Below are 576,716 nucleotides of genomic sequence, written 5' to 3' on the forward strand. Positions count from 1 at the left end.
TGGGGAAATGAAGCTCTTGACTACCATTAACATTTTTGGTTGCTTGTTTCACATTTAATTCTAAATTGGCACCTTTACAAGCTTGGGGACAAGGGGAGATGGATGCCTGGGGGAAGACAGTCCGATAGGGTTACGTAGGAACTCACTTCTCACACACGCAGAGCCGTCCCTCAGATGCCTTCCTGCTCGTGGCCAGACAGCTCTTCACATGGGCAGGAAATCTCTGTCCTTGTAGAACAATAACACACGGCCGCCTCCTGCGCTACCGTCCTGACCCCTGGTCCTCACCTGACCTCCGCCCTCCCTTTACGGCAGAGATGAAGCTTGCCTCGGACTAAGGCTCTCAGAATGAGTTCATTGCCATTTCTCCACCCAGGCCTCATCGACTCTCACGAACAGCCAGACCAAGGACCGCTGCTGCCTCGGATTCCACAACCCTAGAATTTCTCCACCGGTAATTCTGATGTCCGGGTTGTACAGTGGGTTAATTACATAATTTTTTAATGGTGGGGCATCTTTAAAGTTCTGTGAAACTACTGAATTGTCCGTGGTGTGGTCACCTCCCTTTACTGATGTGCCAGAACCTTTACTTTCCTGTATGTGCCCTGGGTTTTCAAGGTAAAAAGGAGGGAATCTGCATCAGCAGTCGGCTTTCCCAGTGACCCTGGGAGCAAACAGATCTCCTGTTTGTTTTCTTGTTGTGCTGTGCCCTGAGGATCTACACAGGTTTGCAGGGACACGTGGAGGAATGTGAGTGTGTCTGGGGTACAGAAGAGCAGCATAATACACACACACCCCCCCCCCCGCCACGCTTTCCTTATCCTCATTCCTCACTCTAATGAGATCCTCGGGGGCAAAGGCAGTAGAAAATGAAAATAAATAAATAAGCCAACCTCTGGTGGCCACGCAGGAGGAAAACCTGAGGCCCGTCCTCACTATAAATCGGGTCTATTAAGTACATCTCTGTACAAATATAGGGCAAAGCACTAGAAACCCTGTTTTTCAAGGAGATATAAAAAATCTTGTTTACTACATCTTTGAACACTTCTAGAAAACCACTGAGTTTTCTAAGTATGTAAGGAAACTGGGCTTCTGCCTGCTTCCCCATCCATTTCTACAATAAAAAGAAAGCCAAGTGTCATGCAGGTAAACACGCCTGTCACTAGTCACTCTGCCACTGAAAGACTGGTCATATATTGCTGGGTGCCCAGCAAACTGACGGTTGTGTTTGTGGTTTCTAGCTTTGTCATTCATTGTTTATAGTTAATTTCTTGGTTTTCTCTCTTCTTTTCTTTTTCCTTTTGGAGGAGTGCACATCAGAACACAATTTGCAATGGAACCACTTACACCTAAACTTTCATCTCTAGAGTATTTGACAACCTGTAATGCACAGAAAGGCTGCCACCCACAGGTTTTGGTTTTGTAACTTGAGGAACTTTGGCTGGCCTAAAGCAAATTAAAATCTGTAGAGATCAGTGAGTCTTGCTTTTTCAAGCAAAATTATACTTTGATTTTTTTTCTAGTTTTATTGAGATAGGACATTGTATAAGTTTAAGGTGTACAGCATGATGATTTGATGCGTGTATATCCTGGGGAATGATTTAATGCGTGTATATCCTGGGGAATGATTTGATGCATGTATATCCTGGGGAATGATTTGATGTGTGTATATACTGGGGAATGATTTGATGCGTGTATATCCTGGGGAATGTTACCATGATAAGGTCACTTAATATCCGTCACCTCACATAGTTACAAATTTTATACTTTAATTTAAAAAATTAGTGAGAAAGGGAAATTAGAGCACATTAGGATGAAGATGACTGATGTGCTTTCCCACTCCCTTTTCCAGGCTAAATGCAACACCAAGGGACACAAAATGTCACTCACACAACGTTTGGGCTGAGCCTGAGGGCGGGAGTGGGGTTGGTGAGCTTTCTGAAAGGCCCTGGAGCTGGGATTTCCATGGCTCTCTGGAAAAGAGTGATGACCGCACAGCACCTGTCAGGTACCCAAACTGGTCAGGTGCACCAGAGAGCCATGCCAGCAGCACGGTGAGAAAGATCATTTCCCTTTCTTTCCTTTGCCCACTTCACCCAGAGAAGTGATTGTGGGCTATGCTGGCATCCAGGTGCATTCTTCTCAACCTTATTTGGAGCAGGAAGTGGCAAGCTACTGCCAACTTTTTATCGACAAAATAATTTTTATGCAAAGGACTTTGGATTGGAGACTTGTATCATGTTCTCTTTTGCTGCATTCCTGCACCTGTCTTTGGGAAATACTCACACATTTCTGCCTTAATATCTTGCATCAAAACAATAGAATACAGTCTTCATATTAGTGGCATTTGATCCCCAGAAAAGGTAGTTTTTAAATGTCTCCCACTTTGGGTATTTGGTTAAAGAGAGGGCATATGAGAACTCAGAAACCCTTGTGGGGTTGCATGCCTAGACCCATGTGAGGAGTACTAGAGTTATATCTCACATGCACCACTACATTTTTCTTAGAACATTGCGAGACAATGTAAATAATGCCCTTTAAATATGGACAATTGGCTCTTTCTTATACTTATAGCAGTGAAAATTAAATTTTCCATTAGCCAGTTTGGATTGTTTCTTATTTTCCAAATACACCTCTCTAGGAGATAAGCAACTCCCTTACTGAAGAGACATTTTTGTCTTAATCAGATGGAAATTAGGGATCAATTTGTTGATGAGGGGCATGAAGGGAAAATTTTGAGCTTCACGTCCATTGATCATTAAAAAGATGTCTGGTGCTGGCACATAGGTCCAGAGCAATTAAAATGGCAATGATGTTTCCACGAGGGATAGTGAGTATGGGGGAGAGAACTGGTCTTCAGGGCATACAGCCTTGCTCTGTCACAGTAGAGATGTCCTTGGCCCCAGTGAAGTTTCTCCACTTTCCACTCAAAGTAACATTTTAAGAGCAAAACATGGTATAGTATTTGTTTTCCCTAAAAGAGAAACTACCATTTAAGAGTTTTCATTCTAGGAATTTAGATGTGACAAAAAATTTCCACAGTGTAAGGATTTCTTTTTGAAAATAACTCTTAAAAAGATCACAATTTCCTCTACATCTGAAGATAATCCATTGTGATGTTGTTTGGTTTACCTGAGCATGAAAACCTAAAGGCAACTAAAATATTAGATAAATCATCAAAAAATGCAGCTCACGCAATGTCAACAAGCCTTTCAAATTAGATACAGCGGTTGAATTTCATTCTTACGGCGGCTGTAACAAATATCTTGTGGGTGTCAACCATTTATTGAAAGTCCTTATTGTTCTAAAATCAGCAAGTTTTCAGTGTCTTTCACATTACTGCCAAGTTTTCATTAATTTGAGCACAGAAACAACAAGAATTGTTTTCGACTGGCATTTTGCTTTTTAGGGGAAAGTAAATCCACGGCTTTACCTGGTCTTCCATCACAAGGAAGTACATTTTAAGATGCTCACACTCAAATTCTGCTTCATGTGTCAGCATTCAGTTAGCTTTCAAAGCCTTAGACACTTACCTCTACAAAACTGTGTGGTCCTAATTGAGCATTTTGCAGACCCAAAGGATCTGTAATAGTACCATTTCTCACGGAAAGACTCCATTACCTTCTCAGACTCTAATTACCACTCAGGGGGTTCAGGTTTACACTCTGGGCTCAATTCTGGCCCTTTGAGAAACAGAGACCTGAACTGTTGAATCATTCTGGATGTCACTGCAGTTATCAGAAGCTGGGATATTAATCACGGCCATCATCCTGTGTACCGCGTGGTATTGTTGCCTGATTTCTCTCAGTAGAAAATCAGAGCTGAAGACCAGTGGGCACTGTGCTGTGTGTGTTTCCTGCATCCCATTATTCCGTCCTCCCAACTATTCCAAGACGTAATCATCATTCTCACCCACACTGTATAAGCAAGGCAACGGAGGCTTCAGGAAGTGATGTCTAGCTACCACGCTCAAAACCACAAGGATTAGAAATGACGGATCAAGAGGCACCTTGTGTCCCGTGTGACCCCAAAGTCTGAGCTATGCTGCTCTGAAAGTGCATTCACACCTGGCCAACTCCATGGCCTGGGGTCTGTATCCCCAGAGCAAGTTTAAGAACGGAATACTAGTCAGACGCACAGCTGCAAGGACCAAAGTGGAAGACGTGTTTTGAGCGACCTTCCTGGAGAATATTCTGCTCTGTCCATTTGTGTTTACTCTTTCCCAAATGTCACCCACCAGATGTAACCTAGTAACTTGTTTTTCTTCTTGTGGTTAGTGCTGAAGGTGGGAAGAGTAGAGACCTTGATCTAATTTTTGTTTTTTGCAGTCATAAATACTTAAACTGTTTTCCGGTGTCCTCTTTAAGCACTTCTGAAAGGCATTCTTTTTTTAAGGAAATGACCTTAAATTCCTGGCCACACTTAAATGATCCAGTAATGAACATTTGATCTAAACTGGGTCAAGGAAAGCCCCAACTCCCAGAAATGCGGGGACAATAGAATGGAGAGGAGCAGGTGTGGGACGAAAAAGAAATGACATTAGACCATGGAGGTATCTGAAAGCTGCGCTGAATGCTGGACTAAGCAGCTTGGACTTTATAAAGCTCCCAGTGAATGGCAAAAACACAAAGGTTCCCTTAGCTCTGTCTTTTAAGAGATCTGGCCTTCCACACATACACACATTCAGTAATTCCCAGGTTGACATTTTCTTTTCTCTGATTCTCCTAGAGTTTTCTGACCTTTGCATAACTGCTGGAAAGGAGGCTGCTTGTCTGCAACAGTGTGTGTCTCTTAGAGTGAGGGGGGACGGGCAGGGTGTCAGGAAGCGGGATTTGAGGAGATTCGTCTGCATTAAATGCTTCTAATTTTGGAGCAGAGCATGAGTGGAGAGAGAGCCATGGGGGCCAATTAAGAGGAGACAGTGGACTCCAGGGACATTTGGCTGAAGCCCTGTGGCACCACAGCCATGTCATTTCCAGGCTGGCCTGTGATTGTGCATCTCGCCTCCCAGGGAGAGGTGCAACGAGAGAAGATGAAGGAGGGAAGGAAATATCCCACAGGGAGAAAAGGAAGAGAGCAGCCTCAAAGTGACACTGCTTCAGACAGGCTGTGTGCTCAGGCTGCTAGGCAAAGATGAGGTCTGCTCTTCAATACCTCAGGGTTTTGCTGTCAAAACAATGGTGAGAGCCTACGTCTTCATAATGCATGGTGTGTGCAGGGACTCTTCTGTGTCATCTGAGAGTACAGCACAGCCCCCTCACATCCAGTCAGCTATTCGATGGAACCTTCTCTCAGGTGAAGCTTAAAATTATGCAAAAACAGAAGAACAGAATGGACACGCTCAGTTTCTACCATCTTCCAAAGGAGTCAACTTCCTAGGATGTTATAAGAAATTCCCCTAGCCATGTTTTCTAAATTATACTGTTCTCAATGGCCCCAGGACAGTTTATGTATCCATTATGTTTTTGTTTTTGTTTTTTTTGTTTGTTTGTTTTTTGCATGCCCACCTCTCTGTTAAGACGCAAGTTAGGCAAAGAGGGGCTTACAAATTCATAGGGGCAATAAAGCATGCTGGGCTGATGATGATTTTGGAGATGGGTAAGTCAATGCCTTGCACAGGTCCTTTTGTGGTGGAGGTACATTTGCTCCTTTCCAGAAGCAGTTCCTTGATAACAGGAAGGTGTGTCTTGTAGCTCTGGTCAGGTGCCCCTTGCTGGATGAGTTTCACAACATGAACTGTTTATTTTGGTTGAACCTGCTACTGCTGGAGCAAGCTCATTTGTTTTGCTTAGAATTCTTTTTTTGTGAATTGCAAATAAGCTCAAAAGGGCTCCTGGTGAACAGGAAGAAAGATTGTTTTATGAGTTGATGGGCTTCTCCTTTGGGGCATGTAGAGATCAAAGCCAATGAGTAGTACACAAAATACATCACAAAACAAGGTTCTAATCACTGTACACTTATCACCAGATGCTGTCAATAATGGGATTGAACTAATTTATTCTCCACCTAATAAAATGGTTGAGAGATATACACTCAGGACATTAGTCACATACACACACACACACACACACACACACACACACACACTGTGTGTGTGTGCATGCAGCATCTTAGACAGTGTTTTCCCATTACACATGTTTGTGTGAACCAGGAAGGAGCGTCTCACACTAATTAATTTCAAGTTTAAAACCTTTAGGAATGAAGTGATTGTGTCAAAATGAGGAGCTTTGGTCCATGTTTACCGGGTCTTGGTCACTGGTGTGTCCCAGTGGAACCTGGGATGGGACACTGTAACCATATATTATAGTTAACTTCTCAGTCTTCAGAAAGAAAAAATAATGCCACCACTGTCACCACCATCAACCCCAAAACCAAAAACCTAGCATATCCTAGAAATCTAATTGATTCTCATAATCATCACCAACACCACTATCATGCATGTATTAATAGCTGTGAGACATTCATTTTGCTGATGGTTTGCATATATAATTTGCTGTTAACAACTTTATAAAGCTAATTATTAGTAGTATTTCAATTGTTACTAATATCCCAGTTTTTAAAGTGAGAAAATCAACATTCAGACAGGATTACCTGTCTGAGGTTATACAGCTATTTAATGACACAGCCAGAATTTGAACCAACAATGTAAACTTATTCCTGCTTTTCTCCTTAATTTTTAACACACTTATTGAGCATCTCTTACATGACCATCACCATCTTAGAAACAAGGGATTCATTAACGAACAAAACAGGGCAAAGCCAATGCCCTTGTGGAAATTACATTACAGTTGATAAAAGAGATAAAGAAGCAAATATGATCTGTGGCGTGGTGAGGGGTTCTAAGTAGAAAAGAGGGGCAGAGGAAACAGCTGGGGTTACAGAGGGCCACAGCATTTTGTGTGTAGAGCATGTTTTCCATCAGACATCACGGTAGTTGTTTCTATCACAAGGATAGACGTTACACTCCTTGAAGACATTATTTATATCTTCTACCTCTTTCCTGTCACAAGCTTTCGCACACACACTCATAGGAGCAAACCAAATCTATCATATAATTGGGTTAAATATATTTAGTTTGATGACTTGTCCCAAAATAGCTTTCAGACCATGTCATATGTTCACAGGCAGTAAAGACTATTAAAGATGGCCTGGGCTATAGGGCAGGGCTGATGGGCACCTGGGCCGTTGTAGGTATAGCTTGTATGGTCTTGGATGTGGAGGTTACCTCTTTGAGCCTCAGCTTTTAATTAGTAATAGAGGTATTATTATTCAGATTATGAGCTTGATACTTCCTCTGCTACTTATTGTCTCCGTAAAACACTCCTGGCTCTGTTTCCTTGGATGTAATATTTGGTTAACAGGAAAGCCTCACTATTTGAGAAGGGGCTCACTTTATATAATATATGAGAAAGCTTGTATTAAACAGCAGATGCTGTCTAAACATCAGTGGGTTTTTTCTTTTTAAAGTTCCTCAAGTGCTAGAGGATGCTTTTCTCTTCTGGAAGCGTGTTATTATTTCTGGTGAATATTGCATCTCTATGCAGCCCTTTCCAATGGTAAATAAAAGCATTCACATAGGAGCAGGCAAGATGGGAAATCACACAGGAATTGTGAGAAACAGCTGATCGTGTTTAGAATTAAATGAAACTTGCCTGCTACATTATTATTTCTTTTAGAACAGTTTTTTGTAATTAATTTTCCCCATTGTAATGACTGGTAGATTATCAATATAGTTGATTATCAGATGAAGACAGCATGATTTCTTTGAAAACTGTGAAGAGAAGGGAAGTGAGAAGGAAGATGGGAATTACAAAATTCAAAATCAGGACATTTGTGACATTGTGAAGCAATCGTCTGAGAATATTATGCATTCGAAAATTGGACCATTTGTTGGTTAATGGTAGTTGTAAACTCTGTGATGAGAAGTGTTTCCTAGTAAATAGCAAATTACAGAAATAGGCCAAGAGTCACAAAACCAGTTTCAACAGCAATCTTTTATATTACTGTGAATAGTTCATATGCAACCTCCTGGGCAAATGTGTATCACTTTTAATACAGCACTCTGCTTGTTTAACAAAATATTTTTTATGTAACAAGTTGCACATTTTGAAAAATAAACTTCTTTAAAATTTTTCAGGAAAAGCTTGATAATTCCATAAAGTGAAAGGAAATATACAGATATCAGCAATAAACTTAAGATATTTTATATACTATCATTTATAAAGCACAGATGTACTCTGGATGATTTTTTGAAACTGTGATTTCCTTTTTCACTCCGCCATGTATTGTGGCTGTTTTCCATGCCAATTATAAATATTTATTATGCTGTTTGCTGCCCAGTATTGAATTCAGCTTATCCTCTGCCCAGGTCCAACTATAGAGCATTTGAGAGGTCTTATCTGAGTTTTGCTATTCATATTCCCTGACTAAATTTTCTACATATTCTTACATTTCCCTTTCGTTAATTTTTAACGTAGAATGGATGTACCGAAGAATGTGCATGTCTTTAATGGATTAGGATTCAAATTTCAGTGAGTCGGCCCTTCTTTGCTGGTTCCCTAATGAGGCTCTCAACAGTTTGTGACACTCTTGGAACAGATATAAGCCTCCCAGAGTTGAGATGTCCTAGTCTTGTAATCGCCAGCATTGACAGCCCCATTCCAATAGCACTGGCACTGATAAGAATCTAATCATGATGATCCAGGGTTCATTTTGCTTTTAACGTTCCAGGATTATTATACATTGTTTTAATATAATCTTTTCTTGTTATAAACTTTTTATAGCAACACAGCTTTTACTGCATAAGAATACCTGCTAAAGACCATTTTGAAATGATGCACTGTCAGTTAATATTACTCAAAAATAAACTCACAGTTGACATCAAAGTAAATTTTGTATTTTCTATTCATTTTAATATCCAAAACAACCTATTTCATACTAGATACCAGAGATGAAAGATTTTCCACAATTTTGTTTTTTATATGTTCCTGAAACCATAACTAAAATATATAGACATCATGTTTCTATGATTTCAGATAGTATATTGCAGCAGGTAACTTTCCAAACATATTTCAAGCCTACCATCTTCATATTAAGAATTATGAAATGAAAAGATCTCAAAGATTAAGTAGTCTATTCTGAGTCACATACTTCTCATGTATAACATGAAATAAATACCAATCCCTGAATTTATATTCAAGTTCACATAGAATGGCTCTTTGTGTAGCATAATCCTTGGTTTTAACTTTGAAGTTAAGTTCATATAGAAAAATTACACATACTAAGTTAATTAAATATTATGAATATAACATTCTGATTTTAAAATTAGAAAAAAGAGGGAAAAGTTTCAGAATGTCTCATCCTGAGATAACTCTTATTTGCTGGTGCTTTTCCATGAGGAATGTTAAGTGCCTGGGTGCAGCTATAGCTTATAATTCAGTGGGACACACATGGTGCCCCCTGATGAAATCTTTCTCCCTTTGGGAACTAGAACCTACAACCCTGCAAAGACTAGAGTTTCAGGAACAGAAACCACAAGTTCCCCAAAGTAGGTCCCTGGAAGTGACTTTAAGCAGAGCCATTCCTATTTCCACCCGTTGTTTCCCAGACCCACGTACTCTAATTCCTGGGGACCCAGCACCATACAATGGTCATGATTTTAGGTGGAGCTCCTAAAGATGGCACACCGTAAGTGTCAACTGGTGCAATCTTTCCAGCAGTACCACTATGCTCCGCTGTACCAAAGGAGACGTCTTCCATCACCATGGAGTCGTCTCAGATACAGGGTCTCTGTTGTGCCTTTGAGAGGCTGGCAACAAGCTTCAGTGTGGAGGGGCAAGGGAAAGAAACCAAGGATGTTATTGCCAGGTGCCTCTTGCCTTGCTGTAAAGTGGACCCCTTGGTCTTCTCTTAGCAGGCTCTGCCTTTCCCCAGTTATTGGTCTGCTGCTCAGAAGCAGACATTGGGCTAGATCCTGATGGGGACACATTTTGTCTGGTAGACCAATGTCTCCACATTCACTTTAAGAAAAGGAGACCACTAGCCTCTATCAGGAGGAGTAGGGCTCTGCTGGGGTCCTGTGGGTTCAGGGGAGTCTGGAATGCAACTTTTCAAGTGTATCAGTGCATGTGGTCCCCACCTCATCTGCCTGGGACCTACTTTTTCCCAGTCTGACCTGGAAGGTCTGCCTGGGTGAAGAGTTTGACCTATTTTGGAGCTGTGCCTCTCCTAGGACTTAGCTCTTTGCCAGGTGACACATGCTTGTGCCATCTGGGTTCAGGAGGTGACAGTCATGTCTACGAAATGCACCTCTGACTTTTACACCTAGCCTTCAATTGCTGATTACAGGTTCTCATCTTTCATTATGTTTTTCCAAGTAATAATTTTCCCTACAATCCAATTAATTCCATTGTCCTTATAAGAGCTATTTGTCCCATGTTTCTCAAACATCTGATGTATTCAATCTTTTAGTCCATTTCCTTCTACTGTTTTGTTAACCCAGTTCATCCTCGTGAAAATTCTAACCATTGTGCTTCAACTTGTGCTTAGGACTATATGTGTTCCGCATACTGCCTGTGGTGGGTTCCTCATTGCTGACCCTCCAACCGGTAGTTCAACTCCAGAATCCAATTTTAGTGTCTGCTTTCTTGGACCACGGTTGGTGTAACAGTTGAATGATGGTGTATTAGCTTCCTATGGCTGCCATAACGAAGTGCACCAAACTGGGTGGCTTAAGATAACAAAAAAATTAGTCTTTCATAGTTCTGAAGGCTATGAGTCAAAATCAGGGTGCCATTAAGGCCATGCTCCCTCTGAGAATCTGGCAAGAATCCTTTCTTGTCTCTTCCAGATTCTGGTGGCAGCTGTAGATCTTGGCATTCCTTGACCTGCAGCTACTTCACCCCAAACTCTGTGTCTGTCATCATAAGGTGTCTTCCTCTGTGTCTCTGTCTTCACATGACGTTTACCTTCCTATAAGGTCACCAGTTATATTGCAGTAGGGCTCAACATAATGATCTCACCTTAACTGAATTACATCTGCTAAGACCCTATTTGCAAATAAGGTCACATTTACAGCTACCTGGGGTTAGCACTTCAACATATCCTTTGGGAAAACACAATATTACCCATAACATGGGTCCTCTAGGAGGTAGATTCTAAGATAAGACTTTTTTAGGAGGGTCAGTGGGATTAACACATGTTCTAGGAAGGGGAGAATTCAGGGTTGCAGAGGAAGATTTTAAGTGGTGAGAAAGTCACAATAAAAACCTCAGCCAACTTGAGAGAAAACTCTAAATCTGGTATGAGCCCATAGAATTTTTCCATATTAGGACAAAAGGGCTGGAAAATTGTATCACCTACATGGACCAGTCACTGGTTTCAAGCTACCCCAGAAAGTGGCCTTAACCTTTGAATAAGCGGACCACTTAGCTGAGGGCTGTCAGCTGGCTGAATCTCCAATACTGAGTCTTGAAGTGTCGAGGTGGGGAGAAGGGGTGTCGGCTTTCAGTGACACCTGAAGCCTTTCACAAGATGTCCATATTCTTCACATTTATCTCCCTTTTGAGTTGCTGAATTACCTCTAAATACACTATAGACAAGTTAGAATAGTGATTGCCAAGCAATGACCAGAAGTCATGAGAGTGCATACTTCAGTTGTTAACAAAATTTTATTTCACTCAGATTGCTGATTCACTGGTCTTTGAAAAAAAAAAAAAAGATACACCAATTAACTAAGTAAATATTGCACATAAACTATTTCAAAGACAAAATGTGTGAAGGGAAAGTAAAAGGTTTTTTGTGGTAGTAAGAATTTTGCAGACCACTGCTCTAGGTGTCTTTAAACATACCCACTCACGTTTCTTCCTTCCCTTGATGGAAGACCAGCCTCTGCACAAGGGCCGAGGATACCATGCCCCTCTTTCTTTGTCAGCCCCTCCAGTTTCTGCATTTTTGCCTCTCCCTCTCACCTGGCTCATCCTCATGGGCACACATGTCTATGCACGAGCATCTCCCCAGCAAATGTCACTTGACCTGCCACCACCACCCACTACAACTCAAGTTCTCTGTTCCCCTTCTTCCAGATTTTGCCCTTCCTATTTTTGATCCTTAGTCTCTTTGTTGCTACACTTCTCAGAGAGGTTTTCTACTCAATTCTTTCTATTTTCTTATTCCCTCTGTCTGTCAGTTCCACCCAGACAGTTAACTGAAATGGCTTTTGCTAAAGCCAATAGATGTTCACATGTTGTCAAATTCAATAAATGGCAGCTGCACCATTACATTTCTTCTTATTTACCCAATCTCAGGAATGTTGGACACAGTTTACCATCCTTCCTTCTTTAATCACTCTTCAAGGATTTCATGATTTCACTTACTCCTGCTTTTGCTTCCTATTGCTTCTCTCTGCCTTGGTTTATTTTTTTTTTCTTACTATTTTCCTGGTGACTTTTGAAACCAGTAGACTTTAGGAACCTCTTCCTCCTCACCCTCAGTCCTGACTTTCTTTCTCTTTCTGCATTGTATCTGATGGCTCTAACCACCACCCAGGCACTGACAATTCCAAAATGTACATCTCATACCCAGACAAAATCCAACTCTGTTTTTCATATCTAGCTGCCCAGTAAACGTCTAAGACACAGCTTTGATTTTTAAAATTGACATGTCTAAATTGAATTCTAATATTTACTCTCCTAAACACATCCATGTCGTTAGCTCCTAAAAAATCCTTTTCCCTCTGCATCCCTTGTCTCTGCCAATAGCACCAATCTCGAATCATTTGCTATAAACTTACTTCAATATTTGGAGTAATTTCTGAACAACTGCTCTTCTTCCCTTCAAAGAGTCCTGTGAATCATATATTCACAAGCCTCAAATCCATCAATTTCTCTCCAGTTTCACAGCCACCAACCTACCTCGAAAATTTTTCAAAAAATTGTTTCCAGTGCGTTTCCACACAGAAACTTCTTACATGCCCAAGGACGCACCGTGTGAGCTGGACCCAGAATCACTTACTTACCATTCTGTTTCCTCAGAAATGAGACTCCCTTTCTGCCTCAGGACCCGCACACGGGCTGCACCTTCAGTCTGGATGACCCCCTCTTTGTTCTTCTTCTGGTGGCTTCTTTTATACCTTCACGTCTCATCGTAAACATCTCAGTAACAGTGATGTCTTTTCACCACTCACTACCTGAATCCTACCCTGCTTTCTTCCCCAGAGTCCTGATTATGCATATTTGTTGTTTTCCTTTTTATTATAGATGTCCACAGCTAAACTCTTCTCAGAAAGCAGGAATTATATCTCTTCTGAATTCTTATACATTGAACAAGGGACTGGTAAATGGCAATTACTTGATATGTATTTGTTCAGCGAATACATAAAAGGATTCCTCTATTTCCACTTTCCGGAGTCACTTGGGATATTCTGGGTCACATCTCGACCCTTTTGTCATTTCACTTGACATGGAAGAAGCTGGAAAGCCCAGTCACAAGGTCTACTCACTGTCTACCATCCATAATCTCACCTCCATGTGTCGCTGCATCTCATGAGAGGCCAGGTTTGAGCAGGCAGATGAAGAGTTACGAGTCACAAAGAGAACAAAAGATTTCAGCTGTCCAATGCAGTTCAGGTGCTGGGGTCCTCAAGGAACAGGTGGCCTGGCCCGGGCTTTTGGGGGAGCCTCCAAGAAGGCCATGATTAGTGAATGGCTCACATAATGTGTTAATCCTTTACATCTGAATGCCTCCAGTTTTTGCACATATATTATTGCTCTTAATCAGCCTTAGCTTGAAGTATAAGTAAGGTTGGTATTATATATATTTTATAAATAAAAGAAATACCTAAGAGTCAAAAAGATTCTTGCTTACGGTACCTCTATGCCCTCGGTTTCTCATTTAATCCTCTTATGCATCAAACACATTGGAGAGGGTTGATGTCTACCGAGAGTTCTGCAAACACTCCATTCACACTGACCCTTGGAGAACTTGTGCTGTTTAATATCAAGAATTGGACTGAGATTAAGGATACTTCCTTTGTCCTTAGTTCTTCCTTTAATATATTGTGAGGCCAGAGATTGGGCCTCTAAAATATCCTCCATAAAAATAACGTAATGCACTGAGACCTGCCCTCTGAAGAGACTGCATTTGCTCCACTCCACAACATCCTTGACAAACTGCTCAAGGTGATGAGAGGCACGTGGTCTCAAAGGCAGGCTGCTGCGAGCTCTCGGTCAGCCATAGATTCAGTGCCCAAGTGCTCAAAACATCACGGAGACAGCCAGTCTTTGCTGCAAATCTGAAAAAAAAAAAAAATAGTTGCATGAACAGTATCATTCATGCACTCCTAAACCGAGGTAGGCATATAGAAAATCAGAAAAAAAGAAGAAATGAGAAAATGTTGCAACGGTATATCATTGTAAGAAAAAAAGCATGCATTTATCCCAATTGTCTTAATTATTGCAAATTATGCAACTAAAGGAAAGGAGCTTGTCAGATCCTTTCTAATTAAATTCATACATTTGTTCCTCTTCAAAAATGGCCACACGCTCCATCTGCTAGTGCAGAATGCTTGGATTTTGCAGCCAAGATTCTCATGTTAAGCTGTTCTACTGAGTCAAGGGGCACAGGTCCCTGGACTCTTAAAGCAGCTCCCTGAAAAGTATTAAAAGAATTTCTGTGTGCACTTGAGTTATTTACCTACACTTTCATGGTAAGAAAAGGGAACACTGCAGGAAAGGTAAATCATCAGAGGGTTCAAGTTGCAGACACAGCAGTGACAGGCTGACGAGCATTTTTAGTGGTATGATAATTTGTTTGAAATGCAGTGATTCTTTTCAACAGCTCATATTAAATCAGAGGGGTCGTTAGCTAGAGCCACCCCGAAAGTCTCAGACATTTCCAGTGCATTTTCGCTGGCACGCACGTGTAATCCACACTCTGGATTCCTGTGTTCCAGGCTGCTGCACAAACCCTCAATGATCGCTTCTACTCCCTGAAGGATGGGAAGCTCAGCTTCTGTTATGTCACCTTCATTATGACCCACTCCAACGGCCCGTGTAAACCCTCATGCAGCCTTATTCCAGCTTCAGCTCAAGTGAAACCTCCTCTGTGAATCACACAACAAACCGCCCCTACAAGAATCATGTCATTCACTTCCCCTTTCTTGCTCACCGCTCTTGGACTCGTTCAGTTTGCAAATATTGGGTTGATTTTTGTTCTCTCAAGGCAATCCTTGTGCAAGAGCTTAACTCTCCTATTCCTCTGGATTCCAGGTACTTACTGCATCCATCATCCTTGCTTCCTTTAACAATGTACCTTTAATGTGATTTTATTATTTGTTTCCATATAAAATTTGTATTGAGGTCTGATTCTTAAAATAAATATATACTATACGATATTCCATCAGGTAAACTTTAACCATTTATTTATTATTATTATATTGTAAATAATAAAGTCCATAGTAAGTGCTCAATAATTTGGCTGGAAGATTATTTTTGTTCTTAGAAGATACCATTGGTCAGTTTCAGGCAATTTTCTCCGTGAGTTATGTGTCATACTAATCAATTCCACCTACTAACAGGCAACACAACATCTCCTTGGTGTGCCTAAGTGGCACAGCCCACTTGAGTGAATTACACTGTCCTTCCCCACCCCCCTTAAAAGTTCAGTATCACATACATATTTAGAAAAGAAAAGCTTCTTCCCTTGCATAAGTGCATTGCAATTTTATTTCATAATGTTTGGAGGAAGTGAAAAGTTGTCTCTGATTTACACCAGAAAGGTAATGGATAACTATATGATAGCAACTCAACCTTCATCTGAAGCGTGAGAGACACCTGAGCCTCCGGTCCTCCCCACATTCCATTCTCTGTCTGAGCTCCGAGCAGACTCACATGGGCAGGCATTTCTGGGCTCTTTTTCTTATTATTTGACACCAACCTCGTCTGTAACTCAGTGTCAAAGAAAGAAGACTTCTCCGGAAGCCGTCTCTCTGGGTTCCACTTGCTGTCCCCTCTTCTGCCACCAAACGGTGTCTTTCTTAGGGTGGCCCCTCAGCTCTGCCCAGACCCCGTTAGAGACACTCCTCACACCTGGGGAGTAGCGGGTAAAGGGGTGAACCGGGTTTACCCGACTTAGAAGTACAGGCTCTCCTCACAAACAGGTTCTGAGCTGCTTCTTTGAGGTCACATGTTCTCTTTCTCAACCAGAAGCCCTCTCAACGTGCATTCTGTTCAATGAGGATGAGAAACACAACTTCTGATCTAAGTGGAAAATGTTGTCTCTGGGAGGGTTCTCAGGCCGACTACGTATTGTACATTGATTCACACTCATTTACACCATTGCTCTGCAGATCAGAATTATCATCGCACTTCCCAGAAGAAGGCACTCTTGAGGCACGGTTGCCTCCTGTAGACATCTGACATCCCACCCACTCTGGGGAATTTCAAAGGACCTTATTCTCTTCTCTCCATTCAGCCCACTGCGTGGCAGAACCCACAAACCTGAAGATTAGTGATACACGCAGACGCGAGGCTCCTGGGGCCCCATTGCCCTAATCCAGGTGGGGACTGTTTCCTTCTGATCGGCCATTACCTGTTGGGACCAACCAAAAGCTAGGAGCTTGTTTTCCTCTGGTCTTGGGAGCCTGGAATAGGCAGTGAGCTGTTTACCCAAACTATGTAAAGAAACAAAGGAACAAAGCTTTGTGGTATCTGAGTCCATGTTTTATTTTTCAAAAGAAGGGAGATGTAAAAACAGCAACACGTTTTACTCTGAGGGGAAATAGAGCCAAAAATGTCAAGGCCACCTGTCGTATACAAACTCACTGCCAATCAAGCAGCTGTGAGAGTGGCTTAGGATGGAATTTGCTAGAAAGACTTAAATTTTTGGTCAAAATCCTTTGCAGGTTGAAGCAAGCCTTTAGTTCTCAATGGCAAAATCATTGCGCCTATGTTGGTATCTAACCAAACATCCTCTTGAAGTCACACTTTCTGTTAAAAATTTTAATACATAATTACTATGAGAGAACTCTCGATGGGGTTTCTGGTCATTCACTTGGAGGAACAGGATAGAGAGAGAAACTAATAACTGTTGAATGTCTATCATAGTCTAAGTTATCTGCTGGGTATTTATTTTATTGAATAAATTTAACATGTAACATTGTGTAAGTTTAAGGCATATGGCATGATACATTTGTGTATTGTAATATGATTGATGCAGCAATGTTTATCATATTATGTATTTATAGTGCAATATTATTGTCTCTATTCATATAGACATATATTCACTGTGTGTTTGATCTCTATGGGTTATTTGCTACCCATTACAATATGTAATCTTGGAAGAATATCCTCCTTTCTCATGGCTGGATAATATTCATTGTGTACTATGTACCACATCTTTTTTATCCATTCACCCAGTGATGAGAATTTGGGTTGTTCCCATATTTTTGCTATTGCGAATAATGCTAGGTATTTATATACATCGATTATTGTAATGTTCAAAGTGACCCCAATGTTTCAGTATTATTCTCATTTGAAGCTGAGAAATTTTAGTAACTTGCCGTGTTCACAGAGTTGAACACGCACCAGGATTCAACCTCAGGTCTGTCTGACTATTATATCGTTTCTCCCAAACCACACATCATTCCAGAAGAAACCTGCATGCCATTTCTTTAAGCAGCAGACCTTCTCTTCTAAAAATTCAACTTTTTGCTTTGTAAATTTTCCAGACGTATTTTCCTATTATCACTGAGCCCTTTTTTATAGTTTGTCTTCCATAAAACACTAACTATTCTGTTTCAAACAATGTAGCATGTTTATTTATCCCCCTTAGTTGCCACTCAGTCTCCTGTCCCAATTTCCTGAAATGTATCAGTTGGATTAGTTTAGATGGCCCTGCACTAACAAATGACCCCGCCACCTCAGCCGCCCAAATTGCAACAGTTTAGCACAGAAATTTACTAGCACAGAAATTTACTTCTCCTCCACATGCCTGGCTCATATTATCTGGCAGGATGTCTGCCCCTCCCAGGCACCCAGGAACCCAGTCTGAGAAAGGAACCACTAGCTTGTAGCTGTGGGTGAGACTGTGGTCTCCTTCCTTGCTTCTGTGGCAAAGAAGTGCTGCGACCCTAACTGCACACATCATTTCCCCTCCCAGCCTAGCTGTTGGAACCAGTCAAGGACTCCAGCTCAGTGCAAGCAGGCAGTGCCGTGTACTCCTTGCATGTGCCTGGAAAGAGTGGAGAACAGACGCTCGGGAATCCTAGGAATCTCCACCACAGTGCCCCTTACTAGCCTTCCCAGCACTGGCCCTCTCCCGGCATGCTTTAATCCCAGTCGTGGCCTATTCTTAGAGTGTCAGGATCTCTGCGCTGGCAGTATGAACAGCCTGTTCTCCATCTGATGTCCCCAGTACTCTGTAAAGCATTCTCCCCTCGACAGTGCACGTTCTCAGACCATACGAAACATATATCGTCCCTACCTCCTAAAGATGACATTTTTTTTTTTTTACCCAATATACCCGATACAGTGAAAAGGAATTCAAATCTTTTAAATACAACTTTTAATATTAGGATGAACACGGAGAAATTTAAGAAAGAGCGAGGGCAGCAATTTTCCAGGTCCTGTGTGTAGTAATACCTACCACCTAAGGGGAGGTTACCATGTTCCATGAGGGATGCCATTTTTGCTAATCCTTACAAAATCCTTGCAGGGTAGATGGTATTATTTCCTGGGTTTTTTTGTTGTTGTTGTTTTGTTTTTTTAATTAATTTATTTTTGGCTGTGTTGGGTCTTCGTTTCTGTGCTAGGGTTTTCTCTAGTTGTGGCAAGCGGGGGCCACTCTTCATCGTGGTACGCAGGCCTCTCACTATCGTGGCCTCTCTTCTTGCGGAGCACAGGCTCCAGACGCACAGGCTCAGTAGTTGTGGCTCACGGGCCCAGTTGCTCCACGGCATGTGGGATCTTCCCAGACCAGGGCTCGAACCCGTGTCTCCTGCATTGGCAGGCAGATTCTCAACCACTGCGCCACCAGGGAAGCCCCTTTCCTGTTTTTAATTGGGGAAACTAAGACCCAAGGAGGTAAGTTATGTGTCCAGTTAGTAATAAGAGTCAGTATTAGGGCTCAGTTCTGCCTGATTCCAAAGTGCATGATCCTATCATTATACCATTCGGCCTGTCTGGGGAAAAAAGCAGGGATTTCACTCACAAAAATTGGAGTCATTTTATTAACAAATGGAGTTCAGACAAGGATACTAAGCAGTTATTAACCTTGTCTTTGCCATAAAGGCATCCGGATGTCAATGGTTTAAACATAGTGACATCTTAGGTCATGTAATGTCACTGAAATAGTGTCCAGTGATCTAAAGACTCACCTTACCTGAGAGATCTGGACGGTGGTGGAAAAGGCCTCCTCAGACCCTGGGCTTGGCATCAGAAATGGCATCAGCACACTCAGCATATTGTCAAGATAGAAAGTTTTCTAAAAATTTATATCAGAATATAGTTGCTTTACAATGTTGTGTTAGTTTCAGGTGTACAGCAAAGTGAGTCAGTTATACATATACATGCATCCACTCTTTTTCAGATTCTTTCCCCACATAGGCCATTACAGAGTATTGAGAAGCATTCCCTGTGCTACACAGCAGGTCCTTATGAGTTATCTGTTTTATAAAGATATAAACGTTTGCGGACATTTCTTTACCTGAAAAGTCAACATTTCAGGCTACACTAAATTTACAAGAGCGCTCCCTTGATGACATATTCCACATGAGAAATGAGATGAAGGCAGGAGAGCACCAAGTCAAGCCCTAGCTGAGTCTATTGTATTTGAGCCCAAAGTGATTTGGGCATCACCTGGCAAAGCCCCTGGTTTTTGACCAGTTTGCTGCCTTTATGGTTTTTGTGATGGGAGATGCATCAGTGTAGAATTCCCTAAGGAAGCAGAGATATCATCAAGAGGGATCTTCTACTGCAAGCAAGGCTCAGGGTTGCTTGGTTTTCTCGAGAGGTGTGAAAAAATTCTAAAGCAATACTAAAAAAACAACAAAACATTATTTCTTGTAGGTAAAATAAAATACATGTTTCCTTTCTGTCTGTCTGACCCACATTATGTCCTGTGTCCTTGTGTATCTCTCTTCTGTTCTGGTTAAAGTAGATAAACTTAGTTTATTATGAGATGCCATGGAGATTAAGAGAAATAGATATTTGTGTCACTTTAATGAGAGGACATGTGTTTTGCAAAATCATTACCAGCTTCACACATATGTGTATTATTATTTTTTGCATTAATTTCTGGATTAAATGAAGGCAGGTGGATTAATTGAAGGCAGGTGGATTCTCCTATCTGCTTCCCCATTAAATGTGTTTTTATATGTTGTTTTGTTTTAAACATATATAGAAAATCTAGCCCCACACAAATATGTAGAGGAAAAAAGAAGAGTATTTTAACAGTCTTTTCAGATAATTGAGGATAATCTTCTTTAATATTATTCCAAAACTCAACTAGTGATACTTTAATAAGGTTGATTACAAGGCAGAATCTGAAATAATACCAATGAGCCTTTTTGCACAATCCGTTGGCCTCTCTTGCATTTTGAATGTGTCTTTACATTATTTTGGATTATTTTGGCTACAAATTATCCAGATGTCTAATGTTTTAATGAAAGTTCCAAGTTCATCATAGGCAACATATACTCTCAGTTCTTTTCCTTGAAGTGGCAGCCTTACTTTATTCAGTTTCAAGACCCCTTTGTCCAACATTCACTCTCAATAATTACCGTTTGTCTCTCAGTCATTCTTTCCAATTAAAATTGTGTTCCATGAAAAAAAAAAAAATGACCAGATCAACTTGAAACTCAGTCACAAGAATAATTTTCCTAAGACAGCCATTGTATTTCAGCATGTAACAGAAAAGCTTAATGTATACTTCCTGTTTCATTAGATAGACTATTAAAAAGACATACCCTCAATGTTGAGATTTAATAAAGTAATAATAATGCTGCATCAAGGGGATTCATAAGTGAAACTGGCTTTATTTTTTTTCTGTCCAGTGTGTGGAGGTGAAGAATATAATGACTAGGGGTACAGTTTGGTGTCACTGGCTTGATTCTAGTTAAGGCACCTGCAGTTTTACCCATTACTGTTTTTACAACATTAGGGTAAATGCCAACAAAATTAGAAAGGCAAACTACATCTTAGTATTTTTGTGAAACTATCAATAGTTTCTGCCTCTCAAGGCCCCTGAAAGATTCTCAGGGACTGCCCTCCCCTGGGGGTTCGGGTACAGACGCCACTTTGGGAATCACTGCTATAATCACAATTTTTATTTTAGGTATAGACAAGGAAATTAGATTATTCTTTAAATGGCGTCGTCTTTTCTCCCCCTAGGTTAAATTAGTAAGGTTTATTGCCATGGTAAGAGACAAAGTTGGCGAATTCTGAAAAATTAATTCCCCCAACATTTCTTTCTCAGCCTCAACTGGGTCTGCTGTTGATAATTATAAAATAACTTAAAATAGTTTGGGGTCAGAGAAGAGTGATGTAAAATCATAGGGCCTATTTTTTTTTTTTCCTCGTGGAGGTGCTATTGTAAAAAGATGAACTTTTTAACTAAAAAAACCCTGTGAATTAAACCATTATACAGTGTTCTAATTCCTTTGACATAGCTCATTAAAACTGATTGATAAAGAGGAACACTGACTAAAAGAGAACACTTTCAAAAGCTGTAAAAATGGAAAAGTAGGAGAAAAAATGACTTTTATCAGTATATATTTGTTCTGGTAAATTATTATTTTTCAGATAAACAAGGGCAGCAATGTGTCCATTTAAACACAAATACACACAAATTTCTTGTAGGTTTCTATCATGTACAAGTTGTGTGATGATAGACAACTGAGTCTCAAATACTTTTATGTCAAGTGCCAAAAAGCACAGATGCAAATAAAGAAGTTGGGAAGATCAAATTCAATAATATATGCAAAAACCATTTTGATACTGTTATACTGACTTCACGTATTACTGCAGTCACCATAGATATGCCTGTGACTCAAGGCCTATTAAGTTAATAATTGCACAACGTGTGTCTTAAGTGGTTTTCCCAATCTCATTGGTAGTTCCCCCGATCCCACCATGTCCGTGTCAAATTTTATTATAAGTAATGACTCACGTTGTGAAGATCACTCGTAGGGACCATGGAGCAGATCAAAACCAAGGCCTTGACAATCTTTGCACCAAAGTGACCTAACAAGACAGCAAGGGAGTAATATTCCTCCAAATTCAAACAGCAACAGTGCATTAATTAGCAGATGGTGGCAATTAAAATGTTGATATAAATTATTGAATATTTAAAAGAGCATTTAACAATGGATTAATGTTCTACCAAATTCTAAGCATCCATCTCCTTACATCTGTAGCATGTTAGAAATATTAGAGCATCAGAAAAAACTTCAGCTGACTGATCCTGCTTGAAGAAATTGCATTAACTTCAGCAGTTTCTAAAATCATCTTGTTTTCCATAAACTGCGTCTTGTGTCTATGGGAGACAGGCAGAACTGCTATTATCTAACTTAGCACAAACACAGGCAGAGGTAAGTATTGGGATATCACCAGTCTTTCTAGGAACAATGCAAATAAAGGACATTCTAGAGAGAGAAGAGTTTGTATCTGTCAAATTGGTCACTGAGCCAAAGTAGCTTGGAAAGGAATATGCAATGTATTTTATTATAGAATTATAAAACATTCACATATTTGCTGGATCTCCATCAGCAAGACTGGTGTGACATTTCAAGAATTTTTCCTAGTTTTTTAAGGAACCTCCATACTGTTCTCCATAGTGGCTGTATCAATTTACATTCCCACCAACAGTGCAGGAGTGTTCCCTTTCTCCTTAAAAAACTAAAAATAGAACTACCATACGACCCAGCAATCCCACTACTGGGCATATACCCTGAGAAAACCATAGGTCAAAAAGTGTCATGTACCACAATGTTCATTGCAGCTCTATTTACAATAGCCAGGACCTGGAAGCAACCTAAATGTCCATCGACAGATGAATGGATAAAGAAGATGTGGCACATATATACAATGGAATATTACTCAGCCATAAAAAGAAACAAAATGGAGTTATTTGTAGTGAGGTGGATGGAGTTAGAGTCTGTCATACAGAGTGAAGTAAGTCAGAAAGAGAAAAACAAATACAGTATGCTAACACATATATATGGAATCTAAGAAAAAAAAAAAAAAGGTCATGAAGAACCTAGTGGTAAGACGGGAATAAAGACACAGACCTACTAGAGAATGGACTTGAGGATATGGGGAGGGGGAATGGTAAGCTGTGACAAACTGAGAGACTGGCATGGACATATATACACTACCAAACGTAAAATAGATAGCTAGTGGGAGGCAGCCGCATAGCACAGGGAGATCAGCTCGGTGCTTTGAGACCACCTAGAGGGGTGGGATAGGGAGGGTGGGAGGGAGGGAGACGCAAGAGGGAATAGATATGGGAACGTATGTATATGTATAACTGATTCACTTTGTTATAAAGCAGAAACTAACACACCATTGTAAAGCAATTATACTCCAATAAAGATGTTAAAAAAAAAAAAAGAATTTTTCCTTGCCCGATGTTTTAACAAGTGTGGTCAGAATCACCTGGGTCTCACCTGCAGCACCTCTAACTCAGTAGGGTTGGGCTGTAACTCAGAAAGAAAAAAGCATGTCTGCTGATTCTGATGCCAAATATACACACACTCAATACGCAGCGTTTCTGTGCTTCTTTGGAGGATGATTCTTTGAGAGTTCCTTGGTGACCAGAGCTAAATGATTTGCCTTTAAATGGAGAGAGGATACATAAAATCCCAATTCATTATGACTGTCATATCACAAATTCTTTGTGCACTGCCCATTAAGTGTTTGTTGTAAAGCACATACCTTTGTGTTACCTCTAGGATGCTGGTAAATATAGTGAAGTTCTAACTCGAAGGTTAACCTCATCCACTAGGGACGGAGTATTGCATAGCGGTTAGATTCACAGGTTCCAGAATCAAAATCTTGGATTAAAATCTTACCTTCCCTCCTTTCTAGGTGGGCAAATTACTAAACTTGGTTGAGTTTTGGTTTTCTACTTCTGTCAATTGGGGATAGTAATATCACCTTCCTCGGTGGGTTGTGACTGGCATTCAATGAGATATTTACATACTGTGCCTGGCACATAGGAAGTGGTCCACACATTTAAACCATTATTATTACTGTTTATAGCTATAAAATTTTGTGAATCTTCACCCTAGAATTCATTCAAAACATTTTTTACTTTGCCTTTAGCAAATGCCAGACACTCTCTAGCTTCTGGGGATACGGCAGCTAATAGGAAATAAATGTACTTTCAGTGAGTTACACATGTGCAAGTGGGGAAAACAGATAACAGAAAATAAGCAAATACATATATACTAAAATGTTAGAAGTAATAAATGCAATGAAGTGAAACAAAGCATAGTGAGGCAGGTAAAGAGAGGCCAGGGGTTCTATTTAAGAAAGTTGTTCATGGCAATTGTCCCTGGGGAAGAAATACTTGAGCAGCAGATGAACTGACTATATTGGAATTCTTGAACTTTAGATAACTCCTTGGAAATGCCATGTGCCCAAGTGCTAGATTGCACCTCAGTCTCATTCACCAAATCAGCACATTCTAGGCAGCAAGATATCTCTTACACATGTGAGTAAATGGTAATGAGCACCTATGCACACGATTTGTCTCAGCAAGTTAAAAATATCTATATGCCCCACATTGTTAAAATTCACATGAAATGGAAAGTTTTCTTGATGTGGAAGAATGCGTATGGGAATGCGTAAGATGCGTAAGAATGCATATAGTATGGGAGAGTACACAAACACAGACATAACCCTGTAGAAAACTTCATATCAAAAGGCACTGTGTGTGGATTTATTTAAATGCTCATAAGGCTTGTTAGCAAAAAATTGAAAATGAGAGTTTTGAAAATTCAGTTGGACAATAGTAAATGCAACATTTTAATTATTTTATTTATTTTCCTGAGACAATATGCACATCTTATTCTTTGAATCTTTCCAAATCTTTGGCAGCAAATACCCTGCAACATCGAAAGCAGATGGCCCACTAAAGTCCCATGTTAACCAAAAATATTGGAATATGGTAAAAGTTGAATTAATAAAATGATATGCAAACCTCCAACAAAAACTAGTACTTATGCCAAGTTCAATAAATACTCAGTTGGAACTCTCCACTTGTAGATCCTGCCCAAGCCACAGTAAATCTAGTCTTTAAGACTTCCGCAGGCCTCAGCAGGGAAGCCAGATGGAAGTTTTTATTTCATCTGTCCCTATTAAGTGTAGCATATTTCTTTCCCTGTTATCATGTGACCACACTCTAGGCTTGAACTCTAGTGGGGACAGGTCTACAGTATTAACGCTATGTACTAATTTACCTGTGATGTGGTACGTAGAGCACTGTTTTGAACTGGCTCATTCTTTATTGCGGGGAGCTGTCCTGTACATTATGGGAGTTTAGTAGCATCCTTGGGTTCTACCCATGAGATACAAGTATCACCCCCTTTACCTCTAGTGGAGGCAATCAAAAATGTCTCCAGATATGGCCTGATATCTCTTAGGAGGCAAATGCTTCTGATGGAGAACTGCTGTAATAGAGCTTGTTTGCAGGAGCCTGAAGATTACAACATCCGTGGGGACTGGACCCATCTGACGCTGTATTTACCATATGCCAATACCTTTAAAGGGCATTTAACTCAAATTAGGAAGGAACATTTAAGAAAACATCTATGTGGCCTCCATTAACTACTTTATATATGGAAATTGAAATCAGAATTCCTATAAATGTTTGAAAGAAAAACTGATGAATCCCAATATTTCCCCCATTTATTTCTACATTAAGGTTGATATATATATACGTATATATATGTATATATTTATATATGTGGCATAAATAAATAATTAAAGGACTGAACCAAAAGAATAAATGTTCTGCTTTTTCTCTGCCTAGTATTTCTTGAGCCGAGCTTGTGTTCAACATCTTGCAAGTTGTATCTGGTCTCGTTGGCCCTAGAAGAAATGGACACGTTCCAGTTAGGTGAATAGTGAGGTGAATTTGCTGTTCACACAGCAAACTGACCCCTAAACCCATGAATGTACAAGAAAGAAGATACAATCCTGTCCCTGACATTGGTGATGGAACTCTTTAATCAGTCATACCACACAAATCTTCTAGAAATAACAACTTTTTAATATATACCCAACTAGAAGACTCAACTCTATTAGGAGAAATAAATTATTGCTGCAGGTTCTATATTTTCTTTTTTTTTTAAACATCTTTATTGGAGTATAATTGCTTTACAATGATGTGTTAGTTTCTGCTTTATAACAAAGTGAATCAGTTATACATATACATACGTTCCCATATCTCTTCCCTCTTGCATCTCCCTCCCTCCCACCCTCCCCATCCCACCCCTCTAGGTGGACACAAAGCACCAAGCTGATCTCCCTGTGCTATGCAGCTGCTTCCCACTAGCTATCTATTTTACATTTGGTAGTGTATATATGTCAATGACACTCTCTCACCCTGTCACATCTCACCCCTCCCCCTCCCCATATCCTCAAGTCCATTCTCTAGTAGGTCTGTGTCTTTATTCCCCTCTTGCCACTAGGTTCTTCACGGCCTTTTTTTTTTTTTTTTTTCCTTAGATTCCATATATATGTGTTAGCATACTGTATTTGTTTTTCTCTTTCTGACTTACTTCACTCTGTATGACAGACTCTAACTCCATCCACCTCATTACAAATACCTCCATTTCATTTCTTTTTATGGCTGAGTAATATTCCATTGTATATATGTGCCACATCTTCTTTATCCATTCATCTGTCGATGGACACTTAGGTTGCTTCCATGTCCTGGCTATTGTAAATAGAGCTGCAATGAACATTTTGGTACATGACTCTTTTTGAATTATGGTTTTCTCAGGGTATATACCCAGTAGTGGGATTGCTGGGTCATATGGTAGTTCTATTTTTAGTTTTTTAAGGAACCTCCATACTGTTCTCCATAGTGGCTGTATCAATTTACATTCCCACCAACAGTGCAAGAGGGGTCCCTTTTCTCCACACCCTCTCCAGCATTTATTGTTTCTAGATTTTTTGATGATGGCCATTCTGACCGGTGTGAGGTGATACCTCATTGTAGTTTTGATTTGCATTTCTCTAATGATTAATGATGTTGAGCATTCTTTCATGTGTCTGTTGGCCATCTGTATATCTTCTTTGGAGAAATGTCTATTTAGGTCTTCTGCCCATTTTTGGATTGGGTTGTTTGTTTTTTTAATATTGAGCTGCATGAGCTGCTTGTAAATCTTGGAGATTAATCCTTTGTCAGTTGCTTCATTTGCAAATATTTTCTCCCATTCTGAGGGTTGTCCTTTGGTCTTGTTTATGGTTTCCTTTGCTGTGCAAAAGCTTTTAAGTTTCATTAGGTCCCATTTGTTTATTTGTGTTTTTATTTCCATTTCTCTAGGGGCTGGGTCAAAAAGGATCTTGCTGTGATTTATGTCATAGAGTGTTCTGCCTATGTTTTCCTCTAAGAGTTTGATAGTGTCTGGCCTTACATTTAGGTCTTTAATCCATTTTGAGCTTATTTTTGTGTATGGTGTCAGGGAGTGTTCTAATTTCATACTTTTACATGTACCTGTCCAATTTTCCCAGCACCACTTATTGAAGAGGCTGTCTTTTCTCCACTGTATATGCTTGCCTCCTTTATCGAAGATAAGGTGACAATATGTGCGTGGGTTTATCTCTGGGCTTTCTATCATGTTCCATTGGTCTATGTTTCTGTTTTTGTGCCAGTACCAAACTGTCTTGATTACTGTAGCTTTGTAATACAGTCTGAAGTCAGGGAGCCTGATTCCTCCATTTTTCATTCTCAAGATGGCTTTGGCTATTCGGGGTCTTTTGTGTCTCCATACAAATTGTGAAATTTTTTGTTCTAGTTCTGTGAAAAATGCCAGTGGTAGTTTGATAGGGATTGCATTGAATCTGTAGATTGCTTTGGGTAGTAGAGTCATTTTCACAATGTTGATTCTTCCAATCCAAGAACATGGTATATCTCTTCATCTATTTGTATCATCTTTAATTTCTTTCATCAGTGTCTTATAATTTTCTGCATACAGGTCTTTTGTCTCCTTAGGTAGGTTTATTCCTAGATATTTTATTCTTTTTGTTGCCATGGTAAACGGGAGTGTTTTCTTAATTTCTCTTTCAGATTTTTCATCATTAGTATATAGGAATGCAAGAGATTTCTGTGCATTAATTTTGTATCCTGCTACTTTGCCAAATTCATTGATTAGCTCTAGTAGTTTTCTGGTAGCATGTTTAGGATTCTCTATGTATAGTATCATGTCATCTGCAAACAGTGACAGCTTTACTTCTTCTTTTCTGATTTGGATTCCTTTTATTTCTTTTTCTTCTCTGATTGCTGTGGCTAACACTTCCAAAACTATGTTGAATAATAGTGGTGAGAGTGGACAAGCTTGTCTTGTTCCTGATCTTAGTGGAAATGGTTTCAGTTTTTCACCATTGAGGACAATGTTGGCTGTGGGTTTGTCATATATGGCCTTTATTATGTTGAGGAAAGTTCCCTCTATGCCTACTTTCTGCAGGGCTTTTATCATAAATGCGTGTTAAATTTTGTCGAAAGCTTTCTCTGCATCTATTGAGATGATCATATGGTTTTTCTCCTTCAATTTGTTAATATGATGTATCACGTTGATTGATTTGCGTATATTGAAGAATCCTTGCATTCCTGGAATAAACCCCACTTGATCATGGTGTATAATCCTTTTAATGTGCTGTTGGATTCTGTTTGCTAGTATTTTGTTAAGGATTTTTGCATCTATGTTCATCAGTGATATTGGCCTGTAGTTTTCTTTCTTTGTGACATCTTTGTCTGGTTTTGGTATCAGGGTGATGGTGGCCTCGTAGAATGAGTTGGGGAGTGTTCCTCCCTCTGCAATATTTTGGAAGAGTTTGAGAAGGATAGGTGTTAGCTCTTCTCTAAATGTTTGATAGAATTCGCCTGTGAAGCCATCTGGTCCTGGGCTTTTGTTTGTTGGAAGATTTTTAATCACAGTTTCAATTTCAGTGCTTGTGATTGGTCTGTTCATATTTTCTATTTCTTCCTGGTTCAGTCTCGGCAGGTTGTGCATTTCTAAGAATCTGTCCATTTCTTCCAGGTTGTCCATTTTATTGGCATAGTGTTGCTTGTAGTAATCTCTCATGATCGTTTGTATTTCTGCAGTGTCAGTGGTTACTTCTCCTTTTTCATTTCTAATTCTATTGATTTGAGTCTTCTCCCTTTTTCTCTTGATGAGTCTGGCTAATGGTTTATCAATTTTGTTTATCTTCTCGAAGAACCAGCTTTTAGTTTCATTGATATTTGCTATTGTTTCCTTCATTTCTTTTTCATTTATTTCTGATCTGATCATTATGATTTCTTTCCTTCTGCTAGCTTTGGGGTTTTTTTGCTCTTCTTTCTCTAATTGCTTTAGGTGCAAGGTTAGGTTGTTTATTCGAGATGTTTCCTGTTTCTTGAGGTAGGCTTGTGTTGCTATAAACTTCCCTCTTAGAACTGCTTTTGCTGCATCCCATAGGTTTTGGGTCATTGTGTCTCCATTGTCATTTGTTTCTAGGTATTTTTTGATTTCCCCTTTGATTTCTTCAGTGATCACTTCGTTATTAAGTAGTGTATTGTGTAGCCTCCATGTGTTTGTATTTTTTACAGATCTTTTCCTGTAATTGATATCTAGTCTCATAGCGTTGTGGTCGGAAAAGATACTTGATATGATTTCAATTTTCTTAAATTTACCAACGCTTGATTTGTGACCCAAGATATGATCTATCCTGGAGAATGTTCCATGAGCACTTGAGAAAAATGTGTATTCTGTTGTTTTGGGGTGGAATGTCCTATAAATATCAATTAAGTCCATCTTGTTTAATGTATCATTTAAAGCTTGTGTTTCCTTATTTATTTTCATTTTGGATGATCTGTCCATTGGTGAAAGTGGGGTGTTAAAGTCCCCTACTATGATTGTGTTACTGTCGATTTCCCCTTTTATGGCTGTTAGTATTTACCTTATGTATTGAGGTGCTCCTATGTTGGGTGCATAAGTATTTACAATTGTTATACCTTCCTCTTGGATCGATCCATTGATCATTATATAGTGTCCTTCTTTGTCTCTTGTAACAGTCTTTATTTTAAAGTCTATTTTGTCTGATATGAGAATTGCTACTCCAGCTTTCTTTTGATTTCCATTTGCATGGAATATCTTTTTCCATCCCCTCACTTTCAGTCTGTATGTGTCTCTAGGTCTGAAGTGGGTCTCTTGTAGACAGCATATATATGGGTCTTGTTTTTGTATCCATTCAGCCAGTCTGTGTCTTTTGGTGGGAGCATTTAATCCATTTACATTTAAGGTAATTATCAATATGTATGTTCCTATTCCCATTTTCTTAAATATTTTGGGTTTGTTATTGTAGGCGTTTTCCTTCTCTTGTGTTTCTTGCCTAGAGAAGTTCCTTTAGCATTTGTTGTAAAGCTGGTTTGGTGGTGCTGAAATCTTTTAGCTTTTGCTTGTCTGTAAAGGTTTTAATTTCTCCATCAAATCTGAATGAGATCCTTGCTGGGTAGAGTAACCTTGGTTGTAGGTTTTTCTCCTTCATGACTTTAAGTATATCCTGCCACTCCCTTCTGGCTTGCAGAGTTTCTGCTGAAAGATCAGCTGTTAACCTTATGGGGATTCCCTTGTGTGTTATTTGTTGTTTTTCCCTTGCTGCTTTTAATGTTTTCTTTATATTTAATTTTTGATAGTTTGATTAATATGTGTCTTGGCGTGTTTCTCCTTGGATTTATCCTGTATGGGACTCTCTGTGCTTCCAGGACTTGATTAACTATTTCCTTTCCCATATTAGGGAAGTTTTCAACTATAATCTCTTCAAATATTTTCTCAGTCCCTTTCTTTTTCTCTTCTTCTTCTGGGACCCCTATAATTCGAATGTTGGTGCGTTTAATGTTGTCCCTGAGGTCTCTGAGACTGTCCTCAGTTCTTTTCATTCTTTTTTCTTTATCCTGCTCTGCAGTAGTTATTTCCACTATTTTATCTTCCAGGTCACTTATCCATTCTTCTGCCTCAGTTATTCTGCTATTGATCCCATCTAGAGTATTTTTAATTTCATTTATTGTGTTTTTCATCGTTGCTTGGTTCCTCTTTAGTTCTTCTACATCCTTGTTAAATGTTTCTTGCATTTTGTCTATTCTATTTCCAAGATTTTGGACCATCTTTACTATCATTATTCTGAATTGTTTTTCAGGTAGACTGCCTATTTCCTCTTCATTTGTTAGGTCTGGTGTGTTTTGACCCTGCTCCTTCACCTGCTGTGTGTTTTTTTGTCTTCTCATTTTGCTTATCTTACTGTGTTTGGGGTCTCCTTTTCACAGGCTGCAGGTTCGTAGTCCCCATCGTTTTTGGTATCTGTCCCCAGTGGCTAAGGTTGGTTCAGTGGGTTGTGTAGGCTTCCTGGTGGAGGGGACTAGTGCCTGTGTTCTGGTGGATGAGGTTGGATCTTGTCTTTCTGGTGGGCCCGTCCACATCTGGTGGTGTGTTTTGGGGTGTTTGTGGCCTTATTATGATTTTAGGCAGCCTGTCTGCTAATGGATGGGGCTGTGTTCCTGTCTTGCTAGTTGTTTGGCATAGGGTGTCCAGCACTGTAGCGTGCTGGTCGTTGAGTGAAGCTGGGTCTTGATGTTGAGATGGAGATCTCTGAGAGATTTTTGCCATTTGGTATTATGTGGAGCTGGGAGGTCTCTTGTGGACCAGTGTCCTGAAGTTGGGTCTTCCACCTCAGAGGCACAGCCCTGATGCCTGGCTGGAGCACCAAGAGCCTTTCATACACACGGCTCAGAATAAAAGGGAGAAAAAAATAGAAAGAAAGAAAGAAAGAGGATAAAATAAAGCTATTATAATAAAAAATAAGAAAAAAAATTATTAAGGATCAATTTATTAAGAAAAAAATTATTTTTAAAATAGATTTATTAATTTTTTATAATAATAAAAAGTAAGAAAAAATTTATTAGAAAAATTTATTAAGAAAAAAATTTTTAATTTTTTTTCTAAAAAAATAGAAAATAAGGAAATAATTATTAAGAACACGTTTGTTAGGGGAAAAAATTTTTTTAAGTAAAAAAAAAAAAAAACGGACAGACCTAACCCTAGGACTAATGGTGAAAGCAAAGCTATAGAGACAAAATCTCACCCAGAAGCATACACATATACACTCACAAAAAAAGGAAAAGGGGAAAAATTAATATATCCTGCTCCCAAAGTCCACCTCCTGAATTTGGGATGACTCGTTGTCTATTCAGGTATTCCACAGATGCAGGCACATCAAGTTGTTTGTGGAGCTTTAATCCGCTGCTCCTGAGGCTGCTGGGAGAGTTTCCCTTTCTCTTCTTTGTTAGCACAGCTCCTGGGGATCAGCTTTGGATTTGGACCCGCCTCTGCGTGTAGGTCGCCTGAGCGCATCTGTTCCCCGCCCAGACAGGACGGGGTTAAAGGAGCAGCTGCTTCGGGGGCTCTGGCTCACTCAGGCGGGGGAGGGAGCGGTACGGAGGAGGCGGGGCGAGCCTGCGGCGTCAGAGGCGTCGTGACGTTGCAGCAGCCCGAGGCATGCCGTGCGTTCTCCCGGGGAAGTTGTCCCTGGTTCACGGGAGCCTGGCTGTGGCGGGCTGCACCGGCTCCCGGGAGGGGCGGTGTGGAGAGTGACCTGCGCTCGCACACAGGCTTCTTGGTGGCGGCAGCAGCAGCCTTAGCGTCTCAGGCCCGTCTCTGGGGTCCGCGCTGATGGCCGCGGCTCGTGCCCGTCTCTGGAGCTCGTTTAGGCGGCGCTCTGAATCCCCTCTCCTCGCGCACCAGGAAACAAAGAGGTAAGAAAAAGTCTCTTGCCTCTTCGGCAGCTGCAGACTTTTCCCGGACTCCCTCCCGGCTAGCTGTGGCGCACTAACCCCTTCAGGCTGTGTTCACGCCGCCAACCCCAGTCCTCTCCCTGCGATCCGACCGCAGCCCGAGCCTCAGCTCCCAGCCCCGCCCGCCCCAGCGGGGGAGCAGACAAGCCTCTCGGGCTGGTGAGTGCTGCTCGGCGCCGAGCCTCCGTGCGGGAGTCTCTCCGCTTTGCCCTCCGCACCCCTGTGGCTGCGCTCTCCTCCGTGGCTCCGAAGCTTCCCCCCTCCGCCACCCGCAGTCTCCGCCCGCGAAGGGGCTCCTAGTGTGTGGACACCTTTCCTCCTTCACGGCTCCCTCCCACTGGTGCAGGTGCCGTCCCTATTCTTTTGTCTCTGTTGTTTCTTTTTTCTTTTGCCCACCCAGGTACGTGGGGAGTTTCTTGCCTTTTGGGAGGTCTGACATTTTCTGCCAGCGTTCAGTGGGTGTTCTGTAGGAGCAGTTCCACGTGTAGATGTATTTCTACTGTATCTGTGGGGAAGAAGGTGATCTCCGTGTCTTACTCTTCCGCCATCTTGCCCAGACCCCCTCTATATTTTCAAATGAGAAATATGCTCACATAGTTAAATGTTTTTTAAAGGATTATGTTAATTAATATCAAAACCAGATTGAAAACACAATGCTCAGCAGTTAGAAAAAATTAAACTCTTAGGAGAGAGAGAGCTTCATCTATCTGGTAAACACAACTGTGCTAAAAAGAAAAGACCTCGTGCACGTATGTGGCTTTTCTGAACAATCCTTTAGCTACACTGTCATTTCCAGCAACTCGCAAATCCCGGGAGCTCTTTACAGAATTAGTATATTAATAATGGGTGGTGATTCAACCCCTATGTCGGTTTATCTCTAGTGCTCTCAAAAATAAAGTTAGTGCGCTAGGGAAAATTAAAACGTGCAATGGTGTGTTCTAAAGCTGGAAGCCTTGAGCATCGCGATGCTAAGCTTTAGAATCGCTGGGTGAGCATCATTAAAGACTTCTCCATGTTTCTCCTCTTTCACCAAACTCTGACTTCAATTCAAATGTCCCAGGAATTTTTGTGTCGCATATGAATTGTTTTCTAAGTTATTTCATACCAAAAAGTCAAATTCATGACCCAGACTAAGACCCAAGTCTATACATAGTAGCAGAAAGGAACTATGAATTCTCCTTTCCAACCCCTGCTCTATAAAACTTACATGAAGGCACCTGACAAGTGTAACAGGAATGGGATTTAGCGTGAGACAAACTAGACTTGAATTCTGTCTGTCAGGAGATTTGGGTATGAATTATTTGACTTTTATGACTTGGAAAGGAATGTTTGCAATATTAAATATGACTTTATTAATAGTAACATTAATAACAGTAATATATTTAATATCACTAATGAGAAGTGACCTACCAGAACAAAAAATAATAATTCAGCATCTCTATGTCCTTCATAAGCAAGTGGTGTAGGCTTTAAAAGAATAGGGGTAGGTATGAAATGTTCTGAAGCTTCCTTTGGATCCTGTCTGGTAAAAACCACTGGTAATCCTGAGTTGGTTTTGTGTGTGCAAACTGATGACTGTTGTGATATGCCCTTGAAATGTGAATTTTATTTGAATTCAACTGTGGTAGCATCAAAGATTATGTCATATGAACAGACACATGCATCGCCCATGCCCCAAATCTCATTGCCAGGGACACTGACCACGCCTAGGTCTCTATTCATAAGCAGACCTCTCTCACACGCTGCTGATTCGTATGTGCTGTTACCTGAACACCCAACAGGAAACTCTGACTCCACGTGTGCAAAAGTGGATTAATTTTCCCTCCCTCACCATCTTTCTTTTCCATCTCAGATGTGGGCACCAGCAATGGGCCAAGTTGGAAACCTGAGAGTCCCACAGATGTCTTTCTCTACCACCCTCCACATTCCACCTGGCAGTACTCCCCATGACATATCTCTAATTTATTCTACATACTATGACCTAGATGGTTTCTTCACCGTCTCCCATGACTGCCTAATTGTTTTCCCAGACACAGTTTCACCAACCCTAGTCATTCTATACACTGAATGCCCAGGTCCTCTTTCTCAAACACAAATCTGATCACACCAGTCTCTTTTGCAAACCCCTCTATTGGTTTCTTACTGTCTCCACAAGAATTTTCATCCTCCTCGGTGTGGCAAACACGACCCTCACCGTCTGCTCCCTCCTAATGTTTCAGCTCCCCTTCTGCCACCCCACCATACGTGGAGGGCAGAGAGCTGTACAATCTTGCCCTTCCATGGCGATGCCATTCTCTCTCCTCATCCCAGGGCTTTGCAGTCTGTAACCTCTGTTTAAATGCTCTTCCCTTCCGTCATGCTCTCTACCTGTTATGATTATAACTAGTATTAACTCTGCTACACATTATCGTGCCATGCGTCTGCCATCTTCATTACCACACATTCAAATCATTTACTGCATGTACCCACTGGATAGGTGTATCATCATCTGCACTGAGCAGCTATGAATGGAAGGTTGAGAGAGATTTTCTTCCCAAGTGTCCAATGATTTAAACACAAGTTTCTGACTACAAAATCCTGGCTATTTCTGTCACACCAAGCTGCTTCTCTCAAAATCCAAATAAATATAATTTCATCCAGGAAGTCTATCATGATGACTGCTATGGACTGAATGTCTGTGTTCCCCCTGATGCATTTATTGAAATCCTAGCCCCCAAGGTGATGGTATCAGGAGGCAGGGCCTTTGGGGGGTGATTAGATCCATGAGGGCAAAGCCTTCATGAATGGAGTTAGTGTCCTTATAAAAGACCCCAGAGATCTCCCTTGCCCTTCCCCCCACGTGAGGACCCAGCAGAAGTTGCCATCTTTGAACCAGGGAGAGGACCCTCACCAGACACTGAATGTGCTGAAGCCCTGATCTTGGACTTCCAGCCTTAGAACTGTGAGAAATGAATGTTAGCTGTTTAAGCCCCTCAGTGTATGAAACTCTGCTGTAGCTGCCCAAACCAATTAAGACAACAACCTCCCTCTTCTGTGGTCACAGAGGATTCCAGCACATGTTGTGCGACAACTTGCTTTGATCATTTGCCTATGTGTCCACTTATCCTACTATGAGATCCATGAGGGAAGGGTCTGTGCTGTATTCATATGCCCACCCTCATTACGAGGAAGGAATGTTAATACTAGGAATTTGAAAATACTGAAAGGTCTTGAATGAGTAAACACAGAGATAGAGCAGAAAAGAAAGCTGGAACAGAGAATGAGTGATGGCTTACAATTTGAACATTTTGATGGCAAAATAGTGCCCTTTCCTGACCTAAAGACATGCATATGCCTACGTACTCACACCATAATCAGAACATGCTTTTTTGGTAAGGCAATGAACTCTTGGTGTTACAAAAAGAAGATGTACCAGTTATATAATTTAATGATATATTAGGGAGACATTTGGGAGGATACAGTTGTTGAAAAGTCAGACAGGGTCTGTATTAGCTCTCTGATTTCTAAAGTAGCTTTAATTAAACCCTGTACATGCTGCTCCTGTTCTTAATAAAAGCTGCTCTGATTCTCCTCTTTCTGTGTTTAGAATTTTGTCCCAGACTGTGGAAATATACCCCTAAATGAAACATCTAGCCTAGGTGGATTAATCAGTGAGTCAGACCAGGGCTTATTTTGTTGTTCATATGATTCCTCTTGCCAAACTTGCATCCTTTCAATGTGATTTCTGTCTTCATCATAACCATGCTCACACACTTGCCCACAGACGGACATCTTTCTCCCAGTGCCTCACTGAATTATACAATCCATCACACTGCTTTAAACATCCCACCTGTACACATCTCTTAAAACTTTTCTTCTTGGTGACCAGAAACGTCAATTAAAGAGCTTCAGGAGTGCTTGGCTCAGGATTTATCTCCAGTAATTGTCCTTCTAAAATCAGAATTTGAAACGTTGAGTGTCAGATTTGCAAATGTCTCTGCCACCATGAGTTAGCTTATTACAATTAATACTTCAAATCAGAAATGTTAACACGCCACGTATCATACAAGGGCATCATTTACTCTGTAAGCCATCGCCTGATTTAATAAAATGTCAGTGTGAAGTAAGGAATGCTGCATCTGGAGCTTTAAGTTCATATTTAAGTGTCCACCTGTTATAACACTGATTTATATACTGAAGAAAACAAGGATGAATCTCTTTTGAAATGTTATGAAGTCATATAACCTTTATATAAGTTTTAAAGACCTTTAATAATGTGGATTTTTCCACTCTTGACGCCATAATGCTTTTTTACAAGTATTTTGTTATTTGTGGAATTTCAAAATTATCCTTTGGAAGAGGAGGAGCTTCCTGTGCTTCTCCCTGTGACCTGTAGGTAATGATGTTTCAATGAGGCATCATGTTATAGCCAGAGTCAAAACTACTTTTCTTAAGGGAACCGTCTTACACTGTTGGTGGGAATGTAAGTTGGTGCAGCCACTGTGGAAAACAGTATGGAGGTTTCTCAGAAAACCAAAAATAGAGTTGCCATATGATCCCGCAATCCCACTCCTGGGCATGTATCTGGACAAAAAGATAGATGCACCCCTATGTTCATAGCAGCACTATTCACAATAGCCAAGACATGGAAACAACTTAAATGTCCATCGACAGATGAATGGATAAAGAAGATGTGGTACATATATACAATGGAATATTACTCAGCCATAAAAAAGAATGCAACCATGCCACTTACAGCAACATGGATGGACCTAAAGGTTGTCATACTGAGTGAAGTAAGTCAGAAAGAGAAAGACAAATACCATATGATATCACTTATGTGTGGAATCTAAAATATGACACAAATTAACCTGTCTATGAAACAGAAACAGAATCACAGACATAGAGAACAGACTGGTGGTTGCCAAGGGGGAGGGGTTTGGAGGAGGAATGGATTTGGAGTTTGGGATTAGCAGATGTAAACTTTTATATATAGAATGGATAAACAACAAGGTCCTACTGTATAGCACAGAGAACTATATTCAATATCCTATGATAAAACCATAATGGAAAAGAATACAAAAAAAGAATGTGTACATACACATATAACTTTGCTGTACATCAGTAATTAACACAACATTGTAAATCAAATATACTTCTATAAAAAATTTTTTTTAAAAAACTACTTTTCTTTAAGTGGCCTACATCCCTCCCAAGGACTATCTTCCAGCTCCTTAATATATTAATATTAAAGGTAATCCAAATACCACTCTCATCTCCATTTCTTTAGAAAGTCTAGGCACCCCCAGCCAGGAATCTTTGTTGCTAATGCTAATTTTAGCCACCGGGCCTTTCTGAATGTAAAGGTGCCCCTCAGAGGGCAAGGTTGGCAGCTCAACATAGACAGGGCTAGAAGAACAGAAGGTCAGCAAATTTACATACGTGTGGGAATTATAAGGACCTCAGAAGTCCAATGAAAATGGGTGGAGGGCCCAGGCAGGCCTGTGAATCCTGCTTGAATCCTCACACTGTGATGAGCAATTTCTCCTAAGCATTAGCTGGAATGACTCTGGCTGACCCATGGGTCCTGTGATTCACCTGGGTGACTTCAGATCCACTGGTCCAGGTGTTGGTGGAGGGAACATAGCACAGGTACAAAGGAAGGAGGGGCAGGTTGCCATTTGTGTTTAACTACATGAGGAACCCAGACATGGGCATGTCTTTGGATCTTCTCTTTTTCTTCCTGGTTGTTTTTAAGGGTTTGTCTATATTGAATAATATTCCCCTAACTTATCCATGCTCTTTTGAAAAAGAGCCTTGGAAGAGGGGGAGTTCTTCCCTGACAGTAACGATATCTTAACAGTATCTTTGAAGTTAAGATAATGTCGGACTAGCCAGGGCCTTGGGCAAATCTCTGTTCCTCTCTGGGCTTTCATTTTCTCATCTGGAAGATAGTAGTTGAAATTGAACTGTGTAATATCTAAGGTTCTTTACAATTTTAAAGATCTGGTTTCATAGTCCTAGGTTTATAGCACCTGTTTTGGGAATACATGAGTGAGTGAAGGTGGAGACAGATAGTTTAATATATGTAAACATTTACATGTAAAGGTTATTCTAATTACTTGTATGAACACTTTTATGTAAAAAAACGTTCTGACTGGTCGCCATCGGCAAAGCGCTTGTGAGGATAACGTAGGAGTACCGCCCTCAAAGAGCATGGAATCCAGTGGAGAATGAAATAACAGTCACGTCAGTCACTGTGTTGCGAAGCAGCACCTGATATAAGGCATTTGAGTAGCCCATAGAATCAGGCAGGAGTGGCTGGGAAGGAAGGTTTTCTGTTTGAAAGTGCCAGTGAATTTTTCAGGCTGGAGGAAGCATGTGCGCTGGACCTTGAGAATGAGCAGGGGATACTTGTGGGAAATAGAATTACAACTTCACATGCTGAGTCATTTGTCTACGCCAAGTCAGGGAGGTAAAACAGATGGGAAATGTGTGGGAGAAGACAGAGATTTGTGTAGGAGCTGAGCATAGGTGTGGGAACAGAGGCAGTGGGAAAGCAGGGAGGGTCCTGCTGAGAAAGTTTCAGCTCCAGGATCTGATGGGAGGAGGGTAGTTAGAGGATTGTTATTGAAAATATTACTGATTTTTACAAATAGACAATCAGTTATTAGTATAATTTGATTAAATCAGAAGTAAAACGGGGGACAAAAACGTAGTTGAAAAAAGGCCTCCATGTTTCAGTCGGAAGGTATTGTTCTTGTTTAAGTTTTTCTGGCAATTATTTAGCAACCACGAGTTCACCCCCTTGATTAAAACACCTCAACCACTAATGACCCCTCCTTTTTCTCTAATAGTAAATATCTAAAGTTTATCTGGCTTTTAATCTGATTACGCAAAATCTCAAGATTCTGATTTTTAAAAATGTGATATTTAAAAGTACATGTCTATTTTACTCGGGAAAAAATAAAAGCATAGAAAAATGAATATTCACCAGATCATCAAAGACCCTGCTGTTTGGGCCCTGATGTTCCTATGTCAGTTCTGCCCTTCATCCAGCAAGAAGCCAAGAAGCATCATTCTTTAGTATCTGTACACCCAACCATGAGCAATTTGATTTTTATGAGTGTGCAAGAGCTGAATTATGTGAATTATACTAATTGCATTAATCTCGCTTCTTCGACATTGTTATTGATTAATAAACCACTCAGTTGTGCTTCTAACTAATCTCTCTGTGCAGTCAAAAAATCACCATCATGTTTTTTTTCTTTTACGACTTAGGGACTAGTGATTGATACTATAAAGACTTTGATTGAGTATTAGTTTTATAAATTTAAATCAAACGTAAAACTATCCTCATTTTTAAAATCCTGCCAGCCATTTTAAGGTCATCAATCTATCAAATTTAAGATCATCAGTAATACCATTTGCAGCAACATGGATGGACCTGGAGATGATCATACTAAGTGAAGTAAGTCAGACAGAGAAAGACAAATACCATATTGATATCACTTGTATGTGGAATCTTACCAAAGGATACAAATGAACTTATTTACAAAACAGAAACAATATCACGGACTTTGAAAACAAACTTATGGTTACCAAAGGGGAAATGTGGTGGGGAGAGATAAATTAGGAGTTTGGGATTAACAAATACACACTACTATATATAAAATAGATAACTAATAAGGACCTACTGTATAGCACAGGGAACTCTGCTCAATACTCTGTAATAACCTATATGGGAAAAGAATCTGAAAAAGAATGTATGTATGTATATGTATAACTGAATCACTTTGCCATACACCTGAAACAAACACAACACTGTAAGTCCACTACACTCCAATATAAAATAAAAATTAAATTAAAAAAATTTAATTGGAAAAAATATATCAAATCCTAATTAAACATTAGGTACACAAATATATTGGCAAAGCATTACACAAGTAAAACTAATATGTTGGATTTTATGTTTACACCCCTGGATACAATTACGGGTCTTAAAATGTGTTGGTAAAACCACAAAGTGCCTGTTTCCATGAATGCAGAATTCTTCACATCACCATGAGAGGAAGTTGCTTCACCTCGTGTCCCCTTACATTCGTGAGGACTCTGGACAGGAAGTAATGAGGGGCCCTTTGCGTCTAAAAACTCCCATGGTTTTCATCCCACGTCCCCTCAGATTGTGCTGGAGACAGTGGTCACTGAGAATTGCTAAGTCGGGCCAGAGAAATAAAGGACGTGTGTGATTATAAAGAGAGAAATTGGGCTTCCATGGTGGTGCAGTGGTTAAGAATCCGCCTGCCAATGCAGGGGACACGGGTTCGAGCCCTGGTCCAGGAGGATCCCACATGCCGCAGAGCAACTAAGCCCGTGCGCCACAACTACTAAGCCTGCGCTCTAGAGCCCACGAGCCACAACTACTGACCCCTCGTGCCTGGAGCCCATGCTCTGCAACAGGAGAAGCCACTGCAATGAGAGGCCTGTGCACCGCAACGAAGAGTGGCCCCTGCTCGCCACAACTAGGGAAAGCCCACGTGCAGCAATGAAGACCCAACGCAGCCAAAAAAAAAAAAAAAGTCAGAAAAAAAAAAAAAAAGAGAAAGAAGGGAGGATGAGAGGATCAAAGTATGCTCTTGGAGGCCATAAGTGACCCATTCATAGGGAGTTTCTCTGAACTGATTCAAGCCATGAGCTCCTATCACTCTCCTTTCTCAAATCATTCCTCAGTAACCGCTGTGACAGTTTGCATAGGAATCTAATTATAAAAGAAGCTCACAAGTTTAATGATAACTGTACATTAAAGACTGAATGTTGAAAATAAAAATATCGAAAGTCCTGCCAAAATCCTGCGTTTGGTTTAGCAAAATATTGACTATATTCAATCATTGTAAACAGATCCAACCATCAATGCCCACATTGCTAAATATTTCCCAAGCTTTCAAACTGGATTTTATCAGGATTTTGGTGTAATAATCAATAGAGTGATAGTCGCTGCACAACTCTCACCTTCTCTTTTATTATTAAATTCCAGCTGCTTTTAAAATGACATGTATTGTCACTCAATCGCCAAAAACATACATATATTAGTAATAATTATCCTAACCGTTTTAATCACTTGATGACATGAACAGTTTTAATATGTAAACACAATAATATAGATGTCACTTGACAACACAATAGGCAATATGCTTTTTATCGCAAACAACTCCTTTGAGATAGTGAGAAACCATATTTTTTTCAGACAATAGTAACATTTAAACATAGTTTGCTTCAAATGAAAAAAAATTCCTGAAAATGTTCTAAAAGGTTAAGAAACAAAAGGAGCTGGTCTTAAGTTGATATTGTATGGCAGATTTTCTGGCTGGGGGATTACTTAAGGCAATGAAAACAGTCAGAATGTTAGAAAATAATTTTGTTTTATATTCTCGATAGAGATATTTTTTTTCTGGTGTCCCTAAATCAGACAGCCTTTTTCTGCTTAAAAAATGGGGTTTCCAGAAGTAAAGGCATCAACCCTTCTCTTCAGATTTGGACAGAGATAGAACAGCATGGTTTCAGGAGAGATGTCCCTGGGAAGTGGCAGAGCCCAGTAGGAGACGGTGAGCTAGGCAGTGGACCTGTGGCACCACGACAAAGAGATCTACTCCTAGGCTTGGAGCAGATGTTGACTGAATAGATAAAATAAATGCCTTGCGCAATTTGGTGTGAGAAATGGAGTGCTTAGAACCTCTGAGAGAAAAAAAAAAAGTGTGCAAGGGAGGAAACACAGACAAGTAAAGAAGCGAAGGAGACCATTCCGAAAGCAAATTTGCAGATTTGCAGCAAGAGAAGCAGAACTCTAGTACTAACCAGAGATTGTCAATACAAAGACAATCTGTGAGTTTCTGGCAAATGCCTTTTGTGTTTATTCTCCAGTAATATTCAAACCTTCATGGTTTCCTAACTAATAAGTCTATTTCACGTGTCCTGGCCATTGCACATTTTCTTCCTGTTGCCGTGTGCATTCCTCCAGCCTCTGTGCACGGCCAGAGCATCCACTGGAAATTCTAGGTGGGAATTCCCAAATCCCAGGGGCTTATCTAAATGACTGGATCCTGAAAACCTGTGCTGGATTCAAAATTTGAAACGAAAAACAGTAAAATTATAATCAAGCAATGTTATGTCTGCAACACATACATTATGCCAACTTTATTGTTTACTATAATTCCTAATTTCTAGAAAAAAATATTATGTTTATACGAGTTCAGATGTTATATTTTCTTATTTCCATACTTGCTTGGCTAAATTATCTATAATTGCCAAGAAAGCAGAGCCAACAATAATGAATATCTTCAAAGCAAAATTATAAAATACCTCTAAAAATTAAAACAAATCATTCTTTTCGTGGATGTGAATTCGTGGAGTATATTTTATGAAATCAGTGTGCTGGGTGTGGGAAAGTGGTCCACACAGAGACCGTGGGGATTTGGAAACACCCCTCACCCCCTTGGGAACTAGTTCATAACTCACTCTTCAACAGACTGTTGAGGTGTCAACTCTTCTGAAAAGCTTTCCCTAATCCCCTCAATCACTCACTATTTCACTCCTTTCCTCTCCTATCTGCCACATTCTGTTCTAATTATTGTTTACAAGTATGTCTCCTCTACCAGATTAAGATCTACATTTTATTCTTCTCTTTATCCCAAGAACCCTTTGGGGTTAGAATCTACATTTTATTCTTTTCATCCCAAGAACCTGTCAAAGTTTTGGAAATTTGATACAACTTAATAAATATTTGTCAAATGGAACTAAATCTATAGACAAAACCACCAAAACAAAAGCATACCAAAGACAAAAAAAACACGTTATAGAAAGAAGAGGTAGAATTTCAAGACCTAAAAAAATGTAGCAACAAAATCAAAGCATAGATCTGATGTTTGATCTCCTGGCTAGAGAACGTTTGTCCTCACCACCACTAACACCCCATTAAGGAAGAATCAGGGAGTTCTTTTCACCCAAAATATGTGTATTGAGCACTTATTCTGTATTATGGACCGTATTGTTTGATGAGGACAGAGAAGCAAGTGTATATCCTTTGCAGGTTCATAGCTAGCAGTAAAAATATAAATGAAAACATAACCCTTAGTATGTGACAAATAGTACAGTAATGAAACATACACAGTAGTTTGGGAGAATCAAGAAATTATTTTTCTTGAAGGAGGTTCATGGAAACTTCACAGGGAAAGTAGGTTTAGTGCTATGTGTGAAGAGTACATAGGACTCCACTAGCTTAGAAGAGAGCCCTGGTCTCTGTTGGGCAAGGTGGACAAAATATAAGCAAAGTTTAGGTGGGGTGGGAGATCTCAAATATTCCGGCATGGCTGAAATTAAGGATAATTAACAACCACAGGAGGTAAAAGTGGACATGTGGGTGGTCCCAGTAGGTCAGGTCTTAAATGCTAAGCTTGTACTTAATCCTATAGCAAACCATTAAATGTTCCATTTTTCATATGGCTGTGTGTGTGTGTGTGTGTGTGTGCGCACGCACATGTATGTGAATTTATACATGTGTCTCTCGTACAGGTACACAAATAGAACTACATGATAACATACATGATGCACATATAAAACTGGAAATTAGAGTTTGTATGAAAAGGGCTCTTTCTGAAACAATATGGTTTTAATTCAGATCCTGGCTCTGCCCCTTAATGATTGGATTACCTTAGATGTGCTCCTTAAACATTTTATGCCTTTACTCATCTGAAATGGAGGGAATGGTAGTAAAGACCTCCTCAATTATGGGTCCTGATGAGACAGCTGGGCAGGAGTGGGTGGTCAGCTCTGTCCGGGGTCTTTCCAAAGACAGTGTGAGCCCTGCGGGCAGAAATGCTTTCTTATATTCACCTTTATGTCTTTCAAAGACCAAGGCGATCACAGGAATTCATCTGTGATCACAGTTAATATCTGTTCATTGAGTAGGTGTTAGATGTAAGAAAATACTAAGAATGTTTAGATTAATTTCAACCTTTCTGTCTGATCTGCCCTATTTCCACCTCTTCCACCTCCTTTATCACCTGGTCAAGCTGTTTGGCACTTCCTAGGGTCATGTTTTCTCTCGTGCCTCTGAATTTGGTCACTTTCTCTTCCCTGTTTGTGATGCTTGAGGCGATGTGCTATTTCTCTGAGGTCTCTTCTGCTAACTTCCGCCCCTCACCCCAGTGTGCTGCCTTCATCCATGAACATCTTCCCTCCCCATCCTTAGGCTATAAGAATTGAGGGTGAAGAATATGTCCCCTGTGCTGGCTCCCCAAAACCTAGCACAGGACCTTGCACCAGTGTGCGTGTAATTGTTTGTCCTAACAGGGCTGTACTGAGATGCTATACATCACCCAATTTCACCACTGCTGCACTTTGCTCTGTTCTTTCTAAGTTGATGATTATCGTGCTCCATGCTTAAAGTATTTAGTCTTTCTTGGCTGGTTTAGCATCTGGTGGAGTGTGGACTCCTGTTGCCGTCACTTCCCTTTCTTGGACAGTTCCCACCTCTGGGCAACTTGTTTTTGATGTTTTTGATCTTTCCTCTCTGCCCATCCCTGCTCACGTCCTTGACTCTCTCATGATTTTCTCTCTCAAACCAAAGGAACTCATAAGAGTTCTTCTTCACAAGAACCAGTTCTCAGCATTTCAGGGAAAACCCTAGAAGGAACTGTACAACCAGAGAAGCTATTTTTGTCATGAAGGAAGACAAAATGAGTCACAGCAGACCTAAATTAGTTTTTCTCTCTAGTACATCAGAAGGCAGGTGGCTAGGTGTTCATGAATTTCTGTCTTAGAGCAAATCAAAAGAACAGATGACACTGTTTGAAAGACTTAGAAGACTTAGAACCATATCAGTATCTGTGGAAAATATTGTGATAAGAGGCATTTCCAAAGCCAACTCTGTTTTTTATTTTTTGAGGAAATTATCTTGAAGAACAACTGTGAGGAGTTTAGGTAAATATTTTTAGAGAGAATTCCCCAATAAACCATAAAAGTCTCTTTCTGCATTTTTCTTTTAATCAAATTTGCTTGTTTTGACCTTCTTCAGAGAGATAGTGTTTAGAGGCAAATCCTTCCAGGTTCAACCATGTGGTTGACTCAGGTTGAGCTTAATTTAATGACCGGCATTTTTTTTCTTTTGATATTTCTAAATCTGTTTATTAAATTAGTTATGGGATTCCCCTCACAATTGGGGAAACAAGTACTGTGAAATAATGCCTAAGCAGTAAGAAAAATAAAAATAATTTCTCAATAGTAACTTGGAAGTTTGGGGGTATAATTATTTAATATTTTTAGTTAGCCTTGTAAAATTTCAATCTTTTTTCTACCACTTTAAAGTTAGTCAAGGAATTAGGGGGGAAAAACATTAAGGAAAAAAGCCACAGCAACAACAATTGCTGTGTAGCGCCATCTAAGCACCTGTAACTAGAGGTGCTGTGTTCTTTGGAAGACATTTAAGGCATTGATGGTGAGCATTTTCTGTTAGCATCAGACAAGAAAATGGGCATTAAACAAACACTTATTAGGAGTTAAAAATATGTAGGGAGTCATTTATGCCCAAGAGATTTACATGTAACAACACATTGGATTGAGACGGTCCTCGGGAGGAAGGGTAGGACAGCCTGCACTTGAGAACATGTCAGTCAAGAGAAACTTCTACTTTGACCTCTGAAAGTCAGATGACCTCCCAGCTAGGGCTGTGCCTTACAATATAATGACTGCAAAGAACATGGGCTTTGAGGTTAGACATAGTTATGACTTTAGTGTTATCACTTACTGAGAAGTTGTCATTTTCAGCAAATTACCGTCCATGCCTCTCTTACTTCACCAGCAAAATGAGAATACTGATTTTTCATTCTTGAGTCTCACACCATATCGGATACAAGGCAGGTTCCATTACTGGACTGTCGCATTACTATTACTAAATTTCCAATTACTTATCACTTCATTTAGGTGCTGAGATATCCTAGTTTTCTTCTTTTCTCTCTATTTTTTCCAAGACGACAGGTACTTGAGAGCAAAGACCCAGTCTACCTGCCCTTGCATTCCCTGCAGCCCTTAGCAGAAAGAGTTGATGCATAATTAAGCATACGGATTTGTTTTACAGAACCAAGTACTATAAAGATAATCCAGAGCAAGTCATAGAATCTATTCAGTTTTAGGAGATTTAAAACCACCTGCTTTGGGAGTAAATCTGCTTCACAGCTTCCAGATTCCAGACACTTCTGTACTGGTTACTCCCATTTAGATATCCCATGTGACAGTGGGATGCTTGGGGCCATTGGTATCTCCCCAAAGACTCTTTCAAATCACACAACATTACTGGTCCAAATATGGGTTCTCTTCTCCCTCAAACTTCAGTTTGACCCAGAGTTTCCTGTGCTGAACAACAAGCACATATTCATCCATTAATTTAAAATGGGATACACTCACTGCCATATTTCTGTCTTTGGTTCCTTGTCTCTGAGCTCCTGGTTGTTCCTTTAATAAGACACTTATTTTTAATAACATAGGTTAAACTAAAAATCAAATGGGATCAGGTTTTATTTGTCCCTTTTGACAGATTTGGTTCAATATTATTCTTGATATTATGCCTCAAGTGTAAAAAAACAATTTGAATAATTTTACAAGCTTGGAGTCCAAGTTGTTTTCATGGTGGCTTGATGACTTAGATCATGTACTTCGTCATAATCCAGTGGTTCTGCCGTTGCCACTGAAGCTTGCTCATCCCAGCTGGAGCAGACTAGGAGCCACGGTCCTGCTCTGGGACCCTGCATGCTTCCTTCCAAGAAAACCTCTGACGTGGGCCCAAACCCCTTTGGATCATCAGTAGCCAAAACCTGCAGCTGTACCAAACCTGAATCCGTGCAGGCCACCCACACTGTGTTCTGAAATCCTCTACAGAAGGAAACAATCATTGAGGATCTACCTTGGTGAGAATATGAGAAAAGAAAAGACCAGAAGATGCAGTGTCCAAGGTCTAGGTCTGATTTCTGGCTCTGTCATCAGTTAGCTGGGTAACCCAAGGCAATTTGCCTAACTTCGATGAGTTTGTTTTTTACCCTGAAAATTAAGAGTACAGTTCGTTTCCTGATTAGCTTATTATGGAAAAAAACAAACAAAAATGTCCAGAACGTTGCTTTTCATATGACAGTTACTAAATAATTTTTTCTTCTGCTGCTAAAAGCAAACTCAGTACCATCTTTTCATCTCCGGACAACTTAGATTTTTAAATAGCTATGTTTTAAACTGAAGTGAAAATTTTCCTAAGAGTTTCTTTTGGTCTTGGCTTAATCCTTCAGGCCAGATAGTATATAAGTCTTATTCTTTTGTTTTGCTTGAGTGTCCTTGACATATGAAGTTATATTTTATGTTCTCCCCAGCCTGTTTTCCATCAAGCTAAGGGGTTGGAATTTCTTTAACTAATTCTTAAAATATATGGTTTAAAACCTCTCAATCTTGCAGTCACTCACATCTGCACAACTTCTAGTTTTCTGAGATCCCTCTTACATGTGTGGACCTGGATTCATGAAGATATTTTGGCTAGAGGCAACAGGCACTAATGCACGGGACCCAGCCTTCCCACACCCCATGCAAGGTTTTCGGTACTCTGTGGGCTGATGAATGACGGATAAGCCACCAGAAAGGAGAAAAACAACGAATATACTGTGGCAAGTGTCATCAGTGTAATTGGTATCATCAGCTAGATGAGTCCAAATCATCAGAATGTCTCTATTTATTCAGACCAGGGGTTACCATAGGGAAAATCCGAAGTTTGAAAGAGACACAGGAGGTGTCAACTGGATCTGCCCATTTCAAATTCTAGTGAGTTTTGAGCAAAATGAAAACTGTCCATGGAATGTCGGATATATTTAAAAACTTTGTGATAGTTAAATACCTTAATATTTTTAAGCAATAAACACATGCATGTTGGTACAGTGTAACAGTTTTTAGGTTAGGCTGTACACATGCAATGGGTGAAGTACTGTGTGTGTGAATAGATGTGAGCCTTGCTGTAGGCTCCGTGAGCACATAGGGCCCCACCTCCATCTGTGGGCACACCTTGGGAGCCAGCCTTCGGGAGGTGATCTGCCCTTCAGTGTTTCTCTAACTTGGCCTTCTTTCTTTTCACAAATGATAACATTTTATTATAGAAAAAGCATCCCAAATATAGGACTTCGTAAACACTGGTAGGTGAACAAGAGCAACTTTAACAGTGGGAGAATGAAAGACAGCTCCTTGGAATAAGCACAACCTTGGATTTATATTCAGCTTGTTTCCAATCACATGTGTAACTCTGACAAGTTTCTAAAATATGTGAGCTTCATTGTGCATGTATGTGAAACTGGGATGATAACACTTTTCTCAAGAATCTTCAGGCGTGTGTACATAACACCGCTTCCATGTAGCCTCCTCGGTTCTTGTGAACAAATCTACGTGACGTCACCCATAGCCAGTCTTTAAGTGACAAGAGAACATATCATGTGAATGCAGCAGACACTAAAAATGTGTCTTATTTTTGCTGCTCAAGAAAAATGTCAGGTTTGTACATTCTTTGGAAACAAACAAAAAACAAATCAGTATATTTTAGTTTACAATAATCCTTCCAAGCACTACTATGCGAGGCACTGTTCTTAGCATGGAGAATCCCAGAACAAAGAAGACAAAAATAGAGCTTACCTTCTAATCAGTGCAAACTGATCATACACAAGCAAACACACAAGGAGGGTGGTTTGATATTGACAAATTTCATGCATAAATGCAACCTGGAGGTGGTACTTTAGATGAGGAGGCCAGAAGAGAGGAGGTGACACTTGAGATGAGATCTATGTGGCAATGAACATATAGTCATGGTAAATACTGGAGATAGAATCATGATGATGATGGGACTCTCAGTTTATTGGACAAAACATCCAGGTTAAAAAAATGATAAAAATGATTGTAATATATCATCACTGTGAATGAATTTGACTCTTTCTTATGGCGGGCCCAGTGGATCATTCATATCAAAGAGTAAGTATTCATGGTGGGCAGCAAGGACCAGCCACAACTAATGTAGCATATTTTAATGCTGTGAGTAAAATGAAGAAGTACAGCTGACTGTACCTGGGAAAAAAGACCACTTCATGGTAGCTGATAGCACAGACAGTGAGCCGGTGAAAAGGAATGGAAGCTGATTTACTGCGTGACTGCTATGGACATGTTATTTTTCTGCCTGACTGTCTTTTCTCATTTTTAACATAGAGATGTCATTTTGTTGCAAAGATTTACTAAGACTATATTCATAAAGTACTTCACAATTTAAAATTTGTACATCATGATATGTATACATGTACACATAGACATACATTCATATATTTACATATATAGACACACTTTATGTAAAATATCATATTTTTCATTGAGATGATGTAAACATCAAGTGAAATAAACACATATTCACATAGCAGGCCTGTGAATGGGATGGTTTTCATTGAAAGCAAAGGTGAGAAGCCCAATTGCCTAAATCCAATTGGAACACTTCCTCTTCGGCGTTTTGCTGGTTTATCTACTACTCCAAAGAAGATAATCCTTGCTGCCTCAAGACTTATGGTGATGAAGTTTTGCTCTTATATGACGTTGATAAAAAGCACAAAATTCTTTCTGATACTTTGTGATGATCATATTTTTATGATAATCCAGGGCTATCATCATACATGTCCTTTTTCTTTGTTTTTTAAATAGTGAAGATCTCTGAAGTTAAAGAAAAAAATGGAATGTCTATGAAAAGTGATCATGCTTTCAAATTATATAAAAATTTCAAAAGCCTTTTATATTTCCCAGATGATTCTAGCCAAGCAAATTCAACATCAAGTCCACACTACGATATATTTGTGTTTTGATTGCAAGCATACATATGTTAAGGATAACCACATTTGGAGGCAAGTATAAAAGAAGAGAACACAAGAGTAAATTTTCGGTCAGGCCCCTAAAAGGTTTAGAAGGTGGCAATTTCTCTGTAACAAACCATGCTCATGTGTTCTTGAAACTGCACAATGAGATTTTAGTGTGTATATTTGGCTTCAGATTGGCTTCAGATCAATACTGGGTAAATATTGTACATGAGGATGAGGTTTTCTTAGACCTTAATCTTCAACCCTTCAGATCATTCTAACCTGAAAATAAGCCTCTTTAAACTGTAAAGGATTCTACAAAAGGATTTCAGACCAAAGCCGGTGGCATGATAACATGATTAAATCACTGATCTAGCTGAATGACTGCAGACCATTAAGAAAGAAACTGCTATTGAATGGAATCAGCAAAACCCTTTAATTACTGATTAAAGATATAGGCAAGTGACAGGGGCTACAGTTTTAGTCCTGGGCCTCATCATTGCATTTTCTTGTAATTGGTAGAGTTCTACCACAGATCTATATTTCAAATGGATTTTTAGTTAAAAAAATAAAAAGAAGAAAGAAAAGCTTTTCAATTTTATAACCATGCTATACATACAAACACATTATTATATCTATTTATCTATCTATTGACAGAGAAAAAATGAGCATGTCTATAAAATACATAAATCCGAGAGAGCTTTGAATGGAATATAATAAAATAAAAACAGCCATTTTCTTTAGAAAGTGAAATTATAAGTGATTTTTTCATCTTTGTATTTTTTATGTTTTTCCTTTCATCGTAAGATATATTGCTTTTATTATTTGAAGAAAAGTAAATCCTATTACCATTTTTTGCTACTAACTGCTTCAGACTCTTCTTATGTGCAGAAATTCTTCTGTGCCAAACACTTTAGAAACAATGTAACTGATACAACCCTTTTCTCGCTATTGACAAGTGTCACACCATATTTGCCGTTAAAACTATCATTGCATGTAATTCAGTGTCGATATGTGATATTTTCTAAGAATTAATAATTTTGTATCTTTCCTGAATTTCTAATAAATGTCCAGTACTGCCCCACCCCAACCCTCCCTGACACCTCAGTTTATTTAAACAAAAGTAGAGTGTTGGAATCTAATAGGTGGGGAGTACTTGCACCGTGAGTAGTGTGAAGCGGATAAAGATAAAACTTTTTTTCTTTTACTTTTACTTTTGGGGCTTCTGAAATATCTTTAGAAGCAAACATCTGCCTCTTACGTATAGGGAAATTGGTCTGGATGGTATAAGTCTAGAACTAGGGACACCAGTTAGTAAACATTTGATTTTGTTCTACTCAGTGACACACCTGTTTCTCTCTCGAGCTGGTATTTAACCCGTGTGCCACTAGCTATTTTTCTCTTTGTGACCTGTGTCCCTGAGTCTGTAACGAGCTCCTTGGGAGAAAGGAGTATATTTCCTGCTCCTGGGTCTTCTGCCCCCAACACAGAGCACAGTGATTCTCTCTGTCTCCTAGCAGAAGCCCAGAAAGTGTTCCTACAGGCACTGTTCAGTCTAGTGTAATCCATTTTACACCCCCAAATGTTGATTGTATGTATTTTCCCCTTCTTTAATCAGATAATACAGCAGAGACTATTTACAGATTTCCTAATTGTAAATCACAAGTGTAGTCCTGGGTAAACCTAGGGTTTGGGGATATGTATTGCACTATTTGGATTGCTATGCTTTCTTTAAGATTTAACATGTAATTGAGATTCATTATGAGTTTGGCCAGTCATTACCTCCTTTTTACTACTATCGTATTACTCCCCAAGTTTGGTTTTGGCAAGAAGTTTACGCCATTGTCCTAAATCACAAGAAGGCATGCTGTCTCATTCTCTGTTCTCTGGAGGAGTTTCCACAAGATGGAATTATCTGTTTATTGTGAGATTTTTTTTTTTCAATGAAATCTCCTCTATGGAAATCTAGCTTCTTGTTTTCTTTGTAGGCAAGTATTTAAGTTACGAATTCAATTTCTTTAATGTTATATAATTATTCCTCTATTTCATCTCATCCATTTTAAGTTAACCGTTTTCTAGGAATTTGCCCATTTCCTCTAAACATTCAAAATGATTGACCTAAAGGTTTTGATGGCATTTTCTTACTGTTTTAAGGACAGCTGGATATGTAGCTGAGTTCCCTTTTTCATCATCAATGTTATTTGTGTCTTATCTCTTTATTTCTTGGATGAATCACTCCAGAGGTTTGTTGATTATTTAAACAAACTTTAAAAAAATATTTGAATAGTTTAAATACTTTTAGATTTGTAGAAAAGTTGTAAATATAGTACAGAGAATTCCCATATCCCAGGTTCATTTATTTGTCACAAATAAAAATCTAACATGGATACAGTATTATTAACTCAATTCCTTACAGTATTCAGATTTTACTTTTATTTGTTAATAGTGCCTTTGTTATGTCCCAGGATTCTATCCAAGGCACCACACTGTATTTAATCAACATGTCTTTTTAGCCTCTTATGGTCTGTAATAGTTTCTCAGACATTGCCTATTTTTCAAGATCTTGACAGTTTCAAGGCCAAGTATTTTGTAGAATAATCCTCCATTTGTATTGACTTGAGATTTTTCTCATGGTCAGCCTGGGGTTATGGGTTTTGGGGAAGAATCCCAGAGAGGAGAAGTGCCCTTCATACCACGAAGCATCAAAAGTCCTGTTATCAACATGACATCCTGTAGGTGTTCCCCTTGACGACCTGGGTGATGGAGTGTTTGCCAAATTTTTTCACTATAAAGTTTCTTTGTGTATCCCCCTTTCATACTCTCTTCTTTGAAGCAAGTTACTAAGTATAGAACACACGGGGGTGAAGAATGAGCGGTGAGGAAGGGAATTAACTCACCTTATCCACATATGTTATTTGGAATTCTCCTGTAAAGAAGATTTGTCTCTTCTCCCATAATAATTTATTTATAAAGTCATTTATTTATACCACTATGGACTCAGGACATGTGTTTTATACCCTTGGTTTTAATCCAATATTACATTTTTTATCTTGTTTCTCTAATTGTTCTTCTTTTGGCCTTGGGGGGCCCCTTGGGTCCTTTTAATAAACCCCACTCTTTGTTTTCATTTTCTGAGCCCTCCCTTCCTTTGGGGGAATAGGAGATGATTCAGGTACATTATTATTTTTATGACCCAGATCTAGGATCAGCTATTTCTCCAAGGAGCCTGTGGGGCTTTTATTAGTTCTGATTTTCTATGTGTAATTAACTTTTAACTTAATTGCTTTGCTTTCAGAGAATGTACTCTGTACTACACTGTTTGGTTTTTATTTTTGAAATTTGTTAAGTCTTTCTTTATGGCCTAGCATCTGGCAACATTTTGTAAATGTTTTACATGTGCTCTGGAACAGCAGTAGATAATTGCTGGGTACAATATTTTATAAATATCTAATAAATCAAGTTTATTGATGTTTATTTTCCATTTGTATGTAACATTTTAACTTTTGGATGCCCTTAACCTATTAATTCAGAGAGAGAGAGAGAGAGATGTATTGAAATCTTCCAATATAATGCTGGGCATGGTATCTGTGTTGCAATTCTATCATATTTTCATTTTTGCTCATTTAAGGCCACTTAACCAGTGCATCTAAAAAGGGTCTGTCACATACTATGCAAGGCCCAATGCGAAGGAAAAGTGTAGGACCCTGGTCATGGGCAGAGTGGTTAATATCTTCTTCCCACAGGCCTGCCGTCCTGACCCAAGAATAAGGCCCAGTACACTGCAAACTCACACTGGTACAGGTCAGGTACTTGGATTGGGGGCGAGCAAGAGACCCCATCAAGTCACCTGCCAAATGCACCATGGTGCTGTCCTGACACTCTGCTCTAAGACATCGTGGGACCCATGCCCATCTTTCCCATGTGCATATACAGTCCACTTCTCAGGGCAGAGGGAAATGGCAGAAAGTGGGCACCCCCGATTGATGTGACCAAGGAAGCAGGGAAGGAGGAGGCCGGGTGGAGACCAGGGCTCCTGGGGGCAGGTGTGAGGAGGATCAGAAACTTGTCCCTGGGAGGTGGAGAGGCGGTACAAGGCATGACCACGTGTGAGCTGAAGCTCCAAGCCACTGGCACGTGTTCCATGTTTCACTGAATTTCAGTTATAAAAATAATTTCAAGATGAATAGTATTAAAAATTTAAAGATGGCTAATGCAAATCATGAAAACCAAGATGCAGGGTCCTCTTTAGTGCAGGACTCTGTATGACCACGTTGGGGCACACCCAGGAAGCTGGCCCTGCGTGTGTGTTCTTTCTGTATTTCTTGTTGAATTTTTTAAAATTAATTTTGTAACGAATTTGTTTATCCATAAAATACTTTTTGTCTTAACATTTACGAAGCCTTTTTTCATTATTATTTGCTCAATATATCTTTGTCATTTCATTACCAATGTTTTGTTTGTTTAAATTGTGCCCCTTGCAAATAGTACATAACTTCATTTAGTAATATTTTTATTTATTAAATCTATGTTTCTCATATAAGTGTTTTCCCCATTTACATTTATTTATTTATTATTTTTGCATTCTTTTTTTTTTTTTTTTTTTGATTGGGGTATAGTTGCTTTACAATGTTGTGTTACTTTCTGTTGTACGACAAAGTGAATCAGCTATATGTATACATATATCCCCTCCCTCTTGGACTTCCTTCCTACCCCCCCATCCCACCCATCTAGATCATCACAGAGTTTTACATTTATTTTGAGTTGAATATTTCATTTCACCCCTTTAACTTTGTACTGTCTACTTTCTTGATTTTTCAATACATTATTTTCATTTTTCCCTTTGATTGTTTTAAAAAAATAATTTACAATTCCAGTACTCCTTTAACTGATAAAATGCAAAACATCTATTTCTATGCATTTTGTTACTGTCAGTTTTAACATGTATAATTATTCAGTTCTGAAGTTTATGTCTTAAGTCCCATCCTAAAGAACAAAATAGCTTTAGAATCTGTTATGCTGATTCTTTCTTCCACTGACCCTGAATTTCTGCACATATGCTATTATCATCGATTAAGTGTTTTGATAGTAATTCCTCTATTTATTTATATTAAAATATCTTTATTTTGCTTTTATCCACAAGATCATTTTTGGCATACATAATTGAGAGTTGGCATTTATTTATTTATTTATTTATTTATTTTTTTTTTTTTTTTTTAATTTTAAAATTTTTTATTTATTTATTTATGGCTGTGTTGGGTCTTCGTTTCTTGTGCGAGGGCTTTCTCTAGTTGTGGCAAGTGGGGGCCACTCTTCATCACGGTGCGCGGGCCTCTCACTATCGCGGCCTCTCTTGTTGCGGAGCACAGGCTCCAGACGCGCAGGCTCAGTAATTGTGGCTCACGGGCCCAGTTGCTCCGCAGCATGTGGGATCCTCCCCGACCAGGGCCCGAACCCGTGTCCCCTGCATTGGCAGGCAGACTCTCAACCACTGCGCCACCAGGGAAGCCCTGGCATTTATTTTTATCTCATCTTTTTGAAGACATATTGTCCACCGTCTTCCAACTTCCATTATTAGGTTGAAGGGTGTAATGTAAATGTAAATTTTTTTCCTTTGTAAGAAAGCTGTCTTTTTCCTGTTTAAAATTTCTCCTTCACTTGAGTTCTCTGGTTTCACTACAATTGGTCTAAACGTGGTTTTCTTTGTTTTAATTCTGTTTGTCACATGTTGTTCTTCCTGTGGATTTTGTGGCTCTAACTGTAGACTCATGCATTTCATTAGTCTTAAAGAAGTCCCTTTTATTAGCTCTTCAAGTATTGCCCTTCCCCTACCCTCTGTAGTCTCGCCTTGTGGAGTACCCATTAGATGTTGGATAGACTTTCTCATACTACCCCTTTATCTCTTGAATTTTTCTTCAAATTTTCTGACTCTGGTGACTTTAGGCTGCATTCTGGGTGATTTTTGTGGATTTTTCTGAGAATATGTATTTTCTCTTTATTTAATCAACTGTTAAATAATTTATTGGGTTATTATGTCTCATATCTCATATATCACACACACACATTTATATACTTACAGATAGATACATCTATACCTATCTATATCTACCCATCTAAATAGATATATCTCTACCTATACCTATATCTGTATATCTAGACTATATATAAATGTTCTATTTGTTATTTTTCAAAGCTGTGTTGTCATTTAGGAGAGTTTCTTGTTGTCTTCTCAGTTCACCAATTTAAAAATATACATATCTGATATGCATAACACTAAATAATATTTATCTTATAATCCCAATACCAGGAGGTGTAAATATGCTGCTTGCATTTCTAACTGAATCTCATGTACATGGTGGCTCTTTTGTATGTTTGCTGATCTTTGATTGCAGTCTCTCATATTTGGTTTATTGTAACACGTGGAAAGCCAGAATCCTGAATCTGAGGATCTTTTTCAGTGGGGACTTATGTTGGGTTCTATTTAGATCTTGGGTTACCATTGACATGGGACCATTTTGTTCTGAAACACTGGAGAATGATGGAGCCATTGGACACAGTGAACAAGTTTGATCAGGTAGGAATACAGACTTTCCTTTGATAGTGGGAAGCGACCTACAAGTAGTTTGAAAAGTGTAATGTGAGTACTGGTGAAGTTCAGAACTTCAGAAAGAAAGACTGAAGAATGGTTTTTGTAGAAATAAAAAAGCTGAAGCCCTAAGTGTGTATGAGATCACGAAAGGACTGAAAAAAATTGTAATTTTAAAGCTTTTCTATACAGTAAGTTTTCAAATTAGGATATATTTAATGGAAGGAAATTGAAAGAACTAAAGATTATTTACTATATATATATATATAAATCTTTTGCTCATAATGTGTATATAAACACACACACACACACATACAATGGAATACTACTCACCATTAAAAAGAATGAAAATTTGCCATTTGCAGCAATATGGATGGACTTGGAGGGCATCATGCTAAGGGAAATAAGTCAGACAAAGAAAGACAAATACTATATGATATCACTTATATATGGAATCTAAAAAATACAATAAACTAGTGAATATGACAAAAAAGAAGCAGACACACAGACACAGAGAACAAACTAGTGGTTACCAGTGGGGAGGGGGGAGGGGCAATTAAGGAATGAGGGAGGGGGAGGTACAAACTATTGGGTGTAAGACAGGCTCAGGGATGTATGGCACAACAGGGGGAATAGAGCCAATATTTTGTAATAACTGTAAATGGAAAGTAACCTTGAAAATTGTATAAATTTTTTTTAATTAAAACATTTTATATATATATATGTATATATATATATGTATATATATATATATACATATATATATGTATATATATATATACATATATATATATATATATATACACATACACATACACACACACACATACAGTCCTTGGTGTAGGTTCAAATATAACATGGCAGAGTGAGAGAAGAGTATTTAGCTTCAAGCTTCAGCCCTGTAACAGAATAACAATCTGCAGAGTGGTTGCTAGTTGTCATTCTTCCCTAGGAGCAGAACTGGCTTTTATTTGGGATGGCAAAATGCACAACAAAAGACTGCATTCTCGTCTTCTTTGCAAGTCTGTGTGGCCACTATCTGTAAGCAGAAATAGTCACTAGTGTACATCCAGAAAATACCTTTTAAAGTGTGCTGGCTCAGGGATTTCCCTGGTGGCGCAGTGGTTAAGAATCCGCCTGCCAATGCAGGGCACACGGGTTTGATTCCTGGTCTGGGAAGATCCCATGTGCCGTGGAGCAACTAAGCCTGTGCACCACAACTACTGAGCCCACACGCCTCAACTAATGAAACCCACGTGCCTAGAGCCCGAGCTCCACAACAAGAGAAGCCACTGCAATGAGAAGCCCGCACAGCGCAACGAAGAGTAACCCCTGCTCGCCGCAACTAGAGAAAAGCCCACGCAGCAACAGAGGCCCAATGTAGCCAAAAAAAAAAAAAAAAGTGTGACTCAGCTAGGAAGTAAATGGTCTTGTTCTTCCTTTCTTTCCTCTTTTTCCTGCCAGAAACTAAGATCCATGACCTGTAGTAGCATCTCTGAACCTTTAAGACGGAAGCAAATGATGTCAGCAGAGAAACGAAGACATCCGGGGCTCTGATTACTTCCTGGGTCCACCACACAGACCGTGACTGTCCGATTCCAGAAAAACAATCAAATACACCCCTACCTGACACGCTACGGAACCTTTATCAGGAAAGTTGTGACTAAACTAAGATGAAAATAGTATCTGCCTCACAGGGGTGGGATGAGATACAAGATGATAGAAGTGAGTTTGTAAGACCCTAAAGGGCTGAAGATGAGTTACTGTGTGTGCAATTTAATAATCCAGGAAACATTTCCATATTGCTTATTTTCCAAATGCACAACATCTTGTTCATGTAATGTTTAGGAATTTTTAAAACCATCGCCCTATTCAAAATGTGTGTGTTAAACTCTAGCCATTATTTATGTATTAGGGATGGTAAATTTTATTTCACATTTTGGTGCCAGATGTCCAATTCTATAGGTTAGAAGGAGAAAAAGAGGAAGGAAATGGACTTAAAGGTGGCCATGTCATAAAATTTAGCATTTTTGCTCTTCATCCCAATGTTGTCGTCCCTCCACTGCTTTACTGAGAGTGTCAATACAGTAGGTGAGGTGTGACATCCCCTAACTTTCTGCAAGTCTTCCCCGTGACAGCCAATGTGGTTTCCCTAGTCTGGGTTCCTGAACCATAACCCTCTTCTTCCTTGTTACACACTGAACCTCTTAGATACAACTGTTACCCCTAAAATATTCCATTTTTGACATAAATGAGTCATTTTTGAATCCTAAGAAGTGGAACAAGTTAATCAATGCTGCATTGGCTTTACTGGCTTTTGTTTCCCCATCAGCAGCTACATGGCCCTTTGGAAACAACGGCAGGATCCTTGACAGTAATTGGCAGGGAGCACCGTGTAGAGTCTAAGCATCCAGGCTTGCAATGAGGTCTCCAGAAAGGGTACCTGCATCTGGAAGGACTCTAAGAGAGTATGGGGGATCATATACGTAACATCACTGGAAAGGAATGCGGAGAATACTCTCAAAATTCTCATGAAGCAATAGCATACATCAGGTCAGGTGAAGACACCCCAGGGAAATGTACTTGAAAAGCCTGAATGTAGAGTGAGTGTTAGATTGTAATTAGGCTTGTCTAAGCATTTCTGTAATTTCATCCAATTATAACTTTTAAAACAGGGATGATCTTGGTTTGCAATTCTTTGTAACAATCAGCTCCTGACCAGAAACCTTTCTAAGACCTAATGAGGGAAAGGCCCTTGAGATTGGAAGATAGATACACAGTAGCAGCATTGAAAGTTTGCACAACCTGAAAAGAATCGAACACCCCAGGAAAATTATTTTCTTCTAGGTAACATTTTCAATTAAATTCAAAAACTCTTTACCATCTCTGTGTTTTCTGGAAGGCAAATTATATTAGGTATGGTCCCTGCCCTGGAGGAGACTTCATTCTATTGAAAGGCAAGTGATGGGCCATTCATAAGTTATGACTAAAAACCAAAGTGAGGGTGAGAAACATTCTGAATCAGGGGCTTGGGGTGATTCCACTAGCGAGGACGGTGTGCAGACGAGTGCTGGTGAGCAATGGTACGGAGACGGTGAGATGATATAATACCAACGGGACCAGTGAATATATTGGTTTCCAAGACTGTGACTCTGGAAACCGGGATGGGATCACAGCAGAAAGGAGTGGGGGGGGGGGGGGGGGAAATGGCAAGAAGGAGCTCCATGTCTCCAACTCTCCCTGGAAATGAAGCAGTTCTTTTAAACCTTATAATATTGTCTCCATATTTTTTGTGTGAAAATAATTAAAATTATTTGAAAGGCACTAAATGTGACTACAGAGCGGGAGTACCAGTGTGGTCTGTGGGCCTCTGAGGTGCCTTAAGAGTCTGTCAGGGGACCATGAGGTCAAAGCTATTTTCACAACACCAAGACATTTTCCACCTTTTTAAATTTGCTGATGTTCATCCTGACGATACAAAAGCAGTGACGGGTAAACTGCCAATGCCTTACCATGAATCAAGGCAGTAGCACCCAACCATGCATCCCAATACTTAAAGACTTTTTTGATGATACTAATGAATCACCATTGTAAAATGTTGTTTCTAGCTATTATACAATGAAACATGCCAACATTTGGGAGATTTGCACAACTCAGTGTGGTAATATTTTATTTTCTAAATGACCAATGCATGATGTTACAAAATTATGATAGGTAAATGATCCATTCAAAGTGCAAAATAGACCAAGACAATTTAAGGTAAGCATACTAAAACTTAACTGATAGGCTTTTGGATTTCACACTGAAAGTAAACTTTTAAGAAACTACTGCTTCTTGAATTTTGGTTTGCATTTAAGTGGAATAGTCACAAACATCTGAAGGGCTATTAAAATATTCCTCCTTTTTCCAACTACATATTTGTGGGAAACAGGATTTCCTGTGTATATTTTAAACAAATCAACATATGACAATGGATAGGATCAACAAACATATATGATTATCCAGCTTTCATTTATGAAGTCAGATGTTAGAGATTTGCCAAAATGGAAAATGACATCACTCTTCTTACAAAAGTTTTTGGGGTTTGGAAATTACAGTTGTTTTTTTTACAAGAAATACTATGTTCATATATGATGGGCATATTACTGTTATTTTTACATGAATTATCAAATAGATAATTCAAAAATTTAAGTTTAATTTCTAACTATCTATAAATATAACACACACAAATAAAATAATTTTTGGTGTCCTCAGTAGTCTTTAAGAGTATAAATGAATACTGAGACAAAAGTATGTGAGAAACTCTGGTGTATCAGGAAAGTAATTAGAGACAGATATGTAAAGATACACTAGCTCCAGACTGTGGAAGTACAGAATATCACTGCAAAGAGCTGGCCTTTTATCAGGAGCAATACATGAAGATATTATAGCCAAAGAGTAATGCTTTCCTAATTGCACTGGACTTAGAATACAGCATTGATTAGGATAGGCAGTGACAGAAGGTGGGAAGACCAATTAGAAGACCAGCTGTAATAAGGCTCTTCCAGTGGGATCTTAGAATAGAAACTAAGAGAGTGTCATTTGAGAATTTGCAGGAATATGAGTCAGTGGCTGATTAGATATGGAAGGAGAGATTGCACAACATTGGGATTCTTGGCGCAATGACTTGGAGGATAGAGACTCTGAAGGTGTTCCCTGAGACTCCAAGTGAAAAAGATATGGGTAGAGGAGAGATTGAAGTTTCAGTTCATGGTGTGCTGAATTTTTGTTTCCGGAGACTCACGCAGTAGACTGGATATGGTGGGGGGAGGCTCCCCGAGAGGTAGTTGGACAGTTTGGAATTCAACTTGAGAAAAATATCCAAGCTGAAGGTGTATGGTTGATTCTATCAAGATGGAAGGGGTCGTAGAAGCCTTGGGAATGGAAAAGGACACCAGCGAAAATAACACACGTAGAGATGAAAAGCAGATATGTGGTATTTCCAGGCGGTGGGGCAGCGGGCAGGAAGAATAGGAAGAGTGAGAAGAGAAATCATCAGAGGCAGGAGAATATAAAAAATCCCGTAGCAACAAATCGGGACAGAAAGTTGTTGCAAAGAGTAGACTTTGCGGGACTTTTCATTAGTATCATTTACAGAATTGCTAAATAAATGGCAAATAGATTTTCTTTTCCTCTTCTTATGACACAAGAGAAGAGATTCTCACAGCTGTATAAATGGATACTTTTCACTTAAGTATAGCAGATATTAACTTTCATATATTCTTTTGCTGAGTTGTATTTCTAAGATTTGCATAGTATTCAGATACTTAAGCAATTTCAAATTCAGTAACGCAGTTACTTGCCTACTGCTGCTGGAAGAGGCAAGGAAAAAGATTATTTCACAGAAATCTGACATGGATTTCACTGGGGTAAAATCAAGGTATTGGGTGGTGCGTTGACTTCTGGAGGCTGTAGGGAGAATCCATTCCTTTGTTTTACTAGATTCTAGGGGCGACCTGCCTTCCTTGGCTCATGGCCCCTTCCAGCTTCAAAGTCAAATATGGCCAATCGAGTCTTCTTAAGTCACATCATTTGACACTGAGTGTTCTGTCAACCTGTTCCACATTTCAAGACCCTTGTGATTACAATAGACCCACTGGAATAATTCAGTATAATCTCCCTATTTTAAGATCTAGTGATTAGCAGACTTAATTCTATCTGCTACCATCATTTCCCTTTGCCATGTAAGTTAACATAGTCACATATTCCAGGATTAGGATGTGGGTGGACATCTTTGGGGACTGTTCTTCTGCTAAACCCATGTGTGCTTACTGACTCATTAACTATTTAATAAGTATTTATAAAACTTAAGAAACCAAATCATTAACATAGCTCTATTGAGTTCCTTTTCTTTAACTGAAAAAGTACAGAAATTTTTATGTCTTTATTTGGGAAGAATTTTATGAATAACAAATGCATTTTATAAAATGGCAAAATAATTTCCTTCTTAAGTTACATTAATCAAAGTGTGCCAACATCTTGCAAATCATACATGTGGCAAAAAATTATCTTTGGAAGACAAAAGTTTCTGAAAAGCTGTTGATGGCAGTGGTTCCTCTGGTGTAGGAAAAAGATACCCTTTTTGTGTTATATGATCTATTGTACTGCTGAATGTTATTATTTAAAACATAAATATATGTAATTTTCATCATGAAATTGATTTATTCTTTGCTTGATTTAATACAATATGGTTTTCTATTTTACAAAGCACTTTTGATATAGTGTATGATTTGCTTCCCATACCGGTTTTTTGGGTTATTATCATTTTGTTGTTGAAAAATTTTGAAATATATTTCAGAGATTTGAAGTAATTTGCCCAATGTAGCACGTCCACTAAAATATTAACAATAGAATTTAAACACATATCTTTTCACCAGAGAGCTTTCTCTTTCTACCGTGCCATTTTATTATTAAAATACATAATTTGGAGTTAATAGTTAAAAGGTAATGTCAAGTCTCCTGATGACTTATTTTATTATATTGCCTAAGAGGCCCTACAGTCATGGAAATTGACTCTATTCACTGGAGGCCCACAATTAAAGCTGATTTCTGAAAACTGTGCATTCCAAGTCATCCTGACAGCTGATGCAGGCAGATGGGTTTCTGCCTGTTAAAAGGTGGTGTCTATTGTTAGAAGCAGCACAGGTACCTCATATGGAGCAACTGGGAAAAACTAATGCACCTCCAACCCCACCCATCCTTTTGAGGGAAAAATATCATTCTGGTAAAGAAGATACTCATTTGCAAAGACAGGTGAAGGAAATGTATTTTTGTTCCTGTCACGTTAAATACAATGTTTGAAACTTGGGCATTTGAGAGAAACTTCTCACCTTTGGAAATATTCTGAAGCAATACCAGTGCGTATGGTTTCTTCCTACCTGGAAAACATCTGCTTGGTTGTTTGGTGAAACTATATTAATATGGTCTAAAAACAAATGTTACAATACATATTTATTTATTTATTCACTTATTTCTAATTCCATAAAATATTTGAGGGGCATAAGTGAAATAGGAAAAATATACAGGACGTCAAGGCAAAAACAATCACTGAAGGAAGGTGTCGATAAATAACCTATCATAAATTAGCTGTGATCCCTTTTTTCAATTATAAATCTAATCTGGGCCATGTCAATTCTGTCTCTCCTTTTCTCTTTTTGTTTGTTTGTTTGTTTGTTTAACTAGACCAAGATAGGTGCTTGGGTTTCTGGAACAGAGCCCTGGACCATGTCTTATTCTCCTTTACGGTGGAAAACTGGAATAACACTCAGGAAATTTAGGAACCCCCTTGTCAAATTCTCTTTCAACATTTCAATCATGTTCAATTCAAGTCTTTGATTTCAATATCTTAACTCCCTTCAAAATATTTATGATGATCAACATTTTCGCCACTTGGAAAGGCATGGAAATGAGTTGCCACATCTATAATCATTGAGCAAATGCCATAAATGTTCACGAATGTGCTCCTAGCTCTTATTAGGGCTGTACACAAAGGTAGGGGGTGGGAGTCCGTACCTTAGAAAGACTTAATATGTTTGCGTTTGACAATAAGTCATAACTCTATCCCTGGACTTCTGTAAGTGTGTTATTATTCCACAGTACCTCATTTCTATTTATGTGAAACAGAAATATGGGATATATGAAGAGTCAGCCAACGTTTTCTATGAATGGCCAGAAGTAAGCATTTTAGGGTTTATGGGTCTGTCGCAACTACTCAGTGCTGCTGCAGGAGCAGGAAGTTGCATAGACAATACGTAATGAAGGAGTGTGGTTGTGTGACAATAAAAATTTATTTCCAAATACAGGTGGTGGGTTGGATTTGGCCCATGGGCTGTAACTTGCTGACTACTGGGTTATACACTGAGTACCATAAGCCATTTTACCTTGCAGTGAAACATAACAGAAACTCATTTGTCTAAAAGTGTATTGAAAAACACTAAATAAGACATTACAACTAGGTGCCAGGAGGCTGGAATGCAGTGTGATACCGGGCGGGGGGTGGGGGGGGGTTGGAGAATAAGTAGCTTCTGTTCCTAGTTTTGAAAAATAAATCCAGAATGCAAATGATTAGCTCTATAACCTTAGCTAGATTTTCTGATCTCCAGATAATCATTCTAAATCATCCTTATAAGAGTCGAGATCTGCTCTACCTACCTCACTAGAAGCTAAGACATCTCTGGGTCTCTGTTTCTCATTACATCAATCAGGGTCCCAAGAGGAAACAAATGACATCCATTGGTCAACGAGGAGAGTTTACTGAAGGTATTACTCAAAGGGGTACATTCAGGGTCAGGAAAAGCAACATGAATATGGAACCAACTTAGGGACTGCAATAGTGGAAAGACATGATCAGCTCTGGACCAGAAGGAGAACCTGAAAAGCTATTGAAGGAATTCAGAGCTAGGAGGGGAGGGGAGGGTGAGAAAAAGGAAGGGAGGGACCCGGAGCCTGAGCTACAGGAAAAGGCTGCCTGACACAGCTCCCGTCAACCTATGGCAAGACAAGGTGGGAGCTGGGGAGATAAATGCCATGATTTCTACATTTTGCTTAGATTGGGAAATATGGGGGGAGGAACATTTTTGTTACAGTGTGTGAAAAGAATTTAATCAAGAGATTAGTTTTCTAAACTAATTTTTTGAGTTTGGAGTGTCTTTCTTTAGTCAATATCATGGAGGTGTTAAATGAGCAGTGAGATACCAGATGAGAAGCTCAGCCTCGAAGTCAGGAATAAAATAAAACTGAGCACCATGAGCATATTGACTATCTATATTGTCAAAGACCAATAAGAGCCCGACTGGGCACAGAGAGTGGAGAGAAAATAGAAGGGTCAGACCAAGAAAGAGCTCTGGGGTACTCCAACATTTAGGTCTACCAGAAAAAGAAAAGACAGTGAAGACTTATGAGAAGTGGCCAGTCAGGTTGGGAGAAGACCAGCAGAGTTTAGTATCATCAATTCCATGAAAGAAAATTGTTTCAATTAGGTGAGGAGGGTCAAGTGTGTTGAACACCCCCGCAAGGCCAATTACAATGTTGGCAGGTCATGAATATTAAATTTAATCTCTCCTATGCAGTGTGATAGGAATGGAAGTCACATTAGAAGATCATTGAGAGGTAAAAATTTGGAGAGAGGGCTTCTGAATATATTTTAGGGAATTTCTTCTGTGAATCAGAAGAAGCAAAATTATAAAGTAGCTTACGGGAATGTAGGATTCATCTGAAGTACGGAATTAATTTTATGTTAAGGCGAATATCCAGTGGAAAGAGAGAAGTGATGAGTAGGGAATGAAGGTTTTTCATAAGAAGGGGAAATAAAGGTTTAAATACTTATTGGCTTTTAGAAGAGCAGAGATGCATCTCCCTTTGTAATGGTAGAAGAATGTATATTCTTAAAGAAGAAATAATAAAGAAATATATGCGAGGAGGGTTGTGGATTTTGAGATGATAAATTCACTTCTGATTGCTTCTATTTTCCCCCAAAAAAGGATGAGGTGATGTCATCAACTGAGACAGACTGGAATAAGTTGTGGGTGAAGATTTGAGAATACAGGGAATTTGGCAAAATTTTAATAGAATCATACACAAGATTAGGGAAGTAAATTTACTAAGATTAGGGAAGTGAACTTACTAAGGAACATAACAGGATTTCCCAGATCTGAGGTGGACTCGTTACCTATCTGTGCTTGGCGTGGCTGCAGGGCAACCTTCAGCAGCTTTAGAACACATTCAAGAGGACTGGGGGAAATGGACATGTCTGCAAGGGCCTGGCTGTGGATGATCCAGGGAACAAAGCAAGTAGGAGGTGAAGTGAAGGGAGGAAGGTGATGGAGAGTGAAACAGTGGAGAGTCAGGGCTGAGGAGCCCTCATGAGGGTCAGTTTCAGTGGGGATCTGGAGTAAATGACATGGAAGGACAGGAGATGGAGGTCAGGGAAAGCAATACTTGTGGTGGATTTTTGGAGGAGGTGCAGACATTGGTCATCAGAAGGTCTGGAGTATGAACATGGAAGTGAGTTGATTATAGCTTGGAAATAATGATTGAACAGAGAGGTGCCAGATAATTTATTATTTTTTTGAACATGATTATGTGTAGACCCTGTTGGAAAAGAATGAAAAATTTATACTGCAGTCCTGTACTCATTTGTGTGGTGGAGATGTAAGAACTGCATCTAAAACTACAAACTAAGTCAAATGTTTGACATAAAAGGGGAAAAAATGTGATGGGGGAGGGACCTGACATTTTTTGACCTCCTTTTCTTTTCCAGACATGCTGTGATGTGTGGAATATGTTGTGATTATTTACTCTTCTCTACATGATGGGGAATATTAAGTAGTGTTTTTGATGTCTTGAAAGTATTAAAACAAATAGCAAACTATATTATCAGAGCCAGCTTTCCAATTTGATTAAAATTTAAGCAATTTTGAATTTCCCCTCCTGTCCAGAGCCTTCATGGAATCGTATTGTGCCAGGGGTGGAGTGACCTTAGTGCCACATAATCTGCCCCTCTTTCTTGTCCCACATTTACTGTTGGGAAACCAAGGTCTAGAGAAACATGGAGAGTTGCCCAGAGTTTTCCACTGAGTAGGCGGCAGAGCCAGGTCGTCAGCAGTGTACCCTGGTCAGAAACTGTCACAGCCATTACTCTGAAGACAGGCAATGGTCCCAACTCCCAGTACCTTTGCTGGGCCCGAATAGCCAAGACTAGAACCAGAAACTTAAGCATAAAAGTGGTTGTCATCACCATGAAGACATCAAGTATCATTTGCTATACTTTATGTAGGAAAATCAGTTGACCAAGTTTGTTCCAGGTTATGAGCAATGATTTTCAACCTAACTAAACCTCATCACCAGTAGGACTTTACAAATAAGCACAAATTGTTTTCCCTAGGTACAGTTTTTCAGGAAATTCAAGCCCTGAATTATATAACTGAGTGTAAGACTTTCCAAAAAGATCTCTAAAAGGGTTTTATTTATTTTTCCAGTTTTGAAAAGAATCAGTGAACAAAAACTGTGGTTAAGGCAATACATTTTAACTTATTAGGAGCTGTCAGATGAGAATTATTTCATTGAAAAAATCTACAGTATATCACTTAATGTAAAAGTTTAATTACAGAGCAGCCTGAAGTTGCCAATAGCATTTCTTTAATTTCCTGATGGTTTAACTGTATGCCTAAGTTAGATTTGAACTGTACAGCCTCTAGTTTATTATGTGGTAATATAAGGATGTATTGTGACAGAAAAAAAGCTGAATTTCAATTATTTAATTATAAGGTCAAAGGTTTCCATCTTAGATTCTGAAGGAATGTATTGACATCTAAGCATGCTAAATATTTTATATTTTTAAATGAAACAAGTAATTCATCAGGTTAATTTATCTCAGTGTATGCACTTGCTAATTCTATGCACATATTATACTAAATACAACTGTGTGTTCTTATCCAGGTACCATTTAAAATTAAAGGCATATGCTAAAACATTTATCACATGTCTTCAGGACAACAGAATGCCTCTTTGTATATAAAAGATAACTTTCAGGAAAGTGTTTTTTTCTTGTTATATAAACATAGATGTTAAAAATAACCAGAGTTAATAACTATACAGAAAAATCCTAGCAATATGCAAACAGGCATATCCAAATACTGACAAGACAAATACTTTCCTCAGACCAAGGATACAGATATTTCTCGGAAAGCTTTAAAATATCTTGGAGGCAGTGTTCTTGTGTTATCATTCCTTTTATAAAATTACTTGTTGGCTCTCTAAGAGATCACCTAATTAAAGATCTAAGATATTCACTCAAAATGAAAGCCTAACTCTGCAGAGCTGAAAGCACTGAGGGGACAGTATTACAAGATATTTGCAAGATCTTAGGATAGCTTAGAAAATGGAAGGCAGAGGAACAAGAGAAGTGAATCATTTTATAGGGCAAGTTCCTTGTGAAGGAAGCGGATGCTTTTCTGTTATAAATCTTGTGTAGGGAAGGCTCACCCTGTAAGTACTTTCTCTGCACCAAGCATGGTGACGTATATTGATTACTGATTAGTTGACCCACTACAGCTCTGAAATTTACTGTTCTCCCAGTTCTACAGATGAGGAGGTTAAGTCAGTGAACACATTCCAGAGGCATGACTAGAACCTGTGTTTCCAGGTTCCTCAATTCACTGCTCTTCCTATCCCACTTCGGTGGAAGTCATATTCTTTTAGTGTCTGTCTCCATCAAAATTATGATAATTGCTCAGTAAAAGGTAACAGCTAGAATAAAGGTCTTCGTTCAAATGCACTGTGGCAAGTATGAACGTGCCTACTGACTCAGAGCATGTGCAGATGCAAGACATAGAATCTGCCACCCCAAGCCCTCACCACCGCCCCATTACCATCCCTCCAAACACAAGCAATATACAGTCATGAAATAGGGCAAGGGCAGCCACAGCAAAGACACATCTGGGATTTGGAAAATGGAAGAAGAGTAGCAGGAATTGGGTCATGGCGGTGACGGTGTCTGGAGGGAGCCCCTGCCCTGGGTGTGGGGAAACCCTTGACTAGGCATGGATTCTATTTACTGAGCAGAACGATCTTTCTGTTTCTCTATTGCCCCCAGCATCCCTCTCTGGGGGACACTCCCCTGCCCAGTCTCCTTACTGGAATTACCTTAGTGGGTATAGAGTAGAATGCTTTCCTTGGAAGTAAACAGATGTCATAGGTCAGTTCATGCTGGTGCTACTGTAGGTACTGAGACGTTGGCTTGATGCTGCGGCAGTCAATCACAGGCTCCCGGTTTCTTTAGGAAAAGGCTAATAGCTGCCCTATCTCCTTTAAATTTTAACGCGAATTTATTTTGTCTGCTCTTAGAAATGAATTATATCAAGTTCATCGACAAAAACGTCATATCTTTTATAATAACTGTTCTATTATAAATATTTTAATCTACTTAATGCTCATGATTAAAAATAAGTAGCCCAAAATTTGAGTAACAAACAATTCCCTTCTGCTCTCTACCCTACCCTCCTTTTCCACTCCCTAAATAGAGCCAACTTGAACTCTTTTAGCTCTTTCTTCTGTTGTTTTCATTACATCTCCAGGAAACATTGCTGTCATTTTTATTTACCACCTGTAGACATTGTCTCTTTACTTCCTTCCAAGATGAGAGTTTACTTGGTTGCTTTTCCCATACTCCCCTCTGCCATTTGCCCACCATAGTTATATTTATTTATTTCTATCTACTCTGTGTCATTCACTGTCCAAGGGCCATCCTTCCTCTGAAGCGTCCAAGAGAGTATCCTTCCTGGCATCTCCCAGGAATCTCGACATTCCTCGCCTTACAGCTGTAGCACTCCAGTCTCTGCCCCCATTACCATATGACCTTCTTCTCCCAGTACTTCTGTCTCTGTGTCTCTTCTCTTCTGATAAAGACACCAGTCATATTGGATTAGCACCCACCCTACTCAATATGACCTCGTCTTAACTCATTATGTCTGCAACAACCCTATTTCCAAATAAGGTCACATTCTGAGGTACTGGAGTTAGGGCTTCAACAGAACTTTCAAGAGGACGCAATCCAAACCATAATACCCTCTTTCCCTCTTCTATTTTATTGTTATTCTTCTCATCTTTCTGTCTCTTCCTCTTTTCCATCTACATTGTCAGATTTTTCTTCACTTTATTTCCCAAAATGCCAGTTATATTTTTATTCTGGCAATCACATGCTTAATTGATAACAACTGTTTCTCAGTCTAAAACTGTTCCTTTCTGTTCCTCTCCTGATTTTTTTCCCTCGAAGCTGTCCAAATATTCTATTTAGAATAATATCCATTTTGCTTCTCCTTTTTCTAAATTATTAGTTTTTCTGTTTGTTATCTTTTGTCCTTTTTTATTCTTGGAAGTTTCTCCTTAAATCTTGGGTGATTGTTAGGTGACCCTTCACGATTAAGTGCAAGACCTGGGAAAGTGGTTTTAACCAATCTATACAGATGGGTGAAGCTTATTACATGAGTTGTATTTCCATGCAGACTGACACGCACTTCCCACTCTTTTCATCTTATGACTTTAAAATTTTTACAATTTTGTTATCACTATACTATGATCTCAGAACAGATAAAATATAACCGGAATATTGATGGCTTTGGTGTGTGGATTCCATCTGCAATATTTGCTATATATTTTTGAGGATTCTGAAAAAATGACAGAGAAAGAGACGCCCTAATTCAAGCATAGAATTTAATTTAAACTTCACTATTCCTTGCTTATTCCAAACAACAACAACAACAAAAACAACAAGACCCCAGAACCTTGAATCTGTAGACTCTGATAATTTTATAAAGCTTTACAATGGCATCTATTTTGCCTTCCTAATTTTCATATATTATCATGTGCTAATCAATTCAGTGTTTGACACAACAAAATGATTTGAGAAACACAACTACAGAATTACCATTTTATTCATAAGAGATTCTGGTTAATGAGGTTCACTCATCACACGGGCCAAGTTGATTTTGTCCATCAAGCAAGATGATTGCTTGAACAGAGAGATCCTCTTCATACATTTGAAGAGAAATGTTATCACATGAAGATTATGATTAGCTTGTTTCTGCATTTTTACTCAGGTCGTATGGTTACTGATCTTCACGTGCTTCCCCTCTGATGACAGAGAGAAGTAAAGCAGGTCATCACGTTTCCATCTGTCAGATCTTCTGTAGACCAAGGATGTGGGGTTCTTTTTTGCTCCTAACAATGAAGTACTATTTGTAGGGCTAACTATGTCTGGTTTCACAAATGACTTGCCAAGGCTGCTTTATTAATGATATGAATATTACTCACATTTGTTACTTTAAAACATTCTCTGCTCTTCTCTTGAAACTAGAAAGAGAAAGGGAGAACATATGAAAAAGTATCTGACTCCAGGCCTGGCAATTAAAGAAATGGAGTTCAAATAAATGGCTACCTTGGTAAAAATTTTAAAGTATTTATTTACATGTAAATTACTTCTTTTCAGACATGGCTTTCTGACTGCTTAGCAGTATCTTTATCATAAAGAAATCCAATATTTCCTCTAGAGCTGGGATTGAATGAGATCTACCTGGAAAACAGAATTTGATCGTTAAACAATATACAGAGGTTATCATTTCTACCAGGCAAGTCTATAAATGCCCTTAAAAAGGGGTCCTTTGTGCCAGCAGAAACTCAACTCTTATAAACTGTGTTCTCTGTGGCAGGCAGTGAGGTGTCCAGTTTCTGTAAACCCGAAGCTTGCACTGGACAGACTTAAGGACAAGCTGGGCACTCGGGCAGCACACGATTGTCACTCTCTCTGGGCTCTCACAAGGAACCCATAGTCAATACGGTCAGCCCCCTGTATCCACAGGTTCTGCATCCATGGAGTCAACCAACCTGGGATCAAAAATATTTTTAAAAATTCCAGAAAGTTTCAAAAAGCAAAACTTGAATTTGCCATGCACTGGCAACTATTTACATGGCATTGACATTGTATTTACAACTATTTACACCGCATTTTCATTTTATTAGTTGTTATAAGTAATCTAGAGGTGATCTAAGTATACAGGAGGATGTGTGTAGGTTATATGCAAATATTTCACCATTTTATGTAAAGACATTGAACATCTGGATTTTGGTATCCATGAAGGTCCTGGTACCGGTACCCTGAGGATACAAAGAGATGAGTGTATGAGACTGACATAGCTGGCATTGCTAGCGAGATTTATCCACTGTCCAGACTTTGTGTCCAAGTCTGTCAGATTCAGAAGACTTCAATCTCACCACAATACAAGGTGGCCTATAAACATGCAACGTGTTTAAACTCAGACCCTTTACCACCCAGGGCTTTATACATAAGATCATACAACTTTCAGACACTCAAGTCATATCGGTTGAACAATGAGAATATTAAGTGAGTAATATTTTATGTCTTCATGGGATCTATCTGAAGATTATGCCCAGACTTTACATAGTATCTTGAAGCATGAAAATGTCAGGTCTTAGTCTGCAGGATGAAAGTGACTTAAAGCAGAAGAGACTTTCATATGCATCTTTAAATTTAGAATGATTCCAGGATGAGTTGCTCTCATGAACAAATATGTTTATGACACACAGACATTCACATTTAGAGACAATTCAACGGAATGTGTCCTAAAGTTATACCAGCACTAAACATATAAAATATAAATTGATCATCTCAACTGCTTACTAATTACAGAAAAGAACATCAAACAATAATAAAATAAAACATTTGTGATTCAAATTGCAGGTTATTGAAAAAATAATTTCATATACATTACTTCACTGGAATGTAAATTATAACAATTACTAGAGAAAAGTTAGGGAAAAAAATGTTAAAATGAGGATATACTCACATGATGTATTAGTATTAAAGATTATTGTGTAAACATTAAAATTATATTGATTTAGTAATGTAACTTTTTATATTAATTGAAAGGGCAGCACAGATATAGATGTAGACTGTCTCAATTTGTATAAATAATATTTAGAATAAATTAGAAAGAGGTATAACATACCATTTGATGGTGGGTTGTGGGTAATTTTATGTCTTTATTAGTCTTTCACAAACTTTCATTCCTCCTGTGTTATCAGCAATATCAGCTATAGCATGATAAGAAAAAAATTTAAACTGTCACTTCCTATTAGACAATCTGTATTACCTAATGTTTCTTCTCTGTGTAATACTTTTCTTCTGAACTTTGATCTGTTTGAAATTGTACTTATTCTTCAAAGTACAACTGAAAAGTAGTCATCTCAAAATGTATTTATAACACAGAGTGTAAATAAGTAAATTAATATCTCCAAAGTTACTTAATTAAGCCTTCCCTGATTTCTTCAGTGCCAAGCAGAATTAATAACATTTTTCTTTGTTTTCCAATCACAGTGTGTTTATACTTTTTTGTATTTCTTACAGCAGCTCAACCACAGGGCAGCCAATGGTGAAAGTATTGTCTCTTCCCCTCGACTCCAAATCCTCAGGAGAAGGTTTTATAAAATACTTATTACTCTCTTCTCCAGATAATCTCTTACAGTGACTTACACAGAGGAGATATTTCAATAAACTTTTTGCTAAATTGAAATCTTTCACTTTTTTTAAGAACAACCAAAAACCTTAGTTATGTGTCAAGATCAAGTGAACAAAGTGAAGATGATTAAAAATTGAGTTGCCAAATGGTCTACATTTCTTTTGAAGGTGATTTTTTAATTTTTTTCAAGAAGGCATAAATGTATCGGATCTAGTCACTAACATGTTCCATTTCCAGAAATGAGATAAAACAGTGTGTACGTGTATTTAGTTCTATATAATTATGTATATTTAATTTTATTTCCCATTTTTCCCATAAAATCTAAACTATGTTGAGAAGTTAACCACTGCCCTCCACATCTAATTAAGCATGTAAAAGTTGATGTTCAATGAACAAAATCTCCTATTATAGTCTTTTTATATTTCTTAAAGAAACACACTGGAGACATAAAGTCCCCAAGACTATTTGCAATGAGAAAAAAGAGAGATTTCTTTCACAAAGACACATTCAAGTTTTAATATCGTATGTATTTATAACTGTTTTTAATGTACTTCCATATTACCTTGTTGGAAGCACATGCAAACCTGTGAAGTAGGTGATTTTATTCTTAACTACACATTAAATCAGGGGAAACAGTTGATGGGAAGCTATTTAACTAGGACTGTGTTATTTTTGGCAAATAGCATCATCCAGTTGAAATAAGGTAAGCTGAAAAAGGCTCTTTATTGTAAGGATAGAGGAATGGGCCAAAGAAGAACATCTCTATTCTTTGTCTCCATTTCTTGGCCCCCATTCTTGGGCTCTCCCTACATCTCCTGGGATTGGGCTTCTGTCTCTCTGCCCTGTGTGGAAGGAAGAGGAAGATGTGGAGACCACAGGTCCGAGGCTTACCTGCTACCAGCGCATCCAGAAGAGATAGTTTTTTCAGCCCAAATTCCAGGCAAGACGGTCTTCTTATTGGCCTATCATAGCTCAAGTCCACCTCCTACACTTCAGTCCATTTGGCCACGAATAGGTGTCACAACTGAGACCTGACTGCATGGCTGGCACATTGGTGACCATGTGAATGAAGGCAGGAAAGCCGCCCCTGGTGGAACGGCGTCCAGGAGGAATTCCATCCCCTACGAGGGCAGTTGGATGGCTCGGCCATAGTCATCCAGGTTAAAGTAACAGAGCCTGGAGCAAATAGGAGGACCACTCTCAACTTCCTAACTCTAGGATTCTTGGTGAAAGGAGAGGGCAAGTTTTGACGTGAATCAAGTGTAGAAGTTTAGATTGATATCTCTGGCTCAATATTCTGTCTTCTGAAGTGAGGGTGAGTTTGCATTTAAAATGAGCCTAGGAGTGTTTTCATTCAGAGACTGAACACAGCACAAAAGTGTTAGCCCTTCCCTGGTCTTGACTGAAGGGGGAGTATGGAAGGTGGAAGATTATTTTTGTACAGATGACAAAGGGTCACGATAACGTTAACAGCAGCAACACCATTCTCAATTTGCATACTCTGCGCTATGTCATCTTATTAGTAACTAAAACCATGATTCTCCGCTCTCCATTTTACAGACAAGGATTGTGGGTATAATGGTTAAGAGTTGTCTCAAAACATGGAGCTAATAAAAGAGAGGGTAGGGTGTATCATCATGGCTGTCAGTCCAGCAGACCCAAATGGTCATGTATCTGATGTTTCCCTTGCGGAGATCAGGGCTGTCCCAGCTGAAGGCCCATTCCCACTGCCTGTTACCCACCAAGAGCAGTGGTGACTTCTGGCTGACAGTGTAAGACACAGTTTGCTGAAATAGGCAATAGCGTGATGAGAAATCCAGAAAATGTCTCTTTGAGATTAAGAGTCATACAACAATCGAGCAACTGCGCTGGGCCCTTATTATCCCTGTATTGTGTTCATTGGTAAAATATGTATTTGTCCACCTAACATCTTGTCATGGCTGGTTTCCCTGTTCTTGACCTGAATCTTGCTTGAGATAAGTGCTCTCATGTTCAGGCCTTGTGGGCATTCAGACCCTGGAAAGCTGAGCATTATGAAGACCAGGAGCTGACTGAGAGTAGAGAGACTAATTCTGAGAAATGAACTCATCCTGTGGTAGGAGGTATGCAAACAAGGTTAGGAAAGCAGAAGGAAGCTGAAGAATGAGAATGAAAGGATTTTTTTTTCTCAAAACAGGAAATGTTCTAATGGGATATCCAGGAAGACCAAACCACCAAGATCTGAGAATTGCTAGAAGAGGTGTTTTAGCTTCAGTCTAGAATATGGAGAGCTGGGTGTTCAGGGGTCTTTGAGAATGGCTTGAAAATACAGCCAGGTGAGTCAGAACTCAGAAGAAACCTGAGCAGAGGAGGGAGCTTCAGGTATACAGATTTTAACTTAATCACACCGTTCTCAATATTTCTGAAAATAGAATCTTAAAGTCGTGCTATACATTTAAAATTGATTCATTAGGTCATCATAACGAGATATTTCTTGGGTACTTAGATCAGACACTGAGCATATGCTGTGATCTCTTTAAAATTAGTAGGTGGAAGATATGACAGCTTCAAACATACAAATAGCACCTAGGTTGTGCTTCCTTATTCTCTGCTCTGATTCTACTTATTTAATTAGGGCTGAAGAAAATCCCATTTACAGAACTACAGTGCGTCAGACTGACAATTGACTTTATGACAATGCGCCTCTCAGTGAAGCTACCGCGAAAAGACCACTGCCTACGGTCTGTGTGTGAAAATAACGATTGTAACCGACTGTCACCCCGTGTTCTTGCCTCGCTGGGAATGAACGGGCAGTCTGGGGAAAGGCAGCCCATATGTTCAAAGGTCATGATTCTGTGACTTAGGCTCGAATTCATCACAGGGATAAGGTAAGACCCACTCGCCATGAAAAGGTCAGCTTCAGAAAGAGCATCAGAACCCGTGTGCCGTGTCACTGGTCTCCGGTGACTTTACTAGGCGCTGCACGTCCTTCACAGCTGCCTTCGAAGCCCCGTGTCTAGTGCACTTTCTGCTTCAGACAGTAGCAGCCCCACCGTCCCAGCGACACCGCTCTAATTAGGATAAAACTTCGCCCACCGAGAGGACCTTGCTCTGGCACATCTCAGTCCCACAGGAAGCAGACGGGGCCCTGCCATTTTCATAAAGGAAGAGAACATTTTTTTCCAATAGATAATCATTAGCAGTCGAAGAAGGGTTCATGGAGAGGCTGCTTTATGGATAGAGTTAATCCAAATGCAAAAGGAAATATTAAGAAAAGCATGCATTCTGACTGAAGCGGTCGCCCAATATGAAGTGCCAGAATGAGGCAGTGATCCTCTTTCAGAAATATTTTGAAGCACCAAATAAAACAACCTTATTTTAACCTGGTCTTATATTAAAATAGCTTTTCCAGTGGGCTGTGCCTTTGAGACAGGCTACATTTCAGCATCGCGTAGGAAATTTGCGGAGATTCAAGTGACGTATCAGAGATAAAGAATCAAGTCTGTAGTTGTTTAGACTATAGCCCTTAAATAGTGGAGGTCATTTATTCTTGTAATTGATAATGGAATTAAAGCTTCTTTTTTGTCTGTTAATATATAGCATTGCCTTATAATTGATTTGATACAGAGATACTGACAGAGTCATTTAAAAAAACTCAATGTTTGAAATAGAAAGTTAAAACACACACCATTAGAGCATCTCCATAAAGAAACAAAACAATTTTTAAAAAACCTCCCAACTTCTCAACCTCTAGTGTAAGCACTAACCTATTAAATCTCCTCCCCTGCTGATGCACATGATCTATCCCCATTTGGAAAATTCAGAATTCAAATGTGAGTTTAGAAATTTAATTCTTACTGTAATAAGCATGCTTTTAATTTAAACTAAATGAATAGTTTATTTCACTCCTTCTGTATACTAAATTTTATTAATCTCTTCGTAATTTCAATTTTCAAGATTTTATTTAGGTGAAGAGAAATTTTGGAAGTTGTGATCAATTGGAAGAAATTGAAATTTCCTTAGGAAATCGCCTTGTTTATTTGCTCTATACACATACATCTGTCATGAATTATGCACTCATCTACAAGCCACCCAAATCATAGAAGCCATATTTGAAAAAGATTCCTGGGGTGTTGTTTTGTATTTCTTTGGTGGTGGGGAAACAGATCTAATATTAATTCACCTTTTGAAAACTTGCTCACTCATAATAAATTATATCCAAAAAATTATATTTCCTGTTTGTATGGAAAAGTTGTTTGTATTAATAAATCAATTATGAATAACTCTCTTGAATATTTAAACCAGTTCAGTAGCTGTTCTGGTTTACATGTCAGAGTATGCTCACATTTAAAGTAAGCTTATTAAAGTTACACAGAAGATGAAATAATTCCTTGGCCACTTTTAGTTTTTTTTATATCTATTTACTCTTTATTTGTTAATAAATATTTATATAAACACACCAATTTTCCTTAATATCATCTTTTACTTTCTATTAATATTTCACTTACATATCAAATATTTTAATCTCATTTCCCAATTACAGTCTTTGGAAAAGTCTAACACAGACGAAAATTTCCTCTAAGAATTCTGTACCTAAAAGTCTCTACATTTAAAATGGCAACAACCAAACAATGAACTTGTTCTGTATTATGCTTAAATATTAGATGTTAATCACTGAGTCTGTCTTTTTTTAGAACAATTAACCATCTTTTCAAGACTTCTTTCCGAGGAAATGCATAGTGAAAGTCTTAGAAATATGCTTATTTTTAAGAACAAAGAGTTCAGAAGTAACATAAAAAATTGTTGAAGATAGGAATTACAAAGCACTAAATAGAAAATAAAAATTGAATGTGATTTCAGGTAAAAGTCTACAAAGTTGTGAAAACTAGTCACGAATAAAAATGCCACTTTACCTTTCTTAATGTATCTAGTACAATGTTTAACGCTGAATTTTTAACTGGAACATGCCATTAAGATAGTCTCTAATCGTGTTATATCTCTTTATGATAATATGTAGATTTTAATTAAGATCAAGTTAGGGATATGGCGTTTTTTCAACTAAGCTAAAGCAAGAGTATTTGGTTTCTTCCCATAACATTAGGGGGCGACCTCCCCAAGGGGACAGCCTGCCCAGCAGCCCCAGTGAGACTCAAACCTCAGAAAAGCAGCCTCTGCAACATTGGCCTCTGTTGCCAATAAAACAATTGTCTTATGGTTTTCCCTGATCTCATTCTGTTTCACAAGCTGAATATGGATAAGCCTGGTCAGTGTTGAAACTAGAGGTCAAGGTTGCTTCGGGAACTGCTTGAAGCCACTCATTGGTGCATTTGTCAGCCAGATACCTCTTCCCTTGAAGCAGAGGATGAGGGCAGAGGAAACAGGATATCAAACCAGCCGACTTGACTGGGGTTTTGTGAGCTTCACATATATGTGTGTGTTCTATATTATTTATATATATATACACACACACATATGAGAGAGAGAGAAAGAGACTGTGTGTGTGTGTGTGTGTGATCGATTTGGATTCCTGTTTGTTGTCATTACATCACACACACACACACACACACACACACACGCATCATTTCATAATGAGGTCTATTGGACTTTGGAGTTCTGCTACTCTGGCCAAATTCCAAGGTATGTGATTATATTTTCCTTGTTCTAATCCCTTCCCTACTGTTAATTTAAGATGAAATGGCAGTCTTCAGTTTTACGTACCACCTCCCTCAGCTGACTGAAATTAAGATTGCCTCGTAGCAATCCTGGAATGAGTGAATGAAGGGTGTGAACCGGGCATCATTATATTGATATTTTCCTGATAAAATGAAACAAAAATCTATATATTTTATATCACAGCATGAAACTTTGCACATAATGTAGCAAGTGTAAGGTGTGAACCACGCTATGTTGATGTTCGTATCAATATTTTTTAATTACTCTTACTTTACAAAATTGACGACATTATTTCACTGCAGAGCAAGGAGGATAAAAAGGAAAGAAAGGTTAGGTGGGTAAATGTAGAAGTATTGAGTATTCATGGTGGATGCTGAAAAGGTTTGCATCAAGCTGCAACTATTATTCAAGTCTTGTGTCATGACTAAGCAATTAACTCACAAGCTTCACTGGAAAACTGCTCGACTTTCACTTAAACTACAGTATTCGGCTAACGGTCTCTGTTTTCACCAGTGAGGCTGGCTTTTAGGGGTGTTTGCCTAAAACAAACAAATTTTAAAAACAACAATGGAAATGCCACTTATTTTACATATATATATAATTTATACGTCTTATTGCTTATGCTTATAGTTGTTATTACTTCCAACAACTCTGTGAGGCAGGTTTTAATTGCTTCAACTGCACGGGTGTAAAAGCTGAGTCTCAGAGGTATATATATCAGAATACAGGACATGCTAATTATATACACTCGTGCTGAGATTGGAACACAAATTTTTCTAACCCCAAATCCATTGATACAAACATATGGGCATCTAGGATAATCCTAAATGCTACAGAAAATCTTACATTCTGGGTGGACTTGTGTCTCCCATGTTCATTGTCAATATTCTGCCGCCACCGGTCACCCTATGGGTTGTATCGATACTATCTTTGTGCTGATTGACATCATTTACTGGGATCCAAGCAGAAGGACTCATCACAGAGACTCAGTTAAGGGGAGCACGTGTACGAGAGCCATTCTGAGGAAAAAGAGTGGCAGCCTGATGCTCTGGGGCAAACAGAACAAACAAATGCAAACAATCTATGCCTGAAAAACCGAGACTTGGTTCTTGTCCTGATGTGACCACCAACCAACTCTCCAGTCTGGGGCGTGTCACCGAGCCTTCATCTCCTTGCGAGATGCAAGACACAAGGGCAGGCTTTCCCTTCTAGCTTTCCAATTTCTCAAACTTATGTTAGTCAGCAATCTGAAGAATGACATTAATAAAGTGATTTAAAAATTTGAGAGACCACAGTCTGAATCTTGGTGCCGCTACATATTAGCTATGAGACTTCGGACAAGTTATATAATCCTTTTAAGCACTGGTTTGTTCACATAGGAAGTTAGTACTAACTACTTTACAGATTTACTGAAAGGATCAGAGACAGGGCAGAGAGTCTACTGGCCAAAGTCTGTGGACAGAAGACAGAAAATTACTGTGGTGGTGATTGGTAATTGCTTATTTGATTCAATTGTTCATCTAAAGAGCTGAGCTACCCCTGAATGTGCCCCCACATCTCCCTTTATTACTCATCCTCATCTTCATAAGAACTTGGGATTCATAACACACACCTGTCTTTCTGTGTTATCCTTTCAGCAATTTAACAATCCAAGTCAGGACTGGCCTTTCCTGTTGTCAAAAATCAAGCTGATAATAATCTTGCACAATCAGCTCTAGCTCTCTAAGAAAAAAGCTGTTTTAACTGAAAGAATCTCCTTTTAAAGTGCAAGTTTCCAGAGAGTGGCCACCTTGAATTTTTAGTTTCGTTTTCCTCAGAACCAATTAGTGGGAACCAGGCTGTGCATTTGGTGAGACGGAATGAAGGTTTAAAGAAAGGATGGAGTGAGAACCTCAAAGGGAGGAGAAAGAAGAAGCATGGACTTCTGGAGCTCCTCTTGTCTGTAGTGTAGTTCTCTTCCATCCTATTTGTCTTGTGTGTGAACCCATGTCCAAGACCAGGTGGAAGAGGCCTCAGCTTTGGAGATTTGGCTCCAAGTTGTGATTCTGCCAGGAACCTATTCCTTGACTTTAGACACAACCTTGAACATCTAGGACACAGTTTATTTTGTTAAGATTGGTGTCATCTCTGACTTACTTAACTAAAAGTTTCAAATGTGGCTCAGATGAGATGAAATATATGGAAATATTTTGCACATAGAACTCCTTATGCAATGGGGAGTTATCATTTCCAATATTTTAAAATACATTCTGTACTTTTTTCCAGCTTCTTATATTATCCAGTTTCTTCCAGTAGTACTACTTCTTTTGGGGGGCCATAAGATTAGATTTAATTGTCTTTAGAATTAGGCATATTTCTTATGTAAAATTAATAAGATTGTATGGAAATGCAAATTTATGTAAATATCATGCAAATGGAAATTCAATGCATCATGATGAGCTCTCTATAGAATACAGAAAACAGGCATGGCTCCACTTACAGGAGCAAACATAAGCTCGAACATACAAATTCTATGGCATAATTAATCATATGCAATATTATAACTGTGGTAAGCCAAATTTCCAGTAAATAAAAAATGAATTATGAAGCATATACACTTTTAATTTGATAAACTGTCTTAGGGTTTGTTATGCGTGTGATCACCCCAGCAGTTGCCAGGGAGTTGGGTGTGATTCCCTTGTTCCCTCTTAGGTGGTATTGGAATTACGACACAGTGGGGGCAGAATGAGTGGCAGAAATAAAGACTAAAAGGGTTCTCAAGTAAACATACAAAGTCTTTAAGGTATGGTCTCTAGTTTGTTTTTATTTGTGGTCTAGTACAATGTCTGTATCATAATAGGTTTTCCATTAGCACTTGCTGGTATTTAGTATTCTATAATAAGTCATCCTGGACATATTTATTTATTCAGTAGAGGTTTAATAATTACTTAATATGCACAAAATGGGGCACAAAATACAAAGGAAAGGTCTTTGCTCCCATGAAGCTCTTGGATAACTGGGAAGATAAGACAAGAAGAAAATTCATTAAAATTCATGATAGAAGACCAGAATAGGTTCATGATGGCTTCGGGGAGGCGATAGTGTTGGATTGGGGTATTGAAAGATAAATAAAATTTTTAACCTTCATATATGTTTAGGATTTTGCTAAGACCTCTTTTCAGAAATAATTAATTTTCAGACTAACTTGATATCAAGGGGCCTTCATAAAATTTCTACAGGCTTAGCTTCCTCTTTAAAATGAGGTTTTATTATTCAATATGCTCTATGTGGTCTTTAGGTATTCCATTTATTAGACAAATAATTTTTAATACCTATTATATTGAGGCACCGGATGTTGAAAATATAAAAGTTAACAAGGTACGGTTAATTCCTGGCCTTCGTGGAGCATTTAGATTAGTGGAGGAAATAGATATTAAATAATTGAATATATATGTGATATATATATATATATATAATGATAGTAGTGTGAATGCTATGAAGGAAAAGAGTAAGATCCTGGAATATTTCTTGAAGTGGGAAGTTTATTATATGACTGGTGTAACAATTAGGAGGTCACCAAAAATGAATAAAGCAATAAAGGAATAAAGCAATAAATACAGCAGAAAGAGAGATGGTTTAGGATTCCCATGAAGGGACAGGATGCTGACAGGTGCCGGGTCACAGTGATGGTCTTGCAGACCTGGATACTCCTCACACTGGGGATTCTGAAGAGTTCACGGTCCGCATATAGTATGGTTAATTTTACCTGGAATATTTCACAACACGCTCAGAAGAAAACGAAGGTGATTAAGACTAGACTAGTGACAATAGGGGTTGAGATAAATGGACATGTGTGAGCAAAACTTAATAGAAATCATTGAACTTGGTGGCTGTTCGGGTATGTTAACAGAGAGGAAACTATGAAGGATGACTTCCTATATATTGTTGTGAATAGTTAGGTGCGTAAGAATACCCTTTACTGAGAAGAGGGGCGCTAGAGACTGAGCATTGTTTTATGGGGTGACATTAAATTGTGATTTTTTCCAAGTGGAGATATTATGGATTGCTGGACATATATGTTTGGAACTCAGAACAAAGTTCTAGAAATAACACATAAATGTGCTAGCCATGAACTTATTAGTGGTAATCACTTATAGTGAAAGTAAAAGGCATGGGAAGAGAATGGACACATTGTGAAGTAGTGCATAGTGAGAAGTGGGCATAGAGCAAGAGATGCCCACAGAATGAGGAGTAAAAGGAGAGCAGTAAAGGAAGGAGAGAAAAACTGGGAGAAGCCCTGAAAATAGGAAAAATATGAAATATAAAGGGACAGAGTAACTCAAGAAGGGAGTGAGGCATCCACGGTGTGGAAAGAACTGAGAGAAGCTGATAGCATAGCTGTTTCCTAAGTAAGTCAGTCTTGTCCTTTTCTCTCTCTCCCACCCCAAAAGGAATAGAGAAAGGGCGGGAGGAACACAGCCAAACAAGCAGAAGTGAGCGCACCTCAGCTCTCTGCTAGATGCATGGTGTTGGGCCAATGCCCTGACCACTCGGAGCCTCTTGGTCACCACTGTATAACGAGGATACCCGTGCATATCCATAGAACACTGGGTTTATAACGTGTGACAATGTGTGCAAAGTTCATGGCAATATCAAAGTTACTCTGCCCTAACCCAAACTCTCCCCTTTGCTCCTACTTTCTCTCCCAACAAATGCATACAGACCTGGGCTTTCATTTCCTCTTTTCTCCATCTCCAGGAAATGTTCAAAACATGTCAGAATACGTAGATTCTAATAACTTCTCTTAACTGGTGTATACACATAGGCACACACACAGGTATAACTTACAAAGCCCCAAATTCCAAAATGGAGACATTTTACCTACCTGAGGTCAAGTGCTTTTAGCCTAATGCTACAGAATTTTAAACTATAAACCAAAAAATGAACAAAACAAAAAATATAGCCAGTGGATTTGTAAATATTTGTTTAATTACCAGAGTCAAAGAGGAAATCAAAAGAACAAAATAATTAGAAGATAATAAACACTGAGTAAAAATGTGAACTCAGTGTAAGTCTTAAAACACTTTGCATATATCTAACCAAATAGATACTAAAAATTGAGCCAAACAGCCAGCCTGAAAGTGAGACAAAACCAAAACCAAAACAAAAGAGAAGGGCTGTGTTCATCCTGAGAGGGGGCCCCCCATATCTCTGGTTCTCTCCCCAGGAGCATGATGATACGCTTTGTGACACTCGGAAGTCGGATGTGACCATTGCCTTTCTTTAACCAAATGATGTGTGTCATTGCACGTTTGAAGCTCTAAAGGCCAGGTTCCATCGATTATCCTGTCTCTTCCCTGTGTGGCAGCCACGGCAGTAATCCACGATGTTTTCTGGTGTCAGGACAACTCAGAGAAGTGCTCCCGCCACCCTGCTGTGGGCAGAAAGCATGAGCAAGAGGTGGGTTTGATGCTTTAAGCCACTGAGATTTTGCCTTGCTTGTTACCTCAGAATCCCTATCCTGATGGGCATGCCACTCAAATAAGTACAAATACTGAAAAGTCCTAAAAATAACAGCAGGAATTAGTAAAATAGAATGACCCATGCCACAGAAAAAGATGAATAAATAAAAGACCTCTGATAAATTTCTGATTTATTAAATTTTTAAAAATTGAGAAAGAATACACAAAATTTAGCAACAAGGGGGTAAACCACAATTCTAGAGGAGATACACTTTAAGAAAGTTTTATGAACGTTATACATTATATAAAACTTTATGTTAATAAGTGTGAAAATATACTGAAAAATATTTTTAGGACATTGTAAATAATTAAAAACAATTGTATAAAAAAGTATATGGTTCATATGTTTTAAGAACTCTATAGAGTTTTCAAGGAATGCATACTTTCTAAAGTATTTCAAGCTTCAAAGCATAGAAAACGATCAATATTTTTTTAAAAACCTATATAACATAGGTATCTATATCGCCATTAATGCAAACACACACACACATCAGAATTTCAAGGTCACAAGGTTGCTCCAATACTGCAAAAATATTAATGCCTATTTCCTAAATAATGTGTAAAATTCATCTAAGTAATAGGTTAAAAGAGAAACTACATCCACTCTTTTTGAGTGGCAATAAAATTAATTTTAAAATGTAAAATATTTTCCTGATTAAAAGGAGATGTCAGTAAATTTGATATGGAAGAGAAATATCTTAATATAAGTGGAATATATCTCACACTGTAGTATCCTAATTAATGCAAAACACAGTGGAATTCCTATTAAAATGAGGTACAAAACAATCAGTCCCTTCATCACTACCATAATTCAACATTGTTCTTGAACTTCCAGCCAATGCATTAGGCACGAAACATAAATACCGAGTATAAACAATGGGAAGAATACCGTTACACTCAAAAGGTATGGTCATGTAAATAGAAAGTTCAGTAGCATCAAACGAGGAATTGTTCAAATTTTTAAACATTAATAAAAGGGAAATAGTGACATTCAAATTTCATCTTTTAAAGATTAGATATATTACATGTATAGCTTCCAGAGCAAGAAATTGTATTGAGTTTGCATGCAGTGAGTGCGAGTTAATAAAAACAACCCAAAAGAACATGTCTGTTCATTATATTTCTTATAAAAATAATAAAGTATTATTTAATAAGAATATTAGAACTCTGTCAAAGTATGCTGTTACAAAGAGTGAGCTCTTCATAAGGGCTGAGTCCTAGTTCTAAAACCGTGCCCATCACAATTTATCCCCAGACATTTATTTTTCTGTTCAGGACTTAAAGATACGTCAGAAAATTGCAATCTCTTTGATTAAAGTGTTTTGTAAGAGTTACTGTCACTCTCTCCACACTCGCTAACTAATGTTGTTTTCAAACTCTACAGGAGATGAAAGTCAAGTCCTTTGCTATTTTAAAGCATGTCCCTACCAGCCTATCTGACAAACAACATGTTTTCTCTGCAGTAACTGAGCAATAACCCCTCACCTCCACCACCACCTCCTCCTCCCAATTTTGAGATCTGTTGCTTTTGTTTAATATGGAGCAGTAAACCAGATGGCGTAGCGAGACAGAGCCTCGCCTATTGCATTCGTACTCCCAAAGCTAAGTATGCGAGTGTGAGTATAATTTGATGAATATTTTCAATTCTATGAAATCCTTTATTGCATTTATTATTGCTAATTTGTTGGGTGTTGTCATCTGGACCAGAAGTATCCCTTTTAAGTGACTCTATTAAAGAAACTCTCCATGAGATCAGGATCAAAAAGAATTTCACTTCTGAGTGACTTGTTTGCTCTTATCATATAGAGAGTTAACTCATGTAATTGTCATGTTTGATCTCTGCTTTGGCTACTAGGGAACTTGCACTCCATCTAGCACACAGTTTTATGCTAAGTGTCTCTGTGTGCTGGATTTACCCTGGCTGCAAGCAATTCTACCCTCTTACTTCTCTCATACCTAATTCCATCTTTACTTTTTATTGTCTTTTATTGAGTTTTTTGGCATATGTGTGTTATCTAACTTATTTTTACAATGAACTAAGCAGTATGCATATACAAATACTGCTTAAATTTCACAAGTTTGTATTGCACATTATTTTGTATTTTCTCCCTACTTTCTTCCCTCCCTGTTCTCTATATCTTTGGCCTGTATCTATCATTCCTCAAATCAGAATAGTTTTGATCAAAGGAATAAGCCTTAATACGTTATAAGCAGGCTTCCCTCTGTGAAGACGGTGGTTACTTTCCCTGTTATGGGTCTGGAGCCTTTCTTACCAACACACAGGCACGTATCTGAAGAAACTGAAAGAGGATAATTTTTATCAAGAACAAATGCAGACCAGTCCTTTGGGACGTCCGAGTACCCGTAAGATCTTATGAACCCGCTAATTGCTTTAAATACAAATCTGGAAAGTGGTCCAGGGGTCAGTGAGTCTGTACAGTTTCTTATTAGCTGAGTCAATATCGATGCTTTAAAATTGGGCAAGAACATGAAGACCTTGAAGCTTCTTTTGTTACAAGGAAACCAAAATGGAATATTAAATATTTAAAAAGTAGGTCAGACTTAATAAACGCGTTTTCAAGTGCCCCAGCCTTTAACTTAAGCCCCAGTATGGAAGAGATGGATTAGAAATGAATTATCAGAAGCCACACCAGTCTATGCTGGTGCTCTTGTCATGTCAAACTTCTATTTACACAGAAATAGCTTAATGAGAATTTACATCCAAAAGCCACAATAAGGATGCAGAAAATTAAATGCCTCATTCTCAGCAGAGGCAAATGTGCAGGGAGGCTGGGGATTAAGCCAAGACGTGGTGTCATAAAGTCTGGGGAGCACAGCTACAGAGAAAAGAGGTTGTAACAAACACACACACCCTGCCACTGAGCTGTCAGAATCCCCGTCCTGCTTCCACCACAAAATGACAGGATTTTCCCCACTGTGTTGAGAATGATGTTTTCCAGTCTCTGCTAACAGGCTCTGGGAATGAGGTGGTTTTAATGAAATACACCATGGGCTCTGCAATCTTTCAATGCACTAGATAGGAGGATATATATTATAAGCTTTTCTCTGTCACTGTTTCTGGGATGGTGTTACTGGCTGTGTTCCATGAAGAACGTCTTCCTGGGGAAGAGGGGCGGACCCGACCTGTCAGCAACTGTCTCTATTTGAGGCAAAGACCAGAAGACTCGGCTGATACTTGTCTCTTGAATAAAGCAGTAATGAACAAGGCACAGATCAACCCTGTATTTAAACTCTATCAATCTGTTACCAGTGCTTTGTATCAGGACTGCCTGCAGAGCTGCTGGGAAAGCCATATTGATCCCCAGCTACGCTCAGCTGCTTTAACTTTGATCGGCACAGGTACCTACTGAAAGCACCAGATTCGTCCAATGAGAAACAATTCTAAAAATCAACTGGCATAGGTACTTCTGAATTCTGGGTGCATGTTAGAACAATTAGGGAGTTATTCTAATCCTGGCTTAGAAATAACCATGGTGAGACCTCACTCCAGATCAGCTGAATCTGAATCTTTACCTTTGGGGCCCAGGTATCCTATTGTAAAATGCATCCCAGGTGAGCCTAAAGTTTAATCCAGAGTGAGAATATTTTAAATTCTATCCCTGCCAGACATATGGATGGGCTTAAACACCGTAGACAAGAATCTGTCTACTCTGTAAGAATTATTTCACTTTATAACCTACTAATGCAAAAGGCAGTCAGTCCATTATTTTCATTTCAGAAAACTCTAATTTTTCTAAACTCCTTAGAGTAAAAAAGTTTTCCCCTGCAATGTTCACCCTTTGGAACCACAGAGAATACATTTCACCCCTCTCTATATTTGAAGATAATTGTCATTATTATGGCTCCATTGTGTTTCTTTTCACAGGTTCCTTGACTTTCTCCTTGTGGTTCCAGGCTGTTTGTCCAGAGGGACACATGCTTCCAACTAAAATGAACATGTAAAGTGAGGCAAGTTCCCTGGGTCTGATGGGTGAACGTCCTTGGTTCCATTTGAGACCAGTGTCTCGGAAGGGCACTTGCGGATACAAGAGAAAAGCCTTAGAAAAACCCTCAAAAGCAATAAGGTAAACCTTCCACAGAAGTATTCTTATGGAGCACTGTTTTAACTAAAATTCTCGTATCTGAACTAGGCCACTGAAAATTCTGTGGCCTTGAACTGAAATAAATTTGTTTATCTTGCAAGTTAATCATCCCTGCACTTTTCAAACTCTTGTAAACTATGGATATGCTTAGAAAACACAAAGATTCATGATCTCTTATATTCCTGTGCTATTTTAAGCTGAAATATGTTAAAAATTCTAATATCGATAATGTTCAGTCTTCCTTGCATCCACCAGTCTCCCCACACTTTTAAATTTGATTTTAAAACATGAGAGACATTATTTTCTAAAAGCTTCACCTTGAGGAAATTGTAATAAAATATAAAGAGAAGAAAAATTAATTTTAATGCATCTTTTCTTTAGCTGTATAATAACAGGACTATTATGTTCTTTGAAGAATAGTATTGACTTATGTTTAGGGTTTAATTACTTACATGGAGTGCACAAATCATCTCATTTAATTCTAAAAACACCTCTATAAATAGGCATTATTATGATCATCATTTTACAGATGTGAATAGAAAGTTTCAGAGAGGATAAAAATTTAAGCAACCCAATAAATTGTGAATCTGTGTTGATTTTAATTATTTTAATTCCAAATAGATTCATCTTTCCACATTTTCATATAAGCCAAAAAAGGGTACACATTTCTGATGAGAGAGCTATCATTCTCCCCTCTCAAACGTCAAGTGCCCCCCACATATATTGATACATTCAAAAAAGTGAGAAAAATAATTAACTACCACATTTTCATGGTGAGAGCAGGGAAGAATATTTAAACGAAATGTGTCTTTACTGAACTTCCAAAAAGCTGGAGCTACAATGACCCCTTAGTATATTTTGTTTTCTCTCTGTTCATGCATGTTTAATGTCCTCTTCTAGGTCACTGAGGCCCATTGATTTCTAGAAAAACAGAGTCTACCTATCTTCACTTGTAAATTATGTATTTGTAGATAGTCTCCTCTGTGCAGAACCTTAAACTGAAGAGGAACAAATGGTCTGCAAAACCAGGGAGACAAAGCCTCCCACAAAGGGCTTTCTGAAAAAGGCAGCTTCTTCTCCAGGCTTTGTCAGCTGCCTCTCTGTTTCAACTTAGAATTTCCTTGTTCCTAACACCTTTAAACTAGAATGAACTTTTCTACATCTTTCATTAGATTCAAGATCCCAGCCACCAGGGGATCTACCTGTTCACCTGTGTTCACCTTTTGTAGCCCAGGAGTCCGGCACTGTGCCCCGCAGTCAGAGATACTCAGTAATCATATATTAAACAAATAAATAAATGAACTAAGAAATGAAGGAAAATGCAAACTGGGGCACGTTATGGGGTGAGAGAACCAGGGCCTGGGCACAAACCCCTATTGACCTTTAGTTCCTTGACAACAAGATTCCTATCATAAAAAAATGAATGAAGAGGACTCAGAGGAGGGAGAAGATACACCCAAAAGGCAGGTATGCTTTTCGAACTTGCCAATTACCCTGATAAATTGCAGGCAGAAATGACAAAACTGAATTCATTATGAGACGTACACATTCATTCATTCATAAACAACTCCTGAATGCCTCCATTGCAGACATTCTTCCATGCTCCAGGATGCCCAAGGGAATTGAAACAAGACACCTGCCATTGCAGATCTCACATCTGGAGGTTATGGTCCTGTCCCAAACCTACATCTACAGAATCCTTTCCAGAAAGGAAATGAAGGTCACTATCCTTCTCATAGCTCAAAACACCAGGTAGAAGGATGTGGAACGAGAGGGCTGTGGTTTGCTAAGCAGAGCTCTGAAAACAAACAAACAAGCAAACCAAACTTCTTGATTTCTGAAAAAAAAATACGTATACATTGAACAAAAGATTGTTAAAAAAAGAGTGATGGGAACTTAAACAAGCAAGCAAACAAACGGTGACATTTGAACACAGAATAGAATGGCATATAGCACAACAAAGAAGTCATTGATTAGGTGCAGCCTTGGTGAGGTGAAGGGTTAATGCCCACTGCCCTGGCTGGAAGGGCAGGGGTCCACAGAGGGCATCCAATTACCAGCGCAATTGATTTTGTCCTGGCGATATTGTTCTGACAACATGCAGTGTGTGAGAGGTGGGTGTCAGGGGCACCTGTGTCTGTGTAGATATCCACGTGCTTGGGGATGACGGTGGCCAGTGTGTCCCTGAAGCCACAGCCTGTCCTTGCCAGGACAGCAGCAGCCCTGGCATTGCAGGGCGAGGCAGGGGGAGGTGTCTTGCAGAGCTCTGAGACCACGGCTGTCACTCAAGGAATCATTAGCAATGAAAGGGAGGCGGTGACGCTTGTTGTGTTGTCATCACACTGCGAGAAGGCTGGCTGCCGACCAAATTAGCTTGCTTAGGGAGTGTGAATCAAAATGACATGTAATCTGAATGTTAATGAAAATTTTCTCTTGCTTCAGGCTTCAGATCCCATCCAAAAAGCTGTCGTCTGGAAGACATTATCTTCTTCCTCTCTCTCTCTCTCTCTCTCTCCTTCGTTTTAAATTTTCAAGTTTACATACACCGTAAAAATAACTTTTAGCCAGCAGTGCTTGGACAGCTGATGTTTAGTAAATCATATAGCTGAGTCAGTGGTGGAGGACCTTCCCTGAGGAAGAGGAAGATTTCGAGATAGTAATATAGTTCTTTACTTCAATGTGTGTCTGTGAAATATGGCAACTCTAATCCCAAGTGAAAATATTTTTGAAACGTAAGTCCAATCATCACTGTGAGGGAAGATGCATTTCTGTTTCCTCCTACACATTATAATACAAAGTGTGTCACATCTCATGTGATGAGGTATTAGCAGCTCTTGTTTTAAAATGGTTAACTATGTGTAACCACCCAGCAGTGTATTTATTTATTGCAAAGGTCTGTATCAAATTGCTTAATGTCAAGATTGTTTATGGCTTGCTATAAAATATTTTAAGAAATTTGATTTAAAAATAGCAAAATCAGATAACCAGAGATAGACAGGTGTGGGAGAATGTCGATGCAATTTATTTACACTCTGTTAGTCTTTGTTAGTGGAGGTATATTAGAGTTCATATTTCTAAGTTAAAAATACAGAAAGATGCCTCCTTGATAAGCAGTAATCCTGTTTCACTGGGCATGGGGAATATTAGAACAGACTCTGTGGAACGAGATGCACTGTATTTCTTTCTATGTTATACTCATTCTTTTCTGCATGTAGCAAAATTGGGATCATAGGAAACTAATCCCAGAGTTTAACAGAGAACCACCTGTGTGGTTTCTAAACCACAATTAAGCCAAAATTGTTTCCTGTGTCTTCATATCAAAAAATAAATGAAGATGTGATAAAGAAATGCAGTCTATTCTTATTCTACCCAATATTAAGGACCATTAATACTTTTTTTTTTTTTTTTTTTAAAAAGAGAGATCACTTGTCTGGAAGAAAAGAGATGTGGTATTCTAGTTCTAGTTCCATAATTATTATCTAGCTTTAGAACTTTTGAAAATCCACTTCATTCCCGCATTTATAATATAAAATGTCATAAATATTTTATTTTTAAATTGTTATTTTATGTGGGAGTACAGTTGATTAACAATGTTGTGTTAGTTTCAGATGTACAGAAAAGTGATTCAGTTATACATATACATGTATCTATTCTTTTTCAAATTCTTTTCCCATTTAGGTTACTACAGTGCATTGAGCAGAGTTCCCTGAGCTATAATATAAATAATTATTTTAGATTTTTGTAATTCTAAAATATTAATGGAAACACTTAGGACTCATGAACTTTATATGAATAATAATAATAATAACAACAACAACATATTGTCACTTTACCATATGCCAAGGACTGTGCTAAATACCTACTAAGCATTACTTCATTTAATTCTCACACTAAGGCTATAAAAAATATTATCTTTGTTTTAAGTTGAGAAAACTGAGACCTGGAGAGTTTAAGTAACTTATTCAAAAGCACAAGCTACTACACAGCATAGTTTGATTTGAATCCAAATCTCCCTGATTCTGAAATATATTTTATTAATGTTACATTCTGCTACCTCCTTTAGTGGTTCAGAAGCCTGTCAAAGTTTCCAAGGTAGTTGCTACAAATTTGCTGTTTGAAAAAAAATAAATGAATACATAAATCAAATTAATGCGATAGGTGATTGTGCTTTCAAGTAACATTTTGTTCAAAATCTATATCTTAACATAATACATGAAATTGTTTTTTTCCCTGTGGCCCTGGTGGCCATTCTAAAATATCAGCTCTAGAATGGCTTTAGCTGTGGGAGCATAGGAATAATTATCAGCCATCTTACTCTATGCCAGGGACTTCACTGTGAGGGTTTAATCCTCCCAACAGCTCCGTGGAACAAATATCGAAATTGAAAGGAAGAGAAAACTACGATATAGCTGCAATTAATGAGACATGGCTGGAAAAAGCTGCTAGATAAAAGTACTCCAGCATGGTTATTTTGTGGTTATTTTTTAATTAGGCTTTATGTTTCAGAGGAGTATTAGATTTACAGAACAATTGGGAAGATAGTACAGAGAGTTCCCATATAGTCACACAGAGTTTCCCCTGTATTAATACTTTACATTACTTTGTTACATTTGTTATAATCAATGAAAAGATACTGATGAAATATTATTAACAATAGTCCATATTGTATACAGAGTTCCTTAGTTTTTACCAAATTGGCCCTTTTTTTGTTCCAGGATTTATGCAGCGCAACATATTGTATCCAGCTCTCGTCTCTCCTTAAGCTCCTCCTGACTGCGACAGTTTTTCATATTTCCTCTTGTCTTTTATGAACTTGATAGTTTTGAGGAGCACTGGTCAGGGATACTGTAGGATTTTCCTGTGTTGGAATTTGTCTGATGTTTTACTTATGGTTTGACTAGGGCTCTGAGATTTGAGGGGGAAGATCACAGACATGAAGTGCCATTTTCATCATGTTACATCAAGGACACATAATAGCAACATAATTTATGACCTTTGATGTCGACTTGGATAACTTGTCTGAAGTGGTGGTTGTCAGGTTGTTACTGTAAAGTCACTCAAACCCCCCCTCCCCCTGGATTCCTCTTTGGAAGGAAGTCTCTGTGCAGCTCACACTTGAAGAGTTGGCGTTGTGATCTCTCTTCTTTAGAGCTGAACATCTATATAAATTATTTGGAATTCTTCTGCATGGGAGGTTTATTCCTCTTTCCTCATTGATTAATTTATTAAGTCATTTATTTAGATCAGCATGGACTCATGAATATTTATTCTACACTTGAGGTATAACCTAATATGACTTTACTGGATTTGTGATACAGACCATTCCAGCCATGGGGCTCTCTGTGTGGCCCCTGGTCCCTCTGACATGCCCCATCAGTGTGAGTTCTTGTTGTTTTGTTTGGGCACTTCCTTGCTTCCCGACACTGCAGGATGCTCCAACCAGGCTTGTCTTGCATACTTCCTGGCCCAGTCCTGGAATCAGTCATTTCTCCAGGAAGCTTTGGTTTCTTTTTTTGGAGATAGGCATTAGAAACCAAGATCTGGGCATGAGGTGGGCTCCTTGCTCCTGAAGAGTTGTTTCTTTTAGTCCTTCAGAGCAAAGGAATATATGTGCATCTATTAACCTGTGTATATAGAAATAGCTATAACTATTTCCATATGTAGCCATCTGTAATTACACTGAGTTCTCACTGATGTCTCCAACTTTAATCCCTTTCCACTTGGATCATTTTAGCCTCCCATCCTTGCATGTCTGTAAATTCCCTCTCCTACCATCTGCTGTCTATTTCCTTAAGTGTTCAACTCCTACGTACCTCCATAGTAGTATGAGAATTGCTATCCAGTACTCCTGTGGGAAACAGCTCTATCAACTGGAATACAGTGCTTATGTGCAGTTTCCTTTGCCTTCACTTTAACAGATTTCACTCACTTCCAAAGTTATATAAGCCAGCACCTTTCCTCTACACCTCCTTCTTGAAGTTGTTTTATTTATAACCATATTAGGTTCTCTTGTCACAGTCTGCATTCCTTCCTAGAATCCCCCAACATTTTTAATTATTTTTATTTTAACTTGCATACAATAATGTTCACTTTTTGTGCTATAAAATGCTACACATGTTCACAAATACATAATGTCACGTATCCATCATTATGAAACCATACAGATAGTTACACGCCCTAAAATTCCCTGGTGCTTCACATCTTCATCTTTCTATTCTCTCCTTGAACACCTCGCAACCACTGATACTTTTAAAGTCTGTAGTTTTGCCTTTTCCAGAATGTCATATAATTGGCATCACAGGGTGTAAAACCTTTTCCTACTGGCTACTTAACAATGTTCACTTAAGATTCCTCTGAGTGTTTTTCTCGATAGCTTATTTGATACAAATAGCTAGTTCTTTAAATATTTTGATTCAGTTACTTTATCAAATGTGCATTTTGCAAATATTCCTTCACAGTCTATGTTTTTTTTCTCTTTTATTCTCTTAACTGTGTCTTTTGTAGATTAGAAATTCTCAATTTTAATACAATCCAATTTATCAGTATTTTTCTTTCGTGGATCATGCTTTTGGTGCTATAACGTAAATTTACCATCAAACCCAAGATTTTCTCTTAGCTTTATTATAGTGGTTTTATAGATTTTTACTTTTATACTCAGGTGTCTGACTGAGTTGATTTTAATAACAGATTTAAAGCTGAATCTACATTTTTCTTTTTTTTTTGGCTTAGGGGTATCCATTTGTTCCAGCACCATTTTTTCAAAAGATAAACTTTTCTTTATTGAATTGTCTTTGCACCACTGTCAAAGATCATTTGACCAAATATGTGTGGGTCTATTTATCGGCTCTGTTCTGTTCCAATAAGCAGTGATTCTGTCTCTTTTCTTTCACCGACACTACACGGTCTTGATCACTGTACACTCACGGTAAGTCTTGACGTCTGGTAGGGACAATCCTCTAATACTTTGCTTTTTTAGTATTATGTTGCCTATTCTGTGTGTTTAGTCTTTTCATTCCAACTTTATAACCAGTTGGTCAGTATTTACAAAATAGCTCGCTGGGATTTTGATTGGGATTACACTGAATCTATGGATCAGTTGGAAAGAATTGACATCTTGACAATATTGAGTCTTCCAATCCATAAACTATCTCTCAATTTATTTAGACCTTTTTGGATTTCTACAGTCAGAATTTTGTTGTTTTCTTCATATAGATCTTGTATATATTTTATTATATTTATACCTAAGTACTTCATTTTTGGGTGCTATCATAAACAGTATTGTGTTTTTTTTTTTTTAATTTCAAATTCCAGTTGTTCACTGACAGCACAAAGGAAAACAATTGACCTTTGTATATTATCTTGGTATCCTGTGAACTTGCTATACTTGCTTATTAGTTTTAAGGTTATTTTGTTGATTCTTTGGGGTTTTCTAGGTAGAGAATTGTGTCATCTGCTAACAAAGACAGTTATATTTCTTCCTTCCCAATCTGAATATCTTTTATTTCCTTTTATTGTCTGATTATATTACATAGCATCCCATGTGATGTTGAATAGGAACTGTGAGAAAGGATATCCTTGCCTTCTTTTTGATATTGAGAAGATATCCTGTTTCTCACCATTTAGTGATAATGTTATCTGTAAGCATTTTTTGGAGATCTTCTTTAACAAGTTCCCCTATGTTTCTAGGTTTCTGTGAGTTTTTGTCATGAATGGGTGTTTTGTTTTTCAAATGCTTGATTTGCATCAACTAATATATAGTTTTTCTTCTCTAGCCTATTGATATGATAGATTACACTGATTGCTTTCAAGTACTCCACACTTTTTTAATATTGTGTTGGCTGCTCTGTGTCTTTAGCTTTTTTAAATATCAACTTTAGAATCAGTTTGTCAGTATTTATATAATAGCTTGCTGGGATTTTGCTTGGGATTTGATTTAGGTTTCTACCCTTCCCCATGCATCCATGTGCCTAGAGGTAGGCTAATCTCATCCCTGCTCCAGATTCTAAGGGTAATTTCATTCTTCTTACAGTGATTTGTACAGGATAGCCACATAACCCCTGTCTGGCCAATGAGATTAGAGAAGTTGGCTAGTGGACTTCCAAAAAAAGTTTATTTGCTCCTATATAGAGATACAGAATTTTTTTTTAATCTTTTCTTCTTCTACACATTATCATATTTGGATGTGCTTGAATATTGTGTCTCTTTACTAACAGTCTGAAAATGAAGCCAACACTATTATAGCAGAAAGACTGAAAGAATCTGGGTCCTTGATTCAATCATTGAGTGGTAGAGTCTCTTGACACTGTCATGTACAATAATAAATTTTCAAATTATTTAAGACAATTTGACTTGTGTTTTGCTTTCAGGCCAAAACATCCTCACCAATGAACTGCCTTTATCACCAAGCCTCTGAATCATCTTGTATGTTCCTCCTTTTCAGCTGTATCGACTGCACGTCTATCTTCCCTCCAGACACTAAGCCTCTTTGAGAGTCAAGAGGACATAGTGTATCTTATCTCTTTAGAACCAGGGCCTGATACAGAGTAGGTACAGAAGGCACATTGAATGAATGATTGTTCAAGTCTCAATCTCCCCAGAAGCTTGAAAGATTTTTATCAATACTATTATATTTATAATACTTATTAAAACTTCACTGTATGCCAACTATATGCATCATCTTATAATCTTCCCAACAACCCTTTGGAATAGATACGATTACAGTATTGCACTCATTTTATCGTCAGAAACTGAAGGTTGGGCAAGTTCAGACATCTGACAAATTTTTATAAATGATTTTTTATTTTCACTTATCTCTAATTTTTAAAAAAATTTCTCTTGAGACTTTTATTTGATTAAGTGTTATAGAAGTGCTTTGTTCGATCTCCTAGAACTTGGGATTTTCCAGTTATCTTTCTGTTATTGATTTCTAGCTTAATTCCAAAATGTTCTTATTCTTTATGATTTCTATTCTTTTAAATGTGTTAAAGTGTGCTTTATGGCCCTGTTTTGGTCTTTTTTGGTGAATATTCCATGAGAGCTTGAGCAGATTGTGTATTCGTCTATTCTTGGATGAAATGTTCTGTATATGTCAATTAGATCAAATTGATTAATGATACTGTTTAGTTCAACTAAATCCTTATGGATTTTCTGCCTACCGCATGTATCAATTACAGAAAAAAGGGGATGGAAGTCTCCAAATTCCATAGTGAATTTGTCTGTTTTTTTTCTTGCAGATCTCAGTTTTTGTCTCCCATATTTTGATTCTGTTTTTAGGTGCATACATTCCAAGGATTGAAGTGTCTCCTTGAAAACTGACCCCTTTCTTTATCCCTGTAATCTTCCTTATTATGAAGTCTATTTTGTCTGAAACTAAGTGAGCTACTCCAAATTTATTTTAATTAGTTTTTTCAGGATATATATTTTTTCTCTCTCTTTCCTTTGTCCTATCTATGTCTTTATATTTAAAGCAGGTCTCTCAAAGACAACATATAGTTGGATCTAGTATTTTATCCACCTTGACAATCACTGTTTTTTAATTGAAGTGCTTAGATCATAATTAAAGTGTAACTGATGTGGTTAGCTTAATATCTAGCATTTTGCAGTTGTTTTCTATTTGTTGCATGCTTGCACTTTGTTTCCTTCCTTTTTTCATCTTCCCCTCTTTTTCTGCCTTCTCTGGTTTTTAGTTGAACTTTTATTTAATGACTTTCTCTCTCTTCTCCCAGCATATCAACTAGACTCTTCTTAAAGTTTTGAAGTTATGAGTTTTTACTAGATTTATATATATATATATATATATATATATATACCTTCAGTTAACACTATTTCAGTTCATGTGTAATTGAAGTGTCTTACGAGGAGTATTCTCATTTCCTCTTCTGTCCCTTACAGCATTGTTGTTATTCGTTTCACATATGCATATGCCATAAACACCAATACATTATTGCTAGTATTACTTTGAACAGTTCTTTATTATATCAATTATGTATAATAAAAGTAAAATATTTTATTTTTCTTCATGTATTTGCTCTCTGATGTTCTTCCTTTCTTTATATAGATAAAAATTTCTGGCTTATATTATTTTTCTTCTGAATGAAGAAGTCTTTTTAACTCTTTTTGGGGGGGGGGGATAGGGTTATTCTGCTAGTGATGAGATCCCTCAGTTTTTGTTTAAGAAAGTCTTTATTTCTTTTTCACTTTTGAAGGATAATTTCACTTTATATAGAATTTTTTTTTCTTTCAACACTTTCAATATTTTACTCCAATCTCTTCTTGCTTAAGTGTTTTCTGACAGGAAGTCTGATACAATATTTATCCTCGTTTCTCTACAGATAAATTGATTTTTCCCTCTTTGTCTTCTTATAAGATTTTCTCTTTGTCTTTGGTTTTCTGAAATTTTAATATGATGTTTATAGACCCGAGCTTACTGGGTCTAAGGTGGTTTAATGTATGTCATTAATTTAAAAACATTGTCAGCTATCACTTCAAATATTTATTAGCTCCATTTTTCCTTTCTTCTTCTTTTGATATTCCACTTCCCATATGTTATACCTTTTGCAATTGTCCCACAGTTCTTGGACATTTAGTTCTTTTTTTATTTCAGTTTATTTTCTTTACTTTTTAGTTTGGGAAGTTGCTACTGACCTGTCTTCAAGCTCACCGATCCTGTGTCAGCCATGTCTAGTCTACCGATGAACCCAACAAAAGCATAACTAATTTCCATTACAGTATTTTTCATTTTTAGTTTTTCCTTTTGATTCTTTCTTAAAATTCCTTTTTGCTTAATGTTGCCCATCTTTTATCACATATTGTCCACTTTTTCCAATAGAGGCCTTAACATATTAATGATAGTAATTTTTAAGTTTCCTATCTGATTACCCAGAGTTGGTCAAACTGTGAGGTCAAAGCACAGTCCTCCAGCCAACTGAGTTTGAGAGTTCTGAACCCAACTGCAAAGAGTTAGGGTCCAACTTTAAAGTCAGAGGGAAGTGTCCACACAAGATCACTCTCACTTCTGATACCTACTGCAAGTCCACCCTCCACTTCATCTCACCAGAAACACAGAACTCACTGAAAGCTATTATACTCATAGATATCGTTAATTACAGAGTGAAGATACAAATTAGAACCAGCCAAAAAGTGCATAGGGTAGAGTCCTGGGGGGTTTCTAACACAAAGCTTCCATTGTCTTCAGGACTTATTCCCCTCCTGGCATCCACGTGTACCTGCACGTCACCTTGAAGTATTGCCCACCTGGTTTTCTGTCCACCCCTCCTTAGAGGTCACACTGACACCCTGTGGTCTGAGGGACTTGGCATGATTCACCTTATTAGCATAACCAATCAGGTGTGGTCTGAGGGGCTCACCATGTGTAACAAAGACACTTCCATCACTAAGAACTTCCAAGGACTTAGAGGTAGCTGAGGACGGAGACCAGACTTCTGATCGAGCAAATCTTCACTGCACACTGATAATCCAAAATCTGTGTTATATCTGAGTCTGTCTCCAATACTTACTTTCTCTCTTCAGACTTTTTTTTCAGTTCCTTTTTCCTTGTTTTTGTTCCCACTGTTGCTTAGTTTCCTGAGAGCTCCTTCTTAATAGAGTTTATGTCTTGCAGCAAATTCTGCTATAATTCACTGCTATTTTATTGAAACCTTGTTGATGTGATGTTAAGGTATGGGAGTGAGGGGATAGATGAATTCTATAATCTTATGATTACATCTAAGTCTGTTGGTGGGCCTGTGTCCCTGTGCTGAGATCTTCAGAAGTTTTTCTTAACATTTTTATCCTTCCCTTTGGTGAGACAGGAAGGCTAGAGGGAGCTAGATTGGATAATTGCCCTTGCACCTGGTTGGTAAGGATCTGGTAATATCTTTTCCCTTGGAGGGTATGCCTTTGTTATTGATAATGCTCTAAGAGTATTTTAAAATATTTTCTTTTCTCCTTCCCCTGAGAGAAACAAGAGGGGATTTTTCTTAAGTCTTAACCATGAGAACCTGGTGGGGTTTCTGGAAATAAAACTCATGAAAATGTGAATGTCTTCCTATGACTGGACTCCCAGGAGTTTTCACTCTAAAATGAGACCACACTCAGCCTCCAGCAATTCCTCAAAATTACCGATGAAGTGTTTCTACCAGTTCATGGCTTTAGCAACTCCTGCTCCTGATAAACTAATCTCTGATGAGATTCTCTATATTCACATGTCTGTCCAGATTTCAAGGTAACTGTTTGCCCTGTGACCCCATTTCCCTGATAGATCTGTTGACTGAAAAAAAAAAAAAGCACAATGTGAGAGATGTGCGTTAAGTTTTATACGAGGCAAAATGAGGACTATAGCCCAGGAGACAGCATCTCAGATAGCTCTGAGGAACAGCTCCAAAGAGGTAATAGGGGAAGTCAGTATATATGTGATTTTGGTGAAGGTGGTACGTGCAATGAAGCACATGTCTCAGTAGAAAGTCGCTACAAGGAATAGATGTCTCCATTAATGACTTTAGTGCTTTTCTAGATATGAGAAGATGCAAGAAATTGGGTTTATAAAATCTGAAAATATCTAACTATCTGAACACCTGTTCTGCCAGTTTTTCCCAGAGCACAGATGCCTCATTTCTGATCTCAGCCCTGAACTCCTTTCAGGGTATGTTAAAGGTCAGAGACTGCAGTGGCTAGTGACTCAGTCCTTGTAGAGGCAGATGGCAAGCAACATTGTTTAGTTGCCAGGTCCAAAAAATTAATGGATTTTCAGTTCTTTCAGCTTCTTTTCTTGTTGTAATGAAAAGAGTGAAGACTATCAAGCTCTTTATGTGTTGGAGACAACTCTACTTTGATTTCTTTTAAACTCTTTAAAAAATAAGCAAAGTTGAGGTCATTTTGTTATATGTTACTGTAGCTTCAAAGCCCTACCTCTAGCATTCTTGAGCTGTTTACTTTTTTTTTTTTAATTTTTTATTTATTTATTTATTTATTTATTTATTTATGGCTGTGTTGGGTCTTCGTTTCTGTGTGAGGGCTTTCTCCAGTTGCGGCGAGTGAGGGCCACTCTTCATCGCGGTGCACAGGCCTCTCACTATCGCGGCCTCTCTTGTTGCGGAGCAGAGGCTCCAGACGCTCAGGCTCAGTAGTTGTGGCTCACGGGCACAGTTGCTCCACGGCATGTGGGATCTTCCCAGACCAGGGCTCGAACCCGTGTCCCCTGCATTGGCAGGCAGATTCTCAACCACTGCACCACCAGGGAAGCCCGAGCTGTTTACTTTTTAAATAAACAATTAGTCCATCTGCAAATAAAGAGTTTTACTTCTCTCCTTTCAATCTATATCCCTTTTCTTTTTCTTGCCTTGTTGCCCTTGCTACATACAACCTCCAGTGCAATATCGATTGGAAGTTAATCATATTCATTGATTTATGAATGATAAATCAACTGTGCATTCCTGGGATAAATCTCACTTGGTAATGATGCAGTGTCATTTTATATACTGTTGGATTTACATATTGTTGAATTTTCTAAAATTTGTTTTAGAATTATTGCGTCTATGTTTGTGAGTAACATAGATGGTCTGTTGTTTCATTTGGTTTTTCTTTCTTGTCCTTCTCTTTGCCACTTTGGTATTTGATTAAAGCTGGCCTTATAAAATGAGTTGGGAAGCGTCTTCACTTCTTCCATTTGCTAGAAATATTTGTGTAGGTTGGTATTATTTCTTCCTTAAATGTTTGGTAGAAGTAACAGTGATGGCATGTGAGCATGTAGTTTTCTTCAGAGGAGACTTTTTAAGTAAAAATTCAATTCAACTTCTTTATTAGCTATAAGGTATTCAGGTTTTCTATTTTTCTTGAGTGAATTTTAGCAGCTTATGTTTTTAAGAAATGTGCCCATTCCTTTCAAGTTATCATATTGATTGTTAAAAATTTGTTCACAATATCCTTTTAATTATCCTTTAATTGTCCATAAAATGCACACTGATGTCATCTCTCCACTTCCTGCTATTGATAATTTGTGTCTTCCTTGTCTTTTTTTCTGGTCAGTCTTGCTAGAGATTTTTCAATAATATTGATCTTCTCAATGAGCCAATTTTTTTCATTGATTTTTGCTACTTTTTTCTGTTTGCAAAGTTATTGATTTCTCCTGTGATCCTTATTATTTCCTTTATTCTGCTTGGTTTTGATTTGCTTTGACCTTTTCTCCTAGTTTCTTGAAGTCCAATGTATGCTTATTGGATTGATGTATTTCTTATATTCTAAAATAGTCATTTAGTGTTATAAATATCCCTCTAAATATTGCTGTATCAGCATGCCACAAATATTGATGTGATATGTTTTCAATTTCATTCAATTCACAATCTTTATAATATTCTCTTTGATTTCTTTGTTGAGCCGTGGAGTCATTTAGCAGTGTTATTTTCCAAATTTGGGGGATAACAAGGTATCATATTGTTACTGAATTCTAACTTAATCAAATGTATTCAGTGAATATGCTTTTGTATGAATTGAGATTTTTTACAGCCCAGGAGATAATCTATCTTAATAAATGTCTCACATACACATGAAAACAATGTGTGCTTTGCTATTGTTGAATGGAATGTTCTATAAATCAATTAGGTCAAATTATTTGATGGAGTTGAGTCATTCATTATTTTTTATCAATTTTTTGACTAATTGTTACATCAGTAGCTAAGAGGGGTACTGAAATCTCCTGCTATAAATTTGGATTTGTCTATTTCTCCTTGTAGTTGCATCGGTTTTTGCTTCATGTATTTTGAAGCTCTGTAATTAGGTTCACAAATGTTTAAGGATATTATTTTCTCTTGATGAATTGACACACATGTCATTATGAAATGACTTCTATACCTCTGAAAAATTATTTGATCTGAAATTGACTTTGACAAATATTAACATTGTCCCTCCAGCTTTTTTTTTGAATACTGTTAGTGTGTTATATTTTTTCCCATCCAATTTCATTTAACCTATTAGTATAATTATAATATAGTGCAATTCTTGTAAGCAGCATGAAGTCAAGTCTTGCTTTATTATCCAAACTGATGATTTCTGACTTTTAATTGAGGTATTTAGTCCCATTACATTCATGTAATGGTTGATGTAGTTAGATTTAAATTCTGCTGTATTCCTATTTTTTAAATTTCTATTCTTTGTTTCCTTTTTCCTCTTCTTGGATCTTTTTTACAATTTTCTTTTCTTTTGTTAGCTTTCTGTCTATATGACTTTTAGTATGTTAGTGTGCACATTATAACCTCTTGTTGATAGTTTTTTGCTCTAGTATTCAGGCATAAACCTAGAGGTCAGGAATTGGAGACAGTCAGAGTGACACACAGAGAACTATGTTCAAATCCATGTGTCCTTTTGCCCAACATCTGGTTCCTCAGAACAAATATGTGCATGTGGATGGGCTGTTCCCTGAAGGTCATGAGGTCACATGTGCATATGCATTGATGGTCAGCCTACTCTTCCCACAGTTCCAGATATCCCCTGAAACTTATGAGTCATTGTTTAACAAAATTGAGTTAAATCGTATAGAGCTCTTGGGAAAACACGCCTTTAAGGCACAATATTTTCCTCAAATAGCCTCCTAAAGAATCATTTTACAGAATATATGCCCTGTATATTCTGAATAAAGAATCTAAAAATAGTGATAATATTTAGCATTATCAGGCTCACATGACCACCAAACATTCTATTAAAGGTGGAATTTCATTGCTACCTAGAAAAGCGAATCACAGTTCACAGGAGTTAAGTTAGAAGCAAGCTAGTGTCATGTCATGCAAGAGGATAACAATTTATAAAGTGGCCATCGGAATGTATCAGGAAATGCCAAAATTATCAGAAAGATCTTCCATTTCAATATTTCTGTGGACTTTGCTTGATTCTCTTTACAAATAAGAAACATTGTCTACCTTTGTAAAAAGCATCAACAACAAAACAATCACTTTAAAATTCAATTCTGTGCAGGTGGGGAACAGAAAAAAAAAAAAATTCCTCAGGAATACGTGTGCATAAAATTTGACATGTTAATACTTCTGTGGGAATGCATTTTCAATATTTTTTCATAAGTAATCTCTACATTCTAACAACTAATATCTGAGGTGATAACTGTGGAAGAGAAAACTGGGTAATTTTTAAAATAATTGGACATCCTAAAATCCATGCTGTGGAAGGCTCAAATTATCTAGATTGGCTGTCATGGAAACCAGTAATCAATTTAGATAGCCATCTCCACTGACAAAGGAAGTCTATAGCTTTGGGACAATCATCTATGCAATTTTAGCCAACTCCAGCTCCTCCCCCACCACATGACACACATCCACATTCCCAATTCCCTTCCTATTTTCTAGCAAATGAAAGGAAAATAGACATATTACAGCATTGTTAGGAGGTATCTGTGTAGTTAAGATGGAAAGTCTGTGTGGTTTAAACTCTCAGGAGGTGAGGGCTAGAGAGAGAAAGAAATGGAGATGGAGATGGAGTTGGGGATGGAGATGGAGATGGGATGGGGGTGGGGGTGGAGGTGGAGGTGGAGATGGAGATGGGATGGAGATGGAGATGGAGATGGGGATGGAGATGGAGATGGGATGGGGATGGGGATGTGAATGGAGATGCAGATGGGGATGGAGATGGGGATGGGGATGGGGATGCAGATGGGGATAGAGATGGGGATGGAGATGGGAACGGAGATGGAGATGGGGATGGGGATGGAGATTGATAGAGAGAGGGAGATGGGGAGAGGAAAAGACCAAGTAAGGAAATCATTCCATTAATTTGGTTATCCACTTACTACTTGTGTTTATTTTGTAATTAATGCATAGCACTCAACTAGTTAGACTTATCCTAGTCTTTAAAAGACAGTCACTCTGGTGAGCTCTGTGTTTTTCCTTGGATATACCCACCATCATACAGTAAATTATGGCATATGGCTGTCAAATGACTGTTCTTGCTTAGCATAATTTCTGTGCATTAAAACTGCCTGATGTTGCTGACCAGTAGGACAAGTTAATCCTAGTAGCAGACTTTAGTGTATTCAGCTGTAGCCACAGCGCTATAATTATTTACTGCACAGAAGTTAGTTAGAAGATCAGCTGAGAAAGTAAAGGTATAGGAAAATATCAAGCACATGTCACCAACGAACAAGAAAATAATCTTTTTTTTTTCTGGATTGCTGGTGGTTATTGTGTTTTGTATACACATCATTTCTTTCAAAGACAGCAAAAGAACACTGCCCTGAAGATATAACATTGCAGAGATGTAGCTAACATAATTTTTTTGGCACGGAATTTAACTCAAAAGGATGAGGTAAGTATATTCATAGAGTTTAAACCAATCAAATCACAAAGCCAATTTCTGCATTCATTTTCCAGCTGACTTAATTATACAGCCCCAAGCTCTGACTTCTCATCAATTACCCAAGCTGTAAAAATCTGAGCCCAATTCTACAATGTATTAATCAACACATCTGATGTACAGAAGCAGACTTTATTGTGGTCTCTGGGCTGAAAATCAAACCAGTAACCACTGTTGATTTAACCATACTCAGCTTAAAGAAACATTATTACATGAATTACATAATTTTTAAAAGTTGCACTGGCTGACCAGATGGGACAGCAAAATAGTTAAGAAGCAAGGAAAATAAAATGTGCTAATGAGACAATGAGCTAATGTGCTAAGTAAGACAATTTTTAAAAACAAAAGAAAAAAGTCAAATAGGAGAGGTTTCAAGCAGAAGTAAAGAGCTGTTTAAATGTGGTAAAGAAGATGTAAAACCACAGTGGGCAATTAGGAACCTTCTCAAGAAAGACTGCATGAGGCCGGCTCCCCTGCCCCTGCCCCTGCCCCTGCCCCTGCCCCAGGTGGTTTCTGTGCATTTGGTGGTAACACATAGTCAGACTAAAGGTCACAAGCTGATCCAGTGCCAAATTTCCATGTCATCTCATTGGGGGACTTTCCCCCCAAATAATTCTACAACGACATGTTAGGCTTGGATGACAACTCTATTTCAGGCAAGTTAAAAAAATGTAAAATGGAGTTAGTGAGAGCCCATTAGTTTGTTTCATTTTTTTTTATAAGTGGCAAGACAAAAGTGCATGACTCAATAGATTATACATCTTTATGTACAAAATTGGTAGACATCAGAGGTTTGTGATCTACAGTTTGAAGAATAGAAGATAAACAATTTCAGAAAGGAATGTGAATTAATTTCAATGAATAACAACTAACCGTACATGCCAATATTTTCCAGAGACACATGACATTCAGGTCAATCTTAAATTTAAAATGAAATAAGTTTTATACAGTTAAAATTTACATATAGCCTAGAGATGAGTTCTAAAGAACTTTCAAGATGCTATCGAATGTCACCTTTTTATCACCTTTGTATGCCAAATAGAGAAGTCTTAAATACTGTACAGCAGAGAGAACTATATTCAATATTTTATAATATCCTATAATGGAAAAGAATGTGAAAAAGAATACATATATATGTATATACATATATATAACTGAATCACTTTGTTGTACATCTGAAACATTGAACTATAATAATAATAAAAATAAAATAAACTTGACCAAAAACATCCATTTTACAAACCTCTCTCCTCTTTCATTTCTCTTCACTTTTGTTGAAAATCTAGTGACCACAGAATGAGTAAACAATAAAATAATATATTTTATATTTACTTTCTAAAGTAGAAAGGAAGACAACTTTTTGTTTTTAATTTAGCATCAAAAGTAAGCATTTAGTCCTCGCCAGGAAGTAAACTAGGTTGGCTACGTGGTTCTAACACCCTCACCAGTTAAAGGATGAAATCTTGCCTCCTAGGATGCAAGGAGGGAATCAGCAGCGTGCTCTCCTCCAGCAAAGCTTCCAAGCTCTTCCTCCTCCCACTCGCTCAATACGCTTGGTCACTTATCTTCGGAAAACCAATATCACCCCCATCTCAAAGAATCTCAAAGCTTAAGGGATATGAAAAATTGGTCTTCCTCACACAGAGGGTACATCTACATTGAGAAATTCCCATAGTGGTTCCACAGGTACAGAGACCAGGGTGCCAACTGCACAAACTCATCCAGGTGCCTCTAAGCTTACTTCTTAGGTTCAGTTAGATGGTTGTTATCTACTTCCACATCCCCAAGGTCCTTGCTTTTTTATTTACTGCTTTTTGTTTCTCCTATACGCTCTGCTTGCAGTAGTCATGGTAAGAATATGTCTGGTTTGATGAAAGCAAGATTATTGGATATAAAGTGTTTCTATATAAATTTTATACCCACATTACCGTCCCACGAGTAAGAGGAAGAGATGGATTATTCATGTGATAAAAGGTAGGAACTATACTAGGCACTTACATTTCATTCTAGACAGGAGGAAACTCACCCTCGATATGATGTGCATGCCCCAGCTGGGATCCGATCCCAGGTGAATTTTTCTCTAAACTCTGAATGCTAATATAACGTGACGTGTTTTGTATTTCTTCATTGTCTTTCAATCCATATTGTACGCACCCCCCATTGATTTATATCTGGGTTATTTCCTTTTATTATTATCTGAATGGTGATTTAGGGAAGGTAAAATTTTGTTAATACTAGAAAAATAATTAAAAATGTAAACATTTGTATATAACTATAAATCATTTTGGATTTTAACTGATACATTATTAAATAAAGGTTATCTGATTATATAGGTGATGGCTTATGGAGGATTCAGTTTACCTTTCTTGTATTTTATAACTCTTTTGTAAAAGTCCTTTTACTAAGGACTAAGAAAACGTCATTTTTAAAAAGATAACTAGATTGAAGGGCAAATTTATTACTTTCTTGGTAGGTTCAAACTAAATAAAAGCCTTAGAACACTGCTTTTAACTGAAAAATGATTGAACTTTAATCTTATATATGAATACATGTATGTCTATTAAATTCAAAGAGATTTGAATGTGTTTATTATATAGAATTTATATAGTGAATAATATGAAGAATTCTAAGGATCTACAGATACGAATCTTCCACTTAATGTCAGTGATATCTACTCACTGTTAGTTCTCTTACCCATAAAAAGGAAATAATAAATCTTCATAAGGTTATTTTGATAATTCAGTGACTTTAAAATTGATAATATGAGTGAAAAGATTAGCCAAGTATTTGGCATATTATAAGCACTCCGTATATGGAAGCTACTATATAAAATGTGAAAAACCATTAGAGAGGCTTCTTCATTTATGAATATTATGGACAAGCTATTATGACCAAGTGATCAAATGAGGTTTCAGAGGAGTGAGTTAATTTTGGAGTCATATAATTTCAGGGCTGGAAAGGACCCTGGAGAGAAAATCCAGTAATTTCCAGTATATACGTGTAGGCAGAAGGATGGGGGGCGAACATGCCCTCGCACCAGAGAATCAGAACCTTTGGAGGATGTATACTTGCAATTTGAGAAGTATCTTCAAGTTACTTACAGTTTATATGACATAATCTACCTAGGAGCCCCACATCATTTCCCATTCTTGTGGGTATATACAAATGAGAATGAGCAAACACATATGGGCATTACGACCCAGGAATGGTAAGTAATATATCTGCAGCCCCATAACATAAAACAGCAATGTAAGAAGTGCCCACCAGGACTTCTGACTTCTAGTCTTGTGCATCCTTCCTTTTTTTTTAAAAGGACCATTGCACGACAGAATGGAATTGCTTCCTTTTACTATCTACTTACACTAAAGTTGCACTATTCTCAGCCAGAGAATTATAAATAGCTTTGGAAAAGCTTGTTTTTAAACAAAACCTAGCTTAAGTGAGCCCACAGTACACACCCTGCGCTCTGCTTTCCCAGGAGTCATGACTGCACCCTGCCAACCAAGGTAAAGGCCCTGATTCAACAGAGAAGAAGGACCATCTTTGATCTCGGTGGGAAGCATCCTTTTTAAGCACCACTGGAAGTGATTTCAAACAGCAGGTATTTTTAGCTTTATCTCAAAGTTAGAAGAGGTGTGTGTGCACAGGCCTGTGTGTAGGTGGGCTGTGCATGTGTTTATGTGTGAAAGAGAGAGAGAGAGACCCGGATATCCATGTGTGTTTAATCCTCTTGGTTTATTTTTATGAATCTGTATCATGTAATATATGTAATCTGTATCAGATTACACAACAAATAGCTCATGAGGTAAACAGCAAAGAAAACTAAAATAGCCTTTTTATTAATTAAGGTGATTGTTTCAAGGTATACTTGAAGGTATTAACACCAGATAATATGAAAAATCAAACAGGAAAAAAATTCACCCACTGAAGCCAAGCTCTCTGTCTACATTGGGAAAAGACTGCCCTTTCAAAATTAGATTAACTACCGGTAAATACCCAGCACTTTTCATTTAAGTAAAGCTTGAGTACTTTTCTGTTTCCTTGTTTCCTGAAAAATAGATTTAAAGAAAGCATTAGTCTCCTTTCCAACAACAGGAACTCATAAAAAGAGAAACAGGTCCAATAATAAACTGGTTGGAAAAAGTGACCTCTCTGCAACGTGCTGTATTCATTCTGGTACCATAGCTCCCATCCCTGTAAGCCTCTCTGTCCGCAGTTCAGGAGAATACTGGGGCTGGAGCAGGCCCTGCACCCAGGCAGAGGAACAGAATCCTATTACCTGCACACCGACGCCCACCTTCCAGGGCTAACTGACTCTTCCCACTGTGCAATTAGTATTTTACCTAGATTTCTAAGAAGGGTTGTAACTACCTTGTCCATAAGATTGCATGATTTTGTTGATGGGGAGAAACAATCTTTAAGGAAAATAAAACAAAACAAAGCAAGCAAACCAAACACACACACATTTTACCCACTAGGTGAGAGAGGCAGCTCCTCTTGTTCGGTCTTTCTTAATAGTCTGCTGATAAAATTATACATAAGTAGAAAAATAAGCTTCTCGCTGCAGTTATAAGAGTTTAATCGTCCCCGAAGCTGTTTAAATGCTTTAGAATCAGATAGTCCATGTTTCCATCCCCAGCAATGCTACTTTCTAATATGTGACCTCGGGAGAGTTGCCAGATGTTTCCAGCTTCAGTTTCCCCACCTGTGAATTGGGGCGATTAGCAGTAATGACTTTCCGGGCAGTGTTTTGCTGGAGTCCAGGTTCCAGATGGCCCAGGAGCCACTATGCGCATCTCTTCCAGACTCTGCCTTCTGTGATGTCACACTGCGAGATGGAATTCTGCCATAGTTGGGGATTTTGCACCACAGAAATTGGCAAATACTATTTTTTTTTCTAAAGAGCTGTAGTTAAACATCTGCCAGTACAAAACTGCTCTGAAGGTTGTGATAAATTGTAAATGACGCAGAAGATTTAGCACAGGTAAATGTTTAGTGATATATAGCTGCCACTTTTTGCCCTGGTGAAGTTAGCACTTGTTCTCTTCCAACATTTCCCAAAACAACCTACAGGTTTTAGGCTGACAGCTATATAGCTATCACTAAAGAGAAACAAAAGGGATTTGAGAGCCAGGAGGAAAAAAAGGAAAGAAAAAATCTCAGCCGCACCCTTACCTGTACATGAAGTACACGGCCACAAAAACAATCTGCCCTGACGAATGTGTGTTTCGTCATCTGAGAAATAAATAGGTAAATACTTCCTTGCAGAGTCTGTATAAAGGAAATGGAGAAAGTAAAATTAAAAGTCCTAGCTTGCCAAGCATTTAGGGGAAACAATTTAATTTCCTGCCTTTTTGATCTGGAGATTCCATAAGCTTCAAATAACTATAATGACAAAAGACAATGTATTTCCCACTTCACTCAATCCCACAGATGCCTCTTAGGATGGTATAGTAGCCAACAAACATCACACCTCTCAGGTGATTCTTCCTCAGCTAAGGGCTTTGTCCACCTGAGCACTCGACAAATACAAGGAAGTGCTGAGCAGGCAAAACCTCAAATAAAACTTCCCTGAAGGGGAGGAAGTGCTTGCAGAAAAAAATTAACAACTCCTAACCTGCCAAAAAGCCACTTTACACACAGTAGTAAAGAAAAAAAGACAATAATCAAATATTAGCTATTATGACTATTAACTACAATGGAAAGGAATTTAAATTTGCTTGTCAATGATGCATAAGATAGTGTTGTAGTCTTTGGTAAATAAAACGTTGTACTTCAGAAGAACATGCTAAGTACTGAAGGGAAACTAGTCAGTGATTTCTGGGGTACATGTTGCTTTAGATTAAATATTTTTCATAATAGTAATTTGAGCTTGTAAGTTTTTTGCCCCAACTTGCAAAATATGTTTTCCTGTTTGCAAATGAAGTCCTAGATGTGCATATAGCGGTCATCTTAGGTAAAATCACTGAGGTGTTTTAAATTTTAGTTTGGGTCTTATGTAATCTTACCCAGCCCACCCACTGCTTATTCATCAAGGACTATTCACAGAAAAATAAGGGGCTGCAGAGAATATACATCCTGTTGGAAATGTGTAATAAGACAATCTAATTTACAAAGCCCTTTTTTCTTATAAAGGCACTGGGGAGCAACATAATGAAAAGACTGCCATAAAATTAAGAGAATCTATTTTATAGTCTCGTTTGAAAAGTTGGCTGAGATCTTAATGTAACAGCTATGTTATTTTTATAGTTTTTCTATTCCTGTTTTGCTTCATACATCCTATAGACTCCTCAATGACTTCTGGTCATTTCTTTTAAAGTGTACTTTGTATCATTAAATGCAAATTGTTTCTATATGTCTGCATAAAGGACTCTTTGAGAATGATCATGCCATGCAGTAACTGACCATTCATACGTTGAGGAAGGAGTGAAATACCCTCCTGCATAACTGGAAAAACCATCAAAAGAGGTGTTTTTTGTTTGTTTGTTTTTGTTTGTTTGCCAAACAAGTTGAAAAAAAGAAAATAAATCAAATTGATTTATGTTGATCCTAAAATAGTCACTCAGCTATTCCCCATCATATTTGCCAGTAACCCAGCCCCATTCCCATTCCCAGTTCCCAATGTACAGCATCCCAGGAGGTGAATGACCGCTTTCTGAGTTCCAGGAACCCTGGAATTCAGTCTATGCACCTAACATCGCAGTAATTTTTACTATAAGCTCTGTGGAAATAGAACCAACCTCTCTCTCTCTCTTCTCAAGTGTTCCTGTTTATCTGGGAAGAATTGTGCTTCTTTTCACTCAAATCACAGCGGGAGAATGTTTTTGTGCCATGACAGGAGAAGGTCCTCCTTTCTTTTTCTCACCTTCTCCACTGAAGCCCCTCACCAGGCTCAGTCCCCTCTTATCACATTGTCACGTTCTGTCTCCTTCCTTCGCCCACGGCCCCCAACCCCTCGTGGGCCATGTAGCCACCTGCAATCACTCACAGACAGACTTGGACTTTTCTTGGTAAGTTTCATGTGTCCTCACCCTCCGCACTGGGCCTCCACCCCCAGCCACAAGGTAATTCCCTTGAAGTCAAGGAAAACTACAGAGAAATATCATTTAAAGACCAATTGTGGGTCACTTAGGACCCTGTACAGGAAATAGAAAACACTGCGGAGATTTAAATAGAAAATAAAGTCTTGGAAGAAATTCAGAGCTTCAAAAAATGTTTTGGAAAAAAGTTTAGTGGGTCTCCAGGAATGAATCACAGAGTGAAAAACAAGGGACACACCAGTGATCTGGCTCCTGTGAGACCATTACCAAAACCATCAAGTTCAAAGATCAGAGCTGTGATCTAGGAAACGGGGCAGCTAGAAACCAGAGGTGTGCACCGTGGGGGTCACGGAGCAGCTGTCTCTCGTCACTGGGAAGCTTGAGCATGACCATTGTATGCTCTGCAGAAAGACTTCTCACCTTGACAGTGCTGCTAAAATCTCAGAAGCAGGTCAAGGTGACAAGTAGACACCTCCATTTAATTTCACTGTTCCACATTGCAAGGGTGACCAGAACTCAGTTGCAAACAGACCGAAGAGTCCGGTGTTGGCTTTCTAATCTTCGCAGTACCCAGCAGGATGGGGGTGGAAGGGTTAAGAAGTGATCAGCCGGTTCACAGCATCCATACACTATTTCCCTGGTACAGCACAAGAGCACTGACGTGAATCATATCTAATCCTCACAAACCTCCCTGTACCTGAAAATATTCCCCACGTATTGGTGACAAGGAAATTGAGATTCAGGAAAAAGGGGTCGGTAAATTATGTTTATTGAACACCTACTTGTGCCAGACACAGTTCTAGATCATTTATATACATGATTTCCCTTAATCCTTCTATCTTATAATAGCATGATTATACAGATGATATTGAGGTTCAGAGAGGCGAAATATTTTCACCTGTGTAATACAGAAGCGGAAAAGTTGCCATTCAAATCCTGTTGTCTGATGGCAAAGCCCATAATCTTTTCATCAATACATTTTTTAAAAGGTACTTTGCTATTTTGTTTCCTTTGTTGTTAAGCATACTGTGAAGTGATCATAGTAACATATTGATTCATTGACAATAACTTCCTGAATAACTGCTCTTGAGTAAGAACGCCTCACATTGCTTTCTTCATGGATAGAATTAATTCCTTATTCTATCCTCTATATAATTCCTCTATAGTCTAGAAAACAAATTGTCTAAATAAATTGTGATATTATAAAGACTTTGTGACACAATATAAATTGGCTGTTTACATTTCCACATACAGAGATGTACTGTTTTGCTAAATGAGGGCTTACTAACCTAGGGGATTCTAATTTTTATACAAATACACACACATTACAGTATGTGCTCTCCTACCATTTTATCTTATATGCCGAGAATGGTAACTTTTAAAAGATTTCCTTTATCTTACCAATAATTCTCAATTTTTTATGGTAACTAAATAGAGTTAGATTGTTGAAGGCCAGGAAAATATATGCCAGACTTTATGTAGTCGGAGAACAATTGTATTTCAACAGCATCACTCTTGCAGTGGGAAATGGCTCTTCCAACACTGAGGCCGGATGAGTAAGACTGATGAAACCTGACTCTGTTATCTCAAAGGCACACGACTGACTTATGCAGTGAGCAGCCTAGGTGCCCTGAGTGCCTCTGGCTCTGAGAAAGTATCAACATCTTTTTCTTTTTGGCCCTTGTGGGCTCAGCACACAGGTTTGTGGTCAAAAGAGTATGGATGAGATTAATAGACTGAGGGCATTTGGCCTCCATAAAAATTTTAAACAAACAAAAGCAAACTTTGATAGCTGACTTGGGATTTTATCTGGAAGGCCACGACTTATGAACATGATATTCTGACAAGACAGTATTTTTATGAAGGAGTGAAGGTGAACGACCCATGAAATATGCAGTCTGGACAGGCAGGAGCCCAGAGACCTGGCCGAGGAGATGTTGGCATGCCTTTCCCAGGCAAGCTGCCAACTAGCTCTTAGAAGGGAAACTTTCTTTTTTCAGTTTCATCATAGAGCAGAACTATTAACAACACTGACAACTGGCAACAGTCTGTTTTATTGAAAACTAGACTGGGTGTTAAATTAGAGATGTCTAATCATAAAACCAGGTAGCTGTATCATGGGAGAAAGATTGGCAAGACCTGCAGCTAAATAAGAAGTGGTATCAGAACACACCAGATTATAAGGAACAAAAGCAACTTGAGGTTTAATTCCAAACACTTTTCCTTCAGCAAAGATAAGGAGATCTGTTCTTCCTTGAGACGAAGCTTTGTTTTATTCTTATGCTCTTCTACTCCCCACCACCACCCCCCTCAGCCCCTCAGCATCCTCCAGAAAAATTATGTTTGTCTTAAGAAATTCAGTGTTCTTATCATGCGTGCAGTTTTGGAAATAATTAAGTCATGCTGTATTAGTCAGGATTCTCCAGAGAAATGAAAGCAATGAATATATGTATATATGTGGAAAGAGAGAGAGAGAGATTGATTTTAGGGAATTGGCTCATGTGATTATGGAGACTGGCAAGTCCAAATTCTGCAGGGTGGTCCAGCAGACTGGAAACCCAGGAGAGCAATGTTGCTTTGAAGTCTGGATATTGTCTGCAAGCAGAATCCCCCCCTTGTTGGTGGGTGGGGAGGTCAGACTTTGTTCTGTTTAGACCTTTGACTGATTGGATGGATCCCACCATACTATGGAGTACAATCTGCTTTACTCAAAGCTCACCAATTTAAATGTTAATCATGTCCAAAGACATCCTCACAGAAACGTCCAGAATAATGTTTCACCAAATGTCTGGGCACCATGGCCCAGACAAGTTGACACATAAAATTACCCACCACACATGCTACCAATGAGAATACTTTTGATAGTAAAGCTAGGTTAGATTAATATTTGTACAAAAAAAGCAACTACTCTAGGGTAAAATGAAAATACATGAAGAAGGAATTAGCACATTCTTTAGATTATTGAACCCAATGAGAAATAGAGCAATTGTTGGTAGCTGGGTCATTACACTGGCAAGCAAAACTGGTACCATGTTCATCAAACTGTTGACTAGCAGAACTGAAGAAAAAAATCATGAAACACCATATAAATAGAGTTTATCTAATCTTTAAAAGAGCACATTAGGCAAGAATGCTTTATTTAAATAGAAAAGATTAAAAACTGGTTTCTTTAAAACCTTTTCAAACTGCCCTGGACGTTTTTGGAACGTCTGTAACTGAAGTTATTTTTATAGACTCATTCTACTGACTCAGCATAAAAGAAATATAGTTATATAAATATAGAGTCATGGAAGTGCAGAATTGTTGAATGTGAACATTAGAACAGCCTTACATAATACATAATCTGACCCCCTTCTTTTTATAAATGAAAAGGCAGAAGCTCAGAGAGGTGAAGTGACTTATTTTAGGTGACATAACCAGATTAAAATTAACTCTGCTGATTCCTAGTTCGTACCTTCCTCATTAAACCTGTGTTTTTACAAAAAGTCTCCAACTGAAGAGAATATTTTTTAAATAATAACTCAGACATTATTCTAGATGAATTGGTCAAAGGAATTGACTCTCATGCACTGATAGCTGACAAAATGAGCAAAAATCAAACCAATGAAACCCAGTAAAATACTATAAGCAAAAGGGGGAAAAAATCAACAATCTTTAGAAAACTCTGCCAAAGAAACAAATCAATTTTGACATGGCTCAGTATGATTTCTTCCTTCCCCCATTCTTAAAAAGCTATTCTGCTGGAAAGATTAAATGTAAAAGACCTTGAACTTTTGTACAATTACCCTCAATGGGGAACAGCATACAGTGGAGTAAATAGTTGGGCTGGAGAACAGAAGAAGGAGGAAGTGGAGAAGGAGGAGGAGAGCAGGAGAAGAAGAAGATGGAGAAGGAGAGGAAAAGAAGAAAGGAGAGGAAGAAGAAGGAGGAGGAGGAGGAGGAGAAGGGGAAGGGGAAGGAGAAGGAGAAGAAGAAGAAGAAGAAGGAGAAGAAAGAGGAGAAGAAGGAGGAGAAGAAGAAAGAAGGAGAAGGAGAAAGAGGAGATGGAGGAGAAGGAGAGGAAGGAGAGGAAGAAGTAGAAGGAGGAAAAGGAGAAGAAGAAGGAGGGGAAGGAGGGAATGGAGAAGGAGAAGAAGAAGAAGGGGAAGGAGGAGGAGAAAGAGGAGGAGAAGGAGGAGGAGGCGAAGGAGAAGGAGAAGGAGGGGAAGGAGAAGAAGAAGGAGAAGAAGAAGAACAGGAAGAGGAAGAGAAGAGGAAGAAGGAGAAGGAGGAGGAGGAGAAGGAGGAAAAGGGGAAGAAGAAAGGAGGAGGAGGAGAAGAAGAAGATGAAGATTTCAAGCATTGAACTTTTACCTTTAGAAGTTCGGACAAAGCAGGAACTACCTGAGAGTCTCATTCTTCGCCAAGTTGTCCAGCTGTAATGGGAAATAATCAAAACTCAGAAGGTATTCTCTCATGGGCATAGGTTACACTCACAACTCTGAATATTGAATTTTGACAAAAGGTATTGAAAAAATATCAGGCAAAAAAGAACAGAGCTATAGTATTAAGAGTTGCTGCTCAGAGTTCCAGCCTCAACCCCTTACCTTCAAGTGTGTATTGAAAGAGAACCAAAAAGTTATGAAGAAAGTGAGAACCATGCCATATCAAAGGAATGGCCTGAGAATGTTAGAAGAGTCAAATGACCATTATGCACACTGGCCAGAGAAGAAACAGAGGGAGGGAGAAACGTCTCAAGCTGCAGATAAAAGTACTCAGATGGGTATGGGCTGGGGTAGGGGAGAAAGAAAAAGATAACCTAAGTGGAGCAGGGAAACCCTTTTAAGTTCTCCCTATAGAAAACTTAATAAGACCATCAATTCACTTGAGTGAATTTAGCAAAAAGATGTTGTCAGGCAAAAAAAGACATTACAAAAACAAAGAAAAAGAGCAATTAAAAACAAAGGCAGCATAACTAATGCACCATTCTGGTGGAGCATAATGATCATGAAGGAGGTTATCCGTGTGTGGGAACAAGAAGTATATGGAAATTTCTGCACCTCACTCTCAATTTTGCTGTGAAAGTAAACCTTCCATTAAAATACCTTTAAAATTAAATATTAAAAATGGCAACATAATGAGGATGGGGCAACATCAAAACACGACAGATAGATATGGTAGAAATGTCTAAACAAGGCTAGAATTTGAATTACTGACATAGAGGTTCAGCTGGAGGTAGATTGAATGCTAGGAAAGAGCCCAGAGATTAGAGCATTCAACACAAAGATAATTCATCAGGAGCACCAAGAGACCTTTGAATAAGCCATGTCCCTCAATTTGAGAACTCAGCCAACGGAAGAGGGAAAAAAGGAATTTAAATATAGAACAGAAGTGTATTTTCTCTAAATAAAGACCTGAGTCTGCAAGGATAAAGGCCAAAATATTTTTCCAGGGGGGAAAAAAAAAATGATACAGAGCAATTAACACTGACTTATCTTGGATAAGTTATTGAACTTCAAGGATAATGGAAGGACTACTCAAACATTAAGTAAGTAAAGCAAGTCACTTTCAAAGATCAAAGTGGTGAACCAAACAAATAGTTTCTGTCTGCATAGACCTCACATTTCAGTGGGGAAGAAAGACAATGAAAATATCATACAATGATTGGCAGTGGTAAAGATTCCTGCAAGGAAAAACAAAGCCACATAAGGAGATAGAGAATGACAAGGAGTGATCTCAACAGAAATCTTCTTAGTTCATAAAATGATTCCATCTTGGAAAAACTGTACATTTGTTAAGATGTGTTTCTCCTCTGGACACTGTACAGTAAATAGGGCCCTTATCTACGGAGCTGGTTGATAATAAGCTATGGCCAACTGATCAAACTACTGACCAAATAATTCTCTGTTTGATGGAGACCAAGAAAGGTAATTCCATCATCAAGGAAGTTCCTGTTTAGATCAACTTTCGGTGGATAAAGGGGCTGAATTATTACAGAGCAATTGAGCATTGGCTGTTATTTTTCTTTTTTTTTGACAGAAGTTAAAATATTTCATCAGATGTGATAGAGATAATTCCCAAACATCCGGCCTTGATTACCCGCCCCCTTACGATGAAATATCACACAGCAATTATGTTATATTATATGGAAATTGGAATTTTACAGATGTAATTTCAGCTACTAATCAATTGACTTTGAATTAATCAAAAAGGAGATTATCAAAGATAATAAATGCAAATTGCTCAAACTGATAAGTTTGTGATGATTTGCTATATACAAAGAAAAAACTAGCATAGTAAGTTTAGTGTGCCTTCCACATAAAGGCAATGATAAAAATGCAAGTGGTGCAAATAGTGTAAATAGCCCATAAGGCAGAAACTCAGATTTGTTCCTTATTTACTGTTAACTGGATTTGTGATGTGGATGAGGAATGTTTTCTCACTGACTCAGTTTCAGAATTTGTAGAACAATGAGGTTAGACTAGCTGCGGTCTAAAATACCTCTCACCTCCTAAATTCTGTGACACGCTGGGTGATTACACCTGTCAGGAAACTTTCAATCACATCACCTAACGTGACATTCATTACAGCCACCTTTCTCAGTGAAGGCGTCTCCTCTTTGTTCAGAGTGGTCACTCCATGGATTTTGTTGGCTCAATTTGAGACAAGCACCCAATTCTTCAGATTCCTAATATATACCCACATTGTCTCCATGATTCATTTTGGGAGACATGTTAATTTATTTATCTTATTTTGAGGGGTATCATTAATTTGGGGAATTTGAGTAGAAGGGTGAAGTTATATTTTCTAAATGTTCTTCCCCCATGTTGCACCATTCAACGTTGCCCTTGGCTACACTTCCATAAGCACCCTCTTAGGCTATTAAAGAAGACATTTATTTTGGTACTTGGTCATCTGGCCCAGAGCTTTCATAATTAATAAATTATAGAGGAAGTAAAACAATCGGCAAATAAAAGGACAATTATCTTAACTAATTTTGTTTTGACACTCTACAAATAACTTCCTCAGCCTACCTACACACTCCAAGACCTCAGATTCCTAACTCCAAATTTGGATTGAGAAGCCTCAACCGTGTGCTGGGAAGGAGTAAACCAACTCTTGTTGAGGTAAAGGGTAGACCTATATAGGAAGAGTGAGATTCTTCAGTGACAAGCAGTTAGTTATAACACACAGTGGTACTAATAAATACTTGTGATTGATGTGTAGAAAATTATCCTGCTTAAAGAAAATTATCTTTAGCATACTGCTAGCATTAGGTGAATTAGGAAATAATTGAAGATATAATCAAAGCTTTAAACAAAAATGTTTAGCATTACACTACTTAAGATAGCCACGGTATATAAATAGGCAATGATTATCAATAGGTAATTGGTTAAGTAAAGTATGCCACATTTACTTAGTAGAATAATATAGTCATTTGAAAAGATGGTTATTACGTGTTAATATAGAAAACTATATATGCAAAGGAATAAAACCAACTTCTTTTGTAGTTATATTTGGATGAAAGGATTATGAGTAGATTTTATTTTGTTTGCTTAATTACACTTTTAGGCTGTATTATATGACTGTTTAGTTCATATGTAAGTTTTAAAATTTTTTAAACCATACTAAAACTATACCATTTCTAGATTTATTACTAAGCATCATGCATGTTGTAACTGGGTGTGCAGTGGTATATGTGTGTAATGTGTGTGTGCATGTTGCACTCTGTGTGTGTGCATGTACTTGCCATCTCGCCTGTGGCCTTGGTTGGCACCATCGCTGAGGTCAGCGAGATATGACTTGACCCTGGCATCCGTAGACACCAGGCAGATCTGCCCTGTGAGTCAGTCCTCAGAGTTGCATGAAGGCGGATGTCCTGGACACCTTGCCAACTCACCACGTGAGTCAGCACCCTTTACCTTACCCAGCAATGCCAGCTCCGTGTCAATGGAGAAAGCACCGTGGTCAGCAAGGGAGCGCTAATGACATCAGATCGTGAAGGAGGCTAAGTGGAGATAGAAGACTGGCAATGGCTTTCTCTGTGGAACAACCTGGAAGGATTCCTTCTTTGTGGAATAACCTAGGAATGCTATTGTAGAAAAGGCAGTGGTCACTTAGTTCCTGCTCCTGCCACGAGGGAATTTGGGGTTCGGTAGAGGGAAGGGTGTCTAAGACCTAGTGGGGAGAAGCAGAAATAGAGAGGGAGGGGCCCATGATTCAGAATCTCATGTCCTGCCTCCACATCTTGAGTGTGCCCCTAAGTGGTGCTTCCCTTGAGCAAATCACAGTCATCCTGAACCAGTGGCTAGTCACAAATCTCATGTTTACTAAGTCAGCGTTCTCAAAGGGTCCAGTCCTCTCTTTTATCTGACCACAGTGTTGCCCTGTCAGAATTTATGGTCCACTTTTGGCAGAATCGGGTAGTTAGACTTTGCTCTCCTGAATCTTTATATGATAATCCATGATTCTTTTCCACCTCTTTGCCCTTCCCTTCAAAAAAATCAAATTAACCTCATTCCGGAATGTATAGCCTGTCTGTTTCCTGCCACTTCAACCTCTTACCTAAGAAAGGTAACTGAGGGCTATGGTAAAATCAAAGACCGAATGTCAATGTGCCTTTTCCTCACTGTCACTCCTCTGTAGCAGATGAACTTTACCTTGACAAGAGATTTTGTAATGCACGTATCGTTATATTTTGGTTTCTACTCATTTACTTAACAAACATTTATTTGGTGCCAGTTCTGTGCCGAGCTCCATCCTAGGTATTGGATTAAATAGACGTGGTCTCTACTCTCATGAATGAAGTTTCACTTGAGAGATGTTCTCTGGAGAAAACAGGCAGAGTGTTCTGAGGACCTATTAAGAGCTGAATTGTGCCCCTCCCGCAAATTCATATCTTGAAGCCCGAAGCCCCAGTGCCTCCAAATGTGACCCTACTGGGAGATGGGGTCTTTAAAGAGGTACCTAAGGTTAAATGAGGACATTATTGTTGGCCCTAATCCAATATGACTGATGTCCTTATAAAAAGAGATTAGGACACAGACACACACAGAGGAAAGACCACCATGAGGACACAGTGAGATGGGGGTCATCCACAAGCCAAGGGAAGAGGTCTCAGCAGAAACTAACCCAGCTGACACCTTGACCTCAGGTTTCTACCTCCAGAGCTGTGAGAGAATAAATTTCTGTTGCTTAAGCCACATAGTTTATGCTACTTTACTATGGCCTAATGGACGAATCCAATGTATCCTGGAATCCTAATTTTCAATCAACATCCATGCCAGTTTGACCTGAACATTCCTGATGTACACCTCTTGTTTCAGCATAAGTATTAATAATTCCCCTTTTACTTTCAAAGGTGTCATAGTTTGAATGATAAATTGCATGAGACACCCTGCCTAACCTAGACTATTAGCCAGAGAATTCTCTCCTTAGAAAGAGAGATTTAATTTTCAGTCTAAATTATGTGTAAGAATTAGACCAACCAAATGGTGGGGAATGGGGGTGGAAGGTGCTCTAGAAAGTGGACACAGATAGTCCAAGAGATGGCCAGGGATTCCCCTGCCTGGGAAGAAGCAAACAAAAACAAGAGGGTCGGGCAGTGCAATGGTCAGCGAAGGCTGGAGCAGGAGCCAGGGGCTAGATCGTGCTGACCCTTGGAAGAGGTGCTGGGGACCTACTCCTGCACACGGGGCACTGAGAGATGCTGAGGATTTCCTGCAGGAAAGACTTACTTTTCTTAAGTTTTGTCTCCTCAATCACTTTCTTATTTAAGGGATATGAAAAGATGCTTGTTCAAACTCTTTTGGGAGCTTGTTTCCTCCAGAATCTCTTTCTTTGGTCCTTTCTGTTAGGAGACTGGCAGTATATGTCCAGATGTAAAGTCCTGCATGAATTCATCTAAATCTTCAAGGCTCTCTGTGAACTTCCTGTCACTTTTCACTCTTTAATTTCTCCTGGTGCACTTAATCCCATTGTTTCAAGCACTGTGCTTTTCCCTCCTTCTTTTCTTTCTCCTGGAACATGGAAGTTGGCACCATCTCAGCTGGCTTGGACCCCTTGCTTTCCTTCTTACTTCTTCCACTTCAAAATAGCTACTTCTTTTGAAATTCTCTCTGTCCAAGGTTTCCCTGCTGCTTTATTGCTACATTTTTTCAACACTGGCAACTTCCCCTTTTTCTTATCACCTTAAATTGTTTTTATCCCAATGTGAAATGCACATTTTCCTCCTATCAGACCGTCCATTCCAGATCCTTTTCTTGACTGCTATTCTGTTTTTATGGCTTTTCATTTTGAGCCTCTATAATGGTGTTTTTTTTTTATGATAACCTTATTGGCATTTTGAATTGATAATTCTAGTCAAGAAATTTCAGAAAGTCTACCAGGCAGAAACATTCTCTATCCATCTGTCAACTAGCCTCTATATTCCACATTTGAGGAGAGGGAGATCTCAGAAATCAAGGAAGGTCAGTGAATAGTTTAGGGGCAGATGCACAAATGATGGATAGGAGGGGAAACACCTCCTTTCCACACTCTCGGCATGCGCCACTCACTGAGAACTAAATGGATTTTATCCTCTTAGTACTTTGTAAAGTAGATAGGAGAGAACAAGAATATTGTCATGAGAAAGGTGTAGACAAGCAAAGAAAGAAAGAAAAACAATCAGTGTGGGTAAGGCACACAGGAAGTTCTCATCAGATCTGGAGCTCCGTTTTCCCAGTCTCACCGGAATTTGCTTTTCATGAAATCATCTGACTCTGACTCAGTACACATATATATGGAGCAGCTGCTGATAAATTATGCATTGCCACAAGCACATAACAAAACCTCTGCTTTCTCCTTTGTCTCCACAGTGACATCTAAAGACATTGCTGGACCAGCTAAAGCCTGAGTGTTGGAGGGTCACTCCTGGGAGCAGACCTCCTTAGGGTAACGCATCCGGCTCTGTGATACTGCCGTAGGCACATCCTGCATGGGACTCAGACCCCCCGGCCTCAAGCCCACCCAGAGCCTTCACAGCTGCACAGAGGCAAGATTACCCCAGGGTCTTCACCAGGCAAATTTTGGAGAACACCTATTTCCCCCTTTCTTTCTTCAATCTCTCCATTTGGTCTTGTTTTCTCTTAGAACATGTTTTCTTAATTTTCTTAGCTTCTATGGTTTTCTCTATACTTTTAATACCATATAGAATTTTGTCACCTTTTCTAATGTAAACCATTCACCCTCAGATAAAGATTTCTTCCACAAAGAATTATACTGTCAGTTTGGTATTGTACGGAATTATAAAAGAGCTCTTAAGATGTACTCTGAAAGAGAAATGGTGAGAAACACTACATCAGAAACCGCTTTGAGGATCCACAACACCATTTTCAATCAGTGACATTCTGATTGGAATCCAAAAAGGATTATTAAAATTATCTGTTGTGCTTTGGATTAAAGGTATGGAAAGATGAGCAGAGTCAACCTGAGTAAAACCAAGTCAACTCTAGGGAAAGCAGGGAGGAGACAATGGTACAAATCTGAGTGATCAAGGGTAAAATTTGTTTTCTCAAAATTTGTTAATAGAATATCACAAATTATTAGCTGCAGTGACTTGCGCAAATGTGAGTACCTTCAGGTCAATGCTGACATAATATCTGACCAAGTCATTTAGACTCTTCATTTTATATAATTCCTATAATTTTATAGGAATTATATAAAATCCCAGTGAAAATGTAATATCTAAAATGAACTTTGTCTGTACCCAAATAATTTCTACTAAAGAACTGTGAGTCCAGAGACCTTTGCAACCATAGCAACAACACACAAAATTTACTAGATTTATTTTCTTTTAGTTCGTGTTTCTCTATGTAATTTGATAGCGGATTTGATGTCCCAAGCTCTTTATTTAAATAGGGTTTTGGTAAAAGATGCATTAAATCTCGAAACTATCTTTAGCTCTAAGGGCGTTTAAGACATAAGATCTGACAATTATTTTCCATAGTTAAATGTTTAAATAAGCTACTACATACATGTTTTGTATGGATGCATTTCTGAGAATCAATGGCACTCTGTTTATAGCTAGTACACATAGTATACGTTGTTTTATTATTGTTGAGTTTTACGTGTCTTTTGCATGTCCTGGATACATGTTCTTCATCTAATTTGCAGTTTGCAAATATTTTCTCCTGGTCTGTGGCTTTTTTAAAAATTAAGTATCATTGACATGCAGTATGTTACTTTCAGGTGTACCATATAGTGATTTTACAATCAACTACATTATAAAATCACAGTAAGTCTAGTAACCATCTGTCACTATGCAAAATTATTACAGTATTACTGACTATATTCCTAACTCTGTATATTGAATCCCCATGACTGGAAATTTATACCTCTTAATCCCTTTCATCTATTTTTCCCAATCCCCTATCTCCCTCCCCTCTGGCAACCACCAGTTTGCTCTCTGTATCTATAAGTCTGTGTCTGTGTTGTTTTGTTTGTCCTTTTGTTTTGTTTTTTAGATTCCGCATATAAGTGAAATCATACTATGTTTTTCTTTCTCTGTCTGACTTATTTCACTTAGTATAATTCCATTTAGGTCCACCATGTTGTTGCAAATTACAATATTTCATTCTTTCTTATTGCTAAGAGATACTCCATTGCATGTATATACCACATCTTTATCCATTCAGCTATGGGCAGGCATTTAGGTTGCTCCCATACATTGACTATTGTAAATAATGCTGCAATGAGCATAGGAGTGCATATATCTTTCCAAATTCCAAGTGTATTTGTTTTCTTCAGTTAAATGCCCAGAAGTGGAATTGCTGGCTAGTAGGTGGTTGTTTTGTTTTTTTGTTTAGTTTTGTTTTGTTTTTTTAATTTTTTGAGGAACCTTTATAATTTTTCCATGTGACTGCACCAATTTACATGTTACATCATGCAACAATGCATGATGGTTCCCTTTTCTCCACATCTTTGCCAACACTTGCTATTTCTTGTCTTTTTCATGAAAGACATTTGGACAGGTGTGAGCTGATATCTCATTGTGGTTTTGATTTGCATTTCTCTGATGATTAGTGCTGCTGAGTATTTTTTCATGTGTCTATTGGCCTTCTGTATGTCTTCTTTGGAGGAATGTTTATTCAGGTCTTTTGCCCACTTGTTAATCATTTTTATTTTTTAAATTGAGCTGCATTATTTGTTTATATAATTTGGATATTAACCCCTTATTGGATATACCATTTGGAAATATCTTCTCCCATTCAGTAGGTTGTCTTTTCATTTTGTTGATAGCTTCCTTTGCTGTGCAAAACATTTTTAGTGGTAGTTGCATTTGTTGATTTTGCTTTTGTTGCCCTTGCCCTAGGAGAAAGATCCATTCTTCTCTTGAATTTGCTGAGTATCATTATGACTATTACTTTGAACTCCTTATCTGGACAGTTGCATATCTCCTTTTTACTTAGTTCTTTTTCTGAGATTTTGTATTCTTCTTTTGCTTATAACATATTCCATTGTCTCCTCATTTTGCCTAAACCTCTGTTTCTATGTTTAGGTAGATCAGCTACATTTCCTGATCTTGAAAAAGTGGCTTTGTGTGGAAGGCATCCTGTGGGGCCCACTAATGCACTCCTCCCTGGTCTCCAGTGCCAGGAGCTCCAGGAGTGTCCACTGTGTGGGTTGTGTGTGTCCTTCTGTTGTGGCTGGACCATGTTTGCTGCTGGTGCACGAATGTGAGGGGTTGGCCCTGGTGAGGCTGGTAGTAAGGTCTGGTCACAACTATTTTTGGCGCTATGCTGTGCAGGGCCTGCCCTCAGGGTGGGATCCACTTTAGAGGGACTCCAGTGCGGATTAAGGGCACCCAGGAGTCTGGCAGTGCACAGGGCTGATTTGGAGGGGCTCATGTGTGTGGTTTTGGAAAAATATTTTTCAGTGTGTTTTACAGACCAAAATTTTTGAGTTTTAATAAAATCCAACCTGTACATTATTTTTCTTTTATGGATCATACTTTTGGTGTATTATCTAAAAACCCATTGTCAGTCCAAGGCCATGCATATTTCTCCTGTTTTCTTTTAGAAGTTTTATAGTTTTATGTTACATATTTAAGACTGTGATCAACTTATAGTTAGCTTCTGTATAAGATATGAGGTAAGTGTTGAGGTTGCTTTATGTATGTAACTGCATATGGATATCTGACTGATCTAGACTTATTTGTTGAAATGACTAACCTTACTCTATTGAATTACCTTTCTCACCTTTTGCAAAACTCAGTTAACTATATTTATATGCATCTATTTCTGGTATTGTGATCAAGTAGAAAAACATTATATTCTTCCTTTTTGTACTTTTCAGCTCTAGAATGACAATTTATATAGTTGATCCTTCCTGCCTGTACCTTTATTGGTACCATGTTTTCCTTTAATTAATTGAACATATTTTCTTTAATTTTGTGAATATTATATTTAATATTTTATTTGAAGTATTTGTCTACTAAATACTACTTCTTTTTTTTTTTATTTTTGGTCCTTTTATTTTATACCATGTTAGTTCATGCTGGTAGTTGTACACAAGGAGAGCTACATCAAATGAGTCCTTTCAAGAGAATAAGACTGGGCCTCAAACCAATAATTTTATTTCTAAGACTAAATATTTTTATTATCTTAAAATATCTCTTTCGCTTTTTATTTATAGATTGCCATCAGTTTTCAAACTTAAAGGCAGTGTTGTCACTGATGGTGAGCGAGAAGATTCTGAGAGATCTTTTATTCTTTACCATGTGGATGTTCCACAGGAAGAAGTGCCATTCAGGTAAAAATCCCTCATCAGCTTAGCAACACTTTAGCAAGTATTGAGGCAACCTAAGAACTATTGCTTTAGAGCAAAATCTAATAATTTGTTGTTGGACTCAGAGAACTTTGGTGATAGGTTAAAAAATAAAGGAAGAAACACAAAAAGCAAACCTGCTTTATCTCATTTTCCACAGTGTATTTCTTCTAGCCTTGCACTTGTATTAAGAATGGTTGGGTAAGTACCTATTTGACTACTAATAGTCGTTCCCACTCCATGTTCCTTATCATCAATTCCTTTTTGATCCTCGTCTCCAGGAGCACATTTTCACCCACCCCCAAAACTGGTTTCTTCTTTCACATTGCATCTGCTTTTAAGATATACTATGTTCTGCAGTTTGGAAGATTTGGCAAATGTGCACAAGGTTTAGAGAATATGAGAAAGGGACTAGAAAATAGACTCCTGAGGAAATATTAAAGGAATTAGGATGGTTGAGTAGGAAGTGAAATGCTGAGGCCTAAATTAGTACTTTTAAGTATATGAAAAGTAAATATATACTGTTTGGTGAGAAACTACCTTTAATATTCTGTAAATGTAAAAGGAAATGTAGCAGGTATGATATACGTAAATATAAAGGAAAAAAAGACCCCCCCAGACAGGTTTCTGGGTGTTGGAAACTAGAATAATTTACCCCCAAATTTATATTCTTTTCTTAATGACTTTAAGAATAATACAAAATCCCATTCGACAGGAGGAGTTTCAAACCAACAAGATGCAAGTTAGGACTAAATGTGAGTCAAATCACATTCTGATTACAAATTTCTTTTGCCCTTCTGGTTACAAATTTCTGTGATTCTAATTCATTCTTACTGAACATTATTTTTTCCCAAAGTTCTCTATTATTTACAGACTTTAAGAGGGTCGCCATTCTGTAAGGCTCAACAAGTTCTGGGTAAAAATATCTGTGCTGTTACCAGTAGAATTTTAAAGCTTAAACGTTTAAAAAATATCAGACAAATTAAGTAAGGATTTTGAAGCTAACCTTTTAAAATTAGCTAAGAACAGCTAGGTAGGGAGAGGTGTGACTGCCTTTTAATACAACCCAGAAATGTTAGGTTAAACCACATAAAAATTTTTTTAGGTTAAAAAAAATGGTCTGATAGCTATAGTTTTCATTTGATTCAATCTAACATATTAATAGAAGAAGTAAATATTCTGGCTTTGAGCATACGTCTGTCATTATAGTTTACTTACCTTCCAGTCTGCTACAGGAAGTAGTATATACATAGGCAGTAAATTGTTTCTGTCCTTGATGGCATAATTATCCTATAGTGCATTTATGCCTCTGTAGTAGTCAGTGTGCTTGAATGCGTGTCATAGAAATCATCTTTAAACAGTGGAGGACTTTACTGGAAGGATATTGAGAAACTAAAAGAATTGCTAGGTGGGCTAGAGAACCCGGTTTAGACAGGAACCAAGGGAGGCAAGGATAGCCAAGGTTTCAACTTACAGTCTTCTTTATATATTTCTGTTGGCACTACAACACTGGACTTAACCACTGAACACTTGCAGCCATGTCATGGATTTTTGATTTCCCCATAAGTGCTGAAAATAATCTCTCGCTGACTTTGCTTCATTCCCTAAGGGTCAAAACTATGCATCTGACCAACTGATTGGGTATGTTTAAGGCATGCGCCCACACTCTGTATCCCAAGAGATAGGGAAGACAGATTGTCTTCTCCACTTTGGCTTCTGCAGTGAGAGGTAGAATCTTGCTTCCACTGATCTTGGGACTTCCCCCAATTTGGAACAATTCAGCAAAAAGAATGTCTACTATAGTCCGACACTTTGACTTCTCTGATTTTCCCCATAGTTATATATTAAAAATTATTCTTACCTATCCTATTAAATTTCTTGTATAAATGAAAACACATTTCTCTCTCCCTGAAATGAGATAACCTATTATAATCCTACATAGACTGTGATCAATTAGCTACTGCCAAAGATTTATACAGTCAAGCTATTTTAATTACCACTCTGGCCTTGCTGCCTATTTATGTAATTATGCCTCCTTCTCACTCACTAGTAGTTAAAGGCCACTGCTTGGTCTCCTTCTTCCTTCTTTTTTTTTTTTTTTAATTTTTATTCTTATTAGTCATCCATTTTATACACATCAGTGTATACATGTCAATCCCAATCTCCCAATTCATCACACCACCACCCACACCCCCTGCCACTTTCCCCACTTGGTGTCCATACATTTGTTCTCTACATCTGTGTCTCAATTTCTGCCCTGCAAACTGGTTCATCTGTACCATTTTTCTAGGTTCCACATATATGCGTTAATATATGATGTTTGTTTTTTTCTTTCTGACTTACTTCACTTTGTATGACAGTCTCTGGATCCATCCATGTCTCTACAAATGACTCAATTTTATTCCTTTTTATGGCTGAGTAATATTCCATTGTATATATATACCACAACTTCTTTATGCATTTTTCTCTGGATGGGCATTTAGGTGGCTTCCATGACCTGGTTACTGTAAATAGTGCTGCAATGAACATTGTGGTGCATGTGTCTTTTTGAATTATGGTTTTCTCTGGGTATATGCCCAGTAGTGGCATTGCTGGGTCATATGGTAATTCTATTTTGAGTTTTTTAAGGAACCTCCATACTGTTCTCCATAGTGGCTGTATCAATTTACATTCCCAGCAACAGTGCAAGAGGGTTCCCTTTTCTCCACACTCTCTGCAGCATTTGTTGTTTGTAGATTTTCTGTTGATGCCCATTCTAACTGGTGTGAGGTGATACCTCATTGTAGTTTTGATTTGCATTTCTCTAATAATTAGTGATGTTGAGCAGATTTCATGTGATTCTTGGCCATCTGTATGTCTTCTTTAGAGAAATGTCTATTTAGGTTTTCTGCCCATTTTTGGATTGGATTGTTTGTTTTTTGATATTGAGCTGCATGAGCTGCTTGTAAATTTTGGAGATTAATCCTTTGTCAGTTGATTCGTTTGCAAATATTTTCTCCCATTCTGAGGGGTGTCTTTTCATCTTGTTTATGGTTTCCTTTGCTGTGCAAAAGCTTTTAAGTTTCATTAGGTCCCATTTGTTTATATTTGTTTTTATTTCCATTACTCTAGGAGGTGGATCAAAAAAGATCTTGCTGTGATTTATGTCAAAGAGTGTTCTTCCTATGTTTTCCTCTAAGAGTTTTATAGTGTCCAGTCTTACATTTAGGTCTCTAATCCATTTTGAGTTTATTTTTCTATGTGGTGTTAGGAAGTGTTCTAATTTCATTCTTTTACATGTAGCTGTCCAGTTTTCCCAGCACCACTTATTGAAGAGACTCTCTTTTCCCCATTGTATATCCTTGCCTCCTTTGTCATAGATTAGTTGACCATAGGTGTGTGGGTTTATCTCTGGGCTTTCTATCTTGTTCCATTGATCTATATTTCTGTTTTTGTGCCAGTACCATATTGTCCTGATTACTGTAGCTTTGTAGTATAGTCTGAAGTCAGGGAGTCTGATTCCTCCAGCTCCGCTTTTTCCCTCAAGACTGCTTTGGCTATTTGGGGTCTTTTGTGTCTCCATACAAATTTTAAGATTTTTTTGTTCTAGTTCTGTAAAAACTGCCACTGGTAATTTGATAGGGATTGCATTGAATCTGTAGATTGCTTTGGGGATTATAGTCATTTTCACAATATTGATTCTTCCAATCCAATAACATGGTATATCTCTCCATCTGTTGGTATCATCTTTAATTTCTTTCATCAGGGTCTTACAGTTTTCTGCATACAGGTCTTTTGTCTCCTTAGGTAGGTTTATTCCTAATTATTTCATTCTTTTTGTTGTAATGGTAAATGGGAGTGTTTCCTTAATTTCTCTTTCAGATGTTTCATCATTAGTATATAGGAATGCAAGAGATTTCTGTGCATTAATTTTGTATCCTGCAACTTTACCAAATTCATTGATTAGCTCTAGTAGTTTTCTGGTGGCATCTTTAAGATTATCTATGTATAGTATCATGTCATCTGCAAACAGTGACAGTTTTACTTCTTTTCCGATTTGTATTCCTTTTATTTCTTCTTCTTCTCTGAATGCTGTGGCTAGGACTTCCAAAACTATGTTGAATAATAGTGGTGAGAGTGGACATCCTTGTCTTGTTCCTGATCTTAGAGGAAATGCTTTCAGTTTTTCACCATTGAGAATGATGTTTGCTGTGGTTTTGTCATATATGGCCTTTATTATGTTGAGGGAGTTTCCCTCTATGCCCAGTTTCTGGAGAGTTTTTGTCATAAATGGGTGTTGAATTTGTCAAAAGCTTTTTCTGCATCTATTGAGATGACCATATGGTTTTTCTCCTTCAATTTTTTTAATATGGTGTATCACATTGATTGATTTGTGTATATTGAAGAATCCTTGCATCCCTGGGATAAATCCCACTTGATCATGGTGTATGATCCTTTTAATGTGTTGTTGGATTCTGTTTGCTAGTATTTTGTTGAGGATTTTTGCATCTATATTCATCAGTGATATTGGTCTGTAATGTCCTTTTTTTGTAATATCTTTGTCTGGTTTTGGTATCAGGGTGATGGTGGCCTCATAGACTGAGTTTGGGAGTGTTCCTTCCTCTGCAATTTTTTGGAAGAGTTTGAGTAGGATGGTTGTTAGCTCTTCTTTAAATGTTTGATAGAATTCACCTGTGAAGCTATCTGGTCCTGGACTTTTGTTTGTTGGAAGATTTTTAATCACAGTTTCAATTTCATTACTTGTAACTGATCTATTCATATTTTCTATTTCTTCCTGGTTCAGTGTTGGAAGGTTATACCTTTCTAAGAATTTGTTGGTTTCTTCCATGTTGTCCATTTTATTGGCATAGAGTTGCTTGTAGTAGTCTCTTAGGATGTTTTGTATTTCTGCGTTGTCTGTTGTAACTTCTCCTTTTTCATTTCTAATTTTATTGATTTGAGTCCTCTACCTCTTTTTCTTGATGAGGCTGGCTAATCGTTTATCAATTTTGTTTATCTTCTCAAAGAACCAACTTTTAGATTTATTGATCTTTGCTATTGTTTTCTTTGTTTCTATTTCATTTATTTCTGCTCTGATCTTTATGATTTCTTTCCTTCTGCTAACTTTGGGTTTTGTTTGTTCTTCTTTCTCTAGTTCCTTTAGGTGTAAGGTTAGATAGTTTGAGATTTTTCTTGTTTCTTGAGGTAGGCTTGTTTTGCTATAAACTTCCCTCTTAGAACTGCTTTTGCTACATCCCATAGGTTTTGGATCATCGTGCTTTCATTGTCATTTGTCTCTAGGTATTTTGTGATTTCCTCTTTGATTTCTTCAATGATCTCTTGGTTATTTAGTAACGAATTGTTTAGTCTCCATGTGTCTGTGTTTATTACATTTTTTCCCCTGTAATTGATTTCTAATCTCATAATGTTGTGGTCAGAAAAGACGCTTCATATGATTTCAATTTTCTTAAATTTACTGACACTTGATTTGTGACGCAAGATGTGATCTATCCTGGAGAATGTTCCATGCACACTTGACAAAAAAGTGTAATCTGCTGTTTTTGGATGGAATGTCCTATAAATATCAATTAAATCTATCTGGTCTATTGTGTCATTTAAAGCTTGTGTTTCCTTATTAATTTTCTGTTTGGATGATGTGTTCATTGGTGTAAGTGAGGTGTTAAAGTCCCCCATTATTATTGTGTTATTGTAGATTTCCTCTTTATAGCTGTTAGCAGTTGCCTTATATATTGAGGTGCTCCTATGTTGAGTGCGTATATATTTATAATTGTTATATCTTCTTCTTGGATTGATCCTTTGATCATTATGTGCTGTCCTTCCTTGTCTCTTATAACATTCTTTATTTTAAAGTATATTTTATCTGATATGAGTATTGCTACTCCAGCTTTCTTTTGATTTCCATTTGCATGGAATATCTTTTTCCATCCCCTCACTTTCAGTCTATATGTGTCCCTGGGTCTGAAGTGGGTGTCTTGTAGACAGCAAATATATGGGTCTTGTTTTTGTATCCATTCAGCAAGACTGTGTCTTTTGGTTGGAGCATTTAATCCACTCACATTTAAGGTAATTATCGATATGTATGTTCCTATGTCCATTTTCTTAATTGTTTTGGGTTTCTTTTTGTAGGTCCTTTTCTTCTCTTGTGTTTCCCACTTAGAGAAGTTCCTTTAGCATTTGTTGTAGAGCTGGTTTGGTGGTGCTGAAATCTCTTAGCTTTTGCTTGTCTGTAAAGCTTTTGATTTCTCCATCATATCTGAATGAGATCCTTGCTGAGTAGAGTAATCTTGGTTGTAGGTTCTTCCCTTTCATCACGTTAAGTATATCATGCCACTCCCTTCTGGCTTGTAGAGTTTCTGCTGCGAAATCAGCTGTTAACCTTATGGGAGTTCCCTTGTATGTTATTTGTCATTTTCCCTTGCTGATTTCAATAATTTTTCTTTGTCCTTAATTTTTGCCGATTACTATGTGTCTCGGCATGTTTCTCCTTGAGTTTATCCTGTATGGGACTCTCTGTGCTTCCTGGACTTGGGTGGCTATTTCCTTTCCCATGTTAGGAAATTTTCGACTATAATCTCTTCAAATATTTTCTCGGGTCCTTTCTCTCTCTCTTCTCCTTCTGGGACCCCTATAATGCGAATGTTGTTGTGTTTAATGTTGTTTCAGAGGTCTCTTAGGCTGTCTTGATTTCTTTTCATTCTTTTTTCTTTATTCTGTTCAGCAGCAGTGAATTCCACCATTATGTTTTCCAGGTCACTTATCCTAAATACTACTTCTTGGCCAAATCAATTCTAGTTTCTATTGATTTACTTCTTTTTATGTTTCTTTACATGCCAATCATTTTCTTTGAAAAGTGGACATTGAATATAATACATTGTGTTGCTTCTGAACTTTGTTGTGTTATTCTGAAAATTAGTAGTTTTTTATTCTAATATTTAACTTTGTCACCTCAAAATTTGCAGCTTCTGCTATCTGTGCTCTGCTCTTGTAGGTTCCCCTGTTGTTTTGTTCTTAGCTTACCCCCCTGTGAATCTTCTCTGTGCCTGTGAAATTGGTCCGTCACCCAAATTGGTCCGTCAATCATTTTTCTGCCCCATTTCTCTAGGATAGCAATTTGAATCTTTTAGGCAGCTTCCAAATCTCTCCTGAATTTCCCATTTCTTCACTCATTTTACCTATCTCTTTAACATCCAGGTTATTTGGGGGGTATGACTTGCTGATTTTTCTCTTAACTATGAGCCACATTGTATTTCTTCTTTATAGTTCTCATAATTCTTGATAGTATGCTAGACCTTATCTCTGAAAGTACAATAGAATTAAATTAGTAAATAAGCGTTGAAATCATTGGAAATATCCATATTTTTAATGACATTTATCACTTATTCAACAGACATTTATTTAAACCTCATGATGTGAAATTCACTTTATAACACTCTAGGAGTTGAATATCCATTGTCAGAAATGAGAGCCTACAGTGCAGGTGGCTGAGGAGCTGCAAATGCCTTAGGAGAGACTTCAACAGGCTTCAGAGGAAATTGTATGGCAATTGTTTCAGGGCATCAAAATTCCCTTGCAATAGCATTACCAACCTACTTTTTATATTTCAAACATCCGGCTATCTTAAATCAGGGAACACCTCCACATAAAACTATGTTTAAGTATATAGTTCCCAAAATGTGAGAAAGACACATCTAGTACTACATCTGCACTGAATTCTTGAGGGGGGAGGGAACTCTTTAAGGAAGGAATCATTGATATCAACAATATTTTGTTAAAAGTTAGATATGCCCCCAAATACCATCAATTTGTGTAAAAAATAAAATTCAATTTCCTATAAAAAATGACCTAAACATTTCCATGAATTTATATTTTTTGTCTATAGTATTAATAGTTGGAGTATGTTTTGCTACTAAGACCAGGGACTAAAAAGGAAAAAAAAACCTCAAAATCCAAAATCTGCTCTGTAATTTGACACTTTTGCTTTCACGGATTTCAAGGGATCTTTAATCCAGAGAAGAGAATCCAAGAGGGAATAAACTATCATTTTATGAGGAATACATAAAAAGAATTCTCTAGTATGAGGGGGCACTGGGCTTCTCCTTAAACTCCAAAATGAAATGTTAGATTTTATGATACTGTTCAACCTCAGGAGAAAAGAAAACCAAAAAGAAGGAAAGAAAACTGAAGACAGCTCTCAGCAGAAATCAGTTCCATAATTTACCAGCTGCTATTAAAGTAACACTGCCTTTTATTTGCCCTAAATTTCTTTTTTATACATTTAGTCTATTCTACCTATTATAAATAATCTGAACTGTAGATTACATTTTCCTGATAATCTGTTTACTCAATAATTTTACAATCAAAACTAAACCAACTACTTGTTTATAATCTAAGGGATGAAGTATACTTTAGTGATTTTTACTTTTATCTAAAAGTATTAGAAGATAGTTCAAAATATGTTAAAATCAAAAGTTTTATGAATTTTAATTTGTACAACGATAGTAAACATAATGACTGCTTCGTGCAAATACTTGACGTATAATAGTTATAAAACTGCCTTTCCAAAATATTTTTTACTCAGACCTGACAATGTTTGGCTATTTATATGATAGTTACAGAAAAAGTTTTAACTTATATATTAATATGGAATTAGGTTGACACGTGTGAAACACATTTTTAATGCACATCCTAATTTCAGAGAGACTAGAGGAATCATTACTTCCTGGGCAAACCCAGGATTTCCCATTTTTTAAACAAGGAAAGAGTCAGCCAAACTTAACGAATGTTTCTCAGAGCATAGATAGACATGGAAGATGCCTTTCATGTTCAAGGAAGGTATGAGTTTAAAAAATTACCAAAATAGCATTCCGTTTGAATATGTTATGGGTGTAAATACGTAGCCAATGATGATAATGTCTGAAGGATTTTATCAACAGTCTGAGTTTAAGCAAATGCTTCACATCTTGTTATCTCAAGAAAACAGAAGCAAACCTTTCTGAAATTAACTTGCCTTTACGTGACTTGAACAGTATGTTTATTCAAGAATGAAGATGACTTGTCTATTTTTTTTCTTTCTGTATTAGTGAGGTCTCCTTACTTGGCAATGTATTCATGCCAAAGACGTCTGTAGTTCAAGCTCAGAGTGAAACAGAAATTGCAGTTGCACACTTTGTACTCAGAAATTATCAGTGTGGTGCCAGCTCCTGAAAGAAACAGACTTGCTTCTTGGCATATTCCAAAGAGGGCAATTGTTCAAAGAAAAAATTTAATGCAAAGCATTTAGGGTAATGTTATGTAAATAAGCAGTAAGACTTGCTGTAGTTATGGCTTTTTTTCTTCGTTCCCTTAGTTCTGTGATTTTTGTCTTGAAAGTTCTTACTTCGAGTTTCATGCAACCTCATTATTTCTTCTTGGCATTTTCTTTGAGACACAACAGCTGCACAATATTGATAAACTCTAAGAAGGTTAGAATATACCACATAGCCATGGCTTCAATTTAAATGGACCATATATAGAAACTCTTGAGTTTGCACCATTTGTGTTGCAAAATCTTCACCTCTATTTTATATTAAAAATGCAAAATCTAAAAGCTATACACAGTAAGTCTCTCAGAGCATCTTTATTCTAACATAATAATCTTCACTTTTACTATATTATAGTTGAATTTGATAATAAAATTTAGGTCTCAAAAATGATGAATAATTAAATAGTCAAAATGGGTCTAAAATATTTCTTCCTCAATAATGTCATTCTTTTTTAAAGTTCTTCTTTCTCCTTTCAATACAAACTCAAATCATCTGTTGAGGTCTTATTAAAAAAATCATATCAGGAAAAGAACAGAATTGCTAAGCATAAAATTATGGGTGAAGTCACAAAGGAAAAGGAAATGATATATAGAATTTCTATATATGTAGAGTTTAGTTCTAAAACTAAAAGCAAAAATAACAACCATTTAATAGAAACAACTAAACAAATGAGGAAGACCTGGGGAGTATTTGCAGCAAGGGTTCAAAGGGAGAAAATATTTTAAATAAATAGCTCTTAAAAGGAAACACACAAAAATGCTAACAGAAAAATGGACAAATATGGTGTACAGCCAATTTACAGCAAAATAGGAAGTACAAATAGGAAGTGTATAAAATCCTACTTAACTCATCAATAAGCAAAGCCATCTATAACAAAACACTATTAGCCAATAGTAGTGAAGGTGCAGAAGGACAGACACAATCAACCCTGGTGGTGAGACTATCAAAGTGATTTGCATACCCTTCTGGAAGGAAAGTTGCTAATGAATATTAAAAGCTTACTAGGATCATTTTAAATACTCATGGCTTTACATAATCCATAAAACAACCCTGTGAGTTACTGATAGTCTTGTCTCTGTTTTACTTATGATGAAACTGACACAGATGAGGTTAAGCTGTTGTTCAGGTCACAGGGGAAGGAGACCAACAGCAAGGCGGAAGCTGGGATTTTAATCCAAGTCCTCTGATTCCAGAGCTCATGCTCTTAATACCATGCTCAAACGCCTCTGAGAAGAAACAGGAATTGGGGAGTGGGCTGGTGGCAGTATACTGGAATCAGCTGGAAGGGCTTTTTGGAGATGGGCAGGTCTAATTAGAAAAATCATACAAGACAGAAGGTATTAGCCAGGGTTTATGAGACAATCAGTAGCAGCAAATGTCCAAGCCAATCCACTTTTACTGACATGCATTATAATTTTCAGTTTTAAGTGTTTGCATTTGTTTTTCAAGCTCATGTATTGCCCTAATAGCCACGTTCTTTATATTAACAATGCTCTACGGAATGAAGGAATAGGAGATATGTTTGCTTACTACATAAATTTCATCAAGGCTCTAGGCAAGTGGAGCCCTTATTCGTCTGAGTGGCAATGTTGAAGTTATATTGAGATTGTCATATCTAATAGAACACAAGCCTAGTGAGGACAGAGACCCTCTTTGCTTGCTAATGGGTACGGCTGTATACTAAGCACCCAGCACAGTGCTTGAGCATGGTGAGGGCTTTGAAAACACTTAAGTGCCTGAGTGAATAAGATGGTTGAAATTGCTGTTTAATGTATTCATAACCCAGTTTTCATGAAATCCTTGTCTGTAATGTAATTTCATGCCCCCTCTGAACTGTGAGTGAGTACGTGAGGTCACATCAGGAAGCAAGACGATGCTGACATTTTCCTGGACAGAATCCCACATCCTCAAAGTGAGCTGGGCAGTGTCATCACAGCAGAAGAGCTCTACGCTTCTCAGGTGCACCTGGAGGTCTAAAAGATGATGTTCTACTTTGGGCTCAGAAAAATGAGGGCTTCAGAAAGGACAGTGGTTTATTTATCCATGTTCTGTGAATAACAAGTGAGTTTTGGCCACTTTTAAAACAGTATAAAGAAACTATTAAAGGCATAATTCTTTAAGAGAAAAATGATAGAGTTTGAAGGTAATAGTAGTCTGGAATCTTGGATTTAAATTCACCTCTGTCTGTACCCAGAGTTGAAAATCACTCTGAGTTTATTTTCCTTTATCTGGCAAATAAATAGGTTTAACTACATAATTTTTAAAATACTTTACAGTCCCATTGCCTTATGACTTTTTGTTAGGGTACCACATTACTGTATGCAAATCAGACAGCTTTCATAATTCTGTTTTCACCTTCTCATATGAAGTAAATGATGACAAAATTATAACATAGAATTGTCATGGTCTCCTCATGAGTATTGGGCTATGGCATTAAGGGAAAAGACAAGTTCTTCTTGTGGCCAAATCCCTTCCATAAATTTATATTTAGATAGTTAACTCATAAGGTGATAGTCTGCATCATTATATGAAGCATAATATAAAAATATCAGTGCTTTTTGTTCACTGACCAGAGTACAAAGTGGGAGAAAACCTCACTACATAGGCACTAGAGTCAGACAGCTTCAGCCCAGAAACACAGTTCCAACACTTTTAGCTCTCTGAATTGGGCAAATAACTTAAACCTCATTTCCTTACTTATACAAAAATGGGGTGATCATATTTATCTCAAAGATTACTGGGAGTTTGTGGTGACATTTGACACACGGTAATTTTTATCATTTAAAATAATGGGGGAAAGCTTTATTGATAATAACCAAACTGGAAAAATCTAAGTGTTCAACAGGGAAATGAGTAAAAATATATGACATTTTCATACAATGGAATATCACTTAGCAATAAAAGAATTAAAAACAATACACAGAGCCTCATGGATGAATCTCAAACACATTATGTTGAGCCAAAAAAGCCAAGCAGAAAAGGGCACTTATTATATAAGTCAGTTTATATGAAGTCTGTTATGGGCTGAATTGTATGCCCCCCAAATTTAATACTGAATCCCTGCCCCCCAGTACCTCAGAATGTGACTGTATTTGGAGATAAGGTATTTAAAAATGTGATGAAGTTAAAATGAGGTCATTAGGGTGAGCCTTTATCCAATCTGGCTGTTGTCCTTACAATAAGAGGAAACTTACACAGAGAAACATCAAGAAATTTCATGCACAGAGGGAAGACCACATGAGGACACAGTGAGGAGACGACCATGTACACGTCAAGGAAAGAGGCCTCAGGAGAAACCAACCCTGCCCACACCTTGATCTTAGACTTCTAGCCTCCAGAATGTGAGAGAATAAAGTTCTGTTGTGTGAGCCCCCCCAGTCTGTGGCACTTGGTTATGGTAGCCTGAGCAAAGTAACACAAAGTCTAAGAATGAAAGTTGGAACAGTGTGGCTTCTAAGAAGAAAGATTGATTGAAATAGAAAACTAATGAACTTTCTGGATGAAAGTATGTTCTACATAGGTATTGCATCGAAAGTCATTAAATGGCACATTAAAGTATGTGTATTTCGCTGAATATAAATCTTACCTTAAGAAAAATAATCTCTACATGGAGGTTGCAGTGGACCAAATGATTGTGTCTCCTCAAAATTCGTATGTTAAAACCCTTACCTCCAAGATGATGGTATTAGGGCCTTATGGGAGATATTGATAATTCAGTCCTGAGGATGGGGCCCCCATGATAGGGTTAGTGCCCTGGTAAAAGAGACCCCAGAGAGCTCCCTCACCCCTTCCTCCATGGGAGGACACAGGAGAAGATGCCATCTATGAGCCAGGGAGAGGGCTGTCACCAGACACTGAATGTGTCAGGGCCTTGATCTTGGACTTCCCAGCTTCCAGACTGTGAGAAATAAGTGTTTGTTGTTCAAACCACCCAGTCTTTGATATTTTTGTTAAAGATAGAACAGACTGAACAGGCTAAGATAGAAGTATAAAGATTTTCCCAGCTGTGTCTAGCTTTGTATTTGTTTGCATATATCTTCTCTGAAATAATTGATTATTCTCAGAAGACATTATGAGCAAAATTTTAAATATATATATATTTCAGTGGTTTGAAAACATTTTTGTGGTGGGATAGCATAAGTTTCATTGGTGATTTTTTTTTTACTATTTTTATTCATTGATTTATCTGTTCATTTTTTAATCAAATAACTAGTGACTCTGCATGCATTATGAGTGGATACAGAAATCAGTAAGACTTTCTCCCCAAGCCGTCTTTCCAGGGCTCATTTTTAATAAAGGAGATAATATAAACAATCTTCATACAAGGCAGAAAGTTGCTAATGACATTGACTAACAAGGAATAAATCTGTGGGTATCAAGGGGTAAAGAAGATATGAAACTGCGAGGCCTTCATGACCATGAAATTGAGCGTGTGCACCACAGTAGAACCCCAGTTGTGCTCGCTGTGTGAGCGAGTGACTTCACAGCAGGGTGTTTTGAAAGGCAGAATGGAATAAAGTACATTAAAGCAGTTAGGCACAGCACACAGTAGCTGTTTAAGAAAAGTGTCTCCGTACAATTTCATGATACACATACCTTAAAACATGCTCCTAAATGTAGTGATAAATTTAGTCCTTTTCACTCATCAAAAAAAAATACTTCTGATTTGTGAAAATGGGTGTGCATTTCCTTGCACCGCCATGAGAAAACAGAACGCTAATGAGGCAATTTAATTTGCATTTACAATGTACTTGGTGTATTGGCATTTATAGACATTAGTACAGCTCATAAGGAATTCATTATTGATCATGGTTGTAATGATAGCCCCTAAATAAAACAAGGTGAATATTTGGTTTTATTTTCTTTTCTTTTTAATTGAAGAGAAGTTGATTTACAATGTTGTGTTAGTTTCTGGTGCACAGCGAAGTGATTCAGTTATACACATATACATATATAGATATAGATATATATTCTCTTTCATATTCTTTTCCATTATGGTTTATTACAGGATATTGAATATAGTTCCCTGTGCTCTACAGTAGGACCTTGTTGTTTATCTATTTTATATATAATACAAATCTTAAAAGTTTAGTCTTAAATGAAATCTCTTCATTGGCTCCCTGAATAAATTCAGGCTGATGACCAAGGTATACAGAACTCCTTGGGAGTGGGCACCCTAAGTTCCAGCTATTTAGAATCTTCTGACATTCTTCAAATGTGTCAGGTGACCACAGAGTGCTTCGTTCCCACTCAGGAGATTCCTTTGTTCTCTTGCCTCACAACCTTGCCTCTCAGGGTCTCCTAGTCAACACCCACCTGTCTTTGATGCTCAGATCGAAAACTGCTTCATTCATGAAGACCCTTACTCTAGACGTTTGATATCTGTAAAAACTTCCATCAAAGGACATGCATCACTTCATTAAAATTTGGGGTTTAGAGCTCTCTTTTTCTCTCCCCTTGAAGGAGAGGTTATTTTGTGCTTCTTGTTTGTAACCCCATTGCCTGTCATGGGACCTGTGCACATGATAATATGCTCTCACCTGATAATTGTGAGATGAGTGTATGGATAAATGAGTGAATGGATGGATGAATCAAAGAATGAGTGCTTTTTGTGGCATGTATGGAGTGAAGATGGGGTTGGGGCAGGAGTGGGGGAAAAACATGATCTTTAAGATTCCATAGTAACAAACTTTTCCAAATATGTTTTCAAAAAATAACACAGCACAGGATTTTAGGGCTAAATGTGCATTTTGTGTAAAGGATACATTTATCCCAAGGGAAAGAGGAGATGACTTACTATTACTAATCCTGACCACAGGTATATTTCATAGAAGAATGCATTTTTATCAGATAATATTGCTATATCTTATTAAAGGCAAAATTTACAGATACGTTTTATTGTAGTCATGGAATTAGTCGATGCAGAAAGGAGAAAATCAACTTACAACGTGAATCAATGCAGCCTCAAAAAGAGGAACTGTCAGTGCAGTGGGGTCCACACAGCCTTGATGTATGTCACACTCCAACTTAAAACTTTCTAGCCATGTCTTAAAACTACATAGTGACATGTATTTAGCACTGACCAGGTGCCCGGCTGTGTTCTAAGTGCTTTGCTACCATATTCTACTCAATCTTACAATGGCCTAATGAGATAGGCGTCATTAGACCCTGTATGCAAGTGTAAAAATCCATGTCCAGAGAGGAAAATGAATTGGCTCCACACATATGTTGAGGGAGCAGGGAAGCTTGGTCTGTGAAACCAGTAGCTGAGCTTTTAGTCTCTGCCCCTCTGCTCCTCTGTGACGCTTGCAGAGCTGCCTGACCTGGGGCTTCGTTTTTGTCATCTCTAACATTTAAGGGAACTAGGGATTTCAAAACTTCTCTTTAATACTCATTGTTTTTTGTTTGTTCTCTTTCTCCACTGGAATGGGGATTGGCCAAAGTCGCTCTCACAAAAATACTGTAACTGAAGATAGATACACATTTTTGTCATATACGAAAACACTCTCAGAAGTGGCTGCATACTCAGACACTGTGATCATCTGTTTCCACAGGGTAGGATTGATGAGGCTTTACCCTTGCTGTCAGGGTGAAGATCTTTGATTGTCTCGCCCTTACGACTGCAATTGGACTTGGCCTGTTTCATATTTTCGGGGAAACCTTGTCTGTGCCACTAGAGAATAGCTCATCAGAACACCATGGTCGGCACCAACAATGGGGATTTTGAAAATAGTTGCAGTGATCTGACTCTCATTACAAGAATTTTTGTATCATTTTATTCAATTAAAATATGAAATTCATTAAATGTCATGTCTGAATTATGGCAACAGCTGTGAAAATTATTTCTCTGTCTCCACCCTCATGTCTTTCTAATACATTCATGTGACTGTGGAAATAATGATCTTTTAAAATGCAGATATGGGCATTCCATTCCTGTGTTTAAATATATGGATAAATCTTAATGACTTCAAAGGAGTCTAAACTTCCCAGCAGGACCTAAACGTCCATCAAGACCTGCGTTTCTACCTGTGCTTGCATCACTCCCTGCCTCCTTGTACCCTGATGTCCAGGAATCCTGGGTGGTGTTTCTCCAACATCTCAGCCTTGACCTTGTTCTACTGTCTGCCAGGAACCTCTCCCCTCACCCTCATGCAGGGGCAATTCTTACAAAGAAAGGAGAAGAAGAAAAATATTGTTTAATAACTCATGAACATATTTGAAAAACATTGAAAATATATTAGTAGATATAATCCAGAAATGTTGTTATTATGATTGAGTTGGCCTTACTTCAGTAGTTCATAGTGAGTTTGACATTGTGAAATGTGTCAGTGTCAATCACCATACATATTTTTATTAATTCATAAAAGGTAAATACCATGTGATCATCTCAGTACATCCTGAAAAATAATTTAATAGATTCAGCAATGATTTACAAGAAATATCGTAGCAGACCAGGAAAAAAAGAAATTCCCTTAACCTGAAAAAAAGTTAGGTGCAAAATACCTAGAAGCTACTTAATAGTAGAATATTAATTTAGGATAAAGTCAAGAATATTGGCTATCTATACTTCAACATCCCACTGGAGGCCTTAGCCATGCAATAATTCAAAAAAATGGTAGGGGTTAAAGTTCTCAAAGTTTGGAAAAGAAAACCCCAAACTATCACTATTTGCAGATGATACAGTTATCTAAATCTGGCTGCCTAAATTTTTTATTTTAGATTCTTATAGAAAAATGTGCCATTTGTACAACATATTGTATACTCTTGGCTCCAAGGCTCTGGTAACCCTAGGACAAGCATAACTGATTGGATAAAATTTTCAACATGTTTACAACTCATTTAAGGCACCCCAGTAGTGTAGACTTGGTCTACGAAAAATCACAAATAGTAGAAACGAATTGTTAGAATTTAAAATTAAGTTTAGCAGGGAGGTGCTTTATCTTCCCTCACTGCATTGGTGAGGGAGACCTTCCAGTTGTAGGGTCACAGGGATGGCCAAGCACAGGACACCCAACACGGGAAAGCTGAGATTGACAGCTGTTTATTAATCACAGAGTCTCAGATCCTGGGGATGGGGACACAGCACATTACACAGGCCACACGGGGGCTGCGCTTGGGAACAGAGAGAACAACCAGGGCTTACAGGGGGCAAGCTCTGGAGGATCAGTAGGGCCAGGTGCCCCTCGTTCCCACAGGTGGATGTGGTTGGTTTGTTTGAATAAACCCATGGGCTGGCAGGAAAGCAAGGTCACTTCTCCAGGATGAGCAGGAACTGGGCCTGGTTCCCTTGATAAGGAGGGTCTGTCTAGGTGACCTTGTCTTCAGGATCACCGTAAGGAGGGGGACTTGCAGGTGGGCATTCAAGGTCACCTGGTTTTCCCAGATGTCATGACAGCACATAGTATCAGGCTTTAATTTTAGTTCTTATACCACAAGGTGCCAGATCTAAAATCCTCATTAAAAAGTCACCTGCATTTCTATACATCGACTACAGCATTTGGAAAACACAAATTTCAAAATAATTTTTACAAAAGTAGAAACAAGCAGAAAGAAACCAACAATAAAGTTATCAGTAGAGACTCAGAACCTTTCTGAACATAACTATAAGCCTTTATTCAAAACAATTAAATAAACAAAAAAATGCATTGTATCCATTGATTGGAGGGCTCCTTGTAAAAATACCAGTTCTTCCAAAAATTTGTTTGAAAAATCATTTACATTTTTCATGGAATTTGAAAAGTGCATTCCTTAATTATATAGAATTTGCAAAAAATTGCAAATTATTGAGTCAGGTGGAAAGAATCACTGTCCTTAACGTTAGGACTTATTGTAAAGCTGTAATATTTAGGATGGTGTGGCTGCCACAGACTTACAGAGACAAATCAGAACAGAAACATAACGCACTGGCCCCCAACAGAACTACCTCTGACTCTAATAAGGAAGAAACTCTTCAATCAACAGTACAAGGATAACAGTGATCCATATATTTTTAAAAAGTAAAACTGAGGCTTCCTGGTGGCGCAGGGGTTGAGAGTCCGCCTGCCAATGCAGGGGACACGGGTTCGAGCCCTGGTCTGGGAGGATCCCACATGCCGCGGAGCAACTGGGCCCGTGAGCCACAACTACTGAGCCTGCGCGTCTGGAGCCTGTGCTCCGCAACAAGAGAGGCCGCGATAGTGAGAGGCCTGCACACCGCGATGAAGAGTGGCCCCCACTTGCCCCAACTAGAGAAAGCCCTCGCACAGAAACGAGGACCCAACACAGCCATAAATAAAATAAATTAAAAAAAAAAAAAAAAGTAAAATAGATCCTGACTCCATCTCATACCTTCCCTCCAAAATTAATCCCAAATGGATCACAGAATTAAAGGCAAAGTCAAGCTTTAAAAAATGTGACACGGGAATTGTCAGAATATTTTCATGTCCCCAAAGAAAGAAAAAAAATCTTTAGCAATGCCCAACCCATAAGGAAAACAAGCACTTGTTAACTTGGTTTACATTAAAATTAATAAATTCTATTAAATAAAAGTCACCATAAAGACATTGACCATAGGGAGAAGATATTTGCAAAACATGTAACTAAAAAGCATTAGTTTTCATAATATATATAAAAAAAAAACTGGTAAGAATGAGAAAAGGGCAGGTGTGCACACACACACAAATTAGACAAAACAAGCCAAAGACTTGAGCGATCACTGTACAGAAGGGAAAACAGAGACATCCATAAAAATACGGAAGTAAACTCAACAATCCTAGTAATCATAAGAAGGAAAATCAAAACCACAATGGGATAACACTTCACAACCAGTAGTATAAAATGGTAAAATAGTTTTGGAAATTGATTTGGCATTTCTTAGAAATGATGAAATGGGCACATGTTGGCTGAGCATTTCCACTCGGCATAAGCCTTGGAAAATTCTTATTTTAAGAACCAGATGTTCAGCGTGAGGAGATTTGCATCTGTTGTGGGTCGTTGCCACCCACCCAGCTCCACATCCTCCCGTCCTTGCCTGCTTTGTGTTAACAGGGACGGGTCCTGCAAGCAGTTCTCTCTGCCAGCTGGCCACAGCTGGGCTCCGTCTTTGGAGAGAATAAGAGAACGGGAAGGTCCCTCCATACCATGGCAGGGAAAGGGAGTCCTTTCCTGGTTCTGTCCAGCTTTGTTTACCTGGCAGCCAGCAGGTTGGCATGCAAGAGGCCCAGCAGCGTGCACCTCTGTGGCCCTCATGGGCCAGCTACATTCTGATCCTTCCAGCAAATTCCTCCACCACTTGGAGATGACCGTCTTGAAGGACCAGCTCTGTCCACATCCTCCAGCAAGCGTCTTCCTACTTGGGGCTGCTGTCGCCGTCAGCAGTGCCTTCTCCAAAGAGGCCAGAGTCTCAGCCTTGCTCTTCCTGGTCTCTCTCCCCGAGAGCAGTAAGTGCTGTCTGCATTTGCCCCTGCTCTACTCCCGCGCATTCTCCCCCCACCCCACTTTTTTTGTAGTGGAGAGTGTTTTACCAGCTAACAATTCTTTGTATTAAATTTTCACCTTTCTCCCTAGTGGATCTCAGCTGAATCCTAATGTTTATATGTATAACAATGTGTATAGCAACATGTTTTATAGTTAAAAATATATTGGAAAAATAAATATTCATCAGTGATAGATTATGTAATTAAATTGTGCTACACATATGTAAAATAAAGTATATAGCAGTGAAAATAAACCAGATCTATACACATAAACATAAGTGAAACTAAAAAGTATCATGTTGGTTGAAAAAAGAAGCCATAGAAGATTATGCAGAGAGTATTCATATATGTAAATTTTAAAAACTGGCAAAATCAAGGAACATATTACTTAGAGATATACCCATATTTGTAAACCAAAATAATAATAAGGAAATTCTAAGCAGAAAATTGTTCATCATGTCTACCCTCTGGGACAAGATGACAAATGTGCTCAACTGGATGGTGCCAGTATTATTCTATTTCTTAAGGTGAGCAGAGCACATAGGGTTTTTTGTTTTAATATTGTGCTTTTAAAATGTGTCTATACCTATATATGTGTATATATAAAATAATTCTTTTTTATTTTAAATGTGTGTAAGTAGGGCAAGATTTGCTAAGTCTAAAATCAAGAGAAGATATCACAAGTTATAATAACACCAAAAATAAAGTTTAGATTTCCAAATCATCAGGCAAATATATTACTACAACTATGAGTAATAAATTAATTAATAAATAGATCAAATATATGATGAATATAAACATAAGATAAAACAATATAATGATAAATTATATCAATAGATTATTAATAAATGAATCAAGCGTTTGAAAATAAACAAATAATCAATGCTAGTGATCACATCACTGCAATTGAAACAATGCAATATATTCCTTTACTTAGTTACGTTTTAAATAAATGAAATTGTCCTGATGCCAGGCTGGCAAGTATTTGGATTACAGTTGCTTCTGTTCTGTCAACATTTCCTTATATCAAACAAGGGTAAAACTAATATTTTATTCACCATGAGTACATAAAGTTGTCCAGTTTAGTAAAGATGAGAGAACAAAGGATCCATGAACACAAGCTTCTTCCTTTCACACATTTGTGGAAAGTTTGTCTGAAAGAGAATTGCTACATTTAAAATATTTGCAGTGGAGAATCCATTCCTTTCCCTTTTCCCATTTAACTTCCTATTAAAACCTGTCTTAGCCCTTCAACCAGGGGTCCAATTCATGCACATCACCCAATGGAGACATCCTGGATGGAAGGTTCTTTGTGCAGGAAATCAGAATGCACCTCATGTGTCTCAGATCGCCGCAGGTGCCTTTACACCTGACTGAGCCTCACTGTTTCTGAAGCATGAATTTTCAGCTTTGTGGAAAGTGGAACAGCAGGGGATCTGCAGTGATTGCTACCTGGGTCCTTGTTCCAATTTGAATGTTTTACAGGTCTTTTCCCTTGAAAAATGTTTTCTAACGTAGGTCATGCTTCTCAGGAGTCACGGACTGGAGACTGGTGTTTGCTCTTATTTTTTCTTACAAACCTAGAACTATTTCTACCACTACAGGGAACCTTGAGGGCCACCCTTGTACAGTGGTTCCAAATGTGAATAATGATCAGAAGCTCCTGGGAAGACAAAAAATCAAAATTAAACATCCCAAGAATGTCTGCTAGAGAAGGGATAGGTGCTTAGCCCACTTTGGAACCATTCTGGGAAGTTTCCATGTTTTCTAATCAGCAAACACATCCAGGTTTAGTGACAGGGCTGGTGCAAGTAGGCGGTACTCTCATGTTCCTGATGCAGAAGTGGCGTTTATACCGGTTGCAGTAGGTAGAGTTCTGGCATTTAGTTTTTAACCACAGCAGTGAGGCCATTGGTGCATGTTTGGGCAGGGGGGGTGCCTCCAAAGCTCAGCCTAGAGTCAACCATTCTGCATACTTAATGTCTTTTAATAAATGGCTTTTGTGCTTGAAGTAGAGAGGTTTTGTTGTCACAACAGAGAATTCTGTCCAACAAGGAAATTGACCAAACCAACTGCATGTATAGTTTTGGAGCCCAGGGAATATTACTGTCATGGGATTTTTTCCCCACATTGCCTTGGAGCAAATTAAAGGCATTTATCCAGAAATTAAGAAAAAATTGAAAAAAATATATAAATATCTTCCTTCCTTCCTTTCTTCCTTCCCTTCGTCCTTTCTTTCCTCCTTCCTTCCTTCCTCCCTCCCTTCCTTCTTTCTTCTTTCTTTCTTTCTTTCTTTCTTTCTTTCTTCTTTCTTTCTTTCTTTTCCTTTATTTCTTTCTTCTTAATCTAGAACAACAAATTCAGAGGTCCATTAATAATAGAAAAACTGAATACCCAGGCCAGGCTAGATACTGGAGACAAACTTTAGTAGATCCTATCACACAGGGAAATCACGTTTTCATATAAGAGCCTGTGTTACACCATCACAATGTTATTTCCCAAATGGAGTGGCAGGTATGTGGTATCCTCACTGGGTCAACAAGAGGGCTCTCCAGATCTGCTTCAAGATCAGGGAAGGGGGTCAGTGAGAGGGACTCAGAGGCAGGACTTACACTTACTCTCTTTTCAGGCCCTGATGCAGCTGCCACCCCACTGGCCCTGTGGCCTTGGCTACGTGGGGCACTTTCTCAAGAGCACAGGGACCCTGGGCTTGTAAACTCTGTTCAAGCAGTAAGTATGTAAGGTTACTTCTTCTCAGCCTAACCATAAAGCTGCAGGTACATGCAGAAAATTGAAGAAATTGCCCAATAAAATTTCCAGTCCTTCAGGCATAAAAATGGGAGATGAGCAGCCTGAAATTTAGAGCCGTTTTCTTGCCTAACTCACTGTGGGCAAACCGCAAGGTGTCTGGCAAACTGCAAGGTTTCACCATCTTCTTTATTTAGATTATATATATTTCTGTATGAATATTTTTATCATAAATTTCTATATTTAGAGTTTGACTTTGGATTGAGATGCGTTGGGCACAGAGAGAGAATAAAATCCGGTTCTTCCATTTGCTAGCTAGAATTCAGTTCAATTTTCCAAGCCTCTGTTTTTCCATCTGTGAAGTGTACAGCCAACTTCATTCCACTGTGCCGAGCCAGTGAGAGAACCAATATCTGATGGCTGGTACAAAGTCAAGGGTCAACCAATGTCCAGGATTTCATAACAACGGATACCTAAATATATAGGTTAGTAATTGTATAATTTTTCGTACACTCATTAGTTTAACAAGCAATTTCTAGAACGGAGAGAGTGATGTGGGAAGGGTGTTGGAGGGCATAGGAGATTTTAATCTAGAAGAAATGTTTTACGGGAAGCACAGAAGAAGAGGACTGTTGACACAGATAGACAACCCGAGAGTGATGGTAAAATAATATCATTCTTCTTCTGGGGACAAGGACCACTTCAGCTTCAATCATTCCAGGACTAATGAGGACCCACAGACCCTCTAGAGGGAAGCTGAAGAAAATTAGGGACACGAATTAGAATATGTTAAATAGTCTTGCAGCTACGAATGATGATTATTGGCTGATAAATAGGTCACAGAAGACTGTGTTGTTTACTGCTGGTGTTAATCTCTCAGCCACAAGTGGGAGCCAAGGCTTCGGTGCCTGCACTTTTTCTTCCCCTAAGTGATGTGCCTACGTAATGCATAGACTAATCTACTTAGAATTTATGTACTTGCAAACGACATCTGAGACTGTTTAGACATTTTTATTAACTTCTAAGTAAAGTTGATTTCTCATTCTTGTAATGGTCCAGAGACTGGAGATGCTAAATGACTCTCAGATTCTCCTATTCATTAGTTCATGTCTTCACACTTATCTCATGGGGAAAAAATTTACAAAGATAGAGAAATGGGGAAAAATGACTTCTTCAGGCAATTTGAAGGCAGAAAAAGTTGATTGGGAATTATCCTAATTATCTCCCTGACCACACTGGACCCTGTAGGTGGAGTGATTTAAGCCATAACTACTTCTCAGATTAATGAGACTGAAGTGTGATTTTTCTTATTCTAGGTCAAGTTTCACTAGATGTTTTTCAAACTTCAACATTGGACTAACAGAGAGCAAATGGCACTCTACAGAAATCCACTGACTTCTGTCCTACCGGTGGATTGATTTGTTCATGTGCACCTCAGACAGGAAAGCACTCGCTTCCGTCTGGGTCTGGTCCAAATTGAGAATGCATTGCCTTTTGGTTTGGTGTGGAAAACATCTTTTATGTCTGAATTGTTTCTCTGTCTCTGCCTATGAAGATACTTGCTCCTCTGAATCCAGAGGGATCGTTCACTGTGAATTGCATCTGAGAGAAATATCAGGATAGTGCATGCCCATTAAAAATGTGTATTTTCACAGTGTAATAAAGCACCAACCAATTGTATATTTTTCATGCAGGATCTCAGGAAGGTTTACGTGGGGTTCCAATGAAGAAGATAACCAGTGGGATTAAATAGTTCCCACATTCCTAGGAACAAACAATGAGCATCAGTTACTCGTAGCTCCTATAAGATTGTTGTGTGTAAACTGTATGTGACCAAATTTCCCTGATCAGCTTGAAGCAGAAGATTCCAACTGTGTGAGAGCGCTGGGGCGGGAGAAGTTGTGGTCACTCTCCTCATTGGGCAGTGCGGGTTCCTTATGCTGGGAAAGTGGGGGGCTGCTTTTCTTCTCTCTGAAGCCGAAAGGAGTCAGGCTCAATGTCTGGAGGAAGGGCAACCTGAGGAGAGAAGCAGGAGTTCTTGGAAGAGGTGAGTGTGCATCTTCCAGAGATAGGAGGTGTGTGCAAACACAGACACAGCCCTCCACCTGTGATTCAGAGGTTCAGAAGAACTCATGTGGTAAGGATTATTTGTCAAGTGATTCTGAGCGAAAGGTGAGGTCACCATCTCTTCCCTCTAGTTCCCTGTAGCCTTTGGAGAGTGTTGAAAGGGTCCTGAATTTTTATTTTTTGCTTCCACAAGAAAGAACCATGGCGATGAATGGAGGAGCAAGATATCAATATATGGCCCAGCAAATGCAACCCCCATCTCTGAAAATACGATGGGAGTATATACGAGGATTGGGGCTAATAGGTAATCTATCTTCACACCTGAGATGGTCATTGGTGATGCATGTGACCAAGGTGAAGCTGAGGGTCCCCACGAGGAGCCACACATCACCCACACAGAAATTACCACTCACCATATGCAAGAAAGAACCAGAGCTATATCAGGAATTCATTCCTTCCTCAACACTGGGCTAGCCACGTAAAAAGCTATCTCATCCCTGCCCCTGTTCCCCTTTCTACCAAATGGCAATGCCACTAGGGAAGCTGAGGAGGTATCTGAAAGTGAGATATCCCTCCCTCATCCCCAGGCTGCAGAGGTGATAGCAATGCCCACGCTGGAGGCTAGGGTAAAATTTTTAAAGTTTCAGAAATAAAATTGTACAGAAGTTTATGGATTCTGCCTAATTACAACTCCAGGATTAGAAAAGTTCATGCAACTTTGCACAGATGAAAGCTGTGATTGGAAAGAGCAATAAATGTATTATCACAAGATTATTTATTTTGATCAATTCACAACTATTCTGAGTACCTACTATATAAGACCTTGGTCTTGATTCTAAGTGTATAAAGATAAAATGCCCAGGCTCCTATTTCTGAAATTTATAATCTAGGTAGGCAGATAGTCAATGACAATATAGTTTGATACATGCCATTATACACCAGGTGGTGTTACAATGGGAAGAGATTCCCCAGCCAAAGTGGGAAGATACATCTTTAGGGTGGGGAGTTGGGAGGTGCAGAGATAAAATGGTGCAGATTACAGGAAAGTGTTTCTACAGGAGGGGACACTTGGTCTGAGGTTTGAGAATAGACTGGGTGCTGCATCACTTTTCAGAGAGAGAGACGAAGCGGGGGAGGCAGCATAAGAAAAGGTGTAGTGATTATAGTGTATGCTTTCTCAGGAAATTGAACATAGTTCATTAAATCTGGAGCAGAGTTTGTGTGCAAAAGAGTGAGGAGTTGAGGAGAATGAGGAGATCCTGGTCAGAGAGATGTAAGCAGAGTCTTGTGAACTGTAACAACAACTGAAAGATTCTTCAGTGCAAACACCAACTCAGACTAAGCAGAAAGGCTTGTCAGAAGGGACAATCATGACTAAATAACAAATGCATGTCAGACTCACTCTGGGCCTCGGGGATTCTTGTCTTGAATAATGAACTGACCTTCATGTGAAAACATCTGTAAGGATTAAACAAATAAGAATACATATAAAAATGTTGGACTAGTCAGCCATTGTTCAAGTATATTCATTTCACAAGGTGATAAGTGCTTAGTTTGAATTAATTAGGATAATTTCCCAGAACAATTTTGCTACTGGAAACAAGCATCTGGTGATACTGGAGTGTGACCTAGTGATGCATCTAAGAAAGGTTAAACCAAGATTGTAGCTGCTGGAAGGATTAAATTATCATATTAGTGACTTAATAATTCCCTTAAATGGGTTTATGTGTAGCGGTATTAACGTATGTCCTCAGATCAGTCCCCTAGGAAAGGTTCAATTAAAGAATGGTCCCTGGATTGAATATTTCCCCAAGAAAAAGAATATGGCAAAGCAGTTTGGGTTAATTCATTTGAAGTGGTCTCTATATTCTCTCGCTGGTCTCCCCCTTCCATATATTTTTCTAAATGCTTGGCATTTATTGAGTAAATATTTATGCAGGACTGACAGTATATTTGAATATTGTGAGAGGGATAAAACGCAACATATAAGATTGTCCTCATATAAAAGAGCTTGAACATCTACTGAGAGAGGCACAGCCTACATAGATAGATCTATTGTGTAACGTTGCAGGTAACATAGCACTGAGCCCCAGAGAGAGGGGCTGGATCATACGTGCTTAATTCTTCTCTTAAAACTTCACCCTTTCTCTCCTAGCAAAGGAGGCAGAGACTTCTTGTTTACAATAACAGATCTGAGTGGTCCATAAACTACAGTGACTTTCTTCTGTCACAATTTGGTTTCGGTTCCTTTACAAATATTGTATGCAAGATGTATTCTGATGATGTAATCATGAAGTACAAAATGGTATCACTGTAGAAGTTTGATCGCCGTAGTTACTTTGAGCTTTTCTATTCTTTTACCCACTTGGTCATCTTTTATTCATAAGGGACTAGTTGCTATAGTGTTAGGTGATCAATCTTGACAAGGATTTGCTAGAATTAATCAGTCAAGTCTAAGAATGTTTAACAGGATGCTACCTCTGAGGGACAGGTTAACAAAATAGCACTCGTAATGCCTTCTGGCAATTCCACAGTTAAAGAAATTATGTTGGTTTTTGTCTCTAAATCTGCATTTTTAATTTATCTCATAATCTGCCCTCTGACACATATGCTACTTCATAACATTTGAAAGTACCAAAGCATAAAAAATAAAAACTGGCTAATTCCCAGCCTGAATGGACATCAGCACCAAACCCAGTTCCTATCTGATGTTATTTGGGTAGCATATTCTACAGTGGTAAATTCAAGATACTAACATACTGTAATGCTGCGTTACTTTTTAAATGAAATATTTGACATCTATCAAATAAGACATACTACATCTGTATGTTATGAAGCAGAATACTTAAGGATAGCATTGTATTTATAAATTTTAAATATAACATACTTTTACTAAATACAAAATTCTATTCATGAGGAAAATGGAAACCAAGACCAAAATAAGAGAAAGGCCCTGAAGTGAGTTTGCATTAACATTTCTTGCTAAATTTATCTTTTCACCAACAATGCAGAAAGAGAACATTTTTGCTACAAATGTCTTACTAATTCTAATCACTATTTCTATTCATTAAGATGACCTGATTATTCTTTTTATAATTTATTTTCTATTGAAGACCTGATTATTCTTAAAGATTTACTTTAAAACTTGTAAATACTCAATGATCAAAATGCATATTAACAGATATGAATTACCTTAGCAATTTTTAATGTTTCCCAAAATAAAATGACTTTTTTTAATACAGAGTAAATTTTTTTTTAAAAACTGGATACTGCACATGTGGATCAAATATTTGAAAAAAGTATTCTTTCATTACCAAGTGCAAACTTATTGAGCTGGAGGTAATATTAGGGTCCAAGGAGGATTTAACTCATTTTGCAATAAGTTAGTTTGGGACCTCAGAAGCATAGCCATTATATCAAATAAGGGAGCAACCTTATACCTCCAGATGATCAAAATATTTGGTTCAGAACCTCCAAGAATGTGAAATAAGGGGTAAAGCTAGGTGTCAGGAAATACACAAGAGCTCAGAGTGAGATGGGGATAAGAGACGGGGATAATGATGGTTAAGAGCCTGCAGAGAGAAACGAGCTAGACCCCTGGGAGCTAGAACCTGGTTCTTCCTGTGTGACATTTCCAGGCTGCTGAGACATCTGTAAAATAGGGATTCCATTCCATACCTCACTGGTTGTCACCAAGCTTGAGGAGAGAGTGTGTGTGAAGTGTTTAATCACTCCAGCACTGGGTATGTGATGGCTTTTACTGTGCACTCCGGAGAAGTTTTCCAGTCCCAGCCCAGACCAACCAAGCATAGGCTATCGGAAATCTGAAACGTGGGGGACTGTGGTCTTCATGTGTGTCTCCTGGTCACCAGCCCACATTTGCTAATATCCCAGAATACTGCAAAGAGGACATGGATTTGGCCCCAAAGTTGTATTTTGACTCTGTTTTCCTCTAAGTAGGTCATGAGTTCCTTATGGGTATAACAAGACCTGTTTTAAGACTCAATAAGATTGGACATAACATATATGCATAACACAAGGCATAGCACTTGGCAGCTGTGAAGGAGGCATTACCATCATTATAGAGACTGGCTCAGCATCAGCTCTGAAGGAACCTCAACCCCCAGCTGAGGTGGTTTGACAAAGCAGGAGCTTACGCCAAAGTTACATGATCCACTGCAAACCCTGCCCAAGTGGTCATGGCAAATCTGAACTGTTTTACAAAAGGTGTCACACCCTGACTGTGGTATCAATACTTACAGAGCAAAGCCCCAGAGTTCAAATTCAAGGTTAGATAGCACAAAGATGATTGCCCAGATTATGAGTGCAGCTTTGATCACTGGACAGAAGACATGAAGTCAGAATGACTGAGTGGGTACCAACGTGAAGAAGAGATGCTCAGGGAGGTCGGTTAGAAAAGAGATTCAGAGGAGAGGTGGCCAGTGGCACAAGGGTTCACCATGATCGGGACGACAGCCAACCACCCGCTGGCTGGCCAAGAACACCACGTAACATCCGGGACATCTGCAGAGGACTTTCGGAGGAAATCAGTAAAGTCTATGTGGTGACAAAAGAAGGGGAAATCTGTATCCAACCAAGTGCAAAATTTGGGGAACAACAAGGCATAGTGAGCTCCAAAATTCAGTCCCAGTGCGTTCATTCAGTAATTATGCCAATGTGTGCATTTTGGGCTCAGACAAGTGCTCAGCACAATTCTTCATGTCAAGACACACACACACTACTATATATAAGACAGATAACCAACAAGGACCTACTGTACTGCACAGGGTACCCTGCTCAGTTCTCTGTGATAACATATATGGGAAAAGAATCAGAAAAGGAATGGATATATGTATGCGTATAACTGAATCACGTTGCTGTACAGCTGAAACTAACATAACATTGTAAATCAACTCTACTCCAATAAAATTGTTAGAAAAAAGAGCAGATCTTATCCCTAAGTCCCTTATTTATAAGACTAAGTTGATAATGTGTATCTTATGTTTGGGAGTGGGAGTTATATGTAATTATGCACATAAAGCAGCAGGTGTGGCCACTACTTATAGCAGGTCCGTTAAATACTTCAATTGTAACTTTTAAAACAGTTGATAAAGTTCAAAAGTGAAGAAGACTTTCTTTCCTCTATGCCTTACAACACCAAATCTATATAGTCTAAAATACTCTAATATTTCTGAACAAACTGTGATTTTATTGAGGAGAACAGCCAATTCCTCTCTGGCCCTATTCATAAGGAATATGTGGAAATGAATGAAATGCTGATCTTCAAATTTCTGTAGAAATTTTAATTGATATTTAATAGCCATATTATTCTAAACAGGAAAAATGTTGGTGTAATTTTCAAGCAAATAAGTCAAGAGGCCAAGGTTTAAATTTTAATCCTAAAATTCTAATTTATAAAAATATTTTTGGGGCTTCCCTGGTGGCGCAGTGGTTGAGAATCTGCCTGCCAATGCAGGGAACACGGGTTCGAGCCCTGGTCTGGGAGGATCCCACATGCCGCGGAGCAACTAGGCCCGTGAGCCACAACTACTGAGCCTGCGCGTCTGGAGCCTGTGCTTCGCAACAAAGAGAGGCCGCGATAGTGAGAGGCCCGCGCACAGCGATGAAGAGTGGCCCCCACTTGCCGCAACTAGAGAAAGCCCTCGCACAGAAACGAAGACCCAACACAACCAAAAATAAATATAAAATAAATTAATTAAAGAAACGTTTAAAAAAAATTTTTTTTTCTATCATCAGTATTAAATATTTTGTAAACACGGTCCCACTAACTCGACATGGAGATTTCATTTTTCTATTTCCTTCCTGGACTTAAATGACATAGACACATGTTTTTACGCACTGGCAGTAAAATTTACATGTCTTTTTGTGTTTTTCTGCCCTAATTTAACATCATGTTTCTTAGAATCACCAATGAACAAGACAATTTCAGAGAGTGGCTTAACCCAGAACAACAAATCATCTATTTTAAAGAATGAACCAAATAAAAGAAAAATGCCATTCTTTTAACTAACATAATACTCAGATTTATAACTATGATAGTATTTATTTGTCTTCCTGCCTTTTTTCTTTTTTGTGTACATTTTCCCATTTTCAGGAGTACCTAGATAGAGTCAGCACAAATCTAAGGAAGTAAAATCAGACAGAGGTCTTGTGCTTCATGTTTTATAGCTCCATGGAAACAAGGCATGATATCCTGTAGACAGGCAGGCAGACATTACAGACTATGACCTAGCCATAAAGAGTTTTGGATGCCATCAATAAATCACTCCCTAATAACTGTCCCAAAGAGCAGAGTGCAATACAGCTGGCTACTTTTAGGGTAAAATCTCCATAAAAGAATGTGCATAATCAGAGTTATCTTAGAAAAGATTGGCGTATATAGCAATATATGCAATAATAGCTCCAATAATCAACTGCAGATGTTAACAACACTTTAAATTGTATTTGTATGGATATACATGTATACCATTGAAATCCACCAGCCGCTGTGAAGTAGTATTACTTAAAACAAAAGAAAGAAAGAAAAACAGTAAGAACAAAATAACATACCTGAATGAACTCTTGTGTAACTGAAAGGGTGGTCTGTTTTTACCAGATAAATTCTCACCTTTACATGTTACTTAATATACATGAGCCTCAGTTTCTAAGCTTTAATTGTATGTGAAAATGATGTCTGTCTCATATTACTGTTGAGAGTATTAACTGAAAAATATTTTAGAAAAATATTTTAAATTCTATACACATATTAATTAGTATCATTTAAAATCATTTACAGAATCATAGATTATTTATTTTGTTTATTTAGTCAATGTCTTTATTCACTAGAGCATCTTACTGTAAGAAATACATAACACATCTGTTTTTAGTGTAGTTCTTACTTGCTGGAAGAGTTATACAGTAGAGAGCTGATAAAGAATGAAGGGGGTTTATTTCAGTACTTCCCTGTATACATTTTGCTACAGTGCTCAATTACATAATGATTAGCTCTATAAGAATTAACCCAGAAATAGAAAGAGTGGCATGTAAAATATAAACTGTATAATAATTACAGTGCTTTATTCCTACCTAAGTAAGACTTACTGTACCAGAAAGGTCCCCATTTGCTTGATCTCAATTTTGTATCATGGTTCTATTTTGACTAATTCATAGTAAAATAGAAGTAAAACAGTTTGAATCCAATGAAGTACAGAATTTTAAAAGGGTCATTATGCATTTTTTTAAATGGACTGAAGTTTCTAATTCTTTTTCATTGAACCAGAGAAGTTAGAACACTTGAAATTCGCTAAACAAAATTATCATCAGTGGTAGATCAATCTAAACTGCATCCAGGTGTGTCATTAGAATAGGGGACTATCCAGGAATAATGATTCATGAAGAAATTTGCAGAATTGGAGATGCTTAGATGGGAAAGAGGAGGCTCAAGGTTTGGGCAAGGATCAGAAAGACCATGGGCTGGGCAACGTGCACTTGTTTAGAAGTACCTGGAGAACTTGCCTGTGGGAGAATACTTAGACAAAAAAAGATGGAAACAATAAGTAAAGGATACAGGAAAATAAATTTGTCTCATTTTAAATTATTTTCATGGAACAGAATGAAATAATGGCTTGGTGTGGGGTTTCTATTGCTAAACAGCAGGATATCAAAATATAGGATCTTATAAGCTGAGTAACTTTGGATGAGTTATTTAAGCTCTGGTTTTGGTTTCCTTATGGCTGAAATACTGTGAAATGTAATGTCTATAAAGTATCTGAGAGAATTAAAAAAGAAATTATATAGAAAGTGCTGAGCAAAGAGACTGACACAAAGTAAGTGCCCTAGAAAAATTGCCTATAAAATTAGACTACTGCAAGTGAATTTTCTCTTTTTAATATAGATATTAAATATATTCTTATTAAATAAATGCATATGTATTTATTTTAAAATAAGTATTATAGCATATATAATCATATAAATATATATTATTTAAGTAATAATGTATGTAATAATATATGTTTTAAGTAAATAAAAATTGATATTAGCATAATATATTGACATTGTAGAATTTGGGAAATACAGAAAATATAAAAGAGAAAAATCACCTCTACTCCTACAATATTATTTATATGTGCTTTATTCTAATCAACTGCACTGAGATGATGGAGCATACAAAGTTTTACACTCTGATGTTTTCACTCAATAATAATCTTTTAGAAGCATAATTTTAATGGCTGTCTACTATCTCTGAATGCAGACATAACAATAAGAAGACCCACATTATTGGCTATTGTACTGTTGATCACTCTCTAGTTCTTTAAATCATGTTGAGAATATTTGCATCTATGTTCATAAGGGATTCTTTTCTTTTTCTTGTAATGTCTTTATCTGGTTTGAGTGTCAAGGTAATGCTGAACTCATGTTAATTAGTGTGAAATTATTCCTTCCTCATCAATTTTCTGCAATAGATTGGGTAGAGTTTGTATTGTTTCTTCCTTAAATTTTTGTTTCGATTACCAGTGATACCAGATGTGTGTCTAAAATTATTTAATGGGAAAATTTTAAGCTACACTTTTAACTTTTAGATAGATATAGAACTATTCAGTTAATCTATTTCTTGGAGAAAGTTTTGTTTCTTTCAAGGAACTAGTCCATTTTATCTAAGTTGTTGAATTTATTAGTATAAAGTTGTTCATAACATTCATTTGTTATTCTTTTAACATCTGTAGAACTTGTATGCTTCCTCTTTTAGTCCTGATATTTATATATTTTTTCTTATAGGGCTAGCTAAAAGTTTACCAGTATTAATAACTTTGCAGAAGTAGCAAATTTTGGTTTTATTGTTTTCATCACTTGCTTTTACATTTAGATTTCATTGATTCTTGAACTCATTCTTTTTATCTCCCTCTTCTGCTTATTTTGGGTTTAATTTGCTCTTCTTTTTCCAATTTCTTAAGTTGAAAGAGGAAGTCATTTATTTGAGTCCTTTAGTGGGATAAATTTCTAATTAAACACATTAAGCTCCATATGACAGCTTTTGATATGTGTTTCTATTTTTATTCTTATAAAAATGTTTTCTGACTTCTTCATTTGTTCACATGTTATTTAGAAACGTGTCTTTTAGTTTCTAAAAATTTGAGAGGTTTCCAGATATCTTTATATCATCAATTATCAACTTAATTCTATTGTGCAATAAACAAATCAGTAAATTAATAAATAAAATTCATATGCTTTGAATCCTTTTATATTTATTGAGCATTGTTTTATGATCTAGAATATAGTGTATCTTGTTTAAACTTGAAAATATTATGTATTCTGGGTTGGGTTTTAGCATTCTATATATGTCTACTAGGTCAATTTGATTAATGATGCTGCTCAGATCTTAAATATCCTTAATGAATTTCTACTTAGTTCTTCTATCAGTTAATTAGAGAAGGATGTTTAAATATCTGACCTTAATTACGGGTTTGTCTATTACATTCTCCTTGTTTTTGATGTATGTATTTTGAAATTCTGGTAATAAGATGCATAATCATTTAGTACCATTATGTCCTCTTGATGATATAATCTCTTTATCATTATGGAATTACCATCTCAAATAAAAGTTTTTTTGCACTGAAGTCTACCTTTTCTGATTAATGTAGCAACTCAAGTTTTATTTGGACTCGGATTAGTTTGAATGTTTTCTTCCATTCTTTTATTTCAATCTGTTTTATTTCAGCCTTTATATTTATTGTGGGATTCTTGTAGGCAGTATTTACTTGAGTCTTGCTTTTTTAAAAGATCCAATCTGATAATCTTTTCTTTTTAAATGGGTTGTTTAGACTATTTACATTTAACATAATTATTTGTGTGTTGTGTTTGTAACTGCTACTTTTCTATTTGTTTTCTATTTTTTTCCCACCACCTCTTCTTTTTTGTTGCCCTTTTCTTTTTTAATTTCTACTTTTGGATTAATTACATTTTTTATGATTCCATTTTATCTATTTTATTTGCTTCTTACCTATAATTATTTGTTTCTTCTATTATTGTTGCTTTATGGTTGCTAGATACATATTTTATTCCATTGGGTCTACCTTTAATTATTATTTTACAATGTTACATACAGTATAAGAACTTTACAAAAACATAGTCCTAGTCTTCTACTCTTTTTTCAGTCTTTTTTCTCTTTTTGAATATGTTCTATTTTTATGTCTTTGCATTCACTAATCTTTTCTTATGCAGTGTCTAATATGAAATTAATGCATTCAGTGTCTCATCTCAGGCACTTTTTTATCTATAAGTTTAATTTGTGTCTTTTATAAATCTTCAATATTTCTAACATGTTCAATATTTCCTCTACCTCCTTGTACAAATAAAATACAGTAATAATAGCTTTTTAAATGTCTTTATCTACTAATTCTTTCATCTATAACATCTCTGAGTGTGTTTCTATTGGTTGATTTTCTCTTCTCTACAGGTTGTATTTTTCTGCATAATTGGATTCCTGGTTTCTTCGATTAGATGCCATGCATTATGACTTTTACCCTGTTGTGTGCTTTATAATTTTTCTAAACATTGGGGTTTTTTAAAAAATGTTTTTTATGATATTATGTTGGCCCACTGCAACATTCAGTCTAGAGATAACCATTCCTCACTAGTGAGGCAAGATGCTTCTGTGTACACCAGCCAATGCCCTGTAAACTATGAGGCTTTCCAGTTTACCTAGTGGGAACAGGCACTGTGCAATCACCAAGTGCTGTCTGCTATAATACCTGTGGTTATGTCATTATTATTATTATTTTTATTGACTCAGGTAGCTTTCTCACATACCTGCTCTGATCAGTACTTAATTGAATACATGAAAGGAACCCTCTCAGATCTCTAGAACTCTATTTCTTTGCAGCCTTCTCTTCTTCAGTATTCTGCCTATAAATTAACAGCTTTGGCCCCCTTTGACTTCTAGCTCTGTCTCTTCAACTCAGAAAGACCAAGATGCAATAATAAGGTTACATCTCCCTGCAATGATACCTGAACACTCTTCAGGGAGCAATCTGGGATTATTGTATGATTCATCATGCTTGTTTTTCATCTCTCAGGGATCCCTCTCTGGCCCACAATGACTGCACACTATTGTTTCACATAGTTTGCAAGTTTTTCATTGCTTCAGGTAGTAGGGTAAATCTGGTCCCTTTTATTCCTGGAATCCAAAGAACTACAAAATTCCTTTTTGTGCATTTTTCTTATTTCAAATATATATTTTTAATTTTTTAATTTATATACATATAAAATACTATAAACATTAACCTGATTATTACATTAGCTGTATTCCACAGATCAGGTTTCAGTAAACATTTTTCTGTAAAAGGAAATTTGGTAAAACTTTTAGCATTTATGTGCCTCATTGTCTATGTTGCAATTACTCAATTCAGCCATAGTAAGACAAAATCAGCAACTGGCAGTACATACAGAAATGGATGTTGCTGTGTTCTAATAAACCTTTATTTACAAAACAGGCAGTGAGCTGGTGCAAAAACACTAGTGTAATAACTTCTTCTGTAAATATTATTTTGTATGCAGTTCCATCACATTAATAAAACTTTCTAATTTTGCTCTGATTTTCCCTCTTCTCCTAACAGTTTAAATAGATTGTTTCTGTTGTTATTCTTGTTAATCTCTAGTGTTTTTGCATTGTGGATAGAGCATATTGTTTGTATGATTTGTATTATTTACCATTTATTGGAGTTTTCTTGGTACCCTAAGTTACAGTTAATTTTTAATTGTCTTATGTGCATTTGTGAAAAAAAATATGTTTTATTATTGGAGTTCAGAGTTCAATGTATGATGATTATATGATTTACTTTATTCATTATTCATTGCTTTCTTTTAAAATTAATTTTAGCACTTGATCTATTTGAGATTGGTAGAGATTTGTTAAATCTGGTTGTAGCATGATTCTATTTTTCCTTGCATCTCTTGAAGTTTCAGCCTTATGAAAGTTGTGTTATTTGGTGCATAATTTTAATAATTGTTATGGAAGAACCATGCATTATCGTATTTAACATTTTTGAGTGTCCTGTTTCATCTCTGTTAATGCTTTTTGATCTGGGATGTCAGATCTGACTATATTAGGTATCTAAATCATGACCTCTGCTTTGTTTCTTCTTATTTAACTAGTATATCATTGCCCCTGACTTTTACATTTACTCTTTTGATCTTTTTGTTTTGGTTTGACTCTTTTAAAAGATTTTGATTAGAATTTGTTCTTTTAGCCAGTCTGAAAGTTTTTTATTGTAATTATATTTAATTCATGCTTTTAAATATTTAATTTTTGACATTTAGGAAATGTTGCATTTTTTTCCCTGATAGTTTCTTTCATACTAATAGCTTTCTATAATACATTCAGTAGCCTCTTTTCCTTGGAACTGTCTATTGCTTTTCTACTATTATCAGCTTTTTACTGGCTAGTAACAACTTCTCACTTTCTCCTCTCCTTTTCCTATAGCAGCCAAATTGAAGAAATAATATTTTACCCAATTAATTCCTATGTGGTAATCAAAGCAGTATATATATTTTTTGACGATGCAGATACACTATAGTCACTCTGTGTTTTGATAGTTGTACACTATCTATATTTTCTCATCTTAGATTTATGATTTTTGGTTTTCCACCTTGTCTTTAATCTTTATTTTTGAAGGCCAGTTTGCCTAACACATGTCCTTGGCTTATATTTTCTCTCCCTGTTTATGCTAAATATATTCTTCTATTGTCTGATGGCACATGTCATTACTGCCAAAAATTGTGATGTCAGTCTGACTTTCTTCGTTTTGTAAATGACTTGGTATTTTTGCTTAAGATTTTCAAAGATTAAAAAATGGAATATAATTAATTAATAATTAATCATGCAGGTATATATTTAAAATCTAAAAATATAATAAATTATGAATAAGCTCTACCTATTTTAGGTTGATTTTCCTCAGATATGCTCTGTGTGCTTTCATATTATGGTTTCAAGTCTTTAATTTCAGGAAATTTTTCTTAAATTATTGAATTATTTCTTAAATTATTGCTTTGATTTTCTTCTTCATTGACTCCTATACATAGAGAGAAGGAAAGATGTTAACTCTCTCTTGGCTATTTTCTACATCACTTTCTTTCCAATTTTTTTTTCTTAATGTTTTTATTCATTAAAATGTTTTTCTTTACATCTTCTAATATATCAAGGCAAAATCTATGCTGTTTACTTACTGTTTACATGCTTTTGACCTCCTCCTTGTGTAATATTTATCTCTGAAATTGTTATTTTACTTATAATTCTTCTCTAAATTCTGTCTGCTGAAATTAAAATCTTCTTCTTGGTCCAATCACTTGAGTTTTTCAAGTTCAAAATATTGTATTTTCATAGCTTATACCATTTTCTTAATTTCATCTAACTTATTTTGATACATTACTTTGCACATTTCATCTGTTTTATATGCAACTTTCTGACATGCTTTTAATTCCTCTGAAGACATTTTTTTTCCAAAAAAAAATGAGTCTTCAAAAAAATGAAGACTCATTTTTTTCTACTTTATTTTACAATAATTTTGTGTGGTATTTGACCAAAATCCCTTTCTCTTCTCCAGTTTAATTTTGATTGATTTTCTTATGCTTGTAAAAGATGGATGTGGCCAAATAACGTTTTTAGCTTCACAACTCTAAACTCTATTTTCGATTGTTACCATGAAATGTTAAAAAAAATGTGGTACTCTCCTTCTAGAGATCAGCTGGTTTTGTTTTTTGCCCCCTATGAACCCTCACTTTCATTGGTACCTACTGACTCTGGCTGAATCATTCTCATTCTACCAATACTAGGGCTGGGCTTTTCCTTGGAAAGAAGCCATGGTTAGTTCATGTTGATGATTCATGAGTTCCAGAATCTTCCAACACTGTCCAGCCTCCATGCATCCACCTAGGTGGATGGAGCCCAAAAGTACCCTCTCAGTTTTAGCCTCTGCCCTCAGGTTGCACGAGTGACATTTCCACTGAGTGATGGTGGTGAATCTTGAATTTTTTTTTTCATGGATTTCAAAATTCCTTTTTCCCTGTCCAAGCAAATCTCTCCTGGTGCTTTCCTTTCAATATTAACACTCCTCCAGCTCTATCTGCTATGGAAATATCTCTAGTGCCTTCAAATAGTTTTGTCTCTGTGTGTTTTAATATTTTTTCCAGAGTTTAATATTGTTATCTCTTTGAGGCTTTGTTTCTTACAAATTATTTGACCATTACCAGAAGCAAAAGCACTACATTTTTTAACTAAATGCTATTTCTCTTTAATTATGGGAAGTTATTAGATTAAATATTCTTTAAAAAGTCAAAACTAAGGTAGATAGAAAAATTGTAAAGAACAACTTACCATGGAGCCTTTGACATGATAACAACTATTTTTCTTGTAATTGGATTCAGTTGAATTTAAATATTTATTGAATATTTGCTTTGTTCTTTTTGTCAGGTACCATACTAGCTAGGGATACAGAGATGAATAAGATTTGGCCATGTCTTCAAGGGGCTCAGATCTTGTGCATATATCAAACATACACAGATATAACTCTAATACATATCACAATGTGAGCTGTACTCTGGATATTCAGAAGGGAGAGAGAGTAATTTTCACCAGAATAATAATATCAGCTTTTACAAAGTGGGTGACAAATGATCTGAGCCTTGCAGACAGTGTAGGATTAGAAGATGGAGAGAACTTTCAGGTTGAAGATAGACCATGAGCTGGTATAAATATTTAAATAAATTCATGATAATAAGGAGACTCAAACACACCCAATAAGGAGACACATCAGATAAACATGGAATCAAAATCATGACTTTTTTTTCAGTTGACTTTGAATGAGTTACAATAAATTTCTGAGTCATAGTTTGTCACATTTTGAGATCTTATAATAATACCTGTGTCTCAACACTGTTATGAAGATTAAGTGAAAGCATATATACATTATATAGACCATAAGTCTCTGAGTCAGATGTAAGTCCATCATCCCCACCAACACATACACAAATTCACACACATGCACACACACAAACACACATGTACGTGTTATTATTGGGAAAGCAGTTGCAAATATTACCATTTTTACAGTTGTTACTTCAGACATTTTACAAATCTAAACCGCTGCCCCCCCCCACCCCCGTCTCCGGAAACACAATGTATATCTGGTGATGCACAGTTTTCATAGTTGAATCCTAAAGTTAGTTTATTAAATGGGTGCATTATTCACATGCTGTGTCATCCACTTATGCCCCAAAGCAATAACATAAACTGCCCTTGAGAAAATATTTGTGGACAAGAGAGCCCTAATCATAGATATAGCCTCATAAAACACTGTGTTCTCTCATTTTATAGCTTCACCCATACACATTTCTCAGCTGGATACCGTCATGGAAAAGTAATGCCAGGAGACTGGGAATCTCCAGTGGGTTTCATCCTCTTGGTGAGGCTGTGTTGAAAACGCTTTGACAGAGGGCTCTTCTCCTGGGGCTCATCAAATATTGCTGGTAGAGAGTTTGCTTGCTTTAAATATTTCCTTTCCTCAGGTACCCGAGAATACCGTGTAATTTGTAGAGATAACTGGGATAATGAATGCACACTGTAGTCAGCTATTACCGATAGTAATTGGTGTACCTTTCATCTCCTGTCAAGCAGAGTGGTTAGGACTAGGACCAAAAGGCAGCTATCATCGCTCTCATTTCTTGACTCAGACAAAAGGTAAAAAATGTGCATGTCTGTGCTGATAGGTGTCTGATCAAAGCAGCTGAAAGCTGTCAGAAGCCAGCGCGCCTCAGCACCCTGACTTCTCCTTAATGCAGCTCTGCCTTTGATCCTCCGCCGCCTAACTACAGTTCTATTTATGTAAAAAATAATAATTGGGGTTGTAACTGAACAGAAGAAAGTGCCATTTTCTATTTTGATGCTGGTTTTGCAGCCTGATAAAGCTAGGAAATGTGGACCAATTCTATCCAGAGTGTGTATGTGTTCAACTCATTCAGTAAAACAAAAACTACAATCAAATACCATTGAAACTTCAGCAAATAAATTTGCAGTCAGCAGTAAGCAGAATGCTGATAGAAAGAAATCATTCCCCTTGGAAGGTTTAAAAAAAAACACTCAAGTCAAATTGTTGCAATATTGGCATCTGTGTTTTGTCTTTTCAGCAAAATCGACCAGCTGACTATAAATTTATAAAAGGGGAACTGGTCTTGGATTTAAAAGATTTGGGGTCAAATCTCAGGTCTGTCACTTTCTGGCCATGTGAATTTATACTCATTACTAATCACATATGTGCTCCAGGTATCATCTGGTATATGATACATGGGTACATTCCTACATCCTGGTTACTGAGAGCATTGTACGAAAATGTTGGCTTGTTGTTATTAAAAGCAACAGAGGAAGACTTTTGGCCAGAGACCAGACAGACAAGTATTAATATCACTTAACCCTTCTCTTTACCAGGTTCCACTGCCACTCTCGATAAATAGAACCAAGTATCTTTCATCTCTGTAATAAAGTTTACTGAATGAGTAAATGCATAAATGAACGTGAGCAAGAACTAATGAAATTTACTAATAAATTTTACTTTACTTTACAGAATAGTGTAGAGATAAGTTCCAGAAAAGCTACATTTATGTCTTTATTACTATGATTACTAGTGATTTATCTGCACTCAGCCTTAATATTCAGACATGCAGACACCCATACATAAGCAGGACACTGAGCCTGGCCCTTATACGTGTCACTAAACGTCTGTGACTGTTACTCTGAGTAAATATGTTTCCAAAGTAATCACTTAAAGAGCATAAAGTTTATGATCTCAAGGAATCAATACCTTCCACAATACCTAAAGCATGTTTAGTATACAATAAATGTTTCTTGAAAGAGCCAGTCATTCTTCCATAATATTCTGAGGGGGGAAATCTCATACAACTTTTAAATTATTTTATCACACTTATTTGGATTTATCCCTTGCTGCCACCTTGAAACTCTGCTCTCTAAATGTCACAGAACTTGGAGCACACCTTGTCTGGTAAGTACTATGTGTTCAATCAATGTCTGCAGAAGGAATTCAAATATCTATAAAAGCTACAATCATTAGAGGCTGGAGTTTGTTGTGACACTAAGATTCTGATCAAATCTGCAACTTGAGAGCCACCAGCACAGGACTGGGGCTTCAAAGGCTCAATATGGGCAGTTAGTAAACATTCAATGAGCTGTTCCAGAAAACCATTATTACCAGATAATTTTCATTTTCACCTTGGTTGTCTTTTCAGGCCAGCCAACCAAGGCATGGAATCAACAACTATGCCCTGCAGGTTTTTTGAACTTGAGTTCAAGACGGAGTTTTAGGTCATTTCCACTCTTGTGAGCACTCGCTGCTTTCCCACAGAACCCAGCCAGGCAGACCCCTCCCGGGACCTCCACCTCTGGCAGAGAAGGGAGGGCTGTGCTGGGTGGTTTTCAGTCTCAGTCAAAGCTGTGCCTCTGTCACTGGCCCCATCCCCACATTTTCACATTTGTCCACAGTAGACAAAGACTCAGCAATATTTCTCTTCAAACTTATTTCTAATATGATGGAGAGGAAAAGAAAACATTTCAGAAATGAACAACAGAATCTCATATGGTCTGAAGTTCCATAGGAGCAGTGATTTATTGAATGTGTATGTGTGTCTGTATATGCACATTTTTTTTTAAATACATAGACTCTTCCTGAGTCTCCAGTCTTCTACCCACTTTGCACATTTTGGACTTGCCAGCCACTTACACATTCTATTGGCTCTGTTTCTCTGGAGGAACCTGATTGACTAACGCCCCTATATTTTCAGATCTTTCTACCATAACTTCCTCTCACTATCAGCACATGAATAAGCTGTGTCTTTCCTAAGACTTGGTCGTTGGTCCCTAAGAGAGGTGAAGGGAAGGAGCTTTCCCTAGTCCCTGAGTCTTTGGGTTTTAAGGTCAGTGATGAGGAGTGTTGCTTGAAGCAGTATTTCCTGACTTCTTGGAAAGAGCAGAATGGGGTAAGAAAGAATGAGCAAAACATACCAAGGAACAGAGGTAAGCAGTGGAGGAGACAAAACCCTTGAGTTCATGGTTCCAATGGGTCTGAAGCAGTTATCCGCCTGTGTTTCCCAGTTATGTGAGACAAACACTTTGCTTTTTGTCTTAAGTTTATTGGGGCTCAGTTTCTGGCACTTATAAATGACAATAAATAGTGTTAAGGGAGTTTTTAAAAAGAAGAGATAACCTATGCTCAAAAATTAGGAAAGAAGAAAAGGGAGGTTTGATGATTAAGATTAACTCTGATTGAGGGAGAGGGCTGCAAGCTAGAAGTGTATTTAGAGACTCCTGAGCACTAGCTTGAATAATTTCTTAAATTATCCGGCCATCAGGAGGCAGAGAAAGATTGGCATACAGAAGTGACATAATCAGACTCAGGTTTGAGAAGCTTAACTTCGAAGCAATCTAGATAATTATTTAAAGGAGAAAGACTGAAGTCTGGAAGCCAGTAATACTTTTTGAAAAAAGCAATTTAAATCTGAAACTACTCAGCATTTAAAGTGAAAGATTGAAATTTGGTAAAATTATAAAATCCATTGCCACGACCACCACATAGGTGGATTGCATATTATAGCGATTATAGCACACATTATACGCTATATATGCATATTACAGCATATAATATACGTTATAATATATATATGCATATATATGCATATATATTATAGCAACAGAAGAGGAAGCATCAAAGATCAGTCTGTAGCCTCAAGTCAGAGCAAAGAAAATGCCGCCAGGGAAGCTGAGAATGTGTGTGACTATCTGCTGGTTCATCCCTCCTCACTCTAGAGAGGAATAAATGTGGAGGAGGCGTGTGAGATGGACACTGGCCTTTAGGTAGAAGGTTGAGCTCAAAATGCCAGCTGGAAAATCATGTGGAGAAGTCCTGAGTAGAAATTACAGAAAGGTGGTACTCTGGAACTGAGATTCAAATTTAGAAATCTTTATCAGTGAAGAAAGAAAGAAAGTTGCATGCATGGATAAACCCTGGTAGTACTCAATGTCTAATTTTAAAAAAAAAAGAGGGAAAGAAAGAAAGAAAGAAAGAAGGAAAGAGAGAGAGAAAGAGAGAGAGAGAGAGAAAGAAAGAAAGAAAGAATGAAAGAAAGAACAAAAGAAAGAAAGAAAGAAAGAAAGAAAGAAAGAAAGAAAGAAAGAAAGAAAGAAAGAAAGAAAGAAAGGAAAAGAAAGAAAGAAAGGAAAAGAAAGAAAGAAAGAAAAAGAAAGAAAGAAAGAAGAAAGAAAGGAAGAAAGAAAGGAGATCCAGGAGTGTCCAGGAGGTCTCAGCTCCAAGGAGCTGCAGCAGCGCTGTGGTTCCCACTCATCCACACTTTGTAACTAGTTTAAGCCCCGCCTAATTACCCAATTTCACAGTGCCGTCAGTTTTTGCTAAGATGTGACTCTTACAGGTGAGGATCCAAATCATACAAAATTGATGTCAGATGGAATTTTCCTGAAACTCAGAGTAGACTCCCTAAAATTCTACTGCTTTTCACCCCAACCCAAACCCCAGGACAACAAATTCTACCTTGAACCTACTGTTTCCTTTTTCCACACGCTATTCTTTTCTTCCTCAGGTGTCCCTACCATAATCATCCCTATCTATCTATCTATCTATCTATCTATCTACACATATATGCAAATATACGTAACACACACCATATATAGATAGAGATAAAGAGAGATATAGAGATATATACACACAGAGAACTGTTGTGTTTAAAAAAAAAAAAAAATCAAAAAAAAAAAAAAAAAAAATCCTAGCACTCAATGCATTCATTTTCTGTAGAGACAAGTGCAATCAATTCAGTTATTTGGGTAATTATTTCAGAATTAATTCTTTTGTGTGATATAATATTAATTCATCCAGAGAAATGTTTTTTTAGAATAACTCATAAAAAGAAATATAAATTACACTAGGAAGAAAGGAGTACCAAACTGTTATCTCAGTTGCCAAATTTTATAATTTCATAACCAATAAAGTCTGATCTGTGTTATCAGGAAAAGTACCTTAGTTCTTCAGTTGCTTATCATGACAACTTATTTTTTAGCTTAATAGAGTTCACAAAAATCTTTCCTATATTTGATGTTTATGGTAATCATGCGAGGAAGGTATCATCATATTCCCTTTTTGTAGATGAAGTCACAAAAGTTCAGAGATTTTATGGGACTTTCTTGAGAATGCACAGCCAAGGAATTCTAGAGCCAGGACTTGGCCCAGGTCTGATTCCCCCACCCCACTGTCTTTCCGTTTTGCACCACTCAGTGGCATCTGTGCAAAGAATTATTGATTTTTTAGTAAAATAATCTCACTCATTTGTTTCAATATGCTGTCATAATGTCAAGGTGACTGCTATTAACACGTCACTGGAAACTGTCTTTCTTTTCATTCTATTTACTCTCCCAGAAAACCAGAGGAAATGTACTATTACACAAAGATGAAATGAGCTGACGGTAAGGCGAATGATGGTTTCTGGAGGGGAGGAAACCATCTGAATCTTTGTTGGTTCGTTTTAAATGAGGCAGTTAAAGACACACAGAGACACTCCACCCTTGGCCAGAAATCTTGCCGTAAACAGAGGCTGGATAAAGTGGGATAAAGGAAATATGCACATTCATTTCCAAGGTTTGGGATTTTGGCATTGATAAGGAAGAAAAGTTAAAGTCTGCATAGGTAATCACAGATTCTCCACTCAGCTAGGATTCTCTTCTAAAACACCGATCTCTTTAAACTTTTCCTTCACTCCCACCTGTGAAGAAATGGTAAACATTCATCACTAAAGTGTTTTTTTTTTTCATTTATTTAATTAACATTTGTAAAGAATGTTATGATCCTCCAAGGTAGTATACATTAGAGCTGGCAAGTAATCGTCAAGATTAATAAGTAAGTAAAGGTTCTAGCTTGAAGCCAAGGCTTTAAAACTAGATAACCTTACCTGAATATATTGGTTTTGATTGTATTTGTGTTCATAAACTCATATGAACATAAAAAATAAGTACATTAAGGGAAATTTTTTTTTCTTATATTCTATTTATTCTTCCTTTCACAGTTTGTACAACATACAGTCCTCTCCTTACCAAAGCCAGAAGCTGTGGTCTCCCATCCAGGTGGTGTCCAAACAGCAAGTCGGCAAATGTAGAATTAAATGAACCCTCTTTTTGTGATCAAATAATAGTAATGTCTTGCAGGAAAAAAAAAAAAAAGAAAAAACATTTTTATGAGTATAAGATTATTAGCTCATGCTCTTCTAGAATTTCTTCTCTCCACCACCAGTCTTCTGTCCATGTAATATGTCATCTGCTTTGGAAATTTAATTAGTCTGTTCCTTGCCTAGGACTTTTGATAGTAAAACACCCTATCTTAGTCTATTCAGGCTGCTCTAACAAAATACCACAGATGAGTTGGCTTTCAAACAACAGGCAGTTATTTCTGTTACTAATAGCAGACTATGAGGTATAAGATCAAGGTGCTGGCAGATTCACGTCTGGTAAGAACCAATTTCTTGGCTATCTTCTTGCTGTGACGTCACCTGTTAAAGGGGATCCCTCTGGTGTCTCTTTCATAAGGGCACTGATCTTATTCACAGAGCTCCATCTTCCTGACCTAATCACCTCCCAAAGACCCCACCCCCTAACACTACCACATTTGGGGTTAGGTTTCAACATATGGACTTCGGGGGACACAAATATTCAGTTCAAAGTGCACCCCAAACACTTTGTAGCTCTTGAAATTCTTCCCTCTCTTGTCCTCAGTGTTTTCATCTGGGATGGAAACACGGATGTTAGACTAAATTATCTCTAGTGCACCTTCCACTTTGAACATTGTACGTTTTCAACACCTTGGTCTCATCACTCATCCTCCCCTCACCTCCTCCAACTCCTACCCTCCAATTTCCCAGGCCTTCCTCTCTGCCAGGCTCAGGCCAGTTAAACTATTTGTCTAAGTTCAAATAAATGGAAAACAGCTGAGCCAGTATTTCATCCCAGCTTGACGTGACTTTTTTTTTTGGTACCAGTTTTATTTTTTTTTTTAACTTTTTATCTTATATTGGAGTATAGCCGATTAACAATGCTGTGATAGTTTCATGGGCACAGCAAAGTGATTCAGCCATACATATACATGTATCCATTCTCCCCCAGACTCCCCTCCCAGCTTGATGTGACTCTTTACTGATGATTCTGAGATGGCCTGCTTCTGCACACCGTACATATCAACTAAGAAAAACGTTCAAAAATCTCATCTGTCTACGTCTTCTTATGCCACCGATAATACTTTAAAGACAAACTCTAAATTGCAGATCCAGTCCTATCTTACCTCCTGGGTCTAAAGCACTTTGCAATAATTGGTATTAACAAGTTCACACTATGATACCAAAAAATGTTGTACTGCCTTATCATATATATGTAAGAGTGCTTTTAAATTAGTATATATGATTGGTTTTCCCTTCTTTGGAGTTGCATTGGATATAGTCTACCTGATAATATTCGCTTAACCTGACAACCAACTCTCTAAGAGGCAACTGAATGCAATTCAGTAACTCAAGTATACCGTGCTGTCTGATGGAAAGACTATGAAACCTGGGAGACTGAAATCGTTTACTCATACAGTGGAGAAGCTTCTGCTTCCTTTTAAACTTCTCTAGTGGAACCCCATCTGTTTGGGTCTTCCAGTATCCTTCCTTCCTTCTTTTGAAAAAGCCCTTAGTTTACTCTCTGGAAACTACCTCTGCTCCTTTGCAAGGATTTCGGTGACCTTGGGAGCTGAGTCTTCTACCACCACCCCTGGGCAAGGCACTGGTAGATGGCAAACTACCCACTCACATACTCTTTTCAAGGATATTGGGATGTGGGGATAGTGGTAGCAGACACATATTTAACCAGTCCTGGGGAAGCATGTTATTTTCTGTCAACCAGGTCCCTAGAGCTCTGTAGGTTGTAGGGTCTGCATTTCCTTCAGTTCTGTGACCTCTTGCATAGTCTTCCAATAATTCTGTTTTGTTTGGTTTTTATTCGTCTTTGTTAGTGAAAGGAGAAGTGATTTTTATTAGTTTCATCCAAAAAAAAAAAAACCCAAAGCTGCTACATATTTATGTATTTAGCAAATAATTTTCTAAACAGCATACACATAGGCTAACTTTCAGGCCTGGAATATCTAAGTGACCATAAATTCCAAAATTGTTGACTGAAATAACCCCTTCCCATGTGAAAACAAAAAGGACAGCCCAAGTATCATGCAACAGCTGGGATAGTCTATTCTTCGTTGATTCTCAAATATCAGGAAGTTTTTTACTTAAATTTGGGTGTGGGATAAATGTAATACCTTTACTCTCTGAATCAGTCCTTGCCCCATTCCCATCCAAAATACAAAAGGTCATTCCCAAGCAGTAACTTGTTTCTACTTCATGTTAAGCACTTCCTGAAAAGAAAATGATGGAAATCATGGGGAAATGAAGACAGACTTCAAGGAGAGAAAAGCCACATGTGACCTTGAGGATGCAGAGGTCACTGGGTCTGTGAGACGATGATTTGGGGGAAGGAACCTGCACATTAGAGTCCATCTACAAAATGCCATGTATTTTTCTTCTGATGTTAAGTCTGACCCAGTCAATCACTGGATCCTCTTGCATCCCCTGACGCCCCCTTTTAAAGCTGGAATTTAAGTCTTCCCAAGGGTGGGATGGCGATGCCTGACTGGAAGCACTTCTATTAAACACTACGGAAATGAACATTGTTGTTTCAGGGAACACCCCCAGGATATAATGCAGCATCTACTCCCAAAGTCTGAATCCCTGGGAATTTGGAAAGAATGGTTCATGATAAGTTAATAGGATATCTTTTCTTGAGAAATTGTAAGGACAATATTTGTTGAACAATAAACGTTCAGTGAACCGAAATATAACAAAGAGCATCTCCTGGTCTTGTAAAGACCACATAACTTTCTGCCTCAACTCCCTCCTCTCAGCAAATTGGTCTGCTATCCCGAGAAACTGCTAGATTGCAACGATGTTGCTAAAGAAATAGTCTTCAAAGTACATAGTCATGGTACACAAATCCCCTGGAGGCATAGTCGGGAGTTTGGAGAGTTCAGATGGATCAAGGAGATTCAGCTTCCTTTTTATAGAGATGTTACAAAGCTGAACAAAGGGCACACCAGAAGCCATGTATAGGTTTGCAAGCAAAATGCATTTCTAAAGCTGTTCAGGGTTTGTTTGTTTTATTGTTTATATATTGCTTGCCTTGGAGAAAAGATGTGTGTCAAACTAGATTTCTGTTTGTTGTTTTACTTAATAAATTGAGCCTTTTTAATTGTACTAACAAATCAGGTTTTAGGAGAAATTACAGGCAATCCCGCTGACAAACAAGAGCTCTGTTGACAGGCTCATGAGGAATCTAGGCATTTAGATAATTATTTTTTTCCTCTAGGCAAGTTCTTCCAGGCACCCAAGACAATGGAACTCAGCCTCGGCCAGCTGAAGCCACCTTGAATGGCAGGATCAGATTAGCTCCAAATTTGGGAAGTGACAAATACATGCCTTACATTCTGATAGGCGCTAAAATTACGGAGATGGACCAAACACATTTTTCCTTGGAAAAGCGACAGCTTCCTAGCCAAGACTGATAGTGAAGACAACACTGACCAAAGAGCTTTATAAATGTTAAAATAAAGGGATTAAAAACTCTTCTAACATTGCTCCTCAGGGGAAGAGCACTGATTTATAAATTACAGACTCAGATTCAAGATGTAACTCTATTTACTACCTGTAACATTTTAGACTAAGTTGTGTGCTTTGAGTTATTTCATGTGAAAATAAAGGTATTAGGGTTTTGCTTACTTATATTTCTTAAATCCTTGATAGTGAATAAGAAATATATATGTAATTTAAATGAAGAAAATAATACATATTTAAGAGGATAGTAGTAAAGACCAAATATTAAAAATATTTATATAAAACATTTTAAAATGAGGTATTAGGTAAAATTTTATTATTATTATAATCAATCAGCATGTAGATTTAGCAAGTCTTCACCCACCCAAAAATGTTTTTTATTTGTGTGTGCACATACTAGTTAATTTTGTCACATTATCTAAAATAAAAGTATTTCATAGAATTTTTAAAACTTAAATGTTCATCTAAGTCTCTGTTTATTGAAAAGGAACATAGCTTACTTCATCTCAATCAGCCAACTCTGATTACCAATTTTTTTGTTTTCCTTTTACTTAATAAAAATGAATTTTGATATAAAATATCTTAGAAAAGGGATTCCTTTTATTTGGAAAATAATTTTATCTCAGCATTTTTCTCATCTAAATACAGGACCTGTTGACATTGATAGTGTTAAAATCTACTTTAATGTAAATAAACGACTGTCCTCACCTTAATTTGAATTTCCCAGTAAAATTACATTTTCTACTTTGATTATATTTAATGCACAAAGTTTATTCCATAGCCGTGCCTGGAGAGCAAAGCGACCCCATTTAGCTTTGCTTTTTAGGCTGAGAAAATCTGCTGCATGTCAATTACTTTTCCTTGAGAGAGTTCATTGATATTCAACATCTTCATCTTCCTTTTTAAATAAAATCAGGCGCTCAACTTTTATCTTGTATACGTGCAGTCTGAGCATGAACGCGCTGGATTTTAGATACACACCAGATCTAGAGAAGAGTAATGATGAAACTATATGGTAACCTCAGGGAAGGAAACTCCGGGGATTCAGGTATTAATCTTAGAGCAGGACGTTAATTCACAAAATCATTCTCCTACTCATTCAATTATTCAGTGAATCATACATTCATTCAATAATCACTTCGCAGTAAGGCAAAACCTCTGAGCCCTATACAAAATGTTCTTATATAGTCAATGCATTCGATTAGGAATCATGCCAAAAATGAAGAGGTGTTATAAGTGGGAGAAAAGCCACAGTGAGAGGAATGAACCCAAGGAAGTCACCACATTTTTTAGCATTAATGCATCGGTGGCCCTGATTTTTTATGAGTCCTGCGTGACCCCTTGTCCTTGTAAGGTGTTACATGTGTTTTTCAGGTTATATTTCAAAATAAAATCACTGTCATTGGATTATCTGGCTAACTTTGGACGTCTTTGGCAGCCAAAGTATACACCTGAGTGTTCTTAAACCATCAAAAAAATAAAACATTTGTGTTTCAGTGTTTCACACTGGGGGAGAATTCTCTGTCTGAGAATGAGAATGAGGTTTTATTTTTTGTTTTTGTTTTTTTGCACTGAGATCCCCACCAGATTCCATATCTTTCCCTCACTGTTCTCACCCACCTTCCGAAAAAATGGGAAAAATATGTAAATTTTGCTGCAACTGACTGTCTCCTTCTTCATGACCATCCATAACTGCTCTCAAGGAATTACAATATCAGCATTTACACCTTATTCTGAATATGCTTTTTCTTGCCCTGTCTTGCAGAATTTGCCCTATAAAATTCATTGTGTTTTTTCATGGAAAAGGTTTTCGGTCCCCTGAGAAGGATTTCAGAAAGAAGCAAGGCACGGGACCGTGATGAAGGTATTGCCGTGGCTTTGGAGAGCATTCTCAGGACTGAGTCCCATCATTTGGAGACTGTCTTATTCTGGGCATACATGAGGCCAACTCCCTCCTTCTGCTATTCCTGACTTAGAAATCGTTACTTACAAACTGTAACATTTTGGTCATTTTTACTTTTATTTTAAATCCCAAGTTAATTTAAGCCTAAAATCTCTCCAGACTAATGGATTTTTATTTTTAAATAATTCCTATTATGTGTCCATGACATTGAAAGTTCCATTAAGGCAGTCATATACTCCTAAGTGTATTAGTAAGGGTTTCTGAGTGCTGTCCATGAAAAGTCCTTTTAGACACTAAATTATGACAGTTTTCAGAAAGAAGGAAAAACATGCTATTCTGTGAGCACAGGTGTATTCACACACATCAGAAAATTGAAATCCAATTCAGAAGGCAATATTGGAAATAATTTGAGCCTGGACCCAATCTGGCCAGGGCTGAAATAGCACAAGAAATGACTTTGAAGATGATTGTACCATTTTTTCAGTTCATTCTAAATGACTGGAGCCATCAGTATGGAATGCACTGGAAAACACACATTAAACTCCTGCTTATGTCATTTCAGCCAGACTAGAGGCTGAAAGTTACTTCCAGTGATCCTATTTAAGTGAAACGTTACACAATTAATTTTAAAAATTAAATAAGAGGCAAAATAAAAAATGTACTATACTTATAAAAATACAACTACAAAAAATGCACAAGTGTAATTACTTTTAACTAATAAATACAAATCCCTAATTCCAAAGCCTTAGACATTCTTTTATACTGTTGTAATCTCTATTTTAATTATATAGGAATATAAATTTTATGCAATAAGTTCATTCCTAAAACCGTATAGTTCTCATTGTTTTGAGTACTGATTTTTCACAAAAAAGGATTGTGTTATGCATGCATTATCTGATGATTGAGTAAAGAAAATCTTCCTTTTGTAAAAGGAAGAATCCTTCTGGCATATAACTAATCAGTCCTGTGAATTTTTTAATTTGTACTTCCATAAAGCCATTAAAGGATCTCCGAGAGTTGCCCAGATGCAGTTGGGGGCACCCGGGGTCCCCTCACTGTGTGGGGGTCCCCTCACTCTGTGTGGTTCCCGTGAGCCTCAGCTTTTCTTGGGGACCAGAGAGAGCAGAGGACAGTCTTCAAAGTCAGAGTGTTTTGTGTCTCTTGTTCACTGCTGACTTTATAACTAGGGTTTCAGCTTCCCTGGACCATCGTGGTTTGCCTCTGCTGTCCAATTCTTTACTCTCTGAAGTGGCCTGGCTGTGACAAGAAATTACATAAGACAAGAAATTCTTATGACTGACTCTCTCCAACTCACCAGACTTTGGACAAAACTGCCTGATTTTCATCAGCATTATCAGTGTGGTCAATTCTGCCTGTGTCAGCTGACACCTGATATGAATTAGTGCTCTTATGGTTACAAGAGCATTCACATGAATTGTAGTAAGGGTAGGACCAAATTTTGTCTTTCTCCATGCGTTACATATGAGTAGAATGTTGTCATCAAAAGCGGTAACCAGTAGTAATTTTTGGTGTTTTGATTGCATTTCCTTGTTGTTTTCTTTTCTTCTCTTTTAGCATTACACAAATTACCTTCTACCTTTCTGATACCTCAAATTCTTATTGTCAAAATGACTAATTTATGGAATTTAAAGAGAGCTGTTTTACTGGATGAGCCCAGAATGGGTAGTCTAGAAAAGATTAATATATGCAAAAATTATTTGTCATCTTAAGAAACATGGATAAAATTGATCTTGGCAAAAGAAAGGAGGCATAAACAGAGTAAGGCGCGTAACTCATGGATGTATGGAGAACGTATCCACAGGATTCAGAGGACTTCAAGACCTAAGGTCCAGGGCCCTGAGGGGGACATGCCAGTGGCAGAAGCAGCTTCCATATGTATTGGTTTTAAAACAGACTTTCTCAACCAACACTTGCAATGTTGGGGTTTTGGATCTCAGTGTAGGCTTTCTATTTATCTCTGATCATTTTTATCCAATGGGATAAAATGTAATACCTTGGTCCCCTCTAAAGCTTACCTACAGAGTGATAATTTGGCTGTTTATTGATCATTTCTTCTGAAGGGAATCTTACTTCATCCTGTGGAAGGCATTGCCTTTTGAGTACTTGCAGCACTTGAACTACCCTTTCAAGAAATACAGATGGCCAATAGGCACATGAAAATATGCTCAGCATTGCAATTATTGGAGAAATGCAAATCAAAACTACAATATGGTGCTAGGAGATTGGGATTGACATATATACGCTATTGATACTATGTATAAACTAGGTAACTAATGAGAACCTACTGTATAGCACAGGGAACTCTACTCCATGCTCTGTGGTGACATAAATGGGAAAGAAATCCAAAAGAGAGGGGTTATACGTATACACATAGCTGATTCACTTTGCTGTACAGCAGAAACTAACACAACATTGTAAAGCAGCTATACTCCAGTAGAAATTAATTAAAGGGTAGTTTATTTTTTTGAATTGAAGTATAGTGGATTTACAATGTTGTGTTAATTACTGCTGTACAGCAAAGTGATTCAGTTATACATATATATACCTTCTCTTTTAATATTTTTTCCATTATGGTTTATCATAAGATATTAAATATAGTTCCCTGTGCTACACAGTAGGACCTTGTTGTTTATCCATTCTATGTATAAGAGCTTACATCTGCTCACCCCAACCTCCCACTCTATCCCTCCCCTAACCCCCTCCCCCTTGGCAACCAATAGTCTGTTTTCTATATCCATGATTCTGTCTCTTTTTCTGGACAGGTTAATTTGTGTCATATTTTAGATTCTACATATAATATGATATTTGTCTTTCTCTTTCTGAGTTACTTTACTTAGTATGATGATCTCTAGTTGCATCCATGTTGCTGCAAATGGCATTATTTCAGTCTTTTTTATAGCTGAGTAGTATTTCACTGTGTGTATGTGCGTGTGTGTGTATGTGTGTGTGTGTGTGTGTATATATATATATATATATATATATATATACACATACCACATCTTCTTTATCCGTTCATCTGTCGATGGACATTTAGGTTGCTTCCATGTCTTGGGTATTGTGAATAGTGCGTAGTGCTTCTGTGAACACAGGGGTGCATGTATGTTTTTGATTTATAGTTTTGTCCAGACATATGCCCAGGAGTGGGATTGCTGGATCATATGGTAACTCTATTTTTAGTGTTCTGAGAATCTCCATACTGTTTTTCCCAGTTGCTACACCAACTTACATTCCCACCAACAGTATAGGAGGATACCCTTTTCTCTACACCCTCTCTAGCATTTGTTTTTTTTAGACATTTTAATGATGACCATTCTGACCGGTGTGAGGTGGTACCTCATTGCAGTTTTTTTTTTTTAATTCATTTCTATTTGAGTATAGTTGCTTTACAATGTTGTGTTAGCTTCTGCTGTACAGCAAAGTGAATCAGCTATGCATATACATATATCCCCTCTCTTTTGGATTTCCTTCCCATTTATGTCACCACAGAGCATGGAGTAGAGTTCCCTGTGCTATACAGTAGGTTCTCATTAGTTACCTAGTTTATACATAGTATCAATAGCGTATATATGTCAATCCCAATCTCCTGACACCACATTGTAGTTTTGATTTGCATTTCTCCAATAATTAGCAATGTTGAGCATATTTTCATGTGCCTATTGGCCATCTGTATTTCTTGAAAGGGTAGTTCAAGTGCTGCAAGTACTCAAAAGGCAATGCCTTCCACAGGATGAAGTAAGATTCCCTTCAGAAGAAATGATCAATAAACAGCCAAATTATCACCCTGTAGGAAAGCTTTAGAGGGGACCATGGTATTATATTTTATCCCATTGGATAAAAATGATTAGAGATAAATAGAAAGCCTACACTGAGATCCAAAACCCCAACATTGCAAGTGTTGGTTGAGAAAGTCTGTTTTAAAACCAATACATATGGAAGCTGCTTCTGCCACTGGCATGTCCCCCTCAGGGCCCTGGACCTTAGGTCTTGAAGTCCTCTGAATCCTGTGGATACGTTCTCCATACACCCATGAGTTATGCTCCTTACTCTGTTTATGTCTCCTTTCTTTTGTTGTGGACATAATCTGATAAGAACAGGTTCTCAGCTCCCATAATTCATTTTGGCTTACATTAAGCTAAATGACTTCACCACAATTTGCCTTTCTGATGATAAGTTTTCTTGATGTCTTCCTACTCTCCTGAACTACCAATTCATCAGCTCATCTCTGCTTTTGAAATAGCAACTGTTCCATGGCCTCATCTTTTCCTGTCTCCTTTGTTGGCTTTTTATTTTGTTAAGATCTCACTGGGGTATGGGTTTCATTTTTCCCGGGTAAATGCTATGTACAATCCAGCTTGGCCTGGGGGCCATTGTCCTCAGAGGCCCATGTCAAGAAAGCTGGAATTAATTGAGCCAGGATAGAACACAACTTCTGGTATTTTAAAAACTACCCCATGTGATTTTAATATTCTACAATGATTGCAATCCACTCCCCTGATGGAATCCTCCTTCTTACAATTCTTGCAAAATATTCTGTAGCCTTGTAGACAGAACAAACTTCCAATAATTTATATAGTCGCCCTCTCATTGGCAACACAGAATGATCTTTTCTAGGACACAGGATAGATATCCCTGTGTATCATTTAACTGTTATCTTCTAAGTTAACATCTCCAGTGTTTCTTAAGTATCCTTCTCTAATAATTTAAATTTGTGACAGCAAAAATATGACACATGATGTCATGTATATTCTAGTCATCTTTGCAGAGAGAAACTATTTCACACTCCCAAGCTCCCTGCTTTCCCGGTGCCAACACCTTGGACCGAGGTGCTACATGTCAATTAATATCAAAAAGAGTTTTATTACGCTCGCTCCTGCTGAAGAAACCACCACAGAAGAGTGTCATCACGATTAGAGGCAGCAGAGGTCTCTAGTTGTTGCTGTTAATACTGAAAGTAAATATCACCCTTTAAAAATAGAATTAGTAAAAAGGTTTTCTTGTAGTTTTAAATTAATATTTTCTGTGTTAAACCAGTGGTAAAGTATTTACATAAGTTTATTTAATCCCTTTCACTTCCTAGTTAAAATTTTAGAATATGTACAGGATAGCCTACATTTTCCTACCCAGTAATTTTATGAACCTGTGATGGAAACCAAGTTTATCCTAATCAGTAAGTAAAATTTGTGTAATTTGGGATCTGCAAAGCCCATTGTCAGTTTTAAACTTGGTAGTTTCCTTTGAAAGCTAGGATGTGTGAAAAAGCTTGTAGTTGAATGCCTGGCATTAAGATGTCCCTGGAGAAACAAAGACAAACATTTCCCCTGATTTGTTTTCTGACATGGACTGTAATGGAATTTGGTGGGAAGGATGGATTTGGGAGGGGGTTGGAATTAGAGATGATGTTATACTCTTGAGTCAGGATCCCAGCTTTAAATATATTTTTGAAAATTAGCCTTGTTGGAATCAGCTTTGTATGGGACCCAGCCTAATCCCACTATTGGACTTGGGAAGAAGTTTCCCTTAGAAGCAGGTTCCAGGGTTCATCTGTCTTTAGGCCCCAGGAGGGATCCTCAGTGGAGTAGGGCTGGGGCCCAGGGGCGGGTACACCTAGGACTCAGCAGTGAGCATTTCTGATGCTGAGCTTACTCGCAGAGGAACCGATGTTTCCAGAGGCATCGGCGTCAAGGCTGGAGGAACAGAGCCCAGCAGCAGACAGGGACAGAAGGACAGAAAACCAGTGATGGCTCCGGGCCCTCCCCTGAGCTGCCACCACAGGGCAAGGTTGCTGAATGATTCCACAGAGAGTAAAGGATGAAGCCTCAAGAATGACTGAAAGTGACCTAAAACGCAGACTTTTTAAAAATCTGGATGAAAGCAATAAAAGTACTGTGATATTTCTTGTTCTCCTCCTCATTTACCCTCTTACCTCCCCTTCCCCACGCAAACCAAAAGCACAAATGAGGTTGAGCTCTGTCTTCTGTAAAATACGTGGGAGACATAGAAGGTCCCACATGAGACAGGACTCTAATGTGTTTGGTTCTGTACGTGAAGCATGGTTTGGTTTCTTGTTTAGAACTAGTGATAGGATTTTATGTTTATTTCTGTCAATTTGTACACCCATTCTTTAGGGTTAGTAAAGTCTTTCTAGTTTTTTTTTTTAAATGTTTTCTATTCTTTCCAAGTATTCTTTCAGCATACATTTCATTAAAGTCTTCATTTTAATCATTTTGTGTGTGCTATTAATATGTATCATAGATAAGTAGATACATACGTAAATACTTGCCTGTTTATCCTTGGCAAAGGGGTATTCTTATATTTTGATATCCATTCTTCTGCTAATAGTTCTTTTCTCAGAGTTATTGAGCCAACAATTTCTGCTAATATTCAGTGTATATTTTTAATGTTTGACACCAATATTTTATGGCACACTTTGGCAAGTATAATGCTAAAATAAATCCAGATGTATTTTTGTCTATGACATTTCCCTGAATCTACTAGTCTAGCCATGTTCCCAAAAATCAGGCTAGGTTTCTAACCATAGGACTTTCTTTTCTGAAGTGCGGTAGGCAAAATAATGCCCCCCAAAGATATGCATGCCCTAATCCTTGGAGCCTGTGAATATGTTTTGTTACAAGCCAAAGAGGACTTAAAGTTGCAGATGGAAATAAGTTGCTAGTTCGCTGACCTTAAACTGGGGAGGTTATCCTGAATTAGTCACATGGGCCCAGTATAATCAGAAGGGTCTTTAAAGTGGAAGAAAGAGAAGAGAATTGAGAGTCAGAAGGAGATATGAGTATGGGAGAAGTGGTCAGAGTAATTTGACAGAAGAAAGACCTGATCCATCATTGCTGGGTTTGGAGAAGAAAGGGGCCATGAGCCAAGAAATGTGAGCAGCCTCTAGAAGCTAGAAAAGGTCATGAAACAGATAAGGATCCTCTCCTGGCATTTCCAGAAAGGAAAACATTCCTGTCGACCTCTTGATTCTACCCCAGTGAGACCCATTTTGGCCCTCTGACCTCCAGAACTGTAAGATAATAAATATGTGTTGTTTAAACTATGCAGTCTTTTGTAACTTGTTACAGCAGCAATAGGAAACTAATACATGTTTGTGTAGTAACACTGGTCAAGCCTGGATTAGTGATTGAGAGCTTCCTGCTTGTCTAGGTGTACTCATATAAATAATAAATAATACATAAATAATATAAATAATGAATGGTGATGCCTATCATACTTACAATAAAATAATCTAGCAATCCCTAAATGGGATATGAAGAAGCCTTAGGAACATGGTCTGTATCCATAACTTCTACTGTTTCCTTGTTCATTATTTAGAATTAGTGTAAAATTGGTGGTGGTTTCTTCACTCTGTAGATTCAGTGATTGGTTATCAGAAACACAAAGCAAGAAATATCAAAGCTTTTGTTCTTGCTTTCGTTTTGTTTCTTGTAGCTGAATAAGACCACCAGCAGATGGTCTAATTTTATCTTATCATCACATATGGCTACTATGCCAGTTTAGTGGTTTTAGAGAGAATATATCATCCATTTTCTCTTATTTTACTCTTTTTCATTTCAATCTTTACCCAAGAGTTCTCCAAATGAATGCACTCTGCATCTGTGGCTTTTTATGTTGGCATATAGATTTCATTATATATTGCTATTTTAGCTCCCCTGCCAAATAGCTAACTTATTTGTAAAAAGAGATATACGATCTGTTTACACGGGGGGACGATTGACATATGAGTAAAAACGGAGGCTGGTTGCCCTGGCAGAGCCTCTCAAGGTGACACTAGTTTGATGTGGTTTTTCTCATCTTCATCTCTGGCCTGCAGAGCTTTCAGCATTGCCCTCAACCTTGAATCTGTGGGGCAGATTACAGCTAACAAAATTCATAAGACCCTCACATGTAAACTAGAATCTCTATATATCCAGCAGGGTTAGTTGTTTGTATCTCAATAAGTTCTCTCTAACATGGACCCTTCCCCTGGGGCATTTGTTTTCTTCCCATAATAAAAGAAAAAAAAAAAAAGCTCTCTCTAGAGAATAGCAAATAGCTAAATACTATTGGTATATTGCTTGCGTATGAGATATAAGTAAAAAGATTAAGCTGGAGGAATTGTCACTGAGTTGCTGTCACCAGATTAGAATATCCTGACCAATGCTCTTACTTACTGAGTTTTAATAGTTTTGGATAAACAAACACTCCTAAAATCAAGGGTCTACTTTTCTATTTTTTAAGCTGACCATCTCTCTCTTATCCATGTTTTAGCTGCTGGGAGAATATAATAATCCTCCCTGAATTGCCAGAGAAGTGGATGGAGGTGTCATCAAGGAAGGATCAGTACCGCTGTGAAACCAAAAGCCGATACCTCTGCTGCACGGTCTTGCTCAGACTACAAGCCCCCCCGCCCCACCCCGGCCCAATGTTATGTTCAGTAGGAATTTTAAGCCGTGGGGATTCCCCTAAGAATAAACTCCTTAAGGGAGATAGCAAGATGCTTTATCCCACGTTCTGAAAACTCATGGGTTTTAATGTAATTGACAGTTGGTAATTTTACCACGGTTTTCCCCTTCTGCATCAGTGACTTATTGAAATGACATTCATAATGAAAAATACAAGAAGTTTTTCTTCCTACTTTTTCTCTCTTCAACTAACTCTATAGGTGAGCACATCAGCTACACAGAATTCCTGGTTCATTAATCAGAGGGAAACCATGTGAATTCAGAAAGATTTATGGTTCCACCCTTAGATTTAGCAAAAATGACTATGGTAATCCTCATATAATTGATGTATTTGATATATTTCAGATTCCAGTTTCAATAATGATTCAGTACCATGGTTTAAGGATTCAATCCATTTGAAGAGCCACCCTCCAACCAGGAATGAAAACAGAGAGGAATTCTGTGACTTTAATTTATATGACTTAAATTTCCATTTCCTCTTCTTTTCCTTCTGCTTTATCCAAATCCAGCTCATTCCTCCAGGATTAAAGGCCCATACTCCTCATTCAACCCTGCCTGACCATGTCAGCCCTCACCTACCAGGTTCCTCTAAAAGTCTGCAACATGAATATAAAGTAAGTCCACTCCATGTTACACAACCATTTTTTTCACTCTTGCTTGGTTTCGTTGTCTTATCTCCAAAGTGGAGTTTCAAGTTTCTTTACCCATTTCTTCCCCACCAAGCCCACCAAGACCTTCACCCCCAATACAGTGCTGACCTGACTATGTTTGCAGGTTAATTAACTTAAATAAAAGAGCCCAATTCAGGAAAGGTTCTTCTTAGTTGTGTGATGTGTAATGGCAGTTGAGAAGACTTTGCAAGAAGATAGTGTGGTATCTCTTACAGTCTCCAACCATTTCAGTCAGTAGTTTCGGGTATCAGCTTAGTCATTTTAAATCATATGCTTGCAATGATTAAGGGTAACGAAAAATTTTATTATAATGCGAACTGGATGCTCAAGTCCAAGATACAGATAAAAACCTACTTAGAAGTGTTCTTTTTTGAAAATTGTAATCAGTGTTTAGATGCAATTTTGTCTAGATTAATGATTTAAAAGCTATATAGCCAATGTACTAATTTTGTTTTTTCTTGAGTATTAAAGTGGACATTATAAAGAGTAAAACTTTACACAAAGATATCTTGTAATTTATTTACAAATCATGTTTTGTAATATAAATTTTCCTGCTTTATACAACCTATAAAAATTCAAATTTGAAGAAACGTTAAGGATCAATTATTTTACCAAAAGATTTACCAGGCGACTCCATTTTTAAAAATCGTTTCATACTAGTACATCAACAATTAGTACCTAAACAATTCTATGACTCGGTGAAAAGAAAAAGATGTGTACAGTAGCCACAGTACATCCCTTGGATACTTTGAGATGTGGGGAAAGCATAGAAACATACAATTCTCAGCTGTTTCCAGCCAACAGATCATCTAAAATGATATATTCTAATGTTTTCTACGTTCTGTCCATAAAGAAATGACCAGGAAGAAAGCACTTAGGATACCAAGATATTATCTCTGAGGAGCATAAGGTCTCGAAATTTCTCACAGTCAAGTCACAAAGATTTAATGACCTACAACAAAGCAAACCAAAGCAACATGACCACCTGCTGAGGAAGGCGAGCCGAAGACTGGCTGAGCCTCGCAGCCCGGCCATTGTACAGCCGCTGTGAAACCAGCCACGTGGGGCACCTACAAGATGAACGCTAGACTGACGCTCATCCCCAAACACGCCCTCCTTCCTCACCTGCTCTTTATGTCGTCCTGGCCACCGTTCGCTTTGGGGTAGTGGTTTCCATTCTCGTTCAGCCGCCGAGACATTTAGCTGTTGCCTGGTTTCATCACCGGTGTTAGAACCTCACAGCACGTGTGGATTGTCTTGTTAGAGATTCCCAGATTCCTGCCCAAGTCTCATCTTGGGCCCAGCCTTGGAATTTCTGTGTCAGAATTTGTCTCTCATGCACTTTCTTCTGTCTTCACTGAGAATCATTAATAGTTAAAGCATGCTGATATCCATGAAAGAGGAATTGTCTGCATGTATTATGACATCCAGCTGGCTCCTGGTACCTAAGATTTTATGGTCTCATATCTGCATCAAGTTCCTCAGAACACATTTCAAAAGTAAAGAGTTCAAAAACTAAAATGTGTTTGTAAGTAGTTCATTTTTCCTAATCTTGACGTCTAATTTGATAATACTTTACTTAACTAAGAAACATGCCAGCATTGTGTTAATTATTCAGCCCTTCCCAGGCTTCTGCAAGCTTTAATTAGTAAGAGAAGTTTTCAGGACAAGTTGTAATTTGCATGCCAACAAATTTTCTTATAAATTACACAGTAAAGGTAAAATTTGGTTGTACATCAACTCTCTTTATGCAGCTAGATCTATTATATGGATAGATTAGCTATGGCTTGTTCCTGAATATACAGCCATGAGACTTGGTGAGCATTTTTTTTTCCATTTTTCCCCTACCTTAGACCTGTGATCACAATTTCATTTTGATTTTTTTTCCTGTAAATCTCTATTTGTTATAATAGCACCCTAATTCACAAGCCAAAGTAACTGCCCGAGAACTATACAAATATTGTCCTTGTGACCTTAGATAGTTCCAGAAAAATAAAATTATTTTGATATGGCTTACTAGAGTGTGTCTTACTCAGTAAATAACAAATATAATATCAGAATAATTTTGAAAGCTAGACTTATTTCAAGAGGAAAAATAAGACTTGACTTGAATGAGGCCATTTTTGCCAGGGCATCAGGGTCCATGGTCATACAGTATTAAGCTTATTTCTTATGTACTTATTTTAATATGAATGCATTTCCTACAATGTACTCTGACTTTCTTCTCCTAAACAAAAATACATTTATATGCATTTATAAAAGTATTTTATTTAGCTTACTTATCCTTCTTGCCCTAAAGAGTGTGAACTATCCGAGGGAGTTCATGCTCTTGATTTCAATTTTTCCTTTAAAAAGTAATTCCTAAAAAATTGTATCAGAAGATGATCTTGTAAATTTTAACGAATCCCCAAAGTGGGCTTATTAGACGGTACGATCCTACTGTCTCAGTTACCTCCTGTCATCCAGAGACATTGTACCTGGACAAACAGCTGGTGTGTGAAGAAGTGATGTTGCCCAAAATCGCCCTGTCACAGGACTCTGGACATTGACAAAAGCAAACATTGAACAAAGAAGTGGTAATTCATGAAAAGCAGCTGGATTTTGTGGGAGAAGAGGAGAAGTCTGTTCCTCCCTGGGGCTCCCCTCAGTCCCCACACAGCAGGGGTGGTGAGATAGTTCTACCAGTTGGGACAAGTTGGGACAACCCACAGCTTTAGTGCCCAAGGAGCCTGACTTGACTGCGTATGGAAGGTAAGACAACAATGCTCACAGCATCTTCTGTGATAACAGCAGTACTGGTGGTCAATCAACAGAGAAGAAAAGTGACTCCCAAAGTTGTGGGTTGGTTCAGGCAAACAACAGATTGACAGACTAGCTGGAAACTTAACAGGGAGATCTAAGAAATGAGACAGCCATAGGGGTATCGGATTAATGACTGGCTGACCAAAACACTACTCAGACACAAGGTGACCTGAGGAAGCCCACCTAAAATAATTTAAAATATATATAATTTTAAACTGAGTAGAAACAGCAGCAGCCACACACCACAGGGAAACAGATCCCATCGATTTACTCCAGGCAAGGTGCTACACAAACAAAAAAAAATTCAACAATTCAACAACAAAAACTCTCCAGGGATAAAACATCAGAATCCACGGTTGCTAAACTTTTATCAGAAATGTTCAGTTTCAAATAAAAAACTGAGACTTGCAAAGAAACACTAACATTTGACCTATATTCAAAGAAAAACAAAATCAGGCAATAAAAACTGTCACAGAGAAAGCTATTTTAAGTATATTTTTTAAACTACAGAAAACTATTGTAAAGAGAATGTAAACAAATACATATATATATGTGTAACTGAATCACTTTGCTGTACACCTGAAACTAACACGATATTGTAATCAAATATATTTCAATAAAAATTTTAACAAATAATTAAAGGAAACCATGACAACAATGACTCAAAAGTAGAGAATATAACATCAAAGAGAGAGAAATGATTTTTAAAAAGAACCTAGAAAAAAATTTGGAGTTTAAAAGTATGATAACTAAAACTTAAGAAAAAATCATTACAATGAATCAATAGTATATTCTAATGGCAAAAAAAAGTAACGGAACTTAAAGAATAAACTCTACCAATGCTTTACAAATGCTCTCAGAAACTATGGAAAGGGAGACCAGTTTTCAACACATTTTATAAGGCCAGTGTTAATTTGACACCAAAAACAAGACAAAGACATTATAAAAATAATGAAAAATTATAGGCCCTTATTCCTCAATAACATAGACACAAAAATCCTACCACATATTAGCAAACTTAATCCAGCAATATTTAAAAGAATTAAATAATATGACAAAATGAATTTACCTTCAGAAAGCAAGTTTGGTTATACATTTGAAAATTGTTTGAAAATCAATAAATGTAACTTTCTATGTTAATATAATAGAAAACAAATAGACCCAGGAACAGCATTTGAGAAAACTCCAACCCTTATTCATTATAAAAATTTCTTCAGAAACTGGGAAAATTACTACCTCAATCTCATATAACACATCTATGAAAATCCTATAGATAACATTACGTTTAATTGAGAAAGACAATGCTTCTTAAGATCAGGAACCAGGCAAGAATGGATGTCTACTCTCATTGCCTCTACTCAGCAATGAGAAAGAAAAAAAATAAGAAAAAGAAAACAGAATAGAAAGGAGAAAGAAGAAGGAAGGAAAGATGGAGAGAGGAAGAATCCAGATTGGAGAGAAGCAAGTGTAACTGCTTTTATTGACAGGTATCATGATCCTTTAGATAGAAAATCTTAAGTAATCCATTTTAAAAATATTTCCAGAACTAATGAGTTCAGCAAGATCATAGGATACAGCATTACTTTACAAAAAATAAATTGAATTTCTAGGTATTAGCAACAAAAAATCTGAATACAAAATTAAGAAGAAAATTTCACTCACAGTAATACCAAATGGTAGTATACTTAGATATAAATTTAATTTCTAAAATTACAATACTTGTTTACTAAAAATTATAAAATGTTGCTAAGAGAAATTTTTAAAAATCTGAATAACTTCTTAGAAAGAAGTTCCAAGTATATGGATAAGAAAACTCAATACTGTTAAGAAGGCAATTCTCTCCCAATTTATCTGTAGATTTCACAGAATCAAGTTTGTGGAAATTGACAGGCTTATGCTAAAATTTACACTAGATGTGAAGACACCCAGAAGAAGTGAAACAATTTTGAAAAGGAAGAAATTAAAGGAATTCCAATAACCGATTTAAAAACTTACTATAAAACATATACAGTAAATAAGACAACATAGTACATACATAAGGATAAAAATATAGATCAAAAAGATAGAATTGAGAGTCCAGAAATAAATTCTTACATTTGTGGTCAATCGACATTCCACAAAAGGCCCAAGACAATTCGACTGACAAAAGATAGTCTTTTCAATAAAGATGCTGGGACAATTGGTCATTCATGAGCAAAGGATGAATTTAGATTCTTACATTCCACCTTACACAAAAGCTTACCTCAGAATAGATAGAGTTTCAACTATAAAATTTATGGAAGAAAACCAAGGAGAAAATCTTCATGATGGTGGATTATGCCAAGTTATCAGTCACTACACCAATAGTACAATCCATAAAAAATAAATAAGTGGTATATTGGACCTCATCAAAATTAAAAACATTCACACTTCAAAAAATACCATTAATGAAATGAAAAGTCAAGCCACAGATTAGTAGAAAATATTTCCTAATCATACATATATCTGATAAAGAACTGAATAACTTGTATTTAGAATAACAAACACTGCTGAATGTAAAGGAGACAGCCCAGTTTAGAAATGGGAAAACTAATTGCACAGGCATTTTACCAAGTAAGATATACACCTGACTAATGTGCACATGAGAAGATGCTCATTATTATTCGTCTTTAGGGAAGTAAAAATCCAAACCACAATGAGATACCATTACAATCATTAAGTTGTAATCACAAAAAAAAAAAAAAAGAGGAAGAAGAAGAAGGAGGAGGAGAGGAAGAGAAAGAGGATATGGAGGAAGAAAAAGAAAAGAAAAGAAAAGAAAAAGCATTGGCAAGGATGTGGAGAAAATGGAACCCTCACACATTGCTGGTGGGTATGTAAAATGGTACAGCCACTTAGGAAATCGTGTGTCAGTTTCTTTGAAAAGTTAAACATAAACTTACCAATGACCCAGAAATTCTACTCCTAATTATCTAGCCAAGAGAAATGAAAACAACTCCACACAAAGATTTGTACATGCATGTTCAGAGTAGCATTACACATAATAGCCAAAATCTAAATACATTTCAAATGTCTATCAATTGGTGAGCGAATAAACAAGATGTGTACAGCTATTCAATAGAATATTATTCAGCAATAAAACGAAAGTACTGATACATGCAAGCACATGGATGAGCCTCAAGAACATGATGCTAAGTGAAAAGTAGCCAGAAACAAAAGTCTTCAGACTGTTTCATTCCACTGATATGAAATAATCATAAAAGACAGATCTATGGGGCCAGAAAGCAAAGCAGAGTTTTCCAGAGTCTGAGGTGGGAGAATATTTGTTGATAATTATTTAAGCCAAGTGAGGGAGGGTTATTATACTATTCTTTCTACTTTCATGTATGTTTAAAATTTTTCATAAACAAAAGTAAAACAAAGTCAAAAGCTAGCGGACTCTGTGGTCTCTATTAGGCAGATACCAACAGGCAAACAAGAAAATAATACAGCACAAACAAGCACTCTTTCTCGAGGAAAGGACTGATCGATCGTGTTCCTTACAACACAACGTTCAAGCACATGATAATTAGCCGTCTTTGCTGGGGGCTTATTTAAGATCTGGTTAAGGGTAGTGTGTATGCAAATTAACCGGACTGCTTCCTCCTTATTACAGTCGGTCAGATGATGGCATTTATTGTCCACAGACAAACTAATAGGCACCATGACAATCAAGGGCAGAGTTAGAAATTCCTGATTTACAAATTCTTGAAATTTCCAGCGAATAGAAGGAGAAGACGCCTTCACTGGACTCCCAATGTGCTGGGCATGTTCAGTTTATTCACACTTACTCGTTTATTCTTCGTAATATCGAGTGCATATTCCAGGTAACAACACCGAAAAGGGGAATTTGCTGTCATAATTTTGTCCAGATAAAAAAGCTGAGCCTCACAGAAATTCTTATTCTTGTAAAATCACTCCAACAATTAAGTGGCTAATTAAGCCAGAGGAGGTTGAAATTTATAACATCAGCCTCCTAAGCAAGTAGTTTTTTCTAATACGTATATACAGCCATGCCTGTATGTGTTTGTGTACCTATGTAAATGTGTGTGAGTGTGTGTGCAGGCATGCACACGTGTCTGCCTACTTCCTAATGCTGACCCCAATGCCGGCTGTCAAGGCCCATAATCCTCTCCCAGCTCATATTCCTACCACCAGACTCCACCTCACATACATATCACAGGAATACTCACACCTGCAGGAGTTTACAAGCACACACAAATGTTCACATACATTTAGTTATTTTTCCCAAAGGATGGGGGAAGGCTACCAGTGGGATGGGTTGACGGTGGAAGCACCTGGACGTTTCTTCATACCTGAGAAGAGAAACTGCAGAGAAGAGCGTGGTGGACGGACGCCGGGGTGCTGGTGCCGGCGGAGTGGAGAGGAAGGGCCCCATGCTGCCTTTGTGATAGGACACAAGGGCCCTGCTAGTGAACACGGGCCACCTATGGCAGTGCGAGATTATGCTGAAATTCCAAACTGTAGACCATAAAACTAAAGGAAGGAAAATGAGCTTTGTCGATTCAGCCTTCTGGATTAGGCAGAGGGAAAGTCAAAGTGGTTTTCACCCAAAGAAGAAGCCAAGCAATCTCCCTGATTTGTGGTTTGCATAGCACATTAGTTATAAAGACGTTAAAACAGATCAGTGTACTTTGCTGTTTGATGGTCTTGGGGGTGCCATGGCTATGTCTCCCATGGATTTTTTTGTCTGGCCCCCATGGGGGCCTCAGGGAAGCCTGGTTGAATGTGGTACATCAGTTGAAGTGGCCTGAACCTGTGTGCTCTTTTTTAATTTTTAACGCAACTTTGGACCCTATGGTGTTTCTCCTGGAATCCCGCTTTCTGAGACGGCTCTAACTAGGTGACATGTCTCATAGCCTGAATATGGGCAACGAGATAGTGTAAACTGCAAGGAAAAAGGTATAAAAACTTGACCACTCATGTGCAACCCATCTGGCTCACCCTGGCATCATACGCTATCCAAGAGAGAAAGTGATCTTTCTTTTAGTCATCACAACATAGAGGGCAGAGGGCGGAGCAAAAGCTCTTCCTCTGGCTTCCCCCATTGCTCCTCTTTTGGTCTCCCACCCTGTCTGCCTTCAACAGAAGAGGCCTGAGAACCTTTCTCCCTCTGAGCATTTTCCTTCCTTTCCTCCCTCCTCATGTTTTCCCTTGATCTTTTCTATCTCTGTGTGTCCTTCTGGAAAGGAGCTTGCTCCGCCCTCATCTGGCAGAGCTAGCTGGTTTAGGGAATGAATACATTCTTCCCAGCTGCTTCCTGGAAGAAACAGTAACTATGGACATTCTCCGTCTCTGCTGGGGAAGCTGTAGATCTTTCTTCAGAGTAACAAATCTAAACCAAAATACCATTTCTTAATCTATTACTATTAATTTCAAAACATCCACGTGGTATTACGTTAACACTTCTCGTGTCCTTTTATTATGCTTTTATTATAAACCTCCACCTCATCAGGAGGAAAATGGTGAACATACAGAGAATTTTCCAGCCTCAGACTCATTCCATAGACATAGACTGAAAGGCTGCTCACAGAGTTTCAGACACTCTGCTAGGACCAGGAACGCACAGGTGTATGTGGTAGAGCCCTGCCCCTCAAAACTTTACATTTGTTGGGGGAAGGGGACTGTCAAGAAAACAGACAAGTATAATACAAAGTGATGTGAGCCATGATAGAGCTAAGTGCAGCATATTGTGGGGACATACCGTGCAGACTGTTTTGTTTGGCCTGTATGGGGATACAAGGAAGGGCTACCGGTCAGTCCTGGATTAATTCATTCATTTAAGCTACGTCTATTCAGTGCCTACCTTGTGGTTGACACTACTAGGTCCTGGGAATACAAATGTGAAGGAACTCAGGACCTGACTTAGAAAATTTCAGAATCTAATTGTGGAAGCAGAAAAGCGAAAAAGAACATCACATATGTCAATGGCTTGTGTTCAACTTACTCTAATCCTACATTTCCAGAAAAATACAAAAATCCTTGGATAAGCTTTCCTGAAAAGAATCCAATTGCTATAAATTTATATTAAGACAGCTCTTTGGAAAAAGACCTTTCCATTACCTTGTTTGTAAACATTACCACACCAGCTTGCTATGACTAGAACAAGGTAATGTCTATAGATGACAGTAATAGACTTTTTACTAATGCTAAACATAGTTGTATTAATACCATTATTTTTATACAGCATGTCATCACAAGTTATCTACTCTAATGATGATTAATATTTAACTTAACTTAGACCAGATAACTGGGTAGACTTCAATTTTAACATAAAATATACTAAGCAAGTCATTGATTCTTCGATCAGTTCAGAATCACATACAATAAGCATTTTCCCAATAAATTTATCCAGATTATAAAACACTTGCAAGTACCACAATCACTATTCATTTGACCAGACTGAATCTGTTACAAGTTTGTAAAATATCCTAGGCCCAAAGTTGATACAAGGATTACTTTATCTCTTGATGAATAAGAGTCTGATTAAATGTGCATAGCTCTACCCAAAAGAGATGGTAGGTTCATCTCAATGTTACTTAGTAATCAGAGCTTTAGAAAACTATGCAACCTTTATAATCTCAGAATCATTGGCATTGTTCCTCATGTCCCAGACTTTTAAAGAATTGTAAGGGGCAGGTATAGACCTGGTATAGTTAAAAAAAATAGTGATAATAATTAGTCTTCTGAGATTAGATAGAATTGAATTCAATTCCCCACTCTGATGCAGCAGTTATTTTTTTCTTAACACTTTACTGATTTTATACATATGCTGTAACACCCCCTAGGTTGTTTCTTTAACTTTCTATAAGTCTGAAGTTTCAAATTAAATAATTAATAATTATAGATATTTATAGAACTTGTATATAAAATGCTTTTAGAAAAATTTAAATTTAAGTAATAAAAACAATCCCTCCTCAGCCTGAGTGTATATTTAATAATTTTATGTTTGTGATATTTACATGATCCTTTGTTTACATTACCAAAAGCAGTAAAATTAAATAAAAATGGGTAGTTTTTTAAAAATGTTTGACTTGTTTATTTATTTTGCAGGTAGTTCTTTTAAAATGTTTGACCTGTTTATTTATTTATTATGTAGAACCCACAGGATAGCATGTTTGAATTCATCTAAAAGTTAGCTCAGGGCTACCTTATCTCACTTATTTCTATAAGTACAGTAATATACTGATGCTTACTGATTTTTTTCTCGTTCCAGCCTTCAACTTGTATGACTTCTCTCTAGAGATGAAACTTGTTTTAAAATACTACTAATAATAAAGCTATTTTAAACCAGTAGATTAGTTTCAACGCAAAAAGAGGACAAGGGGGGCTCTACAACCTCACTCTTTCTAAAACAGAAAATATTCCTATCTCACACATTCATATAGATGCATATCTTGATTGATATGTGTCCATTCATGATGCATGAACATCATTAACACACAGACTGCACACTACTTTCTTTCTCATATTTGGCTTTTATCACTGTTTTCTCTTGAGTAAGATTTTCAGTATTGAGTTGAAATTTTCTGGGCCCTTGAAATTCAACTCTGTGTCCATTCATGTTCTCTCAAAAAGTTTGTCAATAAAAATGCATGTGTCATGTAGAGAATGGACTTGAGGACACGGGAGTGGGAAGGGTAAGCTGGGACGAAGTGAGAGAGTGGTATGGACGTATTTACACTATGAAATGTAAAATAGATAGCTAATGGGAAGCAGCCGCATGGCACAGGGAGATCAGCTCGTTGCTTTGTGTCCACCTAGAGGGGTGGGATAGGGAGGGTGGGAGAGAGACGCAAGAGGGAGGAGATATGGGGATATATGTATATGTATAGCTGATTCACTTTGTTATAAAGCAGAAACTAACACACCATTGTAAAGCAATTATACTCCAATAAAGATGTTTAAAAAAATGCATATGTCAGTAGGAGGTAGAGTTTGATACCGTATGTTTAAGCACTGCAACAAAATTATATTAGAAGTTGGCAAGTTTCCCAAAACTTGAGATACTTAAACAGGGATTGGATTAATTCAGTCAAGGATGTGAAAGACCTGTACACTGAAAACTACAAAGCATTGGTGAAAGAAATTGAAGAAGACCTTAAATAAATGAAAAGGCATCCCATGCATATGAATTAGAAAACTTAATAGTGTTAAGAAGGCAATATTCCAAAAGTAATCTACAGATTCAATAAACTCCATATCAAAAATCCCAATGGACTTTTGTGAATAAATGGAAAAACTGATCTTATGATCCATATGGAATTGCAAGAGGCCCTGGATAGAAAAAAAAAAAATTAAAGAATTAAGTCACAGAACTCACACTTCTCTGTTTCAACTTTTCTACAAAACTACAGTAATAAAAACAGTATGGCACTGGCATAAATATAGACATATAGATCAATGGAATATAACTGAAAATCCAGAAATAAATCCATACTTCTATGATCAATTGATTTTCAACAAGAATGCCAAGATCATCCAATAGAGAAAAACAGTCTTTTCAAAGAATAGTGTTGGGAAAAATGGATATGAATGTAAAAATTAAAATTGAAACCTGTCTCACACCATATATAAAAATTAACTCAAAAAGGATCAATTACTCAAATACAAGATCCAGAAGTATAAAAATCTTAGAAGAAAATGTAAGGGTAAATCCTTATGACCTTGTATTTAACAATGTTTTCTTAAATATGACACCAAAAGTACCAGCAACAAAAGGAAAAATAGATAAGTTAGATTTTACCAAAATTTACTTTTTTTTCATCAAAGTACACAATCAAGAGAATGTGGAAAATATTTGCAGTATTTTCAAGACAATGGGAAAAATTATTTGCAAATCATATAACTGATAAGGGTGTAGTATCCAGAATTTATAAAGAAATCTTATAATTCAGCAACAAAAAGGCAAAACCCTTTTTTAGTCGGCAAAGAATTCACATAGAGATTTGTGCAAGGAAGATATACAGATTGTCAAAGAGTACATGAAAAGATGCTCAATGTCATTTGTTAGTAGGGAAATGCAAAACAAAACTACAATGAATAACCAGGTAATACCCACTAGGATGGCCACAATTTAAAAAAAATAGAAAGTAACAAGTTTTGGCAAGGATAAAGAGAAATTGAAACCCACACACATTACTGGTGGGAATGTAAAATGATGCAGCCATGTAGAAAATAGCTTGGTGTCTCCTCAGAACCCTAAAGCATGGGATTACCATATGGCACAGCAACTCCACTCCTATGTGTACACTCAAAATAACTGAAAACAGGTGTTCAAACAAAAACGTGTACATGAAGGTTCAGAGCAGCTCTATTCGCAATAATCTAACAGTAGAAACAACTTACATGTCCGTCAACAGATGAACAGGTAAACAAAATGTGGTATATTCATACAGTGAAATATCAGCCATGAAAAGGAATGAAATACTGGCACATGCTACATCATGGATGAACCTTGAAAACATTATCCTAAGTGAAATAAGACAGACACAAAAAGGCAAATATCGTGTGATTCAATTTATAGGACGTACCTAGAATCATCAAACTCATAGAGACACAAAGTAAATGAGAGGTTTCCAGGGACGGCGTGGAGGGAGGAATTGGGGATGGCTGCTAATGGGTTTTGGGATGATAAAAAATTTTGGAACTAGGAAGTGAAAATGGTTGTACAACATTGTGAATGTACTTAATTCCATTAAATTGTGTACTTTAATATAGCTACAATGGTAAATGTTGTGCTCGCTTTGGCAGCACATATACTAAAATGGTAAAATGTTATGTGTATTTTACCACAATAAAAATATTTTTAAGTGGAAAAAAAAAGAACAAAAACATTTATTGAGTAATCTGGTATACGTAGATTGCTATAAGGGTAGTATGCTCTCCCTGGTGATGCAGAGATGTGTAAGATTCTGTCCCTATACACTGAAGTTTACATTGTACTGCAGCTAAGAACTACCTGAACGAGTAAAATTCAGTATTTTACACCTGACTAAAGATACTATTTAAAATGCCCTGGGAACACTGAGGAAAGAATACTTAATTCTTCCTGGAGAGAGGAAGGTATTCTACTTAGGAAGGATAACAAACACAGTAAGTTTTTTTTTTTGTATAATAATGAATAATGAATAGTATTTCTTCTGTTAGAAAAGTAGAAGGACATTTCAAGTAAGGGAAACAAAGTAGAGCAAAACACAAACACATAACGTGTACAGGTACAGGCATGAAACAAAATATATATTCAGTCATCTTGGTGAAGTCATTTATGGTTATAATAAGAGCTAACAGTTTACAAAGTTAAGTTATTTAATTTTCGTAACTGCCCAAACAGGGAGGCACAATTACCTCTGCTTCTATTTTACAAAATGTGAAACTGTGACTAAAAAGAGAATAGTAATTTCGAGAAGCTGCAAAGCTAGCAAACGGCTGAAGCTGCCATTTAGACCAAGTTCACACAATGCCCAAGTTTGTTCCCGTAACCACTCCTCATTGTGTTGCAAAGCAGTTGGGATTGAGAATTGAGACACAGCAGGGAACAGATGAGGTAGGTCTCCCATGAATCTCATCCTCCAGGAAATGAGAGCAATTGAATGTGGTTTTTTGTACGGGAGTAATCAAATGTGAATTTAGAAGTATTACTCTGGCAGTGATGTGGAGAAAATGGACTAACATCTACTCAGAAGTTTTACTCTGATCACCTGTCTGGGATGTTCTGGAGCTGAGGGAAGGAACAAAAGAGAAGCACAAATGAGGCACAAGGAACTAACACATGAACGTGTGTGTATCCCTCGCTCTTTATATCACTATCTTACTTAACTCCAATAACTATTCGGAAGGTTTAGAATTATAGTTTTTGTTTTATGATGAACTTTGGACTTAGAAATTTTAAATGACCTATGTAAATCACCTGGCTGGAAAGTCATGGATTTGGGATCAAATCCAAGCTTTTTTACGACCAAAATCCATGCTCACTAACAGTGTCATAACATCTAAACCATTTTCTGATTTTATAAATGGTGTTCAAGCCTGCAAAACTGGTGAGAAGTAGTCAGACACTGCATGTGCGGCTTCAACAAGCTTCAATGAGAATTCCGTCACAGAAATGCCTTCAGCAGTGACTGTCATGGAAACTTCTTTCTCTCTCTTTTGACTTGATTTATTGTTGATTTTATCATTCTGATGTCTGTGCTGGTATAACTCAAGTGGGTGCTGTTCCCACACTTGCCCATCAAGTTTTGTCTGGTCTCTTTGGATCATGTGCACGATTGTCCATTTCTTTGTCTGCCAAACCACTAACTAAAATTGATTTTATTTATCACTATTTGTTCATCCTCATAAGAGAAAAAAAAGCTTGGAGTTATCAATAAATGTATACTTAATATCCCCATATCCCCATCTTTAACCAGATACTGTAATTTTCAATGACTTTGTCTTTCCTGGTGTATTACACCACCTATTTCACTTTGTCACGTGGCTGTCATCCAAGCCAGCTCTTTATGTTTGTTTGCTTCTTTTCTCTTTCAGGGAAGGAAATTTTGACATATTAACAATAATTTACAAGGGCTTAAATGATTTACTTCAAAAAAAATCTGAAAATTCTCAAAATCATTATCTTCGTAGATATATTTTGAGTTTCAGTAAAAAAGCACACATTAGCACCTCAATTTCAGTTCCTGATAGGAAATTATCACTGCAGTAATCTATGCCTTATTTTCACAACTGGCAGTCTTAGATGAATGAGTTAAGATTTAGAAAACCTCTCATAATGTTACAAAGTATGTCACAGTTGGACAGAGTGAAACCAATGCTTTACCACTCTCAAGATAGTCATTAATATGGGTGGAAAATGAAATAAAGAGAAAAATATATTTACCATTTTAAGAGTAAAAAATATTCAGCAGAAAAATAGTACATTTTGCCTAGAATAGGAAAAATATGAATGTCCCAAATGTTACACAGCATTGCTACTAATTCCTGGGGTGACTTGCAGAGATCCTGACTTGTAGGGTTAGGATTGTGCCTGGATATCCACTTAGCAAGCACCTAGGTGGTTCTTATTCACCAAATATGTTGAAAACTACTAACATACTTAGACTAATAACCTGAGAAAAAGAACATTTGAAGCTCATCTTACTGTTATCTATCTCTGTTTGGATAACTGCCTTTCAGATCTCTAGTTATGGTTGTTTGGAAATGGCGCTGCTAGGCACTTAGGTATAGACTTAGTGTTCATGAGAATGAACGTGTACTTGAGGGTATTTGAAAAATATGATCTGAGGGCTTACAGGGAGATGGAAAGGCAAATAGTTTGCAGAATCACTGGTGAAATCAGCTGTGGAAATTAGTTTGGTCCATCTGTGGATAACAGCATCAAATGGACTCAGAGAGAATCAAGGGGAATTGAGATGGAACACAAATTCAGTTTAAAATGTAGCTAGATGCATTGAGTATTTTTTAGCCTTCCAAAGTTAAAAAATTGAAAAAATCTTTTAGGCAGCCTGATATAATATGAAATTCACCTGATTAGTATTTGGAAGCCATGGGTTAGAATCTCAGTTACACAATTTTCTCTGTCATCTCCTTTGTAGCCCGTAGGTTCCCTTTATTGATCTGTGTATCCACGGGGGCTGTGTGCCGCCTCCTCAAGCTGTCTAACACCCCTAATGGGTTCAGCACCCTCATGAGTCCGTCCTTCTCTGGGTCCTCTGGTAGGAGGCGAGGCTGAAGGTACTGAGGGTCACATCCTTGCAAAGCCCTGACTAACTGCACAGGACAACCAGTCTCAGTAGTGGGGTGTCTTTAGAGAGACTGATTCTGCCCTAGAAAGTGACCCCAGTGGTTACACACAGACACAAGCGAACCTGTTAGAACTGTAGGAGGTTTTTTGGGGGGAGAGTTGTTTTGTACTGTTGTGTTTTAAAGATCTTGTCATAGTTTATGTATCGTCTGCAAAGAATACCATGATTGCTTAGGTTAGGGCAACGTACATACGTTTATACCACTTTTAAAATTGGTTATATTAAGAGTACATTAGATGAGCTGAAATCTCCGTGGAATCTATAAGCCAAGACAGGTTGAGAAAAACATCTGAACAAAGATTCTCTAAGGATCTTTCAGACCTAATATTTAAGAATCTATTATTCTAGATTTTGGTGATATGATAAATGCTTGAAGGACTGCTTCCTGTATATTGACAGATGGTTATCCTGATATTTAGTTCCCTATAGGGAATCTCTGAAATAGTTTTGTAAGTGGATTCTAGGTAAATTATTTTGTAAACTAACACAATTAAATTTTTAAAAATTGTTGATGAACTTCCTGTTTCAGCTCAGAAATATAGAGAACTGGAAATTGTGTCACCCTATACAACAAGAAAAAAAAGCTGAAAAATGCAAATTGATAACTTCTCTTGAATTCATCAGAGAACAAATGTCACAGGAAAAACAACTAACCCAAAATATGGGGAGAGACGGTGACCGCAGGGAGAAACAGTCCCAGTGATTACAAACTGAGGGCAGACACTGCCAGACGACATACAAGCCAGTAATGAAATTCAGCTAAGTGTTTAATCAATTCTTAGAGGCGGAGTGTGGGCTACTGCGAGAGGATGACGTCCGCGAGGACCAGTCATCAGGGTCTTATATCCCATTTACAGGCTTTTCCTGCATGAATCCAAGCAGGCACTCATGCAGAAAGTTGGGACGATTTAAGAAAGTTTCCGTGTTGCCAACTAGGGAAGGGTAACAGCAATCAAAGCCAAAATTCTTCCCAGACCCATCTTCCTTATCTCCCCTAAGAAACAAAAACCTTAATCTTCAGTAAAAGAGGAATAAAAACTGCCAACTTGGGGGCTTCCCTGGTGGCGCAGTGGTTGAGAATCTGCCTGCTAATGCAGGGGACACGGGTTCGAGCCCTGGTCTGGGAAGATCCCACATGCCGTGGAGCAACTAGGCCCGTGAGCCACAACTACTGAGCCTGCGCGTCTGGAGCCTGTGCTCCGCAACAAGAGAGGCCGCGATAGTGAGAGGCCCGCGCACCGCGATGAAGAGTGGCCCCCGCTTGCCGCAACTAGAGAAAGCCCTCGCACAGAAACGAAGACCCAACACAGCCAAAAATAAATAAATAAATTAATTAATTAAAGAAAAAAGAGGCGACTGTTGTAATGACTTAAAATTCTTTAAAAAAAAAAAAATAGGTGAGTCAAAGCTTCTTCTGTTAAAAAAAAAAAAAAAAAAAAACTGCCAACTTAGAGAACTGTGGAAAGTCATTGCAGCTGGAAGAAAGAAATAAGAGGGAAAATCTATACCTCTAATGAAACATGAATACACACCTTTCCCAGCAGTGGGTATTTGGGAACTCTCTGTACCTTCCTCTCAATTTTGCTGTGATCCTAAAACTTCTTTAAAAAGATAAAATCTTAATTAAAAAAAAATTTTGTTAACGTAAAAGCTTACACACAATGTTTATTGCTGCTTTATTCATAATTATCAAAAATTGGAAGAAATCAAGAGTCTATCAATGGGTTAACAAAAAAAATGAATGTAATGGAATATTCAAAGATGAAAAGGAATGAGCTCTGAATTCATGCAGTAACGTAGATGAATCTCAAATGAGGTTTGCTGAGTGCAAGAATACAGACATTTATGTGCTGTCCTGGGAAAGACAAAACTATAAGGAGGGAAGATGGATGGCGAGTGCCTTGGTTTGGTGGAGAAGAGGGCTGCTGGCAGCAAGTAGAAAACACGAAGGAAGTTCTGGGTGATGGAATGCCCTGTGTGGGACTGGGGTTGTGGGTCCACAAGCTCATGCATTTGTCAAAACACCTAGAAGTGCACGACACAAAAACTGAATTTTACTTTATGCAAATAAAAGAAATTAAGCTGAGATTTGGAGGGAATTCAGAGAAGAGTTCAGTCTGTTATAAAAAAATTTGATATTATTGCTAATGTCTGACATAATTGCCCTGAAGGGGTTGGGGATAAAGATGCTGGCCAACATAGCTTTGGCAATTTTTCTTGATACTATAAGGGTGGAGACAAAAACAAATCTACATAAGCACTGTTCTCTTGTTGGTTAAACTGCCCTTCACAGAGGTGCGTATTAGCAACTTTTAAACTACTTTACACTTACCCTAAACATGTAACTATATCCTTTGTAGGTGATGACAGCTAGGCTGTCAAGAGAGGAAGTTTAGAAAGAAACTTATGGCGCTAGATTAGGACAATCGAAACAAAAAAATAAGTCACTATATCATTTATGATTATAACCCAGAGAATACAATAAATATCCAAGAGTCCAAACAGCATTCATGCATGCTTGAATAAATAATCAAATGAGTGGGAGAGCAAGGACAACTATTTTTAGAAAAGACTTCCAATTAATATATGCAGAAAGAATGAGAGAAATAGAAAATCACCATTAGAACACCACAGCCATAATTACTGCAGGCAAGAGTCATTGATGAATGCTATAATTAGGGGACAAAACTTTAAGGAGAAATAGAAAATTTTCATAGCCTCAGAGTCTCTCCCACAAAATATGTATTAATTGCTGCAGTGGTTTTAACATGTGTCTACAAATGTTTTGATAACTCTTCCTCTGGGAGGTGGACCCTAATTCCCCTCCATTGGGTGTGAGCTGTACATGGTAACGGGCTTCTCGCACATACAGCATGAAAAGGAAAAGCAGCAAATTTACAGTGGAGACATCTGACAGAAACTACTTAACAAAGTGCTGAAGGCCACCAGAAATAAGTCATTTTGACATCGAATACTACTGTTATGGTACAATAAGAAGGCACATCATCTCTGTGATCTGTGTAATCTGTGGTAACCTCAAAAATCCATTAGTTCAGTCTAATCATGAGAAAATATCAGGAACACCCAAGTTGAGGTACCTTGTACCAAACACCTGTCTAGTATTCTTCAAATTGTGAAGGTCATTGAAGACAAGGACGTGATAAGTGCAGGCAATGTGAGACCATGGGTTGAATCTTGGAACTGAAAAGGGATACTCATGAAGAGAACTGGAGAAATTTGAATAAAACCTGTACATTAATTAATATCATTGTGCCAATGTTACTTTTTTCTTTAACTTTTAATTATATAATATATTAACACGGAGGAATTTGGATGAAAGGTACACAGGAACTCTCTACACTGTGTTTGCACCTTTGCTGTAATCTAGTGTTATTTCAGGATTTTTTTTAAATCACAAATATTAAAATTACTAAAATCTGTAGGTGCATAATTATTCATTGGTTCGCTTACTCATCATTTTCATATTTCAAATGTTTTAAAATATTTATTCAATGGAAAGAATTGATTTACTCATTCACTGAGTTCTATATGCCAAGCAGCAGCGTGTACAAAGAGAAAACAATCATAAATGGGAAAATTAGTATGGAAGCATATATTTTAGAAAAACAGAGAGAGCTTCCTCCTAGTGGGGTGAAATTTGACCTGGGACTTGAGAAGGTTTACTAATCTGAGGAAGAGAGGACAGGAGTGCCAAGAAGAAAGAACAAATGGGTGAGGACACAGAGGAAATGTGATGTATTGAAGGAATTGCTTCCTGGGGAAATAGAGTAGCAGCGCTGGGGGCAGGTTGAAGTGTTCAAAACCCCAGGATAAGAATGAGGAGCTAGACTACTGCAGGTTAGGGAAAGATCTTCATCCTGAGGACAGCTGACAAAAGTGAATGAGAGTTTGCTCAGGTTTGTCTCTTATCCATGTCGTTCTGGCTGCAGGGTGGAGGCCAAGATTAGACACAAGTTGAAGACACTGTGATTTGATGACAGCATGATTAGAAACAGGGATGAGGTGGGGAAATAAGGAAGTATTTGAGATTTCTGAGGTCGTATGATTGTTGGCCAGTTAGATGTGGGGAGTGGGAAAGAAGGATTGGTTAAGGATTTTCCATACTTGTAGCATCTCTGATATTCCCTTAAGTGATTTCTCATATGATCAATTAGAAATTGTTTTTAAGAAACTTTCTTTTTTCTAGGTTGTTTTCATTCATCTTTTGCTTCTCTAGCCAACATCAGAATCAGGACTTTCGACCCATTCTGTGGAGATATTGGGAAATATAGATTCAAGATGTCATTTATCAGTCACTTCTCTATTGGGAAATATAATTCCTTCCCTCTATACGACTCAGGGAAATATTCCAGAAGTTGTAGGTCAAAGTGTCATCATATGAACTCGCTCTGAAACCAGCTGACGGAGGACACTGCTTCCATTTCAGCTCTAAGTTAGTGTTGGTTATCTCCACACTCACCTCCACTCCCATGCTCATGTGCACACAAGTTCGTCATATTTCTTAAAAATGAATGTGCTTCCAAAATATGACTCAGGAAAAAGCTAGGTTAGCATCATGTTAGTTTTGATTTAAAAAATATATCTATCTCTCTACATATAATATATAAAATAATATTTTAAATTATACACACACCCAGACATACACACACACACGTACATACTACACTGGCATTCAAGCTCCAATAGACATTACTGGATTAGATTGAATTTTTTTCAAAGCCCAAATCCAGTTGCTTTGGAATCTTTCTGGAGTAGGTGTGCTTTGAAATAGACACATCTGCCTTGAATGAAAATAAACGGAAGACCTACCATATTCTACCAGCAGAAACTATTTGAAGTTTTTCTAAAACAATTTCTTGGTAAACGGCTTAGTCTCCTTCAAGGTGATCTACGACTTTCCCAGGCATCTTGTTCACACTTCAATTCTTCAGCAATAGATTGCTGAACATACCTCAGAGTTTTAGCTTTGAAATATATTAAGCTGAAAATGGCTGAGAAGATGCATATCCCAGACTGCAGGGCTTTAAAGAAGCGTCAGAAACCACAAATTTCAAATCCAAAATGAACAGCGAAATGATTCTCTCAGATACTGTGTGTTTTCACATTTGTGAGGGGTGTCTCTTAACACATAATTATCTCACGTGGTCCATATTTTCACCTGTAAATACATGATGTATATCAAATTGGAAAATGCTGATAATATTATCTATGCCTTGGAGACGTAAGCAATTAAACTGAGTGAGAAGAAAATATTTCCAGAGTCATCTTGAAAACATTTCTCTCCATGATTTCCCCTAAAGTTTTTAAAGCATACACCTTGATTTATTTGTTAATCCTTGGACTGATTCAAACAGTTGAGGTCAATAAGTCCCCTCTTTTTAATGAATTAAGTTTTATTTCTATGGTAATTTAGAAGAACAACTCATATTCTTCATTACCCCTGTATATTCACACATTTAGTCCTAAAATGTAGAGATATAAAGACTCAGGTATCAGTTAAAGGCAAAATGTGGAAATAAAACAAGAGTAGGATGTATTGACAAATACTCTTAAGGATGAATTCTAAGGACACTCTTTATTAACTAAAGGTTAAGCTGATTACTTAAACTCTTACAACTTGACTTACTGTATCTGGAAGCTGAATGCAATCATAGTAATCTCAGCAGTCATTGGGTTGATTAAGTGATATAATGCAAATCATCTCTTACATAAAAAGTTTAATGCAGTGGTTCAGTGTAGTCAGATGCCTGGATTTAAGCCTATTACCACTCCCCAGATACATATATTAGCCAAGTTACATAAAATTATTCTTAGTTTCCACATCTGTACAATGGGAATAACTACATTGTGTCCATATCATAGCATTGTTAAAGGGCTTAAGTGAATGTATGAGTGTGTGTGTGTGTGTGCACATGTGAACTTATCTTGGGATAGTTCCTGCACATAGTAGGCAATAAACAAATATCAGCAGCTAGTACATTTGTTAATAACTCTATTACTCAATTTGATCTTCTTCCAATTTTATTAATAAATTATTTTCTATTTTTGGTACTGTTGGATTTATGCCTCTTAGTATTCATAGCATTTAAAATACTTATTTCAATAAAATTCTATTTTTCCAAGTATTTATTTTAAAGTTTCTAAATTAAATTTATACCTTTTAATAGAAAAAATCAGTTTCTAGTCATTGGCACTCATGTCTGAACAGTAGTCTCTGAAACTAGGCTGTCACACACTGCCAATTTCTGAAAGGGTTCTGTTACCCATGATGACATTGTGAGTTCAATAAACGTTGCCTAAAAAAAACTGTGCTTTGAAAATACGAATGGCACTTGTGAGAAGAGAGGAAGGAGGTTTCTTGAACATCAGTGGGTCTAACACTCTGCTTTCCAAAATGAAAAACTGTATATCTATCTAATTATATTGTTAAAATATAGATTCTTAGAGCAGTGAATTATAATTATTTTATTTTATTTGTGCCCGACAATTATTAAAATGTTTAAATGACATTATATTAGACTACTGCAAGATTTTGCAAAAGGGAAGATTAAATACAGATTCGTTGAAGAAGAATTTTAATAACAAATTTGTATGAAAATGATTAATGCTGAGAAGAGTTTTGAATGTATGTATGTCAAAATCCAAATAGATCATGGCACAGTTATTTAAAACTTTCAATTAACAAAAAAGTGTACTACATTTGTAAAAGAAATTTCATTCCATATCATGAATTAATTAAAAATTTAAAAAAACATCCAAGTGCCTCCTTGCCTAAGTACCAAACCAATCAACACTTTTATGTTTTCTATAAGATTAAAGCTCAAGTCATAATTTTAGATATAAATAGTGACAAAATAATAGATGTTGATTTATGGAAAAATCCAAAGTCAGATCAAATTTTACTTGTTTTTATCTAGACTATAATTATTCAGGTAAATGTGATAAAAATATTTTAGAATGTTTTATCCCAAAACAAAAGTTAAGACAGCAAAAAGTTGTTGCTTGATCCTCAGGTACTGAAAAGTTCTAACTAACGAAATATAATTGTTCCCCCAAGGTAGGGATATTTGAATTTCGCTGTTTTTGAAAAGATAATGTATACGTTGGTTCATCTAGTAAGTGACCTTCAACATCTATACAACATTTAGTGCAAAAATAAACATATGATAAAAATGAAGCCATGTATAAAAGTTTATAATACTGGACAGAATATCATGAATATGATGCTACGAGAGTAATTTAAGTCACAAATTTAAGTAATTTAAGGTTTTCAAAGCAATAAAGCAGAGGGAAAAAAAGAAGAAAAATGTGATTGATATCAATTGGAATTACCTAGTCCTTTTAGATTCAAACAAAATTAGCTTGAATTTCCATCCCATGTGCCCTGGAATACTGTCTCCCTTATAATTCCACTCTCCCAAGTGTGCTGTTTTTTAGCCACATTGCCTTGCTCTGTAATGAGATCTGATAAATTATTCTCTTCTCCCAACTGCCACCAACACAAAGTCGGGGCGTCCAATGCAAGGTGCATTGAATATTCAGGAAAACAGAAGAGGTTTACATATAAGCAAAGAGTAGGACACACGTGAGTTGCAATACTATGCTTTTTGGAATCATGCAAAGAAGAAATGCATCTTGGTGGAGACCTGCTCTTGTTCTGAAAAGAACTTAAAATTGAATATTAGAAATCTCTATCCTTAAAATTCTATTGGATACTTAACTCTCATGGATTTGTCTTGACCAGCTTTCTCCATGAACTCAGTCTAGCATCATAGCACTGTTTTTATTCGGCCATTTTCACCTCCCACCTCGCCTTTACCACTGCTAACCCCAACTCCCAAATCCTGGCTATTGACACTATTTGCCTTTGCTTCCGGTTTTTTCTCACAAACTGAGGCAACCTATTATTTTCTTCAAACAATAACAATCCTCTATGAAGATCTGTATGGCTGATTTTAAAACAGTATGATTTCCCATGTACCTTTATGACATTAGTTGAATGCCATCTTCTTGCTCCCATTGGAATTTTACAATTCCTTGGAAGCAGTTACTACACAGGGAGATATACAGGGAAACTGAGGTCACCTCAGTTAAACAACATAGACCAAAGTGGGGAAATGGCATTTTCACAAGTCTGAAGTCACAGCTGGGAAGTGCAAAAAGTCAAGATTTGAACCCAAATCCACTTGGCTCAAAAGCACAAGCCTGTTTTACTTTTAAATGTAAAATAGACTTTTAAAATTTGCTTCACAAATCCGAAAATAAATGAAGAATCTGTAAAAGAATATATATATGTATATGTATAACTGAATCACTTTGTTGTACACCTGAAATTAACACAATATTGTAAATCAACTGTACTCCAATATAAAATAAAAATTAAATTTTAAGCAAAGAAAAGAAACGAAGATTAGCCAGAGGAAAAGTGTTATTTAAACTAGGACTGATGAAAACAAATATTTCCTCTAGAACATTAGTAAATTTAGAAAAGATCAGATTTAGATTTAATACATCTCCTGGGCCTTATTCGAGGTGTGATCTTAAGATTTACACCCATAGCAACATGAAATGCAGAATCTCAGGCCCCACTCTGCAAAAAGTGAATCAGAATCTGCATTTTAATCAGATCCCAGGTCATCCTCAGCACTTCTGAGTTGGACATTGATCTATAATATGATATTATCTCCAAAGGTAGTCAACCAAAAATGTATATTTATGAATTAAGTGGAAGTTGCCAAACATGTGATGATATAGCCGTGCAAATGGTCATGCTTCTCATGTAGAAACGTATATGCTGTCATACTCATGTATATGCACATGTGATTCTTGGGTGAACAATGTCTATTTGGTAGAGATTACTAGCTTGATTCCATGGTGATGATGATATCATTGGTGGAACCGCCCACAGCCATTGACAAAACCCTAGAAGAGAAGCAGCAGGAGAGAGGCTAGCCTGCTTCCACTTCCCTCCCCCAGGCCTGCCCATCTGAGTCACGGCTGCTCTTGGACTTCAGAACCAAGCGGTGCTGTGCTGGAAGTAGAGGAGGTGCAGGTGTGGCCACCCCCTCTCCACACCCCCTCGTCCGCTTACCTCAGCTCTGCTTCCTTCTATTTCCAGACAGGTGACTCAACTAACACCAGTGAGTAATCTCAGCATCCCACTTCTTCAGCCTCAAGTCAAACTTTTAACATCGCTCTATCCTGTTTGTTTTCCCCCTCCAGCAAAAAGGAAAATGTCTTCATGTGGCTGAAGCTACAGTGTAATGCAGTGGTTTCCCAAATTCACAGTCGTGCAGATCTCGCTGAAATGCAGACTCTAAATCAGGAGGTCTGGGGTGGGAGGTGAGACTCCCAGGCGATGCTTGTTCTCTGACCATACAGCCAGCAGTTACTTGTACTGGTAATAAGTTGTAAAACTAGTGAAATGTGTTTGGGGAAAGTCATTTGGAAGTATCAAAAATCTTTAAGTATAGTTTGACACTGATTGCATTTCTAATGAATTTCTACCAAATAAATATTCAGGAATATACACAAAGATTTAGATAATATTCTTCACATACCTATTACGATAGCAAAAATAAAATAAAAATAACCTGACTGTTCTCAAAGTAGAGTTTGTTTTGACTCAAAAAATTATCTGAAATCACTTAATCTGAAGTCATTTGTACATAGGTTATAGAGGAAAAAGTACTGGTATGGAAACACATTCAAACTACAATTTAAAGCAAAAGATTGGCTATGACACTGCATGTTGGGGTGAATCTCACATTTTATTACTTTATCTGAATATTAACAAATATGTGGATTACAGAGACTTTGAAGGATATGCAGCAAAGTGATTATATTATCTTCTACATTACAGTAACTTAATAACCTTTAACTGCATAGTCTAGAAATTGAAAATCTCTTTTACACCCAGCTTCACACATCCCAATCTGATCCCAACAGAAGCCCTCCTCGTCCTGTGGTCCACGTTCCAGTTACTCTTGGCTCAAGTCAGCTTCATCCCTGCATCCACATCCCATCTCCACCTTCCTGGTCTCTTTCCCCATCTCTGTGCATTTGGAGAGAGGACCTGGCATTTAAGTCCACTCTTTCAGGAAACGTTGCCTTGAGACCCTGCATGGTGGCCTCTGGCTGAGGGCATCCTGGTTCCTGCCTAGACCCAGGGTCTCAGGCTCCTGGTTACCAGGAGGAGGGATGAGGGTGCCTCTTACTTCTCTGCATCAGAAGCCAGGGAAGGGGGACCAGATGTTTGCTGTGGACAAGACATCAGACTTGTGAAAAACCTTTTTACACCATGCAAACTTACAAACCCCACGAGGAGTTGTCTCCTTGCCTCAGGTCCCCTGAGGATGCTGAGACAGAGGCACAGGGTGGAAGAGCCCGTGCAGCTCACACAGGTGGAAGTAGCTGAGCTGGCCTGAGTCTAAGCCTTCAGGTTCCTCAATGGATGATTGAAAGCTGCACACAGCTTCAATGAAGCAGTGTACTTTTTCCAGTGCTTCAATTCCAAAAACTAATTTACCAAAGGAAGTGAGATAACCATCAGTGAGAGTCTCTCTACTCATTGCTTTCAAAAGAGTATGTTCAACTCACTGGATTTTATTGTGATACTACACATAGCGTGCAGTGCAGTAGGTCTCAAACTTTATCCTACATAAAATTCATTGGGGAAAGTTGAGAAACACACAATCTACCATACAGAAGGTTCTCTTGGATACAGACCTTAGGGATCCATCTTAACATGCCCCCTGAATGCTTCTGCGGCAGCTCTTCTACAGATCACACTTCAGGGATTTCCCTGATGGCGCAGTGGTTAACAATCCGCCTGCCAATGCAGGGGACACAGGTTCGAGCCCTGGCCCGGGAAGATCCCACATGCCACGGAGTAACTAAGCCTGTGCGCCACAACTACTGAGCCTGTACTCTAGAGCTCACGAGCCACAACTACTGAGCCCGTGTGCCACAACTACTGAAGCCCGCACGCCTAGAGCCTGTGCTCTGCAACAAGAGAAGCCACAGCAATGAGAAGCCCACGCACCGCAACAAAGAGTAGCCCCCGCTCGCCACAACTAGAGAAAGCCCATGCGCAGCAACGAAGACCCAACGCAGCCAAAAATAAATAAATAAATAAATAAATAAAAACACAAAACAGTTCACACTTCAGAAACACTGTTTTTGGTGATGACCTGGGAGCAAAACCAATTATGAGACCCTTTGGTGTCCATGTAATGCAACTGGTCAAAACAAGTTTTGGCATGTATAACTGACAGGAAGAATGCCAAAATACACACCAGATTTCGTGTACAAGTCTGTCAACGTGGCTGCTTTACTAGTTACATGCAGGAAAGGAAGAGAACAAGGGCATTTCTGCAGCGTGTGCTGGAAAATAATATCTCAATTAAATATTATATTTAAATGTCATGAAGTGTTTAAATGCCTTACAACTTTTGCAGGACAAACATGACATTTGCAGAAAAGGAGACAAGAGAAGTTGAGGTCACTGAGCGTCTCATCTATGGACCAGGAACTGAGCCCAAGGCTGTGGACATCAGATCCTAAATTCAGTGCTCTAATCACCACTCTTCTCCCGGGTGGACACCTTGGGGGATCACAGTACTTTGGGAAAAGAAAGAACTTTGAAACCAGAACATGCTAGATTTCAATCAGGCTCTACCACTTCTTAACTGGCCAGTGTTGACCAAGGTAACAAACTCCCTTGGGCACCTTTCCTCAGTGGTAAATTTGGACTTGAGTCACTTATTCAACAAATATTTATTGAGCTTCTACAACTGAGAACAAAATCAGTTAAGTCTCTTCTTTCACAGACTGTACCTTCTGTACAAATTTGTTTTGAATATTAAAAATTAAATCCTTGAAATAACAGGGATTGGTGAGCAATAAATATGCATTCTGTCACCTACACTCAGTTGTTAAGCAGGAGAAGGAGGTTATTGGTTGATCGTGCATAAGCAATATTTTTTCTAGTAAGATACTTCGGAAAAAGAACTTTGCAACCTGTTTCTTTCCACATTTTAGGAAATGAAAAAATGTCCTGTAATGCTACACATAACAGAAAGGGTAACAAAATCAAAACAAAACCAGAACAAGAATCTTTAAAACCATTAGCTCATGTGACAATAAGTCTCTCATTAATTGTTGCTCTTTAGATGTTTCAGGTAACTCAGCAGACAAAAGCGATACTTTGGGAGTCCTTCCTTTTATGATGAAATAGGCAATGAAGCATCATTTTTTCTTTCACTTGTCTCAACATTATAGTTAATGATAACATGCATTTGTTACTGGGTGAAAAAATGAATCTATCATGAGACCCTCCTTGTACCATTATTAAAGAGCTTAAGATCTTTAAGATAAAAAGATATTCTGGGCAGTGGCTCATACTGGGGGAGATGTTCAAACATAGAAAAAAGCACTAGGAAAATCAACATTTTTCATTGCATCAGTGGCATATTTATATTCCAGAAGATTAAAAGTTGCAGTCTCCACAGCGGTCTTTTTTCTACCTTCAAAGCTACAACATAAAAGTATCAGTAGCTCAAAAGAAAGTTTCAAAACATATCTCCCTTAAACTGCTGGCATCATGCTTGCCCTTGGTGTGGGATTATGGGCAGCCTATAAGCAGGTGCAGCCATTCAGCTGGCAAATGTCTTCAATGGAACAGAAAAGAGAGCCCAGGAATAAAACCCAGCATACAAGGTCAACTAATATTGCCAAGAACACTCAATAGGGAAAGGACAGTCTCTTCAACAAATGATGTTAGAAAAATTGGATAACCATATGCAGAAAATGAAATTGGACCCCTATCTTACACCACACACAAAAATTAACTCACAATGGATTAATGACTAAACCATAAAACCTGATACCATAAAATTCCTAGGAGAAAACACAGGGAAGAAGCTCCTTGACGCTGGTCTCGGCAATGATTTTGTTGGATATGACACCAAAAGCACAAGCGAAAAAACACGTGGGGCTACGTCGAAGCTGGCAATGGTCTTAACCAGCCCCTAGGCTCTGACGCTTTAAGGAAAAGTATCTTGTCACCAAAAGAAAAAGTATTCTGAATGCTATGTTTCCCTGAACTGGGGAATTTATTCAGAACAAAAATATTTCAGATATGACTTAGAGAAAAACAGAGAATTCCCTTCATTTCTAAGCCACCCAGTGGTAGGGTGGGACTAGCTCCTACCAGCTCACGAGAGCCAATTTTTGTTCTGTTTCTAAGATTTCTGTAAATCAGTTGCTAAACACAGTAATTATTCAAAATTATTTGCATGTTTTATATCTGCAGGGTAGAAATACTACATGACACTGTACTAATGCACATCTCTTCCCCAGACCTCATTTAGTGATTTTGTGTTGGTAGCTTCAAACTGGCTATGATTAGAGTATTTACACTGTGGAAATTAATGACATACAAATGAAAACATTTTCTTTCTGGAGAGTGGGTAGTTAAGCCTTTCCCAGTACAATTCCAATGCCATCACATCAGTTAAAATACTGTCACCTCCAAATGATCTATGCTCATGGAGAAGAAATCAGTGCTGAATATTTTAAAAGGACAGTACTCTAAACTATTTTGATTTGCTTTGGGAAGGAGGTAAAGAATCCAAGATGCTCTCTGTCTCTGTCTCTGTCTCTCTGTCTCATACAGGCACATGCATACAACACAAACACAAGTGTTTTATGATTTTTTAACCTCCTTGCTTTGAATCTCCTCAGGGTTGCCATTCCCTCTTTCCTCTTAGTAAATTCCTGTTTATTATTTAAGACCTCGCTCATCTGTCACTTTTCTGTGAAAGCATTTTCCATATCCCGGGCATCCCCTGAAAGTTCCTACTTTGTGCTGCATTCTCAATGACTCCTACCCTGACCACTGTTTAAAACTGCAACTGGGCACCATCACTCATCCTTGGCATACTCTTTCTCTGTTACTCTGCTTTGTCACATAAGCACATAAAAATGTACTAATTTTTTTTATCATGCCTCTTTTGAATTCCATGAGGGTCAGGAGTTCTGTCTGATTTGCTTATATATTTCATGCACCTTAAACAGTCCCTAGCATGCAGCAGGCACTCAACAAACAGTTGACAAATGAGTGAATTACATTTGCAAGCGGCAGTGAGAAGCTGGGATCCAAAATGAGATAAATTATTTATCAGCTCTGTAGCCTGGGCAAGTTACTCAGGTTCTCTGGGCCTTATCTCAGGGTCGTTATGAGAATTAAATCATGTGGTAGGATAAATAACCCGAACCCCACTGACCAGCACCCTGTACTGACTCCAAAAATGTCCATATCATTTCCTCTCAATGAGTCTTTCTTGCCTCACAGATGTCATGTTCCCTGAAGCCCCACGTGCAGTGTTAACCCTGTGACTGTCTATGTGTCAGAGCAGTGAGCTGCCTCATCCCCCACTAGTCTTGCCAATCAGACAAGAGTCGTATCTGGCCACCCTGGGGCGACTGGGAGGGGCCAGGACTGGATTGCTAGACAATCTGCTAAGAGGATAAAGCATTTTCAGCCACTAAGAAGCAGTTCACTGCTGCAAACTCTGATTTGGTCCATTACTGTCGTCCCTGCCAATCATATGGAAAAGCACGCACATGGTGATTAACCTTGAGATTTCAATTATGAATGAACGAACAAAATGCCTGACGACCTGTTCTAGATTATTAAACATGATACATAAAACATCAAAAAAAAAGGGTTAAGTTATTCAATGCCAGCATTTGGAAGTTCAAGGGTTTGAAATCTTTTCTCATCTTGGATCGTGCAGTCAGGCAAGACACGTGACACCCTGAGCCAGCGTGTCAGTGGTGAGGTATGCGGAAGGCAGATTACGACGAGCCTGGGATGCAACTCTGAGTAGATACAGTACAACAGAGGTTTTGTCAACGATTCATTTCAACCTAAAGATAAAATTCGCTTGAAGTGCCTCTGTGGAGTTTTGACTTTCTGCTCATATTTATTCAAGGCAAAAGGCAAAGCCTTTAAAGGCATGTCCTTATGCCCTGTTTTATCTAATCACCATGGTATTTCATTCACCTAATAAGTAGTGGCATTTCTCCAGGCATAGTAAGAATGATATGATATTTCATATAATGTACAAACTACATTATGAAGCTTGAAAATAAATTCCTTGGAAATACCCTTCTTATAAGGTGGAAAGATTGGGGAAGAATAGTTTAAAGATAGTTTGGAACTTTTTTTGTTTGTGATCTGTGTAGGAAGTTTAAGGGTAGAAAATATTTCTATAATATTCAGGAATTCAGAAATCTCTGGGGATGATCTGTGAAGCATGACCAAACTCTTATATAAGCCACAGATAATATGGTGTGATTTTGAAGTTCCCACCTGGTCCTTTTAGTCTGAAATGTCTCTTCTGTGCCCAAAGCAAGATATAGGGCAGTTTGATTCCATTTTTCCTTAATTCTCATTTTAGGGTATGCATTTGGAACACTGGAAGATGCATGTGACAAATTTCCCATCAGCTTTGCCTGCCCGAGTGTGACAGTAATAGCTGTTGGGGCCAAGATAATAACATAGCATCCAAGGCTTACAATAACAAGAATATTGCCCAAGAGCCTGACCACACATGTGGGCGTTACCTGCATGTAGGGAAGGAGGGAGAAAGAAGGGCACTGACATTTAATGAGTGACCGTCACGTGACAAGTACCTTAATATGCATCTGAGTTGGTCCTCCCAACATCACAACAGGGTGAATATTATCATCTTTACTTCTGTCACATAAAGTCTTGAAAATACTCTAAATTCATTGTCTGTTTTTCAGAGGAAAAAAATAATGGCATTAATCCTCTGGCTAACCTCTGTAGAAAAACCCACAAGTAAGATGAGTGCCCAAATCCTGATATTCTCAGTCATTTGAGCAGCACAGTAGCAATAGTAATACCTAATATATAGGGTTATTGTGAAAATTAGAGTTTTTGTGTACATGTCAATGAACATTATACTCTACAAACAGCAGTTGTAGTACTAGTAGTCGTAGTAGCTACTCTAGTTAATAATGTCACTAGTATTATTTTCATTAGGACATGTTATTCACCACCTACATTATAAGTTGCTAGAAAAGGAAGGCAATTGCTTATACAATATTTAACGCCTGGTAGGCACTTAAATATTTGTGGAAAAATAGATTGGATTTTAAAAATTATGCCTCATCCTCTTCCTCATTTTTTCATTTCTATTTTCTCTAATTTGAGAAAAAGAAATTATCTTTTAATTAAACATGATCTTTGAAAGGATCCAAGGAAGTCCTGGATCATTTTTTTCCTGCTTTTTCACATCTCAGTCATTTGCATAGAGGATTACTGAATCTCTCTCTTTATTCACAAATTGGAAACTCACTATTTAAGGACATTCACCCATTATATATATTTGCTGAATTAGTGTGTATCAATGAAGGATGCATGTATAATAAGTATACAGATGGATAAATAGTTGTGTGAATAGAGTACTTAACAATGCATTTCAGTATTACTTCTAATCTGAGCTTTTTCAAGTAGAATTCTGCAAACCTGATGTGTTGGATTTTAGTAATCAATTTGTGATAAGCTTAGAGGAGGGAGGGCCTTCAAGATGGCAGAGGAGTAAGACGTGGAGATCACCTCAGCCCCACAAATGCATCAAAAATACATCTACATGTGGAACAACTCCTGCAGAACACCTACTGAATGCTGGCAGAAGAACTCAGACTTCCCAAAAGGCAAGAGATTCCCAAAAGGCAAGGAACTCCCCATGTACCTGGGTAGGGCAGAAGTAAAAAGAAAAAACAGGAACAAAAGAATAGGGACAGGACCTGCGCCAGTGGGAGGGAGCTGCGAAAGAGGAAAAGTTTCCACACGCTAGGGAGCCCCTTTGTTGATGGAGACGGAGGGTGGGTAAAGGGGAAGCTTCGGAGCCACGGAGGAGAGCGCAGCCACTGGGGTGCGGAGGGCAAAGCGGAGAGATTCCCACACAGAGGAGCGGCGCCGAGCAGCACTCACCAGCCCGAGAGGCTTGTCTGCTCACGCCGGGGCGGGCGGGGCTGGGAGCTGAGGCTCGGGCTGCGGTCAGATCGCAGGGAGAGGACTGGGGTTGGCGGCGTGAACACAGCCTGAAGGGGTTAGTGCGCCACGGCTAGCCGGGAGGGAGTTCAGGAAAAGTCTGCAGCTGCCGAAGAGGCAAGAGACTTTTTCTTACCTCTTTGTTTCCTGGTGCGCGAGGAGAGGGGATTCAGAGCGCCGCCTAAACGAGCTCCAGAGACAGGCGCGAGCCGCGGCCAACAGCGCAGACCCCAGAGACGGGCCTGAGACGCTAAGGCTGCTGCTGCTGCCACCAAGAAGCCCGTGTGCGAGCCCAGGTCACTCTCCACACCGCCCCTCCCGGGAGCCTGTGCAGCTCGCCACTGCCAGGGTCCCGTGATCCGGGGACAACTTCCCCGGGAGAAGGCATGGCGCGCCTCCGGCTGCTGCAACGTCACAACGCCTCTGACGCCGCAGGCTCGCCCCGCCTCCTCTGTACCGCTCCCTCCCCCCGCCTGAGTGAGCCGGAGCCCCCGAAGCAGCTGCTCCTTTAACCCCGTCCTGTCTGGGTGGGGAACAGATGCCCTCAGGTGACGTACATGCAGAGGCGGGTCCACATCCAAAGCTGAACCCCGGGAGCTGTGCGAACAAAGAAGAGAAAGGGAAACTCTCCCTGCAGCCTCAGGAGCAGCGGATTAAATCTCCACAATCAACTTGATGCACCTGCATCTGTAGAATACCTGAATAGACAACGAGTCATCCCATAACTGAGGCGGTGGACTTTGGGAGCAACTGTAGACTTGGGGTTTGCTTCCTGCATCTAATTAATTTTTGGTTTTATGGTTATCTTAGCTTAGTATTTAGAGCTTATTATCATTGGTAGATTTGTTTATTGGTTTGGTTACTCTCTTCTTTTTTTTTATAAACATATATATTTTTTTCTTTTTTTTCCTTTTGTGAGTGTGTATGTGTATCCTTCTTTGTGTGACTTTGTCTGTATAGGTTTGCTTCTACCGTTTATCCCAGGGTTCTGTCTGTCCGTTTCGTTTTAGTATAATTTTAGCACTTGTTGTTATTGGTGTTTGTTTATTGGTTTGGTTGCTCTCTTTTTTTTTCTTATTTTTTAATTTCTTTATTTAAAAATTTTTTTTTATTTTAATAACTTTACTTTTTTAAATTTATTTATTTATTTATTTATTTTCTCCCTTTTCTTCTTAGCCATGTGGCTTACCGGGTCTTGGTGCTCTGGCCAGTTGTCAGAACTGAGCCTCTGAGGTGGGAGAGCCGAGTTCAGGACATTGCTCCACCAGAGACCTCCGGGCCCCTCATAATATCAATCAACGAGAGCTCTCCCAGAGATCTCCATCTCAACGCTAAGACCCAGCTCCACTCAACCAACAGCAAGCTAGAGGTCTGGACACCCCTACCAAACAACTAGCAAGACAGGAGCACAACCCCACCCATTAGCAGAGAGGCTGCCTAAAATCATAATAAGGTCACAGACACCCCAAAACACACCACTGGACGCGGTCCTGCCCACCAGAAAGACAAGATCCAGTCTCATCTGCCAGAATACAGGCACCAGTCCCCTCCACCAGGAAGCCTACACAACCCACTGAACCATCCTTAGCCACTGGGGGCAGGCACCAAAAACAACGGGAACTATGAACCCACAGCCTGCAAAAAGGAGACCCCAAACACAGTAAGCTAAGCAAAATGAGAAGACAGAGAAACACACAGCAGATGAAGGAGCAAGGTTAAAGCCCACCAGACCAAACAAATGAAGAGGAAATAGGTAGTCTACCTGAAAAAGTATTCAGAGTAATGGTACTAAAGATGATCCAAAATCTTGGAAATAGAATGGAGAAAATACAAGAAACGTTTAACAAGTACCTATAAGAATGAAAGATCGAACAAACAATGATGAACAGCACAATAAATGAAAGTAAAAAGTCTCTAGAAGGAATCAATAGCAGAATAACTGAGGCAGAGGAATGGATAACTGACCTGGAAGATAAAATAGTGGAAATAAGTACCACAGAGCAAATAAAGAAAAAAGAATGAAAAGAATTGAGGACAGTCTCAGACCTCTGGGACAACATTAAACGCACCAACATTTGAATTATGGGGGTCCCAGAAGAAGAAGAGAAAAAAAAGGGACTGAGAAAATATTTGAAGTGATTATAGTTGAAAACTACCCTAATCTGGAAAAGGAAATAGTCAATCAAATTCAGGAAACTCACAGAGTCCCAGACAGGATAAATCCAAGGAGAAACATGCCAAGACACATATTAATCAAACTATCAAAAATTAAATACAAAGAAAAAATATTAAAAGCAGCAAGGAAAAAACAACAAATAACATACAAGGGAATCCCCATAAGGTTAACAGCTGATCTTACAGCAGAAAGTCTGCAAGTCAGAAGGGAGTGGCAGGACATATTTAAAGTGATGAAACGGGAAAATGTACATCCAAGATTACTCTACCCAGCAAGGATCTCATTCAGATTTGACGGAGAAATTAAAACCTTTACAGACAAGCAAAAGCTAAGAGAATTCAGCAATACCAAACCAGCTTTACAACAAATGCTAAAGGAACTTCTCTAGGCAGGAAACACAAGAGAAGGAAAACACTTACAATAACAAGCCCAAAACAATTTAGAAAATGGTAATAAGAACATACATATCAATAGTTACCTTGAATGTAAATGGATTAAATGCTCCAACCAAAAGACATAGACTGCATGAATGGATACAAAAACAAAACCTGTATATATGCTGTCTAAAAAGACCCACTTCAGACTTAGGGACACACACAGACTGAAAGTGAGGGGATGGAAAAAGATATTCCATGCAAATGGAAATCAAAAGAAAGCTGGAGTAGCAATCCTCATATTAGACAAAATACACTTTAAATAAAGACTATTACAACAGACAAAGAATGACACTACATAGTGATCAAGGGATCAATCCAAGAAGAAGATAAAACAATTGTAAATATTTATGCACCTAACATAGGAGCACCTCAATACATAAGGCAAACACTAACAGCCATAAAAGGGGAAATCAACAGTAACACAGTCATAGTAGGGGACTTTAACACCCCACTTTCACCAATGGGCAGATCATCCAAAATGAAAAAAAATAAGGAAACACAAGCTTTAAATGATACATTAAACAAGATGGACTTAATTGATATTTATAGGACATTCCATCCAAAAACAACAGAATACAGTTTCTTCTCAAGTGCGCATGGAACATTCTCCAGGATAGATCATATCTTGGGTCACGAATCAAGCCTTGGTAAATTTAAGAGAATTGAAATTGTATCAAGTATCCTTTCTGACCACAACACTATGAGACCAGATATCAATTACAAAAAAAAATTTGTAAAAAATACAAACTCCTGGAGGCTAAACAATGCACTACTAAGTAACCAAGAGATCACTGAAGAAATCAAGAGGAAATCAAAAAATACCTGGAAACAAATGACAATGGAAACACAACAACCCAAAACCTATGGGATGCAGCAAAAGCAGTTCTAAGAGGGAAGTTTATAGCAATACAATCCTACCTCAAGAAACAAGAAACATCTCAAATAAACAACCTAACCTAACATCTAGAGCAATTAGAGAAAGAAGAACAAAAAAAAAACCCCAAAGTTAGCAGAAGGAAAGAAATAAATATCAGATCAGAAATAAACGGAAAAGAAATGAAGGAAACAATAGCAAAGATCAATAAAACTAAAAGCTGGTTCTTTGAGAAGATAAACAAAATTGATAAACCATTAGCCAGACTCATCAAGGAAAAAGGGAAAAGACTCAAATCTACATAATTAGAAATGAAAAAGGAGAAGTAACAATTGACACTGCAGAAATACAAAGGATCATGAGCGATTACTACAAGCAACTATATGCCAATAAAATGGACAACCTTGAAAAAATGGGCAAATTCTTAGGAAAGCACAAACTTTCGAGACTGAACCAGGAAGAAATAGAAAATATAAACAGACCAATCACAAGCACTGAAATTGAAACTGTGAATAAAACTCTTCCAACAAACAAAAGCCCAGGACCAGATGGCTTCACAGGCGAATTCTATCAAACATTTAGAGAAGAGCTAACACCCATCCTTCTCAAACTCTTCCAAAATATAGCAGAGGGAGGAACACTCCCAAACTCATTCTACAAGGCCATCATCACCCTGATACCAAAACCAGACAAGAAAAATGAAAACTACAGGCCAATATCACTGATGAGCATAGATGCAAAAATCCTTAACAAAATACTGGCAAACAGAATCCAACAGCACATTAAAAGGATCATACACCATGATCAAGTGGAGTTTACCCCAGGAATGCAAGGATTCTTCAATATACACAAATCAATCAATGTGATAAACCATATTAACAAACTGAAGGAGAAAAACCATATGATCATCTCAATAGGTGCAGAAAAAGCTTTCGACAAAATTCAACACCCATTTATGATAAAAACCCTCCAGAAAGTAGGCATAGAGGGAACTTACCTCAACATAATAAAGGCCATATATGACAAACCCACAGCCAACATCATTCTCAGTGGTGAAAAACTGAAACCATTTCCACTAAGATTAGGAGCAAGACAAAGTTGCCCACTCTCACCACTATTAAACATAGTTTTGGCAGTATTAGCCACAGCAATCAGAGAAGAAAAAGAAATAAAAGGAATCCTAATCGGAAAAGAAAATGTACAGATGTCATTGTTTCCAGATGACATGGTACTATACATAGAGAATCCTAAAGATGCTACTAGAAAACTACTAGAGCTAATCAATGAATTTGGTAAAGTAGCAGGATATGTAATTAATGCACAGATATCTCTTGCATTCCTATATACTAATGATGAAATATCTGAAAGAGAAATTAAAGACAATCCCATTTACCATTGCAACAAAAAGAATAAAATACCTAGGAATAAACCTACCAAAGGAGACAAAAGACCTGTATGCAGAAAACTATAAGAAAGAAATTAAAGAGGATACAAACAGATAGAGAGTTGTACCATGTTCTTGGATTGCAAGAACCAACATTGTGAGGATGACTATACTACCGAAAACAATCTACAGATTCAATGCAATCCCTATTAAACTACCAATGTCATTTTTCACAGAACTAGAACAAAAATTTCACAATTTGTATGGAAACACAAAAGACCCTGAATAGTCAAAGCAATCTTGAGAAAGAAAAACGGAGCTAGAGGAAACAGGCTCCCTGACTTCAGGCTATACTACAAAGCTACAGTAATCAAGACAGTATGGTATTGGCACAAAAACAGAAATATAGATTAATGGAACAGGATAGAAAGCCCAGAGATAAACCCACACACATATGGTCACCTTATCTTTGATAAAGGAGGCAAGAATTTACAATGGAGAAAAGACAGCCTCTTCAATAAGTGGTGCTGGGAAAACTGGATAGCTACATGTAAAAGAATGAAATTAGAACACTCCCTAACACCATACACAAAAATAAACTCAAAATGGATTAAAGACCTAAATGTAAGGCCAGACACTATAAAACTCTTAGAGGAAAACATAGGAAGAACACTCTATGACGTAAATCACAGCAAGATCCTTTTTGACCCACCTTCTAGAGAAATGGAAATAAAAACAAAAATAAACAAATGGGACCTAATGAAACTTAAAAGCTTTTGCACAGCAAAGGAAACCATAAACAAGACCAAAAGACAACCCTCAGAATGGGAGAAAATATTTGCAAATGAAGCGACTGACAAAGGATTAATCTCCAAAATATACAAGCAGCTCATGCAGCTCAATATCAAAAAAACAAACAACCCAATCCAAAAATGGGCAGAAGACATAAATAGACATTTCTCCAAAGGAGATATACAGATTGCTAACAAACACATGAAAGGAAATGCAAATCAAAACTACAATGAGGTATCACCTCATACTAGTCAGAATGGCCATCATCCAAAAATCTACAAACAATAAATGCTGGAGTGGGTGTGGAGAAAAAGGAACTCTCTTGCACTGTTGGTGGGAATGTAAACTGATACAGCCGCTATGGAGAACAGTATGGAGGTTCCTTAAAAAACTAAAAATAGAACTACCATACGACCCAGCAATCCCACTACTGGGCATATACCCTGAGAAAACCAGAATTCAAAAAGATTCATGTACCACAGTGTTCATTGCAGCACTATTTACAATAGCCAGGACATGGAAGCAACCTACATTTCCATTGACAGATGAATGGATAAAGAAAATGTGGCACCTACATACAATGTAGTGTTACTCAGCCATAAAAAGAAACAAAATTGAGTTATTTGTAATGATGTGGATGGACTTAGAATCTGTCATACAGAGCAAAATATGTCAGAAAGAGAAAAACAAATACCATATGCTAACACATATATATGGAATCTAAATTTTTAAAAAGTGGTTCTGAGGAACCTACAGGCAGGACAGGTATAAAGACACAGACCTAGGGAATGGAGTGGAGGACATGGGGAGGGGTAAGGGTAAGCTGGGACGAAGTGAGAGAGTGGCATGGACATATATACACTACCAAATGTAAAATAGATAGCTAGTGGGAAGCAGCCGCATAGCACAGGGAGATCAGCTTGGTGCTTTGTGGCCACCTAGAGGGGTGGGATAGGGAGGGTGTGAGGGAGACGCAAGAGAGGGGAGATAAGGGGATATATATACACGTATAGCTGATTCACCTTATGATACAGCAGAAACTACCACACCATTGTAAAGCAATTATACTCCAATAAAGATGCTAAAAAAGCTTGGAAGAACATCTGTATATAGTAGAACAAAGGTTTTTTTTAAAAAAAAATTGGGAAATTAAAGTAGCAGAACTTTATTCTAATATTTTCTTATTCTAGTACATGGAGTATATAGAGAGCAAACATTTTCTGAGTGTTGAGATGCCTGCAGGTATATTCCAATTCCTTCCTTATATAGTGCAAAAATAGAGAAGAAATAAATCACAGAAGTTTAACATTTCTTTACTTAGAACCGATTGATGGATATAAATGTATGATAAGAAATCCATTAGCTCCTTGCTGAGGAAGAAAAGCTGACTGGAATATTGTTAGGCCACAAATAATATGGTTTAGATATAAAAAATTCATCAACAAAAAGAAATATATGAAAACAAGGTTGTGGATACATTTAAATCGACAGTAAAATAGCCTAGCTGATGTTATGTATATATGTTATTTCCTGTAGCTTGCTTGGGTGATTTTTCTTTAACTTTTGATTTTCTAATAATTTTAGACTTACATAAAAGTTACAAAAATAGCAAAGGGAATTCCCATAGCCTTCCCCCAGCTTCCCCCAGCACTAGCTTCATATATGACTATACTATAATGATAAAGAAAGAAACATTGATACAATACTATCAACCAAACTACAAACTTTATCCAAATGTTCATCCTATCACACTATCATCTTCTGTCTGGTCCAGAATCAAATTCGGAATCCCACCTTGCATTTAATTATCACGTATCCTTAGTGTCCCTCATCTAGGATGGATCTTCCATCTGTCTTTGTCTTTTAAGACCAGGACTCTTTTAAAGAGTATTGGCTAGTTGTTTTGGAAATATCCCTTGATTTGGGTTTGTCTGACGTTTTCTCATGAGTAAATTGAGACTATCCATCTGTGGCAAAGAAATCACATAGTTGATATGGAGTCCTTCTCAGTGTATTATATCAGGAGGTACATGATAATAATATGTGTTATGGCTTGTGATGTGAATTTTGATCACTTAATTAAAGTGGTGTCTGCCAGGTATTTCCACTGCAAAATTATTATTTTTCACTCTGCAATTAGTAAGTACCTTGTGGGGAGCTACTTCAAGTCTATACAATATCTGTTTCTTGTCATACTTTTGCCTACTCATTTCAGAATCTGTTGATAATTCTTGATTGAATTATTAGTGCTATGGTGTTTGTAAATGGGGATTTTCTTTTTATTATTCTTGCTATAGTTATTAACTGAATTCAACTCTAAGGAAGAGCTGCCGTTTCTCCTACATTTATTTATACAATTATTTATTTACATCAGTATGAACTCATGGATGTTTATCTCATTTTCTGGGTTATGAACTATATTACAAAAACTATTTTATGGCTTGTCTCACACCTGCCCATAGGGAGCTCCTTCGAGTTGGATCCTGTGACCTTTCAACACGACCCCGTCACTTTTTTTTAACATTTTCTTACTTTCTGACATCATGATATATTGTTTTTTCTATTACCCAAACCTGGAATCAGCCATCTCTTCAAGGACCCCTGACTCTTTTTATTGGAACCCAAGATATGGTTGCTAAATGTGGTCATTGCTTCTGGAGTGTCATTGATTCTAGACCCTCATAGTGGACAAAACTAGGAAATATGTGTATGTACATTCACACTTGTAGATAAATAAAGAGATAGAGAGATAAACGACAGATAAATTACATAGGTAAAGATAGATCAGATAGATGATAGATAGATGTTTTATGATATTAATGGATTTCTTAATATTAAAACAACCTTCTTATATTCTTATAATAAATCTGACTTGGCCATGGTGTATTTTTTTTTATGTGTTATTGGTTTCTGTTTGTTAATACTTTTTTAGTATTATTGCATTCGTTTTTATGAGATGTTGATCTGTGACTTCTTTTCTTAATTGTATTTATTTATTGGTCTATTTTTACTGTCTCTACTAGGTTGATATTTTTTTCCTTGATATTTTGAACCAGGAATTTAATTCATTTATTTTAATGCTTTCCATTTTATTAATTTAAAAAAAAATCTCGAGTTGTTCCTGATATCATACAAATTAGAGTAAATTGAAAATATCATTTAGATAGATCTTATGGATATATATCAAAGATAATAGAGGATGCAACTATTCAAGCATCTATGAAATAAGGTGATCAGACAGCAGAACACAGAGATCACATTAGTAAGTTCAATTTTCACTCTGAATTAGAGTCACAAAACTTCACTGACAAGTTAAAATTCTAGTCTATGCTCTGTGGGAAAAAATATTTGATTTTCAAAAAAGAAAAAAATTAATACTTATCCCCTATTTCTGATTAACATACAATATACTCTTTCCCATTCTTTCTAGTAACTAATAATAGCTTCTTACTACTCACTTTTCAGGAAGGTGGAAAATTTTTTAGCCAGTTGAAACAATTGGTAACTGAAGGTCCATATCGTCATTTTAACATATTTTTAAGTATTTACCAAAATCACCCTACTCATCTTATTTTGTATCATATTTTTTTACAAATAAAATAAAATCTCATAGTTATGGGCACTAACTCTGAAATACTGTAGGAGATAAAATAAAGCTGCTCTCAAAGAATTATCTTAATTGGGGATATAGAGCTTAGGTAAAGGTCAATAGATAAGTAATTAATTTAAAAACGTTTTAAAAGATCATCGAAGAAATTTGTGGAGAAATGCATCTTTAATTGCAAATAAAATATCCAGACCCAGGCAAACATTTGGTAATTTAGTGAACACTCTCTCTCCTCCTGCCGATGTTAACCAGTCCTCACTAGACTACTATTCATATTAAAGGCTACCAGTTTTATTCAGTCAAGTATTCTCTTATGTCACCTGATGAGCCCATTTAGAATATCAGAATCTTTCTCAACTCAGCACTCCCGTCTACCATTACCGGCTTATATGGGTTGGCATATGGGTTAAAACCTATTAGTTAACCCAATTAAGTCACTACTTGCTGTAAATATCATTTCAAGTTTGCATTTTAAGAGAAGGATTTAAATATCCTATACAATGAACTGTTTCTTAAATGGTAACTTCTATTGGTTAGATTAAGAGGAACAGAGAGAACATTTTAGGATTCCAAGAAGAAATCTGAAAGGTAAGAAAGAGCAAAGTCTGCTGTGTTCAAAGATAAACTCACTTGGCTAAGAAAAGTATGCTCTTGTCAACAGAAGTATCTCATACTTGACTGTGGAGGGCTTTGGGGAGTAAGCTGAAGATTTTGGCCATTTTCAGGTAGTGAAGGAAAAACTACATTTCATTTTAATAAAAGTGTATTTTAGGTAGTTTTGACTGACAAGGCTGAATTGTATGGAGGGAGGCAGTACTTAGAAAGACTATTTGGTAAGATCTGCGTGAAGAGGAGTTTTAAAACTGAATAATATGTAGGAGATAGTCAAGACCTTAACTTGGATACTTACGGGGAAAAAATTGGAGACGTGAGAGGGGCACTCTAAAGGCTAAAGCGGTGATGAGTAGATGTGGCTGGGTAAGAGAAGGAAAGATATGTGAGATCAGCTTTAACTGCTAACTATTTACACCATGGACTCATCTCCCCAGACCCCACTTCTGCCACCAAGCCTTCTGCATAGGGGACCCTCTGCTTCTACGCTGTTACAAATGAGTGTTTTAGCAAAGAAGGACTTTCCAAATTAACACAGGCATATGCTTCTATGAAGCCTGTAGAAATAAATGATCACCCAAGTGAGAACAAGAAGAGGCTGTTTATTCAGAGCTTGCTATAACCAGGAAGGCAGCTACCATCACTTGCGTTTGGCAGAGAGTGGGCAGGTGGGGAGTGGTAGAGCCAAGTGGGGTGGAGGTCTCCAGGTGAGCTTCGAGTGGAGGTTTGGGTTATGAGGAGGCTAATGAGAGGTCAGGCATCTTATGTGATCGGTTTGGGGAACATGTCTGACTTTCTCTAATTGGTGCTGAGTTAGAAGCAGAGCCAACGACTAGAGAGTTGGCAGTCATTGACCAAGTCCAGACCTCTGGGTTGATGGCTGCAAAGCTGTGATTTGCCTTCCTGAATTAATTGCTGCGGAGGTCAGGGGTCTGAGTTCTATTGTCAAATATGGTCTGGCCATTGTCCATGTGTATATTCGTCTCTCAAGCCATGCATGCAACATTCAGGTGAAATGTTCAATTAAAGGATAGGAACTTTCAGAAACAACTTTACTTAATTAGTTTCTTGTCAAGAATATCTACTTTTTCTTGTTTAAATTGGCATGAGAGATTACTGATTATTCAAATGCAAATGTTTTAAAATAAGAAATGTGAAGAACACGATGAAACTACCTCTCTAACATTTATGCTTAATACTCTTAAGAAGGGTAGTTCCTCTGAATTTGGTTAATCCAGTTAACCAAATCCAGTTAACCAAACTTTTTAAAAATATTCTTACCAATGTTGTTGCTTTGTCGGCAGTAAAGGAGACACAATTGATATGAAGATAAAATAAAACAGATGTTCTGGCTAAATAATAAAGGATATTTGTCTACAAATGTTTGTCTGTCATAGCCTGAGAGATATGAGTTAATTGTTTTCCCCATGACTTAACGAAAATTGAAATTATCTACCAAACCCATTAGGATTAATTTAATAACAAGAAGTTAACTAATTGACACAAATAGCCATTTAGGTAACGGGATAAGCTAACCCAATCTTTTTTTCTTAATAAATTTATTTATTTTATTTATTTATTTTTGGCTGCGTTGGGTCTTCGTTGCTGCGCTCAGGCTTTCTCTAGTTGCGGCGAGCGGGGGCTACTCTTCGTTGCAATGCGCAGGCTTCTCATTGTGGTGGCTTCTCTTGCTGAGGGACACAGGTTTCTAGGCGCATGGGCTCAGTAGTTGTGGTGCACGGGCTTAGTTGCTGTGCAGCATGTGGGATCTTCCCGGACCAGGGCTCGAACCCATGTCCCCTCCATTGGCAGGCGGATTCTTAACCACTGCGCCACCAGGGAAGTCCTAACCCAATCTTGAAGATTACCTGTGACACTTTTCAAAGCCATTTTAAGCATTCATAGTTTACTAGGAATTTTCCCATTCTAGAGAACAAATTGTTTTGAAATTGAAGCACTTTTTGTTAATTTTTCGGGGAATTCATAATAAAAGTGTGCTTATGTTCAATTATATTATTGTTCATCCAATTCATCATAATGGTCTTGATTTGTGTGGCCCCTTTACTGAAAAATTGAAAAAGGAAAATAAATAATTTAAAATATTTTCAGTTTCTGGGGATTAATATCATAGCACAAAATATAACTTTATAAATATTTGACTTTAAGAAAATCTAATGTAACGTTCTCTATGTCAACATTTTATAAAATTAAACAGCATGTTTTTCCCAAAGCAGACTTATAATAGTCTTCTAAGCATGTCTAAAACATTTCTTGACAAAATCTGGTATTACACAGAAACAAATTGTATGCCTTAGATTTAAAGGTTGTTAAAGCATTTTTTAGATTCATTTTATTGCATAAGACATTCTGATAGTCTAATGTAAAACTGAACATTTAAATTTGCCATTTATTTAAAAAATCTATTATTGGAAACAAAAGTTACACTTTCATTGCTTCTCAGATGATGTATTTAAACATAAATTGCTACACTGAAAAAAGAAAAAAAATCCTCAGTCCAAAATGTTTTCCCACAGGTGGGCAAGATTTCCCATTTCCAAGATCCTTAAGTCTTCCCACCTTGCTCTCTCTCTGTTCTTTCTGCCCTGCCCCTTTCTCAGAATTTTGAAGAAACTGACTTTTGACTGGATTTGGAAAGATGGTCCTTAATGGGTTTTCAAAAGTGTTCATATTTCCAGGCCCCAGAATATATAAACTATCCTTTAGGATATTCTTCAAATATTGAAATATCACTTATTACTGTGGCACATTTATAAGAATAGTCCAATGGCATCTATGCTCACATAGCCATCTCTCTATACATCACCCATTAATAATATGACCCAAATGTCAATCATATTCATATTAATTTAGTCTTCCATTTTGTTTCTCAGCTAATAATGATTTTTCAAAAATGTTCTTGCCTATCCTAAGAAATAAAGTTTCTGGTACGACCAATATTGAATTATATCCGTTGTATCTCTGCTGGCGAAGTGAACATTTTTTGCGTAAGTGAATCTTAATGTTTATTGAAGAAGGCAGATCAACGTTGCTCCTCAAATTCCAATTTCCAAATTGATTTCAGTGAGAAAAGCAACTAATGTATTCATCATAAAACAATCTTATCATTTATTTTTCCATTCCTATTCAGTGCACTGCCATTAATTTTTGTTCTGAAATATGAATCTCACGAAGCACTTTGGAATGAGTGCATTTTATAGGCATAGTGATAGAGATCTCCTATAAGGAACCAGCTGAGACTGCAGCCTAGGGTTTTTCAAATCATTTTTATTAGAGTTCTTCATTTAAGCCAAATGCAACATTAATGACCTTTATCATCAATTTGCTTGCTTTTTATTATTGAAGTTAGAGGAAAGGGAAGATAAGAGAATTTTCTAAAGGAATAAAGAAAACCAACATATGTATGCCTGAAGTAAGTGGACATTTACCTGAGTCACTTGTGACAAAAGTTCAATGCTTCTCAAGGAACTGCTTATTCTGTAAACTTTATAATGAGGATATCTGGAAAGACTTTTACTCAGGATAAATAAATAATTCTCTTCATCATTTTTTTAACATTCCACAATCAGAAGTTGATAACTCAGTGACTCTTCACTCCAGCTGATGACACAGATTTTTCCCTAACTCTTTAATGAAATGGGACAAAATTCTCAAAATTAAAGTGCATTTAACTTAGCAAAAAGTCTATGGTACAGACTTACTCTATGGTACATGTCTATAAGACAGAATTATCAGAAAGGGGAAATCTGAAGGATTTTGAACATGCCAGTAATTAACACTTTTTGAAAAGAGAATATGTTTCTTGTACTGTAAATCAAAAACAATGTTATCACCAAGAATATATATTAGGCAATATACTGTTCACTGTCAGAATTAACTGTGATTTGCTCAGCCCCTGTGAGGATCCCCAGGTCAGGGGTGGAGTCTCTTTCTCCTTTGCAAGGTACTATTGTTCTGCAAAAAGCATGGGCTTTGGATCCAGAAGGGTCTGAATTTTAATAAGGGCTCTGCCCTTTAATAGCTAAAGTTTAATGTTTTTGATAGTTTCTAAGCCTCAATTTCTTCTGGGTACAGGGAGGGTGATAACTTCTGTATTCATTTCCTGGGACTGATGTAACACAGCAGCACAAATCAGGTGGCTTCAACACCAGAAATGTATCATTTCACATGTTCTAGGGGAAAAACGTCCAAGAGCAACTTGTAGGCAGGGCTGGTTCCTTCTGAGGCTGTGAGGGAGAATCTGTGCCACCTCTTTCTCAGCTTGTGGTGTTTTGATGGCGGTCTTTGATGTTCCTTGGCTTACAGATCTCTGCCTTTGTCTTCACATGGAGTTCTTCCTGTGCGTGTGTCTGTGTCCAAGTTTCCCCTTTCATAAGGACACCAGTCACATTGGATTCAGGTCCACCCTACTCCAGCATGACTTCATCTTTACTAATTGCATCCGCAATCACCCTATTTCCAAATAAGGGCACATTCTGAGGTACTGGGAGTTAGGACTTCAACATATGAATTTTGGAGGGACATAATTCAACCCATACCAGCATCTGTTCTGTAAGATTGCTATAGAAACTGAGTAAAGGTTCAATATCTACTTGCAAAAGAGAGAGGTGGTTCCACAGCATATTGGCAAAGAGAACCCCGGAAACACAGCACCCGGATCAGAAATTCACATCTGTCACTTATTAGCTATGTGACCTCACCAAGCCTTGACACTCTTTCTGTAAAATGGAGAGGTTTAATGCAATAAAATATGTAAAATATTTACCATGGTACCTAGCACACAGCAGTGCTCAATGAACGCAATCCAGTTTTATTAATATATCTGCACTCATACCAATATGGTAGTGTACTTTCGATTATTTTCTCCTTTCTTAATTAAATGTGCTCTCTTCTTCTACAGTTTTACTCCTAATTCCACTTCTGCTGACCAATGACTGATTCTGGCACCAATTAGGATTCTGCACCCAATTCAAGTGGGGGGAGCAGGGTTCCCACACAGCCAAGCAATTCTCAGACACCAGCTGGGTGTCCCACAATTCAACTCAATTCTGACATGATCTACAAGGAGATAATGTCAGATCCCACACGGAAGGCTCAATCCTATAAGACTGCCCCCCAGAGTCCAATCACAAGTCCAGGTTGTCACCCGTGCTTCTGACCCACTGGCTATAGACCGGATGTTCTCACAACCCTTCTTTGGGTTCAATTAATTTGCTAGAGCAGCTTACAGAACTCAGAGAAACATTTACTTCCTAGATTACTGGTTTATTATAGAAGGATATACCTCAGGAACAGCCAGATGGAAGATGTTCAGGAAGATCCGGGGAAAGGAGTTTCCATGTCCTCTCCACATGTGCCACTGTCCCCAGATGTCCACGTGCTTTCCAACCCAGAAGCTCTCAGAACCCCATCCATTTGGGTTTTTACAGAGACTTCATTACACAGGCATGACTGATTAAATCATTGGCCATTGTTGATTGATCCAACCTCCAGCCCCTCTCTCCTCCCCGGAGGTCAGGTGGTGGGTCTGAAAGTTCCAACCCTCCAATCACATGTTGGCTCCTCTGGCATCCAGCCTCCATCCTTAGGCGACCTATGAGTGGTCCAAAAGTCACTTCATTCACATAAAAAAGACACCTTTGCCACTCTCATCATGTAGAAAATTCCAAGTGTTTTTGGAGCTCTGCACCAGGAACAGGGACAAAGATCAAGTATATATACATATATATATAAAATAAGTCACAGTATCACAGTTTCCCTGGTTATATTTATAAGGGCTAGGCAGAACCTAAACATTTAAAAGTTTTGATTAGCTTGTAAACTGGTTTTGTTTAGTTGAAATTCTGTGGGTGTCAAATTACTTGTCTTAGAAATTTGAGTTATTTTAACTATCATTAAAGACATTTAGTCATTCTTTTTTATTAAAATTTTAAAACCTAAGTTTCTACAAGTATGGAAATCTAAGTAAAATGAATAGGAATTTTATAGTGCAGTTTTAAATTTTGTTTCTAGAAAAATAATCAAAATGTTTCATAATAATCTTTTAGGAAGGCTGTTCTCTACGTCTGTGTCTCTATTTCTGCTTTGTAAATAAGATCATTTATACCAATTTTTTCAGATTCCACATGTATGTGTTAATATATGATATTTGTTTTTCTCTTTCTGACTTACTTCACTTTGTATAACAGTCTCTAGGTCCATCCAAGATACGGGGAAAGGAGTTTCCATGTCCTCTCCAAGTGTGCCACTGTCCCCAGGTGTCCATGTGCTTCCCAACCCAGAAGCCTCTACAAATCACCCAATTTCATTCCTTTTTATGGCTGAGTAATATCCCATTGTATATATGTACCACATCTTCTTTATCCATTCCTCTGTTGATGGACATTTAGGTTGCTTCCATGTCCTGGCTATTGTAAATAGTGCTGCAATGAACATTGGGGTTCATGTGTCTTTTTGACTTATGGTTTTCTCTGGGTATATGCCCAGTAGTGGGATTGCTGGCTCACATGGTAGTCCTATTTCTAGTTTTTTAAGGAACCTCCATACTGTTCTCCATAGTGGCTGTATCAATTTACTATTGGGAGATTGGGATTGACATATATACACTATTGATACTATGTATAAAAGAGATAACTAATGAGACCCTGCTGTATAGCACAGGGAACTCTACACAATGCTCTGTAGTAACCTAAATGGGAAGGAAATCCAAAAAAGAGGGGATATATATATATATATATATATGTATAGTTGATTCACTTTGCTGTACAGTAGAAGCTAACACAACATTGTAAAGCAACTATACTCCAATAAAATAAATAAATAAATAGAAATAATAATCTTTTATGAAGGTTGTTTTAAAACTTAATGTTTCTAATGTTTGAAAATATTTAAAGGACTCGTTTTGACAAAGAACTAAATAAATTTTATATAGTATTACAACAGAAAGTAAGTGCTTTCATTTATTAGGTACCATGTAAGTCTAAGATGTTAATTTTAGTATTTTCATGCTTACTCTCTTCTTCTAGCTTTATCAGTGGAAATGGTAGTGCACAGACTAAAAAGAAATATGCCTCATTAAAGTAGACCTTTATAAGAGGCATCCTCCTCTGGTTGGGCCACACAAACTCTTCTATCTACGTATTAGAATATATATTGGGAGTTTGGGATTGACACGTACACACTACTATATTTAAAACAGCTAACCAACAAGGACCTACTGTATAGCCCAGGGAACTCAGCTCAATATTCTGTAATAACCTAAATGGAAAAAGAATTTGAAAAAGAATGGATACTCATACAGGTATAACTGAATCACCTTGCTGTATACCTGTAAATAACACATCATTGCTAATCAACTACATTCCAATATAAAATAAAAATTTTAAATAATATATAGTCATACTATACATATGTATATATGTATATTATATTTAAGTATCTATGTAATAATATATTGCATTTTAAAAGATGATGGGGAGATTTTCTTATACTGAGAAACTCTTTCCCTTTGAATGGATCCCCATAAAAGTATAACACAAGACCTCATGTCTGCAGTATTCTGGGTTTACCCTTCCTATCTTCCCCAAATACTGATGCTAGGGTCCCCCTCATGTTATGCCAGCCCAGTGCCCTCCCCGTAATTCTGAATATTTCTCAGTAGAAAAGGGGGCAGAGGATTGGCAAATGTTTGTCTGTGTTGCCTCTTGGTGGCATAGCTCCTAACAACAGCAGATTTGACGTTCTCTCCACACCATTTGAGTCCATAATTCTCTAGGAAAAACTAACAGAAGAGTGAGGGTACAACAGTCCTTGGACAATAAAGCTTTTCTATGAGTGAAAGTGGATTACAGAGTAAGTGCAAAGAAACTATTTTAGTTTGCTTAAGAGGGCCAGCCTTGAAGTCATATTGCCTTGGCTGACCTTCATTCCTTGCATAAATTTTGAGCTAGTGATTATCTACTGGCTTACTTCCCCCATATCCACTAGTAATCCTTTTGAGCAGCTCCTAGGATTCTCCTTTGGAGAACTACCAACTCCTACACTCAGTCCATGTGGTTCAGCTGGGGCCAACTCCATCCTTTATGCTCCAGGGATTGGCCTGTGTTCAGTGCTGGTTGTTAATAGTCACAGTGACTTATTCAAAAATAGATGTAGGTTCCAACCATCAAAATGTGAGCAATAACCCAAGCTTTTGCTGGAGCTCTCCGGAAAGGAGAGGGGTCTGCTCTTCCTGGCTGTGTTGCTAAGGCACGTAGAATGCAAGACTAACAGCACTGGTGGGCATCATAGGACACTGGAGAGTTTTCCAGCTAGGATGATGTCACCCTGAAATAGAGACAGGCTGACAAGCCTCCCTAAGCAGCCGCACGCAGTGGTGCCTGAAGCATGGTTTCCTGCTCTGGTTTTAACGACGCCTGCCACAAAGTTTCTGTTCCCTTTAAGCATAGGGGTTAAAAGTCCAGACATCAGTGCCAGGCTGCTCAGATTCAAAACTCAGACCAACCTCTTACTAGCTGCGTGATTGGGAACAAATCAATAACCCTCTCTGTGCCTGTTTCTTCACCTGTAACCAATTTATAGGATGGTTACAAAAAACAAACAAGTGAATATATGCAAAAACTTAGAGCAGAGCCTGGCACAGAGTAGGAGCTGTTTAAATCGACGTTTTATTAGGCTATTACTAAAAGTAGTTATTGTTTAAACCAATTGCAACTCGAGTTCTGTCATTAGTAACCAACAAGATTTTCTCTACCTAACTTTTAGTGCTATTGTTAGACTAAATTAACAACCTGGAAAGCCCTGGAAGGCAGAAACCATTCAAATATTACTTGTTTTTATTATTGTCAGCATGTAATTGCTCTCATCTTCCTTTCCTTCTTCAAAATATCATTATTATTAAAAGGAACTATTATTCCCCAGCTTTAAGAATTTCTCAGCAACCACATTCTATCCTTGAGATCTTGCTTCTGGGATTTTGGGCCTGCCTTTCCTCTTCTCTCCCTCCATGCCATCACCTACCATCCAAGTATCTTTGATTTTATTGTACAGTTCAGATCTCCACCACAAAAGATGCCAGCTCTTGATATCCAAGACATTAAAATACTGTGCTCAAGGTGATTCTTCCTTCTCCAGATCTTCATCTTAGAAATACAAATTACCAGTAGATGCTTTAGAATTGCAAATGGTTCTTCAGTTTATTCTGGATTTAATTCCCATGAATAGTCCCCTTTCCAGCCAGTGTCACAAACAGCAGGAACTGGAGGGACACGGTTTCTTTACCAGCAGTGAATTCTAAGCAAAGGGTTATGGTATCCATTTCCCAATCTGCCCACTAAAGAATCCGGAGGGCCCATAGCTAACATGGTTAAAGGAGTCTTCTCTGTGCTGGTTCAGTCTGGATTCTCTTCTCAGGGCCTCCTGAGCTTCTTGCATCCCTTAGTCTGCTGTCTTCAGAGTACATACTGTTGACCATAAAGCAGTCATTGCTTAGGTTAAACCTACACTACCTTAGAATGTGTAAATACTTAGTCTTTAATGTTCACTCCAATAATGGCTGGTAACGCTGCAACTTTCTATGTCTAGTCTGAGCGTGGTCCATCTGGGCATTTGTATTTTCTCTGTGGGGTCAGGGATGGCTTCATTTCCTGGACGCTTCAGTGATGGGAGGGGTGTTAAAGTCACTTTAGAGGAAAGAGGCGTCAGTCTGAGTATCTGGGCTATAAAATCACCTCCCTATCATGTGGCACCAGGGCATTTCCTGTGTGTGTTACACCTTTAAATGCTCTGATGATAAGAGTTTGTAATATTACAGTTTAATGACTTTATTCTCTGTATCACATATATGACCTTGGGGATATTCCCTGCACCTAGAATTCACTTTTCACTCTCTGCAGCAACTCCATCCATCTCAGAGACACACACGTGGTAACTTCCTCCTAGTTTCCAGAATATTGCTGATTCTTATTCCTATTCATCCTCTGGGAAACTTTCCCTAACAACCAAATGAGTAAGTGCTCCCCTTTTGGGGGCTGCCTCTGTGCTCTGTGGATACCTCTTGTTTACCAGGTGAACCAAGTTACATATCTGTTTTGTTTCAGGGCAAATTGTGCTCAGAGACTGAGATTGTCTTTGCCAATATTTTATTTAACACAGGTTTACTGTGGGAACTATAATAATTTCACAAGCCAATAACATACAGGATAATGTCTCTTAATAAGCCAATAAAGAATAACCTAACATAACACATTCCAAACCAATGATGGATTAATTTCACCATTGTTTCAAGCAAGGGGAAGATGAAAGGAATAAAGTCCCAATTTAGTTGAGAGTGTAACTTTCTAAGAGTTGGTTCTCGGGAGGGATGGCTTAGCCAACTGATAGCTGACATCCAGCTGTTAGCACAGAAGCCAAGGTCCCTCGTTGCTAGAGCACATTGCTAGGGAAGGAAGATGCTGATGTTGGCAGACAAGATGATCTTCCCGAGGCCACTGTGAAATTTCACCACCGTTGGGCTGATTCACCTGGCCCAGGTAGGAGCTAATGCCCCCAAGGTCTTCAGGAGTATTTAGAGCAGCACAGAGTTGCCTTGGCCAGACGTAACACTCTGGGATCATCCTCAAAAACTCTGGATCCCTCTAGTTGCTTTTCCATGTGTTCTTGTTGACGAGCCCCCAGAGGGGCCCTCAGCAGCTGGGCTACCCTGTGCTTACCAGCAACCGCAGACAGCAAGGACCGCATCCTTGCTCAACAATTTCACCTTTATATCAAAACAGCTTTACTTGTAAAAACAACATCCTTTTTGTCATGACCAAGTGGATTTGAAATCGTATCAAACCACTGCACAACAGTATTTTGGCATCTCTGTCCCTCCAACCTTAGCTCCTTGAGTGTATCCTGATGTCTCTGTGACTATGTGCTGTGCCCAACGCCCTCTTTACCTTCCTCATGGACTTACCTCCAGGACAGCGGGCTCGGCAGGGGTCAGCCCAGTGGAGACGGTGCTGGTCTCTCTCACTACCAACTTTGCTGGAATCAGAACTAAATGACCTGCATCTCGATCAGGTTCTGGGCTGTAGACCTCAGTGACCAACTCAGGCTTTGCAGTTAATACTTTAAACCTAGTTCAGCAGTTCAGCTACACGTCAACTCAAATGTTGATTACATCAGCGTTTACACTTGGAGGCCTCACGGTGATACAGAAAGACCAAGTTAATGGAGAGTGTATTCAGATATTCAGACGTGTTTAACAAACTCAGTACAAAGGCAGACATATCTTGAGAGTGTGTCACCAAACATGGCATCAGAGTATCCCAGCTGTGGACAACAGGTTAGGATTCTTCATGAGTCGTCTTCTCCAGAGAAGCTGCTCTGTTCATTCTCCCCAAGCCACCACCTTTCCTGCCGTTGTTGAAGCTCTTTTCTCAGGCACTGGGAATTAAACAGCTTTCCTGTGAATTGACTTCATCAAGTGGCTATTTGAACTTGTGTAGACAGAATTGCTGTTGGAAAGATGCAGTAGAAATGAATCCTGGGCTGCAATCTCATTCGTGACTGTATTTTAAAACAGTTAAAGACTGAAATCCAAATTTCATAAAATATACAATCACCTTAATAGCAATAAAAGTATCTACCTATTATAGTATAAAGTAAAAGTACAAAACCAAGATATTTTAGTAGTCTGTGGAATCTAAATTTGTATAATGTTGATACAAAAAAATGAATTTCTTGGTTACGTAATGTTTGGTACAGATTTAAAACTCTGCTCAGTTTCCTGGTGACTAATGTTGGTTCTAATAAGAAATATGTAAATACCAATATAAAAATAACTTGCAGGGGTAAAGCAAGAAATAGGAGAAAATATAGGAATGCTTTTTTAAAATAGCTGTGTCTCTGGGGCTGGGAAGGGTGACACTCTCTTTAGTTGAATTATTAACATGATATATACTTGGAAAAATATCACAGAATACAACTATAGATCACACTGTAGGTAAGATTCTATTCATTCACAAGTACTTCATAAAACATGTTTTTAGTAGGATGAGTCACTGAATGTCAGGCGTGTTGCTAATGACCTATCAATCATGTTTACTAAACAAAAATAACACATAATCATGACAAATTTTTAAATAAAGCTCATTTGTGAAAAACTATCATAAGAATATGAAATGTGTGAAGCATCTTTTTCCCAAATCATAGGCAGGTCTACAGGGGTAGGAGGCATATGCTAAATTAATTTCCGCTGGTGAATAATTTGCCAGAAACTCTTCTGTAACTGCTTGCTCTTTTGAGTTCAACATTTTTTCCCCTTGTGTGTGAAGTAACTGTCCAAAGAAAAATCACACACTTTGTGAAGGTACCCACTATGAATCGAGAAGACAAATAAATACAGACATATGAATTAATGATGATAAAAACAAAATGGAAAGACTCATTGTAACGCTGTCCAATTTTAAAACAAAATGTTTAGTTTCCAGCCTAAAATGCAGCTGGGTCAGACCAGCACCAGATCAATAATGGAGATTACCCATCAACTTCAATAGACACCTTCCGCCCTCCCGTCTCATGCCCCTGACCTGGGTGTAGAAATCCAGAAAGCTTTGTTTGTTTCCAGTTCCTGAGATTGTGTTGCGTGGACCTGCCCTGCTCCCCACCCCTGAGCTCTCTGCCCTTGCCTTTGCAGGCTGCAATGGACAAACTTGCAAGAGTTTAGGATGAATGGAATTAAAGAAGTAAGATATGCAGAGCATGGAGAGTGATTGGCTTTAATATTATAGGTAAATGGGAACTTCCATGGCAGTCCCGTGGTTAAGACTCCACGCTTCCACTGCAGGAAGCATGGGTTCCATCCCTGGTCTGGGTTAGACCCTGCATGCCACACGGCGCAGCCAAAAAAAAAATTTTTTAATTGTAGGTAAATATAGATATAGCTATAGATGTCGATCTACGTGCTTATCTATCTATTCACTATTTATCTATCCATCTACCTGTCATGGCCTCCTGGCTCTCATGGTAATTCTGTATTTCAGATTATCATTTTTCAATAAAGATATGTTTAATCATGATTGACTAAATGGGGGAATAAATAAATGATTGAATAAAATATGAAATAAATATCAGATTAATACCAGATTAATCTGATTTCTAAGCATTTGACGCCTCTTCACAGGCACCTTTCAAAATAATTCTATTCAGGGTAGGTAGGTAAGCATCTGATATATACTATCAGAACCCTCTCCTTTTCTCACCGATAAATACTTTTGCACAGCAGAGGGGGTAAAACACAAGAGACAATGAGCCAGAGTACTCTTCCAATGGAAATTGTAGTCATTTATAATCTAAAAATAATATTATGGTAATAAACGGAAATTATAGTAACACATGTAACTATGGAAAGAAAAATGTATAATGTACAATCAGTCACATTTTCCCTTCTGGGAATTCATGTACTTTCACTCAGTCGCCTAATAGAGATTGCAACCTTTGAAGGGCAGTGATGGACAGAGTTTTTCATAATGATGTTTGAAAATCATATTTACTGTGATTAGATCTACATCAGGTAGAAAGTTGCCAAGTAAAAGCAACAAAAATCTGACTCAAGCTGGCTGAAACCAAAACCGGAGTGGAGGGAGGGCTGAGAAAATGCTGGTTTTAGGTGTGATTTTTTTTCCCCCAAGATTCACGGTGATGTCACCCTTTTCTGGTGCCCTCTGACCTCTGCTGGTCCAGCTGGGTCAGCATCTACCTGCTCTCCGTCCTACTGGCTGCTCCGTCAGGAACACTGCTGGCTGCTTCGGTGCCTGACCACTGCCCCCTCCACTCTTTAGGGGGTGTCCTACCATTACATTGCCACCTGCAGGCACCCTCACGTTGAGATGGCCCAGGTCAGACTCCCCCCTCCCCCCCAGCCAGTCTGTGACCTCGGAGCGATTAGCGTCCCTGGTCCTGTACAACCTCCGCAGGGAAAATAGACCGCTAAGTACATTAAGGACCCTGGGAGTGGGACACAGATTCCAGGAAGACAGCACACGTCCACTTCGATCATTATACTCCAACTGACCATCAGTCTTGTTAAAATGGATTTGGGATTTTTACTTTCCTATTTAAATGTATGTCATAGTTTCTGCTCCTCGTGTGAAAGCTTTCCCCCCTCCAGTGATGAATCAGGCACAGTTTGACTCCTGTCTATTTTTTCATCATCTTTCTCTCCTCCTGTCTTTTCATCAATAACTCCAAACACTTTGTAACTGTACTATTCCCTGTTATTCAGAACAACACTGTAATTTGTATTTATATTGAGTTACTCTCCCATCCTTCCACGCATTTTCTCTGTGTCACGCATTCACAGTTTTCTACATGTTGAAATTCTATTCTTTCTGGCTCCTTTCACTAGTATATCTTCTGTGAAGCCTCCCTTGGATACCCCCTGCCACAAAATTTTCTTTATTACTGCACCCATGGTAGGGAGCTTCCAACACAACCCCCATGATCCCCGTCTCCTGGTGTCCACACCCTGATATTGTCCCCCGCTAAGATGAAGGCGGCGGACTTTCATAGCAAAATTAATGTGGCAGAGGTGATGGTTGGGCCTTCGGGTTGGGAAATGCATCGTGACTTCCTCCCATCTCTCTCAGTCTGTGCGCTCTGGGAGAAGCCACCCGCCATACCGTGAGGACACCCGACCGTCCTTCAGAGAGGCCCCCGGAGCAAAGGACTGAGGCCTCCTGCCCACAGCTGAGTGGGTGAGCGGCCAGTGAAGAGGGTCCTCCTGCCCCGGCCACCCTTCAGAGAAGTGTTATGCCTGCTACAGCCTCACGGGAGAAGCTGAGCCAAACCAGCTAGCAAAGACCCTCTCAAATTTCTTTTTTTTTCTTTTTTTATTGGAGTATACTTGATGTACAATGTTGTGTTACTTTCTGCTGTACAGCAAAGTGAATCAGTTATACATATACATATATCCACTCTTGTTCAGATTCTTTTCCCATATAGGTCATTACAGAGTATTGAGAAGAATTCCCTGTGCTATATAGTAGGTGCTTATTAGTTACCTATTTTACATAGAGTAGTGTGTATATGTCAGTCCCAGTCTTCCAATTTACCCCTCCCTCACCCTTTCCTTCCTGGTAACCATAAGTTTGTTTTCTACATCTGTGACTCTATTTCTGTTTTGTAAATAAGTTCATTTGTCCTCTCAAATTCCTGATCCACAGAACACGTGAGATGACAAGCATTTGTGTTTAAGCCACTGCGTTTGAGTGTGATTTGTTATGCAGGAATGGATTACTGAAACAGTAGCACGATGCTTGGAAAGAAGCAGGTACACCAAGCAGCATGATGCTTGGATCACACGCGTTGAAATGTGTTGAGTATGCTTATGTCTTTTGCATTAAACATCAGTTTCGTTTTGTCTTGTTTTTACCCCTGGAACTAGTTCAGAGCTTCACATATTGAGCAATATGTCATACAAGGAGAGCTGTAGAGGATGAGAAGGAAATAAGAAGAGAGAGGAGGGCAGGATCCAGGAGAGGGCAGGGCGGAGGGGAGCTTCTGAATTCTGGTCGCAAGGACAGCGAGAGAACCTTAAAAAAAAAAAAAGCACAAGTCTACTATTCAATAAGTCTACTATTTAGTTTACATTGATTGTTATTTTTGCTGTGTGACAGACACCATCCCTGATTCTCATTATTACAGCTTAGATGTGACACATACAGCCTTGTGTTAATAGTAATGTAAAGAAAATTAGAAGAAAAAAAAACAGAACTGCATTCCATATTTGTGTTGTTCAAGGTCAAAGAGGAGAAAGAGACACACCTGCCAGGACTTGGAGTGACAGTGCAGGACACGGACTCGGGGAAAGAGGAGAGGGTTAGGAGAAAGGCCAGCTGTCCTCGAGGGGACCGCAGAGATACCTGGGGAGACTCAACTCTGGCTTTCACACCATGTCAGGAGTGCGGGCTTCAACCAGGCTTGGTGTTTATACCTGTTAAAATGAAGATAAATCAGCCTCAGATAATTGTAGAAACACAGCACACTCAGACAACTGACTTTCGGGTCATGTGTAAAGGATGTGACCTACGCTCCAGATATTTACATGCCGAGGAGGTTCTTAGTAAAAGTCAGATTTCATACTCTTTCTTTTATTTTCTGAACTCCAGTACAAAACGTTAAACCATAAAAACTCGAGTCACATGTTGAAGCGGATTTCCCAACAGAGGGAATGATTACTGAAGGTCACAGATAGAAGGAGGTGGCCCAGTGTGATTAGAAATCTTCCCGTGGGGAGATGTATGGGAATCCACGGGCCTGAAGGGCAGAGCCACACTCATACAGGGCGAGGTCTGGGCAGCTCTGAGAACCTGCAGAGAGCATCTAACCTCCTCGTGAAACTTACCCGGTTCCCAGATCTGAAAGCTTCCCAAGGGTTTATTCCATCTCCAAAGCCGATACTCACTGCGCGTGTGGATTTTAAGTGATGGAGACTTAACACCGCCCCACCCCCTAGTGCAGCTCCCCTCTTTCATACTGGGGATGCCTGTGGCAGGGTGTCCTCACCCCTACCTGCTGGGCGTCCTCACCCCTACCTGCCGGGCGGCACTTCACTTTCTGAAGTTTTAAGACGCTTCCCCCATGATCTCTTCTCTGGACCCATTAATTGCTCTCTTTTATTTTAAATAAAATATATCCTGGATTGCTGTCAATGAAGTCCTTCTGCAATCGTTGTCAAGACAAGAGCTGTCACCAATTTATTTCTCCTTAATGTAGAGCACTGTTCCTCTCTCTGTTTTGATCACCTTCTTCCAGAAACTTCTCCAAACCCTTTTCATACATCGGAAGCCCTATAATGGAATTGTCCTATACAAAGAGTTTCCTCATTAAGAGTGATATTAGTGAGGCCTGTAAAAATCTGTTACAAGTAACCCCATTTCATTAAGTTGCAATGACATCTTCTCACTACGAGGACTGAGAAGCCAATTAAGTGAGAAGTGCTGTTCGCTGCCCCCAAGGCAGGTACATTTCAGCTGCTGACCCAGCCCTCAGCTCAGGTAGCAGGAGAGGACCCTCACCAGCTTGGCGCAGGCAGGAGCTCCAGGTCATGGGAATCTCCCATCTTAGAGACACGAAGCAGTCAAGCGTCTTTAAAGGAGGGGGGCAATGCCACTATCAGACAGACTGGGGGCTTCAGATTAATACCCAAAAAATCATAGTTTGTCGATTAATAAATCTGTATGTTTGGGTAAATTTCATAACTGTTATGACACAGTTTCCATTTGGGTAAATTTGAGATTCTCTCTCTCATACACACACACTATCTATCTATCTATCTATCTGTCATCTATTGACCTATCTATCTATCCACTGTCTTATTCCCCAAGCAATTTAACATAACAGGACAAATATAGACAAGGCAATTGTGAAAACCAAGAATTAAGAAAGAAAAGTAAGATGATGCAGAGATGAAGTTTTGTATAAAATAAACGTTCTCAAATCCTAGACGCTTGTATACGTGGTTCTGAGCTGCTTGGAATACAAGACAAAAGATAAAGCAATTGCTCAGGAAAAAATGACATGGCTCTTTCAATCACAAAGACTTGAAACAACCTTCTGCAGTTGCCAGCGAAGAGAATCTGACTTCTCTTCACTGAATATGACCAGCATCATCAACAGTATCCTTGGAGTAACTACGTTCGCTTGATCAGGATGTCTCTTTCTGTTTGCTTGTTTTTAACATGTACAGATTTCCTGTTGCTGAAATACTGTTCAGTTAGAAAGCATTGTTGTGGAGGTTAGTGATAGTTTATAGAAAAGTGTGGACATGAGCCTTAACGTCCTCTGTGATGTGACTTGCGGCTGCTACTACTGGCGCTGTTGGTACCGTGACTATGATGTTGAAGATGCTCTAATAAGACCTTATCCAACGTGTGCAAGATTTTGATACATAAGCAAGTAAATCTTACCATATGTGCCCTTTGTATTGAAATTACCTGGAAATCTTTTTAAAAAATACTGATATGTGCCTGCCATCCCCAAACATGTTTTCCCTCAAGCTTTCATCGACTGCACTCCAAGCGTTTTATAACGTTTGATGAATTAACCCCTTAATCATTATGTAATGTCTCTCTTTCTCCTTGGTAATATTTCTTATTTTGAAGTTGGCTTTTATACGGCCAATCTAAATTTTTTTTGGAATTGGATTTTTATGATATATCTTTTCTTCTGTTGACTCTTAGTCATCTATGCCTCTGCAGTTAACATGTGCTTCGTTACACAGCATGTAGTTGGTTCTATTTTTTTATTCAGTCTGAGGATCTTGGCCTTTAATTTTATCATTCAGGACGTTAATATTTCACATCCTTATTAATATGTTTTAATTTAAATCTGACACCCAGTTTTAAATAAAACTGTCTTTTATTTTAAATTAAACTGTCTTCTAGTTTAAATAAAACTGTCTTTTATTTGTCCCATCTGTTGCTTACTCTATTTTTCCTCTTTCTTGTTTTAGTTTGAATTAAATGCATTCTTATGTTCCCATTTTATTACCACTTTTGGGTTCTTAGGCAACCTTTATAAAAAGTATTCATTAATTTATTTAATTATTAATTTCACTGATTGCTTTGGGGTTTACTACACCCATCTTTATCCTAACACCGTCTACCCTCAAATAATATTATATCACGTGTGAAGTAAGCTGCTCAAAACACGCTATCCTTTCCTCTCCCATCCACTGTGCCACCGTCACACATTCTTATGTCAACAAGCCCAAACCCCCTATTGTTATTTTTATTTACATGTTTAATTATTTTGTTAAGGTTGAAATGGGAAAATGATCTGATTTAGAAAACTTGTATTTACAGCTGGTGGTTCTTCACATTCCTTTATGGGCATGTTAATTTCCATCTGGTATCATTTTTCTTTAACCATCATGAATGTCCTTTGTCATTTACAATGTCACTCTGCTGGTAATGAACTCTCCCATCTTTTGTTTGTCTCAGACAGTCTTTAGTTACCTTTACTCATGAACTATATGTACACCTAGTACAGAAATCTATCTCCGAAGAAACAGAATGTTTATTTCTGCCCAGAAACGGACTTGCCTCTTTTCCTGCCAGGCTGTCGTGTGGCTTGGTGAGTCCATTTGGTCTGCAGCTGAGCCTCACTTGGGTTTGTTGTTTCTCGAATTACTTTGAGTGACCACGGGCTTCAAATCCCCTCAACAGAGCTCCACCTCTGCCTTGGACGTCGTTGAGACCTGTAGTGCCAGGGGACGCCAGCATTCCTGCTCTACTCCCAGTTCCCAGGGGCTCTGAACACTGCCCATCTCAGGGGTGAACTGCTTTTGCGTGCTGCTAGGAGCAAAGCTTGTGATGGGGCAGGAGTCACTGGATTTCCCTGCTGCAGCCTCAGACGAAAGCTGAGGCACTCCAGGGTGGCTGAGCCCCAGGAATAAGACTTTCTTAGCGTCTTTTCTCCCCCCCGTGCAAACCCCTGGGCCTCCTTCTGCGTGCATGGTCCCGCACACACATGGCAGCCAACTCTACTGAGAGCAGGTGCTGGTGGGGTTCTTGGCGGGGTGAGTGTCCTGCCCCCAGCCTCCAGCAGACCCCTACATTTGTTCCATCAGAGCAGAATCCTGGGCACGAGTGGGTCCTCTCCCCACACCTGGTGGCAGTGCACTTTTGCTGGTGCGTGTAAGGGCTGCATGGGGTGTTTCTTATCCCTGCCTTAGTGGGTATCCATCATTTCCTGCCATCTGCCTCTCATCACAGAAGGGCCAGGTGCCCTCGAGCTTCATGCCTGTCCCTCTAGACGCACATAGCTGCTTATGCACCCCTGCTTTCACCTCAAACCTAGGGAGTCCCTGCGCACCTGCCACAGAGGTGGGGAGAGGGCTTCCAGGCCTCAGGTGTGCCCACACCTCTCCTGGGAGTGGCAGCAGCTGGTCCCTGTGGCAGAGCCAGCCAGCGGGGGCAGCATGCCTCGGGCTCCAGGGAGTCCAACCTTCCCCAAGGGGCACTGGCGTTAAGGAGCCCCTCACCACGTCCCCGCTTTCCTCTTCCCGCCCCCTACCCCACAGAGCTCCCAGATGTAAGGGTTGGGTTCATCAGCGGGACTCGATTCCCCTCAGAGGGGATTCAGGTCATGTGGGGCCGCGCAGCCTCAGTGCTGATGGCCACAAAACAGTACGACTTCATAGATGATTCACTTGTTTCCTCACAGTTGGGGTTACTACTTACCGACCATTTCCGTCTATTTAATGCTTATTATCTTTAACTCAGACTATGGAGCTTATGATGAAACCTGCATTCAGAGAAGCTCATCTGGGAAGAGGAGCCCAGGAAGTGAGAATTGGGTGCAGAGCCCCGGGGGCTGAACCTAACCTAGTCGGAGGCCTGGTACACGGACTTCACACCTGAAAGGCATCGCTTTCTGAGTCAGGTACTTACATCTTGAAGTGAGACCAGAAGATCTGCATGTGGATAAAGGGCACAGGTATGTGTTTGTGATGTTTCATTTTAATTAATAGACTAATTTTTTGGAGCAGTTCTACGTTTACAGAAAAATTGAGCAGTAAGTACAGAGTTCCCATAGGCACATCCCCAACGTGCGCGCTCACGGACACACACACATACACACACACACACACACACACACTGTTTCCCCTACTATTAGCATCTTGCATTGGTGTGTTATGTTTGCTGCAACTGATGAACCAGTGTTGATATATTATTATTAACTGTCTTAGTTAGTTTGGGCTGTTAAATCAAAGTACCATAGGCTGAGTGGTTTATCAATAACAGAAATGTATTTCCTACAGTTCTGGAGGCTGAAAGTTCAAGATCAGGGTGCCAGCTTGGTCAGATTTTGGTGAGGGCCTTCTTCTGATTTGCAGATGGCCAACTTCTCGTTGTATACTCACCTGGAGGAAAAAAGGCTGAGAGAGTTCTCTGGGGTCCCTTTCACAAAGGCACTAAACCCACTCATGAGGGCTTCACCCTTATGACTTAATCAGTCCCACCTCCTAATACAATAATATATGGACTTAGGATTTCAATGTAAGTATTTGATGGAACACACACATTCAGTCTATTGCAATAACTCAAGTCCATGGTTTACATTAGGTTTCACTCTTGGTGTTGTACGTTCTGTAAGTTTTGACAAATGCATAATCTAATGGAACCACAATTGTAGAATCATACAGAATAGTTCCCTCCCTTAAAAATCCTCTGTGTTCCACCTAATCACCTCCCCACTCCCCCCAACTCCTGGCAACCATTGATCCTTTTACTGTCTCTATAGTTTTGCCTTTTTCAGAATGTCATATAGTTGGGATTATACTGTGTAGCCTTTTTAGTCAAGCTTCTTTCACTTAGTAATACGCATTTAAGGATACTTTTTTCTTTTTTTATAAGTGTGTTCTACAAAGCTAAGGATTATTTTCATGGGAAATGTGTTCTGAAATTCTAAAATACATCATTCATTTTCCTCAACTTTAGTTCCTTCATTTATAAAATGGGGGTCAAACTTTAATTTCTATCCCAAAAGTTTTGTGAGAACTGAAAGGAATGATTTACATGTTAAAAAAAAAAAAAGTAAAGTGTTAGACAAGCATCACTTTTCTTAAAATGTCATAATAAATGTGAGGACATGGGGAACTTGGAGAGAATTAAAATGGTCACATAATTCCTGACATGGGTAAGGAAGGAAAGGCTATAAGTATTTGATGTTGCTTTTGACTTGGTTCAGTAATTGTTTCTTAATATTATTTATTATGTTGCTAAAGTACTATTATGATATTATTCAGTGAGAACACTTTTAACTCAGAAAACAATGTAATCCTCTTTATTTCAGTTGATTTGTTTTATAATGAGCCATTGATATTTTAACTTTTGCTTTAAGCTTTTAAAACTTATTTTATATTGGGCTGTAATGATTTTAGGTAAAAAAAAAAAAATGCTGTTCTTGTAAGTGAACTGAGTATTTAATTTTCACACATCACATGATGTTTCGAAGGCTGACCCTTTTCTGTTCCATAAGACGACTTTCCCCCAATTGCCTTTATTTTGCATGAAAGGAATTTACTTTCAATTCTTGCACTGTATTTCAGACTTGCCGGAGACTGACAACATTTTGTTGATTTTCATATTAGCAGTATACATTGTTTGCTCAATATCACTGGAGAAATATGAGTGAGTATTAAGGTGTTAGGGAAAATCTAAGATCGGGTGGAAAATATTGAACATATTTGTTTCATAAAATAATTGCTCTTCTGGATCATCTTTGGAATCACTAAAATACTTCTTGATAAATTAAAGATTTAAAAGGCTCTTTGATGAGTCATCTTTCTCAACTTTTTCTAGATCTTTCTTGTGACAGAAATTATACTACTTATTCATTGTTGAAAAAAATATACATTTGAGTTTAGTCTGTCAAAGATCTGAACAACATTTATATAAAAGTCTTTATTTATGTTCTTAGGTGTCAGAGGGCTGGAAGAAACAGAAAAACTATATAACACCTACAGTTTAGTCTTCACAATGCAGGATAGGAACTATCTTATGTGGTGATGTTCATTTCGAAAAGTTTCTCTGGAATAACCAAAAACATAAGTAACAATTATTAACTTCCCCTAGCACACTTAGGTACAAAAATGTGACATTTCTTCTCAGCCTTTTTTAAAAATCCAAATTAAATATAGTTTTAGGAAAATATTCTCCAACATAGCACGAGACCCAATATCTACTGTTATTGAAGGACAGTAACGTTCCTTATTTCTAAAGCCATAGCAGAGTCCTATGAGTCTAACATAGTGTAGGAAATCCAAGGGAATTCTCTCTGCTCTTTGGAATACCTCAGTCACTGTTGGGCTTACTTCAACTTTGAAGGTGGATAAGGTTGCCCATTAAGTCGCTCCTTCTGGGCAAATGCAGGGTCTTCTACACCAAGGCACCTCATTTCTAACATCTGTAACACACAGCACCAAAGTTGTGCAATTCACAGGCTCACCTCTTCCCCAGATAAAGCAGAGCCTCCTCACTCACACATTAGACAACTTTTCTCAAAGTACTCACTTTTATCTCTTAGAAGATGCAACTTAATTTCTTTTGGTGTGCTTAGATTACTGGTTTCCACATATTGCTTTTTGCGGAAGTTACCTGGGAATCTTTAAAGAAATACAGATACATGGCCCCAATCCCTAAACATACTTTCCCTCAACTTCCAAATACTGCTCTCCACAACTGCAATTGTTTTAAAGATTGTTTCTTGTTAATATCATTTTGTGTTATGTGCCATACACTGTTCTAAGCCCTTTCCGTGCACTTTAATATTTAAGCTAGTGGAATCCACACAATATTCTTATTAAACAGACACTATAATTATGCCCATTTACATCTTGGGGAACTGGACACAGAAGAGTTAACCTGGTGGGCACTCACAACTTGTAATGGCAGAGCGGGGATTTGGAGCTTCACAGGCTAACCCACCACGATGTAGGTCTCTCCCTGGCTGACAGTCCTGTCATTGCTCTAAGTCTCCCAAATCTATGCTTCTTCCACTTTCAAAACAACTTCTGTTCAGTGCTCATTATCTTAGCTTCCCATGGTCACTTTTCTTTTGAAAAAACAAAATCATTTTATTAAAAAAATATATTCACAAACCCCCCCCTTACTCTCTGCTGGCTGGATGGCATTCCAAAGCTATGATGTCTAAGTGGAAAAGGGCATTTACCATGCACATTTGTTCTTGCTATCTCCTCCTAAGCTTCTGCTATCTCAAAAAGATAGGTGCTCTTACCTCCCAGCATTTTAATTACTTGTTTACACTGTTTATTCATTTACTAGGCTGTAAGCTTTGGCTTTAGCAAATCCAGTCCATTTTGAAATGGGTTCCTGTCTATTAAAAAAGAATTTCCTCAAATCTATTAAGCCCAAATCTATTCAGACAGAACACTGAACATCAAGGGCGTAACTCAGATACATGGTAAAATTGCTACATATATAGACAAAGTTAGAAACTAACATTGCAGGGGAAAATAAGATTTTTTTTTTTTTTTAGATTTGAAAACCTGGCCTCCATCATCACCATTACCACCACACAAATATCACAAAGTAAGTTCCACTTTGAGCAATAACTGCTTCAGTTTGGGTTTGGAACTATAAACCTCCCGTTGACCATTACTCAAGCCAATGCATCCAATTTCAAGATTTAATCATCGTTTCTGGTAGATCACGCTGCAAGATCCCGATGGTTTCTAATTCTGGCATTAACAATTAGCAAGACTGGTCCATTATTTTTCTTTGGATTTCCAGGAAGTTTTCTTGCCAAATGGGGAATAAATTTCATGAGGTTTATTTCAAATTGTCTCTCATGGATTTCTCACTTTAAGAATTGATTTAAAAGGGCATTAAAAATATTTTCATAACCAATTACTATCTTGTTTGTCTAAGCCATATTATTTCATTTTTTTATGTGAAAGGTGCCAGGAATTTGCACCCTGGTCTTCCTCATCTTGTTTGGTGGTCATGGACACTGATTTTGATCTCCTTTTCTGAAAAGTATCTAAGGTAAACAGTCTCATTAGTGGTGTCTTTAGGAAGCATCAAACTCTCTCACTTTCATGCATACTTGGATATTTTTTTCCTTGTTCTTATTTTACGTTAGAAAAAGCACCATATTAAAAAATAAATCCTTCTTAAGTCAAAGCTTACTGGTGCAAGAGGAAAATCAGAGAATTTTGATTGAGAGCACATTCCTGAAGGATCTGTTTCTGTTTCACTTCAGGTGCTATATAAGTGTGTACCTGAGCTTCCCTTGCTTCTCTATTTGTTACTATTGGATCAGAGCCTCACAAACACGAGTGAAGTGTCTGGGTTCATTTCGGGGACTTTACCTGCTTTCTTTTAGCTCAGGCTCCAACCAAGAGGCCTGAGAAGTAGACAGCATTGCACAGCTCAGATCATTTGCTCTCAGGAGCATTCTGGTTCCAGCTGTAGAGAACTCCACACCAATGTTTATATAGCACCTGTTCTGGCCTGGCTCTGGCCGTTCATCTAGGGAAACTCTCAAGGTATAATTTAATACCAACTGCTGATGTCCTTGACTCTCAAAATGCGTGTTGTCCTGTGGGGTCTCCAGTCTCGCTTGGGTCCTTTACATTTATGGATCCCAGGAAGAGCTCCAGTGGAGGCATTCTTGTTATTATGAATGTGTTCCTATGGCTGGAAAAATAACCCTGACAATGCTCTTGGCATTCTATTGTATTCCAATAGGATTTCAGCTTCAGCTGTCCTGAGACTATAATTTCTTGTCCCTTGGGAATGATGGGGATTACCTTCTTCAATGAGGAATACATCTCACTTAAATATACAACTCTTGGCAACCAATGTTTTCTACTCTGCTGAAAATTACCCTATCTATTTCCTCAACACAGATTTTACAGGCTTCTCATTGGTCTCCCTAATTCAAAAAGAAAGAGCGTGACCTCTCATACTGAAGTTCAAGGTCTTCTCATATATTCGCCATGCCTCCTTAGTAGTCTACCTAGATTCTGGTTAGATCTCCACTTGTCATTGTATTTATCGTTGCATCCTAACCTCTAACTTTAAACTTTAGTTCATCCATATAATAAATCTTAAGATAGAAATAGGGAATGTTTACTTGGTTTTGGCTATCTCTGTAGACAGAATCTGATTACATAGTCAAATACAGTCAAATTAACACAATAATTATATTTAAAGAATTTAGACCTTATGAGAATGGCAAAAACTGAGTTGTTCATAATGACTGATTCAATGTCTTTCCAGTGTTTCGAAGGAGAATTACAAACACTCTATTCTATGTACACGTGTTAACATACAGAGGACTATCACAAGACTTATCAGTCTTAGTTCCTCCTCGCTTAGAGGAATTGATGATAAAACACCACCAAAAGTAGTACCACTAATTGAGACAAAGCCCTATCTTGTGTCCTTGGTTATCCCATTGATAAATGGAATATTGCCTGCCATATCAGTAAACAAGGGATGTCACAGTCATCAGGATTGCAGACACCTCCAATGGTGAGCCGGTGAGCCCTGACTGAACTCAGAAAGGAAACAAAGAATACCTGCCATCTAGCAGCCATCAGACTGCAGCCACTCCCCACGGTGCCCCCTGAGGGGACTCAGGAAGGGAAAGCACAGCATACCGGACCCAGGTAGCTGAGGTGCATATCAAAGGAATGATCTCTCTGAGCCAAGATTCTTGCATCTTCCCATACATAGAAGAGTGCTAAATTCCTGAACTTGAGATATCTAGTTTTCTTTAATTAACAGAAATCTTTTGTTCCTACTATGCGCCCTTTGTTGCAAAACTCCTATATATCCTAGCTCCCCACCTCACCTCCTTGGAGAAGTTCTCTCAGTGTTACTTGAGATGCTGCCTCCCGGGCTTGAAGTCCTCAGTATGTCTGCCAAATAAAACATAACTCTCAACTTTTAGTTTGTGAATGTATTTTTTTAGTTGACACCATCTTTGGAAATGGATGGAACATATGCGTCTTTCCCTGGAGTCTCTATTTCTGGATGTTAGCCTCTGCTCATGCACCTCCTCAGTGATCTGACTATGTATTAATTGCTTTGGATAGAGATGGTCAGGAAATGTTTGTCAAGTGTTTACTGTGGACTAGACATAGTTGTATGCAGTGAGGATACACTGATGAGGCCAACAGATAGATCTCTACCATCCTAAATCTTACTTTCTGGAGGGAACTGTTATGAGCTCTGTAATTGTGCTTTAATATTTCAGCGGATGTGTGTGTGTGTGTGCTTTCACACTAGGCTAGCTTAGTCTATATTCCTGTTCCTCATAACCCAGTGTTGGTGGGAAGCTAGCATTTACTCTGAAATCCAAAATTTCAGAGAAAGCTACCATAAGTTCTTTCAACTATGTGTATCTCTCATCAATGCCAGAGGCTTTACTAATTAATAAAATAAATGTTAAATTTTCATCAATGAAAACAGTGGCTTCTTAATTAGCAAACTGATGTTAGAAGTTAATTCTAATAGATAAAATTATTAAATTGCACGGACTAGCTGAAATAATTTCATGGCCTTTTCATAGACATTAACAGGATACAAAAATCTAGTGAGCCCAGAAGGCTACAGCCTTAGGATTGATTCCAAAGGTCCAATCCCTGAATGGTCCTGTGTCCAGTCTTTGTTTAGAGGATTCTGGCTGATACCTCTTAGTTCCATTCCCTTCCCTAAGGTCATCAAAAGTCTTCTCTTTAACACTAAGAACTGCTTTAGAGCAGTTTCTTATCTTCCTAGTTTTTGTAGTACTGTAGCTCAGTATAAAGCAGCTTCTATACACTAAGTCAGTGTTTATTGTATGAACCGGTAAATGAATGAATCACTCTGAACATTATTGATTATTTCCAGGCACAAAGGTAATTCTAATCTAAATTACTAGGTTGTAATCTGTATTGGAATCAGCATGTTCTCTTAATATTATTTTTTATTTGTTTGTTTGAAGAGTTTTTTTAAATATTTTAAACAAATCCCTGAATATACATTTTAAAAATATTTTTTTTTTAATGTAGGATACAAGAAAAATTTCTGGTGAATTGACAGTTCTGTTACATTGGCCTTGAAGCCAAATCCGGCCTCTGTACCCCGACACCGAATTAAATCTCGGAGACAGAGTTTTGGGTGAAGTAGACAAGAATAGCTTTATTCCTTTGCCAGACAAAGGGGGCCACAATGGACTAATGCCCTCAAAACCATGTGTCCTGACCTGGAGGGGGTAGTGAGGAGTTTTATAGTCCAGGGGGTGGGGCTGCTGATAAGTATCAGGGTACCTGCAGGGCCCATATTCCTTCAATCCAGAGATCATCTGGCTTCAGGTGATGGTGGGTGAAGTGTGACCTTCTCTCTGGAATGAGGAATGCTTCATCAAGAAATTACATCTTCCATTTGGTGGAGGTTTTAGTTCTGCAGAGGAGCTCAAAGATATTGTTGGGTGTATCCCTTGAGGGGGAACCAGGACCCTGCCCCAAGGCTGCACTGTTGTTTCTTGACTGCTCCTCCCTTGTCACTGCAGCCCCTCCCTTCCCTGATTAGCAACTGTTTGAACCTGCCCTTTGGAACTCAGGGAAGGGGACACAGAAAGACTTTTGTGCCCAGGAGCCCCACAGGGTCCTGCTCGGTTTCAGCCTCCATATAATAGAAAAAAAATGTCAGAATTATTTCCTTCTGCTACATCAGGTATTAATAAGGCATGTTTCATAAAACCAAAAACACAAATGGTCTGTTATCTGCCTCTTCTGAGGTTGAGTTGAGGCACTCAGGACTCCTTCCACAATCTGAAAATAATAGTTAATATAGGAATTTCCTCTCAATTTACTCAATATATCCAAATGTCATAGAAGAAAAAGTCTATGAAAAGACCAATAAGCCTGTATCTTGGTACCCACCCTTCCTCTTCCAGGGAACACGTTTTGCCAACAGCTAACGTCTACCGTGATTGATTCCTGGCAAATCTTTCAAAAGAGATGACACTCCAATCTTTAGAAGGGTTTTCTTTTTTTCGGCAGGTGGGCAGGTTGGGGAAATCATTTAATCTCATCAGAAATAATCGAAGTTCTTCAAAATAACTTTTATGCCAGAAGTTGAATAACTTTGTACCGCTTGTTTTTGTTTTTACCAGAATTTGTAGAGAGAACTTAATGAAGTGCCATATGTCAAGTCTGGAGTCAGATTAAAAACAAATAATTAAAATATATCCTTCTCCATCAAAACAGATTGTGATATGTTGGTGGAAGGAAACGGAATCTGACATGTCATGTTTTGACAGGTTTTTTTTTTTAAAGAAAACCAGTCATATCGTAAGACATTGTATTTGAAAGTTGTGTTTTCTTCCTGTGGAATGTCAAGTTTTAAGTCATAATCTAACCTGCCACATCCATTAACCTGCCATAATGCAATAGGGAGGCACGTATCTGGAGACATATGGGAGCATCTGGGGAACAGTCACGGCACAGACGTCAAAGAGTAAAAGAAATTTTGAGAGGTTTTATGTGCGTTGACGGGGTGTGTGTATGTGAGCAATTTCACTTTTCTCCCTAAATTCATATCGATTTTATGCAACGAATGATTCCTCGATGAGGACAGACATTTCCCGGTGTTCTTTTCTGTTTGTTTGTTTTTTTTTTTTAATTTTAGGAGAGGGTAATAAGTTTTTGTTGAAATTTTTAACATTAAAAAACAACACTGTAGGCCAAGTTTTCAGTATGAAAAAGTAATAACAGAGCTTTTATAAATAATGAGATTTCTATCCTTACTTCCCAGAAAGGCATTTCAAATCATCACTCTGGCCAGGCCCACCTGGAGACATTTTATGGTGTCTTCACCACGGTGAATTTTAAACACAGGACCTGGCCGCGGGCCGAGGGCTTTTCACACACCCCTCCAGGCCCACCTGAGCAGTAGGGCATCTCAGGAGGGGAAGGTGAAACCCTGGGATTCCTGTTAAGCAGACCTCCCACGGGGGGCTTCCATGAGCCTGGAAGCCCCATCAGGTCACACAATTAACAAGGACAATATTTGTTGAGAACAAGTACGAGGAAGCTCATAGCACAGAGGTCAACGCGGGTGCAATCACCAGGAAGCTGGCTCCGCATCCTAAGTCATTTAACGCCCATTCCACTGGCAGCGCACGTTCGTGTGGCTGGCGGAAGGTAGGAAGGTCACTAAGAAAGCTTGCTGAGCTATTAGTGCTAATTATACTCGTGACAAAGTCACACCAGGAAGGGCCTTTTGCCAGCTCTCAATTTGGCCGGATTATGTGGCACCGTAAGAGTTTACCTGCTCTTTGAAAATCAGTGCATCATTCCATCTTTTATCCCTTGGAAGTAAACATCTTAGCATGACCCCAGAGACTCCTTTGTAGCTACCTTCAGGAATTATGCCCCAGTTCAAAAGCTTTGACATCTCTTAGCTCACCGATATAATCACTGCTGTCCCGTCTGAGATTTTTTTTGTTGGATGATCTCTACGATGAAGATCGTAGAGATCACGCACTTCCTTCTGCACAGCCAGCAGCGTGAGTCAAGTGTAGATTATCATAAGGTTTGTAAAGAATCTGGGGCGGGGGTTTCCCTGGTGGCGCAGTGGTTGAGAATCCGCCTGCCGATGCAGGGGACGCGGATTCGAGCCCTGGTCTGGGAAGATCCCACATGCCGCGGAGCAACTGGGCCCGTGAGCCACAACTACTGAGCCTGCACGTCTGGAGCCTGTGCTCCGCAACAAGAGAGGCCGCGATAGTGAGAGGCCCGCGCACCGCAATGAAGAGTGGCCCCCACTTGCCGCAACTGGAGAAAGCCCTCGCACAGAAACGAAGACCCAACACAGCCAAAATAAATAAATTAAAAAAAAAAAAAGATGGAAAAAGTTACTTCTCTTGTTTAAAAAAAAAAAGAACCTGGGGCTGGGAGTCAGGAAACATGGTTTGTAATCTCAGACCTGCTGTTAACTAATGTTGTGACCTCTGACACCTAAATAATTTTTGTCTCAATTTTTTCCTCCCTAAAAACAAGGTTCTTGTCATGTTTACCATATAGGGTTATTAAAAGGATAAATTGATATTATCACTGTTGCCCAATGTTCACAGTAGGACATCAGCTCCCCTCACCAGAGGGGAGGGGATTGCAGGTGGGAAAAGGAGATTTCTGCTCAGAGATGGAAGGTACAGGCCCAGGTGAAACTACCTGTGTCCAAGTACCAGCCCCTCTTCTTACTGTGTGACTTTAAGCCAGTTACCCAACCTCTCTGTGCTTCAGTTTCTTCATCTGTCAAATAAAGTACCAATTTCATAGGGTTCAATATATAAACCATTTGCAGATCTGAGCTTAAGGACTCAAGCAGATTAAGTGCTCTGACGTGTACGTCATTGTGCATCCAAATACTGCACAGTGGGGCTTCTAACTGAACATTTCTTCACTACACACCCCTCTGCCTCCGGAGCCAGTAGAACACGACCCCAAGACTGATGCAGTGGCAAGCACAGGGCTCGGGAGGGGCATCCTTAAGAAAGGGAGACAGGAGGGAAGCAAGAGGACTAACCTCACAGATCATCTCAGGGCCAAAGCCAAAGGGGAGCATGCCTGCTCTTCACACACTAGCGAAGGGTCGGCGGAGCTGGAGACGAGTGAGGGGTGGAAAGGACTGGAAGAGGGTGGGAGTCTCAGGGCAGGGGGAGGAAAGAGGAAACTCACATAGTGCCTTCTAGACCTTGCTAATGACTCTGACTTTATCTCGGAGATGAATGAAACTCACTGTATAGTTTTGAGCACAGGAAGGACACAGCTTCACGGAGTGTTTACAAGGGATTTCAGTAGTGGTTGCACTGAGAATAAACTGCACCCTTGAGGTCATCCAGGTAAGAGGATATAGTGGGTTCAGCACTACGGACATGTAATAAAAAATATAGGGGGCTTCCCTGGTGGCGCAGTGGTTGAGAATCTGCCTGCCAATGCAGGGGACACGGGTTGGAGCCCTGGTCTGGGAAGATCCCACATGCTGCGGAGCAACTGGGCCCGTGAGCCACAACTACTGAGCCTGCACGTCTGGAGCCTGTGCTCCGCAACAAGAGAGGCCGCGATAGTGAGAGGCCCGCGCACCGCGATGAAGAGTGACCCCCGCTTGCCGCAACTAGAGAACGCCCTCGCACAGAAACGAAGACCCAACACAGCCATAAATAAATTAATTAATTAATTTTTTTAAAAAAATATATATATAGAGAGAGTGATGAGAAATGGCGGGAGTCTCTGTGTGTTTTGAAGTAGATCCAACAGAATGAGCTGAGGGATTAGAGGCACAGAGTGAAAGAAAAAGAAAAGTCAAGGATGACTTGAAAGTTTTGGGCCTGAATAACTAGAAAGCTGGAGTCAGCATCGATTGACATGAAGAAGTCTGGGGGTGGAACAAGTTAGCAGGGAAAGGGCAGAGCCCTGTTTAGGATATGTTGAGTTTGAGAGGTCCTGTTCAGTATCCAAGCACAGAAGTGCAATAGGAAGTTGAATATCTGAGTATGGAATTCGGGAGAGAGGTCTAAGCATGTGATTTATATTTGTCTGTTAGTGTGTAGATGTTGTTTACAACCAAGGGGCTTGATGGGGCCCTCAGGGAAGTGAGTACAAATAGAGAAAATCCAAAAAAGTGCCTTTTCATTGTAAGGCTACTAGAGAGGATTAACAATGTGAGAAGTCTTAACCATTGTAGACTTCAATTTTACTATCAAAAAGTCAGCAAATAACCTTATCAGTCTATGATTGCCAAACATCTATATGCATGTAACTAGACATGTTCTACAGAATTACTTTGGTACACCCACGCTTCAAAACCAAGCCTTCACTGTCACCGAGAATAATAGAAGTAGTAGTCTTACGCGGAAAACCTCTGTATGATTTTGCAAACTCTCACCTGGAAATTCTATCTCTTCATTATTTACTTTCCACTAGACAGATACTGTTCAGTAGTTTCTTCCAGGAGCCCAAGGCCAACTAAACACTGTCTCTTTCAAAGAACTGACAATTTTTGCTTTCACAGTAAAAAATGCCTAAGATGTATCTCTTGTTGAATTTCCTTTCTGTGGCTACCATTGAATTAGTACTAAGAGTGGTTAAATGCCAAGACTCTGCACTCTGCTAACCCCTCCACCACTAACTACCTATGGGACGTTGGGAGGTTACCTAGCTTTTGTTATCTTCGTTTACTCATTTGTAAAATGAGGATAATAGTGTTAGCTACTAGGGCTGGGGAAAGGAAGAAATGAAATAACTTATCCAAGACATTTGGAATTGTTGTTTATCATGTATTAGGCTCTAAGTAAATTTTTAGCTTGTAGTAATGTTAGTACTACTATTAATAGGCAATGTTTAAGAAAATTTTGCAGTGTTCCAGGCATTGTTTTAAGTAGTTTACAGAGATTATCTCATGTAGTCCTCTACCTTATGAAATACACTGTTATTATCTCTATTTTTTAATGAGGTAAATGGAAAAGGGGAAAATCATTAATACTTTCTGTTCCTTGGACTTTGTATTACATGTCATTTCTCTTTCCCTAATTACTTGACCTTTGTTGTTTATCCTTCACTAGTTACACAGTCTTGTTAGAAAAAACTTTGCCTTCAATGGAGACTGAGGTAGAAATACAAAAATGTTGTTTTAAAACCCCGAAGTTACACCATTGTAAAGCAATTATACTCCAATAAAGATGTTTAAAAAAATTTTTTTTAATAAATAAATAAATAAAACCCCGAAGTTTTCCAAACTATGTGGAAAAGATTCTTTATAATTGTTCCTCAGAACATTAGACATTTTTTACTACATCATTGATAGTGTATTATCACGTGAGAAACAGAATTGAGAGCCAGGACATGCGGCTTCTACCAGCAATTTTAGCATAAATTCTCAGATAATCAGCATCGATGTGATTAAGCGTCCCAGGTCAGGGCTACTCAAAGTGCCAGGGAGACATAGGCAGCTTATGCGGTACACACAAGTAAACCAAGGCACCACTTCCTTCACCAAAATGTCGCTCTCAGGAAAAAAATGCTAGCTGAAATAATCGTGTGCTTGGTGTTGGTGGGCTGACCCTGGCGCTGGTTCCCGAGCTCTTAGCAGAGCTATAGTAAATAGCTGAGAGTTCCCATACAGGAGTCCACCTGTGGACCACACTGAATAACATTGCCCTGGACCTTTGTTTCATCTTCTGTGAATGGGAAGAGAAGGTTCATTTGCTAGTAGGCTCAGTGATTTACATTGTAACAATCTGAGTGTAAAACCATAATTGCTATTGTACCGATGAGAAAAAAGCTGAGTCAAGTGGAAGTCCTAGACCTTATCTTGACCACTTCAAAATGAGAAAAATAATATATCTGTCCATTAACCTTCAGCATCAAACCCACAGTTTGCACCCACTGTTCAGTTCTTACCTTGAGAGAATCATCACCTGGGAGATGAAGATGCAGCTTTTCAAACTTCCTGGCCACCAGCTGGGTACCGCTGAAGGAAGCTCTCTCTTACTCTGCCTGGCCCTGTATGTCCCCTTCGAGATATCACACCTATCCACAAGGCATTTGTTCTACTTTGCTCATCCTTTCAAAGGGAAGCTCATTCAAGTAGTCACTTAAATACAAAAGCGGGAAGTCTTTGGGAAAGGAACACTGAGTTTCACAATCAGGAAGGAGGCTTCCCTTTTCCTCCTAAAGCTGGATTGACCAGATCACACTGGACCACATCAGAGGCTGGAACGGCCTTACTCCAAGACTGTCCTACATCCAGGAAGAGCCAACGTTTATCAATCAGGAGAACCCACTGTATAGTGACTATCAATCAAGCCACTGGATAACAGACCACCACACAACTCTGGTCCCCCAGTTCATATCGTAAAGAGATAGGACGCAGCATGGAAGCAAGAAAGAGAAGAAGGAACCTGTGCTGTTCACCCAGCCATGGGTCGGATCCTGTTACGCAGTCCAAGGAGAACGGGAGGAAACGAGAAGAAAGAGTCTGTGTAAACCACAACGACACGGTCAACTCATCCCAACCAAAGGCACAGCACATCCATATATCTCAAGCGCGAATTTGGATATTTATCATACACGTGGGCATCTAAATCCCATGCACCAGGTAGGCTCTGTACTTTTAGCACCTTCATTGTCACTGTGGACTTGGCTTAGAGCAGTGGCTCTTTCCTTGCCCCTCTCCTCCATCTGACAAAGCTCTCTGGCTCAGCCCTCACCGAGCACGTGCTGTCCCCCCATGGCCCCCGGGGAATGAGCCCTCACTGAGGGGCCATCTCTGTAACTTAGGGAAGAAGAGTTGACATAGAGCACTTGCTCCCAGCCAGGTTTCGTAGTGGGTACTTTTCATGCATTAGCTCCGTTAAAGCTTACAACAAGCCTCTTGATTATCTCTGCCGGATTTTGGCCTCTGCATCCGTTGATTTCAGTCTACTTCAGGAATCCATATTCACCTGTATAGCGGCCTTTATCCCCAATGAGTCTAGTCGGTGTGCCCCGTTTCTGACTGTTGCCTAAGCTACCATCAGTACCTGGGCTTTCCCACAGCCCTCACAGCCCTGCATGTTACATTTCCCTACATAATATTTTTTTCTTAATGGTCATCAAAGGCAGCTGCTGTGAATCGTAACAGCTGTCCGTGGCTACTTAGGACAGAAACTAGAATATTAATTGTATTCTGTGTCTTATATCCTAAGTTAACTCACATGCCATGAATGGTTCTATGGTCCAAATTGAAGACCGAGGGCCTGAGGAGAGCATGTTTAAAGCAAGGCTGTGTCCAAGGAACCCAGCATAATTGGTTTCTAAAATATCTATGCTGCAGGACGAGAGTTACCCGGGATACCTAATCCCCTTTCACCTTCGTGGCAACCTGGGGACAGCAACAAGGGAGTAGACACGAGCAGGGATCCTGGGACACCCGTCACCTCCAGGGGGCGCAGGAAAGCGGAGGCTAATTGGGTTTGAGTTCTAATGGCTCTCAGGCTTTGGGGCTTTTAGCTGTTGTTACTTTGGATGCCAATTAAGATCTTATTTCCTCTTTCATAAGGGACGTCTTCTGAGGAAATGACGGTTTCATTTCTTTCAAGGTTGCATGTCTCCCTTACTGATCCTTGGTTTTATTCTGAGCCACTTAATGCATTGCTGGCTGACTGAGAATTAGGCTCAATTCCTAAACTTAATTGAACTAAAACCATGCCCCTGGTGAGATGCAGTGAATCTATCTGTTGGACTTAAAGCAAAAATTGGGAAGTGGAACAAGAAAAAAACTGGTTCATGCTTGCCCAATGCTTTACTGTTTCCCAAGAATATGGAGAATGAGTACCCACCCAGACAAAGCAAGGTAAAACAATATTCTATGGAGATTTGGGGCGGGGGGGGGGGGTGTTTGTTTTTGTTTGTCATTTGTTTGGTTTGCTTTATTGCCAATTTGTCCAATGGGGGGAGGAGGGAATTAGAGGCTGCAATGGTTAATGGTCCACCCAATCTGAACTGCTACTTTTGACAGTATGGATGAAATTAAAAATTTACTTGAAAAGGGACATATCTTTGCCTCTAGTGGGAACAAAACATACTATTTCAATAAGTCACTAAATTCTTTGTTATGAAAGTATGATGCTAACTTTTAATTCTTTTATATTAAAGAAAAATTTTTTTAAGAACTTTAGTTTTTTTAAATGCACTCAGCTACGATAGTATTATTTTTCCTGGTCCAATGTGAATGGCTCATGTTTTCTTTTATCTAATGCAAGTTCAAATACTCTCACTGTGTACCCATATCCAGGTCCTGGACACTGCTCTCAGTGGAAAAATTCTGTCACTCACATTCCTGCCTTAGCCTGTAAAATAGAAACTCTGGTTACCTCAGAACTACGAGGGAGAAAATATGTGACATTCTCAACACTTTAACTCTTCTTCTTGGAAAAGGAAGTGACTTATCTTGTTGGTGACACAATTCTCGCCCTTCCGAGGGTCGATTTCACACAATATGACCCGCTCATGTCTGAATCCCATTCCTCCGTCCTTTGCACCAACCAGGAGAGACCTGGTTTGAGTCACTTTCCTGGGATTGGGATGTCTGTAATTCAGGGTCCAATCAGAAAAGTAGACGATACTCCACTTCACACAGAGAATTTCCTTTTTTTTTTTTTGAATTTTTGAATTTCATTTTATTTTTTTATACAGCAGGTTCTTATTAATTATGCATTTTATACATATTAGTGTATACATGTCAATCCCAAACTCCCAATTCATCCACAACCACCTCCCTGCCACTTTCCCCCTTGGTGTCCATACGTTTGTTCTCTACATCTGTGTCTCTATTTCTGCCTTGCAAACAAGTTCATCTGTACCATTTTTCTAGGTTCCACATACATGTGTTAATATACGATATTTGTTTTTCTCTTTCTGACTTACTTCACTCTGTATGACAGTCTCTAGATGCATCCACGTCTCTACAAATGACCCAGTTTCATTCCTTATTATGGCTGAGTAATATTCCATTGTATATGGGACCATTGTATACGGGACCATATCTTCTTTATCCATTTGTCTGTCCATGGGCATTTAGGTTGCTTCCATGTCCTGGCTATTGTAAATAGTGCTGCAATGAACATTGGGGTGCATGTGTCATTTTGAATTATGGTTTTCTCAGGGTATATGCCAGGTCGTGGGATTGCTGGGTCATATGGTAATTCTATTTTTAGTTTTTTAAGGAACCTCCAAACTGTTCTCCATAGTGACTGTATCAATTTACATTCCCACCAACAGTGCAAGAGGGTTCCCTTTTCTCCACACCCTCTCCAGCATTTGTTGTTTGTAGATTTTCTTATGGTGCCCGTTCTACCTGGGGTGAGGTAATACCTCATTGTAGTTTTGATTTGCATTTATCTAATAATTAGTGATGTTGAGCAGCTTTTCATGTGCTTCTTGGCCATCTGTATACCTTCTTTGGAGAAATGTCTACTTAGGTCTTCTGCCCATTTTTTGATTGGGTTGTTTGTTTTTTAAATTTTGAGCTGCATGAGCTGTTTATATATTTTGGAGAGTAATCCTTTGTCTGTTGATTCGTTTGCAAATATTTTGTCCCATTCTGAGGGTTGTCTTTTTGTCTTCTTTATAGTTTCCTTTGCTTTGCAAAAGCTTTTAAGTTTCATTAGGTGCCATTTGTTTATTTTTGTTTTTATTTCCATTACTCTAGGAGGTGGGTCAAAAAAGATCTTGCTGTAATTTATGTCATAGAGTGTTCTTCCTATGTTTTCCTCTAAGAGTTTTATAGTGTCTGGTCTTACATGTAGGTCTCTCTAATCCATTTTGAGTTTATTTTTGTGTATGATTTTAGGGAGTGTTCTAATTTCATTCCTTTACATGTAGCTCTCCAGTTTTCACAGCACCAATTATTGAAGAGGTTGTCTTTTTTCCATTGTATATCCTTGCCTCCTTTTTCATACATTAGTTGACCATAGGTGCGTGGGTTTATCTCTGGGCTTTCTATCCTGTTCCATTGATCTATATTTCTGTTTTTGTTCCAGTACCAAACTGTCTCAATTACTGTAGCATTGTAGTATAGTCTGAAGTCAGGGAGTCTGATTCCTCCAGCTCCATTTTTTTCCCTCAAGACTTCTTTGGCTATTTGGGGTCTTTTTGTCTCCATACAAATTTTAAGATTTCTTGTTCTAGTTCTGTAAAACATGCCACTGGTAATTTGATAGGTATTGCATTGAATCTGTAGATTACTTTGGGTAGTATGCTCATTTTCACAATATTCATTCTTCCAATCCAAGCACATGGTATATCTCTCCATCTGTTTGTGTCATCTTTGATTTCTTTCATCACTGTCTTATAGTTTTCTGAGTACAGGTCTTTTACCTCCTTAGGTAGGTTTATTACTAGGTATTTTATTCTTTTTGTTGCTATGGTGAATGGAATTGTTTCCTTAATTTCTCTTTCTGATCTTTCGTTGTTAGTATATAGGAATGCAAGAGATTTCTGTGCATTAATATTGTATCCTGCAACTTTACCAAATTCATTGGTAAGCTCTAGTAGTTTTCTGGTAGCATCTTTAGGATTCTCTATGTATAGTATCAAGTCATCTGCAAACAATGACATTTTACTTCTTCTTTTCCAGTTTATATTCCTTTTATTTCTTTTTCTTCTCTGATTGCCGTGGCTAGAACTTCCAAAACTATATTGAATAATAGTGGCGAGAGTGGACATCCTTGTCTTTTTCCTGATCTTAGAGGAAATGCTTTCAGTTTTTCACCATTGAGAATGATTGCTGTGGGTTTGTCATATATGGCCTTTATTATGTTGAGGTAGGTTCCCTCTAACCCACTTTCTGGAGAGTTTTTATCATAAATCGGTGTTGAAATTTGTCAAAAGCTTTTTCTGCATCTATTGAGATGATCATATGGTTTTTATTCTTCAATTTGTTAATATGGTGTATCACATTGATTGATTTGCATATATTGAAGAATCCTTGCATCCCTGGGATAAATCCCACTTGATCATGGTGTATGATCCTTTTACTGTTTTGTTGGATTCTGTTTGCTAGTATTTTGTTGAGGATTTTTGCATCTATATTTATCAGTGATATTGGTCTGTAATGTTCTTTCTTTGTAGTATCTTTGTCTGGTTTTGGTATCAGGGTGATGGTGGCCTCATAGAATGAGTTTGGGAGTGTTCCTTCCTCTACTATTTTTTGGAAGAGTTTGAGAAGAATGGGTGTTAGCTCTTCTGTAAATGTTTGATAGAATTCACCTGTGAAGCCATCTGGTCCTGGACTTTTGTTTGTTGGAAGATTTTTAATCACAGTTTCAATTTCATTACTTGTGATTGGTCTGTTCATATTTTCTATTTCTTCCTGGTTCAGTCTTGAAAGGTTATACCTTTCTAAGAATTTGTCGATTTCTTCCAGGTTGTCCATTTTATTGACATAGAGTTGCTTGTAGTAGTCTCTTAGGATGCTTTGTATTTCTGCAGTGTCTGTTGTAACTTCTCCTTTTCATTTCTAGTTTTATTGATTTGAGCCCTCTCCCTCTTTTTCTTGATGAGTCTGGCTAAAGGTTTATCAATTTTGTTTATCTTCTCAAAGAACCAGCTTTTAATTTTATTGATTTTTGCTATTGCTTTCTTTGTTTCTATTTCATTTATTTCTGCTCTGATCTTTATGATTTCTTTCCTTCTACTAACTTTGGGTTTTGTTTGTTCTTCTTTCTCTAGTTCCTTTAGGTGTAAGGTTAGATTGTTTATTTGAGATGTTTCTTGTTTCTTGAGGTAGGCTTGTATTGCTATAAACTTCCCTCTTAGAACTGCTTTTTCTGCATCCCATAGGTTTGGGGTCATCGTGTTTTCATTGTAATTTTTCTCTAGGTATTTTTTGATTTCCTCTTTGATTTCTTCAGTGATCTCTTTGTTATTTAGTAATGTATTGTTTAGCCTCTATGTGTTTGTGTTTTTTACGTTTTTTCCCCTGTAATTGATTTCTAATCTCATAGCATTGTGGTCAGAAAAGATGCTTGATATGATTTCAATTTTCTTAAATTTACTGAGGTTTGATTTGTGACCCAAGATGTGATCTATCCTGGAGAATGATCCGTGTGCACTTGAGAAGAAAGTGTAATCTGCTATTTTTAGATGGAATGTCCTATAAATAGCAATTAAATCTATCTGGTCTATTGTGTCATTTAAAATTTGTGTTTCCTTATTAATATTCTTTCTGGATGATCTGTCCATTGGTGTAAGTGAGGTGTTAAAGTCCCCCACTATTATTGTGTTAATGTCGATTTCCTCTTTTATAGCTGTTAGCAGTTGCCTTATTTATTGAGGTGCTCCTATGTTGGGTGCATATATAATTATAATTGTTATATCTTCTTGGATTGATCCCTTGATCATTATGTAGTGTCCTTCCTTGTCTCTTGTAACATTCTTTCTTTTAAAGTCTATTTTATCTGATGTGAGTATTCTACTCAGCCTTCTTTTGATTTCCATTTGCATGGAATATCTTTTTCCATCCCCTCACTTTCAGTCTGTATGTGTCCCTAAGTCTGAAGTGGGTCTCTTGTAGACAGCATATAGATGGGTCTTGTTTTTGTATGCATTCAGCGAGCCTGTGTCTTTGGTTGGAGCATTTAATCCATTCACGTTTAAGGTAATTATCTATATGTATGTTCCTATTACCATTTTCTTAATTGCTATGGGTTTGTTTTTGTAGGTCTTTTTCTTCTATTGTGTTTCCACTTAGAGAAGTTCCTTTAGCATTTGTTGTAGAGCTGGTTTAGTGGTGGTAAATTCTCTTAGCTTTTGTTTGTCTGTAAAACTTTTGATTTCTCCATCAAATCTGAGTGAGATCCTTGCCGGATAGAGTAATCTTGGTTGTAGGTTCTTCCCTTTCATCGCTTTAAATATATCATACCACTTCCTTCTGGCTTATAGAGTTTCTGCTGAGAAATCAGCTGTTAACTTTATGGGAGTTCCCTTGTATGTTATTTGTCATTTTTTCCCTTGTTGCTTTCAATAATTTTTCTTTGTCTTTAATTTTTGTCAATTTGATTACTATGTGTCTTGGTGTGTTTCTCCTTAGGTTTATCCTGCCTGGGACTCTCTGTGCTTCCAGGACTTGATTAACTATTTCCTTTCCCATGTTAGGGAAGTTTTCAACTGTAATCTCTTCAAATATTTTCTCTGGTCCTTTCTCTCTCTCTTCTCCTTTTGGGACCCCTATAATGTGAATGTTGGTGTGTTTAATGTTGTCCCAGAGGTCTCTTAGACTGTCTTCATTTCTTTTCATTCTTTTTTCTTATTCTGTTCCGTGGCAGTGAATTCCACCATTCTGTCTTCCAGGTCACTTATCTGTTCTTCTGCCTCAGTTATTCTGCTATTGATTCCTTCTAGTGTATATTTCATTTCAGTTATTGTATTGTTCATCTCTGTTTGTTTGTTCTTTAATTCTTCTAGGTGTTTTTTCTTTAATTCTTCTAGGTTTTTGTTCTTTAATTCTTCTAGGTCTTTGTTAAACATTTCTTGCATCTTCTCGATCTTTGCTTCCATTCTTTTTCTGATAGTCCTGGATCATCTTCACTATCATTATTCTGAATTCTTTTTCTGGAAGGTTGCCTATCTCCACTTCATTTAGTTGTTTTTCTGGGGTTTTATCTTTTTCCTTCATCTGGTACAAAGTCCTCTGCCTTTTCATTTTGTCTGTCTTTCTGTGAATGTGGTCTTCCTTCCACAGGCTGCAGAATTGTAGTCCTTCTTGCTTCTGCTGTCTGCCCTCTGGTGGATGAGGCTATCTAAGAGGCTTGTGCAAGCTTCCTGATGGGAGGGACTAGTGGTGGGTAGAGCTGGGTGCTGCTCTCAAGAGAATTTCCTATAAAGAAAGACACTGGTGTCAAAAGACAAGGAAGCCAGACAGGCCTGACACAGCAGCAAAAAGGAAATGACCACAGGATCTGCTCCCCTCCAGCCTGGAGAATAAAGGGAGGGAACCACAGCCATGCTGGCCTATCTGGCCCTGCCAGATCCTCGGAGAAGACACAGCCCTTCAGAGCTGCCCCAAGGCTGGCAGAGAGGGGGAGGGGCCAGTGTTTTCCTTCTCCTGCCTCTAACCCTTGAGCCTTCCAAGGGTCAAATCAGTCAAGAGCAGTCAAGTGGGACAAGAAAGGCCTGGAGATCTCAAATATTCCTTGGGATTCAGGAGAAACCAGAAGTATTCAGAAGAAATTAGCCATCTGTTTTGGGCTTGAGAAATAAGAAATATAAGAAATGTGTGTATTTGGGAATGAGTGGAGAAAAATTAAGCCAAAAACTTGTGTATTTTTTCTGCAACTGGATTATACAGCCATCATTTTGGGACACACCTGGGTTTTGAAGCAAGGATGCACACCTACCAAATATCAATTCTGTTTTTCTAGTTTGATGCTTGTAATCTACGGAGTTAAAAAAACAAAAACAAACAAACCAAAAAACCCCAGAAAATCAGTCTCAGTGGACACAGCCTGTAGACGGCAGGGAGAGCATGCCTCCTGTAGAAACGTCTTCTTCCGTGTCTCTACTTGAATACTGAGAGCACTAGGACTCTCAGCACTAGTTTCTTCTTCAATGGCAGGACTTTCCTGCCGAAAGCAACCAGAAAAGCCATACAGTCTGCATTCTTCCCGCCATTTCTCCTTACAGTTCAGTTGGTTGGCACTTGGTTGTGAGTGTCCAGAGCACAACAGACCAGTTTCCCAAGAGTTTCTAGACTGCAATGGTTGGGTCCTCAATTCCCATACCCGTCTCCTCCCCTCCACCAATTCCAAAATTTAGGCTTATTATTTTCACTCCTCACTCTGGGTAACTGAAAGCAGCCTTAAAACAGTAAGACCTTACTTGTGTCAGACGACAAAATGAATGGGCATCTCAGCCTTAGCTGAGATGAGGCCGCTTTGGTCGCCAGCTCTGCCACACTTCCAGCGAGACTTTTCTCCTTAGGACTGCAAGACTGTGCAGCATCCCATGGCATCTTATCTTCATTCCAATGAAAAAGGGGAGGAAACAAGATGAAGAAAGGGAAAGGACAACAGAGTCAAGAAACAGGCCAATTGAAACATCTTTGCAAAAAGCTTATCCTAGAAGCCACACCTGGAGATGTCTGCTTACATCTATTTCCCCAAAATGGGGTGACATGACTAGTCTCACTTGTAATGGGGTTTAGTATCAGGAAAGAATTGTGGAGGCACTTTAATGTCTCAAAATTGGGGTTGCTTTTTAAAAAGAAAAATTATGAAAATTTTCTGTCATACAGAAAAGTTAGAAGAACAATACAGTGAAAACTTACACACACCACCTGAATTCTATAATTAACATGTGTTATATTTGCTTTATCGCTGATTTGTCCATGATCCATTCCTCTATAATTCAGTAATCCATCTTATTTTCTTATATTTCCCCAATGAATAATGATGTTGAATGTCTTTTAATAAGCTTACTATTTGTCTTGTGAACACATACAATTTGCATGTTCATTGTTTTATTGGAGTGTAGTATTTTATTATCAACTTATAGGAGTTATTGATATATTTTGGATATAAGTCCTTTCTCATTCATATAGATAAATACTGGGTACTTGGTATTCAAAGACAAACAAAATGAATTTCCATCCCCTTTATATATAAAACAAGTTGTAAATCTAGACTGAGTTAAGTCAACCAATGCTACATATTCTCTTTCTAAACATGATTTGAAAAATATTTTTTTACCTGACAGAGATGCCTTCTCAGGGAGTCATGAAATCCCAGGCTGGGAGAGTGTTTTCATTTCCTAGGGCTGCTGTAACAACATCCTAAAAACTGAGTGGCTTAAACAACACAAATGTATTGTTTCATAGTGCTAGGGCCTAAAGTCTGGGATCAAGGTGTCAGTAGGGCTATGCTCCCTTCAAAGGTGCCCTAACTTCTGGTGGTGTGATAACAATCTGTGGTGTTTTTGTCTTATATACTTGCCCAGGTGTCTGCCTTCATGTCCACATGGTGTTCTCCCTGTCTGTATGTATGTCTGTGTCCAACTTCCCCCTTTTATAAGGTCAGCAGTCATGTTGGATTAGCGCCCACCCCAATGACCTCATCTTAACTAATTGCATCTGCAAAGAACCTGGGTCCAAATAATGTCATGTGCACAGATACTGTGTTTTTCTTCAACAAACAAGAGCAGAACATTTGCTGCTCACAACTGAACATTGGCATTAAATAGCGAGTGTTTCCATAGAAGTAAGTATAACTGGAGGAAAAATTACTTTGCACTGTTGTTGGACAAGATCAGGGGACAAAACACTATGGTCTAATTCACATTCTTTTCTAAAAGGAAAGAAAAAGAAATGTGAAGATGGAGAAGATTGAGAATAGCAGGAAAGGTCAAGAAAGGGTATTTCAGGAAGACAGGGATCCTTATTACACAGTGTTTGCTAAAAGCCTATCTCATGATTCCATCCTAAATCCAGTGAGTGGCCAATGCAATTATTTATGACATAAATAATTCTCTGTGTTAAGATACCTCTTTATCCACAATGTTCCTCCAGGGTGGACCAGCTGTCAGGGATGGCTGCATCCTCACTGGACTATTAGTGACTTCTTTTCACAAGAAACTGAAGCCTTCTTTCTGATGGAATATATGTGTTTAAAACAGGGTTCCTTTGAACCTAAGCATATAAGACTTTGATTTTTTATGACACAGCCAAAGGGGGGAAAAAAAACCCCAAAGAAATAAATAATGAAATTATAATAAGAATGAAAAATAGAAAGGAAATATGATATTATTTAAAATATTTTAGCCTACAATTAATTTCTCTAAATACAGGTTCAAAAGCAATCACCACAAATCTGAACATTTGCTGGATCATCTGGTCAGCAAGTGCTGTTGGATGGACAGCAGAAGGCGGGCAAAAGGTCCTTCCCAGTGTAACTCGTCTGCACTCTGGGGGATTTGGGGCACCTCCTGTCACTCTCCAGAAAATATGTGGGAGGAATATCAGGGAGAAGGTACAGCCAGAAATAGAAGACTGAGATCCCGGCGCAGCGGGAACAGAGTTGATAACTCCTGACAGCGTCTTCAGGATGTGCCAGAGCCCGCAGGACGTCTCCCCTGTGATCAACCCACAGAGGGCGTTCTCTCCGCGGAGCAGGACCACTCTCTGCAGCATGGGGAGAGGTCCGCCCCAGGGGTGCGGGGTGACTCACCCTTTATCCTGCCTCCCGACCTCTGCAGCTCGGGAGGGAAGAGCACGAAGCCTGCACAAAGTATTGCATGTAAAAAAGCGTTTTATTTCTGCCTCTCTTTCTCTTTCTCCCCCAACCCTCCCTGGAACTAAGAGATTAAGACATAAGAATACAATCCATAAGGAAATCTTTTTATGCCAGAGTGATATCCCTTGCCGGAGAAGAAAGCTTGTGGCATAAAATATAGGGGTAGTTTCAGGTCAAAGAAGTAGAGGCAAATACAAAAGACAGTCTCTTCAGTGGATACAGCCTCGCTCACCATCTGCTTGACCCTGGCATCTTCTACATGGCTCACTGGGAATTGTTTAAGTCGCAGAGTGCATCCTGTTTTCAGTTAAGAATTAAAGAGCAGTCAGTTCAACATTTAAAACTGAGTATTTGACTTTATCTTCATAGGGATGTTATTTTAAAATATATAATATAATATAATATAATATATAATGTTATATATATTAATATTATATATTAATTTCCAGTATCCACCCCAGAAATGTGGATTTGTCTGTGTGGGGTGGAACTTCAGCATTACTGTATTTTTAAAGCCTTCCCAAGCAATTCACTATGGAGCTAGAGTTAAGAACCACTGGTCTATCACATCCAAATTCTAAATTTTTTAATTATGAAACAAATTTCTCTTTGACCCTTAACCATTACTCTATCATATCCTCCAGAAATAAAAGAAAGGAAACACTTCTGCACTCAGTCCATGAGGTCAGCTCTGTGCTAATCCCAAAAACCAGACGAAGTCATTACAAGAAAAGAAAACTGCAGGCCAGTAACTTTTATGAATATTGATGCAAAACTCCTCAAGAAAATATTGTCAAATTAAATATAACAACATATAAAAATAAGTATATGCTAGCAAGGGAGATTTCCTTCAGGTATGCAAGCCTGGCTCAACGTTTAAAAAATCAATTGATGTAATTCACCATATCAACAGGCTAAAGAAGAAAAACTGTAAGAGCATTTCAATTGCTGGATAAAAAAGCATTTGAGAAAAGTCAACATCATAAAAACTCTCAGCAAATTAAGAATAAACAGAATGTCCTCAACTTGATACAGAATACATTAAAAAACCTACAGTTAACATACTTAATGATGAGAGACTGGATATTTTTCCCTTCAGATCAGGAAGAATGAAAGGATGCTTTGTCTCACTACCAGTGCTTGTCAATATACAAAAGTCAATTGCTTTCCTATAGATCAGAAAGGAACCATTTAAATGTGAAATTTAAAAATCAATACAACTTACAATAGTATCAAAAAATAAAATACTTAGGTAAAAAATCTTACAAAATATGTACAGCATCAGTATGCATAAAACTACAAATTACTAATGAAAGAAACAAGAAGATCTAAGTAAACAGATATTCTATGTTCATGGATTGGAAGATTCAATACTGTTAAGATGTCAATTTCTCCCAAATTGAACTGTAGATTCTAGGGAACCCCAGTTGAAATCCTAGTAACTTATTTTGTAGCTATTGACAAACTGATTCTAAAGTTTACATGGAAAAGTAGAGGACCTGGAATAGCCGACACAATTCTAAAGAGAAAAAGCGCTGGTAGAGGACTCTCCAAACCCAATTTCAAGACTTGTTTTAACTCTATAGCCACCAAGACAGTATGGTGTTTGTGAGGAAATATATAGGCAGACACATTAAACAGAAAGGAGAGCCCAGAAATAGATCCAGAGAAGTTCAGGAAAATGATATTTAACAAAAGTGCAAAGGCATTCAGATGAGAAAGGATACTCTTTTCAGCAAACAGTGCTGGAAGGTTTGGATGGCCACATGAATAAAAAAGTAAACCTAGACACAAACCTCCACCTTAAACAAAAATTAACTCAAAATGGAGCAGAGAACGAATGTAAAACATAAAACTATAAAACTTTTAGAAGAAAACATAGAAGAAAGTATATGTGAATTTGAGTTTGGTAATGGGTTTTTACATACAACACCAAAATCAAGATCCATTTAAAAAAATTGATAATCTGGATTAAAAACTTCTATTCAGGGGAAGACATCATTTAGAGAGTGAAAAGGCAAGCCTCAGAATGGAAGAAAATGTTTGTAAAATGGATATTTGATAAAGGTCTTGTTTACAAATATACAAAGTGTTCTAAAAATAACAACAATAATAATAAAATTTAATAATGAAAACTCAAAAATTCAATTAAAAGTGGGCAAAAATCTGAACAAAGAAAATATACAGATGCCAAATAAGCATAGGAAGCTATGTTTAACATCATTTGTCATTAGAAATTAAAACAATAACAAATTAAAAGAATAATAAGAGAGTGCTACATGTCTATTAGCAAGTTTAAAATCCAAAAAATAAAGAAATATGACAATATCAATTTCTGGTATGAAAGCAGAGCAACATGCATTCTAATTCATTGTTGGTGGGAATGCTAAAAGGTCCAACCATTTTGGAAGATAATTTTGGCAGATTTTTACAAAGCTAAACATAGTCTTACCATACAATCCAACAATCACACTTCTAGGTATTTACCAACTGGATTGAAAACTTATATGTCCACACAACACCATGCACATGAATGCTTACAGCAACTTTATGATTGCCCCAAACTGGAAGCAGCTGAGATATTCTAAAATAAGTGAATGAATAAACCCACTCTGGTACAGTCTTACAATAAAGCATTATTTAGCAATAAAGAGAGATGAACTATCAGGACACATGATATGGGTAAATCTTATATGTATATTTCAAAGTGAAAGCAGCTAGTCTATGATTGCATATGCATGATTCCATCTATATGGCATTCTGAAGAAAGCAAAAATATAGAGATGATGAAAAGATCAGTGGTTGCCAAGGTTTTGTGGGTAGGGAGAGTTGAAAGGATGAAGTATAGGGAGTATTTTAGGGCAGTGACATATCTGTATGCTATTGTAATTGTAGATACATAACACTGCATTTTTCAAGTAACAGAACTTCATAGCACAAAGACTGAATCCTAATTATACAAATTATATATTATATATAAAATATGTAACATATATATTACATGCAACATATATAATGTTACATATTATATATGTAATATATATGTAACATATATAATATATATTACTATATATATATATAGGATCTTGTGGGGATCCAAAGATGGAATGTAGAATATGATGAAACAATCCAACTGTATTACAAATGCATGGAAAAACTGCACTGAAGAGATTCAGGGGAAAGGGTCTTGACCTAAGTAACTTTGGAAATGCATAGAATCTGTACAACTTAAAGCAAAATAAATTGTTCATAAACTGTACTCTAGTTGATAAAGCTGTTTCTTCCTGTAGTATAAATTAACAATTCTGTAACACTATGCATGTACACTGACTGAAACTGAAAATTGAAGTAAATGGATGGCAAATGGTAGGAGAAGGAATAATCACTCCAATTAACATACCAACTCTCAGAATTTATTCTAAAATATATGCTACCAATGAGACACACTTTAGCATAAAAACACAGAATAATTAAAAATGAAAGATATAAAGAACAATGTAGAGACACAAATGAAACTAAAATCAACAGATTTCATTAATAGAAAAAGTGTAAGAAAAGAAATATTAATAGAGATAAAAAGGGGCCTTTCCCAGTGATAAAGGGGTCCATCCGGTAGGAAGTTACCACCATCCTAAATTATTGGAATCCATACATCGTTCCAACATGCATAAAGCAAATTAAAAGAGAACTTAGGCAAATGCACAATCATATTGGGAGTCATTAAAACACCTTTCTTAATAGTGATAGAACAAGCAGACAAGAAAATCAGTAAGGACATACAATATATTAACAACACCATTTACGAAACTTGATTTAACCAACTTAAGAAAAATATCCAATATCAATACAATTTGCATTCTTTTAAGGTCTAATGCCACTTGTACAAAAATTGTCCACACTGTGGCCCATAAAGAAATCCTCAAGAAATCAAGATTAAAATTAATCAGAAGATATCTTCTGAAGATAAATTTAGAAATCAATAACAAAATAATTAGAGAGTTCCTAGCCATATGAAAAATAAACAGTACAATTCTAAATATCTCAAAAATAAAAGAAATCACAATTATTATTTTAAAATATTTTAGCCTAAATGCTAATTTGATACTGCATATTGAAATTTTGCAGTATGCTGATAAAGCAATGTTTAGAGGAAAATTTACACCAAAATGCACAAATTAGAAAATAAGAGACTGAAAGTCAATCCAATTTTCCATCTTAAAAATCTAGAAAAAAATAAGCAAATCAAAATAAAATAAAGAAAATCATAATAAAATTAAGAAATCAATGGAGTAGAAAATAAAAAGTAGAGTAAATCAATAAAGCCAAAATTAGTTCTTTGAAAAGAATAATTCAGTTAATAAGCTACTGGCAATACAGATCAAGGAAACAGAGAGAAAGGACACATTACCAATATCAGTAATGTAACAAGGATGCATCAAGAGATCCCAAATATACATTATTTGATCTTTCCTACATATTAAGAATGCTTGAGATTGGCTGTTCTAGGATTAAATTCGATTGTTTAATGATTTCAAGGCGTCTAGTCCTCCTCTTTGTGTTGCTAAATGGCTGCCACAGCTCCAGACATCACATCCTTGAAGAACCGCTGTCAGAGGCATTAAACGGGACTGAGGCTTTCTCCTCACCTGCCCTATTATATCAAAAGGAAATTCTTCCCCAGAATTAAGCCAATAGGCTTCATTTTATAAGTCGTTAATCAGAATTAAGGTTACATGCTCTTCAAACAGAGACTGTGACCATATACCACGATACCAAAGGCTCCTCAACTATATATGGAATTTTTTTAATCGTCAAGAAAGATGAGGAGCAATAACCCTGGGGTAGGCAACCATGTTCTCTGCCACATTTAGCATTCTTCTCAGCTCCATGAGTAAATACATTCTCTCTTTTGAAAAAGCTACTGTTGGTTCTCTGTTATTTGCAAATAAAACTGTGTGGTCTAATACAAACTGAATCCTATTTATTCATTAGTGCCTGTCCTTGGAAATCAAGATAATGAATATACCAGCTACAAACCACTCATAGTCATTAAGGAAAAACATTTGTCCGTTAATGCCAATCATTCCTATGTCTGTGTTACTAAACATTTTTATAGATAATAAAGTAATATTTACAGTATTTTATAAGGCAAAAGTTTTTGTTGTTTTTTTTTTTACCCTGGTATATACACATGTCAAGTACATGGGTAAATACAATGCAGTTCAAGACACGGTTTCAGTCACCAGCCATGGACGAGATACCCTGCTATGTGAGGAGCACACTGGCCTCTACAGCTCTCAATCTACAACGTGCACAAATAATTCCGATTTACTGAAGCAGGAGCTAAAAGAGAGCAGACAGATCCAAGAAAAATCAGAAAAGTGTTCCTGGCAGAGAAGCATTGGGTAAAAATATACATCCTGATGTTTGATCATGTGCTTTTTCTTGCTCTAACTTTACCCAAATAGAATTAGACACTGACTGATGTATGGCTCATTTTGAATTCCACTGTCCCTCTATGATGGAAATCTAATGTAAAATGTTTACCCTAAACTGGGTGGTACACAAAATATTGATACTATGATTGAATCAGAAATGTATTTGGATCCTCTGCACATCATATAGTTTGTTTCCTAAACAAATCTGGTTAAAGAAAGCATCAAAGGTATTTTTGAGAAAATAGAACTTGGGAAAATAAATTCAGTCCAGCTGACATTAAACTCTGCTCCTGTCAAACCAAACAGGATTTTAATGTTTCTTGCCTGTTAAGTATTAGTGAGGAATCTGTCCAAACAGTAAAAAGTAAAATCCCACAGTCACTAAATCAAAGTAATTAGAACTCCAGTGATGGGTGAAAGTGGAATCAGATGTTCTCCCTCACTGGGAAGTATCAGTTGGCTGGGGTATTTGAAAATCCATGACTTCAGACAGAGAGCTGCAGCTAGATATTATGACAGAGGATTTTTTGTGTTATGCAGGTTACACTGAGCTATATTTTTGCCTATTTCATGTAGGAGATGAATTATATAGAGAAATTAGATTTTTGGAAGCCATGTGCTGATTTTCCAACTGCAACCTATAGAAGTTAGCTGTGTATATACATCAGTCATCCCCAGAGGGTGTACTATTTTCCCTGTGAACTGTTAGTGTAGAATTCTTCTTAATTTGGGACTCTGGTATATTTTACTCCCTAACTCCTGTAACAGGATGGAAATTCTGTTAACTGTGCCGTGCACTGTAAGTCTCCTCCAGCGAGACCTAGAGTAACGGCACCACAGACGCCTCATGAATCAAAGGAGCGCTAGATCCTGAGTTAACTAGTTGAATGATGAGAGGCTTTCTCTGTGAAGCAGATTTTAACATTTCAAAATGATTTCTTACATCTATTTTAATCCTGAATTACAATATATATGGAAGAATATGGAGTACAAATAAACTAATGAAACAGAAAAAAAAAAAAAAAAAAACACTCCAGAAAAAATTTCAACAAAATTGGCCCCTTTGTTGTGTCATATATAGCAAGAAAACCTACAATTTTTCAGTGATGAATAGTATTTGGGATGGATACAGACATTGACACACCTTGCATTTTTGTCTAATACTAATAAAAATAATACCGATTCCAAACATACATTGACCCATCACTACATGGTGGCAGGCAAAGCCTTCACATTTTCAGTGCAATACATCCCTTGATACTCACACTGACCTTTAAGTGTTTTTCAGATGAGGAAATTATGGTCCTGCCTAAGTCACAAAGGCAAGTCACCCAACAGCACACAACTGCTCATGTGGGTCTGGGGTTTCGACACTGCACAGTAGAACCACAAAGCCGATTACTTTAGCCACTTTCCTCCACCACCTCCTAACTTTGAAACATGGAATGTCAGGAAAGTTTGCCTCGTAATCCAGTTATGCAATGACTTTATCAAGAGTAATTTTCATCCTTTAATGTCCAACTATTATGTCACCATTTTAAGAAATTCCCATTTCCATCAGCAGTGTACCCCACAGGCATTAACCAACATAAGGGTGTTTTACAAGCCAGCAGTGTTTCGGAAGACAGAGCATCCTGCAGAGGGGGGACAAAGACCCCAGGCTGCAGGGAGCTGGTGCTACCTTCCCACCTTGGCCAGCTGCTGTCTTTTCTTCAGCTCCACGCAATGCCTCCCCACCACACAGGTGCTGGAGGTGAGCAGGTCTTCCTCTTCTTATTCCCTCGTCCCAAATCCATAATCAGGGTTGTGGTGGTGGAGGTTCCTGGAAGTCAGGCAGGACACATGTGACACTGGGGGTGGTGACATCAAATCACCTGTTTGGACTTAAAATTTCCAGCATGCTGTTTATCCTGTGGGTAGCAAGAACATTGCGTCTCCAAGAGTAACCTGACTCACCCAAAGTCACATGGAAGGGAGCGTCTATGAGCTCATTCCTCACTCAAGATGCCCCCAGGAAGAAGCCAGAAGAGGAGGGCGTGACATGCGGTGATGAGCCATTTCCTCTTCTCATCAATCCCATGTGACATGTAGTAATAACTCCATCTTACAGATTAGAAAAGTCTTGTTGTGGCCAGGTCTCTCGCTCAGGGTCACAGACTTTGAAGGTGTCAAAATCTGAAGTCAAACAAAGGCACCTGGTACTCTGGGAAGACAGTGGCGTCCCTCTGAGAAGACAGGATACCTGCAACCTGACCACACGGAGGTTGGGCATTTTGTCCAGGGTGGTCTTGGATAAACATACAGTTCCATCTGCCTTCATCCCTCTCAACTTGGACATTGCCATAATTAAAGAGTGAGTTTCTCTCTTGCACCTCAAATTCAGAAGTCTGACCCTGTGAGTCAATTTATAAGGCAGATGATACCCTCATAGAGTATGTTTTCCACCCTAAATATATCAGGAAGACTGTCTGCCTGACTTCTCTTTTAGTCTTGGCTACTTCGGAAGTTGGCTTATTGAGAAAGAGTATGGGGTCATTTTGCCTTATCATTTCCACCTCCAGGCAATCCCCAGAATAAGTAGATCCCAGGAAATGCAGGGGTTTATTACAAAGTGAAAAATGTAACTACACACCTGAAATTCTGTGCAAGTCCACACCGGGCTTAAAGTGGTTTGAGGTGGACCTTCCTGCAGATGTTGTCTTCTTTCGAATAAGCGTTCTGCCACGTGCAGTGTATTTGATTGTCAGAGACTTCAGTGTGTCTCTTCATTTGTGAACTGCAGGAACTCCACAAGACGGATGGTCAGGAGAACTAGTTTCAGGACCTATTTCTGCCATAGGATGATTAAGTTCTTGAAAGTCATAGTCTCCTTACTTTTAAAATGGAGAAGAGAAAAATAAGAACTTCACAAGTTATTTTGACAGTCATATGAGATTTTGTATGTGAAACACTGAATAAAACTGTAAGGCATTCTATCAATGCCAGCTATATCATTACTAGTACTGTTGTTAAATTATTATTATTATTACAAAAGTATGTAGTTGGCTGTGTTTGGGGATGTAAGGCTTCATTGCAATTAATTATGTGATGTGACATGAAGGGTCCCGTGGTGTAGCAACTTCACTGGGTGTCACTGGAAAGAAAAACAGTTGGGGAAGGACAGTGAACTGAGCACCAATTGTCTTGCAGAAAAGGACCAAAAAAGACAAGAATGAGTATAAAATGCATGCTTTGTCACGCTTCTGGGTGGAATGAGTTCCTGAGACCGGAAGCCGCAATCATCCTAAGGAAACGTCTGATGGACAAGAGTTCTAAAGGCGTTGCTGGCCTGCACTTTGCCCTGCAGACCACAGGCTCTGATGGGGCCTGTCATCCCCCAGCCACGATCCACAGGTTAATGTTCTCAGAGTTACCAGCCCTGCATCCGTGGCCTCTGGCTGGAACACATGTTATTTGGGTAACTGAGAAACAATCTCCCTCCCTATTAAGTTCTTACGGACAGAAACTAATGTTTGTCTGCCGAGCACATGTGTGCCACTTGGCGTTCCACCTGTGTTTATTCCAGAGGACATTCTGATCAGGGTTTGGAATTCGCACAGAGAAACTCACCTGCTTACTGACACTCTCAGAATTGCTACTACCATAATCACACTCAGATTTCCATCGGCAAATATGTATAAGGCAGTGGTAGGGAGAGGATGAAGATATTTTTCCTGGAGAGCAGACGGTCTGAAGCTGAGAAAAGGAATATCTGATTTGCAAACCAGACACAGAAGACACAGAAGGCCAAGGTGGACCATCTGGTCCTATAATGAACTAATGCTGATGCTTCTGATTTTTCAGTAGACCTTTTAGCACATGATTTAATCCACAATTGGAACTAGAGAAATGCTGCCCTTCTTAATTGAGTAGCAAAGCAGTGAGCACTGCCTCAGTCCTTCAGACACTAAGCCAGGCTGGGAGGCAGGGTCTTGTAGCACAGCTGGACTGGCTTCTTCTCCTCCCACCTCCTCACAGGGCCACTCTTAACTTCCCCCAAAATGCAGTTTTATTGGGGCTGGTGTTGCGGAGGAAGTTTTCTTTCCCTTAAACAGCTATGGGTCATGCAATGATGAGTTTTTGACACCGTAACAAACTTGCAATGAGCAAGCAGCTCTTATGTCTCAGGACTCTACACTTGCTGCAGATACAGACATGAATAACCTTCTCTGCTCTAACAGAATTCACTTTCAATACTACCATGTGATAAGTACTTCAATAGTAATGTACACAGACTGCCACTGGGGCACTAAGGAGGAAGTGATGAATTCTTCCATAGGGAATCAGGAAGGACTTCATAGGTAGGTGACACTCGAACTGGGTTTTGAAAGATGAATGGAATTTTCCGGTTGGGGAAGGAAGGAATGACGGCATAGTGATTTGTATGTTGAAAGACATGGAGTTAAGGAAAGTCTTGGAATTTTCCAGGGACCATAAGAGGTAAAGTGGTACTTGCCTTGGGGGAAGGGAACCGGGTGGCCAGAAAGGAATTAGAAGTGGGGTGAAGTTTTGAATGGCTTATGATACTCTTCATACTTTATCTTATGCACAAAAGGAGACAACAAAAACTTTCCTTAGGTAATAGATAAAAGGAATTGGCATTTGGACATTTCGGCATTAAAAATGACAAGATCGGGACTTCCCTGGTGGTGTGGTGGTTAAGAATCCACCTGCCAATGCAGGGGACACGGGTTTGAGCCCTGGCCCGGGAAGATCCCACATACTGCAGAGCAACTAAGCCCGTGCGCCACAACTACTGAGCCTGCACTCTAGAGCTCATGAGCCACAGCTACTGAGCCCGCGCGCCTAGATCCCGTGCTCCGCAACAAGAGAAGCCACTGCAGTGAGAAGCCCACACACTGCCACGAAGAGTAGCCCCCACTCGCCGCACCTAGAGAGAAAGCCCGCGCGCAGCAACGAAGACCCAGTGCAGCCAAAAAAAAGAGACAAGATCCCATGAATGTGGAAAAGCATGGGTAGACCTTTCAAACAAGAGTGATAGACCTTGTAAGCCTACAGGTTGATGGTCTTATATATCATTCACCAAGAAATGAACCCAGGAAGAAAAGATTTGGATTTTGAAGCATAACCAGATATGATGATAATGAGTTTAGACTTGGACATGTTTTTATGGATTTGCTTTCAGATCACAGGTCAAGGAACACCACAAGCTAATGCGTTTACGATTGCACATGACATGTACAGAGAACTGGGTTTTTTTCTTGTGGTTACGATATAAGGAAAAGTAGTATGTGGCATGTCTTGAACAATTGTTTGGGGCTAACTTGTGAAAGGCCTTTAAAGATGGGCATGTGTCCATTAGAAAACAGAGTCAGGAGGGTCTTGAATAATTATTATAGCAACAGGACAAATAGGTGTGAGCCATTTTATTTTTTTTAAATGAGAGGAATACGAAGAGGAAGGATGAGTCAGAGGCGACTCCAAGTTTTCAAATTTGGTGAAAGGTTTTGGCTAGCATTCATTTTATTATGTGGTATTGAGCAGAATTGAGTAAATGCAACCATTACAAATTACAGCGGGCCAGACTTCCAGCAACGCTGTGCATCTGGAACATACACTCTGAACAGGAAGGGAAGGGTCAGCTGAGCCACTCAACTGCCATGAAGTCAACTCACTTTATTTGATTGACTAGATAAAGATGAATTAATTAATGAATTAATGAATTGACTAGATAAGGATGAAGCAAACTAAAGGGGACACGCTGACAGATGACAAAAAGAACAGCAGACATCAAAGGCACAGTACAGAAAAAAATGCATGAAAGCTGAAGAGTCTGAGGACATTGGCACAAAGGTAAATAGCTAACCTATCTCAGTAGCCCATGGTGGTGGTTATATAAATTGTCCCTATTTAAATATGGTGATTTTGACTCATCACAGCAATGTTTAAAACCAAAGAAATATATGTAACAAGCTTTGGAATTATTTTAATTAAAATTGTGGAAAAAAAATTAAATGCTAAAATTTTCACTACCTGCAATATTTATATATGTAAATAATCTTGCCAAATATTATTGGGAAAGTAGTTGAGCCGTGTGTAAGTAGAATTCATATGTAGAGGAATAGAAAGAGTAAATATAAATTTTTTTCCTTTACTACTCATTCAACTGGATTCTTGCCATTCAAAATTTCTTTCATAACTTCAACTTGTAATGCTATTTTGATAATGGAATTCTATTGTAATTAATATAATCAAATATATTTCATCTGAGATTCATTTGTGACCTAGTCATTTATACAAATCCCATGTTCTATTGAATTTCAGTTACTAAAATAGAAATTATGTCAAAATACATGCAAGAAATGATATAATGAAAACGAACCTAGAATGTAAATATTAATGTGGATATTTTAGACTGTTTCTTGGCATTTTTTTCATATTAAAGCAACATAATGCTTTTATTATAGCCATAGTCTATTATTATTATTATTATTTAAATTTCAAGAGTTTGTGGTCTCTTTAGTTGCTCAATTGCTATTATTCATATTAATTATGAATAACATATTTACCATATAGAGTTTCAGATTGTAATTTGGAAGCTGGCTAGCAGAATAAGTCATTAGCTATCAAATTATTTAGTAAAAATTAAAGCACATAATATGTTCTGTAATAATGTAGTTAGAAGCATATGTTTTTGAGTAAATAGACTAGTCATTCACGGAATATGGGATTAAGTGCACTAGCAAATCTGTTCCCATCCAAAACTCAGATTCTAGGCAGAGGGTTTTTTTTATAGGATGTTTCCTTTCAGAGGCTGCGTGAGGTTAAAACTGGTCCAAACCAAAGTCTGTGAGGGCAACTTAAGTCAAGAGACTGAGCAACTGTCCTTTGCAGGACAGGGTTGTAAAAGGAAGTCAAAATCTAGAATTAGATATGGATAGAAACTGAACTACCCATTGTCCATAGACAATAAACTTGTTTCTTCCAGTTTCGAATTTTGTTTTCAGTTAAATGGAAAATCCATCCAATCACGTTAAGCTATTAAGTGCTTGCTGTAAATGAACAAAGTTAGTGTTGGGGTAGGTATGGAATGTTAGCTTGGATGGGATTCTGCGAAAGCACTGTGACATATCGCAAATGTTACAAATTGTGTGATCTTTTCACAATTATTTAGCTTTCAAGAACCTCATTTCCTCACCTATAAAATGGAAATAATAAAAACTACGGGGCAATCTGTTGTGAAAAATAAATACATAGTAAAGATATATAGTAGTTGACACAGAGGAGTTGACATATGATGTTAATCCCTGACCTCTTCCCCTTAAGATGGAAAAGTTGCTCAGGTCTTCTGTCTTTTGCGAGGCACATAGTACTTGCAGAACTTCCAGCCCTTCATAGTCCCCCTGGTTTCACGTCAGACATCAAGCAGTTACATATTGGAAGATGCGGGCAGAGAATTCCTTGGCAAACTCTTTTCTGTAGAGTTGAATTCCTTGCCATCCTTGGATTTCTGTATTGCAATAGATGCCTGTTTTTAGTTGCGGTAGAATACCTATTCTTCGCCCAAATCCTAGAATGCACCAAATGGGAAACAAAATATGCTTAGAAAGGCAAATGGAGCAGTTTCACAGATTCCCTGGTCGCATGGGCACTGAGTGCTCTGCAGCTCCACTGTTCCAGGTACATGTGTTTTGTCCTGGGGAAGATTATCTATAGGATGCATGAACAACAAGGTCCTACTGTATAGCACAGGGAACTATATTCAATATCCTGGAATAAACCATAATGGAAAAGAGCATAGAAAAGAATGTATATATGTGTATAACTGAGTCGCTTTGCTGTACAACGGAAATTAACACAACATTGTAAATCAACTATACTTCAATTAAATAAATAAATACACAGAAAAAGAAAAAGAAAAGGGAAGGTGGAGGGAATATCCTGATGGGCCTTCCAGCCACGGTAAGACTCAGCTTTGTGTGAGGGCCACCGGAGCCGTGGAGGCTGGTGTGGAGGGCAAGCTGAGGAGCTCCTTGGTGGAGAGGCTGTGTGGTCCACGTTAGGTGTTTGCTTTGGAAACCAGTGTCCAGCGTTGTAAGTGCGCTGGACACACTTAACATTGACCCGCACTTCACTCCCTCCACCTGTCAGATGCCCCAGGTCCTGGTAATTTGCACCACAACAGCCATTCACATGCTCCAGGTGTTCAAGAAATGCCCATTGCACAAATGGATAACCATGTTGAAATATAGATCATAACTTTCAGAGATGAGGACTGAACTTTTTTAACCACCTCAAATAGAATAAACTGTGTGTGCATGTGTATAACATTGTCTGCTTAATTCTCATATCAAGCTGCAAGGCTGCTATGTGTTCCCCCATTTTATAGAGAGAGAAACTAAAGACTACAAATGTTAAGCTAGTCAGTGGTGGAAGAGGTTGAACCAGGTTTGCACTGAGGTCCTTCTGTGTGAAAGTCTAATTCCATTTAACCGCACCTCGCTGACTTCACAGACAAGCCCTCCTCTGTTTCTCTTATTATGACTTCTAACTTAGAGTGTCTTTTGCAGGATTTGTGTTTCCAACTAATATCCTCAGTTCTTTTCGGTGTGAGAGTAGCTAACTAGCTCTCTCTTAACACAGAGACTCATTTGGCAACACATCTATATTTTTTATACAGATACCTGATCAGTTTGTTGATTAATTTCAATCCAGATTTAAGTCGTTCTTTAGAAATGTGGAAAGTTTCCTCAATAAGAATTTAACTTTCTTACTTCGCACTGTGATCCCTCTTCAGAAATATTCTAAGCATCTTTACTGAAAACCAGGAGGCACAGGCCTGAAAGACTTTCATTTCGTGAAGTGGGTGTTAGGCTAATTATGAGAACATAAACATTGGACAGAAACAGACTGAAAACAGATATTCAGTATCACTTTAATTAGGCTGTACTACTTGAGGAGTCTCTTCAAAATAATAGTCTTGATATTATTATAAACATGTTTAACAAAAAGACATCTTGGCAATGCTTACTGTCAGACCTGGCAATTAATTGAACTGACATTAATATTTAGAAATATAAGCGGAGCTCACTGCACCCGGGGCAGCGGGTGATGGAGCTGCTGCAGGAGGCCTGTCAGTACTGGGGAGCAGGGGCGGGGGGAAGCAGAGGTACTGCCGAGCTGGGCTGGGGACTGCAGGGGCCGCAGGAGGTGCAGAGATCAGAGACCACATCACATCAGACGTTACAGAAAAATCACAAGAGATTTTAGAGTAAAATTCTACTTTACCAAATAATCTATCACCTTCTTAAAAGCATCATCATAATTAACGCTATGGAATGAGTGAAGACAATGAGCCCCTGATATTTAGGAAAAATGTCAGGCAATGATCATTTGAAAAGCAGAATAAGAGGGGAAGTAAGCAAACGCAGTACCAGGAGTGGTGGAAGGATCTGTACGTTGGGCAGCATTTCTAAATGCGTAAATGTTAGTAATTCTTCAGTTTTTCTCTGTAGCTTGCTATGTAATTTAAAAAAAATAATAAGCTGCCATGAATAAGCAAAAAAAAGAAAAAAAAAGAAAAGACTGTGCATCCCAGACAAGGGATGTCTTAAGGACATTTTAAGAGCATTTTAGTGGTTCAGAGGGAACCACTGGAAAACTCCTGGATGAGGACTGAGGAGCTACCCAGTGGTGGGGACACCACTGAACAGGACCCCACTAAGTTTTGGATGACCACCTAAAGCGCATATAGTGTGGAGCTAACACTGCAGAGGACTCCATCCCGGATGGTGGGGTCACCATCCTTGGTGTCGCATGAGAACAGGATGAGAAACCGGGCTTTACCAAAAAGACCTCACACGGTAAGCTGGACAGTTAACCAACATGCTTACCGGTTGGTGCTCTTTATTGACCTGCTCGATCAGATGTCTCAGCTACTAATATGGTGAAAGGCCACATTTTTAAGCCTGGAAGAGCAGCATCTCACCGACCAGCACAGCTAGAAGATCTAACAGAGAAACCGGGAATCATCCTGGTACAGAGGTGCAAGGTGATTACAGGCTCCTGTTCTGTAAACGTACTCCTAACCACTTGCAAGATGCACGCGTGGGCTCTGAAACCGAACTCTTGGTGTGGCACATAGACCCCAATGCTGATTCCCAGTTCAGTCTGTGGTGATGGGGGTAGAGGCCTTAGAGCATCCCAGATAGGTCCTTTCATGCCCGTGCCTCATGAATGGACAGCTGAGGGGTCCAGCCTGAGTAGTTGAAGAAATGCAGTGCTCCAGAATGGTTCTGAATTCTCGGGTGTTCTCTATTTCAGCATGCCAACTTATTTCTGTGGACAGACGCTAACATTCAGAGTTGCAACTGTGAGGTGACCAATGACAAAGATTGTCTCCTTGACCAAACTCTATCAAGAAAATATGCTTGTTTGTACGAAAATACAGTAATGTGTCCAGGAGTGATGAAGCAGCACATAAACAATTTACCTTCAAATAATTGTCTAAAGTTATTCAACCTTGTAATTTTGCTGTAAGTTTGAAAGTGATTCAAAATTAGCAGAATAATACATAGAAAGGAAAAGGTGTCTATGCTTTGGTTTGACTGTGCCCAAAGTAAATTTTATTGCTCTCTTAATTGATCTAATTCAGATATATAATAAGTACTTATTAAAATTCACCAAATTAATAAGTGAATTAGTGAATAAAGGAAATATTAACTCATATTTTATAAACTTTAAGCTTACAAAATTGTCCTTCAAATATTTCTGACTCTGTATTTTTAAAATCTTGTCAGCATTGGTAAATATTTACATAAGATTAAAATTAAATTTCCCTTCTGTGTTTATGAAATTTTCTTCTGTAATTAGTATAAATTCAGCTGCAGGCAACAAAAATCCAAGTCAACTGGTTAAAAATATTGACTTTTATTCTCTCTCATAACAAGAAATCTAAAGGCAAGAGGTTTCCAGATTTGGTTAAGTCAGTGGCGCTTCAGGGTAATCAGGAGTCTAGAATTTTCCCTTTTTCCACAGACCCTTCTTCAGCATACTGGCCTCTGTCCATAGCTTTGTTCTCTGAAGGCTATCGCAGCTCCAAGCATCTCCTCATTACACAGCCATCTATGTGCTCACCGAAGGAAAATTCCCTTCATAGGACTCATTGTAACAGTGAAGGAAACTTCTCTCAGAAGTGATACCAGGAATTGTCTCCTCATGCATCAGAATTATCCTAATCTTTTGCCTCAACCAAGCACTGGCAGGGAGGAACCACCATACTTAGGGTAAAGCAATCAAAATTGGTACTCTTAGACTGGTGGTGATATGGGGGGTGTGGAGGAGATTCCTTTGCTTGATTACGTGACCATACTAAAAGTGGATATTGTTCAAAAAATGTTGAGGTTCCTCTACCAGAAAAAAATAAGGGAGTGGCAACAAAACATTTGAATAGACAATCAAAATTTTTGCAACAATGAATAAAATGGCAGTGGTAAACAAGAGGAAAAATTATACACCAGGAGGGCAAATAAACTTGAGCTGGCCATTGGGCAATCTCTACCACTGCCCTTTTGGCCAAGAATCTTTTCTTTTTCTTTGTCATGATGGACACCCTTTCCGTTATGATTTCAATAGACACACACACATACACACACACCACCTTTGTAGAAAAACAGTATCTTTCCAGAGTAATCTACCTTGTCCTGTATTCCCTGCTATTTTCCTCCTAATATGACTGAATACATGATACCAATAAATGCTTCAAAAACAGATGACATTGGTTAGTCTCTGAAAGTAGTTCATTCGCAAAGCTACACATGAAGTATAAACAATATTTGGCAAATACAATAATTTTTAAGGTGAAAAATTTTATTCCACTCCTGTGAATAAATGACTCTATACGTACCTTGCATTACCAACAGAATTTTGTATAATATTTATCTGTACAACTTGCTACAGTCGAGACATAACTTAATCTAATAAGCAGTGATCAATCCCAGAAAATCACCCAAAACAACTGAATTCAAATTTGCTCATCATCCTTCCTGTGGATTTTAGAAGTAGATCATTATTTATTCCATTTGCAGTATATTAATCTAGGTTTGTATTATGCCATAATATACAACCTGTTTTATTTCTTGAACAAAATGTATCAAAGCTACATATTGCTATATAAATAGGATATGAAGCAGCACCTAATAGTAAATCCATGATATATGTATAGCCCTGGTTTACTTACAAAATGCTTTCAGAAAGCGATTTCTCTTTTCAGCTTCAAAGCAGCCCTGTGAACCAGTTATTTTTCACCCCAATTAAAAATATTAAACTCAAAGAATGAATGATTTAGCTGAAGATTATTGGCTATAATGGTGAAGATTCAAAATTCAAGTCCTTAGTTCTTAAGCCTGTTTTAATATTTATAATTGAATATGTATTATATTAATATCATATTAATATTCATAATAGTAATATATTAATATTTATAAGTTAATATATTATATTAATTATAGATGTAATATCACATAGATAATCATGACACCATTATAACATACATTATATATTGTACAGTACATATATTATATAAAATATTTTATATTATATATAATATTATATAAAATATATAAAACATCTAGTAAGATTATAATGCAATGGAAATCAACATAAAAAAGTTTCTGTATATTTGTACTAATATTTTACTGATATAACACTAACTTACATATAAACTGTTTCAACTGAATACAGATATTAAACCAAATGGTCTCTCCAGTATCAATCCAAAAATTAATTGATATAAAAAATAAATTAAGTTGGTAGTGAGAATAAGTCTGTTTCAGTCTAAGAGTATGCAACTTTCTATAGAAACATATAAATTCAGGTCAAATTCATTATTTTTTTCCATGGTTTCATCATGCATCAAATATTTAGGTTCCCTAAGTAAATATGGCTAGAGGAACATCAAAGATATTTTCAATACGATAGCATTGGAGAAAATAAATTGGATCCAACTGACTTTAACTACAGCCCTGTCAAATAGAGCAGAATTCTAATGTTTCTTTTCTGCTACATATTAGTGAGGAACCTGATCAGTAAAAAATAAAATCCCACAGCTATTAAATCAAAGTAATTAGAACCTCAGTGATGGGTGAAAGTGGAATCAGATGTCTTTTCTGAAAGCTATTAAGTGGCTAAAGTATGTTTTTATAAATATGGTGCATGGGTTTGTAACTTTATTGAAAGAAATGTTTATTCTTATAATGAAGTCTGTCAAGTCAAGTTTGTTAGGGCTTGATATAATCATATGACTTTCAAAGGGCTCTGACACTAAACATAAAGAGAGGAGGCCATGGGACATCATTAATGAGGATGACAGTTATGAGAGTTTTGTAAGAGATCATCTCCTAGAATGCCCCTCAAACTTGGGATCTTTCACTACAGTTACGAACGTCACATCGTCATTTAGCTTGGCTGGTAATGCTGCAGTGTAATTACATATTTCACTAATGGGTACACCACTGTAATTACACTGCAGTGTAGTTACATATTTCACTAATGGATACACCACTGGAATACAGCAATTTTTAAAACTGGGAAGAAAGGTCTCTTTTTCCCAAATTTTCAAGTTTTGTGTGGACAAGTAGAAAGAGTTGTGAGTGATGTGATAAATTCCCTGTCAAATCATGATTTTTTCACTGATTCCAGTTAAACATGTTCTTGGGTTGAGAACTGTCAGTTTCAGTACATGAAGCTGTATGAATTGTGCTAACATTCATTACCAAGACAATTCTGCATGAGTATAATGTTTAGTAGAGTCATTTAATTGTGTTCTGCTGCCCTCTAAAAGTAGCAGCAGAGATAGTCAAAAGATACAACCTCGTTTTATTTTAAAACCGACTCATTAAAGTACACACAGAACTAACTCCTGTTTCATTTAACGTGACCACTCTGCTTTCTTTGTGATTCATGTCCTATGCATAAGTAGGTTACCCATTCATTGGCTGCATCGTTTCTGCTTTTACAGGTGTTCAGCTGAGCTCAAAGATAACAGGGATATTCTGCTGAACTAAACCCATCACATCAATAGCCACAAGGACCTCTCTGTTGAGAGTCCAGAATCATCACCTCTTAAAAACTGAAACCAAGTTTACAAATTCCCTCATCAATCCTCGTTCGGATCTGGATAAATTTCATTCAAGTAGCATTAAGCAACTTTCAGATTAACAACCAGTGAAACTAAAGAACCCTACAGGGGATCTTGGAAGGCCACTGAACTTTTGTAGCTCCTTTGAAATTTTGCTTTAGCCTAAGGCAAATGGGGGGTGGGGTAGGGTGGAAGGGAACTTACTTTAACTAATTACATGTTTTACAACAAAATAACCTCAAGTGAATAGGCTCCCACAGATACTGACCATATAAATATCAACTAATATGTGTATATATAAACATATATATAGGAGGTATCACTTTTCATAAACTTTGAAATGTTTAAAATGTTCCAAATTATACCTGAGTGAGCAAACTTTTGATCCTCCAACTGAGCTTTGTGAATCTTCCTTGTATCACTTGCTAGATTCTAAAATGGCATTTCCCCCTGAAACTATGAGAAGCAACTAACATGTTATCATTTGTATAAAGAATAACATTCTCAACAAATGTTAGAATATGAAAGTGTACACGATGTTCCATAACAAAGAGTTTTTGCAAATTAATCTCTGTAGAAAAAAATGTAATTTGCAAAAGAAGAACAAAAATATGTGCATGAATCACTGATATTCTGTTACATAATCTGTTAACAAAACTTCTGTCTGTTTAAAAAAGAAATACTGTTTGGTAGTTAGTGGCTAATGGAATATAAATCTCCATGTCTTTGCATCATCCTTTGTAAGTATTACCTATACTCATAGGAGCAACCAGCTAATTCTTCGTAATATAAGCATTTCAAATTGTATTAAGGGTTTTATCCTCTAGAGTTTCCCTGGTCCTCACTTAATTGTTTAGCTGTGTATCTGCAGCACAGTAGTAATGGGTACCAGGGATGTGGAGGAGAGACCCAGACATAAAGGGTGAGCACCAAGTCGAGTGCTGGGAAAATCCTACAAAATTTCTCTTCTCTCTCTCTCTCTCCCCCCCCCCTTTCAAATGTATTATATATTATTCGTATCTAATGCATTAATGTATATGAAGTCATTTTAACCATCAAACCATCACCATCACCCCATATTGGTTCATATTCATTGAGCATCTATCTCTATGGCAGACAGTAGACCACACCTCTGTGCAAAAACACATAACTGCCCTTTATGTAGCCACTATCTTTCCCATTTAACAGGCTCGGCATTAAACTCTCAGGGAAATAAGGACATTGTCCTAAAGAAATACAATGTGTCTATTTAATTTTGACTGATTCTTCAAGGTATGTTTCATGTCAAAAACCTATATTCGTTCCCTTCTGCTACATTGCTTCCCAATTTTCACCTTGGTCTCTATAATAATATGGCTACTTATTTTGACAGTACAGCAACCGACCTTGGAAAGAAACATCACTCTTCCAATTGTTGCTGTGTACCTCGGAAACTGTGAAACACTGTGTTCTGAAGGGTCTAATAATTTTATGTTTTTAATAGACCTTTATTGGAGTATCACTGCTTCACAATACTGTGTTAGTTTCTGTTGTACAACAAAGTGAATCAGCCACATGCATACATATGTCCCCACATCCCCTCCCTCTTGAGCCTCCCTCCCACCATCCCTATGCCACCTCTCTACATCATCGCAAAGCACTGAGCTGATCTCCCTGTGCTATGCAGCTGCTTGCCACTAGCTAGCTATTTTACATTTGGTAGTGTATATACGTTGATGCTACTCTCACTTTGCCCCATCTTCCCCCTCCCCACCCGTGTCCTCAAGTCCATTCTCTATGTCCACGTCTTTATTCCTACCCTGCCACTGGGTTCATCAGAACCATATTTTTTTTTAGGTTCCATATATATGAGTTAGCATATGGTATTTGTTTTTCTCTTTCTGACTTACTTCACTCTGAATGACACACTCTAGGTCCATCCACCTCACTACAAATAACTCAATTTCGTTTCTTATTATGGCTGAGTAATATTCCACTGTATATATGTGCCACATCTTCTTCATCCATTCATGTGTCAGTGGACATTTAGGTCACTTCCATGCCCTGGCTATTGTAAATAGTGCTTCAGTGAACATAGTGGTACATGTCTCTTTTTGAATTATGGTTTTCTCAGGGTATATGCCCAGCAGTGGGATTGCTGGGTCGTATGGTAGTTCTATTTTTAGTTATTGAAGGAGCCTCCATACTGTTCTCCATAGTGGTCATATCAATTTACATTCCTACCAACAGTGCAGGAGGGTTCCCTTTTCACCACACCCTTTCCAGCATTTATTGTTTCTAGATTTTTTGATAATGACCATTCTGACCCGTGTAAAGTGATACCTCATTGTAGTTTTGATTGGCATTTCTCTAATAATTAGTGATGTTGAGCATCTTTTCATGTGCCTCTTGGCCATCCATAAGTCTTCTTTGGTGAAATGTCTATTTAGGTCTTCTGCCCATTTTTTAATTGAATTGTTTGTTTTTTTGATTTTGAGCTCCATGAGCTGTTTGTATATTTTGGAGATTAATCCCTTGTCCATCATTTCATTTGCAAATATTTTCTCCCATTCTGAGTGTTGTTTTTTCGTCTTGTTTATGGTTTCCTTTGCTGTGCAAAAGCCTTTAAGTTTAATTAGGTCCCATTCGTTTATTTTTGGTTTTATTTCCATTACTAGGAGATGGGTCAAAAAAGATCTTGTTGTGGTTTATGTCAAAAAGTGTTTTTCTTATGTTTTCCTCTAAGAGTTTTATAGTATCTCGTCTTACATTTAGGTCTTTAATCATTTGGAGTTTATTTTTGTGTATGGTGTTAGGTAGTGTTCTACTTTCATTATTTTACATGTAGCTGTCCAGTTTTCCCAGCACCACTTATTGAAGAGGCTGTCTTTTCTCCATTGTATGTTCTTGCCTCCTTTGTTGTAAATTAGGTGACCATAGGTGCATGGGTTTATCTCTAGGCTTTCTATCCTGTACCATTGATCTATATTTCTGTTTTTGTGCCAGTACCATACTGTCTTGATTACTGCAGCCTTGTAGTATTGTGTGAAGTCAGGGAGCCTGATTCCTCCAGCTCTGTTTTTCTTTCTCAAGATTGCTTTGGCTATTTGAGGTCTTTTGTGTTTCCATACGAATTGTAAAATTTTTGTTCTAATTCTGTGAAGAATGCCGTTGGTAGTTTGACAGGGATTGCATTGAATCTGTAGACTGCTTTGAGTAGTACAGTCATTTTCGCAATAGTGATTCTTCCAATCCAAGAACATGGTATATTTCTCCATCTGTTTATGTCATCTTTGATTGCTTTCATCTGTGTTATACAGTTCTCTGAGTACAAGTCTTTCACCTCCTTAGGTAGGTTTATTCCTAGGTATTTTATTCTTTTTGTTGCAATGGTAAATGGGATTGTTTCCTTAATTTCTCTTTCTGATTTTTCATTGTTAGTGTATAGGAATGCAAGAGATTTCTGTGCATTACTTTTGTATCCTGCAACTTTACCAAATTCATTGATTAGTTCTAGTAGTTTTCTGGTGGCATCTTTAGGATTCTCTGTGTATAGTATCATGTCATCTGCAAACAGTGACAGTTTTACTTCTTTTCCGATTTGTATTCTTTTTATTTCTTTTTCTTCTCTGATTGCCATGGCTAGGACTTCCAAAACTATGTTGAATAAGAGTAATGAGGGTGGACATCCTTGTCTTGTTCCTGATCTTAGTGGAAATGCTTTCAGTTTTTCACCATTGAGTGTGATGCTTGCTGTGGGTTTGTCATATATGGCCTTTATTATGTTGAGGTAGGTTCCCTCTATGCCCATTTTCTGGGGAGTTTTTATCATAAATGGGTGTTGAATTTTGTCAAAAGCTTTGTCTGCATCTATTGAGATGATCATATGGTTTTTATTCCTTTATTTGTTAATGTGGTGTATCACATTGATTGATTTGCATATATTGAAGAATCCTTGCATCCCTGGGATAAATCCCACTTGATCATGGTTTATGATCCTTTTAATGTGTTGTTGGATTCTGTTTGCTAGTATTTTGTTCAGGATTTTTGCATCTATGTTCATCAGTGATATTGGTCTATAATTTTCCTTTTTTTTGATAACTTTTTCTAGTTTTGGTATCAGGGTGATTGTGGCTTTGTAGGACGAATTTGGGAGTGTTTCTCCCTCTGCAATTTTTGGAAGAGTTTAAGAAGAATCGGTGTTAGCTCTTTTCTAAATGTTTGATAGAATTCGCCTGTGAAGCCATCTGGTCCTGGGCTTTTGTTTATTGGAAGAATTTTAACTACAGCTTCAATTTAATTACTTGTGATAAGTCTCTTTATATTTTCTAATTCTTCCTGGTTCAGTCTTGGAAAATTGTACCTTTCCAAGAATTTGTCCATTTCTTCATGGTTGTCCATTTTACTGGCATATAGTTGTTTGTAGTAGTCTCTTATAATCCTTTGTATTTCTGTGGTGTCAGTTGTGACTTCTCCTTTCTCATTTCTAATTTTATTGATTTGCATCCTCTCCCTTTTCTTCTTGGTGAGTCTGGCTAAGGGTTTATCAATTTGGTTTATCTTCTCAAAGAACCAGCTTTTAGTTTTATTGATCCTTGCTATTGTTTTCTTCATTTCTATTTCATTTATTCCTGCTCTGATCTTTATGATTTCTTTCCTTCTACTGATTGGGTTTTCTTTGTTCTTCTTTCTCTAGTTGTTTAGGTGTAGGGTTAGATTGTTTATTTGAGCTGTTTCTTGTTTCTTGAGGTGATACTGAATTGTTATAAACTTCCCTCTTAGAACTGTTTTTGCTGCATCCCATAGGTTTTGGGTCGTTGTGTTTTCATTGTCATTTTTTTCTATGTATTTTTTCTCTTTCTTCATTGATTTCTACAGTGATCTCTTGGTTATTTAGCAGCACACTGTTTAGCCTCTTTGTATGTGTGGTTTTTACAGTTTTTTTCCTCTAAGTGATTTCCAATCTCATAGCGTTTTGGTCAGAAAAGATGCTTGATACGATTTCAGTTTTCTTAAATTTTCCGAGGCTTGATTTGTGACCTAAGATGTGATCTATCCTGGAGAATGTTCCATGTGCACTTGAGAAGAAAGTGCCACTTTCGGGTGGAATGTTCTATAAATATCAATTAAATCTATTTGGTCTATTGTATCATTTAAAATTTGTGTTTCCTTATTTATTTTCTGTTTGGATGATCTGTCCATTGGTGTAAGTGGGATGTTAAAGTAAACACTCAGTTGTGAAGTTTGTTTGTGGATATGTGTGTGTGTATACATAAACAGGGAGAGGGTAAGAAGGCAGGAGTGAGGGACATTCTGACAAACATGATCTCCATGTATATTCATTTTAAAATGTTGTATTTTCCCTTTCAGTCTGCCACTTCACCTGCTAAATCCCCCAACACTGTGAGACATAAAAAGACACGATTGAAAGGAATGGGCTTTTTTGAACATGGTTGGTATTTCTATTATCATCATCACTGGTCTCCAGTCCATGAAAAGCCAAGAGAGTGGACACATCATCACGACAAGAGGAACAGAGGAATCCATCATCCAGCAGCATCCCCACCATGGAAAAGCATCAACTGATGGGTTTCCTGAGTGCCCAGATTTTGTGAATAAATTAGGGACATTTTCTGGTTAAGCAGCAGGTTCCTTACACTCTACCTGAGTGATGTTCTTAATGCAAATCTGATTGCATAAAATTCTTCATGATCTGCAGGTTAACATCTAAACTCCTTAACTTGGTGTATTAGATTGCTTGTGATCCTTCAGTCTCCACTCCTGTTACTCTTTCCAGCTGGACAAAGTACTGTTCCTGGTCATCACAGCACTCTTCCGTAGTGGAACCCATGTGCCCACACCGCCACACTCTAGTCCTGCCCCACCCTGACGATCCAGTTGGCAATCCCAACTCATCCCTCAGGACCTAGTTTAGATGTAAACTGAGCCTTCTTCTCTGCTCTAAACAATTGTGTCCCTTGGAGTACTGGCGCTCAGTACTCATGCTTAGTAGTCTTTCAGAAAATATTGGGAAATGAAGTGTTGGAGAATTGAAATTTGGAATATGGTATAAACTTTTCTACTAAGTCATGCACAATTCTAGTTTTCTTACAATGACTATAATTGCAACTCCAATGTAACAATGGAGAGAGTATAATAGTAGGCACTTCCAATGTCATTGTTTTAAATAAGTTGTCCCAAAGATATCTGAGAATTCCCCCAAGGACCTCTTTACGTATGGTCTCCTTTCTACCTTCTGAGGCTCATGTACTAGTTCAGTCACTGCCCTTTCAGAGTCTCACCAAATCACCCCCCACAAGCATTATAGACTTTCCCCAAAACTCCATGAAGAGATAAACAGCTACCTAAATTCCTCAACAAAGAATAAGAGATTTTTGCTCCAACCTTCCCTCAAAAAATACCAGGCTTACCACCTCCTTCCTCTTGCTCCTGTGTATTTCCCTTCCCCACCCCAGATTCCACATTATTCTTCCCTCCATGGAAAAAAAGAAATTCAATCCTCTTTGGCTTTTATTACCAAACATATACAAGGCAACCCCTCAGATTTTTCAGAAGTACAGAGGATTTTTTAATTTGCCTGTAGGGACTTCCCTGGTGGTGCAGTGGTTAAGAATCCACCTACCAATACAGGGAACACAGGTTCAAGCCCTGATCTGGGAAGATCCACATGCTGTGGAGCAACTAAGCCCGCGAGCCACAACTACTGAGCCTGCGCACCACATCTACTGAAGCCCACGTGCCTAGAGCCTGTGCCCTGCAACAAGAGAAGGCACCACAATGAGAAGCTCGTGCACCACAACGAAGAGTATCCCCCACTTGCCGCAACTAGGGAGAGCCATCGTGCAGCAACGAAGACCCAACACAGCCAAAAATAAATAAATAAATAAACAAACAAACAAATAAATAAGTAAAAAAATTTTTTAAAATAAATTTGCCTGTAGAAGGTTGGTGTGACTGTAAGGAAACTGTTTTCTTTTCTGGTGCATAACTCCTTTTTCAAACTTATTCTTGTTTTCTATTTTACCTCTATCTTTTCTTCCTCATTACTTTCTCACCCATACACCTTTAAAAAGTAGTAACCGCCTCAAGCAGCAAATCTCCTGCTCTGACAATTTTTGTTGTTGCTGTTTTCAGGTAGCTTAGCTGGCAACCAGCTCAAGCAATCTGCAAAACAAAATAAAAGACACATAAGGAGAGCCTGAGGGTTTCTCTTATAAGCATTCTGTACATGTTTAATGCATCTGTGGTGCTACACTCTCCCATACACACACACACACACACACACACACAAGCGCCTTAGTGTCACTGTTATAAGCCACGTTTTTGATAGATGTGCTATTTTATTATTGTAATACTATATAGAATTACAGCAATCATGTTAGCTTATCAAATAAAAAGGGTATATAGTGAGTCTATAAAGCAATGACTTAACCTCACATAATTTTTAGATTTAAAATTAGTAATGTATTTTCAGGATGAATATCAGGATGATTTTCATAACAGAAGAAAGAGTTTAATCCATGCATCCTTCTTCAGTACTAGTTCCCTCTGACCTCTGCAAGATTACCTCATCTATCCTGTTGTCCAGGAAAACATTTGGCTTCTCATACTAATCTAAAAATCAACTATATTGTAATGCTAATAAGAACATGACAATGATGAAACAATAAAAGTCACCTCAGAACATAATGTATTGAGGGAGATTAGCCATTGAAAGGGTCTATTAGATGAGAAAAGTCTTTAATGGAGTATTTCTCAAGCTTTACAGTATATAAAATTCATCTGGGGAACTTGTTACTACAGAATTCCCTCATCCCCAGGGGCTTGATACTCTGATTCACTGAAGTCTGGAGTGGGGACAAGTAGCCTGCATCGTCACAATCACCTCGAGAGAATTCCACAGCAGGTGGGTCAGAGCACACTGGGAAATGCTGCCTGAGTAGGTGTGTTTGGCTAACTTGAGGTACCTTGAATATGCAGGTTATCAGGGAGCAGGAAGGGAGGTTAAGGAAAAGCAAGTCTTCGGGGCTTCCAAAGCTTTGAAATTCCCAAGAGACAGAATTTACAATTTCCTATAAAGCAAATGACTTTACCTTTTTCTTTTTTTCCTAAATATGAATTTCATCTGCTCTTGGTATTACCTTTTAATGTGGCGATTTGATTTATAATAGTTTCCAACCTCTCTTCTTGTTGTTATCACAGCAATGACCCAGGGCATACAACCTGTCTTTTGAACATTAATTGAAGACTTTTGCTAATATCCACACTTAATACTAAAGTTTTGTTCACAATCTACCCTATAGATTTTCTGCTGCTAAGTGACATGGAAATTATACAAAAAATTTATAAAACATCAAAATCAAGATAACTATATTAACAAGAGAAGAAAGTCTTATGTCCCAGTAACAAACAACACAAATATCTCAGCAGCCTAACATAAGGACATTTTTATGTATTTAATGACCCTCAAGGGTCCAGGCTAGGCTCTGGGCAGCCATCTCCCTGCAGTATCTCGAAGATCCTGGATGCTTCAATCTCCACTTCTTCGTCCGTCATTGTAATATATTTCCAAAGCAGGCAGAGAGGAAGATCCTGGAGACACATGCTGGCACTTAGATGCCTTGGCTTGGAAATGATCATTTCTCCTCCTGCACGGACCCACTCACTGGAACCAGTTCATGGTCACTCCTAACTGCAAGGGGCCAGGAAAGTGTCGTCTTTGTAGGAGCAGAAAGAGAAGACAATGTGGGTGAGCTCTCAGAATAAGGAGACGACTCATCACCCTTTTTTTCTGAGAAAAATCCTTTCTATTGTTTGGTTTTTTCACCTGTCCTTTTTTCTTTTCTCTCTTTTTGAAATAGATTAGATTGATTCTCTAAATGTCATCTTTCATCTGATAGTACCTTGATGTGTACCTTTGTTTCTCTTTTCTCCCTGTATTCTGAAAGATTTTCATAGCTTTATTCCACATCACTCTTCAAACCCTCATATCAACTCTTAAAACTCTAAGAACTTTCTTTTTCTCTGATTTGTCCATTTCCACAACTCTTTGTTTTTTATATTTTTTGACAGATGTAATATCTTCCAGTATAAACGAACCTATGCGTTTGGTTTATTGCTTTAAAAATCCTCAGACATATGTCCTTGTACATGGCAAATCATGGCAAGTCAGAAAATGGAAGGGCTGTTATTTAAAGGAGTATCATTAAAGCTGCAACCTTAGTACAGGGTCGACATCAAAGAAATACCACCAAGCAGCGAAAATCCTGCCTCCTAAAACTTGTATTTACTCCTTCAATTTGCTCTCTGTCCAATTCTCCTGCAGCTTCAGCCCAGGTACCTCTGGTCCTTAAACGCTTATCTTCTGCATCTCACTCCTATTTCTTTATACTTATCCTCAGAGTCTGCATCATGAAAACCCAAAGACTAGTTTGAGAAGGAAAAAAAACAAAACAAAAAACTTTTGAATAAAGGGAATACATTGAATGGGCAAAACCAAAACTTTGTTTTCTGAACAGAGGAGGGAAAATGTTAAATGTAATGAATTTGCCCCCGTAGTGCCTTGCTCACAGTGTCTTTGTGATATATAAACTTGAGATGCTGTCTACTTACAAACTTACAACTTCTCCCCCTACTGGATACGTGGCAGTTCCACTTAAGTACTTCTGGAATTTCCAGCAGACAGATCCTGGTGGGGGATATCACAGTCTTGTCACAACAAAATATTCAACACTGGCGTTTAATTTCATCTCCATCCTGAGCAGTGTCTTAAGGTTAGAGAAACAGTGTTGAGGGAAGAGAATATTAAGGTGAGCAGCCACTGTGTATCTTTCTGTTTCAAAACAAGCAACCTCAGGGCCCTCTCTAACCCTTATTTACTCTGAAACCCTGCAGTAGATGCGATCGAACCACTGCAGTCCTGTTTATTACCTATCCTGCTTTGTTTAGAGTAAACTGTTGGGGAGATGTTTTACCTTGGGCTTTAGTATCCAAATGGATGAGTTGGAGAGAATTTTCATTCCTGAATTTAAATGCTTGCTTATTATTATCTTCCTCTTTCTTTCTTTCTTTCTCTCTTTCTCTTTCTTTCTTTCTTTCTTTCTTTCTTTCCCTCCCTCCCTCCCTCCCTCCCTCCCTTCCTCCCTTCCTTCCTTCCTTCCTTCCTCTCTCTCTCTCTTTCAGGTCCCATCACTGTGATTCCTAAAATTCTGATTCCAAATCACTTGTACTGAACCCTGGAAAAGTACATGTATATAATTTCCCATCCTTCCAGAAACAAATAGCTTGTAGAAATGTCTTGAAATGCTTCCAAAATATTTTGTTATGACTCCTTCATCATAAGACCCAAAGTTTCAGCTTTATTCTCATGGGATGATGTCCATGCAGACACAACTAAAATGTGTCTTTCTACTGGTCTTTCTATCCTGATGGTGCATCAAAATCCTCTTGTCATGCAAAAAGAATTCTAATTTGGTAAAAAAAAGATTAACTGTTAACAAAAGCTGAAAATAAAACTAATTTCTAATTTGTCATTGCCTGAGGATTATTTTTAATTTTTTTATTTTTTAAATTTCTTAATAGAGTTCACTTCTATAACACTGCACATTTGCATGGTTTGTTTACCAGACTTTTTCACAGTCTCAGATAGCACATTATCCTATGATTTGAAACTTGGTATTAGAATAATCTCAGTGTGTCATGTTTTCTATATAATAATTTCAAAATGGTAGCTAAGTGTCCTGAATTTAGTTCCCAAATCAAGAAGCATATAACTCCACTGAGGCTGTGAATCATATGGCCCATTTAAAATTAGTATGATGGAAAAAATGAACAACATTTTGGCTATCAGCCTGTCTGAGTGTGACTGTCTTGAGATACAGCTGACCCCAGTTTTCAAGTAGATGAGGTCCATTTTTCATGTTTGGAATTTGTGGTTTCCATTTTGGGCTTATTCTCAGTCAGCTCTTTCTATTCTGTGGACTTCATCAAAATTAAAAACATCTGTTCTTTGAAATATTCTGTTAAGAGAATGAAAAACAAGCCTCAGACTCTTAGAAAATATTCGTAAATCACGTCTCTGACAAAGGACATGTATCCATCATATATAGAGAATTCCCAGAACTCAGCTAAGAAGACAAATGTCAGTGAAAAGAAGGGCAACATATTTGAACATACACATCACAAAAGAAGATATACTACTGATTATGAACAAGCATATGAAAAGATGTTCAACATCATTAGCCATTAAGAAATCACAAATTAAAAATTAGTATGATAGAAGTATACACCTCTTAGAAAGGCTAATATTGGAAGAAAAAAAGGAAAGGGCAATGCAAAATATTACCAGGAATGCTGAACAGCCAGAATCCTCCACAATGCTGGTGTGGCTGCAGAATGACACAGCCCAAGGGGAAAACAATTGGGCACTTTCTTAAGTAAATATACACCTACCATGTAAAACACTTATTCCATTCTTTTTTGTTTGTTTGTTTGTTTTTACCTAAGATAAGTGAAAACATGTTCCTGTCCAAGACTTGTCCATCATGTTCATAACAGCTTTGTTTGTAACAGCTCAAAGCTGGAAACCACCGAAATTCCCATCAAAAGGTGAACAGGTGAACAAATCATGGTGTATTCAAACAACGAATACTACTCAGCAATAAAAAAAGAATGAATTGATATATGCAACACGAATGAATGAATCTCAAAATAATGATACTGAGTGAAGGAAGATGAATGACCCTTCTTCCCTACCAAGAAAGAGTGCATCCTGCTTGGCTCCATTAAGTGCAGATTAATCTTTAAAACAGAAAACACATCAGCAGGTGTGTGAGGATGGGGGAGGGTCTATGAGGAGGGGTGACAAGGAGAGTGGGGATGATGGATGTTCAGTATCTTGACTTGGTCATAGTGTCACTGTTGTAAACATATGTCAAAACATCAAGTTTTACTGTTTACTTGTATAATTGATTATTTATTTAACTCAATTAGGTCTTTTTAAAAAAACCAAAGTACCAATTATAAAAAGTTAGACAATAGACCATATAATGAAAGACACACCAAAAATAAAATATAACAGAGTATATAACAGAATATATTTAATGTGAAGTAGCTGGGAAAATATGAAACTCACTATACCAATTATTTCTATAAAAGCTTTGTGGTTGATGGATCCTCAAAACCAGCAGAGTTCATAACAGAACAAGGTGCCAAACCTTCCTAACTATGACTATGGTTATAGTTACTGCAGAAGCTTAAAATTCATCTCCATAAGCTGTGCATCTTCCAGGCTACCTCCCAAGGTCGTGTGAAGATCAGCACATATTTTCTTTTTCATACAAATTATCTTTTCTTTATTGAGACATAATTTTCATATAACATTATATCAGTTTCAGGTGTACAACATAATGATTTGATATTTGTATATATTGCAAAATGATCACCACAATAAGTCTAGTTAACATCTGTCACCATGTATAGTTACAAACTATTTTTTCTTGTGATGAGAACTTTTAAGATCTCTCCAGCAGTACATAATACAGTACTATTAACTCTAGTCACCATGCTGGATCAGCACATGTTGAGTCAAACCCTCCTTCCTTCTGTAAAGTGTCTCAGCAATGGCTCAATGCACTGAACTGTGATTTATTAGCTTTTTATGTCTCCATCTCCCATCCTACAATTTAATCTTTTTTTCTTTGTTTTGTTTTTCAGGGTCTTTGGTCTGTATACCCTAGTCATTTGGAATGTTTTAAATAAAAGTATACTCAACAAATGCTCGGGAAATAAAATTGAATAAAGATCAGAGAACACAAAAACATTCAATTAATAAATGGTTCTTTAGCTCCAGAAACATAACAATCACAGATCTGTAATCTATGAACTTCTTATCAATCCTAGTCTCTTAGAAGCCATAACACTCAACCTATTCAAACTATAATCTATAAGTAATCTGCAATCTATGCCTAGTCTGCTCCTCAGCTTTGGAGAAGGTCTGGGAGCTCCTTGGAGGAGGTCCAAGTTTCCTTCGATGAGGTGTATGTTCAATTACTGTGAGTTTTATAGGCAATATATAGGTCGGGACTCAAAAGCAAATGCAACAAATGCTTTCAAAAGATCAGTCATGCACACAACACATGAATTGGCCTCATGTTTATCAATCCAGAGTAGGGGGCCTGTGTTCTCCTACTTTGAGAACTTTCCAGACCAGAAGGATATCAAATGCAATGAAACAAACACACACACATATGAGTCAAACTAAATAATTCTGAGGACCAGACTGCCCTTCAGGTGGCCAGTTTGGAATACCTGCTCTACCTAAATGGAAAAGAAGACCCATGTTGCAAGGGAAAATGATCTGACCGGGAAAGGAAAGCAGGGGAGGAGGATGGCACATTTTGGAGAGGGCACAGTCATGAGTGGAAATACCACAGGACAAATGCCTGTCTTAGGGGGATAGAGTCAATTCATGAAAAACTTGAGTATGAGCACAAGAATTCAGAATGGAAAAACCGTCACACATGCTGGACCTTCAAGATGGCAGAGGAGTAAGACGTGAGGATCAACTTCCTCCCCACAAATACTTCAGAAATACATCTACATGTGGAACAACTCCTACAGAACACCTACCAAATGCTGGCAGAAGACCTCAGACTTCCCAAAAGGCAAGAAACTACCCACGTACCTGGGTAGGGCAAAAGAAAAAACAGAGACAAAAGAATAGGGATGGGACCTGCACCTCTGGGAGGGAGCCATGAAGGAAGAAAAGTTTTCACACATGAGGGAGGCCCTTCACTGGCGGAGACGGGGGGTGGGGGGGGGCAGCTTCAGAGCCGCAGAGGAGAGCTCAACAACAGGAGTGCAGAGGGCAAAGCGGAGAGATTCCTGCACACAAATCAGTGCTGACCAGCACTCACCAGCCCGAGAGGCTTGTCTGCTCACCCGCCAGGGCAGGTGGGGGCTGGGAGCTGAGGCTCAGGCTTCAGAGGTCAGACCCCAGGGAGAGGACTAGGGTTGGCTACGTGAACACAGCCTGAAGGGGGCTAGTGCGCCACAGCTAGCCGGGAGGGAGTCTGGGAAAATGTCTGGAACTGCCTAAGAGGCAAGAGACCACTGGTTGTGGGTGCATGAGGAGAGGGGATACAGAGCACCGCCTAAATGAGCTCCAGAGACAGGCGCAAGCCGCGGCTACCAGCGCGGACCCCAGAGACGGGCATGAGATGCTAAGGCTGCTGCTGCCACCACCAAGAAGCCTGTATGTGAGCACAGGTCACTCTCCACACCTCCCCTCCCGGGAGCCGGTGCAGCCCACCACTGCCAAGGTCCCATGATCCAGGGACAACATCCTCGGGAGAACGCACGGCGCACCTCAGGCTGCTGCAACGTCACGCTGGCCTCTGCCGCCGCAGGCTCACCCCGCATCCGTACCCCTCCCTCCCCCCGGCCTGTGTGAGCCAGAGCCCCCGAAGCAGCTGCTCCTTTAACCCCATCCTGTCTGAGTGAAGAACAGAGGTGCTCAGGTGACCTTCACTCAGAGGTGGGGCCAAATCCAAAGCTGAACCCCAGGAGCTGTGAGAACAGAGAAGAGAAAGGGAAGTCTCTCCCAGTAGCCTCAGGAGCAGCAGATTAAATCTCCACAATCACTTTGCTGTACCCTGCATCTCTGGAATAACTGAATAGACAATGAATCATCCCAAAATTGAAGCGGTGGACTTTGGGAGCAACTGTAGACTTGGGGTTTGCTTTCTGCATCTAATTTGTTTCTGGTTTTATGTTTATCTTAGTTTAGTATTTAGAGTTTATTATCATTGGTAGATTTGTTTATTGATTTGCTTGCTCTATCCTGTTTTGTTTTTTGTATATAGACATATTTTTTTTTCCTTTGTCTCTTTTTGTGTGTGTGTATGTGTATGCTTCTTTGTGTGATTTTGTCTGTATAGCTTTGCTTTTACAATTTGTCCTAAGGTTCTGTCCATCCTAATTTTTTTTTTTTTTTAGAATAGTTTTTAGTGCTTGTTATATTGGTGGATTTGTTTATTTGTTTGGTTGCTCACTTATTTCTTTCTTTCTTTCTTTTATGACTTTTTAACCTTTTTATCTTTAATAATATATTTTTTTATTTTAATAACTTTAATTTATTTTATTCTTTCTTTCTTTCTTTCTTTCTTTTTTTTCTCCCTTTTCTTCTGAGCCATGTGGCTGACAGGGTCTTGGTGCTCTGGCCGGATGTCAGGACTGTGCCTCTGAGGTGGGAGAGCCAAGTTCAGGATATTGGTCAACCAGAGACATCCCAGCTCCACATAATATCAAATGATAAAAGCTCTCCCAGAGATCTCCATCTCAATGCTAAGACCCAGCTCCACTCAACGATCAGCAAGCTCCAGTGCTGGACACCCCATGCCAAACAACTAGCAGGACAGGAAAACAAAACCACGCATTAGCAGAGAGGCTGCCTAAAATCATAATAAGGTCACAGACACCCCAAAACACACCACCGGATGTGGTCCTGCTCACCAGAAAGACAAGATCCAGCCTCATCCACCAGAACACAGGCACCAGTCCCCTCCACCAGGAAGCCTATACCAACCTTACCCACTGGGGGCAGACACCAAAAACTACCGGAACTACGAACCTGCAGCCTGAGAAAAGGAGACCCCAAACACAGTAAGTTAAGCAAAATGAGAAGACAGAGAAACACACAGCAGATGAAGGAGCAAGGTAAAAACCACCAGACCAAACAAATGAAGAGGAAATCGGCAGTCTACCTGAAAAAGATTTCAGAGTAAAGATAGTAAAGATGATCCAAAATCTTGGAAATAGAATGGAGAAAATACAAGAAAAGTTCAACAAGGACCTAGAAGAATAAAAGAGCAAATAAACAATGATGAACAACACATTAAATGAAATTAAAAATTCTCAAGAAGGAATATATAGCAGAATAACTGAGGCAGAAGAACGGATAAGTGACCTCGAAGATAAAATAGTGGAAATAACTACCACAGAGCAGAATAAAGAAAAAAGAATGAAAAGAATTGAGGACACACTCAGAGACCTCTACGACAATATTGAACACACCAACATTCGAATTATAGGGGTCCCAGAAGAAAAAGAGAAAAAGAAAGGAACTGACAAAATATTTGAAGAGATTATAGTTGAAAACTACCCTAATATGGGAAAGGAAATGTCAGTCAAGTCGAGGAAGCACAGAGAGTCCCATACAGGATAAATCCAAGGATAAACGAGCCAAGACACATATTAATCAAGCTATCAAAACTTAAATACACAGGAAAAATATTAAAAGCAGCAAGGAAAAAACAACAAGTAACATACAAGGGAATCCCCATAAGGTAAACAGCTGATCTTTCAGAAGAATCTCTGCACGCAGAAGGCAGTGGCAGGACATATTTAAAGTGATGAAAGGGAAAAACCTACATCGAAGATTACTCTACCCAGCAAGGATATCATTCAGATTCGACAGAGAAATTAAAACTTTTACAGATGAGCAAAAGCTAAGAGAATTCAACAACACCAAACCAGCTTACAAAAAATGCTAAAGGAACTTCTCTAGGCAGGAAACACAAGAGAAGGAAAACACTTACAATAACAAAGCCAAAACAATTTAGAAAATGGTAATAGGAACATACATATCAATAATTACCTTGAATGTAAATGGATTAAGTGCTCCAACCAAAGACATAGACTGGCTGAATGGATACAAAAATGAGACCTGTATATATGCAGTCTACAAGAGACCCACTTCAGACCTAGGGACACATACAGACTGAAAGTGAGGGAATGGAAGAAGATATTCCATGCAAATGGTAATCAAAAGAAAGCTGGAGTAGCAATTCTCATATCAGATAAAATAGACTTTAAAATAAAGACTATTAAAAGAGACAAAGAAGGACACTACATAATGATCAAGGGATCATTCCAAGAAGAAGATATAACAATTGTAAATATTATGCACCCAATATAGGAGTACCTCAATACTTAAGGAAAATGCTAACAGCCATAAAAGGGGAAATCGACAGTAACACAATCATAGTAGGGGACTTTAACACCCCACTTTCACCAATGGACAGATCACCCAAAATGAAAATAAATAAGGAAACACAAGCTTTAAATGACACATTAAAAAAGATGTCCTTTATTGATATTTATAGAACATTCCATCCAAAAGCAACAGAAAACATTTTCTTCTCAAGTGCTCATGAAACATTCTCCAGGATAGATCATATAGTGGGTCACAAATCAAGCCTTGGTAAATTTAAGAAAATTGAAATTGTATCAAGTATCCTTTCCGACCACAACGCTGTGAGACTAGATATCAATTACAGGAAAAAAATCTGTAAAAACTACCAACACATGGAGGCTAAACAATACACTACTAAATAACCAAGAGATCACTGAAGAAAACAAAGAGGAAATCAAAAAATACCTAGAAACAAATAACAATGAAAACACGATGACCCAAAGCCTATGGGATGCAGCAAAAGCCATTCTAAGAGGGAAGTTTATAGCAATACAATCCTACCTCAAGAAACAAGAAACATCTCAAATAAACTACCTAACCTTACACCTAAAGCAATTAGGGAAAGAAGAACAAAAAAACCCCAAAGTTAGCAGAAGGAAAGAAATCATAAAGATCAGATCAGAAATAAATGAAAAAGAAATGAAGGAAACAATAGCAAACATCAATAAAACTAAAAGCTGCTTCTTTGAGAAGATAAACAAAATTGATAAACCAGTAGCCAGGCTCATCAAGAAAAAAGGGAGAAGACTCAAATCAAAAGAATTAGAAATGAAAAAGAGAAGTTACAACAGACACTGCAGAAATACAAAGGATCATGAGAGATTACTACAAGCAGCTATACGCCAATAAAATGGACAACCAGGAAGAAATGGACAAATTCTTAGAAAAGCACAACCTTCTGAGACTGAACCAGAGAGAAATAGAAAATATAAACAGACCAATCACAAGCACTGAAATGGAGACTGTGATTAAAAATCTTCCAACAAACAAACGTCCAGGACCAGATGGCTTCACAGGTGAATTCTATCAAACATTTAGAGAAGAGCCAACACCTATCCTTCTCAAATTCTTCAAAAATATAGCAGATGGAGGAACACTCCCAAACTCATTCTAAGAGGCCACAATCACCCTGACACCAAAACCAGACAAAGATGTCACAAAGAAAGACAACTACAGGCCAATATCACTGATGAACATAGATGCAAAAATCTTCAACAAATACTAGGAAACAGAATCCAACAGCACATTAAGAGGATCATACACCATGATCAAGTGGGGTTTATCCCAGGAATGCAAGGATTCTTCAATATACACAAATCAAGCAATGTGATAAACCATATTAACAAACTGAAGAATAAAAACCGTATCATTATCTCAATAGAGGGAGAAAAACTTTCGACAAAATTCAACACTCACTTATGATAAAAACCCTCCAGAAAGTAGGCATAGAGGGAACTTACCTCAACATAATAAAGGCCATATATGACAATCCCACAGCCAACATCGTTCTCAATGGTGACAAACTGAAACCATTTCCTCTAAGATCAGGAACAAGACAAGGTTGTCCACTCTCACCACTATTATTCAACATAGTTTTGGAAGTTTTAGCCACAGCAATCAGAGAAGAAAAGGAATCCAAATCGGCAAAGAAGAAGTAAAACTGTCACTGTTTGCCGATGACATGATACTATACATACAGAATCCTAAAGATGCTACCAGAAAACTACTAGAGCTAATCAATGAATTTTTTAAAGTACCAGGATACAAAATTACTGCACAGAAATCTCTTGCATTCCTATACACTAATGATGAAAAATCTGAAAGAGAAATTAAGGAAACACTTCCACTTACCACTGCAACAACAAGAAAAAAATACCTAGGAATAAACCTATCTAAGGAGACAAAAGACCTGTATGCAGAAAACTATATGACACTGATGAAAGAAATTAAAGATGATACAAACAGATGGAGAGATATACCATATCCTTGGATTGGAAGAATCAACATTGTGAAAATGACTATGCTACCCAAAGCAATCTACAGATTCAATGCAATTCCTATCAAACTACCAATGGCATTTTTCACAGAACTAGAACAAAACATTTCACTTTTTGTATGGAAACACAAAAGACACCGAATAGCCAAATTAATCTTGAGAAAGAAAAACGGAGCTGGAGGAATCAGGCTCCCAGACTTCAGACTATACTACAAAGCTATAGTAATCTAGACAGTATGGTACTGGCACAAAAACAGAAATATAGATTAATGGAACAGGATAGAAATCTCAGAGATAGACCCATGCACATATGGTCACCTTATTTTTCATAAAGGAGGCAAGAATATATATTGGAGAAAAGACAGCCTCTTCAATAAGTGGTGCTGGGAAAACTGGACAGCTACATGTAAAAGAATGAAATTAGAACACTCCCTAACACCATACACAAAAATAAACTCAAAATGGATTAAAGACTTAAATGTAAGGCCAGACACTATCAAATTCTTAGAGGAAAACATAGGCAGAACACTTGATGACATAAATCACAGCAAGATCCTTTTTGACCCACCTCTTAGAGAAATGGAAATAAAAACCAAAATAACAAATGGGACTTAATGAAACTTAAAAGTTTTTGCACAGCAAAGGAAACCATAAACAAGGAGAAAAGACAACCCTCAGAATGGGAGAAAATATTTGCAAATGAAGCAACTGACAAAGGATTAATCTCCAAAATTTACAAGCAGCTCATGCAGCTCAATATCAAAAAAACAAACAACCCCATCCAAAAATGGTCAGGAGATCTAAATAGACACTTCTCCAAAGAAGTTATACAGATTGCCAACAAACACATGAAAGGATGCTCAACATCACTAATCATTAGAGAAATGCAAATCAAAACTACAATGAGGTATCACCTCACACCAGTCAGAATGGTCATCATCAAAAAACCTACAAACAATAAATGCTGGAGAGGGTGTGGAGAAAAGGGAACCCTCTTGCACTGTTGGTGGGAATGTAAATTGATACAGCCACTATGGAGAACAGTATGGAGGTTCCTTAAAAAACTAGAAATAGAACTACCATACGACCCAGCAATCCCACTACTGGGAGCATACCCTGAGAAAACCATAATTCAAAAAGAGTCACGTACCACAATGTACATTACAGCTCTATTTACAATAGCTAGGACATGGAAGCAACCTAAGTGTCCATCAACAGATGAATGGATAAAGAAGATGTTGCACGTATATACAATGGAATATTACTCAGACTTAAAAAGAAACATAATTGAGTTATTTGTAGTGAGGTGGATGGACCTAGAGTCTGTCATACAGAGTGAAGTAAGTCAGAAAGAGAGAAACTAATACTGTGTACTAACACATATATATGGAATCTAAAAAAAGAAAAAAAAATTGTTCTGAAGAACCTAGGGGCAGGACAGGAATAAAGATGCAGATGTAGGGAATGGACTTGAGGACATGGGGAGGGGGAAGGGTAAGCTGGGACGAAGTGAGAGAGTGGCACAGACATATATACACTACCAAATGTAAAATAGATAGCTAGTGGGAAGCAGCCGCATAGCACAGGGAGATCAGCTCGGTGCTTTGTGACCACCTAGAGGGGTCAGTTAGGGAGGGTGGGAGGGAGATGCAAGAGGGAGAAGATATGGGGATATATGTATATGTATAGCCGATTCACTTTGATATAAATTAGAAACTAACACACCATTGTAAAGAAATTATACTCCAATAAAGATGTTATAAAAAAAAAAAGAATTCAGAATGACATAGTAAGAAATATGGAATCATTGGAGCTTTTAGAGTAGGTGACCAGCACACAGATATGCAATTTTAGAGGCATTGTTCTGGCAATAACATGCATAATAAATAAAGTTATTTCAAGAAAAGACGGAAGAGAAATACTTTAACTGTCTAAAAGATTGTGTTTATTTTAGACCTTAAAATTCTTGTAAGCGTCTAGATATATAGATTGACTCAAATTTTTTACTCCAAATGACGTTTGTTAGTTGAATTTTTCATGTCACAATAAGATAATTATCATTTAAAAAATGGATGAATTAACACTATCTACAGTGACATAAAGATACAGCAAATACGCCATATTTGTAATATTCTTAGGAATTTTTTGTGCTGCTTCGGTTTAGAAAGCTACAAGGAATAATTTCCAAAGGGAAAACCGGATGAATAAATTAAGGGAATATTTTAATTCACGGGAAGTGGTACCAGCAGTAAAGATTTGTCCTGGCATCAAGCCTAGTCCGTTTCATGGGTGATTTCCCTTCTTCATCTACAGAGTCAAAATTCGTTTTTGATGTGCATGGGAGGTATGCTTTTTGCACTCTCTTTTCTTGCTCTAATTCCTTTAAAACATGGATTAAGTGTCATTGAGTTAAATTACCCAACTCAAATTTACTGAAGAGAGATTTCCTACATACATTGCAAAAGAAATTAGAAACATATAAAGATAAAGAGGTATGGGGTCTAGAAAATTTCATCAGGATTAGGAAGTGAAAACTTAAGGGATGTGGCAGCTTTCACTTTTAAAGAGAGCTCCCATAATATGGGATTTATGTCATGCAGCATATGTGTGTGCAACGTGCAGGCCATTTGGAGGTCAGAGTCTCCTCCGCTGAGAAAGGCTCTCTCTGAAGATTTACGCTGCAGGGAGCAACCTCAGCTGTGAGCTCTCACCTTGTCCGCTCCCTGCTTTGCACAGACATGAAGAATGCGAAAGGGCATGCCTCTGCCTCTTGTCTTAGAGGATACGGCTATGCCCTGAAAGGCCAGAAAGCGTTCTGAAGCTGCTTATTTATGAAACAAAATAATGTGTTAAGGATAAACTGTGGAACTGAAGCAATGTCATCGTAGCAGACAGATATTTAAAGAAACAATATCAGAAGTAATCCAAAGATAAATCTCTAGTTTTGCAGTATTTGCTTTGCATGTTCTTCTCTCTATGATGTTACCAAGCTTATTTGTAATTTTCATTATCATATAATTTGTGCCATGATTGAGAGAACTTTTTCCCAATTTCTTCTGACTTACCCTCAAATAAAACCTTAAAATTAATTTTTAATGGAAAATAGTCTGGTTAGGAATATGAATAAATTTTAGAATTAGGTTGATGTGGGGGCTCTAATTTTTTTAATTTATCTTTTTAATTGAAGTATAGTTGATTTACAATGTTGTGTTCATTTCCATAGTACAGCAAAGTGACTCAGTTATACTCATATATACATTCTTTCTCATATTCTTTTCCGTTATGGTTTATCCCAGGATATTGAATATAGTTCCCTGTGCTATACAACAGGACCTTGTTGTTTATCCATTCTATATATACTAGCTTGCATCTGCTACTCCCAGACTCCAATTTTGTTTGCTGCTCATGAGCCATGTGACTGTGATCAAACTATTTTTATCAGGACCTGTCAGTCAGGCCTACGTCAGGTACAAGATCTGTAGAGATAAGAAACACAAAGTCCCCACCTTCTAGAACTCAAAACACCTCAGGGAGACAGTTAAGTGTGACAATGGCGGGCTTGATTACCTCTAAATGGGGCATATCATGCCGACCTCCCAGGATTTATGTGAAAGAAGTACCTGGTGGTGCCAGTCAGGATTCAGTCAAGGGAGGAGGACCATTGCAGGCAATGGAAGCAAAAAGCAAGTAAGATGAGTGATTTAGGTGCTTACATTACAAATGAAAAGTCTGAAGAAATGAAAGTCAAGGGAACCACAACGCTTGACTTAAAGGTTTATGAACACAGCTGAGGTTCTGAAGGTCTGAATTACACCTGCTATCCAGAGGCCCAGAAATTGCTGGGAAGCATTGGTGTCATGGCACCTGCCACCACTGCTGGAGAAAGAAGAATAACGTCTGCCCTCCAGAACTCAGGGGAGTGAGTCTTACAGCCAGACCAGAACGTAAACCCAGAGACCCAAGGAGCGTAATTTGTCTTTTAATCTGTAAGTTGTTGGACTTCATGGAGCCCTAGCAGGACCTGATGGGGAAGACAGAACATCACTCCGATAGTCTGGGCTCTCATGAATCCAGCATGTGGATGGAGCCTTGAGATGTGCCCTAAGGATGAATAAAAGGGGATTCGTATGAGGGAAAAAAGGGCACACAGGTACTTGGGGGCAGAAAACCAGTTGTGGTTCAAACAGCTAATTGCCCATCCAAACTCACTGCTCTTCCTTCCTGAAGAAATCAATTGAGCTACTACACAGGTCCCTTGGAGGGGGTGTGAGCCATCAGTCACGTGCCCCGCATCCTGCCACTGCCCTGAAGACAGGAGGTGTGCCCCCTCCATGGAACCCCTCCTCTCCCTGTGGGCTCTGATAGTGGTGACCTAGCATGGGTGCTACTTTCCAAGAGAAAAGTGAGAGAGTGGCCCCAAGCAAGTGAGTAAAAGGGAAAGGGTTGCAGGGAGAAGAAGAGTAAGCTCACTTGTAGAGGAAGGGAGGTGCACGTGCAAGTGTGCACATGCGTGTGTGTGCCTGTGTATGCGTGTCTGTGTGTTGCACAGTGTAGGTAAGAGGCAAGGAACTGAACTAAAGTGTGAACTCCACCATGTTCCCGACTTGAAATGTCTGACAGCGGCAGCTGCATGCTGAAGTTCTTACTCGGAAGGCAATGTTGATGGTTCCATTGTGAGGAACCAGTGAGTCTTATGTTCTGAGATTTTATCCTAAAACAGAGTGCCTATTTACTTCTTCCATCAACAGCAGAAATAGCCAGTGGCAAGAGCAGAGAGCCCCTGGTTAGAAATCCGCTATACAGAACTCAGAAGCAGAGAAATATTCTCTATAAATTCCTTACGAAAAATACTTTCCTTGACTCTCAAGATGTATTTTTCTGGAGAAACTGAACACTTTTGTTCAGTGATTCCACTGTGTGAAAATGACGCCTCATCTTGAAACAGGACTTCGCTGTTATAGGACATATGTGGAAGTATTTTCAAAGGACTGTTCTTCTACACAAATTCCCAGGTGGTACAAAAAAAAAAAAAGAAAGGAACATTGATGAATAATTTATTTGATTTAATTTCAGTTAATCAATAATGCTAATGAAAGTCATTATGCTACATGTTCTGTCAGAATAAATGCAAAAGAAAACTCCTGTCATTATAAAGTCTATAGTACTCAGTGATATAAAAATAAAATGTGGAAAATGTGCCTCAGTATAAGATCGGTTACCAGGAGATCAGAGAGTGGATGGCACCCCGTGAATGCAGTGGCTGGAGGGGAACACTGTGAAGAATGTTGGGATCTCCCTCCGACAGACACAGGGACAGAGGACCCAACCGGTACATCCAAATCATATGCCCACAGACACTCAACTAAGTGAAGGTGGGGATCAGCCCCAAAGCCAGCTTTCTTCCAACTGTACCAATGAGATTGTAGTCAGGATGCAGATTAGAAATTTAGTAGTCGGTTGTTGAAGGCCTGGATGAGAAGTGTTATGGACTGAATTGTGTCCGCCCAGATTCACATGTTGAAGCCCTAAGCCCCAGCACCTTAGCATGTGTTTTGGAGAAAGGGTCTTTAGAGAGGTAACAAAGACAAATAAAGTTGTCTGGGTGGTGCCTTAATTCAATAGGACCGGTGTCCTTATCAGAAGAGGAGATCAGCACACAGACACACACACAGAGAATCCAAGTGAAGACACAGGGAGAAGGCCATCTGCACGCCAAGGAGCGAGGCCTCAGAGAAAATAACTTTGTAGATACTTTTATCTTGGATGTCTGGCCTCCAGAGCTGAGAAAATTAATTTCTGTTGTTTGATCCAGCCAGTCTGTGGTCTTTCGTTATGGCAGCCCCAGGAGTCTAATGCAAGGAGCAAAAAAAAAAATGTTAAGAAATATCCCATAGCCTAATGAAGTTTTCTTTTCAGCAACAGAATGGCATCATTTAAGTGGTGTTTTTGAAGACTAGGTTGGTAAATGGATATAGGACAGATACCAGAATACAAAGATTGAAAGCAGGGAGAGCATGGAGATCTTCTTCTCTGAGGTTCAGTGGTGATAAAATTATGACAAAAGAGGTTGAAGGATCTGTTTGAGGATGTGTCCCCAGCCCCAGTGGCTGACTTCGACCAACATCCACCCCAGTTAAAACCAAAGCCAGCCCCTTGGCTTCAGTGACCTTTTGCAATTGTAGCTGGGGTAGAACTCCACAATGGTTGTCTTGTCTCTTCAATGTTTAAAGTTTATTTTCTGAATGCTTTATTCTTAACTCTTGATAGTTGGATCTGGAATATGTGCAAATGTACATATTTCCATTCCTAGATTTTTTTTTTAGAGTCTTCCAAAGGGAAATATTCTATATTTAGAATTTCACTCCACTTTTTGGTATATGGGGCATTTACAGTCATAAATGTTATGAAAGATGAACAGATGACAACACCATGACTTCATTGTTTCTTTAAAGCTCTATTATGTATATCATCATCATACCTAGAGAAAACTACAATAATTATCCTTAAAACATTAGCTTAGCTTTTCAGGCTTACTGGGAAATTATACAATAAAATTATAATTTATAACACACAGCAAATTAAAAATATTAATAATGGCCAATTTATATTCCAAGAGCCTTTAATGCACTTTCAGGGATATATCTTTGTTCTGGTATGTAATCCTTTATTTTAAATTTAGTGATAGTTCTTGTTTCTTTTCAGAAAATAATAAAAAACTGTAATAAGAAACCTGTATTCTCTCTTAATAGCTTCATATCCTGTGTTCAATGGCTGCCATTGACCTTCAAACATCTTATATTGCATTATATCCATAAGTTTGTTTTAATATCTTCACTCCCTCTAATCACCTGGATCATTCTATGCCATTCCCTACAGGGAAATACGCTGCTGAAGTTTGGATTTTTAAGCACTAATTTAAAAATTCATTAGTGTGTGAATTAATTTCCTCTCCTTGTATTTTCCTCTCCCTCTTGATAGCCATCAGACTTTGAGAAGCAATCTACTTGTTCCCATACAGAGATCCAGAACTTGCTTTAATTACTCTGGTAGGGGTCCCACATCAGTCAGCAGTGCTAGAACATAAACCTGAACATAGGAAAACCTATCTCGGGCAGCTCTCTGGGACAAATGAACATTTCATGACCATCCCTTCAATGGTATAAACATTTCAGCACTGACTCTTGTACTGACAATTCTGCTGGAGAGTTTCCTGCCCTAAAAGACCCCTGCTGAGACGTTACAGTGGAGAACCATACATTAATCAGGTCAACACAAGCAAAGGGAAAGTGGCCACGTGAAATAATTAGCAACATAATTCAAGTTCCCAAAAAAGATATTCAGGGACTAACATTGAAGGAATACTGTCCACAGATGCTGCTACTTTTAGATCAGGTTGCTTGGAGAATTTTTGCTGTAGCAGAGAGTGGGCAGAAGATGAACTACAATTTAATCTCTGAAGGACACCAGTTCACAAAATAATTAGCTTTATAAATTTAGCATCCATTTAACACTACTAGAAGGTGTTTATAGGGTCTATGACATTTCTCATCATTTCTCTTGGTCCCTTAGAAATGCTACATCCATTAGAATAGTGAAAAGAATGGGAAGCCTGGAGTTGTGCATGCTTTTTTTGAACTTCCAATAAACTGTTTATCAAACATCTGACTGAACATTAAAGAACAGTGTTTTAAAATGAGTATGAATTTAGATTATTTTCAGTTTTTATTCGTCAATTATTAAAAAGCTGAGCATGTCATCAAATGCTATTACTAAAAGTTAACCATTGACTATGCTTTGAACCAACACTGTGATTTCTTCTACCACAGCACCAATCATATTTGCCACCACTTGTTTTTGCTAAATACCACCCACTGGAGAAAATGTCTAATTCACAATTTTATCCTCAGAGATTTACACAACTGTCCATTATATTGCAAATTCCCTGCAAATGTTTACACAATGAATGCTGGTGTAAAACCTTACCAACTTATTAAGATCTTGCCAAACGCTGTCTTCCAGAGAAATTATTCTGTTTCTGAATTTCAAAGAAAAAGTTTCAGTAGGATTTCTCCCTGTTAAAAAAATTATATATATATAGCACATGCTGAAACTGTATAAATTAAATTGCATTCAAAAATATTATACTCAATTTAATTTTTCTGCAAAAATTAGTTAATTAATTTATTCACCCAAAAATATTTACTGAAAGTGTACTTACTATAGGGCAGACACTCAGGGACATAACACTGAACAAGGTAGATGAGTCACCACCCTCCCAGAGCATATATTCCAGCAAGGAAGCCAACAATAAGCAAATGACATGCAATGTAACGTGGGTCATTGATAAGGGCTTGGAGGAATAATGAAGCTGATTGCAGATCCAAGAGGGATGGGGTGTGATTGATGAGAGGGTGCTGGGTCATAGTGGGGTGATCTTTTAGTTAGACATGTGGGGCAGGACCACTTTGAGGAGATGACACCTCAAAGGACCCGAACAAAATTCATGAACAGGTCATGCAAAGTCCCTGAGGCAGAGACAAGCTTGGTGTGCTCAAAGAACCCTAAGAAGGCCATCTGGGCTGGAGCAGAAGAGAAAGAGGATGGGTTAAAAATGGCTTTGGATAGGTTCACAAGGCAGGTTCTGCAAGGCTTGTCCATCACTGCAGAGAGTTTGATTCAAATTCCACATCTGATGAGAAGAGGGAATTTTGAAGAGAGAAGGGACTTCGTGTGAATTATGTTCTAACAGAAACTACCTGTATGCTGTGAGTGAGAAGGGACCAGCAGAGAAACAGTGATGGGTCAGGAGGTGACCACAGGAAGCAAGTGAGAGATGGTCACGGTTTGGACTAGAATGGGAACCATGAGGAGGGTCATCACCTCTATTATGAAGGATAGTGTGGACATATAAATATGCATACATCTAAGGACCCTGAAATGGTATTGAGGAGAGGGGTCCAAGATGGCAGCATAGGAAGACCCTGAGCTTACATTCTCCCACAAATACACCCAACCTATATCTACATCTAGAGCAATTCCTGCTAAAGAAGACCTCCTAAAGAAGACCTCCTAAAGCTGATTGAACAGCTACTGCACATAGAAGGACCACATAGAAATGGGCAGAAAGATGGAAACCCACCCCCATCACAGCTACCTGCAGTGGGGGGGTGAGGGGAAGATATTGCTGAGGTTGCCTGAGCACAGACTCACTGGCCCTGGGACACAGCAAGAAAACAACAGTTTAAAGAGCATCCAGACTATATGGGAAGGAAATCCATTTACGAACCTTAGAGCATCTGACAAATAGGCGGGAACTTCTGGAAACCTCTCTGGGGTTGGAGGCACCAGCATGTGCCATAATTTGGGTCCTCTCTGGACTCCTCCCAGGACCCTGCCCACTCCAGCTCCAGCTGCACCTCTAAGATAACCTTGGGCATGGTGCTCCCCAGGGGATGCCCCCAGCCCACACCCACTCCAGCTCCAGCTGGCCTGTGAAAGCTGCCAGGTGCAAGCATTCTATACAGGGGACTCTCCCCACAGGAAGCCACTCTTTCAAGACCAGGAGAGGTAGCTGTTTCACCTAATTCATAGAAACAAAAACTTAAAGTCAAACAAAATGAAGAGAAAAAGGAATACACTCAAATGAAAGAATAAAATAAACCCCCCCCAATGAAACAGAAATAAGTAATTTACCTAATAAAGAGTTCAAAGAAATGGTCTTGCGGATGCTCAACAAACTCAAGAATAGAGGAACTTAGTGAGAACTTCAACAAAGACATAGATAATATAATAAAAAAAACCAATCAGAATTGAAGAATATAATAATTGAAATTAAAAAATACACTAAAGGGAATTAACAGCATAGTAGATAATACAGGAGAACAGTTTAGCAATCTGGGAGATAGAATAGTGGAAATCACTCAATCAGAACAACAAAAAGAAGAAAGAATTTTTTAAAAAGAGGAAGGTTTAAGGGCCCTCTGGGAGAACATCAAGCATACTAACATTTGCATTAAAAAAGTCCCAGAAGGAGAGAGAGGGAGAAAAAAATCCAGAAAACTTATTTGAAGAAATAATGGCTGAAAACTTTCCTTACCTGGGGAAGGAAACAGATATCCAGGTCCAGGAAACACAGAGAGTCCCAAACATGATAAACCCAAAGAGATCTACACCAACTCATAATTAAAACGACAAAAGTTAAAGAGAAAGCGAAAACTTAAATGCAGCAGGAAAAAAACAGCTAATCACATACAAGCAAAACCACATAGGACTATCAGCTGATTTCTCAGCAAAAAATGTACAGACCAGAGGGAGTGGTAGGACATAATTTAAGAACTGAAACGGAAAAAATTACAACCTACAGAACTCTATCCAGCAAGGTTATCATTCAGAATTGAAGGACAGATAAAGAGTTTCCCAGACAAGCAAAAATTTTAAAAGTTCATCACCACTAAATCAGCCTTACAAAAAATGCTAAAGGGACTTCTTAAATGGAAAAGAAAAAGCCACAATTAGAGGTACAAAAATATGTGGAAGAAAAAAGTCTCACTGGTAAAGACAAATATATAGTAAAAGCAGTGGATCTGCCAGTAAAAAAGCTAGCCTGAATGTTAAAAGACAAAAGTAGTACAATCAATAATGTGTACAATAAGTAGTTAAGGGATACACAAAATTAAAAGATGTAAAATATGACATCAAAAACATAAAACGTGGAGGGGGAAGGTAAAAGTGTAGTGCTTTTAGGATGGCTTTGAATTTAAGTGACTATCAGCTATATATACAAGAAGGTATTTCTCACATGGGGCCAGGAATCTTGGGGATCATCTTAGAATTCTGACTACACCTTTATCACACATCGTGTTAAATACTACAATAACATTAAAAATATTTAATGACGTTAACACTGAATGAATATGCACGCTGAAAACTTCCACCCACGAAAAATAGATCAAAAATAGATCAAATTACACTGTTTACTTCAAAAAGAATAACCTTTTCACGCTGAAATTCACAAGGAATAGGAAATTTCCAACATGAAGACTGGATAAAAAGCTTACTCATGGATAGAAGCATTTTCTTACCACAGGAAGCATTTTTGTATTTATTAAACTGCACTAACTGCACACACAAAGATTGTTGAGGCGCTTCATCTTCTTGATTGTAGTTAAGAAATTTTGGAACATAGAGGCAAGGAAACTTTTTTCAACATTACCCACATGTCAGTGATTGTCTAGAAATAAATCTTTGCCTCTCTTTGACCAAAGTTTTTTATAAGAGGATAGATCCCTGGAGTTACCTTCTAACCCCTGTGGACTAGTCTTTCTCTCCATTGCTAGCCCAAGACTAACCTTCTGCAGGGTGATGAAGCCAGGCCAAGTTATACGCACCCCAGTTATATTCACCCTTTGCCAAACTGCATCCTCTGGAACTCGGCAATGCTCGCTCAGGTCAGACAGACAACGTTCCTTCACCTCCACCCCCCAACCCAGGACACAGGGGAAGAAAGAGCTTTACAAAGTGGAAACTGAGGTTCTGAGAAGGGACCTAACCAAAGTCAGGGCTAATCAGTCCTAGAGCTAGATCCAAACAGGACTTTCACAACAAATATAATTTTTTTTCCCTTTTACTAGAATTAGATTTGAAAAGTGGAACATGTACTTGTATACAGATCAAGCTTCCTAAATTAAATGAAAAAGAAAACAAGTCAGTCTTGAAATCGACAAAAATATTTTCTATAAAGATAACAAACGCATTCAGAGTGTGAATCATTTCAAAATCATCAAAATTAAGGAAAACCAACGTGTTTCTCCTCTTGAGTCACAATAGAGCCTAAAGAGAACACTGCTTTTAGAGGGCTCAGAAATACATGCTCACCTCCTAGGCCCACACCCTGGGACGTCTAGGACTGCAGCCTCACGACTGATCCCCTGAAGGTAAGTAGCTCAGACCTGCAACAGGGGCTGTGGATGCCTTTTATCTAAAGGGGTCAAGCTTCAAATACCAGACTCTAAGGTTTAAAGAAATATTTGTTTAAGAAGATGGCTTAACTGACTGTTTAAAAAAAAGCTTCATCCTGCATAGCAGTTCATCACAATCGTGGGTGAAGTGTCACTGTGAGAGCAGAGAAAACAAACAGGCACCTGGAGACCCACAGCTGCCAGAATGGGGCCCAGTGTGTGGATGAGCCACTTGTGTCAAGAGCTCCTTGGTGTGGCCCCAAAAGCTTGCCAAGCTCATGCACCAGGATCGTGGGAGATGGACCCACACAGTCCTATCCCATCCAGCCTCAGTGGACGACAGTCCACAAAGGTGAAAAACATCATTATAATCCTGAGGACTGCTGTGTGCCAAGCAAATGTCTAAGATTTTGATCCTTTAATAAAAACTGTGACAAGGGGCTTTATAAGGTCTCCCTTTCACCAGGGAGGAAGGGAAGCTTGTCACCGGTGGGCTGCAGTGCCACATCACACGGGTCGCCCAGCTAACAAATGGGAAATGAAATCCAGGCAAAGATCCAGGCTTTGACTCCAGAGCCCCACCAACATGGTTCTACTTAGGATGATTCTACTTCTTTAAAAAAAATTTTAAATGCTGAGTCTTCTCTCCTATTTTGGTTCCCAGAGAAGACACAACCCTTTAATACAAGTGTTTCTTTCAAACTCAGCTTGGAACACACTGCATTTTAAGTGCTAGGGGTGGGTGACTGGAAAAGACATGGATTTTGTCATCGGGAGACTTTGCTGAGGAAGTCACATCCATTATGTGACATTTTGAGATGACGTTGGGGTTTTACAATGAATCTATTTTTGATGTTTGACTTTTTGTCTGTTTTCGGCAGTTATACATTTTCTCTATAACAAATTGGGAGGAGGTTTGGCATGGAATATGTTGCCCTTCCCCTCACTGGTGGGCTGCTATGCCTCACCTCTTGTTCTAAAGAATAACCTGCATTGCACCCTTATGTTCACTGCAGCACTGTTCACAATAGCCAAGCCATGGAAACAACCTAAGTGTCTGTCGACAGATGAACGGATAAAGAAGATGTGGCACATGTATGTAATGGAATACTACTCAGCCATAAAAAAGAATGAAATAATGCCATTTGCAGCAACATGGATGAACCTAAAAATTATCATACTAAGTGAAGCAAGTCAGACAGAGAAAGACAAATACCATATGATATCACTTATATGTGGAATCTAAAATACAACACAAATGAACGTGTCTATGAAACAGAAACAGAATCATGGACATAGAGAACAGACTTGTGGTTGCCAAGGGGGAGAGGGAGTGGGGGAGGGATGGATTGGGAGTTTGGGATTAACAGATGCAAACTATTATATATAGAATGGATATACAACAAGGTCCTACTATATAGCACAGAGAACTGTATTCAATATCCTGTGATAAACCACACTGGAAAAGAGTATGAAAAAGAATATATATATATATATATATATATATATATATATATATAACTGAACCACTTTGCTGTACAGAGGAAATTAACACAACATTGTGAATCAACTACAGTTCCATAAAATATTTTTTAAAAGAATAACATTCAAGACCCATTCTCTCATTTTATAGGAGCAGAACTCAGGAGGTTAAATGACTTGCTCAGTTTGGTGCTGTAGCTGAGTGGACACGGCAAGAGTCCTTGACCTCTGGCCTTGCCTCTCAGTGAACCAGAGTCAAGTGCGTCCCTTAAAGCTTCAGTCTGTACCAAGAAAATGGACAATTTCAACCTGGTAACAAGTAAGGCCCCTTCAACAATAATACTCTGTGCTTTTATATCAAAAGTGAACCTGTATAATGTGAAAGGACTGCAAGGCTTCTCTTCAGCAAGTTAAAGGTACTTGGTGTATTTCAGTTGCAGATGTGTGATAATTGAATGAACTGTTCGCAGTGAGGAAATGCATCACTGAGTTGTGTTTCCTGCTCAAATCTACATGCATTTTTCACTTAAAAGGCTGGTCACTTGCAATGTTAACAATGACCTCAAAGGGAATAAATAATTCAAACCAAAAAATGTGATGCTTTTAAATTCAGACATATATTACTAAAATCTACATTTATCAGAAATGTAATATTATACCATAAAAATTCTCTTTTACTTTCCACTTCCTGACTAAATGATGCTGAAATATTCATCATTTATAATTTTGAGTCATACATTATATAAGACACAAACGTTTATACATCTAAATGTCTTTCATATATGGGTGGAAAAGAAAACCATGTTAGTGAAAAAAATATCTATGATTTCTGCACCCTAAGTCTAGAAGTATTTAATGAAAGAGAATAATATTGAAAACTATTTTAAATTTCAAAACTGGAAAACCTATTCGTAGCCAAGGAAGCACTGGGTTTGCCATTAAAGGATTTGTCTTCAAGCTGTGACTGTACCATTTAGTCAAGCAAGTTATTGAATTCCAGACACTCAGTCACTTTATCTATAAAACCTGGACTGTACTCAGTTCATCGATGTGCTGTGACAGTTAAGTGAGTTTTCTTACAGAAAATGCTACATTAATTCCAAGATGCTGTACACAATAGTGGAATACAGGCAGTCCTCGACTTTACAATGGTGCAAAAGCGATATGCATTCAGTAGAAACAGTACTTCACATTTTGAATTTGGATCTTTTCCCAGGCAGACGATGTGCGGTCAGCCACTCTCTCAAGAAGCTGGGCAGGGCAGTGAGCTGCAGCTCCCAGTATGCCCCACAACCACAAAGTTAAACAACCTAAACACTGACAACCTCTCTGTATCCAGACGACCACTCTATTTTTCACTTCCGGCACCATATTCAATAAATTACAGGGGATATTTAACACTTGATTATCAAATAGGCTTTGTGTTAGATGATTTTGCCCAGCTACAGCTTAGATGATTTTGCCCACCTTAAGCGTTCTGAGCACCTTTAAGGTAGGTTACACTAAGCTCTGATGTTCGGTAGATTAGGTGTATTAAATGTATTTTCGATTTAGGATATTTTCAGCTTACAGTGGGTTTACCTGGATGTAACCCCATCATAAGGTGAGGAAGATCTATAACACATTGCCTCTTTAAAATTCTGAATAAGTTCTCAAGCCATTGATTTTAAAAATTAAGTTTTAAAAGCTCAGCAATATAAGGAGAACAAATACAGTTATTTTTCCCTGCAGAAAAATAAATAAATAAGTCAGTAATAAATAAGCAAATATATAAAAATAGAGAAAAAGAAACCATCCAATGAGAGGCATATCACAAGGCTTGATACACTGTAGTTGCAAGAGAACGGAGAGAGATGATGTAATGAGTTAAAGGACCAAGCAGTGCCCTGGGTAGAACACTTGTGTGTAATTAAAGTGCACAGGACCCAAGGCTGGAGTGCCTGTATTTGCAAGCCAGTCCACAGTTTATTAAGCTTGGATGGCTAAATTAAACCTTCAGTCTATCAGTTCTTTTATTGAAATTATGAGGAGATTAATAATACTACCTCTTAGTATGTCTGTAAAAGTAAAATGCATAAAACACTTAAAGTATGCCTGGCCCATAGTAGTGTAAGCATTACTAGTATTAGTATTATCATAATCTGGTCTTGCATATATCTGCCAAAAACAAAATATATCTCAACAGCATGGCCCCGGAGATACACCAAGTTTCACTTAGTTGCACATTACTGATCTATACCCATGCATTGCTTTTGCCAAAATTTCCTCACTCTCGTGAAATTCTTTGCATACTACATTGAACACAATAAAAAAATGTGTTTTGTATAGCTCTGGTGATCTATTGATGTGTAACAAAGAACCCCAAAAGTTAGCAGCTTAAAATGAGATTTTATTTTGCTCATAATTATGTGACTCATGAATTCTTCAAAGACTCAGCTGGGTGGTCTATATCTGATCCATGTTAAATCCAACTTAAGAATCATTCATTGCCATGACAAATATATTTCTATATTCCAACAACTGGAAACTGAAATAAAGTATACTAATTATATATTTACATATCATAAAAATTCCAGTGTCTAGCAAAAATGATCAAAATACATGCACAACAGATACATTAAAAAATTAAAATCTAACCATATGATCATCTCAATAGAGGCAGAGAAAGCTTTCAACAAAATTCAACACCCATTTATGATAAAAACCCTCCAGAAAATAGGCATAGATAGAACTTACCTCAACATAATAAAGGCCATATATGACAAACCCACAGCCAACATCGTCCTCAATGGTGAAAAACTGAAAACATTTCCACAAAGATCAGGAAGAAGACAAGGTTGCCCACTCTCACCACTATTATTCAACATAGTTTTGGAAGTTTTAGCCACAGCAATCAGAGAAGAAAAAGAAATAAAAGGAATCCAACTCAGAAAAGAAGAAGTAAAGCTGTCACTGTTTGCAGATGACATGATACTATACATAGAGAATTGTAAAGATGCTACCAGAAAACTACTAGAGCTAATCAATGAATTTGGTAAAGCAGCAGGATACAAAATTAATGCACAGAAATCTCTTGCATTCCTATACACTAATGATGAAAAACCTGTAAGTGAAATTAAGAAAACACTCCTATTTACCATTGCAACAAAAAGAATAACATACCTAGGAATAAACCTACCTAAGGAGACAAAAGACCTGTATGCAGAAAATTATAAGACACTGATGAAAGAAATTAAAGATGATACAAACAGATGGAGAGATATACCATGGTCTTGGATTGGAAGAATCAACATTGTGAAAATGACTATACTACCCAAAGCAATCTGCAGATTCAATGCAATCCCTATCCAACTACCAATGGCATTTTTCACAGAACTAGAACAAAAAATTTCACAATTTGTATGGAAACACAAAAGACCCCGAATAGCCAAAGCAATCTTGGGAAAGAAAAACAGAGCTGGGGGAATCAGGCTCCCAAACTTCAAAGCTACAGTACAAAGCTACAGTAATCTAGACAGTATGGTACTGTCACAAAAACAGAAATATAGATCAGTGGAACAGGATAGAAAGCCCAGAGATAAACCCATGCACATATGGTCATCTTATCTTTGATAAAGGAGGCAAGAATATACAATGGAGAAAAGACAGCCTCTTCAATAAGTGGTGCTGGGAAAACTGGACAGCTACATGTAAAAGAATGAAATTAGAACACTCCCTAACACCATACACAAAAATAAACTCAAAATGGATTAAAGACCTAAATGGAAGGCCAGACACTATCAAACTCTTAGAGGAAAACATAGGCAGAACACTCTATGACATAAATCACAGCAAGATCCTTTTTGACCCACCGCCTACAGAAATGGAAATAAAAACAAAAATAAACGAATAGGACCTAATGAAACTTAAAAGCTTTTGCACAGCAAAGGAAACCATAAACAAGGAGAAAAGACAACCCTCAGAATGGGAGAAAATATTTTCAAATGAAGCAACTGACAAAGGATTAATCTCCAAAATTTACAAGCAGCTCATGCAGCTCAATATCAAAAAAACAGACAACCCAATCCAAAAATGGGCAGAAGACCTAAATAGACATTTCTCCAAAGAAGATATACAGACTGCCAACAAACACATGAAAGAATGCTCAACATCATTAATCATTAGAGAAATGCAAATCAAAACTACAATGCGGTATCATCTCACACAGGTCAGAATGGCCATCATCAAATTATCTACAAACAATAAATGTTGGAGAGGGTGTGGAGAAAAGGGAACCCTCATACACTGTTGGTGGGAATGTAAATTGATACAGCCACTATGGAGAACAGTATGGAGGTTCCTTAAAAAACTAGAAATAGAACTACCATACGACCCAGCAATCCCACTACTGGGAGCATACCCTGAGAAAACCATAATTCAAAAAGAGTCATGTAACACAATGTTCATTGCAGCTCTATTTACAATAGCCAGGACTTGGAAGTAACCTAAGTGTCCATCGACAGATGAATGGATAAAGAAGATGTGGCTCATATATACAATGGAATATTACTCAGCCATAAAAAGAAATGAAATTGAGTTATTTGTAGTGAGGTGGATGGACCTAGAGTGTGTCATACAGAGTGAAGTAAGTCACAGAGTGAAGTAAGTCAGAAAGAGAAAAACAAATACCATATACTAACACATATATATGGAATCTAAAAAAAAAAAAATGGTCATGAAGAACCTAGGGGGAAGACAGGAATAATGACGCAGACCTACTAGAGAATGGACTTGAGGACATGGGGAGGGGGAAGGGTAAGCTGGGACAATGTGAGAGAGTGGTAGTGTATATATATCCATATATACACTACCAAATGTAAAATAGATAGCTAGTGGGAAGCAGTCGCATAGCACAGGGAGATCAGCTCGGTGCTTTGTGACCAGCTAGAAGTGTGGGATAGGGAGGGTGCGAGGGAGGGAGATACAAGAAGGAAGAGATATGGGGATATATGTATATGTAAAACTGATTCACTTTGTTATAAAGCAGAAACTATCACACCATTGTAAAGCAATTATACTCCAATAAAAATGTTTAAAAAAAATTAAAATCTGCTTTAAAAAACACAAAGTATGATGGAGAGAAATTCAAGGGCTATCTAAAAAATGGAGAGATATACCAATTTCATGGATTGAAAAGCTCACTATTGGCAACATTGTAACTCTCTCCAACTTAATGATTAGTTTCAACAAAATTGTAATCAAAATCTCAGAAGGCTTTTCATATACATATTGACAGAAAAATACGGAAATTCAAAGAGCCTTGAATAGCCAAAATTTTATTGTTTGAAAACAAAATTGAAGGGAACCCATAATCTGACTTCTAGATTTATCAGCTACAGGACACAAGGCTGACACTGGCATAAAGATAGACATGGAGATCAAAGGCAGCATAATTTATCCAGAAATATACCCATACATACATGACCAACTTTGATATCCAACAAGGCAGCAAGCTAATTCAACCAGAAAAGGAAAGTCACTCAACAAACGGTACAGGAAAAACTGGATATCTAACTAGAAAAAATAATGTGCCATGACATCTACTCTATGCCAATGCTAAAATTAATTGAAAATGAGTGTAGATCCAAATGTGAAAGCTATAATTAAAAAGATTTAGAAGAACACACATAATACTTGCAAAATTTTTTTGGTAGACAAAGATTTCTTTAAATGCAAAAAAGCACTATTTAAAAAAGATTAATGAATTGTATGTCTTTAAAATTAAGAAATTTTGTTTATCAAAAGATGCAAAGGAGTGAAAAAATGAACTGTATTTAGGAGGATATTAAATAAACCTATTTATGAGATATTTATAAATGTATTAAAATGTAAATACCAAAGAAATCATATCAATAATATAAAATGTATTCCTACAAATAAATATTTAAGACATAGAAAAGTAAAAAAATCACTAAAGGCTTGGATAGGCATTTCCCAAATGACATTATTTTCCTGTCCAAAAACATGTGGAAAAATGATTAAATGATCCTTTTTAGGGAGATTAAAACAATAATGATATATTGATATACACACAAAATGGCTAAAAATCAAGACAACTGATAGTAATGAGTGTCAGCTAGCATATGGAGCAACTGGAACCCTCATACATTAATAACGACTATGCAAATTCTTAAAAAGTTTTTGAAAATATGTTTGGAAATATTTATGACACAGCTTTCTACCACTCCTTCACATATACCCAAAAGAAAAAAAAGTGTATATATTTAGCTAAAGACAGTACCAAAATGTTGATATAAGCTTTATTAATAATAAAGAAAAATTGGAAGTAACTCGATTGTCCATATATCAATTGGAGAATGAATAAATAAACTGTGGTCTATAAATACAATGGACTATTACATAGCAATAAAAAATAACCATCTACATGCAAACACAACATCATAGTCTATCTCATGGAAATAGTGAAAAGAAAGAAAGTTAAAGAAACCAGCCACAAAAGATTATATACTCTATGAATCAGGCAAAATAACCTATGGTGATAGAATTAAGAATGATGGTTACTTCCAGGAGGAGGCATTGAATGGAAAAGGGCACAAAAGGGCATTCTGACATGTTGGAAATACTCTGCATATGATCGGTAAGGTGGCTAAATAGGTACAATTATTTTAATTCATTCATTTGTACACTGAAGATTTGTGCATTTTATTGTATGTAAGTTATATTTCATTAAAATATTTTAAAAACAAGGAGCAGAATAAGGGTTACAGTATGCTACTTTTTGCATAAGACAAGATGAAATGATGGTATATATATTTGTCATACTTTCATTGGGAAACACTGGATCACATGTAAGATACTAATAAAAATATCGAGGGTGGTGAGAGAGAACAGAGCAGTTAAGAGTAGGTGTGGAACTAGGCTTTTCATTTATATTTTCACATAGTTTTGATTTTTTAATCATATGAACACTTTAAGTATTCTTAAAAGACTACATTTAATTTCAAAAATTCTAAATGTAAATTTCTGGCTTGGGACTATTTTTTAAAAGAACCATTTTATGCACAATAGATTAAATTGATTTTCCTCACTGGGAACTTGAGTATGCACACAAGATTTTTGTCTAATCCCCCATCATTTATCTTCACTCTTACACATTTGAAAAGAGAAATTATGCTGAGCTCTATTTGAGGGTGTTTAGGTTGCCATATTTGATTCTGCTTTATCCATCTCTATCCACCCATCCTGATGGGCATGATGTCACATATCTTTCAGAAGGGAAAAATGTACAGATGTTGAATCACTCACTCAGTATGGTTTTTGTGGACATATACTCAATTTCTCAAAAATTAAGATTCAAAAAATATTTTGAACAAATCTTTACATAATTAAGTAAAAAAAGGATTTATATATATATATATATTTAGGATTTATATATTTTAATAAAAATATATTGATCAGAATTTAAAATATGTGTGTGTGGTGGAGGACAGTTGAGATGCTATTCCAGAACCTTCTTAACTGAATTAAAGACCTTGGAACAAGAGCTTTTTTGGAACAGAAAGCATCTGGGAGAATTCTAAATGTGTTTCAATACACTGGTATTTATTCATTTAACAAATATTTTTTAGCATTAATTTAACAAATATTTTTGAGCACTTCAGAAGTGCCTGGCAGTTGAGGCTCCGCAGATATACAGAAAAGGACTCTCTCCTTACTCTTAAGGAGCTCCATCAATCAGAGTGAGGAGTTCCGTGGCACTCCCACCAACAATCCCCCCTAGTCCCTAAGTATAACCATTTCTTTTCTCCTCCACATTCCCAACTGCTAGAACTGAGCCATCCGAATGGACACACAATGACAGAAGCCTCTCTGCGGGAGCTTACATGTTAATTCTGAAGCTGGGACTTGAATCGAGAACCATCTCATTCCCAAACTCATATTTTTGTTTTTTCCTTCTTTTAAAGAATATGTCTGAGACACTCATTCAGTTAGAAAAAATAAGTCAATGCTTTTTGAACTTGTGTCTATCAACGCAACCTTCCACACATTTATCACTGATGTTGTGCTACCGGATTTTAGTCTTGCCTTGTTCTGCATCTACCCATCAGAAGCTGGAGCGGATCTCCTAGGTTTATGTCCAATTCCAGCTGGCTCCGTGGCAATTAAATGTCTCTGATGATAAGCCGGAGACAACTTAAAGGAGCAAAACACCGAAGAACAAAGGAGCTCCCGGAAACCAAAAGACGGGTAGGCAACCATGCTCAGTCAGATTTAAATCACAAAGACTCATTAGACTGTTCTTGTTCTGCTATAGTTAACATTTGATTATGTGGGTGCCTGGAGTTACTGCCTTTCTTAATTAAATCAGACTGCACTTTTACCAACCCCCAGGAAAAAGAGAAAAGATGAATCCAGCATCCTCCCCCTTCAAATGCTAATTACCCTAAGCAGTAAAAGTCCGAAATCAGGAGGTTCCTGCAGAGGACTGCCCCATCCACAGGAAGACCCTGCTCATATTTGCTCGGGGGCCTGCTCTGTTGTGTCTCTAATAATGGGCACAGATGTCGGCCTGCCTTCCTCTGAGAGACTTTTGCCTAATAACCACCTTCAATGTGTCCCAGTTGCACCTGTTCAGCATTTTAAAATGAATTAGCGTGCTTGATTGCCTCCAAAAATCTTGTCCACTTTTGTCAACCTGATTATACTGTCACAATGCGAAGTGATTATATGAGTGTCAGCCGCCCGGCAAATTGGAAGGAGGCCAACCCAACCAGCAGCCTGAGTGAGAGGCTTTTTCATGATTGCCTGACTGTAGAGGGGTCTTGGGCTCATACCAGCAGAAGATGGCTCTCACAGGCGATCAGGAGGACACATGAGGTGGCTCCGTGTGCTGTTAGAAACGGCAGCTGACAAACCAGAGCAAGCCACACACCAAGAAGGATGGGCAGGAGAGCGTTGAATGACCTCAGGGACAGACTTGGAAGATCTACAAGTCCAAGGAGAAGAAGGCCTTCAACACGACCTCGGAGTCTGCAATGGACACTGGACACCAATTGCAGGGACCTGCCTTTACTACAGAAAGACAGCCATTGTGTGATTTTTATATCTGTTCTCTCCTGTCAAATACACTATGCTAATTCTCCTTTCAGTGAAATGAGGATAGAAAAAAGTTATCAAATAATGTGGACATACAGAACATTTATTTTTCCAGTCTCTGAATCTCTCTCCCCATTTAACCAATGCTCAACTGATACCCTAAGCTTGAGAAATGATTGAGGAAATTATCGTAAAAGTACACAGTTGATTATTAATCAAACATTAAAAATGATGCTCAAAAAACGTAAGGCATGGGTAAATTCTTGCTGTCCTGTTTCTGATGAAACCTCCAGCACCTGCCTGAGTGTCTGACACAGAGGGGAAATTCAAGGGGTATATATTGAATGAATGAGTGCATGAATAGCTGAGAAAATAGATGGAATATGAAACTAAGTGAAAAAAAAAAACTAAAGTCAAGGTTGCCTACTTAGATGGATCTATTTAAAAATTTACATAACTTATTTAAGGAAATACTAACCATGCTACTAGTAGTGATGATTGGATTATAGTCTAATATTATTGCTGTCTTTTTCTTCTTTCTACTTTTTGATATTATCCATATTTTTATAATAATAATGTAAGGTTTTTACAATGCCAATACAAATTTTAAAACCTTTAAGAGAATTTTTTAAAAACATTTCTTTTTCTTTTTTCTACTTTTTGATATTATCCATATTTTTATAATAATAATGTAAGGTTTTTACAATGCCAATACAAATAAAAAAAACCTTTAAGAGAATTTTTTAAAAACATCGTTACACTTGGGAAGTGAATCCACCTTCCCTGGTCTATGTCAGTACCTGTTACCAATTCATGACAGAATTAGAGTCTCAGACCACACTTTAAGTGACACCCTCTGTCAGTATATTCCCATTCACTTTGATCTCTACCACCAGCGTAAATAAAGTCAGGTCTAAAGTTTAAAGCTTTAACAAAAAAATGAATCTTCAGCAAGTCAATAGTAAAGGAAATGCATCTCCCATGAAGCAAATCAGTTGCTTCAAAGAAACGGTCTCAGATAGAAAATTGACATATCACTCAACACAGAGCTCTCCTTTCTACATACTGTTGTTGATGGTTGCTGAGGGTTTCTTTTGGTAACATTGCCGACCTAGATATAAGATTTTGTTTATTTCTCTCTCCCCAGATATATATAAAATAAATCATATTTTACATATAATTGATTTAAAGGAATTGACTCATATGATTCGGGGTGTGGGTGTGTGTGGAAAGTCCAAATCTGTAAGGCAGGCCCACAGGCTGCAAACTCAGGGAAGAGCTGACATTACAGTCCCGAGCCTGAAATCTGTAGAGAAGGCTAGAAGGCTGGAAAATCAGAATTATTATGTAACAGTTTTGAGGCAATTCCTTCTTCTCCAAGAAACTTCAATTTCTGCTCTTAAGGCCTTCAACTTGACTGAGTGAGGCCCACTCACATTAGCAGGTATAATCTCCTTTCCTTAAAGTCAACTGATTGTAAATATTAATCACATCTACAAAATACCTTCACAGCAACATCTAGACTAAACGTGTGGGCATCACAGCTCAGCCATGTCGACACATAAGATTAACCATAACATACAATGATTTTTCCCCATTCTGCAAATGTTTGCTCTTCACTTGCTTGTTGGGTGTTTTTTGTCGATATTTCATGGGGATGGGAACTGCCTCTTATTCATATCTATATCTTCAGGACCAAGGACAGAATTCCACCTAGAACAAATGCATAAAAATGTTGGCTGGATGGATGAATAGAAGGATGGAAGAAAGTTTGAATGGAGGGAAGGAAGGAAGGAAGGCAGAAAGGGGGGGAGGAAGGAAGGAAGGAAGGAAGGGGAAACAATGGACAGTTCAAACCCTTGTACTTTACTTCTGTCTATAGTGATCTCTCCCTTGCTGAATTTTCAAACTTTTTTTTCACCTATACCACAACTCTTGGCACTAGTCTAATGTTGGTTTTTGTCTTCCAAATAAAAATGTAAACTCTTTGCCCAAAAAAGCTATGTTCTACAAATCTTTACATCTTTGAACTACCTAGCAAAGTAATGGAAATATAAATAAACCAATAACTATCTAGGGGATGATTCTAAAATTTAGTTTTGTTGATAGTAAAACATTGGTATATATCTGGCTGCTGATCAAAAACTTTTTATTCATCTTTAAGTTTAGTCTTTACCTATCTGTGACCAAATCTTATTATTCTCCCCCATGGAACTGTGGCAGAAGTTGTGACTCATTGACGCTGGATGGTTTTACTATGTGCTATGCTCAGTGCTGGCAGTGGGCAGTAGCACCTTGAACAAGACATCATCACTGGTGGTTTAATTATCAAATGTGGCAACAGAAAGAAAAAATGAACGAGTACTCTTGTGCTGGCTATCTTCCCTGTTCTTCAGATCTATTCTCTCCCCTTCTCCACCTTTGAACACCTGCTTTCTGGCCCAGGAACCTCACCTGGGTGGATTACATGAATAGGCTCCCTCGCCTTTCAGCTGTAAGTTGGGTTTAGTCACTGGAAATTTGGAGAAAGAGGTTAAGTGCAGAGAACAAAACATAGGAAACCAAAATCTGGGCTCCTCTTAGGCAGCCTTCTCAACTGCCGAAACATTCTCTCCATTTCTCTCCAAGCTTTCACTAGAAGTGTCACCAAATCCAGCTGCCACCCACTGCCCACTTGTAAAGCTTCTCCTACACATTAGGTTTTTATTACCACAAAACCTCACTTCCAGGGACCAAAATCTATATTGATTATCCATAACTGCATAATAAATTATCCCCAAACCTGGTGGCTTACAGGACAACAGCCGTTTATCACTTTTATGATTTCCATGGTTCTGCATTCAGCACCGGCTGGCCTTGGTGCTCTGGGCTCCAACTCTCTCTGGAAGTTGCAAGAAAGATCTAGTCTCGACTACAGTCATCAGAAGGCTTGCCTGGCTTGCAAGATGCACTTCCAAGCAAATCACTCAAGTGGCTGAGAAGCTGTGCCGACTCCTTACCCGAGGCCCCAGTTCCTGACACAGGGACCACCCCACAGGCAGCCCAAGAACCGTCATGAGACGACACTGCCTTCCCGGAGTGGGTGATCCGAGAGAGCAAGGGGGAGAGGCCTCCGGATGACCTAGTCTCGGGGGTCACGTGCCATCATTTCCACAGAACGTTCCTGGGTCCACGGATCAGCCCTGTTTAAGGTAGAAGGGAGAATCCAGAGGCATGAGTACCAGGGTCACCTTGGAGGACACCTGGCACAAGTGTCTCATGTCCCAGTCCTTATTCAGGGGCAGGGGTGATGCATGTGGTGGTGAAGAGAACACGTGGATAGAAATGCAACGTTTAGCAGGAATTCCTAGGGTAGGAATAGAGTAGGAGACGTGGTCTTTGGTATAAATCCTTATTCACGTCCCTCCTGTACTTTCCCTGTTTCCTTTTCCTCATTCATTCCAGTTGTTGGCTTCATTCCCTTTACCTCAGGAATGCCCATCCTGGGACAGAATAAAATTCGTGTGCAAGTGATCTTAAGATTTTAAGATCCAAAATCTTAAACCTCAGAGATGGAGACATGTATCCTCTATAAAATTCTAGGAAAGCAGGAAGAATCAGGCTCTCCCTCATTCCATCAAACGCAAAAGAGATGCTCCTTCCTGGCCGGGGAGAAGACAGAAGATGAAAGACCACAGGAACCTGTGCGTTCCGAACATAAACACTGCTGTCTGTAAGTGCTTCCTGGGATGCAACAAGACCCCTGAACGGAGAATATTTCGTATCCACTCTAAGAGAATGTGACCTTGCAACATTTTCTAGTCCCCAGTCATAGCACAAAAGCCAAAGAGAAACTCCAAGGCTCAGAGTAAGGCTTAACAATAGCCGAGAGCTGCAAACCTGAAATGCCGAGGACAGCGAGAGAAATATCTCAAATCGAACCTGTGTGCATTGATGTCCGAGGACCACCGCTTCCATGTCTTGTCACTAGAGAAGATTCTGGGAGGAGTGGGAACCATGGACATGACTGAGGTGTTTCACATGCCCAATGGGATGGGAACTCGGAGTCTAAGATTAAAGGGATGAGTAGAAAGCAGTCATAGTTGTTCACATGCCTGTTTGCACGCACCATGACTACAAAAGCTCCACTTCAGCGAACAGGCTGTTATCAGTTAACATAACTTATAAGGCTTCTGGATTTTGAGGTGGCCCCCGTCCTGTATGAGATGAGGAAAAAGACTGATTTAATGACTTTATTGATGAAAATGACCGACCACAAATATTTGTTAAAGCCTGTTTGCCTCTACGTTAGGAAAATTTGTCCATTTTAAAGTTCCTATCTGATACCAGACTCATCCTGGCACCCACATAATTGCTTTGCCTATAGTATCTCATGATGCCCTAGTTTCTAGGAGAATCATATGTCTGGAAAAGTCTGGATGGGTTTAGCGAGTTCGTAATAAACTAGCCCCCTTGTCTTGAAACCCTCTCTATCTTTCAAGTCCCGTCTTTCAAGTTTTATGGGCCACCTCAGCCAGGATATCTTCCTCAATTCCTGTGTAATAATCACTCTATTTCCCCTCTGCACTTTCATAACCATTTGTGTTTCACTTGCTGGTTTAGTCAACGTCTGCCTGTGTGGGTTTCCCCGTGTAGATCTTGGCTCCTCAAGGTCACAGGCTGTTTATTGACTTGTCTGTAGGCAGGAACAGAGGCTCAACCAAAGAGACACTAAATAAGCTACAGTTTCTTGAACTCAAGCACAAAACTGAACTTGGCACCTTAACCACACCTCCTATGAAGAGTCGCATCCCCAGTGCTCTTCCCTCCTCTCTCGACTTCTCCGATCTTCTCCATCCCTCCCCCGACAATCACCGCCCCCTCCATGCCTCCTGTGTACAGGTAAACTTCTCATCGAGAAAAGGTTTTTACCTTCAAAATCAAAGCCTGATCTCGGGCAAAGCTCAGATAGAAGCCCTACGGAAGCACATTGTCTGCCTGCTGGAGGGACACAGAGCGTAACCAGACAAGTCTGGGCTCAAAACCCATCATGGCCACGTCCCAGGTGCGTGACCTCGAACGAGCTATTTAATCTCCTGACTTCGTTTCCTAATCTGTAAGCAAGTATAAGCATGACAGTTTCAGAGGGTTCCCTAAGCATCAGTGAAGACCCCACACAAGGCAGAGCTGAGAACACAGGCTGGTGTATCGCCGACCCCCAGGAGGCTCAACATGGTCCTATTATTGCCTTTGCACTGCTCACGGTAGGGCCCACTTCCTGAGTTCTCTCCTCAGGCCCGGTGAACTGTATTCAGAGCTGGCTGATGTGATGAGTAAGTACACCAGACTCTTTGCTGTCATTTTCCTTCTCTGAGAGGATCTCCACATGGCTGAGAATCAACTCTTGTGCTCCAAAGCCATTCACACCCTGAGATCTCACATCACGGATGAAAGAAGGGAAAGCAAGTCACAGCCATAAACTCCACAGCTGCAGAGCCTGAAACCTTCGGCGGGTTCGTATAAATCCAAGACTAGACATAGCACTAAAGCTCCCCACTCCCCACCCCACCTTCCTCAAAACACCCCATGAATTCGCCAATTCAGCTTTATGCAGCTATGCAAACACTGAGCTGCATTCTGTTTTCTTTAGGAATGGGGCAAAGAACTTCCAAAGGTAATAAATCAAGTTCAATTATTTTAGTTACCAAGTCCTTCCCCATGAAACTCCAAGTCAGCAGTTGAAATGACCAGCCTCTTAAAAATAATTAAAAGCAGACATCTGGAAAGCACTAGTTACTGAGGCTTTCACAGCCTCAGAAACATTCTATGGATAACCATACCTTAGTTAAAGAAAGGAAAAAAGGAGTATTTTTCAGTTTCTTTTAAACAGAAGCTTATCGCCCATGAACATGAAATACAAATGTCCAACAAAAATTTACTTTTTTATTTCAGCAAGTTAATGTCAACACATGTTATTAATTTTTGCTATCAAGCCAGTCTTAGTGGGGAGTCTGGAAGCTTGGCCAACCAGCGTTTAATGAGCTGTTGGTTGTTCAATAGCACAGAAATCACAAGGAGGCCAGATGGACCATTCAGTTACACCCTCCACATGCTTTTTTGGAATGTGGAAAGGCTGCCTCACTATCTCTGGCACTCCTCTCAATTTCTCTAAAATCCCCTCTTTAAGTCCTATCAATGCATCTTCGTGGAGTCTCCAAGACCACCATTAATTCTGGTCACAATCTTGGAGCATTAGCACCTGTCAGCTGAAGTGCCTACATCACTTTTTCTAGTTTCCTTCAAAGGACAACAAATCATCAACAACAACACACCTATTTTATCTCTCATAGATGAGAAAACAATCCACTGTTCATTAAGTAAACTTCTGTGAGATAGACAAGCCAAGTTTTTATTTTTATCTCAAGTGCTAAATCCATTTCAGTCTGTAAATTTGGAAGAAACCTGGCTCCTTGATGAGATCTACTTAAAACTGTAATGGCTTTTAAACCATTCTCCTTTTAAAACAAAAGAAAAATGCACACCTTTGGGCAAAGGCAGATCTCCTTTAAATAATAAAATGGTTACAGGATCCTAACTTGTCACAATGGTGATTTTTAAAATAACCAAGCAAGCAAAGTGACTTTTGACAGTTTAATTGCATGTGGCATTAATTCCATTCAACAACAAGTAACTTGCAGAGGGCCTACCACGTGTAAGGGGATTCAGTGTATCTGATGGTCATGCAAAAGGGACAAGCAATGATTCTTAGGCCCCGATTTCTGGTCTCTAAGAGCAACAATCCAGAAGAGAAGAGGCCCCATACAAGGGTGAGAGTAAAGGTGGTAGGTAGTGTATCCTGCAAATCTTTGGTTTTGTAGATGACCATCCCTGCACCCCCAGATCCCCTGTGGTCCCCTCTATCATTGTACTTTCCTCACTTTGTATAAAGGCTGTGTATTCTCTTTCTTCCTGCTTACACTGAGCTTTTTAAAGGGAAGTTTCTTGTCTTATTCATCTTTATATCTTTGGAGCTTCAACAGCGCCTGGTTCAAAGTGTGTGATTTTATATACCTATAGATAGAGAGGTGATAGATAGATAGATAGATAGATAGATAGATAGATAGATAGATAGATAGATAGACAGACAGACAAGAGAGAGAGAGAAAATGAACTCATGAACTACTGGTGACTTCCTCTAAAGGCAATGGCATCCATAAGGCCATGAGAAGTGACCATTAGTTAGACAGATTGAGTCAAAGAGAAACATAATGTGTACAGAAAATAACCTTCCCACAGGTCCTCCATACCCCCTCTAGGTGTCCTTCTTACTCATGTTGAGTTTATCTAGAAATATAGGTCCTGTAAAACCAAGGATACCAAAGTCCTAGGCACTGGAAAGAATTCCCAACTTTGAGTCAGAACATCTAAGTTTTACACCAAACTGTGCTTTGTAACTCACACACTCATTCATTCACCTATTGTCACTCTGCCCCAAACACGTTTACCAAAGGACCGAGTCTGGAATGGTGGCCCAAGCAAAAGGAACCACAGAGATAAAGAGGGTGAATCTTCAGGGTAAACCATTCAAAGAGAGTGTAAGTCATTCTGCAAAGGAGAGAGAAGCAGCCAACAGCAAGGTCCTGTTTCTTGAGGCATGGGTTTCCCCCCCACCGTTAAGTGAAGATTCAAGGTAAGCCATTAGAGTTCCTGTATATTAACAAATTTCATAGAAGTACAACTACATAACCATATCGCTAAACACACCCTAAACACAGATCAACTTTCTAGATAATTTAGACCAATGTTTTAAGAATCTCTAAAGTTTTCAAGTATAATTTCATAGAGGCCAAAGAGTAAGGGTGCTTGCTGCCAATAATAATAATGATGATGGCCAGAAAGAAGGGCTATCTGTATGCTCTTATTCTTTGTCAAACACTCTCCTTAAACCTATATATAACAACTCATCTAATCCCCAAAACTCTATAAGACATTTACAACTCTGTTAGTATCTTCATTCTGTACATGAGGACTTAGAGAGTTTATAAATCTTACTCAAGTTCATATGCTAAGAAGATGTAGAGTTTGGATTTAAATCCAAGAACAACACCACACTCCATGGCCAAGATTTCAGAAACTCGTGTTTCTAAATATCTATGTAACTTATCATTCAGAACTTTTAGGAAAAATAAATAGAAAGGAAAATTTATTCCTGCAATTTCAATTTAACAGAATTCAATTTAACAGGTCAAATACAAATTTATTAAAGAAGCAAATAAGCCAAACTGAAAACAAGGGACTGTATTGTCTTAACTTCTCCAACATTTTACATGAAATTTTAATCTCTCAAGTGAATAACTTCATCAGAAAATATTTTTTAAATTAACTGTATCACTAAATCTCATTTTTTAAAACTCCCTATTATGCATACCTGTGCCATGGCTATACCCAGTTGCCAATAGGTCTCCAAACTGTGAGAAATATGAATACTAAAAATATTTCTGTCTGGTTGGAAATTTTCTTTAGGTCTACGAGTATAAATCAACAAAACTGAGGATGGAGCATGTTCTTTTCCCACACAAGTCAGTTAACTTGCCCAGAAAGAAACCATGTTTCTTGACCTTAGAATTCACCCTGGCTCTAGCCAACCACATTTCAAATGTGTTTCCAAAAAAATGCAAAAGTTTGTACATGATTTTGTTAATCCATTGTCACAGCTGAAATCACAGCTTGAAAATATGTTCTATATATAGGTATTCATGAGGTTCAGTAGATTGAAATACTTAAAAATATGAGTTTAGACTCATAAATAATTTAAATAATAATGCCTACAGATATGTTACCAAAACCATACAAGAAATCAGAGGTACATAACTGTTATACAGGAAACAGTGGTTCCTGTTAATGTAGTATGATCTCCTGAATCCCATTATTGAAAATAAAAATCTTTAAAAAACTTTGTATTTATTGCTGTTAGTGTATTGGAAATAAAATATCAGAGTCTGGCTTCCTTTCCAGCCAAAAAAAAAAAAAAAAAATGCTACTAGTATGTTTAACTTTAGAGTGAACTTAAGCACTATTAATGAAAAAACAAAGTATCATTACAATAAATTGTTAATAAATTGGGCCTTGAGGGCATTTTTTATTTAAAAACTACTTGGGGAAAAAAATTAAAATGTATTGTCTGTATTTGTTCCTGTGGCTAAGATTTGGCAAATAACATTGCTTTGCTTTAACTTCCAAACATAAACCCTCTGAGGCCAGCAACCAAGGGAGCATGGCAGTGTCTTTGTTTCCACCATCTAAACAGTTGAATCTTTTTGTTTGTTTGTTTGTTTGTTTTGAAATAACAAGCTGAATTGAGGGTTAGAAGAGACATCCATTCCAAAATTCTAAGTGAACAAATTAAACTCTGAAAAGAAAAGGTACTTTCTTGATCTGACAAGCATGGGTGAAGGCTGGTCATTAGCACAAAGGGCTCCATGATTTCTGTATCAAAGTAAATAGCAAAAAAAAAAAAAAAAAAAAAAGCCATAGAGATGAATGACGAACTAAGTGTTAGATGCCAGGTAGTAGCACATAGTTGTTTTTCTTTTTTTTTTAATTTTTATTTTATATTGGAGTATAGTGGATTCACAATGTTGTGTTAGTTTCAGGTGTACAGCAAAGTGATTCAGTTAACATATACATGTATCTTATTTTTCAAATTATTTTCCTTATTATAGAATATTGAGCAGAGTTCCCTGTACTACACAGTAGGTCCTTCTTTGTTATCATTGTTTTTCAATACATGTAGTTCATATGAACCATTCATTTCCTCAGTGGAGCATATGCTTTGGAGATGCTTTGGCAACAGATTTCTGAAGAGGACAAGTAAATAATGACTGCTCTGGTAAAATATAAATTTGTACTATAAGAGAAACACATTCGTGACTGCAGTGTGTTATAGTCGAGCCAACAGGGACTTAAGTCAGGAATGACTGAGTTTGAATCCCTTTCCAGCCACAGACTATCCTGCAAAATTTGTGCAAACTTGTTTTATATATACACTCTGATTTTCACATTGTAAATTTGATGTATGTATAGACACATAGGAATGTTAGCATGCATATACTAAATAAATATATATACTAAATAAATAAAATACACATGTGAGAGACAATAGATGATAGGACATAATACACATATACGAAAATAAAATGTATACGTGAAATATATATTTATGTACTATATACACATATCAATCCCTACATACGAGAGAGAGAACGCTAGCACCATCATTTGGGATGGCACCACATTCTATAATTATATACTGCCTATCAAATATCTAATGTAGGAACTGGTACATTGGAGATAATTGCATAATGGGATTAGAATATTTAATCCAAGAAGCATTCTATTTTTTCCAATTTTAATAAATCAAGTGTTTTCTAAAAAGGGAAGGAAAGAATAGTTCATCTTTGCTATGCTGTCTGCCTCTCTGAAAAGGGAGAAAGATATAATGAAATCTCCTTTTATTTTTCCGGCATGATTTTCTATACACACTCATAGAACAAAGATGTGTACGAATTAACCAACCCGCAGTTAAAATTTTGCAGTTCAACAGGTAATAGTGTGATTCTGAGATCTGAGCAGTGAGGGACAAGATAGTCGTGGCTGCCAGAATCTGAGTAATTGCTGCCTCCAGCATCATGTGGCCACTAAGGAAGCAGAGTAGCCTGGGCATCAGCTCCGCCAGTCACTGTAACCCTGGTCTCACCTGCTGCCCTGTTGTCTCCTGAGTCACCTGCACTGTGGACACCAGAGACATACAACATTAAGACGGGCTTTACTCTCATCCTTCCCTATGAGGAGCCCTCTATTTAGAGGTAAGAAAACTGCAACCAGGACAGTAATATGACTTGCCAGGTTAACAGAGGAAAGCAAGAACAGAACTCCAGTTTTCCTGACTGGCCCCACGACCCATCTCTTCTCTTTTGTCTCTTTTGCTTTGACAAGTATCGGTTACTATAAAAATGTGACAGGGAAGGAGATGACCTGAGGAAACCCTACTCAGGGGTCTCTCAGGAGTTGGACTCTCATACAGGGACTTGGGCATCTACACGGAAAGAACAAAAAGGCAGAACGATGGCCACGGAGAGAGGAGAGGACCAGAGACAGCCACATGCACCTGGGACTGAATGACAGGATGGAAACACGTCTTCCGCACAGCCTCTTGCACAGAGCAGGCAACTAACCTATATTAATTTTCTTCCCCTTCTGCATGATTTTTCCTATAAGATATCTCTAGTCCACTACACGATACTGCCTGCCTATCTCTAGGATTCCAAGCTGGATTAGCATTGACAAGCAAAAAAAAAAAAAAAAAAAAAATCCATCCCTTGCTTCTTTCTGCAAAATTTAAATTGGTGGGGCAGGGACACTGCCCCTTCTTTAATGGGTCATGAGAGAATTAGAGAGCTTTCATAAAGCAGCTGGGATTCAGGTTGAGGTTCAAAGATTTCCAGCAGCATATTTTGGTGATTAAGAAAAGAAAATGCTTAATTTCTGACTGACTTTGTCTGCTATGCCTGACACTTCCGACTGGCTTCCAAGATATTTAATCCTTTCTTCTTTCCCTCCCAAATAAAAACATGTTTCCCTTATAATGTGGTATGTTAAGAGGAAATGGATTTTCATTTCTTTGGCTTCTGAATATATTTCGTTAGTAAGAAAATTCTCTCCAGAGGGATCTAGGGATAAAGACCACTTGTGTAAGCGCTTTGGAAAACTGAATTACTGGGGCAAACAGCCCAAATCGTATTTGCTTGAGGGTATGCTGGGTTTTCTGGGGAAAAGAGATAAAGAAGCATCTGGGATAATAGAATAAAGGAGTTTTTTTCCTTGTATGTGGTTTTCCTAAGATTTTATTTTGAAAAATTTAAAACATATAGAAAAGTAGAAAGAAAATGTACACCCTATATTTATACCCTAAACACATATCAAGAAATGCCTTAGAAAATAACCAGCTGAGCTTCCCCTCGCAGCTGTAACCAGAGTAGTCATCCATCCACCAGCTCTAGTTTGTCTAAGACGGGTGGCTGACAGGGTCTTGGTGCTCCGGCCAGGTGTCAGGCCTGTGCCTCTGAGGTGGGAGAGCCAAGTTCAGGGCATTGGACCACCAGATACCTTCCGGCTCCACTCAATATCAAACAGCGAAAGCTCTTCCAGAGATCTCCATCTCAACACTAAGACCCAGCTCCACTCAATGACCAGCAAACTCCAGTACTGGACACCCCATGCAAAACAACTAGCAAGAAAGGAAGACAACCCCACCCATTGGCAGAGAGGCTGCCTAAAATCATAATTTTAGGTCACAGACACCCCAAAACACACCACCGGATGCGGTCCTGCCCACCAGAAAGACAAGATCCAGCTTCATTCACCAAAACACAGGCACTAGTCCCCTCCACCAGGAGGCCTACACAACCCACTGGACCAACCTTACCCACTGGAGGCAGACACCAAAAACAATGGGAACTACGAACCTGCAGCCTGCGAAAAGGAGGCCCCAAACACACTAAGGTGAGCAAAATGAGAAGACAGAGAAACACACAGCAGATGAAGGAGCAAGGCAAAAACCCACCAGACCAAACAAATGAAGAGGAAATAGGCAGTCTACCTGAAAAAAAACTCAGAGCAATGGTAGTAAAGATGATCCAAAATCTTGGAAATAGAATGGAGAAAATATAAGAAACATTTAACAAGGACTTAGAAGAATGAAAGACCAAACAAACAATGATGAACAACAAAATAAATGAAATTAAAAATTCTCTAGAAGGAATCAATAGCAGAATAACTAAGGCAGAAGAACGAGAAGTGACCTGGAAGATAAAATAGTGGAAATAAGTACCACAGAGCAGAATAAAGAAAAAAGAATGAAAAGAATTGAAGACAGTCTCAGAGACCTCTGGGACAATATTAAAATCACCAACATTCGAATTATAGGGGTCCAGAAGAAGAAGAAAAAAAGAAAGGGACTGAGAAAATATTTGAAGAGATTATAGTTGAAAACTTCCCTAATATGGAAAAGGAAATAGTCAATCAAGTCCAGAAGGCACAGAGTCCCATACAGGATAAATCCAAGGAGAAACATGCCAAGACACATATTCATCAAACTATCAAAGATTAAATACAAAGAAAAAATATTAAAAGCAGCAAGGAAAAAAAAAACAAATAACATACAAGGGAATCCCCATAAGGTTAACAGCTGATCTTTCAGCAGAAACTCTGCAAGCCAGAAGGGAGTGGCAGGACATATTTAAAGTGATGAAAGGGAAAAACCTACAACCAAGATTACTCTACCCAGCAAGGATATCATTCAGATTCAACGGAGAAATTAAAACCTTTACAGACAAGCAAAAGCTAAGAGAATTCAGCACCACCAAACCAGCTTTACAACAAATGCTAAAGGAACTCCTCTAGGCAGGAAACACAAGAGAAGGAAAAGACCTACAATAACAAACCCAAAACAATTAAGAAAATGGTAATAGGAGCAAACATATTGACAATTACCTTGAACGTAAATGGATTAAATGCTCCAACCAAAAGACATAGACTGGTTGAATGGATACAAAAACAAGACCCATATATTTACTGTCTACAAGAGACCCACTTCAGACCTAGGGACACATACAGACTGAAAGTGAGGGGATGGAAAAAGATATTCCATGCAAATGGAAATCAAAAGAAAGCTGGAGTAGCAATTCTCATATCAGACAAAATAGACATTAAAACAAAGACTGTTACAAGAGACAAAGAAGGAAACTACATAATGATCAAGGGATCAATCCCAGAAGAAGATATGACAATTGTAATTGTTTATGCCCCAACATAGGAGTACCTCAGTACATAAGGCAAATACTAACAGCCATAAAAGGGGAAATCGACAGTAACACAATCATAGTAGGGGACTTTAACACCCTACTTTCACCAATGGACAGATCATCCAAAATGAAAATAAATAAGGAAACACAAGATTTAAATGACATGTTAAACAAGAGGTACTTAATTGATATTTATAGGACAATCAATCCAAAAACAACAGAAAACACTTCCTTCTCAAGTGCTCATGGAACATTCTCCAGGTTTTGGGTCACAGATCAAGCCTTGGTAAATTTACGAAAATTGAAATCACATCAAGTATCTTTTCTGACCACAATGCTATGAGACTGATATCAATTACAGGAAAAAAAAGTGTTAAAAATACAAACACATGGAGGCTAAACAATACACTACTAAATAACCAAGAGATCACTAAGAAATCAAAGAGGAAATCAAAAAATACCTGGAAACAAATGACAATGGAAACACAACAACCCAAAACCTATGGGATGCAGCAAAAGCAGTTCTAAGAGGGAACTTTATAGCAATACAATCTTACCCCAAGAAACAAGAAACATCTCAAATAAACAACCTAACCTTACACCTAAAACAATTAGAGAAAGAAGAACAAAAAAACCCCAAAGTTAGCAGAAGGAAAGAAATCATAAAGATCAGATCAGAAATAAATGAAAAAGAAATGAAGGAAACAGTAGCAAAGATCAATAAAACTAAAAGCTGCTTCTTTGAGAAGATAAACAAAATTGATAAACCAGTAGCCAGGCTCATCAAGAGAAAAAGGGAGAAGACTCAAATCAATAGAATTAGAAATGAAAAAAGGAGAAGTAACAACGGACATTGCAGAAATACAAAGGATCATGAGAGATTACTACAAGCAACTATATGCCAAGAAAATGGACAACCACGAAGAAATGGACAAATTCTTAGAAAACCACAACTTCTGAGACTGAACCAGAGAGAAATAGAAAATATAAACAGACCAATCACAAACACTGAAATTGAGACTGTGATTAAAAATCTTCCAACAACAAAAGTCCAGGATCAGATGGCTTCACAGGTGAATTCTATCAAACATTTAGAGAAGAGCTAACACCTATCCTTCTCAAACTCTTCCAAAATATAACAGAGGGAGGAACACTCCCAAACTCATTCTAAGAGGCCACCATCACCCTGACACCAAAACCAGACAAAGATGTCACAAAGAAAGAAAACTACAGGCCAATATCACTGATGAACATAGATGAAAAAATCCTTGACAAAATACTAGCAAACAGAATCCAACAGCACATTAAAAGGATCATACACCATGATCAAGTGCGGTTTATCCCAGGAATGCCAGGATTCTTCAATATATGCAAATCAAGCAATGTGATAAACCATATTAACAAATTGAACAATAAAAACCGTATGATCATCTCAATAGATGCAGAAAAACTTTCGACAAAACTCAACACTCATTTATGATAAAAAACGTCCAGAAAGTAGGCACAGAGGGAACTTACCTCAACATAATAAAGGTCATATATGACAAACCCACAGCAAACATCGTTCTCAATGGTGACAAACTGAAACCATTTCCTCTAAGATCAGGAACAAGACAAGGCTGTCCACTCTCACCACTATTATTCAACATAGTTTTGGAAGTTTTAGCCACAGCAATCAGAGAAGAAAAAGAAATAAAAGGAATCCAAATCGGAAAAGAAGTAAAACTGTCACTGTTTGCAGATGACATGATACTAGACATAGAGAATCCTAAAGATGCTACCAGAAAACTACTAGAGCTAATCAATGAATTTGGTAAAGTAGCAGGATACAAAATTAATGCACAGAAATCTCTTGCATTCCTATACACTAATGATGAAAAATCTGAAAGAGAAATTAAGGAATCATTCCCATTTACCATTGCAACAACAAGAATAAAATACCTAGGAATAAACCTACAAAAGGAGAAAAAAAGACCTGTATGCAGAAAACTATATGACACTGATGAAAGAAATTCAAGATGATACAAACAGATGGAGAGGTATAACATGTTTTGGATTGGAATAATCAACATTGTGAAAATGACTATACTACCCAAAGCAATACAGATTCAATGCAATCCCTATCCAACTACCAATGGCATTTTTCACAGAACTAGAACAAAAAATTTCACAATTTGTATGGAAACACAAAAGACACCTAATAGCCAAAGCAATCTTGAGAAAGAAAAACAGACCTGGAGGAATCTGGCTTCCAGACTTCAGACTATACTACAAAGCTACAGTAATCTAGACAGTATGGTACTGGCACAAAAACAGAAATGTAGATCAGTGGAACAGGATAGAAAGCCCAGAGATAAACCCATGCACATATGGTCATCTTATCTTTGATAAAGGAGGCAAAAATATACAATGGAGAAAAGACAGCCTCTTCAATAAGTGGTGCTGGGAAAACTGGACAGCTACATGTAAAAGAATGAAATTAGAACACTCCCTAACACCATACACAAAAATAAACTCAAAATGGATTAAAGACCTAAATGTAAGGCCAGACACTATCAAACTCTTAGAGGAAAACATAGGCAGAACACTCTATGACATAAATCACAGCAAGATTCTTTTTGACCCACCTCCTAGAGAAATGGAAATAAAAACAAAAATAAACAAATGGGACCTAATGAAACTTAAAAGCTTTTGCACAGCAAAGGAAACCATAAACAAGACAAAAAGACAACCCTCAGGATGGGAGAAAATATTTTCAAATGAAGCAACTGACAAAGGATTAATCTACAATATTTACAAGCAGCTCAATTTCAAAAAAACAAACAACCCAATCCAAAAATGGGCAGAAGACCTAAATAGACACTTCTCCAAGGAAGTTATACACATTGCCAACAAACATATGAAAGGATGCTTAACATCACTAATCATTAGAGAAATGCAAATCAAAACTACAATGAGGTATCACCTCACACCAGTCAGAATGGCCATCATCAAAAAATCTACAAACAATAAATGCCGGAGAGGGTGTAGAGAAAAGGGAACCCTCTTGCACTGTTCGTGGGAATGTAAATTGATACAGCCACTATGGAGAACAGTATGGAGGTCCTTTAAAAAACTAAAAATAGAATTACCATATGACCCAGCAATCCCACTACTGGACATACACCTGAGAAAACCATAGTTCAAAAAGAGTCATGTACCACAATGTTTGTTGCAGCACTATTTACAATAGCCAGGACATGGAAGCAACCTAAGTGTCCATCGACAGATGAATGGATAAAGAAGATGTGGCACATATATACAATGGAATATTACTCAACCATAAAAAGAAACAAAATTGAGTTATTTGTAGTGAGGTGGATGGACCTAGAGTCTGTCATACAGAGTGAAGTAAGTCAGAAAGAGAAAAACAAATACTGTGCCCTAACACATATATATGGAATCTAAAAAAATAAAATGGTTTTGATGAACCTAGGTGCAGGACAGGAATAAAGATGCAGATGTAGAGAATGGACTTGAGAACATGGGGAGGGGCTAGTGTAAGCTGGGATGAAGTGAGAGAGTGGCGTGGACATATATAGACTACCAAATGTAAAATAGATAGCTAGTGGGAAGCAGCCGCATAGCACAGGGAGATCAGCTCGGTGCTTTGTGACTACCTAGAGGGGTGGGATAGGGAAGGTGGGAGGGAAATGCAAGAGGGAGGAGATATGGGGATATATGTATATGTATAGCTGATTCACTTTGTTATAAAGCAGAAATTAACACACCATTGTAAAGCAATTATACACCAATAAAGATGTTTAGGGCTTCCCTGGTGGCGCAGTGGTTGAGAGTCTGCCTGCTGATGCGGGGGACACGGGTTCGAGCCCTGGTCTGGGAGGATCCCACATGCCACGGAGCAACTAGGCCCGTGAGCCACAACTACTGAGCCTGCGCGTCTGGAGCCTGTGCTCCGCAAGAAGTAGAGGCCGCGATAGTGAGAGGCCCGCGCACCGCGATGAAGAGTGGCCCCCGCTTGCCGCAACTGGAGAAAGCCCTCGCACAGAAACGAAGACCCAACACAGCCATAAATAAATACATAAAAATAAATTAAAAAAATAAATGTGTGACTCTGTTCTGTTTAAAAAAAAAAAAGTGTGTGATGCAAAAGGAAAATACACACTTTCCTAGGAATAAATCTAACAAGAAAAAAAAAAAAAGATGTTTAAAAAAAAAAAGAAATGACTTACATTTAGTCAAATGTACTACTCCCAAAAAATTCAAGAAGTTCTTCCTAAGAATAAGGACATATCCTCACATAAACACTTGCCACTTTAAATCTACTAATAGGAATAACAACAATAAAAATAACAGAATTCAAGGACATCATAAAATATCCAACCTATGTGTACATTTCTTCAGTTTTGATAGAACTGCCTTTTATACCCCTTAGTTTTCGTTTTTCTTTTTTCTTCTTTTTTTGAACTGAAATTGAGCTAATGTTTATGCGTTAGACTCAGTTGTTATGCCTCTTTAGTCTCTTTTATTATGGAATACTCCTCTCTCATGTGTTTGGTTTTAATTCCATTGTATTATTTAAATGTGGTAAGCGACCTTGTAGAATGTCCCATTCTCCAGTATTCTGTACCTGTTTCCTCAGGATGTCATAACTTACTCCTCAGTCTCTTTGAACTATAAGTTAAGTCTATGACTGGGGGTGCACTATGGCCATGGGCGAGGTCTAGTCCACAACCTGCTTTTGTGAATAAAGTTTTATTGAAACACAATCATAGCCAGTTATTTAGATATTGTCTATGGCTGCCTTTGCATTATGATGGAATTGGGGAGTTGTAATAGATAACATACGGTCCACAAAGACCAAAATATTTATTCTCTCTCCCTTTACAGAAAAAGTTTTCCAACCCCTGGTCTAGCAGTTTGATTAGGTGCAAGCTCAACATAGAGGGCAAGGATCTTTCAGAGGTGAGGCTGGGTCCCTCCTGCTGCACCATGTCAAGAGGTGCACGTGTCAGGCTGCCCCTCTGTGAGTGATGCTCATGCATCGTCATCTCTCCATTGGAAAATCTGCATCTTTTTCTTTGCAGGCGCTAAGTAATTTGGGGGGGAATACATTGATACTATGAGAATATCTTTCCCAACAGTCTTACAAATAAAAGATATTCATTTCTGATTTTTGCCTGAATCAATTATTTCTAATCTGTTATGACTTTTACATTTTTTAGATGGCAGTCTGGTGTAAAGCAAAGGTAAAGTTTGTTTCCTTTTTGTTAGTTTTGCTTTTCATTTTTTGAGTTTCATAGCAAATTCTTGGATTTTTTAACTTGTTAATGGAAAAATCCTATACTAAATATTTTTGATGTTCAAATTGTCCCACTGAATTTGCAATGGGAGCCTCTTACAAATGGCTCTTTTACACTCTTGACACGACCCCCTTCGTATTTAAGATTCCCAGGTTTACGGGCACATAAAGGGCACCTCAAAAGTAGTTGCTATGTCCCCTGCCCCAGAGCCAGAATCAGCCATTTCTCTAAAGTGCCTTAGATCCTTTTTGTGGGGAACGATATTTAGAAGCTAAGAACTGGACGTCACTCGCTGCTTCAGAGGGGCCGCTGGTTGCTTATAAGCCTGTTGAGTAGTGGAAGTCAGAAAACCAAAAGAACTCATGACTTGATATCACCCTCTCCATCTCAAGTTTACCTTAGAGAGTTCCCCACACGCATATTTATATCCACTGTCTCTTACACAGAAAACCACAGTTGATGAAGTCTTTACTATATTTATATATGACCTTATCCTATAGGGTGTACAATAATTTTGACATTTTAAAAGCAATATATTAAAAGCAATATTACTATTAACAAGAAACATACTGCATCAAGTTACATACTTCTTCCCCTCCCCTCACCTCCCACTTCCTCTCCCGCTTCTCCTCCCCTTCCTTCTCTCCCTACCCCTCCCCCCTCCCCCTTCCTCCCTTCTCCTTCTCCTTCTTCTTCTTCTTCTGAATATTTTCCTAGGATATACATTCTAGGCACTGTGCCCAAATTTATTTGATATCATGTTTTCTTTGCATGATTATAAATATGCTTGCAATTTTAGGGGTTTTTTTTCTTTTTGATTTAATTTTTCTAACATATACAACATTTTTACATTTACCTTATTTTGAATTCCTGGAGAAGCATCTTGAAGCTTACCGCAAAGTGACCCCAGTGTGCTGGAGGCCACTTGTGCTGTCCCACCTGGACACTGGAAAGGCACCTGGGCCTCAGGAGAAGAGCTGCAGAAGCTGCTTCAGGAGACTCGTAAGACGGCACGTCCTCATTTTAATGTCCCTTCGTCACCCTCTGCTGGCACAGCTTCATATTGTGCCAGCAAGCAGAGGACATGTACATATGTGCAGGGTCCAGCCCCCGTCCTCACAGAGTCGGGACAGAAGGGTGGATTTGGACCTGAGAGACAGGAAATTAATAAGCTGCTGGTTTATTAATAACCCACAGCTCGCCCCTCAGCTTTGCTCTGGGGGCCCCTCTTTCTCCCACAGCCTTGTAGGGAGAAGCAGTCATGTGCCCAGTTCCTCTGCAGAAACCTTGACACTCCTGGGAATGAGGTGCCTTTGGTGGCTTGTGACCTGAGTTCTCTGAAGCATTCCAAAAAATGCTAGGATTTTGTAGATAATCTGACTTTTCCTCATTGTTTGCCTGGTAGTGATGTCTTTTGTGGCTTCTCCTTCATGAATGGAAGTAGTAATTCAAGAGCTGGATAATGCAGAGTGTTTGCAGCATAAGGGGACGTGGGGACAATCATGCACCGGTGGGAATAAAAATTTGGAGCCACTGTGACAAGCCTTCTTGCAATACTTGGTAAACGTATAAATAAGCATAGCCTAATGTTGAGCAGTACTTTTCATGATTATATGTTTAACTAAATTCTCAAACAGATCCAAAATGGACCTTTTCAAAGATGTTCATTACACTATTGTTTCTGGCAGTGAAGTACCAGGGGCAATCTTGGCATCTAGTCTGGGCGAGTGGGTGGGTGATACATGATGGGTATACACCATGGGGCCCCAAGCAACAGCTCAGAAAAACAGGTCAGACGTACTCAAAGTAATGTGAGTGGATCTTACAACCTCACTGCTGATATATGTAGCACAATGGCATAAATTAAAAATAATGCATATAAACCAATAACGCAGACTTTGCAAGAATAGTTATGAACAAAAGGATATGCATTCCAATATTAGAAAGACTGCCTGTGGGAACAGAGGAAATGGAATTGGAGAATGAGAATACAAAGAAATAAATAATAATAACTAATAAAAATGGTAGTCTGCAGTTACTATATGTTGGATGTAGTGCTTTGCACAAATTAACTTTTTAAATCCTCAGTACAACCTTAAGAGATTGAAACCATTATTATCTTCATTTTACAAATGAGAATACTGAAGCACAGAGAAGTGAAATACATAGCCCCAGATAGCACAAATAGAAAGGTAGTAAATAAAATAAGCAGATCAACATCGATAAAGGGCAATGAGTTGAGAAGGATGATCAACTCAATCCTCTGTGCCTGAAGCTTAATAATAATAATAATAATAATAATAATAAAATCAACAGTGGCCACAACAAAAACAGGCATGAACAGATTTTCTTACGGTGTGTGGTGTAATTAGTCTAATATACACACAATTTAAGTTGTTATTAAAAAAAGAGAGACTTCAAATTACATTGCCATATACTACATAGAAATTTCTTTTGCTCCATTTTTGGATCTTAGCTGGATATTCCAGCTTAACTCCCATCATGTTTTGTTTCTTTTTTTTTTGCATTTAAACCAGCAGGAATGCAGGAAAGAGCATAGGATTCTATGTTCATGTCTTTAAGGATGTAAGTACACATTGCTTCTTTTGCAATCCATTGACCAATACTTAATCAGATGGCGGGACCTAGTCCCGGTTTGGAAAATAAGAGTGTCTGGCTGGGTAGCTGGCCCCAGGCAAAACTTGGGCGTTCCATTAAAAGGAGTAGGATGAAAACATATTAGTAAATAATTTTCATGTCTTACCTTCATTCAGAGAGATGCACATTATATTTTTTCCTCTACTTTCTCATCAAAGAATTTATCTAGATTGTTTAGCAAGCCAAAATTTGGGAAATTTCAGTGTCTTCAAGCTAACTTTAAAGGTTTCACCTGGTATTTTCTTTAGGAGGAGTCAAAAACTTTCTTCTCTTCCCTGACTTTTAATGTTTACCAAATCCAGCATCTGCCTGTTTCTTGTCTATTCGGCAGTGGAGAAGCATGTGGAGTTCAGTGAAGACTGCAGCGTGCCCCCGGCGCCCCAAGGACCAGCAGAGCACCGCAGACACAAGTAACTTCCTTTATGAGCAAACACTCTTTCCTGCCTCGGCTTTTTATTCTATAAAATGTTGTGTAGCAAAGGGAGGGATTGGAGGTGAAGGCAGTTTGTTCAAATCATGAGGCCACTATCATGAAGACCTTGGCTTAAGGTCCAATATCACTGCCAAATGCATCCTTCATGGATTCCAGATTTTTCTGAGTATAAATTGCTTTTGTTTTGAACACTTGCCGTATCAGACAGCACAGGCTGATTTGAGTTTATTAAAATAAACTCCAATCACTGTGGCTTAATACATGTCCACTTTGATTCCCTGGAGGCTCTGTTCTGCATTATTCTCTTTAAGGATGTGAGCTGACACAGGGGCCAGTCTGGAGAGCTGACGCTGTGCCTCAGTTCTCCAAGTCCCACCAATCATGCACACATCACCACCGTTCACATTTTATTGGCCAAAGTAAAGCGCAAGGAAATTGTTATCCTCACTTCTTCCTAGAAGACAAGAGATTTGGAAATATTTCATAAATGACATTAAAGACTATCACAATTACAACTGCTAAATAAAAATTTATCTTAAAAAGAGCTTCTCAAACTGAAGTTATCTAACTATAGTAAGTACCTCTCAAACACAATTTTTAAAAATAACATTCAGGGCTTCCCTGGTGGCACAGTGGTTGAGAATCTGCCTGCCAATGCAGGGAACACGGGTTCGAGCCCTGGTCTGGGAAGATCCAACATGCCGCAGAGCAACTGGGCCCGTGAGCCACAACTACTGAGCCTGCGCGTCTGGAGCCTGTGCTCCGCAACAACAGAGGCCGTGACAGTGAGAGGCCCGCGCACCGTGATGAAGAGTGGCCCCCGCTCGCCGCAACTAGAGAAAGCCCTCGCACAGAAACGAAGACCCAACACAGCCATAAATAAATAAAGAAAGAGCTTTCATTTAAAAAATAACATTCAGTACAAGGTGCAAGGAAAATATTTGTATTAGCCTTTTGTTTCTTTTTTTTTTTTTTTTTTTTTTTCCCTTGTATTTGCCACAGTGTGTCCTGTTTGTTGTCTGGAAATTAAACAACTCGTTGGCAGCCTCACCGAAGATTTTATTTTAGTACCCCCTTCGTAGGAGGTGGTGGTTCCTTTTCACAGGCAATGTGTAAAACTTACGATAGGCACTTTGTAATTGAACACAAATCAATAGATAATTTTATAATAGGCAATATATATATATATATATAACTTTTAGAAACCCTGACAGAGCCTAGCTATTTGCAGGAAAGCATAAAAACTCTCAGTCATCAGCCCAGTTTTTATCCTGTACACCAGTCACACCTGTATAGGGAGATCTACTCATTCCCAAGTCGTCAGGCTACAGTATTGACTGGCTAGAAATCTGTTGGGGCCATTTTGCTGACGATAATCACTTTAAGTTAATTTGCCATGCATGCTTGCCTCTATCTTTATGCAGAGAGAGAAACTTTGAACTGCCCGGGCTGCCTTCATAAACGGCCACTGGTCAGGTCAGCACAGGGGAGGGCTGGGGGCAGCTGGTGTGTTTCCTTCTTGCTCCTTCTGGCCGTAGCGCTGGGTGTCCGACAGTCACAGCACCCAGCCATAGACGTAGCTCCCCACGAAGCACCTTTTCTTAGCATCCAGGTATTGTAGCCTCATCCCCTTGCTCCTCGTCCCCAGAAAGAGCTTCCTGCAGCAGCTTGTTTCTGGTCTCCGATCCCATGCTTTCTCCTTTGTGTAAACCCCTGACCCTGTATGGTCCCTTCAGCAAAGGCTATCCATTTGGAATGATCCGGGGTGATTCTGATTCCTGCCTGGACCCTGACGGACACAGCTGTTCAAATCCGGTGATCGTGACCGTGTGCACTTGTGTATTTATTCATCCATACAGGGGTCAAATCGTGAACATATTTACCCAAGGATCAAACCACTTCTGTTTTAAATAGAAAATAACTGAGCCCTGAAAGTATAAAAGGTGTTACCAAAACCCACTCTCCCTCTCTCAACTTCTCGTAGCCAAGTCCTCAAAATTTATATCTCACAATGATTTCCCAAGAATTCCTGTTCCACCAAGGTTTATTGAGTGTTTGGGTTTTTTGTTGTTGTTGTTGTTTTTATGAGCCGGGAATTGTGGGGAGAGATTTCACTTCACTTTTTGTTTATTCCGATTAGCTTGTTAGTGGCCAACTAACCTTGAAACTTCTGTCAATGATCTTTTACTTGGACTCTTATCCAAGCATTAGATGGTCTGTTGCCTTTATAAAGTCTGTGTGTGGCTTCTTTGTTTTGCACAGTTGAAGTGATACGCACTCGGCCAAGTGCTATGTTATCGTCCTAAACTTCAAAGCCATCCTTCTCTACTTAGTGATTTGGGATTGGGCTCAGACATCCATATTTCACCTTGGGCATCTAGCTCCACCCTACGTGCAGCCAATAGGGAGCCCCAGAGGGGGGATGGCATGGTGGGGGAAGGGTAAGGGATGGCTCCTCCTCGTTTCTGCACACCCTGAAGACGTGCCAGCAACGACTCCAAGATCAGACGTCAGGGTTGCTGCTCTGGGGGTCCAGGAGTCCTTATACTAAATGCCCAGCTCTTTCTCCTCAGAGCTCTGCTCTCAGCCCCTCGTGGCCCTTCTTAAGCATCTATATTTTAATCATTACCATGCTTTTCCTTTGTTCCCTAAGCTCTAAGGGTATTTGCTCTTCATACAGTTGCTATTCCGAAATGCCTTAGTGCTTTCTTTTTGCCACTTCAATCCTGAAACATGAGGTTAACGATGCTTTATATTAAATGTTTCTGTTTAAAAAACAGAAAATGTATGCAATATTAATAAAAATTATAAATCAACTTACCACCCAAGGATAGCTATTATTAATATTTTAACCTCTATTATTAATATTTTAGCCTCTTTCGCCCAGCATTTCCTATGGATAAATATTGTTTGAGACTGGCATTCATTGTTAGGACTACATACATAAAAACAAGTATCTATTTTTCTGTTATATCATTAAAAAAATCTTGGACAGAGATTCACCAAATTAGAGAGGTACATATAGGATGTTTTATTAATATATTTGGTCACATGCTTTAATGAGGCAACTCAAAGATATAGGCAATAATATTCCAGGGCAACCAATACTGAGGTTCTGGGAGAGCCAGTGTGGCACTAATTAGGGATGCCATGCATGGAGCAGAGTAGCAAACAGAGCCAAAACGAAGCTGTAAGGGCACACACACTAAGTCACTTCTGGTTGCCATCAAGATGCTTCTCACTTGAGTTCTTGTACGTCCTGTTCCTGACTTGAGTATCATCAGGATTGAATTACTGAATGACGTTTCATGACTTGACAGGCACCACCAGCAATGCTGGCCAGGTGTGTGTAGAAGGCTCAGACTGTGTAAGCTGCTCTCCACGTCACCACACATGTCATCTGAGACCTGTGAGATGCAGACACCCCGACGGGATTGGATTAGATATACTGGCACTTCAGTGGGGCAAACCTCTCTGAAGGACGTAGGAAATCTCCTCCATGCTGTTGGGGAGTCTTTGAGTAAAGTTAAAAATGTTAAAGTCAAGAAATATGTAAGGCCTAGCATATTATCCATGCCCGATCAGCACTGATTAAGGTCTACATGAGTTAGAAAACAGCCCACTGAATTAGCAGAGCTCTTACTAATGAAGATAATGTATTTGATAACCATGAACACTGCTTTGTTATTAAAGTCTTACCGTTATACACCAATGTGAAAAAAGAAACAGCAATTACTTGCAAATCCAACCACCCTTAACATTTTTGTGTGTCAGAGAGCTCTGCTACATCTTTCTCTCTGTTTTTTTTTTTTTTTTCCACACAGGTAATAAACATATCCGTTGTCTCCATACCCTCCTTCAGAGTCTCAGTTGCTGTGTCTTTCCTGCATGCATAATTCAGCACATTTCTTCATTTCAAGCTCCTCCAAAATAAACTCTTCACAGCAAAAGTATTAGCGGTGAGCTACACAGAACTAACTGCAGATTTCACTGGGGAGATGAGGGAGGTTGTTTAGACTGCACATCCCACAATAAAAAACATAAAGATCTCCATTACAATTTATCTTCACCCTCAAGTACAATATAAACCTAAATCATACAGCTACCTACATTTTTTTCTCTGCCCTTTCTTCATTAACAGCCAGCCTCTTCTTCTGATTATTTCTCAGATATCTCACCATTTTGTTATGCAAAACAGTTTGGTTCTTCCTTAGCTGATACCCTGTAATTTAGATGTCCAAACCCATCTTGATGAACTAAATGCCTGTGATTTAATAATGCATGCTCTCTTTAAAAGGCAAATGTCAGCTACATGAGCATACCCGTGGTAATCCCAAACCACTCTACATCATTTTTTCTCAAACTATGTGAAGCTCCCCAACAGAGGAATATCGATAGATAACATTTTCTCATCTTATTGAAAAAAAATCCACTTCTGTATCCCAATGTACATAACATTTTCACTCTCTTACTTCATGTAAAATATACTGAAGATATTATTCCTAGTCAATATGGCTGATGATATTTTGTGTGAGAATGCTATTAATTTATTTAACAAGTTCACTAAGAAAGGGTACATATGTATATGTATGCCTATATAAAATTGTCTTAAAAATCTGTAAGGAATATATGCATTGGTATATGTGTGCATTAGAGATATTTGCACACTTAGATTTTTTTAATATGCTGAATTCGTAGATTTGGAATGTCTAGACATATTTTTTTCAGTTTATATTCTCATCAACAGAATTAAAGTAAGCTGTCCCTTTCACTCTAAAGTCAACTTGGCTAGCCTTTATACACTGACCTCCCATATAAATATTAAAATGTTACTTTCTAGTACAAAGAATAATATGTTCATATTTTGATTATAATATCATTAAACCTATGTACCACTTTGGTGAAAATCCTTATCTTGATGACATTGAGTTTTATCATTTTTCTCTGTAAAGGTCTCACACAGCTTTTGGTAAATATATTCCTGTTAACTTCTGTTACTAGTTTGCATTTCTGCATAATACATTGCCACACGTACAGTGACTTAGGGTTGATCAGAACCCTGGCCTGTGCTCAGAGCCATACAAGGCTGAAATCAAGAAGTCAGCTGCACTGTGCTCCTTTCTGGAGGCTCTGAGGAACAATCCACTTCCAAGCTCACTCAGATTGTTGGCCACATTCAGTTCCTTCTGGTTGTAGGACTGAGGTCCCTGTGCCTGGCTGTCAGCTGAAGGCCACTTTCTGCCCCTAGAGGGCACCCGCATTCCTTGCTATGTGTCCCCCCATATTCAAACCATCAACAGAGAATTTCTCTTGTGTTAAATTCTTCTCACTTCGAATCTCTGACTCCCTGTTTCTGACATTACACCTTGACTTAAGGGCTCGTGAGATCAACTCAGGCCCTTTCTTAAAGCAGGTTGTGCCATATAACATGACCTAATCACAGGAGCAGGATCCCACCACATTTAAAGTTGCAGGGCTGCACAGAGTGTTACACTAATAGGCAGGAATTTGGGGGGGACACACATTAAAATTATTCATTGTGTTTTTCAAATCTCCTACAGCTGTACAAATATTTTGTCTGCGTGACAATTTAATAATTAAAAGTGTATTTCATGTGCTCTATTCCTGACAATTTGTAAACCTTTCCTCCAACAATTTTACTGCCTTTTGTTTATGTATTTTGAGACTATTTTAAGGTGCACAAACATTTTAGATTCTGTGATCATTTAGCAAGCCAGCCACACCACATCCACATCTCTGATTTACAGGATAGTCAGTTAATAAAAAAAAATTTTTTTAGATAGTTAATTCTATTATTATTAAATACTGATCCTCTAGGTCCCTAATATTACTTATTTTTTCTTTAAAATGTACATAATCTGATTTTAAAGTATCCATACATTGAAATTTTTAATTGTTTTTTTAATTAGATAGTGTTTGACTGATATGTGTTCCACTTTTGATCCATAGGGAAGTTTATCTTGTCTTTAATTTGGGCTATGTCTTTTATCTTTGTGCTTATTTTTGGTCTTTTAATATCTTATCTCTAATTTCCACATTTCTCAAACTGAAGGGTATTTTGAAGTCTGAACATACTGTATGTACACTGTTGACCTGACTTAAACATTAAGGTTAAAGAGAATCCTACATCTGTAGGCTTCTTAATAGTTACATACTTTTTGCTAATTTCTCTCAGATATGAGTATATTATACCCCATAATGTGCCTTATGAAAATTTCATAGTGAATGCATGAGAATTTGGTCAGCTTTATTTCCTTTCTAGTCTCTCTTTTTTTCTATCTTGCTTTATTAGTATTAACATCAACCTGAACTTTCTCTTAGGAAACTATTTAGTCAATTGTCCATTTTATGGATTGTTGTACTTTCTTCGTGAGTTGATTCTATTAATTTTATTATGAATATATGATTTTCTTTTTATTCCTGATTATCTTCCTTGTTTGAAGACTACTTTTTCATACATATAATACAACCACTCCATTTTTTGTTTGTTTTTTGGTTAGTGTTTGTATGGCATATTGTTTCTGTATGTGTACAGTTAACCTATATCATATTTCAAATGGATATTTGTAGATAGCATATAGTTGGATCTTGTTTGTTTTTCTGCTTATCCAATTGTCTTGACAATCTCTATCTTTTATTTAAAGTACTTAGAACACTCACATTTAATGCAATTATTGGTTGCATTAATTAATTATGGTTGGAGTTAAGCTTACCATTTTTTGTTTTCTCTTTATCAGCTTTGTTTTTTATTCTTCTGTTAATTTCTTTCAGCCTTATTTTGGATTATTTGAGTATAATTTAGTATCCCATTCCAAAATTAACAGAGCATCAAAACACATGAAGTAAAAACTGATAAAACTGAATGGAGAAATAGAGAAATCCACAATTATACTTTAAGGCTTAACATTTCTCTCTCAGTAATTGATAGAATGAATAAATAGAAAATTAGCAAGGATGTAGAAGGTTTGATCAGCAGTTTCAACCAAACTGGCATAATTGGCATTTATTCACTCTCCACCCAACAATAGTAGAATGTACATTTTTTTTCAAGTGCACATAAAACAGTCATCCAGATAGACTAAACTTGGGGTATATATTGAAATTATAATAAAATAATTGATATTATACAAATATATTATCTTACACAAGGAAACTAAAATAGAAATTAATGATAGAAAGATATCTGGAAAATCTCCAAATATTTGGAAAGTAAACAATATACTTCCACATAAAACAAGAGTTAAAAAGGAAATCTCAAGGTAAACTAGGAAATATTTGAACTGAATGAAAATGAATATACATCATACCAGTATTTGTGGGATTTGGCTAAAGAAGTGCTCAGAGGAAAATTTGCAGCAATAAAATGTTTGTGTTAGAAAAGAAGAAAGTTTTCAAAATAAAAGTCTATGCTTTATCTTAATAAACCAGAAAGCAAAATAGAAAATTGAACCCAAGAAAAGAGAAGAAATAGAATAATTTTTTTAAATTAATCAATAAAATAGAAAACAATAAAAAATAGAAAAATAATTCAAAACAAAAACTAGCTCTTTGAAGAGTTAAATAAAATTGATAAGCTTCAAGTAAGACTCGCTAGGAAAAAAAGGGAGAAGGCACAAATTACCAATATCAGAAATGAAAAAGGGGGATGACTACAGACACCATGGATGTTAATAAGATAACTAGCAAACACTATGAACAATTCCACCCTCATCAATTAAACAACTTAGTTAAAATGGACCAGTTCCTTGAAAGACACTAACGGCCAAAATTCCCACAAGAAACAGATAACCTGAATAGACTGTATCTATTAAAGAAATTGTATATGTAGATAGAACAACACTTCCCCAAAAAACTACAGCCTCGCATGATTTCTACCAAACATTTACTAAGAAATAATACAAATGCTACACAATCTCTTCCAAGAAATGGAAGGGAGGGAACCACTCACCACTCATTTTGTGAAGCCACTACTATTTGGATGTCAGACACAGATGAAGACTTCACAAGAAAACAAAATTACCGCCTAATATCCATTGCGAACATAGACCAAAAAAAAAAAAAAAAAAAAAACTAGTAAATCGAATCCTTCAATATACATAAAAATAATAATATATCAGAAGCAAGTGTAGTCATCCTTAGAATTTAAGTCTGCTTATCAAACCATGTAATTCACCATTATATTAGTTTTCTCTTGCTACCATAACAAATGAAAGCCCACAAATTTAGGAACTTAACACAAATTTGTGATCCAGAGTTTTGTAGGTAAGAAGTCTGATACGGTCTCACTGGGCTAAAATGAAGGTGTCAGAGGGACTGTGTTCCCTTCTGGAGGCTCTAGGAGAGAAATTGTTTCCTTCACTTTTCCAGCTTCTAGAGGCCACCAGCATCCTTTGACTCATGGTCCCTTCCTTTATCTTCAAAACCAGCAAGGACAGGTCAAGTCCTGCATAAAGGTCAACAAAGCAGAATAGAGTCCAGAAGTAGATCCATGCCTGTCTTTAATTGATTTTGACAAAGCTGTGAAGGCAATCTAAGGACAAAAATTAGCTCAAAGTACACTATAAGCCTAAATATAAAATATAAAACTATAGAAACTTGTATAAAATATAGAACTATGGAAGCAACATATAAATAGATTTGTGTCACCCTTAGGCAAAGGGTCCTGAGTACAATACCAAAAGCACAATTCATAAAATGATCAAAAACTTTAAAAATTTGTTCTATGAAAGACATTATTAAGAAACAGAAAAGACAAATCAGAGACTAGAGGAGAATGCCTGCACAAAAATCTGTATGTGATTATTCAGAGCAGCTTTATCATTAATCTCCAAGAACTGGAAACAACCTGACTGTTGTTGATGAGAATTGTGAATTGATGAGCAGACAGTGGATACTCATGCGTGGACTGCGGTCCAGTGATGTGAAGGCACAAGCTGCTTTTACACGCAGTGTGTGAAGTCAGTGGATGACTCATTTGTATGATGCTAAGTGAGAGAAGCCAGACTCAAAAGCCTCATAATATCATTCCACTTATACGACATTCAGCAAAAATGAAATTATATGAGTGGAAACATCGGTGGTCGACAGCTCTTGGAGGTGAGGGGAAAGACAGAGTACAAAGGGACAGCACCAGGAAAATCGGAGGCAACGAAACAGCTGTGTACCTTGACCGCAGTGGTGATGGTTATACAATCCTCTGTCTTTGTCAAGACTCAGAATCATGCACCCAAAAGAGTGATTCATATTGCATATAAATTTAAAAGTAAACACAGGAAAATTTTAAACCGGCATTTTAGATGTAATTTGGAGTAAGAAATCTCCTGATTTGCATTATATATTAAAATCTCTCTCTCTCTCTCTGTGTATATATATATATATATATATATATATATATATATATACAGAAAATATATATGTTATTGAGGAGTGACATTTTACAATATTTATTCATTGTAGTCAAAGCTGCCAATTTTCCAATAGAAAACAATTATTGAGAATTTTCAGATAAATAACAACATAGGAAAATAGAATGATGGTTCATTTGTATATTAAAAACAGTGAATTAGTATATAAAAGTTTGTGAAATTATTCTTTTTTTGAGCCAGTAAATGTTTGTAAAAATATTACAGAGCATAACAATAGACGTTAGGTTATATGATACTCTAGTCCTTATAGAATTGCTTTGTGTACTAGCATTCATAATAGAAAACAAAATTATTTTTAAGAACATATTTACTGCTAGTGTTTAAATTAAATTCAGGCCTTGAGTCTTTCAATAAATAGCTTTGTCAGGGAATTTATTATATTGTATCTTGTGATAATGAAAAGCTGATTTTCCATGTGGCATAAAGAACAACTCTGAAGTCATAACACCATCCATAATTAATCTTCTCTGATCTGGACAAAATTAAATATATACAAAGAAAAATTAAATATATACATAGAAAAAAGAAGACAGTGTTGGAGGAAATGAGGAAATCAAAACGTAATTTTTCTACCAATCAAACCAATTAAATGGCTCCTTGGACACATTTCTAGGTCCAAAGTTTAGGAGCTAATTCTTCTCAAGTAACTGTACAAATCAGGCAAAAATATTAGAAGTAAAAATATGAGACAGCAATTATGTCTGCTTATAAAATATGTAGAGAGCATGTCCTTCAAGAAGTACTAAAGATTCAGTTTGTGGGTTTGCGTCAGTGAAATTTTATTACCACTATGAGCAATTCTCCAAGTTCAGTGGTTTAGCTTTATCTTACTTAATTCCAAGTAGAATAGGACTGCAGCTTAAAATTTGGTAGTAAAATAACCATCAGCAGAACTAAATAAAAAAAAAAAAAAGGTTTGTAAAAGGTTTGTAAGTTTGTTCTACTACCCAAATTCAGTTAAAAGTGGAAGTTTGTTAAAGAAATTGGCAGCACTCTGGTGGCAGGAGAAATCAAACATCTGAGCCTGCAAAAATTATCATTCTTGCAATATAATGCCAATCTTGTAACGTTAGACTACCACAATATTTAAAAATAAAATTGTGATAGTAACTAAACATGTCGATAAAATATCAGATTTATTTTTGTATTCTGTAAGTTTATTCAATAGGGATAAATTCTTTGACTTTGTCTACATATTGATTTTTAAGGTATTGAATTTTTTCGTGTATGTGTGTATCTATATACGTACATGTATATATATAAATGCACATGTAATACCATATATTAGAATTATATTTTAATATATATTACATCCTATAGGTACTCTGTCTATCTCATACACACATTTATTTCTTAATATTTCTCTCAATATATAATTGTGTGCACCCCAACTTGAGCACTGCTATCCTGGGTAATGGGGTTCTGGTTCACTCTCCCAGAATGATGTTTTCTAGTGTGTGTCAATGAACTACTTCAATCATATACTTTAAATCTTTGGCTTCCTTCCTTCCTTCCTTCCTTCCTTTCTTCCCTCAATAGATTTAACAAAAAAATCTATTGAGCACCTCCTGTTTTTCAGGCTTTATGCTGAAGGGAGACAAAATTTCACTGTTTTTTGTTTCTAGGAGACAAAACCATGAATAATACCAAGCCTCCTTCTGTAAGGAAGAGTAAGGGAGACAGACATAAACACAGCATCAACTTATGCTAAGAAGTCAGATCGACAGCACCAGGGAAGAAGGGATCCCCTGTACTTAGGGTCTCTCGTCAGACATTCCCACTGGGTGTGACTAAGTGACTACCAAGTAGAACAAGAACGGGACCGGCGGACAGACCTGCGTGGGCACATGCCTGGCTGTCCGGAAATTCGTGATCTATCTGAGAACAGGGAGCAGTCTGCTGAGCTAGAGCAAAGGTAGACGGACTTTTTCTGTTAACTGTCAATTAATAGTGTAGGCTTTGCAGGTCACAAGCAGGCCTCTGCCGCAACTGCTCAACTCTGCCACCAAGTGTGAGAACAGACATACCCCAAACCTAAATGAGCAGCCGTGGCTTTGTTCCAATAAAACTTTACGTGAAAAGACAGGGGACGAGCCAGGTTCTTCCTAGAGCTAGGGTGTACCAGCTCCAGTTCAAACGTTGCACTTCTCTCATGGGTCCTGCAGTTCCACGTATTAATCTTCTTTGTTAAATTTGGTGAAACTGAAGAGTTACTGGTATGCAAAGAATAACCCTGTGTAATTAAAGATTTTACCCCTGGATTTCTATTCTACTGTCTTCCATTTTTAAATCATTTTATTTACCTCATTCCCAGCTATTTATACAAGTGAATATAGACCCAGATCTCTACTAATCTATCACTTTATAACATAAAAATGTGCTCACAGGCATATGAACATAGCTGAGGATATTCAGTATAGGATTTTCATTAAAAATATAATCTTCAAAGAAAATATGTTCTTGCTCCTACATTTATAGAGTATCAGCATTTTCTGTAATTGGAATGAAAATGATGAAATACAAGGTGCTGCTTTCAAAGTACAGTATAGGTTAGAAAAAATGATAAATCTTTGCTTTATATTTTATTATATACCTATTTCCAATTCTTTTTCTTTCCAGTTTTATTAAATGTTGATTTATATAAATGTATCAAATTTAGATAACCCTTGGAAATGCTAATCTAATCAGCCTTGATTCCTTTGATATGCAGAAGACCTTATTAATCGTAGCAAACTAATGTGTGTTACTTTAACTAGCTAAAGCCTTCTGTGGAGTTTACAATGTATCCTAGAATTAATTAACTCAGCTATGTTCCAACAATTCAGCCAGCTTCTTGTGCAGGTCATTATGCTTAACATTTTAATATTTTACAGTAAATTATCCACCTCTTCAATATGCCAAACACATTTAATGAAATTGGAAAGTTGAAGTTTATAAAACTTACTACAGTTTTTCTGTTAATATTAAAGTATCTGGAGCTTTTATTATAGATGGTATAAACTAGACAAAACTTAAGCCCAAACATTCAAGATCAACATTCACCAGAAACATGCATTTAATTAAAATGACTAGGAAATACATATACTGTAGGGTATTTTTTAAGCATCAGTTTTTCCCAATGTCTTAAAAACAAAGTAAATCAGGTGATAGAGCTGTTAAGCTCTATTTAAATAGGGAGAGCTGCATTTACTTTCTAAATATTATTTTTGTCGTTTATGACAGGACTACGTATAATGGAGCATAATAAATGGGTATGAGGAGACTTTGAGGGAAACTTAAAAAATCCGTTATTAATAATCATCACAGACTTAAAGTATACCAGCCACTAGGTCAAACATCCTTATCACATTTAATCCTCACAATAATCCTATTATCATTGCCCAGTTCAGAAATGCAAAATTTTGCATGCCAAGGTTAAATCATTTGCCCAGAGTCACAGACCAATCTTCGGCAATATCAGAATTTTGATAGTGCATCTATGTAACACCATGACACCAGTTTTAACCTCCATTGTAGTTTGTCACAGTAAAGAGAAATGAGAGAAGAGTGGGGCCTTCAAATCAAGGGTTGGGCTTATGCTCAGGCCAGATGTTTGGCTGGAATTCGTGGTACATATAAATGCATCAAAGGAATCTACATGTCTCAAACCTTTCATGGTTACAAATAACCTCACCAAGTTCTTTATTTTGCCATTTATTTTATTTATGGAATTCACTCATTGAAACTGAATTTTGCTTTGTGATCTTAAAAATCGAGGAGGAGATTTTCTGACCCACCATCTGCACTGGCACCATTGCCAAGATGCAGATTTCTGTAAAATCTTTTAAGGGGAGGCCATCTTTTTCGAGGTTGAAATGTAGAGTATAAGACAAAATGTAAAGGCCAAGATCCAGGTTAAAGAAGGAATCCCTCCTTATCAGCAAAGACTGATCTTTGCTGGCAAGCCACTGGAAGATGGACATACCTTGACTACAGCTTTCAAAAGGAGTCCATGCTTCATTGTGTTGAGATTTTGTGGAGGCGCTAAGAAAAAGACGTCTTACACCACGCCCAAGAAGAAGACGCGGTATATATATATGTAAAACTTGTGAGACTACATTGTTTTTCAAGTTAAAGGATTACTTTTAGTGCAAATAAAATTGTTATATATGTACACTGTCATCAAATCTGATGACAGATTTATATTATTTATATTGGAGAATTTAGAGGTAGGCTACAGTAACCCCAGAGTGAGTTCAGATTCAGAAACAAAAATAGGTTGTGACACACTACTTTATTTTAGTCAAATTAGATTGCTGAAGATAAAGAAAAGCTTGATGCTTGGTGAAACCAAGGATCTGATTTAATGAATCAGGCTATGATGATTGGCATTTTAAAGTTGTCACCGGTACCTAAGGAATAAAATCTGGCTGAAGACTCTAGGTATAGTTAGTTGGTGGTGATTGAACAATTCAGTGAAATTTATCTGGGAAGCATGACTCTGTCTTTATGAAGAAGCACAAGTGAGCTGTTAAGATTCAAATCAACATTTAATATGTTACTGCAGAGCAAAATCATGGTGTAAACTTCCTCTTTCCCCAATAATGGGTCAGAGGCTAACCTTACAATATTTTCATGACATAAGATTCTGATTACAGTTAAATAAACTTTAGCGTACCTACAAAATCCTTTGTTGCTGAAGAGATAAAACACCCCAAGATTTAAAACAACATTCTGGCACAATAAAAAGTAACTGAGGGCTCTAAATCCAGAAGAAAATAAATGGCTGGATGCAAGAGAAACCAAAAAAAACACAGGAAATTGAAAGACTCTTCTTGAGATGATTCTGGGGAAAAAAAACAATTCCAGCTGTTTCTCCTTTGGGACACATGACAGGGTTTCACTTCCCTGCCCTCTTGAATTTAAATATGAATATGTGACTTGTTTGGGCCAGCCAATTGTGAGTTTAAAAAAATTTTTTTTTACCAATTTCATGGTTAAGAAATGGCATGTCATAGTAATTTTAAAATTTTTTATTGAAATGTGATGTTCATACAAAATACTTCACATCATGTAAACACCCAGAACAATGATTTTTTTCTCAATGAGTCACAAGGGAGGAACAAGAAAAAAAATTTTAAATGATGCCAAGAAAAATCACCATAACTGGCAAAGGAATTGGGGTTTGTCCTCTTGAGATGGGAATAGATGCAACCTCCCATGAGACAGATGGGGGAGGGGTGAACACTAGATCAGAACCAGAACTCTAAAAGCAAGGAGAAAAGAAGGAAATACGGGTTAAGTAAGGGACCAGCAGTATCTACTACAAAGTGTTTAAGAAACATGAATTTCTACTGTTCTTCATGCTGCTATGCTTCTTTGATCAACCTGGAAAATGGAGAATTTAATGAACGTCTCATTAAACTCCCATTGAAATCCTTATTCTTCAGAAGAACAGTTTTGATTTGGTGTTAGGCTATGGAAAAGAACCATGCTCACATTCTTTGTTTCCAGCTTTTATTCTGTAAAGATCCTGAGTCTGATACTACGTTGTCATGTGTTCTCTACCAAATCATCTAGTCTCACTCTTTGGTGAAATAGATGGGTTCAATTAGTTCTAATTTGTTTCTAATCATAATACATAACTAGAACATACTCTAATATTCCTTCTACTTAAAAATATTCTGTGATTAAATGTTTCTTAAGCCAATGGAGTCAATTAAAATAGATGGTGCCAAGAATTATGGACAAAACAGCCAGACGAATGGATGGCGGTACAAGTTCCTGATAGGAAAGACTGAGAGATGAACAGGTGTAAGTTGGGAACATAGGCTGCTCTGACTCGGACATATTGTTTGAGGTTCCCATTGGGTGTCCCTAGTGGATTCCAAGAGGAGATGGCAGGTGAGCAATTACAATGAGAATCTGGAGCCCAGGGAAGAGGTCCAGGTTAAAACTACACGTATTAGAATTTTCAGCTTATAGACAGAATAGAGAACCATTTATGTCTTAAGTAAAATAATTTTATAAGGTTACATGCAAGTACCAATCAGGAAAAATTATAGCAACTCAGCTTATTCATAATGGGAAAGAGGAAAGAATAATAAAAATGTTTTCTAAAAGCATAATAATAAAAAATAATGGCATATCTATGCAGTGGAATCATATGCAATCATTTAAACTGATGTTATAAGCATTTGTAATAGAGGAAATGGTTATGTTACAGTATTAAGTAGAAAACATGGCATACACAGTTTGAATTCAGTTATAAAATTGAAAAAATCCCAAAAAAGACTGGAAAGAACAGTAACAAGATAACAGAAGTCATCTCTTCATGATGGAAACATGAGTGAATAAAACAAAAATTCTCTATATATTTTGAGTTTTCAAGACACATTACACTGAGCACGTATTAATTTTATAAAATTATTTTAAAAGAAGAAAACGACAGTTCCTAGTTACCTATTACAAATAGCTAGAGATGAGTTACTAATAGCCTTGCTTTGGCAATTGCTGAGGGAAAGCAGTAAGACAAATTGACCACCTCATGAGAAAAATTTAATAAATACAAGACTGCAGATGGATGGCATCGATTTTGTTTTATTGGAGAGAGGTTTCCAGAGCCCAGTTGGCCGACAAGCAATCAGCTCTATCTTTGCTTCAGTGTTAATAAATATTTAACTTCTCCACTCTGAACACTGCTCCAGTGAGCTGACTGCATCATCGACCTTGCAGGCAAACACAGACACACTGACCTTTCCCATTGATTGCTTCTTGTGTTTATCAGCCAGACTCATACTGAAGCCATCCCCATTTCTTTTTCTTTAAAAAAAATGCACTCAATTTAAATCGATAATGCAAATGTTATCATTTTGAAGGAATCTTGTGAAAACATTCATTGATTATGGGAATCATAAAGAATCGTTCTTTTCTGATGTTTTGTAGGAAATTTAAGCTAACGTGTAGAGGAGTGCAGTCTCCAAGTAGGATGCGACAAACATGAAATAACAGAAAGAATAAGTTAAATCATCATATCTTAGAAACCATCTCTATATTTGAGCATACTGTGAATTTGAGATAATATCTTGTTCACATGTGTTTCATGAGGATTTAATGAATTATATGAAAAAAAATGTGTCATCTAGCCTATAGGTATTCAGCTGATGATAGTTACTTCTACTGTATCTACGTATTTTTCAGTTCCTTCTTTTTTACCCTTTTCTCCTCCTCTAGAAGTTAAAAACAGAAACAAAAACTGCACTTTTGATCCCTCCCTTCAAACTATCTCCCCTATTTAATTTCTCATCTTAGAATGTCTAGTCTTGTAATTGTTCAGGTAAAAAATTCAGAGTCAACCTTCTCTCTTCATCTCACACTTTGTAGCCTACATATCAGCAAATATTTTAGCTCTACCTTTAAATCCATCCATAATTCAACCATTCTTCACTGATCCCTGGACCATCACCATATCCTGGTTCAGGCCACCATCATCACTCCTGCATAATTGAAATACCTCACTAAGTGCCCCCTCCCTTCTGCCCTTGCTTCCATTCTGTCATTTCTCAGAAAAGCAGCTAGGGTGACCTTTATGAAACACAAGTCGCATCACTTCACTTCTCTTTTCAAAACTCTCCTGTGGCTCACCACTTCACACCAAGTAAAAGCCAAAGCTATTCTCGTCGCCTATAATGCTGTGTTTGATCCCAAATTGATTTCTAGCCTGGGAAGCACGTGAGCTGTTGCTCCTTCAACACGGAAGCTTTACGGGGAAATGATGAGGACTGAAGCAGAAAACAAGGCATCAACAGAAACAGCAAAGGTGGGAAGAGAGACTTTCTCCTATTTCAGTTCTTGAGGCAGTATTTCTCCTCCTGGGGCTGAGACAGTGCTTATACCACAGCCCTTGGACCGCTTCACAACTCTGCAGTGCACTCAAGCTTCTAAATATCCACTTCTCAGGAACCAAGCCAGTTGACAAAGAACACAATGTGTTATACCAGTGTGTGGTGAAGACCTGTGATGCGAAACAGGTCAATCCAAACTGAAAGAAGACCTGGGGAGCTGGCACTGCTGCATTCACAGTGTTACAGAAAATGTGTTTGTGTGTTTGTCTGTGTGTGTGTGTGTGTGTGTGTGTACGCTGTATCCTAGCAGTGATTGCCGTGTTACCTAACGCGGGTGAGTAATCACTGGAGATGTGGTGGGCTCTGGGAGTGAGGGCTGCCCTCCGTGGGGCTCTCCGTCTTTCTGAACGATGAGTGGAGAGTGCACTGCTGTTGTTAGACCCTTCCAGAACACTCTTTTTGAGCACGTTTCAAAGAGCAACATGGACTCCAAAGTTTACCTATTCAGAAAAAGACCAGGAACACCTTAGGTTGGTGTTGCCTTACTACTCCATGAATTAAATGACACCCACAAGTTAGTCACAGATACAGAGTTTGGAAGAAAATGGTTTAACTACAGACCACTATAATCCAAGAAAGGACTCAGAAAACAGTGTTTTCCTATAAGCCTATTGACTGTGTACTCTAGTCAACTAGGAAAGAAAACACCTAAGTCACAAATGGAAACATCACTGACAAAGGAGTTATGGGGATCATAAAAGCCTTGTAAAAAGAATCGAGTCGGTTACAAAACATAATGCAAACCATAACGTACTTTATAGTCTATATAAGATATGAAAACAATAAATTAGTTATGAAAGAACAGGACCAGAATTCCTGGGTGTCCTCCACCTCAGCTCATTATTTCTTTTTCAGGGAATGGATCTATGTATGACCGAATTGAACCAAATAAAAATCATCCATGGGCATGCACGTTTTAACTGGAGCAGAGAAGAGGCCCATAGCCTTCCTCTAGCGGGGAAGCAGGAGCCGGGCATGGGGGGCCCATGCCCTGTTGTGTGGAATAAGCCAGCCCAAGAAGATGGAGCCAAAGTGCTGAGAGAAACAAAGATAAGAAGCAAAGTCAAGGAGGCCTTCGTCATCCAGTGTGGTCATCAAGCTTTGTACCCATGCTGACTTGAGTAACATTTCTGTCACTTGTACCAAAGAATACTGACTAAGGTGAAGCACTGTAGAATTTTTTAAAGACATTTATAGCTTCCAAATTACCACAGTGAAAAAATATATAAAAGATAACAGAGAAAAAGCTAATTTTGAAAGAAAAGTTATCAGTGTACTGGGCTAAAAATGGGAAAACAATGTCTAAAAGGAAGATCAACTTTACCTATTACTAAAATTATTTTAAATGAAACACTTTACAGGAAAATCTGATTGGGTAAAAAAGTCCAACTATGTTAAAAAAAAAAAAGTGGGGGGCTTCCCTGGTGGCGCAGTGGTTAGGAGTCTGCCTGCCAATGCAGGGGACACGGGTTCGAGCCCTGGTCTGGGAAGATCCCACATGCCGCGGAGCAACTAAGCCCGTGCGCCACAACTACTGAGCCTGCGCGTCTGGAGCCTGTGCTCTGCAACAAGAGAGGCCGCGACAGTGAGAGGCCCGCGCACCGCGATGAAGAGCGGCCCCCACTCGCCGCAACTGGAGAAAGCCCTCGCACAGAAACGAAGACCCAACAGAGCCAAAAGTAGATAAATAAATAAATTTATTAAAAAAAAAAAAAAAGTGGGGGGGCAAATGCAAAAGGATATACCGTGTGAATGGGAATTGTTTAGAAAGCAGAAGCAGCAATTTTATTGAAAAGCAAAGTAAGGTTTTGGGTAAAAGAGTAAATGATTAAAACAGAATCATTTAATTGATGAAAGGTGAAATTTTAAAAAGCTCCTATGAACATTTATTGGTATATTCTGTTCAGTTTTATTAAGAAATATTTAAAGCAAATTTTCTTTTGGGGGGAAACTCAAGGATATGCTAGTGGAAACCCAGCAGCAATACTAGGTATTATCACAATACTCTCTGTCTTGGAAAAATCAAATAGAATAAAGGGTATTTTAATAATTTAATTGTAAAGATTGTTCACATTTGTGCATATTTATATCTAAAGACTAAAATCAAAGCACACAATTTCCTTTCAAGCTGAGTGGAATACAGAAAGAATACTTTAAAAAGGAGGGTTTAAAATTTCATTCGATTTATCTAGAATGGATCTCCAGGATTGAGTTACTATTTTACAGCCATCAAGTTCAAAGGGCAGTGAGTAAACAGTCTCTCACATTGTAAAAATTACATCATTAAAAATGTCTCTATTCCTTCTCATGAATAAATTTTCCCTGTGTTTCTTCCTTTCCTAGATGAAAGTTGTTTAGAATTAAAAGGCTCACAAAACCTTTATCCAAAAGAATCTGAAAAAGAGTGGATATATGTATATGTATAACTGATTCACTTTGCTGTACACCTGAAACTAACACAACATTGCAAATCAACTATACTCCAATAAAAAATGTTTTTAAACAAATAAATAAATAAAAATGTGAACTTCTGGCTCCTGAAAAAAAAAAAAAGAATTTCAAGGTACATTTCTACCATGAGCCCTGTTTAGGGTTCCGTATGAGGGCCTAGTTGTGGAAATAAAGCAAGCTTTGACTGTTAAACCTTTATTCGCTAAGTCACTCACTATTCCTTGAATAAATATTTATTTTGCACTGACTATGTACCAGGCACGAGGTTTGCCAGTGGGCAGATAAGAGTGAGTCATAAAGGTTTCACATCAATTAAATTATCATGTTAAATTTGAAAATGTTATGAAAAAAAAGAATACCAGCAGTGAACATCTGATCTTCAAAAACCAAAAACAGGCACAATAATGAAATTGAGAAGCAGAGCATCAAAGACGGAATTTCCGTTTTCATCATGTCAAAGAGTTATCTAAAGTCTTGGAGATGAGGTGACCTCACGTTCACAACTGAAATACCAATGCTTACTTTTCAGGAGTAAAGTGAGGGATAAATGTAATAATATAAAGCAATCACTTGGCACATAATATTTGCTCTCTAAATGTTCGTAAGTAGTGTTCGCTTCGGCAGCACATATACTAAAAAAAAAAAAAAAAAGTGTTCGTAAGTAGACAGGGGTCAAAAAAGTTCACAGGCTTGGAAGCTAAACAGAGGGGGTTCAGAACTCATTTTACTATTATTTTATTTCTTTGTCTCTAATCTGTAAAATGGGGATAAAAATATTTGAACCATATGAAATTGGAGCCATTTGACTACTGTTTGACTTAACAACAATGGCGATTGCACACAGTTCGACCGTTGCCTGTCTTGAGGCACTAGGAGCAGTTAATGATACAATACGTAATGACACAGCCTAGCTTCTGGCACAGTACATGCCGAACATTTAATAGGTTTCCCTTCTTTTACATCCAAACATTTTAATCTTTTATATAAAAAATGTAAATTCATGGTTGCATGCACGTATTCGTAAAATTTGTGCTCTTTTTCTTTGCTCTCAAGCCAGTGAGAGGCAGGTAAAAAGCAAGACATGGAATCAGAGTGGCATGAGGTGGGGTGACTGCTGAGCCCCACATGTGAGACCAATCCTCCCATGCATCCAGTGCTAAGATTCTTCGGCATCTCAGAGAAAGATAGCTGAGGATCAATTTCACTTCTGCCCTGGGAGGCAGATCTGACTCACAGGAAAAATACACACAGATAAGCTCTGGATTATAACAGTGTGTGATGAAAATCCTCTTCAGTTTTGATATGTGCAAGGGAATGCTTCAGAGCGTGAATTCCCTTGTGCTGCTGGTCTCGCTAAGGTGGTACCAGCCCAGATGCAGAGCCTCATTCATCAATACCAAGGTTATCTGCAGTCATGGCTTGTAGGTGGGACTCAAGGTGAACGGTCATGACCTCCTTGGCATGTAATATAATCTAGCTTGGAGGTGAGGCATACTGGTGGCCCCATGGTTGAGCAGTAGAATCATGATTGAATGCAGGCCTACCAAAGTTTCCTGTATGAGTGGCTATTACAACAAAACCACATTTATTGGAACATGGTAGAAAATATAGGAAGTTCAACATTAATGAATCTGGTATGCCAACTACCCCTGTCTTATTACTGGTGCTCTGGGCCTAGAGGAGGAACAGCAGGGATTAGGAAGGGAAGGGCATAGATAATCATGTCCCGCGCACTGGCTCAGCTCTGTTCTCACGTGGCCCGGGTCGCTAATCAGTCACAGACATCTCCAATATGCGCCTCGTCCAACCGGGATCACCTTACAGGATTTTCTTTTGATTGGTTTTTATACAATAGAGAGCAATGTAGAAATTAATCCTTTTTGTGGATAGCAATTGCAACTATTTTCTTAAAATAGTCCATTGAGTACTTAAACCCACCTGGAAATTTGTACCCCAAAGTCCTCATTTCCCAGAATGCACACAAGCCACGCTTCAAGGCATAACAACTTACCTGGACTTTCAAGGCATAACAACTTACCAAACCAGTTTGGTGGTCCCTCACAACCTTGTAGACAGCTGGGAGAAGCCCACACCCAACACTGGCAGATGTTTCATCTTCCTCGCAGTAATATTAAACACTTTGTCCTTTTTTTTCAAGTCTCGTTTCATAGACAGCTCTGCAATTCCTCCATTTAAGCAAATAGTTCATCTCCTCCTTCAGAAAGGACATGAAGCCCTTGCGAGTTTGCTTCATCCTTCAGTCTCTGTAATAGATAACCAAGAAAAAGTGGAAAAGGGTTTCTCAGTGGAAAGCATGAACCTCAAAACATGTTTTTAAAAATACAAATGACTATTAACAGAGTACCTGAAACATAGAACTTTTAACTATGTTCACACTGGAAAAACTAGAAATTCTAAATGTTCTCTGATAAGAAAGCATTTAAGTTGTTGTTCTTCTACTATGTGGAACAGAAGTCATTAAAGGGAAGTTTGGAAATAATTTTAATAATATAAGAAAAAATTCATTGTATAAAGATAAGCAAAAAAGATGGGTTAAGACATTTATAAGTTTTGATTTCTGAAATGTTGAATAAATGCACACATAAATAGAAGAAGAAAATTCTATTTTCTAACAAATTATTAATAGTATGGGTTTCAAATAGTTCTTTTCTCTTCTCTATGATCTTTCTGTACTTTCCATGAGCACTATATATAATTAAGAAAAATATTGTAAGACAAAAAAATATGGTTCTATTTGTATTACCCAATTTTTAATTCAAAAGTGCCTTTAGGAAACATTTCATATAAATACATATACTTTCCAAAATAGTGTTAGCTGTTTCTAAGGAAAGATATAATAATAACATAATAATATCAGTGTTAATTGGTAAGAAATCAATAGGTGAAGAATAGCACATCTGTGGAAAATGGAAGTTAAACATTTTTTAGTTTTTCACTCTACACCATAATAATTACTTTACATTTTTCACATAATAATTAAGGCCCAAGAGCAGGGCATTTCTTAGCAGCTAATAACTATCAGGGTTAACTGCAGAGGATGAGACTTTTCTTTATTGCTTAATTATATAAAATCAATTTAGTTTTCATTTTTTGCAAAGCAGAAGTGTCTTTTAGTGAACCAATTTAACACAGTTCTGAACATTTGCTTGTAAAATAAATGACTGTATACTTTATTGTATTATATTAGCATCTTTTATAACATCAGAGATGCACATATATCAAAAATATTGGGTTGTAAAGAAAGCAGCAAATATTTCAAGACATATTTAAAAGAGAATTAATACTCACTGATAAAATATTAGTTAATAGGAGAAAAACACTGCCATATAAAAAGACTAAAAAGAAAAAGAAAAAAAATCAATCCTAACGTGGCCTGAGGTGGAAAGCAGAGAAATGAGTCACAGAAGAGTCTGCCTAATTGAATAGATGCCCTGTTTTTTCACAAGAATGTCAGGTTGAAAGGCGACAGAGAAAACAATTACATTTTCCTTTGTATTATTACACTTTCAATTACAACAGTAGATGAGGGAAGGTCTACTATGACATTTAATTTTAATATCATCTTTCCTGGTCACTTGCAGTGGGACCACACAAAAGCATTTAAATTCTCTTAGTCCCCATTTCCTCCAGGTAACCACCTGTGGTTGAGATAAACTCCATCCAGGAGGGCAGAAAAGATGATCTCTGAGGGGCTGTTCCCCTCAGAGCACTGGTTTGAAAATAACCAAGAAAAGGGATAGTGGTTCCCATGGGACAGTGTCATACTGATTAAGAGGCATTTGGTCACAGGTGTGTAAAGGAAGAGTGGTACTGTGTAGCCACCTAGTTTCTAAACCCAGATGATAATTTCAAAGTCCCCTAAAGCATTATATGTTTTATCCATTTTTTTCTGATGTACTGAATGATAAGATCATGCAGTAAAGTCTAAAAACCTGAGGTATGCAACTTTCTGATATTTTCCAAATGTATATTCCTGTCTAACCAGCACTGAAACCAAGGTATAGACTATTACAGCAATCCAGAAGGTTCTTTTCAGCCAAAAACTCTTCCCCAAGATAACTATTATTCTGAATTTTATCTCCACTCATTAATTTTACTTGTTCTTGAATTTCACAGAAATGAAATACATCTCTTTTTTATTTTGTCTGTGATTTTTTTAATTGAAGTATAATCAATTTACAATGTTATATTAGTTTCAGGTATACAGAAAAAAGATTCAGTTTTATATATATATTGAATATATTTTGAATATAGTTCCCTGAGTCCTTTTTTTTTTTTTAACATCTTTATTGGAGTATAATTGCATTACAATGGTGTGTTAGTTTCCATTGTATAACAAAGTGAATCAGCTATATGTATACATATATCCCCATATCTCCTCCCTCTTGCGTCTCCTTCCCACCCTCCCTATCCCACCCCTTTAGGTGGTCACAAAGAACCGAGCTGATCTCCCTGTGCTATGCAGCTGCTTCCCACTAGCTATCTATTTTACATTTGGTAGTGTATATATGTCCATGCTACTCTCTCACTTCGTCCCGGCTTACCCTTCCCCCTCCCCGTGTCCTCAAGTCCATTCTTTATAGACGCAGACATAGAGAATGGACTAGTTCCCTGAGTCTTACATCTTTTTTTCTGTCTGGGTTGTCTCCTTCAAATTTATTACTATGAAATTCAACATGTTGTTGCATATAGTAGAAGTTTACTCTTTTTCATTTTATAAACATATACCATATTTATTTATGCATCTGCTGGTGATGCACATTTTGGTTGTTTTCAGTGTGGTCTATTATAAATAAAGTGGCTGCAAACATTCTCATACATGGCTTTTTTTGCACATATATAGGCATTGCAGTTGGGGTTATGCCATGTTGAAGTACTAACTTATGGAAGAAGCATATGTTCAGCTTAATAAATACCAACAAAGTGTTTTCTACAATGGTTGTACCAGTATAGTCTACCATCTGCAATGCATAAATATTCCAATTGTTCCAGACCCTCACCAACACTTGATACTGTCAGGTGTCAGGTGTCCTGTTTCTTGGTGGTTTTCTTTTTGCTTCTTTTTTTTTTTTTTGGTCTTTATTTTTAATTTATTCATCTGGTGGATGGGTGGGTATGTTAATATCTCATGGTTTTATTTAGTTTTTCTCTGATGATTAAAGACATAACTAACATTTCATATGCATTTTGTCCATATAGATATACCTTTGCCTGCCAAGCCTTTTGCCTGATTATTACTGGGTTGACTATCACTTCCTGATTGATATTAGATGTTCTTTTTTTTTTTTTTTTAAAGATTTATTTATTGATTGATTGATTGCTATGTTGGGTCTTCGTTTCTGTGCAAGGGCTTTCTCTAGTTGCGGCAAGCGGGGGCCACTCTTCATCGCGGTGCGCGGGCCTCCACTATCGCGGCCTCTCTTGTTGCGGAGCACAGGCTCCAGACGCGCAGGCTCAGTAGTTGTGGCTCACGGGCCTAGTTGCTCCACGGCATGTGGGATCTTCCCAGACCAGGGCTCGAACCCGTGTCCCCTGCATTAGCAGGCGGATTCTCAACCACTGCACCACCAGGGAAGCCCTAGATGTTCTTATAATTTGGATAAAGTTTTGGTTGAGAAATTATATTTCAAAACTTCTATTCTCTGGTTGTCCTTTTTCTTCTTCTCATGTAATCTTTTGATAAAAAAAGGGTTTTAATTTTAATAAAATCCAATATTTGAATAATAACCTTGTTAGTGATTTTGGTGTTCTATTCGAAATATTTTACCTATTCCAACGTCATGAAAATATTTTTGTCTCTTAGCAGCTTGACTGTGTTGCCTTTTAAATATAAATATATTTATTGTATTTCATGTATCTTCTTGAATTTGTGACATGGTGCATTTTTTTCAGTTTATGAAAACTCTCCTATAATATTTTTTTCAAATATTGCTCCTTCCCAAATTTTCTCTTCTTCCATTCTTGAACTTGAATTACATATAAATTACAACTTTTCACCAGGCCTCATGAGTCTGTTACACTCTTTCATTGCATTTTGTAGCCATTTTTTTTCCTTTGCGTACTTCAACCTGGATATTTTTCTCCCCAGCTAGTGTTTACGTTCTTCATTTTAGTGGCCCAGTTTTCAGTTCTAGAATTTCCATTTGACTCTCTAGCATAGATTTGAGCTCCCTCGTGACATTTTTCATTTCTTTTTCTCTTTAACATATCAATCACATTATTTTAAAGTCTCTTTCTAAAGAAACTTTGGATCTGTTTCTATTGTTTTATTAATTTTCATTTTCTCTTTGTTTTTAGTTATTTGGTCTTGTCTTTTTGTAGGTCTGGTAATTAATTTTATTAGTTTCAAATACTGTATATAAAAATAATATAAGCACTGAATGATTTTTTTTTTCTAGAGTAAATTTTGTGTCTGTTGCAGGCAAATAATATGAAGATTCCACTGATCCAGTAGAGGTTCAATTTTAGGGTTTGCTATGGCTGGATTTTTTTCTTTAGAACTCTTACCCTGTGCTACAGCTTTCTCCTTGGAATGTAGTCCTTCTAGGGCTTCAGCTAATCAGCTGAAGCATTTACCTAAGCCCCTCTACTGTGACGTTCCTTGAACTCCAAGCTTTGCTCCTTAGCACTAAGAGACTGTGACGGTCTGTGTTCACCTCTTTATGCCCCAGATCTGCTAGTATTGTTGCTATTTGTTAAGGGAGTTTTACTCTGTAAGTAGCTAGATTTGAAGTCGGCAATGCTTCTAGATCAAACTGGGCTTCATTTATGCATGTTTCTCTACCCTCAACTTCCATCTGCTGGACAAACCCAAAATAAAACTTCTCTCTCCCCAGGTGAGTGAAACTATTGTCAGCTCCTGGATGATGATTTTACTCTGGTTTCTATTCCATGTAAGGCAAATTGCCTAAGGCCCTCAGGGTGAAAAAAGCAATAGAAATTGTGGGTCATTTTCTAAGATTTCTATTTCTCTTTGAAACTTGATCCCTTGTGCCCAGTTTTCCTCCTTTGTACACCAGTGTTTTAAAATAGCAACTCTATGTATTAATCTAGAGTAGGCGGGAAGGTTAGCTGGATACAAGCTACTATGTAATGTCCGGAAGAGAAAGCCTGTTACTCCCATTACTTGATTTTTCACAGAGGAAAAAATAGGGTAGCTTTTAATAAATTACATCATATGAAACTTCTGTGATGAATTTCCCTTATATAAGGATTTGATGTATTTACTCAATAATAATTATTTATTCATATGAATTTATGGATGAAATAATATCTTTATTCAACATCTTTTCTTGAGTGCCAATTATGTGCTAGGTTCTGAATATTCCAGAAATTCTAAGATAAGTATGAAATCAACTCAACCTTAAGGAGTTTAAAATTTATTGAGGGAAGCACATTGGCATAAAATGGATGAACAAGTTGCTGTGGTAACCAAGAGGAATGAGACTTAGCCACCAAAGAAGTTTTCCTGGAGGAGGTGATACATGAGGTGAATCCTTAAGCTTGGTTAGTGTTTAGTCAGAGAAGGATATGTATGTGTTTGGGGGCTGGGCTTAAGCCTAGGAGTTTTTAAAGCAGGGCATTCCAGAAAATGAGCAGCATTTGCAAAACACTGAATATGAGAGAAAGCATAGATTACGCAGGAGTGTGCAAATTGTATGGAAACTCAAAATTCAAGAAGGGAGTGTTTAGAAATGAGGCTGGAGAAGCAGGTGTGAATCAGACTGTGGAGAATATTTTATGTCATGGTAAGGAGTGGGGACCATAGTCGGAATGCTATGAACTACAGGTTAAGGAGTTTATACAGTGACATAGTCAGATAGAGATTTTTTCTGGAAGCACTGGTGCATGGATACTTTGTGAAAATCTAGTTCAGAGCCTGCTGCTGTAACCTAGGCATCAGCTAACTGGGTCTTGAACCAAGGTTGCGATGCATGCTTGGAAAGAAGTGAAAAGTCAGTATATCAATCTTTTTCAGCTTTTTATCATCTTATGCTTGAAAAAGTTGAATTAATTATGTGTTTATGGAATTAAATCAATGTACATCTCCCAGACAACAAAAAACAAGTTAATTAAAGTGCTGGGAGCATATGGTATGCCTTATAGTCTATTTAAACTTAATGTCAATTCAGTGGTAATAACATTTTTCATTGATGTCCAGAATTATGGTTAAACTTTTCTAAGGAATATTTGACTTTATATTATTCCAGTAAGCCAGCATGATTAGATTAATGTAATGCTAGAAACAAACATCTAAATATTATAAGAACAAAAGGGAGAAAAATGATATTAAAATTAGCATAAATCAACACCAGTCTGAGATAAAACCCCAAGTGTAAGAAAAACATAGTCCATGTTTTAAACAATCATACAGATTATACACTTTTCTGTAGTTCCTTGGTTACTGGTGGAAAAGGGTGGTGAGGGTTCATCTCAGCAAGAGAGCTTTTCCAATTACACAGCACTATTCACTCACTCCCTGACCACACAGACAGGCTGGCATGTTGAATGCACCTAAAAGTCACATACAGCATGTCCTAAAACATAGATTTCCAGGACCCATCTATGAAACTCTGAATTCCATAGTTTTGAGATAGGACCAGAAATGTTTCTTTTTAAGAAGCATCTCAGGATTTTGACATTCACAGTTTATAGATCATGCTCCCAAAGCCATGAGTCTAGGAAGTGATGTGGTAGGTTTCTGTGTAATTTTGCTACATACACGCATGCACTTATTATTGGCCAAAAGGTGAACAGATTAAAGAGAACAAACAAATCTAGGTATTTTCAAACTAGTAATATATGAAAGTTCAAAAATGAAACCAGAAACTGTTCAAGGCAAACGTATGTGTATATTTAGTTGATTCATAGATGGAGAGCTATTTCCTAAACATAAGGTAATTCATGGAGAAAAAAATAGATTTCGCTACATAAAATCTTTTAATTTGTGGATTATAAGCATTACAATCAAAATTAGCATGGAATCAAACTAGGGAAAAGTTGCAGGTATCTAATGTGTTCTTATAATTTAATTTAAAAAAATTAACCAGTAGAAAAATGGGCAAAATATATGAACAGACAAGATACAGAAGGAAACAACTAATTAGGTGAAAAATATTTTAAATGTTCAATCTTACCCCACAGTTGAAAAAAAAACAAGACTATTGATAACAGTGAGGTAGAATTTTCTTCCTTTCGATTCTGGTAATTTTTATTTTAATGATAATGCTTAATGCAAGAAAGGATGCCAGACTGTGATTATAAATTAGATTAAGTTTTTCGCACAATCAGATATGTGCATACAGACGTCTATGGAAAAATATTCATCACAGCATTATACATAACATTAAATTGGATATTTCATAATATTTAGTTGTCAGTTCTAATCCATTGCAACAGTAAAGGTTATGAGTAAGTCTTCATCAATACAGTTCTTTCTTGCATAAAAAAATTACGCTAGAGAAAAAGAAAAATAAAAATCCTAAGAATAATAGCAGCAACAAAAACAAAACAAGTAAAACTCTCGTTTAGTCATTTTAAGAGTGTTGTTTTAGGGGCTTCCCTGGTGGCACAGTGGTTGAGAATCCGCCTGCCAATGCAGGGGACACGGGTTCGAGCCCTGGTCTGGGAAGATCCCACATGCCGTGGAGCAACTGGGCCCGTGAGCCACAATTACTGAGCCTGCGCGTCTGGAGCCTGTGCTCCGCAACAAGAGAGGCCGCGATAGTGAGAGGCCCGTGCACCGCGATGAAGAGTGGCCCCCGCTCTCCGCAACTAGAGAAAGCCTTCGCACAGAAACGAAGACCCAACACAGCCATAAATAAATAAACAAAACAAAAAAAAATTTTAAAAAAAAACAAAAACAGACATATTAAAAAAAAAAAAGAGTGTTGTTTTAAACACCTGTTAAAAATTCAGATCCCTGGGGAACTGGGACTGCTTCAAACCCACAGAATCATAGTCTCTGGTTTTGGGGCCTAGATATCTACAATTTAAAAGAGGACTGTCTTATTGTTTGTTTGTTTATTTGTTTGTTTGAAGACATTAAAAATAATCATGGCAGGAAGCTTCTTTATTTTCTTTACTTTGCGGTGATGGTTTCTTCGGAAATGTACACTGAAATGTCGGTGCTCTGGAATCTGTTTGGGACTCAGATTCCAGGATCCTAATGACAGTGCATCCACCTGATTTTATTCCACAGCCCCTGGTGGGAACTCTCTTGCGAGTGACCTTTAGTACAAAGAGAACAGCACCCAGAGAATCTTCCTCTTTGTCTAATAAGTCACCACCTAAGCCACATCAAGCCTGTTAATGGAATGAAGCTTGGCATTTATTTTTTTAAAAAAATCTTCCTTCCTGGGTGGGAAGAGTACAGGCATGTTGGAGGAATCCATCTCTTATTAATGCATCAAGAAAGAATTCTGAGGTTGAGCTTTCAGTGACATTCTGAGCTTGGACGGACTTGTTGAGCAACTCATTCTGTCCACCAACAATTTGCTTTGGGGTACACTTAGATGTTTGTGCTATCACTTTAGCCCATTTGCTTTAAGGTGATGAGGTATTATGAAGACAGCTAGATGTGATATTCTTAAACCACTTACATTTGAATGAAATGTAAGCTTGTTGGCAGAAGCAGTGACTTCTGGCAATAAAGGGGCAAAAAACTATCACTGAGCTCTGGTTTTTGAGATGGATGTATGAGTATTTAATTCTATTTGGATTAATGTATCATAATAAAAATTGCATCCCTTGGTGGCCCTTACAAAGGCAGTCTATACAAATCCCTAACCAAAGACTCTCAGTCCCTTTGTCTTCTAGAAAAGTAAATTGCTGAATCTGGTTATGTCCATTATCTGGCAGGTTCTAAAATATCCTATTATAAGCCAATTTGGGACCAAGTGATCTTGAGATGGCTTTTACACAGACGGCACAGTTGTGAAGGCAGTTGAAGATAAGTCTTCAGTTCAGGGGAAAGGTCCACCCTCGAGAGTAATGTATGGACAGTCAGAATTAGAGGGCATTTAAAGAAATGAGATGAAATAACTCACTAAGTAAATGAGTACAGGGACTTCCCTGGTGGTCCAGTGGTAAAGAATCCACCTTACAATGCAGGGGATGCGGGTTCAATCCCTGGTTGAGGAACTAAGATTTCACATGCCGCGGGGCAACTAAGCCCACACCACAACTACTGAGCTCGCGCACCTCAACTGGAGCCTGCGTGCCGCAAACTACAGAGCCCACGTGCTCTGGAACCCGTGCACCACAACTACAGAGCCCACACACTGCAACAAAGAGCCTGTGCGCACAACGATAGATCCCACGTGCCTCAACAAGGATCCCGTGCGCCGCAACTAAGACCTGACGCAGCCAAAAATGAAAATAAAATAAATAAATCAATAAATCTTTTAAAAAGTAAAAGAAAATGAGTATAGAGAATTAAGCATTGAGCCTTCTTGAGGAGAAGAGAGGAAAAGAGACTGTAGCTATAAAATAAGTGACAGAAGTTGCTAGTGAGGGGCAACTGGAAAACCTGGAGCCAGTGGTACCCAGGAATCAAAGTAAAAATTACCAGGATAAGGTTTGGTCAGCTCTGGCAAATGCTGCTGATCAAGTAAGATAAACATAATTAATCATTGGATCAGCAATGAGGAGGCCATTCATGGACGTAATTCTCCCCATGGATTTTGCTGGGAAGGGGAGCAACCACACGGATAATGGCTGGAAGGGATGCAAAGAGAGCTTTGTTTTGTTAGAGTTGCCATTTTATTCTTAAGTTGGGAGAAATGACAGCAATGTTTTTAATCATAGGAGTCATTCAGGAAAGGAGGAAAAAGAAAAAGAAGCCGGGAGCAGAGTAATCAGTTGCTGGAGTGATGTCCTTGAATAGACTAAAGAAGAAGATTCCACTGCACAAAAGGAGGGGTTCTGTGAGGAGAAATAACGGCTCGGTTACAGGACGGGATGCGGAGTGTTAGAAAGTCATTGCAGGCAGCTGTGTATAAACTGCGGTGGACATTTTTTCCTTAGTGCTTCTATGTTCTCATTAGAAGGGAGTTAAGGAGCAAATCATCCACTGAGACGGAGAATGGAACAAGACAGGTAGGAGGTTGGAGGAGAGAGAAGGAAGGTTGCAACCATCTTCTAGATCAAAAGAGTGACAGACTGAGTGGACTAGGAAATCCAGTAGTTTCTGGGTGACATTAAAGTTTGAATTGAAGTTAGAAGACATTCATTTAAGGTAAATCATGGCTTTGTATTTCCTTCAACAGGAAACAAGAAAGCAACCGTGAGGTTTTCTCCTTAAAGGAAGAAAAGTCATGGCTCTTTTGGCTCTCCTCCTGAAGACAAGGTCATTGTCATTCTGCAGGGGGCATGACTACAACTCTGATTCTCAGTGGTAATGAGCATTTTATTTATTTTCTACTCAAAGGTGAACTAGATTTCTGGGATACATTCCAGCCCCTAAGAAACTGACAAACCTAGACCGGTTTGTAAGGTGTTGTAATGATATGTAGACATTCTAGATTCAAACTGAGAACTTGATGCCAGAAACTAGACCTGCAACAAATCAGCTCTTTTGTTTCTTGGGAACACATTGAGTTAACCGTGTCCTAAACACCACTGTATGTATGTATTTATTAAATAAGTTTAAAAAGGAATAAAAGCGCTTACGTTAAACCCCTGGCACTTAGAATAAATGCAGTTTCTGAATAAAGGCAAAACCTTTATTTCTGCAGTTGCTGGTCCATAAAAAGCATACATATAATAGATATTACCTAAGTAGACTTTATATTGGTGTTTTGTCTACAATAATAAGCTTATAGCTGAATCAGCTTCTCTTCTAAAATTTCTCTTTCCTTCTCTCACATATGATGTGAATAACTAATGTATAGAGCTGTTCCGATGATTAAATAATGTATGTAAGGCACCTGGTAAAGTGCCGGAAACAGAAGATGCTCACTTTATGTTGGTGGTTATTGTTTTTATGGGTTGGCTTAAATGGATTAAGGAAGGCAAGCTGCTATGGACTGAACATTTGTGTGCCCCCAAGTTCATATCCTAAAACCCTTAATCCCATTGCGATGGTATTTGGAGACTGGATCTTTGGGAGGTGATTAGGTCCTGAGGGTGGAGCCCTTGTGATGGGATTAGTGCCCTTGTAAGAAGACATGAGAGAGCTTTATCCCTTTCTCTCTCTACCATGTGAGGAAACCAGGAGCTCTCACCGGAACCCAACCAGGCTGGCATCCTAATCTCAGACTCAGCCTTCAGAAACTGTGAGAAATGAATACTCCTTGTTTAAGCCCAGTCTATGGTATTCTTGTTATAGCAGCTCAGACTGACTAGGACACAAGCATATAGTAATCATCCGAACCAAGGTCCCGCTTTTATACCACCTCGTGGTCTCAGGCCTGGGCATGGCTGGAGCAATAGTGAGTCAGCCACAGAGAAGACTCTTAGACCCACCATTGCAGCTCTGCAGATCCCGCCCCTCCTGGTCACAATGACCATGTTACCAGCGATAAGATTCTTCCCTTTGCAAAAGTGTGATCAGACATGTCAGGCTGGGCAGGAGGTGGTAGTGAGGACGGTGGGGAGCTGTGCAGATGAAGCCCTCGTGAGGCTCTGTGCTTTATCTCAAGAACACAGAGCCCGAGACAGGAAACGGGCACATGAAATTGCCGTGGAAACATTGACAAGCACATTCATGGCGGGTCGGGGCGGGGGTGTTGTTCAGAGCTACAAACCCAACAGATGGAGACAAAAACTTCTACCAAACGGAAGACGTAATTATGCCCATTAAGCCGATGTGAGACGCCTGAGACCAGCAACCTGAGACCAGCAACACACTCCATCTTTAAATGTCTGATTCTTCACAATTCATTTCAGTCTGAAAAATAAACCATTTTGTCTCCAGCAGTTTATGATCCATTTGTTCTTATCTCCTCTTCAGTGAAAAGAAATAGACAGCAATCTTCCATTGAGGAGAGTCTTAAAGTAGAGCTGAGATCGCAGGAGGCTTCTGGAATTAATGCTGTAAAGGCTGGCTCTGTCCCACCATCAAGGACTGCAGCTTTTAGAATCATACCACCATTCGTATCATTTTTTTTTTTTTAGTATTAAAGTAAAAGTTACAAGATTGTACACAGATAATAAAATCATTTAGAGTGTTTCAGGCTAAATTATATCCTTGAACATGTCCAGATAAAAACATAAAATTGTGTAAGTCCACCAGACACAGATAAAGAATGAAATAAAAAAATAGGAAATTACTCATACCTGCTTTGTAAGTATTAAATCACTGCAAATCTTAAATTTAATAAATCTTTACCAAGCACAATACATAATTCTCATAAAATACATTGTTTTAAAAGGAAATAGTCTCCACAATTTCTTTCACAATTACTATCATAATTTCTATCACTGGAATTTTGGTAGTTTGTAATTTTCGTTATTGTTGCTATTATACCTTATGTTAATAGAAAATTTAGAGCTAACGATATACTCTCCCATGCATTATTGTCTGTTATAATCAGAAAAACCTGATGATATATAAGACATGAGGAATTTGGAGTTCAAAGTGGTGACTTAAATGCTCAAAGTTGCAGAGCTAAGAGGCAAGAAAGCCAAGCCTTGACATTCAGCTGTTGTATTTGCCTCTCCTCTCACTGATCCCTCAGTACGTTTCCAAAAACTATTTTCAAACTTTGTGTGAAGTTTCTTCACATACAAAATTTATCTTTCTGAGATAAGAAAGCTTCATTAATCATATTCACAATCCCTTTGGTTATCTGCATTAAAGCTTGTTGTTTGGAGTTCCCAAACTTAAAGAAAGAAAGTTACTCCTCATTTATTCACTAATTCAATAAGCATTTATCAGAAACACTCAACAGTGTTAAGTGATATGGAAGACACAAAGAAAAGTATATAAAAGCATATCTATGCCAGCAAGGATTTTAAAATCAAAGATCCCAGGAGATACAAAATAGTGTAATGGAAAACACTCAGTTAAAAGTCAAAAATGTGTCTGCACCTCACAGGCTGTGTGATATCAGCAAATTACAACAGTCTGCCTCAGTTTTCGTACATTTTAAAAACGAACTTTTTCTTCATAGAGGAGATAAACAAGACTAACAGATTCTGATTAAAATTATAATGCACCATATGAGGTCCACCTTCACACTAGACTGATTTTACAAGGCGTCCAGGCCCATCCACCACACCCCTCCACCTTATTATCTCAACACCCATATCCACAGGAGAGGTGGTTCACTCTGTTGCCATATAAGTCTCCGCTTTGATCTGCATGATTTATTCCAAGCACCACTGTATCAATTTTTTGCTCAATTTCTTCTGTTTCTGCATGTAAGGAGCTTAGAAGTCACCACTCTATCCTAACAGAAAATAAAAAGCTGAACAGGGGGCTTCCCTAGTGGAGCAGTGGTTGAGAATCCGCCTGCCAATGCAGGGGACACGGGTTCGAGCCCTGGTCTGGGAAGATCCCACGTGCCGCGGAGCAACTGGGCCCGTGAGCCACAACTGCTGAGCCTGCGCGTCTGGAGCCTGTGCTCCGCAACAAGAGAGGCCGCGATAGTGAGAGGCCCGCGCACCGCGATGAAGAGTGGCCCCCGCTTGCCACAACTAGAGAAAGCCCTCGCACAGAAACGAAGACCCAACACAGCCATACAAAATAAATAAATAACTAAAAGCTGAACAGACTGAAAAATCAACAACTCCTCTGGGATCCATACGACTGGTGAGGACAGAGGACCGGAGAGATAAGCTCAGCCGAGCAACTCACAGCAACTCCTCAGGAACCAGCACCAGGGAAGGACCCTGTAATTGAGGAATTGCTGCAGGATCAGTGTGAACAACCCTGAGTCAAAACCTTTAAGAGAAGCCAGTCACTGGGGGCCACGTAACAGTGTAGAACTTAACCTCTAGGAGATCCTCCGGGCGCTCAGAGTAAATATCAGGGGAAACCTCCTCGTGCCCCCTGCAGCGGGAGGGGAAAAGGAGCCGCCCTGAAACCCCCAGACCACAAGGCTACCTTCAAGGGGAAACCTGGGAACCCGAGCCTCACCTGCTGGGGCTTATCAGAGCCTAACCGACCGGGGAAAAGGAAATGGTCGACTCGAGCCCACTCCAGCCATCCGGTCCCAGCTGAGGTGGGAAAAGAAACAGAAAACATTTGTGAGTTTACAGCCCGGAGGCAAAGTCTCACTAAAAGGGTGAAATCTAATCACAGGGCCATAGAATGCTTCCCTGTCCCATCTCACCACCATGTTACTAAGGGCCTGTTTACAGTAGCTCCTCTTGCAACAGGCAAGAGCTAAATCGGACTCCACGCTGGATTTGTTTCTTTGACTTTTGTCTTTGCTTTTCGTTGCTTTTGTCATTATAATCATACGCAATGGCCTGCCTCGGGGAACCCTGCCCCTCTGCAGTTCAGCTCACTGGGAGACCATCTGACCCGTCCACCTGTGAATGGTGAAGACAGAAAGAAGAAACTAACACATGCCCTCCCCTAAGCTGGCCATTCCAGGAGATGTTTTGCAAGACAAGTGGCCCTTTTACTTTACCTCCTCACCACCTCTGCCCTCTCTGATTCTCTAAAAGAAACTGGCATCCAGACCTCAATAAGATGATTCTTCGGAGACACTAGGCTGCCATCTCCTCGGTCTGCCGGCTTTCCGAATAAAGTCGTGTTCCGCGCCTCAACCCCTTGTCTGCGATTTATGGGCCTGTTGTGCGGCGGGCAGAACGAGCTCGGACTCGGTGACAAATTTGGCTCAGTCAGCCAGAAGCCTTGCTGCTCGTGGCCAGGCGGCCCGGGTCAGGGAGTGTCGGGGCAAGGACCTAGCAGCTGCCAGGACCACCGGTGCTGAATGAGCTTCCCTTCAAAGTTCCCTGAAGCCGCACCGGCTACCCCAGCGTCTGGCAGTTGAAGCAAGGAACCGACCGACTTCAATTTGGAGAATTTCGGTTCCATTTGGGGAACTTCGGTTCCACTTGGGGCTACGAGTAGACGGACTGGATCCGATTTTGGAGGGTAAGTCACTCAGGCGTGCATGCCGGAAACATATTCCCCCCTCAATCTGGGCTTTTCCTTTACGGGACAAGCCAATCTGCTTGGGGTGCCCTGTTGGAGAGGGGAATTGTTGGACTTTAGCTGGTTCTGGGAACTGGTTCACTGGGAACGAGTTCATTGGTTTCGCAGGGTAAGTCTACCCGATCTGGGAACTAGTTCATTGGTTTTGGTCTTGGTTTTGTCTTGGTTTTGTATGCATCAATGCCAGAATTTGTTTGTGCCTTTTGTGTTGGAAATTGTCTACATCTTTTGTGTTTTGGTGTTATCAAACTTATAAAAGTGGAAGATACTCCATCTGTCCCGAAGGAGAGTCCTTTGGGGCATATATTAGTTAAATGGGCAAAACATAGCCATGAGCCTATGACTAAGAAAGACATGATATACTATTATAATACGGTGTGGGCCCAAAAAATTCTAAATACAAGAGAAATTAAGCTAAATGAGCTTCAGATTCATGTGAACTGGGAAATATTTAGTATTAAATTAATACTTGGTATTAATGTTTGTTTGTTGACCTAATTAATTTAGATATGTCTTTAGAGCCATCAGTTATAGTACTTTCACTGCACCTAGGTTCATAGAAGTTAAATGATATCTGGTTATATCTGTTGCAAATTTGTCAGCAAGAAAAATAACTTGAGATGATGAATCTTTAAAGTAAATATTAATGAGATAAGAGCTTTTAGGTAAACTATAAGGATTATTATGTTCTAAAAATCATCCAAAATAGTTTCTCCAGATTTTGGTAACTATTACTTGCCTCTTGGTTGTTACTAGAAATTAAGGCTTTTAAGAGTCGGGGATTCTAATTAAATATATAATTAAAGCTACTGAAAATAATAAAACATTTCAGTATGGTAGAATGTGTGTTTTCAGTTAAGATGGTATGAGGAATGGAATTACATTTTACTGAGAAAGTTTTGTACATGGTCAGGATTTACTAAATTTAGACTGAAGTTAACTAAGTAAATGGATTTTGTTAAGTAAGCTAATACAAGATTGGAATTTGATCTCTCTCTCTGTAGAAGTGCTCCTTTTGATAACAGACTATGTGAGTTTCTGTGCCCTTAGGTGATCCGTATTTGTTTTCTTTTCATCGTTTTGTGACTTTGGTTAAATGAATAAGTATTGTTTCACAGTGACCTATGATCCTGTTGTGTTTTAAAACTTTTTGATATTTTTAACAAACTTTCCAAATATCAAAATCTGAATAAAGATTTTTAGCCTCCAGCTGACTCTGGGATACTTTGAAAGAACATCTCTGCGACATCTCAGAGAAAGATGTCAAACTAAGTTTATTTGGTATGTTAAATTACTTCAAAAACATTGTCAAGTGATTGGAGATGAACCTTAGGTTACAGTGTATGGATAAATGTCATTTATACAGATATTCCAAAATTTATACAGAATCCCTAACATCTGATATGTCCTGATATGTTATCAATCATAATACTAGTTATTCTAAAATGGTATATCCAAGTTTCCTGCTAATGGCATTGTACTCACATTTTTTTTTTAATTATTAGCACCTTTAATTATTATTTATTTATTTATTTATTTATGGCTGTGTTGGGTCTTCGTTTCTGTGCGAGGGCTTTCTCTAGCTGCGGCAAGCGGGGGCCACTCCTCATCGCGGTGCGCGGGCCTCTCACTGTCGTGGCCTCTCTTGTTGCGGAGCACAGGCTCCAGACGCGCAGGCTCAGTAGTTGTGGCTCACGGGCCCAGTTGCTCCGCGGCATGTGGGATCCTCCCGGACCAGGGCTTGAACCCGTGTCCCCTGCATTAGCAGGCAGATTCTCAACCACTGCGCCACCAGGGAAGCCCTGTACTCACATTTTTAACCATGCTATTTTAAGTTTTGTCCTGATGCTTTTACAAAATAAAGATTTTCAAGAAGGCTGATAAAAAGGCACTTTTTAACAAATGTAAGTTTCGGATAGCCTTTAGATAATATCACTGGACGGGGTAACAAATGACAAAACTAATGGGAAACCTGATTATTAAATCCAGAGCAACAGGAATTAATTACATGGGACAGAATGAACTGGTAAATATGATTTATAACTTTATGACTTTGGGGAATATACTGGGTTTAATCTTCGTTTTTCGGAAAAACCTTTTCTCTTACGCTAGGACCTACAAGTTGATAAAGTATGCCTGTGTAAACAAAGATGAAACATTTATCTTTTTCTCTCTACCTGATCCTGCCAGAATTTGTTGTCTCCTGTGGACTTGATGTTTTGTTAATCATTGTTTTAATTTGTTCTTTGTTTCCAAATTGTTTGTGCTTTGTGTCTCCCTGCTGCACTATGTCTTTGTCAGTGTTACTAGCTGCATTACTTATATCCTGTCTATTTTATAAGATTATTGCCTCTTTCAGTCCCCAATGTGTAACCAGGCCTCCAACAAAACTTCTCTGGCTAAACATTTTAAAGAAATAGATCACATTTATAACATAAAATAACTGTAATAATGTGATTCTAGGTATGGGAAGAAGCAACAAGGGAAAATGTCTCCTGGATCATAATTAGAGGATCCAGAGAATCTTTCACTATCAACAGGGCCTAATCCGAAAATTAGCACCTGGAGTGGCATATCAAGAATTTTCACCTGACCTGGATGAGCTTCCCAGCACCGTGGGACAAAATTTGATCATGAAATGTCTCCCAAATATTGATCAAATTCCTGACCAAGAGGAGAGGGTCAGTCACCAGCGACTGCAGCCCTCCAGTGTGAGCTGGTGAGCCCTGAGGAAACGCAGGATGGGAAAATACAGGATACAGTCCCCAGATAGCCGTCGTGCATATCAGAGAAATGATTTCAGTGAGCCCAGACTCTTGCATCTTCCCACACATAGAAAAATGCTAAATTCCTTAACTTGAGATTCGGCCTCCTGGGCTTGAAGCCCTCAAAATTCCTGATAACTCTCAACTTTTAGGTTGTGAATATTTTTAAATCTATAGGTATAAACTAGACACTTCCAAAGTGGAACAAGAGACAAATCTCAACATTTGGAACACTGACACTGATGGCGGACACTCCCAGAAAGATCCAACTGATGGAGCAGTTGGAAGACTGTCACCCCTTTTTCCACAAGACTGTGGAATGGACGTTGACGGTGGGGAAGTGTAACAGGGAAGAAGAGCTAAATCGAGCTCCACTTTGGATCCGTTTCTTTGAATTTAGCCTTTGCTTTTCGTTGCTTTTGTCATTATAATCACACGTAATGGCCTGCCTCGGGGAACCCTGCCCCTCTGCTGTTCAGCTCACTGGGAGACCATCTGACCCATCCACCTGTGAATGGTGAAGAAAGAAAGAAGAAACTAACACATGCCCTCCCTGAGGCTGGCCATTCCAGGAGATGTTTTGCAAGACAAATGGCCCTTTTACTTTACTTCCTCACCACCTCTGCCCTCTCCGATTCTATAAAAGGAACTGGCATCCAGACCCCAATAAGATGATTTTTTGGAGACACTTTTCTGCCTTCTTCTCGGTCTGCCGGCTTTCGGAATAAAGTCATGTTCCGCGCCTCAACACCTCGTCTCCGATTCACTGGCCTGTTGTGCGGCGGGCAGAGTGAGATTGGACTCGGTGGCACTCTCACCTGGTGCATCATGTTTGGCTATCAAGAAAAAATTGCAAGGCATACTGAAAGACAAAGACAGTTTGAAGAGACAGAGCAGGGATGCTGGAATTATCAGACTAGGAATTTAAAACGATGATTAACATGCTAAGGGTCTAATGGAGTTTTGCAATGAAGGGCAGGTAGTCTGAACATCAAAAAGATTATTGTTAATTAAAGAAAACTAGAAATCTCAAGTTAAGGAATTTAGCACTTTTCTATGTATGGGAACATGCAAGAGTCTGGGCTTGCTGAGATCATTCCTTAGATGTGCACCTCAGCTATCTGGGACCAGTATCCTGTGCTTTCCCATCCTGAGTTTCCTCAGGGCTCACCTTAGGGAGTGGCTGCAGTCTGATGGTTGCTAGATGGCAGGGATTCTTTGTTTCCCTCCTGAGTTCCCTCAGGGCTCACCAGCTCACCATAGGAGGTGGCTGCAATCGCTGATGACTGTGACATCCTTTGTTTACTGACGTGGCAGGAAATATTCCATTTCTCAGTCATCATGGTAACTCCCACTCAGACCGTCTCCTAACTTCCTCCCTGACGAAATCCAGCCCCCGTTCCTTCTCTGTCCTCCTTCACAGGTGAGTGTCACTCTCAGGCAGCACTGCTGACAGCCCCTCATCACGGGGCCCAGTGAGGACGGGATGACATTTTAAAAATATGTATATATATGACGTAGGAGAGTAACACGGTCAGACACGATATTTGTATACCACACCTGATAGTGTTCCTACAGAACAGCAATGGACACAAGAAATAAAGCATACTGCATTGGTTTATGGGCCAGAGCTATCAAAAATTTTAAAAACAGTCTTCTTATTTATATAAGTTGTTGCATAATATTAAAAAGGATAGAAAGTTACCCTCATATGTTATTATAACATAATCTTTGTATCAAAACTGGACATGGAAAAGAAAGGAAAAATGTGTATATCCTTTTTCCTAACTATATATACACATATATATAAAACTATATAACTATATTATATATATGATTATATAGGCAATCTCACTTTTGAACAAAAAGTAAAATGGAAAATAAAATAATACGTAAGAGTATTTTAAAAGAATAATGAATCACCACCAAGTGCTAGTCAGACTGTAGGGTAATGTGGACTCTCACACACTTTATGTTAAAATATAACATATGTACTCCTTTCTTCATACAATTATACAATTCTAAATGTAAAGCGTGCAATATAATTTTTAATATGCAAGCAAAATATTTAATAAGTATGGTTTATAAGTAAGAAAAATTGGGAACAAATTTTCATTAATAAGGAATTAGTGAAGAAAATTAAAATACATTCATATAATATGCCTTAGGATCTAATAAAAATGATGATATAATTATTTTATTGACAAATACAGAGTTCCACAGTTTGTTGCTGAGTGAAAATAAGAGTTACAGAAAAAGCAATTACCGTATGACCCCATTTATAATAAATTGGAGAGAATATGCAAAGGAAGCTGATTTGAGTTTTAGTCATCAAAATGTTAAAGAGGTTTTTCCTAGGTAATGTGATTTTAGATACTTTTTCCTTTATATTTTTCCGATTATTTTACATTTTTCAAAGAACGTGTATTATTTTTCCAAAGCAAAAAGTAATTATAATAAATAGATAACATTTTCCTCATTGTAAATATAGTATTATTAGTAGAAATTTTAGAAAATGAAGCAAGCTGAAGAAAAATAAATAGAAATCATATAAATTCTATCATCCTGAGAGAGTCACTTTTCTGCTGTTTATTCATCTGCACGTTTATTTACATGCTTTTAAATAAAAAGAGGAAAATCATATACCTATTATATAATTACCTCAATGCTTCATCTTACAACTGACTGTGAGTTTTAGTGTCACTGAATATTCTCATGAGATGTACTTTTTAATAACTACACAGTGTAAAATATGCATAATTCATTTAACCAACTACCTATTTCTGCACAATTAGGAGGAGCTGCGTTTTAAAACTGGCTTTAGGAGTTAATGACCTAGGTTTGTGTGCTTTCCAAAACAATATAAGCTCATAAAAAGGCATAACCTCTGTGCACTCTGTATTCTGTAACATGTGTAAGACGTGAGCACTCAGAGAAAATATGGTTCCATCCAGCCAAGGTTCAACACACTCGTAGACACAGTGGCGATTTGGTGCCATTATAGCTGGGGAAAATGTAACACTTTTCTCTGTTCTGGACATTTCAAAACACATTTAGATCCGCCTAAGATTAAAGTCTCTCACATTGCTATTTTTAAGAAGTGAAAAGGTTTTGTAATTATGTGCACAGTACTGAGGCTTCAGAGCTAAGGAGATAGGAGCTGATTTTTTTTTGTCCCTTAATAACCGAATTAGCTTGGACAGTTTATCTCACATTTCCTAAGCCTCAGTGTTCTCATCTCTAAAATGGAGGTGATGGCATTTATAGGATAAGCTTAAGCAAAAGTTTATGTAAATCCAAGGTATACAGTTGACTCTCAGCATGTGGTCCTTTTTACCACTGCTGTTGCTGCAGCTAATTGTCATATACTTCACTAGCACGCCAAGGAGCTCGCCTGGTTATTTTACTATTATGACAGTATATTACCAATATACTATTTCCAAATGAGTCGTTAAATATTTCACTCCAAAAGTGAAGTGAGCCTTACTGTTCATTTTCTGAAAAATCACTTTGAAGAGTTGTTAGGACATTTCTGATGTGCCCTCTCTTACGGGAAGATTGTTGCCTGAATGCTCACCACACTGTGGGAGGTTCAGCTCAGATGCAGCTCCTTGCACTCTGTGATACAGACCCAAAGGCGATTTATCTTCTCCCAGTACATCCAACGTACCAACGTACCATGGTGGAGAAGGAGCATGATAACGTCGCATTTGGAGGAGAGGAGAATGGAACACTCGGTACTCACTTGTCCATAGAAATGAGGCCGAAGAGCAGGTCACCCGTGCTGAACGACACCAGCCTCTTCCTCTATGGTCCTGGTTCTGCATGGGGTCTGAGCAAGTGCCCTTTCTCTGCAACACAGGTCCTATTTGTATAGGTCCAGGGACTGCAGTTTCCTGTGAAAGACCAGACTTTGGTTTTTATATGGTAAAGTAGATTTTTCTCAACATTTGGTTAAATTTCCAATTTATTTGCTTTCAGTCGATTACATAATGAGTAGCAAAACTTTACCTTTCCCCCTATGCAAACAGTCACATTTTAGGTTCAATTTATTTCCTCGTACCAAATTCTCTACCACTAATTAAATTAGATGGGCATTCATCTCTCTCTCATGTGAAAATAGTACAGGTGTCTGAAATCCAGAGGCAATATGCAGCTCCCCATCCTGCAGGAACCCAGCTTCCCTGGATCTTTCGGCTCTGCCACACTGAAATTTGTCTTGTTCTCATGACTGTAGGTGCTCCAGGAACAGGGCAAAGAAATGATGCAGAGCTGACCCTTTATTTTAGGGATTAATTTAATAAAGGGGGAGGAGGCATACAAGACAAATAACTATAAGTTTATACCATGCACATTATTAATTTTTATATTTTAATTGATTGCCTTAGCTATTTTTCCAGAAAACACTGCATCTTTCCCTTCAACTTACAAAAATGCATCCTCATTGCAAAGACAGAATTTTTAAGAAGACTACGAGAAGGAGAGACAAACTAATACGACCAAAATGTTTCTGCAAGATGAGATCTCTCTAGATAGTTGGTTTTTGGGCTTTCACTCTGAAAAGCTACTGTATCAAATATTAAATAACCACTGTATTTGCAATAGTATTTTGAGTTGGTAACATAAGAAAATCCTATTTTTTTCTTCAAAGAAGATCCTTTTGGAAGATGATTTTAAAGTATCATAATGTCTTTGGGTCAAAATTCTTTCTTAGAGGAACACATCTTAAATTCTCATGAAAGTCACATGTGACCTGGAAATTTCATAAGTAGAAATCTACCTTGCAGAAATCTTGCAGAAAATAATTCCATAAAACATACACGTCCTGTATCTTAAAAACCTAAGTTATAAATAAACCCTCTGTGGGCTTCCCTGGTGGCGCAGTAGTTAAGAATCCTCCTGCCAATGCAGGGTTCGAGCCCTGGTCCGGGAAGATCCCACATGCGGTGGAACAAATAAGCCCATGCACCACAACTACTGGGCCTGCACTCTAGAGCCTGCAAGCCACAACTACTGAACCCATGTGCCACAACTACTGAAGCCTGCACGCCCGCAGCCTGTGCTCCGAAACAAGAGGAGCCACCACAATGTGAAGCCCGTGCACCACAATGAAGTGTAGCCCCTGCTCCTTGCAACTAGAGGAAGCCCGTGGGCAGCAACAAGGACCCAACGCAGCCAAAAATAAATCAATCAATCAAAAAAAAAAAAAAAAGTAACATAAAGCAATGAAAAATAAAATTTTTAAAAAAATTTAAAAAAATAAACCCCCTACATTTTCTCTAGATCCAATAAGATCAAGATTATATTCAGATAAAAATTAGAGTCATGGACAGTAAATACAATGTTACCCACCTAATTATTCTATTCTTAAATCTTCACATGAATATCTTTTATTCACTGTATAAGTTAATATTTTTATGACCATTGTTTTTCTTATATGTATGTATATAATCAGAAGTCTGGTCTTTATTATGGGAAACAAAATATTTCATATTTTATTTTGGTAATGGCACAAAATTACACCATATGTTAAATTCCTCTCAGTTAATGCAGCAAATTATCCATGTCTAAGACATTCGCATATACTAAAAATGTTGTTTTTTAATTATAGAGACCATTTCTTTGATGTGTTTGTCATACCCAGTATTTAAAGAGTAAATAGGAAAAAGACATAAATTGCTATTTTTATTTTTAAATGCTTATTCTTTCCCTATCTAAAAAATGCAAACATTCTTATTAGAGAATTAGGAAAAATAAGCTGCCCATATTACAACAAACAATCACAACCACTGTTCACAGTTCAATGTATTTTCTTCCAGTTTTTACAGTTATTACCATATTACGTGCCTGTTTACTATAATATTTTTATCAACTAGCATTTTGTCTTTAATGTAATTTTAATGTCCTTAATATTTCAAGAAGTAGATGCACCATAGTTTATTTAGCATTTCCAATATGTGGATAATTTGGTGGTGCCCAGTTTTTCATAATTGTAAATAATATTGCACTGTTTAGCATTTATAATTCTACTGAATACATATAGCTGGAAGGTGTGACATGTGACCACTCACTGCTGGTAATAAACACACAATTATCGTCCTCTTGAGCTTGTTGCCAGTGGGGAGACAATATCACAAGAATCATTTGAATACAGTGTGCAAAGTGACCTGGGATCAGAGGGACAAGGGAGTCTACACTGAATGCTCTCTAAGCTTTGTTTCTGAATTTGGGATAATTTTCTTTGACTACACTTCCTTCTGGAAGCGTAGCAGTTGAATCAGTGGGTAAAGAATTTTTAATGTATTTGAACAAATCAGCCAGCATTTCCAGATCAACATTAAAAAACAGTGGTGACCATCTGCACCTTGATTTTGAGTTTACTTCTTTTACCAGCCATGTCTAGCTTGCACTACAATTAAGTATAATATAGGCTATCAGCTTGAAATAGATATGTTTTATCACACCAAAAAAGCATACTTCCTTTTACTAATAAAATAAACAATGAGTATCAAACTTTGTACAAATCCTTCTCAATACGTGTTGAAATGAGCATTCAGCTTTTCTTAACTGACTGATTTACAGATGTAGTGTCCTTAGTTGTTGTCTCTGTAAGTGTGCTCTTGAATTATATTTGGTAATGTTTTAAGAATATTGATTTTATTCATAAGTGAAGTTTGTCTATCATTTCCTTTTTGTACCTTCTTTTCCCTATTTTCCTCTTAGAAGCTATGGATTCTTTGTTGAAAAAATGGAGTTATTTTCCAATTTTTTTCTTCAGTCCACTTATTAGATGTGTAACCTGGTTAAGTTACGCAGCCTCTCTTCATCTGCAGGATGTTTATAATTTTACTGGATCCCTACCTAGCAGGATTGCTGTGAGGACTAAAATTAAAGCATGACACAGTGCCTGGGATACTTAGAACACACAATTTTAATGCTCCAGACATGTGCATTCTTATTCTGTAACATCTAAACTACCATTTGAATATCTATTTCATCCAAGTTTGAAATAATTTATCAACAAAAGTGGCTAAACTTATACATACTTTTCATCTTGGGGGCGGGAGGTAGCATGTGTGAAGATTGGTGATCATCTATCTCTGACACATCGAAACTTCTTTTTTGGGCTGTCTCTGTTCCTTGGTCTCGAATACGATGCAGGTTGGGTTTTAAATTTGTCTTGCCTAGAATTTCTCTACTTACATTCCTGTTTTGCAATATGTTTGTTGTAATGTTATTTTTTTCCTTTTTTAAAATTGTGGCGTGATTTTTAGCATACTGTTCTGTGAATTTTAACAAATGAAGATAGTAATGTGACAACCGTAATCAGGATACAGATCAGTTCTGATGCACTAAAAAGTTATCCAGTGCCCTTCTGCAAGGAGCCCCTGACCTCCCCCATTTTCATCTTTGACCTTTTGATCTTTCTGGGGTATCAGCAAAAGCGATACATTCACACCCTGGGCTTTTTGGCCAAATTGCCCTCTCCTTTTTAGAATACTTTGCAATCTGAATAGGCTAACAATTTGTCAAGTCATCAAGTCCTGGATCCATTTTGTTAAAAACTTATTCACACAGTTTATCACTTTCCTCTCACATTTTAACTAGAAGCCACAAGAATAAAACCAGACTGCACCTTCAACACTTTGCTTGAAAATCATCTCAGCTAAATGTCAAATTTCATCGTTTAAAAGTTCTGCTTTCCACAAAACTGCAGGACACAGTTCCATACCTGTAACAACCATCTACTCGTGACAATTTAGGTTTTCTCTACCATGCTCCTCACTTCCTTCTGAGAGTCCTCTCCATAAAAATCATTAAAGTCCGTGTTTCTACTAGCAGTCTGTTAGGGCGGTCTAGGCTTTTTCTATCATTGTCTTCAAATTTTTTCCAGCCTCTATCCACGGGCAAAGCCACTTTCCCATATTTATGTGTTTGTTCTGGCAGCACCTCACTTCCAGGTATCAACGGTTGGATTTGTTTCTATTGTTGCTGCAACAAATTACCACTAACTTGTCTTCTTAACACAAGACAAATTTACTATAATTCTGCAGATTAGCAGACCCACGTGGGTCTCACTGGGCTGAAATCAAGGCCCAGCAGCCTGGAGGCTCTAGGGGGCAGCCTTCTACTTGTTCCTTCCTACCCCTAAAGACCACCCATATTCCGGGGCTCAGGACCCTCCTCCTCCGTCTTCAAGGCCAGCAGTGTTGAATCTCTCGCCTTCCCTTTCTGACCCTAACCTCAACCAAGAAAGGCTTTTTAAGGAGCTCATGTGATTAGATTAGACTCACTTGGATAATCCAGATAACCTCCACATCTCAAGGTCCGTAATCTTCATCACATCTGCAAAGTCCCTTTAAACATAGGAGGTAACATATTCACAGGGATTAGGATGTGGATATCTGTGTGGTGCTATTATTCTCCCTACTCTACTACCTGGAATGATTTTTCTAATATTGTTCAATAATAGAACACATTTTAAATTATCTAACAATTTCCTTCTGATTAAACACCCTCCTTCCATTACTTGATCTGATATTGTGTTTTGTTGGCAGATAGCAAATTTTTACAGACATCTCATTGTCCTTGAGAACCTTGGTTAAGCATCAGTTATTTAGAGAAGGGTCTCATTCCCCTGGTTTTCCATAAATGTACAGATTTAAATGAATTCAAGCAAAGTCAGTAACCCAGAAAAGAAGAGGGTGGGTGTTTTACTACCATTAGAGCTCAGCTAGAAAGTTTGCCCAAATGCCAGAGTCCGTCTAATCCATGTCACCACCACTCTGGCTAAGCCAGACAAGTACGTTTTTCCTTATAACACAACGTGAGAGGAATCTTTCCCAGTGTTTTGGAATTTCAGCTAAGGCAGCAGAGCTGAGAATGGTGGGTCATTATTACCTCATGTGTATACAGTCCCAGAGGCTATGGTAGATGGTAGCCCCACTGAACTAGCAAACATAATACTCCAGACTTTATGTCATGGAGTGAATTCTACTGTTGTACTGGAGAGATTTATTTGAAGAAAATGTATAGGAATTGAGGACGTTATATTGCAGGGGGGAAGAGAAGGAGGTGTTTGCTCCTTTAATCCAAATGCGGAAAACTGAAGAGACCACACACAAGTAATAATAGTAGGGCTTCCCTGGTGGCGCAGTGGTTGAGAATCTGCCTGCCAATGCAGGGGACACGGGTTCGAGCCCTGGTCTGGGAAGATCCCACATGCTGCGGAGCAACTGGGCCCATGAGCCACAACTACTGAGCCTGCGCATCTGGAGCCTGTGCTCCGCAACAAGAGAGGCCGCGATAGTGAGAGGCCCACGCACCGTGATGAAGAGTGGCCCCCGCTTGCCACAACTAGAGAAAGCCCTCGCACAGAAATGAAGACCCAACACAGCCAAAATTAAATAAATAAATTTTTTTTAAATAGCAAATAATAATAACTATTAAAAAATGGACAAAGGACCTGAACAGACATTAAAATAATAATAATAATAATAGTAATTATAATAATAATACATTTTAAATGTTTACCATGTTCTTGATTCAGTCTTCCCAACTTCATGAAGTAAATTTTATTATTTTCCCCATTTTAAAGCTGAGTAAGCTGAGACCCCTAGATGTTAAGTGACAGCTTCTAGTAACATAAAGCCTTGTAAGAGCCGTAGACATTTATAGTCGTGCCCAGTGCTATAGACCGGAGTTCTTGGGAGAGCTTGACATCAGTGCCTGGAAGTTTGGGGACACAAAGATGGGTGACTGCTCTTCATTTAACAAAGCCATAAACCGAGTGTCTTGCTGGAAAGGCCCACACTGTCAACGTGCAGAAAGCAAGGAGCAGTGAGAACAGTCTGCGGCTCTTGGAGAACAAGGATGTATGAGCCTCCCAAGGCCAAGTCCACACCGTGGAAGAGCCGCATGTTAGTAGCACTGAAGGAAACATTTCCAAGAGGGATGCCTTCCAAGGTGAGGGGCCTCCAGGCAGGGGCGGGAAATGATGGGGATTTGCAAGCGGTTGGCCAGGGCAGACATGGTCTAAATCAGAGAACGAGGCAGCCCAGAGGTCCTAGCATGGATCTCCGAGGAGCCTGCAAACCCACGTCCTGAGAGTCAGCGTTTGGATGATTCCCAACAGGGAGCCCTCAGCAGCCAAGAAAGAACCACAAACAACACAAGCAAAATAGACCTTCTGCCATTTTACCTGCAGCCTCGAAAGCTTTTTGGAATCCACTCAGCTTCTACGAGCTTCAAAATCCTTCCTTGCAAAACAGGAGTAATGAGTCTACCTTGTGGCGTGGCTGTGAGGACAAGACCTCAGGAGTGAGAAGCACTTGCTACGGAGCCTACACCCCGAATCAGAGCGCTGATGCCAGTGACCCGGCACACGGCGACCTCTCTCCAACGGACGTTTGGGGCGTTTTAGTGACCTGCCGGGATGACTTTCCTTCTTTTCGATTGAAGTAGAGTTGACTTACAGTGTTGTTAGTTTCAGGTATACAGCAAAGTGATTCAGTCATATATACATATATACATATACACATACATATATATGTTCTTGAAAAGACCACGTACTGCAGTTGAAAGGTGATATTTTCATTTATATTTCTGAATCGAAAATGTACCAATGTACAACTAGAAGTTACAGTTGAAGGACTGAAAAACTATTATTTATTCCTTTACTTTCTTTTAATTATACAAACAGTGCGCAGCTAATTCAATTTTTAAAAGTTTTCCCAGCTCCTATTTTGTGCTAGACCACACCTAAGGGAGCCATCATTCCTGACTTTCAGGGACTCATAAGCACACAAGGGAAACAAATAGCTCAGCTACGAGTCAAATAAAAGAACTTTGAAGTGTACAAAAGATTCACATTTTACTATTACCTCAAACTGCACAGAGGGAGGGGGACAACGTGAAAGAGAAGTTACACACACACACACACACACACACACACACACACACACACAGAGGCACAGAATGACTATGGATCCGAAGAACGTCAGGAAGTCTAATTTCTAGCCTCCTCTTTTCTTGGGGAGGTGGCAGTCATGGGCCGAAAGACACCAAATACCAGGCTGAAAAAGTTTGCATATAATGGGAATTTGTGGAAGATTTTAAAGATAAAAATGCATAAGAATAATACTGATTTACAGAAAAAGGGTTTGTACTGTTAAGGAGAGACCTAAAAGGGTAAAGAATAGAGACACAGAGACATGTACAGTAGGAAAGCATTGCAGAAGAACTTACTGGCAAGAGGTAACAAAATCATGAACGGAGATAGTGGAATTAGTAAAAAGACAGAACACATCAGGGACTTGTAAAGACGTAATGGCCAACATTTATAATACTATTTGGAGAAATTCAATAATGGAAAATACAGTGAATATCTAAAACAACTTTTAAAAAAGACGATGTCTTACTATAATTGAGAAGCCAAAAGAATTGGCATAATGGGAGTCATTAACAAGAAAGTAATGAAGAACTGAATTTGTCTCTGTATTGACTAACTGAACAATATGGAAACTTTAAGAGTCTAGCAGAAATGTAATATCCGTGAAGCAATGGGACCATAAAGCATAAGCATCACCATCATCTACTGCCCAACTTTGATATTTCTGGAAAAATAAGAGATGTTGCAAGATTATCATGACTAGTTAGCAGAAAAATTTGACCAATAAAGTGTATTCTAAAGGAAATAGTCTTACACATTTCTGGAGTGCTTAGTGGTACTATATGTAGAGAAAATTTTTCCTTTTATACAAGTAATAAAAGCCCAATGTAGCAGTAGAAAAGTAAAAGGAAAACTGGGTCATCTTTGAAGCAATATTTCTATTCTTCCTGGTCCCAAGATGTTGCATAAAGTAAGTAATTTATTTGTCAATTATACTTCAATAAAGCTGGAAAAATAGGGTAAGAAGAATCATCAATAGTGACTTTGTGTCAGATTTTTTGTAGAGAAAACACATTTATGACATGGATTGGTTAAAGTAAGCATTCAACATTAGGACAAACATTTAATACATATTTGTAAATGGTTTAAAAGATACCACCCTTCATGGTTATGAAAATGTTAATTTTTCAAAGGTAATTTACATACATTCCACTGGCTCTTTAACTATACTAGGATGGGCTATGACAAACATCATATTTTGATTCTACCAATAAGAAATCTGTGATGTCTAGAAGTTTCAGATCACAATTTTGGGTGGTACACAGGGCTATTATTTACCTACCTGTACTAAGTTTGCATAGTAGAAAACAAACACACGTGGTAATGATAAGCCATAGCGTATGGGGCTGGGGCTGTGTGTTATCTTTATAATTATTAGATTAATTCGGGTAGTAATAAATCTATCATCATAATTCTATGATTTTATTACATATTCCTGAAAGAATACCCCAAAGAAAAAGTTTTCAGTTCGGTATTAAGAAAATATCTTGCTTTCAAATCTTAGAAGTGACTAGTTTGTTCCTGAATCTGGAGTATGGCCAATGCTGTATTCAGCAGAGAAGAAATCTCATCAAATTCATACGCTTTATGTTGTTTTCTAACACAAATCACAAGTCCAGTGATTTGTTCACTTACATGAAGAAGAATTTTTACTTGAGATAGGAACATGTTAAAGTGCTCATTCATTTAAACAGAAGTGAACAGCAGATACGTGTATACAATCAAATCACATTGGATTTATGAAGAGCTATCATCTACAAAGATAGAAAACATGTGACTTTACACAAAGATGCACGTAAAGCGAAACAGTTGGCTTATTGTTCACCCTGTGGACAAAAGATAAAAAATACTGCAGCAAATGACGATAGCCATGCAGTCAGCTTGGACTGGGCAACATAATTTAGGAAAAACCGTCAACCACCATAAGAATTTTCAGTTTGAGAAGAAGTGCGGTAAAAATAGAAGTATACTTGTTTCCATTTCACTTTTATTGTTTAAAATTTCAGTACAGAAGTGCTTAACAGCTAGCATTTGATTTCTACTTTATCTCATCCGTCGTTAAAAAAAAAAATCAAAGCTATCATTTACCTTTTATAAGATACCAGCAGAAGATAGCCCACGTTGTAAGTTTTCTGATTAAATGTGTGTGTTACATTTATGCATATACATGAGCAGTACACGTCTACTTCAGAATTGAATTGTGTGGATTCGAACCACATAAATTGGGTTCTACTGAAAATCTTAGGATCCTCAAAGTCATGGGTTAGGTCATTTAAACCACTATTTTCTTCTTAACATTTTCCTATTGAAATAATAACCTCATTTGAACAATTAATTTCAGTTTAGGGAAACTGCCTCATTTATTGATGGTAATAAAAGCACAGATTCGTTAAAATATATAGATTAACTGCTCCCATTTCTTGACCAGTTATCTGCACACATCCGTATGTGCAATATTCAAGCGCTCTTTACAGGAACAGATGGTTAGACACAATTAATAAGGAGCCTTGAGTTATTTGCATATTCATTAGATAATATCAGTTATTCCTCAGCCAGAACAAAGAATTACACAAATGGCATTCATGTTTGCTCCCAGTAACACATTATTAAAAGCCAAATGTCTGTGTTAAAAATGAGACAGAGAGTGATCCTTGACTGTATAGCAACCTAGCATTATCCATTTGGGTTTTTAACATGATAATAAAAGCGTGTTGCCCTCATGTAATTTATTCCTGCTTTTATAACAGACAGTACATGAAGACACAGCCACGATTCCTACGGTGCCCTCCCTCTCTGCTTTTTCTTGTCTGTACAGATGACTGCCAGGGGAGAGGTCAGGTCAGGAGAAATTAAGTAAGTTTTCATTTTAGTTTAAAAAAAAGGTTGGCCAGAGAGCTAGAGAGAGAACTAAAAAAGCAAAAAACTTGATGACTTTGGAATCCATCTACAAATCTTTCTGATGACCCGTTTGTTGATAATAAACAGAAAGATTTACAGATAAAACATCAGATCATAATTTGAAATGAAATAAATATAAAAGGTCAGCTAGTTAATTTTCAATCTGATTTCTAACGTAAATAAGTTCAAATAAAATTACTCTGCCTTTATGCTATGGATTTTTTACCATCGGTTACCTTGTCATAATATACAAGAATGCCTGAGGAAATGTCAGAAATTGAACATAAATGGTCTTTGCATAAATCAGAAAATCAAATAAAGCCACTTCTATACAAAGACCTAGTTTTCAGAGGATAAACAAAGGCACGTGTGAGGGAAACATAGCGTGCATTCACTGTGTCACAGCCAACACTTGGCACTGGATGTGAGTGATGGGGAGGGATCACCTTCTAGAACTGTGTCTCCAGCATGATAGACTTTAGCCACATGTAGCTATTTGAATTTATATTTTAACTACAGTTAAATAAATATTAAAATGTGGTTCCTCCATCACACTAGCCACATGTCAAGTGCTCTGTAGCCACACGTGATCAGCGACTACCGTACAGGTAAACACAGGTAGAGAACGTTTCCCCCACTGCAGAAAGCTGGACTGGGCAGCGCTTTTCTAGAAGCTTCCTGCATAAGATGGACAAGACCTACAGATAACTGGAAACGACTTGTACTCTGGTATTCTTTTCCTACATACAGCAGAAATGACTTATGGGATTCCATTCTGGAATTAAAGTTAGCCCCTTCTTATTTAAAAGGAATAGCAGATGGGATTTCCCTGGCGGTCCAGTGGATAGGACTCTGCACTTCCACTGCAGGGGGCCGGATTCCATCCCCGGTCAGGAACCAGATCCGGCATGCCGTGTGGTGTGGCCAAAAAAATTTAAAAAAAAAAAGAATAGCAGATTTAAGTGCTGCTTTATACCATTCTAAAGTGGGGCCGCCCCGTCACTGGTCCCACTCATAAAAAGTACAAGAATCACTATTTTATCAAAATTTTGATCTCACTCCTGCCATGTGCTCCTTGGCTCCTGGACCTTGGGGGTCTCTGCTTTGCACAGAGCACGAGAACTTCCCGAGACCTGGCTGACTGTGGGGTCCCAGCAGAGGACTGAACCCTGAACATGGACACACATCTGTCCCAGTCACTTCTAGCTAGAGAAACAGATAGCAGCTGAAATCAATTCTGTGTATATTCACAGCCTGGCAAGATTGCTGGAAACCACGTGGGTGTGCTCTCCATGTTTCAAATATCAGGTCTGACAAGAGAAAACAACATTTAACAACCCTGAAAGGAGGTGTACATGTTAAGTCGTTTTGTTTCTTACACACACACACACACACACACACACACACCCCTCACAACCTCCCCCATCCAATACTCGTACTGTACTGTTCAATGTACCTCCACTAAAAAAAAATAATAGTTTTTCAGGAGTTGAAAGTTTTATTTTAATGGAAAATGTGTGTTCAAATTTTCTCATTTGGGACTTCCCTGGTGGCACAGTGGTTAAGAATCTGCCTGCCAATTCAGGGCACACGAGTTCGAGCCTTGGTCCGGGAAGATCCCACGTGCCGTGGAGCAACTAAGCCCGTGCGCCACAACTACTGAGCCTGTGCTCTAGAGCCCACGAGCCACAACTACTGAACCCTATGCGCCTAGAGCCCGTGCTCCACAACAAGAGAAGCCACCGCAACGAGAAGCCCGTGCACTGCAACGAAGAGCAGCCCCGCTCGCCGCAACTAGAGAAAGCCGGATCATGACAAAGAAGACCCAACGCAGCCAAATAAATAAATAATTCTATAAAAAAAAATTTTCTCATTCATCCTGTGCAATATGAAGATAAACAGTGTAGGAAAAAATAGCTGAAAATCATCAGATTTCACGTTCTTCTAAGAGAAACATCACATCACGCTTATATCAAAAAGAAGTAAGTGTACTAACATTTTTAGGGCCTGGTAGATACCCAACAACACATGTGGTACACACACACACACACACACACACACACACACACACCACATTTATTTTTCTTACTTAAAACACATGCGGTACACACACACACACACACACACACACACACACCCCACACGTTTTTTTTTTTCTTACTTAATTCTCACCTATGACATCTAACGAAAATTCTCAGCTTTATCACTCTATCCTGCAGGGTTTTTATTATGATACTATGAGTGAAGACATTCAAAGAGGTTAATATGACGTGTGAAGTTTAGATCCTTAGTGAACAGCTGAAGCAGGCTTTAAACCATCAACACTGACAGTGACTGTGCTACTGCTGTACTGAACAGCGTGCTCTACGCTGTGATTGTGTATGAGCTACTGGCAGAGGTTTTCTTACTTGAGGGGAACAGATTTTCTATCAATGGTGGCCTTCAGAATACGGTGAATGATTATGAAGACAACATGAAGACATCTCTTGCAGTTGATATATTTCCAAGATCAAAACTAGAGCTTTGATAGATGCTTTTGAAGAAAAACAGTGCAGGTAATAACCATGACATGCAGGGGCGTTGATTAGAACGTTATATCTATCTCTCAGTAGGTTCAATGCAATTTAAAATGGGATAGAAATTGACAGCACCCAAAATGTTTTCTAAATGTGCAGTTTTACAAGCTTATGGTTTTGCAACAATTTAACCTAATTAACTCTCTTTCTAGAGAATGAGATGAAGACAAGAGAAGGCACTGAAGGTTGGTTTATCAGCAGGACAGTGGGATGATCAGTTCCATGAACAGATACAGCTTCCCAACCCGTGCCTCAGGGCACATTCTGCAGCCTGGGGTGACAGGTGTGCCCAACATGACCAGCAGCCACATCTGAGGTGCACCTGTGCAGGTGCTCTCCAGGTACCCTAAGGAGCACTGCCGCGCCGCTGGGGCGGGCTCCTGGTGAGCACACCCCAAGTAGTGACCCAGAGTCTCTGTCATTGTCTTCAGCGCCTGATGCTTCCATCCTCTGCAGCCACCTTCCCCTTAAGTGGTGCCTAAATTAGCACCAGGGTGACCGCGCTAAAATGCATGCGTGTTCCGTAAGTAGCAAGCTTTAGGATTATTTTGAAATGCTTGACATAAAAAAGTTTGATTCGATTGAACATCCATTTGTGATATTGCTGAAAAAAATTGAACATTATATTTGTCAATAAAAAAAAATCAATGGTAAAATTTGATTTTTTTTTTCTTTTTAGGCTTTTTTTTACATTAAAGTATACTTGATGTACGATATTACATACGTTACAGATGTACATACAGTGATTCACAATTCTTAAAGGTTATACTCCATTTATAGTTATTATAATAATATCGGCTGTATTTCCTGTGTTGTACAATATACCCTTGTAGCTTATTTTGGATTTTTGCAAACTTTTTTAATTTTTTTTTTTTTTTAACCATTCTATGTGAGAAAACCTTCACATTGATATGACTATCAGAATTTTGAAGAGATCGTTTAAAGTCTTGGCCGGGAATTTGGGTGTAGCCATTTCAAACATAAAATTGATTTTTAGATATTATGTTCCTAGAAACATGCTCAAGTTTCCCATTAAAGAGTATTTTGTTGGGAATTTTTATGCAAATTCAATATTTAAATGGCTCTTTTCTATACTTTAATGTTAGGAGGTTTTTTTCCAGCTATTTTCAATACCCATCCTTATGGGAAAAAATTCCCTTCAAACCACCTGTCAGTATTCGTTAGCAATGCTCACTCTCTTAAATGTACCCCAAAAGCTATCCAGGGCTTCCTTTCATTTATTCTTTTATTTTAATTTTCAAATTACAAAGAAAAAAACCCAGCTATAAATACATGATTTCTTTCAAATAAATATATCTCTTCAAAAAAAGTAGTTGAAATTTATTTAGCAAATATCATGAAATATTCATTCCAATACAGTCAATCTTCATCTTTTTTCATTTCATAAAATGTTTAATACATTCTACCTCTTATTAAAAAGTAAAATCACATGCTAGGCGGCAGACCAATTAAGCTTTTAATAGTTTTCATCTCGCTCTTACATTAAATACATAAGAAAAATTTTATCACAACGTCTCATGAAATCTGTAGACTTATTTATGAATTTTAGAAGTTTAAACTCATTTAACAGTATCTAAAATCTGAACACCATTATCACACACATATATACATTTATCGAAGAATATCGTACACATATCATTCTTCTCACTTTGTTAACAATTTAAAATTGTAGCTACCTAGTATATTTCATGATTAAAGATTAAGCAAAGAATAACTGCATATAAATTTATTCTTGCATTTTAGAACTTATTTAAAACATAAATCAATCATATTAAATCCAGAAAATATAAATACAGGCTTGTTTTTTCATTTTTCTAATAAGTTGCATTTGATAATGTGTCCTAAGACATTTTCTTTCATTGAAAAGTGGGAATTGAACTTTTATTTATGGAAAATAAAAATCATCTTGCTGATTGATATGGAAATGAAAACAAACTTGACTGAAAGGTTCTGTGAAAGACAGAGTAGCTGAAGTAGCTGATACGATATGAACAGCACATGATAACGTGTCATGAAAAAGCATTGTATCCACAAAAATATGTTGAAATTAACACTTTTATCAGTTACAGTTTGTTTTGTGTGACAAACCAATCCAACTGGATGGATCTGCTGACCTGAGCCAGTGTAACTGAGCAGGACCCTATGGGGCCTTCCCTGGACACACCCCTCCACAATGTCCTTCCCCTGCCTCTTGTTTGTAGAAAAACTTTAGCCTCCCAGGCCTTCCCGGAGTTCCAAAGAATGTTTAATCAGAGAAGTGAGAAAATGCAGAAACAATGAAAAACAGTTACACAAGACAAAATAATGATAGTTTAGCCATTACACAAAGTCAAGGACATTTAGTTCCTCCTCAAGGGCTACAGATAATATTCTGATACATATCCTTTGAGCTGTTTTGCAGATACTGAAACCCCACCACCACCAGGTGGAAGAAGTTAACTGTATGGTGACCACCAGCATGTAGACCCCAGGTGGCTTGGAACCAGAAGGCTGATGATGTTGACATCAACATTACATCACCTGATTACATCACCACCAACCAATCAGAAGAATGTCCATGAACTGATCACACACCCTGCAACCCTCTCCCCAGCATGTAGCCTCTTCCTCTTTTCCCTATATAATCTCTGAACAAAACCTGGAAACTTGGGAGTTTGTTCTTTGGGACATGAGTCTGCCTTCTCCCCAGAATTGAGTCCACCTTCTCCCCAGGATTGTCAACTTCCTCAATAAAGCCATCTTTCCTTTTACCAACACTTGTCTCTCAGTATTGGATTCTTGAATGACAAGCAGCCTTACCTGAGTTGGGTAACACCAGGACAGGCTTACCTTACCTGCACTTGCTGATACATCTGTCCAGCTGGCTGGTGCTGGCTGGGCTCTGGGGAGTGCTCTCCTTTCTGGGGGCTGTTCTGTTGGCTGCCAGAACACACACTGGGTATGACTGGGCCATGAATTTCAGCACCCAGCAGGCCATTCTAAGCTTCAACCACAGGGAAGTTGGTCTTCCTAGAGTTCCGATGAGAGCAGGACTACAGGTGAAGCACATTTCAAGTCTCTCTAGTGTCACATTTACTATTGTTCAGCTGGCCAAAGCAAGTCAATTGCCAAGCTCAGGTCAGCATACAGGAGGTGTTCGTCCCAGGGCTGGGCTACAAGAGCAGTGCAAAAGTTGAGACCATCACTACCAAAATACCAGGCCAGTATTCTGACATTCGCAACTCCTTCATAATATTTTGGATTAGATAAGGTGACTATATAACAATAATAACAAAAACTAATCATTGTTTGATTAAATTTTGGAAAAAAAAATTTTGGTATACTTTTCAAATTTTGAAAAAGTAAAAACTTTTATGAAGGGCTGATACATCTTTTCACTAGGTCACAGCCAGTTTTCTTTCTTTGCTTTCAATAAAATTAGTAGAGAATCTAATGCAGTTGTCAGTTTACTTACATCATCAACAATGAATTCTGATGGTGACACAATATGTCACATAATCTTTAAAATTTCTGAAAAAAGAGCAACATCACTACTACAAACTCTTCACAACTCCGTCTACAAGCTCAAAAGGGTCTCAAATCTATAAAAATCAAAAAATGTTGAATAGAGTTTATGTGAACCATGACTAATTGTAACAGAAAGTAGTTTTATTCCCTGGATATATAAAACCAATTGACAAAAAGTTCCATCCATCTCATCCAGAGATGGTTTTCCAATAAAAATTTCTATTTTGTTATCTACTTATCAAAGTTCTAATGTATTTATATTTCGATCAATGGTGTATTAATGATAAATTAATGAAAACTTAGGTCCAAAGATAAAGATTGTTACTTATGGTCACAAGAAATAACATTTTTTAAATTTCTATAACTGGAAACGTGTGTGTGTGATGTGGTAATTGATAATTTTGAAACATAAACATAACTTAGCTTGAAATTCTGTAGAAGTGAAATTGAAATTTGAAGTCAAGGGAAAAAAATTATTTAAATTTCCCCAATGGTAGGGACTTCCCTGGTGGCACAGTGCTTAAGAATCTGCCTGCCCATGCAGGGGACACGGGTTCGAGCCCTGGTCCGGGAAGATCCCACATACCACGGAACAAATAAGCCTGTGCACCACAACTACTGAGCCTGTGCTCTAGAGCCCGTGAGCCACAACTACTGAGCCCTCGTGCCACAGCTACTGAAGCCCATGTTTTTAGAGCCCGTGCTCCACAATAAGAGAAGCCACAGCAATGAGAAGCCCGCCCACCACAGTGAAGAGTAGCCCCCGCTTGCCACAGCTAGAGAAAGCCCATGCACAGCAGCAAAGACCAAATGCAGCCAAAAATAAAATTAATTAATTAATTATAAAAAATTCCCCAGTGCTAAAGCAGAACTTGTTGGTACACTTATTCACACACACATACACACGTATGAGAATACTCAGATGTGAATATGCCTTACACTTCACTGTACCCTCAATCGCATAATCGATCATGTATTTTTAAATGGATTATGGTGAGTATAGTCACTACATTGAGAGTTCATTCAGAGTTCATGCATTTAAAAGAGTTTTGTATCAATTTTATTATTACACTGTCACTGGTTCCAATATGCCAGAAATTACATGTTTTATAGCTATTCGAAAACATGATGAAAAATTTTTAGATGTCAACCTAAAATGTCTGAGGTGGGTGCATTATTATTTTTAGCGCTGAATAAGCGAATGGGTTCAAAACTGAGGAAATCATCTGATAGTGACTTGTCTGCCTGGTGAGTCAGTGAGAAGCCCTGTCCGAGACTGTTCCTCCAGCAGGTCTTCATAGAACACCTCGCTTCACTGGGTTCCTGTGGGTGCAGACAACACTCAGGGGCTGGCACGGCATGCAAGTCCAGTGTGCCTGCGCCTAGAATGGACATCCTCCAAGCCAGATCCCCCAGGCAGGAAGCTGACAACTGAATTCCAGCTACCTGGCTTTTTAACTGTCCTTTAATTCATTCCACAATATAGAGGGAAGGAGGGGCATTATTTATTGAGATCACACAAATCCCAAAAGTCAGGAAGACTATTATTAGAAAAATTTATATTTCCAATTCCACCCTACTCTCAAATATAACTTCAGGAGAAAAAGAAAACACTTCAGGGACAAATATGTATTTTACCATGCAAAGTTAATAACCTAAAAATGCAGAACAAAGGAAAATGACCTTTGTTATGTGGAATCATATTTTATAACCTCTGCTTCTCCCCTGAATATCATATTAATTCAATAAATAATTACGTTAATTTATTCAAAACATAATTACTATTATTGTAACCAAGTGTCATGCCCAAGTGACATGGAGAGTAAAATATAGTTCCTCTTCCCAAAATTGGTACAATAAACCAAGACAAACATAAAATCAGGTAAATATAATGAATTCCTGGAGTGTTATGAAGAAAATGAACAGGCTAATGTGGGGTACGAGAGAGGAGGTAAATTCTCGCTGGTGAAGGGTTGAAGGGCCAGGGTTCTCTGAATACATTGCCCTCAGCACCCCAGGGCCCTTGGCAGCCCCCGCTTCTTAGACCCCTGCTCTGTTCACTCTGATCAGTAGAGGAGAACTCTGTTTAGTCTACTGGGCAGAGACCAAGGGAACAGGAGTCCATCTGACAAATGCCTGTTGTGTCTGCTTGAGGGTTTTGGAGGGCAGATCTGACCCATGTATAGCAGGTGTAAGGTTGAAAAACTAAGGGAATCTCCAGCTCTACCCTGGGACAAGTAGTTGCATTGCAATGGTAATAGCTACTCAGGTTTCTACAGGTCTGGGAAACAAAAGCCAGTAAGACTCTACACTTAGGCTTCCTCCCAAGTGAAGAGGATTAAGACTAGTAGTTAAGAAGAGACCAGCCTAGTTTTAAATGTTTTAAATGTTCTCTTCACCCAGTTTTGGGGGTCTGGCTAGAGACTGGTCAGTTCCCTTTCTTAAGCCATCAAGTCCACAGTCCACCCACTTCCCTTTTAGTGCTGACACACTGCCAGCTTCTGTACGTCCAAGCTAGTCACTCCAGGGCCAGGGACCAGGCAACAAGGGCCAGCCCCTACACCCTGGAGCCTGCACAATTATCCAAATTATCCAATCCACAGGGAGCCCAGAAAGCTAGCTAATCCCACCTAAACTACCCACTGCAGCTCCAGCTGCTGTTATCTTGTCCTGGATAAAAATCCTTGCATTTAGAGCTGTAAGTAACAAAGAGGTCTGTCTTTTGTCTACCTGAGTGTCATCGTGTTGTGTCCTACCATAAAAAGAACTTTAAATCTTGTAAAACAAGTGGTGAGTGAGAAATCTGAGTAGCATTACAAACCGTTTTTTGAGTTCAGACATGCTCAGAAAACTTTCCTAATATCTTTTAAAAGCCTGACTTGAAGAGTTACTGAATGGTGTTTAAAGAAAAAAAAATCTGGAATCATTTGAATTTAAATGGCATTTTCGATTACTATCTTGTTGCTTAGAACTAGGTAGAAAGCTAAGAATACAGCTAAGAGTACAAAAACTGGAAATAAGGACAAAGAGATTTAATGAATCTTAATTTTCATCATTTTTTTGAATGAAAGTCACTCCAGATCTTGGGCAGCTGTGGGCAGTGTGAGACAGGAGGGGCCACACTTCCCAAACAGAGGGATTGAGTAAAGAACTCTCCCTGAATCGTAGGGGCTCTGTGCCCCAGGTGCCATGTGGTTCTAAGAAAACTGGCAACCAGTCAGCTCACCCTGGAGGCAGGATCTGAAGGGATTCTTCTCTGCGGAAACTGAAGGTATTCAGAAAATAACTATATTTAGGATTCTCCCAATAAAATGTCTGCATGCCCATCTAATTAATTTACAGCAAAGCTCATCAGTTGAGAAATCCCATTCATGCATACAAAGCTTCTAACCAGCTTTTCAGGGCCTTACTCTTAAACAGAAATAGATAACTAAGGATTACCGAGTATTGAGAAAAGCCTCCAGAATGAGAGAAAAACAAAAAGAAAAATTTTACAGCATTAACAAAAGATAAAGGAGAAGAAGCAAAAGAAGAACGACACCAAAAAACAAGACAAAACAAATCAAATCAAACCAACTTCGAGACAACTTTAAGAAAAGCACAAAAAAATGTAAAAAACAAGTGAATTTTAAAATGAAAAAAAAATTTTTTTCAAAGAGATAAAAGAGGATATTTCATTCATCAAACTAGATAAGAAGAAATTATATTGAAAAACGTAAATACTGGACCATTCATAGAATTAGAAAGATTTCTTGGAAATTAAAACATCAGAGCAAAATCAAAATTCAACACAGGTAAAAAAATTAGCTAATTCTAAAGAAAGCAAAGAGTGGTACAGGAAAAAAAAATGAGATGACAGAATACTGCTTGTCAGCAGTGACTATTTCTTAAGTAATGTAAGGTAAATATCAATATAAGTGTTGATTAGATTAAAATTGTGATATCATTTATTAGGAGCTTGAAGAAAAGTGAATAATGGGGTGAGTGGTTTAACAGTGAGAAAATCCCAGCTTCCATACTAGAAACCCAAAGATGATGACTAAAATTAGTATCAAGAAATATCAGGGGACTTCCCTGGTGGTCCAGTGGTTAGGACTCTGCACTTCCACTGCAGGGGGCAAGGGTTCGATCCCTGGTCAGGGAACTAAAATCCTGCATGCTGCCAGAATGGCATCCCCCAGAAAAAAAGGAATATCAGAGAGAAAACTTGTTTATAAATATAAAGCTGACTATAAAAAGAAATAACTAAAACTGCATAGCAGTGAAATCCAGCCCAGAGGAATCTGCAGAATCCCACTTCCCCAGCTGGCCAGGCATCAGCACACCCATGGCATCTCCATAAAGGCTTGTGAAAAGAATCTGCTGTTTGAGGGAGGGGCATTAAAACTAGAACATCCTTAGGCTTTATGCTTTCTGAAATAACTATCTTCAGGGTATACTATAACAACAAGGGTATTGAAGGGATATATTTCTTCAACTCCATTTTAACAAATGTGTTTTGGGTCACTCGTCCTTGTCAAGAATGCATTCATTATATAATGAATCTAAATCAGGCATTAACCACTAAGCAGTAAGATTTCTTTTAAAATTCTGAAATGATTTCATTTAGAAAACAATGTCTATAGATAAAGCTATTACTTAAAGCCAAGTCTGTATTTCTTTTATTAAACTGAAAGAATAAGGAAATGAAATATTTTTGACAAAATTATCTAAAAATCTTACTAATCATCACTTGTTAAAGAGGACCACTAGTGAATTAGAATTTTTAAGGAAAAAAAATGCTTCACCTCAGCCAGATAATCAAGGTAAACAGAACAGTGACAAGTCACACTGAGAGCCAGCACCCTTAATACGATGTGATGAGAAGGGTACTTTACCTCTGTTGTCTTCCTCCCAGAAACCCATAACCCTACATTAATCATAAGAAAAACACCAGTTATCCCAATTTAAGGACATTCTACAAAACACCTAATTAGTACTCCTCAAAACTGCCAAGGCCATCAAAAACACCAGCAGTCTGAGAACTGGTCACAGCCAAGAGGGGTCTAAAGATACAGGGTGACAAAATGGCATGTGGGATTCTGCATGGGATTCTGGGACAGAAAAAGGGCATTGTGTAGAAACTGAGGAAATTGAATCAACTGTGGAATTTAGTTAATAATAATTGATCAGTATTGATTCATTAGTTGCATCAAATCACCAATACTAATGTAAGATGTCAATAATAGGGGAAACCAGTGTATGGTGTGTGGGGAGTCTCTGTACTACATTTGCAACACTTTTGTACATCTAAAAATATTCTAAATTAAAAGTTTATTTGAAGAAAAAAACACTTCACAATTGAAGATTACTTACAAAAGATATTCAGGTTTGTATTTCTGATTAAGTAAAAATTTTAGCAGATGAATAATAATGACCCACCTCCACATACCACAAGAAAAGTACTATATTCATGCCTTTAAAAATGAGGAACTCAGTCCCCCAGATATCTGGGAACTTACCAAAACCCAAGAATGTATTTTAACAGCCACATTTTACTGCCGTAAGGGATCTGTTAGTTCTAATCCACATAAATATTAAGTCCTGAGAAGTTTATATTCACATGTCCTTTCAATTTTGATTGGCTACGTTCAAAATATAATGGTTTATGTATTCCTCTGAAAAACCTTAAGTGAATCTTTAGTATAAATAATAACAGAAAGCCTTGTCTTAAAGGTAAGGCAGATATATAATTTTTATGTCAGATTCATTTGAGAATTAAAATTATCTTTCAAATCTTAATTAGAGGGATTTGTTCCAGATGGCAGAGTAGAAAGAGGTGCGCTCACTCCCTCTTGTGAGAGCACCGGAATCACAACTTACTGCTGAACAATCATCGACAGGGAGACACCGGAACTCACCAAAAAAGATACCCCACATCCAAAGACAAAGGAGAAGCCACAGTGAGACGGTAGGAGGGGCGCAATCACAATCAAATCAAATCCCATAACTGCTCTGTGGATGACTCACAAACTGGAGAACACTTATACCACAGAAGTCCACCCACTGGAGTGAAGGTTCTGAGCCCCACGTCAGGCTTCCCAACCTGGGAGTCCGGCAACAGGAGGAGGAATTCCTAGAGAATCAGACTTTGAAGGCTAGTGGGATTTGATTGCAGGACTTCAACAGGACTGGGGGAAACAGAGACTCCATTCTTGGAGGGCACACACAAAGTAGTGTGCACATCAAGACCCAGGGGAAGGAGCAGTGACCCCATAGGACACTGAACCAGACCTACCTGCTAGTGTTGGAGGGTCTCCTGCAGAGGCAGGGGCATGGCTCTGTCTCACTGTGAGGACAAGGACACTGGCAGCAGAAGTTCTGGGAAGTACTCCTTGGCCTGAGCCCTCCCAGAATCTGCCATTAGCCCCACCAAAGAGCCCGGTAAGCTCCAGTGCTGGATCTACTCAGGGCAAAAAACCAACAGGGAGGGAACCCAGCCCCACCCATCAACAGACAAGCAGATTAAAGTTTTACTGAGCTCTGCCCACCAGAGCAACACCCAGCTCTACCCACCACCAGTCCCTCCCATCAGGAAACTTGCATAACCCTCTTAGATAGCCTCATCCACCAGAAGACAGACAGCAGAAGCAAGAAGAACTATAATTCTGCAGCCTGTGAAGCGAAAACCACATTCACAGAAAGATAGACAAAATGAAAAGACAGAAGATTATGTACCAGATGAAGGAAAAAGATAAAACCCCAGAAAAACAACTAAATGAAGTGGAGATAGGCAACCTTCCAGAAAAAGAATTCAGAATAATGACAGTGTAGATGATCCAGGACATCGGAAAAAGAATAGAGGCAAAGATTGAGAAGATGCAAGAAACGTTTAACAAAGACCTAGAAGAATTAAAGAACAAACAAACAGAGATGTACAATACAATAACTGAAATGAAAAATATACTAGAAGGAATCAATAGCAGAATAACTGAGGCAGAAGAAAGGATAAGTGACCTGGAAGACAGAATGGTGGAATTCACTACCATGGAACAGAATAAAGAAAAAAGAATGAGAAGAAATGAAGACAGCCTAAGAGACCTCTGGGACAACATTAAACGCACCAACATTCACATTATAGGGGTCCCAGAAGGAGAAGAGAGAGAGAAAGGACCCAAGAAAATATTTGAGGAGATTATAGTCCAAAACTTCCTTAACATAGGAAAGGAAATAGCCACCCAAGTCCAGGAAGTGCAGAGTCCCAGGCAGGATAAACCCAAGGAGAAACATGCCGAGACACATAGTAATCAAATTGACAAAAATTAAAGACAAAGAAAAATTATTAAAAGCAAAAAGGGAAAAATGACAAATAACATATAAGGGAACTCCTGTAACATTAAGAGCTGATTTCTCAGCAGAAACTCTACAAGCTAGAAGGGAGTGGCATGATATATTTAAAGTGATGAAAGGAAAGAACCTTCAACCAAGATTACTCTACCTGGCAAGGATTTCATTCAGATTCAACAGAGAAATCAAAAGCTTTACAGACAAGCAAAAGCTAAGAGAATTCAGCACCACCAAACCAGCTCTACAACAAATGCTAAAGGAACTTCTCTAAGTGGGAAACACAAGAGAAGAAAAGGACCACAAAAAACAAACCCAAAACAATTAAGAAAATGGTAATAGGAACATACATATCGATAATTACCTTAATGTGAGTGGATTAAATGCTCCAACCAAAAGACACAGGTTCACTGAATGGATACGAAAACAAGACCCATCTATATGCCGTCTACAAGAGAACCACTTCAGACCCAGGGACACATACAGACTGAAAGTGAGGGGATGGAAAGAGATATTCCATGCAAATGGAAATCAAAAGAAAGCTGGAGTAGCAATACTCATATCACATAAAATAGACTTTAAAATAAAGAATGTTACAAGAGACAAGGAAGGACAATACATAATGATCAAGGGATCAATCCAAGAAGAAGATATAACAATTATAAATATATATGCACCCAACATAGGAGCACCCCAATACATAAGGCAACTGCTAACAGCTATAATAGAGGAAATCGACAGTAACACAATAATAGTGGGGGACTTTAACACCTCACTTACACCAATGGACTGATCATCCAGACAGAAAATTAATAAGGAAACACAAACTTTAAATGACACAATAGACCAGATAGATTTAATTGATATTTATAAGATATTCCATCTGAAAACAGCAACTTACATTTCCTTCTCAAGTACCATGGAACATTCTCCAGGATAGATCACATCTTGGGACACAAATCAAGCCTTGGTAAATTTAAGAAAATTGAGATCATATCAAGCATCTTTTCCGACCACGACGCTATGAGATTAGAGATCAATTACAGGGAAAACAACATGAAAAACACAAACACATGGAGGCTAAACAATACATTACTAAATAATCAAGAGATCACTGAAGAAATCAAAGAGGAAATCAAAAAATACTTGAATAAAAATGACAATGAAAACACAACAACCCAAAACCTATGGGATGCAGCAAAAGCAGTTCTAAGAGGGAAGTTTATAACAATACAAGCCTACCTCAAGAAACAAGAAAAATCTCAAATAAACAATCTAACCTTACACCTAAAGGAACTAGAGAAAGAAGAACAAACAAAACCCAGAGTTAGTAGAAGGAAAGAAATCATAAAGGTCAGAGCAGAAATAAATGAAACAGAAACAAAGAAAACAATAGCAAAGATCAATAAAACTAAAATCTGGTTCTTTGAGAAGATAAACAAAATTGATAAACCTTTAGCCAGACTCAGCAAGAAAAAGAGGGAGAGGACTCAAATCAATAAAATTAGAAGTGAAAAAAGGAGAAGTTACAACGGACACTGCAGAAATACAAAGCATCCTAAGAGACATAGCATACTACAAGCGACTCTATGCCAATAAAATGGACAACCTGGAAGAAATGGACAAATTCTTAGAAAGGTATAACCTTCGAAGACTGAACCAGGAAGCAATAGAAAATATGAACAAGTACACATGCCCCCCAGTGTTCACTGCAGCACTATTTACAATAGCCAGGTCATGGAAGCAACCTAAATGCCCAACGACAGATGAATGGATAAAGAAGATGTGGTACATATATACAATGGAATATGTCTCAGCCATAAAAAAGAATGAAATTGGGTCATTTGTAGAGACATGTATGGACTTAAAGACTGTCATACAGAGTGAAGTAAGTCAGAAAGAGAAAAACAAATATTGTATATTAACACATATATGTGGAATCTAGAAAAATAGTACAGATGTACCAGTTTGCAGGGCAGAAACAGAGACACAGATGTAGAGAACAAACGTATGGACACCAAGGGGGGAAAGTGGAAGGGGGGGAGGTGGTGGGATAAATTGGGAGATTGGGATTGACATGTATACACTAACATGTATAAAATGGATAACTAATAAGAACCTGTTGTATAAAAAATAAATTAAATTTAATTTAAAATTTTTTAAAAAGAAAAATAATCTTAATTAGATGCTCAGTAAATAATATACTAGATAATCTGCCAAATTTTTGCTTAGAACATTGCTAGAGAGCCATGAAGATTTGTTACTTACTCCGATCCCATCTTCTCACTCCCATCTCTAAACAATTTTATTTAAAGCTTGAAGGCACTTCCTTTTTCTTACGACTGAGCTAATACTGTTCTGTTACATGGAATAATGACGGAATAATGGAACACACTCATATACCAATTACTGAGCATTTGTTGTACATGAGGGGTACTGTGTTAGGGATTTTAAGAATTTTAAAGTACTATTTGTATTATCCAAATTAATGAGATAGGTATGGTTTAGCCAAAAAAAAGTATTAATTACTGTTTTGGGCACATTTATTCAGAAACAAAATATTGTTTGATTTAAAGCCCTTTTTTAATGTGAAATTTACCACAAAAAATGAATCTGATATCCTAATAGTAAAATACAGTATTACACATGAAACCAACCCATGAAATATACATACTAATTTATTAAGGGTTTTAATAAATACATAAAACTTACTTAAAAATTATCTTTAAGTCAGTATTTCAGGAGATAAAAAGAGTACAAACTGAAGATGAAAAGAAAGTAGGGGATATAGAATTCCATTCATTTTAAGGAAAAGATATAGGCTATAAAAATGCCGTGAGATTGCTGAAACTAATCGTATCTAAAACTTTGAAAAGAGTCCAACATTGAGAAAAATTATGTAATATTAATTTTAAATTGTCAGAGAGCAGAAATGCATAGATTATGTTTCAACCATGTACCACAGGTAGCTCCTCTGAAGAAGAAGGGTGGCGTGAATAGAACTGGGGGCAAGCAGATCAGAATCTAGAGAGACTAAGGTACACAGACTCAAGGTGGTGGGAAGTACCTCAGTGACCCAGGTGGAAGAGGGTGGTACCTCACAGAAAGGTACCATCTGAGAATCAATGTTCAGATTTTTCTTGCAACTGTCAAATGCTGATTAAGAAAAGAGACAGAGAAAAGAGGACAGAAAGAAGAAAATAAGAAAAACGTACTCATATATCCCCTAGAGGTTTTCATTCTAAAGAAATCAAGAAAAAAAGGTGCTTTCATTCTTTTTCATTTAGTACCCATTTTCCATGACAAATACTTCTCCATTTGGCAATAAATTGTGTCAGCCAGTTGCCGGCAGTGGTAGGAAGTCAAGGTAATAGCACTGTGCGTGGCCCCCTATTTAGAGCAAACACTGAAGCAATTGCCTCAGGCTCACTGACTCTGTTAAAAGCTCTGTAAAACGCATTCTATTTTGTACCCTGAATAATGAATTCCTAATAGGATTTATGGCATTTGTAAAAGTTTTGACAAATTTTGTCAAATTAATATCTAGTCTAGCAATGGAAAAGCTATCAGAAGGAAACTGGGTTAAAGAAATTATGTAGATAACAAGGAGGAATACATAAAACCACATCATTAATCATCTGAATGAACTTTCCAGTTTTTGTGGTTGTAGGAAGTGACAAATATTTCCAGTGATTTAGTAGAAAAGTGTAGCAAACAAATATAAAGCTATAGGAACAGATATAAAATCACTTGAAAAGGTTTAGAGTGCTATGTAAATGCTAAATTTATTACTACAAAACATTACGATGGCACGGAGAAAACTGGCGTTGTTTATTTATTTCTACCTGTATCAAGAGACTGCTGCTAGTCTACTCTGTATGCACTTTTGCTTCCTTCCTAACTAACAGAAGATGAATTTTGTTTGGGTGGCTGTATGTCCATCTTAAAGCTGACAAAGAGTCAGGGAGACGTGGTCCCTCCATACGGTTCCTGCTCCTCGCCTGGAGGACAGTCCCTGGCCGCGGCTTCCGAGAAATCCCACTGGATACAGGCTGACTCACCTGGCGAGTTCTTTTTCATCTGTTTCCCTTCTTCTGGACCGGAAGCAAGCGCAATGCTGCATATGGATGTAACCATAAGGTGACCAAGGGGGAAAGACAGAAATTTGCAGAAAATTCAGCCATGTCATCCTTGGACCCCTGGACCAAACTCCAGAATCATCAGATAAAGGCAATCAATTACATTAGCTTTTCGAAACCATTGCTTTTGGATTCTCTGATATTCTCCTATGTATTCAATATCCAGCTGGCACAATACCCCCTCTTGTTGGGAAAAAAGAGATTCGTGATGTTGCATGGTAATAAGTGCAACATAAAAGATAGAGGAGGAGATGGAGATGGTAGACTAGGAGGACACTGAACTCACCTCCCTCCACGAGCCCATCGAAAATACATCTACATGAACCTTTTTAAAGGGGCACTTGGTAGACTTTGCATGTGCCGATGTAAGCCCACAGGAGAAGGATTCCTCAGGAGTGCGGAACCAGTGGCTGCTGCCCAAAGGCAGGACAGAGTCCTGATGACCACGATTGCCGGGGTGGGGGAGATGCAGGTGAGCAGACTTTATTTCTGTTGGTTGCCTCTCCCTCGAGAAAAGAAGCACCACAAAAGCAAGGATTTTGATTTTCTTTGCACTGTTGTTCTATCCTGGAACTGAGAACGGCGTTCAGGACCCTTCACATAGCAGGTGCTCGATAACTTTTTTTTAATTGAAGTATAGTTGATTTACAATGTTGTGTTAATTACTGCTATACCGCAAAGTGCTTGTTAGACATCTATATATTATTTTTTTTTATATTCTTTTCCATTATGGTTTATCACAGGATACTGAATACAGTTGACTGTGCTATACAACAGGACCTTGTTGTTTATCCATCCTATATATACTAGTTTGCATCCGCTGGTCCCAAACTCACACTCCATCCCTCCCCCAACCCCCTCCCCCTTGGCAACCACCAGCCTCTTCTCTGTGTCCATGATCCTGTTTCTTTTTCACAGACAGGTTCATTTGTGTCATATTTTAGATTCCACATATAAGTGATATCATATGATATTTGTCTTTCACTTTCTGACTTACTTCACTTAGTATGATCATCTCTAGTTACATCAATAAATATTTTTAAACAATGGATGCCTTATGGAGACCTCTGCTGTCCACGGTCTGGAACAGACATGGTGACAGACAGCCAACAAGCCAGACAAAGTGTACCTCTCCGATCAAATTCTAGCGGTCCAAAATATCTAGTGTGTGTAATACCGGGGGTGGGAGGGATTATAAAACATACACCATAATCATTGAAATTAAGCCTCAGCTAAATTAAGTCATTTGCCTAAAGTTTCACAACTGGTAAATATGTTAGAGACACAATTTAAACCCAAATGAACCAGACTCATGAGCCTCTTTTCCATTATACTTTACTGATGGATGATTTCTTACCCTTTTGGCAATTCTAGACAAGCCAAGGATATATGTTTGAAAGAAGAAAAGAAGTATTTAGTCTATTGTAGAGCTAGAACCTCGGGCCACCTGAGGCCTAGTACTGTTGAGAGCAGCAGTGGGTCATCACTAGAGCCAGCTTGGCTGAAAACAGAGTAAGAACACACTCAGGACAAGCTCAGAGGGCCGAGGCCCCGAAGCCCCTTCAGCTGACAGGGGGGGTGTCAGCAGTGGCTCTAGGGCGTGGCTGACTGGTAACCAGGCAACAATAAGCCCTCTGGGTCGGCGCTCGGGAAGATCAGGGTGCCTTGGTCTCCGACAGATGCTCCAAGATCCACAGTTTTTCTTATATTTTTATTTTTATTGAAGTATTTTTGATTTGCAATGTTATATTATTTTCTGCTCTATAGCAAAGTGATTCAGTTTTATATATATATATATGTATATATATACATATATATACATATATATATTCTTTTTCATATTCTTTTCCATTATGGTTTATTACAGGATATTGAATATAGTTCCCTCTGCTGTACAATAGGACCTTGTTGTTTATTTTACATGTAGGAGTGTGCATCTATTAATCCCATACACCCAACTTACCCCTTCCCGCATTTTCCCTTCCCCCGCATTTTCTCTTTGATAACCTTAAGTCTGTTTTCTGTGTCTGTGGGTCTTCCCCTGTCCACGTTTGATGCAACCCTCGTAAGTGAATTCCCTCTCCCTACCCTGCTGTTTAAAAAAAGGTCCTACGAATGTTAAATTCTATACATTAGGTGGGTTTATGTCTAGACGTTCCTCTACATTTCTTTTGTCCTCCTCTTTGTGAAGGAGGACTTATTTTTTTCTTAGTCACTTGTGCTGAGTTCTTAGCTTTAGAAATTATTAAGTAGTCATTTAATGCAACCGGGTCTTCACACAGAGAGGACAACGTGCAGAGTAACTTGTTAAATCTTAATTCAGGATCCACCACGTGGGAGACAGAAGCCAAGGGGAACATTCACCTGAGGGGCTCGTAGCCAGAGACCTGCAGCCTTAGAGCAAAACCACGGTCACTTCTGAGTTAATGAGTGACCCCACTAAGGCGCTGAGCTGATCCTTTTTCTTTTCATGCTCTTCCTAGACATTGCAACCATCTAGGAACCTTCTTAATCAAGAAGATTGCTACCAGGAAGAGCCACAGGGAGTCCTGGAGGATTTCAGAAGTACTGTCATTTCCAGGAAAAGTATACAATTTCCAAATGTCCCCTAGTAGACCACGTCTCTGGGTTTGCAATTCCCAAGAGCTCAATTACCTCTTTACAGTAAGATAGCACGAACTGGGCTGATTTTAAAGAACGTGTTTTAAATAAAATATAGCCTTTTATAGATCAATATGTTTTGCTTTTTGAAAAGAAAATAAAATTTCAATCCAATCACCTGTTTCAGAACACCTTTAAAGAAAAAACTGTTGCTTATGGCAAACTCGATTGACAGCATTTTTCTTGAGCCGAAAGTCACTTCCAGTCACCTTAATTGCACAGGCAAATGTGAAGGGTGGGGTGTGAAGTGGAGAAATCAACTTGCAATTATTGTGAAATGTTCACAAACTGTCCAGCATTCATGAAGCCAGAAATAAGTCTAAAAATGTGCAAATTGGAGCCTATGTCTAAGCTCTGAATATCAGAAATTGAGTTATTAAAATACTGCTGTTCTGCTGCATGGAATAGAGGAATAAGGAAAAACTGACACCATCACATCACAGCACATAGCACCTTAAAAACGCCAGCTGTAACGTGTCGGCTATCGGGAAAAGAGAGAACTGGTGACAGTTTGCTTAAGTATGGCTTCCCTGGGAAGCAGCATATTCAAGTTATGGGAAGTCTGCTATGTTACACAAAATCATTTTCAGACGTCTCACTGCTCAAGGTACTGTCCTCTTCCTCTACTCTCCTTGTTTATTTTCATGCCTGTGGCTGCAGCCAAATGAATAAAACTCTAGCTACATAGTGGTTAGAGTTTATTCCTAATTAAAGTAGAGTAAAAGGAAACCAACAGGTGCAGCGTGTGAGGCACTGCCTGTCTAGTAATAGAGTAACTTGGAATTCACTTTTACCAGCTTCCCTCTGACGTGGGGACACCAGCCAGTATCTTGGTACCATCAGTGCGTGTGGGAGCTCTTCCAACCTTGGTGCCTCGTTCCATTTTAAGGCATCCACATGCTAACGCTTAGAATTTGTGCACGAGATTCCAAGGAGGATGGACGTCTTGGGACTGGTGATCTGCAAATACGGAGAGCTGACAAAAAGCACACTCTCCCCTGCTCATCACAATGAGTGTCAACCAATCCAGGAGTAATTCGATTGCTCTGTGACCACATCCCTCCCGCTGAGCATGGACCATTTAGCAACACTTCACACCTCCCACCCTATGTCTCTCCTTTCATTCAGCCAGTGAGGTGGTCCAAGACTTGTCAAAACACAGGGAACTTTCAAACTGCATTTTAGAGTACGTCTTAAAGGAAATGCTTGAAATATGAGATATTCTATGGATTTTGGAGATAAAAATAGGCACTGGATGCCTATTTTCATATGTTTCAAAACAAGGTATTTTCTGATTTCATAAGCATTTGAAAAATTTAATGCACAGCTAAATAAGAAAGTTGCAGGAACTTCTGCAATATTCTGCAGGAATATTCTGAAAATATTTACGACCTCTTTCCCTGAAGATGTACTGGGTATATGCCCATGGGGTGGGGCAGGCCCTAAGAAGCAGGGCTTCTGGATTGGCTAACCACACATCCACAGGCGTGGCTGACCAAGAAACAAAGGACCTACACAGACCACATGAACTTCCTCTTCACGTTGTTTCCTCGTGGCCTCCAAGTCCTCCTGGGGTGATGCAGAGGTGGTCCAGGTAGAAACTGTGTCACAGCTGAGGAATTTTGTGATTGGGAGACCCTCAGCTTTTGGGGACTGCGGACAAACCTGCCCCTCCCGTCTCCAGGGAGAGATTTTCTTTCCTTGCAGGGCTTCCCTGGGGAGGGTAGGAGACGTCTCTAGATTTATTGCCTTGGAATGTCTCTGGGCAGAGATATTTCTAAATCTCTCTGGAGGGAGACACTATTTTTATCTTTCCAAGGCTTTCTGTTGTGAGAATATTCTTGACCCTTTGCTTAGAAGATGCACAGAAACACCAGACTCATGAATAATTACCTCCCAATAGTATATTTTTATATCCCTTTTTCAAACCATACTCCCAGGCAGCCTCATGTTTGTCAGAAGTTTTGAATTTTAAAGTTCCAAGCAGTTAAGCAAATTACCTTTGTGTTTCTGGAATCTTCTCTATACGTGGCATTTAGAAATGCAATTCAAACTTACCTTATTGGGAGTGTCAGAGGGCAATGCTTTCAGAAAGGTCATTTTCTATGTTCTGTATTTTATTTTCTAAAGTCATTTGCATGTATTATTATTTCCTCACATAAAATCCATTTAGTTTTTTAAAAGTTTCAATAATGTCCAAATTAGGAAAACTATAGTAGTGACACCTACCAAGGTGGACATGTATCTCTTCGTGTTGGTTATGATGCATCCTTGACATGTATTACTTCAGTTAATTTGTTTGCAAAGCGTTTTGATGATTTTGATGATTGAGACATGAAAAACATGATTTCTACAGCACAAAATTTTTAAAAGAGAAGCAAAAACAAATGCTGTTGTAGGTGGTATGACCCCTCAATCTTAATTAAGCTGAACCTAAATGAAGATGAACTTAAATTGAAATATATCCCCTACAGTATTAACAAAAAAGATAAATCACAAGAAAACAAGTTCACTTCAGTATCTACTCTGGATGGAATATTATTTGATTGGGACCTGAAGCCCTTAAGAGCCTCAGTCCTCAAACAAAAATCCAATTATGTTCAATTCAGTGCTATTACAAGGGTAACTTTTACAAAGAGTTTTGATTAGGTATCAAAATTTTGACTTAACTAGAAAGTTCAATCACATAAAAACTTGTACTTTGTTTTCATCATTATAATTTGACATTTACTACATGTCCATATGGACATGTTCAGCTGAGCATCTCTTGGACCACAGTAGCCTGTAATGTGACCCCAAATATTTGAATTAGCTTGGAACCCCTGGCTGTGAGCCGAACCACTCACGTTTATGCATAGTGAAGCCAAGGTTAAGGTGAAGGAATTAGGCTCCTGATGATAAAGGCTCTGACAGGTGAGTGATGAGACTCCCCGCCCACAGAAGGTCTGTCCACTCTGCAGATGAGAGACAGGGTCATGCTCCAAGCGCCAGCCGATTAGGAAGCGATTTCTCTCTAAGTCCCAGAGAGCAAAAAACTAATATATCACAGCTTTCATAGACTTTAAATAAGCAGGCATGTTGAAGGCATAAAAAAATTATGAGTAATTCTGTTTTTTATGTCAATAACACTTATTAAACAGTGTCAGGGGTTCTGAGGAATATAAAGATAGACAATGGTTAAAGGGACATAAACACTAAAAAATAACACTGCAAACCAAACAACAAATAAGAACACAGGATGAGAGATACTCCAAAGTGATTCAATGTGTGGTTAATTCATGAATTTGAGGAGAGGAACAATCTCTAAAAACTGAGGCAGTCTGGGAAGAATTATCGAGGAGAAGAAATTAAAGTTTGATGTTAAATTTGATATAATTGTTTTTAAAATACACTGTTTTTAATGATGACTATTTCTGAAGTTAAGGTCTTATTTTTTATGTCCCTTTTGTAATAGATATTTTTGTAATTCTAATTTACAAGTGAAAGTGCCTAAAAATAATGGGCTTTGTGTATAATTGCATATAAACAGAAATGTCAGGATAATGTACATTATGAGCCCACTGAAGGATACCAGCTGCTGTTGGCCCAATTTGGTGGTGTCAAAGACCAGTCAGAAAATGACTCCCAGGATTAAGCAGGCCCAAATCACCCACTTCAGCCAGAACCAATGGCTGTCCAGAAGCCTTTGGCCAGGAGGCAGGAACTGAGCAATTTGAGACTCGTATTTGGCCATGAAGTGATCCCAGATCACAAAGAAGATGGCAACTACTGTAATCACGAAAAGAGGAAGGGCTCTGTGAAAGTTCAGCACACAGGCCGCAATCACCAGAGCCAGACACCCTTTCTGAGGCATCTCTTGACCATCCTCCTCATCTTCATCCTTTCTTGAAGAATCCTGCTCAGTGGTGACTTGCTCTTTGCCCTGTTTGGCCTTTTCTTGCTCTCTGTTTTGCACAACTTTACTCCTTAGTGAGTTGTCATTTCGTGATGTGTTCCGGTTTTCAAAGCGTCTTCATCACTCTGAAAGCCAGTGTTGCTACAGCCCTTGGCTGTGAGGGCTGCCATCCTCTGCAGCTCCACAGAGTTTTGCTGCTCATGGATTTGGCTGGGCTCCGAATTTTTTTCAGATGTCTGGGTTGGAGATCCCCTGTACCTCATTAATCCTTCTCATTACCCTCATTCCTGCCAGCCTATTTTTACTCCGGGAAGAAGACTCCTGTGCATGGGAACCACAGACGGTCTCCGGTGCCTCTTCTCTGATGTGTCAGATGAAGGGCCAGATGCCAGGTTCACTCCCCAGCTCACCTAGGAAAATCTGATTTATGAGTTTTTGACTTTACTTTTTGATGGTGCAAAACTGATAAGCATTCTGTAGAAGCCTACTATGAATTTTGAATTTTAATCCTTCCCCAGGCTTGTGATATGCGGTATGATAGTCAGTCTCTCTATACCCTCAGGATGCTGGGCAGTGGCAACTCCCAGTCAGCTATACAATCATCAAGGTAAACAACCGATACACTTACAACGATTCTGTACCCACACAACCACTCTGTTTTCCACTTTCAGTACAGTATTCAATAAATCACATGAGATATTCAAAAACAAACAAACAAAAAAATAAGAATGAAACCCTCACCTGGCTGTAATGTAGCACCTTCTCCCTGCTGGGATACTGTCAGAGAAGCTTAAGTGGGGAGGTGGGACTTTCACCTTTACTGGGTGGTAAGTAGCTCCCTCCATGATATTAGTGGAGACCATGTGGGGAGCAGTAATGGGGTGCCCGCCCAGGTAGCAACAGAGGCTGAGTGGGGACATGGAGCCCCACCACCACCTGGCAGTACTGAGGCAGCACAACTCCTTATCCTAACACTGCAGTGTCACAGGAAACCTGCAAAAGCAGAGGATTTAAATAAGATCGAGTCTCATTACATAATACCTAAAATGTCCAGGATATAAATGAAGATCACTCATTGCACCACAAACCAGGAAAATCTCAACTTGAATGAGAAAAGACAATCAACAGATGTCAACACTAACATGACAGATGTTGGAATTATCAGAAAGGACTTAAAATCAGCCTGAAAAATTAGTCTCAATAAAGAAATTGAAGATATAAAGAAAAACTAAATGGAAATTTTAGAATTGAAAAATGCAATAAATAAAATAAAAAGCTTACTGGATGAACTTAACATCATATTTGAGATGATAGCAGGCCAATCAGTGAACCTGATATAGAAGAATAGAAACCAGCCAATCTGAACAACAGAGAAAAATCAGTCTGGAAGGGAAAATGAACAGAGCCTCAGAGCTGTGTAGTGTGATAGCAAAAGATCTAGCATGCATGTCATTGGAGTCCAAGAGGATAGGAGAAGGAGTGTAGGGTTTAAAAAGTGTTCAGAGAAATATAACTGAAAAGTATGCAAATTTGACAGTGGGCCCAAGTCTACAGATTCAAGAAGCTGAGCAAATACCAGAAAGAATAAATCCAAAGAAAACCACATCAAGTCACATCATAATCAAACTCCTGAAAATTAAAGAGCAAAGGAAAAAATCTGTAATACAGTGAGTAAAGAAGAGTACCTTACTTATAAGAGTTAATACAATTTAAATTAAAGCAGATTTTACTTGAGTAATTATGGAAGCCAGAAGGAAGTGGGCAATGTTTTTCAAGTGCTTAAAAAAAGAATTGTAGAGAGGGCAGACAGCAGAAGCAAGAAAAACTACAATTCTGCAGCCTCTGGAAGGAAAACCACATTCACAGAAAGACAGACAAAATGAAAAGGCACAGGACTTTGTACCAGATGAAGGAACAAGATAAAACCCCAGAAAAACAACTAAATGAAGTGGAGATAGGCAACCTTCCAGAAAAAGAATTCAGAATAATGACAGTGAAGATGATCCAGGACCTCAGAAAAAGAGTGGAGGCAAAGATCGAGAAGATACAAGAAATGTTTAACAAAGACCTAGAAGAATTAAAGAACAAACACTTAGAAGAATTAAAGAACAAACAAACAAAGATGAACAATACAATAACTGAAATGAAATATACACTAGAAGGAATCAGTAGCAGAACAAATGAGGCAGAAGAAAGGATAAGTGACCTGGAAGACAGAATGGTGGAATTCACTGCCACAGAACAGAATAAAGAAAAAAGAAAGAAAAGAAATGAAGACAGCCTAAGAGACCTCTGGGACAACATTAAATGCAACAACATTCGCATTGATAAACCTTTAGCCAGACTCATCAAGAAAAAGAGGGAGAGGACTCAAATCAATAAAACTAGGAGAAAAAAAGAGAAAAAAGGAGAAAAAAGGAGAAGTTACAATGGACACCACAGAAATACAAAGCATCCTAAGAGACTACTATAAGCAACTCTATGCCAGTAAAATGGACAACCTGGAAGAAATGGACAAATTCTTAGAAAGGTATACAAAGCATCATAAGAGACTGCTAAAAGCAACTCTATGCCAATAAAATGGACAACCTGGAAGAAATGGACAAATTCTTAGAAAGGTATAACCTTCCAAGACTGAACCAGGAAGAAATAGAAAATATGAACAGACCAATCACAAGTAATGAAATTGAAACAGTGATTAAAATCTTCCAACAAAAGAACAGGACCAGATGGCTTCACAGGTGAATTCTATCAAACATTTAGAGAAGAGCTAACACCTATCCTTCGCAAACTCTTCCAAAACATTGCAGAGGAAGGAGCACTCCCAAACTCATTCTATGAGGCCACCATCACCCTGATACCAAAACCAGACAAGATGTCACAAAGAAAGAAAACTACAGGCCAATATCACTGATGAACATAGATGCAAAAATCCTCAACAAAATACTAGCAAACAGAATCCAACAACACATTAAAAGGATCAAACACCATGATCAAGTGGGATTTATCCCAGGGATGCAAGCATTCTTCAATATATGCAAATCAATCAATGTGATACACCATACTAACAAATTAAAGAATAAAAACCATATGATCATCTCAATAGATGCAGAAAAAGCTTTTGACAAAATTCAACACCCATTTATGATAAAAACTCTCCAGAAAGTGGGCATAGAGGGAACCTACCTCAACATAATAAAGGCCATATACGACAAACCCACAGCAAACATCATTCTCAATGGTGAAAAGCTGAAAGCATTTCCTGTAAGATCAGAAACAAGACAAGGTTGTCCACTCTCACCACTATTATTCAACATCGTTTTGGAAGTTTTAGCCACAGCAATCAGAGAAGAAAAAGAAATAAAAGGAATCCAAATCGGAAAAGAAGTAAAACTGTCACTGTTTGCAGATGACATGATACTAGACATAGAGAATCCTAAAGATGCCACCAAAAAACTACTAGAGCTAATCAATGAATTTGGTAGAGTTGCAGGATACAAAATTAATGCACAGAAATCTCTTGCATTCCTATACACTAACAATGAAAGATCAGAAAGAGAAATTAAGGAGAACCAATCCCATTCACCATTGCAAAAAAAAGAATAAAATACCAGGAATAAACCTACCTAAGGAGGTAAAAGACCTGTACTCAGAAAACTATAAGACACTGATGAAAGAAATCAAAGATGACACAAACAGATGGAAAGATATACCATGTTCTTAGATTGGAAGAATCAATATTGTGAAAATGACTATACTACCCAAAGCAATCTATAGATTCAGTTCAATCCCTATCAAATTACCAGTGACATTTTTTACAGAACTAGAACAAAAAATCTTAAAATTTGTATGGAGACACAAAAGACCCCGAATAGCCAAAGCAATCTTGAGAAAGAAAAACGGAGCTGGAGCAATCAGGCTCCCCGACTTCAAACTATACTACAAAACTACAGTAATCAAGACAATATGGTGCTGGCATAAAAACAGAAATATAGATCAATGGAACAGGATAGAAAGCTCAGGGATAAACCCACGCACCTATGGTCAACTAATCTGTGACAAAGGAGGCAAAGATATACAATGGAGAAAAGACAACCTCTTCAATAAGTGGTGCTGGGAAAACTGGACAACTACATATAAAAGAATGAAATTAGAACACTCCCTAACACCATACACACAAATAAACTCAAAATGCATTAGAGACCTAAATGTAAAACCAGACACTATAAAACTCTTAGAGGAAAACATAGGAAGAACACTCTTTGACATAAATCACAGCAAGATATTTTTTGATCCACCTCCTAGAGTAATGGAAATAAAAACAAAAATAAACAAATGAGACTTAATGAAACTTAAAAGCTTTTGCAAAGCAAAAGAAACTACAAACAAAACGAAAAGACAACCCTCAGAATGGGAGAAAATATTTGCAAACGAATCAACAGACAAAGGATTAATCTCCAAAATACATAAACAGCTCATGCAGCTCAAAATTAAAAAAACAAACAGCCCAATCAAAAAATGGGCAGAAGACCTAAATAGACATTTCTCCAAAGAAGACATACAGATGGCCAAGAAGCACATGAAAAGCTGCTCAACATCACTAATTATTAGAGAAATGCAAATCAAAACTACAATGAGATATCACCTCACACCAGTTAGAATGGGCATCATAAGAAAATCTACAAACAACAAATTCTGGAGAAGGTGTGGAGGAAAGGGAACCCTCTTGCACTGTTGGTGGGAATGTAAGTTGATACAGCCACTATGGAGTGCAGTATGGAGGTTCCTTTAAAAACTAAAAATAGAATTAACATATGACCCAGCAATCCCACTACCTGGCATATACCCTGAGAAAACCATAATTCAAAAAGCAACATGCACCCAATGTTCATTGCAGCACAATTTACAATAGCCAGGTCATGGAAGCAACCTAAATGCCCATCGACAGATGAATGGATAAAGAAGATATGGTACATATATACAATGGAATATTACTTGGCCATAAAAAAGAATGACATCGGGTCATTTGTAGAGACGTGGATGGATCTAGAGACTGTCATACAGAGTGAAGTAAGTCAGAAAGAGAAAAACAAATATCGTATATTAACGCATATATATGGAACCTAAAAAATGGTACAGATGAACTGGTTTGCAGGGCAGAAATAGAGACACAGATGTAGAGAACAAACATATGGACACCAAGGGGGGAAAGTGGCAGGGGTGGTGGTGGTGTGATGAATTGGTAGATTGGGATTGACATATATACACTAATATGTATAAAATAGATAACTAATAAGAATTTTCTGTATAAAAAATAAAATTAAATTTAAAAATTAAAAAAAAATAAAAGAGAGAGAGACTGTGGCATGCAGTAGAAGAGCCCAGTTAAGGTATCAGAACCCAGGAACCAGACAGAGTTGGGGAATAATGCCAGGGGAGGAAGGGAATCCAAATATGTATTAGTGCCTAGTCCATGCCAGGCACTGATGTTTCAACATTATCCACAGTGTCTGATGCCAAGCAGCCCCGGTGACTGTGGTCAGTCATTGGCATGCTATGTGGGAATAGTTTCCAGCTATCTAGAGGAGGCCAACTTGCAGTCTGGGTAGTTGAGCACTGTGCCTATTTGCTACTGGGCAGCTGGGCTTGGGGTTGCCAGAGACCTTGGAAAATGAGCTATTAGGCCACCCTTCTGACTGGGTCCTTCTGTAGGAGTCCTGGGTGAAACAGTTCCACTAGTCTTACCTCTTGGGAGAACCCTTCCCAGGCTGGACTTGGTGCCCCTGTGTCATGCTTCTCCAGGTCTTCTGCTTCTCTCTCAGCACCCATCACGCTGATTTGTCATCTCCATCTAATGTCTACTTATGCCACTGACTCTGGAAGCATGGGACTGAGCTCCCTCCAGGCCCTAGCATTGATCCTGGCACAGAGTGGGTGATGTATATTTGTTGAATGATTGGACGAATGAATGAATTTAGATAATCCAGAATAGTCTTTCTAGCTTTGCATTGTAAAGCAGGGAAAGATGGAACGAATATGAGTTTAGGCGAGTCACCTAATCTCTCCAGACCTCAGTTTTACTTCCTATAAAATAGATATAATAATAATCTGTCCCAGTGTCATGGGACTGTTTTGATGATTAAATGAGATAATGTATGCAATACTACTAACAACCCTTACTTGAATGTTCCTTATATTACCAGTGCTGTATTAGGCTTCAGATAATATATTTGAAGTAATAGATATAGTGGACCTTAACAAATATTTGTCTTCTTCCCCCAAAACTACTTTAAAGTTTAAATGTTCTGGGGTTTTTTTATAGTTTTTTTTTTTAATTTAAAAAAAAAAAGAATTGTAACCTACAATTCCATATCACAAAAAAATATTCTACAGGAATGAAGAAGGAATCAAGGCCATCTTAGATGAAGAGAAACTAAAAGATTTTGTCATCAGCAGACTTATCTTAAAAGAATGACTAAAGTCTCTAAAGTTCTCTAAAGAAAAAGCAAATGATTAAAAAAAAAAAAACCTAGAAACATTAAGAAGGAAAAAGAGCTTAGTAGGCAAAAATATGAGTAAATACAATAAATATTTCTTCTCTTGAGTTATCTAAGTTGTGTTTCAAAGTCAGACAAAACATCATAGCATTGTGTGATTTGGCCGTCAATGTATGTAGAGAAAATATTTAAGACTATAATATAAATGAAGAGAGTAAAGGGATTTAAAGAGAGGTAAGACATCTACACTTGTCTCAAAATGATAAAATGTCAACACCAGGAGACTACGATAAGTTATGTATGTAAAAGGTAATGCCTAGAGCTACTACTGAAAAATCGGTATAAAAGTTACAATAAAAATTACTTGACATAAATCAAAATGGAATTCTAAAAATGGTATTCACAACACACAGGAATACCCTGTTGAAAAACAAAACCGAGAAACCAAGATCAGAAAGAACAAAAGAAGGAAAAACATGATGACAGAACTAAGTCTTAAATCATAGACAGGATTAATCCCTACAATTTAATTAATGAATTTGTTGATTAGTTAATTAATTAAAAGTTGGGCATTCAAAATGAAGGAATTAAGAATATCTTAGACTATACCGCATTATATTTTGTATTTATTACCTGGAAAAATGAGAATTTACCAAATTACCACTGGATCTATATCTAAAATGCATCTTCATTTCGAATTTGTAGACTAGATATTTTTTTACCTGTTATTTTGAAAGAGTAGAGAGTGGTGGAAAAGTAGATACCAGTACCCAGCAAGGACTCAGGACACAGAACAATGAACAATGACACTGATTACAATGTCAAGCTTGAGAGTGCTCTCCTGTCCTCTTCAAGTGGGTTCTGTTCTTCATTTCTTATACAGAGCTTCATTAACTTGAAATCCCAATTTAGGAGTGTTCTTGTAAGAGCAGGACCTCGTATATTTTTTTACTAAAAAGTTATTCCATTGACTTCCCTTTAGTGACCATGGTGATGTACTTACTCAAAGATAATTGCAACTTACTATATAAAAGTTGAAACATTTTATACACAGGGAAGAAGTAACTGAAATGTAATACCAAGCAAGAAAAGATAAAATTTGGAATGAAAATGGGTAGCAGAATTCTGCTGTAAACCCTAAGAAGTCATTTCTATTTAAATTTTGTAGAACAAAGTGTAGACTAAAACTCCTTACCATACTGTCTCAGAGTTTAGATGATCAATTCTTCTAAGCCAGAACTCAGGCACCTTAGAAAACTAAGAAGAAATCTTGACAATTCTGGCCGATTCTACTAATTTGGAAAAGTAAATACAAATCAAATTATGATTTATTTGTATTAAGTGTAAGCAAAGCACACACTATCATTTGGTTTTAAACTTCTAAAACAGTCAGTTATTTTTCTATGTATCCATGAAGCCTGCTATATCCATATAATCTTCACTTGATTTATTGACAAGCTTGCCACATGCTTTTCACAACGGAATCCTGCTTCACAAAGAAGGGGAAGGAATTATAGGTTAGAATCCAAGGCACTGACATAAAACATTCAGTGCTTTAGCTTTTAAAAACATCTCAGACTTTCTAAACCTTTAAATACATATAATTGTCTTTAACATTGACAAAGTCACTTCAGGTTGAAGGAATGTGGTAGAAAACAGATCTTTTTCTGTTCTCCTGTCCTCACTATGGAAAGGTTACTTGCTGACAGAGAAGAGAGCAAATATTTGGGGACAAATGGATGAACACCACATTCCGACTCAAATACGAGGGGTCAGGGTGACACCAGCTTACAGCCATGTCCCTCCCTTATGTTTCTTACTCAGTATGATCTCGATATAATAAAAAAAGGGAATGTGTGACTGTTTTTATATAACCTTTCACACAGGTGAACATACACTCAAGCTTACACACAAGCAATGCAGCATAAAAATATTAGGCAGATTTTTCAGAAAATGTTCGCTGACTAATTAAATGAGCATCTTGCTCTCATTTCTCTAAATATTAATATAAATATTGCCCTTCTGAATGTGTGCTTACCTGTGAAATAGCTCTTTCTTTGTCCATGTGCCCCTCTCTTGCAAAATAATAAACACATGAATGCAGAGTTGTGTTCTCTCATGGGCTGGTTCTTGAAAACACAACGTGAAAATAATCTCACCTGTGCAAATCTCATCTTGGTTATTGGTGAGGGGTATGCATCGACCTGAAAAACTAACAAAAAGGCTTGCTATAAAGTGAGTGTGTGTCATGAACTCTCCTAGCCAACAGTTAAACAGATCAAAATGAACACCTTTGTAAAAGCAATCGTCTTGGTGAGATCACGTTCCCCAGTTGGTTTATAATCAGCAACCAAGAAAGATAAGTAGTTTGATCATCTCTTCATGTAACTGTAATATAACACATTTAAATTTAAGGAAAACTATCCCTTTTTGGTAAAAACCAAATGTCTCATTAAAAGTATCCAAGATTCACACCATTAGTTTTGTTCATAAGACTGCTAGAATCAAAGTGAGAAAATGGGCCAAAATTAACGTCAGCCAGCAGAAATTTCACCCATCCACACAGTGGTTTAAGCACTGTGTCATTTGCTTGAGAAGTCCCTTAATTACATTATGTATTGCATTTTCGCTCATTAGGATTTTGCATGTCTATTAGACCGAAATGCTTTCCATCGTTTAGGATTTGAAGCCATTTCTGACTTCCATGCTGCATTATATTTTAATAATAATTTATTCACTTATCTAACAAGTATTTTGAGGACCTATTAGGTCCAAGCACCATTCTGAGGGCACAAAAACTAAGATGCTTTCCTATTTTCAAAGACAAAAGAAGACAACCCCAAACAAATGTTTGCAGTCCAAAATAATAGAATTACCCCAAAAAGTGATATAATAACACATACTAGCAAACCGTTCTCTCTGTGAACTTGAAGAAGTAATATTTGAACTGGATTCTTCTCCCACACTCTATGGTGTTAACTTATGCCCCACCATTCTATGCAAATGAATGAACATGAATAAAGTAACTTAGGAAAACACTGTGAAAGTATCTCTGCATCCAGCATTTTGAATTGTGATGGTCCTTTCCTCTTAAGCCATTTTAAAATTTTTTAAAAAATTGTTTTTAGGGTACTCTTTATTCTCCTACCTTAGGCACATGCCATCTTGCCTCTTCCATCAAAGTCAGTTAATCCATGAACAAAAGAACACCTAATCCACGTGACTACATGCACTTGAAAACTCTCTGTGAAGATCCAGGTACAGTGCTTTTTGACCAAGAAAGTGCTTCATTCATCAGCTTTCCAAACCATGGGTCCTAGTGGTTATCATAGGAAAGTCATTTATTTTTTAAGGCTAAAAGGAAGCATTTCAACCAGTGTTGATCTATATTAAAGTTTTTTAAGTAACTAGAAAAATAGTTACCTAGCCCACCATAAACACAGTGCAGATGTTGTGATGGTTATCTTATCAACTTAAGAAAACAGCTCACTTCGTCTCTGTTGAATCAGATTTTTTAAAAAATCAATTTCCCAGCATGTATCTGTTCTTCTTTTCAGATATCCAGTTATAATATTTATCTTAAAGTAACAACTTATCAAATAATTGTATATTGCTGATTATAGAAATGATGCCTATCTTGATGGACTCAAAAGTAATTCAAACACGACATATTGGAACTTATATTGCAGATAAAATACATCTATTTATCTCAAATGGCATAGATATTGGCTAAAGCGATATTTTCAAAGTCATGAAAATAAGGTAATAGCAAAAGGTGTGGAGAATGCAAAAGCCTGACAGCTCCTGAAGGCTAGGGCCATGCAATTTTCTCTTCATTTTGCAGCAAGGAAATATTGATTGTTTGCATTCCGGGCCTACTTGTTTCCAATATCTCTGTTTTTGTGGACTGTTGTGATATTTAGTAGTAGAGTTCTTGAATGGGTATCAACTAAATTCAGTTTGTTTGTATATAAAAAACAAACCAAGAAAATACATTTTAAAAGGTTCACAAAGATTGTCTCAAGGCTGAAATAAGGTCTTCTCTGTGTAAAAACATATGGTCTATGATAATTCTTTGTCAAGTGAAAATTGCTATGTAACACAGTGTTGTATTGTTCATTATAGACCTAAAGTGAAAAGTAAAAATAAACAAAGGAGCAGGCATCATCTTTGAGAAGTGCTTTGCCCTTCTTCCCTTACACTCACGCCATTCCTGCTGCTTCAGAGGCAAGCCTGCAATTCTGCCTGCCCAGGGCTGTGTGAGTCGTGGGAACCTGCTCGGTCTGGGAGGGGCAGTCTGGAAATGCTTGGGGATCAGTGTCCTGAGAGCAGCCACAGGTGACAAATGACTAAGGGTGGCTGGTGGTGAATGTGAGGGCCCCATCACTCCTTGGGTGGGAGAGCTCTCAGACATCGTCCACACTGTCCTACAAGCTCCAAAGTAGGACTGAGTCCTATCACCCACAGCCGTGACCTGCTCCCTTCCTTTCATTTCTTTCCTAGGGTCCCCTTCCAAATTGATTGTTGTACCTGAATCCTTGTATTGGAGTCTATTTCTGCAGGAACCCAACCTAAGACAGAAAGGTTGAGTATTATACTAGAAAAATCATCCACTTTAGCATAAAAACCAAACTGTGACCCCCAGCTCTGCTATCATTAATGAGTAAGACGGGATTCTGCTATCTATTTACATTCAAGGGGGGTACACAAGGTTCCTTGTAGAGTTTTAGGGGTCATCTGTGAAGAAAATAAAACAAAGTGCGAACATGCTGTATAGTACAGGGAACTCTACTTCGTGCTCTGTGTTGACCTAAATGGGAATTAAATCCAAAAAAAGAGGGGATATATGTATACACATGGCTGATTCACTTAGCTGTACAGTAGAAACTAACACAACATTGTAAAACAACTATATATTTGTTAAATTTAATAAATAAAATAAATAAATAAGATAAAATGATACATTAGGTACAAGGATAAATGTTTATTTTTAATGAAAAAAAAGAAGTCACAACAAATTACAAATTTTAAAAAACTGACAACTATCACAAATACAACTTAGAGAAAAAAAACTTTATTATTAATTAAGTGCCTAGTTCACTTCTATGATGCGTTTACCTCTTTGCATTTTAATTGAATAGTTTTTGAATGCCAAATAAGCTCATAGTATTTCCTATAGATATGTTATATAGAAAAATTAAAAAGACTATTCTATGTTATAGATAATTAAGTCTTCCCTAGAATGATTGATTGGGTTTTTGGCTGATAATTTAAACTGTAAAAATTGTAAACTTAAAATGTTTATGCTAAAAAAATGTTTACACTTCTTTCTGATTCATATTTCATTTTTCTTAATGCCACATAACATTTTAAGACTTCAGTCCAATCTAGAAGACATATTTCTGTGTATTAACAGTGCATGCTTGTGCACTATAAACACTGGAATTCTTAAAAGTTCTAATTTACATAATTTTCATAAAAATAGTATGTATTTAAAATTGTACATAGTGCATTATAAAGAACATTTCTGGGGAGCCAATTACTTCCATTTTGGTTACATGTTGTTAGCAGCAAATCCTCTTACAATTTGCATAACTGATGCTTAGACATTGTTTCCACGGACATGTTTCTGGCTTTGTTCATTTCAACCCTTGTTTTTCCTCTGCCACCCTCATATGTCTGGGGCCATGTGGCTTGAGACACATTTTTATTTCAAGAAAACCTCTGTATGAGTTGAAACAGGGGGATGGTGAGAGCCTTTCTGGAAAGTATTCCTACCCTGGGATGCCTAGAAACAATTATACGTGGCAGTGAATGCAACCACTCAAATATATCTCAGTAAACTCAAGTTAAGCTTATCTTTCAAACCAATTTCTCCTGGGCCAAATCTCAAAAATGTCCATAGCCATTCCACCTTGAGCTAACCCAAAAAATGTGACTACAAAGAAATGAAGATCATGTGAACATGCATATTATCTGCAAGTTTCCTAACCGTATATGGTAATGAGAATGCATACGGCCTTGGAAGAGCCTTGGAAACTTGGAAGTGTTCCATGTAAATGAGGGATCCCAGAGCTTAAGTTTTATGGTAAAGCCTTGGATAGTCCTCTGTAACACTGAAATGGTAGTGCTGTGTCAGACAGGATTCTGAAGATACATGAGACACATATGATGGTACTTCCAGAGGCGTTAAATGAAGGCTTTATTGAAGGAACATCTTTATAGAGGGACTAGGTACTGAGGTATGGCAGAAGTTTAGGAACAAAAAAGCTATAGTTAGGTACCAAGGTCCTACCAAGCCTGGAAAGTTAGGGTGAGGGGAGGAGGATTAATTCCCGGGGCACAGGGAGAAGGGCCCTGGAATGGGCAACACTCAGGAACTGAGGCCAGGAGTAATGCATACGCTGCCAGAGCCACCCCTCCAGCTGTGTGCTGGGGAACTTCACTCAGAGAAATCCACAGAATTCAGCTCGCCCAGGGGACCCGGGGGTGATGAATCCACAGAGGTCACCCCCCTGGGACAGGGGGCAGGGATGAGTGGGGCAAAGGGCAAATCTGAGGGTACAAAATTGAAATAAGCAGTACAAGTATCTTCACAAGATTGCAGCCAACATTAGATTAGATAACATGTATATGAATGCATCCAGCACAGGGCAGGCTCACAGATCCAGGCTCACACGATAACGTCAGTCCCGTTATTTCTAGGATGAGATACTTAAGTGACTTTACAGCAAAAGCGGGAAGAAAAATCACAGCACTTGATGGGAAGAACATCCTAAAGATGCCATGCCAGAAGTCAAGCTGGACATTTTTCTAATTACTGTTACTTCCAGCAAAACTCTTCTCAATATCACATCTCTAGTGAACGGTGAATTTACATAAAGTTCAAAGCGTTCTCCTGTTACTGAATTTTCACTATTTAAATATTATAGCCAATCACCTCTAAAGGAGTAGCAATTCCTGGGGTAGATTTGGAAAATGAGGATGTGTTAAGAATTCACCCTGAGGCACAGGAGCACATCTGGGTCAGGTTATCCAAGAACAAGCAGCACGGCTGAGTGGAAAGGTGCTGAAATCCTACCAAAACTGGGGGATCCGCAGGGAGAACGTTGCTTCTGCGTGGCTTTGTATCCTCATCTATGAAATGAGGGGTAGGGACTAGATAATAGATCCCAAACTGTGCACTGAGCCCCCCTTGAGGTTCACCTCTCCCTCAGAGCTCTGGGTCACCCTTGCACATTCTGAGTCGCTCTCCTTTTATCCGTTTGTGTGGATTTCACAAGAAAGTCCACAGTTGACAGAAAATATTTGAAACCCCCCAGGATCTCAAAGATTTCTCCTTGCTTCAAAAACTAGAATGTCAAAACCCAAATGTTTTAAAAACCTACTTTTTAAAGGCCCAACATCTTATCTCGATTGGCCTTGCATCCAAGTCACAGCAGAAAGCTTACATTTATTTCAAATCAACAGATATTTATTGAGTCTCAACTCCGTAAGGCACAGCTATAAGGGTATGTCGCCTTAGATTCATTCTAGTTTAGAATGCAAAGGGGAAAAAAGGACAGGCATAGAAATTCTAAATTCCACAGAGGCGCAAAATAATTCACAAGTAACCGCATAAAGGTGTAGAGTGTTTCTCTTATAGAGAAAAATAAATAAATTTAGTTTTATTATTTCAAACTCATGAAGAACTCAATAGTTTCAATGCAGGTAAAAAAATTACAGAATGTGTCATTTTTTTCTGAAATCTTTAGCAAACAACCATCTTCTCAGTGAGGAGTCATCTACAGTCTCATACTATGTAATTAAAATAAGTATTTGTTCCAATTAAGCCCGATTGTACTAGCCAACCCTTGTGCTGTGGAATGTGGTCCAGAACATGGTAACACAAAGAACTAGGGGTCACCCACAGGCTAACTTTCAGTTTCAGGCAACAAAACTCTGAAAAAATAGTGACCATAAAATATTCTTGAAGTACATGTGACTTGGTATTGATTGCTTTACAAAGCACCTGTCAGATTGTTCTGTGAAGAACTGACCTGTATTTTTTTTAATTTATTTCATTGAAGTATAGTTGATTTACAATGTTGCGTTAATTTCTGCTGTACAGCAAAGTGATTCAGTTATACATATATTATCCTTTTTCATATTCTTTTCCATTATGGTTTATCACAGGATATTGAATATAGTTCCCTGTGCTATATGGTAGGACCTTGTTGTATCCATCCTGTATATAATAGTTTTACATCTGCTAATCTCAAACTCCCAGTCCCTCCCTCCCCCACTCCCACTTCCTCTGGGCAACCCCAAGTCTGTTCTCTGTATCTGTGAGTTGACTTATATCTTTAAAAGATCTGGAAGAAAAAAAAAAGTCACTATTAAGAACAGTCAAAAAATAACCAAGTGCTTTCATCAAGACTAAAGGAAATTTTGCAAATTACTTACAATTAGTGTTTGGCAGAAACAGCTTCTACAAGATGGACATGTGACCTGTCCTTGAACGCCTGGCTTTGTGAAGGCCCGAGCTAATACCAATAATTACTTCTACACCTAATACAATTTTGTAGCAGCTAAAATGGGAATGGTGCCTCTGATCATCTCTCTGTGTATTGTAGTCAAGATCATGTCCACCAAAGTCTCCTTGATGGGTTTCAAATTTCACCACTGCTCCTTCTTTCCATCTGGTTGTGTATCAAGCTGCTGATTCCAAAACAACTATCCCTCCTCACCCGTTTCTGGGTTTGTTCCCATAGGAAATAGGTCCCAGGTGTCTTGGCCTTGTGGATATTAAGAACACTTGTTCCTTACCTCATGCTTTATTCCTTTCCCACACACATCACCACCAGCCCTGTACAAGATGCCCACTAGTTCCGGGGTGCTAATTGCAGTCATTTTGACATCTCTTTTCCTGCACCATTTGACTGCCCAAATCTCCCTGTGAGAGCCAAGTTATTTATCTTTTTTGCCTTGAAACCAGTGTTACATGATCTACTTCGGTTTTTATTCTGAGAGCTCAAAAAGAAAATTCCTCTTTGAAAAAGAATACATTTTTCTCCTCTTTTTTCAAAGTTTAACATGTCATCTCTAGTTATTTGTTGGTCCACTTAATGTGTGTCCAATCACAAAAGCTGCAAAATAAATACAATTTGCAAAACTTCAGATATTGTCATTTCGGAGGGACAATGGAGAAATTCCATTTATAACTACTTACTAAATTATAGAAGCATAATCTTATTTTTTGCACAGGTTATCACTATCATCATGAGGATTAATATTCATTGTGTTTAGAGATCAGTCTTACCTGCAATTTGAATCTCGCTTGACACAAGAGGTAACTGTAGCTCAGGGACGTCGTCAGCCTGGCCTCAGGTCATCCAATGATGGTAAGTGAAAAGCTTGCATTCAAACCTTAGCCGTTCAGCTTAAAATGGCTTTGTGCTTCCTATTAGGAAAATAACCTGTGCAGGATTTCAAGGAGGTGACAATAAAAATAGTGTGGTTTGTACTTTTGTGCCCTGAAACACTTAAAACACTTTCACCGGTGCTGCTGTTCCCAGCAAAAGGCATTCGTTTTACATCCCTGAAACTAGCAAAAGTTGACCTGTAAAGAGCCCTGAATGACAGGGAGGTCAACATGTTCCTGGGCCCTGTATTCCAGCCATTTGCAAACAATTTTGTGAAGAGGGTCTAGGACCCCATGAATAGCTAGGTTTCTCCCAGCAGAGGTACATTTTCAGGTGTAAACTTAATGAAAACCACTCTGTCCTTTCTCTCTAAATAAACACAGATGTCCTGCTGGCTATTGAACCCTAAAGGGGAGGCTTGAATGAGATAAAATGGTATTTCTGAGGTTGAATAAAGTGGTATTTCTGTTGATACTAATTGGCAGGCCCTCAAGGTGGTACACCTTCAAAATGCATTCTACTGAAGTACTTAACTATTTGGGAGGCAGACAGACCTCAACTTTATCAGCTCTGCTACAGATAGGAATCATTCTATAGTCCACGCTATCACCTGTGAATCGAGGTAACAACGAAGCATAGTTCATACGAAAATAAAATGAGATCTATAAAGTGATTAGCTGGTCACTAGCAATGGTCATAATTGTCAGAATGAATCTGCCCTTTGACCTGTACCTTTGCTGACTTTCATCCCACTGCAGCTTCTCCTCTTAGCAAACTTAGTTGACCCTATAGGTCCTAGGTCAAGTACTACTTCTTCTATTCCTTAAGTTTTCTCACCGCTCATTTAAGTACTGTCAACTGAAACAAAAAAGCACAACCTAAAAGTTGAGAATTCTGTTTTATTCTGCGGACAAAACTGAGGACTCAAGCCCAGGACGCAGCCTCTCAGAGAGCTGTGAGGGACTGCTGTGAAGAGGTCGGGGGGAGCCAGGATCTATAGGGGTTTTTGCAACAAAAACCACGTATTCAGATCTTCAAAAGATTACTGTTAATTAAAGAAAACCAGACATCTCAAGTTCATGAATTTAGCGCTTTCCTATGTACGGGAAGAGGCAAGAGTCTGGGCTCATTGGAATCATTCCTTTGATCTGCACCTCAGCTGTCTGGGGCCAGGATCCTGCTTTTCTCCATCCTGAGTCCCCTGAGGGTGCGCAGCTGGGGGGCTGCTGCAGTGGCTTCTGGCTTGCTGACTACAGCATCCTTTGTTTAGTGATATGACAGGCGGCATTTTTCACCCACAGTCTCCACCTGAACTTGCGCTCCTATCATGATTTCCTGGTGGTAGTTAAGGTACCCAACTGTCTTCTGGATCAGTCTCTAAGATCTTGGGAAGAGCCGCATCCTCTCCAGTGCACACCTAGGGCCTAGCTCAGGGCAGTGCTTCCATAAACGTGTATCATGTCCATCAATTAGCCACAAATTGCCACAAATCCAATGTGCTATTTTTGTAAACCTCTCCAGTGTATATTTAAGATTCCTTTATAAGGTGCTGAAAAGGCATATTTCAGCTTTATCTGTCTGAAAATAAATTGGTGAATGCTCACATGACCAGAATCCTAAGAATAGACTTGAACCACTTCATGAGCTTAGACTCTCAGGACTTGGTAATATTATTCTTCCAAGATAACTCTCCAGAGCTTTCATCTGTCGTCAGAACTCAGTCAAGCTGAATGCAAGTTGAAAACGTGGTTAGCATAAGTGTAGACAAGTCCTGGGTCAGGGAGCAGAATCGGACCAGCTCTCAGTAACCAAGAGGCACGGCCCCAGCCCTGCACTTCTTCCCTGAGGAAGTATTTGGACGATATAGTGGAATGATCCCCAGAGTGGGGCGTTGGGCCATTTTTATGGAAACCAACCAACAGCTTCTATATCTTTAGCACTTTGTCATTTTCAAAGTTCCTACCAGAAACGATTGCTAAGACCTAGACGAAACAGGCTCTTATGTGTAAAGAATTCTCACGTTTGGGTCACAATATCCCTAGAAGCCCAAATTTTCTAGAAAGGGAGTAAAAGGGTCTTTCATTGGTCACTAAAACCCCCCAAATATTTCCACCTCAACAAAAGTGAATAAATGGAGACACCCAGCTGAGTTTGCTTCTATCTCTCTTCCTAGTCAAGCTTCTTCACTGGCAGGTATGAAAATCCTCTTTCAGAGCAAGTCTCTCAAGAAGATCTCTGCCTCTTTAAGGTAAGTCTGAAAGAGGGCTCGGTTTGCTTATTTAGGGCCAAAGGGAGGCAAGTCACCTGCATTAGGGTCAATCCACAAAAAACTAACTCGGTCCTGAAGCCTTCTGTTTTGGCATAAGATTTGTGGGAAACATTCTATTATTTTTTAATAATAGAAAGACTGGGGGTAAAGGACACTGAAAATACCAGTTTTCCCCCAGCTGTGTGATACTGAACAGTTGACATTAACAATTTAGGACCTCAGTTTTTCATTTATGAAATTGGAATTTTATTGATTGCCCTGCCTGCCTCAGAGACTTAAGTTACAATGACCTAATCCTACACATGAGAAAACTTTGAAAAGTAAAAAGCTACAGTTGTTACTACTTATTAATGTTATTGTTGTTATTATTATTATTATAGATTTAGTGAGTTTATTGAACAAAACACTAATGGAGATTGCAATTAAATATATTGCAAACATCAGCTCTTATATCTACATAGAAGATACACATTTATTATTCTAAAATTCAACCAGTGAGCAATTTTTCCAGGCGTAAGTTATTCTGAAAATGATGGAATCTGAACGTGGCATGTAGTAATTATAATAAACCTGACAGCCTACTCCAGAAAATAGCATAATTGCTGTATCAAGGACGTTAGCTAGTGTGAAAATATAGCACCACTTTTCTCTCCTCTGAATAGTGCTGAACTATCGAGAGTGGACTTTGATTCTAAAAGCACGTTTTTATATAATAAGAAGAACGTTCATAACGTGTTGCTATCAACTTAGGTTCAGGCAGTGATAATTCTTTTTAACTCGAGACCTAGACAGAAATATCACTACAGAATTCATCTGCTGGAAAAAGAACTACTAGCTTTGACATAAATTACTTAAACCAAAGGTATTAAGAGTCCAGAAAAACTTCCTGTAAGCCATGCAGTACATGTAATAACTGTGATTACTGCTAGGTAAACACAAATTAATTCTGCTACAGGAGAGAATGCAGAAGGAATTCATAGAATCACAAGGTCAGGAGGAATCATGAGGGTCCAATCACCCCATGTCCTCTTTACAGTCACCAAACAACACCCCAAACTCTGCTTGCACAGCCCCTGAAAGAGAAAATGCATCCTCTCCAGAGATGGCACATTTGGTTTTCTCATAGATCTGAGATTTCAAAGAAAATCCTCCCTACTTAGACCTGAAATCCATCTCCTTCTAGAATCTTCTTATCATTTGAAGCCATACACATAAAGTCTAACCTCTACTCACAGACAACATCACTGATGCCGCCAAGCAGTTCTTAAATAGCCTCAAACGAATCACTTTTACCCCCTTGGTCATTTTCCTCTGGGTGTTTTTTTATATTTCACTTTAAAATGATGAAGTGGAATGCATGCTTTCTGGTTACGTGTCAGAGGCCAAAGTAATATCTGTTCCTGCTGATACAGAAAAAAGGTGATAAATCATATGTCAAAAGATAACATTTTCGAGGCACTTAAGAGACTACGAATAGCACAAGGAATTCATGAATTAAATTTTCCAGGGAGGGAGACCCATTAAGAGATGACCTCATGACAACTAGGGCTTTCCCCTGGGGGACGCTTGCCAACTTTGAGCATGGCTGGAGGTTTGGGTTTGGCCCAGGCAGAAGGTTGTTCCTGGTGAAAAGAGAAACCAGCCAGGAGCTGACAATCAAGCAGGTCCAGAACGACAAATTGAAAGGCTCCGAATATCTACCTGGTTTTCACTAAAGACGTTTGCTGAATGCTGAGGCTGCACAGGTGCTTAAGGAATGGGCTAAGAACTTCTGACCCTTAGACCAAAATCTCCTGCATACTCACAGCACTCAGGACTCAACAATATTCCAGGAAAACAGTGCTGCAAACAAAACACAAGCGAGATAAAAAACCCTAGAGGGAGCGTTGAATTAACACTAGATGATCCATACGTATAAAATAGATAACAAATAAGAACCTGCTGTATAAAAAATAAATTAATTAAATTAAATTTTAAAAAAACAAAAAACACTAGATGATCCACAACAAGGATTGAAGTAGGGCATCTGTTGACTATGGATATCCAGAAGGTGAGAATTCAGGTTTGGCTCCTGGAAAGACCATTTCTGGAGGACAGAGAAACCAAGCAAGAATTCGGGATTCTTTTGAAAGTAGACATGTTTTTCTAGCAAGACATCATATTTGAAGATAATCATCACCAGAGTCTCTATAGGTCTTTTTCATTGTCATTTTTGTCATTGCTCAGAATATAACTAGAAATGACTAAACATGCAGAGACAAGATTATATGATAAACAAAAATGAGGAATGAAAATAGAAAGAAACAATAGAAGCAGACCCCAACATGATCAAGATACTGGAGTTAATGAAAAAAAATTAAAATAACAATGAATAATGCATTCAAAAACATTGTAAAAGATGTAATAGACAATAAATTGTTACCACATAATTTGAATCTGTAAAAAAGTATCTAGACGATAATCTAGATCTAAAATATTTAACATCTGAAGTTTGCAACCTCAATAAATGAAAGTAATAGCATAGTAAATGCAGTAGGAGAAAAAAATGTGATCTGAAAGTCAGGTAAGTAGTAAGTGCCCCAAGTGAATAGCAGAATGAAATATAGAAGAAAAGAGAACTCACAGAAGAGAGTGTAATAAAAATAAGTGACACAACCAAAGTGAAATTAGAGTCCAGAAAGAGAAAACAAAGAAAAGAGACCAAAGCAATAGTCAATGAGATAAGGACCAAGAATTTTCTGAAAATGATGAAAGGCATCAAAACAGAGTTTAAGAGGCTCTGGGAAAAATACAGAGAAACAATACCTAGGCACTTCATGGTAATTGCAGCAGGGGGAAAAGCAAAATCTTAAAAGCATCAAAAGAAAAACACAAGTCTTCAAATGAACAGCAATAAGACTGACAGCCAACTTCTCAATAGAAAAAAGGATAGAAACCTGAAGACAATGGAATGATACCGTCAAAGTACTGAAAATACTCAGAACAAATGCTGTAAATGTACAGGTCATTGTGTGGACATATGTTTTCACTTTTCTTGAGTAAACAGCTTGGAGTAGAATTGGTTGGTTAGATGATATGTTGGGTTAACTTTATAAAATACTGTCAAACTGCACATATTCAGATTCCATGACCCAGCAATTCTGACATATGACCAACAGAAACATGTACTTATGTTCACCAAAAGGTAGGTGCAACATTGGTCACAGTTATACTATATTTAATAGCTGCAAACTGGAAACACTCCAGTGCCAATCAATAGTAATATAGGAAGATGAGTGGCGGTGTATTACTTAATGGAATATTACATGGCCATGCAAATAAGTGATCTATAACTATACAGAGCATTATGGATAAATATCACAAGTATAGTTTTTACTGAAAGAAACCAAACACGGAAGAGCACACACTGTATGATTCCATTTCGATCAAGTTCAGAAATAGGGAAAACTGTTAATGCTCTCAGGGGTCAGGAGGAGGGCAGAGACTGGCAGGGGTTTGAAGGGGGGCTCTGGAATGCTGGGAATTTCCTGTTTTGCTGGCCCCATGGTTGTAGCACATCTCCTAGAGGAGGTGCCACATGAGCCAAGATTTGAAGGTACAAGAGTTGACTAAGCAAAAAGGAGAGTGAGGAGGGTCTTCCAGACCCGGAGAGTAGTAGATGCAACACCATGGAGAGAGGTACAGAGGACTGTGGCCTTGAGGCTGTGGAGAAATGCCCCCAGGAGGCGGGCTGGGTAGAAGCCAGTCAAGATGATTGACAGACAGAGATGAGGCTTTGACCCTGGTCAGAGATGGTGCTGCTTCAAAGGTGGGCAGGGGCATATGGAAGGAAAACATGACTTAATTGTAAAGGCAACTCAAGGACTGCATAACAATCAGACATATCTTCTTCTAATAATTTAATGAATCACCTTCTCTCTCACTAGAGTACAACCTTCTCTCCAGTCTGTGGACTGTCTCTAATCTTGTTGTTAGATATCTCTCAGTATAATATTCAGCATATTATAATCACAGACACCTATACAATGCTTAATTGCATTAGTGATGGTCATCGTCTTCATGGCAGATACTGGAACTATTATACACGTGGACTCTCAGATTAACCTCACGCTCTTTTCCCAGCCGCAGATGCCCTCCCCACCTCATCTGGAAAATTTTCTACCCATCCTTCAAATCCCGGGAAACGTGGTACTTTGTTCCTTGCATTCTCACAATGTTTTGCTCACACTTCTTCATGTAGCACCTTCCATGCTGTGGTGTATTTTTTACCCATTCACTGCGAGCATCATGGCTTATCCATGTTTCCATATCCTGGCCTACCAAAGCACCTAGTACAGAGCTCAAGAAACATTTTGGAAAAGAAATACTGCAATCTCTTTTCCAGTTTCCAGCAAGATAGTGATGTGTATCATTGATTCTTAACAAGAGTTATAAATTAAATATCTGGAGACACCATTAGACTTTTTGTCCTACCAGTCAGGCATCCGAGTAATGGAATCATTATAGACTTTAATCAGCATTTCATAAACCTGAAGTCATGCACAGAAAACTAATTTAAAATAATGATAACAATTGGAGATGTTTTAATCATTTGCCCCTTAAAGAAAGCTTTTTCCTGTCTGCTGTTACCTTTAAATGGTTTTTTTTTTGTTTTTTTTTTTTTTTTTTGCACCTCATGATGAAGCAGGACAGGATCCAGTGATAATCTGTTGATTATGGAGAATTGCAAGGAAGGTACATTGAGAATATTCACTAGCTATGCTATAGCCAAGATTATTATAATACTCTTCAAAGGGAGAGAGTAATTTTTAGCAGCAAGCACCCAGGTGCTAAAGTGATGTTTGCAGCATGTATAAATCAGCTTAACACAGCTTTGCTTACCCCATTAGAACAGTGGCTTAAATGAGAATCATTTCTTTAAAGAGTGGATCATAAGCTTAAAACAAAAATGCTATCACAATAGCAGTTTAGGCTTAAAGTCACGAAAATTATTTCCTCCTGCAAACCATACAGGAAATCATTTGAGAAAGCAATTGATCCCTTCAATAAAGAATGGAAAGTTGAGTCACACCAACTTAATTATTTCTGTAATTAACCATCCCTTTTCTGCAAGGTTGGGACTCTTTTCTACATGTTAATAAATTATTTCTCTTGTCATACTAATTACAAAAAATGTATTTCTACACTTCTAAGTTAATTATGAGAATTGCATTCTAAATTCCCAACTTATCTAATTCTTTAGTTATCCGTAATAATTTTCAAACTTTTTGTGGCAGTTATTTTTTAATCTGATCTAATTTTAGTTGGCATTTAATTACTCTCAAAGACTAATCCTTTTTCAAGTTAGTCTTGGACTCGATTTTTTCTTTTGACCGCCACTGTGTGTTGCACTTTTCAAGAGTCCTGCTGTGCTCTTGAGGGGTCTTGACAATATTAATGCCAGTCCTATGAAAAGAACAGCATTTGAGATCCCAAAAAGAAAATCTCTTCCTGTGAAGAGAAAAAAATATTTCATACACTGATGGGAGATGACTACATAAATTATTGTAACAGAAATAGCTTCTATAGTGATAAACCCAGAAAAGCCACAAAGGCTCCAAATGTTAGGAACACTAGCAATAAACCTTTAAGTGGGATACTAAAAAATATATAATTTTAATTTTGCTACCAGATTCCAGTTCATAAATAAATTGAGAGATGCCTATGTTTATTTTGTCTTCAAATAATTCATCAATATATTTTAAATTTTATTCTTATGAATGCTTTTGATAACTCAGAGCAATGATACTTCTTTCTATGGATGCCTTATGTCCCCAATCATAGCTTTAATAATTTAACTCACTCTTTACAATCCAGATTATTCATCTTTTATCTGAGATCCAACCTACCAAATTACCTAGTCATTTTTTAAGTCTTCCCTTGAGATTCAAGTAGAACGCATGTAACTTAGGGATAAAGATTATACCTTACACAACTTTATCCTCTGTTATGCCAAATACAGAGCCTTAAAAATAATAGACATTTTTTTAAATGGAATTAACTTCATTGAAAATCATTTACACCTTTGCTTCAGATTGTAATTATGGGCTCAAATTTTAAAATTGGTTTGTATATGTCAAATATTGGGCTTTGTCAGAGCCCAGTAATTATTATATTGAGAAAGGAATGGGATAACATTTATTTAGTGTCTAGCTTGTATCCTAAACACTGTAATAGATTCATACATATGCCGTATCATACAATCTTTACAAGGGATTTGAGTTATTATCTCCCTTCTACGTTGGGAAACTAAAGTTCAAAATGTGAAGTGCCTTCCCCAAGGCTACATACTTTAGGCAGATCCTGTATATTCTGACTCTGGAGCTGATATTTCTTTTCACTGCAAAAACCTGTTTCCTAAAACAAGTGCAGATTAAAACAAAACAAAACAATTTGGGGCTTCCCTGGTGGCGCAGTGGTTGAGAGTCTGCCTGCCAATGCAGGGGACACAGGTTCGAGCGCTGGTCTGGGAAGATCCCACATGCCGCGGAGCAACTGGGCCCGTGAGCCACAATTACTGAGCCTGCACGTCTAGAGCCTGTGCTCCGCAACAGGAGAGGCCGTGACAGTGAGAGGCCCGCGCACCGCGATGAAGAGTGGCCCCCACTTGCCACAACTAGAGAAAGCCCTCGCACAGAAACGAAGACCCAACATAGCCATAAATAAATAAATAAATAAACCCAAAGTTTAAAAAAAAAAGAAAAAAACAATTTGGAAAATGTGCTTATTGACACTCCAAGAAAAAATAATGAAACACTTGGAAAGCTTCCCCATCCATTTCTTCCTTTGGCTTTTTACCTCTCCTCTTGGAGAAGACATGCTGTTTGCTGGTGAATAAGGATGAATTATCCCTCCTCACGAGATCGCACAATTCCATCTTCTCCCTGGTCTACGGTACTCAAGTCATCATCACTGACTATTAGGAAAATGATGGTATTTCAGCAAAAATTTCTTTGTGACAAGTGAATAAACCAAAAGAAAAAAAAGAAAAGAAAAGAAAAGAAAAATGTTCCAAGTTGAGAAAACTAATGCAATGGGTACTGCATGTGTTATATCACTTAGAAAGGCAAGAAAATGAAAACGCTATCTCTTTCAAACTGCTTTCCAAGAATATAGGTCCTCATTTTGGAATTCATAATCAGGCAGCAATATTATATCGAGATAGGAAAATCAACCCTGATAGGTTTTAATCTATATAGCACTATCCCTACTCTCAGTAGCTTCCTAGATATTCTTTTCTTTTCCTTCCTTCCTCCCTTCCTTCCTCCCTTCCTTCCTCCCTCCCTTCCTTCTTTTCTTTTTTCTTTCTTTCATCTTTTTAAATAATTATCACAATATCATATTCCCTGAATCATTAAGAGATCCCCACAAATTTTTCCCAAGACAGTGTTTTTTGTTTTTTTGTTTTTTTTCTCTTACTCTCCATTCACTAAACCGCTTCTATTTGGGGATCTTGAACCAATTCCTGAACTTCTTTCAATCTTTATTTTTCTCATTTGTAGGACACACAAAATTGCAATGATGATAGTGTATATCCCCTGTTTCACGGAGGTGCTTATGAAAAAGAAAGAAGATGTGTAAATGTCCTAGTACAGGGGCTACAACTGACTCCTCAAAAAATATATTAGAGGTAAAAAGGAGAAATAACTTTAAAATAATTGTTAGACAAATAATTTTTAAAATCATCACATAGAGATTTTATATACATGTGTTAAGTATTGTTTAGTGCTTTATATGGTGTCTTCTTAAGCTCAAGTTTAATGTTTTATATGGTATCTTCTTAAGCTCAAAGTCAGTTTCTGGCAAGGTCTGCCTGGAAGCTTCTAAATTTTTATTTCCCTATAAATTTTGACTGTGAGTTCAACATTTCAATTGAGCTGGACATAGTTACAATTAATAGCTGCTTGAAGTGACATTTTTTGACTAGTTTTAGAAAAGACCAGACTAATAAATTCTGAAGAGTAGTAGGTTACCATAATGCTAGGGCATATTTATTTCCTTGGTGAAGATAAACTCATGCAAAGACTAGTCTGATGAAAACCATGGTCCCAAGGCATGGCGTGCAATGGCCATTCTGGGTGGTTTTCCCCCAATCTTGATCAGAAATTACCTCCGCACACAATATACATCTGCAAGGAGCAAATAACTTTATATAGCCTCACGGTTTTATTGGCTTAGTTTATATTTAATTGTAATATAGAATGCAATAAAGATCAAATTTTTTCTTTTAATACTAATTATATTCTTACTATTATGTTACCTAGCCACTATGAACTACACACAGTCCTATAATGACTAAATCAGACTCCCATATGTGATAATTACTAACTTTATTCATAAATTGCCACCTAAAGAAAACAATGCATATTATTTATCTCTAAATAAAAACAATTCACTCAGAGATATCAGTTCATTCGTCTATTATAAGACAGGAGGCAAAAACATTTCCTTGGCTTTATCTATGATACAGAATTTTAATAAGCTGATATATAGAAGAATTTGCATTCTAACATAATTCAAGCATATTCATTAATAAACATTTTCTGGAGCTTTTACAGGAGGCAGCTGGTAATAGAGTTATCCAGATAGGTCTAGAAAGTCAAAACGAACCCAAATTTGTCATCTGGAACCACAGACCAAGCTCTCCCATTTCTCACTGCAATATTCTCTTAAATACCAAGAATGTTCTTGTAATGTTTGTTCATTGGTTTGGTTTATTTTGGTTTGGGTTTGAAGGTGTGTATGTGTGGTTTAATTTATTGGGTAGTCAGCCCCCATTTAAAGACAGAGGAATCCTGAAATCAAAATATAGGGAAACATCAGCGTCTGAAAACTGTCTCTTGGAAATGTTCAGAGGTGATGGGGGCAGGAAGGTGTGACAGCAGGGGCTCAGTCGTTTTGATGGGACAGTTACAAGCAAGGAGAGGTTGGTGGGCACGGGTGCTGATGGGAAGAAAATGCATGAAATCCTGGTCACCTGTGGAGGGCACTCAACTGGTAGTGTCTAAAACTGGAAAACCAAGAAAGGGCCAAATGGGCATATTTGGGAGGTGTCTTAGTCAGCTCAGGCTGTGACAGCAGATTACCACAGAGCTTTTCACACAGTTCTGGAGGATGGAATTCCAACATCACGATGCTGGCTGATTTAGTTCCTGATGAGGGCCTCTTCCTGACTGGCCAACTTCTCACTGTGTCCTCACGTGGCAGAGGGGGGACCTCTAGTGTCTCTTCCTCTTCTTATAAGGACACCAGGGCTCCACTCTTACAACCTCATTTAACCCTAATCACCTCTTTAGAGGCCCCATCTCCAATTGCAGTCACCTTGAGGGTTAGGGCTTCAACACATGTATTTAGGGGGACACAATTCAGTCCATGGCAATAGAAATGAGAGATGGAGATGAATACCCAAGGAATCAGCTAAAAGTGTTGCCTCCAGTGAGGGGAAAATAGGAAGGAGGGAAGTAGGAAAATGCTGAGCTTTCTTTAACAACTTGCAGCACAAACTGATTAAACTATATGTGTGCATAATTTTGTTAAAAATAAAAACGAAAGAGGAGGCAGACAGACCTGAAATAAACAATTGCAGGTGATTATCTTTTCTTTATTTAGAACATTTGCTTACTATGAAGGCTGTTTATTTAATAGCACGAAAAAAAGAAATGACATAAGACTTACTTGACAACAAGTTCAATTTGAGTCAACATTGTGGAGAAACCTCACAAAACAGATAGCGTTATGTTAGATTCCCTTCGGGGTCAAGAACACGAACTGAAGGACGTGACAGCTCTTCTCTACCTGGCAGTGGTGAGCTGGCCCGTGCATTGGGAAAAAAAAAAAAAAAAGCCCTGGTTTGCCAATTTCCACCATGTGAATATGCCCCCGTGGCTGACTTCTGTGCACCACTGAGTGGGAGAAGGTAAACCCATCAGGTCGTGCACGCAGGCCTGGGCCAGCCCGAGTCCTCCACTGAACCGATGGGAGCAGTTACAGGGCTTCTTCTTCCTCTTCATTTTGTGTCTAGTATGGACATTAAATTTGGAAACTAAGAATGATAACATAAAGAGTTTATGTATTGCCAGTAAAGTGGAGATGCTTCAGAACTATGTCACATAGGAATAGTTCAAAGAAGGGATGCTTAACCTGAAGATAAAAGTTGTAACTTGAATTGCCACGAGTGGTTGTCGATGTCATAACCTCCAGGCACCTGATGGCTACCTCCAAATATCTGAAGCTCTGTTACGGACAGTATCTCTGAAAATCCATTCTTTCCACCCTCCAAAACACACACACACACACACACACACACACACGACACACATCATTGCAATGTTCTTATTTATCTTTTATAATCCAGCATAAATACTGCCTTCTCCATGGAGCCTTCCCTGGTTCCATTAACATCTTTCCTCTAATCCTCTGTTTTCCAAATGTGTCTCGCTTCCTACGTCACTTTGTATGAAGTTTATTGTCTAATATCTGTCTCTCCTGCTAATATGAGCACTCTTTAAGGGCAGGGAACATGTCTTATTCATCATTATATTTCCTAACACATGATAGAGATTTAATACTTTTTGATTGGAGGAAATTTTGAGACAAATTTCAATTCAGTATGGATAGAAGTTCTTAATAAGCAGAGATTTCTGATGTGGGAACACATTTCTTTGAGGAGAAGTGTGATTCTGATGACTATGGATGGCCAGGCATAAACTGGACGCCCCATATGGCAGCTGAGCACTTAGCCTGGTGACCACAAGATGTCTTCCATCCTGCTCATTGTACGCCTTATCTGGACAAGCTCCCCTGGCTTTACTCATGAGTTCCACACCATTGACTGGATTTCGGTCCATTCACCGTACGTCAGGAAACACACTTTAATATATTCCACATTGATGTTAAGGTATTCACTTATATGTCCTGAAAGTTTTAAAGTTCTGCTTTTCACATTTCAATCCATAAATCCCTTGTCATTCACGGTGGTGTGGTGGGAAGTAGGAATTTAATTTCATTTAACTTCTGATTAGTGAGAGGGAAGGGTTCACTTGTTCAGGAATGAGTGCATTCAGGGGAGTTTGTCATCTTCTAAGCAGGATCATTCTGTGTCAAATATCCTGCAAGAAGACTGAGGTGAGGGAACAGGCTAAAGGCCTAGAATCGACCTCGGGCCCCAAGGCAGGGACCCCAGCTCCTATGACACAGCATGTTAGTTTCATAGCCAGAAGCCGGCCGTGATGGAGTCCTGTGCACTGCCCTGTGACTGTGGCCAGTGGGAGATTTGTGTACCTGTTACCACTTCTGCTCTGTGGGATTTTCCCTAATAAATGCTGTGTCCCCCCTGGTGAACACGCCATCATTTTCTTGACACATATAAACAACCAATTTTCCCAGCACCACTTATTTAATTGAAATGGCAGCCTTTCTCCACAGCTGTGTAATGCAACCTTTACCACATCAATATTTCATACATGCATCTGTCTGTGTTGTAGGCTGAATCATGTCCCATAAAAAGATAAGTTCAAGTCTAACCCCTGATAGCTGTGAATATGACTTTGTTTGGACATTGGATCAGATGTAATAATATTAAGGTGAGAGCATACTGAATTAAGGTGGGCCCTAATCCAATGACTGGTGCCCTGATCCAAAAAAGGAAATTAGACACAGAGACCCACAGGGAAGAAGGTCATGTGACAACGAAGGCAGAGATTGGAGGGGCACATCTAAGCCAAGGAATGTCAGTGATTGCCAGCAAACACCAGAAGCTAGGAGAGGCAAGGAATATTCTTCCCTAGAGCCTTCAGAAGGAGCACAGCCCTGCAGACACCTTGATTTTGGACTTCTAGATCCCAGAACTGTAAGAAAATACATTTCTGTTGTTTTAAGCCCCCCAGCTTTCGGTACTTTGTTATGACAGTCCTAGGAAACTGAGACAGCCTGATTCTGAGCTCTTTATTCTGTTCACCAGTTTGTCTATTTCTATAATAATACAACACTTTCTTAATTACTATAGATTTATAATCAATCATGATATCTGGAAGGGCAAATTCCTCAACCTTATAATTCTTCAAAATTTTCTAGCTACCCCCAGCCCTCTGTTCTTCTTTATGAATTTTAGGATCAGTTTATACAGGTCTTTGAAAAACTTGCTTTAGATTTTGATTGGAATTCAGTGGAACTGGAAGACTAATTTGGAAAATATTAGTAAATTTAAGATCAAGTATTTTCTAGCTGTGAAAATGGGATGACTCTCCACTGATTCAAATATTCAGTAATGTTTTATAATTTTCTCTATAAAGATTTTGCGCATATTTGGTAGATTTATTCCTATAAATCTTGTTGACATTGTGAGTGGGATCTTTGTTATAGTGGTTATTACTAGTGTATAAAAGCACTATTGATTTTTGTATCTTGATCTCATTCTCAGCAGATGTGCTAGATTCCCTTATTGCTGCAGACCAACAGATTATTTTGGATTTGTCCATAGGCAATCTGATCCCTTACATATAAGATATCTTAGTCTCTCCATATACAATTTTTATACTTCTTTTTTTTTCTTTTCTTTAAACTTTAGTAGAAGGAGTGATAATGGGCAACCTTATATTATGTCTGACTTTGATGGGATGGATCTAAATTGCCACCGTTAATTATAAAATTTTGTACAGATCTTTATAAAAAAGGAACACACATTATTTGTTAGAAAAGTTTCCATTAAGAACTTGCTAAGAACTTTTTTAAAAAAAATAATGAACATGTAGAACTTTATCAAGTACTTTTTCCATTTCTATTAATACCATAGCATTTTTTACCTTTCAGTAGTTATTATGGTGAATGTGTATTAACATTTATTAATGTTATTAAGTAAGCAAATCTGTAGTGTCCAATCACCCTGGAATTCCTGGGAAAATGTATAATTCTATGTGCTTTCTTCATAGGTACAATTTTCTAACCCCTTAGTAAAACTGATGCCCTCCTCTGGGGCACCCTTAAGTCCTGCACATTTTTAATTTCGAATTCTTCCAATTAGAGGGCTGCTAAGAAACAAGTAAACAAATATTTAAAGCAACCTCTGGCTTTGTGAAATCAGAAATATTTGTCTCAGGAAAACCATGTACATTTCAGATAGTCCCAGTGGAATAAAAAAAATACATTTAACATTCTGTTGCTAATCTGTGTGGAATTTAAGGAGAAAAACACAGACTTTTTTCTGAGAAATCAATAAAGTAGGTGCACACAAAGGACTCACAAGAGCTGTTTATTACTGAGATGTCCTCAGAAACATAAAAGGTATTTTTACCTCATTTGAAATAAATTTATTCAGTTAAAATTGTCTTTTGAGCTCATGTAGTTTTATAAAATAATATATTTTTACTACATTAAAGAAAATTAAATCAAGTCCACCAGCAGTTACCTGCCCTGTGTGAAAGATGCAACGTGTAGAAATCTTTCTCCTTGAGGTATTCAGACGTTTAAGAAGAAAAAGGGCCTTAAGGTTTTTGTTTGTTTGTTTGTTTGTTAAGTGATAACACCATCACTGACTTGTTCCAGGTACTCAGAACTGTAAGAATGCACTGAAGAAAAATACAGTTTGTGTCCGAGGATGACCAGAGAGTGCTACATGGGAAGAGAGAAGAGCTCCAGGAGAGAAGGAAGCCGTAAGGAATGGAAGGGATTGAATGAGAAGTGAAAGGTCCTGGAGGAAAAATCAAGGATAGACCAGGACCAGTGACCACAAGATGAAGGAAATTCAGTAACACCTTCCCTGACGCCCTAAAATACACAACTGTATTTTGCACCTACAGCATTGCATATATTTATTTTTTTCATTTTTATTTTATATTAGAGTAGAGTTGATTTACAATGTTGTGTTAGTTTCAGGTGTACAGCAAAGGGATTCAGTTATGCATATACATGTATCTATTCTTTCTCAGATTCTTTTCCCATATAGGTTATTATGGAGTATTGAGTAGAGTTCCCTCTGCTATACAGTAGGTCCTTGTTGATTATCTATTTTATATAGGGTGGTGTGTATTTGTTAATCCCAACCTCCTAATTTATCCCTCCCCCACGTTTCCCCTTTGGTAACCATAAGTTTGTTTTCTATGTCTGTGAGTCTGCATGTATTTCTAATAAGACTCTTTCCTTGTGTGTAGGTCAGTCATTTATTTCCAGATTGTTTTCACCTCTAGATGGATGCCACCCAAGGCCTTCCTACACACAAATTCCGGCATCAAAACTGGTACCCGGTAGGCTCTTAAAAACTATTTATCTGAATGAAATGGTAAAAGAACAAACAAGCTATTATGTTTTAAAAGAGAATTTCCATATTTAAATCAGCTTTGGAAAGACTTGTCCAGCTGTACGCAGACCTAGGATAAAAGGAAAACCCAGACAGGGGAAAATTAGTTAGAAAGCTCTATAAGTATCATAAATGTGGGTTGAGAAGATTAAGGTCTAGGATAACAGCTAGAGGGATGGAGAAGAAGGGATAAAACCAAGAAGTGCTGAAAGGGAGCGTGGTGCTCTGTGACTAATGGGGTCGGGGGACACGGCGGTTGGGTGAGAAGTCGTTGCCCCAGCTCAGGGCGTGAGCAGCAAGGGGGATGCAGAACTGGAGGAAGGGGGGCCCGCCCACCCGATGCTGTGTTTACCGGATTGGTTTTCTTTGCTGCAGAGTGAATTCTTACAAACTTTGCCCTGAAACAACACAGCTCTTCTCTCCCAACTTCGGAAGGTCAGAGGTCCAGGCAGCGCCGAGCTGAGTTCTCCACACCAACATCCTACCAGGCAGCAATCATTTTACAAGAAAAGGAAAGCACCGTCTATTTCTTGTTGATGGTCCAGCATCAGTTAGACAAGCCTGGGAGAGCCGGGGAGGCAGGAAGAGGGGTGAGCAGTGCTGCTCTGATGGTCAGGGAGCCCGAGAAGTGGTTCCGTTTGTTTCCAGAGACAGACGTTGTCACCTTCCCACCTGGCCCTTCACCCCACTGCCAGCCAAGCAGCCTTCACACGCATCTCATTAGGTAATAGTGGAAAACTATCGATTTTATGACTCTTTGGTGAATGCTGGTTAAACATCAGGATCCGTATTCAGTCTGTCATCCATTCTGTCAGGACCTCTTGTTGGCTCACCCCAAACTCCCTCCAGGATACAGCCTCTTCTCTCCAACATCCTACGCTAATCCCTACCCTCCCTCACTGAGATGACTGTGGCAGCCCCATTTCTGCCCTCACCTCTGGAATGTCTATGCTCAAGACAGCTATGAGGGCCAGCCTTCTAAGCCTGAGCTATGTCACATCACTTCTGGGCTCAAACCCTGCAGTGGCACCCAGGGCAGCCACTAATGCTGCGATCCTGATGAAGGCCCCACCCTGTTACCTCTCAGGCCTTCTCACCATCCTCTCTCCTTCAGCCACCCAGGCCTCTCTGCCGCTCCCAGACCCTGGGGGACGCTGATGCTCCCCAGATCTCCACGAGGCCAACAATCTCACTTCCCTGAGTCTGTGCTCAGATGTCAGCTTCTGGATGGAGCCTAACCTGATACCCACTTTTTAAAATTGCTGTTGGCTTTTCCCAAATATTCCCAATCCATACACCCTGTTTCACATTCTGCTTACTACTTTCTAGAAATTTACTTATTTGTTATACTTATATCCATTGTTTATTTTCCTTTCTTTCCCATCCCCTCTCTTCAGAGAATATACAAATTTGGGAAAGGAGAGAGGGAGATGTCTTTGCTTCACTGATGTATTCCAAGTGCCTAGGACTGCACTGGGCATACAACAGGTGCACAATACATGTTTGTTAAGTAAATAAATAAAACTACTTTGCGTGAATTAACCCATTTAATTCTCATAACAGCCTAGTGAAATTGGTGCTATTACAGTGCACATTTTATAGACAAAAAAAATGAACCTAGAGAAGTTTGAGGTGTTTCCACCAGGAGCACACAGCTACTTAGTAACACATCAGGAATTTAGAACAGGGTCTGAGGACCCCCAGAGCTCAGAAGGACTTCCTACACTGGTCAGGTCCTCTGAGGTCACACCTACAGAGCAGAAGCCTGCAGCAGAGTGGAGTTCGGGTGTCCTCTGACTCTTCTTTTCCTAATTTCAACAAGGTGCAAAATGCCAAGCATCAGGCTCTTAGTATCAATAACACTCACTGAGTCAGGTCAATGGACTATCATGTGGGATGAGCACAGGAAGTGACTGTGGGACATTGCTGACCAGGGTCGAGTCCCTGCTGCATGGAACAACCAGCAATGCGCTGCCTTCATGAATTAGCTCCTAGCCAACCAGGCAACTAGCCAGAGGCGGAGGCACTGGGGTCACAGCATCCCAGAAGTACCTGTTTATAGCTTTAAAAAAGAAAATAAGGGGGCTTCCCTGGTTGCGCAGTGATTAAGAAGGTGCCTGCCAATGCAGGGGACACGGGTTCGAGCCCTGGTCCAGGAAGATCCCACATGCCGCGGAGCAACCAAGCCCGTGCGCCACAACTACTGAGCCTGCGCTCTAGAGCCCGCGAGCCACAACTACAGAAGCCCATGAGCCACAGCTGCTGAAGCCCATGCGCCTAGAGCCCGTGCTCCACAACAAGAGAAGCCACCGCAATGAGAAGCCCGCACACCGCAACGAAGAGTAGCCCCTGCTCGCTGCAACTAGAGAAAAGCCGGCGCGCAGCAACAAAGACCCAACGCAGCCAAAAAAAAAGAAAAGAAGAAAAACATCAAGATGACCTATTGCATGAGCCAAAACAAATAGCACGATGCTGTTTAATGAAACGTAAACAAACAGACAAAAAGATACTTCTCCTGTTTCTACATTAATATGGTTCTTTTCTGTAGACTCTCCTGGTTAAAAATAGAAGTGCTCACAGTAATTGAATTGAAAAACGGTGTGGCATCGGGTCAATATCCTTTAACAGATTCCATTGCACAGATAGGAAATACAAAACATATTCAAGCTAGAGGCACTTTCCAGAGCCCCCTGAAAGCATACATATTTTTCCTATTAAAAAGAGAGGAAGTTTTGTTATTATTTGAATAAAGTTAATTTATGAAAAGCAGCTGAAGTATCCGGTTTGGATTTGTAAAGTCCGTATTTAATTAGGGCATTGTAAGTTCAGGTGTTTTCAGATCAAGCCATCATACATTGTGCATTTTCATACAGAAAATAGTATAACCAATTGTTATGTACAGACATTAAACTATCTTTTAACAAGGTATTGTGGTATATTGATATTTGCTAATTTCAACTGGAGGTAAAAGACATTTTTATCTCTTTAAAGTGAGAAAAAATGTTTACATAAACCACCAAATGCCCTGGATCATTAACTTGCTTCTAGCGATTAAAAGAATTCCAAGCTCACCAACAAGAGCACTTGGTTAGCAATCACTCCCTTAATCTCTTTTGCTAGCCAAACAAAACAAATCACACCTGGAACATACTGCTGGCTATCTCCAGAGACCACGGGTGACCCTTCTCCTCCTCCAATAAAGCCACTCAGAATCTGATGGTGACCCTGGGGCACACGTGCCAGGGTCCTGGCCAGTTCTCAAGGCTTCATATTCTGGACCCAAATTTCCCAACTTTCTCAAGCATAAGGGCACCTTTGAAGCACCAAAAATTGCACAAGCTCCACAAAATAAGGCCTACATTATTGGCACCTATTGATTGAGAAAACAAATAATGACAAATAGTTATTGACTCCCGTAATAATCTTGCATGGTTTTATATTTTTTAATCACAATGATACTCATATACATTTAAAAAAAGAAGGAGACCAAGGTACAGGACTGTGTTTCTCCTACAGACAATGTCTGTTGCGCAGCAGATGCTCAGATTCTCACAGGAGCTCATTGTTCACCAGCACCCCACCCAGAAGACCCCAAGTCCATGGGGGCCTACACCACAGGAAGGAATCGGAGACCTAGGAACCCAAGTGGAGCTGGAGGGCCTTCCTTTCCTCAAGTCCCTCTGCATGCTGTTGGCAGTCATTCCTCTGTATGAGCAGGGCTCAATGTCTCCTGCATCTGGGAAAGCAAACTACAGATCCGTCTATATTAGCAGAATTTCCTTGTTCCCTCTGTGGAATAATATCATGCAAGAATCAAAAGGAATGATTGATATTGGAAAGTCTGGCTACTTTGGAAGGCTCACAGGAGACACTATTTTGACTAGATTTCTTCAGTTGCCATAGACACCAGCTTCTTCCGTACGTGGATGAGAGTCTTCCATAAGATATTTTCCCCCCACAGCCCATTTTGGTAGGAATGGGTCCAAGTGCAGACACAGGGGAATTGAGACCACATTTTCTCATGACCACATAAAAGATCAAGGAAACGGCTGGCGGTCAGTAGCATGCATTTTCTAGGCAAAAAATAAGCCTACTCTTAGAAATACAGTCTAAAAAAAAATATTTAAGGACTTCCCTGGTGGTCCAGTGGTAAAGAATACGCCTTCCAATGCAGGGGACTTGGGTTCGATCCCTGGTCGATCCCTGGTTGGGGAACTAAGATCCTACGTGCCACGGGGCAACTAAGCCCGTGCGCCACAACTACTGAGCTTGCGTGCCTCAACTAGAGAAGAGAAAACCCACACACCACAACTAGAGAGAAGCCTGCACACTGCAGCCAAGGGCCCGCGCACCGCAACAAAAGATCCTGCGTGCCTCAATGAAGAGCCCGCATGCCACAACTAAGACCCAACGCAGCCGAATCAATAAATAAATAAATAAATAGAAAACTATTTGAAACATTTAATTCTACAGTGAATCATGTAGAAAATAAGCTATTTTCCATGGATTTCCTGAATTGCATTTATAGATGAGAGGCGACTCTAAATAATCACCACCATGATATTCATTACAGACCAAAAAGCAAAGATATTAATACAATACCTTCATAAATCACCACCCAGAGTTATTCCTGAGTTTATGGCATACATCCTAGTATCAAAAAAGGAGGAGGGAAACACAGGAATAAAACACTGCAGGTTTTCTAAGGCAAGCTCACGCCAAAGACCATAATTAAGATAATTCAATGTTGATTTGTTGGTAGAAAAACTATACAACTTGACTATGTGACTTTTTGCCATGAAGCTAAAGGCAACTTAAATGTATCAAAAAGAAACAGGCAATATTTGATTTCATAAAATTTGTCTAGTAAACTTTTACACTAGTACACCTTTCCTTTTCTGTTCCTCTCTGTTATTTTCCCTGGAAAGTCAGCTGTTTTTAGAACAAAAGACACTCAAGACTATTGCTTGCAGTGTTTAGAAACAGAGTGGGAAGAAAGGGTTTGCATGTGTGTATGTGTGTGTATGTGTGTGTATGTAAGAGGGAAGGGGGAAGGAGGGAGGGAGGGAAAGAGAGAGTTTCAGAGTGGAGAAAATCAAAAGCAAGAGAGTATTCTCCTCCAAGATTCTTCTAAATATTCTTGGATATATTCACAGCAATTCTGAGCTGTCTCCAGACTATGGAGCAATTAAGCTAATGCCATCATTTGGTTGTCCCTTTTGTTCCTGAAGCCTGTTCTTGAACACGTGTCTAAATAATTTAATTTATGGATGGGATGCTGAGCAGTTTCAGTGAAAAGGGGGCAGGAATCCCATGAATCTTAATGTCTGTCACTTCACTATAAGTCCTTCCACATTAATAAGAGGGATTTGCCAGTCCTTTTTTAAAAGATCCACAGAAGTCGGTAGCCTACAGCTACTGATGATAATAGCTAGATTCGTTTGCATTAAATGCTTCCATAAATGATGTGCAAAAGTGCTATTATTTCTGAATATCTGCAAGACAATTTTGAATAGCATTAACTCAGCTAAAACAAAGAGGAACAGACATTTTAATTTACATTATAATTTCACAGTGAATAAAGTTGAAACAGCTAGAAACAATGAAAAGACAAAAACCTTCCATAATTGTTAAATGTGGTTTTCATCATTAGAATTTCTTCTTTAAGAGAACTGACATTTTATAAGGCCGGTGTCCTCATCCATTTCTTAGAAAAAAGCATTGGAAAATAGAAAAACGATTTTTATTTCTAAGAAAATGTATTGAACACCTATGTGTGCATGTCGCTGGGCCAGCCAACATGGGGGTGGGGAGGGAGGTGGTAGGAAGGTTTGACCAAGGAAGGAACTGAGAGGAGACCAGTGAAGGAGGGAAAACTGTGAATGATAGAAAAGTAAAGTTTAAATTTAACCACACATTAACTGTGTAGAATAGCTGTTCCCTATCATTAAATAGATACACAGTAAAATCTCAATCAGGACATTTACAGAATTCTTTCTAATTAAATAAAGATGGATCTTAAAATGTTGTTTTAACTCATGTTAATGAGGGAAAGATATGCATTGATCAGCTTTCCTGAGCAAATCTAATTTAAAAATTCATTTATATGAGATCATTGAAGACCATCGTCTTAAGCATCAAATGTTTTTATTCTAGAATATAGAAAGTGTTAGAAATTGGACACGTTTAGGACAGACCCTATAATGAACACTTCGAAAAAAATCCATTTTATCAATTGATTATGTTAGGATTTGTTTCTCTGATTTTTAAGTGTTGGGGGTTTTTTTCTAAGAAAAAAATAGAATGGAAGAAAAGAAAAGAAACAAAAGAAGAAAAGGAAAAAAATCAAAAGCTTAATTAAGGACTCTAAGTAGGTGGTGGTGGTAGCAAAGATCTGAATCCCCCCAAATTACCACATAAAAGCAGACAAATGCCAGGATAATAAAACCCCAAATCCACAAAATTTACACTAAAATTAGGTGACAAGGCACCCCTAGGAAACCCTAAATAGCAACAGATGGGGCTACATCAGCTAAGCAGTCATAAGCTGCAGGAGGAAGCAGGGGATGGAGGCTGACCTAAGCTGCTGTCAGGTGTTCATGGGAAAATCAGGGGCCAGACAAGGATGGCAGAGGGACGAGGGCTGGGCTTCGAAGACTCCAACCTGGGACATGACCCTCCTCTGTGAAGATACCAGCGGGAGTAGTGTCCCAGCTGGACAGGACAAGGACAGTACAGACACAGGAAATAGAAAGCAGAGGTAAAAGAGACTTGAAATCAGAGGGCGCAGATCTCAGAATGGACACTATCATAGTTTTTAATTTATTTTTTTAAGTTGTAGTCAAATATACATAAAATTTACCATTTTCACCATTTTAAGCATAAAGTTCAGTAGCATTAAGTACATTCACGTTGTTATACAACCATCACCATCATCCATCCACAGAACTTTTCATCCTTCAAAACTGAACCTCTGCACCCGTTAAATAATAACTCCCTAATTTCCACTTCCTCTCAGCCTCTGGCAACCACCCTTCTACTTTCTGTCTCGAGGAATTGGACTACTTTAAACACCTCATAAGAATGGCATCATACTGCATTTGTCCTCTTGTAACTGGCTTATTTCACTGAGCATAATGCCCTCATGGTCCACCCATGTTGTTGCATGTGTCAGAATTTCCTTCCTTTTTAAGGCTGAATAATATTCCTTTGTATGTATATACCACATTTTGTTTACCTATTCAATTGAATCATATGATCCAGCAATTCCATTTCAGGTTTATAACCAAACGAATTGACAACAGGGCCTGGAAGAGATATTTGTACACCCTTGTTCACAGCAGCCAAAAGGTGGGAGCAAACCAAGTGGTCACCATATTTTTTATCACGTCACAAAAACAAAAACAAAAAGAGGGGCTCCAGCACTGTGAAGCTATACAAGGTACCTTCAACTACATCTCCTTCCTAAAAGGACAGTAAAACTCACTTCCAATCACTTAATTATAAATACAGAAAAAAGAGTAGAAAAAAAATCCCTACAATGATAACACACTTATAAAGGCATGCCCACAAAACAGAGGAAAATACTAACCTAATGTTTCTAAGTGAACTAAACGAGTTTTTTTTTTAAAATAGGAGCTATAAAAATGGCATAACTAATATTTAGGTAAAAACAAAAATGAGATGATGAGAGAAATGGAAGATTTGAGAAGAAAGGTAGAAGTGTGAAGGAAAGAGTTAAAAATGAAGGGTTTTTTTTTTTTCAGAAACAAAGGCCAAAACAGAAGTAGCATAAGATTAAATAAAAACAATTGATATGCATTAAAATTTGGAAGATAGCAGAAAAAATTATGTTCTTAAGTAGTTAAAGGTTTTTTTTAAGTTGACAGAAAGTGAGAGCAATAGAAAAGAAGCAAAGAAGACACAACATGCTTGTAGTAAGTCAATGAAAAAGAAAACCAAAGCAATGCAACAGAAGAAACACAGTAAAGTGTTTCTAAAGTTTTGTGGTTTTTTAAAAGACAAAACTACATGTTAGAAGGGCACGCCGGTACCTGGGAAAATCAAACCATAAGGGATATCACAGAGAGATATTCCAGTAAAACTACTGTACTTTAATGAAGAAGAAATCCTCAGGGCATCAGAGCAAAGGACCAAGTCATTTATAAAGGGAAAAACAAAAATTGTAATCAGACCTTTCAACAGAATCACTTATTGACAGAAGACAGTGGAGTAAGATAGTTATATCCAAGGAAAGAAAATATGAGTCAAACGGACCTTACATATAAAGGAGATAATAAACTATCGTCAACATACTGAAACTCAGAAAATAAATATTGCCATAAACTTCTCATCTGTAATCTACTGGAGAACAAGCTTTAAAGAACAGAGGGAAAGAATGTATAAAGCATAAGGACTGGTAGTCAGTGGCGACTTTGCAAATACTTGTACAAAGATTACATTATGATCATGCGTTACATGGTATAGTATGGAAGGGGTCTATCCTCTGACAAGATAGATACAGTGCAACCATCAAACGCTGAAAGAGTGAGAATATATAAAAAGTAACAGCTCACAGAGGTGCTACAGAAATTAACAGGGTGACAGAAGACTGATGTTAAATTAGATGTTAGGGAAGAGAGAGAAATGTTAAAGGATGTTAGATGGTAGGAAAGAGGAAAGAGAGAAGAGATTAATAGATAATTTCACTATTGTTCACAGTAGGAAACAAATGGAAAATAGACAAATAAGAGGGACCTAGAGTTTTACATAAAGGTATTTTTATAAAGATAACCATTTTTGAAAATACAAGCCTATCTGAATGGCAAAGGCATAGGGGGAAAAAAGGGAGAGAAAAGGGATAGAAGAAAGCCACCAGATGAACCTATAGTGGCCAATTATGCGAATAAAAATATATTTAGTACATATTCAACATAAAACCATATGAGAGAACTAAAACAACCACAGCGAGTGTATAAATAAATGTAAATGGTTTTAATTCATTTCCTGAAAGATGTCAAGGAAACGTTGTATCAAATCATAAAAGGCTGATTTGGGTGGCAGTTTGGAGCCAAAAATCATCTCTACTATCCCTTTTAACTAAAAAAAAAAAAATGATGAATTTTCTAAAATCCAACAGATGATAATTTAAAAACCATATGCCACACAATGGTGTTACAGATGAATTATTGCTATAGAAAGACGTTCATGGAAAACAGGTGTTTTTCTTTAAACATCAAATTAAAAGAGTACACACAAAATATCTCACTCTCCCAACCCTAGGTTCTCCCATGCTTGTACTCAGGCAATGATTTATCTTTTCCTTTACACACTTTTCCGATTTCAGTTAACTTTCTACTAAACTCTGGGACCTTCTGATTGTGACCATTTCTTGGCCACCAGGCTCTTTATATCATGTCATTCTCTCCTTTTGCCTCCTCCTTACTTGAGCTGTAGATGGATAAACCCAGATTTCATTAAAATTCTACAGTCCTATAGACTATTGGCTCTCTGAGGCAACATTTGGCTTGTAAGGAAGGGGTGTGTGTGTGTATGTTCTGTGAATATTATGCACATCCTTTAGGAATAAAACTTATTCTAATACCATGATGATGCTAGCACTAAAATATATGAGACATTTCTACACGCTTTATGGCTAACATCACCATGATGTTTGAATAAGAAAATAAATTTTATTATTCTTAGAATTTATAAGATTATGGTAGAAAACTAATTTAAGAAATTTCTGCAATAGCTCTTTACTTGTTAGAAATCTAGTCAAAATTAAGAGAGTATAAGTCAAGAATATCTCCTTCTTACTTATGTCATTGCCCAAAAACTTGACTCTTAATATAGAATCAATTACATTGAAAGGATACACTTCTTACGCCATTATGAATCACTTAGCAATATAGATGTTTAATTATATAATTAGATTTTGAACTCAAGTGCCACTGAAGATTAACTTAATTGCAAAATAAAATTATAAAAAGAAAAAGAAATCAAATTTCTAAGGGTAGGCTTGGGTTTATAAAAGTCATTTTTCAAACAATGTGGGGAAAGATATTGAGCATTTCAAACAGAATTAAATACAAAATAGAAAAATTGTTTAAAAATATACACATCGATCAAATTTATAAATAACTTTGTTTAATATGGAACACTAATTATGTAGAATTATATTAATAAGCCATTTAAAAAGTAGAAGATAATACTGTAAAATATTAATATAAGCTAAACCAAAAAGGGGGTAAACTCAAATGGATAAAATAGTAGTAACTACAGCATTTGGTACGATTCCTAAAGTGAGAATTTACATGAAGCTTAAGTTGTGGTTGTTTCATTCTGTAATCTTAATATAAATTCAAATCTAAACTTAAACCAAAGTTGTATTCAAACCTTGTTGGCACACATGATTAATCACATTCTCCAAGGTAAACAATCTTTCCAGGACTCCATACTTCCCTAACGTATGTGGCTATTCTTCTTAATGTGGTAAGAATAAGGGAAATAAATATTAGAATGTGAGAAAAAATATGTAACTTACAAGCTCTAGCTCCAAAAAACAAAGAGTAGCTAAAACTGAAAACTAGATAAGCATAAAATTTGGTAAAACAGTCATTTACAAGGCAAGCACACATTTTTTTCTTTATTACAGGTATAACCCAATGGAAAGTATTATTGGAATTATGTCATTTGTGCTATTTATTAATACATACATATATGTACACACATGTATGTTTATGGGAATACATTTGTATAAAGAGAGAGCTGTATACACATATATGTATATTAGAATAAAATTATATATAGGCATATATACTTATAAAGTAATAAGCATATATATACATATATGCCTGTATATGTGTTCATATATGTACATATACATACACATACACGTATACGCAAACATGAGTATATAAAAATAGCCTTAATAAAAAGTGTGTGACCTCCTATAAAACTTCATAATCTAATTAGTATATTCAACATAAGACATGAAGGTTGAAAGCTACAGCATGTTTCTCAATAGAATGGCTTATGTACAATTATGTGCATTTTTCCAAATTAAATGATATATATTTTTAATGACATTCTCACCAAATTTTTGTTTCATATATATTCTATTTTAGAGGGAATTAAAATAATAACTTTAAAATACAGAGAGAGAAATGAAAAGCAGGATATTTTTAAATGTTGTAAATGAATTGTAGCTAAGATAGCTATAACCTTTTTGCCTCAACCAAAGAGACACTAATTTCAACAACAAATAAATGATTTATCTAATGTCTATTATGTGTTAGATATCTTTGCAATACTGTTTCTAATTTTAATGTGCATACTCACACATGCATACACACATGTATATATGCATATGTGTATACACACATAATTAATACATGGGTTGGCTAAACTCTTCAGAAGAAAGATTAGCATAACTGAAAGCATCTGGACAGCATAATTTATACACACAACAAATGATAGAAGAGAGACATTTTTCAGTTTCAAATCCACTGAAAATGGTGAAAGTTAATGGGGAATAACAGTGGTTTCTGCACAAAAAGACAAAGTAAAAGCAAAACTCCAGCATGAACTGAAATCAGATATAATGAAGATTCACATATGTGATGCATTTCTAGAGAACACATTCACAAGGGAAGTGTTTTTTGAAAACCCAACAGATAAAATAGCCACATAAAGAGAATAGTTAATGCCAGAAATAAATGCAGTGGCTAAATCAATACCACTACTAGTTAAATACCTAAATAATCCAGTTTACCCTGATAACCTAGTAATAACAAAGGAGTGCTCCCACTCACCTCCCACTGACCTGCCCACTGGTCCCCCGCTCTGCATCCCTCCTCACGCCTCCTTCACCAACTCCCCCCAAGACAGCTCCAGTCTATTGGAAATCAGTTGTTTATTTCTCAACCTCTTGTGTGGTTGTATTTTTCATTCTAATCATGTAATCGATAAAAGTAGGACCCAAACCAAAGAACTTGGCCCACAAGGAGTGATTTATATGAAGGATTTAGTGAATGTTTTGTGAAGTCTCAATTTGAAAAAGAAAGTGAAAAAATAAATCTCTATAAATTGAGAGATCCAAAGAAAAAACAGATTTCTCCCCCAAACTCTGTAATGTCTCATTCCACTTTAAAAGAAAGTCACTGAACATTAGAGATAATGCATATGAGTGTAGTTAAAAGGAGAAAAGAGTCAAAATGGTCAATTATCAGATCCATACTCAAGAAAGTTGGCTTTGGCTCTACATCAAGGAATTGGCTAATGTATTATATTTTAATATGATTTAAAATACAGTAAAATGTTAATTTATTCTGTATCTTTTTTTATGAAGTCTCATAAATCATGACTTTCTTAACTAATCTATTACTTGTTTTTTAACAGCATTGGTAATATTTTCTGTTTTTTTTATCTCCTTCATTGTAGCTTTTTTTTTACTGAGTTTATATAATTCACTGGGCAGTGTTAAGCTGTTATATAATGTCGTATTAGTGGGCCAGGGCTGCCATAACAAAGTTTCACAGCCTGGGTGGCTTAAACAGAAATGTATTCTCTCCCAGTTCTGAAGGCTGGTAGTCCAGATCAAGGTGTCTCAGGTTTGGTTCTTTCTGAGGGCTATAAGGGAGGGTCTTTCAGGCCTCTCTCCTTGGCTTATAGATGATAGTCTTCTCCCTGTGTGTTCACACCGTCTTCTCTCTGTGCAAGTCTGTCTCTAGTTCCAAATTTCTTCTTTTTATAAGGGCACCAATCATTGGATTCAAGGCCCATCCTAATGATTCTCATTTTAACTTGATTACCTCTTTAAAGACCCTGTCTCCAAATAAGGTCACTTTTTGAGGTACTGGGGGTTACGACTTCAACCTTTTATGGCAGACACAATTCAACCATAATAAATGTCTTTTCATTCTCAGATCAATCTTGAGAAATAAGTATTACTATCCACCAAATGAAGGCATTGACTGAGGAATTAGAGCGATTTATCCACAGTAGGTGGAGAAGCAAACTCAAAATGCCAAATAAAGATCATGTTCTTAATCGTGACAAATACAGCACAAGCTTCCACTTGGAAAAGTCTTCTTTACTGGGGAAACACACACACACACACACACACACACACACACACACACACACACACACCCCTCACGTGCCATCCTAGCCGTACAAAGAGAGACCTTAAGTGGACTTTCTGAATTAGAGGATATTCGAGTGGGAGAAACCTACTTAAACGTTGCATTTCAGTTATTCTTTCATCCGGAGATTCTCACATCTAGCTGCTCGTGAGAATTATCCACGAAGCATTTAAAATTTACCGATGCCCAGAACCCTTGGCCGACCAGATGGTTTTTTAAACTCCTCAGGTGTGTCTAATATTCAGCCAGGATTGAGAACACCATATTATTAATAAGGATTGTGAGATTTTCTTTCCAGATTGAATATAAAGAATTACCAAAAAAAAAAAAAAGACCAAACCCAAACTCATGCTAGTCATGAATAAAAAATAAAAACTACTATCCACTGAGGGGGAAAAATTTAATTACTGAGCACATCTTATATATCAAGTTCCATGCTGAGAACACTGCCGTTTCTTTTTTCATAAGGAAAAAATATTTGTTGGCAATAAAATGTGCTTCTCTAATACTCTGTGACAAATTAGTCATGTGACCTGGGGCCGTTCCATAAACACTCTGGTTTTTTCATTTCTCCTCAGTGGAAGGAAATATAAAATCAACCATTTTTATCTCTCAGGAATACATGAAAAGTGATTAAGAAAAGGAAGAGGACAGCATTTTACAGGCCCAAAGCACTCTACAAAAATAATTATTAACAACGGAATTGTCGTTGTTATGCAATGGACTGCTGTATTACTTAGCACGGTTCAAGCTTCTTCATGCTACTTATCCTTGAAAATTAGCAGTATTAAAAAAAAAAACTAGAAAAGGAAGATAATTATTCATAAGAAAAGTGACCCTACAGCATTCATATTTTTAAATGAAGCTAGTAAATATGCTGGCTTTTTTCTGTAAAATATAGAATTGGTTGAAACACGTTATATCTGCGTACCCCTCAAAATCTACTGATTAAAGATGAAAGAATTTAGCTCCTGATGAAAAAATGCAAAATCCAGAGCAAAAGAGGAAAGTTATCAGGAAGGCAGAATATGCAAAACGAAATACAGGAAAGAAATTGACGTTCATTAAGGTCTAAAAGGCAGTACTGTCCTGGGCACTTAACATTTAATTTCCCCAACCGTTATAAAATGCTATACATTTCCCCTTTTTCTGGGGACTTTTCATAGATTTGAAGACCTCAGGCCCATTCGTGACCTTTCAATGCACTCCTGCTGGATGCCAGGAGCCCGCATGATACAGACGATGAAATTCCATAAACCGAAAGCTGTCGTTACAACCACAGCCAAGCCTGCGGTGGCCTGGGAACAGCATGGCCAATAAAAGGGAAGACTGGGAGACCACAAGCCCACCCATGAGAGCATCCACCTTGCCTCACTCCCTCCGGCTCTTTGTGCGCTGTTCTGTGTACACGTCCCTAATATGTGCTCCAGTATTAGTGCTGTCCTCTTGATAACAGAACCTACGTATGAGTTAATGGATGGAAACTTCATGGATGTATTACCTCCCTCTGCCAAGAGGACTTTACAGCAAATCAGATCCAGAATACTTTGGTGAGCAGCACATATAACTCTAAGGCCCTGTGTAATAGCACATTTCGTGTCATGAACAAGTTTGAGAATCTCCCGGAAAATAGGACTTGCTAACAAGAACAAAATGAACATTTATACACAGATTGGAAATATTTTTCAAGCCACATATGGGGATGCATTGACCTGAACTCACCTGTGGCAGAGAATGCTGGCTGCTTGTTCACAGCCTCTCTTGTCCATTCCAAAGAGCCCCAGTGGCACTTGGTGTGTAATATGCCCAACTATAAGATGACATTTACATGCTGCTCTTACAACCAAAGCTGAGATGCAAGCAGAAGTGCAACTCTGGGAAAGTTCCATGAAAAAGCTATATACTCTTGCATCTGCCTTTTACTTCCTTCCCTTCTTGTCTGGAAAAGCCCCCTCAGATATGATGACACTAGGGTGACCCTAAAGAATTCCTAGGAAAGAGGGCTGCAGGTAGAGGAAAGAGTCTGGGGTCCTCTGTGCTTGGCATGTTTGAGGATCAAGGAGACCAGTGTGGTCAGAGTTGATGGGTAAGAAGGATGGTGTCAATGAAGTCAAGGTGGGAACTGGGGGCACATCTTATAGGGCCTCACAGCCCATGAGAAGGGCTTTGGGTTTCACTCAGAGTGAGATTCGAAACCATGGTAGGGTCCCAAACAGAGATGCGACTTGATTTATGTTTTAAAGGATCGTTCTCTTTCTTATGTCGTTAATAAATCATAAAATGGCAGGAGAGAGCTTCATTTTGACAGTTATTACAATCCACGTGTACTGGAATTAATGCATATAAAATGTCAAACATTAAAATGAAGTACCCTACACACATATACATACAATATACGAAAGCAAAATGAATTTTGAGATATAAAGATTCCTTAGAAATCTAAGTCTAAATCCCAGGTCCACCTTTTGCTCCTTCACTTACAGATAAGGACAAGTCAAGGAAGAAATTGAACAGATGGGTCTAGAACTAGAACTAGGGTCACAGAAAGTTGGCCTAAGGAAGATGGTGTGATAACTGGTTTGCTGAAACAGTGCTTCTAATTGTTAATATTTAAATGCATTGAGGCAGGAAATGCACTTCAGTTTACCATAAAGTCCACCATTCCTTAAAGTCTCATATTCAGGTGACTAGATGGATAGATGAGTACATGATAGAGAGAGAGAGAGAGATAATAGACAGATAATTGATAGATAGAAGATAAGAGAGATAGATACATAAATGATAGATACATACATAGAGAGATAGATAATTGATAGATGATAGATAAATTGATAGATATTGATAGATAATAGATATAGATAAATTGATAGGTAGATAATAGATAATAGAGATAGATAGAGATAGATAATTGATAGATAATAGATAATTGATAGATAGATCGATATAGATAGATAATAGATAGATAGATAGATGATAGATAGATAGATAGATAGATATGGATGGATGATAGATAACAGATGAGATAGATAGATAACAAGTTGTCCCTGGTCTCTGTAGTTAAACACCTAAGTTCCATGACTGCAAAACCTTTTATTTTTAATAGGAGCAACTACTGTCATTTAACCCATGACATTAACCGAATTCATCACCATCTCCTGCACCCATTAACACCTCAACATCAAGTTCTTCAACCTCTGCTTGATTATCTTCACAAACAAAGAGCTCCCTGATGGACTGAACTGGGAGTCCATTTTCAGCCAACTCTGGATGAGTGGAAACAACCCAACATTGAGCCAGCTTTTATTCCTTGTAGCTTTCACTCATTCACCTCACTTCTGCACTCCAAAGCCATGCATCTGAATCCCACTCCTACATGACATTCCGTCAAATAGTTGAAGTCAGCATTCCCTTCCTTAGTCTTCTTTGTTGCAAAATAGATATTTCCAGTTTTTATAAACATTCTTTGCAAGACTTAATTTTGAGACTTTTCTACGTGCTGGTTACTGTTCTTATAATGGGTCACAGGTTTTCAAGTGACATTGAGAATTGGCCATATGTTTCTTAGAATGTAATGTGACAATTGTGCAGTAAAAGGGAACTATTTATTTAGTTCAAGAAATATTTAGAGTTCTCAAGTCCCCACTGGGCAATCCATGACACATTCAGGCAGAGTAATTTGAGGAGAGTTTAATACAGGGACAATTTCACAGGTAAATGCAAGGGTTAGTCAAATGAATAAGAAGTAATGCAGTTTCTCAGGGCAAGCGACAGAAGGAAGCAATGACTATCTCCAAGTGTGAAGGACCCAGAGAAGGTGGCTGTACGAGAGGGCAGCCTGACGGGAGTGGCAACAAACCAGCAGAAACAGAACCACGGGAATACGTTATCCTACTTCACTCACCTCCTGGTCTCTGATCTCCCATCAGGAGCTCCTACAGCTTGAACCTAACTGGAAATCAAACAGCAAGAGTGTAGGATGATGCAGAATATATGGGTCACACTCTCGGGACACAGAGAAGAGGAAAAGTTGATGGAGCGTGAATCTAGACAAGAAAATGGAAGCTATACGATACAAGCTCCCATCAACTGCTAGAACAGCGGGGATACAAAGGTTTCCCTCACTGTAGGTCTGTGGGTAAATATTTCTAACAATGGACAGAAGATGGTATTCTGCTCTCTGGGTGGTAAACCAGGAGTGTGGGCTTGCACGTGTTCAGTTCTAGACGTGTTGCTGTAGAGTCGTCATGGGAGGGAGGCGTGCACGGTTTCTGAGTGGGTTGTGTGCTTCTACACAGTCTGTCAGGGCCGAGCAGGAAGTGCTGGGGTGAGCAGGGCCCGAGCAGCCGGACACGAGGCAGGACAGCCTGGTCCATGGTGGTGCCACAGAAGAGACCAGGGAAAACGCCACGGAAAACATCATAGACGCAGGATTTATAGGCCTTCATCACTGCACGTGGAAAGGAAGCAGGAGAAAGCACCCAGGATGCTCGCTGTGGTTTCAAGCCTGGGTGACTGTGAGACAATTTCTGTGAAGGTGCCATTCACAGAAATTCAAACGAGGAGGTGGTTTGCGAGGACGAAAAGTCAGGCGCTGTGCCTGCATCGTTACCTTTACTTACATCTTAGCTTCAATCGAAAGGGCTCTGGTACCCACTGAGAAATATGCTGAAAGCAGACTAATGAATAAATGCTCCTTGGGTCCCCAGGGTACCCAGAGATAATCAACGACCTAGACACTCTCTTCAAACCCAGTGACTGCTATCTTCAGGCTCCTGTCCGCTGTCAGCTACGCCCCTCGTTTGGGCAGAAGCATTTGCTCCACTGGCACCTCTGAAAAGCAATGCAAACTGAGGTATTCCCATCCGTCTTCCAAATAACTCTCTGTGCACCTGTTTGGAGGCCGGGTGACTTCAGAAGTAATAAGAACCCTAACTGCTTCCCATGCCAATGCGATCTCTAAGCCTCCTGGAAAGAAAAGTCTCCCAAAGTCACTGATGAGTAGCAAGTGCTGGGAACACAGTTAAAGGCTGAGACACCCAGGGGTAGAGACAGAGAAGCAGGGTCTAATAGAAAGAAAACTGGACTGGGACACACGTTTTCTTTCAAACTCTCTAATTAACTTGCTGTGTGACCTTGGGCAAATCTTTTCATCTCTCCCCACTTGTGGTCCTCTCACTGTCGGAAGGAGAGACAATGGTATTTACCAACTCCCTGTCTCCTGGGAGTTTTGCAAAGATTAACAAGGTACAATTTGTAAAGTGCCTTGAGCCCTACCGCGTGCCACAGGAAATAAAGTTTACCTATTTAAATCCATGCACACTCAACATGAATTTCCTGTTGTCTTGTAGTTTATACGACAGTGCCTGCATCCCTGACTTTACTAAAGTGCTCTCACACATGCATGAGTAGTTTATCCATTAAGTCCTTTCTTTCCCCACCAACTGTGATTTCTCGGTCCTGCTTAATTAGCTAAACCTTCATGAATGCATCATTCTCAGGCTGTTTTCTTTATTAAACATGCTAAAATCAATGGTTTTCCTACAAGTTAAAAAAAAGACTTTTTAAATGTGGGGGAAAAAATAAAGAATGAAATAAAAGCAGTTTGAAATAAAGGCTCTTTTTCTTCCATTGCTCAATATTTTATATAGCTGAAACTTACATTTAAGTAATTGGCAAACACTTGTTCCAGTTCTTGTGGGTTAGACAAATCCCTAGCTCTGCTTGCCATGGTTCTTTTCTTTTTCTTCTCTTTTTATTTTTAATGCACTATGCTACAGACAAAGATTTGTATAGCAGAAAGGAGCTGCTTTTTCCTCAGTTTTTCTCAACAAGGGAATACAAATGTCACCCAATTGCAATAATAAAATACTTACAAAAGACAATCTGCAACTGAGATCTTCAAAAGCTAAATTGTTCATAATGAAAAGCAAATGATGGAAGGAAGGAAGGGAGGGCGGAAGGAAGGAAAGAAAGAAGGAAGGAAGGACCAATGTTAATTTCATTAGCACACGCATTCAGGTCTATGAGTTCTCCCAGGAGCAAATGCCAGCACAGTTCAGATCGTACAAACCTCAGCAGTCGGCACAAACTTCCCTTTGCCTATCGGGCACCTACATGAGATCTCCACATAATCACTGTCAATTAAAGGCAATAGCACAGGGAACTCTGCTCAATGTTATGCAGCAGCCTGGATGGGAGGGGCGTTTGGGGGAGAATGGATACATGTATTGAATATATGTATGGCTGAGTCGCTTTGCTATGCACCTGAAACTATCACAACATTGTTAATTGATTATACTTCAGTATAAAATAAAAAGATTAAAAAAAAAAAAAAAAAAGCAAGTGAGATCCACTGGCCAGAACTTGGCTGAGCTGCCATTTCTTGCGAGCAGCTCAGCTGCCTCTGTTGGCTTTAACTGACGCCATTATAACCACCCACAAGTCCGTCATGGCTGTACTTTGTCCAGGGCCACCACAGTGTCGGCGTTGCACATACGGTCCCTGCTGAACCAGAAAATTGGGTCCCCCTGATGGATTCTGACAAGGAGTTGAAAGATGGATCAGGCCAATTTCAGTGACCTCCCTTTCATCAGAAAATCAGATGACCACAGAAGATGCATGTTGTAGAGATGCTGTTTAATGAGCCCACTTCACTTGTGAAATGTCATTCACTCTGTGTGTGTGTCTGTGGTCCCACCTGGCACCCTTCTCCCTGTGGTTCAACAAAGTGAACACCTATCATTGGCTGAGAGAGGAAGGGGGAAAAGAGAGAAAGGGAAAACTGCATCTTAGAATGCTCAGCCTGATAGGTCTTCTAAACACTTGGAGATGATTTGCTTGTAAGCCTCTCGACACAGCTGTGTAAATTAGAGTCAGATCTGAAGGAAAAGACACTGTACCTTCAGCTCTGCAATCAGAATTCAAATGAGATTGGTGCAGAAAGTATAATAAAGATTATTTTGTCACAAATTCCTGGTGATTTCTTTTTCATGGCTGAGGGAGGATAGGATTGATTGATGCTGATGGAATGTAAGGAGCTCCTATCTGTTCTTGGACTCATGGCACTCAGAAGGAAAGAAGTATCTACATAAGAGTGTTCCCTCTGTAAAAAAAAAAATTATATAGAGTGAAGTTAAAGAGAGAATTATAAGATACCAGATAAATGCACTGCAACATTCTTACATCATTCTTTTCTTTCCTCCATAGTAACTTTTTCACTTTGAGTTTTTCCTAACTATAATATCTCTACTAATATACTTCATAAAAAATAGATAAAATTGGGGGATGGATTTTAAGTTTTGTCAAAGTGAAGAGGCCAACAAAAATATCCCCCAAAATGGATATTAAACTGGACAAAAATATCAAAACAACCATTCTAAGGGTTGTGAATACTAACCAAAAGCAAACAATGAATGGAGGAGTGTTTACTCATGAAAAGCTATTGAACTTTGTATGCAGCAGTGGGAGCCTGCAATGGTCCTGCCTGGGGCTGCTTGCACCCTTCCTGCCAGCTCAGTGACTGCAGTGGTGCTTCCAGGACAGTGAAGGGAGGACACGGCAGAGGGAGAAAGCCTAGGATACTTTGAAATTGCCTGAGCATTAAATGAGCTCCTCACCCTACACGCAGATCCATCAGCAGAGGGAAGAAACCTTATTGGCATAAAAAAGTTTTAGCACAAACTTTAAACAATCACCAGTTGAAAATTAAACTATGCAGACTCAGGAGTGACCTCTAGGAATCCAGACCAAAAAATATAGATAAGAATTAAAAACAAAATGAGCAAAGAGCTCACCAGCTCCACATCATAGGGGAGACAGATACTGGAGATTGAGTCCAATCCAGTTATTACAAATAAAACAAAAAATAGAAGCAACAACAATAACCCTCAGGGAAAAAATTCAGAGTTGCAACAATTCATTACCTAAAATGTCCAGTTGTCAATAAAAAATTATGAGGCTTGCAAACACAGGAAGGTGTGGCCCATATTCAGGGAAAGAGGGGGAAGCAGTCAGTAGAAACTGACAGGGAGTGGGCCCAGAGGCTGAATTTAGAGGACAAAAATTTCAGAGCAACTAAAAATACTTAAATTATGGAAACTCTATTTAAAGAATTAAATTAAAATGTGGTGAAAACTGCTCCACGAATAGGGAATCTCAATAAAAATACAGTAACTACAAAAAATAAGCAATGGAAAGTTTGAAGTCATAAAGTACAATAACTGAAATGAAAAATTTAGGGTGGGCTCAACAAGTAATGGATTTGAGATGGTAAAAGAAAGAATCAGTGAAAGTGAATAAGAATGAATAGAAATAATCCAATCCAAGTAAAAGATTGAAAAGAAATGAGGAAACATTAATTGAAGAAAGATACCTATAGGACATCAAGGAAACCAGAACATGTAACAGGGGTTCCAGAAGGAGTAAAGAATGATAAAGGGGAAGAAAAATAATGAAGTAAGGGCTGAAATCTTCCCAGATTTGGTGAAAAACACTAATCTACAGATCCAAGTGGTTCATTGAAATCTATGTAGAAAAACATAGAGATCCACACCTACATGCATCAGAGTCAAAATATGGAGAGCCAAAACAAGGAGAAAACCGTGAAAGCATAAATAGAAAAACTGCTCGTCACATACACAGAAATATTGATACAGTTAATGACTGATTGTTCAACTGAAATAATGGAGGCAAGAAGGCAATGGAATGATGTGTTCAAAGTGCTCAAAGAAGAATGTGAAGCAAGAAGTCTACATATCCAATGAAAACTAGTACAGCTACTCTGGAAAACAATTCACCGATTTCTTAACCAAAAAAAAAACACATAAATTTATCATAAGACAACAATTCACTCCTAGGTACTCACCCAAGAGAAATGAAAACCTGTCCACAGAATGTCACGTATGCAATTGTTCATAGAAGCGTGTCCATACAGTCCAAACCTGGAATCAAACCAAATACCCATCAACTTGTGAATGATGAACAAAACGCAGCACATCAATGAAAACTGTTCAACAATTAAAAGTAATGGACAAAAACGAGATAGATGAGCCTCAAATACATTCTGCTCTGTGAAAGAAACCAGACACAAAGTACTACATGGTGTACAATTCCATTCATATAATTTTTAAAAAAGAAAAAAGGAAATCTGTAGAGAAAAAATAAAGATCAAGAAGGGAGGACCACCTGGGACCAGGAGCCAGGATGGATGAGAACAGGATGGAGGCACCTTTGTTGTCTGATGGAAATGTTCCAACACTGGATGGTGGTGATGATTGTGCAACTAAATTCACTAAAAATCACTGAATGATTTTTACACTCACCAAGTGTAAAATAGCAGTGTGTAAATTACACCTAAATAAAGTCTTTTAAAATGAGTATAAATCATTACAAGAAAAATTACTCATGTATGAATCTCCTAATAATACACTTGAATAAATAACATTGAACTAGCAACCAGGAGTCTTTCCATTACCTGGAATGTATCTTCTAGAAAGTCATGAAATACTTTAAATCTTTTGTTTCCCCAGCTGTAAATCAGGCATAAAAAACACCACAGTGCCCATTGCAAAGGGTTGTCTGTCCCTTCACTGAGTTAGTTAAATATTCATCCATTCAATACCCACTATGTGTCAGTCACTCTGCCAGGAGCTACAGATACAACCCAGAAAACCCAAACCCAAACATAAGACCTACCCTTGCAGACCTCTGAGGAGCAAATGAGATGTGGGAAAGTCCCGAGGAAACTGTAAAGCCCTCTGTAATTGGAGGTGATTATTAATGTGAAAGGTCTGAGTGCTGGGAAGGACCATGAAATGAAGCACCCTTATCACAGCCTGGAAAAGATATTTGCCTTAAGCCACAGCAACATCCAAGTCTTGCCTTATGATGACAACTATATCTACCTAAGATTCCAAGAGAAAGAAGTATCATGAAAGACAGTGACAATGGAAGGCGAATTACTGCTTTATTATGGGTGGGATTTTTTTTTTTTTTTTTTTTTTATTTATTTATTTATGTATTTATGGCTGTGTTGGGTCTTCGTTTCTGTGTGAGGGCTTTCTCCAGTTGCAGCAAGTGGGGGCCATTCTTCATCGCAGTGCGCGGGCCTCTCACTATCGCGGCCTCTCTTGTTGTGGAGCACAGGCTCCAGACGCGCAGGCTCAGTAATTGTGGCTCACGGGCCCAGTCGCTCCGCGGCATGTGGGATCTTCCCAGACCAGGGCTCGAACCCGTGTCCCCTGCATTGGCAGGCAGATTCTCAACCACTGCGCCACCAGGGAAGCCCTATGGGTGGGATTTTTGAAAGAGAGCCTAGTGTAGGGTTCTGGTTCGCTGGATGGAGCCCATGGAGTGACTGGGAGTCTGGGGGTGTCTCCCCTGCCTCAGAGGTCCAAGCCTTCATCTTTAACTTTCGGCTGGTCTCCTGGAAGGAAGAGACCAAAAGTAAGAGATGGCCAAAGAGCTGACTGCTTAAGCCACATGCAGAGAAAGAAAATAAAACAGGGCTGCCCTCATCTGCATGGCTTCTTGTGTACAAGGTCCCCAGACCAGCTGGGCTGCCCTGACCCCACCCTGCCCTATTCTCTGAGGGGAGCAAGTGTAAGCGCGAGCATTTCCTCCACCAAGATGGAGAGAATGTGCGGTCCAGCTCTGGGCCCTAGGATGAGCTCTGTCACTGCCCTGCACCTGACCTTGGCTTCTTCATCTCGGTCCAGCTCTGGGCCCTAGGATGAGCTCTGTCACTGCCCTGAACCGGACCTTGGCTTCTTCATCTCGGTCCAGCTCTGGGCCCTAGGATGAGCTCTGTCACTGCCCTGCACCTGACCTTGGCTTCTTCATCTCGGTCCAGCTCTGGGCCCTAGGATGAGCTCTGTCACTGCCCTGCACCTGACCTTGGCTTCTTCATCCAACTTTGACACGTGGATTATGATGCCTGCACTACTTATGTATCCCGCGGAGTGAGAACTCAGTGTAAGGAAAGCTTTAACTATCATACAAACTTCATACTCTTTTTTTCTTCCGTAGATGAAAAAAATATATGTCCATTCTTTTTTTTTTTAATTATTTATTCATTTATTTTTGGCTGCATTGGGTCTTTGTTGCTGTGCGCGGGCTTTCTCTAGTTGTGGCGAGCAGGGGCTACTCTTCATTGCAGTGTGCAGGCTTCTCATTGCGGTGGCTTCTCTTGTTGCACAGCACGGGCTCTAGGCACGCGAGCTTCAGTAGTTGTGGCTCACGGGCTCTAGCGCACAGGCTCAGTAGTTGTGGCGCACGGGTTTAGTTGCTCCGCGGCATGTGGGATCTTCCCGGACCAGGGCTCGAACCCGTGTCCCCTGCAATGGCAGGTGGATTCTTAACCACTGCGCCACCAGGGAAGTCCTATGTGTTCATTCTTGAATTAATTTATCAGCAACTATCACTTATTCAACAAACAGGAGGTGAGGATCTGCAGTTTTCAAAGCGCCAACAGTATACAGTTACACTTGTTCCCATGAAGGAAACGGACAACGGTGGGAGACACAGGCAGTAATCAAATAAACACGCTTGTGGAGACATAATAACAAAATAAGATGAACATTGCAAAAGAAAGGGAACCCCGTTCCCTAAGAATGTGTAAGAAAGGAAGCAGGCGTGCCATCCCTGAGAAGGTAACACCTGAGCTGAGTTCTGACTGGTGAGGGGGTCCCAAACGGAGCAGGGTGGGAGGAAGGAGTGGGATGAGGTGGGGGAACGGAGGGAGGGCAGGATGCAGAGCAACACGATGTGACAACATCTTCCAGCAGCAGAGAGGGGGACGCTGTCTGAGAGCTGCTGTCAGCCCGGGACGTACAGCCACAGCGTCGGAGAGGCAAACAGCAGGAGGTGAGGACCGCGAAGCACCTGCCAGCCCCACCAGCCATTCAGCTCTTGGGAAGGATCCGGTCTTCACTCTGGCTGCACCGGAAAGCAAGGAGACTCCGTGTCAGCCATACTAACTGCCTGTGTACTCACATTAAACTAGCACAAATCATCATCACCATTTATTCCTATCACTTAGAATCACAGAGATAGAAAAGTCATAATAAAACATTCAGTGCAAACAAGTCACCATCCAGTGAGGAAGCAAAGCATCAAGGCACATTATTTCAACAGATGCCTGGGTTCTGATCCAATACTCTTTTGCTAAAACAGCTGACTTGGCATGTTTCCTCTTACAATCTCAGATAACATTATAGGGATTAAACCTTCTTTCAATGACTGAGCTCATTTTTAATTCAATTATTCATTTATTTAATAAGTATTTATTGAGTGTGTATGTGTCGGTCTCTGTGCTTAATAAATTATTAAATTTTCATCATGGTGTGCGTGGACAAGGGGCCTGATACAAGGGTGGATGATACTCTCATTTATACTCTCATTTACTACTTGAATTGATATTAGACTGTCATCATAAAAGTACTTATCACGGCCCAGTTTTTCCAATGACTGCAGTGCCATTGGATGATCCAGAGAGAAGGAAAATATTTTATAAAGCCCAGGCCTAAAAAATATTTAAAGATCTTTTATAAAAGGATGGACCCATCCCCAGTTTCTAAAAGTAATATTTTCTCACTGTAAAAAATTTATTTAAAAGTACAAAAATAATAAGAATGAAAAATACATTCTCAATTCTACCATGTAAAGGCAAGTGCTAATAAATATATTGATATATTTTTCTAGATTTTTGTCCCCTATGTACAGGTTTTTTCAGATGATACCTTAAGATTTATCTCTTTTAAATTTAATATTTTTACAATAGCTTTTCCCAGTGTTATTAAAAAATCACTGTAAACATAATTTCACCTTCCAAATATCACCAAATAAAATGGTCAAATTTCTCTAGATTTTACATTTTTTTGCCGACAGAAATATACAGCAATAAGTACTTTGTTCATAAGTGTTTGCCCAAATGTAATAGATAACAACATTAATTGTATTTACTATACCATGCTTTTCATAATCTTATATAGTCTTATTTAATCTCCACAATAATCTTATTAGGCAAAAACTATTATTATCCATATTCTCCAGATAAGAAAACAGAAGCTGAAAGCAATGACCAAGAGGCACATCTAACATTTATTGAGCACCTGTTATGTGCCATCTCTGCGCTACGTGTTCTGCAGGCTCTCATGTATTCCATGAGCGGTCGCCATTGTTTTCATCCCCATCTTACAGGTGAGGAGACTGAGGCAGCAGTTCAGTAAGGAGCTTTTCCAGGGTGCACACCTCACCTGGGCTGGAGCTGTGATTTTATTTATTATTTATTTATTATGTTTATTTTTGGCTGTGTTGGGTCTTCGTTTCTGTGTGAGGGCTTTCTCCAGTTGCGGCGAGTGGGGGCCACTCTTCATCGCGGTGTGTGGGCCTCTCACTATCGCGGCCTCTCTTGTTGCGGAGCAGAGGCTCCAGACGCTCAGGCTCAGTAGTTGTGGCTCACGGGCCCAGTCACTCCGCGGCATGTGGGATCCTCCCAGACCAGGGCTCGAACCCGTGTGCCCTGCACTGGCAGGCAGACTCCCAACCACTGCACCACCAGGGAAGCCCTGGAGCTGTGATTTTATCTGCAGGCTGGCTTCGAAGACTAGCTCTTAACCAGCCCAGGGCTCAGATAGCTGGTGAACTGGAGGAATTGAGATTATCCCCTTGGGATGCGTTCCCAGAAGCCCATCCCTGCTCTGGAAGCACACCACTAAACTTCACGACATCCACCAGGTTACACTCCAGTTTGGAAAGGGGGACTGTACCCGTTTAGGTAAGGACTATGTGTTTGTTTTCATCTTGCAGACACGAAAGAGACCCATTCTTGAAAGTTGAGCAAAAGGAGTCTTCTGCACCATAGACTTATTAACAGATAGGCTTCGTTTAAATATTGCACATGTGGTACCAGCTGCACCCGTGCCACTGTCCCTGGGCGTGGCTCCCCTCCCTCACGCTCTGTGGCTCCTGGTGGCTTTTACACGTCCCACCATCAGACCTGGGGGTATCCTTGCCAGAGTGACTTTCTGCAGGGGAGGAAAATAAAAAGGGAATCAAGTGAAAGGGAGGGAAAAAGAGGCAGAAGAAAGCACAAATAGTTTCCTTTAGCAGGAGGAAAAGTAAGCCAATCTGGGAGCTGAATGTTTGAAACAGAGGTTATGAACTATGTCTCAGTAGTGGGGTTACCTGCTACGCAGATCTGGGGCCTGGGGCTGATGAAGTGTCGGTGCAGCTGGGTGAAGTAACCTGCCTGACCACGGGTGAGCTCACCAGGTAGGACGAAATTTATTTCTAATCAGAATGCAGGGCTCTGCAAATTCCCGCAAAAACCCGCAACTCTCAGGATGGAGTACATTTGCCTTTGGAAGACAGTGACACTATTTACAGAAAGAAAAAAGGGGGGTTTTATAAATAAACTCACGACAGGTTTTAAGGATAATCAAATAGAACTCACAAAAAACACTCTCATGATTTCAGTTAAGTGAATCTAAAACATATGGATAAAATTTCTCCTAAATTGTATATGCAATTTAAAAAATCAAAACAAAAAATGCCTTGGGCATAACACATTTTATTTTGATTTGGATTTTTTTTAAAAAGTGTCTATCACAGCAGCCTCTGGGTAGAGACACACAAAAATAAATATAATTAGTGACCAAATAAATCAGCAGCAGAACGCCACTATCTCCAAACCTCAGCTCCCCCATTCTTCTCATTTAATTTGTTGAAAGATCAACTTCTCATTCAGTTTTGGACAGCCCGAACCCCAGCTTGCTCATTTAGAAGTAGCTCCACCTTCCCGGCATGTAGTGAGAGTGGAGATGATGTTTACAGAGTGCCTTGGTGATGTCACCTGCTGTACTGATGGCAAACGTAACTGCAGACTTTCTCAGATGGTTTAAACCAGGGCTAGCATCGTGCCAAGACCCCAAAGTACAACACACCACTTAAAGAAAATGAAACAAAAATGAAAGACGCTGAGAGATGAAGCCAATTACCTAATCATAATTGGGTCAGTTGGGCACACAGCATTGCTCTAGTACCACACAGAAGTTTGCTGAAAGTAACATTGACCTGGACCTGCATTTCAGGGGCTTAGCAATGTACATCAGACTAAAGAGATCAACATAGGTGGAAATCAAGATTAGCTCTGTTACCGAGTCCAAGCTCACTCTGCTGCCTTAGATCTCAGTAAAAATGACTAAATCAATAATCATCTCTAACTTCAGATGGCTCCCCTCAGAAAGGTCACTCTAGGTGTCAGTTATCCTGCTGGGTGAAACTCGAGGCATGGCCTGTAGTCCTTTGCATGATGTTTGCTTCCATAATCCATTGCATGGCTGATCTGGTGGAGAATGGCTTTAAAAATCCCCCCAAGGAACATGACGCATCCTGTCCTCTTTGACAAATGATTGGGGAGATGGCCGGACATCAGAAAGAATATTTTCAAACGTGTTAAATTGTTTAAAAATCAGAAACTCAAAAACATGTCTTTTAAAGGTACCAGGAAGCAAAGCAGCAGTATTCATACGAAACATTTCCCATTTTGATTCAGCAAATATTATTGAGGGCCTACTCTCTGGAGGTCAACCAACCAATCAAAGCAGTCTTCGTTACAAGGCGTGGAACCCAACACACACCTTTGACTTGGTCCATCCTCCTCCCCCAGACTCTGCCTGTTCTAACTCCCAAGTCTCTCTCGCAGCAGCTCTTCCTCTCCGTTGCCATCCTCCTAGCTCATACTCGTCACTCCTCATCAGCACTATCGCGTAGGCTGCTGTCTAATCCCACCCACCCTAACGTTCAGGGATCATGCGTAGAAACCCTGACTCAAGCCCATTCAGCAGTAGATCATTCCCCAGAAAGGAATACCTTAGCCGGGCATGCAGCTGCTGCCTCTGTCTTTGTTGAGTTGGTAAATAGTCCCCATGTCTCTATTCCAATTCCTTTATAGTGTAGTCTCATCATATTCTTCTTCCAGCTTTTCAGGAAATGAATATAATTACGCAGTCAGAATGGATGGCTATAAACATGTATAGATACCATCTATGAAAACTCTAGATGTAAATCTTAAATTGTTGCCCTCAAAATGGGCTGGCCTCCAGGTTGCTGCCCCCATCCTCATGAAGCGGGGCCTGTGTGTTGCAGCCATGTTCTGGCAAAGCAGATCCCTGGGCAGGAAGGACTCAGGCTGGCTCTGCAGGTAGGGATGTAGGTAAGCAAGCTACCCATGGTCCAGTGGTCCTCAAAGTAAGGCCTTAAGACCCAGTCCGGAGGTGTGTATTCAAGTGGGCAGAGGCTGGGTGGGAGGGGCGGGGGGGAGGAGTGAGTGTGGTATGAAGGTTCTACACCCAAAGGAAAAAGCTCTCAGCCCCTGGAAATGTCCTTACTACATTTGGGCCCCGGCAAGACTTTCCATTCATCTCTGTTCACCCTTCCAAAGGGAACCCATCACCTCCCCTTCCGTCTTCATAGGGCTTCCAAACATAGCCTAGAGAGCGTAAACTCAGATAAGTGAGGTGTAATGAAAGAAAAGTCCCCGTGCACCTGTGGGAATGTGGCATTTCTTTGCATAATTAGCATTCACCCATAAAATGGGACAGTGTGGTATGTGAGGGGAAAATTCTATGGCACAAACAGCAGCTTTCTAGAAAGTAATAGTGATATTAAGGACGAGAAGTTTATTCTAAAGCAAATCACAGGGGGTTACAAATTCCATCATTTACCAGGAGATGGAGTTCACCTGTCCTCCTTAGAGTCAACACAGAAATGGACCCACGGGTAGACAGGCTCCAAGCCCAGCGGGGATCACTGTCATGGTTGTCTAACTTTGTGACTCCCTGTATCAAATCAGTGTGGAGCCACAGGCTTGTGAATTTTTTTTCTTAATCAGACAGCATTTAGGCTGGTGGGTGTGAAAACTCTTGTATATAATACCTTTCTCCTCCTTTTCCACAGTCATTTATTTTTCTAATGGGCTGAAATACCCTGGATTCGGCTCAGATAATACATGGGCTCCTGGACTTGAATATTGTTTTTCAGAGGGCTGTGAACTCCAAGGCCTCTGAATTAAAAATGAAATCCAACCACAGAAGAGTGAAGATTTCTTGATGAGAAGGGAGTTGGATGGCTAGCCACAGGTCTGGTGGGGACCATACTGAATGAAGGGCAGAAGGAGGGGTAAGCCGGCTTCCCAAGCCCCCGACACAGAAATGCCAATTAAGGAAGCATCTCTGCACAAGAGACTCTTACCAAATGGAAATAAGACATAATAACAGCTCAGACCCTGCTGTGGAGCAGCGGGGAAGGTAATCAAAAAGACCCAGTGCACAGAAAAACAGCCGCTAGTGCATTGAATATCTTCTGAAAGCAGCTGCCGAGAATTACAAGACTCAGAAGAAAGGGAGGCGGCAGCTGTAAACGTGCAGCACGAGAGGAAATGCACCTCAGCATTTCAGGGGAGTAGGGCCTGTTCTCCTCAAAGAAATCCCCAGGAACATTGATCTTCAAGCCATGGTTCCACTGGAGGATGGAGGAGAGCTGCACATTTTGTCAATCGGCAAAAGATACTTGATAAATATTCTTCTCAAATTATTTACCAAGTCGCTATCATTCGTATCAGCTTTAGGGGAACGGAAAGCTACTTAATGATTATGTTTTAATTTAATAAACATTGAGCAGGAACTTACTCTGTGATGTGCTAGATACTAGACAATGAAAACTCAGTAGGACATGGCCTTGGCCCCCATGGTCCAAGAGCTCACAGCCTCGTAAAGATCAAAGTGCTGAAATGATTCCCTTACGTAACTCTTAGTTTCCCAACTGGTCAGTTAACTCAAGTTTCTCGGTCAGTGGTAATTAGCCTTTTTGGATAGACACATTATGCAGCAGTGATACCCTGGGTTTGAATCCCATCTCTGCCACGTACCGGTTTTACGCCCCCTAACAGGGTTTCTCAACTTCAGCTCCAGTGACATTTGGGGCTGGATCATTCTTGGTTGTGGGGCCGTCCTGGGCATTGTAGGATGTATAGCAGCATCCCTGGCCTCTACCCACTAGATGCCAATAACACCTCTTCAATTATGACAACAAAAGTGTCTCAGACATTGCCAAATGGCCCCTACTAAGAACGGCGCCAGTGTACATGATAAAGAAAAAAAAAGGGCTTCCCTGGTGGCTCAGTGGTTGAGAATCTGCCTGCCAATGCAGGGGACATGGGTTCGAGCCCTGGTCTGGGAAGATCCCGCATGTCGCGAAGCAACTGGGCCCGTGAGCCACAACTACTGAGCCTGCGCGTCTGGAGCCTGTGCTCCGCAACAAGAGAGGCCGCGATAGTGAGAGGCCCGCGCACCGCGATGAAGAGTGGCCCGCACTTGCCGCAACTGGAGAGAGCCCTCGCGCAGAAACGAAGACCCAACACAGCAATAAAAAAAATAAATAAAAGTTTAAAAAAACAAAACAAAAACAACTCAAGAAACCAACTTTGCTGCTGTTTACTTTCCATGTACCTCCATAAAAAGAGGGGGTTGAACCGAATTATTATAGCAATCCCTGGTTCTGCAACTTTAAAAGTAGAGTGTTGCAGGGAAAGATCATGACTGTGACATTGGGACTGGCTTTAGAGCCCAGTTCCATCAACTTCTGGTTGTCAGCTTTGGGTAAATTCATTACATTCTTTGAGCCTTGGGCTCCTGCCAAAATACATATCTTGTAGGGATGATACAGGAATATAAAGAATGTATAAGTGCCCAGCCTATGGGAGGCCCTCCACAGTTCATAGCCAAGCCACTATTAGGATTCTCCAAAATCAGCTTTTCTGATCTAATCTGATGATTGTGTGGTCTACAGGTAAATGTGTAAGCTGCTCCAACAGCCCCAAAGTGTTAATGGCGTAACAGGATGAAGGTTTCCTCTTGGTAGGGACAGAGTAAAGGGACGAAGTATCAAACACTTTGATTAAATAGTTAATCCCACTAGGGGATTGTAAGTAAAGAAAAAAGTATTGTTAAGTTAACAATCACTCAAGAAAGCAGGTTTGCTTAACCACAAAACCAAGCATGCTTGCTTAGCAACAAAACCATGCAACAGAAGCATGAGACTTGCCCCAAAACAATAAAACAATGGTGGCATGAGACCCACATCCCGCCAAGAGCACTCAGTAAGTTAATGATTCCTAGGGTACACTCCTGTGCACACACTAAAAACAAAAATATAAGGAAAAGGTGACATTATGCTAAAACCTGAGATGATTTACCATTTCTAGCATATGTTACCACCCTTCTGCTAATATAAATTGTGCCATGATAGTACCAGCTTGACCATGTAGGGACAAGAAAACTCCCCCAGCCGACGTCGAGGAGGAGCTGACGATGGAAGCTTGACGTCTACTCAAGGATGAAGAAGAAGATGATCTTCTCCCCTCCCCACTTTTCCTTTGATTATTAAACTGTAGCCCACTAAGTTCTCAGGGCGTGGCACCCTCTCATCCACCTGCTTGTAAACCTCACAGTTTTCCAATTCTAATAAATCACTTCCTATATGTCACTGTGCCTCTCCCTGAATTCTTTCTGGGCTGAGACATAAAGAACCGGAGCTCCTTGAAGCCCCCCCACCAGGTACCACCTGGCAGTGTCACTCTTGCTATGGGAAGTCCAGCGTAGACGTTCCTGGCAGCCGTTGCTCCGAGGGGAGAGGCAGGGACCCCGGGCCCCCTCTGCCTTTAACACCCCCTCTGAGCCTGTGGCTTCTGAGGTCACATATGGGGAAGATGCAGACACTCCACCTTAGCCTGGAGTTGACATATTACTCCTCTCACTCTCACTTTCCACTGGCCAGAACTAGTCACCCAATGTCACCTTGACACACAAAATTGTAGAAAGCAGACAGCTCTTCTGCCAATTAGGCACTAAAAAAAAAAAACTAATGCTGGCTTTATTACAAGTAGTTTGTAAGGTAAATGGAAACTCAGGAGAAACAGTGTAAGGTAGAAATATTAACTGGTTTATAAGCTTCCACTTGTGTTATAAAGAAGATTGAATCAAAAACCCCTTATGAAGAAATTACAAATATACTGCTTGCAAGTACAGAACAGGTAGGTGCCTGAGGGCCATTCAACATAGTATCTAAAGAAGTGTCCTTTGCTATCAGTGTAGTTCTCAAAACACTATTCTCATTTCTTATTACCCTTGAATTAAGCCTAAAGTCACAAAGTGGTAGTTTTTAGTAAGAAACGGATATGGATATACAGAAAATGACAACATTAAAGTCCATCTCCGATGAGTTCTTTTAGGTATTTGTATAATGAGTAGGTCTATGTAGCTTGTTTCTTTTTCATGAAATGAAAGTTGTGAATGCCACGGATAAAATCATTACGGTGGTGTATTACTTTGCCAGAGCTAGCAGCTGCCATAACAAATTACCACAAGCTTAGTGGCTTAAAGCAACACAGATTCTAGAGATCAGAAGCCCAGAATGGGTCTCACTGGGCTACAATCAAGGTGTCAGCACGGCTGCATTCCTTCTGCAGGATCCAGGAGGAACCTGCGTCCTTGCCTTTTCCAGCTTCGAAAGGCTGCCTGCATTCCATGGCTCGTGGCCCCTTCCTGCATCTTCAGAGTCAGGAAGAGCATCTTCTGTTTCTGACTGTTTCCCTCTGCTTCTTTGTCACGTGGCCTTCTTTCCACTCCAATCCTCCTACCTTCCTCTTATAAGGCCCCTTGAACTGCACCGGGACCACCTAAATAGTCCAACAGAATCTCCCCACCTCAAGATCCTTAACTTAACTGAAGTTGGAAGTCCCTTTTACTGCGTAGGCCATATTCTCAGTTTCTGGGGATTTGGACATGGACATCTTTGGAGGGCTTTCCTTACCTGACCACAGTAGGTCAAGTAAGTGATACTATTATTGCTACAGCTCATTTACATATTAAATATAGAGATGTCACACAGTCCTCCCCAAGTTTAAACAAACAGTAAATGCTGCTGCTGATGATGATGTTGTTGATGATGACAATTGTACCTGTAGAACAGGGTAACATGAAGAGTGTGATATGTAATATCTTCATCTTCAAACAATCTCAGAAGGAGGGTCCAGCTTCCAGTAGCAGTGGAGAGTAGGTTGGTTGGACCATCCTCCAGAAAACAATTGTAAAACCTAGACAAAATATTTCAAAAGCGGTCGGTAAAGGAGACTCTGCATTTAAAACACAGGAAAGCGGTGGTGAGATTTATGAATTTGCACCTTTTTGCAAAAGGGCATTCTCCAATCCACTTGTGGCTCAGGGCTGATCATCTGGAAAGTGAGGGTGAAATCCTGGAAGAGGGGGAGCCACTGAGAAGAGAACACCAAAATCTGCCATAAGTTCTCCCAAACCATTGGTGGACTGCTAAATACACATGCACAGGGGGATTCCCAGGGGACCCCACAAAAATGCAGCAGCTAAAAACAGAAAGAACTGAGTGTGAATTTGAGTAGCTGCTGATGCGGGAAGGACAGGGGTTGGAGTTTGAATTCAGACAAGTTCACTCCCTACCGGAACGAATTCAGCATGCTTCAACGAAACAAAAATACAGAGGCTCTACAGTGTGTCACTGTTAATATTCAGATTACAATTTTAACAATCACTATGTATGGAAAGAAACAGAAAAATGTGACCCAAAATCAAGACCAAAAAAAGGTGTCAATAGAAACTGAACCCAAGATGTCCGAGACGTTGAAATGAGCAGACAAGAGCTTTAGAGCAGCTATTACCAATATGTTTAAGAACTTAAAGGAAAATACACTTACAGAAAATGAATGAATGGAGAAACCAAATAGAAACTCTAAAGGTAAAAAGCACAGTATCTGAGATGAACTGTTAATAGGTGGGTTTAACAGCAAATTGGAGGCAACAGAGGAAAAAGTGATCAACAGGAATGATAAATAATACAGTCTGAAGAAGGGAGAGAAATAGGTTAAAGTAAAATAAGCATAGCCTTAGTAAACTGTTGGCAAAGGCCAAGCAGCCTAACATATGTGTAAGTTCACTCTGAGAATGAGAAGAGAGAGAATGGGGCAGAAAATAAAATATTTAAAGACACATGGCTGAAAATTTTGATATGTAATGATAAATATCACCTAATAGATCCAAGAAGCTCAATAAAACCTGAGCAAAATAAATAAGAAGAAAATGACAATTATGCCCATCATAAATCTTGCTAAACCATAAATTTGTTAGAATCCAAAGTTAAAGAGAAAATCTTCTAGATTTTTCACCTAGAGAGAAGCAACACCTTATACACAGCAAGAAAAATGACAGAAATGGTGGCTGACTTTCTCATTAGAAATGATAGAAGCCAGAAGACAGTGAAACTACATTTTTTAAGTGCTAAAAGAAAAACATCAGTCCAGAAATCTACACCCAGTGGAAAGTGTCCTTGAAAAATGAGAATTTAAAATATATATATATATTAGATAAAAAAGAAAACTGAAATTTTTCTCCAACAGACCTGAGCTGTAAAAATGCTAAAGGGAAGTACTTCAGGCCTGAAGGAAATAACACCAGATAGATGGTAACATGAATCTATATGAAGGAATAAAGAGCTCTAGATTTAGCAGATATTTCAATAAATATAAAAGATTGTAAATAGGTTTCCTTTTTCTTATAATTTAGTTAGAAGATATATTACTCTTTAAAGCAAAAATTAAGAGTGTAATAATGTTTGTAAACATACTATATATTAATAACACTGATACAAAAGTTGTGCTGGGGATTCCTGGCCAGTGAAATAAGGCAAGAAAAATAAGTAGCACATGGAAAGAGAGAAATCAAACTGCCTTTTTCACAGCTGCTATGATTGTGTAAAAAAAGAATTTTCAAAACAACTGAGAAAATGAATAAGATCACAGATATGAGGTCACTATACAAAAAGAAATGTTGTTTCTCATTCTAACAACAACAAAAGGAAATAAAATCTTAAAAAATTCATTTACAGTAGACTTAAACTAAGAAAATACTTAGATATAAGTTTAACAAAAATGGGTAAGTTTTCTATATTTAGATAAAGTCATTTATCGATAATATTAATTCTAAGTAGACAGTGATAAAAGATATATATTGTAATCCACAAAGCAAACACTTAAAAATGTTTTTTTTAAATAGATAAGATAAATTTAAATGAATTTAAAGTGGTGCACAAAACATATTTGATTAACCCAAAAGATGATAGGAACAAAAGTAGCGGAGGAACAAAAATCAGATGAGATCCCACTCCGCAAAAAAAAAAAAAGTAATAATATGATAGGCCTAAATTAAACCAGATCAATGACCACATTAGAGGTAAATGGGCAACACGTCAAATGGAATCAAAGGAGGATAGACGTGGATAGAGCTAAGTTTACAATTAATCCAGGGCCCAAGATTAACCTGCTTTGTAAAAATAGAGTCAAAACAGAATTTCATGTGTTGATATTATCTTACTTAGCATCATCATGGCAAAGACAGTTTCATTAAATAATGTAATAAATAAATAACACAGTAACTTGCAAATCCCAGACAAACATTGAGGATCTTTGAGTCTTTATTGTGGGTTCAGTCTATTATTTAACTGAGAACATAGCATTAGGAAAGAGTTTAAGTTCTCCCACTTCTATGCACAATTTTACATCCAAGGTGGGATTTGAAATTGTGTGGGAACAAGAGAGCTCAGCGGCCTCCAGAAAGCACTGGATGCACGTCACTGCAGTAACAAGAGGGTCCAGCCCCTTCCCTCCCTCCCAGAGTCCTGACCTCCCATGAAATCAAAAGGCCAGTATCCATCTTTGGAAAAGGAAATCAGGCCCAGTAAAGGCCAGAAAACAGGTATATAATAGAATTTTTTAAAATAATAAATGCAGAGAAGACAAACTTTTAGGTCCTGGTAATATGCATCAGAATGTTAGAGATGAAGAAAAGTTAACCATTGACTGTCTCTCTCTCTCTCTCTCTCTCTTTCTCTGACATTTTGAAAAGTTCAGTAGATTCATGAGGGATTGAAGAGAGGAAACACAACTTCATTATTTTAAAAAGGGCAAAGCGCCCGACCAAGGACCACCTGTCAGCAGGCTTACCGTAGATGCCGGGAGCCAGGGGACGTCTGTGACAGGAGGCTCTGGCAGAACTCCTGGCAAAGCAGAGCTGGATGAAGGCGGCTGGGCAGGAGGGTCCGGCTGAGAGAACTTGGAGGAGGCTTTTAAGGTCACTGTTCCTGCAAAGAATAAAAATACTTTTATTAAATAAAAATACTGCCTTTCCCAGTGAGCATCTGACAATGTTCTACTTCACCTACGCCAGTGCAAGCAGTCCAAGATCTGATGACTGAGCTCAAGAGTCTATAGGGTAACTGCAGAGAAATACGCTTCAGCTCCCCAGAATTCGAATTCGAGGGAACGTGGATAATTTTAAGGCGTATTGTGAAGGCAGAACACAGCTGAGAGCCAGAAACATTTCCTGATGACCTCATACTAATTGTTCAAGATAAGCATCACTTAATGAAGAGCAAAGGCAACTAGCTCAACCAAGTGCTTCTTCATTCAGAGTGAAAACCTAGCATGTCAAGGCCATTCACCCCTGGAAGGCTATGGAGAGACCTCTGAGCTGGTAAGTAAAGAGCCTGGGATGGTCATTTCCCACCCCGTGCGCACCAGCTCACCTCTCCTCCAATCACTACCAGACCCCGCACTTCTAAAAATCTCCTTTTCTCCCACCCACCAGCGCAGCAAGCTGATAGCCAGATTAGGTGTCATTTGCGCTTTTTTACGTCAGTCTAATTTTCACTGTCTCTGAGAAGAAACAGCATGTCATTAGGGGCTGAGCTCACTCCGCAAACACGTGCCCTTTGGCCGCCCATGAATACTGCCCGCCCCCCGCACCGCCCCGTCACCGTACGGGGAGCGGCTCCTCTCCACGCGGAAGGGGATCTCGCCGCAGCCAGCTCTCCACTTCGCTAACCGTGGCCGCGTCAACCAGGCACTTCTCTGTGTCGGGTTCACGCAGCTGTTCACTGAACCTTTCATGCAATCCTGCGGACAGGGTGCTATTGCCTTAGACAGTGAGACAAATGAGTCACCGAGTGATGAAAACTGTCACACAAGGCTTTCTAAGTTTTTACTCCAATTTATTGAATAATAATCACCATCTATATGGTGCGCTGTGTTCGATTCTGGATCCACCAAGACAAACAGCTTAAATAAGGCACCTGAACTCGTGAAACTTACAACCTAGAGATGAATATAAAAGGTAAGCAAACTCCAGCGATAGGACTCAGGACAACTTGCTAACCTCTCTGTACCTCCTTTCTTCACCTCTGAAAAGGAAAACAAATATTAATAGCCACCTCTTCAATTTGAAAAGGAATTAAATAACCTAATGTGTAAGGTACTAAATAGCACCTGTTGTGTAGTGCTCAATAAATATTAGAAGGTAGTAGGTATAGTAGTAATAATTGTAAGCAGTGATTGTGGCTGAAACAGGAGCAGTAACAGTTGGAAAGCACTAGTAATAGTAGTAGCAGCAGTAGTAATAGTGGTGGTAGTAGTAATAGTAGCAGTAGTAGTAGTTGTAATAGCAGCAGCGACAGTAATAGTAGTGGTAACAGTAGTGGTAGTAGTAATAGTGGTAGCAATAGTAATAGCAGCAACAATAAGAGTAGTAGCAGCAACAGTAATAGTAGGAGTAGCAGTAGTCATAGTGGTGGTAGTAATAATAGTGGTAGCAATAGAAATAGTAACAGCAGCAGCAGTAGCAACAGTAATAGTAGTAGCAGTGACAGTAATGATAGGAGTAGCAGTAGTAATAGTGGTGGTGGTAGTAATAGTAGCATCAATAGTAATAGCAGCAGCAGCATGTGGGTTGGCACTGCCCTCTGGTGGCTACAGCTAGAGTTGCTGGGCACCTGACCTAGACGGTGCCGTCAGTGGGGAGTCTGCAGGGCCTCTCTCAGCTCTATCTTCTCCATCCCACTTCCTTCTACATCCCAAACTTCCCAGGGGCCTCAGGGCCGCTTTCTCATAGGCAGGAATAATTCAGTTCATAAATGGAGTAGTAGTAGTAGCAGCCACAGCAACAATAAGGAGTAGGAATAGTAATAGTAGTAGCAGCAGCAGTAGTAATGCGAGTGGTAGTAATAGCAGTAGTCATAGTAGAGCAGCAGCAGTAGTAATAAGAGGAAAAGGAAGAGAAGGAAGAGGAGAAGCTACAGCATAAAGGCAAGCAAAATATGCAACAGACACCCATACAGGAGACGCACAGAACCCAGAATTTGGACGGCTGGGGCAGACTTCCCAGGTGAGGTAACATTGAAATTGATGCTGGAGGTGAGTAGGATTTGCCAGGCAGTCAAGGGGTGTTGGAGGAATGCGGGGGGCAGTGCCTGACACATGCTAGAACCTGAGGAATGTCCAGGGGGTTATTCACAGACAGATGGTGTCAGGAGTCAGAGGTGAGGCTGGAAAGGGTGCAGAGGCCGGGCCTCAGCTAAGCGTTGGGTCTTTCTTAAGGGCAGCCGCTGCGATGATGAAGGTCACTGAAGTGAAGAAGAACGGGGCCTTATAACTTATGGAGTCCTTACTGGACACCAGGCTCTGCTAGCACCTCGTGTTATTAATATTTTATTTAATCCTCCCCACGGTCACGCCACCTCTACAGTGTTGCTCAGGAACACATGTTAGGAGTGTCTTCACACCTGCAAGTGTCCAGCCTTTAGAATAACATTCTACGAAGGATACAGCTTCCCTAGATTTAGCCACCCTATTGCACGATCCCCTAACTGCAAAAGGAAAGCTAGTGTGGCAGGCAGGGCTAAGATTGCCCATGATGCCCCCCGGGTATTCACAGCTTTGTGTGGTCCCCTCCCTTGAATAACTGTTGCTACCAGCAGAACCCAGCAATGTTGGGGTGGTTCTGTGATGAGGTTACGAAAGACTGTGACTCCTGTCTTGCTATTAACAGCAGTCTCTCTCTCTGGCTTTAATGAGGCGCCTGCCCTGTTGCAAAGGCCCGCATCACAAAGAACAGAGGGTGGCCTCTGGTCAGCAGCCGGCAACGCACTGAGGCCCTCGGTCCAACAGCCCTCAATAAAGTAAGGCGTTGGAACAGAGCTTAATCGCAGATCTTTCCCTAATTGAGCATTCAGATGAAACCACAGCCCCGGCCAGCGCCTTGCTTGCAGCCTTGGGGAAGAGCATCCGCAGAGGATCCAGACCTCTGAGCCACAGAAACTGAGACAAAATGTGCGATGGTTTAAGCTGTGAAGTCCTGGGGTAATTTGTTACACAGCAAAGATAACTGATAGCTACCTCATTCAGGTACCTTAAGATGTTATGTAAATTGGGATTTAATGAAGACAATAAAAGGATTAAAAATTACTGAACCCACATATCAAGTATAAAACATATACTCAGCTAATTTAAACATAATCACATGCAACAGATGACAAATGGTATTCAGTAGGGTTTCAGTATTAACTTTCAATTCCATCCACAATAGAGAATTGCTTTTAGAAAAAAATGAGTCAGGTCTGATTATGACAACAGTCTCTGTTCTGGTCTTCTCTGAGTTCATTCTGTCCCTGCTACTCCAATTCTGCATGGCCTTCACCACCAGCCTTTTCTCGACTTCATTTCCTGTGTCTGGACCTCTTTCTGTTTCCAGAAAAAGAGTCTCATTTTACGTACTGAGTCTGTGCCAGTGGAATCCTAAGGATGGGTTTGCTTCTCTCCAGTAGAATGCCTGCCACCCCTCACCAGCCGCAGTGGCGTCCTCTCCCTGTGCCCGTGTGCAGCTACAGCTCCACGCACTCACTGAAACGCTCAGAACTTCACACCACCAGCCGTCGCCTCTCTGTGTCCCAAGCTGCCTGCAACAGGCTAGCAAAGGCTGATGGGCGGGTGGGCTTTTTACCTGCTCACTCCTCGGCAGACAGGAGTCTGAAATTAAAAAGAATTCTCTCTCTCTGCTCCACATCTTGACAAATCTCCAGTACTCCCTCACCTGTTTACTCCTTCCTACACATACACACACACACACACACACACACACACACACACACACACACACGGACCTTCCTGTGAACCATCATTAATTATGCTGTAGGGAAGTAACAGCTCAAGAGTGGGGCTTCTTACCCCAAGGCTAGGTTGGTGTCTTAGTATTCAGCTAGAACCTCACGAACAGACCACTAAGATCAGACATTTTTCTTGAAACATTAGAGAATAACATAAAAGTACATACCTAAGAGTTAATTGGGTGATGTAGTCTATGAGTAATAAAAAGGATCATTTTATTTGGGGGAAAGAATCATATGTTATCACCCTCGAGACTTCTTAACTTTCTCAACATGCATTTTACAAGTGCAAAACATAGTCGTTATTAAATAAAACAGTCTGGTTTTAAGCGGGAGAAACAAAACAGGTATCCAGGGCTCTATCATTGTCTTGAAAAGTTGGTCCCTGGACCATGTTATTGCCAAGAATGTACAATAATTTTAATAGTCACTTTGTGTTCCTGTGTAATATTGATCGCTCTTTTTAATTCTCTAGCATGTAATCACGGATGTCTAGATTTACAGTCCAAACACTCACTAGGTTTCCAATCGATACAGGTTAGTACATTTCTAATTCGAAGCAAAGAAAAATAGCCAAGTGAATTTTCTGCAACTTTCAAAATTTATAACGAATATTTGCATGCTGTCTCTCCTTGGATGGATCTAGAAATGTTATCCATTAAGCCTCATAAGGTGATGAACACCACTTACTGTAATCCATTGTAAAATTGTAATAAACATGGCAAACATCTCATGAGCACTTACTATTTGTCAGGTACTGCTCTAAGGCTTTAGATATTTTAATTCTCTTAACCCTGGAACAAGGACTATGAGATTAAGGGCTATTACTAACATCCCCACTTTACAAGGGAAGAAATTCAAGCAGAGAGAGGCTAAGTAACTTGCCCAAAGTCACACAGCTGATAATTGAGGGCTGTGATTTGAAACTAAGCAAGGTGGCATGCAAGTTGATGTGTTTCAGCCCTACATTATAATGCCCATTTGATCTGAATGAGTCTTTTAACTGTATTATTCATTTTAAAGAGAGAGAATATGAACAGGAATTATAAATAATAAGAGATGAGCCTGATTCCATCTCTTGGCTCAATTGCTGGGTCCCATGAGGACATCCTTGCGAAAGGACCAAAGGCATTAAAGAAACCCAGGCATGAGGCTAAAATCACTGTGCTACCAGGCTGCAGTAGGACATTGCATCATTTGAGATAAATTGGGACAGAAAGGGAAGAAATAAAAAGGAGCAGAGAATTACTAAAGGACCCACAGTGGCTTCAGTTACAGTAATGGCAGAAAATAAATGTTCCATATCCTTCACTCAGTAAATAATGTGATTTTATAAAACCGAGTAAAACATCTTATGAGAAATGGGATCTACTTGGCTTTGGCTCAGTTCAGAAGAAGGGGCTTAAAGAAACTTATAATTGTAACCAGAAGATTCTACCAAGAAAAGTATTATTTTAATTGACCTGGCCAAAAGAAATTTAACTTTAATAAGAAATTAACAACTCCTTCTCATGAGCTGTGAAATGAATAATTTTCATAGAGTTGTAAAGGATATTTTTCTTGGTATCTCTCAAAATGTTCCCACCTGTTTTACCTTATTTTATGGTTCACCACTTCACAAAGCAAGAAAGGTGAGATTCAGCTTTATCATCAATAAAATGTAAATAGTATTCTGTTTCACAAAGCTATTGTAAAACAGGAATAGAGCAACGTTAATGGAGTAGCTGAATTTATTTACCTGGGGCCCATTAACTGTTCATTTACTCACTGGTTCATTCATTCATTCATTCATTCCCACATTACAGATAAAGCAACTAAGGCCTAAAGAGATTGAATAACTTGCCGAAGCTTTCATATGTATTTTTCAAACCATCTTTCACTTTATCTCCCTATAGTGACCATTTGACCTGAAATTCCTATCTCACATTTGCGTGAAATAGATTATATTCTCTCTCTGATGACATAGAATATAATGAAATAGATTTTATTTGCCTGTGGCAAAATTATGTGGATTAAACGTTCCCAACACAAAAACTCTTTTCCAGAATAAAAATGATCACACAAAGGGCTGTTTTATTAGGTACATTTTGGAAGCCTTGAAATGCACCTTCAATCAACACGCAGTTCAATAATAATTTAAAGTAATCTCTGTGGTTATTTAAAGAAAATTAAAATGTGTCATATTGTGTAATTCTGCGAAGCAGCAAATCTCCCGCACCGTACATGACAAAGGCACTAAAAGCTACTGCACTTTGTAGCTAGTAGTTCCTTACAAAGTTTTATCTTGCACAGATGGCATGATATAAAACTGTTAGGATCATTATTTATTTCAAAAGATTTCAGTTGAAAAAAACAGAGAGACGACACATCTCCGTTTTAAGAATGTCCTAGGGCAAAAAGACAATAACAATTTGAAATCCTTAATTTCAAATAAAACTTTTGATAAAGGACATTTTAGAAATAATGATAAACACACCAGTTATTTAGACAATAAGATTTCAAAGTCTTTACACTCTATGGCCCAGGGTCTTACTGACATAAGTAATAGCTGCTTCCATCTGATATCTTTTTTTTTAAAGAAATTCACGTTCTTTTATTTATTTATTTATGGCTGTGTTGGGTCTTCGTTTCTGTGCGAGGGCTTTCTCTAGCTGCGGCAAGCGGGGGCCACTCTTCATCGCGGTGCGCGGGCCTCTCACCATCGCGGCCTCTCTTGTTGCGGAGCACAGGCTCCAGACGCGCAGGCTCAGTAATTGTGGCTCACGGGCCCAGTTGCTCCGTGGCATGTGGGATCTTCCCAGACCAGGGCTCGAACCCGTGTCCCCTGCATTGGCAGGCAGATTCTCAACCACTGCGCCACCAGGGAAGCCCCGCCCATCTGATATCTTTTGATGCTTCTTAGTATGCATTCGTACTTCAGATCTGAACACAGCAAATATCAATTTGCATCCAGCTCTTGAATTTACAAACACACATGATCTATCAATATATTTCTCTTCTAACATCTGGAAATAGTACTTCCACAGGGGTTGAGGTTATACTTAAAATCAGACAAGTTTACTCTTTCTTTTAAAAACCTCTTTGGCTGCACATTGCTGACAACAGCATTGGCAGACTGCAGCCTGAAGGCCAAATCTGGCCAGCTGCCTGTGTTTATACGGTCCTTGAGCTAAAGATGGTTTTAAGTTTTTATATGATAGTAAAAAATAAAATTAAAAAGAAGAAAATGCAACAGAGACTGGATATGGCCCACAAAGCTTAAAATATTTACTATATGGCTCTTTATAGAGAAAGCTTGCCAACCCCTGGTCTACAAAGTAAAATCCAATTTGCTGGTCTTGGCATCTAAGAGCCCTCCTAAGTGAGCTCAGAATATCCCTCTAGCTTAATCCTTTGCCTTCTCCCCCATCTAAGCGATGTTCCAGTTACTATTACTGTACAACAGGGTACCCCAAAATGTAGCAGCTTCAAACAACCACTTTGTTATAACCGTGGATGCTGTCGGCCAAGGATTGGAGGACACAGGAGAAGGGCTGCTTCTGCGTCATGATGCCAGGAAGCTGGGAAGGCTCAGGCCAGTGTGTGTTGCGGTGGGGGCGGGGGGGTGTCCACAGCCGGGGGCTGGAAGCACCTGGAGGCGTGTTCACTCACATTTGGTCCCACGGCAGTGAGTGCTGCTGTGTGCAGTGAGATCCGAGGGCCGCTGACCTGAGCCTTACGTCCAGCCTCCCCATGTGGTCTGAGCTTCCTCACAGCATGGCGGCCCCCTGGGAGCCAAACTTTGGCCCTGGTGGCTCAGGCTCCAAATATGAGTGAGTGTTGCGGGAACTGCACCACCTTGCCTGGTGCTCCCTGGGAAGTTAAGCAGAATAATCCCCACTGCCTTCTCGTGCTTAAGAGCAAGTGCCAGGGGAGGAGAGGTGGGCACTGCCCATTAGCAGGAGGACTGGCGGGGACCCCAGGGATGGCAGTGAGACCCCCGGAGCCCTTCTCAGAGTCTGTCTCTCCTGAACGTGTCACACCCTTCCTAATTCAGGGCCGTGCACACCTCTGTCTTCTGTGTGAGTCACCGCCTAACTCCCGTCCCTAGCTCACTCCTGGACATTTGTTAGGACACCACGAGACCACGCATGTGAAGCTTCTGCCCTAGTGTCTGCCCGCAGAGAGCTCACAGACTAAGAGGGGAGAGAGAATACCAATCCGAAGGAATGACTAACGATTTAAGGCAACAGAAGTTAAATGAAAAGGTCAACATCTCTGAAAATCTTTGTTCTGCAGAAAATTTACCCATTTGAAAAGTGTGCCATGCTTGCCCTGAGTTGTTTCTCCTTCTCAGTGATTATGCTGCATTTTAGCACAAACACAATTACCAGAAGGGAAGGATCGGGCTCCCTCCAGCATCACCCTGACATGGAGTCTGGAAGCCCCCAAGCCTGGCCCCCCGGCACACGGCACTGGAGAAATTAATGGCTGGAACACGTGACGGTGAATGAAGCAGTGGTGAGCCCGGTGTCCAGGAGCAGGGCTCCACTGGGGTTGCGAACGACCCCAAAGACCCTTTTAGGTCCGAGAACCCATCTCAAAGTCTACGCCATCAGCCAGAGAGAGAAGAGAACAATGAAAGAGACGGGGATGGGGCATCCGGCTCCAGGACAAAGCTTGAAAGGAAGGAATGTGAGAATTCACGGAAGTCGGCTGAAGGCTCCTCGGGTAACCTGAGGTTGAGGAGGGCTGTAGGCGGAGACCCTGTGCGGTCACATCATGCCACTATTTAACTTACTCAAATTCAATTCACGTTTGACAAGAGGGAAAGAAAGTTTTAAAATTCCCCTTCTTTATCCCTTCTCTCTTCCCCACCCGACTGTTGCAACTGATCCAGGCCATCTCTCAGCCCTGGGAAAAGACTCCGGATGGAGAAAAGCAGGATCCTGGCCCCAGGTAGCTGAGGTGCGGATCAAAGGAATGATTTCAATGAGCCCAGATTCTTGCATCTTCCCATGCATAGAAAAGCACTGAAGTCCTTAACCTGAGATGTCTGGTTTTCTTTAATGAACAGTCATCTTTCCATGTTCCAACTACCTGTCTTTGTTGCAAAAACCCCTGTAGATCCTGGCCCCTCCCTGACATCTTCACAGCCGTCCCTTAGAGCATCTGAGAGGCTGCGCCCTGGGCTTAAGTCCTCAGTTTTGTCCACCAAATAAGACGTAACTCTCAACTTTTAGGTTGTGCATTTTCTTTTCAGTTAACAGTTTGTACGTGCAAGCACACATTCACATGCACCTTCTCAACGTTTACAAGTAGTAATAATGTTACTGTCATAACCTCTGAGGAGTGAGAGCCCTTCTACTGAAGGTGACCCTTAGGGACAGAGAAGGTGAGGGACATACCCGAAGCTCAGCGATAAATCTGGAACTAGCTCCAAGTCCTACACACCCCTCCTATCACAGAGGAGCCCTGCTGTCCTCAACTCAGGAGTCCACGCCAGATCCCTAACACCCTGGGGTGCAAACGCACCCACCAGGTTTTTACATCTTTGGGCTGCAGCTCACATGCCAATATGGAGGCCACACAATTCGACACAATCCCACCTCACCTGGAAGGATGCACTCTCTCTTGGACAGTGAATGCTCTCCTTGCACGTACAGCTGGTGCGTTATCTTCCTGCTCCGTCTCAATTTTACACAGTTCAGTCAGCAAGCGTTCAGAGCACCTCCACGGGGCACGCACTTTCCACCGTGGGGAGACACGGGGGTGGCCAAGAGAAGCTCCGTGCCTGCCGTGAACTTGCAGTCGTGTGATGCCTCCTTTGAACCGTCCCAGGCAGTGCCAGTCGCTGGGCTTCTGTGCTCCCATCATATTTGGTTGGTGTGGCAGAGCTGGTGCTTAATTGCTTTGTCATTGTATCTTTTGTGGTTTGTATCTATTCTCTAAGCTCAGTTGGAAAACTCTATAAGGATCACATATTAATACTATTCAGTAAAGAATTTACCTGGCATTTTGGAGAATTAGGTATATTCCCCATCCGTGCACGTCATGTCCAAATTCTGCATGCTTACGTCTTTAAGAACCAAAGCTTTAAGAAAAATTAACCAAATGGGAAGGAAGTCTTTCTAAAATGTTTAACACATGTGATCATCTTCTTAAAAAGAACATTTGAGATATATTTAGTTACGCCTTTTCTCCTGACTCAAGGTCATCTTTACGGAGCCCGGACATTACATTCTCAAGCACAGTGATTTCCTCAAGTGCTGGTGAGACAGAAGCGGCTGTGAAGGCGTATAGCCCATGGACCCGGGAGGTGATATTTCTTGGCTCTCCCACGTTTTTGGAGCACTTGGTGCCACCCTGGCCACTAGGCCATTGAGGTCACGGCTGGTGTGGCTTTGTCCCCAGCCCCTCTCACTTTCAATTTGCCTCCAGCTGCCTGTTGCCTAGGAAATCAAATAACCAAGCTCGTTTGAGATTTAAAAGACTTTAAATCAGAGTAAATAGGCCAAAAGCAGCTTCCCTGGGAGTTTAGCACATACACTTTAGGGCATGGATTTAGCGTTGACTCTGATACTCAATGGCCTTTGTCCTTTTTTTTTTTTTTGATTATTTATTTAACAAACACAGATCGCACCCTATTGCAGGCAGTGGGAATGAAGAAGTGCAGAAAATAGATAAAAACCCCTGACTTTAGGAACGGCTCACGTTCTAGTGAGGGGGAAAAACAAATGTAAATAAAGCAACAAAACACAAGGCCCTCTGGGTTGTAAGTGCAACGGAGAAGAATAAAGCAAGGATGACAAATCAGGACCAAGAATCGTGGGAATGGAGGCAACAATGTCTGAGCAGACACCAGAATGAACGAGGTAGAAACTGAACAGAAACCTGCCATGAGAATGTCCCAGGTGGAAGGAATAGCCAGGCGGCATCTCAGGAGCTCGCCTGCCGTGTCCAGGGAAAGGAGCAGGGCAGCCAGGGGCACGGGGGGGAGCGTGGAAGCACCTACTCGGGGTCCCGCAGGTGGTTCCAACACCTGGGTTTGACTTGGAAGAGATGGGATGTCACCAAGAGATCCGAGCAGAGAGTGACATGATGATTTATGTTGTAAGAGCATCCCTCTGGCTGCCAGGTTGGAAAGAGTGAAAGAAGGAAGGAGCAGAAGCGGGGAAGCCAAGTGAAGGTCACTGCAGGCACCTGGGGAGAAGGGAGGCGGGCCAGACCCCTGCAGTCACAATAAAGGTGGGCAAGTGGGCAGAGTCTCTTCATATTTAGAGGAGAGACCCCGTACGTTTTGCTGACAGGTTGAATAGGGGATGTGAGAAAAAGGGTAAAAGACTACAAGATTTTTGTCATGAACATTGGGAAGAATTAAGCTGTTACTTAGTAAGAGGCGGGTGGATCTGCTTAAGATGCCCATTAGGTGTCTAAGTGCAGTGACCAATAAACGGGGCGGGGGGTGTGATTAGGGATTCCTGGGGAAATACCTGGGCTGGAGAAATAAACCTGGCAGTTACCAGCAAAAGTGGTGTAGAGAGCAATGGTGCTGAGGAGTTACAGAGGCTGAGATCACCTGGGTCGCGTCCTGAGCAACATTTAGAGCTCAGGGGATGAGAAGCCGCCAGGAGGCCTGGGAAGGAGCAGGTGGTGGGATTGAAGAAGAGCAGGAGGGCGTGGCCTCCGGGAAGAATACTCACCTCATAGGGCCCTTTGTCCAGACACACAGAGGTGCGGAGTTCAAGACAGACAGAATCTGGGGTCAGCGCACGCGTGGAGACCTGCGTCCCGTGGGCTTTGTGGACGGGAGGGAGGAGGGCGGATGGCAGGGGAGGTGAGTGGGGTCAGATATAATCGGGGAGATAATATCACGCTTGTGTACCGAGCGGGGAGGTCCTGTAACAGGTAGAACAGGGATGATGCAGAGGAAGGAGAAAGGACTCGCGCCAGTCCTTGGCAAGAAGGGCCGGGTGCAGCGCCCAGGGAGAAGGTGGGGCTTAGGCGAGAGCAGAGCTCATCCCCGAGGGAAGGCAGGACCACGGGCTCTGAGGCTGGTGGGTGTTGAGCTTTAGGGAGGCTGGGAAAGTCCTCTCTGTTTGCTACTATTTTCTTGTTTCAATAGAGAGTGTGGCTGTCAGCTGAGCGTGAGAGATCTAGCGTCTGAGAGAGGAAAGGATATTTAAGCGATCGTCTAGGAGGGAAGGGAAGTAAATGCGGTAAGGAATGCAGAATACTTTTCCAGACAGCGGGTGGGACTCGAAGCCGGGGGATCGTGATTTGGAAGCGCGAGTGGTAAGCACGGCTGTCCACCTCCTCGGCCGCCTGGGTAGAGGGGGCGTCGGCGGGGAGTCGGCTGTTTTTCCAAGTAAATGAGAGAAGAGTGCGGGAGAGAAAACGGCCCAGCCTCGGGGAGAGCAGTGGGTGGCAGCGTCTTCATGGGGGAGGCTGCAGGGTGGGAAGAAAACATTGACAAGAGTTGAAAGTCCAAAAGGTTTTGCAAATGATGATGAGTTCCGGAGGGTGCCCCGGACAGACGGGAGCAGGGGCTGGAATCGGGGGTTAGAAAGGAAGTGGCTCACGATTCACGGTGTGGAGTGAAAACACAGGCCCTTGTGAAAGCTCGTTAAGAAGCTCAAGATGGCAAGTCAGAGCATTAAACCCAGCACTGTTCCCTGGGCAGGGCCCTACGCAGGTCACGTGCCCACGAACCAGCCCTGGGTCCTGGGTCCCCAGAGTCCTGGCCATGGGATGAGAGATGACCCGGGGCCGACAGCTGTCCCAGTAGCTTATAAACGGGGGCAGTGACACAGTTAGATGACCCTGGTGGTCCCCACATGGGTAGTGGCGGCTTGTCTGTGAGGATGGGGAGGGGGCTGGTAGACGGCTCCCCAGGAAGTCTGGGCAGACGTCTGGGACAGGTGTTCAGCTCCCGCTGATGGAGTCCTGAAAGCCAGGATGGGGTTTCCTCTGAAGCTGGGGGCTCCCGCACGAAGGAAGGGCATCCTTCCCCCTTCACACCGTGTTTCAAACAGATGAAGTCGCACAGTCCTGACCTTGTCCTCCTTCCCTGGCCCCCGCTCTTCACGGGACATTCCTGCAGACTTGTAAGAGTTAGTAATAAATACTTTAATACATTGGACGTGTTTCCATACGCCTGCCCTATTTTCACTGCTAGACCCTGAGAGGTAGAGGCAACAATCATGGCAGAGGTTACCAAGTACCAGAGCGGGGGCTGTTCAGGTACGTGCATCACCTTCTAGATCTCAGGGCAGAGCGCTGAGGACGAAGTCTCAGGTGCAGATGGGACGCTGGTACCAAACAATCCCGCTGAGCTGAGAGCCGGCTTAGCAATCACACAGATCAGGGCTTGACCCTAGGTTTCGGCACTGACTGCCTGTGTGTCTTCAGTTACCACGTAACTTCACCAATTACTCCAGTCACTTCCTGGGTGGATTCTGTAGGTAAATGAAAACGGGAGAATGTGTATAAAGTGCCTTAATTCTTGAAGGTGCTCAAGGTGCTGACTCTCAGTATCACCGGGTTTGCTGGGGGCAGAGGTGACGATTCCGAGGGAGTAGAGATATTCTCCCGTCACCACCACAGAGCCCCACGTGGCCCATTAGGGGGAGGACGGAGTCCCCCGTCCCCGCCCTGCACACCGTACAGGTGTCCCTGGGGGAGGCGCTCCATGAAGCGCTAACGTTCAGCCCAGCACCTGCTGGCTTCTGATGCTCTCACCGACTTCTCCTGCTGCAGAGTGATCTGTATTTATTACGTATTAATGCCACTCTCCCCTTTAGAGCCACTAATGAAGACAATGTATGTAAGTAATGAAAACAATTTATGTAACAAATGGCTAATTATATGACACTTGGAGAAGAATTAAACATTCAGAACATGAAATTCAATAATGTGTACATTTGATATTCAATTTCCCACAAGATGTGGAGACCTGGACAGATTCTCAATCAAGCTGACTTGGTTGGACACAGTCAGAAAGAGCTGAGAGCGACGCCCTTTCTCCCACCCGGTCCTGTGTCCCCGGGAACGGCACCTCAGATGCAAGAAAGAGTTCACGCTCTGGTGTGACTCAGAGCTGGTTCCTAACGACCACTCCCCACCTTCCTGCTGTGTGTCCTCAGGGAAGGAGTGGAACTTCCCTGAGTCCCAGTTTGCTCTTACATCTGCTTTATAAGGTTATTGTAAGGATTACAAGGGGTCACGTCTGTAAGGTACCAAGTGCCTGGTCCGTGGTAGGCATGTGGTAAATTCCAGAGCTCTTCTCTCCAGGATGTGAGCTTCAGAGCAAATAACACAGAGAGAGAGAGAGAGAGAGAGAGAGGAAAGTTGGGATTCAGGTCAAATCACATGAAGAAGATACAGCAGAGGTGGGAGAGGAAAGTGAGGCACAGAAGAGAGCCTGCCCAGAGGACCCTGGTGGAGGTGAGGGTCAGCAGACACGCTCCGTACTCTGCTCCTCTTGCCCAGGCTACCTGAGTGTCACCTGGGACGCCCTGAATTCTTGCTTTTCTCCTACAGGGCTCAGGGCAGGCCCTGCAGCTTGAGGGGCGGGTGAGAGAAGCAGGGAGTTCACATCCTCACAGGGAGGGGGGCAGGCGGTCGGCCAACACCCCAGCCCCTTGTCCCTCTACAGGGACAGACTGCAGGACCCTGAAATTGTCCCACACCATCTCCCAGAGGACCCAGTGCAGGTCAGGCCCCCCCCCAGCAGTGACCTGGGACCCCAAGGTTGTCCCACACGACCTCCCAGAGGCCCCAGTGCAGGTCAGGCCCCGCCCCCCAGCAGTGACCTGGGACCCCAAGGTTGTCCCACACGACCTCCCAGAGGCCCCAGTGCAGGTCAGGCCCCATCCCCCAGCAGTGACCTGGGACCCCAAGGTTGTCCCACACCATCTCCCAGAGGACCCAGTGCAGGTCAGGCCCTTCCCCCCAGCAGTGACCTGGGACCCCAAGGTTGTCCCACACCATCTCCCAGAGGACCCAGTGCAGGTCAGACCCTGCCCCCCAGCAGTGACCTGCTCATCCACCTGCCTTTGCTGACTTTCCTCCCCACTTGTGTCCCCACCCCCTCATCATGTCTCCTGGAACCCCCTGATCAAGATAAACTAAGGGAGCCCTCATCCTTGAGGCAAGGTCCTCCTTGGGTGGCGGGAGATCAAAGTAAGACCTGGAAGAATGTGTGTTAAGTGGGTAACGCGCTGAGCTGAGTCTGGCCATCAGCCTTCCCGCCATCCAGACCCGAGTCCTTGAGGCTGATGCACTGCGTCCCGTTCAGAAAGAAACGCCTCTTACGATGAGAAAGATAGTCCCTAAGGCCGGAGAGAGATGATGCCTCACGAGGAGGAGACTTGGCATCTGTTTCCCACGGCACCAGCTGGCCACGAGACAGGACTCAGTACGGAGAGAGCCAAAACACAGACATTTTGCTAAGAAGGAGGAAGCAAAGGAAGATCAGAGCCACGTCCTGGGTCTTGCCAGGAAAGCACCGGGCTGACCTGAGCCAGCAGGTCCGCGCGGGGCAGTGCCGGGAAGCACCTGGAGGCCTCTGAAGGCGGACTTGGCCTCCATCGTTTCCCCACAGACACACACGGGCCGCACGGGCTCAGGCAAGCCGAGGGCGCAACACTCGCGCCAGACCGCGGTGGTCTTGTCGTCATTGTTCTGTAACCGATGATGCTTCTGGGGGCCACGCTAGGTCTCTGCAGGGGGGAATTACAGACTCCGCCAGTGTCGCCCGCTGGACCAGCGCCACTGGAGTCAATAGGGTTGCCGCTTGTTCTGTAAGTCTTCAAACATCCACAGGGGAGAGAAGCCCTGGCACATGAGTGCTTTTTTTGTGGAATCAGACTCCGTGGTCCCTGAGGAGTGCATCGCACTACGTGTGACAGCACCATTGTCTCCACTCTTCCTGCGCCCTTTGGAAACGAATGTGGTAAGTGCTGCGGCCCTAAGACTCATGTAGAAACCTGTCCCCCAGCCTGATGGTATCAGGAGGTGTGGCCTCTGGGAGGTGATCGGGTCACAAGGATGGGCCTCGTGAGGGGATTAGTGTCCTTACAGAAGGGACCCCCAGAGAGCTCCCCACCCCTGCTGCCACGTGAGGACACAGGAGAAGATGCCATCTATGATCCAGGAAGCTGGCTTCACCAAACACTGCATCTGCCTGTTCTCGGACTTCCAGCCTCCAGAACTGCGAGAAATAAATACCTGTTGTTTGTGGTGTTGTCACAGCAGCCTGAGCTAAGACGGTACGTATATACTTCATACAGCTAATGAGTATTTAAAGCTAAATGTAAACTAAGTTTTAGGCAAATCGGATCCCGAGACACCTTCTATTTGTTGTGTCTATTATTTTCCAGGCGTTGAACTGCACAGTTCTCCCACTTGGGACGTGAGACTCAGAGCGGAGGGCCTGATAGGATGCTTCATGTTGCTGTAGCAGAAAACCGGCCCAAGGGCGTGTTCAGAGGAGACCCAGCGCCAGCCCGGACGTGGGGCTGTTCCAGCCCCTTCTCTCTGAGATAGCTCAGCCCTGTGCCCCTGGGTGTCAGCTCTCTCTCTAGGCTGCAGAAGTTCTGGGTGTTGCTTCCATAAACAGCAGAGGAAGAAGAGGCCACTTTCCCTTTGGAAAATAGCCCGGAGAATTTCCCCAGAGCCCCTCAGCACACTTCCTTCCCCTGTGGGTGGGACTAGAACACGCCAGCTTATTTCTGGAGGGAAGCCTGTGGTTACAGAAATTTCTGTCGTGATTAGTTCAGTCCTTCAGTTCCTGAATCAATCATCCCCGCAGGGCCTGGGGTCACCATGATTGGCTTAGACGAGGGATCACCGCCCTGGAAGCTGGGGTCAGTCTGGCAGACGATGGGCACGCCGGGGGATAATGCAGTAGAGACACGTCTGGCACTGAGGGCAGTGCCCTGCGGCTGAGACCAATCCGTGCCGGTGTTCTGCCCTCCACACGGCACTGCCCCTGCAAGTGTGATGCGGGAATCCCACAGCAAGCCTGGCTGAAATGGTAACAACATCCCCAGACAAAGGTCTCCTGCAAATCCCCACGTTTATAATTAGATGGTTGATGAGAGGCGCAACGCTAAGCCTGGCAGCAGTTTCTCAGCAAACAGCTTTCCTGCTCATTAGCGAGCCAGGGCGGTACAGGCTGAAATAAAATGCCTACTGGTCCATAAAATACGTGTATCGCCAGCATTTCTCCACGGGCGGCCCTCCCCCGCGTGCGCTGTTCCGCTCACAGGACACAGCTCTGAACGCAGCCGGCGGAGTGCAGAGGAGGCAGGAGAACGTCTCCGCTAGGGAGTCTGAGGATGTAGGCCAGGGAGGCAGCTCGTTTCGTCTTGTGCTTTGGTTGCTTCTCTCCTTTATTTTCCTTCTAGAGGCGACTCAACTCATGTAGACACTCATCCAGGAAACTGTGTGGTTCCTAAACTGGGTTTTGTTTCTAAACGGATTGTGAAATCCTCCCATCTACTTCTCCTTTGGCAAGAAATGTTTTGACTTCTGAACAAAGATCTTACAAAGAAAGGTGAAGAGCTGCAACCCTGCAGGGTCGGCCGCTGTGGTTTTCACGTGGCCGCATCCACGTCCCACACCGAGAGACGGTCAGAATCACTCTGGACACTTTATAGAAATCCACATGAACAGGCTCGACCACAGACTGCTATATCAGGGTCTCAGGAGCTGATGTATTTTATTTTTTTAATTTTTAAAATTATTTATTTATTTATTTATTTTTGGCTGCGTTGAGTCCTCGTTGTTGCGCGCGGGCTTTTCTCTAGTTGCGGCGAGCGGGGGCTGCTCTTCGTTGCGGTGCATGGGCTTCTCATTGCGGTGGCTTCTCTTGGTGCGGAGCACGGGCTCTAGGTGCGCAGGCTTCAGTAGTTGTGACACGCGGGCTCAGTTGCTCCGCGGCATGTGGGATCTTCCCCGACCAGAGATCGAACCCGTGTCCCCTGCATTGGCAGGCAGATTCTTAACCACTGTGCCACCAGGGAAGTCCCCAGGAGCCAATGTATTTTAAAGCTCCCCATGTGATTCTGACCACCAGCTAGGTTTAAGGACCAGTGGGTAACACTGACACCCCCAACCCAGTGCCTGAGTTCAGTCCTAATCTGACATCAGCTCCTGTTTTCACCATTTCTTCCTCACTTTTTGTTCCCCCAGTTGCTCTATCTGCACTCAGCACTCCCACTTTTGTCTCTGTTACGGGTTGAATTGTGTCCCCAAAAGATATACTGAAATCCAACCCCCCGTAGCTCAGGAATGTGACCTTTTTTGGAAATAAGGTTGTTGCAGATGTAATTAGTTAAGATGGGTCATACATATACACAATTTTCATGCGTCAAAGATATCTACATAATGTTGTTTAGGAAACGATGAGGTCAGCGAGGAGGATAGAGCGGCCCTGGTCCAGCGTAACGGGCATTGCCATGAGAAAGGAGGCAGCCACGTGAAGACACACACAGGGAGAAGCCGGGTGGTGGGGTGAAAAATGCAGAGGCCAGAGTGATGCGTCTACAGCCGAGGACTGCCTGCAACCACCAGAAGGTAAGAGCGAGCACGGCCCTGCCAACACCTGTCTGATGTCACACTTCTAGCCTCTAGAAATGTCAGACAGTATCTATCTGTTGTTGGAGTACCTGGTTTAGTGGTGCTGTGTTACAGCAGCAGTAGGAAACTAATACACCTGCTCCTAGAGACCTACCTCGGCTGCTCTAACCTGCTTCCCCTTCACATCAGATTCCACTCACTCACTGTCCGTTTCAGGCCCCTCCTTCTTCCGCGGACCCCCCTCGGAGCCTCCTTGCTGTCCCGTCACGAGTAGTGCCCCCTTCTATAATTGTGATACTCTTCAGCTTTTTAAAGCACAGGTCTCGTCTCTCTGGTGTGGCTATAACTCAACACAGGCACTAGAAGCTGTATTATTTTTCTGCCTTATGGATCTAGAACTATCTGTATCATAAATACTGAATGTTTATTCAACATCCTATTTCTAATCAAGAAGTGGAATAAACCTAAACCGTTGCTGCTCTAGTAGAGAAGTTTCTCTGGCTCTTGTTGTCTCTCCTCCTAACCTCGCTGAACAAGGCACCGCCCGTGGCACACACAGAGGCCTTGGGTCTGTGTTACCACTGAGCGTGGCTAACTAGCTACGATGCCATGCACCATGAGAGTGGTACCCTCCCCACTTCCTTTCTGTTAGCTTATTATTGTATTTATTTATGGAATTGTGGACTTCAATTAATAGTCATTTTGTCTTTCATTCATGTGTGGTTAATATTTCTCACTTAATTTCCCTGTCCTAAGAAAAAAAAAGGAAACTGCCATTTATGTGACTTAAAGAATTATAAAGGCAAATCCAGATTTGAAATTTGCTCAATGAGGCAAAAATCCACGAAGCATTGGCCCTGGGTCAGATCTCAGTTGTGGTCAATCATGGAAGACCACCATGCTGTGAGTCACTGAAATCCACAGGAAATCCCAGACTGGGGATGTCATTATTCGTCTGTCTCTGCTCACACAGCTGTCATCACATCATGTTGCATGGTGACATTATGAAGCTATCCTATGACCAAGAAGAAACTGTGGCAGAGAGCCAAGCAAGGATTATACATTTATATAAGGCAATGTAAAAGCAGAATTGCATTTTAAATTTTGAAATATACATCTCTCATGTCAAAAAAGTGATTATTTTGAGAAATGTGTATAATTCTTTTACTTAGAAATATGTATAAAACCTGAGGTAATCCTAGTACCACAACACCATAGTAGATAAAGATTAGCTTTTTTTTGCATTAAATTTTCCAAAGGTTGGGTTAAACTTCATAGAAGACCACACACACACTGCTTTTTGTTTTTTTAGACTCTATATTTTTAAAGCAGTTTTAGGTTCACAGAAAACTGGGAAGAAGGTACAGAGGTCTCCCATTTACCCTTGGCCATGTTTATGCACAGCCTCCCCTCCTACGAGTGTCCCCCACCAGATGGTACCTTTGTTACATGATGAACCTACGCTGACCCCATCATAATCACCCCAATTCCACAGTTGACATTAGGGCTCACTGTCGGTGGTGTACATCCTATGGGTTTGTGGTAATGAATGGTGTAGCCAACATTCCGAGTGTCATACAGAGTAGTTTCACTTCCCTGAATGAAAATCTGTACTGTCCCCATTCACCCCACCCCTACCACCCCCCAAACCCTCTGGCAATCTCTGATCTTTTTTACAGAATCCTTAGTTTTGCCTTTCCCAGAATGTCATATTCGGAATCATACAGTATGTAGCCTTTTCAGACTGGCTTCTGTCACTTAGTCACATGCATTTAAGGTTCTTCAATGTCTTTTCATAGGTAGACAGCTCATTCTTTTTAGTGCAGAGTAATAGTTCATTGCTGGAATGTACCACGTTTTTGTTTATCCTTTCACCTACTGAAGGACATCTTGGTTGCCTCCAAGTTTTGGCAATTAGGAATAAAGCCATCTTCTCCCTGTGTCCTCACATGGCCATCCCTCTGTGCATGTCTTTGTCCTAATCTCTTTTCTTAAAAGGACACTAGTCATAGATTAGGACCCACATAATGACTTCATTTTTACCTTCATTATCTCTTTAAAGATTATATTTCCAAATACAGCCACATTCTGAGGTTCTGGGGATTATGACTTCAGCATGTGAATTTGGGGGACACAGTTCAACCCATAAACACAGAGTATATAACGCATAATCCAGGAAGAACTCAGAAAAAGGAAGAAGAAGAAATCATGATAATCCAAACTATACTCACTAAAATACCACTATGATCATGGCTTAAAAGAAAGCAACCTAAGTTAAGCAAAGCAATTGGGGAACTACTCTCCTAAAGTAAACCCCGAATACGTGTATTTTCCCTTACGTGGGCTTTTTGTTTGTTTTATGATAATTTTGGAAGCTGCAGGAGGAATTTTCCAAAACACCAGGTCAATCTTCCTTATCCTGGTGATGGGCTTCGCCAGTGTGGGAAGGACTGTGGCAACTGTGAGAAGATGTAAAAACTGACCAAGACTTGCCTCAATCAAATTAGAGGAAGCCAGCCTGGCCATGGGGATGACCAGGACAGGAGTCATCCCGAATGATGGCTGTGTGGTCTTCCCGGGGTAGTGACCTTCCTTAATTACCAAGCTCATTTAAATGGCAGGTATCCACTTCTCTCCTCACTGATTCACAGGTTTCCTCCAGAAGTTCTCCATGCAAATCAGAGAGAATGATCTTGGTCGGCAAAGGAAAGCCATTCTACAGACACAGGTGGAGCCAGTGTACAACGTAGGGGTCAGATCACGTTTCCAGTCTTCATAATGCTTTCCAGCAATTGCCTAGAAGACAGATGAATAAGACTTCCCTCTGTTAACAGAATTAAAATCACGTGGAGTATTCAGAAGGTGATTTCGGATGGAGTGTAGATGGCAGTGAGGATTCTTTTTTTACCGTCTAGCAACCTACACAGCACAGGTGTTCCGCAGCAGGAATCCTGGGCTGTAAATATTCAAGGCTGCACGGCTGAAATCTCAAATCTTGTGACCAAATGCAGGCAGGCAAACCCTGCTTGAACTACTGCAGACAATTTCATAATTCCAAGTCAGTAAACAGGTTTGTATAAAAGCCCATAATTTATTTAAATCAAGAGGGATAGCACCTTAAAAAATGTATCCCTTAACAAGTCCTCCACTTGATAGTATTTCACAAAACTGTACTGTCCCCGGTTCTGCTCTCCCCACCTTGACTCTTTTTTTTTTTTTTTTTTTTTTTTTTTTTAATTTTTATTTATTTATGGCTGTGTTGGGTCTTCGTTTCTGTGCGAGGGCTTTCTTGTAGTTGTGGCAAGTGGGGACCACTCTTCATCGCGGTGCGCGGCCTCTCATTATCGCGGCCTCTCTTGTTGCGGAGCACAGGCTCCAGATGCGCAGGCTCAGTAGTTGTGGCTCACGGCCTAGTTGCTCCGCGGCATGTGGGATCCTCCGGACCAGGGCCTCGAACCCGTGTCCCCTGCATTGGCAGGCAGATTCTCAACCACTGTGCCACCAGGGAAGCCCCCCACCTTGACTCTTAAAATGAGTTTCTCATTCTCACAGACAGCAACGTCATGAAGACCATCCTGTACAGTGTGGGTCTCACTTGCTACAAGGGTTGGGGTCGGGAAAGCCACACAATGACAGATGGGGTGAGCTGCATTTAGAAAATCTAATGAAACTGGGGCTCAGCCATTAACCTTCAAAGAAGAAACGGTGGGCTGGGTGCTTTCCGAATTAGTGAGGCCAGTGTTTCACCGTGACACGCATTAGTAATGAATAATTCAATGTTTAATATAATGTTGCTTTGGTGAAAAATGATAATTTTACAATGGATGGACCTTAAACCTATTCTGTATTATGATATGGCATTAAAATGAAGGGGTGGTAGTGCTAATGAAATAAATGCATTTCTGGTGACTGAGCCGTAGCAATTCTGATGTTGAAAATCTTTTCAGAACCCCACAGTGACCCTGCTGGGAGAATTTCATGAAAAATTTAAGAGGGAAATTTCAACCTGGAACAAGCTCACGTCTCATACCAGCTTGCCTGGGGTCACACAGTGTTTTTTCAATAATGCTGAGTTAATGTCACAGACATAAATCATTCAACAAATGCAGATGTTACCATATCCTAACATGAAACTTTCACTTTCCTTCAAATCCTGTTTTTATTAGGTGCTGGAATTATTTAAAACGATTTAACAAATGCATCCATGCCTAACTTCCTATAAAGAATGTTTATTGTAAGAATTTCTTTTCCTTTCAGTAAGTATAGCTACTCTTCTGAGGGGTCCCTCTATCACTCAGACTATTCCAGAACAAGTTAGCCTGTGGACATGTCTATTTGTAGCCATGATCTTGCCAAGAATTATCACTATTATCAGAAAAGAAAAATTATATTTCGGAGATCATTTATCTTTTCCCAGTAACATTTCCTTTAGTAAGGGGAAGAGTAATTTCTTTAATATGCAGGAAGTGCCAATTAGAATCTGCATTTTTATTCGTTCCTTCTCATTTTGTTGAAAAGTGCAAAAGTTCTGGAGAAAGCTTTAATTAGGGCAACATTTAGAATAGAGAAATGAAAAGTTAGCCACAAGGAATCACACCAGGGATTTCAACTTGAGGTAAATAAAAGCAAGTTAATTGTTTTCTTGGCACTTGTGGAACTGGGACTCCCAGACCACTGGAAATGAGCTCTATACCTTCTACCTGAGAAGTAGACAACTTGTCAAAAATCTGATCTTCACGGGAACCAGCCCTCTGTGCACAAATTGAGACAAGTGAACGGACAGTACAGGAACCACACGTGCCGGGACGGCCCCTGGAGCAGGGCTGGTGGGATGGCCAGGATGCAAGCAGAGATGCCCAGATTTCAGATGGTTTAGTGCAAAAATAGTCTTTGCTTCTTTCTGTATTTGATTGCTGCACATGACAAGGTCTTGGCTACTTGGCCAACCTCTGTTCTGTGGGTGCCCGCCATGCTTTCTCATTCTCCCTGCTGGCTGTACCGTGTTGGTGGAACACGTGGGCTGCTCTTACACCTCCAGGATTTGGCTGCTGCATTCACTTGCTCGGAGCGCCCACCTCTTGCCTCTCTGCCCGTGGGGATCCGTGTTGCTTCCCGAAGTTCTGCAGGACTCCCCATTGCTCACCATCCTTCCCTCCTCTGTGTCCCAGCAGCACTTCCTGTCTTCTCCTCCGTAGCACTCACCACACTGGGGTACGCTATTTTCACCTCTTCACACCCCCACAGGGGAGTGAGTTCCCCTTCATCTTCCTTAATCTTGTTACCGAGTCCAAGCTTGTACTGCTTGCCACATGACAGGTCAATAAATCAAGAGATGTTGGGGCAGGGAATAGTGACTTTATTTGGAAAGCCAGCAGATGGAGATGGTGGACTCGTGCCCCAAAGAACCGGGGATTTTATACTAAAGGGGAAGGTGTGTGGTTGGTTGCTGCAAACTTCTTGGTGCCGGAATCCTTTGTTCTTGCAGCCGTCCACATAGGTCCCTAGGTCCAGTCACAATGTTCTTATAAACCTCCAACAAGACAGATGTTATTCCCCGTTCTGCAACTTTTTAATCTCTATATGAATGGAAAGTATTATACCTTTAAATGTCAGAGCCTTGAGATGGAGTCTCCTATATACTTCAGGCTACAGGCAACATTCTTAACTTGTAGCAAAAGCAATAGAATACAAAGGTTAAAGTGAAAGAAACAGATCCAATATGGAGTTGGATTTATTCTTCCCTATTACAAACTTTCTGTCTATGGTGAATTGCATGCCTCAAGATTACTAACTCAAGTCCATGCTCATATACATCTGTGCAACTAAAAGTCCCTCAGTCCTCGCCAGACAGCAGGTACCAGCAGGGTGTCATTGACACTATTCTCTCAACCTTCAGTGGCTCACGCCCCCCTCCTGCAAAATGCTAGTCTTCTAAATACTCCTTGACCTTCCTCCCAACCCTCGAAATTCTCACCGGGCAACTTGGGTTCCTTCAGGCGCTGGTGTTTCAACGGTATCACAAACTTCCTTCTCAGGGCTCTCCACTCCAAACCCCACAGACCCACATTCAAGGACCCCCACCCCATGACTCTGCTCTGGAGACACCCATGATAACCCAGGTTTCCATACCAATGGTCCTCTCTTGATGGAGGACCAAAGCTATGGGCTCTGGAGGAGCCAAAGTTTGGTGGTAAACATATATCCCTTTTTGCACTGAAAACAGGAGAATTTCTGACCAGGAGTCAAGGGAATGCCCCTCTGCTCTGCCATGCTTTTTGCCCTCTGCCACCAGCTACTAAGGCCATGTGGCTCATGTTCTTCCAGACTCCCCGGCAGAGCTAGCATGTCAGTCTCATGACAGGAGCCCATGGGACATGCCCTCAACAGCCTCTGCTGTCATTTCCTCGTCCACCTCTTTCCCCAGATTTCACCCTGAACAAATCATCATACAGATGCCTGGTGTTGTAACCGAGCAGGATCCTATGAGGCCTTCCCAGGACAGACCCCTCCCCCATATCCTCTGCTGTAGCTCCTCTCTGAAGTACCCATATAATAGTATCTCATGCCTATTTCTTGAGTTTTTCAAATGCTAAAACCACCACCAAATGGAAGACATTAACTACTTAATGGTCATGAGCACATTGCCCTCAGACCTTCTGGCACCTAAGGATTGATCACTGTCAACCAATCAGAGAATTGTGCATGAACTGATCATATATACCCCGGGACAGCCCTCCCTTACCTGGCCTTTAAAATTACTTTGCCAAAACCCTTCAGGGAGTTCAGAGTATTTTCAGCACAAGCCACCTGTTCTCCTTGCTCGGCCCTGGAATAAACCTTTCTCTGCTCCAAATCCCAACATTTCAGTTTGTTTGACCTCACCATGCATTGGGCACATAAATTTGCATTCAGTAACAGTGCTGCCTGTCCTGCAAACAAATCAGATACACTCAGGAAGGCTTGGGTCCCAGGTTCAGAGTCAAAGACGCATTTGGCCATACACCGAGCATTAACTATGTCCCAAGCACAGGGCTAAGTGCAGGACTCTTCTCATGCGATCCTTCCTACAACCCCATGAAACAGGTATAAATATTCACCTCCTATAGATTGAGAAATGATGCTCAAAGAAATTAGGGGATTTCCCCAAAAAAGAATCACATAAAACTAGTACCTCAACCTGATCTATCCAACTCTGAATCTCATACTTCTCACCCAGTACAGTAGACTCCTTTATGCTGCCTGCAGGACAAGCAAGATTCTACTGATACCAATAGAAATTAGACCCAAAATTGATGTCTTAATTCTTATTAGAAGCAGCAGAATACAGCAGCAAAAATAATGGTCTGGAAAACAGGTCTGTTGGGTCCTGATTCTAGATCCACATGGATTAACCCCTATTAACTTGGGCAAATTCATGTAAATTTTTTGAGCTCCAGCCCCGTAGTCACTGAAACAATGATAATTCTACTCATTCTGCCACCTCTTGAAATAGTGACATTCAAGTGAGATCATGAATGGGAAAAGTCTTTGAAAACTGTAAGCCAGTGTTGTCACAACATAAGAATGATGATGGCTGCCTTGCCTGAGAGAGCGTGAATAGCTTTCCAGTGTTTCCCTGGGACGAGGAGAAGCATAATTTCCCTGCAGGAATCTAGAAAGATAGAAAAAATAAAATGCACAGAGAGGAGAAAACAAAACAAAGTCAAATGGACTCTCTCAGATAACGAGAACATATTTAATGCATTCCACACTGATACTTAAATCCCTCTCTCCGAGGGTTTCCCCATGTAATTTGGAGCATCTTTCCTCGCACGTTCTATAACTGTCGGTGCACAGAACTTGCTCTGCCCCCGTTCATGCCATGCACAGTACGTGGGGAACCATTCTGAGCTGGACTTCTTACTTGTTTGCTTGCTATCTGAATTTTAAGGAAGCTAACTGTAAATGTTTGGGGCAGCATTTTTTTTTTAAACTGAAACCAAATATAAACTATTCACTCCCAGCAAGTAAATGTTGGAGCCACTGGAAAAAACATTCTGCTTTTAGGAACCAGACTGTGTTAGCCACCTGGTTTCAAAGAGTGATTTTTATTTATGCTCATGAATAAAAATAAAGGGTAGCTCTCTGCGTGTCACTCAACTAGCAGCTCTGGTCATAACAACCACATTAATATTCTAGACTCCATTTAAATTACTCTAAAAGGGAGCCTGAGCTAAAGTAATACATTTTCTTCTATGGAATTTATGGCCTTAGCAGTACCAGCAGTACCCTTTCCTGTGAATCTCTGCAACGGGTAGAATTCTAATTGCCAACATCTCTCAGTGAACACAGACCACTCAACCACAAGGCAGTTCATCTGGATTTACGATTCTGCTCTGTTTTCCTGGACCACAGAGAAATAAATGTGGCATTCTATCCACTTCCACTTGTGTATCTACTTGGTTGATATGAAATAGACAATATTAGCTGCACAATTAATAACTGGGATGATTCCTGATATCTGCAAGGATATTTGCAATCATCATGAAATAATGTCAACTCAGTGGCATTTAGCAAGAACCAGGTTAGCAGACTGGAGGCCCGTGAGCAGGCAAAAAAAGTAGCTGTCCTGGACATCCTTTCTGAATCATCATGAAGCCCATCAGAAGGGCTAGATGTTCAGACATTTATTTCTCACAATTCTGGAGAATAGTAGTCCAAGATCAAGGTGCTGGCAGATTCAGTTCTTGGGGAGGGCCCTCTGCTTGGCTTGCAGAAGCAGCCTTCTCACTGTGTGGAGAGAGAGAGATCTCTCATCTCTTATATGCGGAGAGAGAGAGATCTCTCATCTCTTCCTATAAGGACACTAATCCCATACTGGGGGCCCCACCCTCATGACCTCTTCTAAACCTAATCACTTCCCAAAAGCCCCACCTCCTGATACCACCCCATCGGGGGTTAGAGTTTCAACACATGAATTTGGGGGCAACACATTCCCTCCATAGCACCACATCTATGAAATGGAAGCATAATATCTTCCTCCTTGTGCTGTGCAAAAAAATTAAGTGTAAAGCGCTGAGCACAGTGCTAGCACGTAGAAAAGCCCAAAATGTGTTGACTGTGTTATTATCATTTTTTATTTACGCCCAAAGTTGGGTTTGAAACTGATTTTGCATAAATGTTTCTTCCTGAAAACTAAGACTTTTCACTGCATGCAACCAAACCCAGCAGTAGCGCTACCACAAGTTTATGTTAACTTACCTCAATTGAGAAAAGTTAGGTAACAGTTTTTTAAAACTCAAAATAAGCCCTATTTTTTTTTTTTTTTAATTTTTTAATTAATTAATTTATTTATTTATTTTTTTAGCTGTGTTGGGTCTTCATTTCGTGCGAGGGCTTTCTGTAGTTGCGGCAAGCGGGGGCCACTCTTCATCGCGGTGCGCAGGCCTCTCACTATCGCGGCCCCTCCCGTTGCGGGGCACAGGCTCCAGACGCGCAGGCTCAGTAGTTGTGGCTCACGGGCCCAGTTGCTCCGCGGCATGTGGGATCTTCCCAGACCAGGGCTCGAACCCGTGTCCCCCGCATTAGCAGGCGGATTCTCAACCACTGCGCCACCGGGGAAGCCCCAGCCCTATTCTTTATTTTAAATGAAGTGGGAAAAAAAGTCTGTCTTCTGTCTTTTCTGTTGTTCCCTTAAAATTCTACTCACTTTTATTCTTTTAAAATATCAGTGGTATCATTCAAACCACAGAGCAGAAGCCGCTTCTAGAAGGCACAGAAAGCTCTAGATGTTGAGGGATGTGCACATAGATATGCCAGGACCCTGGGGCAGAGTCCAGGCTGGAAACCGGCTATCAGCCAACTTCGCCACGAGCTGACCAGTCCTCCTATTTGTATCAGTCGAGAGCAGTCTCCCCTGAACTTGTGGGTGTTTCCCCTTTTGTCTTGTATTTGCAGGGAGTGACCTCAGTCCTAATCCATTCCAGAAGCAGATTGAAAAATAAGAGATTAGAAACAGCTGATATCGATGACTTCCTAAAATCCAGATGATCAGATTGGCCTTGCCTCTGGTGAACTGGATGTTATGTATTTTGTTCAACCAGTTGAAAATCTTTTCTGCAAGAAGCATCACTTTTAAGGACATACACATTAAAAATAAACTAGTGGTCACAGATCCCCAAAGGTAGCACTTCGTGTATTTAAAAACACTCTAAAACTATTTGTGTCCCCTAACCTGCGTTTGAACTGATGGCTTCGTGCCTTTGAGGGTAAGTCAGGATGTTGGCACTGGGACCTTAATGGCTGACAGCGACTGGGGTTTCATTCATGCGTTTTCCTCTCACTGACTCCCAAGCCTTTCACCCCATCCTGCTCTCATGTGACTGAGCCTGTCACAGGCTCCCCTGGCCTGAAGCGGTCTGACACCCACTCGAGTGGCCTCCAGACCTCTGAGGAAGAGCTCAGTAGCATTGGCGGGGGGAGGGGGCGAGGGGTGGCGCCATGTGCACAGGAGAAGTTATTCTGTTCTTAGGGTCAGCTGGCTCCTGGGTCTGTTTAGTTTGTGCTGAACAAAATACTCTTACCTTTGCCCAGCCCCTTCCAAGCCTGGAATCTCTCAGGATGAATCGATACCTTAAGGTGTAGCCGTGACAACAGGAGGGATCAGCTAGCCTAAGCACAAATTGCATTGATTTTTAAAATTCAGTTCAAGATAATACCGTGCATAAGTGTCAGAATAAGTCCCTTCTTTTCAATGCGGGCTGCTGCACCTCTTAAGTGAATGCCTCTTTGTGAAGACATTAATGTCGCCGGATAAAAGTGCAGCCTCCCGGAAATAAACTGTACTGATGTGGGGATCTCGCAGTTGTAATAACCCATGACCACGGCAGGGGGTACCGTGTGGACTCCAGGCGTCCAGGCTCCCCGCACTCCATCACCCACTCTCACTCACCACCGTTCGGGGCCTGACCTTGCCTCACTGGGCCCTGAGCAAATGACAGAATCCCTCGAGACCACACGTGGCTCAAGCAACAAGAAGCCTTGTTTACATGCAACACAAGACTTGAAGGGATTGAAGAATGCAAAGAGTTCTTCCCAATCCGCTGCTTCAAACCATCATAACTGAAATCATTGATTCACATATTTCAAGGTTCACAGATTTCCTTATGTACCTCCCCGTTCTCCTAAAGCTAGAAATAAGAGTGGGAATGCACAGATCATCGTGGCCAAGCTGTGCTGTGCCCATGAGAATCAACAACAAGGTAGAGTAGCACTGCCTTTCCCTCCGGCAGGAAAATTACTAATTCAGACACACGGCCACTTTTCCCATCATTAGCTGTTATATTGTTGCAGTGTTAGGTCTGCACATCCTAAATCCCCAATGATGATAAATCGTTTAGAGGACAAGGAAAGCACCCAGTGTGACTACATGTCCTTAGATCCCCAATTAAGACCAGAGCACACAGAAAGAATTCAGTAAACACTTGTCTTTATGAAGAAAACATAACACAAAATGCACAATGAGACCTTCAATTAATCATCTGGATTATGTCTTTTTTAACCTTGGGATCTACTAATACCTAAGTATTGGGGAAAATAAAACTAATAGCTAATACCAATTGAGAACTTACATATACTCGACGTTGGGCAAAGTGTTTGACCCATTGCTTCCCTTGATTCACATAACAACCCTGAGAAAGTACTATTTGTCCCATTTTGCTGATGAGGAAACTTGAGGTGGAAGAGGTCAGTAACCTGCCGGTAGTCATCCAGGTAGTAAATCATAAAACTGGAGGCAAACAAGGAAAAGAAACCCAGGCTGTGACTTTAAGGTCTGGTTCTAAATCACTAAGCTTTTCAAGAGAGAATGAACAGTGCCAAACATGGTATTACAGGTTAGCATTATCAACAGGTGAAATTGGGGGCCATCAGCATGGCTTGGGGTCGGAGAGGGTGTCCTGGGAGCATGGAGACCAGAGTATGGACAGGAGCCCGGACATCTCTGGCAGGCCAGGTCGGGGGAGGTGACAGGCAGCTGGGGGCAAAGGAGGTGAGCGTGGGGTCTGAGTGGGGCAGCTCTGACAGGCACGTGGAAGAAGAGGTCTGTGCGCCCATGTATTGCTCTCTCACGTTGATGACATAATCCACCTGCCTGCCCGTTGACCTGGGCACCCATTGCACACCTGACTGCTAAGGGCACCTTTACGAGAAGACCTCGCAGGTGTCTCAGACTCAACACGTACAAAACAAAGCCGCCTCTGCACATACGCCCATGCCGCCTCCTCTTCATCCCTTCCTTTCTAAGTCATCCCACCCCACTGTCCCCGTCACCCTCAGGCACTCCTAGGTCACCCCGCACATCCATTTGTCCTGCGGTCGTTCAGACCTTGCCGACCCTCTGGCGAGGCACCCGTCACAGAGCGGTAACTACCTGTCTCTCCCCAACTCCTCAGCGGGGCTTCCTCACCTGGGGAACCGGGGCCTCCAGGAGTTAAAGGGGAGGCTCCTGGGTGTCAGGTCCCCCTCACTGGTGAGCATGTGTGTTAGTCTGGCCCCCGGGACGGGAGGGGCGAGCATGGCCGAGGCTCTCACAGGGCTGCGCTAAGTGTCCACTGAATGAATGGGATCCTTAGGGGGGCTGAGAAATCGAGCTGACAGGAAGCTTGAGACCATAAAGGGCAAGGCCGTGAAAACCAGTAAGAGGACCCCAGCCTTACTGTGTTAGGTTGGATCCAGCTGGAACTGGCGACCAATGTGGGCCTTCTCCCCTCGTCCCCCGAGGTCCAGAGTTACTGGAGCAGCTCCTTGAATAAGCAGTTTTAAAGCCCAACAACTCGTCTTAGAACATTTTCCATTCCATTTGTTCTTATTCACGGGGACCTGGAGGAGGGACCCAAGTGCTGACGTTGAGTGAAGCCCAAACCCTGAAGCACTAGAATACGATCAACAGTGAACTCAGGGCATCAGTGCCAGAGCTGGTGGACAGACAGATGCGACACCCTCAGCCACGGGGGCAGCTGGCGGTGACAGCAGCCTCACCCCATCTCCCCCAAGAATCCCGCCCTTTTGCCCTGAGGATACACAGACCCCATCAGAGACGTGATAGATGAACAGGAGGATAGATAGATACCTGACAGAAGATAGATGGATGGATGGATAGATAGATAGATAGTTAGATAGATAGATAGATAGATAGATAGATAGATAGATAGATAGATAGATAGATAGATAGATTAGATAGATAGATAGATAATGATAGATGAAAGAGAGAGGTGAGGGATACATGCTTACATATACACGTACATACGTACATAGGCTTAGATGTAGGTATAATATAGACTAATTTTTGGTGTATGGTAAACAGAAACTGAAATTAGAGGATTGCCTACATATATATTATACATTATATACATTGAGAATACCTATTATATTATACCCTACAGGGAAAAGGCGTTTCTTATACGATATATTGGTCAAACATCTACATCTCTGAGCAATCCTAAAATGGTTTATTCTCTGGCTTTCGGTTAGCCCTCAGGCTATAGAAGACAATTGCATCACTGAAGAAACAGTCTGCTAAGTCAGTCTCTGTCTAATTTAGCCCCCAGAAAGCAAGACTGAGAGAGGTGAGCGCCTGGCTGAGAGCACGAGGCAGAGGCGATACGGCATCACCACGGGCTCCGGAGCGGAGAGGAAGGACACAGCCCGGGGGAGAACAAACCTGGGCTTCAGAGGAGCATGTGTCTGGGGCCAGCTCCTCTGACTGTGTGATCTTGGCCAAGTTACCTGTGTGGGGCCTCAATTTCCTCATTTGAAAAGTGGGTATAACTTCCCCACAATGCAGCTTACTTGCCTATAGTAGGAATTCATTTTTTCATTTCTGCCCCTTTTTTTTACATAAGTATATTCAAGGGTAAGGCCAATTTCTATTCTGATTAAATTTATATAATACTGATCACAATTCTGTCAGCAGCTTAATAGTGAATATATGTTATATTTGTGTGTATAATCAGAAAATCACATAACATATGCTTCAAATAATTCATTATGAGACTAAAAAAATGTCTCAGAAGGCCATGGAGATTTCCCCTTTTTTAATAGTATTTGCAAACATACCTAAGTTACTTTCAGTGTTCTTTGGAGCAGATAATACTGAGATCTCCTTTACACTCACATCCTGAAGCTTAATAACTATTAGGGGGCTTCCCTGGTGGCGCAGTGGTTGAGAATCCGCCTGCCAATGCAGGGGACACGGGTTCGAGCCCTGGTCTGGGAAGATCCCACATGCCGTGGAGCAACTAGGCCCGTGAGCCACAACTACTGAGCCTGCGCGTCTGTAGCCTGTGCTCCGCAGCAGGAGAGGCCGCGATAGTGAGAGGCCCGCGCACCGCGATGAGGAGTGGCCCCCGCTTGCCACAGCTGGAGAAAGCCCTCACACAGAAGTGAAGACCCAACACAGTCAAAAATAAATATAAATAAATTAATTAATTAAAAAAGAAATGTACTTTAAAAAAAAATAAATAAATAACTATTAGGGCCACACACTTTGGTGCTGGTTAGAATTCTGGATAAGAAGGTGGAGATATGAGAACTAGTGTAGCAGCAACATGCTTCCACTTCACATCTTTTGGCCTCAAATTTTGCACTGGAGAGAAGCCTTGCCTCTCTTGGAAGGTTTGTGTGTCAAATAAAAACACGTGTGCAATTCAACAACGCATGGGATGTGATTATCATCTTCACAAAACACACTTTCACGACTATCGTCTCCTGTACTTGTTTCCGCCAGAGTGGAAGACGGCTTGCCATCCTGTGTCATAACCCTTCACATTCCTGAACGTTCAGCAAAAGGAATGGGTCACAGGAATTCATGACTCTCCAGGGATCCGATCTACATCTGTCTTTTCACGTTGGCAAACACCAAAAGCCATACTGTTAACTCTTACCTTCAACGACAATTAGTTATGTTTCTTTAAAATTAACTCCTGAAAATAAAACAATGCTTTCTAGGAGGGTTCATAATTCATGATCCCACCTAATATAAATAATTGTGTATAAATACAATCTACATAAACAAGCCTAGTCTCTGATCTCACAGAGTGACATAGGGGACGCTGCTGATTTCTGACCCCAAAAATCTCAGCAGAGGAGTCCCTTCTAGGGCACTGAGCTCCCCCGCAAATTCCAGGGTGAGATGTTATGAATGAAGACCCCCAAACAGAGCTTCTGACTAGTGTTGGGGGCGCCCCAGTGTCCCATGATGGGCGGTAGATACGCTTCGTTCAGCTCACTGGGCACCCAGGACCCGAGGCCACAGCAGACCTTCTAGTTACACCAATGGGCCTTAAAAATCAACATCATCATTTACCATGTTTGCCATGACAAGGAGAAAGCACTCCTACGAAAACAGAACACTTAAAACCTGCCTAAGAGACAAAGTAAAGCACGTTTTCACACAGTTGTCAACTCCAGTCACAATCACACATATTTCCTTGTCAACAGAAATACATCCCAAGAACTTGATATGATAGTACAGATGGAAAATGCAGTAAAGACCGTCACTCCTGTAAAAGTCTCAGACAAAAGCCAGAGTATACAGAGGAGCCTATAGGAGAGACTGATGGAGAGGAACACACCCCTATACATCATATTTACTGCTTGCTTCCACCTGGAAGTGCAAGGAGAGCTCTACAAAGGCAGCGAGGAACCGAGCAGGGGGACCTGGAGAAGCACAGCCCAAGCTGACCGACAGTGGGAGCATGTGTGCTTCGGATCAGTGAAAACTTCACTGCCTCTGGGCAAAGGCTTCCAACATTATTTGTGTTGACATGCTTTATGTCAGTACCACATGAATTATGAGATGACAGGGCTGGGAACTCAAGGGTTATGGAGCTCTCACCATGTGCTGGGGGACGTGCTAAGTGCATCACAAACTTGGCAAGGGATTTTAAACCTTGAGTGTAATCGATGTCTACACCCGCTTTACTTTTCACCAAATTAAATATCTTCTCCTTCTCTTAGGAAAGTGGATAAAAATGTTTTGAAAAGGCATATTCTCCACAACATCAGTTAATGGTTTAACTGGGTTTTTTTTTCCTTCGTGGTCGTCCGAGCCCTGAAAGGAATGGATTTCACAGTAAACAATATTGAAATATCAACTCCAAGTAGTGACGCTTAGTGAAAAAAATTATGGGCTTTAGCAAACCTGGCTTCAGTCCCACATTCATCTCTTATCAGTGGCCTGACATTAGGATTTTAGTCTTTCAGAACCTCTCTTTCCTCATCGGCTAGAAGAGAATTATAATCCCTAAATATTGGGTTCACTATTAATAATAACAAGTGGTGAGAGCTAACACTTACAGACTGCTTACTATTTAGCAGAGCGCTTTCTCCGTGTTCCATCTATGGACGCCTTAATGTTCCAGACAAGCCTGGGGAGTGGTGGGACATCTGACGGGCACCCAGACCACGTCCTCCCCTTCTCTGGGTACACAGGCACTCTGTCCCCATCTCCGTACATGCTAGGGAGGCCATGGCTTCATGACACAGAATGTTCGTGGAAGTGATGCGTGCCTCTCCGGACCTGGCCCATGAGACAGAACAGCCCACACACTCCCCTGTGTCCGCTCTGGGGAAGGAGGAAGGACGATGGCCCAGAGAAAACTGGGAAGCACGCATGGAAGACGGCAGGACATCCGTCACCTGGGTTCCTGGATGACCACACAGAGGAGGTGAATGAGTGAGAAAGAAACTTCTACTGGGCTTGAGCCATGATGCGGTTGTTAGTCTACTGCTTTCCCCCCTAGGCTGAACGAGACCAGGTTTGCAAGACTTCTAGGCTGAACGAGACCAGGTTTGCAAGACTTCTGGCAAAGCGTATGTACTCGATACAGACCAGCCGTCATTGCACCCTGTCTTCCCTTCGAGATCAGAAAGGTGGGTGCATCGAAGAGGACCAAACCCCGAGGGTTTAAGGGCCCACCCTTCCAGTGGGAAGCCCATCTCCAGTCCTGGACTCGGGGCATTGCATGGCCCAGTTGGGGAGCTCCGGGCAAGCAGTAAAAAGATCCAGAGTGGATGCTCTTGTATTGCAAATGGGGTGCAGCTGGGAAGACAAGCTTTCTTAAAAGCCAAACCAAGAAGAGGATAGAAAAAGAGAACCAGTTCACTGGTGCCAACTCCTGGGGAGAGAGAACCAGGCCACTCTCCTGGGAAAATAATGGCCGATTCCAAGTTATACCTTAGCTGACAAATAAAGCTTTTGCCTGATTCATTGAGTAAAATACACAAGGCCAGCTGAGCCCTCACTCTGCATGAGATACACATCTCTCAAGTTCCTGAACTGACACAGCTGGCTCATGGGAAGTTGTTCCCAAATGCTTTTGCTAAGCAATAACAATATTTTCCTAATTTAGGGGAGTTTTGAAAAGTTATTAAAAATATATTAGTCCGGGGCTTCCCTGGTGGCGCAGTGGTTGAGAGTCTGCCTGCCAATGCAGGGGACACGGGTTCGAGCCCTGGTCTGGGAAGATCCCACATGCCGCGGAGCGGCTGGGCCCGTGAGCCACAATTACTGAGCCTGTGCGTCTGGAGCCTGTGCTCTGCAGCAAGAGGGGCCGCGATAGTGAGAGGCCCGCGCACCGCGATGAAGAGTGGCCCCCACTTGCCGCAACTGGAGAAGGCCCTCGCGCAGAGACGAGGACCCAACACAGCCATAAATAAATAAATAAATAAATAAATAAGTTTATTTTAAAAAATATATATTTTAGTTGGGACTTCCCTGGCAGTCCAGTGGTTAAGACTTCGCCTTCCAATGCAGGGCGTGCAGGTTCGAGCCCTGGTCGGGGAGCTAAGATCCCACGTGCCTCATGGCCAAAAAACCAAAATATAAAACAGAAGCAAGGGGCTTCCCTGGTGGCACAGTTGTTGAGAATCTGTCTGCCAATGCAGGGGACATAGGTTCGAGCCCTGGTCTGGGAAGATCCCACATGCCGCGGAGCAACTGGGCCCGTGAGCCACAACTACTGAGCCTGCGCGTCTGGAGCCTGTGCTCCGCAACAAGAGAGGCCCGCACACCGCGATGAAGAGTGGCCCCTGCTCGTCGCAACTAGAGAAAGCCCTCGCACAGAAACGAAGACCCAACACAGCCAAAAATAAATAAATAAATTTATAAAAAAAAAAAAGAAGCAATATTGTAACAAGTTTAATAAAGACTTTAAAAATGGTCCACATCAAATATATATATATATATATATATATATATATATATATATATATATATATATATATATATATATATATATATATATATTAGTCACAGAAAACAAATGTTTTGGCACATGTCCTGGAAGAGTCCTCACAGAACTTTATAATAATAAGACCTGACAGGGTCACAGCTCTCTCCATTTCACACATATCAATAAATGGTTGTCATTGACAAGGAGTTAAATATGCAGGACACCCCAGGCATCTCTTATCTCCCAGGCTGTTCAGCATTTATGTGGAGCCTCTTGATGAGATTTTCAACACCAGGAAGTGATGGTCCCATCTAACCTCCTACCACTTTGCCAAGGTATTTGAGACACTGTGTCCCTCCTGCCCAGAGGTTCTCCAATGTGGTTGCCACTGGGGCTGGGCTGAGTTCCCTCATCAAAACCTAAGGAATAAATAAATACAGTTACTGGGAAATTTTAAGTAAGAGTGATATAAATTCCCCGAAACTGAAACAAATAACATGAAGGTTGGTTCAATAAGAAAGTTGCTGTTGAAAGCTATGTTTCTGATTCAATTTGTAGTTATAATTTGCATGTCTATACTAAGCCATTTTTGCTTGTTTGGTTTCAGCATCGCCCATAAAGAGTTCCTGCTATAGTTGAGATCACTTAGAAAACAGATTTTGAGTTCTAGCCTAAACCCTGAGATGTGTGACCACTTTATCATAGTTTCCTAGACTATGAAGTAAGAGCCAACAGTTTTTGAGAACTAGGGTTGTAAAGTTCTAAAAGTTGGAAAGCTAAAATGTAATCTTTTATAATATCTCTAACAGTGTGTCTCTTACTTTTCCTATAAGTAAAGTGGGAAAACTTAGCTGTCAATGATAAAATAAGGGTTGCTGTTCGAATTAAATTAGAGAACAAACATTAAATATACTTAGCAAACTATAAAGCACTCCAGGAATATTTCTAATCTCGCAACGATAGTTACTTACCATGGACAGAATCAAATGGAAAAATATCTAAGTTTTCAGAGAAAAGTTAAGGCACGTAGAAGAGCATTTTCTATGCTCTACAAAATTGTTTCTGAATGCAAGATAAGGTGTATGCTTTCATCAGAATTATAAAAAGAAATGGTCCCTAGCATTGGGCCCCTGCTTAGTTCTTGCTAACGATGGACTCTTCTCCAATCCTTGCAGCCTGGCCCTCAGAGAGTGAGGAATAACTGAGCAAGATATTCCTTAGACCTCATGATGAGATGGGGAATCAGAAAAAGAAGAAGCCAGAGGGTCAGTCTTTGCAGATCCATGAGCTATTTCATTGTTTAAATGAAGAATTCTGAGGATAGTGTAGTTTCTCTCAAGGCGCGTCAGACAGGGGAGACTGGCTGGTTGTATCTCAAAAGGTAAGGAATGAAGGGCAATAAGACACGGCGGCATTCACCTGGACCTGAAGGAAACAGGGGTGGTGGAAGGGAGATCTCTGTGACTCCTGAAGTCTATAGATTTACAACCTAGTGTTTGGCTGTTCTCCTCACTTCATTTGGCATTCACTCACAAATAATAGCTCTATTGAGCTCTGGCAGTCGATACTTCATACACTCTTTAATTCAGGCAAAGCTCCAGGAGAAAATGTTGTTTGTTTAATGTTTTCAGATTCTATTCAGTTAAACCAGATTTATAAGGTGATGCTACTCCCAGGCCACTCCAGAGAACTCTCCTGTGTCGTGTTCTGTCTTTGCTGAAGAAATATGCCTAGCAACCTAAGTAGCGTTTTCTTAAAGGAAGAAAAACTGCATTTGGTCAACTGAGTTCAAATTCTGACTTCCTAAGGGTTATCATTACAGCATCAACATCATTAGGCCACCCAGTCATTAGGCCACAAGCTACATATTATAATTCATGCAGAATCAAGAAATGCTAAGAAAACAGCATTTTAAGGCACCTCCCAGCCTAAAACAACAAACAGGACATAAACTCTATTGCCAGGTTATAAATGGCTAACAGAAATCTCATTGTACTTGAGGCTTCAGATGCAGAAAAAAGTGGCTAGGGACTTCCCTGGTGCTGCAGTGGTTAGGAATCCGCCTGCCAATGCAGGGGACACGGGTTCGAGCCCTGGTCCAGGAAGATCCCACATACCGTGAAGCAACTAAGCCCGTGCTCCGCAAATACTGAAGCCTGTGCACCTAGAGCCCATGCTCCGCATCAAGAGAAGCCACCACAATGAGAAGCCCGTGCACCGCAACAAAGAGTGGCCCCGGCTCACTGCAGCTAGAGAAAGCCCGCGCAGCAACGAAGACCCAACACAGCCAAAAATAAATAAATAAAATAAATTTTTAAAAAAAAAAGCTTCCCTTCATTAAAAAAAAAAAAAGTGGCTAAAGGTGAGAGGAGACCACATATTTATAACTCTTTTTCTTATTACAAAACAATATAGTCTCATTGTAAAAAAAAAAATAGAAGCAAGTAAAAAGAAAATTTTAAAATAAAACACCAGATACAACCACTGTTGGCACCCCAGTATATATCTTTCCAGACAGATTTTTATTATCACACATACATATCCTTACAAGAATGGGATTGTAACACACATAATATTTTATAACCCACATTACCTTTTTTTAACTTGCAACTTTTGTGAACAACATTCTGTATCAATAAATATACATCTATAAAATTTTAAATGGCTAGATAGTATTTCAGTGTATAGGTGGACTATATTTATTTAATCAATTCCATACCATTAGATACTTAGACAATCCCTAGTTTCAAATATAATAAACAATGTAAAATTAAAAGTCTTTTTTCTTTAAGCCTCAAGTACTTCCTCAGGATAGTGCCAAGTCACAGACTTTGTAGATACATGGCTAATACCTCTGAGAGACAAATTTTCCACCAGGAAAACTGCACCAACTCAGTCCCTCCCACCAACTCAACACAACCTCCTTGAAGGGAGTGTTCATGTCCCTATGCTGGAGATTATTACTTTCTATTTCCCAATATTGTAAGTTAAATATGCTAACACTACTGGCTTAATTTTCATTTGTTTACTGAGTAGCAAAGTTGAAACTCCTTTCCCTACCTCTCTTAGCTGTTGGATTGCATCTGGGTGTAGCATTTCTCCAGAAAGCAGATTAACTTCACAAAACAGGAAGGCTGTCTCCTGTGCCCACACTTTGTATGAATATAGAATCATTAAAAAGTAAGAACCACAAAACATACTGGACCTTCTGGGAATTCAGTAGGTTTTGTAAGCATAAAGGAGGCTATAGTTTAATGTATTCCCACTTGTCTATTTTTACTTTTAATGCCTCTGCTTCTGGTGTCATATCCATCAAATTAAAAAGCTTCTGTTCAGCAGAGGAGACAATCAACAGAGTGAAAGGGCAACCTATGGAATGAGAGAAAATATTTGCAAACTGTATATATGTGTGACAATGGGTTAACTTCCAAAGTATATAAGGAACTCCTACAATTCATTAGCAAAAAAACATGACATGATTTTTTTAATGAGCTAACAACTCAAATAGACATTTCTTCAAAGAAGACTTACAGATGGCCAACAGACATATGAAAAAATGCTCAATATCACTAATCATCAGGGAAACGTAAAGCAAAACTACAATGAGATGTCACGTCACACCTGTTAGAATGGTGATCATCAGAAAAAAAAAAAAGGCAACAAGTATTGGTACGGATGTGAAGAAACGAGAATTCTTGTCCACTATTGGTAGGAATGTAAAATGGTGTAGCCACAATGGAAAACAGTATAGAGACCTCTCAAAAAACTAAAAATAAAACTACCACGTGACCCAGCAATCCCACTTCTGGCATTTATCCAAAAGAATCAAAATCAGGATCTTGAAGAAATATTAGCATTCCTATGTTCATTGCAGCACTACCCACAACAACCAAGATGTGGAAACAAACTAATGGACACATGAATAAAGAAAATGTTGTACAGGGAGACCTGCAAGATGGCAGAGGAGTGAGACGTGGAGATCGCCTTCCTCCCCACAGATACATCAGAAATACATCTACATGTGGAACAACGCCTACAGAACACCTACTGAACGCTGGCAGAAGACCTCAGACCTCCCAAAAGGCAAGAAACCCCCCACGTACCTGGGTAGGGCAAAAGAAAAAAGAAATAACAGAGACAAAAGAATAGGGACGGGACCCTCACCAGTGGGAGGGAGCTGTGAAGGAGGAAAGGTTTCCACACACTAGGAGCCCCTTCGCGGGTGGAGACTGCAGGTGGCAGAGGGGGAAGCTTTGGAGCCATGGAGGAAAGTGCAGCAACTGGGGTGCAGAGGGCAAAGTGGAGAGATGCCCGCACGGAGGATCGGCGCCGACCAGCACTCACCAGCCCGAGAGGCTTGTCTGCTCACCCGCCGGGGCGGGCGGGGGCTGGGAGCTGAGGCTCGGGCTTCAGTCGGATCACAGGGAGAGGACTGGGGTTGGTCACGTGAACACAGCCTGAAGGGGCTAGTGCGCCACAGCTAGCCGGGAGGGAGTCCGGGAAAAGGTCTGGAACTGCCTAAGAGGCAAGAGACCATTGTTTCGGGGTGCGCGAGGAGAGGGGATTCAGAGCACCGCCTAAACGAGCTCCAGAGACGGGCGCGAGCCACGGCCAACAGCGCGGACCCCAGAGACGGGCGTGAGACGCTAAGGCCACTGCTGCCACCACCAAGAAGCCTGTGAGCGAGCACAGGTCACTCTCCACGCCGCCCCTCCCGGGAGGCTGTGCAGCCCGCCATGGCGAGGTTCCCGTGATCTGGGGACAACTTCCCCAGGAGAACATACAGAGCACCTCAGGCTGTTGCAATGTCATGCCAGCCTCTGCCACCACAGGCTAACTCCGCATTCCAATTATGACTACCATACCCCTCCCTCTCTCCAGCCTGAGTGAGCAAAAATGGCCTAATCAGCCGCTGCTTTAACCGCCTCCTGTCTGGGCGGGGAACAGATGCCTGAGGGCGACCTACACGCAGAGGCGGGTCCAAATCCAAAGCTGAACCCCAGGAGCTGTGCGAACAAAGAAGAGAAAGGGAAATCTCTCCATTCAGATTCAGGAGCAGCAGATTAAATCTCCACAATCAACTTGATGTACCCTGCATCTGTGGAATACCTGAATAGACAACGAATCATCCCAAATTCAGGCGGTGGACTTTGGGGGCAGCTGCAGACTTGGGGTTTGCTTTCTGCATCTGATATGTTTCTGGTTTTTATGTTTATCTTACTTTAGTGTTTAGTGCTTGTTATCATTGGTGGATTTGTTTATTCATTTGGTTGTTCTCTCCTTTTTTAAAAAATTTTTTTATATATTTATTTTATTTTTTTCCTTTTTTCTCTTTTTGTGAGTGTGTATGTGTATGTTTCTTTGTGTGATTTTTATCTGTTTAGGTTTGCTTTTACCATTTGTCCTAGGGTTCTGACTGTTCATTTGTTTGTTTGTTTGTTTTTGTTTTCTTTTTATGAGTGTGTGTGCGCGTATGTTTCTTTGTGTGATTTTGTCTGTTCAGTTTTGCTTTTACCATTTGGTTTGGGGTTCTATCAGTTCGTTGGGTTTTTATTTTCCTTTTTTTCTTTCTTCCCAGCCACGTGGCTGGCAGGGTCTTGGTGCTCCGGCCAGGTGTCAGGCCTGAGCCTCTGAGGTAGGAGAGCCGAGTCCAGGATATTGAACCACCAGAGACCTCCCAGCCCCACATAATATCAATTGGTGAGAGCTCTCCCAGAGATCTCTGTCTCAACACTAAGACCCACCTCCACCCAACGGTCAGCAAGCTCTAGTGCTGGACACCCCATGCCAAACAACTAGCAAGAGAGGAACACAACCCCACCCATTAGCAGAGAGGCTGCCTAAAATCATAATAAGGTCACAGACACTACAAAACACACCACCGGACGTGGTCCTGCCCACCAGAAAGACAAGATCCAGCCTCATCCACCAGAACACAGGCACCAGTCCCCTCCACCAGGAAGCCTACACAACCCACTGAACCAACCTTAGCCACTGGGGGCAGACACCAAAAACAACAGGAACCATGAACCTGCAGCCTGTGAAAAGGAGACCCCAAACACAGTAAGTTAAGCAAAATGAGAAGACAGAGAAATATGCAGCAGATGAAGGGGCAAGGTAAAAACCCACCAGAACAAATAAATGAAGAGGAAATAGGCAGTCTACCTGAAAAAGAATTCAGAGTAATGATAGTAGAGATGATCCAAAATCTTGGAAATAGAATGGAGAAAATACAAGAAACGTTTAAAAGGACCTAGAAGAACTTACGAGCAAACAAACAATGATGAACAACACAATAAATGAAATTAAAAATCCTCTAGAAGGAATCAACAGCAGAATAAATGAGGTAGAAGAAAAGATAAGCGACCTGGAAGATAAAATAGTGGAAATAACTACTGCAGAGCAGAATAAAGAAAAAAGAATGAAAAGAATTGAGGACAGTCTCAGAGACCTCTGGGACAACATTAAACACACCAACATTCGCATTATAGGGGTATCAGAAGAAGAAGAGAAAAAGAAAGGGACTGAGGAAATATTTGAAGAGATTGTAGTTGAAAACTTCCCTAATATGTGAAAGGAAATAGTCAATCAAGTCCAGGAAGCACAGAGAGTCCCATACAGGATAGATCCAAGGAGAAACACGCCAAGACACATATTAGTCAAACTATCAAAAATTAAATACAAAGAAAAAATATTAAAAGCAACAAGGGAAAAACAACAAACAACATACAAGGGAATCACCATAAGGTTAACAGCTGATCTTTCAGAAGAAACTCTGCAAGCCAGAAAGGAGTGGCAGGACATATTTAAAGTGATGAAAGGGAACAACCTACAACCAAGATTACTCTACCCAGCAAGGATCTCGTTCAGATTTGACGGAGAAATTAAAACCTTTACAGACAAGCAAAAGCTAAGAGAATTCAACATCACCAAACCAGCTTTACAACAAATGCTAAAGGAACTTCTCTAGGCAGGAAACGCAAGAGAAGGAAAAGACCTACAATAACAAACCCAAAACAATTAATAAAATGGTAATAGGAACATACATATTGATAATTACCTTAAATGTAAATGGATTAAATGCTCTAACCAAAAGACATAGACTGGTTGAATGGAAACAAAAACAAGACCCATATATATGCTGTCTACAAGAGATCCACTTCAGACCTAGGGACACATACAGACTGAAAGTGAGGGGATGGAAAAAGATATTCCATGCAAAAGGAAATCAAAAGAAAGCTGGAGTAGCAATACTCATGTCAGAAAAAATGGACTTTAAAATAAAGACCATTACAAGAGACAAGGAAGGACACTACATAATGATCAAGGGATCAATCCAAGAAGAAGATATAACAATTGTAAATATTTATGCACCCAATATAGGAGCACCTCAATACATAAGGCAAATGCTAACAGCCATAAAAGGGGAAATCGACAGTAATACAATAATAGTAGGGGAGTTTAACACCCCACTTTCACCAATGGATGGATCAACCAAAATGAAAACAAATAAGGAGACACAAGCTTTAAATGACGTATTAGACTATTAGTTGGACTTAATTGATGTTTATAGGACACTCCATCCAAAAACAACAGAATACAGTTTCTTCTCAAGTGCTCATGGAACATTATCCAGGATAGATCGTATTTTGGGTCACAAATCAAGCCTTGGTAAATTTAAGAAAATTGAAATCGTATCAAGTATCTCTTCTGACCACAACGCTATGAGACTAGATATCAATTACAGGAAAAGAACTGTAAAAAATACAAACACATGAAGAACCTAGGGGCAGGACAGGAATAAAGGCGCAGACATAGAGAATGGACTTCAGGACATGGGGAGGGGGAAGGGTAAGCTGGGACAAAATGAGAGAGTGGCATGGACTTATATATACTACCAAATGTAAAATAGGTAACTAGTGGGAAGCAGCTGCATAGCACAGGGAGATCAGCTCAGTGTTTTGTGACCACCTAGAGGGGTGGGATAAGGAGGGTGGGAGGGAGACACAAGATGGAGGGGATATGGGGATATATGTATCATATAGCTGATTCACTTTGTTATACAGCAGAAGCACAACATTGTAAAACAATTATACTCCAGTAAAGATGTTAAAAAAAAAAAAAGAAAATGTTGTACATACAAACAATGGAATATTATTCAGCTTTAAAAAAGAAGGGAATCCTACAACATGTGACAACCTGGATGCACCTTGAGGACATTAAGCTCAATGGAATAAGCCGTCTCAGAAGGACAAATACTGCATGTGAGGTCACTAGAATTGTCAGACTCATAGGAGGTGAGAGTAAACAATCGGTGCCAGAGGAGAAAGAATTGGGCAGTCGTTCAACGGGTATGAAGTTTCATCTGAGTCAGATGAACAAGTTCTCAAGATCTGGTGTGCAACAATGTGCCTGTAATAAACAGTACCGTTCCTTACAATTAAAAATCATATTAATTGTTCTTAGTACAATAAAATAAACTTTTTTAAAAGTAACAAAATCAAGGAGGTTATTTACTTTGTTAAGTATATAAGGACATTTGAAAGACTGAAAAGCCATCTTGAACCAGCTCTGAGGTGAGAAATGTTTAATAGAAGTTTTATGGGTTGAATAGCATGCCCTCCACAAATTCCTATGTCAGAGCCTTAACCCCCAGTAACCCCAGTACCTGCGTGGAGATGGCCCGTCGGAAATAGAGATATACTACAATGCAGGGCCTTCCTAAAAATGGATTCCTGAAAGTATGAAATTGTGTGTGAGGGGAAATTCAGGCCTGGGAAGTGTAAACATCTTAGCTCTGGAACCATAGATACAGAATTCAGCCTATGAAAAAGGTTCCTATTTCCTTGTTAACTTATCTCCTGACCAGGCATGTCTATGAGCTGGCTGATGCTTGCTTGATTGCTTTTCTCCCTATGTGTCTTTTTTTTTAATTTATTTTGTTGAAGTATAGTTGATTTACAATGTTGTACAGCAAAGTGATTCAGTTATACATATATATATATACACAATATTTTTCATATTCTTTTCCATTATGGCTTACCACAGGATATTGAATATAACTCCCTGTGCTATACAGTAGGAACTTGTTGTTTATCCATCCTATATATAATAATTTCTACCTGCTAATCCCAAACTCCCACTCCATCCCTCTGCCACCCCCTTCTCCTTGGCAACAAGTCTGTTCTCTCTGTCTGTGGGTCTATTTGTGTTTCATAGATAAGTTCATTTGACTCCCTATGTGTCTTAGTGTTTCAAATGGAAGATCGAAAAATTAGGCCCATAGACACCAACACAAATGGAAACTCATGAAAAAGATCTTATACAATATATCCAACATTGGTATTTTCCTTATTTGATTGAATAACTTGTCACTTTACCCAGCAGATATCATTATTTTAATAAACTGAGATTTATGATATTCATAATCTCTTTATTGAATTCATATAAAATTATTTAAAAGTAATACAGCATAACATCCTTTTCTTTAAAATATATGTATTCAGTGTTTATACCCTTCAGATGAAGGGGAATGTTCTCAGAGCTTGAGATGAATATCATCACCCCCTACCTCACATTATGTATATACCAGCTGAGGAATTGAGAAACTTCCTTAATAAAGACCATGGCAGGTTGCAGAGACTGAGTTATGAGTTCTAATAACCATCATTTCAAATATTTGCATATTCAACTTGTTCAGAAGTTATGGATTAGTTTGCCTTTTATTCTTAATGGAAAACTGATCTGAACGCATGATAACAGGACTTCCCTTCCCTGTTCGAGATTGTTTTAGGTTTAGGTGGAAGGAAGTGAAGCTCAGAGGCAAGGATGCCGGTGGTCTCGGCAGGGAATATTCCAGGCTGCCGATGGGCAGTAGGCTGTGTCCTCTTCAGCCCAGCCTCGCTCCAGCCCCTTGACAGCTGCCAGCTGCCCGAGTCAGATGCCTCGAAACTCACCCTGGGCTTCCCTCTGACCCCATTCCCTGATCACCAACCCGGTTAACGCTGGCAAGGAAATCACCCTGGACCTTGGTCCTTCCTCCAGCCTCATGGCCAGGGCCGAGTCAGCGGCTTCAGTCCCCGCTGGGGAACGGCCTGTGGTGTCTTCTTGTTTTCACGCCTCTCCATTTAATCCAGCTGTCCACACAGTTGCCAGGTCTCTAAAGTTCCCGGGATAAATCTGGTCATACCGCATCCCGACGGGAAAACATCCAATGATGCTCTGCTGGCCCCTGATGATCCTTCGTCAGCTGGCCCCAGCCTAGCTTGGTTAGTCCAAACTTCATCCATCCGTTTGCTACACGGGCCCATTGGAGGGAGGTGCGTTGAGTTGGCCAAAAAGTTCGTTCGGCTAAGGAATACATTGTTCAATAAAGTTCTTGGTGAAAATGAAAAGTGTGTCTTTTATTTTTACTTAACCAAATGAACTTTTTGGCCAACCCAGTTTGACTCTAATGTGTTCATATTTCGTAAGTTTTTAAGTAATTTGAATTTTCAACAAATATTATACAGTTGGAATGGCTTCTCTTCTTCAAAGTATAATGATAATTGAATACTGTATGTACAGGAAATAGAATTAAAACAAGGACAGGTTTTAATCACATGTTTAAAGATTATCGTGTATGCACATGGATTTAGGAGGCAATAATTTATTACCAATAAAATGATATAAAACTTTAAAAGATTTTTGTATTATGTGACAACGGGGTTCTTAACAGATGAACATACTTTTTATGCCAAGCTGCCGCATGGTTTGTACAGTTTACTTTGGATAGAAACCCACTTTCTATACCTGACGGTGTTCTTTTCTGTTGTCCTACAGGGGTGGGTTATTGTCACAGAGATGCTCGATTAACATTTGGGGGGTTACATTGCCAAGTTTTCCTTTTAAAATTCTCATACACATTCTTTATTCAATTAGCATTAGCACTTCCTTTGTTCTCTTTTCCTGTAGCAATCTTGGAGTAATCATTAAAATACTTTGTACAGTGGAAAGAAGAGGTCCTCGGCCCTGTGGGACGTAATTCAGTTGTTAATAAATGGTTCTGTGAGGATAGAAATGGTTCTGCTAGATTCTATCCATTGTGGGTGCAAAGCCCAGCATGTAAAATTGAATTATGATTGTTTTTATTAGAAACGAGAATAATTTAAATGGGAGACTGAAGCCTCACTTGGCCGATTTTGACCATGGAATCTCAAGTTCTCACATGAGGAGTGACCGGTTAAGGACCAGATGCCCTGGGGTCAGGAGAGCGAGCTCAGAGGTCAAAGAGGCCAAGGCTGCCTTCCGGGGGTTCACGAGGCTGGATCCTGAGTGAATGTCACAGTGGGTGTTCAGTGGTCAGCACGGTGCCTGGAACCTGGAAGCATTCACCGAACATCAGCAATTTTATACCTAATTTCTCTTTCTAGTTCATGTGGAAGGAAAACATATTTTCACAAAATTACAAAACCTCCACCTAATCAGTCTACAAGTTAACAAGGGGATTTGAGGGTCATTTTCTTTTCTTGAATATTCAAGTTATGATATCACTTTTGCCTTGTCCTTTCTATGTGAAGTGGCTTTGGGCCTGAAAGTACTTAAATAATCATTTCATTTGCCATATGTAGATAAAGATGTTGGCTCCACCCACAATTTTTAATCTTGTAATTGTTTCCAGATAAATTTTGAGTAACATATATTATTCCATATAATAATCAAAGCGGATCCCATTTAGCACCAAAGATGCCTCTTGAGAGGTTTCTGATGCTGTCAAAGCCACAGCCTCCAAGCCGGTCTCGTGTGGATTTATAGTTATAAATGGACCCTTAGGACTCTGACCTCAGGTTGGTGCTGAGGAATCTATATAGATTTGACACGGCAATTTAAAATATAAATTAATTCCTAATCAAAAATAACTTTTATATGGGGATAATAATAGGCATTACTTTTGTTAGAAAAAAAGAGACTTGTCAGGGTTAAACAAAAAGGAGGCATTTTCACCTGTACTTCCTGGAATTCCTTAACAGTGATCCCGTAACAGCCGCTGCACCGTGCTGGCGTGTACTCATTTCCCAGGTGAGCATGAAACAACGCTGTGCAGACAGCGTCAGGGCACATCCCTACCAGCATTTGCTGCCTAAAACCGTCCTGGGAAGCGAGCAGAGCTTGAAGGCTTTGAATGTCCGGCAGCAGGAAAGCCAGGACTGGAGTTAAGATCTCTGAATGCTTAACCCTGTGTCCTTTCCCCCATATCACCCGGCCTCACAAAATAGAGAGTCGATACAAATGTGTGTAAATCTTTGTCCTAAATTAAATTATATGTTTAAATTGATTTTTTTATTTCAAAGATGATTTATCTTAGTGCGTGTTTGATCTGTAACTATTGGAGTCATTATTTCAGCTGTGTTGCCCTTTCTGTCTTCCCAGCCACTTTTGTAAGCATTCAGGGTCTGTAAGTAAAGGAAAAAGATCAGGTTTAAAGAATCATCTCAAGCCCAACTTCCTCTCTTTCATCAGTCTTTATCAGGGTTTCTTATATAGGGACATACCTATAATTAATATGATCAGTAATAAGATAATGATAATAATTAACAATTAAATATAATTAATTACAATATATGTTAATATGACATACATTAGCATAGATAATACTAAGCAGTATTATATTATAATATAGATATAATTATATATAATTATAATTATAATATATTATAATATATACCTCTAATATAGAGATATATATAATACCAGTACATACAACGCATTATATAAATATTTATACACAATTATTAATTGTGTATAGTAATGCATTATAGAACATTAATATAGGACATGTAATATCAACATACTATCAACAGCATATTAAATAATGAATATAGTTAATTACAATAATAAATTAGTGTTTCTAAATAAATATCAATATGATTAATAATAATATGGATAATAATTAGTGTGGCACTCTCTCTTTGAAAAGTCAAATGGAACTTTTCCACCTTATTTCATACACCCTCTCAGAATCCTTGTGAAGTTCCTGGCTAGGGTGGGAATAGTTACAATGGGACAAACCAAAATACAAAGGCTTCTGTTAGGGAGCGTCTCATGGACGAACCTGACCTCGAACCTGAGTCTCCAGCTCTGAGAGCGCAGAGCCTGACGCCAGCCCTTGCGCCTGCGCAGTGCGGCTCAGCACGCCTGCCTGCCTCTCCTGGGTGGTCTCATGCCTGCTTGGAAGGAAACGACCTCACCATTTACTTTTGAACACCAATTGCTAGACCTTAACAATACTTAATGCCTTGCTTTTTATAATCCATTTGAGCATTCCATTAATCCCATCTCGCCGCACCGCCCCCCCCCCCGCCCCGCACACATGTCAGACTGAATAGCTTTTGGTTTGCTTTCCCAATTCAAGTGCCCCAAGCTGGTGCCTTCACGTTTTCTTTGGACTGAGAAAGTTTGCACATGAGTTATTTTTCCTCTGGCTGGTTAAAATCTGCTGAAATAGTGCAAATCAGCTGTCAAAGATTTTTTTTTTTTTAAACAGCAGCATTCAACGAAAACCAAAAGAAATAAATAAAATTACAGAAAACAGGAATACTACCGGCAGGTTTACCTCTAATGGCAAGTAGTAGCTTCTGCTAGAACAAAACGCTCATTTCAAATCCTGAACAATTAGAAAATTTTAGGAAGGGAAAGTACTTATTTCAGTCTGGCTCATGGCATAATGAGACATTAGGTACAAGGATTTGGGGGGTGGGAGTAGAATAAAGTATGTATTTGTCATGTGTAAGCATGTGCATATGTGTGTGTGTATGTTTGATCCCAGAATAACACATGTATCCAACACACTTATTTAGAATGATTTCTTTTTTTAATTTAATTGTTTTTAACATCTTTATTGGAGTATAATTGCTTTACAATTGTGTGCTAGTTTCTGCTTTATAACAAAGTGAACCAGCTATACCTATACATATATCCCCATATCTCCTCCCTCTTGCATCTCCCTCCCACCCTCCCTATCCCACCCCTCTAGGTGGTCACAAAGCACCGAGATGATCTCCCTGTGCTATGCGGCTGCTTCCCACTAGCTATCTATTCTACATTTAGTAGTATGTATAAGTCCATGCCACTCTCTCACTTCGGCCCAGCTTACCCTTCCCCCTCCCTGTGTCCTCAAGTCCATTCTCTACATCTGCATCTTTATTCCTGTCCTGCCCATGGGTTCTTCATAACCTTTTTTTTTTTTTTTTTAAGATTCCATATATATGTGTTAGCATACAGTATTTGTTTTTCTCTTTCTGACTTACTTCACTCTGTATGACAGACTCTAGGTCCATCTGCCTCACTACAAATAACTCAATTTTGTTTCTTTTTATGGCTGAGTAATATTCCATTGTATATATGTGCCACATCTTCTTTATCCATTCATCTGTCGATGGACACTTAGGTTGCTTCCATGTCCTGGCTATTGTAAATAGAGCTGCAATGAACATTGTGGTACATGACTCTTTTTGAATTATGGTTTTCTCAGGGTATATGCCCAGTAGTGGGATTGCTGGGTAGTTTGGTAGTGCTATTTTTAGTTTTTTGAGGAACCTCCATACTGTTCTCCATAGTGGCTGTATCAATTTATATTCCCACCAACAGTGCAAGAGGGTTCCCTTTTCTCCACACCCTCTCCAGCATTTATTGTTTGTAGGTTTTTTGATGATGGCCATTCCGACTGGTGTGAGGTGACACCTCGTTGTAGATTTGATTTGCGTTTCTCTAATGATTAGTGATGTTGAGCATTCTTTCATGTGTTTGTTGGCAATCTGTATTAGAAGGATTTCTTTTTGTAATTTCAGATGGACTGGCTTTGTTATTCAAAAGAAAAAAAACTATATACAGAAAATAAGAAAAGCAGAAAACCCAAGTAGATTAAACCTAGAAACAGATTTTCAGATGAATATTGAGACATATATTCTCAGAAACATATATAGATGTATATTTTTAAGTATATAGCACAATGAATTCAAAGGAATTCAAATATATACATTTATATATGTACATATAGACAGTTATAAAATTAGCTTGTTTGTGAGAGGTTTTTTTACTTGTTTAAGACTAAAAACATGAGCAATGCCGCTCTGTTTAGTAGGGCCCCAAGGGGGACTGTGCATCTACCCTCTTTCTTTAAGTGAATGCTTAACTGAACCAAAAGCCCTCTTTTGCACCCAGAGGTCACAGATCTGGGTCTCGATTAACTGCAAGGGAAGCTGGGGTAGCCAGTTCTCAGAATCATGGACCCGAAACCCCAGAAGCCTGATCGACAGGCCCACCAGGAGAGGCCTCAGAGCAGGAAGGGTCAGGCACATTAATAATAGCACCTTAATCTTCTGCAGCACTTCACAGTTTTAAAAAAAAACAAAAGGTCTAAATTTTGTTGAATTGAAAAACCACTAATGCCCATGAACTCATGGACCTGCTCCAGTGTGGGGCGGGCGAGGTGGGTGGGGCCATGTAATTTCCTTGTTACCGACAAAATCCTGAGGTTCCCAGAGCACGTGGGATTGGCCCAAGAATTGAAGGCCAGACGGAGCTGGGTCCCAGAGAAGACTGCCTGCTGCTGTAGGATGGATTCACGGGGTGTGTGTGAAAGTGGAGTCTGGGACCCGATCCTGTCACTGGCAGTTACTACCGTGTCTTGTGGAGCAAGTCAACCATTATACCTGGTTTCCTGCCCACCAATGGTGCCCAACTCTGATTCTTTGAGGCAGTCAAATGCGTTAACACATAGAATACGCTTAGAATGATGCCTGGCACCAACGTGCTGTGAATCATTTGCTGCTGTTATACATGTGGTCCTCACTCCCGGAATCAGTGTTACATGAATACCCGAAGACTTGATAGCACATCCTGAGAAAACACCAAAGTCAGCATTTTAAGATGAGAGAATACTTGTTGGATTAATTGGGCTAAGGGAAAAGTAATCCATAGCTTACATTTAAGCCACTCCATATTAAACGCATCTCAAGGCACTTTTAGACCTCTCTTAACTGAGTACTTGTTTTAGCTTCTTAAAATCTTTAGAAGGTATTTATTAATAAAAACCAACAAATGCTCATTTTATTTTCTTACACTCAGGAGATCAAGGACACGTATTAACATGTTGGAGCTCTGATGAACAGCCAAGGACCAGCGCCCACGTCTTGGAAGCCCAGGGACCTGGGGGTTGACGGCAACCTGGCTCGGCCAGCTACTTATGCTGTGGTCTGAGACAAATACTCAGCTTTCCTGAACCTCAAGTTCCCCACCAAGAACCGTGCAAGAATAACATTTATTTTGCAAGTTTCTTTCAGAATTGTAGGTAACATGTTTGAAGTCCCTGATGAATACTAGGAGCCTGATATTTTATACCTCTTCTTACTATAACTGTGGGGCTGAGCTATAGCTGAAATCACACTCATTCGTAACTTTTTTTTTTTTTAATAAAGGTGAATTTGTTCTTGTATTAGTGGGGCTGCCATAACAAAGTACCACACTCTGGCAGCTTAGACAACAGAATTTATTGTCTCCCAGTTCTGGAGGCTGGAGGTCCGAGACTGAGGTGTCGCCTTGGTTCCTCCTGAGACCGTGAGGGAAATGCTGTTCCGGGCTCTCTCCTTGGCTTGTAGACGCCTGTCTATCTACTTGCACACGGCATTCTCCCTGTGCCTGTCTCCAAAGTTCACCTTTTTATGAGGACACCAATCATATTGGATTAGGACCCACCGTCGTGATCTCATTTTGACTTGATTACTTCTGTAAAGACCCTATGTCCAAATATCATCACATTCTGAGGTCCGGGGGGTTAGGACTCCAACATATGAATTTGGGGGACACAGTTCAACCCATAACATATGCGTATGTGATGAAACTATTTACAATAAACTGTGACTGGATGAGAGCCACACAATTAAGAGGTAGCTCCGGGTCCAGTAGGAGATGGGATAGAGGACAGAGAACAAATTCTGGGCCTTGGATGAGGTGATGGGTTCATAGGTGTTCACCACGTTGTAATGTGTTGTAACTTATATGGGACATGTCTATTAGTTTGTGTATACCAGGCATATATTTTAAAAGATCATAAAGAGAATACAAAGGGAAATATGAGAGTAGTTTGCACTCTTTCAGTAAACAAGGAATTTAGGAGTGCTTCCAGCATAAGCAGAGCTGCCCTCCAACTCAAACACTGCAAAACAGGCACCAGCCCTTTATAAGAACTGACAACCAAAGGTCAACAACTATAGAGTCTCATCTGTGTGGTATCTCCTTTCCTCTAATTGAGATTTATATAACTGCTAGGGTCACTGCTGTCCTGAGACATATACCCTGTACCTGTATATGGAAAGACATATATCCTTTCCAAAGGATTTGGAAAATCTGTAGTCTTCAGTCGCACTACAAACTGCTCTTATCAAGCAGTTTCTTCCTGAAAAGGAAATGAATACCAGCTGTGGAACCTGCTTTCTTGACCAAAAGTCTCATGGTTTCTTCCAACATTAAGATTCCCCAGTTAAAGCCCACCTGAGCAGTCCATTCCCATAGGAAATTCTGGGGTCCTTAGGGCATGGCTCCCCTCAAGGAAGTCTTAATTCCAGACTGGAGATCCAGTACGACCAAGTTAAAGTTCCCAATTTAAGTCCTCTCTAGATAACCATCACTTCTCTGGGCCAATACAAAGAAAGTTAAAATAATTGTTTAAATTACACTGAGCCTCTAAAGCAAATATTTTACCCATACTTAAAATTTTTTATAGTCAAGACCCAACCATATGACAAAAATTATTTTCCCCAAAAAAATGGCAAAGAAAAGAAGAAATCTCATCTTATGCTTCTTCCTTTTCCTTGGATGTTGCATTCTTTCAATCTATAATAATCATTGAGGAATAATATGCTTATAAAGCACCTAAGCTTTAGAGGAAATAAATCTGCACATCTGCTTAAAAGTGGTTTTATTGTATTGCTTAAAATATGTAACCTCATCAATTTTTAAAAGCAAGCCAAGTCACTTGCTTTGAGAATGCCAGCTATAAGAGAATGCCAAGTGATTATGATGCAGAGTAACTAGCAACAAGAAAATGCTACCCAAACACTCACAAGAAAGGAAGAGATAAGCGAGAGTCCATTAAGGAAGCACAGCTAGCACTGAGGTTGTTCCTTATAATCTTTTCCATGGTGTGTGTAATCCAGTGATATCTGTTGTTTGTTCATAACTTAGTAATAGAGAATATACTGTGCTCTGTTAGATTCATATTGTTTTTATTTTTTAAAGCCTCTAATACCTTTCAAGAAGTGTTGACATTTCACAAAATTTTGAATTGAGGTCATTTAATCCTCATAAAAATCCTGGGAAATAAATATTATAATCTTCACACATAGAGGAAAAATCCAGGTTAAGTGAATTTTTCCTAGGTTACAACTAATAAGGTACTAAACTCAGGTCCTCTAAGTCACTACTGTTTCCACCTACAACATGACCTCCAGTTAGATAGATGATAGATAGATAGATGATGATAGATAGATAGATAGATAGATAGATGATAGATAGATAGGATAGGATATATAGATGACAGAGAGCCTGTGCTAGATATTATCTCTGGGCAATGGCTTCTATTTCCACTCCATTTTATATTCCTTGCCCTCAGCTCATAGAAGCTGGAAAGTTAAAAGCAACATTTCCAAGACTCCTTACAGCTGAGTTTTAGATGTGGTTTAGTTTCTGCCAATGAGATGCACACATACAAGATTTAGAAAATGGAAGGTGGGCAGAGAGCATCTTTCCTGCAGCAGTGATCGCTGAGTGCTGAGTTTGGGCGGCATCTAGACCTCTTGTTTTGCTTTTTATTCATCATTTTCTTGGTTTGCGGGTGCTGTGGAGGCTGCAGCTTCCTGATTATGGACACCCCCGTACAAAGTGGACCAGGAAGACCTGCTGATTACACAAAGCTCGGCTCATTAAACTTGAATGTGTTTCAATGGTGTTTCAAAAGGGGGAAATGGTGGAAGGTAACTTCTAGAGGGTCTAGAGGGCTGATTAGACAGACACAGGGTAGTGTTAGGCAGAAGTATGCAAGGGTCAGGGATTTCCAGAAGAGACAGCAGCATTCAGAGCATATGAACCCATGAAGTGACACTGTTAAATCAGTTTGCCTACCATCCTATCTTGGAAAATATGGGTCTGAAGGAGCTGGTGTGAAATGATTTGAACTTGAAGAGTTTGCACACATGTCATGGTTTAGTATAGTTTATCTACTTTTCAAATCAGAGTTCATTTTTCCAATTGTTGTTTCTATATTATTTTTCTTGACTTTGGGATTGCAACTCTGGTAAGTTTGATCCTGAAGCTAAGTGTCTAGTGGTAACTCCCCAATTTACTCTCTTCTTGTCATTCAGACAATTGTATAAGCATTCAACTTTCTGAACTGAAGTGGTTTCTGTTTCCTGCAATGAATTCTTCTCTCTCATTTTTAATTAAGGTGTTACAATTTAGATTAAACGGCTTTATTTATTAAATGGTTTTCAAATACTAGAATAATATGTCTTTGCCACCAGGTGGCAACATCTCTGAATTGTAACCCAAACCCCTCTGAAAGATAGACATCCCTCAGAAAGCTGTGATTCTGAACTCTGTGTGTCCATTAGAACCACCTGCAGAGCTTTTACCAGATGCCTGAACTCTGTCTTCCAGTGTTTTAATGCAGTAGTTCTGGGGCAGGGGGCCAAGAAGCCTTTTTGTAAACCGAGCCATTTTTTATGTAGAGGCTTAAGAATCCAAGACAGAAAACAAGAGGGGCAGTAAAAGGGAAGAACCCCGTCCCACTCCAGCCTGCATGTAGAGTACAGACAGGCTTCCTCACCCAGGCAAGCCAATGGAGGTTTCTACTGAGGAAAAACAGAACAGGTCTAAGCTTAGAGCAAAGACCTCTGGATATGGCATCTGGGACCCTAGCAAAACGTCATGCTTCTTACCCCATCAGCTTAAATGGTCAGCCATCCTACCTATGCACATGGAGGTTTCAAAAAGCTTTTTAGTACCACTATTTATGCTAAACCAGGGGGTTGCAAATTTACGGCCACCATGCTAAATGCAGCCCACAGCCTGGTTTTGCAAATGAACTTTTATTGGAATATAGCCAGGCCCACTTGTTTATGTGTTGTTTATGGCTAATTTCTCACTACAACAGCAGAGTTAAGTAGTTGTGACAGAGATAATATAGCCTAAACTGTTTACTATCTGGCCTTTAACAGAAAACGTTTGTCAATCCTGGCACTAACAACCAGGATCCTCAAACATTTGAGGAAAACCAATCATAGAAAAAGATCTAATTTAATAAACAAAAGAATGGAAACAGACAATGCCTGAATTGTAAGAAAACAAAAACAAATAAATAACAAAAATAACTGACTACCATCCAATTTGATAGCTTATACTTCAAAGAGACAAAAGAAATGTTGAATCCACAACTAAAATAAAAACAAAAACAGGATCAGGTGTCTTCTAAAAAGGAAAAATATGACAGCAAGAAAAAGCTCTTGAAAATTTTAAATGTGACTGCCACAAAACAATCAGTAAATAGTCAGAAATGAAGTCAAGTGCATATCTCCAGAAGCAGAAAGACAAAGAGGCAGAAAACATAAGGAAAGAAAAGATAAGAGACCCAGAATCAATGCAAACAAACCACCATCTAACAGTAGTTCCAGAAAAAGAGTTCAAAGAAAAAGTTATAGAGAAACTTATCTATGAAAGTTCCACAAAGATTTCACAGAACTGAAGAATACGTCTTCTATCGAAAAGGCTTCTCATATCTATCATTTACCTCAACACAACAGGAGATAGGAACAGAATAACAAAGCACATTTTTGTGAAATTTTAGGAAACAAAAGATAACATGAAGATTCTAAAAGTTCCCAAAGAGAAAACAAAACTACATACAAAGGAACAAGATTCAGAAGGACAGTAATATGACAACAGTAACACCAAAGAGGAAAGATAATACAGAATACTTACAGAATTCTAAGGGTATGATCCTTTTTTCTAGAATTTTATACCCAGCTATCAGTCAAGTGTGATGGCAGAAAAAGACATCCTCAGATACATAATGACTCAAAATTTTTATGCAATACATCTCGTGAGAGATGGGAGGATGGACTGCAGAAACACAGGGAGTGAGCCAAAGAAAAGGAAGAAACAAAATCTAGGAAAAGAGGGGAACCAGCCATGGAATTCTTTGAGAGAGGTCCATGAAGACAACTGTGCTACAGATCTGGGGAGTAACCAGCTCAGACTGGAGAAGGAGGGTGGAGGGCTCTGAGAGAAAACTCCCAGGTGACACAGTAGAGTTTTAAGAAACACTCTGAGGCTAGAAAATCATCTAAGTTTAAAAAAAAACCGGGAAAATTGATGAAAAGCAAAATGCCGTATAGAAAGTAAAATGCAATTTAGTATGCAATTCAATCTTGCAGTAAATAATGTTTATATAGTAAATCCTGATTTAGGTAAAATAGTTTTGTTCTGTTTTGTTTTTGTTTTTTGGCTGCGTAGCCTGTGGGCTTTTAGTTCCCCCAACAAGGGATTGAACCCAGGCCCTCAGCAGTGAGAGGGCAGAGTCCAAACCACTGGACTGCCAGGGAATTCCCCAAAATAGTTTTACGTTAGAGGATAGAAGGGAGAAGTGAAGGCTGAAAGAGAGTGAAATTCTCTTCTGTAGCAGGAAATCAACTGACTACATTTAAGCTTAATCAACTAAGAAATACCAATCAAAGCATATTTTATAGAAATCAGAAGGAAACTCCCAAAAGAAATGAGTTAAACGTGGTTATCTTTGGGAAGCTGGTCTGAGGTGTAAAACGAGTTGGGAAAGGGAACATTCTTTTATCCTAATCATAAGCCATTTGGTAAAGTTTGATTTTTTAGGTATGTTTGTGAATTATTTTTATTTTCATAGCTTTAAAATAAGTAAATAGAAACATAAAAATGAATTACTTCAGTGCTACTCAAGTGATTGTGCTGCATGGTCATGTTTGAATGCATTGCTTATTCAGTTTGAATCTATGGTGGTAAATATTACAGGACTGCTCTCCATGGCCATGATGATTTAAGTCTATTTGGGATCTACCTATGACTCTAATGTTTGCTCATATTTGCTTGATTGACTTCTTTCCAAAAAAAAGTTTTAGTGATTAAGGGATACATTAAATACAAGAAGGTAACTTAAATTAGACATAGGTAAATAAAACAAACTAGATGGGTTTTTGGTGGGTTTTGTTTTGTTTGTTGTTCTTGAAAAATTAGGGCATGAAATGTGACTAGTAGTAAAGCATACAAAAATGTATGCTAAAAGGGTTTATATTCTTGCTAAGACTGGACAAAAATATGGCTTTTATATTTCTAGGAGTCACATTTATGCAAATCACACTGTTAAAGAGATAAAAACAAGTTACTCAGAAGATATGAAACCACGAGGAAAGGCATTTCTAGAGAAGTTGGGAGAGGTGCCAGTTTACCAGAAAAGAACTGGTTTTAGAATTATTGATCTGTCCAGTGAGGCTACTGTATAAGTTCACATCAGCCGAAGATGAGTTGAATCAGTCTGAGATTCCAGTGGTATAAAAGGAGACTGACTCATGTCTGGGGAGATGATAATAATTCAATACGCTCATTTCCGGAGTCACAGGACCCTAGAATTGGATGTAACCTTAAAGGCTACATTCTGTTTGTGCTTTGACAAATTGGCCACTGATATCAGAGTCCTAGATGGGAACCTTTGTGACTTCCCTCCCCAAAATGACTGTGTGAAATGAGCAACACTTTTTCTACCTTCTTGAACCTAACTCTCTATCCTCACCCCCTAAACATCAATCTTGAATCCCTCTTGGTTTCATTTGAGCTTCTCGGAAAGTGATATGAGGAGCTTGAAAAACAAAATGCATTTCAAAGCGACTCTTAAAAATTAAAAATATTTTTTAATGAACTTGTGCTTTAATGATAGAATACCAGGTAGCAGGAAAATTCTTCTTATTCGTATTCAGCTAAATTCTGCTAACTTTGAGAATCACGTCCAAGCCGGCAGAAGTGCACTATCCTGACCTTAAAGGGAGTGTAGGAAATGCGGCTCGGTATTGTTGATGACCAGCCCACACCAGTTCAGACCTGCCTACCTCCTGCTCCACAGCCACTGGCTCTGGTCACCAGTTTCCCCTCTGCTCTAGTCTTAGGCTGCGGCCTCTTGACAGCCCAAGTGACGATTCTGCTTAGTTCAAGGTGCTTCTCTGTGCACAACACCCTATACAATCTCCTATGACACTCTTGTGACCCTGCCCATCTCAAGCTCTGTTTCCCACTCTGGGACAGATCCTCCAATCCCACCACAGAGATGTCAGCCTATCTTGGCCCATTACCATTACCTAGGCTCAAACCACCCACTTGAAGGCCTGCAGCACCTCTCACCCTCTGGAAGTCTTTAGACCACCTTCCAGCACACCTTCCTTCATCTTGCTTTCCCCAGGTTCCCCTGGTCCCCCGTTATTTCTTATGCTCACTCCCTGATACCCGTCCAGACCCCTTCGCTGAACACATGTCTTGAACATGCTTTTCTGTCATCACCTCAACATTCTCCCCCAGGACCTGATGCTGGTATTTGCCTTACAATCCCATGACACACATCAACTGGTAAACACAGCCTTGAAATTGACCTTAGTCCAAAATCCCAAACAGATGGGTCAGTCTTCCTCCAGGCCTTCCCATCAGGGAAGCTTCTCGGGCAGCTGCCAAACCATTCTAGATAAGGGGCGAAAAGTAGGGAAGAGAACACGTACAATAAAGCAACTCTCAGGAGACAATCCTAGTCATTTTCCTGGCAGCTACAGGGTTTACAAATTGCTTTCACAGGCATCGTATAGTTAGAGCCTAGGAGACACACCGCAAAGGAACTGCATTCCTCCTCAGCGCACAGAGCTACTAACCCTAAAATATGAGTCGCTGTTTTATCTAAAGCTGCACAAATGCAACAGGGAGAAGCCAAACCAGGACTTCCACCTCTAACCAAAGTCTCCCCCTTGCACCTCCCTGTCAATTAGTTCACTTAGGGACTTGCTTCATCACAGGCTCCCAGGACGTGGGGAACAACTCAAGGTGGAAGGAAAATAAGGAAAAGGGTGAGAGCTACAAACAGGGCATAAAATGAGACCACAAAAGAATCAGGAACCAAGCAACAGAATATTCACTCAGACCACAACCTTAGGAACTAGAGCTACTTTTACGGATTAGTGTGGAAATGTGCTTTTCAGAGTTAGAAATATATGCTTCAATGTACTAGAGAAATAATGTGCAGCCACGTGAGCTGCCGATTTTTATTGATTACAAAAGTAACCTCAATATCAAACTCTACAGAACATAATTAAATTTTCTTTGATGATGCAAAAAGCATTTCTTGGTCTTGGAGGTCCTCTGGGTCATCGCTCTGAACGTCAACTATCACTGCATGAGAGGACGGGGTTGTCCTAATTAATGTCAATTCCTCCCTCTCAGAGAGGCTGCCCCAGCGCTGACACAACAATGCAGCCAATGCGTTGGCTCAGATGCTCACAGCGCAGTCGACCTAAGCCACCAGTGTGCTTCCTTTGCCCCTATCACATATTAAATGGCACAAGCTTTTCTTCAGCCCAATCGGAGTGACCCAGTGTCAGACCTAAGGCCACCGTCTTCCTCTGTCACCTGACGCTCCTCTATCAAGTTCTCTGGGGCACAGACATGCCATTGTCCCCCTTTCTCTCCTGGAATCCTGCCAGCCCATCCTAAGCACCATCTTTTCCAAAGTGAAACCAGCAGACTGTGACGTGTTCTCCCCTGGGGAGCTGTAGACACATGCTGCTTTGGTTACTGAGTGCTGAACTAGAGAAACGGCCTGAGAATCACAGGGAGGGACCAGGACAGATTCGAAACAGAAAGACGAAGGTGAGTGTCAATATCACAGTCCTCACAGGCTGCTCTAAATATGGCAGGTATTTGGAATCCGGTTAATCAACACAGGTACTTACAACCATGTGTTTGAAAGCTGACACTGATCTTTTCATCTCGGGAGGCTAGGAGGTCGATGTGAAGTATGGCTGTGTGTGATGAGGTTGGGGGAGTGTCCAATAAGCAGAGATCACTGAATTTTAGCCTCTGTGCCCATTCAACTGATTCATTAAATCTTCACCGATGACCTGCTGAGAGGGTAGTCCTCTGCAGGGTAGTTTAAGACACAGAACAAACATAAGGCAGAGTTTTACAATTATGTCTGCTTCCTAAGAATGCACTAAAGGTAAAAAAAATTAAAATGAGATGACATACAAAATGAGATAAAATTTGAACAGTACGTAGTAGGAACTCAGAAGTGATGGTGATGATGACAGTGATATTTGTCGTATTAGGGATAAGATTGGACACAGGGTAGCCATAGCACTGTGACATATTTAACAGAGATCTACTGAAGTTATGGATTCCAGTTATCATTTAAAATCCATCCATTATAATTATAATAGGACCGCAGAACACAAATTCCACAAATATAATGGTTTCATATACTTAAAAAGCATTCAAAAACTTCACCATAAAACCCACTTAATATCTTTCCAACAAAGGGACAGGGAGAAACCCAAGAAAAGTTCTTGGGACACACCAGGGCACAACTTTCCTGAGGTTCCCGGTGACTGCCCCATTACGCAAATATGTGGCTTTCATTCAGGCAGAATTTCCACATCTGTACCTACCTCATGTTCAAAGTTGACTTTGTGTACTGTATCCCAATGCCCAAATCTTACAGTGGAATCGTATTAGGAACCATACATTTTATAATGTTATACCCAGCAACTACCTATATACACGTGTGGATATATGCATAGATGCACACATATATGCATGTATTCTATATTAGGTCATGTAGATCCATGGTGTATAGAAATAGAACATATTACAGATCGTAAATCAAGCCGTTTGAAGAGAGAAGGAATGCAGTGATGTGCATTTGAGCTCCAGCAGTGAAGCAATATTTTGTTACAGTTTATTTTGTCACAGTTTATTTTGTCACCAAGTATACACTCCCTCTCACGATAACAACAGAAACGCCCATTTAAGCAGCACTTGCCAGCTTCCTGCCCACCCTCACAGCCCCCTAGGAGCCTCCAGGTTCAGGAAGAGGCCAGGACGGGTGTGACGGCTCTGTATTAACTCGACTCCATGTTAACTCCGGAGCTAGCCTGCTCCCGGGGAACCTGATGCCACAAGCAAACAGCCAAAGAGCTCTTTCTGGACCCGGGACCTGCCTGAAAATCCTGGCCAAAAAGCCAAAGCCATCAAATTCAAGACAGAGATATTGTTCCCAGGCAATTCACAAAGTTAAAGATTATGAACATTTTTTCTTGAGCTATCAGATCACAGATACAGGGTGTCTGCCTTCCAAGCTCACTCGTAGGGAGCAATCGTAGGACCAAGGACTCAGGTGAGACGCCCATCCTGCACTGAAATACGAGTCAGTAAGTAGGGTCAAAGCCAGCCGGCCTAAGGAGAAAAGTGAATGAAACATAGAAAACGAGAACTCTTTGTCCGTGGTGGCCTGGGGGCTCTGCTGGCCCATCGCCTGCTTTATGACTGTGGACAGTCTTCTCACTACGTTGTTTTAGAGCATCGGACACACCGGCCAGAACTTGTAGGTGCCCTGCGCTCGCTGCTCCAGAAAATGAGAGCAAAGGGAGGCTCCCACCGGAGCCTAAACGCTCGGGAGAAGCAAGCGCAGGCCCACAGCGAAGGAAGCTGCTGCAGAGAAAAGAGAATCCAGAGGTCGCTCACGTAGGGAAAGGTGGGCAGGGAACAGCCTGCTTTATTGTCATCTTCCCACCCACAGCCTTGGCTCTGAGCTTGGCACGCATGCCCCTCAATGACCTGTTGCGCAAACGCCAAGCTCGTCCACCTTCACCCATATACTCCGCCGTAATCACTCCCCGGTTCTGCGTCACCCTCGCTGCTCCAAGTGTGGCTGGTGGGACAGCATCGCACCGCAGAAAAGCCGAGCCTGGGGCCACACCTCAGACTCACTGAAACAGTCTGCTTTCACAAGACCCGGGTGATGTGTGTGCCCGGTGGGGTTTAGGAAGCGCTCTGGAGAACATCCTTAAACCCGGGGCCATGTGCACCTGCTCCAGCCCCAGGGCTGGGACTGCTGTCTCCTCCGGCAAAAGCTCTGTGGGTCTCCAGCCAGCTTGCACGTGTCTGGGACCCTCAGAGCCACGGAACCAGTGTCAGGGGTTGGCCATCATTCTGGTCCAGGGCTCTGATCCCCTAGATGAGGGAAACGAGGCCAAGGGGCTTGGACGAGGTCCCAAAGTGGGGATCCAGGAGGGGGCAGCCTTCCAACCTCCTGATTCTAGTTTACGCTGGGCTCACGGTCATGAACAAGGCTCAGGAGAGGGTGTGAGCAGACTCATAGAGAACAAACTAGTGGCTACTAGTGGGGAGAGGGAAGGGAGGAGGGGCAGTATAGGGGTAGTGCATTTTAAAAAAGCGTTATTATGGGATTATATGAAATCATGTATGTGAAACTTTTGAAAACTGTGAAGCACTATAGAATTTAAAGAATCTTCACTTCAATAAAAAAAAAGTTACCAAAAAAAAAAAACCCCACCGGTAAAGGTGACTAGATAGATAAATGCAGCAGTTGGCATAGATACACTTTGTTACCCTTTTCTTCTCCTAATTGACTTAAAAAAGAGCGTCACAAAAGCATAATTTTAAAACTGTGTTGATTATTTTGGATAGTCTGAGTCCCTGGCATTTCCATATGAATTTTAGTATCAGTTTGTCAGTTCTGCAGAAAAGCTAACTGGAATTTTGATATGAATTACTTTAAATGGTGAGTGGAAGGGAAGGACCCAAGAGAAAGTGAGGAGGAGCTGGAGATGCGGAGGAGAAGCACGTGCTGGCGGAGTGAAGTCTGACGGAGGGTGGCTCAGAGGACGCGAGTTCCGCGCAGGGCAGGAGGAGAGAGAGGAGCAGATGTGGCAGTGCGTCTGCCCAGGTGACGGAGGGCACGCCACAGCACAAGCAGCAGTCCCTTCATTCCCCCACAAATACCATCCGCCCGGACTAGGCACCCCATCTCCCTGCAGGCAGCAGACACAGCCGCGAGCAAAACAAAGACCCCTCCCTCCTGGAGCTTATGTTCTACTGATGGGGGGATGAGGAGGGGGTAGGAAGGAGGTGGGTGAAGACAGGCACGTTTTGAAACAAAGTAGCGAATGCTCAACATCGTTAATCATTAGAGAAATGCAAATCAAAACTACAATGCGATATCATCTCACACCAGTCAGAATGGCCATCATCAAAAACTCTACAAACAATACATGCTGGAGAGGGTGTGGAGAAAAGGGAACCCTCATACACTGTTAGCGGGAATGTAAACTGACACAGCCACTGTGGAGAACAGTATGGAGGGTCCTTAAAAAACTAAAAATAGAACTACCATATGACCCAGCGATCCCACTACTGGGCATATACCCTGAGAAAACCATAATTCAAAAAGAGTCATGTACCACAATGTTCACTGCAGCTCTATTTACAATAGCCAGGACATGGAAGCAACCTAAGTGTCCATGGACAGATGAATGGATAAAGAAGATGTGGTACATATATACAATGGAATATTACTCAGCCATAAAATGAAACGAAATGGAGTTACTTGTAGTGAGGTGGATGGACCTAGGGTCTGTCATACAGAGTGAAGTAAGTCAGAAAGAGAAGAACAAATACCGTATGCTAACACGTATATATTCAATCTGAGAGAAAAAAAAAATGGCTCTGAAGAACCTAGGGGCAGGAGAGGAACAAAGATTCAGATGTAGAGAATGGACTTGAGGACACGGGGAGGGGGAAGGGTGAGCTGGGATGAAGTGAGAGAGCGGCATGGACATATATACACTACCAAATGTAAAATAGATAGCTAGTGGGAAGCAGGCACATAACACAGGAAGATCAGCTCGGTACTTTGTGACCACCTAGAGGGGTGGGATAGGGAGGGTGGGAGGGAGGGAGACACAAGAGGGAAGAGATATGGGCATATATGTAGATGTATACCTGATTCACTTTGTTATAAAGCAGAAACTAACACACCATTGTGAAGCAGTTATACTCCAATAAAAATGTTAAAAAAACAAACAAAAAAGTAGCTTCTATAATATGTTAGAAGGTGAAATGTTACATGAAAAATAAATGAGCAGGTAAAAATAAATGACCCAGATGAGGGTCATTTTGGAATTTTGGAAAAGGCGGTCTGGATGGGACTTGCTGGGCAGGGGCCTTTTGCGTCAAGTCCTGCAGGTTATGAGGCTGTGTTCTGGGCTGTTCTGTGCCCCTGCAGAGGTTGGAGGAGACGTCGTTGTGGGCGAGGAAACCCCCGCTCTGCACTCTGTGCGTCTGGGGTGGGCACCCTTGCTGCTGTTGGCTGTACCCCAGGCTCCCTTGCCTGGAGCGTCTTCCTGCCCCAAACCCCATCCATCTAACTAGCCCTCTTCCTTCAAGACTCAGGAGGACAGGCAGGTCTCCCAAGAAGCCTTCCCACCCCTTCTCAGGGGGATCAGCACGGGGGGCCCTTCTGTGCTCCACTCAGTACCCACTCTCAACGTCATCCGCACCTGGCTCAGTGCGGCAAACATTTGGGGTCGGGACTCTGTAGGAAACGGTGGGATAAACAGATAAGAGAGACGGAGAGGAAGGGGAGGGAGGGGGAAGAGGCGGGGGGAGAGAGGGAAATTTTGAGAGAAGGAGCCTGTCAGTCACGTGTGAGATCACGAACCGTGGGGAAGGAGTAGAACAGGGAACCAGGTGTGATGGGAACCCATCTTCCTGACTCACACCACCCCAATCCATGCTCCAGAGACCGACCCACCTTTCCAGACAACACCTGTGATGCCCTCCATCTCCTGCTCAAAAATCTTCAGCGGCTCCCCTTCGCCTCCAGACCAAAGTAAAAGTGCTCAACCCCAAAGCGAGACTTCCGTAATTTGGCAAAGCTCACCTCTGACGACTCCTCCGGCTCAGGTCATGCTGGGTTCTGATTGATTTCACTTTCCACGGCCGGGACTCTTGCTCTCACTTCCCCCTCCCCCCTGCCACCCCCACCCCCAAATGTCCCCTGAGCCGACCCTGAAATCCTATCCCTCCTCTTGACCAAGTTCAAATAACTGCTGCTTCCTAAGCCTCTGGGAGCCCGTCCTCCTTCCCAGCCTCACTCCACGTTTCTCTCACCTCGTCCTGGCCCTCGTCTGACTCAGATGCAGCCTACATATCTCTGATCAGTCACAAGATCCAGAGTGATGGGCACAGTTCACTCACCTTTGTTCTCCTTCGAGGCTCAGCATAGCATCAGATATTCAATAAGCGCTTTGTACATGAATGAATGAACCAACGTGATTCAAGGGAGACAGACTGGTGGATTCGCAGAGACGGCACAGAATTAGAATTAGGAAGACGTGGCTTATGGCTCTTCCTTCCTCGAACAATCACTTAATCAGTTCTAAGAAGCAGCCCCTCTTGCATAAAGTGTAGCCTCTGTAATATATATTCTCTAAGGTTCTAGTCTTCGAAAATTTTCTAATTCACATGCAGCAGATACTCCAGATAACCGAAAGTTGGTCTCACAACATCCTATTTCAACATTTTTTACAAGGTGGGTTTAATCACTCTGAATTACAGGAAGAAAATGAATATGACTCCACAGATGTATAAAAATCTATGAGGCCAGGAAATCCCCAAGGCATGTGACAATCCCAGGATTCGTATACTCTGATCATCAAAACCATAATGGCGATAGCACCCAGACACAGAATTACCCGAAGCACAGGGAACAACATTGTCCACATTCAGGGGGTGGGAAATGAAATGCAGCCCGACATTCCATTTCCAGGAAGTGTGCCATTTATCACAAGCCAGCACGTGACCCTGGGGTGCACCTCACTGGGGGGGGGGGGATGGACGGGGAGGGATGCTTGAGGGTCACACTTCTGCTACATCTGTGAGGTTTCCCAGAAGCCTGGGCTCAGCCACCCCTGGAAGCAGCAGAGGCCAAGGCTGCCATCAGGAGCTTGCAGACCTTCCAAAGCAAGCCGGAAAGCAGAGAGCTGCAGTGGCATAATGACCAGCCTGCAGAGGGGATGCTGGTCCCCTTTCCAGCCTGCCAGCTGCAGGGACCGTCATCTACGCAGGACAAATGAGGGGCTAAGACAGAAGGTGTGAGATATTCTGGGGAACCTAATGAGGAAAGGATAAATCATAGGAGGAATCTTGTGCGTTCATTTTCCAGGCAGTAACTGCCAGCACCAGGTTCCTCCTGCACACCCAAAGGAGAGAGAATAAATCCACGCTCTCTGTCAGCCAGGAGACAGTCTCCATATTCTGTGACGGGAGGAAATAGGTTCCCTTGGGAAATTAAACCAGCCATTTTGGTGAATCTTCAGGAGAACATGCAATTAAAATTACCTTTTTTGAAATGAAGTTTCCATCTCTGTGCTCTGTAGCTGGCAGCTGGAAAAACCCCTGGAGGCAGATGTGCCCCCTTTCCCAGTCATTTCATAACTGGGGAATCATAGCCCTCAGTGGGAAGGAGAAAGCCTGTGTGGTTTCTCTCTCCATTAAGACCCTGGGCTTAAAAAATAAGCAAAAGTGATCACATCACTACATTAAAGGAACAACTATTAGCAAACTTTTATTTTCCCAGGATGGAGATCAGTTGAAACTCTTGAAAATAAACATTCCAACATTTCCGAGATACCATCTAAAGATTTGCAATCCTGAGGAACTTCCAGAGAAC

This window comes from Balaenoptera musculus, chromosome 13 (assembly GCF_009873245.2).
Source record: "Balaenoptera musculus isolate JJ_BM4_2016_0621 chromosome 13, mBalMus1.pri.v3, whole genome shotgun sequence".
NCBI lineage: Eukaryota > Metazoa > Chordata > Mammalia > Artiodactyla > Balaenopteridae > Balaenoptera > Balaenoptera musculus.